This window comes from Scyliorhinus torazame, chromosome 22 (genome assembly GCF_047496885.1).
Source record: "Scyliorhinus torazame isolate Kashiwa2021f chromosome 22, sScyTor2.1, whole genome shotgun sequence".
NCBI classification, from domain to species: Eukaryota; Metazoa; Chordata; class Chondrichthyes; order Carcharhiniformes; family Scyliorhinidae; genus Scyliorhinus; species Scyliorhinus torazame.
This window is the reverse complement of record NC_092728.1, coordinates 70,864,292-71,441,007: the sequence shown is the minus strand read 5'-3', so window position 1 is coordinate 71,441,007 and position 576,716 is coordinate 70,864,292. Positions and strand designations below refer to the sequence as shown.

The 576,716-nt window shown below is 47.8% G+C and overlaps 3 protein-coding genes, 2 long non-coding RNA genes and 1 pseudogene across 15 annotated transcripts; 4 read left to right on the top strand and 2 right to left on the bottom strand.

The window, feature by feature from the left end:
* Positions 1-46,822: 46,822 nt before the first annotated feature.
* LOC140398824 (uncharacterized) lies at positions 46,823-65,729 on the top strand. Of its 2 annotated transcripts, none has more exons than XR_011937573.1 (3): positions 46,823-46,962; positions 62,207-62,308; positions 65,085-65,729. It is a non-coding gene; the product is annotated as an uncharacterized lncRNA (long non-coding RNA). The 2 variants fall into 2 exon arrangements; XR_011937574.1 differs by lacking the exon at positions 46,823-46,962 and adding an exon at positions 61,622-61,639.
* Positions 65,730-92,186: 26,457 nt separating this feature from the next.
* LOC140399125 (uncharacterized) lies at positions 92,187-99,602 on the top strand. 2 transcript variants are annotated; one of them, XR_011937636.1, is made up of 4 exons: positions 92,187-92,307; positions 92,621-92,750; positions 93,693-93,794; positions 98,047-99,602. It is a non-coding gene; the product is annotated as an uncharacterized lncRNA (long non-coding RNA). The 2 variants fall into 2 exon arrangements; XR_011937637.1 differs by having other exon boundaries at positions 92,254-92,275.
* A 5,524-nt stretch (positions 99,603-105,126) lies between these two features.
* LOC140399124 (transmembrane protein 268-like) lies at positions 105,127-165,888 on the bottom strand. Of its 7 annotated transcripts, XR_011937635.1 has the most exons (9): positions 163,208-163,349; positions 158,952-159,061; positions 153,722-153,829; positions 139,485-139,631; positions 137,788-137,898; positions 133,505-133,591; positions 128,178-128,369; positions 105,971-106,082; positions 105,765-105,897 (listed from the first exon to the last, which is right to left on the bottom strand). XR_011937635.1 is itself a non-coding variant. In XM_072488318.1 (8 exons), coding segments are annotated over exons 1-8 (942 nt in total). In that variant the 5' UTR covers positions 165,505-165,888; the 3' UTR covers positions 105,127-105,711. The 7 variants fall into 7 exon arrangements, 6 of the variants coding, with proteins under 6 accessions (XP_072344419.1, XP_072344416.1, XP_072344418.1 ...); XM_072488318.1 differs by lacking the exons at positions 105,971-106,082; positions 163,208-163,349 and adding an exon at positions 165,504-165,888 and having other exon boundaries at positions 105,127-105,897; XM_072488315.1 differs by lacking the exon at positions 105,971-106,082 and having other exon boundaries at positions 105,127-105,897.
* A 4,040-nt stretch (positions 165,889-169,928) lies between these two features.
* On the bottom strand, positions 169,929-175,656 carry atp6v1g1 (ATPase H+ transporting V1 subunit G1). The gene is made up of 3 exons (XM_072488314.1): positions 175,488-175,656; positions 172,130-172,230; positions 169,929-170,926 (listed from the first exon to the last, which is right to left on the bottom strand). The coding sequence occupies exons 1-3, from the start codon at positions 175,567-175,569 to the stop codon at positions 170,753-170,755; spliced, it is 357 nt and encodes a 118-aa protein (XP_072344415.1). The 5' UTR covers positions 175,570-175,656; the 3' UTR covers positions 169,929-170,752.
* A 103,419-nt stretch (positions 175,657-279,075) lies between these two features.
* whrna (whirlin a) lies at positions 279,076-562,852 on the top strand. Of its 3 annotated transcripts, none has more exons than XM_072488312.1 (13): positions 279,076-279,837; positions 284,944-285,255; positions 388,460-388,678; positions 403,826-403,951; positions 430,277-430,485; positions 452,949-452,985; positions 470,583-470,795; positions 474,953-475,159; positions 512,538-512,606; positions 536,810-537,386; positions 539,462-539,634; positions 557,629-557,751; positions 560,660-562,852. In XM_072488312.1, exons 1-13 carry the CDS (start codon positions 279,418-279,420, stop codon positions 560,840-560,842), a joined length of 2,868 nt encoding a protein of 955 aa, XP_072344413.1. In that variant the 5' UTR covers positions 279,076-279,417; the 3' UTR covers positions 560,843-562,852. The 3 variants fall into 3 exon arrangements, with proteins under 3 accessions (XP_072344413.1, XP_072344412.1, XP_072344414.1); XM_072488311.1 differs by having other exon boundaries at positions 539,438-539,634; XM_072488313.1 differs by lacking the exon at positions 388,460-388,678 and having other exon boundaries at positions 539,438-539,634.
* LOC140399390 (small ribosomal subunit protein eS21-like) lies at positions 487,522-489,459 on the top strand (annotated as a pseudogene).
* Positions 562,853-576,716: the final 13,864 nt, after the last annotated feature.

Genomic DNA, 576,716 nt, shown 5'->3' with positions numbered 1-576,716 from the left:
TTCCCTACAACCGAAGTCAAGCTTACCGGCCTATAATTCCCCGCTTTCTGCCGACCTCCTTTTTTAAACAGTGGTGTCACGTTTGCTACTTTCCAATCCTCTGGGACCACCCCAGAGTCCAGTGAATTTTGATAAATTATCACTAATGCGTTTACAATTTCCCTAGCCATCTCTTTTAACACTCTGGGATGCATCCCATCAGGGCCAGGAGACTTGTCTATCTTTAGCCCCATTAGCTTGCCCAATACTGCCTCCTTAGTGATTACAATCATCTCAAGGTCCTCACCTATCATATCCTTATTTCCATCAGTCACTGGCATGTTATTTGTGTCCTCCACTGTGAAGACTGACCCAAAGAAACCTGTTCAGCTCCTCCGCCATTTCCCCGTCTCCTATTATTAAATCTCCCTTCTCATCTTCCAAAGGACCAATATTTACCTTAGCCACTCTTTTTTGTCTTATATATTTGTAGAAGCTTTTACTATCTGCTTTTATCATAGATCATAGATCATAGAATTTACAGTGCAGAAGGAGGCCATTCGGCCCATCGAGTATGCACCGAGTCAACACCTCAACCCTATCCCCATAACCCAGTAACCCCACCCAACACTAAGGGCAATTTATCATGGTCAATCCACCTAACCTGCACATCTTTGGTCTGTGGGAGGAAACCGGAGCACCCGGAGGAAACCCACGCACACACGGGGAGGATGTGCAGACTCCGCACAGACAGTGACCCAAGCCGGAATTGAACCTGGGACCCTGGAGCTGTGAAGCAATTGTGCTATCCACAATGCTACCGTGCTGCCCAAAATGTTCTGAGCCACTTTACTTTCATAGTCTACCTTACTCTTCTTTATGGCTTTTTTAGTAGCTTTCTGTTGTCCCCTAAAGACTTCCCAGTCCTCTAGTCTCCCACTAATTTTTGCCACTTTGTATGTTTTTTCCTTCAATTTGATACTCTCCCTCACCTCCTTAGATATCCACGGTCGATTTTTCCCGTCTTTCTTTTTTGTCGGTATGAACCTTTTCTGAACACTGTGAAAGATCGTTCGGAAGGTTCTCCACTGTTCCTCAACTGCTTCACCATGAAGTCTTTGCTCCCAGTCTACCTTAGCTAGTTCTTCTCTCATCCCATTGTAATTGCCTTTGCTTAAGCACAAAACACTAGTGTTTGATTTTACCTTGTCATCCTCCAACTGTATTTTAAATTCCACCATATTGTGGTCGCTCCTTCCAAGAGGATCCTGAACTATGAGATCATTAATCAATCCTGCCTCATTACACAGGACCAGATGTAGGACCGCTTGTTCCCTTGTAGGTTCCATTACATACTGTTCCAGGAAATTATCCCGGGCACATTCTATAAACTCCTCCTCAAGGCTGCCTTTACCAACCTGGTTAAACCAATCGATATGCAGATTAAAATCTCCCATGATAACCGCTGTACCATTTCTACATGCATCCGTGATTTCTTTGCTTATTGCCTGCCCTACCATCCTGTTACTATTTGGTGGCCTATAGACTACTCCTATCAGTGACCTTTTCGCCTTACTATTCCTGATTTCCACCCAAATTGATTCAACCTTGTCCTCCATAGCACCAATATCATCCCTTACCATCGCCCGGATGCCATCCTTAAACAACAAAGCTACACCACCGCCCTTACGTCCATTCTATCCTTTCGTATAGTCTGATACCCTTGGATATTTAACTCCCAGTCGTGACCATCTTTTAACCATGTTTCAGTAATGGCCACTAAATCATAGTCATTCACGATGATTTGCGCCATCAACTCATTTACCTTATTTCGTATACTACGAGCATTCAGGTAAAGTACACTTATGCTGTTTTTTATGTCTTTGTTATGAATCCTAACACCTTGATCAGTAACTTTTCGCAATTTATTTTTCCTCTTACCCTTTCTCCTAATTTTCCTTGTCTTTGAACCCATATCTCTACATAATAACCTGTCACGTAACCTGCTGCCTTGATCTCCATTAACCATTATACTGTCCATAGCTTTACACTTCCCTTCACCCCAACTTGCTAGTTTAAAGTCCTTGTGACCAACCTATTTATCCTATTCGCTAGAACACTGGTCCCAGAATGGTTCAGGTGAAGACCGTCCCAACGGTACAGGTCCCTCCTGCCCCAGTGCTGATGCCAATGCCCCATGAAATGGAATCCCTCTTTCCCGCACCACTCCTTTAGCCATGTGTTAACTTCTCTAATTTTCTCAACCCTATGCCAATTGGCACGTGGCTCGGGTAGTAATCCAGAGATTATAACCCTGGAGGACCTGATCTTTAATTTAGTACCTAGTGTTTGATAATCCCCAAACAGGTCCTCTTTCCTAGTCTTACCTATGTTGTTAGTCCCAACGTGGACCACAACAACTGGATCCTCCCCCTCCCTCTCCAAAATCCTTTCAAGCCGATCAGAGATGTCCCTCACCCTGGCACCGGGCAGGCAACATACCATGCGGGACTCTCGATCTGGCTTACAAAGGATGTCATCAATCCCCCTAATTATAGAATCCCCTACAACTACCACTTGTCTTTTTCCTCCCCACTCTTGAATGGCTTCCTGTACCACGGTGCAGTGGTCAGTCAACGCATCCTCCCTACAGCCCTCTTCCTCATCCACACAGGGAGCAAGTACCTCATACCTGTTGGACAAGGTCAAGGGCTGAGGCTCCTCAATTCCTAAACTCAGGACCCCCCTACCTGCCTCCCTTGCAGTCACACCACTCTGTCCCTGACCACTGTCCGAATTAACAGAACTATTCCACCGGGTGTGACTGCCTCCTGAAACAAAGCGTCCAGGTAATGTTCCCCCTCCCTGATGTGCCGCAGTGTGTGCAGCTCGGTCTCCAGCTCATCAATTCAGAGCCGAAATTCCTCGAGCAGCCAACACTTGCTGCAGATGTGGTCACTGACGGTCTCAATGGGATCCACCAGTTCCATCATCATACAGCAACAGCACATCACCTGTCCAGCCATATTCAACTAGTTAATTAATTTAAATATTTTTCTAAGAAATTTTTTTTTAATATAACCTCAAGGATAAACCCGAACACCAACAAAAAGACAGCCCTCTCTGGCCACTCACCCAAACTTAGTCACTCACCTAAACTCAGATTCACTCTGTTCCAATCAGCACTCCGTGACTAAAGGCACTCCTGCCACACCTTTTGTGCACTCACCTCTCCCAGCACTCCCGGCTCTCTCCTCCCGCGCTTTTTAAATCTCCCGGCTCTCTCCTCCGGCGCTGTTTTCGCTGTCCCGGCTCTCTCCTCCCGCGCTTTTTAAATCTCCCGGCTCTCTCCTCCGGCGCTGTTTTCGCTGTCCCGGCTCTCTCCTCCCGCGCTTTTTAAATCTCCCGGCTCTCTCCTCCGGCGCTGTTTTCGCTGTCCCGGCTCTCTCTGCTCCCACGCTGTTTTCGCTGTCCCGGCTCTCTCCTCCCGCGCTTTTTAAATCTCCCGGCTCTCTCCTCCGGCGCTGTTTTCGCTGTCCCAGCTCTCTCTGCTCCCGTGCTGTTTTCGCTGTCCCGGCTCTCTCCTCCCGCGCTTTTTAAATCTCCCGGCTCTCTCCTCCGGCGCTGTTTTCGCTGTCCCGGCTCTCTCTGCTCCCGCGCTGTCTTCGCTGTCCCTGCTCTCTCCTCCCGCGCTTTTTAAATCTCCCGGCTCTCTCCTCCGGCGCTGTTTTCGCTGTCCCGGCTCTCTCTGCTCCCATGCTGTATTCGCTGTCCCGGCTCTCTCCTCCCGCGCTTTTTAAATCTCCCGGCTCTCTCCTCCGGCGCTGCTTTCGCTGTCCCAGCACTCTCTGCTCCCATGCTGTTTTCGCTGTCCCGGCTATCTCCTCCCGCGCTTTTTAAATCTCCCGGCTCTCTCCTCCGGCTCTGTTTTCGCTGTCCCAGCTCTCTCTGCTCCCTTGCTGTTTTCGCTGTCCCAGCTCTCTCCTCCCGCGCTTTTTAAATCTCCCGGCTCTCTCCACCGGCGCTGTTTACGCTGTCCCGGCTCTCTCTGCTCCCGCGCTGTTTTTGCTGTCCCGGCTCTCTCCTCCCGCGTTTTTTAAATCTCCCGGCTCTCTCCTCCGGCGCTGTTTTCGCTGTCCCGGCTCTCTCCTCCCGCGCTTTTTAAATCTCCCGGCTCTCTCCCTCGGCGCTGTTTTCGCTGCCCCGGCTCTCTCTGCTCCCGTGCTGTTTTCGCTGTCCCGGCTCTCTTCTCCCGCGCTTTTTAAATCTCCCGGCTCTCTCCTCCGGCGCTGTTTTCGCTGTCCCAGCTCTCTCTGCTCCCGTGCTGTTTTCGCTGTCCCGGCTCTCTCCTCCCGCGCTTTTTAAATCTCCCGGCTCTCTCCTCCGGCGCTGTTTTCGCTGTCCCGGCTCTCTCTGCTCCCGCGCTGTCTTCGCTGTCCCTGCTCTCTCCTCCCGCGCTTTTTAAATCTCCCGGCTCTCTCCTCCGGCGCTGTTTTCGCTGTCCCGGCTCTCTCTGCTCCCACGCTGTATTCGCTGTCCCGGCTCTCTCCTCCCGCGTTTTTTAAATCTCCCGGCTCTCTCCTCCGGCGCTGCTTTCGCTGTCCCAGCACTCTCTGCTCCCGTGCTGTTTTCGCTGTCCCGGCTCTCTCCTCCCGCGCTTTTTAAAACTCCCGGCTCTCTCCTCCGGCTCTGTTTTCGCTGTCCCAGCTCTCTCTGCTCCCGTGCTGTTTTCGCTGTCCCGGCTCTCTCCTCCCGCGCTTTTTAAATCTCCCGGCTCTCTCCTCCGGCGCTGTTTTCGCTGTCCCGGCTCTCTCTGCTCCCGCGCTGTTTTCGCTGTCCCGGCTCTCTCCTCCCGCGCTTTTTAAATCTCCCGGCTCTCTCCTCCGGCGCTGCTTTCGCTGTCCCAGCACTCTCTGCTCCCATGCTGTTTTCGCTGTCCCGGCTCTCTCCTCCCGCGCTTTTTAAATCTCCCGGCTCTCTCCTCCGGCTCTGTTTTCGCTGTCCCGGCTCTCTCTGCGCCCGCGCTGTTTTCGCTGTCCCGGCTCTCTCCTCCCGCGCTTTTTAAATCTCCCGGCTCTCTCCTCCGGCGCTGCTTTCGCTGTCCCGGCTCTCTCTGCGCCCGCGCTGTTTTCGCTGTCCCGGCTCTCTCCTCCCGCGCTTTTTAAATCTCCCGGCTCTCTCCTCCGGCGCTGTTTTCGCTGTCCCGGCTCTCTCTGCTCCCGCGCTGTTTTTGCTGTCCCGGCTCTCTCCTCCCGCGTTTTTTAAATCTCCCGGCTCTCTCCTCCGGCGCTGTTTTCGCTGTCCCAGCTCTCTCTGCTCCCGTGCTTTTTTCCCTGTCCCAGCTCTCTCCTCCCGCGTTTTTTAAATCTCCCGACTCTCTCCTCCGGCACTGTTTTCGCTGTCCCGGCTCTCTCCTCCCGCGCTGTTTTCGCTGTCCCGGCTCTCTCCTCCCGCGCTTTTTAAATCTCCCGACTCTCTCCTCCGGCGCTGTTTTCGCTGTCCCGGCTCTCTCTGCTCCCGCGCTGTTTTCGCTGTCCCGGCTCTCTCCTCCGGCGCTTTTTAAATCTCCCGGCTCTCTCCTCCGGCACTGTTTTTGCTGTCCTGGCACTCTCTGCTCCCGCGCTGTTTTCGCTGTCCCGGCTCTCTCCTCCCGCGCTTTTTAAATCTCCCGGCTCTCTCCTCCAGCGCTGTTTTCGCTGTCCCGGCTCTCTCTGCTCCCGTGCTGTTTTCGCTGTCCCGGCTCTCTCCTCCCGCGCTTTTTAAATCTCCCGGCTCTCTCCTCCGGCGCTGTTTTCGCTGTCCCGGCTCTCTCTGCTCCCGCGCTGTTTTCGCTGTCCCGGCTCTCTCCTCCCGCGCTTTTTAAATCTCCCGACTCTCTCCTCCAGCGCTGTTTTCGCTGTCCTGGCTCTCTCTGCTCCCACGCTGTTTTCGCTGTGAAGACACGGGGAGAACACTCAGACTCCGCACAGCCAGTGACCTAAGCCAGGAATCGAACCTGGGACCCTGGCGCTGTGAAGCTTCTAATCATTGTGCTACTGTGCCGCCCTTCCATTTCCTGATTTATACTTTTCATTTGTTCATGAGATGTAGGCGTCCCTGGCTGTGCCAGCATTTATTGCCCATCCTTTATTACCCTTTAGGGGGCAGTTAAGAGTCAACCACATTGTTGTGGGTCTGGAGTCACACGTCGGCCAGACCAGGTAAGGATGGCAAATTTCCTTCCCCTAAAGGACATTAATGAACCAGACGGGTTTTTTACGACAATCGGCAATGGTTTCATGGTTATCATTCGACATTCTTTTAATTCCAGATTTTTATTGAATTCAAATTTACCCATCTGCAATGGCGGGATTCGAACCTGGATCACCAGAGCATTACAAAATACCACTGCACCACCGCCTCCCCAAAGTATAACTCTGCATTGCGCCACTCAAAGCAATAATACGTAAATTAATTTCTCCCACTATTTTCATTGAGCCAAGGCTGACACTTGAATTATGAAATATATTTTCTTTCCCATTTAATTATAATCTCAGTCCCTTTTCGTCATGGCACCGGAACAAAGCTGTCAACTATCTTCCATATTACAGACTCACTGTAATTCCCTCTAATTTGCTGTTTTTTTCATTTCTTTTGCCTTCCTGGAGCATACAGTATTACTTCAGAGATTATTGCTGTGAAACCCTGCCTATTTATTTTGTACTGACTTGTAGAGCTTTCAACAAATTGTATCAGAATCAATTTGCTCTGTAATGCAATCAGCAACAAAATAAAAAATCATCAGGAACTAAATCTAACCGCATTATTGCCACATGATTAATATTGTCAATGACTTTGTATTTCTGTTTTTTTCTTTGTCTTTGTGAGAATTATTTTTCGGATAGCTAAACAGCATCAGCCAAAGCACCTTACGAAGCTGCTTACGGTGAATTCAAATTAGTTTGAGTAAAAATTTCCTTTCAGCTCATCAGGTTATTTTTGGTTCCCTTCTCCTCAATGAGGCAACGCGTGTGACAATGAGACGGGTGACATTTCTGTGAAATGTACCAGGTGGGGAAGAATTAGCATTTCACAACCCCAGGATGTCCCAAAGTGCACTCGAACCAACGATGTACCTTTGAAGTGTACCTAATGTTGCAATCCTGCAGGGATCAGTGCTGGTACCTCGACTGTTGGCAATTTACGTGAATGGTTTGGATGATGGGATTGAAGCGGTGGTTGCCAAATTTGCTGATGACACAAAGATTGGTGAGAAGATAATCATTATCATTCATTATGCCAATTAACAATTTACTCCTGATTGCACTCGTACTAACTTTTTCATCCGTGTGAGACTGCTGGGTTACCACCCTGTGCTTACACCATTACAGCAGTGTTCTTACAGACTTCACTGGGGACGACTGCAACAGCGCAGACCTCTGGAGCTCTGTGACTGACTGCGCAGGTTTCTTTGCCTGAAACTGCAGCCAGTTTTCCCCCTGTGCTAACGTGATTGCTGACAGCCTTGTTGCCATTAGTGCAACAGAACCTTAATTACACCATTTTACCTGCGAGAATAACAAGATTTGGGCAGCACGGTAGCACAAGTGGCTAGCACTGTGGCTTCACAGCGCCAGGGTCCCAGGTTCGATTCCCGGCTGGGTCACTGTCTGTGCGGTTGTCTGCACATTCTTCCTGTGTCTGCGTGGGTTTCCTCCGGGTGCTCCGGTTTCCTCCCACAGTCCAAAGACGTGCAGGTTAGGTGGATTGGCCATGCTAAATTGCCCTTAGTGTCCAAAAAGGTTAGGAGGGGTTATTGGGTTACGGGGATAGGGTAGAAGTGAGGGCTTAAGTGGGTCGGTGCGGACTCGATGGGCCGAATGGCCTCCTTCTGCACTGTATGTTCTATGTTCCCATGTTCCAAGATGGCGCCTGGGCGTGGTGACTCTCTGCGAGCTCTCCTCCACAGATCCTTTCACACCATCTCTTACATGTTTTCATGCCTGGAGCGATCTGCCTGGACTGTACGCGGAACAATACTTTTCACTGCACCTCGGTACACGTGACAATAAATCTAAATCATCTTGCGTTCCACGAGAGTCTACCTAATTATAATGCGAAGCACTCTTAATAGATGGGCTGATGCTTCATCCTCACATCTGTTTTCCCTCTCATGAACAGTCTGGTTGCGGCAGTGAATACTTAAGAGATGCCCCTGTACTAAAGCAGATATTCATTATCAAAGCGTTTCTGACCTTTCTGAGTTAATGGTGGTATAATTTCTCTGTACAGATACAGGGAACTTGAGGAGAAACAGCTAGTCTGACACATCCAAATACACAAATGTAGCCAGAAAGGCAACATCATAGCTACAAGCGCCATGACAGCGTTGTCATGACAGTGATGTAAATTTGGGAAAACTATAATTTGCAAAACAGCTTCACGTTAAATTGCTGAAATTCAAGATGGCGCTGAGAGCAGCCAGCTACAATTGTTGCTCAGACTGTGCTCATGTTTTGAGAGGACAGGGCGACATGATGGCTTAGCGGTTAGCCGGGCTGCCTAATGGCACTGAAGACCTGGGTTCGATCCCGGCCCCGGATCAGTGTCCATGTGGAGGTTGCACCTTCTCCCCGTGTTTGTGTGGGTCTCGCCCCCACAACCCAAAGATGTGCAGGCTGGATAAATTGGCCACGCTAAATTGCCCCTCAATTGGAAAAAAATAATTGGGTACTCTAAATTTATTTATTTTTTTAATCTTTTGAGAGGACATCTTTAATTGGCTCACTGTGGTTTCCCCGAGGAGATAACAAAAGTCTGTGCGGAGTCTGCACGTTCTCCCCATGTCTGCGTGGGTTTCCTCCTGGTGCTCCGGTTTCCTCCCACAAGTCCTGAAAGACGTGCTTGTTAGGCGAATTGGATATTCTGAATTCTCCGTCAGTGTACCTGAACAGGCACCGGGAGTGTGGCGACGAGGGGATTTTCGCAGTAACTTCATGGCAGTGTTAATGTAAGCCTACTTGTGACAATAAAGATTATTAAAAATTAATGCTCCTATCTGTCCTCTGTAATTGGGGGTGTGGTGACCAGGATTGAATACAGCACAAACAGGGTATAATGACCTGGGTATCATTAGTATAAGCTTTGAATGTCAGGGCAACCTTTGAAAAAGTAACAGCCGGTATTAAAATAACAGCAACCAAACAATTTCAATTTAGCATCTTGCTACAACATTTATATGTTCCAATTGCCTTTCTCAATCTTTTTTACAATACTGTCTCAGCATTGGGCACGGCAGGGGTGATTTTGAGCCCTCTGTCTCTCTCCATCCGTGAGAACGTTGGCGGGCGGCCTCAACATCCGTAGAGAAGCGAAAAATGTGAATCTCTCCGGCATGATTGGCTTTGGAATCTTCTCAACCACCCCCCCCCCCTCTCCGCCCCCACCCCCACCCAGTGGAGTAGTGCGAAACATGTGGCGCGAGCCCGGGTTCCTTATTTTAATACATTAGTATGAACTCTTTTCAGACCCCCCCCCCCTTACCATGGAATCTTGACCTGGCGCTTGTGTGGCAGTGCAAACCTGTACCTGGGGCAGTCCAGCACACAATCCTAATGGGAGCCCCATGGGGAGGGTGTGTTTATGTGTGATGAGCAGACATTGAAGGGGGGGAATCTGCTGGCGATGACTGCCGGAGGTATTGCGGGGGTGGGGGAGGGAGGGTGGCCGGGGTGGGGGTGGGGGGGTGGGGGGGGGGGGGGGGGGAGTAGGATCTGCTCGCGATGGCTGACAAGTGGAAGAGCCCAAGACCTCTGAGATTTGGCTTGGGTGCCATTCAGCTGCAGAAATGGTCGGATCTGTCTGAAGCTGGTTCTGGGCTCTAAGAGCCCCTGTCATGCCAGAGTGATGCCATCACCTACGCCCTCTCACTTTTTCTTCTACGAAGCTCAAGATTCCATGAAAGATTTTTAATCCATTTTCCTCGCTGAAACTGACACTTTGCCATTCTTTGGTAAGAACATAGAACATACAGTGCAGAAGGAGGCCATTTGGCCCATCGAGTCTGCACCGACCCACTTAAGCCCTCACTTCCACCCTATCCCCGGAACCCAATAACCCCCCTAACCTTTGTGGTCACGAAGGGCAATTTATCATGGGCAATCCACCTAACCTGCACGTCTTTGGACTGTGGGAGGAAACCGGAGCACCCGGAGGAAGCCCACGCAGACACGGGGAGAATGTGCAGACTCTGCACAGACAGTGACCCAGCGGGGAATCGAACCAGGGGCCCTGGCTCTGTGAAGGTTCTGTCCGTCAAGTCTTCCATTATTCCCAATTACCCTTCCCAGTCTCTCTATACTAATTCAATCCCAATCTTTGCGAAACTTGCAACATACATTTTCCCCATTGACTTGAAATACTTTCCATTTGTCAATATTTATTTCCTTGACCATCTAACTGGCTAACATCAGGGGCAGAGTCAATCCTTCCTAAAATATTTTTCTCCGAATTTTGTGTTCTATTCTTGTGAGTCCATCATATTTGATAGTTTCATGTTTTATTGTAATGTCAAAATCTTTCATTTGGATTAGAACCAGCAGAAGTTAAGGACAGATCTCTATACTGCTTTCCAACTCTTCCCCGCAGTCTGGCACTGTATTTCTCATCCTTTAAATTTTCGTAGTTCACCTCTCCCTTAGCATTGTTTTTGAGATCATTGTCCGTGATTCAAGTGACATATAGTATGTAATTCTGCCAAAAGCTTTCTGAAACTTCTCCGCTTGCCTGGGTTAGTGCAGCTCCAACAACGCTCAAAACCATCAAGGACAAAGTAGCCCCCTTGATCGACATCCCTTTCACAAACATTCACTCCCTCCACCACTGACAAACAGTGACAGCCGTGTGTACCATCTACCACTGCAGGAACTCATCAAGGATCCTTTTAAACCCACAACCACCACCATCAAGGAGGACAAGTGCAGCAGAGACCTGGGAACCCCACCAGCTGGAGGTTTTCCTCAACACCCCGACTTGGAAATATATCCCCATTCCTTCACTGTCGCTGGGTCAAAATCTTGGAACTCCCCCTTAACAACACTACGCCACAGAGACTGCAGCAGTCCAAGAAGGTGACTCACTAGCATCTTCTCAAGGGCAATTAGGAATGGGCAATAACTGCTGGCCTAGCCAATGTTATCTGTATACTGTAAATGAATTTTAAGCATCTATCAATGGGATTGCCATTAATTATTTTATCTGCAGCTCCAAAAGATTCAAGGAGCTTAATTATAAATGGTCTTCCCATTTTAAATAGATACTTGTGGTTTCTTGTTGAGCCATTGATATGGGCATAATCAGATCTATCTCTTAGAACATTTCCCGTTCTTTTATTTGTTATCGATCATAACAGAACTGGGAGAATTTGTTTAACACCATATATTGTTTGCTTCTCTTTTTAGTGGAATCACAGCACACTTACTGCTTTAGTAGATACACGTGAAGTCCCAGTTATTGAAAGGCTATTGATCCTGCCCTGCCACTTTCAATGGTTTGTGCATCCAGGTTTCTCTATTCCTGCAACCATTTTAGATACCCTTTATTTTGTAATGCTTCATTCTTTCCACAAAAATATTGTGCTTCATTGTTCTTAACATTGAATTTAATCTGCCACATATCCACCGATTGGCAACGAGAGAATGGTAAAAGGTGGGTCCCCCATGTCATGTTCTGTAGACTGGCCGATATGAATGATGCACTACAGAACATCGAGTTTAAATAATTTATCATGAAACAACTATGTGGTAAAGATAACTAGAATAAATAAAATAACAAACTACTAACACTAACTAACTATTGTAGAGCTACTGCAAAATACGTCTATCCACCAACACAACTTACTCCCAACTTCCCAGACACAGGGTCACGTGGTAGGTTTTATACTGCCACCTGTTGGTCGGAGGTTGTGTTTAATATTATGTACAGAACTGCTTTATGCATATCATCGCACCCCAGTGGGTCCCAATTTTTATTGCTACTACCAGGTTCACAAGAAAAGAGAATAGAAGTCTTCACTGGTTTTAGTGTCAACTGGATTATTGGTCACAGTAAAGTTCTGCAACGTTCTACATCATTTATCACTTCCTTAATTTGACAAAGCACCCAAGGTCCAATTTGACACTGGCCAACATAAAGAGATCTGAGACAGCTGACCAAAAAACCTAGTCCAAGAGACAGGTTTTCGGCATAAAGGAGGAGATAGTGTCAGTGTGATTCATAGTGACAATTCCAGAACTTAGGCCCTAAAGCGGCTTAAGCATAGCTGCTAACTGAGAATATCAGGACTGCGCGGGAGGCCAAAATTGGAGGGGAGCAGAGGCCTCCGTGGGTTGGATGCAGCAGAATTAGGGAGGGTTCCGGCAATGAAGGGATTTCGAACGCAAAGGTGAGAATTTTAAAATTCAGGCTCGCCACCGGGACCTGTGAGCACAGGGTGACGGGAATGGGGTGAAAGCTAGGATACCGCCATCAGAATTTGGGATGAGCTCATGGCTTACTAGACAACTGTGCGATTAAATCACGCAATCTTGTTTCCATCAAGAACTCAGGCTTCCTCGAATTCCCTCATTTGTTGAAGCAAAGCTTTAGTCTGAAACCGTGGTTTGATCTGCTGCACATAACAAAAATCACAGGTGTTCAGAAAAGTCCCTCCACTTCATATTGTGTGGTGTGATTAACCTCTATTATTTTGTACATATTTGCAAAAAAAAAAACAGTTCTCTGAATCTAAATAGAGTTGAAGGTTGTTTTAGCTAATAAAACAGTAAAGGCTATTGGAGGCTTATAATATAGCTGTTTTAAATATGCTAGATCACAATTAAGAATGTTTGGATATAAACCAATAACCAATCATCCATTAGGATGAATTTGCCTCCCCCTAACCCCCACCCCGCGACATATTTCCCAGTTGCGGCCGCCAGTCAGATCTTCCAATCCCAGCACTTTGTATGACTCCATCCATCCCGCTGCAGGGGGGGGCTCACCTTCGGCTGGACCGGAAGATCCCATTGATGGGAAGGGCCGGAAAATCCTACCCCAATGTTTTTGCAAAGCCGTATAGGGTGCTGAATAATTTTATTCTTGTTTGAAAATTATTTTTCTGAAAGCTGCACAACACCTGAATATAGTTTCTGCTTCGACCTCTTCAGACCACACCATTTCTGACCAAGAAGGTGACATCACTAAGTTATGGTCGTGACATAGCTTTGTCACCTTTAAACATGCCACGAAAGTAAACACACCTTCAAATTGTTCCCCCCCCCTCCCCCCTCCACCATCATGCTCACCACTTCTCTCTGATACTCGGCTGAGGTTAAGGATTGCTTCGCACCGCCAAATATGTCATTGCAGAGATGTGATACTACATCAAACCACCATGTCACAGACGGATATTTTTCAGGTTTTCCTCCTTACCCCGTCCAGTAATTCTTATTTACTCTGGAATTGTGTTTGGTGGTCGATCTTCCGTATTGCTGTGCATCAGGATTCGAGACCCTAGACTGCAGGTGAAGTGCGGTTACAGAGCGAGGGATAAATGCAATTGGGAGCACAGGGTGGAACTTTCATTTATTTTGGCCATTTGTCATCTTGGGAAGAAATGTGGAGAGAAGCCCACCTGTGGGGTCGGCGAGATATCGCGCCATATTTTTAGGCACTTTGAAGAAATATTTTTGGCAAGCGTTTCACAATGAACCCACACTGCCCGACCTTCGCGACCTAGGCCCCCGTCCTTCGTGATCCACACCGGCTGGCCTTCGCGATCCACACTGGCCGACCTTCACGATTCATACTGGTCAACCTTCGCGACATGTGCCGCATTGCCACACTGCCAGGGTGCCCAGGTGACACTGCCAGGATGCCCAGGTGACACTGCCAGGGTGCCCAGGTGACACTGCCAGGGTGCCCAGGTACCAGGGGGAGTGCCCTGCCCTGTCCCCAAACACCTGGGGATCTCTAATGACCTGCGAGACCCCTGTGGTGCTTTCACTCCTGGTCCTCATTTGTGTGGACCACGAAATGGCGCCCTGGCAATCTGGATCTCGCCAGCGAGGGTGAGATCTATGTCACGCCAGGTGGAGTGAGCCAAAGAACAAAGGACAGCACAGGAACAGGCCGTTCGGCCTGCCAAGCCTGCACAGATCATGATGGCTGTCTGAACTTAAACCTTCTACAGTTCTTCTGCAGGGGGTGAGAGAGGGTAGAGTGCATTTGCTGGGAGCTTAGCTGCGGTGTGATATTGGTCCTAGGTGTGGCACACTGACCGGTGGCAGGATGGATGGGAGCAGGTGTGTAGAGGACAGGCAGGGTTTGGAGACAGCTGGTGATCTTGAAGGATGGGCTGGATGATAGTCTGACTGCTAAGGCCTGTGCCCTGAGAGGGACAGTGTGCCAGCGAGTGTGCCAAAAGCCCTTGTTTGGGGTGAGCTCTGCTATTCCCCTGCTTCCCCTACAGTGGGGCTGCACTTCTGGTAAGTGCATGGAGGAGTGGCAGCACCTGGTATGCCGTTGGTAGAGTTTGGCCCAAGGCATCCCGTTGATCGATCAGCTGGGGTCTGAGGGGTTCCAGAGGAGCAGCCTGGGTGGGCTCGTAGATGACCAGAGGCTCTCTGAACATTTACAGGGCAGAGTGAGCAGTCAGCAGAGTGAACTGCCAGGGGCCTGTAAGTAGCACCAAAGGGGTGCATTTAAAACACACACTGCACAATGGCAGTCTGAGCCAGGCCACCCGATCCCGATGGGGAAACCCCAAGTACATGGACTTGGCACCAAGTCATTCCCCCCATGCCAGGCAGCCACATGCCATGAAGCCCGACAATGTTTGAGAGTTTTCAAGATTTTCCTTACCTTCTCGCTCCTCCTCAGCAGCCATGGTGCTCAGGCCCCACTTGTAAATACTTGCACCAATTCGTTCCCGCGTGACTTCTCCCTAAGAGGGGCAGAGAATCGTGGAAGGGTGGAGTCACATGAAGTGTCCAACCCGCTAATGCTGGTGAAATCCATGCAAATGACAGCTTTGTGTGAACCCACTGCACAGGTGGCAAATTTTGATTTCGCCATCAGCGAGGGATCGGACGTGGCGTCGGAATTGGCCCACATGCTGAACCATAGATAAAATACCTCAGCTTGGGCTGAAAGGGAATTGGATATAAAAGCAATTCTCTGAAAAAGTTGGAGAACTGGAGATAACTCAGAGGCTGGCTTAGTAGGGTTCAATTGACAATAATTTTCAGGATGGCAACCTGTAATTAGTGGAGGGATCAAGGCTGGGCCCATAATTATTTACGATGTACATTAATATATATATATTGGCAAGTTAGTTGGCCAGTTCGTGTCGCGATTTTTCTCAATTTCCCTTTACTTTTCCTCTCTTTTAATAATAATCGCTTATTGTCACAAGTAGGCTTCAATTAAGTCACTGTGAAAAGCCCCTAGTTGCCACATTCCGGCGCCTTTTTGGGGAGGCCGGTATGGGAATTAAACCCGCACTGCTGGCATTGTTCTGCATTACAAGCCAGCTGTTTAGCCCACTGTGCTAAACCAGCCCCTGCACTGGCTCTTTGCTCCGCGAAAGAACCATTTCGTCATTGCTTTGGGTCGAGGTTTATAACCAACACCAGAATGAAAATTCATTTATTTCAACCTTTTCAGATGACTCATGCATTCCTTGGCCTGTGCTTTCTTTTGATCAGATCAGCCTCTCTGTCCCGCTGATACTTCTCACCAGTATCGAATACCTGAGAGTGATGACATTTCCTCCTCAATCCAGTGACTGTAAAATCAACTCCTCTCAGTAGTTTGCTCAATTCTTTCTTTTTGCAAAAATTAATTTAGAGTAACCAATTCTTTTTTTTTCAAATTAAGGGGCAATTTAGCGTGGCCAATCCACCTACCCTGCACATCTTTTTTGCTCTGTGGGAGTGACCCCACACTGATAGGGGAGAATGTGCAAACTCCACACGGAGACTGACCTGGGGCCGGGATCGAACCCGGAGCGTCGGTGCCATGAGGCAGCAGTGCTGACCACTGTGCCGCCGTGCCGTCTGCACAATTCTTCCTCAAGCATTTTGGCATGAGATTGTAGGAAAACGCCAGGTGTTAACTCTCAGCTCAAAACTATTTCATTGTTCGGAAAACAAATATTTAAGCCAACATGCATTAATAATGCATTTCACTAAGACATCAGAGAATCATAGAATTTACAGTACAGAATGAGGCCATGAGGCCCATCGAGTCTCCACCGGCCCTTGGAAGGTGCACCCTACTGAAGCCCACACCTTCACTCCATCCTCATAGCCCAGTACCCCCAACTAACCTTTTGGACACTAAGGGGCAATTTATCATGACCGATCCACCTAACCTGCACATCTTTGGACTGTGGGAGGAAACCGGAGCACCCGGAGGAAACCCCAAGCAAACTCCAAGTACAAACTCCACACAGTCACCCCAGGTCGGAATTGAAACCAGGTCCCTGGAGCTGTGAGAGAGCAATGCTAACCACGGTGCCATCGTGCCGCCCACCAGGAATCACCAGTAATGGTACAGATTGGATGAAATGCCACCACCACCTCGCTTGTGATCTCTATGACAAGTGTACAAATCAGGGGAACTACTTGTAGCCTGTCAGATTTGCACAAAATTGAAAGTGCCCTCAACTACGATTTGATATTGACTCAGTCTAGGTGACGAGGAAAACGTCAAAACAAACTCGGTATACATGACATATGTAAACTGGCTTAAATTTTATTCTCGCTGGGTTTAGTGCTCTTGCTTCACTCGACCACTTTATCTCAAGGCTATTTTACACTAACATTTGACCAGAAAAGAAGCCACGGTTGGCTGCTGCACACTCTCCAGCCTTATATTGTGTAGGGTGCTCTTTCCAAGAGCCGGTGCAGACTCGATGGGCCGAATGGCCTCCTTCTGCACTGTAAATTCTATGATAATCTATGATAATCTATATAATGCTGTGAAGAAGTCTCTGGCTAGCAAAGGATGATTGTATAAGAAAATACCTCAATTGAAAGATAAGTAATGACTCGTTGATTGAAGTCGCTTTTTGTTTGAGGGCAGCACGGTAATGCAATGGTCAGCACTGCTGCCTCACGGCGCCAAGGTTACAGGTTCGACCCCGGCTCTGGGCCACTGTCCATATGGAGTTTGCACATTCTCCATGTGTTTGTGTGGGTTTCGCCCCCACAACCCAAAAGATATGCAGGGGAGGTGGATTGGCCACGCTAAATTGCCCCTAAAAAAGTGACTTTTTTATATTCCTTCTGTAACTCTATTTATTTATCTCAGTGAACCACAAGCCTTTCCCTTACATTGATGAAATGACCACACAACCAGTTAGTTAGTTCAAAAGATGGTTTATTTACATACACAAGAGTTATCTCAACATGCAAACACAATGGGCGGGATTCTCCCCTATCCGGCGGGGCGGGCGGTCCCGGCCCCAAGGAGTGTCGTGAACCACTCCGGCGTCGGGCCGCCCGGAAGGTGCGGAATCCTCCGCACCTTCAGGGGCTAGGCCGACACCGGTGCGGTTGCCGCCGTGCCAACCAGCGTGGAAGTGGCTTGGCACCACGCCAACTGCCGCCGAAGGGCCTCCACCGGCCGGCACGAGTTGGCGCATGCGCAGGAGCGCCAACGTGTGCTGGCGTCATCCCAGTGCATGCGCAGGGGGATTCATCTCCGCACCGGCCATGGCAGAGGTCCACAGCAGCCGGTGCGGAGGGAAAGAGTGCCCCCACGGCACAGGCCCGCCCGCAGATAGGTGGGCCCCGATCGTGGGCCAGGCCACTGTGGGGCCAGTCCCCGGAGCCAGATCCCCCCTGCACCCCCCCCGAGGACCCCGGAGGCCGCCCGCAGAGCCAGGTCCCGCCGTTAGGTACCAGGTCTAATTTACGCCGGCAGGACCGGCCTAAAATGGGCGGCCGCTCGGTTCATTGCGGGCCGAAAAATCGCGGGGTGGCCGCTGCGAGCGGCCGCTTACCGGCGCGGCGCGATTCCCATCCCTGCCAAAACCCCGGCGCCGGAGAATTCGGCAGCCGGCGGGGGCGGGATTCACACCGCCCCCCTGCCGATACTCCGGGCCAGCGGGGGGTCGGAGAATCCCGCCCAATATCTACTACGAGTGAAACTATAGCTATCAGCTACAATAACCTATGCTTAACTTCAGGGCGACCGGCACTGTGCAAATGGATAAAGGCCTTTATCTGGATTTCACTTGGCTGGTTCGAAGAAAGTGGCTCTGTCTCTGTTGGGCTGATCCGTCAGGTAGCGATCGTTGGTCTTGAACTTAGCTGGCTGTTCCTGCTGCAATTGGGTGGCACAGGCCAGATCCAAGAGAGACAGAACACACGGCTGCGCTCTCTTTTATCCCTCTGGGATTTCGCGCTCTTAGTTGCGGTCCTTAACCTTGGACCCAATCGTTTGACAGGGCTCTGATCACTCTCTTCAATTTCGGCCAATAAAGGGGTGGGTGCCTTGGTAGCTGGGCGGGTCCTTAGCGGCCATTGACCTTGGCAGTTGTGCTTTCTGAGCAAGGGAGTAGCGCCGATCAGTCTGTGGTTGTACCGGTTGCTTGATTGGAGTTCTATTGTCCTGGGAAAATGGGCCATTGAAATGAAAACGAGCCGGGGTTTCAGTCAGGTCTGGTTACCAGTGTTTTAGATACACATAGGCTGTGTATCTGTCTGAGTCCTGGGTTGGCCATAATTCCCATGGTCCTTTGCAGGTAGCCATCTTAGATGGCGACGCTTCACCAACCATCCCTATGTAAGGATTAAAATGCTGTTATGGAGACAGTGAGAGAAGGAATCTGAGTTTTGCATTATCAAGAACGCACTGGTCTTTCAGTCAGTGCAACACTGCTTCCCTTTAAGAGGGGCAGACTGCCTTTAAGAGCTGGAGGCTCTGCCTGCTACGTGGAAACTGTGCTATCGCCGGATACGGCCATGCCCCTTGTTAATTGTTAGGCTAGCCAGCGAGTGGAGTACAATCAGTCCAGCATTTCGCCACCAAAGCCCCAGAGTGAGGCTTGAACCCACAACCTTTTGACTCAGAGCTGAGAATACCACCACTGAGTCAAAACTAATATCTTAATGATCAAACACTCTAACCACAGGAGTCCCTGCTCATGTAATAAACAAATTTCCTTGACTCAGGACTTTTTTGCACCTGAAGCTAAGTGCACAAAAAGTGTCCCGAATAGAGAAGTGATTCTTGCGTAGGAGAGTAAACGTTGGATTGCTTCCAACAATGAGAAGAAAAAAACTTTCACAACTTGGACACAAAAAGTTTTTCATCGAGTGGGAAGTACAAAGCTTTGAATAACCATGTCAGCTTTATTAAAAATCAAACATGGGTCGTTTGGATTCATTCCATAACAAAATTGAAGGGGCACTGGAGTGAAAAAGAATGAGGATTATACTTGATTCTTTGTTCGTCTGACTCAATGATGAATTAACAACAAAACAGAAATAATTCACAGAGAAGTAAAGTATTCACATTTATTTTCAGGGTAGGAAGCAGCCGTTTACTCTGACATCCCCAATCCATTTTCCTGCAGTCAAACTGTTTGTTTTAGTCTTTACTCGCTTTCCAGGCTGCTGAACAACAACAACATTTCCTCAAATCAGGAGTATGGTGATAGTCTGTGCTGCCCAACTGCTTCTACTCAATCATCTCACATTTTCATGGCGAGCGAGGGATCATTTCCAGTTCAAGGGGGAATCAAAATAAATCTACGAGAGCAGGGCCTAGTTCTGAATACTAATTATCCTGAAGATCAGCCACATTGGAGACAGGGGGACAACGCTTTGGTTTCAAAGCATTGGCATCGCTTTCTGTGAATCATACATCACGGGCAAAATCTTGTGGAGGTGATGGGCCTCCTCTACCGCTGGCTGGTGAGCCGGCGGGAACGTAGCGCCGCCTCTTCTTGGGAAGGCCCGCCACACCTTCTTTAACTCAGACCAGCTGTGGGCCTTCCCTCAGGATCAAGGACAAAGAAACCGATGTGATAGCAGTCCAAAATTACATCGCTGCTTAACATAATTGCTCTTGTCTCAGTGTGCAGTCACTGTAGTAAAAATCTAGCGCCTGATAACATTCATTTTCAGTTAGGTCTTTTGTATATGTTTGCCACAATAAGCTCCTTTGCCTTCATTAATGATGGAAACATCTTGTGTAAACTTGTCCCAGCCTGCAATGTTGCCCTCTTGGTAATCCCTCTTGGTAATGTAACTCCTAGTTCCTCAGCCTGTACCAAAGAGAAACTCTTATTAATTAATTTTTAAAATAATAATGCAAATGGGACCAGAATTATTTGACGGCACGGTAGGACAGTTGTTAGCACTGTTGCTTCACAGCTCCAGGGTCCCAGGTTCAATTCCTGACTTGAGTCACTGTCTGTGCGGAGTCTGCACGTTATCCCCGTGTCTGCGTGGGTTTCCTCCGGGTGCTCCCACAAGTCCCAAAAGACATGCTTGTTAGGCAAATTGGACATTCTGAATTCTCCGTCAGTGTACCCAAAGAGGCGCCGGGAGTGTGGCGACTAGGGGATTTTCACAGTAACTTCATTGCAGTGTTAATGTAAGCCTACTTGTGATACTAATAAAGATTATTATTATTATTACTTGAAAGCATTGACTGGGGTATATCTGCATAGCTTGATCATTTCCTTTCCACTCTCAACACCAGTTCACCTGAAGACAGGTCTTGACTGTCTGAGCACATGGAAAAAAAATGAAATGAAATGAAAATCGCTTATTGTCACAAGTAGGCTTCAAATGAAGTTACTGTCAAAAGCCCCTAGTTGCCACATTCCGGCGCCTCTTCAGGGAGGCTGGTTCGGGAATTGAACCTGCGATGCTGGAATGCCTTGGTCTGCTTTAAAAGCCAGTTATTTAGCCCTATGCTAAACCAGCTACATCACAGAAGATCAATAATCCAATTAAAATTGGAAGATTACAGACTCTGAGCACTGAGTTTTCTTCCCACTTGCTTCATAAGAATGAATGTTGCTGTGGTTCTGTAGCCATCTTAGATGGCCACCTGCAAAGGACCATGGGAATTATGGCCAACCCAGGTCTCAGACAGACTCAGAGCTTGTGTGTGTATTTGCAACTCAGATAGCCAGACCCGATCGAAACCCCCCGCTCGTTTGCATTCTAATGGTCCTTGGGGAGTCTGCAGCGTGACTGGAAAATTTCCAGTTGCCTTCTCAATAATAAACCCTTAATTATATTTAATTGTCTGCCTATTGCTCATGAGCAGGTAGCCCTGCTGATTACTGATCTTGCTTCCTGGAAAATGGCCTTGGGGTATGAATGTGCCAGCAAATTAGCATACCCGCCAGTGAGCCGTGAAGTTTCTGGCCCACAGCATGTGTTCAAAAATAAAAAAACAATTTTAATTTAAATAGCTCTTTTCATGACCACTGGATATCTCAAAATGCTTCACAGCCAAGTTCACTGCAGTAATATGGAAAATTAAGCACATAGCAAGGGCAACACGGTGGTGGCCCAGGTTCGATCCTGGCTCTGGGTCACTGTCCATGTGGAATTTGTACATTCGCCCCGTGTTTGCATGGGTTTTGCCTCCACAGCACAAAGATGTGCAGGGTAGGTGGATTGGACACACAAAATTGTCCCTTAATTGGAAAAAATGAGTTGGGTACTCTAAAATTATTTAAAAAAATAATTCGCACAGAGCAAACACTCATTAGCAGAAATGTGTTAATGACCAGAGCATCTATCTTTTGAGGTGTTCGCTGAGGGATAAAAATTGGCCAAGGCACAGAGAATAACTCCAATAGTGCTTTGGGATTTTTGTATACCCACCTGAGTTGGCAGATAGGGCCTTGGTTTGCCATCTCACCTAAAAGATGGCACCACTGACACTGCAGCACTCCCTCAGTACTGCATTGCAATGTCAGGCTTAATTTTTGTGGTCAGGCGCTGGATCGTAGAATCATAGAATCCCTACAGTGCAGGAGGGTGGCCATTTGGCCCATCGAATCTGCACCAACCATTCGATAGAATAGTCTACCCATGTCCACTCCCCATTGCCCCATAACCTAATCTGCACATCGCTGGTCACTAAGGGGCAAATTTATCATGGCCAAGCCACCTAACCTGCATGTCTTTGGGCTGTGGGAGATAAATCGCAGCACCCGGAGGAATTCCAGACACGGGGAGAACATGCAAACTCCACACAGACAGTCACCCAAGGTTGGAATTGAATCGGGGTCCCTGGTGCTGTGAGGCAGCTGTGCTAACCAGTGTGCCTCCGTGCCACCGTGGAGTGCGGCTTGAACCCATTGACTCAGAGGGAAGAGAGCTAAAACCTACACATAGCTGACACGGTTCAAAGCATGCTCATTTTCAGTGATTGTGATCTTTACAGAGAGAACAAATAAATAGAATCCCCAAAATCTTACAAGAGTCCACCTGTAACTGGAAGAAAGAGGATATGTGAAATATGCTAATTGTGCAAATACTGCCTCGAAACCAGAATTACAAGCATGGTAAAATCCAATATCTGGGCAAAAACACTTCAGCATCTAAAAATAAAAGAATAAACACCTGGGAGGGAGGGTACAGTTTAATGATTGTAACGATTATTTTTTGAACAAATGAAATGGGAAGTATTACTTCAACGATGGAAACCTGTCAGACATTTCAAGTTGGACAAGTCCTTGTTTTGGCTATTGAAAAATGTTCAATTATTGCCTTACTTGCCAAAACACTTTGACTAATTACTTCAATAATGATGGAGCAGTCCTGCAGTAGGTGAGCTTTCCAAATTTGCAACGAGGAAATTCCACTCCATATGTGTTAATATAACCGTGTGAGGACATTAAAAGGTCCCAGAGTGAATGCATCTGACAAAAATCAAAGTCTTCTTGTGAGTAAACCTCTGATTGATCACCCAGTGAATTTGCAATACAACAGTGTTCCCATCAGGCCTTTTGAGTTTGCTTTTGCATGGGAGAGGACTCTGTCGGTTCGTCATTCTGATGCCGTGCAGTCTCTCTGCATCTTCGGATGGTTCACGAGGCTAGCTGTTCCCAACTACAGTCCCTCCTCTTAGAGCGATTCTGATGTCTTTTTCAGGTCCCTCCTATTGCAAAAAACAGAAAATACTGGACATTTGCAGCATCTGTGGAGAAAGAAGGGAGCCAGCGTTTCAAGCCTGAACGACGCTTGGTCAAACTGGAACATCATTAACAAAATGTTTTAAAAAGTTAATGGCTCAAAAATATGTGGGCCGGGATTCTCCGATCCCACGCCAGGTCGCGCGAATCGCGCCACGCCGCTCCGACGCCGGACCGCCGATCCTCCGGCAACCGGAGAATCAATGGCAATCACGCCCGGCGAGCGCCGCCGTGCTGGTCGGGAGCCGTTGAAAGCGGCCCCAGCAGCGATTCTCCGCGCTCGACGGGCCGTGTGCCCGCCGAGTTCCGCCGGTGTGGGTTACGCATGGTCCCACCCGGTGGGATTTTGGAGTTCTGGTTGCGGTGGGGATCCGAACCCGGGGGGGCCTCCACGGAGGTCAGGCCCGCGATTGGGGCCTACCGATCGGCGGGCGCGCTAATTCCGGGGGATAGCCTATGTTCCTCTGCACTGGGCCCCTGTAGGGCTCTGCCATAATGCCCGGGGGCTGCGCAGAGATGGCAACCCACACGGATGCGCGGACCTGTGCCGGCTGTGGTGCGCACGTGCGAAGCCGCGCCGGCCGTGTCGCGCCGGCTTTCGAGCGCACAGCATTCCGGCGCCGTACTAGCCCCCGAAGAAGGGGTAAATGCTTGGGCCTGGAGGCCCGTTGATGCCGGCGATGCTCGCGCCAGTTTTGACGCCGGCGTCAACACTTGACCAGAATTTCGGAGAATCCCGGCCGTGAAATAGGCCTTCCACAAATAAAAAATTGGTTTTCCAGGGTTAGCGAGGTTTTTCTGTGTTAATTATGAAATTAGTACAATTAAAAACACTATTAAAATCCATTCAAAACAGGAAAGTGTTTCTCAATTGCTTTTACAGTGCAATGCAAAATGGTCACTGTATATAAATAAACTCTACCTGCATAGCTTGGGGCTTATCACAGTAACTTCATTTGAAGCCGACTTGTAATAAGCGATTTTCATTTCATTTCTTCTTACCGTTCTCTCTTACAGGACTGATTAGTGCCTGTAGCCAAACATGTACAAGCTCAGACCTTTGAGGTCTCAGGAATGTTAATGAGATCAACAATGAACTTGAGATGTAAATAAAATAACAAACAAGTAACGCAACCAGCAGACATCTAAAGGGATATAATAATAATCGCTTATTGTCACAAGTAGGCTTCAACAATGAAGTTACTGTGAAAAGCCCCTTGTCGCCACATTCTGGCACCTATTCGGGGAGGCCGGTATGGGAATTGAACCCGCCTTTCTGGCATTGTTCTGCATTACCAGCCAGCTGTTTAGCCCACTGTGTTAAACCAGCCTCTGGATATGAGGTGGGATTTGCCCAGTAATAAGATTAGCAGGCATCTAGAGACATTGCGGTGCAAATGGCCATATTTGAAGGCATTGTTTACCAGAGATCAATAAGGCTATACAAATAATAACTTCCACAGGTAAGGAATTTGAATGAGATAGACAGTAGATTCCACAGAGGGGAGTAGCAAAGAGATTGAACAATATAACTGTTCGGCCCCTTAATAAAGAGTGAGGCTAGTTTGCATCCACCAGCCTGACAGGCCAGGTCCATCTGTGAGGCCTGATCTTGTCAACATTTAAAGCCACAGCAGATTGCGGAGCCTCTCCCCTACAAGATAGTTTTGTGCATTCGCTGAACCAGTGAGAGATGTTTTCTCAGATTTGATCCCCTCAGTGGTTTTATGTCGTAACTATTAACTGGGTTTAACATAGAGAATTACTAAAATTGGATGTTATTTGGGAAAAGGCATGTCTCAAATTAGTTCAGGAAACGCAAGTATATTTTGGGAACACGAGGTAACTCAGATAAAATGGCGTGTTCAGTTCTTCATAAATGTAAGTTTGATACTGAGTATTCATCTTTTTGGTGTGTGTTCTTGTATTTTCTTTCGCTTTAATAGATATTCTTTATTAATTGCTGACACAACAACTGGGCTGGTTTCTCACTGGGTTGTACTTGGCTCCTCACAGTATGCCAAACAAAATGACACCACGAAGAACCAGTGTTTCAAGTTATCCTTTGGGGTTTTGAAACACCCCCGCAGGTAACATTAGCGGGGCTCTTAACAAATGAATGCTCTGCTTGTGCAATGTCCATGTGGGAGGCAGGCTGTCAAATTTAAAATATTAATCGCTCAGTTAGAGTGATACTCGAGTTCTTCCGTTTCACTTTGACTTCACGGGTTTCCTGGGATTCCTGGAACTTGCCAAAGAAAACATCCCACGGAATTCAGGGGGCTGAAGTCATGACAGGGCAATATGCCAATAAACATTTGGTGCTGAAAGTCGTTTTCTTAACTGTTCGTGTGAAAGGATTTGTTCGGAGTGCTTGCATGGAAAGTTAACTTCATACAATTTGATCTTTTGGTGGTTAGATCTGCGCTTTGGAGCTCTCATAGAATTTACAGTGCAGAAGGAGGCCATTCGGCCCATCAAGTCTGCACCGGCACTTGGGAAGAGCACCCCACTTAAGTCCATGCCTCCATCCTATCCCTGTAACACAGTTACCTCACCTAACCTTTTTGGGCACTAAGGGCAATTTAGCATGGCCAGTCCACCTAACCTGCACATCTTTGGACTGTGGGAGGAAACTGGAGCACCCGGAGGAAACCCACGCAGACACAGGGGGAACGTGCAGCCTCTGCGCAGACAGTGACCCAAGCCAGGAATCGAACCTGGGACCCTGGAGCTGTGAAAAAACTGTGCTAACCACTGTGCTACCGTGCTGCCCTCGAAGACTCTGTGGCATCTGTTAGATCAGCGTAGGTGATGTATACACTACGGGTGGGATTCTCTGGTTCCCTAGCCAAGTGTTTCTGGGCGGCGCACCACTCCTCTGCAGGGTGATTCTCTCTTTCCGCAGCTTGTCAATGGGATTTCCGTTTGAAACCACCCCATTCCACTGGGAATCCCACGGCAGGGGTGTGCTGCCAGTGGGAAAAGTGAGTCCCGCCGGCTGGAGAATTCCGGCCAATGTCCCTTTGGACAGGAAAAGTGAGCAAAGTGTCACATTCTGATGTGTGTATCACCCCACTCCATTACTCTACTTTCTGATGCCCAGTCTAGCAAATCACGGTCACATCCATTTTCTTTGCACGCTCGCTCATGCTTCTCGTCTTTGCATTTTATCATAGTCCCATCGCTCCATATTCACATTCCTCCACCCCCTGTGGCCAGGTGACCCATGACCTCCAGAATTGTTACAGACATATTGATACTTTTTCATGAGCATGGATTAAAAACTTGAAACGTGGAAGTCAAGTTTAAACCTGGGCGGACTCTGCAATTTTCAAACTGCAGAACTGGGATAGATAGTATTCTTGTAGCCAGGCCATGAGCAATCAACTTGCTGTCAAAACCAGACAGGCATGGAACTGCCTGACCAGATATTAATGTCCCCATTGTTTCAGAATGAAACATGTTTACATTTCCAGTTTATCAGAGGGATGCTACGCGGACTTGGTGGCACCCAGCTCAGTATGAGGCCAAAGGCATAGCGTGACAAGGATAGCACTTGACATCTGAAGGTCCAAAACTCTGTTCTACGACCTCCAAATATGGAAAGTAGTCACCTCATTGGATCTTCCTGCCCACCCCGATGCTTGTACTGGACACAGGCCACAGAATCTTCGAAAAGCATGCAACAGCGCAAAGAGGGGGATAAAAGAGGCAACCTGGAGCCCAGCTCTCTCTACTTTTTGCACCTTCTTCAGCGGCATCTCGAGAGCGCACCTTTGACTGGCAAGCTCCAGCTTGTCAGTCTCTGGACGTGAATCCCCATCCCAGTAAAGCAGATGTCAGTGGGGCGGTCTCCGGAACACAGAATCCAGGCCAAATTTTTTGCTTTTGTCGCACACCTGGGGATTTCCACACCTCCCTGCCCCCTCACTCCAGCCAGCCAGGATATTTTTAAAACACATTTCAATAACATGTCAACAGATCAGATACCGAAAGCTGTGTGCCAGGAAAACCCTATTGAAAGGTTGCTCTGTAGAAGAATACTCCCTTGATCTCTCTGCCAATCTATCCTTGATATTTTTAATTCCCAGGTTGTTGTGTTGGGCGCTCTGAATCCGTGGAACACATACAGGTCACCAACACTTGAAATAGTGCAACACTATTTTATTGAGTCATTAACAGTTTAACACACTCTCACTGTGGGTTAACACGATACTAGCTTTAACTAAAGACCTTTGCCTTGTCCTAACCAGTCAATGCACTCAGCACATGGTCAATGTCTGTGCTGCAGGCTGTGAGCTCTGTCCTACTAGCTAGCTGCAGCTCGAATGAGCAGGAACTCTGATGCCCCCTGCTTTATAGTGTGTGTGCTCTAACTGGTGATTGGCTGCGGTGTTGTGTGTGTTGATTGGTCCCACTGTGTATCCATCAATGTGTGTCTGGACCATGATATACTGGTGTATATTATGACATTCCCCCTTTTTATAAAAGAATGTACATGTGTGGCAATAAATAGTGTATGGTGAGAATGTCCCTGACTACGTGTGTGCGAAAGACATATTTACAGGACTATGTACATGAGAACTAAGCCATTTATATGGGAAGGTGCCTGGTGCAGCAAAACAGTATGCAACAAGAATAACGAGATGAACACTATATACAAACCATGTAAACGATCAAACGGAAGAACAGAACAATTCAGAAAGTCTATAAGTCCACAAAGTTCACAAATTAAGTCTCTGAGGTGGGCGACGAATACTGGTTGACCGTCAGGGTGGCACACCATTCATCGTCTGGATCGATGCTGAATACCGACAGCGGCTGGTGTCTTTGCTTCTGGAACACCCTGCTGTTTGTCACGATACCGACTCGAAAAGGCGCCTTCGGGTCCTCGGTGTCACTGCTGTGTGGGAGGTCCGCATCGGACTTGGTGACCATGGGTTGAATTGTGCGGACATTCCTGCGAGGCTGGCTGAAGCAATATGAATTGGCAGGCTGAGCTGCTCGGCAGCAGGCAGCATAGTGGCCAAGTCTGCCACATCTTAGGCATTGTCGAGATTTTGCGGGGCATTGCCGTTTTAATTGGCCGGAGCCACAGTTGCCGACGTCGTAGCATCAGCACGTTCGCTGCGCCACTGTGTATGCGCGGCGCAGTCGTGCATGGTGCGCGCCTGCGCATTACGTTCTTCGACTTCGCCGTCCCCTCATTTGGTGCGCACAAACGCGGGAGTCCATGAAAAGCGCGCAAAATGGCCGTCCTCATCCAGGCTGAGGCCCTGGAGTTGTTCAATTGCTTGGACCCGTTCCACCTCGTGGGGACCTTGCCGCGCCGCTTCAGCCGCTTGGATGTGGGAATACCAACTCGTGGCGTTTTTGTGTAGGACACAGGTCTCACTGGCGGTTGCTAGGGTGAGCTGCTTTACTTTGAGGAGCTGCTGTCGTAGGGGGTCTGACTGAACACCAAAAACGATCTGGTCGCGTATCATGGAGTTGGAGGTGGGCCCGTAGCTGCAGGATTGCGCAAGGAGGCGGAGGTGCGTGAGAAAGGATTGGAAAGGTTCATCCTTACCCTGCAAACGCTGTTGGAACACGTTGCGCTCGAAACTTTCATTCACCTCGATGCTGCAGTGAGTGTCAAACTTGAGGAGGACCGTCTTGAACTTTGTTTTATCTTCATCATCCACAAAGGTGAGAGAATTGAAAATGTGGATTGCATGGTCCCCGGCCGTGGATAGGAGGAGAGCAATCTTCCTGGTATCCGAGGCATCTTCCCTGTCTTTGGCCTCAATGAAGAGCTGGAAGTGCTGTTTGAATATCTTCCAGTTGGCCCATAGGTTGCCAGTGATGCGGAGCGGCACGGCGGGCAGATGTTGTCCATGTTGCAGGATGACGGAATGCTGGCGGAAGGCAGATCACTTGCAGGTAGGTCTAAGAAGTGTTAATATCCCTCAACTCCTGGTATCATGTTGTGTTGGGCACTCTTGATCCGTGGAACACATACAGGTCACTAACACTTGAAATAGCGCAACACTATTTGAAAAATGAAATGAAAATCACTTATTGTCACGAGTAGGCTTCAATGACGTTACTGTGAAAAGCCCCTAGTCGCCACATTCCGGCGCCTGTTCGGGGAGGCTGGTATGGGAATGGAACCATGCTGCTGGCCTGCCTTGGTCTGCTTTAAAAGCCAGCGATTTAGCCCAGTCAGCTAAACCAGCCCCTATTTATTGAATCATTAACTGTTTAACATACTCTCACTGTGGGTTAACACGATACTAGCTTTAACTAAAGACCTTTGCCTTGTCCTAACCAGTCGATGCACTCAGCACATGGTGAATGTCTGTTTTGCAGGCTGTGAGCTCTGTCCGCCTAGCTAACTCCAACTCGAATGAGTGGGAATTCTGATGCCCCCTGTCTTTATAGTGCGTGTGCTCTCACTGGTGATTGGCTGCGGTGTTGTGTGTGTTGATTAGTCCCACTGTGTGTCCATCAGTGTGTGTCTGCACCATGATATTCTGGTGTATATTATGACACAGGTAGGACAGTCTGTGATAGGGATGCATTGGAAACAATCCCAGTAACATATCAATTTAGCGTGACCAATCCACCTAGCCTGCACATCTTTGGGTTGTGGGGGTGAAACCTACGCAAACACGGGCAGATTGTGCAAACCCCACAAGAGCCACGGCCCCAAGTTCCCAGGTTTGATCTCGGCTCTGGGTCACTGTCCGTGTGGAGTTTGCACATTCTCCCCGTGTTTGCCTGGGTTTCGCCCCCACAACAGAAAGATATGCAGGTTAGGTGGATTGGATATCTAAATTGCCCCTTAATTGGAAAAAAATGAATTGGGTACTCTAAATTCATTTTTTAAAAAGGATGACGGTCGCGGAAAATTCCGCAAGAGATCCAAATTGCATGTTACGTAAGCGGAAGTCTCATCGCAACCGTCCTCTCCCTGTGTCAGTGAAGTAATGGGAATTACAATTTTCGAGGTCCAGAATCCCAATGTAATAAATTTGGAAGTAATTATTACGCCCCTCCGGCTGATATCCCCGCCCGTTAGATTATCCATTCATGTTGACCTGCCAATTATGTCTCGTCTGCCACGACGTGCACCAGGCAGGAACCCCAGACACCACCCACCCACCCCCCCCCCTCCTCCCGGAGGTGCTCAGGTGAAGGCATCGCTCAGGGGGAGGGGGATTATGCTCCGGCCATTTGGATTCTCTTTGCCCACCAGCAGCGCTCACCCACCCTCGCTTCTCCAGGCGGGGGTGGCTTCAATGGGAAATGCAAAATGACAAGTGCCGCCAAGAAACACAGGGCTGGGGTATCGGAGAACCCCGCCCATTGACTCCCACATAATGATCATCAATGTCCAACAATGTCCAATGATCATCAATGTCCAAGCCTCCTGTCTCTTAGTATTCAACAGAACAAATGCCATCAATCTTTGAGTATTTATTTGTCCTGAGCCCTTTCAATGTGACGAGGACTTTCATCTGATGTATGTTTAAATAATTAATTGTACTTATATTAATGCTGTTTATGGAGGTATGTTGCTTATATTTTTCGAATGAATATGTGCCAGGAATAGTCATTTAGTGTATTAACTGCCCTACGCTTAGTCCTAGTTTCAACTGGTTAACACCTTTTTTGATTCTTGTCTCTTTCCTCACCACCTCTTCACCGCTATTTATCACCATTTCGGCCATTTTTCTTTTAAATGTTTATATTCCTAGTTTTAGTTCACCGAACACTCTTCTTTCTGGACTTGTAAAGCTTAGCTCCCACTTCATACCTGAATAGTTTTAAACATCTTGGTCCCACTCAGTCGTTCCTTCAAAGATGTGACCAAACTATCACCTCTGCCAGCCCAAACAATTTGTTTAAGCTGCTTCCTCATTCCTCTGAAAATGACCTTGAAATGACTCGAAGTTTTCAGTACTTCTGAAGCTTAAACCATTTTGAACTTGATCATTTCAAGGTAACTGTCTCCTAAACCTGCAAAGATTTCCATTTCTTATACGCTTGCCTTTGCCAAAATCATGTACATGGTTGTGGCTTTCTGACACAAATCACAAGTTATCTTTAACTTACAGTTTGAATCATCTGTAGTTTCCAATTTATATTTAATTGTCTGAGATTCCCTATTCACCTTTTTTTCTATTTATTCATGGGCTGTGGGTGTTGCTGGGCCAACATTTATCAACCATCCCTAATTGCCCTTGAACTGATGAGCTAGCCAGGTCGTTTCAGGGGGCACTTAAGAGTCAACCATATTGTTGTGGGCCTGGAGTCACATGTCGGCCAGACCAGGTAAGGACAGCAGATTTCTTTCTCTTAAGGGCATTAGTGAACCAGATGGGTTTTTACAACCATCAACAATGGTTTCATAGTCACCATTAGGATTCTAATTCCAAAAACTTCAAACTTCATCATCTGCCGAGGTGGAATTTGAACCTAGGTCCCCAGAGCATTACCCTGGGCCTTGATTGCGCCAGTCGACACTGCGCGCTCCCTCTCCAGAGACACCCAGCAGCAAAGTTAGTCACGGAAGACGGGCGGGCAATCAGGATGGATGTGACCCCCTCGACCGCCCACTGCCTGGACCTATTAATAGACAGCTCAACCAGGCCCAGAAGCAGGCCCACGAGGAGGCAGTATACCTGCAACATCCATGGGAGAGACAGGTTGTTGGGCGGGATTTACCACGCAACCCGCCGGGTGTTTTTTGGCGGCGGAGGCGGCCCGCCAGCGGGATTTTCTGGTCCCGCCGTTGTCAACAGGATTTCCCGTTGAATGCCCCCCAAGTCACCGGGAAACACGTGCGCCGCAGGTGGGACCGGAATATCCCACTGGTGTGAACAGCCTATAAATTTTGTCTTTGTTTCCATGGGGTTCTCACAATTCTTGTAACTTACCAGTGAAAACAAGCCAAGAACTCAGAGACAATTGAGAGAACTGAAATCATGTCAGGGCAATATGCCAATAAGCACTGACTCAGCGCTAACACTGGTGTTCTCAACTGTTCCCATGAAAGGACTTGTTCACAGTACTTGGCTGAAAGGTAACTCATACATTTCGGAGGTGTCATCTGTACTTTGGAAGTTTTGGGTTTCAGATCTGCACTGATCTCTCAGGTCAGCAAAGGGTACACATTGTGTAACTTGGAGCCGAGATGAGGAACACAATGACCAGTAGCACCAATAGCCTGCTCCCCTCAGCCCTGCAGGTCCACAGGACAGAAGGAAGCAGCAGAACGGTGTAGCTCACAGGGTGGGGGATACCTGCTACAAAGAATGTACAGGCAAAGAACGGGTTTCCCCAACATGTCACAATGGTTTCTGAGCAGGTTCACGGTGTTGGGCCAAGTGGTGGTCAGTATTTTGCAGCCTGCGTCACCAGATCAAAGTCAGCACCATCCTCAGCTTGTTTCTTTTACCCCTGAACCCCAGCCAGGAGTTGGGCTGATGAGATAGTTATTGCGTTGGCTTTAATTTTCTGAAATTCCCTAGATTCAGGGAAGGCTCCGTTAGATTTGAAAATAGGGAGTGTAACTCCTTTATCTAAGGCCCAGTTAACTTAACATCTGTTTCAGGGAAAACGTTAGAAGCTACTGGTAAAGACGTTATAACAGGGACTTGGAAAAATTCCTCGCAATCAGGCAGAGCCATCATGGTTTTGTGAAAGAGAAATCACTTTTAACCAACTTATTAGAATTCTTCGAAGAAGTAACATGTGCTGTGGATGCACTGTATTTACATTTCTAGAAGGTTTTTGATAAGGTGCCACATCAAAGGTTCTTGTGGAAAATAAACACTCATGGTGAAAGGGCATCGATAGATGATTGGCTAGCTAACAGGAAACAGAGGATAGACATAGGTCTTTTTCTAGTTGGCAAGGTGCCCTCTTCTGAGATTTCCATTGTTTACATTTGAGATAAATGACTTGGATGAAGGGCTGAAGGTATGGCTTCGAAATTTGCTGGTGACACAAAGATAGGTCGGAACGTAAATTGTCGAGAAGACATAAGTAGGGATACAGATAGATTAACTGAGTGGGCAATGATCTGGCAATGATGTGAAATTGTTCCTTTTGGCAGGGAGAATAAAAAAGAAGCACATTACATAAATGATGAGAGGTAGCAGAGCCCTGAGATGCAGAAAGGTCTGAGTGTCCTAGTGCATGAATCGCAAAAGGCTGGTGCACAGTCACAGCAAATAATTAGGAATGCTAGTAGAACGTTATAATTTATTGCGAGGAAGATTGAATACAAAACTAGGGAGGTTATGCTTTAGTTGTACAGGATATTGGGGAGACCATACTTCGACTAGTGTATACAGCATTGTTTACCTTACATAAGGAAAGATGTAAATGTGTTGGAAGCAGTTCAAAGAAGCTTTACCAGTAATACATGGAATGGATGGATTATAATGAAAGGTTAGGCAGGCTAGCCATGTATCTACTGAAGTTTAGAAAATTAAGAAGTGACTTTATTGAAGCATACAAGATCCTGAGTGGTCTTGCTAGGGTGGATATGGAGAGAATGGGCGCGATTCTTCGGCCTCGTTTCGCACTCGCTTGAGCGAAATGAGGCCGGTGAATAGTGGGGGAAAACGAGAACCGCGCCAGGCGCCAAACATTTTGCGATTAAACCGCCCAGCTCCAGTAGGCGAAATCAGGATCTCGCTGTAGCGTGGCGAGAAACCAATTATCTCCACTTAAACCCCATTTCCACACAATTAACGGGAGCCACCTCATATGCAACGGCCTCCTGTCATTTAGCAGCCTCCCCAGCAAGTGCTCACGCTGGCGCCGATTAGTACTCCTTTTGAAAAACGTGAACCTGGCGGAGGGTTTTTGTGGGGGGCCAAGGAGGCGAGTAGCCATTTTTACTCACAGGCAAAGAGCCCGGGGATGCTGGGCTTGCCGCCCCAGTGCTCCGCTGGGCGTAGGGGGGAGGCACCCTCCGAAGGGGTAGGCTTCCTTGGGAAGGGGGTCACTAGGGGGCAACCACTCATGGCAGCAGCATGCCAATCCCTGGATCGTATGTACCCGTTCGGGGGGGCAACCCATGACCCTACCCGTCTGCTTCACCGACAACCCGTAACTCGTACAGACTGCCATGGCCTGTAGCCGTGTGGCTGAAGGCTATTGCTAATACGGAATTGACAATCATGAGTGAGCACTTCAAACAAAGCAAGTGGGTTCCCTTGATGGGCCGGTAATGTAGCATCTGGGGCCCAATGCCCAGCATCCCAATCACACCTTGATGCTTGGACACTGTGCTTGAACACTGCAGTAGGCAACACCACACACGCAACAGCTAACATCCGAACACCCAGGGGATGGGACACAGCTGGAGGGTGGGGAGGGCGAGATGTCTGTAGAAATGGCCCAAGCATTCGGTGATCGGACCGCGTTGCGGAAGAAAGTGACAGAGGCATCATACAGTTTATGGTCAAGGGTATTTATTGTGCTTTACAATTCCCCACCCCTGATGGTGCTGCCCCTCCCCCACCTCCAACCCCTTCCACCCTTCCTACACCCCCCCCCCCCTCCCCCAGTGTCCTCAGTGATCCTCGATATGCTTGGCCCTCCTAGCTCTACCACTGCATCTAGGTATGTCCCCAGGATGCACATCTGAGGTGGAGGCAGCAGCTGCTTACCTCATCCCATTGCCTTCGATGCCCTGATCTGGGGGCTCCGGCGCAGTTGTCGGCGGCACATGCACAGCCGTGCCTCCCTGTCCCATGTGCTAGCTGCGAGATGCATCCTCATCATAGGGGTGGAACTCAGGGGAGCTGGTGGCCACCATCGCCACTCCATGGGACAGGTCCGGATTGCCATCCATTGCCACATCCTCCCAGTCGATGCCTATCGGGGCCTAGGGTTCACCTTGGGTATATGCGTGGTTCAAAGTGGTGGGAGAGGGGGTGTGCGTGAAGGTAGGGGTTGAATGGAGAAGGGGGGGTGAAGGGAGGGTTGGGGGTTGCATGGAGAGTTGGGGGAATTGATGCTTGTGCGGGGGAGGAAAAGGGGGGGCGGGCGGCTGCATTGGTGCACACTCGCTCGTGCTGCCCGTTGTTGGTTGTTGACCTTTTTTTCGGCACTGGAGGCCAGTCCTCCTGGTCAAGCTCTCGGAGCTTACAGCCAGCGCCACCTCATCCGAGGCAGCACTGGCTGCCCTGTGGCTGACCCTCTGAGACCCTCGAGGAACAGGTTAGCTCTCCTGGCTTCCACTGCGTCTAGAAACCTCCCCAGATCTGCATCCCTGAATCTTGGGGCCGGTCTCCTGGGTGCCATTGTTGCGTATTGGCTGGGGTTGGCTGAGCAAGTTGTTGTATCTGTCCAATTCAGATACTTCAGCCAGCTCCTTAATCGAAGTTTACTCAAGTGCCTTTATTTATGAGGAGGACAAAGTACGGACACAGATATAATGCAACACACTTTATTAAATATAGTTAACCCATAAATTACCCAGTATATACAGAGGAAACACTCAGAATTTGACTATACCACCTGCAACGGTGGTTTGGTATGCTGTAGATCCATTCCCTGAGACCCTCTAGTTCCTCTTTGCGAACGTGATTCTCGCTGGCAGCTTCTTGCTTGCTTGCTTCCTTCCTTCCTGGTCTGGTCTGCTCTCAGTCTCCTCCTGTTTCGAGTCTCCAATTCGAGTCTTCGCTTTTTAGATGTCTGGAATGCCTATTTTAACCCCCTGTCGCCATCCACCTCCTTTTCCACCTGTCCTTGGCCTTCTGCCAATGGCATATCAGATAGCAGGGTCTCAGCGACCAATGGTCCAGTTGATGGCCTGTTGACAGGGCACCTGAGCCCGCCCTAGGAGGAGCGATGATTGCTTGATGGGTTATCAGGGGCTGCTCCAGACATGCCCCTGTTCTGAGTTCTGTATATTCAGATATTCAGATTCAAGTCAGATATTTCGGAAGGTTTCTGGCTGGAGTGGACTGTGGTTTTAATTTAAAGTGCCTAATTCTTTAATTTAGGACACCCAATTTAATCGGCCTTAAAACTAGGCCCTGATTATATGACCACAAAGTGCTGCTTAAGTGCTGCTCGACCATGTTAGCGAGGGGCTGTAGAGTGCGCTGCCGGCGAATCGGCTGGCGAGCCTTCATTTGCGGCGAGAAGCCCTTGGGGCCTGGTTAATTGGACTGATTAACGTTGAATAGTGTTGCTGGCCGAGCGCCGGGAAGCTCGCGGCAGTTCCCACTCGCTACCACACTTAGAAATCTTTCCGCAGGATCGCATCTGATGTTTCCCCTTTGTGAATAAATCTAGAACTACGGGTCACAGTTTAAAGGGGTCGTCCGTTTAAGATGGAGATGAGGGGCTGGATTCTCTGTTTCTGAAGATATGTCTGGAGCATGTGTCTAGCATTACGACCAAAAGGTCGGCCCCACCCCCGCACCGATGCTCCGCCTGTGGGGGGGGCTAGCAGCCACCCCACGTAAAACCCCCAGCTTTCCCTGCAGATACAGAAGCATCTCTGGCCAGCGGAGCGGCTCCCCCCCCCCCCGACTGTGGCAACGTTGGACACAGTCCGCAGCCGCCATGCGAGGTTTACGAAACCTCTGACCACAAGTGATCCATACTGTTGGGAAGTCGGCCCATTGGGGGCGGAGCATCGGGGCAGGGTCTGCAGGTGGCGTACTTGAGCCCGTCCCAACTGCATGTGGTGTACTCAGCAATGACACCATTTTGGACGGGGCATTCGAAAACAGGTGGTGTCCCCGATTTCGGCGTCAAACAGGATTCTCCAGCCAATCGCCGAATGCGATTTCAGCATCGAAAATTGCAGAACCCCACCCAAGATTCTTTTTATCCCAGGATCGTAAGTCTTCAGAATCTCTCCCTCAAAAGCTGCTGGGAGCTCAGTCTTTGGGTATTTTAAGGCAGAGGTAGATGGACCTTTTTTTTGTTTTTTTCTTTTGTTTTTTAATTTAGAGTACCCAATTATATTTTTTCCAATTCAGGGGCAATTTAGCGTGGCCAATCCACTTACCCTGCATATCTTTGGGTTGTGGGGGGTGAAACCCACGCAGGCATTGGGAGAATGTGCAAACGCCACACGGACAGTGACCCAGTGCCGGGATTCGAACCTGGGTCCTCAGCGCAGCAGTCCCAGTGCTAACCACTGCACCACCTGCCGCCCACTGAGGTAGATACATCTTGATAAGTAAGGGGGTGAATGGTTATCTGGGTGTTTAAAGTGAGAAGTGGTTAAATGTACCCTGTCTAACCTTAACCAGTTTGCAGTAACCCTTTTCATCTCAGGCGCATTACGTGGTGAAATAGATACAGGGGACAAGAGGCAGGTGAAGGTCCAACACGACTTTGTTGAACACTTTATCAAGAAAAAACAATATTTATCAGACTCTACTATTGTACTTTAATTAAACTCGATCAAACTCTTATCAATCTCTTCATATGACTCCTCAGTATCAGTCTTAAATCTCTAAGTAAACAGTCTCAAACCTACACTAGCTACCTCCTTCTGACACGCACTTCCGAGAATTCCCTACACCCTATCCACAGGTGCTGATCACTGTATTTGACCTTTTTTTCTGAAAAGGCGGGTAAACCCATTCAATAAGGCTGGGACAGACAGGCTGTTCCTTGGTTTTTGAGGGTTGGCTGATGTTTCACGATCTACAGTTGTCGATTTGGGCTTTCCCTCTCGTCTACGGCTGGTTCTAGTCTTTGAGCTGCTCACCGGATGGTTTTCTGGGTCTGGTCAGTCTGATGATGCTCGCCACGAGACAGACGGAGCTGGAGATATTATACTGGTTGGCTGCCAGTCGAAGGTCCTCTCATTTCCACTCAGCACAGAATGTCACTTCCAACCAAGATGATGGCTGTGCGAAGACCAACATCCGTTACCTGGATGTTGACATTGAACGTATGCCGGCCGTTGTTGAGGAGAGAAGGGACACCCTCTTCCCCAGGATGTGATGGAGACTCACGCCCGTGATCCTGAATGAAGCCTGGGATGAAGTGGCAGAGGCTGTGAGTGCTGGCAGCCTCAATAATAGGACAGGCAGACAGGCAACGGCAAAACAAGATGAACGATCTCCTTCAAGCAGATCATGTGAGTAACCACATCTGTGCCCTGCCATCACTCACGTCTCTCACTCCTTCCCTTGAGGCAAACAACACCTCAGCTCCTTATATCTCACTTACAACCCACCCTCTACAAACCCCCAGCACATGTATTGCTCTCTTTGGCCAGGAGCCTTGCACACACACGGCAGCAGGGTAGCACAGTGGGTAACACTGTTGCTTCACAGCTCCAGGGTCCCAGGTTCGATTCCCGGCTTGGGTCACTGTCTGTGTGGAGTCTGTACGTTCTCCGTGGGTCTTTCGTGTGTTTCGTCCGGGTGCTCCAGTTTCCTCCCACAAGACCCGAAAGACGTGCTTGTTAATTGGACATTCTGAATTCTCCCTCTGTGTACCTGAATAGGCCCTGGAATGTGGTGACTAGCGGCTTTTCACAGTAACTTCATTGCAGCATTAATGTAAGCCTACTTGTGACAATAATATTATTATTAAAAAGATTATTATTATTATAAAACATGCCACCAGCTACAAACCCACCCCATAAAACTCGCATCCCAGTGTCTCACTATGTCCTTTTTCTGGACAATTCCCATCCACCACCACTCTTGTCTGCCTGGCTGAACTCGTTCTATCTCTCAACAACTTCTCCTTTAACTCATCCCAATTTCTCCAAATCAAAGGTGTAGCAATGGGTACGTGCATGGGTCCTAGCTAGGCTTGCCTTTTTATGGGATATGTGGAACATTCCTTGTTCCAGGCCTACCCGTCCCATCCCACAACTCATTTACCGGTACATTGATGACTATTTTGGTGCCGCTTCATGCTCTCGCCCGGACCTAGAAAAATTTATCAACTTCTCTTCCAGTTTCCACCCCTCCATCACTTTCACCTGATCCATCTCAGACACCTCCCCTTCCCTTCCTTGACCTTGCTGTCTCCATTTCCGGCAATAGACTATCTACTAATATCCATCACAAGCCCATTGACTTCCACAGCTATCTGGACGACAGCTCTTTGCACCCTACACCCTGTAAGGACTCCATCCCTTTCTCTCAGCTCCTTCGCGTCCATCGCATTTGTTCCGACGATGCCACTTTGCAAAGTGGTGCTTCGAAAATGTGTTCCTTCTTCCTCAACCGTGATTTCCCACCTACAGTTGTTGACAGGGCCCTCAACAGCATGTGGTCCATCTCCCGCGCCACTACCCTCGCCCCCCACCCCTTCCTCCCAGAACAAGGAGAGAGTCCCCCTCATTCTCACATTTCACCCGACCAGCAATACATAATCCTCCGCCATTTTCGCCAACTCCAGCGTGATGCCACCACCAAACACATCTTCCCTTCTCTCCCTCTATCACCATTTCGCAGAGACCATTCCCTCCGAAATAATCTAGTCCACTCCTCCACCCTACTCAACACCTCCCCCATCACCCATGGCACCTTCCCATGCAATCGCAGAAGTTGTAAGACCTGCCCCTTTACCTCTTCCATGCTTAACATCCCAGGCCCAAAACATTAATTTCAGGTTAAGCAGCATTTCACTTCCACCTCTTTCAATTTGGTCTATAGCATTCGCTGCTCCCAATCTGGTCTACTCTTTATCGGAGAAACCAAACATAAACTGGGCGATCGCTTTGCTGAGTACTTTCGGTCTGTCCGCATTCAGGACCCTGCCCGTCCCGTTGCTTGCCATTTTAACACAAGACCCTGCCCCATGCCCGCATGTCTGTCCTTGGCCTGCTGCAATGTTTCAGTGAAGCTCAACGCAAACTGGAGGAGCAGCATCTCATCTTCCGATTAGGCACGCTACAACCTTCTGGTCTCAACATCAAATTCAACAACTTCAGATGAATAGCTCGACCCCACATCAAACCCTTTGTTTTCATTCCATTTCATTTTAACTGTCTTTTACATTTTATTTCTTTCTCGTCTTTCTTTATATATATATTTACTCCCACTATCTTATCCACTTCTTATCATTTCTCCCTTTTGCTTCCCCCTCCCCACCTACATCTGTCACAGCTTACCCTCTGATTTTAGTTTCTCTGCTGTTTGGTCTTTCACATCTTTTATTCTCTCTGGGGGCTGCCACTCTTTTTCCTTGGTTTCTGTGGCTATGGCTCATCCTTCATTCCCTCACCCCACAGTATAAATATCTCCCACTTTCTATGTCTTTTTGTTTTGACAAAGGGTCATCTGGACTTGAAACGTTAGCTCTTTTCTCTCCCTACAGATGCTGCCAGACCTGCTGAGATTTTCCAGCATTTTCTCTTTTGGTTTCAGATGTAGAGGGTAGGTGGATTGGCCACGCTAAATTGCCCCTTAATTGCTTGCTGCCCCCTGGGGAGCTCCAGTCCTGAGAGACATCCATTAACCACTACACTCTGTTTGTTGTCACTCAGTCAATTTTACATCCATGTTGCTACTTTCCCTTTTATTCCTCGAGCTATAACGTTGCTTACAGGTCTGTTGTACAGCGTTGGATAAAATGCTTTTTGGGAGTCCATGTACACCAGATCACCAGCATTACCCTCATCAACCCTCTCCATAAACGCTTCAAAAAACTCCAGCAAGCTGGTTAAATGCGACTTTCCCGAAACAATCCATGCTGACTTTCTTTAATGAACCGACATCTGTCCATGTGACAAATAATCTTGTCCAAAAATATTGTTTTTAGACATTTCCTCACCACTGACGTTAAACTGACTGGCCTGGAGTTGCTGGGTGCAGCCTGAGGCCAGCGGAAATCACTACTGGTTTTCAAAAATGGAAACCAGTCATGATGGGCACATGGAAGGGAGGGGGGGGAGGCCATTAGAGCTCCCGGGTGGATGGGGCAGGGTGGGGGAAGTGCTCTGGCACTGCCCCTGGCACCTTGTGACTGTCAGTCTGGCAGGTTAGCGTTGCCAGGGTGCCAGGGCAGTGCCAGCGTGACAAGGGCCATTGCCAAGGGAGGGGCCTGAGAGGTATCATGGTCATCAAAAGAGGGGAATGAAGGGAGGCCGGAAGGAGGGGAGGTCCTGCAACAATGGGAGGCGGGACTGAAAGGAGGGAGGCTGAAAGGGGAGGCCCTCAGCATCCCCAAAGCAGGATATCGTTCACTTGGTTGGGGGGGGGGGGTGATTGCAGCGAGAATTAATGGGGGGTGCGGGTCACCCTCATGTCTGTGTGGTGGGGATGGGGGGTTGCGAATGTGGACTTAATTAGGGTACTCTTTTCAAGGGCGGGTGCAGACTCAATGGGCCGAAGGGCCTCCTTCTGCCCTGTAAATTCTATGCTTCTATGTCTCTAGAGATTCGTGGTGTCTGTGCTGTGGGGGCGGAGAGAACTTTCAGCTTAACTTTGAGATTAAAAAGGTCTTAAGGTCCCCCCTACAAAAAATTCAGAGAATTCAGTGAGAATCTCTCCAAGCTCCAAGAAAAGGACTAAAGGATGGATCCTCCGCCACTGATAGTGGGGTTCCCGATGTGGCAAAGAACCGGGCGTCGGTCTGAAAACACAAGGTGCTGATCTCGTTCTGATGCCAAGATCGGCAACAGCGGCAGCAAGGTATACACCCTGCGCCAACAGCGGCAGCAAGGTACACACCCTGCACCGGAGGGTGCAAATGAGTCATTTGAACACATAAACATCTAGCTGTGATTGATAAGTGCTTGCAGCACCGAAAAACACATGCCTATACATTAAGTAAGGGGCCTCAGTGGTGAACGCACAGCCAAAGCTGCACATAGCCCCGTTTTCAACACCGAGGAGCTCCACTCCCAATGCGACCCCGAACCCCCCCTCCCCAAGCCCCAACGCACTATGGCAGGGACCCGGCCCCTCTCCTCAGTTCCCCCCAACACCCAATTGCACCTGCGCAAAAAATGCCAGCTTGGCACCATGACCGTGCCAACCTAGCATCCTGGCAGTACCCCTGCCAACTAGCAGTGCCACCTAACTAGTACCAGGCTGGCACACAGGTGACAGTGCCAGGGTGTTCAGGTAGCACCAGCAGTGCCAGGATACCACCCTGCCCAAAGGGTATGCACCTGCCGGCCTCTGATCCCCCAGGAGGTCTCCCACACGCTGTTCCATCATGTCCCTGTATACATGGACCAGTGCTGAATGGCACTCGCCCGAGGTCTCCAAGGTTAAGGGGATAGATCCCAACGCCTCGGGTACCTCGGGAATCTGAACATTGAAGTGAGACTAGTTGTCTCACTCTAATATGCACATTTGCTGATAAGTGACCCTGCCCACAGTGGATCGCATGAGATCTCGTGAAGGGTTGCGAGCCAGGTAGATCCCGAGAGCGGGATCTCCTGGCTTATATCTGCCACGATGCGCTGCAGTGAGCCACTTTTCGGGCGTAGCATGGTCGTTGGATCGCGCTCTTACTCTACCAAATGGGGAATCCTGCCCTAAGTGTGGGTGGATTGCGAATCACACCGGAACAACCAATGGGGTTCTCACCCGTTTCCCATACAAAATAGCCCTTATTCTATTTTGGGGGATTCTCCTTCTTTGAAATTCATTAGGAGGTTGGGGTGAACTGTGCCCTGACGGATTGTACAGAACCTGAAGATGACAACAGTCGACCTCAGAGATTGGAGCACAATTTTTAAAGGGCACCCGATCTCAGACTAAAGCTTTGGCCCTCCACCTCGTCGGCAATGTGGCCCCCACATCCCACCATTGCCGGCATCGGGTAACCCTCACTAATCACCAGTACTTGCGCCTCCCACCCCTGAGGTGAACGACACCCTGTTATGGTGTTACGAAATGCTACCCCCCCCCCTTTTCAAGTGTCCCCCTTTTTCAGTCTCCCCCCTCTTTCAGGCCTGGTCCTCTTCAGATCCCTTTCAATCTCCATGCTCTTTAGGCCTCAGGCCCCCTCCCTTGGCAGTGCCAACCTGACACTCTGGGTGTGCCAGGTTGGAGTGTCGTGTTGGCACTGGCAGCAGGCAGTGCCAGCAGGCAATGCAAGGACATTGTCCTGCCATGTGCCCAATCATCTGGGGGCTACAATGTCCTCCGAGCCCGCTAAACATGGTCATCACGGCTGGTCTCCGTTTCTGTAGCGATTTGCGTCGGCTTCACGTTGCGCTGGCGGGTGGGAGAGTTGCAAGAGCTGGAGAATCCGACGATTGAAATATGCTAATCTGCTTTACATCCAGCGAGGGCGTGAACCAGATCACACCAACTGGAGAGGGCCAAGAGTATCTGGAACTGTTGACGACCAGCATAATTCCCGCTACGGGCCGCTCCTGGAATTCCATCAACAGAACACGATTTGTGCCAGGCGCCACGTGGCCGGGGAATCGCCCCCTAGAGTATCAGATCATCAACTAAACTTCCGATATAAAAAGTCAAATGTTTGTCATATTTTTCTTGCAATTTGCACATTTAATACTTATAATAAATTGTGATTTGTGATATGAGAGAATTACCTCAGTTCAAATGAGTCGGTCAGATCAATTGGCTAGATTACGAGCGTGTGGATCATATTAATGCCAACAACATGGGGTTTAATTCCTGTTCTGGCTGAGGTAGACCCGGGGCCTGCCTCACTGCCTACTATGTGTAGTTTTTTAAAAAATCACGGCATCATGTGTAATACAAACACGAGAGTGGCAGATCCACCATTATTTAAAGCAACCCACAAACAGGAATTTTTAAACTTTGCCAGCAGCAACACATATCAGAGATTGAACCATGCGCTGCTCATTTTCCGATCAATGTTTGTTCACGCGGATGTAAGACTGGTAGCTGAAGTCAATGGTGAACTCGTTCACCTGTGCGGTTCCTGGGGCCTTGTGTGTGCACCAACCTGTAGAAGTGTGGAAATTGTACTGGAGCAAGTGCAGCAAGGGAAGAAGGTTTTGTCCTTGCGAATTGCTTCCTATGTCCCATCAAGTGAGTCAGGGTGCCGAGCAGGAGGTGGTGAGCCATGGAAACGCTTACATTAATTTAGGAGGAGCTGGCATTGCTGGGAATTGTTTCCTGAGCGTAAGATGGTCAAAATCCACACTCAGTTTCTCATATCAATGTATCGACCACAAAGGCACCTTTGCACAGTGTTGTGATACACTGAGCTCCCCACCACTCTCTATTGTGCAGCACCTTTTTTTTGCACATTTCCTTTCCTGGTAACCTGAAATTCCATTCACCCTGATATCTTCTTCCATCATATTCATTATAGCTGAGAGGCTGTTAAAAGGCTGCCTGTCCCTGTGCCAATGTCTATTATTCGATCCCTTCTATTTGCGGAAGACATGCAGTATCAGGGAGAGAAGTTTATGAGTCAAGGAGTCCCCAGTCTGCCATCTGCTGATGTACAGGAAGTAGTGTACAGGCAGGCCACAGAAAATAGGAAGGAGATATCACAACGCCAATAGGAAGCTAGAACTGAAGCCGTTGGACACTTAACATTCTTTCATTACACTTAAACGTCCCCAAACAGCAACTGATCTCTGTAGTCTCTTTTGAGCACACCAATTAGACAGACTAATTAACAAATTAACTCATTAAACAAATTGGCAGCCTCCTAAAGGGTCACTGTGACATTGATTTCTCTATATCGGAGAACACTGAGTCCCCAACTTACACCTATCACCTGGATAAATTAACTCCCAATAATATACATGACTATGAGGCATTCTTCAGAGTGGTGCAATTGGAGATTGAATCTCAGTTTAGAGCTTGTTGGAAGAGCAAATTACTCTCGGGCGCAACCCAACGGCCACGCTGCGCCCGAAAAGAAACTTGCCGCGGCGCAGCTGGCCGATAAAAGCCGGGAAAGCCCGCTCCTGCGATCTACCCGGCTCGCAGCGCCTTGCGAGATCTAATACGATCTCGTGAGATGTTGCTATGTAAATCCTGCCCAACGCGGGGCATTGGGATCAATCATTTTCGCCTTGGTGACCTCGGGTGAGCGCCGTTCAGCACTGGTCCTCAGAAAGGGGACTAGACAGAACACCACTCATGGGGGGTTCCGAGAGGATCCGAGGCTCCCAAGTACATGCCCTTTGGGCAGTGTAGTACCCTGGTACTGCTGGTGCCATCTGGGCATCCCAGCACTGCTAGTGTGGCGCCTGTACAGTTCCACCTCGGTGCCAGCCTGGCACTGTCAAGGTACCTAGGTGCCACTGCCAGCTGGCTGGGGCACTGCAAGGATGCAAGGTCGCCGCTGTCAAGGTGCCAGGTTGGCATATTGTGCGCAAAATAGATTGGGCCGGAGGTGCCCTACAAGGGGGGCTGCAGGGTGGGGTGGCTGCGGGGACTCTCTCATAGTGCATTGGGACTTGGGGAAGTCGGGGGTCACGTCGGGGAGGTCTGGTGAGCGGAGCTCCTTGGCGTAGAAAACTGGGCTATGTGCGACCTCGGCCACGCATTCCCCGCTAAGGCCCCTTATTTAATGGCATTGTATAGCCACGTATTTCTCGGGACTCTGAGTGACAGGAAACACGCGGCTAAATGCGCTCGCTATGGGACTTCTTTCCCATCTACTTGCATCGTGCCCAAAGCATCAAAAAAGTGGCCTCACTGTGCCCAGTGATGATGATAATTGCTCTCACTGATACAGCTGTGGGTCCCATTGAGGGGTCAAAATCCAGGCATGCAGTGGATAGCTTGCCCTCCGCTCAACTTCTATTTTCTTTCAGCTCAAAGGGGAGGAACTGTGCAGTTTTGTTAATGAAGGCATCTTGCTGCTGCCATGACATTTAGTGTAATTGATCATCATGGAGCTGTGTAGTTGCAGCGGCTGGAACCCTCTAAAGCTCATGCTGTGCATAGAACGCAGGTTTACAGGTATGTAAACCATCATACCCTGGACTTTAGAACATTTTACTGTGTGCGTGAAGCCCCAGGACGTTTGCTTTTTCTGGGGTCAAATGCAGAAACTCTTTCCCATGGCAAAAACTCGATACTTCTGTGGATTGCAGACTGACTGAGGTGGGAAATGTCCTCTGTGGAATCCCAAAATGAGAATATGTCAAAGTAAAGCCATAACAATCGGTGTTAGTTTGAGCGGAACCCCTCAAGAGTCACCACCTCTATTTTGCCGAATAAAGTCAGATTAAGAACTAGAAGAGATACAAGTCATTGAAAGGTTTCTCAAATGTCGGCCTTATGATTCTTAATCCTCTACTGCCATCACCTGTCTAAAATGTCAGTTTCAAGGTGAGCAGGTGAATCAGATTTAAAATTCTTGCTAGGTGGGACAAGGTTACAATTCTTTTTTTAAATAAATTTAGAGTACCCAATTCATTTTTTCCCCTTAAGGGGCAATTTAGCGTGGCCAATCCACATACCCTGCACATCTTTGGGTTATGGGGGCGACACCCACGCAAACAAGGGGAGAATGTCCAAACTCCACACGGACAGTGACCCAGAGCCAGGATCGAACCTGGGACCTCGGCGCCGTGAGGCAGCAGTGCTAACCACTGCCCCACCGTGCTGCCCAAGGTTACGATTCTTATTTTACTTTCTACTTCCTCTTTGCTGGCAAGTCTTCTCTCATGTTTTTCTTCTCTGTTCCCCTTTCCTGAGCTACTGACTGTTGTGCAGTGACTTTCTACTGATACCACACGCACACAGTCATTCCTCAAGTCTGAGTCAGGACGCTGAGCATTTCCAGCTTTCGCACCGTGGGTGAAACCTAATCGTGTCCCTGCCTGATGTCAACAGGCGCACTTCGTGAGGAGATCTCGGGTGAGGTCAAGGAAGGAAGCAGCAAGCGGAAGGTCAGGGAGGGGAGCAGTGAGCAAGAGGGTCCTCGGGTGGGAGGGTCAGGGGAAGGGAGCAGCGAGTGAGAGAGATGCAGTGAGTGAGAGGGATGTGGTGAGTGGGTAGGCACAGGAGTGGGAGGTTTGGCAAACAGGGGGGTCAAGTGCAGTTTGGAACTGAGTGTATGCCTGGGAGTTTGGTGAGTGGGGGAGTTAGGTGTGGAGGAGAAGGAGGCGTTCCTTTTGTCTTTTCTAACCTTTTCACCCTGTAGGAATTGTTTTTACTCAGCTATGGGGAAGGAAGCTAACTGTTCAGTGTGTATCTGGTAAGTGGTAAAGGTCTACTCTATTTCTAAGGTTTAAAACAGTACAGGAAATAGTGTTAATTTTAATAAAATATCCAAAACAAAAGGAAATAAATAATTGAATGATATAACTAAGTGCCAATGAAAACACAGGGAAGGGGTCATTGAAGCTAGCAACAATCCCTGGAGAGCTCAAGTAGTGGTGGTAAAGACCGGGGAGAAACATAGGATGGTCATTGACTACAGCCAGACCATCAACAGGTTTACGCAGCTGGACGCGTTCCCTCTCCCCCGCATAGCCGACCTGGTAAACAGGATCGCGCATTATAAGGTCTTCTCCACGGTGGACCTCAAGTCCGCCTACCACCAGCTACCCCTCCGCACTAGTGACCGCAAATACACTGCCTTCAAAGCAGATGGGCGGCTCTATCATTTTTTAAGGGTTCCCTTCGGTGTCACTAATGGGGTCAAGGTCTTCCAATGCGAGATGGATCGAATGGTTGACCGGTACGACTTGCGCGCAACGTTCCCGTGTCTCGATAACGTCACCATCTGCGGCCATGACCGGCAGGACCACGGAACCAATCTCCGAAAATTTCTCCAGACCGCGAATATCTTTAACTTAAAGTACAATGAGGATAAATGTGTGTTTAGCACCGACCGTCTAGCCATTCTCGGCTACGTAGTGAGAAATGGAGTTATAGGCCCCGACCCTGAATGCATGCGCCCCCGCATGGAGATCCCCTCCCTCACTGCCCCAAGGCCCTGAAGCGCTGCCTCGGGTTTTTTAGCTACTATGCACAATGGGTCCCTAACTATGCAGACAAAGCCCGTCCCCTGATCCAGTCCACAACCTTCGCCCTGTCGATGGAGGCCCGCCAGGCCTTCAGCCGCATCAAAGCAGACATTGCAAAGGCCACGATGCGCGCCATCGACGAGTCCCTCCCCTTCCAGGTCGAGGGCGATGCGTCCAACGTAGCTCTGGCGGCCACCCTCTCAACCAAGCGGGCAGACCCGTGGCCTTCTTCTCCCGTACCCTCCATGCTTCCGAAATCCGCCACTCCTCAGTCGACAAGGAGGCCCAAGCCATAGTAGAAGCTGTGCGACACTGGAGGCATTACCTGGCCGGCACGAGATTCACTCTCCTCACTGACCAACGGTCGGTGGCATTCATGTTCGATAATGCACAGCGGGGCAAGATCTTGCGGTGGAGGATAGAACTCTCCACCTACAACTACGAGATCTTGTATCGTCCCGGGACGCTAAACGAGCCTCCTGACGCCCAGTCCCGCGGCACATGTGCCACCGCACAAGTGGACCGCCACCGATCCCTCCACGAGGACCTCTGCCCCCCGGGGTCACTCGCTTCTTCCACTTTATCAAGACCCACAACCTGCCCTACTCCATCGAGGAGGTCAGGACAGCCACCAGGGACTGCCAAATCTGCGCGGAGTGCAAACCGCACTTCTACCGGCCAGAGAGGGTGCACCTGATAAAGCCTTCCCGTCCCTTTGAACGCCTCAGCATGGACTTCAAAGGCCCCCTCCCCTCCACCGACCGCAACATGTACTTCCTGAACGTGATCGATGAGTACTCCCGGTTCCCATTCGCCATCCCCTGCCCAGACATGACTGCAACCACCGTCATCAAGGCCCTCCATAGCATCTTTGCACTGTTCGGTTTCCCCGTTTACATACACAGTGATAGGGGCTCCTCCTTTATAAGCGACGAACTGCGTCAATTCCTGCTCAGCAAGGGCATCGTCTCAAGCAGGACGACCAGTTACAACCCCCGGGGAAACGGGCAGGTAGAGAGGGAGAACGGAACGGTCTGGAAGACCGTTCTACTGGCCCTACGGTACAGGAACCTCCCAGTCTCCCACTGGCAAAAAGTCCTCCATGAGGCCCTCCACTCCATCCGGTCGTTGCTCTGTACGACCACCAATCAGACACCTCACGAACGTCTCCTTGTCTTCCCTAGGAAGTCCTCCTCCAGGACCTCACTACCGACCTGGCTAGCAACACCCGGACCCATCCTGCTCCGAAAACACGTGCGGGCGCAAAAGTCGGACCCGTTGGTCGAGAGGGTCCATCTGCTGCCCGCTAACCCCCAGTATGCCTACGTGGCATTCCCTGACGGCCGACAAGGTACGGTCTCCCTATGGGACCTGGTGCCCGCCGGAACCCCACACGCACTCCAACCCCCCCCCCCCCCTCTCCACAGCACCTCACAGGAGGGTCAGTCCTCCCGACGCCCCTGCCTGGGCCCTCCCACCCACCGACGCCCCTTACAGGTGCCCCCCTCCCAGGTCAACCACTTTCCCCACCAGCGCCATCTAGGGGTGATGAAGCTGCCATGGAGGCCGAAGCCACGCTCCCGGAATCGCAGATGGCTGGACCCTCACCGGAATCACCACCGAGGCTCAGACGATCCCAGCGGACCACCAGGGCACTCGACCGACTGATTGCTTCATTTTAACCGATCTGTAACTGTAAACACTGACTGTATATATCTGCCATGACTGCAAATATCCTCTAAACACTGTAAGGAGGTATCACGGTACCTCCATATCTGATCATACCATGTTGAATACAGTTGTAGCCGCTGGCCACCAACCCCCCAACGGACTCCTTTTTAACAGGGGGTGAATGTGGTATTATCAGGTATTGCAGTCCCCGAGGGGCTGAAGTTTCATTGGTTAAACCTGGGGGTTTACCATTGGCTGTATAGTATGTAGCTCCGCCATGATAGGCGGGGTATAAGAGTCAGTGCCATCCCAGCAGCCCTCATTCTGTACCTGAGCTGCTGGGGAACAGTTCTAGTCTATTAAAGCCTTCAGTTAAAGCCTTTAGTAGTTATTGATCGTGCATCAACCATTCAGCCCATCGAGTCTGCACCGACCCACTTAAGCCCACACTTTCACCCTACCCCGTAACCCAATAACCCCTCCTAACCTTTTTGGTCACTAAGGGCAATTTATCATGGCCAATCCACCTAACTTGCACGTCTTTGGACTGTGGGAGGAAACCGGAGCACTCGAAGGAAACCCACACAGGCATGGGGAGAACATGCAGACTCCGCACAGGCAGTGACCATCCGGATAATCGAACCTGGGACCCTGGCGCTGTGAAGCCACAGATCTATCCACTAGTGCGATCGTACTGCCCTATTAATGTGGAGACAGAAGGGAGGGATACAGATCATTTGGGCAATAAGTAGTATGTGTAAATAAGAAATCTGGATCGGCGCAAGCGTGGTGGGCTGAAGGACCTGTTCCTGTGCTGGAATGGTCTTTGTTCTAAAAAAAACGCAAATAATTACTAAAAGATTGATAGAGAGGGACAAATGTGAGTACGAGAGAAAGCTCGCTAGAAATATAAAAACATAGTAAGGGTTTCCACAGATATTTTTATTTTATTTTTTAGAGTACACAATTATTTTCTTTTCCAATTAAGGGGCAATTTAGCATGGCCAATCCACCTAACCTGCACATCATTTGGGTTGTGGGGGCAAAACCCACGCAAACACGGGGAGAATGTGCAAACTCCACACAGACAGTGACCCAGAGCCGGGATTCGATCCCAGGTCCCACAGATCTTTTTTAAACAAAGATTTAACTGAGTAATCCTTGGTCCTATAGAAAGAGAGTCTGGGGAATTAATAATGGAAAATAAGGAGATGGCAGATGAGTTGAACAGATGTTTTGGTCTTCACTATAGACGATACAAGCAACATCCCGGAAATAGTTGTAAATCAGGAAATGGAAGGGAGAGAGGAACTGAGGAAAATTACCAACATCGGGGAAATGTAACTGAGCAAATTGTTGGAGCCGCAAGCTTGGCCCCTGATAGACTTAATTCTGGAGTCTTGATAGAAGAGGCCAGGGAGATAGTTGATGTATTGGTTTTAATTTTCCAAAATTCTCTAGATTCTGGTAAGTTTCCAATAGATTGGCATATATAGTGAATGTAACTCCTTTCTTCAAAAGGGAGGGGGACAGAAACCAGGAAACTACAGGCCAGTTAGCTTAACATCTGTCACGGGGAAAATGTTAGAAGATATTATTAAAGATGATATAGCAAGGCACTTTGCAACAGTCAAAGTAATCAGACAGAGGCAACATGGTTTGTGAAAGTGGAAATATGGTTAACCAATTAATTGGAGCTATTTGAAGAAGTAACGTATGCCGCGGATAAAGGGGAACCGGTGGATGTACTGTACTTAGATTTGCAGAAGGCATTTGCAAAGGTGCCGCAGCACTTTAATTGCAGAATATTAAAGCTCATGGTGTAGGGGGTAATATATTGAAATGGATAGAGTCACTAGCTAACAGGAAACAGAGATTAGGATTTTCTGGTTGGCAAGATGTAACAGATGGTGGGCGACTTGAAATGAAATGAAATGAAAATCGCTTATTGTCACAAGTGGGCTTCCAATTAAGTTACTGTGAAAAGCCCCTAGTCGCCACATTCCGGCGCCTGTTCGGGGAGGCTGTTACGGGAATTGAACCGTGCTGCTGGCCTGCCTTGGTCTGCTTTCAGATCAGTTCTGGGGCCTTAGCTTTTTATAATTTATAAAAGGACTTGGAAGAAGGGTCTGATGGTATGGTTGCTAAATTTACTGATGACACAATGGTAAGAAAGTAAGAGATGAAGATGGCATGAGGAGGTTACAAAGGGAAATAGGTAGGTTCAGTGAGAAGGCCAGGAACTGGCCATTGGAGCATAATGTGGGAAAGAGCGAAAATGTCCATTTTGGCAGGAAATATATATTTTTTAAATTATCTAAATGATGAGAGATTGCAGAGCTCTGAGATACAGAGGGATCTTGGTGTCTTCGTGCATGAATCGCAAAATGTTAGCGTGCAGGTACGAACAGAATATTATCATTTATTGCAAGGACAAACTCACTCCACATTGGGACTTTTGCTGAATTGCAGAGGTTTCGTTGTCAAACACTCACTGCCATAGTTTGTATCAGGCTGAGCTGGTGCGACTGATCCCCTGTTGGATCTCCTCAGTAATGAGTAGCTTTTGAGAGAGTTGGCTGCCAAGCAATGGGAAATCATAGAATCCCTACAGTGCTGAAGGAGGCCATTCGACCCATCGGGTCTGCAGCGACCGTCCAAAAGAGCACTGCACCCAGGTCCATTCCCCCACCCACACCACTCTATCCATGTAACCTAACCTGCACATCCTTGGTCACTGAGAGGCAATTTAGCACGGCCAATCTACCTAACCTGAATATCATTGGACTGTGGGGAGGAAACCGGAGCACCCAGAGGAAACCCGCGCCGACACGTGGAGAACGTACAGACGCCACACAGACCATCACCCGGAGAAGGCATGGAGTGAGGGGACAGTGCAATGTGAGAAGGAGGTTTAGGAATTAGCATCCTCTCATCTTCAAAGCTTTCCACCCCGCTGCTGATCATGACATGGATTGTGGTTGCTCCAGTGTCGGTGACACCTCCAAGAGGATATGGACATACCTCTTTCCCCTACTTGTGATTGTTCCTGTCTGTAGTTCTGTGGCACCTTGTCCTACAAGAGAGAGGGAGGTGTGTCACTGATTGCAGTGTTTGAGTGATGTGACGATCATGGTTGAACAGCTGACAGTATGTGCAAATTGTGAGCTTCCAAAGGGCTACATGGGTGAGGGTGAGGTGGGGCTATGAATGCTAGGTCTGAATTGTGCTTGATAGGGAATGTTGATTGGTGAGTGGTGTGGGAAGGGATGGAACAGTGTGTGGGACTTGTGGTTCATTCATTAAATGTGTTTATGCCGTACATCTAGTCCCTTGATGTAGTGTTCATTGTGTTGCTTATTTCAGGACGGTTGGCGTAGTGTTCACAAAGACCTCAAAATAGCTTTAACTTAAAAAAAGCTATAAATGTATTGACACTACTAATTTGGATTCGACACATACTCCACAGTTGATTGTTACATTTAAACTACGTCGTCTACAGCTAATCTCAATACTGATATAAACTATGATCTGCTCTCACTCACAATATTTGTACTTCTGACTCTCTCTAGCTAACTCCTGCACACACTCTTCCACAAGGCTTAGCACCTCTGCCTTATATACTTGTAAATGTAGCTCCCTCTAATGGGTACTCTAGCCACTTCATTAACCCTTGCAGTTCTTGCAGTTATGATAATACCACACTTGAGACTGCACTGCTTGCATTGACCATGATGTCTACCTGCCTTCTTCGTGACTGCCCCACCTAGGTATAGAGGACTGTCTGTTACGTTCTGGTGCTTGGCCTGAAGCAATTAGTGCAATAGAGAACGCCCAGTTCGTTATTAGTTGAATGTTAATTGATTAACAATAACCTGGGTCAGATAACAATATGAAAACTACTAAAAGCACCAGCTATTAAATCACTATTCTAAAATTATCTAAGCACTATTACAAATTAGACTATCCACCACAATGACTATCTCCAGACTCCCCAAGGTAACAGTGTCACGTGGTTGTTCTTTACTGCCACCTGCTGGTTGGAGGTCATACCTGTTAATATTTACATAACTGCTGACGCATATCATCACACTGTCCACCTCCAGCACCATGACCTGCAGTGCTTCGTCACAGAACCTTTTAGCAAGACCTCTGTCCCCTTGTGACACTTTCTGTCTCCTACAAACAGCTCCCAACTCCTGCTGTAGCCAGAATGCACCTTCGCTTTGAGTGGTACAAAGCTGGCTTTAAGTAGTGCAGACTATGTTTAAGTGGTGTCAATCTCACACAAAAATGGGCAGAGTGTTGGGGTATACAACACATTAAGACCAGGCCGCAGGTTACTATCATTTAAATAAGCAGGCAGCAACATGACCCCCACCCTAATCTTCGGGCATTATTATTCAAATGTCCCACCCCCTGCAGCCTCCAGCCTTGTTTTATGCCCATATCATGTTTTACAGTCCTCTTTCCTGTCCTAAGAACAGTAGCAAGCCCTAATGAAAGATTTTCACTTGTTGCTTATCAAAATGGCACACAATGTCATTGTTGAGTTCACAGTAAAACAGTCGGTGAACATGTGAAGCTTCTTGAGCAGCGTTTTAGCAAATGCTGCTCAGGAAGCAGACGTCTTGGCAAATGGGAACTGAATAAACCTAGCTGGTGAAGTTATGAAATTCTGCCTTATTTCAATTGGCTCATTCCTTTTTGTTCATGAGTTACATGGTTGCTCTGGTGACAAAAGGTGGAGTTACTGCCTGACAATAAAATCCTCGAAACATAAAGATCTGCCAGGTGATTCTGGGCAGGTGTACACAAGGGTAAATTTCAGCTGTGTCCATGTTGAGCTCAGCAGGTATCACATACTTGTTGCGTATTGTGGTTTGGTTTAATGCATGTTTAGCAGATTGTGATGAACGGTTACTGCCTTATCATCATGTAAGGTGATGTCCCATTTAAGACCGGGCTTGGAACCCTGGGGACTCCGCCTCTGGCTCCGCCCATCCTGTGAGCCATATATAAAGGGCTGCCTCATGGGCTGTGTAGCAGTCAGCACTTGTCTCAGCTCTAAAATAGTTCTTAGTCTAATAAAGCCTTCTTTACAGTTTAATCTCTAAGCTTCGTTATTGAGGGTACCTCAATTTATTAGACGAAACTAGATTCAGGATGGACGCTGGCCTAAAACCAGAGAAGCTCAATCTGGAAGCACGAACACCGGAGGCGAAAGAAATTTCTAAGTACTGGCTGCGGTGCTTCGAGGCCCACCTGGACTCCGCAGAGACTCCCATCCTGGGGCCACGCAAGCTGCGTCTACTCCACGCCCGGGTGAGTCACAGAATCTCTGCCACGCTCGAAAAGGCGACGACCTATGAAGAGGCAATCGAATTACTCCGCAAGCGGTTTGTCAAACCCATCAACGAGGTACACGCCAGGCATCTGCTCTCTACCTGTCGGCAGCGCTCGGGGGAATCGCTAGACGAGTTTGTTGAGAAACTCACCGCGCTTGCCAGGGACTGTGACCATCAGGATGTGACAGGGGAAGTCCATATGAACCTGCACATCTGAGACGTTTTCGTGTCCGGCATCCGCTCGACCTACATCCGGCAGCGGCTGCTCGAAAACGGGGCAAATGACCTCCAGGACACGCTAACGCTCGCCTCCTCGCTGGAGGTGGCCCGACATAACTTGGGTGCGTACCCCGCGGACTCTGCGAGCCCCCCCCGGACTTCCATGACTCAGCCGTATTGCAGGCCTGCGCCACTCGGCGACCCGCTCACCATGGGGGCACACCGTGCTACTTCTGCGGACAGGGCCAGCACCCACGCCCACGCTGCCCAGCCCGCTCCGCGATCTGCAGCGACTGCGGGAAGAAGGGGCATCTTGAAAGGGTCTGCCTGGCCAGACCCAGGAGCCAGAAAAACAAAGAACAGCCGTCCCGAAAGTCAGGCTCTCAGGCCCGCAGGCCTCGCAATGCTGCTGCGCACCAACCCGACAAGCCTCCTTCTGACGCGTCATCAGCCTCGTGCGAATCATGGGAGCGGCCATCTTGTCGGCGGCCATCTTCTCGACCCGACACGTGCGACCGACGGTGGCGGACATTTTATGAGTCCGACTCGGCTGAGGACTCCGACTGCCCGCGAGTGGGTGCGATCGCCCTCGACCAAACTCGGCCAAAACACCTGCAGAACTCCATGATGCAGGTCCAGGTCAACGGGCGCGACACTGCATGCCTCTTCGACTCCGGGAGCACGGAGAGCTTTATCCACCCTGAAACGGTAAGGCGCTGCTCCCTAGGCACCCATCCCGCATCCCAAACCATAGCCCTCGCATCTGGGTCCCACTCGGTGCAAATCAAGGGGTACTGTATTGCGGATCTCTCGATCCAGGGCGCCAAATACACCCGTTTCAAATTTTATATCCTCCCTCACCTCTGTGCCCCCCTGCTGCTCGGATTGGATTTCCAGTGCAGCCACTGAAGCCTGACACTGAAGTTCGGCGGACCCTTGCACCCCCCTCACAGTATGCTGCCTTGCGACACTGAAAGTCGCACCCCCCTCGCTATTCGCGAACGTCACTCCCGACTGTAAGCCCGTCGCCACCAGATGCCGGCGCTACAGTGCCCAAGATATGGCTTTTATCAAGTCAGAGGTCCAGCGTTTACTGGGAGAGGGGTTCATCGAGGCTAGCAACAGCCCTTGGAGAGCGCAAGTGGTGGTAGTCCGGTCCGGGGAGAAGAAACGGATGGTCGTGGATTATAGCCAGACCATAAACCGATTCACGCAGCTTGATGCGTACCCCCTTCCTTGCATCGCGGAAATGGTAAATCGGATCACCCAATACCGAGTCTTTTCCATGGTCGACCTCAAATCCGCCTACTACCAGCTCCCCATCCGACCAAAAGACCGCCCCTATACTGCCTTCGAAGCAGCCGGCCGACTCTTCCACTTCCTTAGGGTCACCTTCGGTGTCACAAATGGGGTCTCCGTCTTTCAAAGGGCGATGGACCAAATGGTGGACCAGTACGGTTTGCGGGCTACATACCCGTACTTGGACAATGTCACCATCTGCGGCCATGACCAGCAGAACCATGACGCTAACCTCAAAAAGTTCCTCCAGACCGCCCGAGCCCTTAACCTGACCTATAACGAGGGCAAATGCGTTTTCCACACCACCCGGCTAGCCATCCTCGGCTATGTCGTGGAAGACGGGGTCCTAGGTCCCGGCCCCGTCCGTATGCGCCCCCTTAAGGAACTCCCTCTCCCCTGCAGCCTCAAGGCCCTCAAACGGTGCTTGGGGCTTTTCTCCTATTACGCCCAGTGAGTCCCCAAGTATGCGGACAAAGCCCGCCCACTCCTAAAGACCACCATTTTCCCCTCTCGGCTGAGGCTCAATTGGCCTTCAACCGCATCAAGGCCGACATCATCAAGGCCGCTATGCACATGGTGGATGAAACCATCCTTTTCCAGGTAGAGAGCGATGCATCAGACATCGCCCTGGCTGCTACCCTCAATCAGGAAGGCAGACCAGTAGCGTTCTTCTCCCGGACCCTCACCGCCTCCGAGGTTCGACACTCTCGAAAAGGAGGCACAAGCCATTGTGGAGGCTGTACGGCGCTGGAGACACTACCTCGCCGGTAGGAGGTTTACCCTCATCACCGACCAACGGTCAGTCGCCTATATGTTTGATAACACGCAACAGGGCAAAATAAAAAACAATAAAATTTTGAGGTGGAGGATCGAACTCTCCACCTACTCGTACGATATCAAGTATCGGCCAGGGGTGCTCAATGAGCCCCCAGATGCCCTGTCCCACGGCACATGCGCCAACGCGCAGGAGGACCACCTGCAAGCCATCCACAATGACCTCTGCCACCCGGGGGTTACCCGGCTCGTCCATTTTATCAAGTCCCCCAACCTACCTTACTCACCCAAGGAGGTCAAGGCCATGGTCAGGGCCTGCCAAGTCTGGCGGAGTGCAAACCGCACTTCTATCGGCCAGACAAGGTTTGGCTCGTGAAGGCCTCGGGTCCCTTTGAGCGACTGAGCATGGACTTCAAGGGGCCCATCCACCAATCGTTATGCCTATTTCCTCACCGTGATCGATGAGGTCTCGTTTCCCATTCGCCATTCCCTGCCCCGACATGACCTCAGCCACTGTGATTAAGGCACTGCACAGCATCTTCACCCTGTTCGGTTTCCCCGCTTATATCCACAGCGACCGGGGTACATCGTTCATGAGCGATGAACTGCGTCAGTATCTGCTCAGCAAAGGCATCACCTCGAGCAGAACAACCAGTTCTACCCCGCGGGGAAACGGGCAGGTGGAGAGGGAGAACGCGACAGTGTGGAAGGCTGTCCTTCTGGCCCGGCGGTCGAGAGGTCTCCCAACCACCCGCTGGCAGGAGGTCCTACCCAATGTCCTACACTCCATTAGGTCACTCCTCTGCACGGCCACGAATGAGACCCCTCACAATCGATTGTTTGTCTTCCCCAGGAAGTCTACCTCGGGGTCTCGCTTCCACCTTGGCTGACGGCTCCGGGACCTGTTCTTCTCCGGAGGCACGCGAGGAGCCATAAAACGGACCCCCTGGTCAAAAGGGTCTGGCTGCTCCACGCCAACCCCAGTTACGCCTACATTGAGCACCCCGACGGCAGGCAAGATACTGTTTCCCTCCGGGATCTGGCACCCGCTGGATCCCCCACCACAGGCGCCCCTTCCCGCGCCACTCCCCTGCAGGACCCGACGCCCCTACAACACACCCCCTTCCGGCCCTACCCCCCATTGGTGAGCACCTACCGCGTGCCCCCCCTTGCGCCCCCCTTTACACACCACGCCGGCACCGCTACCTCCGGCCCTGCCTAGTCCCCCTGCCCCGACCCGGACCGAAGCTCCGACCGCTGTGCTCCCGGATGTGCCCTCAACCGGGACGTCCGTGCCCGCCGCACCACCGCCCGATTTGAGGAGGTCGCTGAGGACGATCCGGCCACCGAGACGGATGGACCTATGATGGCACTTCACCCCCGCCGGACCCTTTTTAAACAGGGGGTGAATGTGATGAACGGTTACTGCCTTATCATCATGTAAGGTGATGTCCCCTTTAAGACCGGGCTTGGAACCCTGGGGACTCCGCCTCTGGCTCCGCCCATCTGTGAGCCATATATAAAGGGCTGCCTCATGGGCTGTGTAGCAGTCAGCACTTGTCTCAGCTCTAACATAGTTCTTAGTCTAATAAAGCCTTCTTTACCGTTTAATCTCTAAGCTTCGTTATTGAGGATCCTTCACAGATATTTATCAGGTTAAACTCGGTTCTAGGAACAGCTAATGTGGCTACAGAGGCCAAATGATTGATTTTGTAGTCTCCAGCATATACACAACTGTCAATTAAGTTATTCCAGTGCTGGATCATACTTTTATTTTCGTGGTTTTAAAACTCTCACAACATGTATTTGGCAGTGTTTAGTGGCAGGTAGCAGTGTGGGATGGCCGGTTGTCATTTTGAAGTTTTGTCTCACTGTAACACACCTTTTGCTACATTTTGTTCCCCTCAGACACAGGGGGCGAGGTTCACGACAGCGCGGAACAGCCCCGGTCACGACCGAATCAGTTCCTGACAGTGGGCCAGTATCGGGGCCGCGTCATCTACACGCGCCAGGCCTTGTCGCCCGCGTAAAAGCGGCGCCGCATAGATGACGCGGCCGGCGCCGAAAAACGGACATCATCCGCCCATGCGCGGGTTGGCCGGCACAACCCGCACATGCGTGGTTGCCATCCTCTCTAAGTCCGCCCCGCAAGAAGATGGGGGATGGATCTTGCGGGGCCGCGGAAGGAAGGTGGTCCTCCTTCAGAGAGGACGGCCTGACGATCGGTGGGCACCGATCGCGGGCCACCCCACATTCCAGGTGAAGCCCGGTGCAGGATCCCCCCTCGCCCCCCCCCCCACAGGCCGCCCCCCCCCCCAGCGTTCACGCACCACCCACGACTGCAGCGGCCAGGTGTGGACGGCGCCAGGGGGAACCCGCCGTTTTGGCCTGGCCGCTCGGCCCATCCGGGCCTCAGAATAGTGGGGGTGCCGGAGAATCGCCATTTTCGGTGTCTCTGGCGATTCTCTGGCCTGCGGCCCGCGAAACCCGACCGGGCCATTCCCGCCGCTTGGGTGAATTGCGGGAAGGGTCGGACCGGCGGCCCCAGAAATTTTGGTGGCCCAGGCGATTCTCCCAACTGGCGTGGGAGTGGAGAATCGCGCCCAATACATGCACAGTAAGATTGGGTGAGCATTGTTAAGGACAAGGTAACTTCCAAATAGAAATGACATCCACCCACTGAGTCGCAGAAAAATTAAGGAGCACCATGCTGTGAGTTATTACTAACGGTAAGGTGTGAGGGCTGTACCGTGAAACGTTGATTGCATGCAACCTGAGGCAGACAGAAAAGAAGTATTTATTTTTTTTAAATCTTTTTATTGACATTTTCAAAATTATATACATTGCTGTTCGTTTTCATTTATTGTACAGTACCTAAAGGCTTCATCTTAGGTTTCTCTATTTACAGTCTGTCGTCGTCTGGCGCAGCATACAATTCTCCCTACCAACCCCCCCCCCCCCCCCCCCCCCCCCCCCCGCTCCAGCTCCCCTCTCCCTGACCCCCCCTCCCTCCCTTCCCCCCCTTCTTCATTGCTGCCCCCCCATTCTTTCTTGCTGGGTTTTGCTACCTCACCTTGCAGCCCCCCCCCCCCACCCCACCCCCTTCCCACCACCACCAGTCCTCCCTCGCTTTCTTCTTCCTGTCTTTTCCTGGCTATTCCTCCCTGGCTACTGGCTATTTATGTATGTGTTGGCCACATACAGGTCTCGGAACCGTCGGGTGAATGGCTCGCATGTTTTGTAGAAGCCCTCTTCCGACACACGGATGGTCAATTTGATTTTCTCCATTTGGAGAAATTCCGATAGGTTGGACAGCCAGTCTGCAGCTTTAGGTGGTGCTGCTGATCGCCAACCGAGCAGGGTTCTTCAGCGGGCGATCAGGGAGTCAAAGTCCTCCTCTCCATGAAGAGATCTGGCTGGTCTGATACCCCGAAGACCACCACTTTGGACATTGCCTCGAAGAAGGCTGTCCAGTACCCAGCAAATCTGGGGCAAGACCAGAACATGTGCGTGTGGTTGGCGGGGCCTCCTTGGCACCGTTCACATCTATCCTCCACCTCGGGGAAGAACCTGCTCATTCGGGTTCTGGTCAAGTGGGCTCAATGGTGCAGCATGGTGGCGCATGCTGGCTCACGGCGCCGAGGTCCCAGGTTCAATCCCAGCTCTGGGTCAATGTCTGTGTGGAGTTTTCACATTCACCCTGTGTTTGAGTGGGTATCGCCTCCACAACCCAAAAGATGTGCAGGTTAGGTGGATTGGCCACGCTAAATTTCCCCATAATTGAAATAAACTAATTGGGTACGCTAAATTTAAAAAGAAAGTGGGCACTATGTCCCACATTTAACTGCGTTAGGTTGAGCCTTGCGCATGTGGAGGTAGAGTTGACCCTGTGCAGTGCTTCGCTCCAGAGACCCCACCCTATTTGTAAATAAGTATTTCTTATTCATTGAATGTAATTGTTACCTACTGCCCCAGATAAGAACTGCCTGTCATTGAAGGAGAATCTACCTGAGAAGAGGTTGATATTTATCATCTTTTATTACAATAGGCATTTCAAACTTTATTGGGAAAGTAACCTGCAGTGTTAATAAGAGGATTTGTATGAATTAGAACAAGCCATTTGGAAAATATGAGATCTTGTATGGTGGTTTTTTGGGGTCTTGGGTTCCATTCCACCACAAGATACAATGTTACAATGTGGGTTAGCATTATCAGCTGCCCCTCCTATTCTCCGTGATCAAAAGTGGAAGAGTAAGTATGACCGACACAGCTGAAGGAATGTCCTGGTACCGAGTTACCTGCCTGTTCTTTGCTGATGGCTGATGTGTATGCCGGCTTGCACCAACAAGGTAGAGGAAAAATAAAAACATGGGGTGTCCAGCAGAACTGCAATTTACATGGACAGTTTTGTTGAAAGTTATTAAAATTTGGATCCAGTAAATAGCATTGTAAATAATTGCAATGATATCAATTGGGCACAAATCCACTTTATGGAAGTTGGCAGAGGCTCGATGGGCCACTGGTCTGCTTCTGTGCGGTCCCATTCTATCATTTCCAGCTGATGCTTAATGGTATTTTTCCACTCAGTTCCAGCACAGTAACAAGAAACAAGCTGGAGACCTGTGCTGTTATGTATTTTGGTTTATTTTTCTGAGCCTTGTTCAAACTGGTTTTTTAACACGTGACTGCTTTGTTATCAAAACTAACTTCTTGTTGTGGGAGTTGATGTACAAATCAGGACAAGTATCCCAAACGGGTAATGAAAATTGCAAAATGATTTTTCACAATTGACCATCGCCTTTTTCTACTCTTTCCAAGCCTGCAGATATGTGGCACGGAAGATCTCTGCTCTTTGTTGCGGGAAGAGGGAAGATCGAGCGGAGTCTGTGTCAACTCCAGCCACAGTCAAGCAGGCAAAGTGTACGTGTGCAGAAAATCTATTTCATTACTCTTAATATACTGTAATACGTCACTGAACATCCATATTTCTAGTTCAATTGCAGAATTTTATTCAAACACAATCTGCAGCCTCATGATCCAGCCTATCCCCCATTCTACCATTACCCAGAAGCCAAGGGGATCTGCACTGTAAATTCTATGAAAATTCTATGATTTTACCTCAATCTCCTCCGGAGGTCCCCACCATCACAGATGTCAGTCTTCAGCCAATTCGATTCACTCCACAAGATGTCAAGAAACGGGTGAAAGCACTAGATACTGCAAAGGCTATGGAGCCTAACAATATCCCGCCAATAGTACTGTAGACTTGTGCTCCAGAACTTGCCGCAACCCCAGCCAAGCTGTTCCTGTACAGTTACAACACTGGCATCCACCAATTTTCTTCTTAAAAACATGGAAAATAGGAGCAGGAGGAGTCCATTTGCCCCTTCGAGCCTGCTCTGCCATCCATTATGATCATGGCTGATCATTCATTTCACATCCTAATCCTGCTTACCCCCCCCCCCCCCACATCTTTTCATCGCGTTCACGCTAAGTGCTATATCTAACTGCTTCTTGAAAACGTACAAAGTTCTGGCCTCAACTACTTCCTGTGGTGATGAATTCCACTGGCTCACCACTCTCTTGTGAAGAAATTTCTACTCATCTCTGCCCTAAGTGGTCTACCCCGTATCGTCAGACTGTGACCCCTGGTCCTGGACGGACACACCATCAGAAATATCCTTCCTGCATCTACCCTGTCTAGTCCTGATAGGATTTTATAGGTTTCTATGAGATCGCCCATATTCTGAACTCCAGCAAATACACTCCTAACCAAATCAATCTCTCCTCATAAGTCAGTCCCGCCATCCCAGGAATCAGTCTGGTAAACCTTAGCTGCACTCCCTCCATAGCTAGAACATCCTTCCTCAGATAAGGAGACCAAAACTGCACACAATATTCCAGATGTGGCCTTAGAAGGTCCTATATAATTGCAGCAAGACATCCCTGCTCCTGTCCTTGAATCCGTTTGTTATGAAGGCCTACATATCATTTGCGTTCTTTACCTCCTGCTGTACCTGCATGCTTACCTTCAGTGACTGGTGTACAAGGACACCCAGGTCCCGTTGGACATATCCCTCTCCTAATAGTAATAGTCACCCAGGTAATAGTCTGCCTTCTCATTTTTGCAACCAAAGTGGATAACCTCACATTTAGTCAAATTATACTGCATCTGCCAGTCATTTGCCCACTCTTCAAATCACACTGAAAGATCTCTGCATTCTCCTCACAGCTCACCTTCCCACCCAACTTGGTGTCATCTGCAAATTTGGAGATATTCCATTTTGTTCTCTCATCTAAATAATTAATATATATTGTGAATAGCTGGGGTCTTAGCACCGATCCCTGAAGTACCCCACTAGTCACTGCCTGCCAATTCGAAAAAGACCCATTAATTCCTATTCTTTGTTTTCTGTCTGCCAACCAGATTTCTATCAATCTCAATACACTATGCCTAATCCCATGCGCTTTAATTTTACACGCTAATCTTCTTTATGTGGAACTTTGTCAAAGGCCTTCGGAGAGTCCAAATATACCACATCCACTGGCTCCCCTTTGTCAATTCTATGATTTACATGCTCAAAGAATTCCAGTAGATTTGACGAGCATGATTTCCCCTTCATGAATAGAATTAGACTTTTTTTTTACAGTACAGAACGAGGCCATTCGGCCCTCTGGCCCTTGGAAAGAGCCCCCTACTTAAGCCCACACCTCCACCCTATCCCCGTAACCTAGTAACCCTACCTAACCTTTTTGGAATCCTGCCAGAGCCATTGGTGGGAAACCTCACGCTGGCACTCAGTGAATAGTCAGTGAGGGGGCTGAATCCTACAGTGAGTGCTCACGAATGACATACGTTTGTGATAAAATTAGGTTCCCAGGCTCCTATTGCGTGTTTTGCATTACTCCGTTGGTGAGGGGTGTGGGGGGAGAGGGGCGGGGATCACAATCTCACCGGAGAATTTTGCATTTTCCAATACTGTCCGGATTTTGGGCCTGCCTCACCAATCCCGTGGGTTCAAATGCGCCCCATATAAATCAGATGACAATTTAACTGCACGAGCAATGCTGCTGTCAGTATGACTTTGCAGTACTGGCTTCTCTATTAACAGGAAGAAACTGTTTGGCAAGTTCATTAGTTAAATAGATTTGAAGCTTCTGGCAGTATCATGCCTATTTTGATCCAGAACGCTTGGCAGCTGATTCATTATTTGGAGTGCTCCGAGGCATTCTGATGCAGAACATTAGATAGGTGATGTTTGCAGACTGCCTCCTCGATTGCAAAAGCAACACTGCATCCTCCCAATGACTATTAATGTTACACAGTGTTTGATTAAGCACGAGTGTAAATCCAGCCAGCTTGTTTGAAAGTCAAGTTCAATTGCATTTGTGCCTTTAATCTTTGAGTAAAAGTCTATTGGAGTGCTGGTATCCACTGGAATTAATTACACATGAGAAATACGCCTGAAGCTTTACAGGACTTAAACATCACCATTAAAATCACCGAACAAAAACACTCAATTGAATCAGGATTGTCAAAAGTGTGCCAAAATTAATGTTCATGATATTGGAGCTATTTCCAAAGAATCCTAAGTTGACATCGCTACAATGTACATAGTTTCAATACTTCAAATTCAGCTCGATTATCATTTCCGTCAGAGTTTAAAATGACCAGCTTTTCCTTTCACTTTTTCAGACTCATAAAGCATCTTGCACCCCCGCCCACTCAAGCTCAGAATTACTCCTCATTCAAGAAAGAAAAAACTGAAGTCCGTAAAAGCTGCGAAAATGCACCAAAGGACCCAGAGGTGCAATTATGGTGACAATTATATACTTGGAACTTGAACTGTGTCGCCTGACCTAAGGGCAGCAGGTAGCAATGGGCAGCATGGTAGCAGCATGGCAGCACAATGGTTAGCACTATCGCTCCACAGCGCCAGGGTCCCAGGTTCGATTCCCGACTTGGGTCACTGCCTGTGCGGAGTCTGCACATTCTCCCCGTGTCTGTGTGGGTTTCCTCCGGGTGCTCCGGTTTCCTCCCACAAGTCCCGAAAGACGTGCTGTTAGGTAATTTGGACACTCTGAATTCTCCCTCTGTGTACGCGAACAGACGCCGGAATGTTTCAACTAGGGGCTTTTCACAGTAAATGTAATGTTAATGTAAGCCTACTTGTGACAATAAAGATTATTATTATTATTGTTTCCATTTGTGTTTAGATCCGAATCGCATGATATTATGAATCTCCTGTTACCACGACAAGAATCAAACACTTTTGACTTTTTCAATCTCGTCAATGACACTATCTGTTCCAATAAAGTTCAAAAGCTCTGCTCCACATTATTCATGCATTACTTCTGATTCATTCAGTTTCCATTTGCCCCTCTGGACTTCTTTGGCTCAAGGAGGGCTGGTGTTTGAAGTCAGAAACTTTGCCAAAAGTTTGATTGAGCTGCTTCGAGCTTAGCTGCAGGAAACCTTTGAGCAAACATCTGTCACTAGTTTGACTTTTTTTCTTCTGTTCCGCCTGTACCATCAAAACCAGTGCGTATGTTTAAAACACTAACAACCGTCTGTATTTATGCTCAAAACACCAAAAACAGCTTCCTGGTCCCTTGCTTCGTGCAGCAATTTATTTGATTGGATTCTTGCTGTGAGTAAATCTAAATATCTGTATCATCACTGCCTCAAAAAGCAGAAGTATTTTAAAATATACATTTCCATATCCCCGCCCTTTTTCTAGTGACCAAAGCAAATCTGAGAAAATTACTCAATTTTGTGAAGTTAATATAGTTAAAAAATGAAAATCCAGTTTTACTAGGTGATTATGACAGATGTTTTTATTTTCAAAGTAAACCCTTTAAACAAATTGAAATATTCATATCTTAAACAAAATAGATTTCGGGGGAAAGTTTATTCCAGCTCAATATGCCAGTACTAATTGACAGCTCTTGTCATCCTAGTTTTGGAATTCTGAGCTGCAACAGATTCTGACGGAATTAAACCTGCCGCACTCACTTGCTGAATACTGCACAATACTGAGTGCGTGCTGAAAACTGCCAAATATTGAAGTCCACTTTATCGATGCAGCCCGCTGTGCAAACTTGTGTTGTTTTCCCTTCGGTCGACCGTAAACATTTGTCATCTCAATTTCTGACATGTTTGAATACAATACCCACCACTATAAAATACAAAAGATAATCAGTGCAATTCTTCGTCGGTGGGATCCTCTAGTCCGCCGACAGTGTGCCCCATTAGCCTGCTGCGGGAAGGGAGAGTCCCGCTGCCGGCGGGAGCGCACAGCGCCGCCCTGGGAAACGTGACTGGTGGACCGAAGAATCACGCCCAATGTATTTTAAATTCTTGAATTTTATCTGTCTTTGTGATTATAATTATGATACTCTTCCACTAAGTTTCTCTCCTGTCATAGATTTCCTCATAAATCCTCAATAAATAGGGGAATAACAGCTTTTGTCTTTCCATCTTGCACTCAACACAGCAGCTAAGAAGAAATTGTCAATTGCAAATGGGGAACAACAATGTACCTTCCCTGCCTTCTGGACACCGCAAGGACTGTGGCGCCTTATTGACCCTGTTAATCACATTTTAGTTTGATGCTTTAAGTTCTATTTGACATTTGTTTTTGTTTACGGCAGTATTCCTTAAAGGGGCTTGGTGGACGGGTAGCCATGGAGGATGCAGTATTAAACAGTTAACTACCCAGCTTTGTTCAAATTCAAAGTGCGCAGGTCAACTCTGCTTGGTCAGGGCATTAACAGTGGAGTGTTAAACAGCAGGGGCGTCATTCTCCGCCGGCGGGAGTCTCCGTTCTGCCGGCGCCCGGGGGTTTCCCGACGGCGTGGGGCTGCTCCACAATGGGAAACCCCATTGACCGGCCGGTGTTACAGAGACTCCCGCCGGCCGGTCGGCGCAGAAATGTGGCGGGGCGGGAGAATTTCGCCCCAGATGACTGCTCGCTAAACTCTTGCTCCATTTGAAAAGGCTGCAATGTGTGGACATGCCCCTTCTTTCTGGAAAGGATAGGGCTCTGTCTGTGAATATATGTGGCTCCTAGCATGCATAAGGGAAACACATTGCGAGCCCGACTGACAATGCTAAATTGGTTTTCAGTGTAGTTCTTAGCACAATCAGGATTGTTTAGCGGTTGTTGTCCAATCAGAGAATCACATCAAACGTTGGATACTATGTTTTGTGCTTTGCAAGCATGGGCTAGTTGGGTACGGTCAATATTTTGCTTGTTGCGAACAGCTTAAGGGACGTGCTGTATGGTATGATGCACCAATCTTTGAGATGTACAGCTGATATACCTGGCACCACACCAGCACTGAAATTCACAAACTACATTGCTCATCTGTGTGGAATGTACAACATCCTTTTGGCTTGACGGCAGCATCCTGTTAGTGGAGAATACCACTCGTGTTTCTGCTGCTCACCAACAGCGTGCAATGGTTAGCTTCAGCAGCGGCTCAAACCTCTGAGACTCCTTACCCAGATAATCTGAGGTAGACTGAGCATTTTTCAGAACCTTAAGTGGTGGGTTTAGACCCATTCATAAGTTTGCATAATGTACAGTGAGCAATGATAAGCAGTAGACGGCATGTCTACATTCACTGGTCAGTATATATGTTGGGATTTCTACACTTCCACAGGCTATAAGATTGGCCAGATTGCCATTGTAAATAGCCCGAGCCGTTTGCTCACCCTGCAAGCCGGATGCTGAAATAGGTCGCATTGGTGGCACGGTTGTTCGCACTCCTGCCTCACAGTGCTAGGGACCCAGGTTCAATTCCGGACTTGAGTCACTGTCGCTCTGGCGCCTGCACATCCTCCCCGTGTCTGCATGCGTTTCCTCTGGGTGCTTCAGTTTCCTCCCATAGTCCAAAGATGTTCAGGTTAGGTGGATTAACCATTCTAAAAATTGCCCTTAGCGTCCAAAGATGTGCAGATTAGGTGGGGTTATGGTGATAGGGCAGGGGAGTGGGCCTAGATAGGGTGCTCTTTCAGAGGATCAGTGCAAACGTGAGGGGTCGAATGGCCTCCTTCCGCAATGTTGGGATTCTATAATTCTATTTAATCAGACAATTAGCAGTTATTCTAAGGTATTTTGAATCTATATACTGGAGTGCAGTATATTAAAGCAATTTTCCTAAAGATGTCAGCTAACAGCTGAAGTGGCACCATCTTCAGCAGTCAGCATTTAGGTCAAGGAACATGTACCAATGAAACCAGATTGAAGTGATCTTAAACAGTTTGTACTTCAGACACAATCAGTAGCAGTCAGCATAAAGTTTAACAAACACGTTCTCCTAACTCGACCCAAGGACCAGACACATCTATCAGGTACAAATTGGGAGGTTAGGGAGGGATCCATAGAAAAGTGAAGGGTAGATAGCACTCACTCTGTCTGGGAGCACATGTGTAACTTGTTTAATGTAAAATGTAAAACATACATGACACAATGCAAACAACATTCTTATCTCCATAACCACAATCTTGTATCAATGTTACCTAATTCTTTACCTAAGCAGAGTCAGCCCCGGAGGCCTATCTCTGAAGCTGAGCTCTCCCAACGTGTTGGTCAATAAACAATCGTTCTGTGCCTGAGGCCCCTCCAAATATTTTGTGGAAAGTGAAAAACCGCAACACGAAGCATGGATGTAAATGCATTGGAATCAGTTCAAGGAAGGTTTACTGGATGAATACCTGGAATCAGTGGGTTGTCTTGTGAGGAAAGGTTGGACAGGTTAGGCTTGTATCCACTGGAGTTCAGAAGAGTAAGAGGAAATTTGAATCAAACATAAAAGATCCTGAGTGGTCTTGAAAAGGTGAATGTGGCGAGGATGTTTCTTCTTACGGGAGAATCTAGAACCAAGAGTCATTGTTAAAATATTAAGGTGTCACCAATTGATAAAGGGGTGAGGAGAAGTTTTTTTCTCTCTCAGAGGATTCTGAGTCCCTGGAACTCTCTTCCTCCAAAGCCTTTGGAAGCAGAATCTTGAATATTTTTAAAGCTTTAACTAGTTAGCTTCTTGATTAACAAGGGGGTGAATGTTTATCGGGGTAGGTTCGAATGTGGGTTTGAGGTTCCAATCGGATCAGCCATGATCTTACTGACCCCTGGCTATGGCACTGAGGGAGTCAAGGGACTGGAGGGGGTTGGTGCGGGGTGGGGAGGAGCACAGGGTGTCACTTTATGCGGACGACCTGCTGCTGTATGTGGCAGACCCGGTGGGAGGAATGCCGGAGGTAATGAGGACTCTTAGGGAATTTGTGAACTTTTCGGGGTACAAGCTCAACATGGGGAAGAGCGAGCTGTTCGTAGTTCATCCAGGGGACCAGGAGAGGGGGATGCACGAGCTCCCACTAAAAAAGGAGGCGAGGAGCTTCAGGTATCTGGGAGTCCAGGTGGCCAGGAGCTGGGGGGCCCTGCATAGGCTTAATTTTACAAGGCTGGTGGAGCAAATGGAGGAGGAGTTCAAGAGGTGGGACGCGTTGCCGCTGTCCTTGGCGGGTAGGGTGCAGTCAATCAAAATGACGGTGTTCCCAAGGTTTTTGTTCCTGTTCCAGTGCCTCCCCGTGTTTATCCCGAAGGCTTTTTTCAGGCGGGTTAACAGGAGTATAATGGGGTTTGTGTGGGCGTGAGGGACTCCGAGGGTGAGAAGGGTGTTCCTGGAGTGGAGTGGAGATAGGGGGGCCTGGCGCTGCCGAACCTCTGTGGATACTACTGGGCCGCCAATGCGACGATGGTGCAAAAGTGGATGATGGAGGGGGAGGGGGCTGCATGGAAGAGGCTGGAGACGGCGTCTTGTGTGGATACGAGTCTGGGGGCGCTGGCAACGGCGCTGCTGCCGCTCCCTCCAAGGAGGTATACCACGTGCCCGGTGGTGGTGGCTGCCCTCAAAATTTGGGGGCAGTGGAGGCGGCACAGGGGGGAAGTGGAGGCCTCGGCGGGGACCCCATTACGGGGGAACCACCGGTTCGCCCCAGGAAGAACAGGTGGAGGGTTTGCGGGGTGGCACAGGGCAGGGATACGAAAGCTGGGGGACCTGTTTGTGGACGGGAAGTTCGCGAGCCTGGGTGAGCTGGAGGAGAAGTACGGGCTCCCCCCGGGGAACACCTTCAGGTACTTACAGGTAAGGGCGTTTGCCAGACGGCAGGTGGTGGAATTCCCGCGGCTACGGCCACACACAGTACAGACAGGGTGCTCTCGGGGGGTGGGTGGGAGTGGGGAAGATTTCGGAAACTTACCAGGTGATGCAGGAGGAGGAGGAGGCCTTGGTGGTGGAGGTAAAAGGTAAGTGGGAGGAGGAGTTGGGAGAGGAAATTGAGGACGGGACGTGGGCAGATGCCCTGGGGAGGGTGAACTCTTCCTCATCGTGCACGAGGCTCCGCCTCATACAATTTAAGGTGCTGCACAGGGCACACATGACCGGGACAAGGATGAGTCAGTTTTTTGGGGGTGAGGACAGGTGTGTTAGGTGCTCAGGGAGCCCAGCAAACCACACCCATATGTTCTGTGCATGCCCAGCGCTGGAGGAATTTTGGAAGGGCGTAGCGAGGACAGTGTCGAGGGTGGTAGGATCCAGGGTCAAGCCGGGCTGTGGGCTCGCAATATTTGGGATGGCAGATGAGCCGGGAGTGCAGGAGGCGAAAGAGGCCGGTATTCTGGCCTTTGCGTCCCTGGTAGCCCGGTGAAGGATTCTTCTTCAGTGGAAGGATGTGAGGCCCCCAAGCATGGAATCCTGGATCAACGATATGGCGGGGTTCATTAAATTGGAGAAGGTGAAATTCGCCTTGAGCGGGTCAGTACAAGGGTTCTTTAGACGGTGGTAACTGTTCTTAGACTTCCTGGCAGAGCGGTAGACAATGGTCAGCAGCAGCAACTCGGGGGGCGGGGGGGGGGGTCACTTTATTATTATTTTGTTTTTGTTATTTACACTGGAGGGTCTGAGGGGGTGTATATACCTGTTGTGTTAAGTTGGGCGGTTAATGTTAATTTATTATTTATGTACAGGGGGAGAGGGGGGTATGGAGGGTTGTTTTTCTGGACTTAACCCTGTTTGTTTTGTACTTAACCCTGTTGGGTTATTTTTTCTTTTTCATTTTGTTATTGATATTTTATGAAAACCTTTAATAAAAATTATTTTTTTTAAAAGAAGCTATGATCTAACTGAATGGCGGAGCTGGCATGATAGTTGCTACTGGCATGATGGCTACTCCTAATATGTACATTCATATGGGGAGGTACATGGATAAGAGGGTCGGGGAATGAAGCGGTGAGTGAGGGGGTCAGGAAGGGAAACAATGAGTGGCAGGATTGGCAGGGGGGATAGAGGAGTGGGAGGTCTGGGGAGGGAAGCGGTGAGCAGGAGGATTGGCGAATGAGTGGGTTGTGGAGGGATGTAGCGAGCGAGAGGGCGAATTGAGGGTCAGGGAGGAAAGTGGCCTGTGAGAGGGCCATGGAATGGAGCAGTGAGGAAGATGGTCGGAAATGAAGCAGCAGGGTGTCCCATAATGCAGTGGGATCCAGATTGAGGGATTTGCTTCCCTTTCTTGCCTTCTGTCCCACCGTTCTGGCTCATCATTACGATGGTGGGCACGATTCAAGGAATAATGTTAAAGCGCTGCGTGGTGAGACGTTTCTCGGCAGCTGCAGGGCCAAGAATAACCCCGCTATTCAACCGCACTTTGCTGTTATTTTGGCCGTGGGGAGATTCTCCCCATTGAGGCCACAGTTAGGCTGTCACCCTGCAATGGTGAGCTGATGTTGCCAGCAGGCCCGACTCCTTGCAGATCGGGACACCATTTTATAAGACACCCTCTTTCACCCCGACTCTCAGGACCCCGCCCCTGGCTGGCAATGCCAGGGAGCAGGGGGAGTGCCAGGGTGCTACCCTACCCTGACCCCCACAGCAGGGGGCCGCAAATGACCTGCAAGACCCCTCGAGGTGCCATCACGCCAGCGTCGCATTTCTGAGAACCAGTACTTAACAGCACCTGGTTGAGGCCTCACATGCGTGGCCATTGAATACCAGGCGCCCAGTGAATCTGGCAAACACATATTTAGATAAGTCTAATGGTTCATTAAATATGCATTTCAGGATCTTGCCCAATGAGTGCGAGATCCAGATCGCTCCGGGCCTCACGAGTCCAGTAAATCTCATAAGGTTTTTCGCTCGCGCAAAGGCCGATTTTGGCTTCTCCTGGGATTCAACCGTGGCGTCCGACTCCAAGTCGGGTATGTCGAGGTGGTTGAATCGCAGCTGTTGTGAGTCAAAGCGTGATGTACCTTAATGGACAAGTTGTTGTCAATCTGAACAATTGTTTTTCTGCCCTTCCCACTCATTAATGTCAATGGAGTCCTTGGAGTATTTCCTTCCCCCCCCACCCCGGAACACAGACCATTTGAGAGTTGAGAAAACAGGAGCTGGAGGAGAGGCCCTCTCTATCTCTTCAATTCTGCACACAAGAAACTTGGCCTGTCTTTGAATATTGCCCAACCAAAACTCACTCCACATTAGGACATTTGCTGAATTGCAGAGGTTTCGTTGTCAAACACTCACTGCCATAGTTTGTATCAGGCTGAGCTGGTGCGACTGATCCCCTGTTGGATCTCCTCAGTAATGAGCAGCTTTTGAGAGAGTTGGCTGCCAAGCAATAAAACATCGAACATAGAACATTACAGCGCAGTACAGGCCCTTCGGCCCTCGATGTTGCGCCGACCTGTGAAACTACTCTAAAGCCCATCTACACTATTCCCTTATTGTCCATATGTCTATCCAATGACCATTTGAATGCCCTTAATGTTGGCTAGTCCACTACTGTTGCAGGCAGGGCATTCCACACCCTTACTACTCTCTGAGTAAAGAACCTACCTTTGACATCGGAAATCATAGAATCCCCATAGTGCTGAAGGAGGCCATTCGACCCATTGGGTCTGCAGCGACCCTCCGAAAGAGCACTGTTCTCAGATCCACTCTCCTGCCCACCCCATTCGATCCCTGTAACCAAAGCTGCACACAGCTGCACTAAGGGGCAATTTATCATTATCATTAGGCCAATCCATCCAACCTGTAGATCTTTGGGGTGTGGGAGGAAACCTGAGCACCCGAAGGAAATCCCGTAGACACGGGACAATGTACAGTTTCCACTCAGACAGTCACCCAAAGCTGGAATCAAACACAGTGAGACAGCAGTGCTAACCATTGTGCTGCATTTAAATAAAATGCGCAACATATTCCACAGTCTCACCTTCAACATATTTGGGAGGTGGAATATTTGGCAGACCAGTGTGGGTTCAATTATGACTTTTATTTTGGCAACATTCAAGGACAAGCCTAGTTTCTTGTGTGCAGAATTGAAGAGGTTGAGAACATCTCTCCATTATCTACACCAAGATATGTGGGGATTGCTTGTTTACAATAACTCCCCCGTAAATCGCATCAGCGCCTAGAGACTTAACAATATGGCAAGAAAGAACACTCTAAATGGACAATTTAGAAAGTTTATTAACCATTGAAAAAGGAACAAGACAGAAAGTTAAAAAGCAAATTGTCCATTAACAGCTATTAGCAGTATAGGTGGCAGGGTAGCACAGTGATTAGCGCTGTTGCTTCACAGCACGAGGGACGCAGTTTTGATTCTCTGCTTGGGTCACTGTCTGTGCGGCTTCTGCACGTTCTCCCCGTGTCGGCTTGGGTTTCCTCCGGGTGCTCCGGTTTCCTCCACAAGTCCTGAAGCACATGCTGCCAGATGAATTGGACATTCTGGGCTGGATTCTCCAGTCGCCGATGCCGAAATCGTGTTCGGCGACCAGCCGGAGAATCCATGTTTCCGACCAAATCGGGGGCAGCGCCACTTTCATGAGGCTCCACCTCATCCAAAATGGCCTCATCGAGGTGTATGCCGCAGCACGTATCGCCGAACATTGCCTGAGGCCTGCCCCCGATGCTCCGCCCCCAGTCGGCCGAGTTTCGACGGCGTGGGTCTCTCAAGGTCTCACCCGTCGGGAACTCGGTGTGGCAGCTGCGGACTCAGTCTAGTGCTGCCACAGTCAAGGGAGGGCCGGTCCGTGGGCAGGGGAGGGTCATTATTTGGGGCTGGGGGCAGTATTGGGGGGGGGGGTGTCCGGGGCGCGCGAGCCGGGCGAAGGGGGGGACTACTTTGCGGGCCGGGTCCACGAGCGGCCGCCGCCATGTTGCACAGCGCGGCCGCTGCAGGCCACCGCCGTGCGCATGCGCGGCCACGGACCGGGGAATTCTCTGGGGCATATCTGCAGCTAGAGCCGGGTGCTCTACGCTGCCTTCCTGCTAGCCCCCAGCAAAACGGGGAATCGGTGGCTGTTTTGCGACTGTTTTTCTGGCGTAAAACGCCACCGTTCCCTCGCCGACGTGGGGACATAGCCCCAGAATCGGAGAACCCAGACCTCTGAATTCTCCCTCAGTGTACTGAAACAGGCGCCATGGCGTGGCGACGAGAGACTATTCACAGTAACTTCATTGTAGTATTAATGTAAGCCTACTTGTTGTCATAATGTACAGCAGTATATCAAGGTGCAGACACACACACACACACACACTGATGGACCCAGAGGGGTTCGTCTGCCAGGTTGACGCCCATGTGGCCTTCACGGCCTCAAATCTGCCGGCCACAGATGAACGCCTTATCCACATTCGCCGCGAGACTACGGCTGACCCCCTACTACAGCGTGTCATGCGCCACATGACGGACGGGTGGCTCAAGGGCCAATGCCCGTAGTTCTACAATATCAGAGACGATCTGGCGGTAGTCGATGGTGTCCTCCTGAAGCTGGACCGCATCGTGATCCCGCACAGCATGCGCCAGCTCATTTTGGAACAGCTACACGAGGGCCATCTTGGCGTGGAGAAGTGCCGATGGAGGGCCCGAGAGGCTGTATACTGGCCCGGCATCAATGAGGACATCGCCAACACAGTGCTCAACTGCCCCACCTGTCAGCGGTTCCAGCCGGCCCAACCACGTGAGACCCTACAGTCCCATGAGTTGGTCACATCCCCTTGGTCCAAGGTAGGCGTTGACCTGTTCCATGCGCTCGGCAGGGACTATGTTCTGATTGTAGACTATTTTTCGAACTACCCGGAGGTCGTACGCCTGCACGACATCACATCATTGGCGGTCATCCGTGCCTGCAAGGAGACCTTTGCTCGTCACGGCATCCCACTCACTGTGATGTCAGACAATGGCCCCTGCTTCGCGAGCCAGGAATGGTCCAACTTTGCCAGCAAGTACAACTTTGTGCATGTGACATCCAGTCCCCTGCACCCCCAATCCAACGGCAAAGCGGAAAAGGGCACATCATCAAACGGCTCCTCTGCAAGGCTGCCGATGTAGGATCCGACTTCTACCTCGCCTTGCTGGCCTATCGTTCGGCCCCACTCTCCACGGGCCTGTCGCCAGCCCAGCTGCTCATGGGTCGCACCCTCAGGACCACGGTGCCGTCCATTCACGTCCCAGACCTCGGATGCAACAGTCTTGTGCACAACACAAGGCGGCACATGACGCTCGGGCAACTGATCTCCCTGCTCTGGCGCCGGATGACAACGTCCACATCCATCTTCCGGAGGGTGGGGCTGGTCTGCAACTGCTGTGGTTCTTCAGCAGGTGTCTCCCCGCTCGTTCCTGGTTCATCTGCCAAATGGTTCCATTCACCGCTGCAATCGGCGTACCTTCGTCTCATTCCACGCTCGCTACGTGATCTTCCACTGGTGCCACGCCCTCCTGTTGTGCCCAACCTGGACTATGTGGGGATTCCAAATACTCTTCATCCTCCTCACTCTGCCGTGGCCCAGCCCGTTCCTCAGCCGGTGGCTCCTGACCCACCCTTGAGGCGGTCAATCAGAATTCGTCGCCCACCTCAGAGACTTGACTTATGAGTTTTACAATGTTGCACTCTTTGATCTGTTCTGTTATCCTGTTTCATCGTTCCAGTAGTTTGTATATAATGTTCATTTCGTTGTTGATGTGACACCCTATTTCTCGGCACCAGGCACCTTCCCGTGTAAATAGATTAGCCTCATGTACATAGTAATGAAATAACACGCACACACATAGTCAGGTACATTCACTACACAATATTTATTGTCACGCAGGCACATATTCTTTATATAAAAGGGGGGATGTCTACACCAGTATATCATGGCGCAGACACACACACACACACTGATGGACATGCAGTGGGACCAATCAGCATACACAACACCGCAGCCAATCACCAGTGAGAGCACACGCACTATAAAGACAGGGGACAGGAGAGTTCCCGCTCATTCTAGTAGCAGCCAGCTCGAAGCACAGAGCTCACAGCCTGCAACACAGACATTCACCATTTGCTGAGTGCATCACCTGGTTAGGACTAGGCAACGGTCAACAGTTAACGCTGGTATTGCATTTACCCACAGTTCAAGTATGTTAATATAGTTAACCTTATAATAAAATAGAGTTGCACCACTTCCAGTGTTGGTGACCTGTTTGTGATCCAGAACACCCAACACATCATTTGTGACACTAATAACGATTATAAGACTTTATAATTAACAGTAAGAGGAGAAAACTTAACTTTAACAATTGACCAAGTTGTGAAGTGACAACTCTGAAAAACATCGAAAGCAGCTCTCAACATCGCTCCAAACATATCTCTAATCCCTTCACTACCCACATCTTTCTCTTTCCATCTATCTGCTCTTCTATCACTCTGTCTGTTCTTTCTTCCTCTCTGCCCATCTTGACACAAAATGGCTTCCCGAGACCCCTTTTGATACCTTACAAATTGAAAGCCCATCTTTCCCAATGGCTGGATAATAGGCAGCTGGTTTGTAGCTTGCCAATTACTCACATTTTTAAGACAATTTCTCTCAAACTACATCCCTTATCTTGAGGTAGGCTGAGTGTTGGCGAATAATTGGTTAATTTAGATGTCTGTCATTTGAAGTTGACGTTCCTTCAACAAGGACCTATTCAGTCCTCCTCGTCAAGGTTGACAAGTCATGTTATCGCTTTTTATTCCGTGGCCTTAAAAGTACACAAAATTCTTATTTCCACAGCAATTTAAGTATTCAGAATTAAGTGTTCATAATGTTAATAATAATTAAAGTTAACTTTTGTGTTCCAAATTACATTTTGAGACTTTCTAATCATAGAATCCCTACAGTGCAGAAAGGAGGGTGGCACGGCGGCGCAGTGGTTAGCACTGCTGCTTCACCGCACCGGGAACCCTGATTCGATCCTGGCCCAGGGTCACTGTCCATGTGGAGTTTGCACATTCTCCACGTTTCTGCGTGGGTCTCACCCCTGCAACACAAAGATGTGCAGGGTAAGTGGATTGGCCACGCTAAATTGCCCCTTGTTTGGAGAAAACAGAATCGGGTAAAAAGTGCAGCAGGAGCCCATCGAGTCTGTACCGACCTTCGAAAGAGCACTCTGCCCCTGTCCACTCATCCGTCCACCCCGAACGGTTCCCGTAATCTCATAACCTAACCTGCACATCCCTGGACACAAAGGGGAAAATTAATCCACCTCACCCACACATCTTTAGACTGTCCGAGGAAACCGGAGCACTCGGAGGAAGCCACGCGGACACAGGGAGAATTTGCAAACTCCACACAGTCACCCAACGCTAGAATTAAATCGGAGTCCCTGCTGCTGTGAAGTAGCTGTGTTACAACTATTAATAAATTATTTATTCTCTAATTGTCTCACAATTATGGCTGTCTACTAACTAATCTGGCTGGTTTAGTTCTTATTAAATAGCTTCCCTCAATTTTAGAAGAAATTGCTGAACCACATATTAATTCAAACAGAAAAATGATTGCCTATCTAAATCTAGTCATTCTGAAACTACCAATAGCGAGACATTAGAAAGGAAAGTGGCAGGGCATCCCATAATATAGTGGGATCCAGAGTGCAAGATTTGTGTCCTTTTTTTCCTTCTGTTCCGCTGCTCTGCCTCATCATTAAGATGTTCTGACTTTGGGCGGCATGGTAGCACAGTGGCCAGCACAGTTGCTTCATAGTTCCAGGGTCGAAGGTTCGATTCCCGAATTGGGTCACTGTCTGTGCGGAGTCTGCACGTTCTCCCCGTGCCTCCTACAGTCCAAAGGTGTGCAGGTTAAGTGGGTTGGCCATGCTAAATTGCCCTTTGTGTCCAAATAAAAAGGTCAGGTGCGGTTACTGGGGGTTACAGGGATGAAGTGGAGGTGTGGGCTTGAGTAGGATGTTCTTTCCAAGGGCCGGTGCAGACTCGATAGGCCAAATGGCCTCCTTATGCACTGTAAATCCTACGATTCCATGATTCTATGACTCACTGTGTGATGCAGCCTAATGCACAAGTTGTTGCCATTCTGTACAATTAGTCGCAAGCTCCTCCCAGCCATTAATGTCAATGCAACTACACTTCAAGTGGAGCTTCAGAGTGTCTGGAACATTTTCTTTGTCCTCCCTAAACACTGGCGATTTGAGAGTTGAGAAAACAGGACCTAGTGGAGAGACGATCTCAATCTCTTCAAAGTTGCACAAAAGAAACCTGGCCTGTCTTTGAATGCATTTAAAATGAAACTCATACATCAACCCACACCTGATCAGGCAAATATTTCACCTCCCATATTCATTGAAGAGAGACTCTGGAATACATTGAGCATTTATCATTGGTTGGCAGCCACCTCTCTCAAAAAGAAGAATCCAACCAGTTACACCAGCTCAGCATGATACAAACTATCATGGCACGGTGGTACAATGGTTAGCACTGTTGTCTCACAGCGCCAGGGACCCGGGTTCAATTCCAGCCTGGGTGACTGTCTGTGTGGAGTTTGCACTTTCTCCCCGTGTCTGCGGGGTTTCCTCCGGGTGCTGTGGTTTCCTCCCACAGTCCAAAGATGAGCAGGTTAGGTGGATTGGCCATGCTAAATTGCGCCGTGGTCTCCAAAAGGTTAGGTTGAGTTACAGGGATAGGATGGAGGCGTGGGCTTAAGTATGGTGCTCTTTCCAAGGGCCGGTGCAGACTTGATTGGCCGACTGGCCTCTTTCTTCACTGTAAATTCCCTGAATTCTAGGGCAGTGAGTGTTTGACAACAAAATCTCAGCAAATCAGCAAAAGTCCGAATGTACAGACCAGTTGACATCGCCACACTCCTGGACTGAAGCGAGTCCTGGACAAGAGAAATTCCATCAGCGATGCCTCCCTGCTCATCCCCAGGTTGAATGGGAAGACCATCGAACAAATGCTTGTGTCCTTCTTGAAGACAGCTCCACAAGCATTCAGACAAAACTCCTCCAAAATCAGCTCCGATGGACTGGAATTTGCATCTAGGTGGCCAAAACGCTTCAAGGGGAGGGTTGCGGTGAAGGGAGTTGCCAAAAGCAATAGGTGCCTGCTTGGTTCAAGTGAAGCTTGTAATCCGAAGAGAATGTGAGATGAGGGGATGGTGCAATGTGAGAAGGAGGTTCAGGAATTGCTATCCTGTCATCTTCAAAGGTTTCAGCCCCTCTGCTGATCATGGTTGTGTTTTGCACCAATGTTGGTCAGCATTGAGTGACACCTCCAAGAAGATATGGACATACAGTTGTGTCTTTCCCCTAGTAGCGTGTTGTTCCTGTCTGTAGTTCTGTGCCACCTTGTCCTGCAAGAGAAAGGTAGGTGTTTACAGTATTTGGGTGGTGTGGCTATCATGGTTGAACAGCTGACATTCTGTGCAAGCTGTGAGGCTTCCAGCAGGGCTACATGAGTGAGGGTGAGGTGGAGCTGTGAATGTTAGGTATGAATTGTGCTTGTTGTGCTTGATGGGGAATGTTGATTTGTGAGTGACGTGGGAAGGGGTGGAGCAGTGTTTGGGACTTGTGGTTCATTCATTAAATGTCTTCCTGAAGTGCATCCAGTTCCTGTGGTGTTGGGTGCTCTGAGGTACAGATGAACCAACACGGTTGCAATTGGTACAACGCTGTTTTATTCCAACTGGTTATTTACAGATCTGTCTTGATACTCCGCACGTGGTGACTCTCTGAGTGTGTTGTTAATCAGGTCCTGTCCTTGTCCTGGTCTCCAGATGGACTGACCACCAGGTGTCGTGTTTCTTGTCTTATACTGTCTCTGTCCTTGTCTGTGATTGGCTGTCGTGTTATGTGTGCTAATTGGTCTGTTGGTCTGTCTATCATGATGTGTGTGTTTGAATATCATGACAGTTCCTTGAGACTGCACTGCTTGCTTTGGCAATGATGACTACATGCCTTCTTTGTGTTTGCCTCAGGGACCTCCTGCCCCATCTAGGTGTGGAGGACTGTCCACCTCCAGCATCATGGCCTGCGGTGCTTCGTCACAGGACCTTGTAGCATGACCTCTGACCTTTGTGACACTTTCTCTCTTCTACAAACAGCTCCCAACTCCTGCTGTAGCCAGAGTGCACCTTCGCTTTGAGTGGTACAAAGCATTTGTTTTGGTAAATTTAGACCACCCAATTATTTTTTTCAAATTAAGGGGCAATTTAGAGTGGCCAATCCACCTAGCCTGCACATCTTTGGGTTGCAAATACGGGGAGAATGTGCAAACTCCACACGGACAGTGACCCGGAGCCGGGATCGAACCTGGGACCTCGCTGCAGTGAGGCAGCAGGGCTAACCCACTGCGCCACCATGCTGCCCTCGAGTGGTGCAAAGCTGGCTTTAAGTAGTACAGACTACCTTGAAGTGGTGTCAATCTCACACAAAAGTGGGTGGTGCGCAATCAATTACTCTCGAGACAAGGTGAGTCATAACTAATAGGCCTTAATCTGCTAGGACTGTTCCCCAGCAGCTTCGATACAGAAAGTGAAGGCTGCTGGGACGGCATCGGTTCTTGTACTCCGCCTCCCAGGGCGGAGCTATGTACATCAGCCAATGGTAGACTCCTGGGTCTAGCCAATGGTCATCCACCTCTCAGGTACCGCAATACCTGGTATTACCACATTCACCCCCTGTTAAAAAAGAGCCTGGCGGGGTGATGGCCAGCGTTAATGTCACCTTTCGCATGGTAGGACCAGGTATGGAGGTGCCGTGATGTCGAGGGTAATAGCAAAGTGTTCATGGTGCAGCAATCAGTCGATCGGGTGGCCTGGCCGTCCTTCTGGAGCGTCTGGGCTTCGGCGGTGATCCTGATGGGGGCCCCGGCGGTTGCGACTCCGGGAACGTGGTGTCGTCCTCCCAGGCAGCTTTGTCACCCCTAGGCGGCGCTGTTGGGGTGAAACGTGGGCGGGGGGGGAGGGCGCCTGTAGGGGGCGTCCGTGCTTGTTCGGGCCTAGGCAGGGGCGGCGGGAGTACTGACCCTCCAGTCAGGTGCTGCGGGGAGGGTGGTGGTGGGGGCAATGATGCGGGTACGCGTGGGGCTCCGGCGGGTGGCAGGTCCCGAAGGGAGACCGTGTCTTGGCGGCCGTCAGGGAATGCTACATAGGCGTACTGGGGGTTGGCGTGCAGCAGGTGGACCCTCTCGACCAACGGGTCGGACTTGTGCGCCCTCACGTGCTTCCGAAGCAGGATGGGTCCGGGTGTTGCTAGCCAGGTTGGGAGTGAGGTCCCGGAGGAGGACTTCCTGGGGAAAACAAGGAGACGTTCATGAGATGTCTGATTTGTGGTAGTACAGAGCAGCGACCGGATGGAGTGGAGGGCCACCGGGAGGACTTCCTGCCAGCGGGAGACTGGGAGATTCCTGGACCATAGGGCCAGCAGGACGGTCTTCCAGACCGTTCCGTTCTCCCTCTCTACCTGCCCGTTTCCCCGGGGGTTGTAACTGGTCGTCCGGCTCGAGGCAATGCCTTTGCTGAGCAGGAATTGATGCAGTTCGTCACTCATAAAGGAGGACCCCCTATCACTGTGAATGTATGCAGGGAAACCGAACAGTGTAAAAATACCCTGGAGGACCTTGATGACGGTGGTTGTGGTCATGTCTGGGCAGGGGATGGCGAATGGGAACCGGGAGTACTCGTCAATCACGTTCAGGAAGTACGTGTTGCGGTCGGTGGAGGGGAGGGGGCCTTTGAAATCCATGCTGAGGCGTTCAAAGGGACAGGAAGCCTTTATCAGTTGCGCCCTCTCTGGCCGGTAGAAGTGCGGTTTGCACTCCGCGCAGATTTGGCAGTCCCTGGTGACTGTCCTGACCTCCTCGATGGAGTAGGGCAGGTTGCGGGTCTTGATAAATTGAAAGAAACGAGTGACCCCCGGGTGGCAAAGGTCCTCGTGGAGGGATCGGAGGAGGTCCACTTGTGCGGTAGCACAAGTGCCACGGGACAGGGCATCAGGAGGCTCGTTCAGCTTCCCCGGACGGTACAAGATCTCGTAATTGTAGGTGGAGAGCTCGATCCTCCACCTCAAGATCTTGTCGTTCTTAACCTTGCCCCGCTGTGCATTATCGAACATGAAGGCAACCGACCGTTGGTCCGTGAGGAGAGTGAATCTCCTGCCGGCCAGGTCATGCCTCCAGAGTTGCACAGCTTCTACTATGGACTGGGCCTCCTTTTCGACCGAGGAGTGGCGAATTTCGGAAGCATGGAGGGTAGTGAGAAGAAAGCCACAGGCCTGCCCGCCTGATTGAGGGTGGCCGCCATCGCTTTCGACCTGGAAGGGGAGGGACTCGTCGATGGCACGCATCGTGGCTTCAGCAGTGTCTGCTTTGATGCGGCTGAAGGCCTGGCGGGCCTGTCGACAGGGGGAAGGTTGTGGACTGGATCAGGGGTCGAGCCTTGTCTGATTAATTGGGGACCCACTGTGCATAATAGCTGAAGAAGCCGAGGCAGCGCTTTAGGGCCTTGGGGCAGTGAGGGAGGGGGAACTCCATGAGGGGGCGCATGCGCTCAGGGTCGGGGCCTATGACTCCACTTCGCACTACGTAGCCTAGAATGGCTAGACGGTCGGTGCTAAACAAGCATTTATCCTTATTGTAAGTCAGATTAAGGATTTTCGCGGTCTGGAGAAATTTTCGGAGGTTGGTGTCATGGTCCTGCTGGTCATGGCCGCAGATGGTGACGTTATCAAGATACGGGAACGTTGTGCATAAGCCGTACCGGTCAACCATTCGGTCCATCTCTCGTTGGAAGACCGAGACCCCGTTCGTGACACCGAAGGGAACCCTTAAAAAGTGATAGAGCCGCAAGTCTACTTCGAAGGCAGTGTACTGGCGGTCACTATTACGGAGGGGTAGCTGATGGTAGGCAGACTTGAGATCCACCGTGGAGAAAACCTTGTATTTCGCAATCCTGTTCACAAGGTCGGCTATACGGGGGAGAGGGTACGCATCCAGCTGCGTAAACCTGTTGATGGTCTGGCTGTAGTCAATGACCATCCTATGTTTCTCCCCGGTCTTTACCACCACTACATGAGCTCTCCAGGGACTGTTGCTCGCTTCGATGACCCCTTCCCTCAGCAGCCTCTGGACCTCCGACCTGATAAAGGTCCGGTCCTGGGCACTGTACCGTCTGCTCCTGGTGGCGACGGGTTTGCAATCCGGGGTGAGGTTTGCAAACAGGGAAGGCGGATCGGCCTTAAGGGTCGCAAGGCCGCAGACAGTAAGGGAGGGTATAGGGCTGCAGAATTTAAAAGTCAGGCTTTGCAGATAGCACTGGAAATCCAGCCCAAGGAGGGTGGCTGCGCAGAGGTGCGGCAGGACGTACAGACGGAAATTGTGGAATTCCCTGCCTTGGACAGTGAGGTTCGCTAGGCTGAACCCCTTTATCTCCACCGCGTGTGACCCGGAGGCAAGGGAGATCCTTTGATTTACGGGTGGGTGACAAGAGAACAGCGCCTTACCGTGTCAGGGTGAACAAAGCTTTCCGTGCTCCCACAGTCGATCAAGCACGACATCACGTAGCCGTTGATGGAGATCGTCGTTGTAGCTTTCGCCAGCGTCCGGGGCCGACACTGGTCCAGAGTCACCGAGATCAGCATGTAGTCGGCTGTGCTGGGGGCCTGGGGCCCCATCCAAGATGGCGTCAGCCATGGGACGCACATGGAGTCCGGGGATGAAGAAGATGGCGGCAGCGAGGGACAAAATGGCGGCGCCCACCCGTCCAGCATGGTGGCCGGGGGGCAAAATGGCCGTGCCCATGGGTCGCACGTGGCCTGAGGGTAGGAGGGTGGCGGTGAGCGCTGGGCGGTCGGGGCCTGAAAGGGGGGTTGCCGATAGTCGCTGGAGACCGCGGCCATGGCGCGGGCCTGGCAGACCCCAACATAGTGGCCCTTCTTGCCGCACCCTTTGCAGGTGGCGGAGCGGGCCAGGCAGCGCGGGCGGAGATAATTTGCCTGCCTGCAGAAGAAACAGCGATGTCCGGCGGCGGTAACGGGCCATCTCGCCGCGCAGGCTTGCGGGGTCAGGGGAAAAGCCTGAGGGGCTGCCATAACGGGGTGCCACGCAGCCCAGGGGGTCGCAGTGTGTTCGGGAGAAAAGGTCAACGCGTTTTTATAGGCAACGTCCATGGACCCCGCCAAGGCCCGTGCCTCAGTAAGTCCCAGAGTGTCCATTTCTAGGAGCCTTCGGCGGATATTGGGGGAGGTCATACCTGCCACGAAAGCAACCCTGATCAAAAGTTCCGTGTGCTCGTTCCCCGAAACTGGCGGGCAGCCACAGTTTCGGCCCAGCACCAGTAGCGCCCGGTAGAAGTCTTCCAACGTTTCCTCGGGGCTTTGCCTCCTAGTCGCCAGCAGGTGACGAGCGTAGACCTGGTTCACAGGGCGGATATAATGTCCTTCTCGCAGCTCGATCGCGGCAGCATAATTCTCCGCCTCCTCGATCAGAGGGTAGATCCATCCCAGGGCTGACCCGCTGTTGATCTCCAAATTTCTTTCTCTGTCAGTCTGGCCTCAATAAAAGTTGAGACGGATTCGCACGTAAACAGAAGTTATTTATTTAGCTTGCAAGCTTGAATCATCTTACAGAAATGTAACAGGACATCCAGCCTCTTACACTCCAGAAAACGACTGACTAAAAGACAAAGGGATCTCTGCAAAATCAATTCAAATGGTATCAAGTTTCACATACTCGACGGACATAGGTCAGCCTATGTCCCTCCTGACCTGTTCGATCTACTCTGATTGGCTCACTTCCAATCCCTTTCTCTGGCCCCTATCAATGAAGCATCACTCTCATAGACACACCTCTTCCTGCTTTTTCCATGCGGTCTCAAATTCCTTTGTCCCTAACTGCAAGAATCAAAGTGGCTTATTTCTACATTACATTAACTAGTAACTCTAAAGTAACTATTTTATATCACATTCGTCATTCCCTCCTTTTATCATTCCATGATAACCGAACTATCCAATCTATAGCTACGGTTCCTCATCTAAAAAGATCCGTCGCTGCATTTCCAATTCCTGCCTTAGCCCCCCTTCATCTGCCTCACCCTCATGGATTTTAACAGTTACATTTTTTTTCTCGGTGATTGGGGCGGTGATCTGATCCAGTGCACCCCGCATTTTACCCATCACACATTTAAGGATGGCCAGGCCCACAAAGATGCAGCCGATAGCTACCACTAGATACATGGCCATATTTATCAACCAGTCCTTCCATCCTCCAGATCCCCAGTTACCCCAAGAGTCAGGATCCTGCATCCCGTCCAAGTGATCCCGTATGCGATCCATAAATGTAGTAATGTTAGCGGTCAAGTCCTGAACACCCATGATCCACTTGCCCTGTACTATGGCGCATACCCCACCCTCACGGGCCAGAAGATAGTCAAGAGCATACCGGTTCAGCATTGCAAACAACCGTAGCTGAGACAACTCCTTAGTTATTGCCCCGAGGGCTCCCAAGGTTTCATTTCCCAAGATGGTAAGGCCGCAAATAAAATAATTCCGATCACTAACAGCCAAGGAACCCCCCACACCTCCCAGTGTCAATACGCTCAGAATGCCCCACCCGGCTGAGTGGCCCCGGTTGGGTGCAAGAACCTGAGGTTTTTTCCAGTTCTCGCAAAATTCAGCAGAGACTGCCCGGCGTGCTAACTGATTATGCAGGTTCCACGCCGAAGGGCAGGGGACTGTGGTAGGGACTAGAGTCCCAATAACAATTCGGCGGGGAAATGGGGTGACAAAACGTTGGTCGCCGTACCATTAAATAAAAAGTAGTATCCTTGTTCCGTGTGGAGACTAGCATCACAATCAGCATATCGGTTGCGTAAGGACCTCCCAGTAGCCCAGTTTATCCAATTTTGAAATGCCCATTCGGGCCGCCCAGCAATGCAGAAAGCCCTATTCCCAACAGTGATATGAGAGACATTCGCCCAGCCACAAAGGAGCTGGAGGCCAGCGTTCAATGGAACGCAAGTGATGTTGTAACAAACGCATTGGCCAGACGCCTGGGTGATATGGCACCTCCTGTCCGTACAGGTGGGAAACAGACATGTTATATTTGTGTCCACCTCTACCAGCAAACAGCCGTACCCTTCACTGCTGAAGCAATTCTCGTACGACCGGGAATCCCTATTGGGAGTGAAGTGGCTAGGTATGTACGCCCTCCACCGTCGCAGCCTATCATACTGTGAATGGGAATTATCCCGAGGAAGGGGAAGGCAAATAGCCGGTGGTGCTGAATCCGGATCGTAAGGAAGAGTGACTTGCTCGGGCAATGGCTCGGAACACTGACAATGAACCACCGTTTGGGGAGTGCCCCAAAGCGGTGAAACAGAAAATAACCTAGACACCGCTGCGGGGTTTGGGTAGCAGACAACCCGTCCCTGGCCATACAGACGGTGGTAAATCTGGTAGAAGAGATTCATACTACCCGGGTTTTCCTCAGTTTGGCCTTTAATTAACTTAAGTGTATCTCCCGGTAACCTACGTTCTAGCTGTGCTTCCCTTCTCACACGCCCCGTCCTCTCTCTAGTCCCTTTCTCTTTCTCATGGTCTCTTCCTACACTCTTCTGACAGCCTGATGTTACCTTTATTGTACCACTTTTAACACATCCAAAATCAAATTTACATGTATTCCAAAAACAAGGCAATGTCCATATAATGTTCCCTTCCCATCGCCGGGACCGGTGCAGCTGCTTCATGACTCCCGCATTCTCCTTAACTTTGATGACCTTCCATGAGTCGATACCATGTCCTCGTATATGGGGGCAGTGAAGAACATCACCTTTGCATAGGTGATGTATCCTTGTAGATTGGTTGGGGCTACACAGATACATAATATTCCCCTTTTCCATGTCCATCGCCAATAACACGCCAAGCGAAGTGAGGCCAAATATCAGACAGACGATGCGTAGCCACTCCATCATGCTCCACACCTGTAAAATAGCACTGGAGAAGGGAGGCAGGTTAGTATCTGACCTTTTACAGTAGTGGAGATGGACTCAATTTTTTTAGTTTTGAGGGTCTGATTGTGTCTCTCAACCACCCCGGCTGCCTGCGGTCTGTAAGCACAGTGTAACTGCTGGCGTATGCCCAACTGGGAGCAAAACTCCTTGTTAATTTGTCCAATAAAATGAGGCCCATTATCAGAACTTAACTGAACTGGTATACCGTACCGGGGAATGATTTCCCTCATCAAGACTTTAACCACAGTAACAGCTTTACTATAGATAGTCGGATACGCCTCAACCCATCTGCTGAACACATCCACAATGACCAAAACATATTTATAACATTGACACCTTTCCAACTCAATGTAATCCATTTGGAGCGTCTCAAAGGGACCACTGGGCAACGGGGTTTGCCCCTTCCCACAAGGGATACCTTTTCCGGTGTTATATTGCTGACAAATCAAACACCGATTACTGATACTTTGGGCCAACCCCTGCATTTTAGGGTGCCACCAAGTGTCCAGCAACAAATCACTAGTCCCTCGAGCCCCACAATGAGTTGCAAAGTGTACACATTCGATGACCCATAAAGCCAGCACATCAGACATACAAGTCTGATGTGCAGGCGTGGTCCATAAAGAGGAAACAGAATCATATGTACAACCTAACCGTTTCCACATTTGTTTATCACTCTCAGGAGCGTCCTCCTGTAACCTTATGACGTCTGGCATTGGCTTGTCAGAAGCAGACACATTCATAGTAGATCGTTTAGTCTGACTTAACATTTTAGGCACCATCACTTGCTGAATTTATGCGGCTGTGCGCGCTGCACAATCTGCTCGTTCATTACCAACGTCAACTGGGGTTGTACCATTCGTGTGGGCAGCGCATTTAATAACGGAAATCTGCGCTGGCAGAAGGAGGGCCTGCAGTAGGTCATTAACTAAACCCCGGTGGGATATTTGACCACACATAATCATGTCAGGTTGTTCTGACGAAATGTCACTCAAATCGCCCCTTATTGTGGTAGTTTCCTGAATCAAGGCTAAACAGTCGTGGCCAGGTGCGTCTTCATGGACAGGGGGACCACTAAGAAAACAGGCTGGATTGATAGTGGTACAGTATTTAAATGTCAGACGTGGATTGTTCAAAAGGTATATCTCATACCTATTCTGACGAGCTGCGGTAAGATGCTGACCATTCGCCCCATATCCCTGGCATGGTACTGGTCATGGACCTGACGTGTAATATGAGGGCTTACCGAAGCTGACTGTGGCCATAAATGTGGTGATATTGTAACAAAATCGGCTGTACCTTCTTTTCCCGTGACTGTGGCTGTAACCTTGACTGGCCATTCGGTCTCAAGTAATGGCCGGTATTTGTCCTCCAACTCCCTGTTTCGTCCAGTTCTGTCATAGGCCAGGGTAACGTGATGCAGTGATAGTGGCTGTTCAATGTCTAACGTCCACCACTGGGGGGTGATAGAAATATAGCACTGTTGTCTCATCCTCCTCTTCGCTGATCCACCCACCCAAAGTCACTATATTGGAGCTCCTGCTGGTAAACTACCATTTCTGCCGCTTGTTGGGATCGCAGATCATCCTTTTTCATTACATACTCAGTCTTAACCTTTGTAACTGAGCCTCCTTCTTGGCCTACACCCTCCTTCCAGTAAAATCTGACTGCCCTTGCCATCTGGGAAGGGTCGTTCTCTGTCCAATTCATGTTATTACATTTCACAGCAGTAACCACAGAAGGTGGTAGGCAATGCATTAACATAGCACAGTATTGAGGGGAATTCTGACCAGTTTGATACAGCAAATCGCCTGACTGCCCCCGGTAGATTTCATTAAAACGCCCCAGACATTCCTATGGCTCGTCAATCTTCCTAGGTTTTAGGTCTAAGATAACAGAAAGATTTATGGGCCTTTGAAATGTGCTATTCAACGCATTCAAGATCTGTGTCCTTCTTTTCTCTATTTGCTCTCTTTTTTTTTTAAACTTAAAAATGTTTGAAAATTCAAATTGAATTACTGCAACTTGCAAGCTTAGCTCTGATCTCAACTCAGAACTAAATTTACAATTTGCTTAACACAAACTTGTATAACATTTACAACTTAATTATTTCTTTATCTTAACAATTTTTCTTTTAACAAGTTTTTTTTCTGTTACATACACATAAGTATTAGCAAAATCAACTATCATAAGTATTAGCAAAATCAATTATCATCTCCAGATTGACACTTTTTAAAATGGTGTCCATGATCTTCTTTAAGTTTCTATTAATCTCCAGATAAAATGAGATAAACCTTATTTCAAGTAAGTAAAATTTAAGATTCTGGCAATTTCAATCAATTGCTTTCGAAAATAATAACTTTTATCAAAGAGGTGGAGAAACCCACTGGTTTCCTTTAATTAATTCAAAACGTAACTTTGCTGGTGTTCACTGACTCAAAGGAAAGGTATCCGATTACACTGCAGACTGGTGCTGTTATCTCAAGGCCTGAGTGAGAAGCACTGTCTGTTTTCAACTCCGCCTGCTGCTGTTAACCCTTTGAGAGACTTCTGCTTCAACCTCACAATCTCAACCAGACCTCGGAACTTTACAGTCCAAGGAGACAATTTTAGCTTAATCAACTATATATTTAAAACACTCACACATAGAGTTGAACCATCTTCAGATTTAAAAACAGTTATACTGGACTGAACCTTCATTAATTAAGTCACATCAGCCTCTGAACCCTAATAATAGACTGAACCTTTATTATTTAAGTCACATCAGCCTCTGAACCCTAATAATAGACTGAACCTTTATTATTTAAGTCCCATCAGCCTCTGAACCCTGATAATAGACTGAACCTTTATTATTTAAAGTCCCATCAGCCTCTGAACCCTGATAATAGACTGAACCTTTATTATTTAAAGTCCCATCAGCCCAAAACCCTAACCCAAGCCGAAACAACAATATGAAATCCCATCAATTAAAGTGCTAATCCCCAGACTGACCTGTGATTTCGTCGAGGCGGTCTTTCTGTGCCAACCGCGAGTGACCAGACTAATCAGACGATAAGAAGAGGGGAACAATCAATGCTGGTCGTTTTCCATTTCTACATTGAGGGCCCTTTGTTCCCGTCCTCCTGTTCATAATCAGTCTAATTCTGATTTCGCAGTTGGATCAGGATCGCCCAGAGAAATCCCGGGTTTCGGCACCAAATGTTGATCTCCAAATTTCTTTCTCTGTCAGTCTGGCCTCAATAAAAGTTGAGACGGATTCGCACGTAAACAGAAGTTATTTATTTAGCTTGCAAGCTTGAATCATCTTACAGAAATGTAACAGGACATCCAGCCTCTTACACTCCAGAAAACGACTGACTAAAAGACAAAGGGATCTCTGCAAAATCAATTCAAATGGTATCAAGTTTCACATACTCGACGGACATAGGTCAGCCTATGTCCCTCCTGACCTGTTCGATCTACTCTGATTGGCTCACTTCCAATCCCTTTCTCTGGCCCCTATCAATGAAGCATCACTCTCATAGACACACCTCTTCCTGCTTTTTCCATGCGGTCTCAAATTCCTTTGTCCCTAACTGCAAGAATCAAAGTGGCTTATTTCTACATTACATTAACTAGTAACTCTAAAGTAACTATTTTATATCACATTCGTCACCGCGAGCGTAGAAGGTGCATCTTTTGTCCTTTTGTGGGGGTGCCGGCGGCCGTGTCGAGGTAGCCCTTAAAGCACGCCAGCCAATGTTTGAAGATAGCAGCAGAGTTGTCCGCGTGGGGGCTGAGCTGAAGGCACTCCGGTTTGATACAGGGATCCATCCTTTCAACTGAAGTTGTAGCAGATTAAATTGCTGCGCAATCAATTACTCTCGAGACAAGGTGAGTCATAACTAATCGGCTTTAATCTGCTAGAACTGTTCCCCAGCAGCTTCGATACAGAAAGTGAAGGCTGCTGGGACGGCATCGGTTCTTATACTCCGCCTCTCAGGGCGGAGCTATGTACATCAGCCAATGGTAGACTCCTGGGTCTAGCCAATGGTCATCCACCTCTCAGGTACCGCAATACCTGGTATTACCACATTGGGCAGTGATGGGAAATACAACACAATTAAGACCAGGGCGCAGGCTACAAACATTTAAATAAGCAGGCAGCAACATGACCCTCATCCTTATTTTCAGGCATTATTATTCAAATGCCCCACCACCAGCATGTTATGTTTTACAGCCCTCTTTACAGCCCCATGAACCATAGCTAGCTCTAAAACAAGATTTCCACTTGTTGCTTATCAAATGGGAAAAACAATGTCATTGTTGAGTTCACAGGAAATCAGTCAGTGAAAACGTGAAGCTCCTTGAGCTGTGTTTTAGCAAATGCTGTTCAGGAAGTTGACGTCTTGACAAATAGGAACTGAATAAATCTGTCTGGTGAAATTCTGCCTTATTTCAATTGGCTAATTCCTATTTGTTCACAACCTGCGTGGTTGCTCTGGTAACAAAAGGTGGAGTTACTGCCCAACAATAAAACCCTCCAAACATAAAGATCTGCCAGGTGATTCCAGGCAGGTGTACACAGAGGCAAGTTTCAGCTGTGTCGATAAGCTTAGCAGGTATCATATTCTTGTTGCGTATTGTGGTTTGATGCATGTTTAGCAGATATTTATCAGGTTAAACTCTGTTCTAGGAACATTTAATGTGGCTCCAGAGGCAAAATGATTGATTTTGTAGACTCCAGCGTATACACAACTGTCAATGAAGTTATTTCAGTGCTGGATCATGCTTTTATTTTTGTGGTTTTAAAACTCTCACAACCTGTATTTGGCAGTGTTTACTGGCAGGTAGCAGTGTAGGATGGCCAGCAGTCATTTTGAAGTTTTGTCTCACTGTAACACAACACGTATTGCTACATTTTGTTCCCCTCAGACACAATACATGCTCAGTAAGATTGGGTGAGCATTGTTGAGGACAAGGTAACTTCCAAACAGAAACGACATCCATCGATTGGGAGTCGAAGAAAACTTAAGGAGCACAATGGTGTGAGTTATTATTAACGGTAAGGTGTGAGGTCTGGACATTCAAACTTTTATTGCATGTAACCTGAGGCAGACAGAAAATAAGTATTTCTTATTCACTGAATGTAATTGTTACCTACTGCCCCAGATAAGAGCTGCCTGTCATTGAAGGAGAATCTACCCGAGAAGAGGTTGATATTTATCATCTTTTATTACAATAGGCATTTCGAACTTTATTGGGAAAGTAACCTGCAGTGTTAATAAGAGGATTTGTATGAATTATAACAAGCCATTTGGAAAATATGAGATCTTGTATGGTGGTTTTTGGGGGTTCATCCCACCACAAAATACACTGTTACAATGTGGGTTAGCATTATCAGCCGTCCTTCTTCATCTCCGTGATCAAAAGTGGAAGAGTAAGTATGACCGACACAGCTGAAGGAATGTCCTGGTACCGAGTTACCTGCCTGTCCTTTGCTGATGGCTGATGTGTATGCCGGCTTGCACCAACAAGATAGAGGAAAAATAAAAACATGAGGTGTCCAGCAGAACTGTAATTTACATAGACAGTTTTGTTGAAAGTTATTAAAATTTGGATCCAGTAAATAGCATTGTAAATAATTGCAAAGATATCAATTGGGCACAAATTCACTTTATGGAAGTTGGCAGAGGCTCGATGGGCCACTGGTCTGCTTCTGTGCGGTCCCATTCTATCATTTCCAGCTGATGCTTAATGGTATTTTTCCACTCAGTTCCAGCACAGTAACAAGAAACAAGCTGGAGACCTGTGCTGTTATGTATTTTGGTTTATTTTTCTGAGCCTTGTTCAAACTGGTTTTTTAACACGTGACTGCTTTGTTATCAAAACTAACTTCTTGTTGTGGGAGCTGATGTACAAATCAGGACAAGTATCCCGAACGGGTAATGAAAATTGCAAAATGATTTTTCACAATTGACCATCGCCATTTTCTACTCTTTCCAAGCCTGCAGATATGTGGCACGGAAGATCTCTGCTCTTTGTTGCGGGAAGAGGGAAGATCGAGCGGAGTCTGTGTCAACTCCAGCCACAGTCAAGCAGGCAAAGTGTACGTGTGCAGAAAATCTATTTCATTACTCTTAATATACTGTAATACGTCACTGAACATCTCCATTTCTAGCTCAATTGCAGAGGATCTCTTTATGCTGTTTGTGACTTCAAATATTGACTGAAAATGTAGCCAGGTTCCTGAGATTCCAATTTTCTTCACAGAAGCATAGAAAATAGGAGCAGGAGGAGGCCATTACGACTTTGAGCCTGCTCCGCCATTCATTAGGATCATGGCTGATCATTCAATTCAACAGCCTAATCCCACTTTCCCCCCTTAAACCTTTGATCCCCTTCGCTCTAAGTGCTATATCTAACTGCCGTAACCAACCGTGGGGCTGGTTTGGCACATTGGTCTAAATCGCTGGCTTTTAAAGCAGACCAAGCAGGCCATCAGCACGGTTCAATTCCTGTACCAGCCTCCCCGAACAGGCGCCGGAATGTGGCAACTAGGGGCTTGTCACAGTAACTTCATTGAAGCCTACTTGTGACAATAAGCGATTTTCATTTTCATTTAATTTTTCTTGAAAACATACAATGTTTTTGCCTCAATTACCTCCTGTGATAATGAATTCCACAGGCTGGCCACTCTCTGGGTGAAGAAACCTTTCCTCACCTCTGTCCTAAATGGTCTACTCCATATGCTCAGCCATTTCTTTGTTCCCTATTATACATGCCCCTGTTTCTGACCGTAAGGGACCTACATTTGTCTTCACCAATCTTTTTCTCTTCACGTACCAATAGAAACGTTTACAGTCAGTGTTTATGTCCCCTGCAAGTTTACTCTCATACTCCATTTTGCCCTTCTTAATCAATCCCTTGGTCCTTCTTTGCTGAATTCTAAACTGCTCCTCAGACCTGCTGCGTGATTCTCCGTCAGCGGAATTCTCCCCTTCGCCGGCAGTGCACCCACGCCGATGGGTTTCTCGATGATGTGGGATAGCCATAATGTGGAACCCCATTGGTCAGCTGCCGGAATGGAGGACTCTGCTGCCGGCGGGAGCGCGCCGCATCGGAAAACGGGATTGGCGGGATGGAGAATCCCACCCCTGTTGTTTTTCTTGGCCAATCTGTATGTTTCTCACAAACTGCTATAGTAAGAATAAGGCAATGGACAGAATCATAGAATCATAGAATTTACAGTGCTGAAGGAGGCCATTCGGCCCATTGAGCCTGCACCGGCCCCTGGAAAGAGCAACCTACCTAAGCCCATGCCTCCACAATGTCCCCGTAACGCAGTAACCTCACCTAACATTTTGACACAAAGGAGCAATGTAGCATGGTCAATCCACCGAATCGCACATCTTTGGACTGTGGGAGGAAAGCGGAGCACCCGGAGGAATCCCATGCAGACATGGGGAGAAAATGCAGACTCCGCACAGTCACCCGAGGCCGGAATTGAACCCGGGTCCCAGGAGCTGTGAGGCAGCAGTGCTAACCACTGTGCCACCATGCCGCCCACCTTATCAAAATTTGATAAGGTTTGATAATCCGAAATCTCAAGCTCTCCAGAGAGATTCGCATTTTCCAATTCTGCCCGGATTTTGGGCCTGCCTCACCGATCCCATGCACGGCTAGTGTGGGTCCAAATTCACCTCATATAAACCAGATAACAATTTAACTGCATGAGCAATGCTGCTGTCAGCATGACTTTGCAGTACTGAGTTCTCTGATAACAGGAATAACCTGTTTGGCAAGTTCATTAGTTAAATAGATTTGAAGCTTCTAATGCCTATTTTGATCCAGAATGCTCAGCAGCTGATTTATTATTTGGAGTGTTCCAAGAACATTAGATAGGTGATGTTTGCAGAATGCCTCCTCGATTGCAAGAACAACACTGCATCCTCCCAATAACAATTAATGTTACGGTGTTTGATTAAGGACGAGTGTAAATCCAGCCAGCTTTGTTTGAAAGTCACATTCTATTGCATTTTTGCCTTTAATCTCTGAGTAACAGTTTATTGGAGTCCTGGTATCCACTGGAATGAATTACACATGAGAAAAACACCTGAAGCTTTACAGGAATTAAACATCACCATTAATATCACCGAACAAAAATACTCGATTGAATCAGGATTGTCAAAAGTATGCCAAAGCAAATGTTTTTCTAAAATATTTTATTCAGGCATTTGCATAGACAAACAACAAACAAAACAAATGAAAGCAGAAGTAAAATTATAAAACTTAATAAATGAGCATAACCCACTACCCCACTGCCGTACCCCTCCTCCCATCCTGCCCTCCCCATTTTAACCCCCTTAACACCCCCCTCTCTCTCTGCTGACACATCAACCCTCCTTAAACAAGTCAATGAACGGCTTCCATTTCTGAGCGAATCCATCAACCGACCCCCTCAGGACGAACTTGACCTTCTCCAGCCTCAGAAACTCCGCTTGGCCACTCATCCTCTCCACCCCCCCCCCCCCCCCCCGCACCCCCCCCCCCCTCCGGCTTTTGGCAGCTCCGAGTCCCGCCACCCACTAAAATCCGTTTCCGGGCTATCAGGGAAGCAAAGGGCAAGACATCGGCCTCTCTCACCCTCTGGACTCCCGGGTCTTCTGACACCCCAAATATCGCTACATCTGGACTCGGGCCCACCTTTACCCCCAACACCTTGGACATTATGTCCGCAAAACCCCTGCCGGAATCCCTTTAGCTTTGGACATGCAGAAAACATGCGGACATGATTCCCGGCCCCCTGCGCACCGTTACTCCCTCAAAGAACCTACTCATCCTCGCCACCATCAGATGCATCCTGTGGACTACTTTAAACGGAAAACGACTGAGCCTTGCACACGACGAGGACACATTCACCCTCCGCAGAGCTTCCTCCCACGTCCAGGCCTCCACTCCCCCCCGCCCCCGCCACCGCCGCAAGCTCCACTTCTGCTTAATGTTTCCCACCAGGGCTCCCTCCCAATCCATCAGGTCCTTGTAGACCTCAGACACCTTCCCCTCGCCTACCCACTCCCTCGACAACACCTTATTTTGCAGCCCCAAGGGCGGCAATCCGGGAATGGACGGCACCTCCGTCCTCACGAAATCCCGGACCTGCAGGTACCTGAAATGGTACCTGGGCTGTCCATACTCTTCCTCCAGGTCCTCTAATTTCACAAAGCTGCCCCCTATGAACAAATCCCCGAATCGCTCAATTCTTGCCTGCTGCCAGCTCCAAAACCTTGTGCAAGCCGTTGACTATGACAGATCGGTGCCCACACCGAGGCACCCCACAGTCTCAAATGCTGTCTTCTTTACCCCATACCCTCAGGACCGACATCACCACTGGGTTTACAGAGTACCTGGCCGGTGAGAACGGCAGAGGTGCCGATAGTAATGCCCTCAAGCTCGCCCCCGTACAACAGGCCGCCCCCATGCCGACCCCTCCCCTACTACCCTTTTTCTAACCATAGCAATGTTTGCCACTCAGTAGCAATTCATTATATTCGACAATCCAGCACCCCCCTCCTCGCCCCTGCTCCAAAAAAGACCTTCTGACACGCGGGGTTTTCCTCACCCATACAAACGCCGAGATCAGCGCATTAATCCTCTTCAAGAATGAATTTGGGACAAAGATTGGGAGGTTCTGAAATATGAACAGGAACCTTGGCAGCACCGCCATTTTTATTGTCTGAGGGTGGTACGTGGCACAGTGGTCAGCACTGGGACTACGGTGCTGAGGACCAGGGTTTGAATCCTGGCCCTGGGTCACTGTTCGTGTGGAGTTTGCACACTCTCCCTGTGTCTGCGTGGGTTTCAGCCCCACAACCCAAGGATGTGCAGGTTAGGTGGATTGGCAACCTAAATTGCCCCCAAACTGGAAAACAAAATAATTGGGTACTCTAAATTTAAAAAATAAATCTTTACTGTCTGCACCCGTCCTGCAAACGACAGTGGCAGCACATCCCACCTCTTAAAATGCCAAAGTTAATGTTAATGATATTGTAGCTATTTCCTAAGAATCCTAAGTTCGCATGGCTGCATTGTAGGTAGTTTTAATACGCTATATTCAGCTCAATTATCATTTCCGTCAGAGTTTAAAATTACCAGCTTTTCCTTTCAGATTTTTCAGACTCTTAAAGCATCTTGCACCTTCCCACTCAAGCTCACAATTACTCCTCATGCAAGAAAGAAAAAGCTGATGTTCGTAAAAACTGCTAAAATACGCCAAAGGACCCAGTAGTGCAATTGTGGTGACAATTATTCACTTGCAACATGAGCTGCGTCACCTGCCCTTTGTTTCCATTTGTGTTTAGATCCGTATCCAAACCAGTCGGTCAACAGGGAGATGGCACCTCCTTGGTCTTCAGCTGTACAGTGTCGCCCCTGAGGGTAAAGAATAGCTCCCTGTAAAGGGCGCTCATCTTCAGCCGTGTGTTTTGGGAATGTGGCTGTTTCTCCAACAGTGAAACCATGAGGCTGCTGTTCTGGTACAGTGATTGATGAAGGCTTGTTCACAATCTCTCATCGAAGAAATGAACTTGTCAGAAAATATTTTACCTGTACCTGTAAAACAGCCAAATCTAGAAACTTTCTGGTTGTGTTATGAATCTCCTGTTACCATGACAAGATCTGAGCGCAATGTACTGAATTAAACAAATTTGACTTTTTCAATCTCATCGCTAACTATATCTGTTCCAATGAAGTTCAAAAGCCCTACTCCACATTATTCATGCATTATTTCTGCTTCATTCAGTTTCCATTTGCCCCTCTGGACTTCTTTGTAGTAAAGTAGCGCTGGTGTTTGAAGTCAGAACTCCTTCAAAAACTACTCCTGTTAAAATCTACCCTTTTGTGAGATGCTAAAAGTTTGACTGAGCTGCTTCGAGCTTAGCTGCAGGAAAACTTTGATCAAACATCTGTCACTAGTTTGACTTTATTTCTTCTGTTCCGCCTGTACCATCAAAATCAGTGCATATGTTTAAAACAATAACAACCGTCTGTATTTATGCTCAAAACATCAAAAACAGCATCCTGGTCCCCTGCTTTATGCAGCAATTTATTTGATTAGATTCTTGCTGTGAGCAAATATAAATATCTGCATCATCACTGCCTCAAAAGGCAGAAGTATTTTAAAATATACATTTCCATATCCCTTCCACTTTTGTGGTGACCAAAGCAAATCTGAGAAAATTACTCAATTTTGTGAAGTTAATGTAGTTGAAAAATGATTTTATTTTCAAAGTAAACCCTTTAAACAAATTGAAATATTTATATCTTGAACCAAATAGATTAGGGGGGTCAATGTTATTTCAGCTCGATACGCCAGTGCTCATTTACTGCTTTTGTCGTCCTAGTCTTGGGGTTCTGAGCTGCAACAGATTCTGGCAGAATTAAACCTGCCGACTCACTTGCTGAATACTGCACAATACTGAGTGCGTGCTGAAAACTGCCAAATATTGAACCCACTCTTTTGATGCAAATTTGTGTTGTTTTCCATTTGGTCGACCTTAAACATTTGTCATCTCAATTTCTAACGTGTTTTAATCCTCACCGCTGTAAAATACAAAAGATAATCAGCGGAATCTCTGTCAGCGGGTACTCTGGTCCGTGGGCAGCGCACCCACGCCGGTGGATTTCCTCACAGCGTGAGGTGGCCACAATTGGAAACCCCATTGGCCTGCTACAGGAACAGAGAGGGTTGCGCCGCGCGGGAAAACACGGTTAGCGGACCGAGAATCCCGCCCAATGTATTTTAAATTCTTGAATTTTATCTGACTTTGTGATTATAATTATGATACTCTCTCTGCAACTAAGTTTCTCTCCTGTCATGTGTTTCCTCATAAATCCTCAATAAATATGGGAATAACAATTTGTTGTCTTTCCATCTTGCACTCAACACAGCAGCTCGGAAGAAATTGCCAATTGCAAATGGGGAACAACAAAGTACTTTCTGTGCCTGCTGGGCACTGCAAGGACTGGGATACCTTATTGACCCTGTTAATCACATTTTAATTTGATTTTTTAAAATTTCATTTGGAATTTGTTTTTGTTTAAGGAGGTATTCCTTTAAGGGGCTGCCCCTTTTAATTTGTCCCTCAGTTTATTTAATTTAGCTTATTTGACCGAATCAAAATAGTTGGGGGACAACATTGCATGGGAAGAGAAAGCTGATTGGTTGGCAAGTGGATTCTGGTTGGTGGAGGGGTTGTCATGGAGAATGCAGCATTACACAGTTAAATGCTTTGTTCAAATTCAAACTGGGCAGGTAACTCTGCTTGGTCAGGGCATTAACGGTGGGGAGGTAAACAATGAATGACTGCTCCCTATACTTTGGCTCAGTTGAAAAAGCTGCAATGTGTGGACATGTCCCTCCTGCCTGCAAAGGACAGTGACCTGTGTGCGAATATATGTGGCTCTGAGCATATCAAAGTGAACCATATTGCGAGCCTGACTAAAAATCTTAAATTGGTTTTCAGTGGAGTTCTTAGCACAATCAAGGTTGTTTAGCTGGTATTGCCCGACTATGTATTTTCTTTTCTTCCCTTTTCTTCCCATGTACTTAATGATCTGTTGAGCCGCTCGCAGAAAAAATACTTTTCACTGTACCATGGTACACGTGACAATAAACAAATCCAATCCAATCCAATCCTATTGTTCAATCAGAGAACCACATCAAATGTTGAACACTGGGCTGGATTCGCCGCACCCGACGCTAAAATCGCGGCCAGCGCAGAGGCGGAGAATCCATTTCCCTGCATAGAATCGGGACCGATGCATGTTCCCTGATTCTCTGGGCCCCGAAAAGCAGCATACTCGAGTACGGCGCACCGCATATCGGCTACCTGCGACCATTGCTGGAGGCCCGCCTCGCCATTCTTTGCCCCTGATGGCGTGGATCTAACATGGTCCTGTCGGTCGGGATACTAGCGTGGCGACTGCGGGCTCAGCCCGCGGCCGCCATGGTCACGGGCGAGCCGATCGAAGGGCAGAGGGGCCTTCTACGCAGACGGGCAATTTTTGGTTCGGGCGCGTGGCCAATTGGGGCACTATGTTGACGGTCCAGCTCTGCGGTCTGAGTCCTCCATGGTGCACGGCACGGCTGCTGGAGGCCGCCACCACGCGCATATGCGGCCTCTGAACCAGAAGTGCGGGGGCCCATATCTACAGCAAAAGCTACTAGTTTCACAGCTTCACGCTGGTTCACTGCTAGCCCCCTGCAGGGCTAGGAATATGTGGCCCTTTCACTCCAGTGAATGTCCAGTGAAAGTTTTTACCACGGTGTGGGGACATAGTCCCAAAATCAGAGAATCCAGCCCACTATGTTTTGTGTTTTGCAAGCATGGGCTAGTTGGGTACGGTCAGTATTTTGCTTCTTGCAACCAGCTTAAGGGATGTGCTCTATGATATGATGCACCGGTCTTTGGGATGTATGGCTGATATACCTGGCATCACACCAGCACTGAAATTCACATACCACATTGCTCATCTGTGTGGAATGTACAACATCCTTTTGGCTTGACAGCAGCATCCTGTTAGTGGAGAATACCACTCGTGTTTCTGCTGCTCACCAACAGCCTGTAATGGCTTCAGCTTCAGCAGCGGCTCAAACCTCTGAGACTCCTTACCCAGGTAATCTGTGGTAGACTGAGAATTTTTCAGGACCTTAAGTGGTGGTTTAGACCCATTCATAAGTTTGCATGATGTACAGTGAGTGATGATAAGCAGTGGACGGCATGTCTACATTCACTGGTCAGTATATATGTTGGGATTCCTACACTTCCACAGACTGTAAGATTGGCCTTATTGCCATTGTAAATAGGCCCGAGTCATTTGCTGACCATTCAAGCTGGATGCTGAAATAGGTCGCATGGTGCCAGGGTTGTCAGCACTGCTGCATCACAGTGTTAGGGACCCAGGTCCAATTTCGTCCTGAGGTCACTGTCTGTGTGAAGTTTGCATCTTCTCCCCGTGTCTGCGTGGGTTTCCTCAGAGTGCTCCGGTTTCTTCGCACAGTCCAACCATGTGCAGGTTAGATGGATTAACCATGCTAAAAATTGCCCCTGAGTGTCCAAAGATGTGCAGTTTGGTGGGGTTATGAGAATAGAGCAGGGGAGTAGGCCTAAGTAGCTCTTTCAGAGGGTCAGTGCAGAATCAATGGGCCAAATGGCCTCCTTCTGAACTGTTGGGAACCTATGGATCCAATGGGGAGCTCTCCTGAAGGATAATGCCTAACCGGATCAGATCATTTCATGCTGTATATCATGCAAAGCCATAAATAGGCCTAAGGACACTACTTTTGTTCCTGAGAAGTGCCCAGTCCACCTCCGATCGCCCTGGAAGGAAAGACGGCTGGAAAATTTGAACAGGTGAAGCTAGTTGTTGCATGCTGTTATACCACAACAGCAACATAAGAACATAGGAACTGGGAGCAGACGTAGCAATTCAGGCCCTTCAGCCTTCTCTGCCATTCAATCAGATGATGGCTGTGATGCGCAATCAATTACACTCAAGACAAAGTGATTTCATAACTGAAGGCTTTAATCTACTAGGACTCTTTCCCAGCAGCTTCGATACAGAAAGTGAAGGCTGCTGGGACAGCACTGTTTCTACAGGCGGAGCTACGTACAACAGCCAATGGTAGACTCCTGGGTCTAACCAATGGTCATCAGCCTCTTAGGTACCGCAATACCTGGTACAACCACATTCACCCCCTGTTAAAAAAGAGCCCGGCGGGGGTGGTGGCCAGCGTTAATAGTCGCCTTTAGCATGGTATGACCAGGTATGGAGGTACCGTGATGTCGAGGATATTTACAAAGTGTTCATGGTGCAGCAATGAGTCGATCGGGTGGCCTGGTCATCTTTCTGGAGTGCCTGGGCTTCGGCGGTGATTCTGATGGGGGTCTCGGTGGTTGCGACTCCGGGAGCATGGTGTCGTCCTTCCTGGCAGCTTTGTTACCCCGAGGCGGCGCTGTGGGGGCAAAAGGTTGACAGGGAGGGAGTGACACCACGCCTGTAGGGGGCGTCGGTGGGTGGTCGGGCCTAGGCAGGAGCGGCGGGAGTACTGACCCTCCAGTGAGGTGCTGTGGGGGGGGGGTGGGGATGGGGGCAATGGTTCGGGTGCGCGTGGGGTTCCGGCGGGCGCCAGGTCCCGAAGGGAGACTGTGTCTTGCCGGCCATCAGGGAACACATCGTAGGCATACTGGGGGTTAGCGTGCAGCAGGTGGACCCTCTCGACCAACGGGTCCGACTTGTGCGCCCGCACGTGCTTCCGAAGCAGGATGGGTCCGGGTGTCGCCAGCCAAGTTGGGAGCGAGGTCCCGGAGGTGGACTTCCTGGGGAAAACAAGCAGACGTTCATGAGGCGTCTGATTTGTGGTAGTACAGAGCAGTGACCGGATGGAGTTAAGGGCCACCGGGAGGGCTTCCTGCCAGCGGGAGACCGGGAGATTCCTGGACCGTAGGGCCAGTAGAACGGTCTTCCAGACCGTTCCGTTCTCCCTCTCTACCTGCCCGTTTCCCCGGGGGTTGTAACTGGTTGTCCTGCTCGAGGCGATGCTCTTGCTGAGCAGGAATTGACGCAGTTCGTCGCTCATAAAGGAGGACCCCCTATCACTGTATATGTACGCGGGGAAACCGAACAGTGTAAAGATACCCAGGAGAGCCTTGATGACGGTGGTTGTGGTCATGTCTGGGCAGGGGATGGCGAATGGGAACCGGGAGTACTCATCAATCACGTTCAGGAAGTACGTGTTGCGGTCGGTGGAGGGGAGGGGGCCTTTGAAGTCCATGCTGAGGCGTTCAAAGGGACGGGAAGCCTTTATCAGGTGCGCCCTCTCTGGCCGGTAGAAGTGCGGTTTGCACTCCGCGCAGATTTGGCAGTCCCTGGTGATGGTCCTGACCTCCTTGATGGAGTAGGGCAGGTTGCGGCTCTTGACAAAATGGACAAAGCAAGTGACCCCCGGGTGGCAGAGGTCCTCATGGAGGGATCGGAGGCGGTCCACTTGTGCAGTGGCACAAGTGCAGCGGGACAGGGCATCAGGGGGCTCGTTTAGCTTCCCCGGACGGTACAAGATCTCGTAGTTGAAGGTGGAGAGTTCTATCCTCCACCGCAAGATTGTGTCGTTTTTAATCTTGCCCCACTGTGCATTATCGAACATGAAGGCAACCGACCGTTGGTCAGTGAGGAGAGTGAATCTCCTGCCAGCCAGGTAATGCCTCCAATGTCTTCAAGTATGGCTTGTGCCTATTTTTCGACCGAGGAATGACGAATTTCGGAAGCTTGGAGAGTACGGGAGAAGAAAGCCACGGGCCTGCCCGCTTGGTTGAGGGTGACCCGTTGGTCGAGAGGGTCCACCTGCTGCACGCTACTTGATACGTCGGACGCATCGCTCTCGACCTGGAAGGGGAGGGACTCGTCGATGGCGCGCATCGTGGCCTTTGCAATGTCTGCTTTGATGCGGCTGAAGGCCTGGCGGGCCTCCGTCGACAGGGGGAAGGTTGTGGACTGGATCAGGGGTCGGGCTTTGTCTGCGTAATTGGGGACCCACTGTGCGTAATAGCTGAAGAACCCGAGGCAGCGTTTTAGGGCCTTGGGGCAGTGAGGGAGGGGGAACTCCATGAGGGGGCGCATGCGCTCAGGGTCGGGGCCTCTGACTCCACTTGGCACTACGTAGCCTAGAATGGCTAGACGATCGGTGCTAAACATGCAAATGAGAACATGTTGTTTTGGTAATTATATTGTTAAGGCAATTGCATGATTAAAGACAGGCGATGATCATTGGCTCACCCGACAAAAGAGTATCAGTAGATACAGCTGGAACATTTGGTGCGGGGGAACCATGAGTAGCTTGGAACCCTACTCAGCTGTATGTAGAATAAACTTGCTGAAGGTAAAAGACACACTTCTGGATAACTCCCCCACTATATGCTATTATTGATCTTCGGACACACTGCAGATTATAAAATGAGAACATGTTGTTAAAATGTTGTTCCCTTGGGAAGCTGGATCATGGATCTGCAGCCCTCATCTTTCGATCATTATGATTGCCCCCGCTAGACATTAATTTAAAATTGCAACATATTTTAGAAATTCCATCCAACTTTTTTTTTGTTGCCTTGCTTCTAAATAACATTTGGCAGTCATGCCGAGCAATACAAATATCACAGCACTTGGAAAGGGGGAGCTTCAAATCGGTTTCTTATTGACATGTAGCTTTCTGAGCAAACCAGTTCTATTTGACCCAATCGTCAATAACACAACAATCTCCCGAAGAGACAAAGAATGTGGAAACTGCAATACTAGTCCACTTGATGGTGCTCTGTCAAAGACTAATTTTCAATTTTCCAGAAAGTGATGCAAGAACCATTGCAAATACCAAATAACAAAATAGAAGATAATTTTAGAATTATTTAATTTGAAAATGTTGAATTATTTCACTTTGAAATGTTTTAAAAATCAACAGAAGCACGGTTTTAAAAATAATGTTTTATGATATTCAGTATCAGAAATGTTCTTTTTTCTTGGTGGAATGTGGCAGGTTTGAGGTTGATACCGTGGGTTAAATAGTTCCTCCAGCAGCCGTGTCAAACATTGTCATTTGATAAATTAAAACAGATTGGAATTGGATTTAAAGAGAAAATAAAATCCATATATCATGGAATATTCCTCTGTAAAACAAAACGATACTGAAAAACATAACGGATGTCATTTGTTTCTCCAAACATGAAGGTTGAAGCGAAGAACAGAAACCGTCACCAATTTATATTTAATCACACTTCCTCAACACTTCCTATGAGACTTTGATCTGATCAAATGAGGTACAAAACCGAGTTTGACTAATTTTTAATGGCCACGCTTTGCAAAAATCTTGATTTCACTCTTGATTGACAGCAATCTGTTCCTTCATTGTAAATGATACAATAGCTAATCACACTGACAAGTTCATGCAGTAACTTGAATCGTTCAAATGTTTATGTATTTTATGCACAAGAGTTGTATTCTTTGGTATTCTTGAGGTTCAGTACTCTGTTCTGTATAAACTGACAAAGGCATGGAGCAGGGATCTGATCAGCATGGTGAACTACTGGTGATGGAGGTAGCTGACCAGTCACTAAAAGCCTGACATAAACTCCACTGTATGTGATCAGCAGCTGATGTGCCACTTCCTGAAAGGCAATGTGAAAATAAAATGAGTTAACAGTGAAGCCACATGTGACCTTAGAGTCTTGGCAATTTCACCTGCTATGATCCCAGCTTATGTTACTACTGGACAAGTCAGATCCGAGGATGGAACTTAAATTCATTTTTGATTTAGAAAAGTGGATGAACAATCACAGGACTGCCAATGAACCTTTAGCAAAAGAACAAACCATTTGTTAAACAAGAAAAGGTGAACTATAATACACCACTTGTTCACCCCTTTACAAATTTGTAAGGATGACACAAGTTACAAAATGCATCTTGTACTCTAATGTTCTGAGTAAGTTCATATAAATCCATAGGAAAACAGTGGCCAGACATAGCAGGCAGAATTTACCGGCTCCTCACGCTGGCGAGATATTCCGGACCCAACAATGGCGCACCGGTTTCCTGGCAACGAGGGGTGCAGACAGACAACGGGAAATCCCTACAACGGCGGGACCAGAATATCCCGCTGGCTGGCTGATGCATGATCAATAACCTCAGAAACGAGACTGGAGACAATTGAAGGCTTTAATATGCTAGATGTTTCCCCCAGCAGCGCAGGTACAGAAGAAAGCTGCTGGGGCGGCACGGGCTCTTATACCCCACCTTGCAAGGCGGAGCTAACATACAAGCTTATCCAGTGGGGACAAGTACATTCTCCACCAATGGTATTACGGCATTACTAGGTACCGTAATCCTCCTAACACAGACTACCACACTCACCCCCTGTTAAAAAAAGAGTCCGGTGGGGGTGGTCGCTTCGTATTACAACGTGGTAAAAGTGGTAGAAGTTAGTTATGAAGGTACCGTAATGCCTCCGTACAGCGTTTTGCCTCATTACAACTCTTAACTATTTACAACAATAATGTACATTTCAAAATGTCGTAGCTTTGGTGGTGATGCCGGTGGAGGTTCAGGCGTCTGTGACTCCAGGAGCGTGATTTTGGCTTCTGTGGCAGCTTCATCACCCCTAGACGTGGCCGGTGGAAGGGCCGACTGACCTGGGAAGGGGGCGGCTGTGGGGTGCGCCGGTGGGCAGGGCCTAAACGGGGCTGGTGGAAGAACCGATCCACCTGGGAAGGGGGCGGCTGTGGGGTGCGCCGGTGGGAGGGTGGGACTGGTGGCGGGGGTGTGTGTGGGGATCCAGCGGGCGCCAGGTCCCTTAGGGAGACCGTATCCTGTCAGCCGTCGGGGTACGCCACGTAGGCGTACTGAGGGTTAGCGTGGAGGAGATTGACCCTCTCGACCAATGGGTCTGATTTGTGCGCCCGCACGTGTTTCCGGAGCAGGATGGTTCCGGGAGCTGCCAGCCAGGTCGGGAACGAGATCCCAGAGGTGGACGTCCTGGGGAAGACAAGAAGGCGTTTGTGAGGTGTTTGGTTGGTCGTGGTACAGAGCAGTGACCGGATGGAGTGGAGGGTATCCGGGAGGACTTCCTGCCAGCGGGAGACTGGGAGATTCCTGGACCTCAGGGCCAGTAGGACGGTCTTCCAGACCGTTCCGTTCTCCCTCTCTACCTGTCCGTTTCCCCGGGGGTTGTAACTGGTCGTCCTGCTCAAGGCAATGCCCTTGCTGAGCAGGAATTGATGCAGTTCATCGCTCATAAAGGAGGACTCCCTATCACTGTGTATGTAGGCGGGGAAACCGAACAGCGTAAAGATACTATGGAGGGCTTTTATGATGGTGGTTGTGGTCATATCGGGGCAGGGGATGGTGAATGGGAACCGGGAGTACTCGTCAATCGCGTTCAGGAAGTACGTGTTGCAGTCGGTGGAAGGGAGGGGGCCTTTGAAATCCATACTGATGCGTTCAAAGGGACGGGAAGCCTTTATCAGGTGCGCTTTCTCTGGCCTGTAGAAGTGCGGCCTGCACTCCGCGCAGATTTGGCAATTCCTGGTGGCAGTCTTGACCTCCTCGATGGAGTAGGGCAGGTTGCGGGTCTTGATGAAGTGGAAAAATCGAGTGAGCCACGGGTGGCAGAGGTCCTCATGGAGGGCTCGGAGGCGGCCCACATGTGCGTTGGCACATGTGCCGCGGGATAGGGCATCAGGAGGCTTGTTTAGCTTCCCGGGATGATACAAGATCTCATAGTTATAGGTGGAGAGTTTGATCCTGCACCGTAAGATCTTGTCGTTTTTTATCTTGCCCCGCTGTGCATTATCGAACATGAAAGCAACCGACCATTGGTCAGTGAGGAGAGTGAATCTCCTGCCAGCCAGATAATGCCTCCAATGTTGCACAGCTTCTACTATGGCCTGGGCCTCCTTTTCGACTGAGGAATGGCGGATTTCGGAGGCGTGGAGGGTGCGTGAGAAGAAGGCCACAGGTCTGCCCGCTTGGTTGAGGGTGGCCGCCAGAGCTACGTCGGAGGCGTCGCTCTCGACCTGGAAGGGGAGGGACTCGTCGATGGCGTGCATCGTGGCCGTTGCAATGTCTGCTTTGATGCGGCTGAAGGCTTGGCGGGCCTCTATCGACAGGGGAAAAATTGTGGATTGGATAAGTGGACGGGCCTTGTCCACACAGTTGGGGACCCACTGGGCATAGTAGGAAAAAATAACCTAGGCAGCATTTCAGGGCCTTGGAGCAGTGCGGGAGGGGGAACTCCATAAGGGGGCGCATGCGTTCAGGGTCGGGGCCGATCACTCCATTACGCACTACGTAGCCGAGGATGGCTAGGCGGTCGGTGCTGAACACGCATTTATCCTTGTTATACGTTAGGTTAAGGATTTTTGTGGTTTGGAGGAATTTTCTGAGGTTGGTGTCGTGGTCCTGCTGGTCATGGCCGCAGATGGTGACATTATCGAGGTACGGGAATGTGGCCCGTAAACTGTACTGGTCAACCATTCGGTCCATCTCTCGTTGGAAGACCGAGATCCCGTTAGTGACACTGAAGGGAACCCTTAAGAAGTGGTAGAGCCGCCCATCTGCTTCGAAGGTAGTGTATTTGCAGTCACTAGTGCGGATGGGGAGCTGGTGGTAGGCGGACTTAAGATCCACCGTGGAGAAGACCTTGTAATACGCGATCCTGTTGACCACGTCGGATATGCGGGTGAGAAGGTACGCGTCGAGCTGCGTAAACCTGTTGATGGGCTGACTGTAGTCGATGACCATCCTATGCTTCTCTCCGGTCTTTACAACCACTACTTGAGCTCTCCAGGGACTGTTGCTAGCCTCAATGACACCTTCCTTCAGTACCCGTTGGACCTCTGACCTAATAAAGATCCAGTCCTGGGCACTATACCGTTTGCTCCGGGTGGCGACAGGTTTGCAATCTGAGGTGAGGTTCGCTAACAGGGAAGGTGGATCGACCTTGAGGGTCGCGAGGCTGCAGACAGTGAGTGGGGTATAGGGCCACCGAATTTGAAAGTTAGACTTTGGAGGTTGCACTGAAAATCCAACCCTAGGAGTGTGGCCGCGCAGTGGTGGGGAAGGACGTAGAGTCAATAGTTTTTGAACTCCCTTCCCTGGACTGTGATGTTAGCTACACAAAACCCCTTGATCTCTACTGATGAGATCCGGAGGCCAGAAAGATTTTTTGATTAACGGGGTGGACGGGGAGAGAACAGAGTCTTACCATGTCGGGGTGCATGAAGCTCTCCGTGCTCCCAGAGTCGATTAGGCAGGGCGTTTCATGCCCATTGATAAGCACCGTCGTCGTAGCAGTCGATAGTGTTTGGGGCCGAGACTGGTCCAGGGTCACCGAGGTTACTCGTGGCAGCAGTTGAATGTTTCCTTCGGGCGGTGTGTGGTCCACCGAGCTGGGGTCCTGGGAGTCCATCCAAGATGGCGGCGCCCATTGGTCGCACATGGCTGTGGGTGCACAAAGTGGCGGCGCCCATCCATCGCACGTGGCATCCGCGGGACAAGATGGCAGCGCCCGGAGGCCGCACATGGCACTGGAGAAGGAAGATGGCGCCGCCCGCTGGCCGCACGGGGACCATGGAGAGGATTGTGGTGGCGGTCCATATTCGCCGCCGGAGACCGCAGCGACCGCCCGGGCCTGGCATGCCGCCACGAAGTGGCCCTTTTTACCGCATCCCTTGCAGGTGGATGGACGGGCCGGACAGCACTGTCGGGGGTGCTTGGCTTGCCGGCAAAAATAGCAGCGGGTCCCCCCGGGGTTGCCAGGCCGTCTTGCAGCACAAGCTTGTGGGGGGATGGGGGATGCATCGGAGTCGGCCGCGGGGGGTTTCACGCTGCCCATGGGGCCGCCGCGCGGTCGGGTACGTAAGCCACATCCAGGGAGCCGGCAAGGGTCCGTGCTTCCTTGAGGCCTAGTGTTTCTTTCTCTAGCAATCGGATTTGGGAGGACAGCATACCTGCAACGAAAGCGTCCCGGTTCAAAAGTTCTGTGTGGTCACTCGCCGAAACCGCGGGCAGCTGCAGTTTCTCCCCAACACCAGGAGCGCACGGTAGAATTCTTCCAGTGATTCTCCAGGGATTTGTCGCCTCGTCGCAAGCAGATGTCGGGCGTAAACCTGGTTTACAGGGCAAATATAATGTCCTTTCAGCAGCTCCATTGCGCATCAAATTCGTCCGCGTCCTCGATGAGGGTGTAGATTTCTGGGCTCACCCTCGAGTGCAGGACTTGTAGTTTCTCTTCTCCCGTGGGTATGTTTTCAGCCGTTACAGGATATCCGTTGAAACACGCCAGCCAGTGCTTGAAGGTTGCCGCTGAGTTTGCCGCGTGGGGGCTGAAATGCAGACACTCCGGCTTGATTCGGAGCTCCATTCTTTTAAATCTAGCGTATTAAATTGATGCACGATCAATAACCTCAGAAATGAGATTAGAGACAATTGAAAGCTTTAATACACTAGATGTTTCCCCCAGCAGCGCAGGAACAGAAGAAAGCTGCTGGGGCGGCACGGACTCTTACACCCCACCTTGCAAGGCGGAGCTGACATACAGGCTTATCCAATGGGGACAAGTACATTCTCCACAAATGGTATTCCGGCATTACTAGGTACCGTAATCCTCCTAACACAGACTACCACACTGGCCACCTCCACGGCAGGTTGGTCGGTTAATCCCCCTCACCACTTCCGAAATCAAATAACAGATGCCACCCAAAACAACTTCTGTAGATTTGCCATCAAACCCCCCTCCCCCCAACCCCCAGACGCTTGTCACACTGTGAGCCAACGGTCTCGCTGGAACTCAGTCTTCCCCATGAGGGTTTCCAATCTCTGCTCTTGGAGAACACACTTTGGAATCTTCTCCCACACAATGTTTTCTCTTGGATGCCTTCACCAAGGATCCACCTCCAGGTGTTCAACCTCTCTTTTTGGTATTCCTCTGCTTTGGATCATTACATGCATTCAAGCTTCCACACAATTTCTCAGGTACCCAGCCATGCCATCAGAATCCTATTTCTTCACAGGCCATATTAAGGTGCCATCAACATTTTGATCACATCAGATATCAGGCTTCTCACCCAGCCAACTTTAAATCTGGTTCCTGAAGCTGTCTCTTTAATTCAGAGCCCTTTCTCTGCTTTTCACTTGAATTCTACTGAACAGGACCTTGTTCAAATTCCTTGGGTGGGCTTTACTGTGCAGCCTGCAGCATGTTTCGCGGTGGCAGGAGCCAGCCTGCCATTGGCCCCGGTGGGATCTTCTAGTGTTGCTGCTGTCAATGGGGTTTCCCGTTGAATGCATCCCTCTCCACCAGGAAACCCACTGTGGGGGTGTGCTGTCAGAAGAACTGTAAGATACCACCAGCATGAACGGCCCGAAAATCTTGCCTGTAGTTTTTTGCTTTTAACTTCACAGTCTCTCTGGAGCTCTCCTGTCCCATTTCTGGGACTTCCTTTTGCGAAATCTGCTCTCTGCAGTTCGCTGTCTTGTGTCCAGCTGCTCTGGGCACTAGCTTACAACTTAATCAAAAGCTCTTGCTGCTTCAATGTGTCCCGGTTGGTAAGCAACAGCCTAGTTTTTAGTTAAAACCTATTTGCTTTAACGTCGTGAAACCCTGACAATGCAAGCATATTTTAAAGTGCTTAAATTTAAGTTCTTAACCCTTTCAAATACAGAAACATAAAATTAAGCTTACTTAATGCTATAGCTTATTTCTACTACCAATAAAAACAAAATTCCTTAATACTACCTGTATTTCCTGACATACCCTTAAAGCCCAGGTAACCCAAGTCCTATGTGTGATAATATTACTTGCTTACTGATTTGAAATACGTATCATTAGGAAGGGCTCTATCGTACCACTCATTTGTTGTTGGATCAAACTTAGAATACAAATATCTATTTGCATCAACAGTTGCGACAAAAGCAAAGTGGATCGCACATTTAAATGTTAAATGCATTCCTCATCAGCTGACTCCATTGCATGAATCTGGGTGAAATATGAAGGAAAATGCTTCATGATCTCTGCCGTGTAGCTTAATGTGGCAGAAATAGTTTGAAGGACAGTGGAAGGGGAAGTTTGCAAATTCTTCACATAGAAGGTGACCTAATCCTTTCCTGTATCCCAATGTAAAAGCTTTGATGGGCTTCTGCACCTTTCCAGAACACAAAGCAATTTTCTGACTGATTGAATCGTGCGAGAGGAGAGGAAAACACGAAAGGAAATTTAGCTTTCAAATTATGAGATAAAAGCACTTGACATTAACATTGGTGCGAAACCCTGACGTGTTAACAAAATCTCAGTGTCACATTGTAGTTATAGCAGGCCCTGAATGTGTTGGAGGTCCTGAATATATCTTAAAGCTGCAATTGTTTCCAAAAAACTAAATTAATTTTTTTTTTTGATAGAAATGTTTGCACATTGCACATTATAATAGCATTATTTTATTTTATTTTTTTAAGTATGTTTATTCAAAATTTTTCAACAAAGATTTTCAACCATTCAAACCCCCCCCCCCCCGCCCCCCACCCCCCGTAACAAAAAAGAAAAGAAAAGTAACAGAACAAAACATAAACATATCAATCCAACACAATACAGGACTTGTACAATGGGTTCTCCCGCACACAATTGACTTTCCCATATGTTTATGTTTTTCCATTTTCAAGTGCCCCTAGGAAAACCCCCTTCCCCGCCCACACACCCCTCTCCCTGGGTGGCTGCTGCTGCTGACCGACCTCCATCTAACGCTCCGCGAGATAGTCTAGCAACGGTTGCCACCGCCTGTAGAACCCCTGCGCAGACCCTCTCCAGGCAAACTTTATCCTCTCCAGCTTGATGAACCCTGCCATGTCATTTATCCAGGCTTCCACACTGGGGGGCTTCGCGTCTTTCCACAATAGCAAGGTCCTCCGCCGGGCTTCCAGGGACGCAAAGGCCAGGATACCGGCCTCTTTCACCTCCTGCACTCCCGGCTCGTCCGCCACTCCAAATAGTGCCAGCCCCCAAATTGGCTTGACCTGGACTTTCACCACCTTAGACATAGTCCTCGCAACACCCCTCTAGAACCCATCCAGTGCCAGGCACGACCAGAACATATGGGCGTGATTCGCCGGGCTTCCTGAGCACCTCCACCATCTGTCCTCCACCCCAAAGAACCTACTCAGCCTCACCCCTGTCATATGCGTTCTGTGAATAACCTTAAACTGTATCAGGCTAAGCCTGGCACACGAGGAAGAGGGATTAACCCTACTTAGGGCATCAGCCCACAGACCCTCTTCAATCTCCTCCCCCAACTCCTCCTCCCATTTGCCCGTCAGCTCCTCTACCAAAGCCTCCTCCTCTTCCTTCATCTCCTGATATATCGCCAAAACCTTGCCTTCTCCGACCCATACCCCCGAAATCACCCTGTCCTGAATCCCCTGTGCCGGGAGCAACGGGAATCCCCTCACCTGCCGCCTCACAAACGCCCTCACTTGCATGTACCTGAAAGCGTTTCCCGGGGGTAGCCCAAACTTCTCCTCCAGCGTCCCTAGGCTCGCAAACGTCCCATCGACGAACAGGTCCCCCATTCTTCCAATCCCTGCCCGATACCAGTTCTGAAACCCCCCATCCATCCTTCCTGGGACAAACCGATGGTTACCTCTGATCGGGGACCACACCGAGGCTCCCATAGCACCCCTGTGTCGTCTCCACTGCCCCCAGATCTTTAGCATTGCCGCCACCACCGGACTCGTGGTGCACCTTGTCGGCGAGAGCGGCAATGGTGCCGTCACCAGTGCCCCCAGGCTCGTTCCTTTGCAGGACGCCATCTCCAACCTCTTCCATGTCGCCCCCTCTCCCTCCATCACCCACTTACGGATCATCGCCACGTTGGCTGCCCAATAGTAGCCACCCAGATTCGGCAACGCCAGCCCTCCTCTGTCCCTACGGCGCTCCAGAAACCCCCTCCTTACCCTCGGGGTCTTGTTTGCCCACACAAAAACCCATAATGCTCCTGCCTACCCTCTTAAAAAAGGCCTTGGTGATCATAATAGGAAGGCACTGGAACACAAAAAGAAACCTCGGGAGGACCATCATTTTAATCGACTGTACCCTGCCCGCTAGCGAGAGTGGCAACATATCCCATCGTTTGAAGTCCTTCTCCATCTGCTCCACCAGCCACGTCAAATTAACTTAATGCAGGGCCCCCCAACTCCTAGCTACTTTGATCCCCAAGTACCGAAAGCTCCTTTCCGCCCTCCTCAACGGTAGGTCGTCTATCCCTCTTCCCTGGTCCCCTGGATGCACCACGAAGAGCTCACTTTTCCCTACATTGAGCTTATAGCCCGAGAAGCCCCCAAACTCCCTGAGGATCTGCATGACCTCCACCATCCCCTCCACTGGATCCGCCACATACAGCAACAGGTCATCTACATACAGCGACACTTGATGCTCCTCTCCCCCTCGTACCACCCCCCTCCATTTTCTGGACTCCCTTAATGCCATGGCCAAAGGTTCAATTGCTAATGCAAACAACAGGGGGGGACAGGGGGCACCCCTGCCTCGTCCCTCGATACAGCTGAAAATACTCCGACCTCCGCCGATTCGTAACCACACTCGCCATCTGGGCTCTAATTAGGAGCTTAACCCAACTGATAAACACCTCCCCAAACCCAAACCTCCGCAACACTTCCCAGAGATACTCCCACTCTACTCGGTCAAAGGCCTTCTCCGTGTCCATAGCTGCCACAATCTCCGCCTCTCCCTCCACCGATGGCATCATAATCACGTTTAGGAGCCTCCGCACATTGGTGTTTAGCTGCCTGCCCTTTTCAAATCCCGTCTGGTCCTCGTGAGTCACCCCCGGGACACAGTCCTCAATCCTCGTAGCCAGCACTTTTGCCAGCCACTCAGCATCCACATTAAGGAGCGAAATCGGCCTATACGACCCACATTGCAGTGGGTCCTTATCCCGCTTCAGAATCAAAGAGATCATCACCCCGGACATTGTCGGGGGCAGGCTCCCCCCCTCCCTTGCCTCATTGAAAGTCCTCACCAGCAACGGGGCTAACAGGTCTACGTACTTCCAGTAGAACTCAACCGGGAACCCATCTGGTCCCGGGGCCTTCCCCGCCTGCATGCTCCCCAGTCCTTTACTCAGCTCCTCCAACCCAATTGGCACCCCCAAACCAGCCACCTCCTGCTCCTCCACCCTCGGGAACCTCAGTTGGTCCAGAAATCGTCGCATCCCCTCTTCCCCCGCTGGGGGCCTCATAGAAGGCCTTAAATGCCTCATTTACTTACACAGCACTCTGCACCGTAGTTCCCCTGCCATCCTTGATTCCACCTATCTCCTTCGCTGCCATGCTCTTACGGAGCTGATGTGCCAGCATCCGGCTCACCTTCTCCCCATACTCATACGTCGCCCCCTGTGCTTTCCTCCACTGTGCCTCTGCCTTCCCTGTGGTCAACAGGTCGAATTCCGTCTGGAGACTTCGCCGCTCCCTAAGTAGTCCCTCTTCAGGGGCCTCTGCATATCTCCTGTTCACCCGTAAAATCTCCCCCACTAACCTCTCCCTCTCCCTGCCCTCTCTCTTCTCCCTGTGAGCCCTGATGGAGATTAACTCTCCCCTGACCACCACCTTCAGCGCCTCCCATACTACCCCCACCTGCACCTCCCCATTGTCGTTGGCCTCCAAATACCTTTCAATGTACCCCCGCACCCTCCCGCACACCTCCTCATCTGCCAGTAATCCCACATCCAAACGCCACAGCGGGCGTTGGTCCCTCTCCTCTCCTAACTCCAGCTCCACCCAGTGCGGCGCGTGGTCTGAGATGGCTCCTTTCCCTCCACCTTCGGGATCAGCGCCCTGCTCAGAACAAAAAAATCTATCCGGGAGTAGGCTTTGTGTACGTGGGAGAAAAAAGAAAATTCCCTGGCCAGGGGCCTGGCAAATCTCCATGGATCCACTCCCCCCATCTGGTCCATAAACCCCCTTAGCACCTTGGCTGCAGCCGGCCTCTTCCCCGTCCTAGATCTGGAACGATCTAATGCTGGGTCCAACACCGTGTTAAAATCCCCCCCATTATCAAGCTTCCTACCTCCAGGTCTGGAATGCACCCCAACATACGCTTCATAAATCCAGCATTGTCCCAGTTCGGGGCGTATACGTTTACCAATACCACCCATGCCCCCTGCAGCCTACCGCTCACCATCACGTATCGATCTCCATTGTCCACTACTATATTCTTGGCCTCAAACCGACACCCGCTTCCACACCAGTATTGCCACCCCTCTATTCTTCGCATCCAGCCCCGAATGGAATACCTGTCCTACCCATCCCTTTCTTAACCTGACCTGGTCTGCCACCTTCAAATGTGTCTCCTGAAGCATGACCACGTCTGCCTTCAGTCCCCTTAAGTGCGCGAACACTCGGGCCCTCTTAACCGGCCCATTCAGGCCTCTCACATTCCACGTTAACAGCTGGATTGGGGGACTTTCCCCCCCTGCCGACTAGCTATCTCCTGTTTTAGGCCAGTCCTGTGCCCACGCCTCCCGCACCCTCCAGTCCCCCAGACGGGGAACCCCGCCCCGACCACCTCTTCTGTTTTCAGTTCCCCCTCTGCCAATGCAGCAGCAACCCTATTTCCCCCCCCTCTCCCTCCCTCCCCCCCTTCCTCCTCCCCCCGCTAGATCCGTATCTAGCTCTTTTGCTCCCCCCATAACACTCCCGTAAGTCAGCTGACACCTGCTGACCCCGGCTTCTCCCACCTTCCCGTTGACCACCCCCGTGTGGAAATCCCCCCTCCTCCTCCTCCCCAGCAATCGGTATGCGCTATTCCATCGGGGTGTGTCCCCACGGTGGCCTGGCCCGCGATCGGGGCCCACCGATCCGCGGGCGTACCTGTTATGGGGGCACTCTTTCCCTTCCGCCTCCGCCACGGTCTCCACCATGGCGGAGGTGGAAGAGACTCCCTCCACTGCGCATGCGTGGGAAACTGTCAGTGGCCGCTGACGCTCCTGCGCATGCGCCGCCCGGAGATGTCATTTCCGCGCCAGCTGGCGGGGCAACAAAGGCCGTTTCCGCCAGCTGGCGGGGCGGAAATTCCTCCGGCGTCGGCCTAGCCCCTCAATGTTGGGGCTCGGCCCCCAAAAATGCGGAGCATTCCGCACCTTTGGGGCGGCGCAATGCCCGTCTGATTGGCGCCGTTTTGGGCGCCAGTCGGCGGACATCGCGCCGTTTCCGGAGAATTTCGCCCCAGCTCTCTTTTTTGCCCACTCTGCACTCCAGTCCTGATATATTCGGATCACCGCATTCTCCCACCTGCTGCTCCCTTCCTTCTTGGCCCATCTCAGGGCACACTCTCTGTCCACGAAACGATGAAACCTCACCATTACGGCCCTTGGCGGCTCGTTGGCCTTGGGTCTCCTCGCCAGGACCCGATGAGCCCCATCTAGCTCCAGGGGACTCGGAGAGGCCTCCGCACCCATCAGCGAATTGAGCACCGTGCTCACATACGCCCCGGCATCGGCCCCCTCCACCCCTTCAGGGAGACCCAGAATCCAAAGATTTTTCTTCCTCGACCTGTTCTCCAGGTCCTCGAATCTTTCGGCCCACCTCTTGTGCAGCGCCTCGTGCGCCTCCATCTTCACCGCCTGGCCCAAGATCTCGTCCTCGTTCTCGGTGGCTTTTTCCCGCACCTCTCGGATCTCTAACCCTTGGGCCTTCTGGGTCTCCTTCAGCCCCTCGATCGCCATCAGCAGTGGTGCCAGCACCTCTTTCTTAAGCTCCTCCATGCAGCGCCTGAGAAACACCTGCTGCTCTGGCCCCCATGCTGCTCGATCTCCGCCCTCCGCCACCTTGTTTTTCCTCCCTCGTTTCTTTCGCTGCTCCAAAGCCGCTTTTTTTACCGCTCCACTTCTGGTCCACTCCATATACTATGGAAGGGGGACCTTGCTCTCGCCTTCCCACACGGGAAGTCGTCAAAAAATTTCCGTTGGGGCTCCTCTGGAGAGCCCAAAGGTCCGTTCTAGCAGGAGCCACCGAAATGTGCGGCTTAGCTCCGCATCGCCGCAACCGGAAGTTCTTATAATAGCATTATAATTGTAATATGCACACTGCACATTATATTAGAACTTCACTCAATCTTGAGAAGATTATAATGAAATGTACATTTATTGAAAGGATCATGTAATTGAAATAACTCACTTTAAATTAAAAGTCCAGTTTCTGCAGAAATAGTTTACAATAACTTCAGATTCATCACGTTTACATTCCAAAGTTAGAAATGTAACCTTAGCGATGATTTGGAGGGGGGTGGGGGTGCTTCAGAGGGAGAGACAGGCAAGGGTCCTGGCATTGCCAAATTTGTTGCACTATTATTGGGCGGCCAATGCGGAGAAGGTGCTGGGGTGGTGGAGCGGATCCGGCGATGCTTTGGGTCCGGATGGAGTCGGAATCAGTTACGGGGACAAGCCTGGGGGCATTGGTAACAGCGTCACTTCCGCTGGCTCCGGCGAAGTACTCAACAAATTAATTGATGGTGGCCACGTTAAAAATCTAAAGGGGACTTCCGGGTGCGGCGATGACCAGCTGAGTCGCACGTTTCGGCAGCTCCCGGTGGAACGGACTTTTGGGCTCTTAATAAGAGCCCCAACGGCAATTTTAACGGCTAAAAGTACTGTGCGGTGAACCAGAAGGGAATCCCCCCTGGATACGGATGAAAAAAGGAGAGGAAGGTGGCCGGATTGCGGTGGATCCTTTAGAGCAGCGGCAAGGAAGGCAAGCAAAAACCAAGATGGCGTCGGAAGGTGGCAGTTTAATATGGGGCCCTGAGCAACACGAGTTTTTGAAACGCTGCGTGGAAGAACTCAAAAAGGAAATGAAGAAGGAGCTGTTGGCCCCGATATTACAGGCGATCGAAGGGCTAAAGGAGGAGCAAAAGACCCAGGAGCGGGAGCTTCGGGTCGTGAAGGCAAAGGCTACCGAGAATGAGGACGACATACAGGGCCTGGTGATGAAGACGGAGATGCACGAGGCACACCATAAACGATGTGTGGAAAGGCTGGAGGCGCTGGAGAATAACGCGAGGAGGAACAACCTAAGGATTCTTGGTCTTCCTGAAGGTGCGGAGGGAGCGGACGTCGGGGCATATGTGAGCACGATGCTGCACTCGTTAATGGGAGCGGAGGCCCCGGCGGGTCCGCTGGAGGTGGAGGGAGCATACCGAGTGATGGCGCGAGGACCGAGAGCAGGAGAAATTCCTAGAGCCATAGTGGTGAGGTTCCTCCGTTTTAAGGATAGAGAGATGGTCCTTAGATGGGCAAAGAAAACTCGGAGCAGTAAGTGGGAGAACGCGGTGATCCGCGCATACCAAGACTGGAGTGCGGAGGTGGAGAGAAGGAGGGCGAGCTTTAATTGGGCCAAGGCAGTGCTTCACAAAAAGAAGATAACATTCGGAATGCTGCAACCGGAAAGACTGTGGGTCACATATCGAGAGAGGCACCACTACTTTGAGACGGCGGATGAGGCGTGGACTTTTATCGTGGAAGAAAAATTGGAATGAGCGGGTTATTAAAAAAAGAACGTTTGAAACAAAGTGGTGGGGCGAGTATGGGGCCGAAGAGGGGGGTAAAAAGGGAGGAAAGAGGAGTTTTATGTTATTAATCCTGCAATGTGGTAACTTTTCTCTCTTCCACAGGAGGTGGTGGGGGGAGGAAAGGAGGTGGAGGAGATGGGGCGTTGGCCATTGGGGGCGGGGCCAAGGGGGAAGCGCGGGCTCGGTTCCCGCGCTATGATAATCATGGCGGGAATAGGGAAGCAGGAAGGAGAGGGCGTCGCACGGTGCGAGCCGAGGTCACGGGGGGAAGCCGAGGTCGGCCAGAGTTTGCTGACTTCTGGGAGCAACATGGGGGGTGTAACTACGCTAGTGGGGAATCTAGCGGGGGGGGGGGGGCGGTGGGAGGGGGGAATTATTGGGCTGCTGCTGCTGGGGAGAGGGGGGAGCTGGCATGGGGTGGGATGGGCGGGGGGGCACCGCCTGGGGGGGATACAGCTGCGTGGGAACCGGGTGAGGAGCTGGAAAAAGGGGATGGTTAATCGACAAGGTGGGGGGGGTAAAAAGCCCCCAACCCGGCTGATCACGTGGAACGTGAGAGGGCTGAACGGGCCGATAAAGAGGGCACGGGTACTCGTACACCTTAAGAAACTTAAGGCAGACGTGGTTATGTTACAGGAAACGCACTTGAAACTGATAGACCAGGTGAGACTACGCAAAGGATGGGTGGGGCAGGTGTTCCATTCGGGGCCAGATGCGAAAAACAGGGAGGTGGCTATATTATTGGGGTAGCGGGTAATGTTTGAGGCAAAGACTATAGTGGCGGATAGCGGGGGCAGATACGTGATGGTGAGTGGCAAACTACAGGGGGAGACGGTGGTTTTGGTAAACGTATATGCCCCGAACTGGGATGATGCCAATTTTATGAGGCGTATGCTAGGACGCATCCCGGACCTAGCGGTGGGGAAGTTGGTAATGGGTGGAGATTTCAATACGGTGTTGGAACCAGGGCTGGACAGGTCGAGGTCCAGGACTGGAAGGAGGCCGGCAGCAGCCAAGGTGCTTAAAGATTTTATGGAGCAGATGGGAGGAGTAGACCCGTGGAGATTTAGCAGACCTAGGAGTAAGGATTTTTCGTTTTTCTCCTACGTCCACAAAGTCTATTCGCGAATGGACTTTTTTGTTTTGGGAAGGGCGTTGATCCCGAAGGTGAGGGGAACGGAGTATACGGCTATAGCCATTTCGGATCACGCTCCACATTGGGTGGACTTGGAGATAGGGGAGGAAACAGAAGGGCGCCCACCCTGGAGAATGGACATGGGACTAATGGCAGATGAGGGGGTGTGTCTAAGGGTGAGGGGGTGCATTGAAAAGTACTTGGAACTCAATGATAATGGGGAGGTCCAGGTGGGAGTGGTCTGGGAGGTGCTGAAGGCAGTGGTTAGAGGGGAGCTGATATCAATAAGGGCACATAAAGGAAAGCAGGAGAGTAGGGAACGGGAGCGGTTGCTGCAAGAACTTCTGAGGGTGGACAGGCACTATGCGGAGGCACCGGAGGAGGGACTGTACAGGGAAATGCAAAGGCTACACGCAGAATTTGACTTGCTGACAACGGGTACTGCAGAGGCACAGTGGAGGAAGGCACAGGGTGTACAGTACGAATATGGGGAGAAGGCGAGCAGGTTGCTGGCCCACCAATTGAGGAAAAGGGGAGCAGCGAGGGAAATAGGGGGAGTGAGGGATGAGGAAGGAGAGATCGAGCGGGGAGCGGAGAGAGTGAATGGAGTGTTCAAGGCATTTTATAAAAAATTATACGAAGCTCAACACCCGGATGGGAGGGAGAGAATGATGGGCTTTCTGGACCGGCTGGAATTTCCCAAGGTGGAGGAGCAGGAAAGGGTGGGACTGGGAGCACAGATTGAAATAGAGGAAGTAGTGAAAGGAATTAGGAGCATGCAGGCAGGGAAGGCTCCGGGACCGGATGGATTCCCAGTTGAATTTTACAGGAAATATGTGGACTTGCTCGCCCCGCTACTGATGAGGACCTTTAATGAGGCAAAGGAAAGGGGACAGCTGCCCCCGACTATGTCTGAGGCAACGATATCGCTTCTCCTAAAGAAGGAAAAGGACCCGCTGCAATGCGGGTCCTATAGACTTATTTCCCTCCTAAATGTAGACGCTAAGATTCTGGCCAAGGTAACGGCAATGAGGATAGAGGATTGTGTCCCGAGGGTGGTCCATGAGGACCAAACTGGGTTTGTGAAGGGGAGACAGCTGAATACGAATATACGGAGGCTGCTAGGGGTAATGATGATGCCCCCACCAGAGGGGGAAGCGGAGATAGTGGTGGCGATGGATGCCAAGAAAGCATTTGATAGAGTGGAGTGGGATTATCTGTGGGAGGTGCTGAGGAGATTTGGTTTTGGAGATGAGTATGTTGGATGGGTGCAGCTGTTGTATAGGGCCCCAGTGGCGAGTGTGGTCACGAATGGACGGGGATCTGCATACTTTCGGCTCCATAGAGGGACAAGGCAGGGATGCCCTCTGTCCCTATTATTGTTTGCACTGGCGATTGAGCCCCTGGCAATAGCATTGAGGGGTTCCAAGAAGTGGAGGGGAGTACTTAGAGGAGGAGAAGAACACCGGGTATCTCTGTATGCGGATGATTTGTTGTTATATGTAGCGGACCCGGCGGAGGGGATGCCAGAGATAATGCGGACACTTCGGGAGTTTGGAGAATTCTCAGGATATAAACTGAACATGGGGAAAAGTGAGTTGTTTGTGGTGCATCCAGGGGAGCAGAGCAGAGAAATAGAGGACTTTCCGCTGAGGAAGGTAACAAGGGACTTTTGTTACTTGGGGATCCAGATAGCCAAGAATTGGGGTACATTGCATAGGTTAAATTTAACGCGATTGGTGGAACAAATGGAGGAGGACTTCAAGAGATGGGACATGGTATCCCTGTCACTGGCAGGGAGGGTGCAGGCGGTTAAAATGGTAGTCCTCCCGAGATTCCTCTTTGTGTTTCAGTGCCTCCCGGTGGTGCTCACGAAGGCTTTTTTCAAAAGGATCGAAAAGAGTATCATGAGTTTTGTGTGGGCCGGGAAGACCCTGAGAGTGAGGAAGGGATTCTTACAGCGTAGTAGGGATAGGGGGGGGCTGGCACTACCGAGCCTAAGTGAGTACTACTGGGCCGCCAATATCTCAATGGTGAGTAAGTGGATGGGAGAAGAGGAGGGAGCGGCGTGGAAGAGATTGTAGAGGGCGTCCTGTAGGGGGACTAGCCTACAAGCTATGGTGACGGCCCCATTGCCGTTCTCACCGAAGAAATACACCACAAGCCCGGTGGTGGTGGCGACTTTGAAAATTTGGGGACAGTGGAGACGGCATAGGGGAAAGGCGGGAGCCTTGGTGGGGTCCCCGATAAGAAATAACCATAGGTTTGCCCCGGGGAGAATGGATGGGGGATTTGGAATATGGCAAAGAGCAGGAGTAACGCAACTGAAAGATCTGTTTGTGGATGGGAAGTTCGCAAGTCTGGGAGCGCTGACCGAGAAATATGGGTTGCCCCAAGGGAATGCATTCCGGTATATGCAACTGAGGGCTTTTGCGAGGCAACAGGTGAGGGAATTCCCGCAGCTCCCGACGCATGAGGTGCAGGACAGAGTGATCTCAAAGACATGGGTGGGGGACGGTAAAGTGTCAGATATATATAGGGAAATGAGGGACGAGGGGGAAATTATGGTAGATGAGCTGAAAGGGAAATGGGAAGAAGAGCTGGGGGAGGAGATTGAGGAGGGGCTGTGGGCGGATGCCCTAAGTAGGGTAAACTCATCGTCCTCGTGTGACAGGCTAAGCCTGATTCAATTTAAGGTGTTACACAGGGCGCATATGACTGGAGTCGGCTCAGTAAATTTTTTGGGGTAGAGGATAGGTGTGTGAGATGCTCGAGAAGCCCAGTGAATCACACCCACATGTTCTGGTCATGTCCGGCACTACAGGGGTTCTGGGTGGGGGTGACAAAGGTGCTTTCGAAAGTAGTGGGGGTCCAGGTCGAACCAAGCTGGGGGTTGGCTATATTTGGGGTTGCACAAGAGCCGGGAGTGCAGGAGGCGAGAGAGGCCGATGTTTTGGCCTTTGCGTCCCGAGTAGCCCGGCGCAGGATACTGTTGATGTGGAAGGAAGCCAAGCCCCCGGGGGTGGAGACCTGGATAAATGACATGGCAGGGTTTATAAAGCTGGAACGGATTAAGTTCGTCCTAAGGGGATCGGCTCAAGGGTTCACCAGGCGGTGGCAACCGTTCGTCGAATACCTCACAGAAAGATAGAGGGAATGGAAAAGAAGAAGGCAGCAGCAGCAGCCCAGTGGGGGTGGGGGGGTGGGGGGGGGGGGTGGGGGGGGAGGGGGGTGGGAGGAACCAGAAGGACTCTCAGGGTTGTTAATATATATGTATAATATGTATAGGTCGTTGCTATAAATAATTGTATATTGGACTGTTAAATCATATTTTTGGAGAGTGTTTATCTGAGACAAGGCAGTTGCCATTTAGTTTTAGTTTTCGTTTTTGTTATATATTATTTATTCTTTGTTTATAAAACAGGTCATTGTTATTTATACTGTTATATTATTGTGTAAAGGATACACAATGTACTGTGATGGTTTACCAAAAATTTTCAATAAAATATTTTTAAAAAAATAAAAAAAATCTAAAGGCACCTCCGCCAACATTTCAAGTCGGGGGCAGCTTCATAGCTGGCTCCGATTTGTGTTAACCACCTATACGAGCCAGCAAATCCAGATGCCACATTTGGTGCATGGAGGGAGAGAGGGTTGGAGAAGGAGGGGGATCTATTTTTGGAGGGGCAGTTTGCCAGCTTGGAGGAGATAAATGATAAATTTGGGCCAGTGAACGCTGACGTGATTAGATACCTTCAGGTGCGGAGCTGGGTTCAGGAGTTTTTTCCAGCTTTCCCAATTGTGTAACCATCCACCTTGTTGGAGTGGATTCTATCCTGCTCAGGATCAGACTAGGCAGTGCGTCCGGCATGTACCAACGAATAGCAGGGGAGGACGGGGTGAAGGCGAAATGGATCGAGGAGTTGGGGTTGATAAGGGAGAAATAGGTATGGAGTGAGGCACTGAGGAGGGTAAATATGACATCATCCTGCACAAGAGTGTGCCTTATTTTGTTGAAACTGTTATTTTGAGCGTGCCTTACTAAAGCGAGGATGAGCCAAAGCGGGGAAGGACAGGTGCATGCGCTGCTTGTGGGGGGCCCGGGCACCACACACACATCTGCTGGTGGTGTCCAAAGCTGGTGAGGTGGCCAATCCACCTAACTTGCAGATCTTTGGGTTGTGGGGGTGAAACCCACGTTGACACGGGGAGAATGTGCAAACTCCACACGGACAGTGCCCCAAGGCCGGGATTCGAACCCGGGTCCTCAGCGCCGTAGGCTGCAGTGCTAACCACTGTGCCACGTGCCGCCCCCTGGAGATCCTTTGTTGACACCATGTCAGCGATCCTGAATGCGGGGTAGGAAACCAGGTCAATGGCGGCTGTTATTGGGGTCTCTGATGTGCCGGAACTGCATATGGGAGCAGGGGGGCGGATAACCGGGCCTTCACTTCGTTGGTGGCACTGTGGCGCATTCTATTGGGATGGAGGTTGGCAATGCCGCTGAATGCTTCAGTGTGGCTAGGGGACCTAATGGGAGTTTTTGCACCTCGAGCAGGTCAAATATACCATGAGGGGACCGATTGAGAGGTTCTGTCGAAGATGGCGACCATTTATATGATACTTGGTCACTGTTAGTTGTTGAGGGATTGTTGGGAGAGGTGTTGGGGAGAGGTGGGCTGGGGAGGGGGGTGTTATTCGCCTTTAGTTGCGTTAGTCTTTGATGTGTTGGGTATGCCGGGTCTGCAAGGACTGCGTTTGCTGCAGCAGTGAGAGAGACAGGCTTCCAACACTTGAAAAAATGCAACTCGATTTTATTGAACTCTTAACTATCATATATACTTTAACTGTGGGTTGACACTATGCTGACTTGACTGGAGACCTGAGGATAACCTGGCCAGACTATCTTACTACCACATGGTGTATGTTCTAGTTGCTGGATCCCAAGAGAGTGGGAAAACTAGTGCCCTCTGGCTTTATAGTGATCGTGTCCTGTCTGGTGATTGGCTGCTGTGTTCTGTGTGTTCATTGGTCACTGTGTGTCAATCACTGCCTGTCTGTGCACCATCATATACCTGTGTGTATATTATGACAGTTTTGGTGGTTTGGGGGTACAGGAGCGAGTGGGATTCAAGGTTGGTATTTTGTGAAAAGGGTTTGTTTTTGTCTTTGGTAACTTTTGTATAAATTGTTAAAAATTGAAATAAAAATAATTTCCCCCAAAAAATGTAACCTTAGAAAGTGCTGGAAAAACTCTGGCAGCATCTGTGGAGAGAGAAACAGGGTTAACGTTTTGAATACATTATGACTTTCTTTGGAACTGAAGGGTTCAGAAGGCTGCATTGTCCCGAACTGGGGCCAACTGTTGCAATTCTATTCGCCTTTTTCCTGTATTCTTTCATATTTCACCTTTCCCAGTATTGATCCAGTATTCTTTGAAACAGTGTTGTTGTCTTAGCCTGAAGAGCTACTCCCCCTTCAATCCTTTGTGATAAGCATAAATTAATACCCATTTGATGCCAAATAGACAAAGCAATCTCTCATCATTTGCCGTCTCAAAATCTTCAGTGTTCTAAAAGCCCTCTTTCCCCCCACCCCAACCTTTCCAGTTCTAAAAGCACCATCATTTCAAGAATTTGTTTGTAAATATCAATCCACATTGTGATGTTGTTCTGGCCTTGCTGTACTATTTCCGTGGTTCTAATAACCTCCCTATAAATGAGGTTTCCAGAAATAGATGGAAAATTCTAACTGTGAATCAACCAAAGTGTTGCACAAATTCAGTATAATTTCTTGCCAATATATTCAATATTTCTAGCCTGGTGAATTACTAAGGAATTCAAATTAATGTGGAACACTGGTAAAGGCAAAATACAGCAGGCTGCTTGTTAATTAGAAGGATCTATCCCCTTGCCATGAGATATTCCACATAAAAAGGTCTTGCCCTCATTGACACTTCTGTGCTAAGAGTCTGGCGAACACTTTCATTTCTGCTGACACTGAATCCATGAGCAATGGACTAAAGGCAATTGTTACGCATTAAATCTGGAACCTTGCTACATTCCAGTTCGAACTGGAATTACAAATATCACAACTTCATACCAACAGATCTCAGTGTTCAGAAACGGGCTACGCTGAGAACAAACCTTTCCAAACCACCAGATTCATGAAGTACAAAATGGAAGAAATGAGCAAGATTTAAATGCAGTAGAAACGCAGTGTTTTAGCACTGCTGCCTCACAGCGCAGGGGCTCGGGGTTCGATCTCGGCCCCGGGTCATTGTCCATGTGGAGTTTGCACTTTCTCCCCGTGTTTGCGTGGGTCTCACCCCCACAACCCAAAGATGAGCAGGGTAGGTAAATTTGTCACGCTAAAATTGTCCCTTAATTGGAATAAAAAGGATTGGGTACTTTAAATTTATTTTTTAAATAAGAAAAAGAGCCTTTGTGGATCTGCAGACTGCACATGGGTTCTGTTTGGAACAACAATAACGTACATTCATATTACATCTTTACTGATGAAAATCATCCCAAGGAACACCCCAACAAATAAGCTTACAGCATGGGAGGCCAAGTATCCTACTGTGCCTCTGCCAGGTCTTTAAATGAGCTACCAACTAATCTCTCTCCCCTCTTCTTTCCCCACTGCTCTGCAAATTGCTTTGAATTATTTATCCAATTGTCTTTTGAGAGTTACTACGATTCCTCCACCTTTTCAGGCTGTGCAGTTAGATCATAACAACTCATAGAATCATAGAATTTACAGTGGGCCATTCAGCCCATCGAGTCTGCACCGGCCCTTGGAAAGAGCACACCACTTAAGCCCACACCTCCACCCTAACCCCTTAACCCAGTCACCCCACCGAACCTTTTGGACACTAAGGGGCAACTTAGCATAGCCAATCCACCTAACCTTCACATCTTTGGACTGTGGGAGGAAACTGGAACAGCCGGAGGAAACCCACGCAGACGCGGGGAGAAACTGCAAACTCTACACAGACAGACACAAGAGGCCGGAATTGGACCTGGGACCCTGGAGCTGTGAGCTGCAGTGCTAACCACTGTGCCACCGTGTCCCCTCGCTGTGTAAAAATTCATCAGCGCAAGAAAAATATAAAGCACGAACTAAACTAAATGAAAAAATCCAGCATTTCTGTATCTCTTGCTATTGAAGGTAAAAAATCACATTACCTCAGAGGTACCTTGAGGGACGAAATCAATCACTTCACTGAAGGTGACCTTAGATTTGTGATTCTGGCTATTGTTGGATAACAGGGGCCGTTCCTTAGAGGTGACAACTACCTGACTCTGGACTTCCTTGTCCAGAGTTACATTGCGGCCCGGTATTGTATACAAATGGTTCAGCTGTTTTTGTAACTCTGACTGTAAATCGGACATAAATTTATACATTAGACAACTTGCGCAGTATATAACACCGAGCATACTTTGCTACATCTAGACAAGTTATTTGCCTGACAAGAAAATAGCACTGGATAAATCTGCAAAGTATGACCAATTTAAAAACAGCAGGATCTGATAGAGGGCCTTTTTTGGATAATAGCTGAGACTGATGCTATTTAGTTATAGGACATAGAACATACAGTGCAGAAGGAGGCCATTCGGCCCATCGAAATCATTAACAAACACTGCCAACTGGCATTGTTACCAGATCACAAGTTAAACAAAGAATGGTGCTGACACAGTCAAGGGATAGGTAAGGAACATCTACACCTCCTAAGTAAATGTTCAGCTCTGTTAACCATGTAAGATTCCTTAATTTGTGTTGCATATTAAAATCAAAGGATTCTTAACAATGTCACCATACATTTACACAGCACTTATAATGCAATAAAATGTCCCAAGGTGCTTCACAAACATTTTCCTAAACAACATTTGGCACCAAGTCATGAGTGGAGATATTAGGACAGATAACCAAAATGTTGGTCAAAGGGGTAGGTTTTAAAGAGTGTCCTGGAGAACGAGAGGAAGTTGGAGAAGTGGAAAGATTGAGAGGGGGAACTCCAGAGCTTCGGGGCTAGAGGCCGAAGGCATAGTCGCCAATAATGGAATGATTAAAATCATGGCTGAGCAAGGAATCTAGAATTAGAGGAGTGCAGAGATCTTGCCTGATTGACTGGAGAACAGACAGATAGGGGGGGTTGAAATCAAGGATGAAAATTTAGAATTGAGGTATTGTACTATCAGGAGCCAATATAGGTTAGCAAGCACAGGAGGGATGGCTGAATGAAAGTTGGTGTGAATCAGAATACCGACAGTAGATTTTCAGATGAGCTGAAATTTATATTGGGTGGAGGATGGCAGGCCGGCCAGGAGACCTTTGGAATAATCCAGTCTAAAGGTAACAAAGGTATATGAATATATGAATAGGAGCAGGAGTAGGCCATTCGGCCCCTCGAGACTTCTCCACCTTTCAATAAGATTCTGGCTGATGAGGATATCAGGTGCGGTTGAGCTGAGGCAGAGAAGGGGTTGGATTATATTAAAGGGGTGAAAGTCGACAATCTTGGCAATGCAGCTGACAACTGGCTCATCTCCAAATCAAATATGTCATCAAGGGTGGAAATGGCCTGGTTCCATTTTTGGCAGCTTCCAGGAAGAGGAACAAATGCAATGGAAAGTAAGAAGGGTTTGTGAGTTTAAGGGAGCTGCATGATGTAACTGACCAGTTGCAAAATGTGCTCAGGCTGTCCAGGCCAAAGGAACCCAAGTTCATTTCTGGTTTGTGCTGAGTGAGTTGATCTCAGTTCGGCCAAGTTCGGATTGTTGCAGATGGATTTAGCACTCTAGAGCTGGGAAGGGGAATTCCAACCAGAGTTAATGCTCCTAATTGTAATTAACCTCTAAAGGAAATGATGCAGCTGCGGACATTGAGGGAGAACAACTACCATACCCAGGCCGGAGACTGTAAACACTCAATGGATGGGAATCTTCTGGACTTAGACCTTGCTGGACTATTTTCGGGTCAGGGATAAAATTCACTGATGTATGGGCCTAGCCATGGCTCATTAACTCAGCCACAGCGTTATCATCCCACCTCCAAGTTAACCCACCAATCAGGGAGAGTGGGCAGGATGCCATCAATTCTGTCAATGGAATTGAGAATGTCTGAATGAAGGAATCTCGATAGGGGTTACAAGAACTCAGCAACACTTGGGTCAATGAGACTTCAGCCAGCGGACCATAGGAATGGACAAGAGAGCTGGGCGCTGGTCTCTCACTCTTACCTGGCAGCCCTGCTATATAATCTGAGGCCCTGCAGTGCGGTGAGCTCTCCCAAAGATGGGAGGAAGGGGACAACATTTCCAACCAAGCAGGCATGGACAGAAGTGGCTGAAAGGTCTGCAGCAGGACTGTGGTCCCTCAAACCTCCAGAGTGCCCACAGAGGATCTAGGACCTCAGGAGGGTAGGACAGGTGACTGACGAAACACTTACAGGTGCCAAGTCCCAAACTCTGACTTTTCCAGCATTCTCCTGTTCAGTATTCCACAGGACAACAGACATTGCAGCTCCACTCATTCCTCTTTCTCGAAGCGCCCACTCCCACCCTATCTGAACAGCCGACACGAACTTGTACCCTCAGCCGATTGCTTTCTCTCACCCATGCCTCAAGGTTGCCCTCCACAAATGCTGCCCATCCCCTCTTCACCACACAAGACATCACAACCACTTACACCTCTCTGCTTTCTCGCTTTACAGGAATAGAGAACACATAACGTGGCATCGAGAGACCTGGATGGGGGAGGGGGTTGCACAGGAGTTTGCCCTCCAGTGTCAGGCACCTTTTGGCCACTATCAATGTGAGCCCAACTGCTCCACTGTGAAGGGGGGGTCTTATTCCAGGAGTTTCGGATGTCAGTAGTGACCTGCCATGAGATCCCGAAGCACTGCCTCATAGATGTTGGAAGCGCTGATACTCTGTCTGTATGCCCTGTGTTGGGGGTCTGGCCTCCTTCCAGCTGGTTCTCAGCCCTGTCCTATGGACGGTCATGCACTTAAGGGGAATGCAGTTAGTGCGGCTGGTATTGATCTTGCTGTTGCTGGTGCGACCTCTGTCCTTGCCTCTCATCAGAGGTGCAAGGTGGAGCATCAGATGCTGCTCCCATGCTGTGATCAAAGCTGTCAGAAGGTAGTGCAGCTGAGGATGAGTGAAGTACCAGACAAGCAAATTGCCTTGCAAGAATTTGGTAATCACCTGTCACATAGTGTATGCACTCAGAGAAGAAGTGTGTTGAAAAGCAGTCAATGGCCTTGGCTGGAGCCCTTCAGTTTCACTGATAAAAGCCTTCCCAGCCTGTCATTTTCGCTGAAGAGGCTTGACCTACTTGTTTTAGTGGCCTCTGGCAGGAAACAGGTCACCTAGCTGGGAAACCCAGGATGGTTACGGGGAAGATAGTGGCATGGGATAATAGGCTTGTGATCTAGAAACTCGGGAAAATGCTCTGGAGACAAGGGTTCAATTCCCACCGTGGAAGCTGGCAGAATTTAAATTCAATTCATAAAATTTGGAATTGAAAGCTAGTCTCAGTAATGGGGGCCATGAAAACATTGTCACTTGTCGTAAAAAGCCATCTGGTTCACTAATGTCCCTGAGGGAAAGAAATCTGCCGTCCTTTCCTGGCCTGGCCTACAAGTTCCTCCAGTCCCACAGCAATTTGGTTGACTCTTAATGTAACACCTGGGTAACTACACAATTAACCACCACCCCCAGGCCCCATTACCTGCCTTCCCCTACACAACCTAGATGGGCAGCACGATGGTACAGTAATTAGCATTACTGCCTCACAGTGCCAGGGCCCTGGATTCGATTCTGACCTTAGGTAACTGTTTGTGTGGAGTTTGTACATTCTCTCCGTATCTGCCTGCGGTTTCTCTGGGTGCTCCGGTTTCCTCACACAGTCCAAAGATGTGCAGATTAAGTGGACTGGCCATCATAAATTGCCCCTTAGTTTCCAACATTTAGGTGGGTTATGGGATGGGGTGGGGGTGTGGGCCTGGGTGGGGTTCTCTTTCGGAGGGTCGGTGCAGACTCGATGGGCTGAATGGCCTCTTTCTGCACTGTAGGTATTCTATTCTATCATCACCTGACCCAATGCGAATATTTCCCCAACCAGACCTTACCACCCCCCAGACCCAAATCACCTCAGCCTAACCTGATTAGGCCCCCCCAGACCATTCACCCTAAACTGATATAACCACCCCTGAACTGACTATACACCCACTCACCCCACACACTCCTTTGCAATTGCGTTCACTCCATAATAAGATCAGAAGTAGTACATTCATTGGTGACAGGGGAGATGATGGTGTAGTGGTAATGTTGCTGGACTAATAATCCGGAAGTCCTGGTTAATGCTCTGGGGACAAGGTGGAATTCCTGCAATTGAAAAGCTAGTCTCAGTAATGGTGGCCACGATAGAAATAAAACCTATCTGGTTCACTATGGAAGGAAATCTGCTGCCCTTAGCTGGTCTGGCCGACATGTGACACCAGACCCACAGCAAAGTGGTTGACTCTTAACTGCCCTCTGAAATGGTAAGGCAAGCCACTAAGTACAAGGGCAATTAGGGATGGGCAACAAATGCTGGCCTTTTCAGTGAAACCCACATCCATGAAAGAATTTTTAATGACATTTGCGACTCCTTAGATTCAGAAGCCATTATTACAGCCTCGGGCTCATCTGAGTCAGTCCGGGATGAGTAGATTCTTTGCGGGAGTGGCGGACAAGTGTGAGGGGTGTGGAATGGGTCCAGTCACATGTTCTTATCGTGTCCTAAGCTTGTGAGGTTCTGGGTCTCCTTCCTTAGCACCATGTCGGCAATTCTGAAATTGAGCTGGAGATCTGTCCCCTAGTTGCCATACTTGGGGTGTCAGACTTGCTGGAGATGTATATGGGTGTGGGGGTCGATGTCTTGGCCTTCGCCTCACTGATTGCCCGGAGGCGAGTGCTGATGGGATGGAGGTCAACTTCTCCACCCAGTGCCCCAGTGTGCCTGGGAGATCTGATGGAGTTCCTTGAATCAAGTACACCGTTAGGGGGGCAACTGAGGGGTTCTACCGAAGGTGGCAATAGTTTATTGTGTATTTACAGAGCTGGTCACCGTAGTTGCTAAGGGAGGGGTGGCGTGTGTTGTTTTGGTGTTAATTATAAACTGGAAAATGTTTGAATAAAAATATATATTTTTTAAAAGGAACTGAAACCATCCAAGCCCCTCTACAGCAAGACTGGACAATGTTCAAGTTTAGGCTGTTAAGTGAAAGGACTTAACCATGGTTACAAGAGTAGGCCAAAAGCTGGTTGTTCTGTGGTGAATGTAAAATTGTTACACAAGATGGTTTTCTTTTGTGATTACTGTCACTTGAAACTACATTAAACCCCTGGCGGTGCCAGATGTTGACTTGGAGGACAGGGCGTGGAAAACTGGCGGTATTTCTCAACACTGACATCTCTTCAACGAGACTGAAGATCCACTTCAAAAGTCAAACATGCATATATTACCTGGAAGGAGATATCCATCTTCCTTTGCTCGAGTAGGCTTGTCAGTAATCCTTTGCATTTCTCAAGGTCAAAATATATGAAAAACAGCTGATAAAAATCGTTAAGGTTCATGGGTGACAAGTGAGTGTTGTGTCGTTACGTCATTGGACCTTATGAGGTTTCACGTACATCAAGAGAAAATTATAACTTACTAACGTACGAATTTGGCCCTTTGAGCCTGCTCCGCCATTCAATAAGATCATGCATGGCTGATCTGATTGTAACCTCAAGCCCACATTCCTGACGACCCCCAATAACTTTTCGCCCTCTTGTTAATCAGGAACCGACCTGGCTCTGCCTTAAAATATCCAGTCTCTGCTTCCACTGCCTTTTGAGGAAGTGAGTTCCAGAGACATATCACCCTCTGAGAGAAAGGATTTCTCCTCATTTCTGACCTCAATGAGCAATCCCTTATTTTTAAACAGTGACCCCTAATTCTAGATTCTCCGACAGGAGGAAAAATTCTCTCTGCATCCACCCTGTCAAGACCCCACAGGGCCTTAAGGGTTTCAATCAAGATGCCTCTAAATCTTTTAAACTCTGGTGGACACAAACATGACCTCTCCAACCTTTCCTCATAAGATAATATTAGTCTAGCAAACTTCAACTGAACTGCTTTAAGGAAAGAGTTACATCTTTCCTTAAATAAGCAAATCAGTACTGTACATAGCACACCAGATGCGGTCACACCAACGTCCTAGAATCATAGAATCCCTACAGTGCAGAAGGAGGCATTCGGCCCATCGAGTCTGCACCAGCCTCTGTTCCAACAGAGCACCCTCCTTAGGCCCAATCTCCGGCCCTATCCCTGTAACTCAACCTAACCTTTGGATACTGAGGGGCAATTTAGCATGGCCAATTCACCTAACCTGCCCATCTTTGGACTGTGGGAAGAAACTGCGGCACCCGGACAAACCCATACAGACAGGGGGAGAATGTGCAAACTCCACTCAGACAGTCACCCGAGGTCAGAGTCGAACCCGGGTCCCTGAAGCTATGAGGCAGCAGTGCTAACCACTGTGCCTTCCTGTACAAACTGAAGCATAACCTCCCTATCTTGGTAATCATTTCCACTCACAATAAATTATAACATTATATTAGCTTTCCTAATTACTTGTATTTTTGTGATCCATTCATTGGGATGCTGTGCACCTCAGAGCTCTGTAATCCAACACCATTCGCATAATAAGCTTCTTTTTTAATCTTCCTGCCAAAATGAGCAATTTCACATTTGCCCATATTATATATAATTAGCCAGATTTTTGCCCACTCACTTAACTTATCAATGTCCCTATGTAGCCTCCTTATGTACTCTCCACAATTTACTTCCTTTATAAATTTAGAGTACCCAATTACTTATTTTTTTCCAATTAAGGGGCAATTTTAGCTTGGCCAATCCACCTCACCTGCACATCTTTGGGTTGTGGGGATGAAACCCACGCAGACACGGGGAGAATGTGCAAACTCCACACGGACAGTGATCCAGGACCGGAATTAGAACCCGGGTCCTCAGTGCCGTAGTCCCAGTGCCAGCCACTGCGCCACCGTGCTGTCCTCACAATTTCCTTTCTGACCAATCGGTTGTGGCATCAGCAAATCTGGCAACCATCCCTTCAATCCTTGAATGGGGTGTTTCGAGTCTGGATGACTCTTTGTGTTCACGCCAATTTACATTCCTTTTGTCTTTCAGTCCACAATATCTTTGTCAATCTCCACCTATCGCTGGCCCTTATTCAGCCCAACCGCTTGACATACCCCACAACAGTATAAATCTGACCCTATTTCCAGTTCTCTCCAGCTATGGCAAAGAGTCATCCAGACTCGAAACTTTAGCTCCCTTCTCTCTCCACAAATGCTGTCAGACCTGCTGAGATTGTCCAGTATTTTCTCTTTCTGTATCTTGAGAGTCCAGAAAAGACAATTCTACCTCAAGTTTTTTTCAACATGAGAAAAATGAAAATAAGTGACAGAAAAATCAGATTGTTCGAGAAGCCGGAAGCAAGATAGAAAGAGAAATTTACAGAGATGTTCACTTGAAAGGAAAGCCGGTCAGAAAACAAACTAAGGTATTTTAAGAGAATGAGTCAAATTTCCTTTTCGTTTGCAAGATTTACAGGGAATAAGAACATAAGAACTAGGAGCAGGAGTAGGCCACCTGGCCCCTCGAGCCTGCTCCGCCATTCAATGAGATCACAACCCTTTGGGTGAAGAAGTTCCTCCTAAACTCAGTCCTAAATCTACTTCCCCTTATTTTGAGGCTATGCCCCCTAGTTCTGCTTTCACCCGCCAAACAAGCTGGAAACAACCTGCCCGCATCTATCCTATCTATTCCCTTCATAATTTTATATGGTGAGTCAAACCAAATCCAAAAGCAGGTCTATTTAGATCAAAACTAAATAATTGCTCTCTTGAATGCTTTGAATATAAAGAGATTACCAAAAAAAAGGACAAAGGAGAAAATCCCTGAGTAACCATGGATAAAGAATATTGCAGTCCACTTACTGGAGGTGTCATTGTTTATTGGAAATAACTTGTAGGATCAGAGAGAAAAATTGAACCATTCTACTGCAAGTTTGGTTCAATTTTGCAACTGCTCCATTGGAGCGATAATGCCATATTTTAATCCTTAGATTATAAATGTTGCCACAGGCAACTAACTGTTATTGCATTGGAACAAAGAACATTACCGCACAGGAACAGGCCCTTCGGCCCACCAAGCCTGCGCCGATGAAGATTCTTTATTTAAACCTACTACCTATTGCCCAAACAATCTGTATCCCTCCATTCTCCGCATGTGTCTGTCACATCTTAAACACTGCTATCATGCCTGCCTCCACCATCTCCACTGGCAACACGTTCCAGGCACCCAAAACCCTCTGCATGAAAAGCTTTCCCCGCACATCTCCCCTGCACTTTGCCCCCCTTACCTGTGCCCCCTTGTAATTGAGTCTCCCACCCTGGGAAAAAGCTTCTGACTATTCACACTGTCTATACCTCTCATAATTTTGCAGACCTCAATCAGGTCTCCGCTCAACCTCCGTCTTTCCAATGAAAACAACCCGAGTTTATTCAATCTCTCCTCATAGCTAACACCCTTTAGACCAGGCAACTCCTGGTAAACCTTCCTTGCACTCTCTCCAAAGTCCATTCAGAAGTGAGTGGTGAGTGCCATGTCATCAAAGACTGTAACGACTTTCTATCAGGACAAATGCTGCTGCTTCCTGAATAAAGCTGAATGACTGTGCCATTACAATGTTGATAGCTTTTGAAACGATTACATTTGTGATTACAATATGTTGCAGGCTCAGAAATCAGGAAACAAAGCAGCTACCAACATTACTGCCACTCACCTACTGTCCTTAACCTGATAAAATGTCAGCTTGGCTCAACTGGTAGTACTCTCATCTGATTCCCTTCGCAGACTAGAACACTTAATCGAAGATGACACTTCTATGGAGCTCTGTGGGATGCTCTATTTTGTCTAAAACAGTATGTCAAACAGCTTAAAAGACTTCCATGGCACAATTTAAAGATTGCCTGGACGAACTAAACCAACACTACCAGATTATCTAATTATTCATTTACTGTCTAAAGGACAAATTGTCTCCCATATGAAGTGTTGAATGGATGTCAGTTCTTTTACTGAATGGTTCTTACCTAAAACTGCACTTCTATCCTGCTGGTATAATTATTAATCAAGTTGTATTGCATTTGATGGTTCAAGGCAAACAAAATAAAGCTTGCAAGGGTAAGGGCAGCACGGTAGCATTATGGATAGCACAATTGCTTCACAGCACCAGGGTCCCAGGTTCGATTCCGGCTTGGGTCACTGTCTGAGCGGAGTCTGCACATTCTCCCCGTGTGTGCGTGGGTTTCCTCCGGGTGCTCCGGTTTCCTCCCACAGTCCAAAGATGTGCAGGTTAGGTGGATTGGCCATGATAAATTGCCCTTAGTGTCCAAAATTGCCCTTAGTGTTGGGTGGGGTTACTGGGTTATGGGGATAGTGTGGAGGTGCTGACCTTGGGTAAGGTGCTCTTTCCAAGAGCCGGTACAGACTTGATGGGCCGAATGGCCTCCTTCTACACTGTAAATTCTATGATAATCTATGATTTATATGGTAAGTCTTGAAATTGAAATAGCAAATCCCAATACTTATTTCCTACATCAGTATTTATTTTTTGTTGCAGTTGTAAACACAGATCTGTTAGTAGCGATTTTTCGGAATTTAATGATAAAAGGAATACTTGAAGTACACTTCGGAAACCCTCCATGGTGTCCGTGACCCCCACTAACAGATTGTGATTCATTAGCATTTCATTCACAGCAGCAAGTCGCATATCTGTGTTTATATTTACCTGGAAAAGAAACAAATTAAGTGACTGAAGACAATAAAAATGTAAAATAAGTAATTTAAATGTAAATGATAAATGAAAAATAAATCAATGAGCTGGGAGGCTTATCACATTGCCCTTTCATCACTGGCATCTGCGTTTCAGTCCAGGCCAAACCGATGAAGGGAAAATCTCATCCCTCTGGTTATTGGCAAATTATTACACTAATTGAATTTAGATTGTGAGAAAGCAGTCAGAATCAGCAAAATCGGAAAAAAAGCTAATTTTTCACAATTTCGTCCCGAATCTCATAGCTTGAAAACATGACCAAAATTAATTTTTTTTAAAAATCATATTGGCTTGGTGGAGCATACTCATTTGAGGTTGGGGGCAAAAGCAGATTTTTGGGGGCTAAAGCAGGTTGGGAAAGAGTTTTGTCTTCTATCCAACCTGCATTTTGCCTGGAGGCACAGAAGCGTTCTACCCCTAGCACTGGCACCTCTCATCCTGAGGAGCAAAAGATGCACTAAAAACTAATATCTAAAACTGAAAACTGAATTGGAAAATGAATCCCAAAGGGTTTTCATCCGCATGGGTCGGAGTTTCACTCGGTAAACTCATAAAGAGTCAAACTACAAAATATAAAAATAAAGTCAAACATTTCACTGATTGCTGGCATTTCTGGCTTTACATCAAATCGACAGAATCAAAATTTATTTTAAAATCAATTTCCCTCTTCTTTCAGATCCCATGAGCAATTCCTTAACAAAGAAGGCGGAGACATGTAATCTCCAATGGGGTATGTGCTGATTCTGTTCTTCATCCCAGTGGACAGAGCTTGTATCATGTACCGGTCTAGGTATCTCTGTAAGAACTCAGAAAGCCAGGAAGTGAAGGACAGGATACTGCAACCAAGTCTCCTTTCCATTTCTCCACATCTATATATTTTAAATATATATATAATATATATTAAAAAAAAGGTGAATCCAAATATCAATTCCTGAAATACAATTAACACTCAATTGATAAACAGTTAACAGTCTCAACCTTCAATTTTTCCATTGAGGAGCCATTGAATTTTCATCAAGAACCCTTGCCTAGTGTGTGGTGATAGGCAGACTATAATCTGTATATAGTATGAGTAGTTCATCATCACTGTAAATTCTATGATCTATGATCTGCATGTGTATTGTAAGTTATATGTTTTACTGTTGTGGTTCTAGCATCCGACCAGCAGGTGGGGCGAGTACGGAGTCCCGGGACCCGGATGCACCATGTGTTCCTTCAGAAGGTGTTTGTGAGGAGTTGATAGTAGTTGCATATTAGAGTAGCTCTGTAGTATCTTAGTGTAAGTTAGTGTTAGACATTTATTTCCAACTGTATTCATCTTAGACATTTTAGTTGTTCGTTAGTGTAGTGTTAGTAATCAATAGCTTTGTATATAAAACAAAGTCTAACGTCCTTTGTTCACAAGGCAATATCGAGATTCCACATCAGCCCAATCAAAGAACATTTCATAGTGGTGTGAGAATAATCATGGACCCCGCATGTTGGACAATAATAAGTTGCCTTTGCAGTGCACACCTAAGCAGCAGCTATATTCCCCATACCTTCTTGGTGTGTCTATCAAGGAGCAGAATCATGATTGTGGTGGCCACTGTTGCACCCAGGCTCACAAGCAGGTAGAAGATTGGCATGTTCAAGCTGAGCCGATGAAAGATGGAGTAGATGTTTCCCCAGGCAGTCAAGTAGAAAATCTGCAACAGGGAAGTTAATAAATATATATGGAAAAGTACCCGTATCTGTAAAATCTAAACTTCAGTGGGATGATCATTGCTGTGGAACATTCAATCAAAAACTTAACACATCGATTACTGAGATGCACAACCGTTGAATGGCATTATGTGGCAGGGAGATGTCTTTCCAGCATACCTACTTAACATTGAACAAACTTGGTTTGCCGGTCTCTGCTGGATACTTTACAATCTTGCTCCAGTACTGGATGCTTTCAGTGAGTCAATTTTATAATTAAAGGATAAGAACTTAATGAAGTGACATTCTCAAGAGGGAGAGCTGTTTTAAAGGGAGTTTGACACTTATTTAAATAACAAATAATACACATGGGATGCTGCCACAATTTCTATTCAGTCATGTTTCCATGTGTTGATTAATCTAGGAAAAATAGCTGCTTAATAACAACCTCTCAAGTCTTCCACCTCACCCACAGTACCTCAACCTGGGTGGGATATGGTATACATGATACCAGCATGGTAGCACAGTGGGTAGCATTTTTTTTTTTTAAATGTAGAGTACCCAATTCAATTTTTCCAATTTAGGGTACAACTTAGCATGGCCAATTCACCTACCCTGCACATATTTGGGTTGTGGGGGTGAAACCCACGCAAACACGGGTAGAATGTGCAAACTCCACATGGACAGTGACCCAGAGCTGGGATCGAACCTGGGACCTCGGCGCCATGAGGCAGCAATCCTAAGCACTGCGCCACCGTGCTGCCCCGCACTCTTGCTTCACAGCGCCAGGGTCCCAGGTTCGATTACCGGCTTGGGCCACTGTCTGTAAGGAGTCTGCACGTTCTCCCCGTGGCTGCGTGGGTTTCCTCCGGGTGCTCCAGTTTCCTCCCACAAGTCCTGAAAGACGTGCTGTTAGGTGAATTGGACATTCTGAATTCTCCCTCTGTGTGCCCGAACAGGCTCCGGAATGTGGCGACTAGGAGCTTTTCACAGTAACTTCATTGCAGTGTTAATGTAAGCTTACTTATGACAATTAAGATTATTATATTATTATCATACATGGCAGCTCTGCTGACATGTATAATAATAGGACAATCCCTGAACGGATTTCCGGACCATATTGGGCCAAGTCCTCCGTGGAGTGGATATCCCTGTTGGATTTCCACTCTGCTCCTTTTTTCTTACCTTCGACTAGAGCTCCACAAGTTTCTCACCGCATTCTAACTTGGGCCTGCTGAGATACAAGGGGTGTAGCTGCACCTCAAATTCTTCCCTCGGAATGTAGAAGCCATGTCCCCCTTTTATAGCACTAACTGCCTTAATCTGGTAAATTTAAACGTCCCAGCCACATTGACAAGCTGGGAGGAAAGGTAAGAGTTTTTAAGTTAAGTGGGTGAGGGGGAGGCAGTGGAGGTTGGACAGGTGGTTGAGGGAATCAGGTGGGTCGTGGTGGTCAGGTGGGTAGTCAGGGGTGGGGAGGGAGTTGGGTCGGTAGTCGGGATGGTAATCAGGACGCAGGGGTGTATTTCGGGGTAGGGAGTAATTGGTGGTCAGGAGGGTAGTCAGGGTGTGTTGGGCATAGACACCCAGGAGTTATTACTGGTTTTAATCCTTCCAATTTTTCCTTGGGAACTATTCTGGTACATGAGTCCCTCAACTTTAAATTGGAGTTTCAGAGTGTTCCAGATGTAGGGTTGTTCCCCAATAGAAGCTGAAACTGCTTGGCCAATTCCCATTGGAAGTAGATGGTGCGATGATGTGCATCAATGTAAATGCATGTAGGCTAGCTAGACACTAGAGGGAGCACCAGTGACATCACACACACACACTCAACCAATAGATCACGTAGATAGGACGCGACCAATAGACATTCACGATACACAAGGAGGTGACATGACCACAGGGGGGCACCAACCCATATATAAAGGACACCACACACATGATCTGCCTCTTTCCAGTGGAGACAGTCAGTGAGTACAGACACAGGATTGGTTCAATATTACACCCACCACGTGGATTGCAGCAGCTGGTTAGTCAGTCTGGGTAGCTATAGTAGGATTAGCAGTAGTGTCGAACCCGAGTAATAGAAGTGTAAATAGTTTAATAAACGTGTTGAAGTTATCTCCACGTCTGAACCTTCCTTTGTCAAGTGCACCACAAGGAAGCCGCTTATGTTACACCTACAACATAACAAATCATGATACCAGGCGTGAACTGTTTCAATCCACATAGCCATACCTCAGCGTACAGTGACAACCAGCAACGATACCCAGGCAAGATGTTCGAATTCCGTGTTCCGCAGCAGCTCCAGTGCCACGGCGATCTCCGCGAAAACTGGCGGGCATTCCGGCACAAGTTTGAAATCTTCCTGGTGGCAGCCAAACTAGAAGAAGTGGCCAATCCTGAAAAAAACAGAGCTTCTCCTCACGGTGCCAGAGCAGAAGAAATCTTTAAAAAATTCAAGTTCTCCAAAGGGCAAAACAGGAGCGACTTCCAGGCAGTCCTGGACAAATTCGGCAAACACTGGGAGGAAAACACACTCCAATCAGCATGAAAAGGTAAGAGAAGCGCCAGTACTCACCTCGAGGCCGAAATCCCGGAGCAGAGAACAATTTTGATCGGCGGCCATCTTTCTAAAGGTTCTGCACTTGCACAGTTGCGCGAAAAGCATGCAGAACAGGAAGGTTCGTTTGCGCATGCGCAAGACGCCACGCATGCGCAATCACGAAAACGGCCATCAGTAAAGGACCAGCGATCTGCGCATGCGCAATCGCTTCCTACGAGCTACGTCACATGCGTCATGACGTCAAAGGCCCCGGACTACGCCCATTTAAAGGGGAAACGTCCCAAATCAAAGAAAAAATCTTTTAAAGTTGTGAAACAGCCTTCCTTCACCTGGAATAAGACCATAAGACCATAAGGCATAGGAGTGGAAGTAAGGCCATTCGGCCCATCGAGTCCACTCCACCATTCAATCATGGCTGATTTCAACTCCATTTACCCCTCTCTCTCCATGGCCCTTAATTCCTTGAGAAATCAAGAATTTATCAACTTCTGTCTTAAAGACACTCAACGTCCCGGCCTCCACCGCCTTCTGTGGCAATGAATTCCAAAGACCCACCACTCTCTGGCTGAAGAAATTTCTCCTCATCTCTGTTCTAAAGTGACTCCCTTTTATTCTAAGGCTGTGCCCCCGGGTCTTAGTCTCCCCTGCTAATGGAAACAACTTCCCTACATCCACCCTATCTAAGCCATTCATTATCTTGTAAGTTTGTATTAGATCTCCCCTCAACCTTCTAAACTCCAATGAATATAATCCCAGGATCCTCAGACGTCCATCGTATGTTAGGCCTGGGATCATCCGTGTGAATCTCCGCTGGACCCGCTCCAGTGCCAGTATGTCCTTCCTGAGGTGTGGGGCCCAAAATTGCTCACAGTATTCTAAATGTGGCCTAACTATTGCTTGATAAAGCTTCAGAAGTACATCCCTGCTTTTATATTCCAAGCCTCTTGAGATGAATGACAACATTGCATTTGCTTTCTTAATTACGGACTCAACCTGCAAGTTTACCTTTAGAGAATCCTGGACTAGGACGCCCAAGTCCCTTTGCCCTTCAGCATTATGAATTGTGTCACCGTTTAGAAAATAGTCCATGCCTCTATTCTTTTTTCCAAAGTGCAAGACCTCGCACTTGCCCACGTTGAATTTCATCAGCCATTTCTTGGACCACTCTCCTAAACTGTCTAAATCTTTCTGCAGCCTCCCCACCTCCTCCATATTACCTGCCCCTCCACCTATCTTTGTATCATCGGCAAACTTAGCCAGAATGCCCCCAGTCCCGTCATCTAGATCGTTAATATATAAAGAGAACAGCTGAGGCCCCAACACTGAACCCTGCGGGACACCATTCGTCATCGGTTGCCATTACGAAAAAGAACCTTTTATCCCAACTCTCTGCCTTCTGCCTGACAGCCAATCGTCAATCCATGTTAGTACCTTGCCTCGAATACCATGGGCCCTTATTTTACTCAGCAGTCTCCCGTGAGGCACCTTATCAAAGGCCTTTTGGAAGTCAAGATAGATAACATCCATTGGCTCTCCTTGGTCTAACCTATTTGTTATCTCTTCAAAGAACTCTAACAGGTTTATCAGGCATGACCTCCCCTTACTAAATCCATGCTGACTTGTCCTAATCCGACCCTGCACTTCCAAGAATTTAGAAATCTCATCCTTAACAATGGATTCTAGAATCTTTCAGCACAATGCCTCAAATTGAACCAGGAAATGAAATTAACCTCCAAAGAACCCTGTAACAAGCAGTTACTTACGCCCAAACCGATGATTCCGACCTTGAATACTTCGATACCAACCTTCACATTTTCTCTGGACCTTGCGAGTCCAATGGCAGCTCCGACGCAAACAGTGATGATATGGTCCTAGAAGACTATGACTCGGACGAACCTTTCACCTTGGGAGGCTACCCCAGTACCAAATCCGAACCGCAACTAGATGTGTTGCACATTGGCGACCCTCGTATTGAATCCGACGCAGACGCGGATTCGTTCCTCGGATTTGAGGATCTTCAGCCCAGCCTATACGACATCCCGACCCGTGAGTGCAGGATGATGCTGCAGCCTGACACCAAGGGACAGAGAGCGGTACAAGCCCACAGAGAGCGGCCTGCTGCCACACAGAGCGTGGTCCATGCACCGCTCAGGGTTCCCGACTCCACGATAGAAGACACGCAAGACTCCACACCACAGTCCTTGCATGAACAAGAAGTGACTCCAGTGTCACAAGCCTCCACAGCGAGCCCGTGGACAGACTCCACGATAGAAGAAACGCAAGACTCCGACGCGCAGTCCTTGCAGGAACAAGACCATGAGGGCCTAGCAACCTCCTCTGACCAACTAGCAGCAGACGATGCAATTCTGCCATACTCAAGTAAACAGCAAGAAGACGATGACAGTCTACCATGCCAGTCTAATACTGAAGGAGGCTGGAGAGGAAATTGCTGAGGCCTTGACAGAAATCTTTGGATCCTCACTGTCTTCAGGGGATGTCCCGGAGGACTGGAGAATAGCCAATGTTGTTCCTCTGTTTAAGAAGGGTAGCAAGGATAATCCAGGGAACTACAGGCCGGTGAGCCTTACTTCAGTGGTAGGGAAATTACTGGAGAGAATTCTTCGAGACAGGATCTACTCCCATTTGGAAGCAAATGGACGTATTAGTGAGAGGCAGCACGGTTTTGTGAAGGGAAGGTCGTGTCTCACTAACTTGATAGAGTTTTTCGAGGAGGTCACTAAGACGATTGATGCAGGTAGGGCAGTGGATGTTGTCTATATGGACTTCAGTAAGGCCTTTGACAAGGTCCCTCATGGTAGACTAGTACAAAAGGTGAAGTCACACGGGATCAGGGGTGAACTGGCAAGGTGGATACAGAACTGGCTAGGTCATAGAAGGCAGAGAGTAGCAATGGAAGGATGCTTTTCTAATTGGAGGGCTGTGACCAGTGGTCTTCCACAGGGATCAGTGCTGGGACCTTTGCTCTTTGTAGTATATATAAATGATTTGGAGGAAAATGTAACTGGTCTGATTAGTAAGTTTGCAGACGACACAAAGGTTGGTGGAATTGCAGATAGCGATGAGGACTGTCAGAGGATACAGCAGGATTTAGATTGTTTGGAGACTTGGGCGGAGAGATGGCAGATGGAGTTTAATCCGGACAAATGTGAGGTAATGCATTTTGGAAGGTCTAATGCAGGTAGGGAATATACAGTGAATGGTAGAACCCTCAAGAGTATTGAAAGTCAAAGAGATCTAGGAGTACAGGTCCACAGGTCATTGAAAGGGGCAACACAGGTGGAGAAGGTAGTCAAGGAGGCATACGGCATGCTTGCCTTCATTGGCCGGGGCATTGTGTATAAGAATTGGCAAGTCATGTTGCAGCTGTATAGAATCTTAGTTAGGCCACACTTGGAGTATAGTGTTCAATTCTGGTCGCCACACTACCAGAAGGATGTGGAGGTTTTAGAGAGGGTGCAGAAGAGATTTACCAGAATGTTGCCTGGTATGGAGGGCATTAGCTATGAGGAGCGGTTGAATAAACTCGGTTTGTTCTCACTGGAACGAAGGAGGTTGAGGGGACACCTGATAGAGGTCTACAAAATTATGAGGGGCATAGACAGAGTGGATAGTCAGAGGCTTTTCCCCAGGGTAGAGGGGTCGATTACTCGGGGGCATTGGTTTAAGGTGAGAGGGGCAAGGTTTAGAGTAGATGTACGAGGCAAGTTTTTTACGCAGAGGGTAGTGGGTGCCTGGAACTCGCTACCGGAGGAGGTGGTGGAAGCAGGGACGATAGTGACATTTAAGGGGCATCTTGACAAATACATGAATAGGATGGGAATAGAGGGATACGGACCCAGGAAGTGTAGAAGATTGTAGTTTAGTCGGGCAGCATGGTCGGCACGGGCTTGGAGGGCCGAAGGGCCTGTTCCTGTGCTTTACTTTTCTTTGTTCTTTGTTCTTTGTTCACGCTCCAGTGCACAGCAGGATGACCATGGCGGTCTATCATGCTACAGTGAAGAACAAAGCGACGATGACAGTCCAAGCCCAAATGAAGGACAACAGCAAGACAATGACAGTCCACCCACATTGTTTGCACCACCAGATGAAGACTCTGACAATTCACCCAACCCAAGTGAACAACAAGCAGCTACTGAGAATCTACCCACGGTAAGTGAGACGAGTGACGGCAGCATCCCACTTCCCATGCAAGATGTGCAAAGTGACAGACCTCAGTTAGTGTGTACAGAGGCACTCGACGATCACTGTGAGACCACTGGTGATTCCGGTGACACCATGATACTTCCACCCTCATTCGCTCGAACCTCTCCATAAGTCAATGCATTCCTGCATGTTCCGACTCCAGACGTGCAGCTTCGAGAAATCTCAGCTGACTCCAGTGAACCTGCTAAGACTCCAGACGGGGAGCATTGACAAACCAACACTGACTCAGTTAAAACAGACCATGGGGAGCTCCCAAACGCCGACTCTGATTCACGTAAGCCAAACTTTACTCCAGACAGGGAGTGCCGCAACCTCAGTGATGGCACGCTCAGGGTGACAGCAGATGCCACAATGACAGGAAATGGATCACTTAACAATTACACTTGGTCAGTAATAACAAGCAGCCGCTACAGTCCAAGAGGAATACACCAATATTCACCACAGCTGTTTCCATGCATTTTTCCCACACCAGCAATGCAGCCAATGACAGCTCATGCTGGACAAACCCAGTATTCAGGCATGCAGCAGCCAGCAGTCTATGCAGCATATTCTCAAACAGGCCAGCACTACGGATTGCCCAAAATGGAATCAAGACCGAAGGAGGACTACCGCAAGCGCAATCTGCAGTACAGACTGGATGCCTTAGTTACAGCCCAGGATTTGCTGCACCCCAGCCTGGCCAGACGGCATATTCCTATCAGATGCAAGGTTCTAGTTTCACACCATCACCAGGTATTTATGCGAGCAGCAATTCTGTTTCCAATTCGACAAGCTTCAACGGTTCTCAGCAGGATCACCCTTCCAGCACAGCATGTGGCCAGAACCAGTATGTACAGTCTTATCCAACTTCAACATATGGCACATCCATTACCTCGAATGATACTGTTGATGGTACCTCTTCAACGTCAACACCTTATCAGCTACAAGATGCCATCCAACAGCACCATCACAAACATCGAAAAAAAAGACTCCAAATCAGACAGCGAAGTGATTGGACCACTTCTTGGTTCCTGTGGCACAGGGACGTTGATGGCGTTCATAACCAAGAGAGACATTTGACCATTTGGATGCGGAGAAGGGGTGGGATTCTCCGACCCCCTGCCGGTTTTTTGGCGGGGCGGGAATCGCGGCGCACCGTTCGCGGCCGTTGGCAGCGGCCCCCCCCTGGCAATTCTCCGGCCCGTGATAGGCCGAGCGGTCGCCTGTTTTCGGCGGGTCCCGCCGGCGTACATTGCACCAGGTCCATACCGGCGGGACCTGTCTCTGCGAGCGGCCTGCGGAGTCCTCGTGGGGGACACGGGAGGGATTTGGCTCCGGGGGGTTGGGGGGGTGGGGGGGGCCACAGTGGCCTGGCCCACGATCGAGTCCCACCGATCCGTGGGCGGGCCTGCGCCGTGGAGGCACTCTTTCCCTCCGCGCCGGACGGTATAACGGTCCGCCATGGCCAGCACGGAGAAGAACCCCCCTGCGCATGTGCTGGCATGACGCCAGCACACGCTGGCGCTCCTGCGCATGCGCCAACTCGCGCCGGCTGGCAGAGGACCTTCGGCGCCGGCTGGCGCGGTGCCAAGCCCGCCGGCGACGGCCTAGCCCCTGAAGGTGCGGAGGACTCCGGCCGGCCCGAATACGGAGTAGTTCCCGCCACTCCTCGGCGCCGGTTTGGCCCGCCCCACCAGTTAGGGGAGAATCCCGCCCAAGGTGTTTGATCGGGTGGAGTGGCTATTTGTTTGCAGTGTTGCAGAAGTTTGGGACTGGGCCTAGTTTTGTGCCATGGGTTAAGTTGTTGTACAAGGAACCAATGGCGTGTGTGTGATTGAATGATATGAATTCAGGGTACTTTCCGCTTCATCGGGGAACGAGGCAGGGATGCCCCATGTCCCCCCTTCCGTTTGTGCTGATGTGCTTGGATTTAAGGAAGGGGATAGTGAGGTGGGGGGGGTGGGGGGGGCGCTGGCGGGGCGGAAGAGCATAGGTACACAGATGATTTCAGACCAGAGCTCTTCAAGGGGGACATAATGGGTCTGATTAAGAGATGTGGGGCGTTTTTGGGATACAAGTTGAACTTGGGGTAAAGTGAATATTTTCTCCAGGATTGAGGGTGGGAGTAGGAGGGTGGCAATATCCCATTTCAGGTATTTGGGAGTGCAGGTGGCCAGGGTTGGGCTTGGCCTTGTCAGCTGAGCTTTACGAGTCCGATTGGGTGAAAGTGGATTTAGTGAGGTGGGATAGTCTTCCTCTGTCACTGGCAGGTAGGGTGCAGGCGATCAAGGTGAACATTTTGCCACGGTTTCCATTCTTATTTAAGTACCTGCTGGTCTTTTTTGCCGAAGTTGTGTTTTAGGAGGGTAGACAGGTTGGTTTCATCGTTTGTTTGGGCAGGGAAGGTGGCCAGGATAAGGAAGGTTGCGTTTCAGAAGGGTCGGCAGTTGGGAGACTTGGGTCTTCCGAACTTGCTGTATTATTACTGGACGGTGCACGTGGAGAAGGTGTGGGGCTGGAGTAGGGGGGCGGAGGCTTTATGGGTGAGAATGGAGGCAGGTTCTTATCGGGGGTCAGTCAGGGTTGTGGGCGCTGGTGACAGCAGCACATCCGTTTACCTCAGGGAAGTATTTGGGAAATCCTGTGGTGGTTGCCACGTTGGAGGCAGTTTCGGCAGCACTTTAGGTTGGGAGCGGGGTCGAGGCTGATGCCGATTAGGAAGAATCATGGGGCGGGATTCTCCGAGCCTCTGCGCGGAAATCGCGCTCGGCGCAGGGGCGGAGAATGGGCGTCAGACCCGCGATCGGAGAATTGCCGCCAATCGGGCGCGCGGTGGACGCGCCGCCAGTTGGAGCCCAGTGAAAAGAGGCACCCACGGCGATTCTCAACCAACAACTGACCGAGTTCCCGCCAGCATGGGTCTCTCATGGTCCCACCTGGTGGGAAAGTCGGCTGTGTCCGCAGCCGCCCTGGTGGGGGGCAGGGAGATCCTTCGCCGGGGGGTCTCCAGGACGGCCGGGGTTCCGATCGGGGGCCACCGATCCATGGCCGTGCGCGATCTGGATGGGGCCTATGCTGTCGGTGCCGGTCAGCGGTGTGTGTCGGCCATGTCGCGCAGCGCGGACGACCGAGGCCGCCGCCGTGCGCTTGCGTGGCCCCTCGACCGGAAGTGCAGGGCGCCGTATCGGCAGTCGGAGCTGTGAGGCCTACTGCAGGGCCCTGCTAGCCCCCTGTAAATCGCAGAATCTCCCTGGACTTACTCCAGCTGAGTCCAGAGTGATTCACACGTGTTCTTTCGCCGGCGTGGGGACATAGCCCCATTATTGGAGAATCCCATGGATTTGACCAGGGAGGATGGATGCAAGGTTTCGGTGATGGGAAGAGAGGGTTGTGAGGAGATGAGGGATTTGTATTTGGATGGGCGGAGGAGGGGAGGGGAAGTTTGAGTTTCCGTGCAAGGAGGGTTTTCGATATATGCAGGAGCAGGACTTTGCTCGGAAGATTTTTCTGACTTTTCTGATAGTGCCTGCCTCCTCGATGTTGGATGAGGTGCTGTCGGGTTGGAGGGTTGGGTCATCACAGTGATATATGGGAGGATATTGGAGGGGGATTAATGCCAAGTGGGAGGAAGAATTGTGGATGGCGCTGGAGGAGGGTGAATGCCTTAACCTCGAGCGCGAGCCTGGGGTTGATACAGCTGAAGGTGGTGCACAGGGCATGTTTGACGAAGTCAAGGATAAGCCGGCTGTTTGAGGGGAAAGAAGATACTGGCGAAGACTGTGGGAGAGGCCCAGCTGATCATGTGCATTTTTCTGTTAGTGTCCGAAGTCGGAAAAATCTTGGGGGTCGTTTTTCAGCACCATGTTGACGATTTTGCATATGGATTCGGAGCCGGGTCCCCTGGGGGGCCATATTCGGGGTGTCGAACCTGCCGGAGTTGCAGATGGGAACAGGGGTGGATGTTTTAGCCTTCGCCTCGTTGATCGCCTGCAGGCAGGTTCTGTTGGGGTGGATGTCAGCTTCTTCACCCTGGCTGGGGGATCTAATGGAGTTCTTACATATTGAGAAGGTGAAATTTGCCCTAAGGGGGGGTGGGGAGGGGGGTGCAAATGAGCAGTTCCACAGGAGATGGGCTGTTTAATTTGCATTTTGGAGAACTGTTCGGGATTGGGTGGATTTGTTTTGTTTTGTAAAATGTCAAGATGATAAAAATTTTGAATAAAAAATACTTTTCAAAAAAAAATTAAATGGGAAATCCCATTGACAAGTGGCGGAAAAATAGAATCCTGCCTCCAATAAATGGCCCGCCACTGAGAGGCACGAGGCAGGGGTGCCAGAGAATCCAGACTACTGTTAGAGAAATATCCTAAATGTTGCTTCTAACTGGGCTTAAATAAGCAAAGTGTGACCGGGTGCAAAGTTAAGGAGCGGGATTCTCTGTTTCCCAACGGCGATTCCGTAATCGGCGATCGGGCGGAGAATCACTTTTTACGATTGAATGGGGGACGGCGATTGTTTTCACACGCTCCGCACCCTCCATCATCGAGGAGTGCGCCGCACACTGTTGGGACGGACACAGGACGTCACCTGAAGGATCTTCCCCGATGCTCCGCCCCCGATGGGCCGCGTTCCCGACCAAGCGGTTGACGTGTGTGGTCTCAGCGGTCGGGAACCTGGCGTGGCAGCTGCAGACTGTGTCCAGCGCCGCCACAGTCGGGCGGGAGCTGTGCTGTTGGCCAGGGGGAGCTTCCGTGAGGGCTGGGGGGACTGTTAGGGGGTGGCCAGGGGGTGTCCAGGGGACCACTATCTGGCAGGTCGGGTCCGGGCACGGGCAGCGCCATGTTTTATGGCACGACGACTGCATGTGGTCGCTGTGCGCATGCGCGACCACAGACCCGGCAATTCTCCGGCTGTTTTTGTCGTGGTGGCTGGGCGTTTTACATGGCATGGCTGCTAGCCCTTCACTGGTTGGAGGATCGGTGCTGGGGCGCCGCCGATTTCTTTTTGACTTAAAACGCCATGGATCTCTCCTGCTGACAGTGGTTTAGATTAATAGTCCCTTAAAAGTGAGATGTTTGTGATCCAGGCGAGGGGACAGGAGAGGCAATTGGGGGAGCTGCCGTTTAGATTAGTAGGGGGGACCTTTAGGTACCTAGGCATTCAAGTGGTGCGGGAATGGGGCCAGCTGCATAAATTAAATCTGGCCCGCCTAGTAGACCAAATGAAGGACGATTTTCGGGGATGGGACGCGCTCCCGTTGTCATTAGCTGGGAGGGTGCAGATGGTGAAGATGACGGTCCTCCCGAGATTCCTGTTCGTGTTTCAATGTCTCCCCATCTTTATTCCGCGACCCTTTTTTAAACGGGTCAACAAAGTGATCTCTGGCTTTGTTTGGGCGGGCAAGACCCCGCAAGTAAGGAAGGTAATGCTTGAGCGGAGTCGGGGAGCGGACGGGCTGGCGTTGCCAAATTTTAGTAAGTATTACTGGGCGGCGAATATAGCCATGATCAGGAAGTGGGTGGTGGGGGAGGGGTCGGCATGGGAGCGTATGGAGGCGGCTTCATGCAAGGGCACCAGTTTGGGGGCGTTGGCTACTGCGCCTCTGCCTTTCCCGCCGGCATGGTACTCCACAAGCCCCATGGTGGTGGCGGCCCTGAGAGTCTGGGGGCAATGGAGGAGACATGTGGGAGCAGAAGGAGCCTCGGTCTGGTCCCCAAGCTGTAATAATCGCCGGTTTGCCCCAGGGAGTATGGATGGGGGGTTCCGGATATGGCGGAGAGCAGGGATTGAGAGGATGGGGGATATGTTTGTAGAGGTAAGCTTTCCGAGTATGAGGGCGCTGGAGGAGAAGTTTGGGTTGGCGAGGGGAAACAAATTCAGGTATCTGCAGGTGCGGGACTTCCTACGTAAACATGTGTCAACCTTCCCGCTCCTACCGCTAAGGTGGGTTCAGGACAGGGTAGTTTCCAGAGGGTGGGTAGGAGAAGGGAGCGTCTCGGACATTTACAAGGAACTTATGGGGTCGCAGGAGACACAGACCGAGGAGCTGAAGCGCAAGTGGGAGGAGGAGCTGGGAGGAGAGATAGAGGATGGTCTATGGGCGGACACGTTGAGTAGAGTCAACATGTCCGCAACATGTGCCAGGCTCAGCCTGATACAATTTAAGGTCGTTCACAGGGCCCACATGACAGTGGCCCGGATGAGCAGATTCTTTGGGATAGAAGACAGGTGTGCAAAATGTGCGGGAGGACCAGCGAACCATGTCCACATGTTCTGGGCATGTCCGAAGCTGAGGGGATTTTGGCAGAGGTTTGCAGATGTCATGTCCACGGTGTTAAAAACAAGGGTGGCACTGAGTCCAGAGGTGGCGATTTTCGGGGTGTCGGAAGACCCAGGAATCCAGGAGAAGGGGCAGACGTTCTGGCCTTTGATAGTATTAGCTTGGAGGGACTCAAAGCCCCCGAAGTCGGAGACCAGGATATCGGACATGGCTAGCTTTCGCTGTTTGGAGAAAATCAAGTTCGCCCTGAGAGGGTCACTGTTAGGGTTCGCCCGGAGGTGGCAACCGTTCGTCGACTTCTTCGTGGAAAATGAATCGTCAGCAGAAGGCTTAGTTTAGCTTAGAGGAGGGGGTTAATAAAGATGGGACCTGTAAGGGAGGGAGACGGCTTTTACACTATGTTTATAGGTTCATGTACATTGTTTATTGTGTGGTTGTTATACCAAAAAATACCTCAATAAAATGTTTATTAAAAAAAAAAGATTAATAGTCCCTTGCAGTGGAATTTCCCATCCACTTTAAACATTCTCCAAACATTTATCATTCAGAGTCAGTCAGTCCCAGATGTCGAAACCACTCAGTTATTTCCAGCGGCTCTAAAAGATCACGCAACCAAGTCAAAGTTTAAATGTTCAACGTCTAATATGTTAAGTATTTTGGACAATTGGTGCAGAATTTTAATTTCGCACCATCTTGTAAAATGGGTGATAGAGTGTTCTCTGCCTGACTGTCCCTTCTGCTGATGAGCATTTCCACTGACTTCAGGAGAAATGTAAAACGTGTAGTGAATTTATAATCATCTCTTTTATGCTACTGCACAAAGCAAAATTTCAATGACATTTTGATTTACCTCATGAAAAACAAATTTGTTTAATTTTATATCGTAGAATTTTTTCAGCATCTTAAAAGACTACTCGGCCATGTTGACAAGGACTATTCAGGCTTAAAATAATTCAGAATATTTTCAATGAGCTACTACAACAGATTCTACTGTGTTTTCTTTATGCTATGGCAAATCATAATCCCTCCTCACAAAAAAAACTCACCACGACCAGTACCAGCCTGAAGGCCCGAGAGTTAAAGAATATGTATCTTCGTACCTCTGAATCCATCAGTGAACTCTCAATTTGATTTCTGTAATCGCCTGAAGGTAGCTGTAGTTAGAAAGAAAAACAGCATCTTTCGGCAAGCAGTTTACAGGAGTAGTTCCAGGCATGGGAAACGTCAGTTAGGAGGATAGATTGGAGAGGTTGGGACTGTTCTCCTTGGAGGGAAGGCAGCCGAGTGGAGATTTAGAACATAGGAATTAGGAGCAGAAGTAGACAATACAGGCCTTCGAGCCTGCTCCGCCATTCATTAAAATCATGGCTGATCTCTTCCTGGTCTCAAATCCACCTCCCCTACTGGTGTCACATGTCCCTTTAACCCATTTTTAAAAAATCAAAAATATATCTATCTCCTTCTTGAAACCATTTGATGATTCAGATTCCACCGCACTATGGGGCAGCGAACTCCACAAATGCACCACCCTCTGCAAGAAGGAGTTCCTCTGCATTTGACAGAGATATTCAAAATCGTGAGGTGGTTGGACAGACTAGATAGGGAGAAACTGTTTCTCCTTGTAAAAGAATCAGGAAAGAGGACACATCTCAAGGCGATTTGCAAAACAAACTGTGATGTGAGAAAAAAACGTTTTCACACAGCATGTGATTCAGGTCTGGAGTGCACTGCCTGGTAATGACGTGGAGACAGATTCAATTGAGGCATTCAAGAGGGCATTAGATGATTACTTCAATAGAAACAATGCGCAGGGATAAAATGAAAGGGGAGGGGAATGGCACTAGACCATAATGCTCATTTGGACAGCCGATGCTGACACGATGGGCCGAATGGCCTCCTTCTTTGTAACAATTCTGAGAGAAAACAGTGAAAGAAGGAAATGTAGAATAAAAGCAAATTACTGTGGACGCTGGAATCTGAAAGCAAAAGGGAAAATGCTGGAAAATCGCAGCAGGTCTGGCAGCATCTGTAAGGAGAGTAAAGAGCTACTGTTTCACGTACAGGTGACCCTTTGTCAAAGGAATGTAGAATATTGTGTTAGAACTACCACTGTATCCCACAAGTCAAATGCATCGATCAGATAAAAGATTGGCAACTGGATTCTCCGTTCCTGAGACAATGTTTTGATGCTGGAGCAGGATTCGTGGACTTCCACGACAGCAAAACTGGCGCCGCACCTTGACCGATTCAGCGGAGGAGCTAGCACCAGCGCCACGTGGAACACATCGATTCCAATGGGAAATGGTGCCGGATTCGCCGGGCCCATGATCGACGCTTGGGAGGCTGACAAGCTGCAGCCGCATATACACATTACACCCCACACACACTCATCCCAGCCAACAAGATGGCACTGGTTGCACTGGAGCACGTCCATCCCTCTGATGGGTTGGCTGGGACCAGAGGGCACCTAGGGGCGTAGCCTCGGGGCGACACCCATACGACCTGTGACTCTAAGTTCACAGCGGACAGTCAGCAGCATGCGCAGCCGCATGGCTGCCATCCAGGCTGCGGCAATGGTGTTCTATGCCCGTCCACTCTGACCCCACATCCCCGGGCCAAGCCCTGCTACTCTCCAAAGCCCTGGCAGAAGCCCCCTAGCCGACGGTACAACTGTCAACAAACGATGGCGGCATTGGAAACTTTCTCCCTCCTCTCTCCCTCAGCAGACGGCATCTTTTTCACAATTTTTCAAAGCAAAAGTGAACCGTGCCGTTGGGAATTCGCCCCAGTGGAGGCGGAAAATCACGGAGGCCCCGGAGAATGCCGGGTCAGGTCCGCTAATGATATGCCAACGGCGTTTACTGTACATGCGTTCTGCAACGCATTGCTGCCACTGTTGAAGCACCTGAGAATTACAATTTGACGTGAAACTGGCACCGGCCACAATTTTGCCGTCAAACTCGATTCTCCACCCAATTGTGCTTCACGATGACGGCGTCGGTCGACAGAGAACCCCGCCTTACACCAATGCACCATGATCTATCGACTTTTGAGGATCAATTAGAAACATCTATGGTTGAGATTTGCATCAAGAATTAGATGATTAGGGCGGCACGTGGCGCAGTGGTTAGCACTGCAGCCTACGGCGCTGAGGACCCGGGTTCGATTCCCGGCCCTGGGTCACTGGCCATGTGGAGTTTGCACATTGATTTGATTTGATTTATTATTGTCACATGTATTAGTATACAGTGAAAAGTATTGTTTCTTGCATGCTGTACAAACAAAGCATACCGTACATAGGGAAGGAAGGAGAGACTGCAGAATATAATGTTACAGTTATAGCAACGTGTAGAGAAAAGATCAAGTCTGATGGCAGTAAGGAAGAAGCTGTTCTTGAGTCGGATGGTACGTGACCTCAAACTTTGGTATCTTTTTCCTGACGGAAGAAGGTGGAAGACAGTATGTCCGGGGTACGTGGGGTCCTTAATTATGCTGGCTGCCTTTCCGAGGCAGCGGGAATTATAGATAGAGTCAATGGTTGGGAGGGGAGGCTGGTTTGCGTGATGGACTGGGCTACATTCACAACCTTTTGTAGTTTCCTGCGGTCTTGGGCAGAGCAGGCTCCATACCGAGCTGTGATACAACCAGAAAGGATGCTTTTTATGTTGCATCTGTAGAAGTTGGTGAGGGTCGTAGCTGACATGCCAAATTTCCTTAGTCTTCTGAGAAAGTAGAGTCACTGGTGGGCTTTCTTAACTACAGTGTCGGCATGAGGGGACCAGGACAGGCTGTTGGTGATCTGTACACCTAAAAACTTGAAGCTCTCGACCCTTTCTACTTCATTCCCATTGATGTAGACAGGGGCATGTTCTCCACTACGCTTCCTGAAGTCGATGACAATCTCCTTCGTTTTGTTGACGTTGAGGGAGAGATTATTGTCGTCGCACCAGTTCACCAGATTCTCTATCTCATTCCTATACTCTGTCTCATCATTGTTTGAAAATCGACCCACTACGGTGGTGTCATCAGCAAATTTGAAAATCGAGTTGGAGGGGAATTTGGCCACACAGTCATAGGTGTATAAGGAGTACAGTAGGGGGCTGAGGACACAGCCTTGTGGGGCACCGGTTTGAGATTGATCGTGGAGGAGCTGTTGTTGCCTATCTTTACTGATTGTGGCCTGTGGGTTAGAAAGTTCAGGATCCAGTCGCAGAGGGAGGAACCGAGGAAACTCCATTGAGTTTGGAGATGAGTTTCATGGGAATTATGGTGTTGAAGGCTGAGCTGTAGTCGATAAATAGGAGTCTAACATAGGTGTCTTTGTTATCTAGGTGTTCCAGGGTAGAGTGCAGGGCCATGGAAATGGCGTCTGCTGTGGACCTGTTGCAGCGATAGGCGAACTGTAGTGGATCAAGGCAATCTGGGAGGCTGGAGTTGATTTGTGCCATGACTAACCTTTCGAAGCACTTCATGATGATGGATGTCAGAGCCACTGGACGATAGTTATTAAGGCACACTGCTTGACTTTTTTTTGGTACAGGGATGATGGTCATCTTCTTGAAGCAGATAGGGACCTCAGATTGTTGTAAAGAGAGGTTGAAGATGTCTGCGAATACCCCCGCCAGCTGATCCATGCAAGACCTGAGTGCTCGTCTGGGTACCCCATCCGGGCCAGTGGCTTTCCGTGGGTTGACCTTCGAGAAGGCTGCTCTGACGTCTGCAGTGGTGATCTCAGATACAAGTTCATCCGCGGCTTCTGGGGTGGAGGGCTCGCTCTCGCTGACCTCTTGCTCAAAGCGGGCATAGAATGCGTTGAGCTTATCAGGGAGGGGTGCGTTGGAGCCGACGATTTTACATGCCTTCATCTTGTAGCCCGTTATGTCTTGCAGACCTTGCCATAGACGGCGGGGATCCGTGTGGCTAGCCTGGGACTCGAGCTTGGTCCGGTACTGTCTTTTGGCATCTTTGCTGGATTTTTTTAGATCATATGTGGCTTTCTTGTAGAGGTTAGGGTCGCCTGACTTGAATGCCTCAGACCTAGACCTCAGCAAGCAGTGGACATCCCTGTTCATCCAGGGTTTCCGGTTTGGAAACACGCGGATTTGCTTCTTTTGCACACAGTCTTCTACGAACTTACTAATGAAGTCAGTTACTGTAGTGGCGTACTCATTCAGGCTGGTCGCAGAGTTTTTAAATACTGACCAGTCCACTGACTCTAAGCAGTCCCGTAAGAGATCATCCGATTCCTCAGACCAACAATTCACGACATTCTTTGACGGATTCTCCCGCTTCAGTTTTTGCTTATAAGCCGGGAGCAGGAGCACAGCCTTGTGGTCAGATTTGCCAAAGTGTGGGCGGGCGATAAGAGTGGTAGGCATGTTTGATATTTGTGTCGCAGTGGTCCAGGATGTTTGGGCCTCTGGTGGAACAGGTGACATGTTGGTGGTAACTTGGTAGTACGCTCTTGAACTTGACCTGATTGAAGTCCCCAGCTACAATTAACAAGGCCTTGGGATGTTTTGTTTCAAGGCTATTTGTGTTGGTGATTATTTCGTCCAGCACGATTTTCATGTTCGCATGGGGTGGGATGTAAACTGCTGTCAGGATAACGGAGCTGAATTCCCGTGGAAGGTAGTAGGGGCGGCATTTTAGTGTCAGGTATTCGAGGTCCGGGGAGCAGAAACTCGCCAGTGTTGCTACATCTAGGAACCAGGCGGTGTTGATTAGGAGACAGATTCCACCTCCCCTTGCCTTGCCTGAAGCCGCCGTACGGTCCATTTGGTGGATTGAGAAGCCCTCTGGTTGTAGGGCATAGTCCGGTGAAGCAGGAGTGAGCCATGTCTCCATGAAACAGAGCACACAGCAGTCCCTTAGTTCTCTTTGAAAAGTGAGTCTGGCTTTAAGTTTGTGTCTGCATGGGTTCTCCCTGTGTCTGCATGGGTTTCACCCCCACAACCCAAAGATGTGCAGGTTAGGTGGATTGGCCACGCTAAATTACCCCTTAATTGGAAAAGAAATAATTGGGTACTCTAAATTTAAAAAAAAGAATTAGATGTTTGAGGGAAATTACTGCAAACATAATAGTGTGCTTTTGAAACCAATACTTACAGAGCTAAAGACTAAGTCACCGCCATCCAGCACCTGTTATATTAAGAACTATTTACTCACCTGTTATAAAAATTCTAGTCTTCCCACTTGTTTGCATCTCCCTGTGAAATGCAAATATTTTTAGATCACAGGCAAATAGGTTAGCATCAGGTTAGGGAACTACTATACCTGAAGTCCCATTCCTTCCAGTCTCCTAGCACAGGCATCCATATCAAAGCTCTGGGACCAATAATAGCCATCACTGGTTAAAACCAGCACCACTTGGCCATTATGGAACACTAAAATATGAAAAAAAATAAGGTGTCATCAAATGGTGACCAAAGTGAGTAACCTAAGGAGGTTTACTTATTGCTAGCCAACTAACCAACATACTTTACACTTGAATAGGTGGGCCCATCTACCTTGTTATTTAAAAATTAATCTGCATTTTCTATTGACCGTCTGTTCATCTATTGCTGATTTTATATGTTCTGTACTCCTAAATACCCCAAAGCATTAATTGGAATTACCAGTTGGAATTACCAGCTTAAAGTGTTGCAAGCCATCCAATCTCAAAAATGTCAATCTAGTGATTCCAAGTTCATTCACCAACATAAATTGTAAATTGGAGCCACTTGAAAGAAATCGTGTGGAACCGCCGCAGGTGCAGATCTTAGTAGTTAGTAGTAGCAAATATTCAAACGAGAACTTTGTAGGCCGAAGTGGAGAAGGTGCCATGTGAGCAGTCAATGAACATGGGTCAGTTGGTCCTAGGATTGGGAGACTTAACTCTTGTGCCAAACCCAAAAACTATTTCTATGAATACTACCATATATTTGCGTATCCAACTGTAAGAGTTTGCAGAGACAAATGAGATTGCAAAGTGGCATTTTTGTATCAGGACAGGTCCGTTTTCTATTATATTCAGACCTGCCTGAGAGTCATCGAGGTCTACAGCACAGAAAAGGCCCTTTTGCCCATCGCATCTGCGCCGGTCAAAAACAAGCACCAAACTATTCTAATTCCACTTTCCAGCACTTGGCCCATTGCTTTGCATGCCCTGGGATTGCATGTGCACATCTAAATGTTTCTTAAATGTTATGAAAGTCTCTGTCTCCACCATGGTGTACATGCACACCAAGGTCCCTCTGATCCTCGGTGCTTCCCAGGGCCCTGCCGTTTATCATGTATTCCCTTGCCTTGTTTGTCCTGTCCAAGTCCATCACCTCACACTTATCCAGATTGAATTCCATTTCCACTGATCAGCCCATCTGACCAGCCTGTCTATATCCTGTAATCGAAGGCTATCCAGCTCACTCTTTAGTACCGCAACACTTTTTATATCATCTGTGATCAACCCTACTACATTCATGTCTAAATCATTTATATAAACCACAAATAGAAAGGGCCCCAACACTGACCCCTGTGGAACCCACTTGACACAGGCTTACAGTCAGAAAAACACCTATCACTCCCTGCTTCCTGCCACTCAGCCAATTCTGGATCCAATTTGCCAAATTTCCTTGGGTACCATCGACTCGTACCTTCGCTATCAGTCTCTCATGTGGGACCTTATCAAAAGCCTTGCTGAAGTCCAAGTAGACTACTTCAAATGTGTTTCCCTCATCTACATACTTGGTCAGCTCTTCAAAAAGTTCAATCAAGTTGGTCAGACATGAGCTCCCCGTAACAAAACCATGCTGACTGGTCTCGATTAATTCCTGTCCCTCCAAATGCAGGTTAATTCCATCTCTCAGAATTGCTTCCAATAACTTCCCCACCACTGAGGGTAGACCTGCTGGCCTGTAGTTTCCTGGTTTATCCCTTCCTCCCTTTTTGAATAATGGTACAATATTGGCTCACCTCCAGTCCTCTGGCACCTCTCCTATGGCCAGAAAGAAATTGAAAATTATTGCCAGTGCCCCTGATATTTCTACCCTTGCCTCACAATAAAACCAGACATTGGTATACATTTCATCTGGCCCTGAAGATGTGTCTACCTTTAAGCCTGCCAGACTAGTCAGAACCTCCATTCTGTCTATGTTAATCTCTTTCATTTTCATCACAGTCCTTCTCCATGATTTCTATGCCCACACTGTCCCTCTCACGAGTGAACGCCGAAACAAAGTATTCATTTAGAACCCTACCTATGTCAGAATCCTCCGGCCCCACACACAAATTACCCCTGTGCTCCTTAATGGTCCCTACTCTTTCCCCTAGTTATCCTTTTATCTTTAATGTACTTGTAAAACAACTTATAATTTTCCTTTATTTTACTTGCCAGTTTAATTTCATGTCCTCTTTTTGCTCTCCTAATTTCCTTTTTAAGTTTCCTTTTGCATGTTGTATATGGCTCTAGGGCTTCTGCTGTTTTGAGCCCTTGATATTGCCATAAGCCTCCCTTTTTCTTCTTATCCAATGCTGTACATCTCTGGATACCCAGGGTTCACTGGATTTGTTGGTCCCACCCTTTTATGTGATTGGAACATGTGCTTCTCACTGTTCTGTCACAGATTCACCTAAAAGTGTATTTTCCCAGTCCACTCTTGCCAAATCATATCTGATCTTGTTAAAATCGGCATTTCCCCAGTTTAGGACTTTGATCTCAGGTCCACCCTCGTCCTTTTTGTAGAACACTCATAGGACGCATGGTAGGATACAAAGCGATCTATTAAGATACACAACTAAACTATCACGCCTCGAGAGACCACCCTTCCCGACCTGCACCCAGGCCAAAGTTTTTATACTGTAAAGCCTTCCCAGTTCAGGGGAAAGCTCCACCCCCAATTACCTGGGGAGATCATACTCATTATGAATTCATGGGAACCGGATGGTGCACACTCCTTTCCTTCCCGGGGGGGGTCATAACACTTTTCCATCACAATCTTGAATCTAACGGAGTTATGATCGCTGTCTGCATACTTCAACCACTTGCCTGGCTTTGTTATTTAAAATTAAATTCAGGACCACCCCTCTCTTGTAGGACCTTCTCCCTACTGGCTAAAAAGTTCTCCTGGATGCATTTGAAGAATTCCACTCTCTCTAAATGTTTTACACTATGGCTACTCCGGTTAATTTTGGGGAAGTTGAAATCTTCCACTATCACTACCCTACTACTTTTACACTTCTCTGAAATTTGCCTACATATCTGCTCTTCTATTTCTCTCAGGCTGTTAGGGGGTCTATAGAATACACCCGGCAATGTGATTGCTCCTTTTGGTTTTTATAATTCTACCCATATGGCTTCAGTTGAAGAGCCTGCTAAGATGTTGTAACCCCTCCTTAATGCTGTACTTGATTTCCTGCTCAAAATTGCGACACCCCCTACTCTTTTACCTCCTCCCCTATTTCACCTGAAGATCCTGTATCCTGGAATATGGAACTGCCAGTCCTGCCCCTCTCTTAACCATGTCTCAAAGGCATCACACCCCCATGTTTTAATTTGTGCCCTTAATTCATCTGCCTTGTTCATCAGACTCCTTGCATTAAAATAAATACCATCCAATCTTGCGAAACTCCTTTGTGACTTAACTGATCTCGACATTCCATGCCTACCTGATACATTTGATGTCTCTTTTAATTTTGGCTGTACATCTATCCCTGCTGAAATTTCTCACGATTCCAGCCCCCTGCCAAATTAGTTTAAACTCTCCCCAAAGCAGTAGTTGGCTGCCACTGCTTTCCCCTACAGAGTCATTTCCCCCGATAGTAACCAAAACAGTATACCTGTTAGAAAGAAGGATGGCCATAGGGGACTCTTGCCTTCTTCTACTCTGCCTGGTGGTCACCCATGCCCTTTCTGTTTGTTCAATCCTCACCTGCGGTGTGACCACCTCACAGTAAATCCGCCCTCAGCTCCAGCACAGAAAATGTGGTTAGCCAGTAGCTGCAGTTGGACACATTTCCTGCACATGTGGCCACCAGGCACAACTAAGCTATTAGATTCTAAATGAAAGATACCATGTAAACCGCTGAGTTTTTGAATTGAAGCTGGTCTTTATAACACTAGTAGTTTAATTGCTCAGGTAGTGTGAACAATCCTCTGACGCACAGTAAAACGTCTTACAACACCAGGTTAATGTCCAACAGGTTTGTTTGGAATCACTAGCTTTCGAAGCGCAGCTCCTTCCTCAGGTGAGTAAAGGAGCTGTGCTCCGAAAGCTAGTGATTCCAAATAAACCTGTAGGACTTAGGTGTTGTAAGATTTCTTATTGTGCCCATACCCCCTTGACACCGGTCAGTCGAACACAAACGATTATTGTTACATTTTACGTAGTTTGGACAGGCATCGAATAATCTATATAAACCAGTTTTTTAAAATAAAAAATTAGATTTAACCAACCAGCTAACGAAGACGTGTTGAAATACCCATGGTCCTGATGTGGGATCTCAAATGCTGGTTTAGTGGCATTTGACAACCGCGGTGGAAAGTACATGGACCTGACCTTTCAGCCACTGGCCGGCGCCGTCCTGTTCTGCTGGACCGCTGTGAGGAGCCTGGGATGAATGATATCGAGCAGCGAGCCCCCCTCCACAAGCCATGCTCTCGGACCCGGTAATGACCAGACTAGCTCGTCTCTCTCAGCGGCACAGTCCACACACTGACCCTCCCACCCCTGTGGCTCGGGCGAGCCCACTCCTTCACCCACAAAATAATACATTATTATTATAATAAAAAAAAGCGACTATCATTAAAAAAACGTCTAGGTTTAGATTATCGTAGATCATATATTAACACGACATGGCTACATGGAGAACAGATCAACTTTTCAATAAAATGCTTTAAGTGTACTGCTCTCCAAACTGCTGGCGGAGAATGGAAATGTAGTTGCTGCTAGCCGTTTGTAATAATAATAATCTTGATTGTCTTACATAGGATTACAGAAATGGCCATTCGGCCCAACCATTTAGTAATAAATCTTTATTAGTGTCACAAGTAGACTTACATTAATTTCATCCTATTTGTTCTCATCTGTATCTACCATTGTTCTTTTTTAAATCCAAAAAGGGGCAATTTAGCGTGGCCAATCCACCTACCCTTTACATTTTTGGGTTGTGGGGGGTGAGACCCACCTAGACACAGGGAGAATGTGCAAACTCCACAAGGACAGTGACCTGGGACTGGGTTCGAATCCGGGTCCTCGGCGCCATGTGGCAGCAGTGCTAACAATTGTGCCACCCAAAATCTACCATCCATTTCACTCCCTCATACGTTTATCTAAATTTCCCTTAAATGCAACTGTACCACTGTTTGCAACCATTTGTTCAATAAAATGTCACCAATGTATCTGTTTCTTTCACATGACTCCTAATTCAAACTTCCCTGGTGTATTAGGTATTTAAAGTTGCCATAGTCCCAGATCACCATCGGCCTTGAGGGGAAGAGCTGACTGGTGCGGATTTGACCCGAGGATCACCACACCTCAGGTTGAGAAGGTTCATGAATAACCTCACCCGGTTTATTAACCAACCAAACCAGCGATCCGTTCTTTCTTCCATTGGCCCCTTGATTTGGCTGAAGGAACGTTCTGTTTGCAGCAGAGTGGGTAAACTCTCTTTCCTGAAATAAAACCAGAAAATGCTGGAAACACACAGCAGATCTGGCAGCATCTGCGGTGAGAGAAACAGAGTTAACGTCGGAGTCTGGATGACTTCTTCAGAGACGCCCCTCTATGACTTCTCTCTTTTCTGACTTTTGCCTTTGTCACTTGACCACTATGGCTAGTCAGCAGTTGTTTTTCTACTTTTTTCCCCTCACATTCAATAAACTTCTAACCCTTTTAAAAATATCGCTTTAACTTCAGGGGTCGTAAAGTATGTGGAAAAAAATGTATGTATTAACAAACTCCAAAGACCTGGCCTTTAGTCCAGAGCCTATGTCTATCCGGACTCCCAGGCACCAAGGCTCACAACAAACCTAAATGAAACAAAACATTTTTACCTCAACACAATAAAATATAGAAATTCAACTTAAAATTACGCACTGTTCCTAACAATGGCCAAATCCAATCAACTATTCTTCAAGTGCTGTATGCTGTAATTAGATACAGCACTTGGGTGACGATCAAATGATATGAGGGGGAAGGCGGGGTCAGGCTATTCAGTTGGACGATCAGCCATGATTATAATGAATGGCAGAGCAGGCTTGAAGGGCCACCGCCAGCTCCTATTTTCTATCCAAGTAGGTGACAACCTGGGCGTGATTCTCCTTTTTGCCAGTGCCCGGGGGTTTCCCGGCGGTGTCGGGCTGCCCCACAATGGGAAACCTCATTGACCACCGGCGTAAATGAGAATCCCGCCGGCGGGCTGGGCTGAAATGTGGTGCGGCAGGGTGGAGAATCCAGCACCCTATTAACTCAAAAGTAAAGCCCCACAAACTGGAACAGAATAGTGTTGAGTGAGGGAGGCATGTTTCCCAAGGCAATAGAAACATTCTTTGCTGGTCTTGAAATGTGTTACAGGATCTTCAAAATGCAGCTTCAAAGGCAAAGTGGGCCAGTTTAATTTCTCAACAGGTCACCTCTGGCAATGCAATAATCCTGCAGCATTGCAGTTGAATTGAAACCAAGGTGATGTGCTCCGGTCCTACTATTCAATTCATTCAAATTTATTATTTTTTTTCTACTGGTGTCATTCGTTGATAGGGCTTGCCACTGAATATCACTTAAATGCTCGAGGCAGAATGTTTAGAGTAAATGCAATGGAAACAATTTATCTTCTGCAGAAAATCAGCAAACTCACTGATGTTAATTTCTGTTGGAGAATTGCCAATGTAGTCAGTACGTAATGTCCAAAATAGAAACTTAAATCTCTTGCTGCTAAATCTGTCTTCTGTTCGCTGTAGGTACAATTAATCTCCAACCTCCCTTCGTCCTGTTACTGCGAGTTAACAATGCATCCTTAGTCTCCGCCCCACATCAACATTTTCCGATCCATTAAACAAAATCAACTCAAGACAGCTTTTGTGAGGAATTATCACTGGTTGCCAGATGCACACAATGAGATTTGTGCTAACAGATTGTAGACGTTTGCATCTTGGTCATGTTATTGCTTTAAGGTGGTGTAGACTATTGTTGCTCAGTTAACAATGTTGATGGAAAGCATTCAACAAGGCATGGTTCTTCGGCTGGTGTGCTAGAGGCATAAGAGTGGATTGGTGCTGTTTGGTTTGTGCACCTTTATAAATCATTAACCTCAGGAAAGGTTTCCAACAGTTTTTACCTATGTACACTGACACTTTTTTTTAAAATAGGAAGGATAAGAGTGCAGCTATTCTAACTGATAGTGAGAAATGATTGTCACTGATGCATCAGGAAAGTACTTTATTACAGAACTGCTGAGGTGGCTCGATGCTGAATCAAGGTATATTTTATTAGATGCAGGAGGAATGATAATAACATTTGGAATATCAGTGTTTTGTTGACTTTCGCTCTCTGCCCCTCGACCTTGCTGCGGTGTGATTGCATGGACACTGGCAATTTTTCCACAGAATCATGTAAAGCATACACCTTCACACTGTTTGCCTAACCAAGGTAATTAATCACAAGTAATTTGCTAGACATAGGAGGTGGAAGGACAAATGCCAGTCTAAATAACTGACATTACCAGACCAGACCAGATATTCAGGACGCCAAAGCATGTAATGAGGCAGTGGGGAAGGGAACACTGACAAAGGAGAGTATTTGCAGGCACGGAGATGGGTTGAAGTGTGTATACTTCAACGCAAGAAGCATCAGGAATAAGGTGGGTGAACTTAAGGCATGGATCGGTACTTGGGACTACGATGTGGTGGCCATCACGGAAACTTGGATAGAAGAGGGGCAGAAATGGTTGTTGGAGGTCCCTGGTTATAGATGTTTCAATAAGATTAGGGAGGGTGGTAAAAGAGGTGGGGGGGGTGGCATTATTAATTAGAGATAGTATAACAGCTGCAGAAAGGCAGTTCGAGGAGTATCACCCTATTGAGGTAGTATGGGTTGAAGTCAGAAATAGGAAAGGAGCAGTCACCTTGTTAGGAGTTTTCTATAGGCCCCCCAATAGTAGCAGAGATGTGGAGGAACAGATTGGGAAACAGATTTTAGAAAGGTGCAGAAGTCATAGGGTAGTAGTCATGGGCGACTTTAACTTCCCAAATATTGAGTGGAAACTCTTTAGATCAAATAGTTTGGATGGGGTGGTGTTTGTGCAGTGTGTCCAGGAAGCTTTTCTAACACAGTATGTAGATTGTCCAACCAGAGGAGGGGCAATATTGGATTTAGTACTGGGTAATGAACCAGGGCAAGTAATAGATTTGTTAGTGGGGGAGCATTTTGGAGATAGTGACCACAATTCTGTGACTTTCACTTTAGTAATGGAGAGGGATAGGTACGTGCAACAGGGCAAGGTTTACAATTGGGGGAAGGGTAAATATGATGTTGTCAGACAAGAATTGAAGTGCATAAGTTGGGAACATAGGCTGGCAGGGAAGGACACAAGTGAAATGTGGAACTTGTTCAAGGAACAGGTGCTACGTGTCCTTGATATGTATGTCCCTGTCAGGCAGGGAAGAGATGGTCGAGTGAGGGAACCATGGTTGACAAGAGAGGTTGAATGTCTTGTTAAGAGGAAAAAGGTGACTTATGTAAGGCTGAGGAAACAAGGTTCAGACAGGGCATTGGAGGGATACAAGATAGCCAGGAGGGAACTGAAGAAAGGGATTAGGAGAGCTAAGAGAGGGCATGAACAATCTTTGGCGGGTAGGATCAAGGAAAACCCCAAGGCCTTTTACACATATGTGAGAAATATGAGAATGACTAGAGCGAGGGTAGGTCCGATCAAGGACAGTAGCGGGAGATTGTGTATTGAGTCTGAAGAGATAGGCGAGGTCTTGAATGAGTACTTTTCTTCTGTATTTACAAATGAGAGGGGCAATATTGTTGGAGAGGACAGTGTGAAACAGATTGGTAAGCTCGAGGAAATACTTGTTAGGAAGGAAGATGTGTTGGGCATTTTGAAAAACTTGAGGATAGACAAGTCCCCCGGGCCTGACGGGATATATCCAAGGATTCTATGGGAAGCAAGAGATGAAATTGCAGAGCCGTTGGCAATTATCTTTTCGTCCTCACTGTCAACAGGGGTGGTACCAGGGGATTGGAGAGTGGCGAATGTCGTGCCCCTGTTCAAAAAAGGAACTAGGGATAACCCTGGGAATTACAGGCCAGTTAGTCTTACTTCGGTGGTAGGCAAAGTAATGGAAAGGGTACTGAAGGATAGGATTTCTGAGCATCTGGAAAGACACTGCTTGATTAGGGATAGTCAGCACGGATTTGTGAGGGGTAGGTCTTGCCTTACAAATCTTATTGAATTCTTTGAGGAGGTGACCAAGCATGTGGATGAAGGTAAAGCAGTGGATGTAGTGTACATGGATTTTAGTAAGGCATTTGATAAAGTTCCCCATGGTAGGCTTCTGCACAAAGTAAGGAGGCATGGGATAGTGGGAAATTTGGCCAGTTGGATAACGAACTGGCTAACCGATAGAAGTCAGAGAGTGGTGGTGGATGGCAAATATTCAGCCTGGATCCCAGTTACCAGTGGTGTACCGCAGGGATCAGTTCTGGGTCCTCTGCTGTTTGTGATTTTCATTAATGACTTGGATGAGGGAGTTGAAGGGTGGGTCAGTAAATTTGCAGATGATACGAAGATTGGTGGAGTTGTGGATAGTAAGGAGGGCTGTTGTCGGCTGCAAAGAGACATAGATAGGATGCAGAGCTGGGCTGAGAAGTGGCAGATGGAGTTTAACCCTGAAAAGTGTGAGGTTGTCCATTTTGGAAGGACAAATATGAATGCGGAATACAGGGTTAACGGTAGAGTTCTTGGCATTGTGGAGGAGCAGAGAGACCTTGGGGTCTATGTTCATACATCTTTGAAAGTTGCCACTCAAGTGGATAGAGCTGTGAAGAAGGCCTATGGTGTGCTCGCGTTCATTAACAGAGGGATTGAATTTAAGAGCCGTGAGGTGATGATGCAGCTGTACAAAACTTTGGTAAGGCCACATTTGGAGTACTGTGTACAGTTCTGGTCGCCTCATTTTAGGAAGGATGTGGAAGCTCTGGAAAAGGTGCAAAGAAGATTTACCAGGATGTTGCCTGGAATGGAGAGTAGGTCTTACGAGGAAAGGTTGAGGGTGCTAGGCCTTTTCTCATTAGAGCGGAGAAGGATGAGGGGCGACTTGATAGAGGTTTATAAGATGATCAGGGGAATAGATAGAGTAGACAGTCAGAGACTTTTTCCCCAGGTGGAACACACCATTACAAGGGGACATAAATTTAAGGTGAAAGGTGGAAGATATAGGAGGGATATCAGAGGTAGGTTCTTTACCCAGAGAGTAGTGGGGGCATGGAATGCACTGCCTGTGGAAGTAGTTGAGTCGGAAACATTAGTGACCTTCAAGCAGCTGTTGGATAGGTACATGGATTACGGGAAAATGTTATAGTGTAGATTTATTTGTTCTTAAGGGCAGCACGGTAGCATTGTGGATAGCACAATTGCTTCACAGATCCATGGTCCCAGGTTCGATTCCGGCTTGGGTCATTGTCTGTGCGGAGTCTGCACGTCCTCCCCGTGTCTGCGTGGGTTTCCTCCGGGTGCTCCGGTTTCCTCCCACAGTCCAAAGATGTGCGGGTTAGGTGAATTGGCCAATGATAAATTGCCCTTAATGTCCAAATTGCCCTTGGTGTTGGGTGGAGGTGTTGAGTTTGGGTAGGGTGCTCTTTCCAAGAGCTGGTGCAGACTCAGGGGGCCGAATGGCCTCCTTCTGCACTGTAGATTCAATGATAATCTATGATTAATCTAGGACAAAGGTTCGGCACAACATCGTGGGCTGAAGGGCCTGTTCTGTGCTGTATTTTCTATGTTCTATGTTCTATGTTCAGACAGATTTTATCAACAAGCTAGAAATCACATTTTAAAAATATTTACTGAATTATCTTTTATTCTACACCAGTGAAGTAACAGATCAACAGGATAAAAAAATGATATCCATCCTGTGCACAAATAGACTGGAACCACAAGAACCAAACCAATTGTAGATTCCTGATGAAATAACCAAAAAATCATTTTCAATTTAACCAGGACAAGTGACCATGCGGAATAAAAATAAACCTGGGTACAAATGAGAAGAGACAGTGATTTATTGCTACAGATTTATTAGGAGAAAGATGGTTATTTTCTGAACTCAAACCAAATTCCAGAAAACAAAAAGGTAACAAGCAGCACAAGACATTGCTAGATGCAGTTCGAGTGGAAATATAAAACTGTGTCCAACTTGTGTGCTATATTATACTGCATAACTAAATCAACACAAAATGGGAAACATTTGAACCATGAACTGCTAAACAGCTTTAATTCTGAAGAAAAAGCTCAATAGGGCAAAGTTCTTATTTCTGAATTGGATATTAATGACATGCAGACAGACAGACACTTTACCAAGAGGTTCATATACACCAACTAATTTGGACCATTAAATGATTTACAAGTGCACAAGACCGTTGAGGCTCACAGTTGCAACTTGGGTCCACTTCCAAATTAGATCCAATTAAAGCAATAATAAATATCCTGCATTTAATTTTAGAAAATGTCCAGCATATCCCATTGAGATCCAAATATTTTTCAAATACACACAATTATAGGTTACTTTTCTGATCTGTCTCCTCCTCAAAATTGCCGTTCACTTATTAAAGGTTTAACCTTCTCTCTCCTTTTTGTAAATAGTAACTCATTTACAGTTCTAGCACCTAGTTTTGCCTGGAGAATCTAGTGGAAAAGGAGTACTTTGTTTCACTGTTAAGGACACTTCACAGTAGGAACTCAAACTGCTCTTTTTTTCAAAATCATCTGATGCAGATTTTATTGAGACGTAAAAGTGCTGCACAAATAAGGAATATCCATAATCATGGTAATGTCACAGAAAATTGCTATCTCAATGGTAGTTTGGTATTGCTTAATGCATTAATCTAACCATTAATGCGAAAGTTTACATGGATTTCTGGCTTTATGTCACAAATCAAGCCAAGAAGATTATTCAAGACATTTTCCTTGTGTTGCTCGTAGTCTGCTCCAATTCTCTTAATTTTCTCTTGGGTGTCTTTGTCTACTTCAGTTGCTGAATTACCATGTGATCCAAGTGCCTGAAAAGGAATGTTAAAATGTCAAAGTGTAAACAGGACCCATACTGGACCCTTTCCCCAGAGTTGTGAAACACAATCAAGTAGCAACAGCGTCCATTAAATATTAATCAGTAATTCCCGTCAAGCATCAAAATTCGTGAACAATTCTAGCTGCTCAAAGTCTCATTGAATAATGTTGAAAATGTTTTGTACCATTTGATAACAATGACAATCAACAAACAGAACTTGGCGATGTGAATGGCATGCAATGCAGAACCACGTCACATCTGGTTAAAGGCACCTTGGTTTGGTCAGCCACCGGGTACTGCATCACGATGCTACATACATCAAAATCAACAAAACCAGCCCCATCTCCAATCATTAAACAGCTGTCCTTGTCAAAAGCCTGTACTTTTTAAAAAACTTTTTCTGAGTTCCAAAGCCAGGGCTCAGAGTGTGGGTCAGGGGCGAACCCCTAATCCAGCTCCTCGCCTGCTCCAAAAAACTAATTCAAATTGAATCCAATTTATGGTCCCCACAAGAGACATACCAGATCTGAACCAAAGGCTCAATCTCCATTACACTTGATCTTAGCCAAACGGCCGCTGTACTGTGCCACGAAAGCAGGACCACAAGTGCTGGATCTCGCATTCGGTTTCACAGCAAGGCAATTGAAGTTAACCGATTCCAAGGAGATCAGAGTGGGGCAGCACAGTGGTTAGTACTGCTGCCCCTGGTTCGATTCCGACCAAGGGTGACTGTGTGTGGAGTTTCCACGTTCTCTCCATGTCTCTGTGGGGTTTCTCTGGTTATTCCGGTTTCCTCCCAATGCAAAGATGTGCAGATTAGGTGGATTGACTAGGCTAAATTGCCACTAGTGGGGTTGGGTCTTACTGCAGACTCGATGGGCCGAATGGCCTCCTTCTGCACTGTAGGAATTCTAGGATTAGCAATCATTAACTGAAGCTCAACAGTTGGATTTCTCAAGGAATGGCACTCAACCAGCAAGCTTCCAATTTCAGAAACGTCTATTATAAATAACAAGGGTGCGATATAGAAGCTCAGAATGGGAGAATTTGCAAAAGAGAATAAATAGGATCGCTAACTTTAATTGTTAGGCGTTCAATACTTAGATTTTAGCCTTCAAGACTTTTAGATTTTAGCGTAACTTGCCGTAATCTTTCCAGTTTACACTAAAATCTACAGTATGATTTTACCACGTACAGAATTTTCCTTCTCTTTAAAGTCCTTCTCTCTCTGTAGACGATACTGCTCAATCTCTGCCTGAGCTTCCTCTTTTGCTTGCTTCAATCTGCGATTCTTCCCTGCAATTTAATAACATTTTAAATTCCATTGAAACAGAAAACAAACAAAAATAACCTGGGAAACATTTAAAAACAGAACTTTTAGGTAGATTGAGTGAGCCACCATGTCTGCACATTTGTTGATTTTGAATGCTCACTACAACAGGCTATCGATCATTAGATTGATGTGAAATGTAACGCCTCAGTGAATTCAGATAAACAGCCATTCCACAGAATGTTGCAACAGTTATCAATTATTCAATTATCAAGTTCACTCGAGACATGGAATGATCACTAGTGTTGCAAATGACCCAAGATCCTAAAGAAAAATAGAATGGAAGATTAAAGTACACACCGACATGGCCGGTCTCCTATTAACTTGGCTCAACAGTATTCGCCACACATCACCAACTTTCCATCAAAAAATTGTTAATTTTCTTCCATAAAAGGACGGCTTGCAATCTGCAGACTACATTAGAGTTTCAAAAGTAGCAAAAAGCACATTCAAGTTAAAAAAAAAAAAAATTGGAAATTAAAATCGCTTTGGCCTTTTATACACAAATACTCCCACATTTTGGGAGCATTGCTGGTAAGGCAGAACTTAACCATTACACAACCTGCACAAAGTGACTCAGCAGCCCCAGAAATATTTGAAATGCACCAAGTGCTCTCTGAAAAAAATACAAGTGAATGAATGCTAAGTAACAAGCAAATTGGGGGGCGGGGGGGAAAGAGAGAACGCAGGGGCGGGCGGGGAAGAGAGAACAGGGGGGTGGGAGGAGAGAGAACGGATCGGGGGGGGGGTTGAAGAAAGGCGGGGGGGGGGGGGGGGGGGGGGAGTGGTTAAATGCAGGGGTAGACCGGGGGAGGGGCACCCAGTAATAGGAGGGGCGCCCAGTAATAGGGGGGGCGCCCAGTAATAGGGGGGGCGCCCAGTAATAGGGGGGGGCCCAGTAATGGGACGGGGGGGGGGGGGCGGTAATGGGACGGGGGGGGCGGTAATGGGACGGGGGGGGCGGTAATGGGACGGGGGGGGCGGTAATGGGACGGGGGGGGCGGTAATGGGACGGGGGGGGCGGTAATGGGACGGGGGGGGCGGTAATGGGACGGGGGGGGCGGTAATGGGACGGGGGGGGCGGTAATGGGACGGGGGGGGCGGTAATGGGACGGGGGGGGCGGTAATGGGACGGGGGGGGCGGTAATGGGACGGGGGGGGGCGGTAATGGGACGGGGGGGGCGGTAATGGGACGGGGGGGGCGGTAATGGGACGGGGGGGGCGGTAATGGGACGGGGGGGGCGGTAATGGGACGGGGGGGGCGGTAATGGGACGGGGGGGGGCGGTAATGGGACGGGGGGGGCGGTAATGGGACGGGGGGGGCGGTAATGGGACGGGGGGGGCGGTAATGGGACGGGGGGGGCGGTAATGGGACGGGGGGGGCGGTAATGGGACGGGGGGGGCGGTAATGGGACGGGGGGGGGCGGTAATGGGACGGGGGGGGGCGGTAATGGGACGGGGGGGGCGGTAATGGGACGGGGGGGGCGGTAATGGGACGGGGGGGGCGGTAATGGGACGGGGGGGGCGGTAATGGGACGGGGGGGGCGGTAATGGGACGGGGGGGGCGGTAATGGGACGGGGGGGGCGGTAATGGGACGGGGGGGGCGGTAATGGGACGGGGGGGGCGGTAATGGGACGGGGGGGGGGCGGTAATGGGACGGGGGGGGGGCGGTAATGGGACGGGGGGGGGGCGGTAATGGGACGGGGGGGGGCGGTAATGGGACGGGGGGGGGCGGTAATGGGACGGGGGGGGCGGTAATGGGACGGGGGGGGCGGTAATGGGACGGGGGGGGCGGTAATGGGACGGGGGGGCGGTAATGGGACGGGGGGGGCGGTAATGGGACGGGGGGGGCGGTAATGGGACGGGGGGGGCGGTAATGGGACGGGGGGGGCGGTAATGGGACGGGGGGGGCGGTAATGGGACGGGGGGGGCGGTAATGGGACGGGGGGGGCGGTAATGGGACGGGGGGGGCGGTAATGGGACGGGGGGGCGGTAATGGGACGGGGGGGCGGTAATGGGACGGGGGGGGCGGTAATGGGACGGGGGGGCGGTAATGGGACGGGGGGGCGGTAATGGGACGGGGGGGCGGTAATGGGACGGGGGGGCGGTAATGGGACGGGGGGGCGGTAATGGGACGGGGGGGCGGTAATGGGACGGGGGGGCGGTAATGGGACGGGGGGGCGGTAATGGGACGGGGGGGCGGTAATGGGACGGGGGGGCGGTAATGGGACGGGGGGGCGGTAATGGGACGGGGGGGCGGTAATGGGACGGGGGGGCGGTAATGGGACGGGGGGGCGGTAATGGGACGGGGGGGCGGTAATGGGACGGGGGGGCGGTAATGGGACGGGGGGGCGGTAATGGGACGGGGGGGCGGTAATGGGACGGGGGGGCGGTAATGGGACGGGGGGGCGGTAATGGGACGGGGGGGCGGTAATGGGACGGGGGGGCGGTAATGGGACGGTAATGGGACGGGGGGGCGGTAATGGGACGGGGGGGCGGTAATGGGACGGGGGGGCGGTAATGGGACGGGGGGGGCGGTAATGGGACGGTAATGGGATGGGGGGGCGGTAATGGGACAGGGGGGGCGGTAATGGGACAGAGGGGGGGGGCGGTAATGGGACGGGGGGGGGCGGTAATGGGACAGGGGGGGGGCGGTAATGGGACAGGGGGGGGCGGTAATGGGACGGGGGGGGGCAGTAATGGGACAGGGGGGGGGCAGTAATGGGACAGGGGGGGGGCAGTAATGGGACAGGGGGGGGGGGCAGTAATGGGACAGGGGGGGGGGGCAGTAATGGGACAGGGGGGGGGGCAGTAATGGGACAGGGGGGGGGGCAGTAATGGGACAGGGGGGGGCAGTAATGGGACAGGGGGGGGCAGTAATGGGACAGGGGGGGCAGTAATGGGACGGGGGGGGGCAGTAATGGGACAGGGGGGGGGCAGTAATGGGACAGGGGGGGGCAGTAATGGGACAGGGGGGGGGCAGTAATGGGACAGGGGGGGGGGGCAGTAATGGGACAGGGGGGGCAGTAATGGGACAGGGGGGGGGGCAGTAATGGGACAGGGGGGGGCAGTAATGGGATGATGGGGGGGGGGTCAGTTGTGGGACAGCCGGAACCCCAGCAACAACCCCCCCGCGCCGCTTCCTGCCCCAGGCCGGGTTATTCCACTGCCACGGAGCGCTCGGTGTTTGTTTGGTTTTTTTTGGAGGGGGGGGTCACTCACGCTTCCGAGCCTCGGCCACCTTCTCCGCCGCCCGTTTCTCGGCCTGAAGCAGCTGCTGGATCCCCTGTGACTGACTCGCCATTTCCAGCCGCTCCGCTCCAGCAGCTCACGTGATCCCGCTTCACGTGACCCTGTCGCCGTGACGCGTCAATCAGACTCGGCTTCGCCAAACCCGGAAATGAGGGAGGCGTTCAGCTGACTTGCAGCAGGAGGAGGAACAGTCTGGAGTGGCAACTGGAGGTGGGCAGGCTCTCCAGGACCCAGCAAGGGAAGGTTTGCCTGTCGCCCTCCATTTATTGCCATGGTGAAACTTGCACTTGAATAAAACTGGACCTTTTTTTTTTGATGGACCCATTCATTCATTGGGGCACCCAACTAAATATTGGTGCCCTCTCATGAAGCATGTTTACAAATGCACCCACATTGCTGTGAGAATTCTCCTCAAACAAGTATCAATTTGAATTGTAACTAAAAATTGTATTTCGAAGTCATAACTGAAGGTTAGCAGGATTTCATTCGTTTCAGACAATAAATTGGTGTACAGCAATAAAGCCTATCCTTTGTGAATTCTCTGACACTAGGAATCCTTGAAAGATGTGAAAGGTGCGGTGAATGGAACTACTGTTAGTTCACCAGTGCACTGTGATATGTTACTGCTGTATCATGTTACGTTATGTGTTTAACCCTGTGGGCTCCACCCATGGGTCACTGTATGGCTTCACCCACAGGGGGATATGTCAGGGCATGTATGGGCTCGCCCATGGCTCCACCCCTTACAGGAAGTATAAAGGCAGCTGACCTGCGGGGCCGAGCGGTCACAGGCAGGCTCAGTTCTAAGCTGATTAAAACCACGGTTTACTTCTCAATCTGTCTCAGTGAATTGATGGCCGCATCAATTTAATCAGCTTAAAATACTACTATGGAATCAGCCCTCAAACCTGATAGACTGGAACTCGATCCACAGGTCGCGGAGGCGAGATACATTTTTTCGCACTGGTTTCGATGCTTCAAAGTCTATCTCGCCGCGTCGTCTACGCCATCCATCACGGACAAATTGAAACTGAGTTCTCCACGCACGGGTGAGCCATCGTATTTCTGTCCAGCTCGTTGGCGCCGCGTCCTATACAGAGGCCCTCGCACTACTCGAACGCATATATGTACGGCCCGTGAACAAGGTCTACGCGCGACACATTTTCACCACTCGCCGCCAGCACCCCGGGGAGTCGCTAGATGACTACCTACCAGGCCGTTATGGCCCCTCAGCATATGGAGCTCGCTATCCGAGACTACGCGGCGGGGGTCCGATCGAACTATGTAAGACAGCGCCTGCTCGAAAAAGGGGCCCAGGACCTGGAGGACACGGTAACACTAGCTACCTCTCTGGAGGTTGCGTTTCAGAGCCTTACTGCATTCCCCGCCGACCACGCGACCCCCTCGTGGGCCCCCGACCAGAGACTACACCAGGCTTGTGCCGCGCGGCCGCCCACCCATCATGGGGGGCTGCCCTGCTATTTTTGCGGCCAGTCCTAACACCCCCGACAGCACTGCCCGGTCCGCAACGCGAAATGTAGTAACTGCGGGCGAAAAGGACACTTCGCCAAGGTCTGCCTGGCCAGGTCTAAAAACTCGAACTCACAGACCCGATCCACAGGCCCGCAGACTCCGCAAAGTGGCAGCGTGTCTGCCGACTCCGCCGCCACACAACACGTGCGACTCATGGGGGCCGCCATCTTGGCCATCCTCCCCCACGCGGCCGACCACGTGCGATCCATGGGGCCCACCATCTTGGACACCATCGCCCTCACCGCCTGCCACGCTTGACCAACGGGGGCCACCATCTTGGCCGCCATCTGCTACACCGCCCGAGATGTATGAACGACATGGACAGCAGCCATCGCGGGGCCGCCCCAGCACCTCCGATCATGCCGCCGGCTACCCCCAGCTCAGCGCGGTCACCCTGGACCAGTCGCGACCAAAGCACCTCCGGAGCTCCATGATGGCCGTCCGGGTAAACGGGTACGAGACACCTTGCCTTTTCGACTCCGGGAGCACAGAGAGCTTCATTCATCCGGACATGGTAAGCCGTTGTTTGCTCCCAATATTCCCGACGTGACAAACTATCTCCCTCGCCTCTGGGTCGCACTCGGTGCAAATCCAAGGGTGCACTACTGCAACCCTAGCAATCCAGGGCACTGAGTACGCTAATTTTAAACTATATGTGCTCCCAGACCTCTGCGCTCCCCTCCTCTTTGGACTCGATTTTCAGTGCAACTTCAGGAGCCTAACTGTTAAATTCGGGGTGCCCCTGCCCCCGCTCACCATAAGCAGCCTCGCGACCCTAACAATCCACCCTCCCCCCACTCTTTGCGAACCTCACCGCCGATTGTAAGCCAATAGCCACCAGAAGCAGGCGGTATAGTATACAGGACAGGACGTTCATTAGGTCCGAGGTCCAGCGTCTCTTGCGGGAAGGGGGGTCATAGAAGCCAGCAATAGCCCCTGGAGAGCTCAGGTGGTGGTCGTCAAGACTGGGGAAAAGTTCCGGATGGTGGTTGATTATAGCCAGACTATTAACCGTTTTATGCAACTCGATGCGTATTCCCTTCCCTGGATTGCAGACATGGTCAATCAGATCGCGCACTACCGCGTGTTCTCTATGGTAGATCTGAAGTCCGCATATCACCAGCTCCCAATCCGCCCGGAGGACCGCCACTACACGGCGTTTGAGGCAGATGGCCGCCTTTTCCATTTCCTCCGGATCCCCTTTGGCGTCACAAACGGGGTTTTGGTGTTCCAACGAGCAATGGACCGAATGGTGGACCAGTACGGGCTGCGGGCCACGTTTCCGTACTTGGACAATGTAACCATCTGCGGCCATGATCAGCAGGACCACGATGCCAACCTCCACCGATTTCTCCAACCGCCCAAAACCTCAACCTCACCTACAACAAGGAGAAATGCGTTTTCCGCACAACCAGGCTAGCCATCCTCGGCTACGTCGTGGAAAACGGGGTCCTAGGGCCCGACCCTGACCGTATGCGCCCCCTCCTCCAATTCCCTCTCCCTCACTGCCCCAAGGCCCTGAAGAGGTGCCTTGGATTTTTCTCCTATTACGCCCAGTGGGTCCCCCAGTATGCGGACAAAGCCCGCCCACTTTTTAAGGCCACCATTTTTCCACTGGCAGTGGAGGCTCGCCAGGCCTGCAACTGCATCAAGGCGGACATCGCCAAAGCTGCAATGCGCGCGGTGGGCGAGCCCGCCCCCTTCCAGGTGGAGAGCTATGCCTCAGAGGTCGCTCTCGCTGCCACTCTCAACCAAGCAGGCAGACTGGTAGCGTTCTTTTCCCGCACCCTCACCACCTCTGAAATTCGACACTCCTCGGTTGAAAAAGAAGCCCAAGCCATCGTGGAAGCCGTACGGCACTGGGGGCACTACCACGCTGGTAGGAAGTTTACCCTCATCACCGACCAACGATCGGTTGCCTTTATGTTTGACAATACGCAGTGGGGCAAGATCAAGAATGACAAGGTCTTGAGGTGGAGGATCGAACTCTCCACCTGTCACTACGATATAGTATATCGTCCTGGGAAGCTCAACGAGCCCCCAGATGCCCTGTCCCATGGCACGTGCGCCAGCACGCAAGATGACCGATTACTTGCTATCCACGATGACCACTGCCACCCGGGGGTCACCTGGCTCGCCCACTACATCAAGGCCCGCAACCTGCCCTACTCCATCGAGAAGGTCAAAGCTGTAACCAGAGACTGCCAAATCTGTGCGGAGTGTAAACCGCACTTCTATCGACCGGATAAGGCCCACCTGGTAAAGGCGTCCCGGCCCTTTGAACGCCTTAGTATCGATTTCAAAGGGCCCCTCCCCATCAATAATTGCAACACGTACTTCCTGAACATCATAGACGAGTTCTCCCGTTTTCCGTTCGCCATTCCCTGCCCCGATATGACCACCCCCACAGTCATCAAAACCCTGCATAGTGTCTTCACCCTGTTCGGTTTCCCCATCTATGTCCACAGCGACAGGAGCTCGCCGTTCATGAGCGACGAACTGCGTCAGTACCTGCTCAGTAAGGGCATCGCCTCGAGCAGGACTACCAGCTATAACCCCAGGGGAACGGGCAGGTGGAGAGGGAGAACATGACGGTCTGGAAGACCGTCCTACTGACCCTACTGTCCAGGAACCTCCCGGTTTCTCACTGGCATGAGGTCCTCCCCGATACGCTCCACTCTATTAGGTCCCTCCTTTGCACGGCCACAAACCAGAACCCTCATGACCGCTTGTTTGCTTTCCCGAGGGGAGCTACCTCAGGGACCTCGCTTTCGCCCTGGCTGATGACACCGGGTCCAGTCCTCCTCCGAAAACATGTTCGGAGCCATAAGACCGACTCCCTGGTAGAGAGGGTCCAGCTCCTGCACTCCAACCCACACTATGCATATATCAGACACCCCGATGCTGGCAGGATACCTTCTCCCTCCGGGACCTGGCGCCCGCAGGCTCCGACACCACGACCACTACTGCATCCCCCACACTAGGTCTCATCCAACCTCCCATGTTCAGCGCCCCTACCCCTATCCAACCCCCCATGTTCTGCGCCCCTACCCCAATATGGTTCTCGTGCTCCCTCCCACCCGCCGCACCGGTCCACAGGAATGGAGCTCCAGAAGAGCCGCTCCAGGAGTCCACGGCTGTGCCTGCTCCGGGCCCTGCTCCACAGTCACCCAAAACGGCTGTAACATCAGTGCTTCGGCGGTCACAACGTACGATCCGGGCACCAGACCGACTGAATCTGTAAACCTGTCACCCCCGCCGGACTTCATTTTTTAAACAGGGAGTGAATGTGGTGAATGGAACTACTGTTAATTCACCAGTGCACTGTGCTATCATGTTACTGCTGTATCGTGACCTGCGGGGCCGCATTCATTGTTGTACACCTGGTCACAGGCAGGCTCAGCTCTAAGCTGATTAAAACCACGGTTTACTTCTCAACGTGTCTCTCAGTGAATTGATGGTCGCATCAAAAGCGTGTTGGTAAGAATACAGAAGCGAATCACAAGAATGATGCCAGAAATAAACAACTGTAGCTGTGAGGGTAGATTGGAGAGGTTGGGTTTGTTTTCCTTGGATAAAAGAAGGCTGAGCAGAGACAGACTTGTTGAGGGTCCTTGAGGTTAGGGACAGGGTCAATAGTGAGAAACTGTTCCCTTTCATGAGTACATCAAGAACTAGAGAGCACAGGTTCAAAATAATGGGCAAAATAAGTAGAAGTAATGTGAGGGGGAAAAGCAGATCGGTGGAGGCAGATTGGAATCAGGTATTTTGAGGAATCAGGTGATCTGAATAGAAAGAATATGCAAAGTTATGGAGATTGGGCAGGGGAGTGGGACCAGGCAGAATCCGCTTCAGAGAACCAGGGCCAACTTGATAGGCCGAGTGGCCCCTTCTGCACTGTAAAGATTGTGTGATAGCATGGGGCGGGATTCTTCCTCCCGCTGCACCCATTTTCAGGTGTGGCGCACCCCCGCCGGCAGTGGCATTCTCTGACCTGGCAGCCGGCCAATGGGGGTTTCCCATTGTGAGCACCCCATTTGCTGTTGCTTGTTTCCGAAAAGAGAAAGACTAAATTGCAGTTGTCGCGGATAACACTGAGAGGTGTGTAGATGAAGGATACAATGCCTAATTGTGTGAAATGGCAGTATAGATAGTTTAAATTGCTACTAACTTCTACCCAGGTTGGAGTCGGATGTGGCATGGGTGTGATGAAGCAGGGGTTCGGTGGAATGGTTCAGCAAGATATTTCAAATTCTGGGGAAATGGCAACCTGCAACGGCATTCAGGACTCAAAGAAGTAATTTCTTTGTTAATATTCCATCTATAAAAGAAATGGATCTTGTAGAATTTGAGTGAAAAAACTACAGCTCTGCAGCGACAGTATTTTCTGCTGATGGACCAGGGGGGTGAGAATATATTTGTCCTGGATTTGGAAATATTTTACACTTTTGCATACTGAACATGGAATATTTGTGCTCATTCTGCTTTCCCAAGAGAATCATAATTTCAGCCTAGTTCCAAACTGCTGACAGTTCTATTAGACACTAAAAGCTACAGGCAGTTTCATAGCAACAAGTTTTAAATGATTTAATGAGCCTTTGGCAAGATAAACTCAGAAATACCAGTGAGAAGGATCCTCTTGAGGTTTTTGTGACGATGATCCATTGTTATCAAGAGAAACAAAATCATGATATGAGGCATCACCGTGTCGCCACCAGAAGTTTGGGTTACTCCCTATTGTCTGAATCCTCTTGGACAGCTGTAATCTGCATATTTGTACAAAGCACGTCTTCTGTCAACGTGAGGCGATTTGATCAATGAAGGCATTTTTAATTATGTCGAGCCTTATCACGTCAAAACTTCTCAAAGCACTTTCACACAATTAATTGTCTTGAGAGTGCAGTGACTGTGGCTGTGCCTGCTATTGGTAAGGGTGATTTTTATCCTTGTTGCGTTATTGAACAGCAAAGCGATTAACAAGCTCACTTTGTCTTATTTGTGTTTTTTGATGGATTTTTGACTTTAAAATACTCTGCTGTCTAAAATAACACCTTGCATGACCTGAGTGATAGTAGATGAATTAGGGCAGTGGATTGAAAACATGATCAGAAAAGTGAGGAGGGGAGAGGTTCGGGTCAAAGATTTGGAGAGCGGGTTCTGGAATTGGGGGGGGGGGGGAGGGGCGGGGTAGGATGCCGATGGCTGAAAGCTCTGCCACCAAATAATGAATGTCAAAAGAAGGGAATGTACAGCAAATCGGAGTTTAGTGGAATGTAGGGGGTGGAGAAGGGTGGCCGATGTTGGGTATGATGAAGACAGAAGAGGCTTGACAACAAAGAGTAGGGTTCTGAATTTGTTACACAAATACCTAGTGGTGTCAGCAGGGTTGAGCAGGCTGTTTCTGGCGATGTTGAGTTTGCCCAGGCAGGAAGTCAGAAAGGTGGGATCATTGAAAAGTTGAGTTTGGCATAAATCAAATTTCTCCAGCCTAGGCGGGAGAAGGGGAAGGGGGAGCTCTTTCTCTCTTCTGGGGTGCTCTGGGCCGGTGTGGTTTTTCCACTGCTGATGAGTTTACTGCTGGAATCTGCAGGAGAGAGAAAGAGGGGGATTGATCCAAATGAGCAACTTGATGAAGATGTTGAAGAAATGCTTTTGCAGGTTTTATTGTGAGTGTGGTGAGTGTTGCATGTTGACTAGCACATTGCCGCGAGTCAAACACGCCAGATGTTGAGGATGTTTTACTGCACCTTGAACACCAGTGGAATGTGTGGATACTGAGCTTTGGTCCTGATGAAACTAGGCTGTACAAGAAGGCCTGTACAATGGAGGCTCGTGGACAGACACTGATACATAAAACGACTGAAGGATCCTCCATTTTGTGGCGGGCCTGGGCGGGGTGATACAGTGTGTTAGGGTTTCTTTGTAAAAATGAACGGTTGTAGTTTTGTGTTTGTCGGGAAAAGACATGTGTATGGCATGCCGCATTTTCCTTATTGATTAATAGTTGGTTGGTGTGATATCTGGACTGTTGAATAGTTGGATTCATCTCTTTGTATTCAGGCACTGTTGACCATTTAATAAACAAAATATTACTCAAGTAGTGCTGCAGGTTGTGTTTGCTGCTGCTGCTGCTTGTAGCTGCAAATGCCTGGAGGCTGCTGCTGCTTGTAGCTGCAAATGCCTGGAGACTGCTGCTGCTGCTTGTAGGTGCAAATGCCTGGAGGCTGCTGCTGCTGCTTGTAGCTGCAAATGCCTGGAGACTGCTGCTGCTGCTTGTAGCTGCAAATGCCTGGAGGCTGCTGCTGCTGCTTGTAGCTGCAAATGCCTGGAGACTGCTGCTGCTGCTTGTAGCTGCAAATGCCTGGAGGCTGCTGCTGCTGTCTCCTTCTTTTTCTGCAGCCAAAAAGAAGGACATTTTTTTCTAAGATACCTGGAACACTGTGCTCAGGGGGACGTATGAGTCCGGAAGGCAATCAGGTTCGAAGCATGAAGACGCTGTGGGACCTGGTGCACAACATTGATGCAAATGAGCAACCTGATGAAGAAATGCTTTCGCAGATTGCTGATGCTTTTGTTGCTGGTGTGGTGAGTTCTGCGTGTAGCTGGCAGGTCACAGCGGGTTGAATGCATTGGAAATCCAGGATGTTCAACCGCACCTTGAACGCCCAGTGGAATATGTGGATGCCAGGATTTCCGATGAGATTGGGCTGTGTGGGAGGGCCTGCACAGCTGTGGCTCCTGGACGGAGAATGGCACTGATATGTGGAACAACCAATGAGTAACACATTGATGAACAGATAATTTCTACAACAAAGTTCTGCAAACATTCTCTGGCTTATCCTCCGTTTCTGTTGAGGAACCTGTGAGGGATGGTACCGTGTGCTTTGTTCCTTTTGTGAAAATGTGGTAATATAGCTTTGTATTGGTACTAATATGGAATGGTGATATTTCCTTGTTGATTAATGGTTACTATGATAGGTGGAATGTTATGTAGTCGATTTTCTAATCTTTGTTAATGTTGGCCGATTTTGCCAATAAAATATTACTCAAGTAGTGCTGCAGGTTGTGTTTGCTGCTTGCTGCTGCTTGTAGCTGCAAATGCCTGGAGGCTGCTGCTGCTGTTTCCTTCTTTGTCTGCAGCCTAAAAGGACAAGTTTTCTAACATACATGGAACCTGGAACACTGTATTCAGAGGGGTGTATGAGTCCAAAGGCAATCAGGTTTAAAGCAAGAAGACGCTGTGGGACCTGGTGTGCAACATCGATGCAAATGAGCAACCTGATGAAGATGTTGAAGAAATGCTTTTGCAGATTGCTGATGCTTTTGTTGCTGGTGTGGTGAATGCTACATATAGCTGGCACATTGCCGCAGGTCAAACATGCTGGAAGTCAAGGATGTTCAACTGCACCTTGAGTGTCAGTTGAATATGTGGATATCAGGATTTGGTTCCGATGAGTTTGGGCTGTGTGGGAGGGCCTGCACAGCTGTGGCACATGAACAGAGAACAGCACTGATATGTGAAACAAGGAATACATTCATGGACAGATCATTTCTATGACAAAGTTCTGGACATGATAAGGCATTCTCTAGTGGGTTAGCATTCTCATCAAACTATGAAGCTCAGACACTTTGCCTGAACACTGGAGGCAGCAGCCACATACGCAGCAGCCAACAATCAAACACTCTAGAGCTGGGATTCAGTACTAGGGATATCCCCACAACCAGAGGGTGAGTGTGTGGATCAGGAGAGGGCATCTGAGCTCCGAATCTCTAATGTTCTCAGCAGGGGTCTCGGGGCATCTGCTGTGGCTGGGGGTGAGTGTGCAAAGCGGGGGCCTCCAGTACAACTGAATTGGTGCATGGCATTCTGAGAGGAGGGACCCGTTAAGATGGGGAGGCCCGGGGGATGTGAGGAATCCTCATTGGTCTTTCTCGTTCTCCAATTCCTTACCGCAACCAAATTGGATGGTGTTGTTGACCCCGCAGCGGTAGGTCTCACAGTGCTGGTAGCAGCACAGGCGGTCACAGACGGCAGCAACGTTGAAGCAGGTTGGAGGTGGCACAGGTGCAGGGGGCCGCCACACACCCTACTGTGGTTGCCACCCTGGCAGCATTGGCCTCGATGCCACGCATTGCCGGCGCCATCTCCTATGCCAGTCGCCTTTGGGAATTCTCCAATCAACTGCCAGAGTGTCGCTGCCATCCCCCCCTATATCTGATGGCCCTAGCATGTGCATCAGCTCTAGGATAAACTGGTCCAGAGGCTCGGCATCTGACTGGGACCCAGTTGAGTCCTGGGGTCCAGCAGACCTCCGACTGCTATCCCCCCTGGATGTTCCTGCCTCCACCCGATGTGCATCACCAGATTGTGCGCAGGAAGCCCGCCCACTAATTTCATCCACCGAGGCGTGTCTCTAAGCTGATGGAAGGTGGGTGATAGCTGTGATGCGCCGATGGTGGTATCCTCGGAGCTGTCCTCCGCGGGGTTCTGTTGGGTGGCGGGGCTGGCGGTAGTTGGGGTCCCGGATGGCCCTATCGGGTGGAGATCCTGCGAGAGAATGAAAATGTGGTCAGTGAGGAGGAAGGTCATTTTGACTGACATGGAGAACTTACTTGAGACAGATTACCTGGGTGAAGGGGTGGAGAACCTTCACCTCTGCGGCACAGGCCAACCTTGCTGTCGGTGACCGCTCTCTCTCCTTGGCATTCGTCACGATCTCCTGAGCTCGTTTCTCATAGGAGCTGAGAACTGATATCTGGCTGGGCCCTTTCCTGCCTGTTATGGGCCAGTTCCTCCTGCGGGGACAGAGAGGGGCATTGCAAACCACAACGCTGATGAATCAGGCAGTGTCTATGGCAGGTGGCAGGTGTGGACGCCGCTCATGGGCATGGAGGAGTTGTGCTGTGGGTGTCAAGGTGTGCTGGGACATGCACGGTGTTATGCTGTGGAGTGGGGGTGCGAGGTGCCAGCTGCCGACTTGTTGGGGGGGGGGGGGGAGGTCAGTACCAGAGGTCAGGTGGGTGGCAGGTAGGCTGATGCCAGGGGGCAGGTGTTTACTTACCCTTAGGGCCTGGTGGAGGTCATTGGTCTTCCAATATTGGACAGTCCTCCTGGTCACGCTGCCCGAACTGACGGCTGCTGCCATAGCCTCCCAGGCAGCATTGGTGGCTTTGTTGCTTGTAACCCCCTGAGGGAAACAGGGTGTCCAATCTCACCTCCACAGCTGCATTGGAGCTGCCGGGCTCGGTTCTGGTGAATCAACTGGCAGGACTGCCAGTTCGGCCGTGAAGCTCGTGGGGGATCATTTTCGGCACTATGTGCCGTTAAATACTGGCCAATGTCTCACCGGCCTGGCCATCGAGAAGCACTCGGGAAGTCGTGCCCGATACGACACTTAGAACTTTTCTCGTGAAATTGCGCCCACTGCATTTAAACTTAAGCAAGTAGGTCATGAGAGTGGAATGGGGATGATGTAATTAATGGAAGGAGCCAGGGCTGTAGCAGACAGTTAAGTTAGTTTGGATGGAAGCTGTGAGCTAAACAGCAGCTTCTGCAGAAGGCTGCCAGATTCAGCATTAGTCTGACAGTATCTCTCTCTCTCTCTTCAAGCAGTCTTTTAAAATAATTCTTTATCCAGGGGCAGGCAAGTAATTCTGCAATTGCTAACTCTGACCTGTGATGGGATTTGCTTAATTGGAGATAAAGAAGATGTCAGTTAGAATTCAAGAGTTTCCTTTTATTTTTAAGCATTTTTATTGGTTTTATAAGCTATCTTTCTGTGATCTTAAGGTCGTGAAATACTGTGTTAATAATAATGTTTGTTTTAATGTACGATATCCCCATTTTTGCATGGAATCACTTCTAGAGCAATGTATCGTTTTCTCAGGTTTACAAATTAAAGAAAAGTATTGGGGTTCCTGTCCGGTATCCTAGCAAATGTTGGGGTCTGCTCCGGGATTGTAATAATTGCCATTTAAATTGTCTCAACAACAAGGCTGCCCGCTATTCTGCTGGACAGCGCTTGTCCAAGCGCTGTCTCCTAAGAGCAACCAGATGATTGAAAGTAAGCAGGTCGTAGCTGAGGATTTTGAGCGCTACATGAAGGTATTACTCTTCACTTGTTGCTGGAGATTTAAACACACTTTGGGAGACATTTGTAATAAGAGTTTGCCAGCATTCTATCAACCTTTATCTCAGAAATTCTCTCAGGACTTTACTCAAAAATTGCAAATGCAGTGCCCTCTTTCCTTACTGCACTCCTTATAGGAGTCTCCAGGAGAAAGGGAGTGCTGGTGCACGTGCATCTTGCTCGGAGGCCCCTTGATCCGAAAGAGGAATGGGTCATGTCATAATATGCACCAGTATATCATGGTGCAGATGCACACACACACACTGATGGACATGCAGTGGGACCAATCAGCATACACAACACCGCAGCCAATCACCAGTGACAGCACGTGCACTATAAAGACAGGGGACGGGAGAGTTTCCGCTCTTTCTAGTATCAGCCAGCTCAGAGCACAGAGCTCGCAGCCTGCAACACAGACATTCACCATGTGCTGAGTGCATCACCTGGTTAGGACTAGGCAAGGGTCAACAGTTAAAGCTGGTATTGCATTTATCCACAGTTCAAGTATGTTAATACAGTTAACCTTATAATAAAAAAGAGTTGCACCACTTCCAGTGTTGGTGACCTGTTTGTGATCCAGAACACCCAACACATCATGATACCAGGCTTGGTTGCATACTAGCACTTCTGAGACCCACCTGCAACTAATCAGCATTCCGGCATCCTGAAGTATGAAGAACATCAACCCGTCGCCGCCACTCCGCATCGCTGGCACCTCAGCGTACAGTGACAACCAGCAACGATACCCAGGCAAGATGTTCAAGATCCGGGTTCCGCAGCAGCTCCAGTGCCACGGCGATCTCCGCGAAAACTGACGGGCATTCCGGCAAAAGTTTGAAATCTTCCTGCTGGCAGCCGAACTAGAAGACCTGGCCGATCCTGAAAAAACAGAGCTTCTCCTCACCATCGCCGGTGCCAGAGCAGAAGAAATCTTTTAAAAATTCAAGTTCTCCAAGGGGCAAAACAGGAGCGACTTCCAGGCAGTCCTGGACAAATTCGGCAAATACTGTGAGGAAAACACACTCCAACCAGCAAGAAAAGGTAAGAGAAGCACCAGTACTCACCACGAGGCTGAAATCCCGGAGCACTGAACAATTGTGGTTGGCGGCCATCTTTGTAAAGGAACTGCACTTGCGCAGTTGCGCGACGCCGCGTATACCCAATCACGTAAACGGCCATCAGTAAAGGAACCGCGATCTGCGCATGTGCAAACGCCTCCTACGTGCTACGTCACGCGCGTCATGACGTCAGATGCCCCGGACCGTGCCCATTTAAAGGGGAAACGTCCCAAATGAAAGAAAAAATCTTTTAAAGCTGTAAAACAACCTTCCTTCACCTGGAATGACAGCACAATGCCTCAAATTGAACCAGGAAATGAAATAAACCTCCGAAGAACCCTGCAACAAATAGTTACCTACCCCCAAACCGAGTCCGATTCCGACTTCCAGCAGACCAGTGACACTGAGGACCCGAGGGAGCCTTTTCCAGTCGCTGTTATAACAAAGAACAGGCTGTCCCCGAATCAAAACCACCAGCCGTTGTCGGTGCACAGCATTGATCCAGACGACGAGTGGTGTGCCACCCTGACGGTCAACCAGAATTCGTCGCCCACCTCAGAGACTTGACTTATGAGTTTTACAATGTTGGACTCTTTGATCTGTTCTGTTATCCTGTTTCATTGTTCCAGTAGTTTGTATATAATGTTCATTTAGTTGTTGGTGTGACAGCCTATTTCTCGGCACCAGGCACCTTCCCATGTAAATAGATTAGCCTCATATACATAGTCATGTAAAAACACGCACACACATAGTCAGATACATTCACTACACAATATTTATTGTCACGCAGGCACATATTCTTTATATAAAAGGAGGAATGTCATAATATACACCAGTATATCATGGTGCAGACACACACACACACACTGATGGACATGCAGTGGGACCAATCAGCATACTCAACACCGCGGCCAACCACCAGTGACAGCACACGCACTATAAAGACAGGGGACAGGAGAGTTCCCGCTCATTCTAGTAGCAGCCAGCTCGGAGCACAGAGCTCGCAGCCTGCAACACAGACATTCACCATGTGCTGAGTGCATCACCTGATTAGGACTAGGCAAGGGTCAACAGTTAAAGCAGGTATTGCATTTACCCACAGTTCAAGTATGTTAATATAGTTAACCTTATAATAAAAGAGAGTTGCACCACTTCCAGTGTTGGTGACCTGTTTGTGATCCAGAACACCCAACACATCAGGTCATGGACATGAGGTTAGGGAGAGCAGCACCAGCTGCTGCAGGAGACAGGAACAGGTTGGCAAAGTGGAGTCCTCTCCCACATACCAGCATAGGACGCCCATTCTCCTCTGGACCTTCTCCACCAGGCTTTTCAGTGCAGTGTTTGGTAGGTGGAATGAGGCCACAATCAGATCAGTCTTGGCCTTATTGAATGGCGGAGCAGACTCGAGGGGCCAAATGGATTACCCCTGCTCCATATATATATATATATCTGCATATTTGAGAGCTTGTGTGTCCTCTCACTCAAACATCCTGAACCTGCTGCTATGTGTCAGTCTGCTCACTCCACAACTTCAGACTAAGTGGCCACTTGGAACCCACACAAGCTTCTTCTTGAAGATTGCGTCTAATCAACCCTTGAGCGCAAAAAGTGCACTGTCTGATTCAACTTCCAGGCAACTAGGGCTAAAACTGCATTCTAAAATCAGACTTTCAAACTGACCTGTCTCCTCATGGACAGCACAGCAGCACAGTGGTTAGCACAGTTGCTTCACAGCTCCAGGGTCCCAGGTTCGATTCCCGGCTTGGGTCATGCCTGTGCGGACTCTGCACGTTCTCCCCGTGTCTGCGCGGGTTTCCTCCGGGTGTTCCGGTTTCCTCCCACAGTCAAAGGTGTGCAGGTTAGGTGGATTGGCTATGATAAATTGTCCTAGTGGCCAAAAAAGATGAGTTGGGGTTACGGGGCTAGGAGGTGTAGGGATAGGGTGGAGGTATGGGCTTGGGTGGGGTGCTCTTTCCAAGGGCCGGTGCAGACTCGATGGGCCAAATGGCCTCCTTCTGCACTGTAAATTCTATGATTTCTCCATGATATCTATGATCAGGATTTAGCTCCTCTCTCCACCCTTTCACCACAATAAAGCTCATGGACTTAAGAATTAGCACAAAGCAAACTGAGCAAATTCTGTCACGGGTAAAAGGTAGACATTACACCAGGACAAGACAGTTACTATCAGAAAAAACGCAAATATAAAATAATCCACATTTTAGTGCATAAAAGTAAAAGTATTTAAGAAATAAAAATACCATCATTTTTGTAACTTGTGGCAGGCCAAGGCTTAGTTTCTAGCACACTAATAGGTAAATATACGCTTAACACAGTTTTAAGACACATGGAGATGGTCATCAAAGGTTCAAAATCATCAACCTTGGAATGTGCTTCCAGGGTAGGAACAAAGAAGAGTCCAGGTAGTGTGGGAATATCTAACGCTGCCTCCGATATATGTTACATTCTGAAGCCACTTGAAGGTACAGAGTACACTGGTCCACGTACCCCCATAAAGATCAAATTCTGACTGGAAGCCAGTTTCATGTCCAGGCTTGATAACTCGTCTTGGAACTTGGAAAGTATAACAATGGATAGTTAGTGATGGCAAATCAGCTTGAATGCCCATTTGGGCAGAGATCTAATGAGGCCAGCATTAGAGATGTATTAGACCACAGTCTCTCTCCTTCACTATTAGGCTTGTTTATCTTTCTCTCTCTCGCTAAGTTAATGGCTCGAGCAAGTTGCTCACAATTTCTCAATCCTAACCAGCAATTGTGAATCTATCCAGGAGGTGGCAGTATATCACAGCTAAGGAATGCAACAGGCACAGCATGAAATCAAGGCCAGAATTTTATGTTCAAAGCTGGGGTGCTTCCCGGCCTGGAAGCACGTAAAATCGCACGAGAAGGTATCGGGCGCGCATCCCGATGTCACCGCACCCTTGTGTGATATTTTAGTCAGTGAGCGGGTGCCAGTCGGAAGCACGCCCACCGACAAACAAGAAGCCAATTTAAATTAATTAAGCATCAATGGACAGGGATTTTAAGTTGCTCGTCTGCCTTTCCGGTTAATGGCCCAGCGATTGGCCAGGTGACCTTGACATACCATCAATTCACAGCGAGGCCATATGAACAAGTGAGCGAAGGCTTTATTACACAAAGAACTAGCCTGCCAGTGACTTCTGTACGAATGAGCGCCACCCACTGGGCGCAGGACTATATACCGTCCTGGGGGGGGGGGGCAGGGGGCGGAGCCCACCTGGGTTCCAGCTCAATCCTTAAAGGTTAAAGGTTACACAGGCACCACATCTCCTAGTGAATACATTTCACCACATCGGGTCTGCGGGCCTGTGAGTCCATGGGTTGGGCCTGAGGAGCTTTCGGCTTCTGAGCTTTCGATGTGGCCAGACAGACTCTGGCGAAGTGACCCTTTTTGCCGCAGTTGCTGCATGTTGCAGAGCGGGCTGGGCAACGCTGCCGTGGGTGTTGGCCCTGGCCGCAGAAGTAGCACGACGGTCCCCCGGTCTGGGCGGGCAGCCGCGCAGCACAGGCCTGTGGCGTGGCCGGGTCTGGCGACATCCGCGTCGGCGGGGCCCACGTGGGGCTCGCTTGGTCCGCGGAGAACGCGCTGAGGCTCTGGTCGGTCATCTCTAACGAGGTGGCTAGTTATACCGTGTCCTGCAGGTCGGTAGCCCCGTTTTCCAGCAGTCGCTTCCTGACATTATTAGAGTCGACCCTAGCCACATAGGTGTCCCGGATCTGCAGCTTCATTTGCTCCTCAGCCATCACGTCTTGATAATTACAGTTTCTGCCGAGTAGGGTCAGGATTTCCAGATATTCGTCCAGAGATTCTCCTGCGTGCTGCCGGCGGGTAGTGAGCAGATGTCGCGCGAACACCTCGTTTACAGGCTTGATGAAGCGCTTCTTCAGAATCGCGATGCCTGCCTCGTACGTGGCCTCCTTTTCGATCAAAACTGAAATTCGATGGCTCACCCGGGCATGGAGGAGGTGCAGCTTACGAGCTTCGGGGATAGGCGCTTCGGAGGAGCCGAGGTAGGCCTCGAAGCAGCGGAGCCAGTGAGAGAAGATCCCTTTGGCTTCTCGGGCTCGGGTGTCTGTCGAGTTTTTCTCGGGGGGGGGGGGGGGGGGGGAGGGGGGCGAGCCAGAGGCGGAGCCCAGTGGGGTTCCAGCTCAATCCTTAAAGGTTAAAGGTTACACAGGCACCACATCTCCTGGTGAATACATTTCACCACAGACCTTTACATTGAACCTGCCTCCTCGTTCCAGGGCGCGATGAACTGTCAGGGCTGGAGTAGAATTAACTGATGTTCCTGGCGGAGGTCTGTGTATGACTGTGCTGCCAAGACACTCCTGGCACAGATTTTTAAAAAAAAATTTATTAACGTTTTTTAACACAATTTTTCTCCCTTACAAACAATAACCCCCCCCCCCCCACTCGTAACAAAAAAAAAACGAGAAATCGCGCAGAGCAAGATATATACATGGCAAAATGATATATTTGCACAGCTTTGTACACTGGCCCTCACCCGTACGTGCCAGTTTCCCCAACCCTTCATGTTATCTCTTGCTCATCCACCCTCCCAGGCAGTCCCCCCTTCCCCCCCCCCTCCCCCCCCCAGGACATCCCCCCCCCCCCCCCCCCCCCCCCAAAGGTTGCTGTTGCCCGACCTTCCTCTAACGCTCCGCGAGATAGTCTAGGAACGGTTGCCACCGCCTGTAGAACCCCTGCGCAGACCCTCTCAAGGCGAACTTAATCCTCTCCAACTTTATGAACCCAGCCATATCATTTATCCAGTCCTCCAGGCTGGGGGGGCTTCGTCTCCTTCCACATTAGCAAGATCCTTCGCCGGGCTACTAGGGACGCAAAGGCCAGAATTCCGGCCTCTTTCGCCTCCTGCACTCCCGGTTCGTCCACTACTCCAAATATTGCTAGTCCCCAGCTTGGCTTGACCCGGACTGTCACCACCTGAGATATTGCTCCCGCCACTCCTCACCAGAACCCCTCCAGTGCCGGGCATGACCAAAACATATGGACATGGTTCGCCGGGCTCCCTGAGCACCTTCCACATCTGTCCTCTACCCCAAAGAACCTACTCAACCTCGCCCCCGTCAAGTGCGCTCTGTGGACCACCTTAAGTTGTATCAGGCTGAGCCTGGCACACGAGGAGGATAAATTAACCCTACCTAGGGCATCAGCCCACAGACCGTCCTCTATCTCCTCCCCCAGCTCCTCCTCCCATTTACCCTTCAACTCTTCTACCAGCGCTTCCCCCTCTTCTTTCAACTCCTGGTGTATTTCCGACACCTTTCACTCCCCGACCCATACACCCGAGATCACCCTATCTTGAACTTCTTGTGCCGGGAGCAACGGGAATTCCCTCACCTGTCGCCTCACAAAAACCCTCACCTGCATATATCTAAAGGCATTTCCCGGGGGTAATTCGAACTTCTCCTCCAATGCCCCTAGGCTCGCAAACTTCCCGTTGTTGAACAGGTCCCCCATTCTTCCAATCCCCGCCCGATGCCAGCTCTGGAACCCCTTGTCCATCTTCCCCGGGACAAACCGGTGGTTACCCCTGATCGGGGACCACACCGATGCTCCCATCGCACCCCGATGCCGTCTCCACTGGCCCCAGATCCTTAGCGTTGCCGCCACCACTGGGCTTGTGGTATACCTTGTCGGCGAGAGCGGCAGCGGTGCCGTCTCCAACACCCCCAGGCTCGTTCCTTTACAGGACGCCATCTCCATCCTCTTCCATGCCACCCCCTCTCCCTCCATAACCCACTTGCGGATCATCGCCACATTTGCTGCCCAGTAGTAGCTCCCCAGGTTTGGCAGCGCCAACCCTCTTCGGTCCCTACTGCGTTCCAGGAACCCTCTCCTTACTCTCGGGGTCTTATTCGCCCACACAAACCCCATAATACTCCTGCCTACTCCCTTAAAAAAGGCCTTCGTGATCACGATGGGAAGGCACTGAAACACAAACAGAAACCTCGGAAGGACCACCATTTTGACCGACTGCAATCTACCCGCCAGCGAGAGCGGTAACATGTCCCATCTTTTGAAATCCTCCTCCATTTGCTCCACCAACCTCGTCAGATTCAGTTTATGTAGGGTCCCCCAACTCCTGGCTATCTGGATCCCCAGATACCGAAAGCTCCCCTCCGCACTCCTCAGCGGTAGGTCCCCTATCCCTCTTTCTTGGTCCCCCGCCTGTAATACAGAGAGCTCACTCTTCACTACATTGAGCTTATAGCCCGAAAACTCCCCAAACTCCCTTAGAGTCTGCATGACCTCCACCATCCCCTCCATTGGATCCGCCACGTACAGCAACAGGTCATCCGCATATAGCGACACCCGATGCTCTTCTCCCCCTCGGACCACCCCCCTCCATTTATTAGACTCCCTCAATGACATGGCCAATGGTTCGATCGCCAATGCGAACAACAGGGGGGACAGGGGGCACCCCTGCCTCGTCCCTCGGTACAGTCGAAAGTACTCCGACCTCCGCCGGTTCGTCACTACACTCGCCATCGGAGCTCTGTAAAGGAGCTTAACCCAATTGATAAACCCTACCCCGAACCCAAACCTACGCAGCACCTCCCAGAGGTACTCCCACTCTACTCGCGTCCATAGCTGCCACTATCTCCGCCTCTCCCTCCTCCGATGGCATCATTATCACGTTTAAGAGCCGCCGCACATTGGTGTTTAGTTGCCTGCCCTTTACAAATCCCGTCTGGTCCTCGTGGATTACCCCCGGGACACAGTCCTCGATCTTCGTGGCCAGCACTTTTGCCAGCAACTTTGCATCCACATTGAGGAGCGAGATCGGCCTGTACGATCCACATTGCAGTGGGTCCTTGTCCCGCTTTAGGATCAAAGAAATTGTCGCTTCCGACATTGTCGGGGGCAGGGTCCCCCCCTCTCTTCCCTCATTAAAGGTCCTCACCAGTAGCGGGGCCAACAGGTCTGCGTACTTCCTGTAGAACTCCACCGGGAATCCGTCCGGTCCCGGGGCCTTCCCCGCCTGCATGCTCCCCAAACCCTTGCTCAGCTCCTCCAACCCAATTGGTGCCCCCAAACCAGCCTCTTGCTCCTCCACCCTCGGGAATCTCAGCTGATCTAGGAATCGTCTCATCCCCTCTTCCCCCGCTGGGGGCTGGGATCTGTACAGCTCTTCATAAAAGGCCTTGAATACCTCGTTTATTTTCATTGCACTCCGAACCGTGGCTCTCCTTCCATCTTTGACTCCCCCTATTTCCCTCGCTGCCATCCTCTTACGGAGCTGGTGTGCCAGCATCCGACTATAGCCGAATACTCCGTCCCCTCCACACTCCGGATGAGCGCCCTACCCAGAACAAAGAATTCTATCCGGGAGTAGGCTTTGTGTACATGGGAGAAGAAAGAAAATTCCCTGGCCTGCGGCCTTGCAAACTGCCATGGGTCCACTCCCCCCATCTGATCCATAAACCCCCTAAGTACCTTGGCCGCCGCCGGCCTCTTTCCAGTCCTTGATTTGGAGCGGTCCAGTGCTGGATCCAACACTGTATTGAAGTCCCCTCCCATTATCAGGCCTCCTATCTCCAGGTCCGGAATGCGCCCCAACATGTGCTTCATGAATCCTGCATCATCCCAGTTCGGGGCGTATACGTTTACCAACACCACCCAGGTCCCTTGCAGCCTACCGCTCACCATTACATATCGCCCTCCATTGTCCGCTACAATAGTCTTGGCCTCAAATGACACCCGCTTTCCCACCAATATTGCCACCCCTCTATTCTTCGCGTCCAGTCCCGAGTGCAATACCTGTCCTACCCATCCCTTTCTTAACCTGACCTGGTCCGCCACCTTCAGATGTGTCTCTTGGAGCATGGCCACGTCCGCCTTCAGTCCCTTTAAGTGCGCGAACACTCGAGCCCTCTTCACCGGCCCATTCAGGCCCCTCACATTCCACGTTATCAGCCGGATTGGAGGGGCTCTCACCCCCCCCACACCCCGCCGACTAGCCATCTCCTTTTCTGGGCCAGTCCCGTGTCCACGCCTCCCTCACCCTCCAGTCCCCCAGAGGGGGGACCCCCGTCCCGACCACCTCTTCTGTGTCCCATTCCCTTTTGGCCAGTGCAGCAGCAACCCTTTTCCCCCCCGCCTGCCCCCCCTCCCCTCCCTCCCGCTAGACCCCTGTCTAGCTTTTTTGCTCCCCCCATGTCACTCCCGTAAGTCAGCTGACGCCTGCTGACCCCGGCTTCCCCCGCCGTCCCATTGACCTCCCCGCGTGGGAGTCTCCCAATCCATATGCATTCCTTTGTTCCCCTTCCCGCCTTTCTTCCCGCGCGCGGGAAAAAACCCCACGCTTTCCAAAGCCCGCTCCGCCCCCTCTGGCACAGCTCCTGTCAAAGAACAAAGAACAAAGAACAAAGAAATGTACAGCACAGGAACAGGCCCTTCGGCCCTCCAAGCCCGTGCCGACCATACTACCCGACTAAACTACAATCTTCTACACTTCCTGGGTCCGTATCCTTCTATTCCCATCCTATTCATATATTTGTCAAGATGCCCCTTAAATGTCCCTATCGTCCCTGCCTCCACTACCTCCTCCGGTAGTGAGTTCCAGGCACCCACTACCCTCTGCGTAAAAAACTTGCCTCGTACATCTACTCTAAACTTTGCCCCTCTCACCTTAAACCTATGCCCCCTAGTAATTGACCCCTCTACCCTGGGGAAAAGCCTCTGACTATCCACTCTGTCTATGCCCCTCATAATTTTGTATACCTCTATCAGGTCGCCCCTCAACCTCCTTCGTTCCAGTGAGAACAAACCGAGTTTATTCAATCGCTCCTCATAGCTTATGCCCTCCATACCAGGCAACATTCTGGTAAATCTCTTCTGCACCCTCTCTAAAGCCTCCACATCCTTCTGGTAGTGTGGCGACCAGAATTGAACACTATACTCCAAGTGTGGCCTAACTAAGGTTCTATACAGCTGCAACATGACTTGCCAATTCTTATACTCAATGCCCCGGCCAATGAAGGCAAGCATGCCGTATGCCTTCTTGACTACCTTCTCCACCTGTGTAGCCCCTTTCAGTGATCTGTGGACCTGTACTCCTAGATCTCTTTGACTTTCAATACTCTTGAGGGTTCTACCATTCACTGTATATTCCCTACCTGCATTAGCCCTTCCAAAATGCATTACCTCACATTTGTCCAGGTTAAACTCCATCTGCCATCTCTCCGCCCAAGTCTCCAGACAATCTAAATCCTGCTGTATCCTCAGACAGTCCTCATCGCTATCCGCAATTCCACCAACCTTTGTGTCGTCTGCAAACTTACTAATCAGACCAGTTACATTTTCCTCCAAATCATTTATATATACTACAAAGAGCAAAGGTCCCAGCACTGATCCCTGTGGAACAGGCCTTGTCTCTCTCCCCCAGCCCATGTAACATTTCCTGCGCGTGATTGACCCCTATTTACAACAACCATCACACATCAAACCCCAAAACATCCCCCCCACCCTCACAAACCCTCAGTTAGAGTCCAACTTTTCGGCTTGTACAAAGGTCCACGCCTCTTCAGGCGTTTCGAAGTAATAGTGTTGGCCCTTGTATGTGACCCACAGTCGCGCTGGCTGCAGCATTCCGAATTTCACTTCTTTCCGGTACAACGCCGCTTTGGCCCAGTTGAAACCCGCTCTCCGCTTTGCAACCTCCGTGCTCCAGTCCGGGTATATTCGGATCTCTGCATTGTCCCACTTACTGCTCTGCTCCTTCTTGGCCCATTACAGGACCCACTCTCTGTCCGTGAACCGGTGGAACCTTACCACCATCGCCCTTGGCGGCTCATTTGCCTGGGGCCTCCTCGCCAGCACCCGGTGTGCCCCGTCCAACTCCAGCGTGCCCATCATCTCTCGAGTCGCCAGGTATCTTTATGATACCGCCACGAGGTTCAGGTTCAAGTAATGATCAATAACTCAATACACCGATTAGTAAGATTCAAATCAAAGCACATTTATTATTCACAGTAAATCGCTACTCATGCATAAATTCTACGTCTAAGCTACTTCTACAACCAACAGGCCTATACTTAACTTCGGCCCACCAGGTCAGGGGAACAAATGGCCTTTCGTTCGGGTTCTGAGTCTGCGGGATTCGAAGTTGGTACGGATTGGTAGCTAGGAGCGCCTATCTCGTAGCGAGCGTTGACTTAAGACTTACTGGATATCGGCGGCAGTTGAACCGGTCACGGTCAAGGTTGGTTCGCGTTGCTGAGTGACCCGGTCAAGAAGAACGATTTGAACTTGGGGGCTTAACTTTATAGTCCCCAGGGACTTCCCGCCTTTCGGGGCGGACCCCGTACCTGGTTCTAGGTGATTGGACTTTGTTCCAATCGCTTGGTACGATTTCTCCAATACTGGAGTGGTTCCCTGATCGATGGGCGGTCTTGAGGTGTCTGTTAACCTCTTTTGTGTTGGCTCCTGCTGGCACCGAGGAGTCTGGCTTAGCTTTGTTTATCCCAAATGTTTCAATTATACCTGAGGATTGCTCATTAGTATGTAGATGGCTGCTACATTATTATGCAGATGGCTGCTTGTATCGATGCTGTCTGGGCTTTTGCAGAGTTTAATACACAGCAACTTGCGCCTGCTGGTTTCTGCCTGTGTTGGCTGAATTTCCCTTCAGCCTTTGCTGTTCTCCATTTTACGTCGGGAGTTGGCCAACCCAGGTGGCTACTGCAGGAAACGCATATCATGCTGAGTTAACGTGACCGACGGGTAAAAACGTCAGGCCCAGATCGATCTATAGGCCGCTACGAATTCAGCAATCATAGTATCATAGACTCATAGAATCCCTACAATGGAGAAGGAGGCCATTCGGCCCATCGACTCTGCACCAACCCTTCGAATGAGCACTCTACCCATTTGCACTCCCCATCCACCCTGCCCTATCCCTGTAACCCAGAACCTAATCTGCACATCCCTGGACTCTAAGGCGCAATTAAACCTGCACACCTTTGGACTGTGGGAGGGAACCAGAGCACCTGGAGGAAACCCACGCAGGCACAGTGAGAATGTACAAACTCCACAGAGTCAGAGGTCGGAATTGAACCCGGGTCCCCGATGCTGTGAGGCAGCAGTGTTAACCACTGTGCCACCGTGTCGCCCCACAATGTCTGCATGCAATGTCTGCATGTAATGGGTAGCATATTAATTTTCGGAAGCCAGCGAAGGGCGGCAGGGTGGCACAGTGGTTAGCACTGCTGCCTCACAGTGCCAGGGACCTGGGTTCATTTCCGGCCTCGGGTGGCGGGCTGTGCAGAGTCTGCACGTTCTCCCAGTGTCTGCGTGGGTTTCCTACGGGTGCTCCGGTTTCCTGCCACAGTCCAAAGATGTGTAGATTAGGTGGATTGGCCATGGTAAATTGCCCCTTTGTGTGCAGATTAAGTGGGGTTACAGGATGGGAGTGGGCCTAGGTAGGGTGCTCTATCAGAGATCAGTGCAGACTTGATGGGCTGAATGACCTCCTTCTGCACTGTAGGGATTCTATGGTTCTATTGTATGGTTCTATGATTGAAGCAATTTTAAAAAGGCCTACTAGAAAAGGCTGAGGAAGAGTTAAAACAGATTAACTGGTAAAATTCTTCATTAACGCCTGAGTTGAGGACAAATAGGATCCTGACAGAAGCCCAGTGAGGCACAGGAAGGGCAAATAGAACCTGGAACTAATATTGGAAGACTCAAAAAAACACGGTCCGAGATGGATAAACAAGGCAATCAGAAGTGAAATAAGAAAAATGACTTTACAAAGCCAGTAGAGAGAAAGGTGAGTCGTTCCATTTGGGAGATTACAGGACATTTTAGAAGCACATCAGAGGTTCATCATTATCAGCTTGTCCTCCAGCCAGCTGCTAATATGTTCAGAGAGCTGCCTTTTTAAAGGTTACACAAATTACACCCATTTTGGATTGGACTGCTCTTCAAAAGAACTGGTCCAGACTCTTTGGGCCAGTTGACCTCCTTCTGTCTGATACTATTCTCTATCATTGTGTGCATGAGTGTGCGCGTGAGTGTGGGCTTGCGTGTGTCTATGTGTGGGTGTGGGTGTGTGTATGTATGTGTGTGTGTATGCATGGGTATATGTGTGTGTGTGAGAGTGTGTGAATGTGTGTGTGTGTGAGTGTGTGTGTTAATGTGCGTGTGTGTCTGTGCATGAGTGTGTGTAAGCGTATGCAATTTAAAATTACCCAGAAATGACCATTTGACCCTTTCCCTTCCTTGCAAAAAATGCTTTAGAGAGACTTGCCAGAGGTAGTTAAGGTATAAATCATTAAATACAGGAGGTGTATTCAAGAAGTAAAGAGTTGTAGGTATGATCAACAACAATAAAAAGCAGCCTATTCAAGGATTCAACATGGGAATTACTACTCCGATGAGTATGCACAAGAATCACTAGTTATGGCATCTCTTTTGCAGTTTCAGCATTGCTTTCATTATTGTCTCTGCAATATACAGAAAGCAATAATGTTCGTAAAATCCCCTTGCAAGGAAGAGTCTGTTCATGGCAGGTTTGAGGCAGCTGCTCCAAAACATGATATACATCCCATCTGATTCTGAGGAAATACAAAATCTCTGACCAATTGCACCTGGAAGGTAGAAGGGTCTGAAACTGCAGAATTACCAGATTTGGGCGAAGAAATGGTTTCTAGCAGTGCCAATTAATGGCCAGCTCAAACAAGGAAAATCCCAGCCATGTTCCCTGAACTTCAAGGGAGCCATCATGACTGATTCTCCCACCTTCAATATCTTTGGGTATTTAGTGACAAATTGACTCATCTCCTGACCCCTTAAAGCCTTCATGTTGAAGGATCATTCAGATTTTATTGGCTTGACCATTGCTAACTCACTTGGATAGATCGTACTGTTCCAAACCCCACAGATCGCAACACCACCCATCATAGAAAAGTGAACACAGTCTGGGAATCTGTAGTGAGAATCTCCCCAAGCTCCAAAACAAATGACTAAGTATGAGTGAATTGCAATCTGTATTGGTCCCGTATCGATTCGGGCCCAAAATGGCAACGAGGTCAGAGAATAGCGGAAGAGGCAGAAAACAAGAACTGCACCAGGTGCCAAACAGTTTGCGACCCAACCGGCCCACTCCCCTACCCGAAATCGGGATCTCACCCTAGCGTGGCAAGAAACCAATTATCACCAATTAAGCCCTATTTCCATCCAATTAACGAGAGCCACCTATCATGGGAGTGTGCCTTTAAGAAATGGGTGTTTATCAAATAGCTGCAGTGATGTCATTGTTTGGGTGGAGCTGGGTTGTGTCTCTGGCTTTTAATTTTGTTTTGAGCTGGAAGCTGTTTGTGGCTTTGTGTTTTACTTTCGTTTTAGGCAGTTGAAAGCTGAATTCAGACAAGGAAGGTTCATTTGTCACTCCCTCAGTATGTTAACAGGTGTCCAGATCACTTGATAATTTAATAGTGATAACTGTCTTGTGTAAAGAATTTATACCTGCTGCTTTGTTAAAAAGGGGGGTTGACTTATGGATGTTGTTAGGAATGTTATTAAGGGTTACATATAGAGTGCTGTATCTGTGGGGGGTAGTTGTGTTGATAGTTGATAAAATGTTTACTGTGTGTTTATAAAATGTTAACGGAATTCATAGAATAAACATTGTTTTGTTTAAAAATACTTAAGGTCTGTTGCTTAACACCTGGAAAGTCGACTCTTGTGCTCTTCATAACCACAATCTATTAAAAGGTGTCAGTCAGGTAAACTCCATGATATACTTTGGAGTTTTCTAAACCCTGGCCCATAACACACCCCATAATCCAACGGCCTCCCGTCATTCAGCGGCCTCCCCAGCAAGTGGTCACGCTGGCGCCGATTAGTACTCCTTTTGAAAAACCTGAACCTGGTGGAATTGCTTCTCTGGGGAGCCGAGAAGGTCTGGAGGCGCTGGGCTTGCATCCCCAGTGCTCTGCCCGGGGTAGGGGAACCCCTCACAGGGTTGGGTGGAGGGGGGGATTCTTATGTCTGGCATGCCTCCGCCAGTCTGGGCCCTCTCCCGGCGATTGTGGGAGAGCTTTTTCTGAGGAGACACAGAGAGGGCATCATTAACCACACACGTGGCTCACATTGGTGGGGGTGGGTGATGAAATGGTTGAGGGGGTTGAAGGGAGAAGGATTGGAGGGAGGGTTGGGGGCTGCATGGAGAGTTGGGGGCAGAGGCTCACGTGGGGGCGGAAAGGGCTCAGGAGGGTGGGGGTGGGGCGTTGGTGTCTACTCACACATGCTGCCCGGTGTAGATCGTTGATCTTTTTCGTCCTGGTCACACACCTGGCGCTCACAGCCACCTCCACCTCGTCCCAGGCAGCACTGGCTGCCTATGGCTGACCCACTGGGACTCTCGGGGGTACGGGACATCCCTTCTGGCGTCCACTGCGTATAGGAGCCTCCCCAGATCTGCGTCCCCGAATCTTGGTGCCGGTCTCCTCAGCGCCATTGTTGCGAGCTGACTGGGGTTGGCTGAGCAAGTGCCGCTTAAGTGCTGCTCGGCCTTGTTAGTGTGGGGGGGGGGGAGCTGGGGCCTGGCGAACGCGGTGTCGGCGAATGGGCTGGCGAGCCTTCATTTGTGGTGAGAAGCCCATGGGGCCTCGTTAAGCGGACCAATCAACATTGAATAGCGTCGCCGGCCTCGCCAGGCTTCGCGCCGGGAAGTTCACGGCAGTTCCCGCTCGCTACCACACTTCAAACTTTTCCTGGAGAATCATGCCCAAAGTTATTTTTTGGGAGAATTTTGCCCATTACCTCTATTACTCTCCACAGATACTGCTTGACAATGCACAATAATTTGACAGATCAATGTCCCTACTACTGATATCAATACTCAATATGTAAGAATGAGATAAAGATAATATCGCCAGAGTCCCAGATGACATAAGAACATAAAAACATAAGAACATAAGAACTAGGAGCAGGAGTAGGCCATCTGGCCCCTCGAGCCTGCGCCTCCATTCAATAAGATTAAGGCTGATCTTTTTGTGGACTCAGCTCCACTTATTCGCCCACTCACCGTAACCTTATATTCCTTAACTGTTCAAAAATCTATCTGCCTTTGCCTTGAAAACATTCAGCGAGGTAGCCTCAACTAATTCACTGGGCAGGGAATTCCACAGATTCACGACCCTGTGGGTGAAGAAGTTCCTCCTCAACTCAGTCCTAAATCTGCTCCTCCTTATTTTGAGGCTATGCCCCCTAGTTCCACTTTCACTTGCCAGAAACAATCTCCCTGCTTCTATTCTATCTATTCCCTTCATAATTTTATATGTTTCTGTAAGATCCCCCCTCATTCTTCTAAATTCCAATGAGTATAGTCGCAGTCGACTTAGTCTCTCGTCATAAGCTAATCCTCTCAACTCTGGTATCAACCCGGTGAAACTCCTCTGCAAACCCTCCAGTGCCGGTACATCCTTTCTCAAGATTGCTTTTCCCTTTGAGGGGGGAGAGCTGACTGGTGGTGATTTTACCTCAGGATTACGACACCTCAGGTGAGGGGCGAAGTTGAGAAGGCGGGGCCTTCATGAATAACCTCAGCCGGTACGGGAATTGAACCCTCACTGTTGGTCTCGTTCTGCATCACGAACCAGCTGTCCAGCCAACTGAGGTAAACTGGCTCCCAACTCAATATGTGACCCATCTGTCACTCGTGCATACAGTGGCTTCAGTATGTACAATCTATAGAATGCATTGGAGCAACTTACTACAGTCGTTTTTGGGCAGCACGGTAGCATAGTGGTTAGCACAATTGCTTTACAGCTCCAGGGTCCCAGGTTCAATTCCCGGCTGGGTCACTGTCTGTGTGGAGTCTGCACGTTCTCCCCGTGTGTACGTGGGTTTCCTCCGGGTGCTCCGGTTTCCTCCCACAGTCCAAAGATGTGCAAGTTAGGTGGATTGGCCATGCTAAATTGCCCTTAGTGTCCAAAATTGTCCTTAGCGTTGGTTGAATGGGGTTACTGGGTTATGGGGATAGGGTGGTGTGGGCTTGGGTAGGGTGCTCTTTCCAAGAGCCGGTGCAGACTTGATGGGCCGAATGGCCTCCTTCTGCACTGTAAATTCTATGAAATTCTATGAAATTTAGTCAACAAACCCTACCTGCTGACTCGATGGGCCAAGTGGCCTTCTTCCATGCCAGAACTGGCTCTAAGACTCTACTCTGGCCTTTATCCCCAAGAAGGCAGCACCAGCATAGGACTGAGTGCAGCACATCAACGTTTCTTTCCCCTAACTGAGGGGTCAGAACCTGTGGGCTTGGATTTCAGGTGATTGTTAAAAGGACATGAGGGGTCATGAGGAAATTAGTTTTCACCCAGAGGGTGGTGAGCATCTGGAATTCACTGCCTGAATTATTGCTTGATTGAGGCTGAAACACTCAGCTCAGTTGTAAAGTACCTGGACCAACATCTGAAGTGCAGCCACCTGCAAGGGTACAAACCAAGTGCTGGAAAGTGGGATTAAAACAGGTGGCTAGTTTCTTTTTTCCCGCTCTTTTTTGGTCTAGCGCAGACCCGATGGGCTCTTTCTGTGGCGTAAAATTTCTATGGTTCTAAGAATAATAATAATCTTTATTAGTTCCACAAGTAACACTGCAATGAAGTTACTGTGAAAATTCCCTTGTCGCCACACTGTGGCACCTGTTCGGGTACACTAAGGGAGAATTCAGAATCTCCAATTCACCTAACAAGGACATCTTTTGGGGCTTGTGGGTGGAAACCGGAGCACCCGGAGGAAGCCCACGCCGACATGGGGAGAATGTGCAGACTCCGCACAGACAGTGACCCAAGCCAACAATCGAAACCGCGTCGCTGGCGCTGTGAAGCAACCATGCTAACCACTGTGCTGACGTGCCGCCCTGAGTTCCCCTGCAGACATTATCTTGAGGAGGACATCAGTGTCCCTACATCATCACAGGCTGTGTTTTAGAATTCCCTCCAAAACAACATTCTGAGAATTCCATCAGAACGTTCAAGATGCCGCCGTCAGACTCACCCAGATCTCAAGTATATTTTTAAAACGATAATAAATGAGTCTCAAAAAGCCACACCACGATTATGAATATAATTAAAAGAACAGAGTCGGAAGAAATATGCATCAATATCAAGCCCATCGGTATTAATGCAAGTCAAAGTAAGCTGTTTGAATGGTCTCAAGGTACATTGCACGGTGGCAAAGGGAGATCATTTTTTTATTATTCATCCATGGGATGGGAAATAAATGCTGCCGCAGCCAGTGATGCCCATATCCTGAGGGCATTTAAGAATGGATCTGGAGTCACATGTAGGCCAGACTGGGTAAGGACAACAGATTTCCTTCCCAAAAGGGCATTAGTGAACCAGATGGGTTTTTATGACAATGGTTTTGTGCTCACCATTAGACTTTTAGTTCCAGAATTTTATTGAATTCAAATTTCCCCGTCTGACATGGCAGGATTTGAACCCAGGTCTGAGGTCCCTGGATTACTGGTCCAGCAACAATACCACTCTACCAGTGCTTCCCCCCTATATCATTAGGTGTTAATATTATGATGTTACCTTTGAACTGCAGATGTCAAGACAACATTGTGAGTTCCATTTCAGAAACAATTCTTTCTTTTTTTTTCTTTATAAATTTAGAGTGCCCAATTCATTTTTTCCAATTAAGGGGCAATTTTGTGTGACCAATCCACCTAGACTGCACATCTTTGGGTTGAGGGGGTGAGACCCACACAGACACGGGGAGAATGTGCAAACTCCACATGGACACTGACCCAGGGCCGGGATCGAATCCGGGTCCTCAGCAGCATGAGGCAGAAGTGCTAACCACTGCGCCACCATGCCGCCCATCAGAAGCAATGATAAGATTTCAAAATCTCTAGTCCCAAAGCCGTTTGATTGATACGCTCTTTGAAAGTGAATCTATTGTAGGCAACGGATTGTTCATATTATTTGTCCAGAGTTGACATTCTTCCTATCTTTTTTTACTGTGCCTAATGAATTGAAATTGGAAGCATTGGCAACATCTTTGTGAGAGTTTTTGTCAGCGGCTAACGCAACATATTTAACTCTCTCATTGGAATTTTTTAATAAAGTCTCACGAGACGATCGCTTGTTGGCAGTAGGTGAGGTAGCAGTCAACATCGTGGAGAAATTGCGCATTTTCAAAAGCTCAAGCTCGCATTCTGTCTTTCCTTCCTCGGGGAGACCCAGGTTTAAGTGAGACAAATGGCCAATCACTGAGATATAACTTCACTCAAGGAGAGACTCCACACACAACACATGTTGTGGGAATATTCACATATCTCCAGTCTGCCCAGAAGGGAACAATCTCAGGCAAGTAAGGTTTGAGGCCATTACAGATTATGTCAACCATATTGTTTCAATTGATTAGTCACTGCTAACAAGCAAGTCATTTTCTCGCTTTTCTTTATTTTTTCATCATTCTTAATGGGCACGATTAAATGGGAAAAATTTGAAGTGTTTTGCTTGCTGTGTTTTGTGGGGTGTTTTTCGACAGCTGTGTTGGCGAGATCACAGCCCCTGTTCAACGGCACTTGGTGCCAAAAATGAGTTTTCCGACATTCTCGACTGTTAAAGCACGGGCTATTGTCGCTCATGACGGTGATTGGGATGCCATGCCTTGAGAACGTCTCCTTACAGGCTTTGATGACGGTCCGAGAGGTGCGGTCCGGGAGCTTCAGCACCTCAGGGTAATTCGAGAAATAGTCGATGATCAATACGTAGTCGCGACCATTCGCATGAAAGAGGTCGATGCCAAACTTGGACCATGGAGAGGTCACTATGTCATGCTGTTGGAGGGTCTCCTTGCTCTGCGCTGGCTGGAACCGCTGACAGGTAGCACAGTTCAGGACCATGTTCGTGATGTCCTGGCTGATGCCGGGCCAGTAGACAGCTTGCTGGGCTCTGCGTCTGCACTTCTCGACGCCCAGGTGTCCCTCATGAATCTGGTGCAGCACCAAGCTCTGGAGACTGAGCGGAATGACAATCCTGTCCACCTTGAGGAGGATGCCATCAATCACCGTCAGGTCATCCATCACATTGTAAAATTGTGGGCACTGCCCTTTCTGCCAGCCATTGGTGAGGTTGTGGATGACGCGCTGCAAGAGGGGGTCTTTGGCTGTCTCATCACGGATGAGAACTGCCTTTTCATCTGTCGCCGGGAGAGTGCTAACACACAGCTGCATCTGCGATTCGATGTGCTGGATGATCTCCAGCGGTTCACTGGATGAGGTGACGGAGCGGGACAATGTATCAGCGATGATGAGCTCCTTGCCAGGTGTGTCCACCAAGTTGATGTCATACCTCCTAAGTTTAAGCAGGATTCTCTGCAACCGAGGCATCAAGGGGCTGTTTAGCACAGGGCTAAATCGCTGGCTTTGAAAGCAGACCAAGGCAGGCCAGCAGCACGGTTCAATTCCCGTACCAGCCTCACCGAACAGGCGCTGGAATGTGGCGACTAGGGGCTTTTCACAGTAACTTCATTGAAGCCTACTCCTGACAATAAGCGATTTTCTTTTCATTTTCATGTCATTCAGGTCCTTTTGGATGATGTGGACCAGAGGTCTATGATCCGTCTCGACAGTGAATGTCGGCAGGCCGTAGACATAATCGTGAAATTTAAGGATGCCGGTGAGAAGCCCCAAGCACTCCGTTTCAATCTGTGCATATCTGGTTTCAGCGGGCGTCATCGCCCTTGATGCGTAGGCTACTGGTACCCAGGATGATGTATCACCTCGTTGAAGCAACACCGCACCGATGCCATCCTGACTCGCATCCATGGATATCTTTGTCTCCCGGTCCGGGTCAAAGAATTCCAGGACTGGTGCAGTGGTGAGCTTGGCTTTCAGCTCCAGCCACTCTGTCTGGTGTGCCGCCTTCCACTCAAAGGCAGTTTACTTTTTCACCAGGTTGCGTAGGGCCGTTTTGTGTGTGGCCATGTTTGGAATGAACTTGCCCAGAAAATTGACCATACCCAAGAAGCGCAGCACCGCCTTTTTGTCCTCAGGGACCTTCATTTCCTCGATGGCCTTGATTATGTCTGTGTCTGGGCGCACACCATGCTGTGAGATCTGGTCACCTACGAACTTGAGCGTCGATGTGCCAAAACAACATTTGGACCTGTTTAACTTTAGGCCGTTGGCATGTACACGGTGGAATACCTTCTGGAGACGGGACACATGTTCTTCAGGGGTCGTGGGCCATATGATGATGTCATCCACGTACACACAAACCCCTTCAATGCCTTCCATCATCTGCTCCATGATGCGATGGACTATCTCCGATACCGAGATGATGCCAAATGGCATGCAATTGTAGCAGTATCTGCCTAAAGGAGTGTTGAAGGTGCAGAGCCTTCTGCTGGACTCTTCCAGCTGGATTTGCCAAAATCCTTGTGATGCATCCAATTTGATGAAGAAGCGCGCGTGCGCCATCTCACTCGTGAGTTCCTCCCACTTCAGAATGGGGTAGTGTTCCCGCATGATATTCTTATTGAAATCCTTGTGATCAATGCAGATGCGCAGGTCCCCTGAAGGCTTCTTTACGCACACCATCGAGCTGACCCAGTCAGTCGGTTCGCTGACCTTGGATATGATGCCTTTTTGCTGAAGATCCTTGAGCTGTGCCTTCAGGCTCTCTCTCAGTGGAGCAGGGACTCATCGTGGTGTGTGGACCACTGGCTTGGCATCAGGTCGTAGCAGAATCTTGTATCGATACAGCAGCATCCCTTTGAACACATCTGGACACTGGGCGAGGATGTCGTCGATGCCGGCCTGAAGATCCACATGGGAGGATGTCGTGGTGTAAACCCTTTGAATGAGGTTCAGCTGCTTGCAGGCGTTCACACCTAGTAGGGATGCCCTGTCCGGCGTAACAATTTCAAAGCGTAACCGTGCTTGTGTGTGTCGGTTGGATACGTGCAGATGGCAGGATCCCGGTGCCGTGATGGCATTCCCGTTGTAATCCAACTTGCAGGCAGCTGGAAGGGCCATGGGGGGGCTTCTTAATGCGTCTGAAGTCTGCCTGTGAGAGGAGGTTGGCAGAGGCGCCTGTGTCCAGCTTGAACTGGATGGGGCAGTGGTTGACCTTCATCACTGCTCGCCATTCGTCCTCGGAATCCACAACTAAGATTGATTGGACTTGCGATGTGTCTGGTGTGGCATATTCACACGTTGTAATAATGCCCACACGGTAGACGTTGTCCAGGCATTCAGCATCTGGATCCGTTGCACTGCTGGGATTAGAATCCTGTCGGCGTTGTTGCACACTCCGGATGCGCCGTTGTAAGAATTGGGAGCGCTGGCTCCTGACTGGTGGTGCAGATCTGCACAGGGCTGCATAGTGTCCTGGCTTCCCACTGTTTGAACAGCGTCTGCCTCTTGCAGGGCAGTGTTTCTTTAAATGGGCGGTGCCACAGTTCGAACATGTCATGACGTCGGCATTGTTATGGGCCAGGGTTTAGAGAATCACAATGTGTATCATGGAGTTCACCTGACCCACAACCTTTAATAGATTGTGGTATGGGGAGCACACGGCTTACTCTACAGGTATGGTGCAGCAGAAAATGGACCAGTGGTTTTTAAAACAAAACAATGTTTATTCTATGAACCCAAGTTAACCTTTCTAAAACAAACGGTGAACATCTTAGCAACCAGGAAATCAAATGCACCCCCAAAGAATACAACACTAAATAACCTGTATCCTGTCCTTTTACCATCCAAAAGACTTAACAAACCTTCAAAAAGGAGCACATTAGGGTTTACATTCAAGGCTGAAAACATTTATAATTCTTCTGAATTCACCAAATGATTAAGAGATAGTCCTTCATGGCAGAGATCAACAGCAGTGCAGCTCACAGACACACACAAGCTTTCTCAAACTGAAACTAAAAAGCCGAAGTGGAACTCAGCTCCACCCACACTCTGACATCACTCCAATAACATGAGCAGCTCCATTTCTTAAAGGTACATTTCTTAAACACCCATTTCTTAAAGGGTACTCTCACATGACACCTCCCCCCCCCAAGACAAAAAAATAAACCATCAACTTCAAGATGGATTCATTTTTCACCTTTGCACTATCCTTTAAGAAATGCATACAGTAAATATACTCGTTCATTTCAAAAAAACAACACATGTAAACAGGAATAATAATTTAGTCCATTTTTTTTCCCGTTCGTCTTCCTCCAATTGAAATCCTTCATGATTAAAAGTCTTTTTGAAAAAGACAGTCTCTGCACGATCCATCCATTGCTCTACGCCTCGGCATTTCTCTTTAGCGTCAGATACTTTAGTTCATTCTGATCACAGAGTCCCTTGCAATACTCCAACACAGGAGCATTGGTTATCACAGTTTTCAGGCCGTCAAATGCCTGTTGAAAGTCCGCTGTCCATTGAAATTTTCGACGGTTCTTCAGCAAGTCCATCAGTGGAGCAATCACGCTACAAATCTTTTGCACAAATGTTCGATCAAATCCACTCATGCCAAGAAATCGCATTATTTCCCTTTGTCTCGAGGGTATTGAAAACTCCTCAAGGAAAGTGATTCGGCTTTTCCAAATTCACTTTTGGCTAGGTTTATCACCAAACCCGCCTCCTGAAGTCGATCAAATAACTCCATCAGATGTTTTAAATGGTCTTTCCATATCTGACTGAAAATTACCAGATCATCGATATATACCGCACAATTGGGTAATCTTGAAACGATTTTGTAAGTTAACCATTGAAATGTGGCTGGGGCATTTTTCATGCCAAATGGCATAACTTTGAATTGGTATATACCATCTGGAGTCACAAAAGCTGAAATCTCCTTTGCCCTTTCGGACAAAGGTGCATGCCAGTAACCTATAATTTGGAAATAAAGGCTGATTGTCCCACTTTCTCAATGCAATCCTCCAAACGTTGGATAGGATAAGAGTCCATTCTTGTAACTGCATTAACCTTTCTATAGTCCACACACAACCATTGGGTACCGTCTGGGTTTGGTACCATCTCTATGGGTGAGCTCCATTGGTTGAAACCAACTTCAATTATGCCACTTTTAAGCATACTCTCAATCTCTTTGTTAACCTGTGTCAATTTTAAAGGGTTAAGTCTGCATGGATGTTGTTTGATCGGAACAGCATTTCCCACATCTACATCATGTATCGCCATTTTAGTACTTCCCAATTTATCTCTACAAACTTGCCCATGTGATATCAATAACTCTTTCAGGTCAGTTTGTTTTTCCTCTGGAAGGTAACTCAACAATTTATCCCAATTTTTAAGAACATCTTCATTTTCCAATTTAATTTGAGGTATGTCAAATTCACAGTCATCTGGATTTGGTTCGTCACTTTGATTCAGAATCATTAAAACCTCCTCCTTTTTCTCTCCTTCCCTTTCAAAGTACCTTTTAAGCATATTCACATGACACACTCGGTGATTCTTCCTTCTATCTGGTGTTTTTACCACATAATTCACCTTACTTAATTTCCTTTCAATTTGATAAGGTCCACAAAACCTCGCTTTGAAAGGTTCACCTACCACTGGTAACAACACTAAAACTTTATCTCCACTGGCAAAGCTACGAACTTTGGATTTCTTGTCCGCGACCCATTTCATCACATTTTGTGCAACTTACAAATGTTGGCTAGCCAATTCACCTGCTCTATTTAATTGTTCCCTAAAATTTGACACGTAATCCAATAATGTAAGTTCTGATTTCTCACCCACCAATTTTTCCTCAATCAATTTAAGTGGTCCTCTTACCTGATGACCAAAGATTAGTTCAAAAGGACTAAATTTGGTTGACTCATTAGGTGCATCCCTAATTGCAAACAGTACGAATGGAATTCCTTGATCCCAATTCTCTGGATAATCTTGACAATCAGCCCTCAACATTGTCTTTAATGTCTGATGCCACCTTTCTAACGCTCCTTGCAATTCTGGATGGTATGCAGTTGATTTAAATTGTTTTATTCCTAAGCTATCCATAACTTCTTTGAATAACTTTGAGGTAAAATTTGATCCTTGATCCGATTGTATTCCTGTGGGTAGTCCATATCTAGTAAAGAATTCAAGTAACTCCTCCACAATCCTTTTAGCTGTAATATTACGTACTGGAATGGCCTCTGGAAACCTAGTAGACACATCCATTATAGTCAAAAGATATTGATTCCCAATTTTTGTTTGAGGAAGCGGTCCTACGCAATCAATTAGGACCCTTGCAAAAGGTTCCTCAAATGCTGGAATGGGTATTAAGGGCGCTGGTTTTATCACTGCTTGAGGTTTCCCTATCACTTGACATGTGTGACATGATAAGGGACAATTTAGCATGACCAATCCACCTAGACTGCACATCTTTGGGTTGTGGGGGTGAGACCTACACAGACACGGGGAGAATGTGCAAACTCCACATGACCCGGTGCCAGGATCGAACCCAGGCTCTCAGCGCCGTGAGGCAGCGTTGCTAACCATTGCACCACCGTGCCGCCTATCAGATGCAATGATAAGATTTCAAAATCCCTAGTCCCAAAGCCATTTGATTGATACGCTCTTTGAAAGTGAATCTATTGTAGGCAATGGATTGTTCATATTATTTGTCCAGAGTTGACATTCTTCATTTTTTTTTAAACATTTTTTTCAATTGTAATTGGAAGCATTGGCAACACCTTTGTGATAGTTTTTGTCAGCGGCTAACGCAACATATTTAACTCTCTCATTGGAAATTTTTAATAAAGTCTCACGAGACGATTGCTTGTTGGCAGTAGGTGAGGTAGCAGTCAACATCGTGGAGAAATTGCGCATTTTCAAAAGCTCAAGCTCGCATTCTGTCTTTCCTTCCTCGGGGAGACCCAGGTTTAAGTGAGACAAATGGCCAATCACTGAGATATAACTTCACTCAAGGATAGACTCCACACACAACACATGGTCAGGGAATATTCACATATCTCCAGTCTGCCCAGAAGGGAACAATCTCAGGCAAGTAAGGTTTGAGGCCATTACAGATTATGTCAACCATATTGTTTCAATTGATTAGTCACTGCTAACAAGCAAGTCATTTTCTCGCTTTTCTTTATTTTTTCATCATTCTCAACGGGCACGATTAAATGGAAAAAATTTAAAGTGTCATGTTTGCTGTGATTTGTGGGGTGTTTTTCGACAGCTGTGTTGGCGAGATCACGGCCCCTGTTCAACGGCACTCGTGCCAAAAATGAGCCTCTACGAGTTTTCTGACATTCCAGACTTCCTTGCCATCTCATTTGCCCATCTCGTGCCTCAGCAACTATCCACTAACAAGGGAGAGCTGCTTTTAAACTCCCTCACCACTCACTCCCAGTCAACACACAAGAGTGGTGTTGTGTTATGTAATTTGGAATAACACAAGCTGCCACTTGATGCAATTTTGAGTAAAAGATGCTCCAGACTTTGAAGTGAGTTCAATGTGTTTTATTGAACTATTAGCACTGTCATGCAAGAGTGCCTTTAGGAAATGGATGTGTAAGCAATGTACCTTTAAGAAAACAGTGATGTCAGAGAGTGGGTGGAGCTCAGCTCAGTTCAGCCATTTTGCAGTTTGGTTTGCAGTTTAAAAGTGCCTGGCTGGTTTTGCTGAGAGCAGTTTAAAAGTAGAAAGCCTGTTTGAGACAGCAGCTTGAGAAGTTCTGGTTTGCTGTGATCTGCTTAGAAGGGAGAAAGCCAGGTTTGAAAAAGCAGCGTGGGTGTGTCTGTGGGTTTCCAGAGAGCTGCATGAAGAAAGCAAGGTGCTGGAGCTGAAGTCACCCAAGCTAATATATCTCTGCCATTCTACAGAAAAATATATATACTTTAACCTGATGTGATACTGTTTAAAGGTGTTAAGTCTCTTGGAAGATTGAAGGAACATTTTAAGGAATTATTTACTGTTGCAATATTTTCTGAGTTATCTTTGAAGTAAGTGGTGTTAAGAGATCCAATGTTTATTTAAGATGTTAAGTTGAATTCATGGAGTAAACAATGATTTGTGTTTAAAAAACCCACGTGTCCATAATTGTAATCCCACACCTAGGGAAAAGGCCGTGTGCTAGGAAAAGCAACAAATCCATTAAAGGGAGAGGTTGGTTGAACTCCATGATACATTGTGGGGTTCTGAAAACGCCTCGCCCATAACAGCACATTTCTCAATGCGTTCGAGTCTCTGCTAATCTAAATGTAGTAACTCAGTCTGACTGAACCAGCCTTGCTCTAAGCCACGTGCTGGGGTGTGATGCTGAGGATACACCCTGTCTCGCTCTGTAGATGTTGGTCTGTGGAAAGAGGCGGGGTGTGAGTGCCTCATCCCTTTTATAGTGAGATACCACCCCTGAGTGTCCTGACTGCTCATTGGTCATGTCCTATTCTATGTGTTCATTAGCTGCATGTTTTGATATCATGACATTTCCCCTTTTTTATGTTTTGTTGGCGTATGTGAATGTATTTACATGTGAATGAGTCTGTCTAACGTGACTGACGGAGGACAACAGAACAGAGCAAACAAAACAAATGTTCACAAGTCCAGCTCTGAGGCTTGCGTCTGATCCTGGTCGACCGCCGGAGAGGTGGCGGAGGGGACGATGGCGCTTTGACAGGCGGGATGGAAGCCTGACTGGTGGCCTTGTGGTGCGAGGTATCAGGAGGTGGCAATTCAACATATGGAAATGGAGGAGAAAGTGGTTGCGGGCAGCCAACCTTGTGCAGTGCCCGTCGATTCCTTTGTACGATGGAATCAGCAGCCGTACGTACAACATAAGAGCGGGCGCGGCCTGTCGAACAACGACAGCCGGGGCAGACCACCCACCATCCAGTATCTTGATCCTGACAGTGTCTGCCAGGGATAGCACGGCCAGATCGGTGGCTTGTGCATCATAGCCCTGCTTTTGACGGTCTCGGAGCTGCTGCATCTTCTGCAGCACGGGAAGGTGATCCAGGTGGGCAGGTGTATGGCTGGAAGCATCGTCCGCAGGTCCCTCTTTATCAGGAGTTGACACAGGCGACATGCCAGTAGATAATGGAGTCACCCTGTACGCGAGCAGTGCAAGGTGCATGTCGGAAGCAGAGTCGCGGCTTTGAAGATGAGCTGTTTCACAATGTGCACCCTTTTCTCGACTTTTCCATTGGACTGCGGATAGTGCAGACGGGAGGTGAATGCTGGAAATTGTATGACCTGGCAAACGTGGACCATTCTCGACTGTTAAAGCACGGGCCATTGTCGCTCATAACGGTGATTGGGATGCCATGCCTTGAGAACGCCTCCTTACAGGCTTTGATGCCGGTCCGAGAGGTGAGGTCCGGGAGCTTTAGCACCTCACGGTAATTCGAGAAATAGTCGATGATCAATATGTAGTCGCGACCATTCGCATGAAAGAGGTCGATGTCAATCTTGGACCATGGAGAGGTCACTATGTCATGCTGTTGGAGCGTCTCCTTGCTCTGTGCTGACTGGAACCGCTGACAGGTAGCACAGTTCAGGACCATGTTCGTGATGTCCTGGCTGATGCCGGGCCAGTAGACAGGTTGCCGGGCTCTGCATCTGCACTTCCCGACGCCCAGGTGTCCCTCAAGAATCTGGCGCAGCACCAAGCTCTGGAGATTGAGCAGAATGACAATCCTGTCCAGCTTGAGGAGGATGCCATCAATCACTGTCAGGTCATCCTTCACATTGTAAAATTGTGGGCACTGCCCTTTCTGCCAGCCATTGGTGAGGTTGTGGATGACACGCTGCAAAAGGGAGTCTTTGGCTGTCTCATCACGGATTAGAACTACCTTCTCATCTGTCGCCGGAAGAGTGCTAACACACAGCTGCATCTGCGATTCGATGTGCTGGATGATCTCTAGCGGCTCACTGGGCGAGGTGACGGAGCGGGACAATGTACCAGCGATGATGAGCTCCTTCCAGGTGTGTACACCAAGTTGAAGTCATACCTCCTAAGTTTAAGCAGGATTCTCTGAAACCGAGGCGTCATGTCGTTCAGGTCCATGTGGATGATGTGGACCAGAGGCCTATGATCCGTCTCGACAGTGAATGTCGGCAGACCATAGACATAATCATGAAATTTGAGGATGCCGGTGAGAAGACTCAAGCACTCCTTCTCAACCTGAGCATATCTGATTTCAGTGGGCGTCATCGCCCTTGATGCGTAGGTTACTGGTGCCCAGGATGATGTGTCATCTCGTTGCAGCAACACCGCACCGATGCCATCCTGACTCGCATCTGTGGATATCTTTGTCTCCCGGTCTGGGTCGAAGAATGCCAGGACTGGTGCAGTGGTGAGCTTGGCTTTCAGCTCCAGCCACTCTGTCTGGTGTGCCGCCTTCCACTCAAAGGCAGTTGACTTTTTCACCAGGTTGCATAGGGCCATGGTGTGTGTGGCCATGTTGGGAATGAACTTGCCCAGAAAATTTACCATACCCAAGAAGCGCAGCACTGCCTTTTTGTCCTCAGGGACCTTTATCGCCTCGATGGCCTTGATTTTGTCTGTGTCCGGGCGCACACCATGCTGTGAGAACTGGTCGCCTAGGAACTTGAGCGTCGATGTGCCAAAACAACATTTGGACCTGTTTAACTTTAGGCCGTTGGCATGTACACGGTGGAATACCTTCTGGAGACGGGACACATGTTCTTCAGGGGTCATGGACCATATAATGATGTCATCCACGTACACACGAACCCTTTCAATGCCTTCCATCTGCTTCATGATGCGATGGACTATCTCCGATACCGAGATGATGCCAAATGGCATGCAATTGTAGCAGTATCTGCCTAAAGGCGTGTTGAAGGTGCAGAGCCTTCTGCTGGACTCTACCAGCTGGATTTGCCAAAATCCCTGTGATGCACCCAATTTGGTGAAGAAGCGCGCATGTGCCATCTCACTGGTGAGTTCCTCCCACTTCGGGATGGGGTAGTGTTCCCGCATGATATTCTTATTGAAATCTTTGTGATCAATGCAGATGCGCAGGTCCCCTGAAGGCTTCTTTACGCACACCATCGAGCTGACCCAGTCAGTCGGTTCAGTGACCTTGGATATGATGCCGTTTTGCTGAAGATCCTTTAGCTGTGCCTTCAGGTTCTCTCTCAGTGAAGCAGGGACTCGTGGTGGTGTGTGGACCACTGACTTGGCATCAGGTCGTAGCAGAATCTTGTATCGATACAGCAGCATCCCGTTGAGCACATCTGGATACTCGGCGAGGATGTTGTCAATGCCGTCCTGAAGATCCACATGGGAGGCTGTCATGGTGTAAACCCTTTGAATGAGGTTCAGCTGCTTGCAGGCGTGCGCACCTAGTAGGGATGCCCTGTGGGGCTTAACAATTTCAAAGCGTAACCGTGCTTGTGTGTGTCGGTTGGATATGTGCAGATGGCAGGATCCCAGTGCTGTGGTGGCATTCCCGTTGTAGTCCAGGAGCTTGCAGGCAGCTGGAAGGACCGTGGGCGGCTTCTTAATGCATCTGAAGTCTGCCTGTGAGAGGAGGTTGGCAGAGGCACCTGTGTCCAGCTTGAACTGGATGGGGCAGTGGTTGACCTTCATCACTGCTCATCATTCGTCTTCGGAATCCACAGCTAGGATTGATTGGACTTGCGATGTGTCTGGTGTGGCATATTCACACGTTGTAATAATGCCCACACGGTAGGCGTTGTCCAGGCATTCATCATCTGGATCCATTGCACTGCCGGGATCTGAATCCTGTAGGCGTTGTTTCACACTCTGGATGCGCTGGCTCCTGACTGGTGGTGCAGATCTGCACAGGGCTGCACAGTGGCCAGGCTTCCTGCAGTTTAAACAGCGTCTGCCCCTTGCAGGGCAGTGTTTCTTTAAATGGGCGGTGCCACAGGTCGAACACGTCATGACGTCGGCGTCCTGACGCTCCGTGTGTCGTTGCACATGCGCAGTGCGGTTCTCAGACGTCTGCACCTGCGCAGTGTGAGTTTCGGCCGCTTCATTATCCTGTTCTCATCGCGCATGCTTCGGGCCCCGGGAAGAGCGCGCGAAACGGCCGCTTTCGTCAATGTTGAGACGCTGCATCCGGGAGATGGTCTGCACACTCTCCGCCTCGTGGGAGGCTTGTTTATCATTTTCTACCATTTTGTACTGGGAATAGCGATTTTTAGCGTGCTTATGCACTGTGCATGTTTCAATCGGGACTGGCAGGGTCATATGCTTGATCTTCAGTAACAGCTCTCTCAGAGGATCAGAGTGAACTCCAAAAACGATTTGGTCCTGAGCTAGTGAGGAGCCTGAATCTTTTCCATTGTGCCGGTATACATTCGCTGGTCGTCACAGATCTTGCTGAGTTGAACGAACTAGATTGAACAGATTCCTAGTATCATTTTGTGTTATGTAATTTGGAATAACACAAGCTGCCACTTGATGCAGTTTTGAGTAAAAGATGCTCCAGACTTTGAAGTGAGTTCAATGTGTTTTATTGAACTATTAGCACAGTTCTCAATGAGTTCGACTCTCTGCTAATCTAAATGTAGTAACTCAGTCTAACTGAACCAGTCTTGCTCTAAGCCACGTGCTGGGGTGTGATGCTGAGGATACACCCTGTCTCACTCTGTAGATGTTGGTCTGTGGAGAGAGGTGGGGTGTGAGTGCCTCATCCCTTTTATAGTGAGATACCACCCCTGAGTGTCCTGACTGCTCACTGGTCGTGTCTTATTCTATATGTTCATTTGCTGCATGTTTGCATATCATGACAAATGGTAATGTGTAGACCTGGTCCTCGCTTTGAGGATGCTGACCTCATAAGGCTTCTCGATGCTGTGGATGACAAGCAGGGCACCCTTTTCCCCCGGGGGCATCAGAGGACCAGCCAGGGTGAGAAATGCTGCCTGTGAGCAGCTGTCAGTGCAGGCAACATGACAAGGAGGACCGCAGCCCAATGTTGGAAGAAGACCAACGACTTCCAACGAGCTTCAAGGGTAAGTTACCACCTCTTTCACTGGCATCAGTTCCATCTGCCACCCCTCAATTTCCCAATTCCACCTCCCCCTGCCAATTCGCTGGCTGACACCTTTCACCCACCAACATCCGAGCTTCGTGCTTGCTCCTCAGAACTCCCTGGCACCCACCAGCACAACTCCAATGTACAGGTACGGTGGCCACACATGCCACCTGCTATAAACAACCCCCCCCCCCCCATCCCATCAATCGTGCAGTTCACAATTCCCTCTCTTTGTCCCTGCAGCAGACGATAGCCCATAATAAACGGGTAGGGCCACGAAGGGTGGAGGAATCCCAGAGATTTGAGTCCTCACCCTGTATGAGGAATGGGCCTTGTAAATCGTAGGATTGTCCGAGGAGAGAGCAGTCACTGACAGCGTGGTTGGCCTGTGCCACAGAGGTAACCATCCACTTTCCCTGCACTCAGATGACCTGTCTGAAGTGAGTCGTTCGTGTCAGACAAAATGATCCTTCCCTCTTACTGACCACATGTCCATTGTCCTATAGGATCACCAGCTGATGAGGCCAGGCCACCGGGAGTCGTACCCCTGACCGCCCAACAGACTACTTCGGAGGACAGCTCCGAGAAGAACACTGGCGATGCGCACAGCTATCACCCCCCACCTTCCACCAGCGCAGAGACACACACTTCGGTGGGTGACATTAGTGGACAGGCTTCTGGGGCACAAAGACAGCCAAAATGTAAATCTCCAGGCGTATCCAATATATTTTTTTAAATTGGTATAAAAATTATGGTTTTGGTACCTACATTTTAATTTACACATGACTGAAAAATGGATGTCAATACTCTCAAATCATTTTTGAAGTTAAGAGAGGTTTGCATCTCACGATCAACCACAATAGAACAGCAGGTAGACTTCATGCCACCAACACACATCACCAGCAGTTACCTATCAGTTACAATTCTGCCGCTGAAAGCATGTTTATGAGGAGAAAGTACAGCCATTAAATACATGAAAGATATTTCCTGACACGCAAAGTAAATCAATTCCCATTTACTACACCTTGAAGTCTGTAGCCGTTACGTTGTGTGAGAAAGAAAATGCTAATTATTCAAAGAACAATGTCCCCTATTAAAGCTGCGAGTTTCCTGTGGCATTCTCGTTGGAAGACAGTAATGACGTTCGCTGCCGTTCTGTGGGCAGCGAATTCTAATTGTTCCATGTGCCCTCAGAAGGCGGACTTTGGTCACTGCCTTTCTGCTGAGCTGAAGCCACCACATGCCTTACCCTGTTGTGCCTCGGCAGCTGAGGGGTCAACTGCTTGAGTTGTGACCCACTGTGAGTATAAATTCCTCCTGCCTTCATGGGCAGTTCTGACCTTCCTCTGAAGCACTGCAACCTATCCACAAATAGTGGAAACTAAGACCTTTTTTTTGGAAAATGTTTTTACTTGGGTTTCTCAGTTTATACAAAACAAAATGAAAGTGATCATACATGAGAACTATATACATCGGTTACAATTCACATTTTCTTTTACAGGTGCCCAGCTTTGACTTGGCCTCATAACCCCAACTCCCCTCATTTCCCAAGACCCCTCTCCTTCTTGCTATCTGGTGTGTCTTCTCTGTTCGATGGGTTGAAACTAAGATCTAATAAGCATTTCTGTCAATGCATGGTTAATATTGAGCCACCTAACTCAAGATCAGGATTGAAGGAAAGCATTTACTTTTTAGTTGGACTGCAGTTTTAGGACGTTGCACAAATTCTTCATTTAATTAATAGTTGGCAATTTACAGCTTTTCCTGGCATTTCATAAACACTCTAAAATTAATATATGGAGGTATGGGATGTTCATAACAGTGCTAAATACTAATGAACAGCCCTATCAGCACTTGCTAAAGGTAGCTGCAAGTTTATTTTTATTTTCAATTAGCGAGTGGTGAAGTAAGGCAGACCAATTCGCAAGTTGTCAGAACAACTTTGTTGGAAGACTTTTACTTTAATTTTCTATTACAGCGTGTTATTCAGATAATTAGCATTTCTAATACATGGTTTTACTTCAATAATTGTACTTCTGAAAAGAGAGACATGTTGCCGAAGTTTTTCATCTTGCCCTCATCAGGACAAATGCAAGAATGCCAAATTTCAAACGATCATGACAATTTTTACGACAGGAGGAAAGGGTGCTGATATTTATTTTGTCTGCAGAGAACATGTATGAATGTATTTCGCTCAGATTCTGTAGGTTTTCCTTAATTTCACTTGGTGTATTGACTGATTGTTCGCTCTACTTTCTATCCATAGCAAGAAAAGGACAAACATCATCAAAATGTATGACCGTCACCAATAATAGACATAAACTCTACAAGGACCCAGTGGCAACCAGCTTCCCTCAGAAACACTGAGGAACTGTTTAGTCTTAAAGCTAACTGAGGCAGTATGGTGGCGCAGTGGTGTTGAAGACCCGGGTTCGATCCCGGCCCTGGGTCACTGTCCGTGTGGAGTTGGACATTCTCCCCTTGTCTGCGTGGGTTTTACCCCCACAACCCAAAGATGTCCAGGATAGGTGGATTGGCCACGCTAAATTATCCCTTAATTGGAAAAAAATAATTGGGTACTCTAAATTTTTTTTAAAATAAAGCTAACGCTTCTGCCAATTTTGCACTAAGGGTTACAATTTGGGGAGTTTAAACATGGCATCCTTGGACTCATTCTTTGTGACTTGGCAATGTACTTTAACATTCTGTTAGATTTACTGCTTGCTGCTAATAAGGAACATTCAAGCTTACCAAAGATTTACTTGATTTCCTTGTTACAAAGAAGGACCAGACTTGCGGCATGATAAGGATGAGAAGCATTATCAAGAATAGATCTCTCAGCTACTTTCTACACACAGGTAAAAGGCAAGAAGATTCTGGTGAAACTTTATACAACACGGCCTCAACAGCAGTGTTGGGTGGAACTTTCCGCCGGCGGGATTTTCTGTTCCCGCCAAAGTCAATGGACTTTTGAATGGCTCGTCGCATTTTCCCGCCCTACACCTTCAATGACAGCCATAAAATTCAGCCTATTGTGGCCAATTCTGGGCACCATACGTTTGAAAGGATTAGAAAGTACAGAAAAGATTGAAAGAATAGTTCTAGAGATAAGCGATTTCAGTAATTTCTCCATCCCCATCTTAAAAGGGAGAACTCTTCTTCTTAAACTCTGTCGCCTAGATTCAGCTTCCCCCATAAGAGGAAACGTTGTTCAAGGATCCCCCTCTCAGATTCCCTCAACATCTTATCTGATTTAGTAAGATCACCTCTCATTCTTCCAAACTCCAATTGGTATAATATGAGCCTCTCATTGTAGGAATGAGCTGAGTGGACCATTTCTGAACTGCTTCTAACACAATTCTATAATTGTTTCAAAGAAAGAGACCAAAACTGTACACAATCTTCCAGATGTATTTGCAGCAGTGCCCAGTACAGCCTCAGTAAAACGTTTCTATTTTTATATCCCAATCCCCTTGCAATAAACACCAACATTTCATTTGACTTCCTAGTGTACTTTCTACAGCAAGTACGTGCACACTAACATTTTGTGATTCATGAACCAGGACATGCAGATCCCTCTGTATCACTGAGTTCTGCAATCATTCTCCATTAAATAATGTGCTGCTTTTCTCATAGGAAAGACTTTTCAGGGTTGACAGGGCTGGGTCTGCCATTAGCGTTTCTGATGCCTAACTCAATGCCAAGTGGTTTTAACTTTTCCACAGTGGTTTGGTATAACTGAGTGGCTTACTCGGCCTTTTCAGAGGGCAGGTAAGAATCAATCACATTGCTGTAGGTCTGAAGCGACATGTAGGCCAGATTGGGTAAAGACGGCAGATTTCTTTCCCTAAAGGGCATTTGTGACCCGGATGGGTTTTTACAATAATCGATGATAGTTTCATGGGTCCAGTTTTCAATACTATATTATTGATGTATCCCTACTGGGGAGATGCACTGCACTGGGAATTGTAACTCACAGTGGAAACAAGATCACCTAGCAAGATTATCTGACTGAACTTGCATTCAAATTTAGCTGTTCAGGATCGAATTTCACCAAGACCCAAAGATCTATTTTACCAAATGTTATTTCTGCTTCTGGCTTACCTATTATGGAACTCATGGGAATTACAGGTCTTTTTTCCCCTAATTGGCTGTTTCGATTTGAACCAATAAATGGTATTTAGCATAAAATAATCAACAATTTTTGACAAGTCTCATTTTACAAGGAGGGTAAGATTAAAATGATTGGCTCAGAACAAATTAAATGAGCAGATTATTCTAGTTTGGTAGTCACTGAAAACTAATATCGCCAATGGTGCTCACTAATCACAAAACACTTGAATCAAACTGGTAGGCATTGCGCGATTGCCCTCCAGGGTCATCAGGCACGGACGAGTCCTTGGGAGAGTGTATGCATTCAAAGCACCCCTTTCACCACCAATTACATGCACCCTGTATCTCTGGTTAGTGATCAGGAAATACTCTGACCTACTAGCACCCCACTAGGCCACCCAACCAACCAACCCTGCCCCCCCCCCCCCCCCCCCCCCCCCCCCCAACAAACTGACCAAATCTTCCATCCTCGCTCGCGGCCGGGATTCTCCAGTGCTGCTGAGGTTGAATGGAGTTTTGGCCGGTGTGCCACATTTTCTGCTCTCGCTCGCAATGGACCCGCCACAGATGAGAACAGAGAATCCCACCCGTTGAGTGCGAAAAGACAAGGAGAATAGGGAAGGGAATCTCCATTGTACATTTAATTATAAGACAATCTAGAAGAAAAAATGGCCAACAAGTAACTCCTGCGCCTTGTTGTGAATACACCAAATAAAGAGCTGCACAATCAATGAGCTCACTGTTACTGAACCTATTCTGTTGGTTCATTTTCAGGATCAATGACAGCATCTGAACCCTGAGCTGTGTCATTCCAAGCCTCCAGTTGCTTTAAGATGTTTCTTCTCTTTAACTAACAATACCTTTCACATCCCTTTTCAACAGAATGTTGGTGCCTTGTAAATTTATGTCTTTGAATTATTGGCACGTAATGAAAGGAGTGCGATTAGACAAGCAACTCAATTAAGATTGTTTAAACATACAGGACTAGTTTTATTTTCATTTTGTTTTGCACTTGGATCATGAAGCTGTAAAATTTAAATACTGCTGTCTGGCACCCATTTCTAATATAGAAAAATCCTTTCACAGTTGCCTCAAGGAGCAAATATTACATCTCAGGCATTTCAGTTCTTAGACAACAGTTTATATTGGATATTTTGCACTTCTTGAATGAACTGTGAGTTACATAAAGTACAGTAGTCCCTTATGTTGTTCAGTTAAATAAATCCAGATGTTACTGCCAGTCAAAATCTTAAATTTGCACAAATACATTTCTATTGCTTCTATTTTCTACTTTCTCTAAAAATCAGCAGTTTAGTACAATAATATTTCTTCAGCTTTGCACCCTGATAATTGACCCCTCCCGAGTGATAACACACTTTAAAGTTGAGCTGAAAGGGTTTATTTACCGTCTTCATAAAATCGCAGAATGTACAGTGCAGATGGAGGCCATTCAGCCCATCAAGCCTGCACCGGCCCTTGGAAAGAGCACTTGACTTAAGCTTAAGGCCACACCTCCACCCTATCCCCATAACCCAGTAACCCCACCTAACCTTTTTGGACACTAAGGACAATTTAGCTTGGCCAATCCACCTAACCTGCACGTCTTTGGACTGTGGGAGGAAACTGGAGCACCCGGAGGAAACCCATGCAGACAAGGGGAGAACGTGCAGACTCCGCACAGACAGTGACCCAAGCCGGGAATCGAACCTGGGACTCTGGGCAGTGCTAACCTCCTTTGGCTAGTCTTAGTGAAAAGTCAGTGTGAGTATTAACCATGTTTCCCTGCTTTCTATTCATTTGTACAATCCCATGAGATACAGTAGAATGGCTCCCCTCTTTTTCCATTCCTGGTTTGACCACAACAGTTTTTTTAATGACAAGAATACACTTGACAATTCAATGAGCGTTTAATTGTTGAAGTGATGTGACTGTAAAAGGCACACATAAGCAGGTATTCCCATAAGATTTTAAAAGCAAAGGGAGTTTGATTGTATTTAATATCTGATCTGAATAAACAGAATACTCCAATTCTCACACACATAATTAGATTGTGGCTGGAAGAGTTCCTTTCTCAGCCAGGGACTATTGGTTAAAGTGATTTCATTTAGTGGCTTGTTCCACACCCAGCTGAATACACAGGTGCTATTTGGTTGCTTTGTGAATAGTCAGCAGCTGGGCCATTTACATTCCTCGAAAGTGATTGACTTTGTAGCCATCTGGGATGGCCACTTACAACCAGGAACAGAGAAACTCGCAAAGCCTAGCGGGTAAAATGGACAAAGCAAGATTCAGGCAGGCTCAGAGCCTGAAATGTATATTTGCAAACAAGGAGTCCAGACAGTGTCGAAACTCCTACCAATTAGCATGTTGATGGGCCGATTAACATTTGATGGCCCATCTCCACCAAGTACTTGTGCGACAGGTACAGTCCCAGACGTTTCGGCGCCACTCCCTGTTCTAGGGAAGCGTAAACAACAGGGTCAGTGACTGCTTGGGACACGCCCAGCCATCCAGGCACCAGCCCATTTATTGGTCAGAAATCGAACATCGTGATCGGGGATCATCCAATTAGTGGGGTCCAAATTGAAGGACCGCCCAAAAGAGCGCGAAAACCCCCAAGCATAAGAAGAGTGTCCACCATATGTTCGTCCTCTCTTCAACCTGGCGCCCCGGCTATGGCCATCTCAATTGCAGCACCACCAGAAGCAAGTCCAGATCCAACGCCCGCTACCAGACGGATGAGCCCAGCTGAGCAGCAGTTACTTCAACAGACTATAGATCCAGAATTGAACAGCAGCCACTGTTCCTCTGACCTAAGCCGGGTGCCTGAAGTTAAGTACAGGTTGTCTTAGTCGATAGGTGTAGTTAACTAGTAGTGTATGTTACATGACTAATTGTGCGTGCAAATAAAGTACCCTTGACCTTGAACTAACTAACTGGTGTTTGGCTCTTTGATCGATAGCCGGTTGAACCTTGTGGTGGTATCATTGATACCTGCCAACTCTGAGCATTAGAATATAGATATCAAAAGAAAGGAGGGCAACCTCACTTATTGCCATAGTTACAGCAGAGCCACAGAAAAGACAACAGTTATTGTAAACATCTGACGGGACTCGACCCAGAAGTGACCGTGTCACTCCGAGAGAACCCACAAAAGTGTTTGAATTAGAATCCAAATTGGCAAAGTAAAAGAAACCACAAGTAAAACCAGTATCGATCAAACCTCCAGAATTCGGAAGTGTGTAATTTGCATGCGCACTAACAAAGGGATATAAGGTAAACGCGATAGATTTTGTTGCGCGAAACTTTCGGGAGTTGCGTAAACCGGAAAATAGCTTGAGCCGTACCTGTGTTTGCACCACCGCTTTATTCCCCCTTGTCCCAAATTCCCGGTAGAGACAGACGTAATCGTAGGGATGGCCATGAAGGCAATGGAACGCCTTATGCATCCACAAGAGCCCGAGGTCGCAGCGACCAACAGATCAGAACTGTGTCCCGTATGGGAAGAAGAGATTACGAGATACCTAAAGGGGAAAGGATGGCCCCTATGGTCGGAATTTTGCGCAAATTAGGAAACAGGCCCTGGCAGCATAGGGCAGACTTGGTGGGACAGTCTGACCGAGATCCACAAGAAAAGTTTAAGTAAGGCTCGTAAGCCGATGGCAATCGTGTCCTGCCTGGCACAATTGCGAGGCAGAGAGGAGGTCGTGAGGATTCTCCGTGGACAGCTTGAGGAGAAGGAGAGAAGTAGAGGGAGACATTAGTGAAAGCGAGAGTTTAAATGTGCAGCTCTGGGAGCAGCTAGCGGCGAAGAACAAGGAAATGGAAGATGTCAAGAGAGCACACCAATCTTGTCCCGCCCACCACAGCAGCTTCCAGATTCAGTATGAAAAGGCCTACCAGGACACGCAATGTGCGGTACTGGTAAGAGAAGAAACAGAGAACCAGGTGGAACAATTGAGGAAACAGTGCGATGATTTGAAGGCACTCCGAGCACACCACAGTTCCACCATGGAACAGAGGCAGAGTTCGGTGGATTATGCCAAGTGCAGGCAGCAAATTGCAAGATTGCAATCCCTGCTATCTGTTCAAAATGGGTTCAGAGACACCTTTGGCCCGCAGTTAAATCAGGAAGATGGCCCCGATTGGCAGGAACTCAGTGAAATGGTCCAACGGTACGTGAGTGTGACAGTGAATCAGAATAGAGCCCCCCAGGCCCCAAAAAGAAAAGCACCCGCACCACCGACTGCGCAGGCAGCACCCAACCCAATGAACCCCATTACCACGCAGCGCAGGGTCACCACGGAAGGCCAACCCGGTTTTGTGTATACAACCCCATTAACCATCACCCAGTTAAGAGATGCCCACGATAAGACTGAGACTTTCCACCCCACTTCAGACCCACATCACGTTTTCGAACTAGTTAAGCAACAGACCCTCATGTATGGTTTAGACGAGCAGGAAGAGGTAAAGCTCATAGTTATGTGCCTTGACCCGTCAGTTAGTTCAGCCCTTCCCGACCCACAAAATGTAAGAAGAAGTAGCCTCCAACAGATGAAAACAGCCATTGGCTACAGTAGAGGAGATCCGGTAGAAGGACTCAACCGGTGCCGATAGAAAAAGGGAGAGCATCCAACAGCATTTGTTGGACGCCTCTGGATCCACTTTATCGCTGTATTCAGGGAGTTAGCCCACGCCCATTTATCAGCAGACGATACGGCCAAATAGACCGGTACTCTAGTATCCCATGCCACAGAGGCAGGACAGAAGGCATGTGTCAGTTACGACCCCTCAGACCCGGCACACAATGAAGTGTGGGTACTGAAGCGATTATCCAGAGCTTGGGAACAGTCCCTACAGAGAAAGACAGAGCAGGAGAGAGTAGATGCCACAATGAATCCAGTAAGGGCACACCAAGACCCCGCATGGGTAAATGAAAGCAGAAGTAACGCGCAGCACCCTAAAGCACAGGAATGTTATAATTGCAGACAGAAATGACATTACGCGCGAGAATGTCAAGCCCCCCCGAAACAGCAACGGAATCAGCACACATATGCCCCCCCGAGAAACAATGCCAGACCCATCCACAGTGTTAGCGCTCGGGCAGATAATTTGGCCATAATGGGCACCGATTGACAGTGTTCGGGCTCGCCAACTTGGGTCTGCGATACCCTTTGGGATAAGTCCGGAAGACCGGTCATTGCAGGCACAGTCCAGGGATACCCAGTAGAGTTCCTTTGGGACACAGGAGGGTCACGAACCACGTTAAACTCCTCCACCATGTACCAGAGAGATATATGACCCACTACGGCCACCATTACCCTTAGTGGCTTTACAGGTCACTTCCAGCAGGGACACATCACAGCCCCTGTGGATGTACAGAGTGGCAATATTAAAACAAAACACTTGGTCGTTTTAGTAGATTTACCCCAAGCAGCAGAATACATCCGGGCATAGATTTCATGAGTGCACACAACCTTTTGTTTGACCCAGTTAATAGATGTGTATGGAAAATGGCTAGAGCAGCGCGAGCCCCTGCCACGCTCACAGTAGGAGACTATGCACACAGAATTAGCTCAGTAGGAGAGTACTAGTATGATCCAACAAACCATTACCATAGACAAAGCGGTTAGAGAAGTTTTGAAAAGACATAACGCATTGTTTTCCCAACACAAGCACGACTGCGGCAAAATCCCAGGAGTGGTTAACATTACAGGTCCCGATCCTAAGCCCCAGAAACAGTACGGCTTTCCCCAAAAAGCCGAGGGAGAGATAGCCAAAGTAATCCAAAGTTTATTGAACCAAGGAGTGATTCGACCCGTGGCATCAACGAACAATGCCCCAATTTGGCCAGTAAGGAAACCAGATGGTTCATGGCGACTGACCATCGATTATAGGGAATTGAACAGCCCCCATTGTTGCCACGAGTCCCGAAACCATGTTAAAACAGGGACTCCAGTCAAAATATTTCACGGTATTGGATATCAGCAATGGCTTTTGTTCCATACCACTGGACAAAGCATGGCAGTATAAATTCGCCTTCACTTTCCAAGGACAGCAGGACATGTGGACATGCCTTCAAGGCTTCCACAACTCCCCTCCATTCTTCACAATTGGCGAATGGCTTATCTAAATTTTTCCGCCCTGAATGCCTTGTTCAGTATGTGGACGACTTGCTCCTACAGACTGACACCAAGGAAGAGCACATTTCGCTTCTTTCTGAATTATTAGGACTACTCGCAACAGCTGGATGCAAAATTAACCCCAAGAAAGCCCAAATCCGCCAGGCAAAAGTCACATATTTAGGTACGGTCATCACGCATGGGTAAGCGTGAAATAGAACATAAATGTATAGACTCAATTGTAAAATTGCCCTTGCCCCAAAACGTTACAGCACTCCGGTCATTTTTAGGACTGGTTGGTTATTGTAGAAACCACATAGACGGTTTCGCCACAAAGCAGCCCCACTTTCCGAGCTCCTTAAGAAACAAGCCCCATGGAAATGGCTCCCACAGCACACGGATGCCGTGGATGCACTGTGCATATCCCCCGCTTTGCAAGCCCTAGATCCACACTCCCCATACGCGATAGAGGTAGCGACCACCGACCGAACCCTTTCGGCCGTACTCCTGCAGGAAAGGCACGATTGTTTAGAACCCGAAGCGTATGCCTCGCGAGCTTTAGATCCAGTAGAGCAGGGATTTCCAGCCTGCAAAAGGCACCTACTAGTAGTATTCTGGCGGTACAGTACTTCTCGTACATAACCGGACTCAACCCCATAACCATTTTGACCGAGCACACCCCGACACAGCTTTTATTAGACGGCAGACTAAAAGACGGCACAGTAAGCCAAATTCGAGTAGTGCGATGGACCCTACTCCTACAGGGACGCGACATTACCGTAAAACGGACAAAAATGCACACGTTTCTGGCCGACAATTTACACTATGCAGGAACCCCACATGAGTGTGAGATCATTGCACCCAAGCACAGCACAGGCCCCTTTGTTCCCAAGTCGGTACCGAAAACGACGGGCATCCGACCACAGACGACCCAGCCCACAGACAAAGCTTTGAGAATTTATGTAGATGTCTCCTCCATAGTCCTTGATGGAAAAAGAATCACAGGATGTGGGATTTATGTAGAGGACGTGCAGGGACGCGCTTTAGAAGAGATCGTATTAAAGTTGCCTGGACACTTAGGTTCACAGGCAGCCGATATAGCAGCCATCGCTTACATTGTCCAGCACCCCGATTCGTTCCCGACCCCAGCAGACATATATTCAGACAGTTTGTACGTCTGCAACAGCCTGACAGAATTCCTACCCCTGTGGGAATCTAGAGGATTTATTTCTGCCAACAGAAAACCTCTACCCTCAGCGCCATTACTCAAACACATCCTCCAGACAGCGTAAGGCAGAAAATATGGCATAGTTAAAATTAGAAGTCACCATCGTTTCTCCCCACCCGGTAACGTGAAAGCTGACATCCTAGCGAAGGCAGGCTCATGACATGGCCACTTTTGGCAACCCCCCGAGAGTGCCCCAGTACACGCAGTACAGGTCTCACAGACCAACATTCAAAGCTTAGCCCAAGCACAGAAGGAAGACGAGACATTGAAGGAAATTTTAAAAGGAAACTTCCCAGCTCCCTACGAAAAGTTTAAAAATTCTTTCACGATCCATGAGGGAATTGTTTTAAAAGATGGCATCTATGTAGTCCCCACTCAGGACAGGAATGAGATCATTTGTAAATTCCATGACGGACATGGACACCAAGGGATAGAATCCACCCTTGCCCACCTCAGACCTCTCTGCTGGTGGCCTGATTTAAAAACCGACGTATCCCATTACGTTGAAAATTGCTTGATTTGTGCACAGAACAACCTGGACAGATATGCGAAAAAAGCCCAGCTACGACACACCTGCCCTGTAAATGCTCCGTGGAGAAACTTGCAGTTAGATTATATTGGTCCCCTCTCCCGCTGCAGAAATGGATACAAATATGTGTTTGTAATTGACACATTTACGAACTGGGTCGAAGCTTTCCCTCGAGAACAAATACAGCCAAGGCCACGGCAAAGATCCTAACCGAGCAAATTTTCACCAGATGGGGACTCCCCCGTAGTATTGAGTTGGACCAAGGTTCGCACTTCACAGGCAGAGTCATGAAAAATGTCATGACAATTTTTGGCATAAAGCAGAAGTTTCACATTGCCTATCACCCGCAGTCCAGCAGCATTGTGGAACGCATGAATCGGACACTAAAAGCTACACTTAGAAAATGGTGCAGCAGCACAGCACAACATGGGACACAGTGCTCCCATTCGCACTGATGTTTATTAGAAACACGGTGTCGAGTTCGACAGGTTACACCCCCCATATCCTCATGACCGGACAACCCATGATGGGTACCGAGTATTTATTTGGACTTGATTTGGCCAGCCCCGCAGTCACCACCCTGACCCATGAGAAAGCAGTCCAGCACATGTTGGAGAATATTAAAGCAGCACAGCTCGCTGCAGCTGTTTGACTAGGCACTAAACGAAAGCAGAGTAAGGCCTGCTTTGATAAGACAGTACACCCGACAGTCGGACAGCAAGTCATGATCTCTTGAAACAACCCCAGCTCATTCCTCTCCCTGAAATTCGCAGGGCCCTATTCAATCTCGGACAAAGTAAGCCCCTCAGTTTCTAAAATCACGTATCCAAATGGAAAATCAGATTGGTTCCATGTAAATCAGCTTAAGGTTTATGGATCGCACTGCAGCCACTCACACCACCTCTTATTTGCAATGGCAGACGACCCAATCCTGCCCACTGGCAACCCAATCCCGCCCTCCCCCAGCAACAGCAGCACGTCCACAGACACGATCTTGACCCCGCCCCCAGGATCAAATTTCACCCTAACGCTTGATTCGGCTGCTAGCGACAGCGATAGTGACAGCACAACTGATGCCCCTGACCACTGCACACACAGACCAGGCTCCAGTCACTACAGCCCCAGAGACAGCGACCATGATATGTTCAGCCCCTTAGAGACGATGTACTTGCCCTCACCGGAACCTGACCCACCACCCGACGATAGCGACACCCCCCCCCCTTGCCCCAGCCGCCCTTAGGAACATGAAACACTGGCACCGCGACAATTCCTGTCGTCTGACACTGAATGACGAAATGGACCCCACATTGGCACACGCCGCATTGGCACTAAAACTCCAGGCATGAGGTTGGCACCCGGAAGGTGGTGATGACTCCGAGTCCGACTCCCACCATGGTAACCCCTTTGAGACCCTTTTTGGAATGGAACATTGAGGTGTCCAGATGATGAGAGTCAGGAACCAATTGAGATTTACGGTGTCCTATACTCTGATGGAACCTGTCCGCTTTTCTTCTTTAGTTTGTTTTTAAATGTTGTACGTTCTCTCTTGTACGATTTTGTGTGTCCGCCTCATGGATAATTTCTTGATACAGTCAGAACTACTCTTCTGACGCCACATGGCAGTTAAGGATACAAGTTTATTGGAGCCCATATATTTCCAAATTCTTACCGCTCTTGGAAGGTCACTCAGGCAGTGGAGTAACGGCACTGATCCCCGCCCTGCCTGGGGACCCCCTATACATTTGGTCAGCCAAGCTCGGGTAGTGGAGCAAAGGCACTGGTCACCGCCCTACCTGGGGATTCCACCCATTCTTGCCCTGCCGCGGATCATATGCACCCCATTCGGATAATTGTTCTCAAAACACTTTTGCTATTCTTTTTCACATCTGTGGTTTAAAGAATGTGCTTTGCCACAACTTTTGCCCCTTTCCGGCGACCCTTCGGTTGCTATCCCCCCCCCACCCCACCTACTATTTACATGTCAGAATCACTTGGTTGGAAAAACGAGTTTGCAGAGGATGGAGAAATTGTCCGCCCACGCAGCCATCAAACACAGGATGCGAGAGTGCTCGCACTGTGACAGAATTTTTTTTTCGGATGTCTTTGGAGGGATTCTCCGAGCCCCCGCCGGGTCGGAGAATCGCTGGGGGCTGGCGTGAATCCCGCCCCCGCCGGTTGCCGAATTCTCCGGCACCGGATATTTGGCGGGGGCGGGAATCGTGCCGCGCCGGTCGGTGGGCCCCCCCCCCGGCGTTTCTCCGGCCCGCGATGGGCCGAAGTCTGCTGCTGGAATGCCTGTCCCGCCGGCAAGAATCAAACCACCTCTCTTCCCGGCGGGACTAGGCGGCGTGGGCGGGCTCCGGGGTCCTGGGGGGGGCGCGGGGCGATCTGGCCCCGGGGGATGCCCCACGGTGGCCTGGCCCGTGATTGGGGCCCACTGATCCGCGGGCGAGCCTGTGCCGTGGGGGCACTCTTTTCCCTCCGCCTCGGCCAGAGTCTTCACCGTGGCCGATGAGGAAGAGACACCCCCCATGCGCATGCGCGGGGATGACGTCAGCTGCTGCTGACGCACCCGCGCATACACCGACTTCCGCCGCCCGGCGAAGTCCTTTCGGCCCCAGCTGGCGTGGCGCCAAAGGCCTTCCACGCCAGCCGGTGGAGCGGAAACCACTCTGGCGCGGGCCTCGCCCCTCACGGTGAGTGCTTGGCCCCTAAAGGTGCGGAGAAATCTGCGGTCCGATGCCGGAGTGGTTCGCGCCACTCCATCCCGCTGGGGACCCCCGCCCCGCCAGGTAGGGGAGAATCCCGGCCCTTGTCTCCCAAATAGTTATTTTTTTTAAAAATAAGGCAGTCACATATGGTGACGATTCTAATGGGAAATTGACGATAAGGAGAAACAGACAGACAAACGAGATATTAAGCAACAAGATATTAACAGATATTATGCTTGTCCCCCCCAGGAAGATGCAAAGACACTTATAGACGGAGAAAAGCCCGAACAAGCTGAAGACGAACCTGATGATCTGCATCATGATCGTCGCTGGAACAGTACCGTTGCGCGCGTTACCCACCCCTACCACCCTCACCACACAGGCCCCGAACACGTCTACCCAACACAACACCCCTAGCCTGAACACTACACCACACATAGACGCAGCCACTGATACCCCCACATGGTGTGAGAATCTCATTAAATAGTACTCCTGGTCATACACAATAGAAGCCCTACTGGTCCTAGCTATATTGTGCAGTGTCATCCAGACAATCAGCCTGCGGATATGGAGAAGGAGAGCCTCCCGCCCTCCAGTATACACACTTAGAGCCCCTTTCCTCGGACTCCAGCAAACCCCACACTCTTTCTGAACCCTTCCTCCCTAATACATTCCGCGGTTGTTGTTTCTTTAATCAAGTTACTTCTTTGTACATAGACATTTGTACATAAGTAGGAATGTGATGCTGCTATTGGTTATTTGTATTGTAAGATAAGTTCTTTGATTGTTAAATAGCAGCATGAGTGTAGTCTAGTTAGAGACAGTTAGAGGTTCCCCTTTTTGTGTAAGGAGACTGGAATATAGGTTTGAATGTTAAATGCCCCCTTAGGAATTTTTAGAATATGTGTTGTGTTAGGGAAATTTAGGTAAATATTTTGACCCACAGGACAGAGTAGGGTAGAACCTGTACTTGATTGAGGGTACCCGGCATGTCAGAGAACAGGAGAAGATCCAGCAGTGTGACCCTTCATGCTTTGCGTTGAGGATCAAGAGGACGGAGTGTAGCCATCTGGGATGGCCACTTACAACCAGGAACAGAGAAACTCGCAAAGCCTAGCTGGTAAAATGGACAAAGCAAGATTTAGGCAGGCTCAGAGCCTGAAATGTATATTTGCAAGTGAGGAGTCCAGACAGTGTCGAAACTCCTACCAATTAGCATTTTGATGGGCCGATTAACATTTGATGGCCCACCTCCACCAAGACAAAGGACTGGTACTTGAACGACCGGTACAGTCCCAGACATTTCGGCACCACTCCCTGTTCTAGGGAAGCGTAAACAACAGGGTCAGTGACCGCTTGGCACACGCCCAGCCATCCAGGCACCCGCCCATTTATTGGTTAGAAATCGAACATCGTGATCGGGGATCACCCAATTAGTGGGGTCCAAACTGAAGGACCGCCCAAAAGAGCCCGAAAACCCCCAAGTATAAGAAGAGAGTCCGCCATGCGTTCGTCCTCTCTTGGACCTGGCGCCCCGGCTACGACCATCTCCAATTGCAGCACCACCAGAAGTCCAAGTTCAACGCCCGCTACCAGACGGATGAGCCCAGCTGAGCAGCGGTTACTTCTACAGACCCGATAGATCCAGAATCGAACAACGGCCACTGTTCCTCTGACCTAAGCCGGGTGCCTGAAGTTAAGTACAGGTTGTCTTAGTCGATAGGTGTAGTTAACTAGTAGTGTTTATGTTGCATGATCCATTGTGTGTGTAAATAAAGTACCCTTGACCTTGAACTAACTAACTGGTGTTTGGCTCTTTGATCGATAGCCGGTTGAACCTTGTGGTGGTATCATTGATACCTGGTGACTCGGAGCATTAGAATATAGATATCAAAGAAAGGAGGGCAAACTCACTGATTGCCATAGTTACAGCAGAGCCACAGAAAAGGCAACAACTTTGACAGGTCCTTCTGGACAGACTGACTCCATTTTGATTGTGTAGGAATTTGTAGGGATCAGTTATGCAAATGTTCGATCGTCTTAGAAGTCGCTGCTTTCAGTCACTGAAATGCGATTACTCAGTCTTTTAAAACTCAACCAAATACAGCCCAGTAAATAAATAAAGCCATTTTCAATATAAAGCATGAAATTCGTACTGACATCCACAAGTGAAAGGCATTCTTTTATATTCACATCCACCATCAGGCAGGATCTGTAGTATGCTTCATGTGAGACAACACTGCTAATCAAGCAGCAATTCCTTGCTAAATTATTGTCTAGATTATTAAATGCAAGTCCTGAAACAGGCAAGACAGCCACCACTGAGCTATACCGACACAATGATCTGTTTGCAATGCTATGTATATTGTTCATCAGCCTGAATGTTTGAGGAAATAGGTTGAATCTCTGTTCGGGCCGAGGTGACAAATTCCTTTCTGTCTTTGAAAACAATCAAAACATAAATCCTCCTGCAAAAGCCGCCTTGTCTAAGGGGAGCAGCTACGGGGTTGTTACCTTGCATTGTGCTACTGGTACAAAATGTCACAACAGAACAGAGAGTACTGCCTTGGCAACAATAAGGGAGTTAGAATGTCCAGCTATTTTGCATTTCCAAAGACTGAAAACATGCCTTCGTTCCTTTAGGTGCCAGTAATCCTAATTTTAATAGCTGTAAGAACTTGCTGCTCAGCGTTCTTTCACCACAGTGATCCGTGTGAAAGCACATTTTGTTTTGCTCTTGAATGTACTTAAGAGTTTATATTCACTCTCTACGTCTGAAGACTGACAGAACGCAGCAACCTCTTTCTATGATCAAGTTATTGTTCCCCTCATACACATCTGCTTTCCAGTAGAGGGCAATGCAGAATCTCTAACTGTAATGGCAGTAAAACTAAGCAATATTTTCAATATTCCATTGACATTATGACATTTTAAATAACTAATAAAATATCAACCCATTTCTTTTCACATATTTGAAAATTTCATTCAGTCGTTGAATGACATACAAATGAGCTGAGTGGACAACCAAATAGGATAAAGCGGCACGGTGGCACATTGGTTAGCACTACTGCCTCACAGCGCCAGAGACCATAGTTCGATTCAGGTCTTGGGTGACTGACTGTCTGGAGTTTGCACGTTCCCCTTGTGTCTGCGTAGGTTTCCTCCGGGTGCTCCTGTTTCTTCCAACAGTCCAAAGATGTTGCAGGTTAGGTGGATCGGCCATGCTAAAATTGCTCTTTAGTGTCCATAGATGTGCAGTTTAAGTTGGGTTATGGAGATAGGGCAGGGGAGTGGGCGTTGGTAGAGTTGCTCTTTCAGCAAGTCTGTGCAGGCTCGATGGGCCAAATGGCCTCCTTCTGCACTGTATGAATTCTATGGATACAGGTTTAAGAGAGAACAGTACAAATAACCATAACTGAAAACTGTGCGGGCGATAGTTTCTCAAATGCTGTTATTGTGGCAATAAAACAGCGAGAAAAGTAATTGGTCTAACAGGCACTGAATGAGGTTAGATACATATTCAATGATCAATGGAAAGGAGGATGAACCTTTGCAGAACCTTCCCATGAGAGATAGAATGCATTAAGTACAACACATAATGCATGGCCTCTTAGTTTGCTCGGTCAATTTATTCCACACCAGAATTAGTCAGATTGTACCTTGAATCACCCAAGGTTGCCTGGCAATGTTAAAGGAATGTTACAAATTCTGGAAAATGCCATTCTGTTCGCATTTAAGCTAATAGGTATTCCCCTGCCCTGTCCCCAGGCAAACCTTTGTAAGAAGGGTACAACTCATAGCGGGTGACATCTTCTCAAACATGGGGCTCAATTTTACTGTGAGCATCAGGGCCCCAATATTGAGGCGAAAAGTGAGTACTGAACCTGCATCTGCTGACACCAAAACCACCTTGGCAATTTTACCACAGGTAACTCCAATCAGAGGGCTGGCCGCTCTAAAGCTCTGCAGTGCCACCTCTGAGGTGGTTGCTGAACCTCAGGGGCTGGGCTGGGTAAGAATGATCAAAAATAGAAATTCAAGCAGCTGACCAAAGGAGTGGAAGTCCCTTCAGGGAGATCCTTGGCACTATCCCTACCCGTGGCCCCCACTTTGGGGCTGTTGTGCTCCGATAGTCCCAATGGCCCAATGTCAACTTTTGCCTCCCGTTTGTTTTTAATGTATTTAAATAAACTTTTACTATCATTCCTAATGTTACTGGCTAGCCTACCTTCAAATTTGATCCTCTCTTTCCTTATTTCTCTCTTTGTTATCCTCTGTTTGTTTTTGTAGTCTTCCCAATCTTCTGACTTCCCACTACTCTTTGCCACATTATAGGCTTTCTCTTTTGCTTTGATGCATTCCCTAACTTCCTTTGTCAGCCATGGCTGCCTAATCCCCCCTCTGATAACCTTTCTTTTCTTTGGGATGAACCTCTGTACTGTGTCCTCAATTACTCCCAGAAACTCCTGCCATTGCTGTTCTACTGTCTTTCCCACTAGGCTCTGCTCCCAGTCGATTTTCGTCAGTTCCTCCCTCATGCCCCTGTAGTTACCTTTATTTAACTGTAACACCTTTACATCTGATTCTACCTTCTTTCTTTCAAATTGGAGATTGAATTCTACCATATCATGATCACTGCCTCCTAAGTGCTCCCTTACTTTAAGATCTTTAATCAAGTCTGGCTCATTACATAACACTAAGTCCAGAATGGCCTGTTCCCTCGTGGGCTCCATCACAAGCTGTTCCAAAAAGCCCTCCTGTAAACATTCAATGAATTCCCTTTCCTTGGGTCCACTGGCAGCATTATTTAGCCAGTCCACCTGCATATTGAAGTCCCCCATGATCACTGTGACCTTGCCTTTCTGACATGCACTTTCTATTTCGTGGTACATTTTGTGCCCCCGGTCCTGACCACTGTTAGGAGGCCTGTACATAACTCCCATTATGGTTTTTTTGCCTTTGTGGTTCCTCAACTCTACCCACACAGACTCCACATCATCTGACCCGATGTCGTTTAGTGCTATTGATTTAATTTCATTCCTAATTAACAAGGCAACCCCGCCCCCTCTGCCCACCTCTCTGTCTTACCGATAGGTTGTGAATCCCTGGATGTTTAAATGCCAGTCCTGAACCCCCTGCAACCACGTCTCTGTGATGCCTACCACATCATACCTGACAGTCACAATCTGGGCCACAAGCTCATCTACCTTGTTCCGTACACTGCGCGCATTTAAATATAGCACCTTTAATTCTCTATTGACCGTCCCTTTTTGTTTTCTTAGTGTGGTGGACCTTAGTTTACTGAGCCTTTCCATACACTGTGTCATATTTTGTGGGATGGGGACAATCGTAACCACTCTTGGGTTTTGTCTGTTTGTGTTTTTTTGTATTCCTAAGCAGCTACGCTCCCCGCTGATTACCTCAACTCTTGGTTCCCTGACTTTCCCTTCCCTCCCCCCAATCTTTAGTTTGGGGGGGGAAGGGAAAGTCAGGGAACCAAGAGGTGAAGTAATCAGCGGGGAGCGTAGCTGCTTAGGAATACAAAAAAACACGACGCTGGTAATTTTGTGATGGGAGACAAGGAAATAGCTGAGGAACTGAATAAGTACTTTGCGTCAGTCTTCACAGTAGAAGACATGAGTAATATCCCAACAATTCCGGAGAGTCAGGGGGCAGAGTTGAATATGGTAGCCATCACAAAGGAGAAAGTGCTAGAGAAACTAAGAGGTCTAAAAATTGATAAATCTCTGGGCCCAGATGGGCTACATCCTAGAGTTCTAAAGGAGATAGCTGAAGAAATACCAAGAAGGCTCTTCCCCCGCCCCAGGAACTCGGCCAACATCGTTGTGAAGTACTCAGTTGGCCTTGGGCCCTCCACTCCCTCGGGCAAGCCCACAATTTTTAAATTTTACCGCCTCGACCTGTTCTACAGGTCCATCATCTCAGCTCTCAGTCCTTTCTTGGCCTCCACCACCCCCTGCAGTTGCTCACCCATCGAGGTGAACTGGTTGCTCTGCTATGACAGAGCCTCCTTCACCCCCTTCAACTTCTCTCCCTGCTCCCACACCTCGGCTGATGTTTTTGACACTGCCGCCTTTACCGGGGCTATCGCCTCCTCCACCAATACCTTCATCGGGGCATCACCTCCATATGTTTGGCAAACTGATTTTCAAACTCCGCAGCCGTCGGTCTTGTTCCCCACTGTGAAGGGTGCGGCCTCACAGGAGGCCTTTAAGGAGCTGGTTTAGCTCACTGGGCTAAATCGCTGGCTTTTTAAAAAAAAGCAGACCAAGGCAGGCCAGCAGCACGGTTCAATTCCCGTACCAGCCTCACCGAACAGGCGCTGGAATGTGGCGACTAGGGGCTTTTCACAGTAACTTCATTGAAGCCTACTCCTGACAATAAGTGATTTTCTCTCTCACTGGAACGAAGGAGGTTGAGGGGCGACCTGATAGAGGTATACAAAATTATGAGGGGCATAGACAGAGTGGATAGTCAGAGGCTTTTCCCCAGGGTAGAGGGGTCAATTACTAGGGGGCATAGGTTTAAGGTGAGAGGGGCAAGGTTTAGAGTAGATGTACGAGGCAAGTATTTTATGCAGAGGGTAGTGGGTGCCTGGAACTCACTACCGGAGGAGGTAGTGGAAGCAGGGACGATAGGGACATTTAAGGGGCATCTTGACAAATATATGAATAGGATGGGAATAGAAGGATACGGACCCAGGAAGTGTAGAAGATTGTAGTTTAGTCGGGCAGTATGGTCGGCACGGGCTTGGAGGGCCGAAAGGCCTGTTCCTGTGCTGTACATTTCTTTGTTCTTTGTTCTTTGTTCTTTGTTTGAAATAGTGGAGGCGTTAGTTATGATCTTTCAAAAGTCACTGGAGTCAGAGAAAGTCCCAGAGGATTGTAAAATCGCTGTTGTAACCCCCCTGTTCAAGAAGGGATCAAGGAAAAAGATGGAAAATTATAGGCCAATTAGCCTAACCTCGGTTGTTGGCAAGATTCTAGAATCCATTGTTAAGTATGAGATTTCTAAATTCTTGGAAGTGCAGGGTCGGATTAGGACAAATCAGCATGGATTTAGTAAGGGGAGGTCGTGCCTGATAAACCTGTTAGAGTTCTTTGAAGAGATAACAAATAGGTTAGACCAAGGAGAGCCAATGGATGTTATCTATCTTGACTTCCAAAAGGCCTTTGATAAGGTGCCTCAAGGGAGACTGCTGAGTAAAATAAGGGCCCATGATATTCGAGGCAAGGTACTAACATGGGTTGACGATTGGCTGTCAGGCAGAAGGCAGAGAGTTGGGATAAAAGGTTCTTTTTCGGAATGGCAACCGGTGACGAGTGGTGTCCCGCAGGGTTCAGTGTTGGGACCACAGCTGTTCTCTTTATATATTAACGATCTAGATGACGGGACTGGGGGCATTCTGGCTAAGTTTGCCGATGATACAAAGATAGGTAGAGGGGCAGGTAGTATGGAGGAGGTGGGGAGGCTGCAGAAAGATTTAGACAGTGTAGGAGAGTGGTCCAAGAAATGGCTGATGAAATTCAACATGGGCAAGTGCAAAGTCTTGCACTTTGGAAAAAAGAATAGAGGCATGGACTATTTTCTAAACGGTGACAAAATTCATAATGCTGAAGTGCAAAGGGACTTGGGAGTCCTAGTCCAGGATTCTCTAAAGGTAAGCTTGCAGGTTGAGTCCGTAATTAAGAAAGCAAATGCAATGTTGTCATTCATCTCAAGAGGCTTGGAATATAAAAGCAGGGATGTACTTCTGAAGCTTTATAAAACATTGGTTAGGCCCCATTTAGAATACTGTGAGCAATTTTGGGTCCCACACCTCAGGAAGGACATACTGGCACTGGAGCGGGTCCAGCGGAGATTCACACGGATGATCCCAGGAATGGTAGGCCTAACATACGATGAACGTCTGAGGATCCTGGAATTATATTCATTGGAGTTTAGGAGGTTGAGGGGAGATCTAATAGAAACTTACAAGATAATGAATGGCTTAGATAGGGTGGATGTAGGGAAGTTGTTTCCATTAGCAGGGGAGACTAGGACCCGGGGGCACAGCCTCAGAATAAAAGGGAGTCACTTTAGAACAGAGATGAGGAGAAATTTCTTCAGCCAGAGAGTGGTGGGTCTGTGGAATTCATTGCCACAGAGGGCGGTGGAGACCGGGACCTTGAGTGACTTTAAGACAGAAGTTGATAAATTCTTGATTTCTCGAGGAATTAAGGGCTATGGAGAGAGCGGGTAAATGGAGTTGAAATCAGCCATGATTGAATGGTGGAGTTGACTCGATGGGCCGAATGGCCTTACTTCCGCTCCTATGTCTTATGGTCTTATGGATAGTGGCCTGGCCTGCTGCAGGGAGGCTGCATCCATTTCTCCGGACGGCTCTGTATGTTTGAGGGGATGGACGGCTGCCACAGGCAGAGTGCTAACAGCCCTGTAAATGAACTCCGATTGGGTCTTCAATTCTGCTGAAGGGTATTTCCACATTTCGCTTGGTGACGTCAAACTATGTGGCCAACATCCAGTCTAAGATCGGGTGCATAAAAGCTCAGGCGACCCGAGAAAGTAAATCAAAATGGCGATTTATTTTCTGCCAAATGAAAAGGCCACAACTCGCTACACAGCACAAAGGTCCTAACCGGGACTACCGACCATGCCAATCCCAATCTGGGCTAGCTTTTATGAGGTGATTTCCACCATTCCCAGCTGATGGGCGTCCAGCCATTATCGGGTGTATTCCATAAGCCCCACAGGGAGATCCATTGAGTCACCCCAAAGGGTCTCACAAGGCTTATTACAAGTTGTAACCTCCTCTAGTTAGAGACATTGTAGAGTCAGAACTAATTTGTCTTTGGCCAGACTGACTCTATCCTACTTCCAGGCATTGTCTCAGGCTGAATCAAGTGGATCTCTATTTACTGTTGGACTATCAACTTTCAAACCCAGATCCTCTTCAGCAAATAGATTGTATAGATTAATCTGTCTCTATCTTTATCGTGGCCCCTCCTCGTACATGCCTTTATCGCCTCAAGACTCATTTACCCCAATAATCTCCAGGTCTACTGCTCATCTATCATCCTTTTATCTCATCAAAAATCCAGCTGCTTATATCCTTCCCATATCAAGTCCTGTTTGCAGATCCCTCCCATCCTCGCTGTCCTACCTTGGTCATTCCTTAATGCCTCCAACTAAAAATTAAGTTGCTCGTGATTTAATCCCTCCATTCCCTCATTCCTCCTAACCTCATGGTGCTAGAACCAAATGCAATCCCTCACACCCACGAACCTCTCCATTTCTTTTTCAGTTCTTGTACATTCACCACGCGGTTCCTTCCCCTTACCCCCCAACCCCCATCCCTACATTTTTCCTTGCTCTTCTCTTGAAGCTGCGCCTATAGATGCCTTGGCTCCACTCAAGAATTCTCACCCTAAGCGTCTCTGTCTATCCAACTCCTGCTTTTCCTTAAAGATGTACCATAGACACAATGCTTCCTCTAACTTTCCTTCACTGCACACTCCATTTGTTGCATTGTGCAGTCCCTTCACGATTTCTGCGTGGTCACAAGAGCACACATCTTAAAGGGGCCGCTTCTTGTGGATGGCCTGTTTGCGCCCTACATGGTATGTTATGAATTGCTGCAGGGTCCTGCACCCACACAACCTAGAGGTAATGTTGCTTAAAACCTGTATCTTGGCAGAAGCTTTTGGTAACTCTGAATTTCTCCTTCTTTGTTCCCAGGACTCTTTTCTTCGCCCTTCTGTGAAATACATTGCAGATTTTTATACTCTAAAGGGGCTAGCTAAATAAAAGTTGTTGTTCTGCTACTAATTCTCTTCCCCCTTTGCAACATGTTCTCTCACAAAAATGTTTCATTCTAGATCGCGTTACCTCAACTTTTCCTCGATTCGTCATTTGGGAGAGGGAATATTTCCCATTTCACTTCCTCCCAGGTTTCTCCGAAAATGTTAACGTCGGTCTCCACGGACTAAAAGCATGAAAAAAAGTCAAACATCTGTATACTGATGATTGACGTTTCTTTTCATGCTTTTAGTCAGTTTCATATCATGGTCCTTTTTTTAATAGCCTGTTGAAATAATTTCAATTATCTGTTAAAATCTCTGGAGTAATCAGCTGCTGTCAAACATCCGTGAATATTGAGTAAATCAGAGAGAACCCCCAATATCAATACTGAAGGCAGACGATATGGGCATTATAGCATTCCTCTAGTGATGAAATAAAATTATCTGTATGCCTTAAGAATTTAAGAGAGCAAAGCTCCGATTCGAGTCAGTAAGGAACAGGAGCTAATTAGGAAGTGTAGATGAAGAGATAATCTGTAATAACCACCACAGAATGTGAAAAGGAATTGTTATACATTTTGCTATTATACCACTGGGCCACTCATAGTCCCACTCGTCTGACTTCATTCACGACAGATAAAGTCAGATACAAACACAAAGGCAAAATGCTGACAATCTAAAAGAGAGGCAGGTGAGAGGGGGTGGGGGGCGGGTAGCAGAGCAGGTAAGATCACGGGGTGGAGGAGGGCTATTGCGTTCGGTGTTCGATGTCTAGCAAGGAATCGACCAAACGACTTGACTTGTCCAAACCAGGATCTCTATTGAATCACACGTGGTACCATAACAATCTATCACAGAGCAAGTTATCATGGAGTTCCTTTGTTCTCCTCTGGAACTACCCGAGGCATGACTGTCCATTTGTCTGTCCTATAACCATCTGTTGAAGTCTGGCTACTCCCCCACTTATATTGGAATGCCTTGTCACATGACCACTGTCTTGAGACCGGATGTGGGCAGCACGGTAGCACAGTGGTTACCACTGGTGCTTCACAGTGCCAGGGTCCCAGGTTTGATTCCCGGCTTGGGTCACTGCCTGTGCGGAGTCTGCACGCTCTCCCCGTGTCTGCGTGGGTTTCCTCCGGGTGCTCCGGTTTCCTCCCACAAGTCCTGCGTTGTTAGGTGAATTGGCCATTCTGAATTCTCCCTCAGTGTACCCGAACAGGCGCCAGAGTGTGGCGACTAGGGGATTTTCACAGTAACTTCATTGCATTGTTAATGTAAGCCTACTTGTGACAATAAAGATTATTATTGTATGGTGTGTCTGTACCGCCACCTGCTGTTTGGAGGTCGTATCGCCAGCCATCTATGATATTGCTTATAGGCATATCACCAGAGGGGCTGTGTCAGAGTGGCTCCCTGTTGCAGCCCCACTGCCAGGGCATTTTCCCACTGGCGGGAGTGGAAGTGGAGAGTCTGCCCACTCCAAGAAGGCAGGCAGCCAGTTATCATAAGTAAAGGCCAAACCAGGGGGCCACCTTTGCTATTGATGGGACATCTTTGCCCAAGGCGGAGTGACCAGCCCGCAGTTTGGGAAGGCCACTTTGGGAAAGGCAGCCTTCCTGCTGCAGCCTGGAAGATCAGGCTTGATGGTACAAAGATGGGGCCGTATGTTGGGAAGGCAGCACCCGGGGCCTGATCAATCTTCCAGGAGGGGTTTGCCCTCCAAAACTCAAAACGTGAATTTTTTTTTTGAACTTCCCTAGTCCAGCTCCTGGGGCCTTGTGCATTAGTCAGCAGCAGCCTCCTCTCCTGGTGGCACTGCTACAGCTTGAGAGCAATGGACCCTCTGATTGAGCGGACAGCATCAGGAACCTGCCCGCTTGACCTAATTGGTCAGTGAGCTCAGAGACAGCCAATTAAGATGCCGTCTGGGGTAGAATTGCCAAACAGGTCTTACTGCTGGGCATTTTTAGGCTTTATCCAGATCCTTATCTGGATTAATAGAATTAACAGGTTGTCTAGGAGTGTTCGTTGCTTACCTCTGACCTCTCTTTGTCACAATATGTCATCAACCTAATGTACCAAACATTCTGGACATGAGAACCATTGTAATCCAGTCGCTATTTTTGGTGAAACATTGAGGGGTTATGTAATTCCTGGGGGAGGTAAGTCCATGTGCACCATTGTGTACTGACTATATTCGCACTGTTTAACTAAGGGCAGAGACCAAAAGCCATCACTAACATCGAGAACCATGAACCATTTAACCCTTGGCATTAGTTTCATTCACATTTCAGGGTTAATGGTTACTACCAGCGAGGCAGCAGCTATTGTCTTGTTAAGTTCTCTAGTGTCGATTGTTAATCGTCAGGATCTATCTGGCTTTCTAACGGATCATATAGGTGAGTTAGTGATTGATATCATGGGTTGCAGCACCTCCTGTTGAAGCAAACTATCCACTATGTTTGTTACATCTCCCTCAGCCTTACCCGGGAAGCCGTACTGTTCTGACGGCGATGGTCCGGTCCCTCCAAGAGAAACGTGCCCTCTGTTTTTCCACTATCATGCTTATGGGTGGCAAACGCTCATGAGATTGAATTATCCTCTGCAGATCCAGGTAATTTGATATTTCTGTTGGCTTTACCCAAAAGGTAGCCGTACAACAAACTCGTTCTGCATATTCCCCCGAGGGTATTAGCAATGGCCAATTCTATCAGGGTGACGCCAGGTACAGTGGTTAACTGTGTCTCACATAAAGCCTCCCTCCCTCATGACATCTACTCCCAAAATTTTCAAACCATACATCCCCAAATCTACCAGAACACTTTTATGTTGGAATTCATCATCCAAACTACACACACACAGTGACCCAGGGGTGGGATCAACCCCGGATCCTCAGCGCTGTGAGACAGCAGTGCTAACCACTGCACCACCGTGCCACCTGAGTCAACCACATTGCTGTGGATCTGGAGTCACATGTAGGCCAGAACAGGGAACGACGGCATATTTCCTTCCCTAAGTTCATCCTCCCCATGTGTGCGTGGGTTTCCTCCGGGTGCTCCGGTTTCCTCCCACAGTCCAAAGATGTGCAGGTTAGGTGGATTGGCCACGATAAATTGCCCTTAGTGTCCAAAATTGCCCTTTGTGTTGGGTTGGGTTACTGGGTTATGGGGATAGCATGGCGGTGTGGACCTTGGGTAGGGTGCTCTTTCCAAGAGCCGGTGCAGACTCGATGGGCCGAATGGCCTCCTTCTGCACTGCAAATTCTATGAAATTCTAAAGGACATTAGTGAACCAGATGGGTTTTTACGACAATCAACATCTTGAAGTTTGTTTTCAGTGAGCTCATTGTCCTTCAGGAATGTATTTCATAATGAGATTAACTCCTTACTGGGTGTCACACTTATTCTGTTTATTAATACCAATTAATATTCTGTATTGTTGTTTCTGGATTTATATACTTTGGATCATCCCATCCTCCCATTGGTAGGCGGTCCTCAACATGGCATGAGCAGGAATGGAGCCTTTGTTTCCGATCACTTTACTCCCTATTGTAACCTTTCCGTTCCTCATCGAGATCCATCTCCCAGAATTCATTCTATGTGTCTCTCTCTCATGCACACAAATGCATTACTTTAGTTCATAATCTCTCTGCTCCATGGTTGTGTTGATATCATGTGCACGTGTTCTTCTGGCCTGTTTGCGCTCCTCCTTTACATTTCTCAAATAAATTAAATACAGGCAAGAATTCAGCCAGTCAGTTTGAGCTCTCGTCAGCAGCAATGAGAGATCTCTGAATATCGGGAATCAGTTCGCCAGCTTGGGTTTTCTTCTCTCATCAAGGATCTGATAAATATTAAACAGAACAAACCAGCCCCATTGTAAGTTGTAACCGAAACAATGAATTCAATATGAAAAAAAAAACAACGAACAACGATATATCCTCAAACCCGTCTGTGTGAACGTTATAACCTGCACGGGTCTTGTGATGTTCTTTGTGTTACTTATTTCAGAATGGTTGGTGTGGTGTTCACAAAGACCACAAAATAGCTTTAACTTAAACAAAGATACAATTTTCTTTCCACTACTAAACTGGGATTCGACACTTAGTCCTTAAGAATACACAATTGATCAATAACATCTGACTACATTCATCTACTGCTAATCTCATTACTGGTATAAACTATAATCTAACATACTCACACTATCTGCTCTTCTGACCTTCACTAGCTATCTCCTGCATACACTCCTCCACTAAGGTCCAGCATCATTGCTTGATATAGTTATATCTGTAGCTCCCTCTAGTGGCTACTCTCAACACTACAGTAACCCATGCAATACTGATAGTTATGATAATACCATAGGTCTTACAGAGTGGGAATGATTAACCATCCTGTGGACCTTGCAGAATGCGAGCTCCCCCAACAAGAGAACAGGGGGGCCTCTAACAATGTCTGGTAATGTATAAATAGAGTCAGCCAGTAAATCAACGTCCAGTGAAGACTCAGAAGGGAGCTATTGGAGCTGTATACAATAGTAGTTGTAAAATAAAGTAAGTTTCTGTTTCGACGAACTCAGTGTGGGCTCTTCGTGGCCTTATAAAAGTGAGTAATCTTCAAGGCTTCATCTTGAATATAAACGAGCAATAGGTGACCTTAACCCTAAATACAAATGATGACTTTACCTAACCTGCTGAGTGAGAATGGGGTGGCTATGAGTTGTGCACCCATATTAAACCCTGCCGGAATGAATGAAGAATACAAGTCACTTTGTGTTAAGCAGAAATGCAATCCAAACCCCTCCCATTCTGGCCCTGACAATTCAGTTGAAATGACCCCATTACTTGTGGAAATTAGGAGTTATCACAAACCAGTAGCTTCAGGATCAGCAGTCACTCTTTGAAATTGTACCTCAATGACTTTCTATATCTAAAAAAAGGCTGTAATGATGACTGATGCATCCATTTGATTCCTTGTGTGCAGTGAGCAGGTTTCAGAGGCAAGTGAAAATGGTGACTATGAACCACATCATGGTTTCACTTTTGCCAGAGTGAAAATGGAACCTCCCATTTTCCTCCAGTTGTAGTGGCTGCGTTGGGATTGGATTCTAATTTACAGATCGGTCAAAAGGCTATTTCAAATTTTAAAAAGTCAAACTTTCAGTTGGAAAGGAAACCTGGTATTAAAGCTGCTGATAATGACAGAAAAGTCAGGGCTTTTGGAATAAACGAGAGGATTATTTACAGATTTCCTGTTCACAGGAGTAATCGACAAACACTGAGTCAGAAGCTTGCAGAACACATATGAAGGCAAAGCATACGTCAGAGAACGCCTCAGCACTCAGTCAACAGGCAGAAATTCATTTGGAATAAGCTGTGTGTGGTGTACTTTGTGTTGTTTATTTCAGGACGGTTGGCATAGTGTTCACAAAGACCACAAAATAGCTTTAACTTAAACAAAGCTACAAATTTATTAACACTACTAACTTGGATTCGGCACGTACTCCTGAAGAATACACAGTTTATTAATAACATCTAATAATAAACTACACTCATCTACAGCTAATCTCACTACTGGTTTAAACTATGATCTGCACTCACTTACACTATCTGATCTTCACCAGCTAACTCCTGCATACACTCCTCCCCGAAGGCTGCCTTATATAGTTGTAACTGTAGCTCCCCCTAGTGACTACTCTCGACATTACATTAACCCTTGCAATATTTAATAATTTTTTTAATTTAGAGTGCCCAATTCATTTTTTCCAATTAAGGGTTAATTTAGCGTGGCCAATTTACCTAGCCTGCACATCTTTTGAGTTATGAGGGCGAAACCCACGCAAACACGGGAAAAATGTACAAATTCCACATGGACAGTGACCCAGAGCCGGGATCGAACCTGGGACCTCGGCGCCGTGAGGTAGCAGTGCTAACCACTGTGCCACCGTGCTGCCCTTAACCCTTGCAATACTGATGGTTATGATAATACCACACTGTGTGCATGTAATTCAGGAAAAAAAGAAAAGGTTTTCCTTTATATAACACCATACTCACAACCGCTAGACGTCCCCAAAGTGCTTTACAGCCAGTGAGGTAATGCCAATGCGTAGTCACTGTTGTAATGTAGGAAACGGATTTAAATCTGAGCCTGGGGCACTCAGGAAAGCTGTGACTCCATCACCAAAGCTTCTCCTCCCGTCTCCTGAAGCTGCTTCCCAATGAATACCAATCTCAAAGGCTCGGAGTTTTCACGAGGAATGCCCAAAAATCTAACTCATCTTTCCTCTTCACTGACCTTCTGAGCATCATCAACATTTTCCATTTTAGTCCAATATCAGCAAAGGGGTTTCGTCACTTCCTGCTTCCAGTCATTCAAACCTCCAACAAAGAGGACAGGTCATCATCCTTTCCCAGTGTAACATTGCTTTAAAGATAATGACAGGGGGCTTGGGGTGAATTTTCCCATTCCCCTTACCTGCGGGTAAGCCTTCAACTTCTGAAAGCCCCACAATTGAAATGAGAATGACAGTGGATGACAAAATGTACTTTAAATGTGCAGGTTACAGCATTGGAGTAGTTTGGTAGAGCCTTTCATCACTGCAGTGGGACTTCAGTGCATTGAGTAAACAATACACTTTAAGCACATAACCAACCGACTGCCCAATAAGACAGTTTCATATTCTAAATGATAAGATAATTAAAAAATAAACAATCTCCACTTTTTGGCCACTATTCTGACGTAAAATATTAATGCAAACAATATATAAGCCACAAATTACTCCTACAATTTACAGCATAAACACTGTAAAGTAATACACGATGCATATTGGAATAGATCACCTGTGACTCAGTGTAGCTATCTTATCTCTGAGCCAGAAGGTTGTGGATTCATGTCACACACCAGACTTCAACCAAATCAGGACGAATGCTCCAAGCGGGAGTGTAACATTGTCAGAGGTGCTGTCTTCATAAGATAGGATGTAGAGGTGAATATGTGACTGGAGTGAGGGTGCATGTGGGTGGGCATTATATTCCCAGGGCACTGGATTGGATTTGTTTATTGTCGCGTGTACCGAGGTACAGTGAAAAATATTTTTCTGCGGGCAGCTCAAACAGATCATTAAGTACATGAAAATAGAAGAAAAGAAAATACATAATGTATATACCTAGACACCTGTGGTGAACCACTGTATTATGGGATGTAAGGTAGGACCTGCACTACAGGTTCGCCGGTAGCCCCTGCCGGCTGGCTCTGCCCACTAAGATCTGTATAAATATGCGTGACCTCCAGTGCCCTGCCATTTCGCCAGCTGCAGCAGGAGGCCACGCATCTGACTGCAATAAAGCCACAGTTGTACCCAATCTGCGTCTTTGTGCGATTGATCGTGCATCAACACCGGCATCGGGTGAAGCATACAGGAGTGTATTATTAATCAGGTCAGTCCATAAGAGGGTCATTTAACAATCTGGTAACAGCGGGGAAGAAGCTGTTTTTGAATCTGTTTGTGCGTGTTCTCAGACTTTTGCATCTCTGGTTCTGGAGGTGATGGCACCTGCACAGGACAGAAGTTCTGCACCTGACCATAGCTGAGACCAATGTCCTTGTAGAGTTATTTGCTAGTGCTGTTGGGGAAGGTACAAACTATCTTGGCAGGTGGATGATAACAGGTAACATTAGGGAGGAAAGACATTATACACAAAGAATTGGAGGTACAGGTATCAGTAGAGTAAGAAAAAGTAGGCATTGAGTGAGGTCCAAAATGAAATCTATAAGGATGGAGTGTAATAAATAATGTTCATGAGCTGCAGGTGCAGATGGCCAATTAGGAATATGATGCCATAGTGATAATGAAGACCTACCTCAAAAAAAAATTACTAAATATTCCTCGATGTTCAATAATGATGGGACAAGAACGAAGAGAGTATATTGATTTTTAAAATTGAGAAGAAAATACCCAATTCTTTTTTTTCTAATTAAAGGCCAACTTTAGTGTGGCCAATCTGCCTACACTACACATCTTAGGTTGTGGGGGTGAGGCCTACATAGACATGGGGAGAATGTGCAAACTAACTGGACAGTGACTTGGGTGGCAGCATTGATTAAGGAGAATATTCCAGTGGAGTGAAAGATGTCCTTCAGGGGTCAAGGATGAAATCTATTTGGTTAGGGCTAAGAGACAATGGAGGTACCATTAAATTACTCGGTGTAGTTTACAGGCCACCAACTAGTGGGAATGATATAATGGAACAAAACCGGAAGGAAATTACAGAGAGGTGCAAAAACTATACAGTAGTTATAATGGGGGACTTTAATTGTCAAAATATAGACTGGAATGTAAAGGGCTGTAGGGGTAAGAGTAAGTTTATTCAGAAAACATTTCGAAATCAGTGTGGTTGTAGTCCAACAAAGAAGGAAGCATTGCTGGGTATGGTTTTAGAGGACAAGGAAGGTCGAGTGGATCAAGTGTTAATAATATCATAAAACTGAGCTTATCGATGGAAAAATTAAAATAGTTAATCGCAGGAAAATCGCAGGAAAAACTGTAACTGAACAATGGGATGCCTATTAAGAGGATGTGGTTCAGGTATCGTCAAAGTATATTTCCAAGAACGGACAAGGTCGGAAAGAAAACCGAGTTCCCTGGTTGACTTAACAAATCAGGAGTATCATGAGAATGTCGCTTTAAGAAATGGAGCTGCTCATGTTACTGGAGGGATGTCAGAGTGTGGGTGGAGCTGAGCTCTATTTCTGCTTTTTAGTTTCAGCTTGAGAAAAAGCTTGGGTGTATCTGTGTTTTTCAGTGAGCTGCATCTGAAGTTTGCCATCCAAAGACTATCTATGGATAATTTGGTGAACCCAGAATTGCAAAAGGTTTCAGTATTGAATGTAAACCCTGCTGTGCTTCTGTTTAGAGGTTTGTTAAGTCTTTTGGATGTTAAAAGGACAGCATACAGATTACTTAGTGTATTCTTTGGGGGGTGCATTTGAATTAAATGGTTGCTAAGATATTCACTGTTTGTTTTAAAAAGGTTAACTTGAGTTCATAGAATAAACATTGTTTTGTTTTAAAAAAGAACTTTTCCATTTCTGAAGTACCACACTTGTAGAGTGGGCCATGTGCTCCCCATACCACAATCTATTAAAAGTTGTGGGTCAGGTAAACTCCATGATACATTTTGGGGTTCGCTAAACCCTGGCCCATAACAGGAGTAAGATGAAACAGAAAAAGGGTATTTATGATAGATTTCAGGATGATGATGCAAGTGAGAACTAGGCTGCATGTAGAAAGTTCGGAGGGAAAGTGAAGGAAGGAATAAAAGAAGCAAAGAGAGAATATGAGAATAAACTGGCAGCTCATGTAAAAGTTAGTTCAACACTCTTCTTTCGGCATATAAAGGGTAAAAGGATGGTAAAACAAGGAGTTGGGCCAATTAGGGAACCAAATGGAGATTAAGAATGGAAGCTGGAAGCGTTCCTGATGTGCTAAATGAGGTGTTAATTATTCATTTATATGTGATACGGGCATCACTGGAAATTTATCATTTATTGCTCATCCCTAATTGCCCATGAGACAGTGGCGGTGATCTGTCTTCTTGAACCGCTGAAGTCCATGTGATGTAGGTACATCAACTGTGCTGTTTGTTCCAGGACTGTGGCCCAACGACACTGAAGGAACAGTGATATATTTCCATGGCAGGATGGTGAGTGACTTGGAGGGGAACTTCCCACTGGTGGTGTTCCCACGTATCCACTGATCTTGCCCTTCTAGATGGTAGTTGTCATGGGTTTGGAAGGTGTTGTCTAAGGAGACTTGGTGAGTTCCTGCAGTGCATCTTGTAGATGGTAAACACGGCTGCTACTGTTCGTTGGTGGTGGAGGGAGTGAATGTTTGTGGAAGGGTGCCAATCAAGTTGACTGCTTTGTCCTGGATAGTGTCGAGCGTCTTGAGTATTGTTTGAGTTCCACTCATCAGCGAAAGTAGTGAGTATTCCATTACACTCCTGACTTGTTCCTTATGGATGGTGGACAGGCTTTGAGGGGGCAGGAGGGGAGTTACCCAAGCAGGATTCCTAGCCTTTGAACTGCTCTTTCAGCTACAGTATTTCTTTAGCTAGTCCAGTTCAGTTTCTGGTCCATGGTAACTCCCAGGTTGTCGATAGTGAGGGATTCAGTGATGGTAATGCCATTGAATGTCAAGGGATGATGATTAGGTTCTCTCTTGTTGGTGATGGGTATTTCCTGGCAATTGTGTGACGCGAATGTTACTTGCCACTTGCCAACCCAAGTCTGTATATTGTCCAGGTCTTGCTGCATTTGGACATGAACTGCTTCAGTATGTGAAGAGTCACAAATAGTGCTGAACATTGTGCAGTCATCAGCGAACATTTCTGACCTTATGATGTAAGTAAAGTCATTGATGAAGCAGCTAAGATGGTTGAGCCTAGGACACTAACCTGAGTAACTCTTGCAGGTAATGTCCTTTGAATACATCTTTGCCAAAGATGAAGATTTTTCCAAAGTCGTAATGAAAAAAGAGGTAGTTGAGGCTCTGGATGGTCTAATAAGGAGGTTGATAAAAAGAAGGTATGAGAAAGGCTAGCTGTACATAAAATTATCAGGTCATCAGGACCGGATTAGATGCACCTGAGGATTCTGAGGTAAGTAAAGGGTGGAAAATGGGGAGACACTACCAAAATCCTCCAATCTAGCTACATGGGTGGTGCCAGAGGATGGGAGAATTGCAAATGTTATATCCTTTATGGAAAGAAAAGTGTGTAAAGGATAAGGCCAACAACTGAAGGCCATTCAGCTTAACCTCAGTGATGAGTCAGCTTTTAGAAATGATAATTTGGGACAAAATGATCAGTCACTCTGACAAATGAAGAAAAGCTGGCATTTGTTAAGAGCTAATTGTGTTTAACAAATTTAATTGAGATTTTTGATGAGGTAACAGAGAGTGGTGATAAGGTTATCGTAATGCAATTGCTGTGGCGTACATGGACTTCCAAAAGGCCTTTGATAAAGTGCCAAATGATAGGCTTGTCAGCAAACGTTAAAGGAATAAAAGGGACAGCATGGACAAAACTTTGGTTAAGCTACAGGAAGCGGAGAGTAGTGGTGTTTGGTATTTTTCAAATTGTGGGATAGTGGATGTTTCTAAGGGATTGGTATTAGGATCACTTTTTAAAAAATCTATATTAATGGCCTAGTCTTGACCATGCCACGAATAATTTCCATGGTTCTAAATGACAAAATCTGGAAACTTTGGGAACTGTGGTAAGGTTAGTGATAGAGGATATAGACAGACTGATGGAATGGGCAGACAAGTGGCAGATAAAATTGAATACAGAGAAGTGTAAAGCGATACATTTGGAAGGAAGAACAAGGAGAGACAATCTAAAATAAAATATACTATTCGAAGGGGATGCAGGAGCGGAGAGACCTGGGGGTGTACAGGTGCACAACTCCATAAGGATGGCAGGGCAGATTGAGGCAGTGGTCAATGAGACATTTGGAATCCTGGGTTTTATAAATAGAGAGATGGGGTTCTGGGCATTAGACTTTAGGAAGTATGTGAAGACATTAGAGGGGGTGCAAAGAAAATGTACAAGAATTATTCCACGAGGTTCCTTATAACTTCACTTACGAGAATAGGTCAGAAAAGCTGGGGGTTTCTCCTTGGAGAAGCGAAAGTTGACAGGAGGTTTGTTAGAGATGTGCAAAATCATGAGGGGTCAGAGCAGAGCAGATAGGGAGACACTGTTCGTATCGCAGAAGTTTCAAAAACTAGAGGCCATCAATTTAAGCTGAATCTGCCAAAGAGCTAAAGGTGGCACAAGGAGAAATCGCTATGTGCAGGAAGCCATTAAGATCTGGAGTGCGCTACCTGCGAGTGTGATAGAAGCAAATTCAATCATTGATTTTCAAACGGGTATATTGGATAATTATCTGAAGAAGAAAATATTACAATGCCCTGGGGAAAATGCAGGAGAGTGGGACTACCGAGTTGCTCTTGCAGAGAGCTGGCATAGATACAACTGGCTGAATGTCCTGCTTCTGTGCTGTAACCATTCTATGATTCCATGATTCCAAGATGTTAAATCAAGGCATTGTCCGCCTACTCAGGTGGATGGAAAAGACTCCATGGGACTATTTTAAAGATGTACAATGCCAATATTTATTCCACAATCAACATCATTAAAAAAAGATGATCTGGTTGTTGTTTGTGGGACTTTGCTGTGCACAGATTGTCTGACGTGCTTCCTACTTTACAAGACCAACAACACTTCAAAAATATATCATTGGCTGTAAAGTACTTGGGGCATCCTGCGCTCATGAGAGGTGCTATAAGAAAGCAAGTCTTACTTTTCTTTTGCACAGACCGGTGATAAGCAGCAGCATGTTTACTGTCCAGGAACTATTTTTGCTCAATATGCAAAGTTCGCCCAAAGTGCAGAGGTGTCGTGCTACTGGGTTCTGTTTCACATTGATCATCTTACTTTCCACTGTGAAATTGGGAAGAAACGGTAGCATTAAAAGTATCTTTTCACAGTGCAATGCTTCCCATTAGGTTTTGGTATGAGTCCACTATTATAGGGCAGTATTGATCCAATCCCGTGATGAAATCCATTGAGCCCCTTAGCTCTGGTGTGTTGTTAATGCGTTTCCCTGAGTGCTGGGGTATCCCACAGATTCATGCTCATTCTAAGGGTTAGTTTCTTCCTGTTCCACTTCTGCACAAAGAATAATAGAATGAACTTCCAGATAGTGGAGGAAGCAAAAGACTGGAATTAATTAACACATTGATTTTGTTTTAAACACTTGTTAAAATTTGTTATGTTTCACAATGCAGAACAATCTCTGTATTTGAATCAGTGCATTGATTCAAATAAATTTGAGTTATTTCCTAGTATGCATTCAGAAGTCAAACAGTAGGGCAATGGAAGATGTAGATGAATTAATTTCCTACCTTTGTTCATTTGAATGCATTTGCTAATGCATTTATGCCAGCATTCCAGTTAATGGAATTTAAAACTGTTACAGGTTAACAAATGTCTTAACATATCAGATCGGTGGTTAATGTTGCTGAAGGATTGATAGCCAGAGGGCACGGGTTTAAAGCAAACAAAAATATAAAGGTACCAGAAGGAAATCTCATGTGGTAAGGATTTGAAATGCGCTGCCTGATAGGGTGGTGTATGCGGATTCAATAGTAGCCTTCAAATGAAAAAAAAAGCTAACTACTTGAAGGAGGAAAAATAAATCAGGGACACTGGGGAAAGTGAGGGGACGTGGAACAAAATAGATTGCTCTTCGGAAGAGTCGGCACGGACTCAATTGAGATCAGCCTTGATTGTTTGAATGGCGGAGCGGGCTCAAGGGGCTGAATTGCCTCCTCCTACTCCTAGTTCTTGATGCGTTGGTTTAACACTGACTGCAACTGGGTGCAATAAGACGAGAAACCGGCTTCCGACACAGGAGATGGTTCAACACTGTTTTATTGAACCTGCTGATTGCTGTACATAATCTGCTGTGGGTTGACACTCTATTAATCTAAACTGATAACCTCTGTCTGGCTTAACCAGACTGGCTCTCTGTCACATGGAGACTGTGCACCCTGACTATCTCTGTAGCTGTATCCAGTGAGAAGAGGCAGAGTCTTGATGCCTCGTGTGTTTTATAGTGGTGGTGTCCCCTGCAGTGTCCTATCTGGTGATTGGTTGTTCTGTGTCCTGTGTGTTTATTGGTTATTCTGTGTGTCAGTCACTGCCTGTCTGTATCTCATTATATACATGGGTGGATATTATGTTCTTATGTTCAATAGCCTAAATTGCCTCCTTCTGCACATTGCTAGTCAATGGACATAGAAGGACATAGAATTCCTACAGTGCAGAAGGAGGCCATTCGGCCCATCGCATCTGCACAGACCCAATGAAAGAGCACCCTACCTATAGCCAGTCCCCCGCCCCATCCCCTTAACCCTACCTAGCCCGCACATTTTTGGACACGAAGGGACAATTTTAGCAAGGCCAATCCACCTAACCGGCACAACTTTTCTTTGGAGTGTGGGAGGAAACCGGAGCATCTGGAGGAAACCCACGCAGACACGGGGAGAAAGTGCAAACTTCCACACAGTCACCGAAAGCTGGAATTAAACCCGGGTGACCGGTGGTGTGAGGCAGCAGTGCTAACCACTGTGCCACCGTGCCGCCCAATGGTTCCATGATAAATTATTTGGTTAATCTGGTTTGTTGAATTCTTTGAGGGATATAGGGATGGTGCTGAAGGTGAAGTTGAGATCAAAGATAAGTCATGATTTTGTTGTATGGCGGAGTAGGCTTGAAGGGTTAAATGACCTCCTCTTGCTCCTTTTTCTGATGCTTCTTGTTAGACTGATGGAAGGATTATACAAAGAATTGTACTCAGGGCCTCGTGGACAAGCCCATTCTGTCCTGTATATTTTACTGTTTCTCCATAAATAAATCGCTGTCCCATTTCCGAGAACTCTTTCTTCATCAGTGGGATTTGCATGTTGACCAGCTGTTGCATTCTGTTCTGCCAAGCTTGTGAGTTGTGATATTGCACGATGGTGTGCAGATTTGTTCACTGCAGGGAACGCTGCCCCAAGCCAGGATTCATTATAACAATTTAAAGGATGCTTAAAAATTGTCTGTACGTACAGAAATAGGGAGTTAAAGAGGTTGAAGTACTGAGGGGAATGATTCTGCAACCCCAGGTCTGAGGCCATATTAAAAAAAATGCCACGGTATAAATTAAAATATTGAAAATGTTGAGCATGTATAAAGAGAGAAATAGGGGAATTGTTTCAGGAGAAAGCCCTAAAATCAGAATGCAAAAACGTACAATGTTCTTTCCAGCATTTTCTGTTTTTATTTCAGATCTCCAGCATCTGCAGTATTTTGCTTTTGGGTAAATAAAGACCCTCTCCAATACCTTTAATTTGTTGCAACATCATAAATGTTCCTTAGTAACCAGTGCTAGGAGGAATAGTCGGAAGGTGATACCTAACGCCTCTAGACCCTAAGCTTTGGAATTCCCTCCCTAAACATCTCTGCTCCCTCTCTCCTCATTTATGATTGTCCTTAAAACCTAGGATCCAAGTATTACATTTTGTTTGATGATGCTCATGCGATGCACTGTGGGACATTATGCTATATTCAAGATGTTACATCATGCATATTTATAATTTGAGAAATATTGTCTCCCTTATCTCTGCAACATCATCCAGCCCAATAATCCTCTGATATGCTTGTGCTTTATTGCATCTAGTCTTTCATGCTCCCTAATTTTAATTGTTCCATTCTTGTGCAAGCCCCCAGCTGTCAAAGCCCTAAGCTCTGAAATGCCCCACCTAAAACTCTCCGTATCTTTTTTTAAAAAAATTTAGAGTACCCAATTCATTTTTCCAATTAAGGGGCAATTTAGCGTGGCCAACCCACCTAGCCTGCACATCTTTGGGTTGTGGGGGCGAAACCCACGCAAACACGGGGAGAATGTGCAAATTCCACACGGACAGTGACCCAGAGCCAGGATCGAACCTGGGACCTCGGCGCCGTGAGGCAACAGGGCTAACCCACTGCGCCACCGTGCTGCCAACTCTCCGTATCTTTAATTCTTTCAGATGCTTGTAAGAATATACCTCTGTGACTAATCGTTTAATCATCTGTCATAATATTCTCTTCTGTGGTTTGGTGTCATATTTTCTCTGATAATGCTCCTGCGAGAGTGTTTTACGATGTGTCACCATGTTAAAGGTGCTATAGAACCCTAGAAAAGTTATGATGCAGAAAGAGGCCAATCAGCCCATCATGTTTGGGTCGTCCAAAGTAGAGAAAAAGAAACTAGCCGCTGAATTTAATCCCATTTTCCAGAATCAGGGGCGAGATTCTCCGACCCCCCCGCCGAAGTCCCGCTGCTTGAATGCCTGTCCCGCCGGCGTGGATTAAACCAACTCTCTTACCGGCAGGACAAGGAGGCGCGGGCGGGCTCCTGGGGGGGGGGGGGTGCGGGGCGATCTGGCCCCGGGGGGGGCCCCCACGGTGCCTGGCCCACGATCGGGGCCCACCGATCCGCGGGCGGGCCTGTGCCGTGGGGTCACTCTTTTCCTTCCGCCTTCGCCACGGTCTCCACCATGGCGGAGGCGGAAGAGAATCCCTCCACAGCGCATGCGCGGGGATGCCGTGAGCTGCCACTGACGCTCCCGCGCATGCGCCACCCGGCAACGTCATTTCCGCGCCAGCTGGCGGGGCACCAAAGGCCTTTTCCGCCAGCTGGCGGGGCGGAAATCAGTCCGGCGCGGGCCTAGCCCCTCAAGGTGAGGGCCCGGCCCCCCAAGATGCGGAGGATTCCGCACCTTTGGGGCGGTGCGATGACGGACTGATTTGCGCCGTTTTTGGCGCTGGTCGGCGGACATCGCACCGATACCGGAGAATTTCGCCCCAGGTCCTTAACCTTACAGGTTACAATGCTTCAGATGCAACTTTCAAATGAGTTGAGCATTTCAGCCTCAACCACCCATTCAGGCAGTGAATTCCAGATGCCCACCATGCTCTGGATGAAAAAGTCTTTCCTCATGTCCCCTCTAATCCTTTCACGTTAAACCTGTACCTTAAACCTGGGGTTAATTGACCACTCAGCTAGGGAAACAAGTCTTTCCTGTCTACCTTGTCTAGGTCCTTCATAATTTTGTACACCACGATTAGGTCTGCCCTTAGCCTCCTCTTTTCTCAAGAAAACAACTCTTTTGGGAAAAGAAATTCCAATTAAGGGGCAATTTAGCGTGGCCAACCCACCTACCCTGCACATCTCTGGGTAGTGGGGGTGAGACCCATGCAGACACGGGAAGAATGTGCAAACTCCACACGGATAGTGGCCTGGGGCGTCATTCTCCGACCCCCCCCGCCGGGTTGGAGAATCGCCGGGGGCTGCCGTGAATCCCGCCCCCGCCGGTTGCCGAAGTCTCCGGTACCGGATATTCGGCGGGGGCGGGAATCGGGCTGCGCCGGTTGGCGGGCCCCCCCGCTGGATTCTCCGGCCCGGATGGGCCGAAGGCCCGCCGATAAATTGCCTGTCCCGCCAGCGTGGATTAAACCACCTTTTGAACGGCGGGACAAGGCGGCGTGGGCGGGCTCCGGGGTCCTGGGGGGGGCGAGGGGTGATCTGACCCCGGGGGGTGCCCCCACGGTGGCCTGGCCCATGATCGGGGCCCACCGATCCGCAGGCGGGCCTGTGCCGTGGGGACACTCTTTCCCTTCCGCGTCCGCCACGGTCTCCACCATGGCGGAGGCGGAAGAGACTCCCTCCACTACGCATGCGCGGGAAACTTTCAGCGTCCGCTGATGCTCCCACGCATGCGCCGCCCCGACATGTCATTTCCGCGCCAGCTGGCGGGGCAACAAAGGCCATTTCCGCCAGCTGGCGGGGCGGAAATTCCTCCGGCGTCAGCCTAGCCCCTCAATGTTGGGGCTTGGCCCCCAAAGATGCGGAGCATTCCGCACCTTTGGGGCGGCGCGATGCCCGTCTGATTGGCGCCGTTTTGGGCGCCAGTCGGCGGACATCGCGCCGTTTCGGGAGAATTTCGCCCCAGGAGCCTGGGTCGAACCCGGGTTCTCTGTGCCGTGAGGCAGCAGTGATAACCATTGTGCCACCGAGCCACCCAGGAAAACAACTCTCGCCTATCCAATCTCTCCTCATAGCTGCAATCTTGCTATATAAATTCAAGTTTTTGTTCTTGCTTGCATGGTTTTTAAAAATATTTTGATTGCGTTCCCTCCCCCACCCGCCACCCCAGATTTATCCATCAATGTTGATCATTTAAACATGATATCTGGTTCAAGACAGTAAATGTGAATTTGAAAAAGATAAGAATATGTATTTACTGGGCTATGATTGTGGCAACACATTTTAAAACAGCTATTCTTGCCATCCTCCTGATATCTTTCGTAAGTAAAAAGAAATGGTCCATCTGGAAAGCAGCTTATAAGTGATAATGAGTTTGAATTAATGTCCACAAATTTGAATTTAGTGCATATCACTTTACCTCTTGAGCAGTAATGGGCTTTATTGTTACTGCACTGGAATGATCAGCTCACTTTATCTTAGAGCTAACTGTCCTTAAAATGTATCTAAAATTAAGATACTTTATCTCCTGGATCGGATTTTTGATCTACTTCTAAATGTTATAGCTGTCCTGTGTTTGGTAAATTGTACTTCACTTTTGTTGGCTTTCACCCAGAAATATTTTGGAAAGATTTTATAGCAAACGCTTAAACACAAATCAAATATTAGTTTGCGCTGAGCTGTGGTACTTTTAGACCAGAGACATGAAGGGAAAGCTTCGTGATTTGTTTTCGCCGTCGAGGTTTGCACATGGTCATTTTGCAAAATGAAAGCCAACCTTTATATATTTTAATTTTTGAAACATGGCAAAACTTTCACTTTGGGATCAAGACTGTTGTGTTTGCGGGGCAGCACGGTAGCATAGCGGTTAGCGCAATTGCTTCACAGCTCCAGGGTCCCAGGTTCGATTCCCGGCTGGGTCACTGTCTGTGCGGAGTCTGCACGTTCTCCCCGTGTGTGCGTGGGTTTCCTCCGGGTGCTCCGGTTTCCTCCCACAGTCCAAAGATGTGCAGGTTAGGTGGATTGGCCATGCTAAATTGCCCTTAGTGTCCAAAATTGCCCTTAGTGTCCAAAATTGCCCTTAGTGTTGGTTGAGTGGGGTTACTGGGTTATGGGGATAGGGTGGTGTGTGCTTGGGTAGGGTGCTCTTTCCAAGAGCCGGTGCAGACTCGATGGGCCGAATGGCCTCCTTCTGCACTGTAAATTCTAAAGTTTTGAACTGATTTTCATTGAACAATTGCTGACTGCATCTTTATTGTGTTCAGCGTTTCCCTTTTTTCAGAAATGAATATGATGCTATTTCTGCATGATGTGTAATGAGAACTGTTGCTGTCCTGCTCCTTCATCCTTGTGTACCAGTGTCGCTCGTCCTTGTGTACCCGTGTCGCTCTTCCTTGTGTACCAATGGTACTTCATCCTTGTGTACCACTGTGCTTCATGCTTGAGTACCAGTGCTCTTCATCATTGTGTACCAGTGTTCTTTCATCCTTGTGTACCAGTGTCCTTCATCTTTGTGTACCAGTGTCCCTTCACCCTTCTATACCTGTGTCCTTCATCATTGTGTACCATCGTTCTTCATCATTGTGCACCAGTATTCCTTCATCCATTTGTACCAGTGTCGTTCATCATTGTGTACCAGTGTTCTTTCATCATTGTGTACCAGTGTTCTTTCATCCTTGTGTACCAGTGTCCTTCATCTTTGTGTACCAGTGTCCCTTCACCCTTCTATACCAGTGTCCTTCATCATTGTGTACCATCGTTCTTCATCATTGTGCACCAGTATTCCTTCATCCTTGTGTACCAGTGTCGTTCATCATTATGTACCATTGTTCTTTATCACTGTGTATCAGTATTCCTTTATCATTCTGTACCAGTGTCCTTAATCCTTGTGTACCAGTGTTCCTTCATCCTGTGTACCAGTGCGCCATGTTCTCTCTCATTTACTATTCTCAGAAACGCTCAACTGAGGAGCAAGAATGGAAGATTCCAAAAGACCTCTTTGCAATCAGCTAGAATCCAACCTCTATTAGATGTCACCTCAATCTTTTCTTAGTGTCACGTGAAAGCTTTTTTAATATGGCTATTGGTGTGCCTCTCCTGTAACTAGGCCGCAAAGGGAATTCTGACAATTTAAGGATGCGTCTGTTCCTATGCTTTTGCTCACATTGCACTATTGGAAGTCAAGTCCTGACAGCTGTCACAGATCTGTAATCAACAGGAATCACTCCATTACTGCAAGGCTTCTGAATCCCTTCTGCATGAATGTCTCCAGTGTATTTTGACAAAGCTAAAGTTCAATCTTTATTACACTGTGGGCTGTGAACCTGAATACTGCTAAAACATTCATGAGGAAAGAAAAAATAATTTGCATTTACATTGCCTTCGGACAATCCATACCATTTGGCAGACAGGTAAGCACTTTTGAGTGTTGCCACAATTGTAATACAGGGAAATTCTGTTTTACGTGATGATCCAATTGTACTTATCACTCTTGTGCAACATTACCCAAATGGTTCAAAAAATCCTAAATTCTATCCAGATCAGGTTGCATTGACTCATGCAATGAGCTGTGATAATTTTTTTAATTCATTTGTGGGATGTAGGCATTGCTGGTATGGTCCAACATTAATTGCCCATCCCTAATTGCCCCTGAGAAGATGGCGGTGAGCCGCCTTTGTGAGCCATTGTTTTGGCGGTATTTGGAGGATGATGAAAAGCAGCAAAGGGAAATTGGTAGGCAAGTGATGTGGGCTACCTGTACCTACTGTCAGCCACAGACCCTTATCTAAAAGCAGTAGCACACCTAGATTGGCATCTCAAGGGAAAATGATCTTCACGGGCTGCATTTCACTTGTAATGTGATGATCGGGTTGTGTTGTTTCCTTGAAACTGAGCACATAATGGTAGGGGACTCCGACACAAGTATTCATTCATAACCTCTGGATGTCCCAAAGTACCTATCAACCCATTAAGTCATTTAAAAAAAAAGAGTTGTCATTCTTACACTACATGAAAGCACAGTAACCAATTTGTGCGCATCAAGGACCAACAAAATAGCAGTGTGATAAAGACCAGATAATCTGTTTGTTTTGTATAATTTTGGTTCTAAATAAAGTGGACAGCATAATCAAAGACCACTCCCACCTGCCTTACTCACTCTTCCAACTGAGGCGAAAGTCTGAGAACACGCACAAACAGATTCAAAAACGGCTTCTTCCCCACTGTTACCAGACTCCTAAACGACCTTCTTATGGACTGACCTGATTCTTACTACACTCCTGAATGCTCCACCTGATGCTGGTGTCTAGTTAATTGCATTGTGTACCTTGTGTTTCCATATTGGGCGGGATTCTCCAACCCCCCTCCGGGCTTTTTGGGCGGGGGCGGGGATCACGCCATGCCAGTCGTGGGCCATTGGCAGCGGCCCCCCAGCAATTCTCTGGGCCCCGATGGGCCGAGCGGCCGCCCGCTTTTGGCCAGTCCCGTCGGCGTGGATTGGACATGGTCCCACACGGCGGGACCTGGCAGTTAAGTTGGCTGGTGCGGTCGGGGAGGGCGTGGGGGGATCCGACCCCAGGGGGCTCCCACAGTGACCTGGCGCACCGATCTGCGGGCGGGTCTGTGCAGTTGGGGCACTTCTTCCTTCCGCGCCGGCCCCTGTAAGGCTCCGCCATGGCCGGCATCCCACTGCGCATGCGCCAGAATACGCCAGCTGGTCTGCGCATGCGCGGAACCACGCCGGCGGTTCTGCGCATGCGCTAACTCGCGCAGTCCCTTCACCGCCAGCTGGCGCAGCGGCAACCCCTCTGCCGCTGGCCTAGCCCCCGGAAGAGCAGAGAATTATGCTACTTCCGGTCGGCCCGACGGCGGAGTGGTTCACGTGTTTTTGACGCCGGCGTCGGGCCATCGCGCCCATCGTGGAGAATCCCGCCTATTATGTATTTTCTTTCCTTTTCATGTACTAAATGATTTGTTTGAACTGCATGCAGAAAAATACTTTTTACTGTACCTTGGTACATGTGACAATAAACAAATCTAAACAGTATTGTAGCCATCTGGGATGGCCACTTCCAGTATACAAAATGGATGCTCACAAAGAATGTAAGGAACTGTGGACAACGTTAGGAAAACAAGTAGGCACAGAGCCTGTATGCATATTGGAGAGACAACTCCCAAACAGAATTGAAACTATAGGTCAATTAACATATTGATGGCCCATTTCCGGGAACAAAGGAAAGACACTCAAGTAACCGATACTGTTTCAGACATCCCGGCGCCAATTCCCCAAACCAAAAGCACAAACAAAGCAAGGCCAACGGCCACCAAAGACACGCCCAGCCATCAGGGCACCCACCCCTTCATTGGTCAAGATCAATACGAGTGATTGAGAAGCGGACCAATTAATTGGGGCCAAGTTTAAGGCCCGCCTAGAAGCACTAGAAGCCCCTCCAGGTATAAGAAGGAACCCCCACGAGAGAATCGCTCTCTTGGATTTGGCTCTCAAAGCAGAGATACCCATCCACCAGCTGCACCAGAAGCAAGTCAGTCCAAGGTCAACGCTCACTACCAGACAGACGACCTTAGCTGTTACCCTCTAGCACTTCGAACCCAACAACCTCAGATCCGAACAACGGCCATTGTTCCTCTGACTGAGTGGGCACCCGAAGCTAAGTATAGGCGTTAACATTAGAGATAGTTTAGTTTGTAGTACTTTGTGCATGAGTAGATATTACTGTGCGTGTAAATAAATAGTATTGACTTTGAACTAATTGGTGTATTGGCTCTTGGATCAGTATTCAGGTATTAATCTTGTGGCGGTATTGAGAGATACCTGGCGACTCTAAAGCAAACATAATTAGGATTAAGGAAGGCGACCATATTGACCGCCATATTCATAACCAGAGAAACAGAGCAACAGTATGCTAGGGAGGACTTCCTTACTTTCTGTTGAATTGTGGCATACTTTATATCCACCCGAGGAGAGACAGGACCTCAGCTTAACCTCTTGTCAGGAATACACGCACCTGGGACCTGGTATAACACTCTCTAAGCTGCACCAGAGTGGGACTGACAACTACAACCTGCTGGCTAATAGATGCAATTACAACTTCTGAACCGTGGCAGGGTTCCTTTACGCAAATGAGTTCTAAAAATTCAAAACAATTGTAATTGTCATTTTTCTTTCCATTTGCATCAGCACCAAAAGTGTTAGTCAAAATTGTAATTCACCGGCATGCCATGTGTACACCATGATGACTTGAATTTCATCAAAGTGCGTCTTGCGTCATGCGTCATCGAAAACACCAGTGAATCAGATATATGTGTGATTTCATTGTCATGGAAATGACTTGCAACTGTTCGCCCCTTTTAATTGTGTGCTTTTAAGCAAGAGCTCTGCCCTGAAGGGATTACGAAAGCTGACTATGTTTTATTATGAGGGAAACTGTAATTGTAAATGCAGAAATGATTCAGCATCACCACAGCTGTTTTCACACCAACACTTGCTTAAACTGAAATCTCGGGTACAGTGGCTTATGAGTCAGCTCCTGAATGGAGATTTTCTGTTTCAGGGTATGGAGTGGGTTACACTGTTTGGAGATATGGTGTACCTCTCTCCTATGATTTTTGAATCAATAATAGATAGGAAATAAAGTGCTTCTGGTGCGTGATTTTCCAATGCACAGCATGCAATAGGAATGGTGAAGTGGATAATCCCTTCTTTGGTATTTACATTAATCTAGTTCTCTTATCCTAGGAGAAAATGCATAAAGATGTCTCCTGCAATCCAATCTAAAGATTCACCCATATAAAATGCCTCAAGAACCTTAACTTATTGGCTCACATGGCTGGGCTAAAATTATTGTCATATGATCAGAGTGACTATTTCGGGAGAAGTACATATTTTTCAAATGTTCGAAGTACATTAACTCAGTGAGAAAGAACATTGTTGTGGATCAGAAAGCCTTCATTGTTTTTTAAACGGACCGTCCTTTGATATGATTTAAATCAACAGATAGTAATAAAAATTTCAGTTCTTTTAAGACCAGCTTTGCACAGTTGCCAATTTGCACAGCCCTGTTTTGGGAAGGAAAGAGAGTAAAAGATAGATCACAGACACATTGAACTCTCCTGACATTGATGTCACTATATTGATTAGTCAGCACGAAACACTTTGAAACCCTGATTTCATTATATTTGACTTATCACCATTCTACATTCAGTACATTGATTTCTAATATTTACTGTTACATCTATTTGAAATGTCAGCCACAAAAGCGATAGAGATATGTCTTAAGATTTTAAGACTGTTCGATTAGTAATTCAACTGTGAAGGGATCGTAATAATCTTTAACTACGACTGGGGGATTTTTGCATTTTTTAAATACCAGATGCATTGTTTTCAGTATGCTTAGAGATTTTCATAGGGGCCTCAGTTAGACAATTGTATGTCTTCTTCATCAGGCCATCATGGTCTAAAATGATGGAATTATGAGTTTGAAGTTTTTACTTGCGGATCAAAATTGTCTTGGGGACAAGACTAATTGCCGTGCCACTGTCACTTTTTCTATGCCTTCCCTTTCACCAGGGCAGAAAGTCCCACCAGCCAAATGACCCCGACAAGTTGCTTTTTATTCGTTTAATTGCAAAGCAAGAAATTTCTTTCTTTCTTCATGCTTCATCCTTCTTTGTTTCTTCTGTATTTTCCTACTAAAGGTGTCCTTTCGTAGGTTGTTTTGGTTTCAAAAGCCCAAGTTTAATAATAATAATCTTTATTGGTGTCACAAGTAGGCTGACATTACACTGCAATAAAGTTACTGTGAAAATCCCCTAGTCGCCTCATTCCGGCACCTGCTCAGGTACACTGAGGGAGAATTCAAAATATCCAATTCACCTAATAGCATGTCTTTCAGGACTTGTGGGAGGAAACCGGAGCACCTGGAGGAAACCCACGCAGACACGGGGGGAACGTGCAGACAGTGACCCAAAACGGGAATCGAACCTGGAATCCTGGCGCTGTGAAGTAACAGTGCTAACCACTGTGCTACCATGACCCCAACTAACTAAAACATTAGGAATAACCTTTATCCACTCATAAGATGGAGTTGGAGTTTTCACTACGTAATGTTTAATATGTCCTCAGTGCAATAATAGTCGATAATCTTAAACAGGATATGTTCATGGCAAAAATTACTCTATTGGGTTATTCTGATTTTTTTTTTTAATTTAGAGTACCCAATTCATTTTTTTGCAATTAAGGGGCAATTTAGCGTGGCCAATCCACCTACCCTACACATCTTTTGGGTTGTGGGGGCAAAACCCACGCAAACACGGGGAGAATGTGCAAACTCCACACGGACCGTGACCCAGGCCGCGATCGAACCTGGGACCTCGGCGCCATGAGGCCGCAGTGCTAACCCACTGCGCCAGCCTGCTGCCCTGGGTTATTCTGATCTAATGGAATTTTTAATTGCTTACCACTAATAGGCATGGTACACAATTGAGACAGTGCATGACAATAAGCATCATTTAGGGACTGTAGTGACCTTATACTGAGTTTCTGCTTGCAGCTCCTCACCCGTTTCTCTGTTAGTTCTATAACACTGAATAGATATCACACTGGTCTTTCACTTGGGCATGTCTGCTGCCAACTTTGAATGAATTCATTTACAAAAAGTAGGTTAGGAATTCTTATTTGAAAACTTGTGTTTACAAAATCAAGGGCAATTGTATTGCTGTTTTGCCCCTTTTCCATGCAAGTGACCAAGTATCTGGCTTAGTCACTGCAGACAGGGGGGACGGTCAGCTCAGTTGGTGAGATGGCCACCACATGGTTGGAATAATGCCAACAGCATCGGTCCAGTTCAACTGGCTGAGGTAGACTTGGGATCTGCCTCCTTGCCCTGGCCCCGTGACTGTAAGGCAATGGCAAAACCACCACTGTGAAAACTGCCAAGAAAACCAATTAGGATGAAGGGACAGCAGACAATCAGCTAATGACCGACCTTCAGGCAGAGCTCATGCAAATGAAGACGCACTGCACCTTCACTGCACCCACCCCCCCCTCCCCCCCAGCACCATCCAGCTTGACCAATACTGGAAACCCCACACTTAGCAGCTTTATGAGAAATAATTACAAAGACAAATTGCACACACAATGCTTGATCCAAAAGCCTTCCATTGCTCAAGGCAGCTTAGATGATGACTGCTTTATCCCATTGTCACAAGGGACCAGGTTGATCCTGTCAGGTTGAAGGGCCTGTAAAGATGAGGCATTCAAGCCTCTTTCAAAAGAAATGCTGGGTCAAAAAATAGGCACAATCTTAAAATTAGAGGCAGGCCTCTACGGCGCCTCCTTTACTAAGATGGCGCCGGAGCGAGGCGACTCTCTGCGAGCTCTCACAAACAGATCCACTTTTTACTTAACTTATACTAATTCTAATCTTTTAAAAATTAATTCTAAAACTAACATTATTACTAACCTCTCTCTCTTCCCTATTATGTATTTTCTTTTATTCCCTTTTCTTCTCATGTACTTAATGATCTGTTGAGCTGCTCGCAGAAAAATACTTTTCACTGTACCTCGGTACACGTGACAATAAACAAATCCAATCCAATCCAAGGCCAGTTAGGAGTGGAATAGCACTTCTGACGTCTACTCCCATCTACCTGATTTTGCGATGAGAATGGGAGACTTGGGACACAAAACCCAGGCTGTGCTTCCAGAACTGCCAATTCCTCTATCCCATGGGATTTTCTGAGCACAGGACATCCTTCCAAAGCTGGAATGGCACATCGCAGCTTACAGCCATGTGCCAGAACTCTGATTCTTGCCAAGCCACCCCAGGTGACAAATTGTACAAATACCGTAAGCACTCGTCTTTCAATTGTTCCTCACTATTAACTTGTCTCTGCTTGTTTACTGGATATTCTAAGTGATGCAGATGCTGCTGGAGTGTGCATGAGTGTAAATCTTCCTTCTCTCTGCAGGGAAGACAAGAAGAAAATGATAGTTAGAAGGGATACATTAGAAGAAACTAGAGTGAAGATTGAAGTGGATGGTGTCACACCGGAACAAGTACATAAGTTTATATATTTAGGACAAATGACAGCAGAAGATGACAGATGTGATGCAGAGGTTAGAAGAAGGATTGAAATAGAGAAAAGTAATTTTGTGAAGATGAAGGACGTGCTAACAATAAGGAAACCCAAGCTTGTAATAAGGAAAAAAACTCAAGATGCTGCATTCTATCCACTTTCCTGTCTGCTTCTGAAACCTGGACAAAAAGTATAGATCTGTAGAAGAAAATAGAGGTCTTTAAGTGTGTTGTTATTCATTTTGGCCAAAAAAATAGAAAGGCAAATTATTATCTAATGGAAAGCAGATTCAAGATGCATCTGGGCAGAGGGATCTGAGTGTCTTTGTTCATGAATCGCAGAAAGTTGGTATGCAGCAGGAATTAAAAAGGCAAATGGGATGTTAAAGTTTATTGCAAAAGGACTGGAGTCGAAAAATAGAGAAGTGTTGTTACAGTTGTATAGGGGTTGGTGGGAGCACATCTGGAGTATTGTGTCCAGTTTTGGTCTCCTTATTTGAGGAAGGATGTGGTGGCATTGGAGGCAGTTCAGAGGAGGTTCACCAGATTGATTCCAGGGATGAAAGGGTTGACTTATAAGGAGAGATTAAACAGTTAGGGCTTATACCCACTGGAGTTTAGAAGGATGAGAGGGGATCTGATGGAGGTGTGTAAAATACAGAATGGGATTGATAAAGTAAACGTAGACCAAATGTTCCCCCTTGTGGGGCAATCTAGAAGGAGAGGTCACAGATATACTTTGAGATGCGGTAGATTTAGAACTGAGATGACCATAAGATCATAAATCTATAAGATATAGAAGGAGAATTAGGCCACTCAGCCCATCGAGTCTGCTCCGCCATTCAATCATGGCTGTAATTATTCTCATCCCCATTCTCCTGTCTTCTCCCCATAACCCCTGATCCCCTTATTAATCAAGAACATATCTATCTCTGTCTTAAAGACCCACAGTGATTTGGCCTCCACAGCCTTCTGCGGCAAAGAGTTCCACAGATTCACCACCCTCTGGCTGAAGAAATTCCTCCTCATCTCTGTTTTAAAGGATCCTCACTGTTGTCTGAGATTGTGTCATAAGAACATAAGAACTAGGAACAGGAGTAGGCCATCTGGCCCCTCGAGCCTGCTCCGCCATTTAATGAGATCATGGCTGATCTTTGTGGACTCAGCTCCACTCTCCGGCCCGTACACCATATCCCCGAATCCCTTTATTCTTTAGAAAGGTTTCTAACTTTGTCTTAAAAACGTTTAAAGAAGGAGCCTCAACTGCTTCACTGGGCAAGGAAGTCCAGAGATTCACAACCCTTTGGGTGAAGAAGTTCCTCCTACACTCCGTCCTAAATCTACTTCCCCTTATTTTGAACTAGCCCCCTAGTTCTGCTTTCCCCAACCAGTGGAAACAACCTGCCCGCATCTATCCTATCTATTCCCTTCATAATTTTATATGTATCAATAAGATCCCCCCCCGCATCCTTCTAAACTCCAATGAGTACAGTCCCAGCCTACTCAACCTCTCGTCATAATCTAATCCCCTCAACTCTGGGATCAACCTAGTGAATCTCCTCTGCACTCCCTTCAGTGCCAATATGTCCTTTCTCAGGTAAGGAGACCAAAACTGAACACAATACTCCAGATGCGGCCTCACCAACACCTTATACAATTGCAGCATAACCTCCCTAGTCTTGAACTCCATCCCTCTAGCAACGAAAGATAAAACTCAATTAGCCTTCTTAATCACCTGTTGCACCTGCACACCAACTTTTTGCGACTCATGCACCAGCACACCCAGGTCCCTCTGCACAGCAGCATGTTTTAACATCTTACCGATTAAATAATAATCCATTCTGCTGTTATTCCTCCCAAAATGGATAGCCTCACACTTGGCAACATTGAATTCCATCTGCCAGACCCTAGCCCATTCACCTAACCTATCCAAATCCTTCTGCAGACTTCCGATATCCTCTGCACTTTTTGCTTTACCACTCAACTTAGTGTCGTCTGCAAACTTGGACACATTGCACTTGGTCCCCAACTCTAAATCGTCTATGTAAATTGTGAACAACTGCGGGCCCAATACTGATCCTTGAGGGACCCCACTAGTTACAGGTTGCCAACCAGAGAAACACCCATTTATCCCCACTCTCTGCTTTCTGTTAGTTAACCAATCCTCTACCCATGCTACGACTTTACCCTCAATGCCATGCATCTTTAGTTTATGCAGCAACCTTTTGTGTGGCACCTTGTCAAAACTGGAAATCCAGATATACCACATCCATTCGCTCCCCGTTATCTACTGCACTGGTAACGTCCTCAAAAAATTCTACCAAATTAGTCAGACACGACCTACCCTTTGTGAACCCATGCTGCGTCTGCCCAATGGGACACTTTCCCTCCAGGTGCCCCACTATTTCCTCCTTAATGATAGATTCCAGCATTTTCCCTACAACCGAAGTTAAGCTTACCGGCCTATAATTACCCGCTTTCTGCCGACCTCCTTTTTTAAACAGTGGTGTCACGTTTGCTACTTTCCAATCCTCTGAGACCACCCCAGAGTCTAGTGAATTTTGATAAATTATCACTAGTGCATTTACAATTTCCCTAGCCATCTCTTTTAACACTCTGGGATGCATCCCATCAGGGCCAGGAGACTTGTCTACCTTTAGCCCCATTAGCTTGCCCAATACTGCCTCCTTAGTGATTACAATCATCTCAAGGTCCTCACCTATCATATCCTTATTTCCATCAGTCACTGGCATGTTATTTGTGTCCTCCACTGTGAAGACTGACCCAAAAAACCTGTTCAGCTCCTCAGCCATTTCCCCGTCTCCTATTATTAAATCTCCCTTCTCATCTTCCAAAGGACCAATATTTATCTTAGCCACTCTTTTTTGTCTTATATATTTGTAGAAGCTTTTACTATATGCTTTTATGTTCTGAGCCAGTTTACTTTCATAGTCTACCTTACTCTTCCTTATAGCTTTTTTAGTAGCTTTCTGTTGTCCCCTAAAGACTTCCCAGTCCTCTAGTCTCCCACTAATTTTTTGCCACTTTGTATGTTTTTTCCTTCAATTTGATACTCTCCCTCACCTCCTTAGATATCCACGGCCGATTTTTCCCCTTTCTACCGTCTTTCTTTTTTGTCGGTATGAACCTTTTCTGAACACTGTGAAAGATCGCTCGGAAGGTTCTCCACTGTTCCTCAACTGCTTCACCATGAAGTCTTTGCTCCCAGTCTACCTTAGCTAGTTCTTCTCTCATCCCATTGTAATCGCCTTTGTTGAAGCACAAAACACTAGTGTTTGATTTTACCTTGTCATCCTCCAACTGTATTTTAAATTCCACCATATTGTGGTCGCTCCTTCCAAGAGGATCCCGAACTATGAGATCATTAATCAATCCTGCCTCATTACACAGGACCAGATCTAGGACCGCTTGTTCCCTTGTAGGTTCCATTACATACTGTTCCAGGAAATTATCCCGGGCACATTCTATAAACTGCTCCTCAAGGCTGCCTTTACCAACATGGTTAAACCAATCGATATGCAGATTAAAATCTCCCATGATAACCGCTGTACCATTTCTACATGCATCCGTTATTTCTTTGCTTCTTGCCTGCCCTACCATCCTGTTACTATTTGGTGGCCTATAGACTACTCCTATCAGTGAACCTTTCGCCTTACTATTCCTGATTTCCACCCAAATTGATTCAACCTTGTCCTCCATAGCACCAATATCATCCCTTACCATCGCCCAGATGCCATCCTTAAACAACAAAGCTACACCACCGCCCTTACCGTCCATTCTATCCTTTCGCATAGTCTGATACCCTTGGATATTTAACTCCCAGTCGTGACCATCTTTTAACCATGTTTCAGTAATGGCCACTAAATTATAGTCATTCACGATGATTTGCGCCATCAACTCATTTACCTTATTTCGTATACTACGAGCATTCAGGTAAAGTACACTTATGCTGTCCTTCTAATTTTTCCTACAAGTGGAAATATCCTCTCCACGTCCACTCTATCCTGGCCTCACAGTAAGTTTCAATAAGATCCCCCTTCATCCTTCTAAACTCCAATGAGTACAGACTCATTGACGAGTCCTCAACCGTTCCTCATACGACAAGCTCTTCATTCCAGGGATCATTCTTGTGAACCTCCTCTGGACCCTTTCCAAGGCCGGCACATATTTCCTTTGATATGGGGCCCACAACTGCTCACAATACTCCAAGTGGGGTCTGACCAGAGCCTTCAACAGCCTCAGAAGTACATCCCTGGTCTTGAATTCTCGCCCTCTTGACATGAATGCTAACATTGCATTTGCCTTCCAAACTGCCGACTGAACCGACACGTTAACCTTAAGAGAATCGTGAACAAGGACTCCCAAGTCCCTTTGTGCTTCTGATTTCCTGACCATTTCCCCATTTAGAAAATAGTCTATGCCTAAATTCCTTCTTCCAAAGTGCAAAACCTCACACTTTTCCACATTGTATTTCATCTGCCACTTCATTGCCCACTCTCCTAGCCTGTCCAAATCCTTTTGCAGCCCCCTTGCTTCCTCAATACTACCTGTCCCTCTACAGATCTTTGTATCATCTGCAAACTTAGCAACAGTGCCTTCAGTTCCTTCTTCCAGATCATTAATGTATATTGTGAAAAGTTGTGGTCCCAGCACCGACCCTTGAGGCACACCACTAGTCACCAGCTGCCATCCTGAAAAATACCCCTTTATCGCCACTCTCTGCCTTCTGCCAGTCAGCCAATGCTCTATCCATCCCAGGATCTTACCCTTAATACTCTGGGCTTTTAACTTATTTAACAGTCTCCTATGCGGCACCTCGTCAAAGGCCTTCTGGAAATCTAAATAAATCATGCCCACTGGTTCTCCTTTGTCTAACTTCCTTGTTACCTCCAAGAACTCTAACAAATTTGTCAGGCATGACCTCCCTTTGATAAAGCCGAGCTGACGCAGTCCTATTTTACCATGCACTTCCAAGTCCTCCGCAATCTCATCTTTGATAACGGACTCTAAAATCTTACTAATGACCGAAGTCAGGTTAACTGGCCTATAATTTCCTGTCTTCTGCCTCCCTCCCTTCTTAAACAGTGGTGTTACATTAGCCACTTTCCAGTCCTCTAGGATCCTTCCTGTCTCCAGTGATTCCTGAAAGATCGCCACCAATGCCTCCACAAACTCCTCAGCTATCTCTTTTAGAAGCCTGGGGTGTAGTCCGTCCAGTCCAGGTGACTTATCCACCTTCAGACCTTTCAGTTTCCCCGGAAACTTCGCCTTAGTGATAGCCACTGCACTCACCTCTGCCCCCTGATTCTCCTGGAGCTCTGGCATCCCACTGGTGTCTTCCATGCAGACAATATGCAGATGAGGAGGAACTACTTCTCGCAGAGGGTGGTGAATTTGTGGAACTTGCTGCCCCATAGTGCGGTGGAATCGGAGTCATTAAGTGGATTCAAGAAGAAAGATATATTCCTAATTTTAATAAACTGCTTAAAGGGATATGGGCTGCAGGTCGGGAGGTGGATTTGAGACCAGGAAGAGATCAGCCATGATCTGATTGAATGACGGAGCAGGTTCGAAGGGCTGAATTGCCTACTTCTGCTCCTAATTCCTATGTTCCTTTGAGATGTGAATGCTAAGCTGTAAGCCAAAAATTCCACATACGGACCCAAAAAGAAGTAAGAGCAAAAATAACTCTTAAAACTCTTAACAGCACTGTTGCTTCACAGTGTCAGGGACCAAGGTTCGATTTCCAGCTTGGGTAACTGTCTAAGCAGAATCTGCATGTTGTCTGCTTGGGTTTCCTCCGGGCGCTCATGATCCCTACCACAAGTCCCAAAAGACGTGCTTGTTAGGTGAATTGAACATTATGAATTCTCTCTCAGTGTACCCGAACAGGCACCGGAGTGTGGCAACTGGGACATTTTCACAGCAACTTCATTGCAGTGTTAATGTAAGCCTACTTGTGACACTAATAAAGATTATAGTGACACCCAAAAATGAATTTGTCAACATTTTGACTATTTGGTCAGAGCTGAAATGTTACAGAGATTCCTTCGAGAGGGCAAAGTCCAGGATAGCAGAATGTGGGGTTAACTTAGGTGTACTTGGATGACGAATGTCTCAGAGCTACAGTGAATTTGTGAGGATGGCACAAGGCACAATGACAAGAGATCTCCAGTGATCTGAGGTGAAACAGCAAGCATCAGAGTTCTGGCACATAGCTGTAAGCTGCAATGTGTGATTCCAGCTTTGGAAGGGTGTTCTGGGCTCAGAGTTTTGTGCAAAGCAGAAGATCACCTGCGGTGGAGGAATTGGCAGTTCTGGAAGCACAGCCTGGTGTTTGTGTTCCATGCCTCCCAGTCTAAAAACAAAACCAGGTAGCTGGGAGTGGACGTCGGAAGTTCTATTCCACTCCTAACTGACCTGCCTCTAATTCTAAGATTACGTCCATTTCTTCCCAATCCCTCCAAACCACAGAAAGTTAGTTCTCTATAACCACTGTAATAATAATAATAATAATCTTTATTACTGTCACATGTAGGCTTACATTGTGTGGCACAGTGGTTACCACTTAATGTGTGCTGCTCTACACTAAGCGCAATACTCTGGATGAGATCTGACCAGTCACAAGTCAGTATTTCTGACCCTTGACTTTTAAATTTCAGATACTTACAGTTCTGTACAGCCACCCAAACCTTAGTCATTCCAAAAGTTGGGTGCAAATAGCTTAATACCATTTCAGTCTAATCGTTCGGATCGAAACTACGCTGTTAAAAATACACCAGGGCTGTGCAAAGCATCTGGTGACAAAGAGCTACTCCAGGAGGTTCCCTTCATTAAAATACCGGCCATTCATGTTGCCATCCGAAAGCAGCGTTGATAATGCTGTAGATGCTTGACAAGCAAACAAGAAAAAGGTGCGCATTTATATAGCGCATTTCTTGACCAGAGGACACCTCGACGCACTTTAGAAGTACTTTCAAGGTGTCATCGCCATTGCAGTGCAGAAAACATGGCAGCCAATTTATGCACAGTAAGATTCCACAAAGAGCTATATGGTAATGGGCAGATAATCTGCTTTTGTGATTTTGATAGAGGGTGAGATATAGGCTGGAATTCTCCTGCCGTTGGGATCTCCTGTTCCCACCGGCAGTGCACCTGTGGATTCCGCAAATGCATGGGGTGGCTTCAATGGGAAATCCCATTGACAAGCGGTGAGAGTTCCCGCTGCCAGCGAACGGCACGCCGCCGAGAAACACGCGGCTGGGGGCCCGAAGGTCTGGGGGGGGGGGGGGAATTTCCCTGCTCTTCCTCAAGGAAGGAGCAGCGCTCCGAAAGCTAGTGACATCGAAACAAACCTGTTGGACTTGAACCTGGTGTTGTAAGACTTCTTACTGTGCTCAATAATAGTGTCATGGAATCTTTGACACCCACTCAGGTAAGCAGGTGGGGAGCTCGGTTTTTAACCTTCTCATCCATCAAGACGCTCCCAGCTGCGACAGTGCAGCAGCCCCTCGGCACTGCACGGGAATGTCAGCCTGTCTGTGCTCAGGATGGTACTGGGACTTTGGAGAGTGACTGTTGCCGCACCATGAATGATGGAAGTTTGCTGAACTGTACTTTAGGAACCAACATCTTTGTACCATTGGGGTTCATTTGGTGACTTGTCAACAGGTGAGACAGGCTCTGCTGCAGGGATGGGACCTGTAGCAGGGACGGGTTCTGGAGCAACAGACTCTGTTGCAGCGATGGGACCTGTTGCAGGGACGGGTTCTGGAGGGAAAGGTTCTGGAGGGACCAGTTCTGGAGGGATGGATTTTGTTACAGCGACAGGTTCTGGCAGGACAGGTTCTGAAGGAACAGGTTCTAGAGGGATGGGTTCTCTTGCAGAGACGGTTTCTGGGGGGTGGGGGGGGGGGGGGTTCTGTTACAGGGACGGGTTCTGGAGAGCCGTGTTCTGGAGGGACGGGCTCTGCTGCAGGGACGGGTTCTGTTGTAGGGATTGGTTCTGGACGGATAGGTTCTGTTGTAGGGACGGGTTCTGGAGGGAAAGGTTCTGGTGGGACGAGTTCTGAAGGGATGGGTTCTGCTGCAGGGATGGGTTCTATTGCAGGGACGGGTTCTGGAGGGATCGGTTCTGCTGTAGGGACGGGTTCTGGAGGGACGGGTTCTGGAGGGAAGAGTTCTGATGGGACGGGTTCTTGAGGGACAGGTCCTGTTGCAGGGACGGGATGTGGAGGGACGGGTTCTGGAGGGACGGATTCTGGGAGGACGTGTTCTGGAAGAACACGTTCTAGAGGAACGGGTCCTGTTGCAGAGACGGGTTCTGGAGGGACGGGTTCTGGAAGAACAAGTTCTGGAGGGACGGGTCCTGTTGCAGGGACGGGTTGTGGAGGGACGGGTTCTGGAAGAACAAGTTCTGGAGGGATGGGTCCTGTTGCAGGGACCAACGTAGAAACTCGCAACAAACTCCCGCGTCCTGGTGAGCTGCTGTCTCCTGGCAACAGGCCCGGACACGTCATTTCCGCGCGGAATGACAGCAGATGAAATTGACAAGTGCAGCTCAGAGAGACACAGACCCACACAGACACACACACAGAGACCCGCACAGAGAGGGAGGGCGGAGTGCCGGCTGCAGGCACTGGGCGCTCAATGCCACACTCAGGCAGACCGCCCCCCAGGGCTGCTGTTCGCGGGGGATCCGCGATTAAACTCCCCGGCCGCCCTCCGGCAGCGGCTGCAGGCAGCGAGATGCAAACAGCGGGCGGAGTGAAGCTGAGGAGCTGCGGGTTCCCCTGAATCCACCAGCACTCCCTCCGTGGCCAAACTCCAGCAAGCGGCCGCACCCAGCCAGCCCCCCTCTCCTCTCTCTCTCGACCATGTCCACCGACCTGGAGCGGATGTCCCTCAACTCCTCGGCCAACTCGCTGGTGTCGGGCAGCGGCTCCAGCGGGCGATCCCTGTCGTCCAACGTGAGGAAGCTGCACAACTCGCTGAACGTGCTGCTGAGCGACTGCGAGCGGGAGCAGTTCATCCACTGCCTGAATGTCTACCACTCCAGGAGGAACGTCTTCGACCTGGTGCAGACTCTGAAAGTTATCCTCAACAGCCAGGGCAAGAGGCAGCTGCTGCCCATGCTGCGGCTGGTCATCCCGCGGTCGGACCAGCTGCTCTTCGACCAGTACACCTCGGAGGGGCTCTACCTGAGAACGGAGCTGCTGGCCAGCAGCGGCGGCGGGCTGGGCAGCGAGAGCGGCCGGAGCGCCGAGCTTGGCCCCGCCGGCTCCAGCCACCTCCAGGTAAGCGCGCCCCTTTTCTCCTCACTTTGCAGCCGCCACTGATTGTGAGCCCAATGTTTGCCCGCACTGCTGTCCCGATACTTAGCTTAAGTGCGCTAATTAATAAATAAATGAATGGAATTAAACACCGCGTTGAATATTTTAGAGTTTCAGCTGAAGATCAGTTGATTTTGTTTTACTGTTAACAGTTAAATGTCCAGTTCTGCCTCCCTGTGCGGTAACACACTCTCTGAGTGCATTATTCTGACCTGTTACCAACACTCGCAGCATTAGCTTAACCCGCGATCCACCAGGCTCTAATCCCAGTTGACTATTATTCACACGCGTTTTATTGCATTTAATGCTCGAAGACCTTTCGCTCCCGACCGTGACGTTCTCGGCGAAGATATTGTCCTCGGAAAAGACGAAAAGCGCATTTAAGGCAGGGGACTGAGAAATATGTTCAAGCAGCGCAGTGAGGTCCCAGGCACAGGACTGGCTGGCATCAGACTGTCACCCTGAAGCTTCTGATCGAATCCAGGATAATAATCTCGCGTTTAATTGTCTGAGTCTAAGTCAGACATCAATGGTGGGAGACGGCGAAGAGAGTTATGTCTGCTGCAGTTAAACATTCGGGTTAAAGCGGTGGAAAATCAGCAAGTGTTTGTTAAAGTAGTGGGTAGCCTACTCTGAGTACTATCCAGCTGTATCACTGGGGGAAAGCAGTTGCCAATATTGTCACTCGGGGTATTTAACCCTTCTGAGCCCCAAGAGTCAGGATTAGTACCCGTCCCGTTTGGAGGTGTTTTAAAAAAAATTCTCATGAATTAATTATTTTTTTAAAAAGGATCATTGGTGGCCATCAGTATGGTTGGGGACTCGCGGGAATGTCTTCCATGTCGGTCCCACATCGAGCAAGAGTTCATTGAAAAACCCGCCAGTTTATTCAGCTCCTCATGATCTGCCCGAGTGTATTTTTCTCTCTTCCCTTCCCACGCTGAATGATATTCAACAGTTTTACCAACTAACTTGGTGCCCGGGGCGGAGAATTGAGTGTCCAGAAGTTCAAAGCGACCAGGAGCAGCCGAGCACATCCGTGAAGATCCTGTGGCGAGAATCATTTGCCAAAAGTGTCTGAAGACGATTCACGTGGTGTTAAAAATGAGGGGAAAGAGCAGCGGCCCTTCACTGGATCGAGCCGTTAGAGTTTAGTTGGGATTTTGTTTTTGTTTTCCTGCGTTTGTTAAAATATCTATTGCGGGAGTGAAATACAGGTTTAGCTTGGCTTATCATAGCGTTCATTTGTGACCAGTAAATTGTGGTTTGCACATGACTGCAGAGTGAATGCAGAAAAGAACAGAGGTGATGGGGGGAGGGCGGGTCACTTACTGTAAATACCTGGGACACTGAGCAATTAAATAATTAATTGGACTAAGATCACTTGTACCCTCGAATATCAGCTCTCTGCCAGAATGACTACAATCTATTAAACTGAGGACACACGTAGGTTTGATATTAATACATCAGGACTGTGCAATGCCGAGTCAGCTCTTGGCATTTACCCGGGCACTGTATTTCCAGTGTGACACAGGCAGTTTCTGTGTCCCACAGGAATTGGTGAGCAGTTATCAGTCGCGTGTGTTAATTTGTAACAATTGGGGGAAAATACGTTTCAACATACCGCAATTTCCTGAGGGTGATTTGATGGGTTACCGCGATCTGAGGTTTGAGTTAACCTCACGGGAGGGGAGGGAGGGGGAGGAGGGGGAGCTAGAATCGGGGCAAGTATCGCCACAGCTATAGAACACCCCGCTGGAGATAGGGGAGTGTGTCTGAACTCCGTACTGACTGGGTACTGTGTACGCTGCTCCTGAGCCGGTAGGCGGAGTGTGGTTCAGGAAGAAACTGGAGCAGATCTGAAGCAGGGAGATCGGTCCAGGTACCAAGTGGCGTTTAGAAGTGTCAGATTCTCTTTGCTCCCAGTCCCCACGAAGCAGAAAACGCAGGGCGAAAATGATATTAAAAAACAACTATGTCAAAGGACGGGGGAGTGGAGGGAGGGGGGGGGGGGGAGGTGGCGAGGAAGATAAGAACTCAGAGCCCATTGGTTTTCAACCCAGTCCCAACTGGTGGAAGGAAAATCTCCCCTGGCTGCCTGTTATTAACTGACTGAAATTAAATGAATCTGAGCAATTTCTCGTCGTTTCAGGAGGCTAGCGTGTGAAATTGACTGGTTTGCCACAGGACTGACAATAAGTTGCCACTTTCCCTAGAACAAAACAAAGGAAGGAAGAGAGAAAATTGAAATATTGAATTTACAGGTGCATTGATCTTCTGAGCTTGAATGCGTGGCATGTTGCTTGTATAGCCTACAGAGAGCCATTCCCTGTATTTAAGACCCAATACAACTGATCTTTATGGGTTCTGTTTAGACACCAGGTGCAAAAGACGAAGGGATTTTGTTTATTTTTCATCGAAAAAAATAGGAAAATAAAATCCTTGCAGCTTGTTAGTCATAATCATCGCTTGAAGCCACACTGCTAACAATCTGTGAAGGGGTGGAAAATATTATTGTTAATAATAGGTGGACATTTAACGTGTTTGATCGCTAGTTTTCTGCCCGAATTGTAACCGAAGCATGCACGGGTTTCAAGCAAACAGCTAACGGCGTCAAATAGATTGTAGCAGGAGGGATGCCGTCGAAATAAGTTGAGCTTCGGTCAGCTTCTTTATCATCAATCATTACCGACAGGCTCCAATTGCCAGTGAATTTTCAGTTCCAAGTGGGAAACTGCTGCTATAATCAGCTAACTAGTGAATTATTTTCCAGTGAGATAAGCGGCTGCAATGACAAATGGCAACTGTTGAACAGCCAATTCTTTTAAATCGGGAAATGAAGACCTTGAAAAGCAATCAGCTATCTAAGAACGAACTATCTCAGGAAGGAAAACTAAAATGTTAATCCTCCCCTTCCCTCTGCATTTTCACATAGCACTTATTCTGACCCTGTGATGTCTCAATGCAGCTCACTGCAGCCACTGAAATGTAGACAGACAACTTGTGCACAGCAAAATCCCACAGCAATGTAATCACTCACCTGATGAAGGAGCCACGCTCCGAAAGCTAGTGATTCCAAACAAACCTGTTGGACTTTAACGTGGTGTTGTAAGACTTCTTACTGTGCCCACCCCAGTCCAACGCCGGCATCTCCACATCATGGCAATGTAACAATGACCAGGCAATCTGTTTTGATTGCAGGGTGACATCCACTTAGGAGGGGGTAATTGGAGCATGTGTGAGATTGAGACAACTGACCCACTTGATTCTTTAAGAAATTGGTTGAAATATAATGTAAAAAGAATTTGAAAAGCTATTGAGACCAAAACCACAACATGTTATCTTTAAAATGAAGGCTTCTCTCAGAATGAAATAGTTTCGAAAGTGAGAAAGTGTGTGTGTAGCTCTTAAATGTGCAGAGTTTCAGATGTATGATTGACTGTACATGTGTTACCTTTGGGGAAATCATTACATTTAGGAATAAAGAACAAAGATCAATACAGCATAGGAACAGGCTCTTCGGCCCTCCAAGCCTGTACCGGTCATGATACCACCAAAACCCTCAGCACTTCCTAGTGCCGTATCACTCTATACCCATCCTATCCATGTATTTGTCAAGATGCCTTTGAATGCTGTTAATGTATCTGCTTCCACAACCTTCCCTGGCAACGCGTTCCAGGCACTCACTACCCTGTGTGTAAAAAACCTGCCTCGCACATCTTCTCTAAACTTTGTCCCACGGACCTTAAACCTATGTCCCCTGTTGACTGACCCCTCAACCCTGGGAAAGAGTACCTGCCCTTCCACTCTATCCATGCCCCTTGTAATCATGTAGACCTTTATCGGGCAGCACGGTGGCGCAGTGGTTAGCATTGCTGCCTCACAGCGCCGAGGTCCCAGATTCGATCCCGGCTCTGGGTCACTGTCCATGTGGAGTTTGCACATTCTCCCCGTATTTGCGTGGGTTTCGCTCCCACAACCCAAAGATGTGCAGGGTATGTGGATTGGCCACCCTAAATTGCCCCTTAATTGGAAAAAATGAATTGGGTACTCTAAATTTATTTTTTAAAATGTAGACCTCTATCAGGTCACTCCTCAACTTCCGTAGTTCTAATGAAAACAATCCGAATCTATTCAGCCTCTCTGCATACCAAACACCTTCCAGACCAGGCATCATTCTGGCAAAAGTCCTCTGCACCCTCTCCAAAGCTTCCACATCCTTCTGGTAGTGTGGCAGCCAGAATTGTGCGCAATATTCCAAGTGCGGCCTTACCAATGTTCTATACAACTGTAGCATGACTTACAAGTTTTTATACTCGATGCCCTATCCAATGAAGGCAAGCATTCCGTATATATCTTGACTACCTTGTCCACTTGTGTTGCCACTTTTAAAGATTTGTGGACCTGCACGTCCAGATCTCTCTGACTTTCTATATTCCTAAGAGTTTTGTCATTTATGGTATATTTCCCTCTATGTTAGACCTACCAAAATGCATTACCTCACATTTATCTGGATTAAACTCCATTTGCCATTTCTCTGCCCAAGTCTCCAACCTATCTAAGTCCTGCTGAATAGACAAAAGAATATCAATGTGCCACATTTCTGTCTGATGACATTCTGCACAGTGAAGAAACTTTTAAAATAAATATTTGTTCCTTACTGTTCCGTATAACTCATGACATTACATGCAATATTTTATTGTTATCAACACAAGTTAGCTCTTCCAACAGTTATATTTGAGAATATGTTCAACGGGCCAAAAATATGCAGATTAGATGGATTGGACATGCTAAATTGCCCTTAGTGTCCAAAAAGGTTGGGTTGGGTGGCGTTACTGGGTTTCGGGGATAGGGTGGAGGTGTGGGCTTGGGTAGGGTGCTCTTTCCAAGGGCCAGTGCAGACTCGATGGGCCGAATGGCCTCCTTCTGCACTGTAAATTCTATGACTCTATGGTGTGTTGGGTATTTTCTATCTGTCCTTTATTGTATTTTTATTTTCTAATTTATATGTTACTGTTACTTCCACTGGCTTGTCTCTGTGCAATTATATGTGTTTGTTTCTTCCCTCAGCCATTAGACACCCAAATTTCCAGGCCAGTGCAAGTAAATTTCAGCACCGATCAACGAACAGCACCTTTCTATCAAAGCTTGGTGATGAAAGAAAATTATGGCGAGATCAGACAAGTGGCACTGAAAAGAAACAAAACAAACGAGGGTTTGGGTTTCAGCATCCGAGGAGGGGCTGAGCATGGCGTCGGGATCTATGTGTCGCTTGTTGAACAGAACTCACTGGCTGAAAAAGAGGGACTTCGCGTAGGAGATCAGATCTTGCGAGTGAATGACAAGGTGTTTGATAAAGTCACCCATGGGGAAGCTGTTAAGGTGAGCCTTCCAATTGAAATAATAACATGCACTGGTACAAGACCAGCAAACCACGCCAGTCAATCTTTCCTGCTTTTATAACACCTCTTTTTACAAAAAAAGAAGAATATTTAGTTTATTTTTTTTATCAAAGCTGGAAGAATTCAGACACAATATAATAAACTCTGGTATCCACTTTAAGAGTGAAATTCATTGCAACATGATGAATAGAATATCTGGATACAATAACTGCTTTGCAGGCAGAGATTACATCTATTTTAGCTGAGCGCTGAATCGAGTTCTAATTACAATGTTGTTGGAGTGAAGAGTTCTTCAAGGATCGCCAGATTGTATAATACATGCTTGTGTACACAGTGTATTATGTTGAAACACAATCACACATTTAATTATTTGCATAATTCTGCAACCTTTGCTTTGTGGTAGTTAGGCAACTGAATACATTAATGCATGGGGACCCATTGAATATAAAGTTCAGATCACTAATGAGAAAGGCCTAATAACTCACAAAGGCTGAAATGCCAATTGAAATCAACAAAAATTCTATGTTACTTGTATACATTATTTTCATGTATTTATTTAGTGAGCAAGACTTTTGGGACCAGCTAGTTGGACAACAGAGTGTTTTTCTGATCTTGAACTTTTCCTGTGACTGTATTTTATTTAATCACGAATGTCAGCTGTTCAGAAACTTTAAATTGTCGAAATTGTTAATGCAATCATTCTCAGGTTAACGTGGCCATCACCCCATACTATTAACCCAATTGTAAACCATTCATTTGGAGACACTCATTTTCGTCGATTCAAAAGTCAATAACTAGCTCGAAAATTAGTTGAAGTCACCTTATTTTTATCTAATCATGGTTGATTGCCAGCCAAAATCTCACATCTTACTTAGTGCTGATTGCTGCTGTTGCTTTAAGATAGACTGTGTAGCTCTTCTGTAATCTTTAACTGAAGAAACTGGAATAAAATATCATAACCTCCCTTTGTTAGACCACAGCGGGAGAGCTATGTGCAATTCTTGGACTACACTAGAGGTAAGGTGTGCTGGCAGTACAGAGAAAATCCATGAGGTTGTTGTCAGGATTGGAGAATTTTAGTTACGAGGAAAGATTAGTTAGGCTGTGGTACTTCCTTTAGAACAGAGGAATCTGAGGAGAAACCTAAGTGTAAAAAAAAAGAATGGATAGGAAGGCTCTTTTTCCCTTTATTGAGTGGTCCATACTATAGATTTAGGGTAAGTACTGGGATGTGCACTTGAAGTATCCTAACCTACAAGGCTATGAACTAAGAGCCAGTGGGATTAGGTTAAATGGCTACTTGTCAGCTGGTGCAGACACTAAGGGCTGAATGGGCTTGTTCCGTGCTGCAAATGTCTGAAATTCTTTGAATCTTTTTGTATCAAGGTAACATTTCCTAGTTTATTACAGAAGGCCCGTGGCAGTTTAAATATGTACAAAATAGGATTAAATCAGTGGAGCAAGGTACAATCAATAAAGCCATTGAAGCATTATAAGTTCTCAAAATTATATTATTGAATGTATACTCCATCTGCCACAGCATAACATTTTGCAATGCATTTTTAAATAATAGCTTTGTGGGGCTTTTTTTCTGATCTATTTTCTCCATGCCTCCTGTGCAGAAGCCATTGACTGCTTACCCTGGGCATATGCTATCCTGGCATACCTTGCCCAATGGCCATCATTCATAAGTGGGTCTCATTCTATATACACTAGACCTCCCGCAGGCTCTGCTGCACAATGATTTAGATTCCGAACTCTGCCATCCCTAAAGCAGGGAACTGAGACCAATTTTAAAAAAAAATTAATTCATGGGAGGTGGGTGTTTCTGGCTGGGCCAGCATTTATTGCCCATTCCTATTTGCTCTTGAACTGAGTGTGTTTCAGAGGGTATCTGAGGAGTCAACCATGTATCTGTGGAACTGGAGTCACATGTAGGTGAGACCAAGTAAAGATGACAGATCTCCTTCCCTAAAGGGTATCAGGGAACTAGATGGGTCTTTACAACAGTTGGCAATGGCTTTGTGGTCATCATTAGACTGCTAATTCCTGATCTTTATTGAATTAAAATTTCACCATCTGCCACGGTGGGATTCGAACCCAGGACCCAAGAGCGTTACCCTGGGTCTCTGCATTACTAGTCCAGAGACAATAGCACAATGCCACCACCTCAAAAGTTAAACAATGTTGGGGAAAGCTATTGGGAATGCAGGATGTGCCACTTACCCTGAATAGATGGCAGTGAATCTGTGAGGTGTTACAATCCCAGTTGATGTTATATCCAGACGGGAAGATTCCAGAATGGAACCCTGGCTTAAAAGACTGTCATTTTTACTTTAAAAAAAAAATCAAACGTGGAGGAACAGAGTCACAGGACCGCTAATTAGTTTTAACAACTGTAATGAATGTCGGAATTTCAGATTTATTGTTTGATAGGTATTTGGTGCAGCAAGGGTTAAAAGCCTTGGTTAGGTGTGTGTGACTACTGTTACCATGTTTCCAGGCTGGCAGTGCCAAGGTGCCCGGGTGCCAGGTTGCCCGTGCCAAGGATTGGGCTTGGGGGGGGCCCTGTCCTTAAGAGATGATGTGTGTGTCTGGGAGGGGGGGGGGGGGGGGGTGGTGGTGGGGGGGGGAACTCGAGGACCCCATAAGAGATAAGTTGGCACAGTGGGAGGGGTGGGGTGGAGGCCGCGGTACAGAAGCGGGGGCGGAGGGATCAAAAGATCGGGTCAGCAGCTGAAAAGGGTGCCCCGATCCATGAGTCATCTTCCTGCACTGACAAGTTGAGGGAAGTGCGGCCTTGGCGGTGCATTCCCAACTGAGGCCAAAGAAAACGGCAGAGTCCCGTTAGACAGCGGGACCGTTCTCAGCATTGCAGGCAGTGAGAAACACTCCGCTATACATGCCCAATACAGGACTCTGTTTTTTGAGTGTTAAGTTACAGCCAATATCCCTTTTGGGCCAGGTTTTTTGACTTAACCGTTGCAGGTATTGCCATATACTGTTGAATACTAAAATTAAAATGGGCGCTGTGAGGCCAGTCAAGGATGAAGCTCGTGGAATTGTTCCAAGAAATACAATTTGGAAATGACTAAATAAGTATGAAATTAATGACAGTAACTAATGAGTGTTAGGTTATTTAACCATGAACTGCAGCTGAGTTGTGGCGCACTTCACCTCCTTGTTCATTATCAGAGTTTGCATCCTCATTGAGCCACTTGCAACAATGGCCTTGATGCATATAGCATCTATAATATAGAAACATGCCTCAACACACTTCCCAGTGAGATGAAGAAAAAAACATAAAGTTAAAAAGGGGTAATTAGTAGGAATAACCAAAACCTTGGCCAGAGTCTGTGGGCTTTGAGAAAAGTTTAAAATGAGGGACACGAGGGAGAGAGGAAGAAGGGTTTAGGAATGAAATTCTAGAGAGTGGGACTGAGCTGATTGAAAGAACAGCTGCCAATGGCAGGACGATGGTGAGATAGATGCGCAAGGGATTAGGACCAGAGAAACAGTGCAATTGTGGGAGGATACTAGTGCTGGAGGATGTTAAAGAGATTGGGAGGATGGAGGCCATGAAGGGTCAGATAAGAATTTTGAATCTGTCACGTTGAGAGTCAAAGCAGACAGAAAAGGAAATGCATATATACATTTCTTTATAACCATCATGACATCTTGCAATCATTATAGCTAATGACCTTGAGCCATCATCATTTATTGTAATGCAGGAAATGTACACTGTAAGATTCCACAAACAGCAGTGAGAGGTTGGTTGAGGGATGAATATTCACCAGGATGTGAGGGAAAAGCTGCCCATCTTCTAAATAATATTAAGTGTTCTTTGACATTCACGAGGGAGGGCAGACGTTAAAGCTGTTTAACGTCTTATCCAAATGATGGTAGGAGGGACCTGGATAGGATGGCTATAGAGGGATACGGCACTAGGAAGCGCTGAAGGTTTTGGCCAAAGGTGGTATCATGACCGGTACAGGCTTGGAGGGCCGTAGGGCCTGTTCCTGTGCTGTATTGTTCTTTGTTCTTTAGATGACACTTCCAACTTTCCCTAAGCATAAATAAAGGCAAATTACTGCGGATGCTGGAACCTGAAACAAAACAAAAATACTGAACAATCTCTGCAGGTCTGACAGCATCTGTGGAGAGAGAGAAGGGAGCTAACGTTTCGAGTCTGGGTGACTTTTATGACATTAATGGACTGAAAAATTGAATAAAAAATTTCCCAGCACAATCGTGAAATTTAAACTTGTGGATATCAAGCATTAGCACGTTCCTCTGAGTTACTGGTCCAGTAATATTACCATTCTGCTACCTTCGAATTATTCAATTAAGCACATAAATTTGAAATGAACATCCTTATAACACAGTGGCATTCGAGACTGGAATTTGAACTTGTTTGTCAAAGTTCAACACTTAGATCCATGCATGTGTTTCTTCTTTTTGACAAAAAACATGAAAAAAATCAGCCATATACCAATTTATGTTAAAATATCATCATAATTTTGGATTCTGAGCTTGATTATGAGTCGGCTGTACAACTCAAAATTTGCGAAGTGTCATTATATTTCACCTGTCTTATGACTTTTTCTGCCTTTCTCTTTATTCTCTCCTTGTCAATGTTTGAGGGATTTCATAGAACCATAGAATTTACAGTGCAGAAGGAGGCCATTTGGCCCATTGAGTCTGTACCAGCTCTTGGAAAGAGCACCCTACCCAAGCCCATACCTCCACCCTATCCCCACACCTCCACCCTATCTCCGTAACCCCACCTTCCCTTTTTTGGATTCTAAGGAATCAGAATTGGAATTGGAATGTGTTTATTGTCAGGTGCACCAAGATACAGTGAAAAGTATTTTTCTGCGAGCAGCTCAACAGATTATTAAGTACATGAAAAGAAAAGGAAATAAAAGATAATACATAATAAAACAAAATACATAATAGGGCAACACAAGGGCAATTTAGCATAGTCAATCCACCTAACCTGTACATCTTTGGACTGTGGTAGGAAATTGGAGCACCCGGAGGAAACCCACGCAGACATGGAGAGAATGTGCAGACTCCGCACAGACAGTGACCCAAGCCGGGAATCGAACCTGGGACCTTGGAGCTGTGAAGCAACTTTGCAAACGACAGTGCCACCATGCTGTCCCATACAATTTCAGTGCTTACAAATTGAACATTTTTGCCTGGAGCTTCGTCCATCCTCAGTGTGGTTAGGCAGTGCAGTTTGCCCATCAGCATGGTTCAGTGGCGGTGCTTCCACTTTTGAGTCAAAATGTTGTGGTTCAAGTCCCGCATCAGGAACTTGAGCATTAAAATCAAGTCTGTCTCTCCAGTGCTGTGATGTTGATCTTTTGAGTGCGCTATTAACATGAAGCTTCATTGTATTCTCAAATGGATGCAAAGAAACCATAGTATTATTTCTGAACAGAACAGGAGAATTATCCCCGGTGTTTTGGTCAATATTTAATCCTCAATCAATATCAGAAAACAGATTATCTGGTTATTATCACATTTTTGTTTGTGGGAACTGGCTATGTGCAAATTGGCTGCCCCCTTTTCTACCTTACAGCAGTGAATGTTCATTTAAATATACTTAATTGGCTGTGAAACACTTAGTTACTTTCTGAGGTTATGAATATTTTTTTCTTTTTTTACATAGCCTCCATTTCCAGTGTGGCAAATTGTATCATAGAGATCCTCACATATTGTTCCAAGAATCAGGGTAATTAGCAGCTTCAGAAACAATCTACCTGAAGTATCAATGGGGACTTCCATTTACTCACATCATCCCACTTTCTATGTCAAATTGTCTTCAGGGTAGCATTAAACTGAACTATAAATACCTTTGGAGTGTGGATATATGATTACAACATATTCTGGCCAACAATGGTCCCTCATGCACTATCACCAAAAGTAGATTAGCTTCTTGTTCATCTCACTGCTGTGTGAACGTTTACTGTACTCAAACCAGATTCTATGTTTCCCGAATTAACAATGAATACTGTGCTTTAAAACAAATTACAGCGAATAGTTCTCTCGGGGCCTTACACTGGGCACCTGCAAGCTAGGAATCAGAGCAGGAGCCATTTGCAGAGCTTGGGTGCACTCCCAGAGCAAGCCGACTCCCTAACAGACTCTGTACTCCTGGCATCTCCGGCACGTAGTTACGTGTCTACTTCAAAGGACGGCAATCGGGAATCCTCTGCAGGGATGGTGCTGCTGCGCAAAACTCAAATTTCCTTTCACTAAAGTCGTGTATCTAAGTATTTGTTAAAAATAAATTTCGAGTGCACAATTATTTTTTTCCAATTAAGGGGCAATTTAGCGTGGCCAAACCACCTATCCTGCACATCTTTGGGTTGTGGGGGTGAGACCCACGCAGACATGGGCAGAATGTGCAAACTCCACATAGACAGTGACCCGGGGCCGCATTCGAACCTGGGTCCTTGGTGCCGTGAGGCAGCAGTGCTAACTACTCTGCCACCGTGCCACCCTTCCACTTGTTTTTTGATGCTTCAAGTGTGTCACCCTACAAAGCAAAGTCAGAGAAAAGTGAGCTGAGAAGCCAGGGCCATCCACCATGTCTCATTTACTTTGTTAAACGAGGCCACTATCTGGTACAGGCAATGGCCCAATTACTTCAAAAAGGGGGAAGAGCGAGAAATCCTAGGGCAATGTTAGTGGAGAACTAATGCAATGAGTCTCTATCCCCATTTCATATTACCTATCCATGGGAACTAATCACCCTCAGATGGAATGAAGAGGAAATCCTACCCTAATCATTGTGTGTGATGCACTTTAAGAGATGTTAATAAGAGATGAGAAACATGCACATTCTTTTAGAGTAATAAGGCAATGCTATATGCAGTAGTTAGGAGGGAATTGTAATGCCCAAGAATGGTCAGGTTTGGGTCAGATAAGATGTTAAAATGCTAAATATCTGAATCTTGATCATAACCCACCTCCAACCTGCACACTTTTAATCTGAGCAGAGGCAGATGAGGGTTTGGTAGAAAAATAGAAAATATGGAGCCCATTCAGCCCTTCAAGTCTGCTCTGCCATTCATTATGATCATGGCTGATCATACAACTCAATAGCCTAATCCTGCTTTCCCCCCATAATCCTTTGATCCCCTTCGCCCTAAATGCTATATCTAACTGCTTCCTACAAACATACAATGTTTTGGCCTCAACTATTTCCTGTGGTAATGAATTCCACAGGCTCACCATTCTCTGATTGAAGAAATTCCTCCTCATCTCTGTCCTAAATGGTCTACCCCGTATCCTCAGACTGTGTCCCATGGTTCTGGGCACAACCACCATCAGGAACATCCTTCCTGCATCTACCCTGTCTGGTCCTATTAGAATGTTTTAGGTTGATAAGTTTTCATCACATCTTCGCTGGCCCAAGTAGAAAGACTCCAGCTTCTCCACATTCCTGGAGCCTCTCAACCCCAGTAACCTGAGGACACAGGCTTAAGGTGTTTGGCAAAAGAATCAGAGGCGATTTGAGGAAACTTTTGTTTTAACACAACAAACGATATGGGATGCATTTGCCCGGACAGGTGGTGGAAATAGATTCGGTGCTGAAGTTGAAAAGGGAATTGGACAAAGATTTAAACGGGGGGAAAAAATACAGGTTATGTGGAAAGAGCAGGGGAGTTGAATTAATTGGCCAATTCTACCAAGGGGCTGGCAACGACACGATGGACCGAATGACCTCCATTTGTCCTGCAGCATTCTATGATTCTATAATGTGCATTCACAAAACTGCTTTCTCTGCTCCTTATTTCAGATGTCTGCTGGTAAAGTAATAGAGGAACCCTCAGACTGATTATAAAATATGGATTTATTTGTCTGTTCGTTCCAGTGGAAGAGATCCTAACCAAAACTTAAAGTGTTTGCTTTTAGACACCCACTGCTTTTTAAATATAGGTGATTGTTTACAAAGACAGCTGCTAATGGGCTTTTTATTTGTTTTTCTTTTATCAATTCTCACCTTGTCTGTGGCGTTCAGAATCCCTTTGGGAAAGCTTTCCAAATCCATTTTGCGTCACCATGCAGCAAGAAACTGAGGTGATTGGTTCAACATCATTGAAATACCACAAGCCTCCAGCTGGCATCTATTGAATTACCTTCGCACAAATTTTTTTAAACTTCAGAAAAGCGAAATTGATGTCCATGCTTCCCACTGAAGCTTTGAAGGTGCAAAGTCAGTCCCAAGTGTTCAACACCTCCTGTTGCTTTGTATTGGATTGGATTTGTTTATGGTCACGTGTACCGAGGTACAGTGAAAAGTATTTTTCTGTAAGCAGCTCAACAGATCATTAATTACATGGGAAGAAAAGGGAATAAAAGAAAATACATAATAGGGCAACACCCACATATACAATGTAACTACATAAGCACTGGCATCGGATGAAGCATACAGGGTGTAGTGTTAATGAGGTCAGTCCATAAGAGGGTCATTTAGGAGTCTGGTGACAGTGGGGAAGAAGCTGTTTTTGAGTCTGTTCGTGCGTGTTCTCAGACTACTGTATCTCCTGCCCGATGGAAGAAGTTGGAAGAGTGAGTAAGCCGGGTGGGAGGGATCTTTGATTATGCTGCCTGCTTTCCAGGCAGCGGGAGGTGTAGATGGAGTCAATGGATGGGAGGCAGGTTTGTGTGATGGACTGGGTGGTGTTCATGACTCTCTGAAGTTTCTTGCGGTCCTGGGCCGAGCAGTTGCCATACCAGGCTGTGATGCAGCCCGATAGGATGCTTTCTATGGTGCATCTGTAAAAGTTGGTGATGTTGGTAAAAGGGTTAATGTGGACATGCCGAATTTCCTTAGTTTCCTGAGGAAGTATAGGTGCTGTTGTGCTTTCTTGGTGGTAGCGTCGACGTGGGTGGACCAGGATAGATTTTTGGAAATGTGCACCCCTAGGAATTTGAAACTGCTAACCATCTACACCTCGGCCCCGTTGATGCTGACAGGGGTGTGTACAGTACTTTGCTTCCTGAAGTCAATGACCAGCTCTTTAGTTTTGCTGGCATTGCGGGAGAGATTGTTGTCGCTATACCACTCCACTAGGTTCTCTATCTCCTGCCTGTATTCTGGCTCATCGTTATTCGAGATCCGGCCCACTATGGTCCTATCGTCAGCAAACCTGTAGATGGAATTGGAACCAAGTTTTGCCACGCAGTCGTGTGTGTACAGGGAGTGTACAGGGAGTAGAGTACAGGGGGCTAAGTACGCAGCCTTGCGGGGCGCCGGTATTGAGGACTATTGTGGAGGTGGTGTTGTTGTTCATTCTTACTGATTGTGGTCTGTTGGTCAGAAAATCGAGGATCCAGTTGCAGAGTGGGGAGCCAAGTCCTAGGTTTTGGAGCTTTGATGTGAGCTTGGCTGGGATTATGGTGTTGAAGGCGGAGCTGTAGTCAATAAATAGGAGTCTGATGTAGGAGTCCTTGTTTTCGAGATGCTCTTGGGATGAGTGTAGGGCCAAGGAAATGGCGTCTGATGTGGACTGGTTGCAGCGGTATGTGAATTGCAGTGGATCAAGGCGTTCTGGGAGTATGGAGGTGATGTGCTTCATGAACAACCTCTCGAAGCACTTCATTGAAGTCAGGGCCACTGGGCGGTAGTCATTGAGGCACGTTGCCTGGTTCTTCTTTGGTACCGGTATGATGGTGGTCTTCTTGAAGCAGGTGGGGACCTCGGAGTGGAGTAGGGACAGATTAAAGATGTCCGCGAATACCTCTGCCAGCTGGTCCGCGCAGGCTCTGAGTGCACAACCAGGGATCCCGTCCGGGCCCGTCACCTTCCGAGGGTTCACTTTCAGGAAGGCAAATCTGACTTGGGAAGCTGTGATGGTGGGCATGGGTGAATTATGGGCTGCTGGGGCACTCGACAGCGGATTGTTGGTTACCTTAGAATGAATTGAGTTCATCGGGGATGGGTGCGCTGCTGCCAGAGATACTGTTCGGCTTCGCTTTGTAGCCCGTTATGTTGTTTAGTCCTTGCCACAACTGCCGAGAGTGTCTGTGACTCTAGCTTGGTTTGATATTGTATGAGTTTGCTAAATAATTCCAGGCGCCAAATTATGTTTTAAATTAAGAGTTTGGATGAAACATTTTCCCATCAGCACTCTTGTTTCAAATTATTCATTCCTTGATTGTGTCTGTGCGCCAGGCAAGATCAATGTTTTTTGCCCATTCTTAGTTGCACTTGGATAAAATGGGGATGAGCAAAGCTATTCCTTCAGTGCAGTTCTGTGAGCTCCAAGATATTGATCCGTTGATGCCGACGGAATGGAAATATATGTCAAAAGCCTTATGGAGTGCGACTTGGAGGACAGCCTTGAGAAGGTTGGGGGGGGGGGGAGTTGGTTCATGGGTGGGTGGGTGACCCCACACTCCTGCTGTCTGTGTCCTTCCAGGAGTTGCAGGCTACAGATTTAAGAGGTTATGTTGAAGAAGCCACGTCGACTTGCTGCATACATCTTGTGGATGGTACTCTGCAGCCGTGGAAGGCTGGATTTGTCTGCTTTTAAGGCCATATTTCCTCTGCTTCCACACACAGCCATATATCAACCAGACGCTGCAGGAATGAGCTTCAGGCCAAGTGCTTGAGCATTTCAAATCCAAAATATCAAAAAGCAGATAAAATTATTAATATTTTTTGGTGGTAACTGTGCCATTTCTTCGTGCTTTTCTGTAGAACTGCCAGACGTGCCATGTTAAATTATGCATCACAATTGCTTGGCATATGATTTCCAATCAGAAATGAGGATGACTGTCAGCTTACTGTGTGATCGAGTGCACGTGGAATGGTGCCAGATTTTCTTTTGGATTTTTTTTACTGGCTGAAAGTTTCAAGAAGTGGCTTCTTGAATGGATTACAGACTTGTTGGAGAACAGCAGTATAAACAACTAGAGCTTGCATTTATTTAGGTGCACTTAACATAGTAACTGGAGTAAGCCATATAGCCTATCCATCTTGCTCTGCCATTCAATAATACCATGAGTGGTCTAAATCTAACTTCTTGAAGAAGAATTCCTGAAGGAGTTTCACCGAGTTATAATCAGAAATATATAGTTGCCAAACCAACAAAGGACTTTTTCGGAGGGTTAAGTAAATACTTGGTCTGAGAGGTGGGTTTCATGAAGCTCTTAACAATAAAAAAATAAATTCCAATTAAGGGACAATTTAACATGGCCAATCCACCTACCCTACACATCTTTGGGGTTGTGGGACTTCCAGTTGCGGCTATGCCGAGGTAGGTCGCACGTTCGGCAGCTCCCGCCAGGAACAGACTTTTGGGCTCTTTAGAGGGGCCCCAACGGCAATTGTTCAACGGCTCCCAGTGTGGGAAGGCGACAGTAAGGTTCCCCCAGCACTGTATGGATTGGACCAGGAGTGGAGCGGTTAAGAAAGTGATTCTGGTGCAGCGGAAAATGCGAGGGAGGAGAAGCAAGATGGTGGCGGGCGGAGACCAAGCAGCGTGGGCGCAGTGGTCGGAGGAGCAGCAGGAGTTCCTCAAAAGCTGCTTTGCGGAGCTGAAGGCAGAAATGCTGGCGCCAATGATGGCGTTGATTGAGAAGCTTGTGGAGACCCAGAGGGCCCAGGGGGCGGCCATCCGGGAGGTGCGGCAAAAAGCCTCGGAGAACGAGGATGAGATCTTGGGCCTGGCGGTGAAGGTGGAGGCGATGAGGCGCTGCACAAGAGGTGGCAGGAAAAATTTGAGGACCTGGAGATTAGGTCGAGGAGGAAGGATCTTCGGATTCTGGGTCTCCCTGAAGAAGTGGAGGGGCCCGATGCCGGGGCATATGTGGGCATGATGCTCAATTCGCTGATGGGCATGGGAGCTTTCCTGAGGCCCCTGGAGCTGGATGGGGCTCATCGGGTCCTGGCATGGAGACCCAAAGCCAACGAGCCGCCAACGGCTGTAGTGGTGAGGTTCCACCGCTTTATGGACAGAGAGTGCGTCCTGAGATGGGCCAAAAAAGAACGGAGCAGCAGGTGGGAGAACACGGAGATCCGAATCTACCAGGACTGGAGTGCGGAGCTGGCTAAGAAGAGGGCTGGTTTCAACCGGGCTAAGGCGGTCCTCCATCGGAAGGGGGTGAAGTTCGGGATGCTGCAGCCAGCACGATTGTGGGTCATGTTCCAAGATCGGCACCACTATTTTGAGACGCTTGATGAGGCGTGGAACTTTAGCCTGTCTGAAAAGTTGGACTCGAACTGAGGATTTGTCGCAGGGGGGTGTTTACAGTGTTTACTGCGTTTTGGGAATGTTCTTTTTGTTTTGGTGCTGGGTGGGGATGGGTGAATGGATTTGATGTGGGGGCTGTGTGAGAGTGTGGGCGTCGGTGTTGGAGGGGCAGGGCCCCTTGGAGGAAGAGAGGGGGTGGAGGCCCGGGGATGGGGAGTTGGGGTAAGGCCGCAAAATGGAGCTGCGCCAGAGGGGGCGGGGCCGGCTCAAATGGAAAGCGCGGGCTTTTTCCCGCGCTAGGGAAGGAAGGGGGTGGGGCGGGGGGGGAGGGCAGTGCTGGAGAGGAGCGCCCACTGATTGCCAAGGGGTGGAAGGATTCTCACACTGGGGGGGTCGATGGAATGGCGGGAGAGGCCGGGATGAGCAGGAGTCAGCTGACTTACGGGAGTGTCATGGGGGGATCAAAATGGCTAGATGATGATCTAGGGCGGGGGGGTGGAAGGGGAGGGGGGAGGGAGGGGGGGAACTGGGTCGCTGCTGCATTGGCCAAAGGGGAGCTGGAAGTAGGAGAGGTAGTCAGGGCGGGGATCTGCCTCCTGGGGGACTGGAGGGTGCAGGAGGCGCGGGCACGTGGCTGGCCTAGAAAAGGAGATGGCTAGTCGGCAGCTGGGGGGGGGGGGAGTAGCCCCCTGATCCGGCTGATAACTTGGAATGTGAGGGGCCTGAACGGGCCGGTCAAGCGGGCCCGGGTATTCGCGCACTTAAAGGGACTGAAGGCAGACGTGGTTATGCTCCAGGAGACGCATCTGAAGGTGGCAGATCAGGTTAGGCTGAGAAAGGGATGGGTAGGGCAGGTCTTTCATTCAGGGCTGGATGCGAAGAACAGAGGGGTTGCAATACTGGTGGGGAAGCGGGTGTCGTTCGAGGTGCTGAATATTGTGGCGGATAATGGAGGTCGATATGTAATGGTAAGTGGTAGGTTGCAGGGGGTGCGGGTGGTACTGGTGAACGTATATGCCCCAAATTGGGATGATGCCGGATTTATGAAACGCATGCTGGGTCGGATTCCGGATCTGGAGGTAGGAAGCTTGATAATGGAGGGGGGGACTTCAACACGGTGCTGGACTCAGCACTGGACCGTTCTAGGTCCAGGACGGGAAAGAGGCCGGCTGCGGCCAAGGTGCTCAGGGGGTTTATTGACCAGATGGGCGGAGTCGATCCATGGAGGTTTGCCAGGCCGCTGGCCAGGGAATTTTCCTTTTTTTCCCACGTCCATAGAGCCGACTCCCGGATAGATTTTTTTCATCTTGAGTAGGGCGCTCATCCCGAAAGTAGAGGGAATGGAATATTCGGCCATAGCCATCTCGGACCACGCCCCGCATTGGGTGGAGCTGGAGTTGGGGGAGGAGAGGGGCCAGCGCCCACTGCGGTGCCTCGATGTGGGAATTTGGCGGATGAGGGGGTGTGCAGGCGGGTTCGGGGGTGTATTGAAAGATACTTGGAGGCCAACGACAACGGGAGGTGCAGGTGGGGGTAGTCTGGGAGGCATTGAAGGCGGTGGTCAGGGGAGAGCTAATCTCCATTAATGCCCACAGGCTGAAGAGAGAGAGAGGAGGGAGAGGGAGCGGTTGTTGGGGGAGATTTTAAGGGTGGACAGGATGGATGGATGGATGGATTTGTTTATTGTCACATGTACCGAGGTACAGTGAAAAGTATTTTTCTGCAAGCAGCTCAACAGATCATTAAGTACATGAGAAGAAAAGGGAATAAAAGAAAATACATAATAGGGCAACACCAACATATGCAATGTAACTACAAAAGCACTGGCATCGGATGGAGCATACAGGGTGTAGTGTTAATGAAGTCAGTCCATAAGAGGGTCATTTAGGAGTCTGGTGACAGTGGGGAAGAAGCTGTTTTTGACTCTGTTCGTGCGTGTTCTCAGACTTCTGTATCTCCTGCCCGATGGAAGAAGTTGGAAGAGTGAGTAAGCTGGGTGGATGGAATCTTTGATTATACTGCCCGCTTTCCCCAGGCAGCGGGAGGTGTAGATGGAGTCAATAGATGGGAGGCAGGTTTGTGTGATGGACTGGGCAGTGTTCACGACTCTCTGAAGTTTCTTGCGGTCCTGGACCGAGCAGTTGCCATACCAGGCTGTGATGCAGCCTGATAGGATGCTTTCTATGGTGCATCTGTAAAAGTTGGTAAGAGTTAATGTGGACATGCCGAATTTCCTTAGTTTCCTGAGGAAGTATAGGCGCTGTTGTGCTTTCTTGGTGGTAGCGTTGACGTGGGTGGACCAGGACAGATTTTTGGAGATGTGCACCCCTAAGAATTTGAAACTGCTAACCATCTCCACCTCGGCCCCGTTGATGCTGACAGGGGTGTGTACAGTACTTTGCTTCCTGAAGTCAATTACCAGCTCTTTAGTTTTGCTGGCATTGAGGGAGAGATTGTTGTCGCTACACCACTCCACTAGGTTCTCTATCTCCCTCCTGTATTCGGACTCATCGTTATTCGAGATCCGGCCCACTCTGGTCGTATCGTCAGCAAACTTGTAGATGGCGTTGGAACCAAGTTTTGCCATGCAGTCGTGTGTGTACAGGGAGTAGAGTAGGGGGCTAAGTACGCAGCCTTGCGGGGCGCCGGTGTTGAGGACTATTGTGGAGGAGGTGTTGTTGTTCATTCTTACTGATTGTGGTCTGTTGGTCAGAAAATCGAGGATCCAGTTGCAGAGTGGGGAGCCGAGTCCTTGGTTTTGGAGCTTTGATATGAGCTTGGCTGGGATTATGGTGTTGAAGGCGGAGCTGTAGTCAATAAATAGGAGTCTAATGTAGGAGTCCTTGTTTTCGAGATGCTCTAGGGATGAGTGTAGGGCCAGGGAAATGGTGTCTGAAGTGGACTGGTTGCAGCGGTATGCAAATTGCAGTGGATCAAGGCGTTCTGGGAGTATGGAGGTATGCAGAGGCCCCCGAGGAGGGGCTACTTAGGGAGGGACGGAACCTCCAGACAGAATTCGACCTGATGACCATGGGGAAGGCACAGGCACAGTGGAGGAAAGCGCAAGGGGCGGCGTATGAGTATGGGGAGAAGGTGAGTCGGATGCTGGCACATCAGCTTCGTAAGAGGGAGGCAGCGAGGGAGATTGGTGGAGTTAGGGATAGAGGGGGGAATGCGGTGCAGAGTGCGGTGAGAATAAATGAGGTATTTAGGGACTTCTATGGGGATCTGTACAGGTCTGAGCTCCCAGCGGGGAGGAGGGGTGCGACGATTCCTAGATCAGTTGAGGTTCTCGAGGGTGGAGGAGGAGCAGGTGGCTGGGCTGGGGGCGCCGATATGGTTGGAGGAGCTGGTGAAAGGATTGGGGAGCAGTGGCGAAGGTGCTGGCTACGAGAATTGAGGACTGTGTCCTGGGGGTGATTCATGAGGAACAGGCGGGATTTGTGAAGGGTAGGCAGCTAAATACAAATGTGCGGAGGCTCCTCAATGTGATTATGATGCCCTCGGTGGACCTCCTGTCCACCCTCAAAATCTCGGTAGAGGGGAAGCGGAGGTAGTGGCAGCTATGGACGCGGAGAAGGCCTTTGGTCGGGTGGAATGGGAGTATCTTTGGGAAGTGTTGCGGAGGTTTGGGTTTGGGAAGGGGTTCATCAGTTGGGTCAGGCTGCTATATAGAGCCCTGGTGGCAAGTGTGGCTATGAACCGGCGGAGGTCGGAGTACTTTCAGCTGTACCGGGGGACGAGGCCTTACCTCCTTGTTGTTTGCACTGGCAATTGAGCCGCTGGCCATGGCACTGAGGGAGTCCAGGAATGGAGGGGATTGGTCCGGGGTGGGGAGGAACACCGGGTGTCGCTGTATGCCGATGACCTGTTGTTGTGTGTTGCGGATCCAGTGGAGGGGATGGCAGAGGTCATACGGATCGTTAGGGAGTTAGGGGACTTTTCGGGGTATAAACTCAACGTAGGGAAGAGTGAGCTCTTTGTGGTGCATTCAGGGGACCAGGGAAGGGGGATGGACGAGCTACCGCTGAAGAGGGCGGAAAGGAGCTTTCGGTTCCTCGGGATCCAAGTAGCTAGGAGCTGGGGGGCCCTGCAAAAGCTCAATTTGACGTGGTTGGTGGAGCAGATGGAGGAGGATTTTAAAAGATGGGATATGCTGCCACTCTCACTAGCGGGTAGGGTGCAGTCGGCCAAAATGACGGTCCTCCCGAGGTTCCTCTTTGTGTTCCAGTGCCTTCCCATTTTGATCCCCAAGGCTTTTTTCAAATGGGTAAGCAGGTGCATCATGGGATTTGTGTGGGCAAATAAGACCCCGAGGGTGAAGAGAGTGTTTCTGGAGCGTAGTAGGGACAGGGAGGGCTGGCTCTGCCGAATTTGTGTGGCTATTATTGGGCTGCCAATGTGGCGATGATCCGTAAGTGGGTAATGGAGGGAGAGGGGGCGGCGTGGAAGAGGCTAGAGATGGCGCACTGTGTGGGTACGAGCCTGAGGGCACTGGTGACGGCACCGCTGCCGCTCTCGCAGACAAGGTACACCACGTGTCCGGTCGTGGCGGCGACGCTGAGGATCTGGGGGCAGTGGAGACGACACAGGGGCGAGGTGGGAGACTCGGTTTGGTCACCGATTTGGGAGAATCGTCGGTTCGTCCTGGGAAAGATGGATGGGGGGTTTTGGAGCTGGCATCGGGCAGGGATTAGAAGAATGGGGGACCTGTTCATCGATGGGACGTTTGCGAGCCTAGGGACGCTGGAGAAGTTTGGGCTATCCCTGGGAAACGCTTTCAGGTACATGCAAGTGAGGGCGTTTGTGAGGCGGCAGGTGAGGGAATTCCCGCTGCTTCCGGCATGTGGGATTCAGGACAGGGTGATTTCGGGTGTATGGGTTGGAGAAGGCAAGGTTTCGGCGATTTACCAGGAGCTGAAGGAAGAGGAGGAGGCCTCGGTGGAGGAGTTAAAGGGCAAGTGGGAGGAGGAGCTTGGGGAGGAGATAGATGAGGGTCTGTTGGCTGATGTCCTGAGTAGGGTTAATTCTTCCTCCTCTTGCGCCAGGCTCAGCCTAATACAGCTCAAAGTTACTCACAGAGTGCATATGATAGGGGCGAGGTTGAGTAGGTTCTTTGGGGTGGAGGACAGATGTGGGAGGTGCTCGGGGAGCCCGGCAAATCATGTCCATATGTTCTGGTCGTGCCCGGTGCTGGATGGGTTTTGGAGGGGTTTTGCGAGGACTATGTCCAAGGTGGTGAACGCCCGGGTCAAGCCGAGCTGGGGTTTGGCACTATTTGGGGCATCGGTTGAGCCGGGAGTGCAGGAGGTGAAAGAGGCCGGTATTCTGGCCTTTGCGTCCCTGGTAGCCCGGCGGAGGATTTTGCTACTTTGGAAAGATGCGAAGCCCCCAAGTGTGGAAGCTTGGGTCAATGAGATGGCAGGGTTCATCAAGCTGGAGAGGATAAAGTTTGCCTTGCGAAGGTCTGAGCAAGGGTTCTCCAGGCGGTGGCAACCGTTCCTAGACTATCTCGCGGAGCGTTAGGAGGAGGTCAGCAGCAGCAGCAGCCCAGGGAAGCGGGGGGGGAGAGGGGGGTTTCTTTTGGGGTGGCGTTTGGGTGAAGGTGGGGCTTTTCCCTATTTGCACTTTTACATGTTATATGAGGGGTTATTGTATATGGGGGAAATCAAATGTATAATTTCTGATTGTTGTGGTTTTTTTCCGTTTTTTTTTCTTCTTGTTGCGGGGGGGGAGGGGGGGGGGGGGGTTGTTGAAAATTTGTTGGAAAATTTGAATAAATATATATTTTTTAAAAGGATTGGTGAGCATGCAGGCAGGGAAGGCCCCGGGGCCGGATTGGTTCCCGGTTGAATTTTACAGGAAATACGTGGACCTGCTGGGCCCGTTGCTAGTGAGGACTTTTAATGAGGTGAGGGAGGAGGGGACCTTGCCCCCGACAATGTCCCCAATTTCTTTGATTTTGAAGTGGGACAAGGATCAATTGCAATGTGGGTCGTATAGACCGATCTCGCTCCTTAATGTTGACGCTAAGTTGCTGGCGAAGGTGCTGGCTACGAGAATTGAGGACTGTGTCCCGGGGGCGATTCATGAGGACCAGACAGGATTTGTGATGGGTAAGCAGCTAAATACAAATGTGTGGAGGCTCCTCAATGTGATTATGATGCCCTCGGTGGAGGGGGAAGCGGAGGTAGTGACAGCTATGGACGCGGAGAAGGCCTTTGATCAGGTGGAGTGGGATTATCTTTGGGAAATGTTGCGGAGGTTTGGGTTCAGGGAGGGGTTCATCAGTTGGGTCAGGCTGCTATATAGAGCCCCGGTGGCGAGTATGGCTACGAACCGGAGGAGGTCGGAGTACTTTCGGCTGTACTGGGGGATGAGGCAGGAGTGTCCCTTATCCCCCTTGTTTTTTGCACTGGCAATTGAGCCGCTGGCCATGGCACTGAGGAAGTCCAGGAAATGGAGGGGATTGGTTCGGGTGGGGGGGAGAGGAACACCGGGTGTCGTTGTATGCCGATGACCTGTTGTTGTATGTTGCGGACCCAGTGGAGGGAATGACGGAGGTCATGCGGATCCTTAGGGAGTTAGGGGACTTTTTGGGGTATAAGGTCAACGTAGGGAAGAGTGAGCTCTTTGTGGTGCATTCAGGGGACCAGGGAAGGGGGATAGACGAGCTTCCGCTGAAGAGGGTGGAAAGGAGCTTTCGGTACCTGGGGATCCAGATAGCTAGAATTTGGGGGGCCCTGCACAAGCTCAATTTGACGCGGTTGGTGGAGAAGATGGAGGAAGATTTTAAAAGATGGGATATGCTGCCACTCTCACTAGCAGGTAGGGTGCAGTCGATCAAAATGACAGTCCTTTCGAGGTTTCTCTTTGTGTTCCAGTGCCGTCCCATTTTGATCCCCAAGGCCTTTTTCAAACGGGTAAGCAGGAGCATCATGGGATTTGTGTGGGCGAATAAGACCCCGAGGGTGACGAGGGTGTTTCTGGAGCGTAGCAGGGACGGGGGGGGGGGGGGGGGGGGGGGGGGGTGCTGGCACTGCCGAATCTATGTGGCTATTATTGGGCAGCCAATGTGGTGATGATCCGGAATTGGGTAATGGAAGGAGAGGGGGCAGCGTGGAAGAAGCTAGAGATGGCGTCCTGTGGGGGCACGAGCCTGAGGGTGCTGGTGACGGCACCGCTGCCGCTCTCGCCGACGAGGTACACCACGTGTCCGGTCGTGGCGGCGACGCTGAGGATCTGGGGCAGTGGAGGCGACACAGGGGCAAAGTGCGAGCCTCAGTTTGGTCCCCGATTCGGGAGAATCATCGGTTCGTCCCGGGAAGGATGGATGGGGGGTTTTGGAGCTGGCATCGGGCAGGGATTAGAAGAATGGGGGACATGTTCATCGATGGGACGTTTGCGAGCCTAGCGGCGCTGGAGGAGAAGTTTGGGCTACCTCCGGGAAACACTTTCAGGTACATGCAAGTGAGGGCGTTCGTGAGGCGGCAGGTGAGGGAATTCCCCGCTGCTTCCGGCACGTAGGAATCAGGACAGGGTGATTTCGGGTGTATGGGTTGGAGAAGGCAAGGTTTCGGCGATTTGCCAGGAGCTGCAGGAAGAGGAGGAGGCCTCGGTGGAGGAGTAAAAGTGAAAGTGGAAGGAGGAGCTTGGGGAGAAGATAGATGAGGGTCTGTGGGCTGATGCCCTGAGTAGAGTTAACTCTTCCTCCTCTTGCGCCAGGCTCAGCCTAATACAGTTTAAATTTGTTCACAGAGCGCATATGACAGGGGCGAGGTTGAGTAGGTTCTTTGGGGTGGAGGACAGATGTGTGAGGTGTTCGGGGAGCCCAGCAAATCACGCCCATACATTTTGGTCATGCCTGGCGCTGGATGGGTTTTGGAGGGGTTTTGCGAGGACTATGTCCAAGGTGGTGAAAGTCCAGGTCAAGTCGAGCTGGGGGTTAGCATTTTTTGGGGTATCGGACGAGCCGGGAGTGCAGGAGGCAAAAGAGGCCGGTATTGTGGCATTTGCGTCCCTGGTAGCCCGGCGGAGGATTTTGTTACTGTGGAAAGGTGCAAAGCCCTCTAGTGTAGAAGCCTGGATCAATGACATGGCAGGGTTCATCAAGCTGGAGAGGATAAAGTTTGCCTTGAGAGGGTCTGTGCAAGGGTTTTTCAGGCGGTGGCAACCGTTCCTAGACTATCTCGCGGAGCATTAGGAGGAGGCCAGCAGCAGCAGCAACCCAGGGGGAGGGTGATTTCTTTTGGGATTACGTTTGGGTTAAGGTGGGGGGTTTCCCTATTTGTGTTTCCACTGTTATATGGGGGGTTATTGTATCTGGGGGAAATCCTATGTATAATTTCTGCTTGTTGTGTTTTTGTTTCTTTTCCTTGTTGTGGGGGGGGTTTGTTGAAAATTTTTTAAAAATTTGAATAAATATATTTTCCAAAAAATATATCTTTGGGGTTGTGGGAGTGAGACCCACGCAGACACTGGAGAGAATGTGCAAACTCCACATGGACAGTGACCCAGGGCCGGGATCGAACCCGGTCCTCTGCGCCATAAGGCAGCAGTGCCCCACTGTGAAGTTCTTGAAGAACGTGGAGAAATGGAGCAAGTTGGACAGAGAATATCAGAGGATGTCCCTAGGTTGATGAAGGCCTGTCTGTTAATGATAGGCCAAAGGGAGGGAGAGATTCAAAAAAGACAAGAGTTAGAGGACTGGGCGATGACAAGGCAAGTTACAGGAATAAAATATTGAGGGATTTTAGCACAAGGATGAGAATTTAAAATGGTCAGGGGCCCAGAAAGGATGTGTTGTGACTTGCTGAGGGATAGGATATAGGCAGCACAATTTTGAATGAGCTGCAGTTTAAGGGAGTGACCACTGGGAGGTTGGCTAGAGGAGCTTTAAAATAGTTGAGCCTGCGGATGATAATGGCGTGATTGAGGGTTTCAGCAACAGGCAGAGGGAGATAGTAGCATTTTGCCCATCCAGCAACCTAAACATTCATCCACCACTGATGCACAGTCAGCATGTACCCTAAGCCTAACCCAATGTACAAGATGCACTGCAGCCACTCACCAAGTCTCCTTCGACAGCACCTTCCAAACCTGCAACCTTTACCATCTAAAAAAAACAAGGGTAACAAGCATAGGGGACAGTAGCATTTTTATAAATTCTTTAATTTGGATGTGGGCATTTCTGGCAATGCCAGCATTTAATCCCCACCCCTAATCACCTATGAGAACATTGTGGTGAGTCAGCTTCTTAAACCGTTGTAGTTCTTGTAGTGTCGGTACACCCAGGGAAATTGAGAAGAAGCTCCTAGATTTTGACTCAGTGGCAGTGAAGGAACTGTGATAGAGGTCCAAGTCACAATGGTGTGTGGTTTGGAGAGGAACTTACGGATAGTGTTCCCATGAATCTGCTGCCCTTGTTCTTCTGGATGGTAAAGGTCGCAGGTTTGGAAGGTGCTGTTGAAGGAGCCTTGTTGAGTTGCTGAAGTGCCCATTATATTTAATACATACTGACAGTACCAATGTGGAGGAAGTGCATGCTTAGGTTGGTGGATGGGGTGCTGATCAAGTGGGCTACTTTGTGCAGGGTGGTGTCGAGCTTCTTGAGTGTTGTTGGAGCCACACTCACCCAGGCATGTAGAAAGTATTTCATCACAATCCAGACTTGTGTTTTGGACACGCGTTGGGGAGCCAAGAGGTGAGTTACTTGTAGTGATCTGTACATCTGTACATACATCTGCACGTACACCAGGGACTGCAGCACAGTTATAACAGTCACAGCACCACTAGAGGGCAGCATCAGAGATGGATATAAAGGGTCGAGCCCCAGGTAGGATCCGCCTCTTTGAGAAGCACAGAGCTAGGGAGCAGCAGCACACAGAGACAGCTCAGCATAGGCAGTTTACCTTAGTTTCACTGGTCATACCTCTTGACTGTTTTACATCTAGTTGAGCTCTGGAAGCAGAACGAACCCTTTGAATAAAGAGCTTGTGTTAACTGTAAATCTTCAGTCTTCATTCAGACTTAGAGAATAACGTATGGTACCAGGTGTGATTTCAGCAAGCTAGCTAGCCAACAGTAAGAGAAGAGGACTTAAACCAGACATTCGACCACGGAAGACCTCGCAGCATTCGGACCCTTCAGATACCAATCAGCACGATGGACCCAATCCAACCTCCACAACTGCTCCAGAACACTGGTAATATGCATTCCAATTGGAAACTTTTTATACAACAGTTCAAAATATATCTAGAAGCTAAGGATCTAACCTCAGCGTCTGATGCCAGGAAGATAGCCTTGCTCTTATCCCTGGCTGGGCCGCAGGCACTAGACATATATAATTCCTTTACCTACCTGGCAGGGAGTACAAGGGCAAGCTGGAAATAATCATCAAAATATTTGAAACCCACTGTCAATCTGAAGTCAATGAGATATTTGAAAGATTCAAGTTCACCAGGCGTTTACAAAAATCGGGAGAATCTTTCAGCAGTTTTGTAACTGATTTAAAATTATAGGCTCAATCCTGCAACTTTGAAAACTTCCGTGACTCCCTCATCACAGACCAGATAGTCAATGGTATATCTGATGAGGGACCTAGAAAATCCTTACTTAAACAAAAAGACATAACCCTAGAAACAGCCATGCAAAGATGCTCTACTTATGAAAAAAGTAAAGAAGAATATGAGGAGTTTACTTACCGGGACCAAGGCCTTCACCACGAGGTCGAGTCCATCAAAATGGTGGCCCAGGCATCCAGAAGGCGCTCCTCTAGCGGCAATCCCGCGTGCGCGAACCTGGATGCAGGCCACATGCATGCGCAGTTCTCCCGAAGATTTGACACGGAAGAAAGGCCTACTGCACATGCGCGAGCGTGGAGGGACAGTGCCCCCGCTGTGGACGTGCCCACTTAAAAGGGCAATGTCCAGCTTCTGGAAAACAATGTTTAAAGTGTGGCAAATACAATCACTTTGCCTCACAGTGCAGAGCTGCACTGCTAATAAAGACAACTAGACAGAAACACATGAACTTCAATGTAAAAAGCATAGATTCAACGGAGCACAAAAAACCCAATGATGAGTATTCCTCAGATGAGGACAACCTCGCTTGCGACAACTCGCTTGTTGTGGACACGATCGAGACAATCAAGGAACATGACGCAACAATCGCCACGCCTCACCCGGTCAACAGCATTGATTCCAGCAGTGAGTGGACTGCGACTGTGCAAGTCAATGACTTTCCATTAGTCTTCAAGCTTGACACTGGGGCCTCAGCTAACCTCCTCACTAGCAAGGATCTCCATTCAATTCCAGGAGACCATGAAATAATACCCGCTGCATGTCGGCTGACGGACTACAAGGCAATCAGATCGCCTCAAAGGGATCGTGTCATCTCCGGGTAGACAGGAAGACGATACGCAAGCAGCTACGATTCGAGATTGTAGATGACAATAAATCATCACTGTTAGGCGCTCAGGCCTGCAAAGACCTGCAGCTGGTGCAATGCATTTACATGCACACCCAGGATCCATCATGCCTGGAAGCTAAAATCCACAGCATGCTACAAGAATACCCCGACGTATTCAGAGGCATGGGCACCTTACCCTGCCAATATAAAATCACACTGAAGACAGACGCCAAACACGTCATTCACCTGCCCAGGAGGGTTCCAACTCCACTGCGCGAGAAGTTGAAAGCAAAACTCAACAGAATTCAGTCACAAGGTGTCATAACGTGAGTCACACAGCCGACTAACTGGGTTGGCTCCATTGTCTGTGTTAAGAAACCTTCTGGAGATCTTCGCATATGCATAGACCCGAAGGACCTGAACCAGAACATTCACCGGGAACAATACCCCATCCCCAAGCGTGAAGAGATCACGTCTGAGATGACAAATGCTCGTATCTTCACCAAGCTCGACGCATCGCAGGGGTTTTGGCAGATACAGCTCGATGATTCGAGCAGATTACTGTGCACGTTCAATACGCCATTTGGATGTTTCTGCTTCAATCGCATGCCCTTTGGCATTATCTCTGCGTCAGAGATTTTCCACAGGATAATGGTGCAAATGACTGAGGGCATCGAGGGTGTCAGAGTCTATGTGGATGACATCATCGTATGGTCCACCACTGAAGAAGAACACCTCTGTCGTCTGAAGAAGGTGTTTCAGAGGATTCATAAATATGGTTTGAAACTGAACCAGGCAAAGTGCACATTTGCGAAGGAGTCTGTAACCTTTTTGGGTGACACCGTATCACCTCAGGGTGTCAGCCCTGATGAGGCAAAAATCGCTGCAATCGGGACCATGAAGACGCCACATGAAAAGAACGCTACGATTTCTGGGCTTCGTCAACTTCCTCGGCAGGTTCATCCCAAACCTGTCCACACGGGCGGCAGTTTTACGCAATCTCCTACGAAAGACCACTGCGTTTGAGTGGACACAACGTCACCAAAACGAATGGGTGGATCTCAAACAGCAACTAACGAGGGCACCAACCCTTGCTTTCTTTGACACAACCAGACCCACCAAGATCTCCACTGACGCCAGCCAGGACGGGATTGGCGCTGTTCTCCTCCAACAGGACGATCAGTCTGACTGGACGCATACGCGTCCAGAGCCATGACCCCAACTGAGTGCAGATATGCACAGATCGAAAAAGAATGTGTCGGACTCCTCACTGGGATTCTGAAGTTCCATGACTATGTGTACGGCCTGCCCTCGTTCATTGTGGAAACCGACCCTAAACCGTTGGTCCATATCATAGACAAGGATCTAAATGACATGACACCTCGTCTGCAGCGCATCATGATGAAGCTGCGAAGGTATGATTTCGCCCTAATATACACCCCAGGACGAGACCTTGCCATTGCCGACGCACTGTTCCGATCCATTGGCACTGACAACGCACCATCAGCCCCTAAAAGAGAAATCGAGGCCCAAACACAGTTATGCAGGGAGAATTTGCCTGCTTCGGATGAGAAGCTTTGCCTAATCCGACAGGAGACGCAGAAAGATGCAACCTTACAGAGGGTGCTGCACCTACTCCAGCACGGTTGGACGAGGGGACAATGTCCACAATTTCAGAATGTCAAGTCAGAACTGATTGAAGTTGACCTGCTGCTACGCAATGTGCAGATTGTGATTCCGGCCACACTCCGCACCAAGATGCTACGTAAGATTCATGAAGGCCACCTAGGCATTGAGAAATGCAAAAGGCGAGCACGACAGGCTGTGCACTGGCCCGGCATGAATCAAGACATAACGGACGTGGTCATGACATGTGACACCCATCAAAGACATTAACCCGCACAGTGTAAAGAACCACTGCAGCAACACAAACTCACAATGGTGCCGTGGACAAAAGTGGGCATTGACCTATTTCATGCCACAGGGCGTGATTACGTCTTGATCATGGACTATTACTCAAACTATCCGGAGGTAATGAAACTCCATGATCTCACGTCGTCATCTATCATCAAGGCGTGCCAGGAGACATTCGCGCGACATGGAATCCCGCGTGAGGTAATGTCAGATAATGGTCCCTGCTTCGCGAGCTGGGAATGGAAAGAGTTCTCAGACTGCTACAGCTTTCGACATGTAACGTCCAGTCCGCGCTACCCACAGTCAAATGGGAAAGTGGAAAAGGATGTCCACATCGTTAAACGGCTTATTAGCAAGGCAACAGTTTCATGCTCGGACATCAACCGAGCACTGTTATCCTACCGAGCAAACCCATTGAGCTCAGGATTGTCGCCAGCACAGATGCTCTTTGGCAGGGATATCCGGACAACCCTCCCGGCGATTCAAGTCCGAGACCCCGATAACGTTCTGGTACTCGACAAAATGCGGGTACTACGGCCCAAACAAAAACAATACTACAATCAACATGTGTGGTAAACCACTGTTGCACCTGTATTAGGTGATGTATGCTAGGAACTGTACTACAGGTTCGCCGGTAGTCCCTGCCTGCTGGCTCCACCCAGGAGGCGGGGTATAAATATGCGTGTCCTCCAGCCAGCAGCCATTTCGCCAGCTGCTGTGGGAGGCCACACATCTGATAGCAATGAAGCTTCAGTTGGATTCAACTATTTTCTTTGTCCAATTCATCGTGCCTCAATTCATTGCTATCAGTTTCTAAGGATGGACCTCCGTATCAAACCGGATCGCCTGCAGCTGGATCCGCACTCAAGCGACGCCAGAAAGGACTTCCAGCACTGGCTAGCTTGCTTCGAGGCGTATATCAACGCGGCACCAACCCCTGTTCCGGAGGCTCAGAAGATTCAGATTTTATATTCCAGGTTGAGCTCCAAAGTCTTTCCGTTAATCCAGGATGCGCCGAACTCTACTCAAGGACAACTATGCACAGAAAACGAACACGATCTTCGCCACGCATGCACTCGCCACTCGCTCTCAACTCCCTGGTGAGTCCAGAGAGGACTTCTGGCGGGCCCTAATCCCACTAGTCTGGGACTGTGACTGTTAGGCCGTTACAGCCACGGAACACTCAGACCTCCTTATGCGGGACGCTTTTGTGACTGGAATTGGGTCAGATCTCATACGCCAGTGCTCCTAGAAGGGGCCATGCACGACCTTGCAGAGACTAAAACGCTGGCGCTCTCCATGATGGTCGCCCTGCGCAATGTTCAGTCCTACACCCCCAGCCACGCAGCCCACCCCTCCTACGCTTCATCGACCCCACAGACAGCCACCCCAGCGGGGGCGCTGCCCACTCAATACGCCTGTGCTGCATGCCAGCCAGCGAACCTCGGGGGCCCCCGATGTTATTTCTGCGACCAACAGAAGCACCCCCGCCAATGCTGCCCGGCCCGCGCTGCCCTTTGTAAAGCCTGAGGGAAGAAGGGCCACTTCGCCGCGGTGTGCCAGGCCCGCTCAGTAGCCTCTATCGCCCCCACCCCCCTCGGTCACGGACAATGGGCGTCACCATTCCCCCCCCCAGACCACGTGCGGCCAGTGGGCACCGCCATCTTACCCTCCGCACAACACGTGCATTCCATGGGTGCCGCCATCTTGTTCCACCCCCGCAACTTGAGTTCCATGGGCGCCGCCAATATGTAACCCTCAAGATCTTAGGGCGCTGCCATCTTGTCTACCCCTCAGCACATGGGCACCACCAGCGTTCCAGGACCCGGGCTCACCAGCCGCCCCATTATCCGACACCAGCGACAACCAACCAAGACTCGCTTCCATGTCAATCGACCAGCATCGTCCGCATAACCTGACCAACGCATCCACCAGCGTGAAAGTCGACGGACACGTAACCTCCTGCCTGCTGGACTCCTGGAGCACCGAAAGCTTCATACACCCGGATACGGTAAGGCGCTGCTCCTTCACGCTACACCCCACCATCCAAAAAATCTCCCTGGCCTCCGGATTCCATTGCGTAGCGATCCGGGGGTACTGTACGGTCACGCTCACAGTCCAGGGCGTAGAATTCAGCGGCTTCCGCCTCTACGACCTCTCTAACCTCTGCACTGCACTAATCCTCGGCCTGGACTTCCAGTGCAACCTCCAGAGCCTAACTCTGAAATTCGGCGGACCCTTACCACCCCTTACTGTGTCCCTCTTTGCCAATCTAACTCCAGATTGCAAACCCGTCGCCACCAGGAGCAGACAGTACAGAACCCAGGACAAGACCTTCATCAGGTCCGAAGTCCAGCGGCTGCTTCAGGAAGGCATCATCGAGGCCAGCAACAGCTTGTGGAGAGCTCAAGTGGAAGTAGTTAAAACTGGGGAGAAACACCGAATGGTCGTGGACTACAGCCAGACCATCAACCGGTACACGCAGCTCGATGCATACCCCCTCCCACGCATATCTGACATGGTTAACCAGATTGCGCAGTACCGGGTCTTCTCAACGGTAGACCTGAAATCTGCCTACCACCAGCTCCCCATCCGTAAATCGGACCGTCCATACACCGCCTCCGAGGCAGACGGCCGCCTATACCACTTCCTTAGGGTCCCCTTCGGCGTCACAAACGGGGTCTCGGTCTTCGACAGGGAGATGGACCGAAGGGCCGACCGGTACGGGTTGCGGGCCACCTTTCCGTACCTAGACAACGTCACCATCTGTGGCCATGATGAACAGGACCACGACGCCAACCTTCCTAAATTTCTCCACACCGCTACTCTCCTAAACCTCACTTACAACAAGGAGAAGTGCGTGTTCCGCACGAACCGCTTAGCCATCCTCGGCTATGTGGTCCAGAACTGAGTTCTGGGGCCCGATCCCGACCGCATGCGCCCCCCCATGGAGCTCCCCCTCCCCCACTGCCCCAAGGCCCTCAAACGCTGCCTGGGATTCTTTTCGTACTACGCTCAGTGGGTCCCAAACTATGTGGACAAGGCCCGCCCGCTCATACAGTCCACCCAGTTTCCCTTGACGGCCGAGGCCCAGCAGGCCTTCGCCCGGATCAGAGTTGATATTGCCAAGGCCACAATGCATGCTGTAGATGAGACACTGCCCTTCCAAGTAGAAAGCGACTCATCAGACGTCGCCCTTGCCGCCACCCTCAATCAGGCAGGCAGGCCCGTGGCATTTTTTCCCGCACCCTTCATGCCTCAGAAATTCAGCACTCATCTGTCGAAAAGGAGGCCCAAGCTATCGTTGAAGCTGTGCGGCATTGGAGGCATTACCCGGCCGGCAGGAGATTCACTCTCCTCATTGACGAATGGTCGGTAGCTTTCATGTTTAACAACACACAGCGGGGCAAGATCAAAAACGATAAAATCTTGAGGTGGAGGATCGAGCTCTCCACCTACAATTACGAGATTATGTATCGCCCTGGCAAACTCAACGAGCCCCCAGACGCCCTATCTCGAGGTACATGTGCCAGCGCACAGGTAGATCGACTCCGGGCCCTGCATGACAGCCTTTGTCACCCAGGAGTCACACAGTTGTACCACTTCATTAAGGCATGAAATCTGCCCTATTCCGTTGAGGACGTAAGGACAATCACCAGGGACTGCCGGGTCTGTGCGGCGTGCAAGCCGCACTTCTACCGGCCGGACCGTGCGCGCCTGGTGAAGGCCTCCCGCCCCTTTGAATGCCTCAGCGTGGACTTCAAAGGCCCCCTCCCCTCCACTGACCGTCACACATATTTTCTCAGTGTGGTCGACGAATACTCCAGATTCCCCTTTGCCATCCCATGCCCCGACATGACGTCTGCCACCATCATTTAAGCCCTCAACACAATCTTCGCTCTGTTCGGTTTCCCCGCCTACATCCACAGTGACAGGGAATCCTCATTCATGAGTGATGTGCTGCGTCAGTTCCTACTCAGCAGGGGTATCGCCTCCAGCAGAACGACAAGCTACAAACCCCCGGGGAAACGGACAGGTGGAAAGGGAGAATGGGACGGTATGGAGGGCTGTCCAGCTGGCCCTACGGTCCAGGAACCTCCCGGCCTCCCGCTGGCAGGAGGTCCTCCCTGATGCACTCCATTCCATTCGCTCATTACTCTGCACTGCCACTAACAATACACCCCATGAACGTCTTTTTGCCTTCCCCGGGAAGTCCACATCCGGGGTGTAGCTCCCAACTTGGCTTGCAGCTCCGGGAACCGTGCTTCTCCATAAGCACATCCGACTCCACAAGGCGGACCCGTTGGTGGAGAGGGTGCACTTGCTCCACGCCGACGTGGCGTACCCCGATGGCCGCCAGGATACTGTCTCCATCAGGGACCTGGCACCAGCAGGTTCCACCCCCACACCCCCTCCGCCCCCGGCGCCACCTTCCCCTCCCCTGTCGCTCCCAACAGCAGCCCCCCAAGGACCATCCATCCTCCCCCTGCCCACGCCCGATGATGAAGAGGATTCCGGCATGCTCCCGGAGTCACCATCGACCAGATCAGCACCAACGTCGCCGACAACACTGCGACGCTCCCAGAGGAACATCAAGGCCCCGGACCGGTTGAACCTCTGACCGGTCCACCGGACATCAAAGGACATTTGTTTGCTCAAATCTTGTAAATATTAACTCATTGTTGTATATAGTTATTCACCACCCCCGCCGGATTCAATTTTTAACAGGGGATGAATGTGGTAAACCACTGTTGCACCTGTATTAGGTGATGTACGGTAGGACCTGTACTACAGGTTTACCGGTAGTCCCTGCCTTCTGGCTCCACCCAGGAGGTGGGGTATAAATATGCGTGTCCTCCAGCCAGTAGCCATTTCGCCAGGTGCTGTGGGAGGCCACACACCTGATAGCAATAAAGCCTCAGTTGGATTCAACTATCATCTTTGTCCAATTGATCGTGCCTCAACATGTGATCCCACTCAAGCCACTGAACATGGGTAACATCGTCAGGATCAAGGACCCAGAAGGCGGATGGTCTGAGCCAGCCACGGTGATCAGGCAGGAGGCACCGCGGTCCTACATTGTCAAGTCTTTGGTAGAAGTACTCTTTCGCCGCAACCGCCGGGATCTGTTAATGCTTTGGCCTACGACGCCAGTGTTTCCCACACTGGACTTGACCAAGTCCATTGGTCCACAGGACGTTCCTAGCCAGACACACCAGACAGTACTCTTGATGACATCAAACCGTCATCCCCACCTCCACCGTTACGACGCTCCAGCAGAAGCCGTAAGGCACCCGACCGGCTGGATTTTTAACAACACTTCAACACACCCACAAGACGAATATGAACATTTCTAACGATAAACTCATAATACTGTTAATTGTTTCTGTATTACTTTATCATTTTCACAGTGTGCAGATTTGCTTATTCTCACCACTTGTTTTGTACAGTTTTCTTGCGGTCAGTTTAGGAACCATATCAACTCAAAAGGGGGGGATGTAGTCATCTGCACATCTGTACATACATCTGCACATACACCAGGGACTGCAGCACAGATGTAACAGTCACAGCACCACTAGAGGGCAGCATCAGAAACGGGTCTAAAAGGTCGAGCCCAAAGTAGGATCTGCCTCTTTGAGAAGCACAGAGCTAGGGAGCAGCAGCACACAGAGACAGCTCAGCATAGGCAGTTTACCTCAGTTTCACTGGTCATACCTCTTGACTGTTTTACATCTAGTTGAGCTCTGGAAGCAGAACAAACCCTTTGAATAAAGAGCTTGTGTTAACTGTAAGTCTTCAGTCTTCATTCAGACTTCGAGAATAACATATTACTTGCTTCAGAATTCACAGCCTCTGACATGCTCTTGTAGCCACAGTATTTATACAGCTGGTCCAGTTCAGTTCCTAGTCAATAATAACTGCCAGAATTTTGATAGTGGGGAATGTTACATGGCAATGCTATTGGATCAAGTGAATCATAGAATTTACAGTGCAGAAGGAGGCCATTCGGCCCATCGAGTCTGCATTGGCTCCTGGAAAGAGCACCCTACTTCAGCCCACGCCTCCACCTATCCCCATAACCCAGTGAAGATGGTTATATTCTCTCTTGTTGGAGATGGTCATTGTCTGGCACTTGTATGGTGTACTTTTGTCACTTTTCAGCCCAAGCCTGAATGTAATCCAGGTCTTGCTGCATATTCCTTCAGACTGCTGAAGTATCTGAGGAGTTGTGAATGGTGCTGAATATCATGCAATCATCAGTGAATATCCCCACTTCTGGTCTCATGACGGAAGAAAGGCCATTGATGAAGGAATTGAAGATGGCTGGCCCTAGGATAATCGTAATGTTCGTGGACTGAAAAACCAGAGGCTCAGATTAATGCACTGGGGGCATGAGTTCAACTCCCAGCAGAGTAGCTGTGGGAATTTAAACGTAATAAATTGAAATAAATCGCTAGTCTCATTGATTTTTTTATAAATGTTTTTATTGGGTTTTTGAACAAAGTGTATTTACTGTTATGTACACAGAATAATATATATATATATATATATAGAAGAGAAGGGCTCACACAAACATACCAGGAAAAAAATAATAAAAAATAAATAAAAAGTAAAATAACTGGCAGGGTATTATGCACCAGCTCAACAGCAGCAACTCTGTACAATTGGCAATATTATTTATAACACACAAGTAGGCATCTGTTTGTGGAGGGGGGGGGTGCAAACTGGGGAGGTAGATATACATTTGGGTGCCGGAGAAACAATTACAGAGGGCAATATGCAAATGAGCCTGGTGTTGGTGATGTCACTTGCTTCTCCCGGATGGATTTCGCTGCCGTTGTCGCCTCGCGTTCACCTCCGCTTCAGCCGTTCGTCCCGTCTTTCGCCTGGATTTTCCTTGCTCTCTGTTCCTGTAGATGCCTAGTTTGTTATCGTTTCCCGTGACCTCCTTCCGGCTATCATTCCCCTGCGTCCCCCCCACCTCTCTGGTTCTCCTCTGTTGTTCATTGTCTCTTCACTGTTCCCCCCCCCCCCCCCCCCCCCCCTCCTGTGGTTCACCTTTCTTTCCTCTTAGGTTTATCTGTCGTCCCCCCGTCCCCGTCCCCTCCTTCCCCCGGTCTATCTCTCCCTCTCATGCCTTGACTACTTTCCCCTGATTCTTGGCTACCTGGCTATTCTTCTGCTTGTTCGTTGGCCACAAACAGGTCCCGGACTAATTGGGTGAATGGCTCCCACGTTCTATGGAAGCCGTCGTCTGACCCTCGGATGGCGAATTTGATTTTCTCCATTTGGAGAGATTCTGAGAGGTCGGACAGCTAGTCTGCAGCTTTAGGTGGTGCTGCTACCACCAGCCGAACAGGATTCTACGGTGGGTGATCAGGGAGGCAAAGGCAAGGGCGTCCGCCCTCCTCCCCCACCACTTTGGACATTGCCTCGAAGAAGGCAGTCCAGTACTCCACAAGTCTGGGGCAGGACTAGGACATGTGGGCGTGGTTGGCCAGGCTTCCATGGCACCATTCACATCTATCCTCCACCTCCGGGAAGAACCTACTCATACGGGTTCTTGTTAAGTGGGTTCTATAACCACTTTTAGTTGCGTCAGGCTGAGCATTGCGCATGGAGGTGGAGTTGACCCTATACAGTGCTTCGCTCCAGAGTCCCCACCCTATTTCAATCCCCAGGTCTTCCTCCCATTTCTTTCTTGTTGCATTGGCCCTTTCTACCAGTCGGTCATACAAGTCGCTACAGTTCCCTTTATCTAGGATGCTTGCATCCAGTAACTCTTCCAGTAATGTCTGTCGTGGCATTGTGGGTACGTTCTTGTCGCCTTTCGTAGGAAGTTTTTGAGTTGCAGGTGCCTTAGCTCGTTCCCCCTGGCTAGCTGGAATTTCTCTGTCTGTTCGTCCAGTGTTGTGATCCTGCCGTCCGTGTATAGTCCCTGACTGTCAGTGTCCCTCCTTCCTGTCTCCACTTTTTGAAGGTGGCGTCAGTCAGCGCTGGTGTGAACCTATGGTTGTTGCAGATGGGAGCTTTGTCCGACATTTTGGTCAGGCCAAATTGCCGGCGTAGTTGGTTCCACCGGCGTAGTTGAGGCCCCTTCCGCGTGCACCCACTCGGCATCTGGCTCATAAATAATGACCATGCGACTACCATGAATGCTCCTTAGGAGGAGATCCTCACCCAGTTAAAAGTTAGCTGCAGCAATACCCAGCTACAGAAAAGTTGAATAAGATTAAAACTAAATCACCTAATATCTACCTTGGCACCAACAATTAGAATGCCAGACTCTGCAAAGGCCTCGTCACTAAAATTGGGAACTTTTGCCAACATTGGGAGAGCTGTATCACAGGCGAATCAAGCAACAGTCTGACATACTCAGCAAAGCATACCTTACAGCCAATATCCCAGGCTGCTGCATCACTATCACTGGATGTGTCCTGTCCCACTGACAGGATAGACCCACCAGAGGTGATGGCACAGTGGTGTACAAACAACATTGACACTAGACTCATTGAAATTTCAAGGCATTGTCAAACATGGGCAGAGGGGCAAAGAAACCTTCTGGGTGCCACCTACTGCCATTGAGTCAGGGGACCAAACCTCGTTTAATGAGGAATGCAGGAGAGCATGCCAGGACCAGCACCAAGTATACTTAAACATGAGGTGCCATCCTAGGGGATGTTACAACATTGCTGCCATATTCAATTGTGAACGATGGTGGACTATTATACAACAAACTGGAGGAGGAGGTGCAACAAACATCCATCCTCAATTTTGGGGAGCCCAGCATGTCAGTGTAAAAGTCCAGGCTGAAATATTTGCAACCACCTTCAGCCATTGGTGCCAAATGGATGATCCACAAAGGTCTCCTCCAGAGGTCCTGACCAGTTTAGGTGTCAGCCTTCAGTCAATTTGATTCGCTCCATGTGATATCCAGAACTGCTGAAGGCACTGGACACAGTTATAGACTCTGATCAGCAACATCCAAGTTGTAGTGCTGAAAACTTATTCTCCAGAACTAGCTGCATATGTAACCAACTTGTTCCAGTACAACCTACAACACTGGCATCTGCCCAACAATATTGCACAAATACGTTCTGCCCAAAAAAAGCAGGATAAATCTGGCCAATCATCACTCCATCCTCAAAAAGGCAATGGAGATCATCGTGAACATTGCTAACAAGCAATACCTAATCACAGTAACCTGCTCACTGATGTGAGTTCCCCCATGGCTACTCTACTCCAGACCTCTACAGCCTTGGGCCCAAGTACGGGCAAAACAGCTGAATTGCTGAGGTGAGGTGAACATCAAGACAGCATTTGACTGTATGTAGCATCAAGGAGCCCCAGGAAAATTGAAGTCAATTCAGGGGGAAAACTCTCTACTGGTTGCAATCATACCGAGGCAGCGAACTCCGTCTGGGAGAAGCAAGGGACGACAACACCACAAACAGGTGCCTACTTATGTGTGTAAATAATTTTGCCAAGTGTACAGAGCTGCTGCTGTTGAGCGGGGGCATAATACTATCCGATGACTTCTCAGGGAAAATTATAACGTCAGCAGCAGCAGCGACCCATAGAGGAGTGGGGGTGAGTGCTCCGTTGGGGGTGTGTGGGAAGACTGAGGCGTGTGGGGTTACGTCTAGTTAATTGCTATTGTATATTCTCTTTTTGAACTATGTTAATGTTCACTCTATTTTGCTGTGTTAGGATTATTACTATTTATTATGAAAAATTTTGCAAAACTTTAATTTAAAAAATATTTTAAATAAAGATAAAGGAAGATGGGTATGGTTGTTGGAAATCAATGACCTCAGACATCACTGTTGCTCAGGGTAGTGTCTTAGGCCTAAGCTGCTTCATCAGACCTTCTCTCCATAACGTCAGAAGTGGGATGTTCTCAGATGATTGTACGGTACCATTCACAGCTTCTCTGATACCAAAGCAGTTTGCACTTGTGTGTGCAGCAAGACCTGAACAACATTCAGGCTTGGGCTGATAAGTGGTGAATAATATAATTCTCTGGAACGTTTGCACAGATCCAGTGTCCTCTCACTGAAAGTGGGAAATAATTAGCATAGTTACACCCCATTAAAATGAATTATTTCCCTGTGTTTAAGCCCAATTTTGTGCCACTGTTTCTTCAGATTACAAAATAATGGCCCACGAGGCACGGAAGAGGCAGCATTTGACTTGCTAAGATTGGGTTTAAACTCCTAGTTGGTACAATGTAGTGCTGTTGCAAAGACTAAATAGCTTAAATCTATAAATATCCACTTCCTGCAGCTGGGATTTTCGATTTTAATCTTACTATGTTATCCGCTCAGAGCCAACTGAATTTATGAGATGGCTTTCAGAATGTAAATAGCCACTTTTTGGTATTCCCACACTGCTCAGCCTCACTGAAGCTAGTAACACAGCAATACTGGTATATATTTTCTAAGGACAGCACAGTAGATAGCACTGCTGCCTCACAGCGCCAGAGACCCAGGTTCAATTCCTGTTTTGGATGACTTCTGTGTGGAGTTCGCCCATTATCCCCATGTCTATGTGAGTTTCCTCCAGGTGCACCAGTTTCTTCCCACAATCCAAAGATGTGCAGGTTAGGTGGATTGGCCTTGTTAAATTGCCCCTCAGTGTCCAGTGTTATGGAGGCCTGGTCAGCTTGCAACAGTGGCTAAGAGACTGGACCATAACTATTTGAAGTTTTAAGGCGGTGCTGAAGGATTGATTCGTTCCAGGAGTGATAACATAAGAAATAGGCTTGGTTATTTTATAAACAGACTGAATGGAAACAAAAGAAAAGAAAATAATATTTAAACTTTTAAACTTCAATAACAATAACATATAATATTTAATTTCTTAACACACTAGTTCCCATTAAACAGCACTTTACCAGAACATGCAGATCTCCTACCACTTACACGGGAGGACAAAGGCAATACTTGCATTTACAAAGCAATTTTCCTTCTGTTAGGGACATTCTTTGAGACCCCTTTTCCAAAGTCTGCCTTGGTGGCTACATTCAGGATCTCTCTTGGTTGATTTCCAAAGCCTTCTCCCATATCTGTTCCACACAGGATTCTCTCTTTCTCTTTTTAAGCTCTGCCCAGCCCATCAAACCAAGGTTCTCTGCTGGGGTTTCCAGGCTTGAACCCATCAGTGTTATCTTGGCCGTTTAATTGCCCACTCCCATTTATACAAACCAACAGAGCTATTGATATTCTTTTGTCTACTATGTACGTACTGTGTATGTTCCCTTGGCCGCAGAAAAAGACTTTTCACTGTACTTCTAATATCTCCCTTATGTAACACCAGGGAGGTGCAGAATTGGGCTGGGTGGACTGGGGAGATGGTCGAGGTTGAGTGTTCCTTTGGAGGGTTGGTGCAGACTCAATGGGCCAAATGGCCCACTTCTGGACTATGATTCTAATAACTCTAATTTTCTTTTTAATCATTATTGTTTCAATCCATTAAGAATAAATTGATGTGTATAAATGTCACAAACATTTCAAGCATACTTACTCAGAAGAAAGTCATTGTATAAAAACGTCTACTGTGTACAAGATTTGTGATCTTCAATCTTGCTTGTGCCCAGAATCTTTCACTAAAATTAATAATTCAAGATTAAATATGCCCTTCATTGCATTTGTAATCCATAACAATAAAAGTGACAAATTATTTTGTTGCTAAATGAGTAATAATTGATCATGCAGCAACTCAGAGTGGTCTGGATTCAAAGTTCACCCACAGTAGTGAAACAGATGGAAATATCATAACTTGCAAAGCGAACACTACGGTTTAAAGTAATTGCAGACTAAAACACGAAGGGAGTCACACCCATTCACTGAAACAGTTCCCCAGCTCCAGATGGGGGAGCGCGCCTCCATTTCAGCTCTTACTTGGTGTTGAGCACCTGATTTGCTGCTGGGCTTGCTGCAGCATATTCCAATCATAAAACCACCAAAATGTGCAGGAGGTTATGAGGGCGAGATGGCGAGATTTACAGTGTATGTCACGAATCTTGCCATTGTGGGAAAATCTGAGCCATTATGCACTCAAGCACATACATCACAATATATGAATGATAGTTTCACCCGAACAAGGATACTCAAACCATAATACATTAATGCTTTATTACTATGTAGTAAAAACTTTGAAGGAAACTATCAGTTTCCTTTGTCAGTACCCACACAAATCCATGCGTTTTACCCATTGTCTGTGGTACAGTTTAAGGAATTTGCTGCGGCAAAGGTTTCATACTTCAGGTGTTGCCACTTAAATAACGTGATTTTTTTCTTTTCTCATTATTTAACTTCACAAAATGTTAAATCAAGTTTGTTATCTTCTGCATATATTTCTTCTGCATTCCACTTCTTTCCTTCTATATCCCTAACCTTTTCTAATCCTACAACTGTCTCAAATTCTCTCCCTGTGACTTGTATTCTCCTCACCATTCACCCCACGACAGCCTTCAACTGCTTATAAACGCAACACTTTGCAACTCCGCTCCTCAACTGTGTTGCTTCCCCACCTCCCTCACCTGCTTTAAAACCCTCTTTAATACTCACCTCCTTAGCGAACCTTTACTCACCCCTCCTAATATTCCCTTCATTGATTCAGCACTCATTTTATTCTTTCCACCTTTGGATGCATTTTGGGGCGTTTTTCTTTGCTAAAGACATATTTAATGGCCATTTGTTATTGGTCAGAAATTTTCCCTCATCTGACAGTTGATTCTTTTTGATTTGAGAACTCTGGAAAATGTACCATTATAAAGGTGAATACGTGTGCTAGTGACTTTATTGTGTGTTTGACTTGACTGGGCAATATCCTAACTCCTAAGGGATTTCCTGACACTGGACATATCAAAACATGAGCATTGTGCAGACGGTAGTTTGATTGAATTGTTTTGTATGCAGCTGAGTGCATTTGTATGGGACATGTTTTCAGGAAAAAATGAGTTAAGCAACGTTTGTATTACTTTGAAACTGACAAAATCTTTCATTGCCAAAAGGGTCAAATAAATGAAATGGCCAAAGCCTTTAATCAGATGAGGCAACTGGGTGGTGTTGAAGAGTAGCAGACCATACCACAAAAGAGAGCTTTGCAAGAACGATGCTATCGCTTTTAACCGACTGACCTGTTCATCATTTTAAATGTCACTCATTCACTTGATAAGTCACGGGATAAAATGAACACTTACTAAAGCCTGGTTAAATGTTGCAGCATAGATTGTACCACTGAGTTCAGATAATACAGACTGCAGAGATCAATCTCAATAAATGCAATAAAACTCACTGGTGATTCTCTGAGTCCATTATGTTTCATCACTGATCGACATTAGCAATGAAAAATAATCCTTATCCTTAGGATTCCCTGTGGAACTAAGAAAACTGCCATTTCACCCAGTCTCGTGCGATTGAGATGCCTTGCGCTGATGTCAGCCATGTAAATGATCTGAAGGTAATGGGACTGTTTTAAAAAGTTAAATATGGCCACCGCTGTTCTGTGAAAAGGTCAACTCTTCAACCACAAAATTTTTTCCCTCGATACCAACTCCATCTCTCTCTGTCTCATTGGGAATTTGCTGAGGCAGAACAAGAGAGTTCGGAATTTCGGAGTTGTATTTGAACCCAGGGTCAGCTACCAGTCACATATCCATGCCATCGCCAAGACAACCTACTTCCACCTTTGGCACCTTATCTGACTCTGGCCCTGTTTCAGCTTAGGTGCTGCTAAAATCCTCAACCATGCCTTTACAACCAAAACAAGGAAAAGCTAATTCCAAGGTATGCAGGTTAGGTGGATTGGCCGTGCTAGATTGCCCCTTAGTGTCCAAATGTTAGGTGGGTTTGTGGAGATGGAGCGGGAGATTGGGCCTGGGTGGAGTGCTCCTTCAGAGGTTTGGTGCAACTTGATGGGCGAAATGGCCTCCTTCTGCAATGTAGGAATTCTATGGTTCTAATCTTGTGAATCATTCAGCAAAAGTAACAACTTGCATTTATGTTGCATGTAATATAAAACATCCCAGCATGAATCAAAGGACTTAACTATTGCAATGCTCTCCTGATTGACCGATCATGTTCGGCATGGTGGCACAGTGGTTAGCATGCTGCTTCAGGGACCCGGGTTCAATTCCAGCCTTGGGTGACTGTGGGAGTTTGCACATTTTCCCCGTGTCTGCGTGGGTTTCCTCTGGGTTCTCCGGTTCCCTCCCACAGTACAAAGATAATAATAATAATCTTTATTGTCACAAGTAGGCTTACATTAACAGTGCAATGAAGTTACCGTGAAACTCCCCTAGTCGCTACATTCCGGCACCTGTTCGGGTACACAGAGGGAGAATTCAGAATGTCCAAATTACGACCAGCACATCTTTCGGGACTTGTGGGGGGAAACTGGAGCACCCGGAGGAAACCCACGCAGACACGGGAAGAACATGCAGACTCTGCACAGTCACCCAAGGCTTAAATTGAACCCAGGTCCCTGAGATATGCAGGTTAGCTGGATTAGCTATGATAAATTGCCCCTTAGTGTGCTACGCTGTGCAGGTTAGTGGGGGTAACGGGGTTACGGGGACATGGCGGATGGGTGGGCCTAAGTAGGGTGCTCTTTCAGAGGGTGGGCAGACTCAATGGGCCTAATGGGCAGCATGGTAGCATAGTGGTTAGCGCAATTGCTTCACAGCTCCAGGATCCCAAGTTCGATTCCCGGCTGGGTCACTGCCTGTGTGGAGTCTGCATGTTCTCCCCGTGTGTGCGTGGGTTTCCTCCGGGTGCTCCGGTTTCCTCCCACAGTCCAAAGATGTGCGGGTTAGGTGGATTGGACATGCTAAATTGCCCTTAGTGTCCAAAGATTGCCCTTAGTGTTGGGTGGGGTTACTGGGTTATGGGGATAGGGTAGTGTGGGCTTGGGTAGGGTGCTCTTTCCAAGAGCCGGTGCAGACTCGATGGGCCGAATGGCCTCCTTCTGCACTGTAGATTCTATGAAATTCTATGAAATAATGGCCTCCTTCTGCACTGTAAGGATTCTATGACTTCTATGATTATCATCTTCCTCCATCTATCAAAATGAACATATCCAAACCTCTACTGACCAAACCTTCGCTTTGCATCAAGCACTGTTCATCCAACAGTCACCTCTGCTCAAAAACAGGGAATGCTGGGCAAACTCAGCAGGCCCAGCAGCATCAGTCCCCTCTGCTCACCGTCCTCCATAGGCTCCTGGGCTGGCAAAAAATTCTGCAGTTGTTTCCATGGCCTTGCCTCTTCCTATCTCTGTAACATTTTGCAGAGTGGTGAACCTATTTACTTTGAATTGTTCACATGGCAGATATCAGCTCAGGCTCACTCACCTACTGAGGAGTTGGGTGAAAAGCAGTTTCCTTCGGCACACAGATAATGTTATGGCTAGCAAGTATTTTGCATTTCAAAAACCTATCCCTGATGAAATGTAATGGATTCACAAGAGGGTTCTTGAAATGAAATGAAAAATCGCTTATTGTCACAAGTAGGCTTCAAATGAAGTTACTGTGAAAAGCCCCTAGTCACCACATTCCGGCGCCTGTTCGGGGAGGCTGGTACGGGAATCGAACTGTGCTGCTGGCCTGCCTTGGTAGCCAGCGATTTAGCCCAGTGTGCTAAACAGCCCCTCTTGCATCATCAGACAGCTTTTTGTTACAACGTGATTTTCCTTTCAGCAAAAATAGAATAGACAGTATCAACACCAGACTGCTATCAGTCATAATTGCAGGCTACCCCTATTCATACATCACAATGCGGAACTATTAAGTTCATGTCTAAAGACTTGGCTTTGAGGCTTAAAGGTCATTGCTATTTTTTAGCATTGCAGTATATATTACTCTACTTGTTCTCGATTAATATATGCTGCTTAAAAGATGCCTAAGATAAGACTAAGGTGACAAGTTTTAATATCAGCCTGATAATAGAGTGCTTTTGAATTTAATTTTCAACGGTGCAAAAAATCAATTGCTATTTGCCAGTAATTCCAACATTTTCCAGGATCTGTCAAATATTCATTTTAAATGAAGGAATCAAAAAATACCATGATAAATAATTGGTGCTCAAATATTATTGTCCTGAGTTGTATAGAAGAGTAAAGTATCTTGTCAATAATCAAGAGCAACATTGTCACCCAGATTCACTCTTAAAGTACTTTGGCTATAGCTATCAAACACAAGGGCTGCAATTTTGAATGCCCATGCTTCAAAACTGGCCTGTGTCACTTCCACATCTGGCTTGAGCACATCAACTGGTATCACCTCATTCACTATGTACAAAACATATCCCCCCCGACCCCAAATTAACTCTGCTAATCACAAGTAGTTAAGTAGGGTGCTCTTTCCAAGAGCTGGTGCAGACTCGATGGGCCAAATGGCCTCCTTCTGTAAGGTAAATTCTATGATTCTTAGCTCCTCTTGACATAACCTGACCAGGAGGGCCTTTTTTGATTGAGATGCGTCTCCTTTTTCTAGTGGTTCAGCCAAATGTAAAAGATCCCAGGGGACAAGTGGAAGAAGATCATGGGCGTGATTCTCCACTCCCGCGCCGAAGTGGCCGCGCCGTCGTGAATGCCGTCGTGAATGCCGTCGCGGTTCACAACTGCACGAAACGGCCCCGATCCCGACCGATTCAGGCCCTGACAATGGGCCAGGATCGGGGCCGCGCCATCTACATGCGCCAGGCCTTGTCGCCCGCGTAAAGGCGGCGCTGCATCGATGATGCGGTCGGCGCTGCATAACGGGCGTCATCCGCGCATGCGCGGGTTGGCCGGCGCCAACCCACGCATGCGTGGTTGCCGTCCTCTCTAAGTCCGCCCCGCAAGAAGATGGGGGACGGATCTTGCGGGGCCGCGGAAGGAAGGAGGTCCTCCTTCAGAGAGGACGGCCCGACGATCGGTGGGCACCGATCGCGGGCCACCCCACATTTGGGGTACCCCCCGGTGCAGGATCCCCCCTCGCCCCCCACAGGCCGCACCCCCAGCATTCACGCACTGTTCACGACGGCAGCGACCAGGTGTGGACGGCGCCGGGGGGAACCCGCCGTTTTGGCCTGGCCGCTCGGCCCATCCGGGCCTGAGACTAGCGGGGGTGCCAGAGAATCGCCATTTTGGGTGTCTCCGGTGATTCTCTGGCCTGCGGCCCGCGGAACTCGACCGGGCCGTTCCCGCCGCTTGGGAGAATCGCGGGAGGGCGTCGGACCGGCGTCCCGGGAAATTTTGGCGGCCCAGGCGTTTCTCCCAACCAGCGCGGGAGTGGAGAATCGCGCCCCTTGTTCTTCTATTTTGTGTCCCAAATGCATTCTCTACTTTTTCCGACTCTGGTCTCCTGTTTCCCACTTCCTCCACCCCATCCCAGTGGCAGAGCCATCAGCCATCATGCCCCTGAACTCTGAAACTGTCTCCCTAAATGTCTTCATCGTGCTACCTCTGATTTATAAAGCCTTTCTACCTTATGTCTTCAGGCAGTTGTGAGCTTTAACTCCCTGCTGGATTTCTGTCACTTCTGTAAAACACCTTGAGATGTTTTATTGCTTGAATGATACTACATAAATGTGAGTTGATTTCTTATCTGTGCTAACTAACAAGGCTAATGATTACTGCAATTGTGAATGAAGCAAAGAGGCATGGGAGTTATTAACATGCGAGTGTAGGAGGCAAAGAGGATATGAGAAAGGAATAGATGTGACATATTTTGCTGAGCTACATTGTCCAGACAAGATGTATATCCTTATGCTAGGGTAAATTTAATTCTGACAAAACGCTTTGTATTTTCTTCAATAACATTCAGGTGATCATGAGCTACTGCAGAAAAATTCCACACATTGTATATAGCTGCATCTAGGATATGATATTCAATTGTTTTAACAAGACCTATATCTATTCTAGCATTTGTTGCATCTGCAGCATGTGTCTATTTAAAGGGATACGTGTTGCTACGTGCATTTTCCATTTTGCCATACAAAAGCTCATTTTAAGTATTAATTTTAAAAACCATGGAATTAATGAGGTGATGTTGGTTCATGCTGTTTAAATATTAATTCTCGAGTAACAGGTCAGTCTACCAAGCCCAAAGGCATGTTTACACTGGCTTTTCAGGCCATTTTAAGTTAATGACCTCTTTGCTGCAGAATTGTGTTCAATTAGAAAAATGTCAACGCTGGAACATTATCGATGAGTTTCCAGCAGTGTTTCTGGAGTGCTGGCAAGCAGGCGAGATGGAATTGCTGTTTGGAATGATGTGGAAGGCTGCCTTGACAAATCCTCTCCAGCAGCAGTCACCCGCAGCACACCACAACCACCAGCACAAAGAATATAAGGAATCCAACAGTAACAGCCAAAGGAAAACTATACCTGCCAGCGCATGTCGATGTTGTCAGGTGTAGACTTCTGCTGTTGTGTTGATATGGAGGGAGCAGTTTCGGCAGCAGAATATTTGCTCCTGAAACCTTCAACCATGCCCTTGTTACCTCTAGAGCTGACTATTCCAAAGCTCTCCCGGCCAACTTCACACCCTCCAGAAACCTGGATTCATCCAAAGGCCAGTTGCTTGCGCCAACTCCCATTCACCCCTCGTCCCAATGATGTGCATTGGCTCCTGGCTTGGCAACCTCCTCGATTTTTAACTGTCCAATTTTTGTTTTCAAAAAACTCCATTGCTTCACTTACTCCTATCCATGAAACCTCCTCCAACCTGATAACCAATGACAACCAATTGGGCGGCACGGTAGCACAATGGTTAGCATAGTTGTTTCACAGCTCCAGGGTCCCAGAATCGATTCCCGGCTTGGGTCACTGTCTGTGCAGAGTCTGCACGTTCTCCCCGTGTCTGCGTGGGTTTCCTCTGGGTGCTCCGGTTCCTCCCACAGCTCAAAGATGTGCAGGTTAGGTGAATTGACCATGCTAAATTGCCCTGAGTGTCCAAAAAACGTTAGGTGGGGTTGCTGGGGATAGGGTGGAGGTGTGGGATTAATTAGGGTGCCCTTTCCGAGGGCCAGTGCAGACTCGATGGACCGAATGGCCTCTTTCTGCACTGTAAATTCTATGATTCTGTGACTCTCTTAGCCCAGCTCAGCAACCCAGAAGTTCCTGCACAGATTGGGTACAAGTTGGCCCCTTTAAATGACCGCGTGTGGAACAAATGTTAAAGGGCCCGAGGTCTTAAAAGTATAGGCTGTGCCTGTAACCTTCTGGTACCTCCAATTCTAGATCTTGCAGATTGCCGAATTTCAATGCTGCACTATTGGTAGATCTACCTTCAGCTATTTAGATCCTAAACGTTGGAATTGCCTTCCACAACCTGTTCACCTCCCTTCTCATTTAAAACACTCCTCAAACCTGCCTCTTCTGGTCATGCATTTGGTCACCAACCTTAAATCTCCTTATATGGCTCAGTATCAGTTTTTGTTGGCTCGTGCTCCTGTGGCGTGCACTTGGATGTTTCACTACATTAACGATGCTATATAAATGTAAGTTGTTGTTGTCAAGCGCAAAGTACCATTGCAACATCGAAAACTACCAAGTGCAGCAAAGCTTTGACTTGTGAACACCCCGACTCCTTGGGCTGGATTCGACTGGGCGGCGTGTTGCCCATGCCCCCCAGCTAAAAGGTCGTTGGAGAGGGGAGTCCACTCACAATACTGCTGGCTACCCCTCAGCCATTTAACGCTGAGAACAGCATCGATTGGTTTTAGGCGACGTTTCCATTTCTATCTCGGGAAGAAGTCCTGCCTTAGAGAGTTGCCCAGCTGGTCGGAGTGCCTGCAACTCAGTAGTCCGAGTAACGCCAGATTCAAGCAGTGGCCACTACAGGGACCACAAGCAGCCCTTGAAGAAGGGGAGTTTGTGGAGGCCGGATATCAGGTAAGTCTGGAGTATTGCTGGGCAGGCTAGCAGACCCCAGCGAGGGGTTAAGGGGCTTGGGGAGGCTTGATTTGAGAGATCCGGAAGGGAGGGTTAAAGGGAGGATATAACATTGGCGAGGGACCACCAAAAGAGGACCCTCTCTCCATGACCAACACCGACCCACACAGCTAAAACTGCTAGGCTTTTCAACTGGTGCGGTCACCCCTTGAAGTGGGGAACCATGATGTGAAGATGCCGGCGTTGGATTGGGGTGAGCACAGTAAAAAGTCTTACAACACCAGGTTACAGTCCAACAGGTTTGTTTTAAACACTAGCTTTCGGAGCACGGCTCCTTCCTCACCTGAGGAAGGCGCAGTTCTCCGAAAGCTAGTGTTTGAAACAAACCTGTTGGACTTTAACCTGGTGTTGTAAGACTTCTTACTGAAGTGGGTAAAATAGAGGTGAGAGGAGTATTTACTGCCACTTAAGAGCCTCAAGAGGCCCAAGTCTGGGCTGGCTGCCTCACGCCTCATCCATCCCCAGAAACTTGGAGATAGGTCTTTAGGAGCCTCTGCTTTCAAACCCATTGGTGAGGGAGCATAAAATACAGCGCATGTCTCACCAGTTTGAATTTGTACCAACCGCAGTCAATAACAAGCCCTTGTACTTGGAACATTTTCATTGTGTGTGTGTAAAGCATTTTAAGACATTTCTGAGAGATATAAAAGGCATTCTTTGTCTTGCCTTTTGTCCTGACTTTTTATTGTTCTCTCCACATCTTTCTTTCTGTCTTTTTATATCTTTCAGTTTTACCGCAGACCGTGGCAAATTCATCCTTTGTGTACAAATCATACCTTGTGACTCTTGTGAATTTTCTGTGGTTTTAATAACAGTGCCTGTGCTGGGAATAATTCCCTCAGTGTGTCGCCTTTGTGAAGCAGCTACACAGCACTTGATACGCAATATTTCTCATATAATACAGATTGTACTCACAGCATGAATGTTTCAAACATAAAGTGCAGACTTATAAGGAATTATTTTGGAAATGAATCAATATTTTATTAGAATATAACCTCAAAAGAACATGTAAAATAACTGGAACCACAGCTTGGTACATTTTTTAATGTTTAACTTTCCTTTTTTCCCCTCATCTTGAAATCTTGCCGTCAGTTATCCTGCGCTCTTCTCCCACGCTACATGATTCCTTTGTCCTGGGGAGTAAACAGAGGCTGCAGCGAACAGGACGAACTGCTGGAAGAAGGAGGAGGGGGAGAAGGGTTCTCAGGAGACTGCCATGTTTCATTCTATGTTGCATATTTCAAGAGCAATGCTCTTGTTTCATCTTCCATAAGGATCACAGTGCCAGATGTCTATGCTTGATATCCTCACTCAGATCTGTTACCTTCTGCAGCTACATTGTCACTTAAGCACAGGGTGGGGACCATATTGGCAGTAGCTGTGAATGTTACCAGGACCAGAAACGTCTATGCATCAGGCTCCTTCTAGCCTGAGGCTCCCTATTTCCAACATCTTGCAGTTTGCCATTGATTGTTGCATAGGGAGTTCATTGAATCTCTCTGTTCAAAGAATAAGGGCGGCACGGTGGCTGCCTTACAGCGCCAGGGACCCGGGATCGATTCCAGCCTTGGGTGGAGTTTGCACATCCTCCCCGTGTCTGTGTGGGTTTCCTCTGGGTGCTCTGGTTTCCTCCCACAGTCCAAAGATGTGCAGGTTAGGTTGGGATATGGGGATACAAGGTGGGGTGGGGATGGTAGTGGGTCTAGGTAGGGTGCTCTTTCAGAGGGTTGGTACAGACTCATAGAACATAGAACATACAGTGCAGAAGGAGGCCATTCAGCCCATCGAGTCTGCACCGACCCATTTAAGCCCTCACTTCCACCCTATCCCCGTAACCCAATACCCCCTCCGAACCTTTTTGGTCACTAAGGGCAATTTATCATGGCCAATCCACCTAACCTGCACGTCTTTGGACTGTGGGAGGAAACCGGAGAACCCGGAGGAAACCCACGCAGACACGGGGAGAACGTGCAGACTCCACACAGACAGTGACCCAGCGGGGAATCGAAATAGGCTGAATGACCTCCTTCTGCACTGTAGGGATTCTGTAGGGATTCTATTACTCCTTGCTTGAGACAGGGAGGTGGAGGGAGCATATATCACTAGGATTGAAGGCTTCTCCTTGGTGCAGTGTGCCACTGATTTTACCCACATTGCTTTGTAGGACACCTGCACATCAACTCCATGCTATCATGGAACAAAAAGGAATTCTAATTCCTCAATATCCAGCTGGTGCTTGACCTGAGAACCATGCAGGTAAATGCCCAGTACCCAGGTAAATGCAGCAATCATAATACCCTTATTCTGTAGTTGTTGCACTTTGAGTCACCACAGCAAACCGGACGATGGTTACTGCTCAACAGGGACTACCAGTTGATGGCTCTGGTGCGCACCCCATGCACACGTATGCATAACGCATACAATGAAAGCCATGCTGCCACATAAAATGGGATAGTATAGACCATTGGCACCTGTTGCCTGGGCTGCTTTGTAGGAGCCCTGATATATTCAGCCGATATGGGTGTCAATATTCTTCATGATCTCTGGATGCTGCATAACCTTTCTATTATGAGAGCACAGCCCCTGCCATCAACCATATGGCAGGCAGTTCAGGAGCTGGAGAAGGAGAAGGAAGAAGAAAAATGGAGGAGTACAACCCTTTTCTAGCCAGGCTGGCTGTGAACAACTCATCCTAGTTTGTTACAAATAACGGCCACCTCAATTTTCCATTCACCAACAGTTCCAAAGCTTACCTTTCCCCTACCTGTAGACTTAATAACCTGCAAAGACTTGCATTCAAAGTATCGTATTGCATCTTTGAATTTGTCTATATAAATGTTTCTGTAACCCACCTCTTCATTCACCCGAGGAAGGAGCAGTGCTCCGAAAGCTAGTGATTCGAAACAAACCTGTTGGACTTTAACCTGGTGTTGTCCGACTTCTTACTGTACCTTTCCCCATCACAGCATTCACTTGGTCTCAATGCAAACATGCAAGCCAAACATAAATTAAACATTCTTGACCAAATTTATAAATGAGGGCATTACATATAAAAGTCACTTTTTAATCCTTGTGTATTCCCTTAGCACCTGATTTCCATTTGCTTTTGCTTGTTGTCGTGCTCCACAGCGCTCTCCTGAGTCTGCACCAGGCCTGGCAGGAGGCTGTTGCCTTTAGCTGGGGGAGACTATAGATGGTCTTGCAGGACCTCCTCGAGCAGCATGGACCAGAAGGCCAGCTGCAGACTCCTCGAGCATGGGCGGTGGCAGTCTGGGCTGACTTCTTGACAAGCAACAGCAAGGGCAAAGGCGATTGGCAGGGAGGCATGTATGAATGTTGCCTCCCTGAAAGATGACAGAGGAATTATGCTCCGTGGAGTGACTGCCAATCCCCTGGGGAACCCTCTCAGCAATCCTAGCAATCTATTGGAGGACATATTGTTCGACTGCTGTTCAGTTTTGCACACGCGTGCCTTCGCGCTCTGCGATCTACAACATTTATGGAGCTTTCATGGCTGCACACTGACCTTGAATGAAAGCAGTGTGAGATTCCACTGTGGTACTCAGCTTGTACTGCAATGAAAGCAGTAACATTGTTTATCAGATGCTGCATGATAGTTGGGTCCACATGCGTGTGAATGGATTTGGGATCACTTCCATATCCTACCAGCTGTACCACTAGCCTAAGGCACCGCTCCTGTTGGAAAGGATACGTTCCACGCCCTGCACAGAGCCCTCCTTCAGGCTCCTTGACATTAACTGCAGGCTTTCTGCCAGGCTTCCCAATACCCATACCCATTACCGTTTGTCTACAGGTTGCTGCATCGCCATGGAATCCACCCCCACTCTGGAGAGTTGACATCTGCACAGCTGCAGCTCACTCATGCTTGGTGCCCCATCACATTCAGATCTTCTCTTTAATTTACCCTCCAAGGTGCACGTAAACTGATGGTTGAAACTGTGAAATCAAATGATGGTGTTGGTGTCTTCAATATCACTCACATGTGTTGTGCAATCTGTTTGGGTGACGTGGTTGTCAGAGTGGAGTAGCTGACAATGTGTGCAAGCTGTGAGAGGTGGGTGTGATGCTAACAGCAGTGCAAAATGTGTGAGGGTGAGCTGAGGCATGTGAACGATATGTAAGAAGCCTGACTAGAGATAGGAGGTAGGTGAGTGATGGATGTGTGGCACATTGAGCAGTGCCTGAGGCGCGTGGTGCCGTTGGTGGGTTTAAGATGGAGGAGAAAGGTCACAATCTAAAGCTGCCAAAGTCAATGTTGAGCCCCGAGGGCTGCAACGCGTCTAATTGGAAGATGAGATATTGCTCCTCCAGGTTGAACCGGACTTCACGGAAACATTGCAGCAGGCCAAGGACGGACATCTTTCTGTATTTTTTATATCTTTCAGTCTTACTGCGACCTACAGCAAATTCATCCACTGTGTACATATCACATCTTGTGACTCTGGTGAACTTTCTGCATGAGAGCAAGGTGCTGAGTTAAAATGGCAGCGACAGGAAGGTTGGGGTTCATGCTTGTGGACTGAGTGATAGTGTCCACCAAAATGGGCACCCAACTTGCGTGTCCATCCTTGGCCTGTTGCAATGCTCCAGTGAAGCCTGGCGCAAGCTGGAGGAGCAGTGTCTCATCTTCTGGTTGGGCCTGTCTCAACCTTCAGGACTCAATGTTGGGTTTGGCATGTTTAGACTGTGACCTTTCTCCTCCAACTTAAACCCCTTTCAAAAATACCCCATAAATGTATTGCTTCAATACAAACTACGTACCACTCTCCCTCCCCATGCCACACCAGGTCATCTGCCTATTGTTCTTAAAGCTGCTGCTTTTTGTTGCAGTTTCAACAGCTCTAACACAGTCTCTCTCCCTTGAGTTCTGAGAAAGAGCCAAAGGACTCAAACTGTTAACTCTACTTCTCTCCTTGCAGATGCTGCTAGACCTGCTGAGTTTTTCCAGCATCCTTTGCTCTTGTTAGTTTTATGCCACTCACAATATTGGCCCATATTGATAGGTGCAGACAAGAAACAGTACCTCTGTGCCAGCTGGATGCATAAATCATTGAAATGAGCAGATAGCGGGAGGCTGGCGTGTTGCCTGCAGTGCAATCAATGGATGAGGGTTAATCACGCATCGTGATCCTCAGGCCCGTTTCCGAGGACTGTAGAATGTAGCCTCCCCTGTTTGTTTGCGCTGTGTTTAGATAACAAAGCTTGACCTCAAAGCATTAAAGACTTACATGGGAATGAATAATTCGTGAAGAAGCCTGAGATACTGCGGATCAACATAATAGGATGACAGCATTGTTTTACATTTACATGGGCCGGTAATGCTTAACCTTCCTTCCAAAGAAAGAGATTTTGCCTGTTCTACTTATGCAATATGAGACCTCCCTAGCTGGCCACAGACGGATGCTGTTGCCTGGAATTCAGTTACTCAAGTCTCTCAGTGAACAATAAAGCATTGAGATATGAGTGTAAAACACACATCAAAACCTTCTCAGGTATCCAGATACAACCTTATTTATAGTTGGTGCTTCTTGGTATGATATGAACAATTAGAGAGTCATAATCACCCAGTAATCCTACAACTCATATCACAAACAGCCTGTATTTCTAAGGAAAACCTACATTTCCTCGTAAATGGATGTCTCTCTTCATTTTTAGTCCAGAGTCACCGTAGTTTTAAAAAAAAATCCAATTAAGGGGCAATTGTTAGCGTGGCCAATCCGCATACCCGACACATTTTTGGATTGTGGGGTGAGACCCACGCACACCCGGGGAACTCCATATGGACAGTGACCCGGGGCCAGATTTGAACCCGTGTCCTCGGAGCCGTGAGGCAGCAGTGGTAACCACTGCTCCACCGTGTTGCCCAATCGTCTCTGCAGTTAACTGTTGGAGACGTTGCTTTTTATTGTGACTCCTGCATGTATCTTGATGTTGCACATTTCGTGAACTATTACTGAAGCTGCATATTTTGGGAACAATGCTGAGTTGTAATAATCATATTTGCGTAAGTAGCATTAAAGATTTTAACTTAATTGATATCCTCTTCTGAGAGGGCGCAAAACCCAGCATTGAATACAACAGAGGCTCTGCCCGATATTTGAAATAATAAACGTTGATTTTTTTTTCAAGTTTGGACACTCATGATTCCAGTGGTGCCTATTTCAAAATTAAAGACACAAGCACCCCTCACTGTGAAAAACAGAGCTTTGCTTCGCACCAGCTTTAACGTGAGGGTAAAATGTGGATAGTGGTTTATCTAATTCATCCCCCCCGAGATGGATATTTAAATGTAATCAGAGTGGGGGCAGGGTGGGGCTTAATGTTACTAGCATACAGATGAGTAACTTACAGAAACAAGAGAACAGGCAAAAAAACAAAGACAGTTTCCAACAAGCAGGACACTGGGCTCTGGGTAACCCTGGCAAGGCTAGAATTTATTGTCCATCCCTAGCTGTCCTGTGTTTGATACAACCAAGTGGTTTGCGAGACCTCGCTAAGCATTAGAGGGGAGTTAGTGAGTCAGCTACATTCATGTGGCACCGTAGTAGCAGATAGGCTAAATGCTGTGGCTGGCTGGTTTCCTCCCCAAGAAGACCTTCCCAAGTGGGCAGCATGGTAGCACAGTGGGCAACACGGTAGCAGAAATGGATAGCACTATGGCTTCACAGTGCCAGGGTCCCAGGTTCGATTCCCCGCTGGGTCACTGTCTGTGCGGAGTCTGCACATTCTCCCCGTGTCTGTGTGGGTTACCTCCGGGTGCTCCGGTTTCCTCCCACAGTCCAAAGACGTGCAGGTTAGGTGGATTGGCCATGATAAATTGCCCTTAGTGACCAAAAAGGTTCGGAGGAGTTATTGGGTTACGGGGATAGGGTGAAAGTGAGGGCTTAAGTGGGTCGGTGCAGACTCGATGGGCCAAATGGCCTCCTTCTGCACTGTATATTCTATGTTCTAAGACTTTAGTAAATCAGTCGGGTTTTTATTTAAACAACAATTCAACAGCATTATAGTCACTTTTACTGATGCCAATCTTTTATTTCCTAATATCTAACACTGGATTTGATATTTTCAATTCCTGTGGTGGGATTTAAACTTGCATTCACTGGATTATTATTTCACTACATGAAAAATTGACCTGTCACAAGGTTCATAAACTGTAGTTACAATGTAAATTAATGAACTCATTGGGAATGCTCTCACTTCTTATTGTTTACAGTGTCAAAAGGAAACTGTTTGTCTTGCCTTAATTATTTTCCATTCCGTGCTGTTGCCTGGTGAATCTAAATAGTGAAAACTCTGAATTTTCTTCTGTTTGTTTGCTTCAGTGCAGTATAAGCTAGAAATTCAGGGTGAGTGGCCAGCAGCCTGTGCCAGGCAGTAATTCAATCGAGCAGTTTTGCTAATATCATAAAACTCAAAATCTAATCTTTAATGACTGATAAATACCATTAGAACGATGAGTATTACTGTCTTTCAGTTCACTGCAGGATATTTGTTACTATTTTCAGTGTACCATTAAACCTCGATCGGGGAAAAAATAATTAAAAAAAAAATATATATATATTTATTCAAATTTTCAACGATTTTCAACAAAACACTCCAACCAGAAAAAAGAATAAAGCACAAAACAAACAAAAATTATACATGAGATTTCCAACTAAATACAATAACCCCCATTTAACAAATAAACACGGCAGTAAGGAAAAACGCCCCACTCTAACCTAACCAAAACAGAAAAGCCAAACCCCCCCCCCCCCGGGTTGCTGCTGCTATTGACCTCCACCTAACCTTCCACGAGAAAGTCTAGGAACGGTTGCCACCGCCTGGAGAACCCCTGCACAGACCCTCGCAAGGCAAACTTTATCCTTTCCAGTTTGATGAACCCTGCCATATCGTTAATCCAAGCTTCCACGCTTGGGGGCTTCGCATCCATTAGTAGGATCCTTCGCCGGGCTACCAGGGACGCGAAGGCCAGAACACCAGCCTCTTTCGGCTCCTGCACTCCCGGCTCGTCCGATACCCCAAATAATGCTAATCCCCAGCTCGGCTTGACCCGGGCATTCACCACCTTGGACATAGTCCTCACAAAGCCCCTCCAGAACCCCTCCAGCGCCGGGCACGTCCAGAACATGTGGGCGTGATTTGCTGGGCTCCCCGAGCACCTCCCACACCTGTCCTCCACCCCAAAAAACCTACTCACCTCGCCCCTGTCATATGCGCCCTATGGACAACTTTGAACTGTATTAGGCTGAGCCTGGAGCAAGATGAGGAAGAATTAACCCTACTCAGGGCATCAGCCCACAGATCGTCATCCAGCTCCTCCTCCAGCTCCTCCTCCCACTTACCCTTTAACTCCTCCACCGAGGCCTCCTCCGCCTCCTGCAGCTCCTGCTAGATCGCCGAGACCTTGCCTTCTCCAACCCATACACCCAAAATCACCCTGTCCTGAATACTTCGTACTGGGAGCAGCGGAAATTCCCTCACATGTCGTCTCACAAACGACCTCACTTGCATGTACCTAAAAGCATTCCCGGGAGGTAACCCAAATTTCTCCTCTAGCGCCCCTCGGCTCGCAAAAGTCCCATCGATGAATAGGTCCCCCATTCTTTTAATCCCAGCCCGATGCCAGCTCAGAACAAACCCGGAACAAACCTGTGGTTCTCGCGTATCGGGGTCCAGACCGAGGCCCCCACCTCACCCCTATGCCGCCTCCACTGCCCCCAGATCTTCAGAGTCGCCGCCACCACCGGACTCATGGTGTACCTTGTCGGCAGAAGCAGTGCCGTCACCAGCGCCCCCAGAATCGTACCCACACAAGACGCCACCTCTAGCCACTTCCATGCCGCCCCCTCTCCCTCCATTACCCACTTACGGATCATCGCCACATTAGCTGCCCAATAATAGCCACATAGATTCGGCAGCGCCAGCCCCCCCTCATGTCCCTGCTACGCTCCAAAAACACCCTCTTCACCCTCGGGGTCTTATTCGCCCATACGAATCCCATAATACTCCTGCTTACCCGTTTAAAAAAAGCTTTGGGGATTAGGATGGGCAGGCACTGGAACACAAACAGGAACCTCAGGTGGACAGTCATCTTGACCGATTTCACCCTACCCACCAGGGAGAGTGGCAGCAGCATATCCCATCTCTTGAAGTCCTCCTCCATCTGTTCCACCAACGGTGTCAAATTGAGCTTGTGCAGGGACACCCAGCTCCTAGCTACCTGGATCCCCAGGTATCGGAAGCTCCTCTCCGCCCTCTTCAACGGTAGCTCATCTATCCCCCTTCCCTGGTCCCCCGCATGCACCACAAAGAGCTCACTCTTCCCCACGTTGAGCTTATAGCCCGAGAAGTCCCCAAACTCCCTAAGGATCTGCATAACCTCCGCCATCCCCTCCACTGGGTCTGCAACATATAACAACAGGTCATCAGCATATACCGACACCCGGTGTTCCTCCCCCCGGACCAATCCCCTCCAGTTCCTAGACTCCCTCAGTGCCATGGCCAGCGGCTCAATTGCCAGTGCATACAACAAGGGACACCCCTGCCTCATCCCACGGTACAACCTAAAGTACTCCGACCTCCGCCGGTTCGTAGCCACACTCGCCACTGGGGCCCTATATAACAGCCTGACCCATCTTATGAACCCTTCCCCAAACCCAAACCTCCCAAGCACTTGCCAGAGATACTCCCACTCCACCCGATCAAAGGCCTTCTCCGCGTCCATAGCCGCCATTACCTCCACTTCCCCCTCCACCGAGGGCATCATGATCACATTTAAGAGCCTCCGCACATTCATGTTTAACTGCCTGCCCCTCACAAACCCCGTCTGGTCCTCATAGATCACCCCCGGGACACAGTCCTCAATCCTCGTAGCCAGCACCTTCGGCAACAACTTAGCGTGTACATTGAGGAGCGAAATCGGCTTATACGATCCACATTGCAATGGATAATTATCCCGCTTCAAAATCAACGAGATCAGCGCCCGGGACATTTTCGGGGGCAGGGTCCCCTCCTCCCTTGCCTCATTGAAAGTTCTCACCAGCAACGGGCCTAGCAGGTCCACATACTTTCTGTAAAATTCCACCGGGAGCCCGTCCGATCCCGGGGTCTTCCCCGCCTGCATGCTCCCCAATCCTTTAACCAGCTCCTCCAGCCCAATCGGCGCCCCCAAACCAGCCACCTGCTCCTCCTCCACCCTCGGGAACCTCAGTTGGTCCAAGAATCGCCGCATCCCCTACCCCCCTCCGGCGGCTCAGACCTATACAGATCCACATAGAACTCCCTAAATACCTCGTTTATTCTCACCACACTCCGCAACGTATTCCCCCCTCTATCTCTAATTCCACCAATCTCCCTCGCTGCCTCCCTCTTACGAAGCTGATGCGCCAGCATCCGGCCCGCCTTCTCCCCATACTCATATACCGCCCCCTGCATTTTCCTCCACTGCGCCTCTGCTTTTCTCGTGGTCCATAGATCAAATTCCATTTGGAGGTTACGTCGCTCCCTAAGCAGCCCCTCCTCGGGGGTCTCTGCATAGCTCCTGCCCACCCTTAATATTTCCCCCACCAATCTCTCCCTCTCCCTCCTCTCTCTCTTCTCCCTATGGGCCCTAATGGAAGTTAGCTCTCCCCTAACCACCGCCTTCAGAGCCTCCCAGACTACCCCCACTTGCACCTCCCCATTGTCGTTGGCCTCCATGAATCTTTGAATACACCCCCAGATCCGCCCGCACACCTCCTCATCTGCCAACAGTCCCACATCGAGACACCACAACGGGCGCTGGTCCCTCTCCTCCCCCAACTCCAGCTCCACCCAATGCGGGGCGTGATCCGAGATGGCTATGGCCGAATATTCCATTCCCCCCACTTTCGGGATTAGTGCCCTACTCATTATAAAGAAATCTATCCGGGAATAGGCTTTATGGACGTGGGAGAAAAAAGAAAACTCTCTGGCCACCAGCCTGGCAAACCTCCACGGATCTACTCCCCCCATCTGGTTCATAAACACCCTGAGCATCTTGGCCGCGGCCGGCCTCTTACCCGTCCTGGACCTGGAACGGTCCAGTGCTGGGTCCAGCACCGTGTCGTCGTCCCCCCCCCCATTGTCAAGCTCCCTGCCTCCAGATCCGGGATCTGACCCAACATACATTTCATAAATCCGGCATCATCCCAATTCGGGGCATATACGTTCACCAGTACCACCCGCGTCCCCTGCAACCTACCACTCACCATTATGTATCGACCTCCATTATCCGCCACAATATTGATCGCCTCAAACGACACCCGCTTCCCCACCAGTATCGCAATCCCTCTATTCCTCACATCCAGCCCCGAATGAAAGACCTGCCCTACCCATCCCTTTCTCATCCTGACCTGATTTGCCACCTTCAGATGTGTCTCCTGGAGCATGACCACGTCTGCCTTCAGGCCCTTTAAGTGAGCGAACACCCGGGCCCTCTTGACCGGCCCATGCAGGCCCCTCACATTCCATGTTATCAGCCGGATCAGGGGGCTACTCGTCTCCCCCCCCCCCCCCACCCCCCGACTAGCCATCCCCTTTTTTAGGCCAGCCACGAGCCCGCGTCTCCCGCACCCTCCAGTCCCCCAGGCGGCGGGCGGACCCCCACCCCGACTCCCTCTTCTACCTCCAGCTCCCCTTTGGCCAATACAGCAGCAACCCAGTTCCTCCCCCACCCCCCACCCCCAGCCAAATCACCGTCCAGCCATTTTGCTCTCCCCATTACACTCCCATAAGTCAGCTGACTCCTGCTGACCCCGGCCACTCCCGCCATTCCAACGACCCCCCCAATGTGGGAATCCCCCCACTTCCCCCTGTCGATCAATGTGCGCACTCCTCTAGCACCACCCTTCCCCTCCAGGCCCTACCCCTCCCTTCCTTAGCGCGAGAAAAAGCCCGCGCTTTCCATCCGAGCCGGCCCCGCCTCCTATGGCGCAGCTCCTTTTTCTGCGACCTCGCCCCAGCTCCCCATCCCCAGGCTTCCAACCCCCCCTTCATCAGCAGGGACCTGCCCCTACAGTACCGGCGCCCACACTCTCTCACAGCCCCACATCATATCCACTCACCCCTTCCCATTTCCCCTCTTCCCAACCTGAAACCAGAAGAAGAACACCCCCAAAATACAGTAAACACCCCCCAACAACAAACCCTCAGTTCGAGTCCAGCTTTTCATTCTGAATAAAGGTCCACGCCTCACCTGGCGTCTCAAAACAGTGGTGACGGTCCTGAAACGTGACCCACAATCGTGCTGGCTGCAGCATTCCAAACTTCACCCCGTTCCGATGGAGAACCGCCTTGGCCTGATTAAAACCAGCCCTCTTCTTGGCCACCTCCGTACTCCAGTCCTGATAGATACGGATCTCCGTATTCTCCCACCTGCTGCTCCGTTCCTTCGCCCATCTCTGGACGCACTCTCTGTCCATAAAGCGGTGGAACCTCACTACTACAGCCCTTGGTGGCTCTATGGCTTTAGGCCTCCTTGCCAGGACTCGATGAGCCCCATCCAACTCCAGGGGCCTTGGGAAAGCTCGCATGCCCATCAGCGTGTTGGGCATTGCGGCTACATATGCCCCAGCATCGGACCCCTCCACTCCTTCAGGGAGACCCAGAATCCGGAGATTCTTCCTCCTTGACCTGTTCTCCAGGTCCTCAAACTTCTCCTGCCACTTCTTGTGTAGCGCCTTGTGCGTCTCCACCTTCACCGCCAGGCCCAAAATCTCATCCTCGTTCTCTGAGGCCTTCTGCCGCACCTCTCGAATCGCCGCCCCTTAGGCCTTCTGGGTCTCCACCAGCTTTTCGATCGACGCCTTCATTGGCGCCAACATTTCTGCTCTCAGCTCCGCAAAGCAGTTTTTAAGGAACTCTTGCTGTCCCCGCAACCACTGCGCCCACGCTGCTTGATCTCCACCCACCACCATATCGCTTTTCCTCCCCCGCTCTCTTCGCTGCTCCAAAACCACTTTTTTGATCGCTCCACTCCTGGTCCACTCCATACAGTGCTGGGGGAACCTTACTATCACCTTCCCACACTGGGAACCGTCGTACAAGTGCCGCTGTGGCTCCTCAATAGGGCCCAAAAGTCTGTCTTGGCGGGAGCTGCCGAACGTGCGACCTACCTAGGCATAGCTGCAACCGGACGTCCGGGGAAAAAATAATTTGTAACGTCCTTTTATCGTTACTCTGAGGGCGTAGTGAGCACAACAGACAGAGTTAAGATAGAGTATATCAGAGGTAATGGTGGAGGAATGAGCAGTAGTACGCAGCAACAGTTGGAATAACACCCGTATTTATCAACAGAGGACATGGAGAGACATCCAAATATATGTTTTTTTTTAAATTAATTAATTTTTTCCAATTAAGGGGCAATTTAGCGTGGCCAATCCACCTAGCATGCACATCTTTGGGTTGTGGGGGCGAAACCCACGGAGAATGTGCAAACCCCACATGGACAGTGACCCAGAGTCGGGATCGAACCTGGGACCTCGGCGCGGTGAGGCAGCAGTGCTAACCACTGTGCCACCGTGCTGCCTATACCTTTAATATTATATCGAAATTCTGCATCACTCTAACTCATTTGTGAAACCGTGACAAATGAGATACCATTCAGGAAACCCTTTGTTCATGAAGCAATGCAACACAGTGGACAATAATTGATGCAGTTTCACTTCCAGCAGTTCCCAGGCTCAAGAGCCTCTTGCTTCTGGCTGTCTCAGCTGATTTGGTGACTGTCGACCTCCCTGCTTCTCACCCTAACTTACCCCTTTGTGTTTAAATGCAGGAAATTCAGGATAACAGGCAGAACGGTTGTTTGTCATTTAACTATATTTAAATAGGTGTTTGGGGACTTGGTTGGATACTAGGGAGGTGGCGACACAGTGGTATTGTCGTTAGATTAATAGTTTACGGACCCAGGGTAATGCCAGGGACCGGGTTTCGAATCCCACCATGGCAGATGGTGAAATTTGAATGAGAGAAAAAAAATTCAAAGTATGATGACGACTGTGAAAACATTGTTGATTGTGTTACTAAATCTGCATATGTTGGGAACAATGCCGAGTTGGAAAATCAGAGTGTATAAGTAGCATTAACCACTTTAACATCATTGATATCATCTTCTGGAGGGAAAAAGAAATCCAGCATTGAACACAACAGAGGCATTTGAAATAATAGATGTTTTTTTTAAGTTTGGACATTCATGATTTGAGCGGTGCTTATTTCAAAATGAAAGACACAAGCACACAACCACCCCTCACTGAGAAAAAGCAGAGTTTTGCTTTTACGTGAGGGGTAAAATGCGGACAGGAGTTTATCTGGTTTGTAAGTGTGCAAAATTGACATAGAGGGCTTCTCTTCCAATTTGCTGTCTGGTCAAGTTGATGGCTTTGACCTTAGGCCCCAAGAAATGCTGAAAGAAGTGTGGAATTCTGCGGGGCCTATATCGATGTCTAAAGTTAAATAAAATTGGCGGGAAGAAGTCGAAATGCGTCCGACATTTTGGGGGCTGCCTAAATCTATCCTGCCTCTTCTAATATGATGCAAACGTATATGACAACACACGAGAAGGGTTGTCCCCCCCCCACCCCCCCACTGTGGCATTCTGTGTTTTATTTTCTTGTGTGTCAATCTTGACAGAAAGACTTTGTGACCAGGATTTTCCAATTTGCGGACCTTTTGCCCTGTATTCAGCCATGTGCTGCAATTGTTGATAGAGCAATCGAATTAGTCAAGTATAATAACACAGTCAAAACCTGGTGTACTCAACTGGTTTGCCAAGAATATCACTGAGAAAGCTGTGTAAGTTATGCGTCAGACTTTACTATAATCAGTAATTCATTTTGACAGCAACCAGGCTGCACTACAAATATCTTGCCTGAAAACATTCAGATTTTATATGTGAATTCTTTTCCTTTCAAGCTTATATCAGTGGTAATGTATTGAGCACAATAGGATTAAAATTTATATCTAAATCTGTGTTTGCTCTCAATGAAGATGTCCCTTTTTTTTTCAAAGAGCAACTTGTCTGTCTCATGGACCAGAAGAAAAGTGTTACAATGAGACTAATCCATTTTTCAATTAAATCTTTCATGGGGTAATCCATGTGTAAGATTCTTATGAACGTTGGCCGATTAAGTTTTCTTATTGAGATAATCAAATTGAATTGGATCAAAGCTGGAATATGTTGTCTAATTGTCAGCCTTCTGACTAGATTGTATTAAAAATGTGACTTTATTCTATGGTAAGTTAGTCAGGATTGAATGTTAAGCTCAGTTGGAGGCTTCATTTCTGTAGCAAGATTTCACGATTTGGAACGTGCTACCTGGAAGGGTGGTGGAAGCAGATTCAATACTGTGTTATGGGCCAGAGTTTAGAGAACCCCAAAGTGTATCATGGAGTTCACCTGGCCAAAACTTTTAATAGATTGTGGTATGGGGAGCACACGGCCCACTCTACAGGTGTGGTACAGCAGAAATGGAAAAGTATTTTTTTAAAGCAAAACAATGTTTATTCTATGAACTCAAGTTAACCTTTTTAAAATATACAGTGAACATCTTAGAAACCATTAATTCAAATACAACCCCCAAAGACTACAACACTAAGTAATCCTTTAAGCTTTCCTTTTAACATCCAGAATACTTTTTTTTTAAAACCTTTAAACAGAAGCACATCAGGTTAAAGTCACTACTGTTATTAGTTTTAAATCACCAGGATCGATTTACAGTATTTAGGTTACAGGGCGAGACTCTAATACACTTTCTGGCTGTCACTGCAGCTATCCAGCTCTGAAAACTAAACTAAAACACACCCTGCAGCAAACAGCCTAAAAGGAAAATAAAAAGCTGACAGACAGCCCAGCTCCACCCACTCTCTGACATCACTGCACTAATAAACACCCATTTCTTAAAGGTACTCTCACATGACAACTGTCATTTTCAAATGAAAATTGATTAGATACTTGAAAAGGAAAAAAAAAATTGCACAACTTTGGGGAACGTAAGTGAGTGGCTGTAATTGGATAGCTCTTTCGAAGGAGGGGTAAAGCTGGTGGAGGAAGGGTGATGTCTGAACTGCATACAGTACTCACCCGATGTGGGTGGTCGCGACCTGCTCGTGGGTCGCGGGTGGATGTCAGGAGGGTCGCGGAGCGACTGGTCATGGCTCTTCCGATCACGGGAGAAGCGCCCCACAGCAGCAACCAGCTTTTAGATAGAGAATGCCGGCCACATCTGCCAGCAGCTGCAGCATTTTCTCTTGCTCCATCTGATTGGCACCCAGATTATCCAATGTGTGTTTCGCTTTCCTAACGTCACGTCCGACATCTAATTATTCCGTTGACCAATAGGAGGAGGCGGGGGTGGTATTTCCGGTGGTGGATTGGTGGAGCTCGGGGCCAGAGAGCGGTCGAGTGAGGTTTGTGAGAGGGGTGAGATTGACGGGTCACAATGCTGGCAGTCAGCACCAGTTCACTGGCTTCCACAAGTACTTCAATGCCTACAGCATCTCGGGGAGGAGGAAGTATGTGATAGCTGCATAAACAGGGATTGCAGCAATTTGTTTGTTCTTCAAACAAGAAGATCCAAGAAGAAGGCACCAACAGCAATCACAGAAAGTAAATGGTGTAGTTCTCCTCTGGGACAGGCCATGTGAAATCTGTGTGAATGTTTGAAAAGTCTGCAATCATATCACTATAATTATCAGTCTTCACAAATAAAGCTCATGGGACACCACGTGCTGTTTAAAAAAAAGAGATTGCAGTCTACATGCATGCCCCCTCAGGCAGATCCGGCAATGCACAGGCCCAGTGCCCAGCGGGGCAGAATGCCACCTGCTAACATTGGCGCGTCATCCCAGTACCGTCTCGTCCTGCGTCAACAGGCTGTCCCAGGACCAAATTTCTTATTAAAAACGGCAGCCTTTTTTGCACAGAAGTGGTGAGAGGGAGCAGGTCACTCGCCCGGCACACACACTGATACCATGCGATCCGTGCTTTGGCCGCAAAATCCTGAAGGAGAGATTCCTCCATTTTGTAGCTGCCACCAAGCAAGCGGCAGCAGTGTGTGAAGAACTGAAGATGGATCAGTTTGTAATAAGGAAGAGAAGGCCAGAGACACAAACAGGTCAGAATCACAACTAAATCTGCTGGAGAGAGCTTCTCAGGAGATTCCACGGCAGGACAAAGTATTGCTGCTGTGAGCTCCAAGGCCGCTGATTAACAACCCATTAAGAAGAAGCTGAAATTGAAAACAAAGCAGTACAAAATTGAAATTGACGTATGGCTTTATTAATTGTGCCAATGCAAATCGGGATGCAATGCCCATATGCGCTATGTGTAGGGAAGTACTGGCAAATGAAAGGTTAAACCCTCAAAACTTCAAAAGCATTTGAAGACTAAGCATGGCGAGTTTGAGGACAAACCTCTTGATTTTCTTTTCCAAAGGCTGCAGCGAGAATTTAAATCACCGGCTGAAATCCTCAGTAGAAATGTAACATTGAATGACAAGGCAAGTGAGATCGTGAGGGCCAAGCAACCCAACCTAAGGTATTAAAGGTAAGCAAAAAAGTCAGTCGCCAAGTTCGGGTAGCATGGGTCACAAAGGTCGGCCGGCGTGGGTCACGAGGGCCAACTGGCCTGGGTCCCAAAGGTTGGTAAAAATGAGTCTTGGGCAAAAGGTTTGAAAAACGCTGATCTACACCTGTACTCTTTCCAGGAGAGACTGCCAGAGGCCACCTGCTGATTTGTTCTCTTCCAGTTCCGAAGGCAATTTCCATCCCACCACTGCCTTGGTGAAAGCAGTTCAAATGAACACAGATTGGGAACCAAACCTGGGAGATTTCTATCTGCATGGAATTCTTTACCACCAGGCAACTGGAACCATCATTTTCTCGTACACATTAAATATGCCACGGATTTCTATGATGAGCAACTCACCTCCTGAATCCAAAACGCCTGTCCACAAGGAATATCAGAAGGGTGATGGAAGACTGTCCACTTGCCTGGATGAGTACAGCTCCAAGAAGCTCTACACCATGCAGGACAAAGCAGCCCACTTGATTGGCACCCCATCCACCACCTTCAACATTCACTCCCTCCACCACCAAAACACAGTGGCAGCAGTGGGTGCCATCTACAACATGTACTGCAGGAACTCCCTAGGGCTTCTTTGACAACACCTTCCAAACCCACGACCCCTACCACAGAGAAGGACAAGGGCAGCAGACACATGGGAACGCCACTACCTGCAAGTTCCCCTCCAAGCCACACCATCCTGGCTTGCAAATATATTGTCATTCCTTCAATATTGCTGGGTTAAAAGCCTGAAATTCCCTCCCTAACAGCACCACGGATGTACCTACACCACGTGGAGTACAATGGTTCAAGAAGGTGGCTAACCACCACAAGAACATAAGAACATAAGAACTAGGAGCAGGAGTAGGCCATCTGGCCCCTCGAGCCTGCTCCACCATTCAATGAGATCATGGCTGATCTTTTGTGGACTCAGCTCCACTTTCCGGCCCGAACACCATAACCCTTAATCCCTTTATTCTTCAAAAAACTATCTATCTTTATCTTAAAAACATTTAATGAAGGAGCCTCTACTGCTTCACTGGGCAAGGAATTCCATAGATTCACAATCCTTTGGGTGAAGAAGTTCCTCCTAAACTCAGTCCTAAATCTACTTCCCCTTATTTTGAGGCTATGCCCCCTAGTTCTGCTTTCACCCGCCAGTGGAAACAACCTGCCCGCATCTATCCTATCTATTCCCTTCATAATCTTATATGTTTCTATAAGATCCCCCCTCATCCTTCTAAATTCCAACGAGTACAGTCCCAGTCTACTCAACCTCTCCTCGTAATCCAACCCCTTCAGCTCTGGGATTAACCTAGTGAATCTCCTCTGTACACTCTCCAGTGTCAGTACGTCCTTTCTCAAGTAAGGAGACCAAAACTGAACACAATACTCCAGGTGTGGCCTCACTAACACCTTATAAAATTGCAGCATAACCTCCCTAGTCTTAAACTCCATCCCTCTAGCAATGAAGGACAAAATTCCATTTGCCTTCTTAATCACCTGTTGCACCTGAAAACCAACTTTTTGCAACTCATTTAAATAATAATCCCTTTTGCTGTTATTCCTACCAAAATGGATAACCTCACATTTGTCAACATTGTTTTCCATCTGCCAGACCCTAGCCCATTCACTTAGCCTATCCAAATCCCTCTGCAGACCTCCAGTATCCTCTGCACGTTTTGCTTTACCACTTATCTTAGTGTCGTCTGCAAACTTGGACACATTGCCCTTGGTCTCCAACTCCAAATCATCTATGTAAATTGTGAATAATTGTGGGCCCAACACTGATCCCTGAGGGATACCACTAGCTACTGATTGCCAACCAGAGAAACACCCATTAATCCCCACTCTTTGCTTTCTATTAATTAACCAATCCTCTATCCATGCTACTACTTTCCCCTTAATGCCATGCATCTTTATCTTATGCAACAACCTTTTGTGTGGCACTGTGTCAAAGGCTTTCTGGAAATCCAGATATACCACATCCATTGGCTCCCCGTTATCTACCGCACTGTTAATGTCCTCAAAAAATTCCACTAAATTAGTTAGGCACGACCTGCCCTTTATGAACCCATGCTGCGTCTGCCCAATGGGACAATTTCCATCCAGTTGCCTCGCTATTTCTTCCTTGATGATAGATTCCAGCATCTTCCCTACTACCGAAGTTAAGCTCACTGGTCTATAATTACCCACTTTCTGCCTACCTCCTTTTTTAAACAGTGGTGTCACGTTTGCTAATTTCCAATCCGCCGGGACCACCCCAGAGTCTAGTGAATTTTGGTAAATTATCACTAGTGCATTTGCAATTTCCCTAGCTATCTGTTTTAGCACTCTGGGATGCATTCCATCAGGTCCTGGAGACTTGTCTAACTTTAGCCCCATTAGCTTGCCCATCACTACCTCCTTGGTGATAACAATCCTCTCAAGGTCCTCACCTGTCATAGCCTCATTTCCATCAGTCACTGGCATGTTATTTGTGTCTTCCACTGTGAAGACCGACCCAAAAAACCTGTTCAGTTCCTCGCCATTTCCTCATCTCCCATTATTAAATCTCCCTTCTCATCCTCTAAAGGACCAATATTTAACTTAGCCACTCTTTTTTGTTTTATGTATTTGTAGAAACTTTTACTATCTGTTTTTATATTCTGAGAAAGTTTACTCTCATAATCTATCTTACTCTTCTTTATAGCTTTTTTAGTAGCTTTCTGTTGCCCCCTAAAGATTTCCCAGTCCTCTAGTCTCCCACTGATCTTTGCTACTTTGTATGTTTTTTCCTTCAATTTGATACTCTCCCTTCTTTCCTTAGATATCCACGGTCGATTTTCCCTCTTTTTACCGTCCTTCCTTTTTGTTGATATAAACCTTTGCTGAGCACTGTGAAAAATCACTTGGAAGGTTCTCCACTGTTCCTCAACTGTTTCACTATAAAGTCTTTGCTCCCAGTCTACCTTAGCTAGTTCTTCTCTCATCCCATTGTAATCTCCTTTGTTTAAGCACAAAACACTAGTGCTTGATTTTACCTTCTCACCCTCCATCTGTATTTTAAATTCCACCATATTGTGATCGCTCCTTCCGAGAGGATCCCTAACTATGAGATCCTGAATCAATCCTGTCTCATTACACAGGGCCAGATGTAGGACCGCTTGTTCCCTCGTAGGTTCCATTACATACTGTTCTAGGAAACTATCGCGGATACATTCTATAAACTCCTCCTCAAGGCTGCCTTGAGCGACCTGGTTAAACCAATCAACATGTAGATTAAAATCCCCCATGATAACTGCTGTACCATTTCTACATGCATCTGTTATTTCTTTGTTTATTGCCTGCCCCACCATAATGTTGCTATTTGGTGACCTATAGATTACTCCTATCAGTGACTTTTTTGCCTTAGTATTCCTGATTTCCACCCAAATGGATTCAACCTTATCCTCCATAGCACCGATGTCATCCCTTACTGTTGCCCGGATGTCATCCTTAAATAACAGAGCTACACCACCTCCCTTACCATCCACTCTGTCCTTCCGAAAAGTTTGATACCCTCGGATATTTAACTCCCAGTCGTGACCATCCTTTAACCATGTTTCAGTAATGGCCACTAAATCATAGTCATTCACGATGATTTGCGCCATCAACTCATTTACCTTATTCCGAATACTACGAGCATTCAGGTAAAGTACACTTATGTTGGCTTTTTTACCTCTGTTCTGAATCTTAACACCTCGATCAGTAACCTCTCCTAAGTTATATTTCCTCTTAACCTTTCTCCTAATTTTCCTTGTTGTCGAACCCATATCTTCATGTAACAACCTGCCGCGTCGCTTACCATTAATGTTTTCACTTCCCGTTTTATTTCTTTTAGTATTCCTGGTCCTATTCACTGAGCTCCCCTCAGTCACTGTACCTTGTACTGTCGCCCTTTTTGATTTTTGACTATGGCTTCTCTGCCTTACACTTTCCCCCTTACCGCCTTTTATTTCTGTCCCTGTTTTACTACCTTCCAACTTCCTGCATCGGTTCCCATCCCCCTGCCACATTCGTTTAAACTCTCCCCAACAGCTCTAGCAAACACCCCCCCCTAGGACATCGGTTCCAGTCCGGCCCAGGTGCAGACCGTCCGGTTTGTACTGGTCCCACCTCCCCCAGAACCGGTTCCAATGTCCCAGGAATTTGAATCCCTCCCTCTTGCACCATCTCTCGAGCCATGTATTCATCCTCTCTATCCTGACATTCCTACTCTGACTAGCTCGTGGCACTAGTAGCAATCCTGAGATTACTACCTTTGAGGTCCTACTTTTTAGTTTAACTCCTAGCTCCCTAAATTCAGCTTGTAGGACCTCGTCCCATTTTTTACCTATATCGTTGGTGCCTATGTGCACCACGACAGCTGGCTGTTCACCCTCCCCCCCCAGAATGCCCTGCAGCCGCTCCGAGACATCCTTGACCCTTGCACCAGGGAGGCTATACCATCCTGGAGTCTCGATTGTGTTCGCAGAACCGCCTGTCTATTTCCCTTATAATTGAGTCCCCTATCACTATAGCCCTGCCATTCTTCTTCCTGCCCAGCTGCGCAGCAGAGCCAGCCACGGTGCCATGAACCTGGCTGCTGCTGCCTTCCCCTGGTGAGCCATCTCCCTCAACAGTATCCAAAGCGATATATCTGTTTTGCAGGGAGAAGACTGCAGAGGACACCTGCACTGCCTTCCTACTCTTGCTCTGTCTTTTGGTCACCCATTTTCTATCTCCCTCAGTACCTTTCACCTGCGGTGTGACCAACTTGCTAAACGTGCTATCCACGACGTCCTCAGCATCGCGGATGCTCCAAAGTGAGTCCATCCGCAGCTCCAGAGCCGTCAAGCGATCTAACAGGAGCTGCAACTGGACACACTTCTTGCACGTGAAGGAGCCAGGGACAGTGGACTTGTGCCTGAGCTCCCACATCGCACACGAGGAGCATGACACGGGTCTGAGATCTCCTGCCATGTCTTAAACCTTCGGTTAACTTATACAACTACAATTTCAACAAAAAAAAAATCTATATATACCAATGAAAAGAAACAGAAAAACAGAAACACTACTGACCAGTCACTTACCAGGGATAAAAAGCACCTCCTCCCAACTTGACAAAGGCAATCAAGGATGGGCAAGAAATACTGGCCTTGGCCGGGGATGCCAACATTTTGTGAAAGCGGTTAAAAAATCATCTTTGCATTGTTTGGAAGTGCTACATTGTGTGTATTGTCTTACATCCAAAGATGTGCGGGTTAGGTGGATTGGCCATGCCAAATTGCCCATAGTGTCCAAAATTGCACTTAGTGTTGGGTGGGGATACTGGGTTATGGGGATAGGGTGGAGGTGTGGACCTTGGGTAGGGTGCTCTTTCCAAGAGCCAGTGCAGACTCGATGGGCCGAATGGCCTCCTTCTGCACTGTAAATTCTGTAAACAGAAGGCACCGATTTTCATAATTTATTTTCTGCCATGGCGGGATTTGAACCCAGGTCCCCAGAACATTTCTGTTGGTCTCTGGATTACTAGTCCAGTGACAATACCACAGTGCCCCACTGTGAGAGAGAGAGCAAGCACTTAAAAAAAATGAGATTGTAAGATTATCTTTCAGTTCATAAATAGCTGCACTGAGGCACCAATGTGCTGTTCATGCTAGAGTTGAGGAGCTCATGTTATTGAACCTTTTCAGTTTTACTTTGTGCGTTAAGGGACAGTGTACCTGGGAAATTGGGTGTGGCGAGGGAAGAAGCAGTTAGAAAGTAAAAAGTTCATGGTCCCCCCCCCCACCACCACCCCCCCACCCCCCACCCCCACCCCCCATATGTATGGACAGGCAGTTGGACCAACCAGCACACACATAACATCGCAGCCAATCACCAGTGAGAGCACACGCACTATAAAACAGGGAACACCACAGTTCCCGCTCATTCTACCAGGAGATAGCTCAGAGCACAGAGCTCACAGCGCGCCACTCAGACATAGACCATGTGCTGAGTGCCTCACTAGGATAGTGATAGGGCTGGGTCCACAGGTTAGCTGGTGAAGCACGTACCCAAGCCAGTAGTTAGTTCTTACCGTTGATTAGACAATAAAACAGAGTTGTACCATCTACAGCCGTGTTGGATCATTTGTGCATCAGAACACCCAACACGACACGCCCTAAAGTTCAGCAAAAGATTGTTCGGGGATAAAGTTAAGAAACGTATCTATACACAAGGGGTGGCACAGATTTGGATCTTTCCTCTGGAGGCAGCAACTGATCTAATCAGTTGTTAATTTTGAATGTTCTCCTTCAAAGGGGACAGCCGCTGTGGGGCTGCAGACCTGTGGAAAAACAAAATGGCCATCGTGCAACGAGTGTCCAGGCAGCACATTGAAGCACAAACCTCAGCCGCCAGACACCTTTTAAAATTTTATTTTAGCTTTCATCCCACCCTGGGATCGAGGTCGCAGCTAAAATGTAAAGGCCAATCGTCCGGCCCGCCCAACCCACAGACGCGCCAAGTAAAATTCCGTTCAGTTTGTCCCATTGTGGGCTAAAGTGCCTGTTTGATCATTGTCGGGCGCACATCCAACTCTCACGTGCGCCCGGTGTCTTCTCGCATGATTTCATGTGCTTCCGGGTCGGGCGTGCCCAAGCAACATAAAATTGTGGCCAGGTTGTCTGGAGTTAGGTCACAGATCAATCACAATCTCATTAAATAGTGGAACACCCTCAGGGGGTTAAATAGCCGACTCTGTTCTTATATCACTCAACAGTCCCTGTTTGTTAAGTCCCATGGGATGGTTCACTGGACTAAGGGGATTGTATTAGTGTAACAAGTTGCTGTTGGCATTGTTATTTTGACCGGTTCAGAGCAATGGCCTAATTTTGTGTCAGTTTAACAGCCTTTGGCTAATTGGCAGTTAAATCTTGCTTGTTGACTGCCGACATGAAACCTTGAACTATTTTACTGCTGATCTTCCTTTGCCTGGCTCTTCAGGATTTATTGTGCTTCTACCTATCAACAATGTCATTTCTCTTATTTAAAATTTGGTTGATAAATTGCTTGTTCTGCTTTGAGCACTCTTTAACAAACCATGCCAAAAGAACCTTGTTACTGGGAATCTTGGAACACATTTATCATGTTGCTTTAATTGGGTTGCACAAACATGTTTGTGTGATTGTTTATGTCTCCCACTCTTTCAGCTGTTTCTTAAATGTTATAGAAAGATAGCAGAGGAAACTTAGAAGTTCATTTTTGAGTCAGCATCATTGTCAATATACATCAGGGCAGATCCTGTAGATCTTGTAAGGTCAACTCCACAGACGATATGTGTGCATGTCCGTCAATTTGAGTGGGCACACTGGAACCTGGGTGTCTCTCCCATGATTTTTATTCTCCATGTTGTTGTAAATGATGCATTCATAAAGCCACAGGAATTAAGCAATGCAGGAGAATGCGTGTCAGTATTTCCTTGCTATTGATAGAAGGGAAATACCTCGATAGCTTCTACAGCATGATTTATCAGCCTTCCTGAAGACAGCTACAACTGTTGCCAACCTGAAGTTGGTGGATGAAGGGAGGGGGGAATAGTTATTTTTCCTCGCAGATCCGTCGGATGGGTGAACGGAGTCTTCATGTCAGCACGGGATCACCACCTTTGAAGATCTTGGCTGGAATACCATTGTGGGCCACAGGCTTTATTGTATTTCATCTGTTCGATTGAAATGAAATGAAAATCGCTTATTCCGGTGCCTGTTCGGGAAGGCTGGTGCGGGAATTGAACCATGCGGCTGGCCTGCCTTGGTCTGCTTTAAAAGCCAGCGATTTAACCCTGTGCTAAACCAGCCCCGCTTGTTGCAGTTCTCCCATCGATGGTGGCTCACACATGGATTCTGCAACAGGGTATAGGGGGATAACCTGGAGAGTATCAGTTGCCACTGTAGATTCATGCTTGAGGAATTGCTCAAAAATGTTCTTTTCAACGTTGATGGATGGCATCGTCATCGGTAAGAAGAGGAACATCATTCGGAGAGCAAAGGATATTTTTATTGTTTGGACTTTGGTCTATGGATGGCCCTGGTGGCTTCAAAGAAGCTTCACATGTCATGATAGTCAGCACGTTATTGGATTTCTTGGGATTTCTTTTCCCACCAAGTGTCCTTTAGTTTTGGCTTTGGACATCAACCTTAAGCTGTTGGAATGCTGCTTGGAATGCACATGGTCAGCTAACCACGCCACCACCCATATCTGTTGAAGGACAGACTCTGATATCATAGATTATCATAGAATTTACAGTGCAGAAGGAGGCCATTCGGCCCATCGAGTCTGCACCAGCTCTTGGAAAGAGCACCCTACCCAAGGTCAACATCTCCACCCTATCCCCATAACCCAGTAACCCCACCCAACACTAAGGGCAATTTTGGACACTAAGGGCAATTTATCATGGCCAGTCCACCTAACCTGCAGCTCTTTGGACTGTGGGAGGAAACCGGAGCACCCGGAGGAAACCCACGCACACACGGGGAGGATGTGCAGACTCCGCGCAGTGACCCAAGCCGGAATCGAACCTGGGACCCTGGAGCTGTGAAGCAATTGTGTTATCCACAATGCTACCGTGCTGCCCTCTAGCAAGGGCTCGTCTGGGATATATGCTGAGTAATTCCAATACCTTGGCAACCACCTGTCTCAAAAGGCCACAATAGCCAAGGAGATCCAACACTGGATCAGATAGCTAGCTCAGTCTTCTACAAACTATAGCAGTGAGTGTTTGACAATAAAGAGCACTGCAAGTTTACAAAAGTTCTAATGTCATCACCACACTCCTGTAATGCAGTGAGACCTGGACTGTGTATCAATGATACACAAGATAGTGAGAGAAATTCCTTTTCTCTCAGCTCTCGAAATGGTCAGTGAACCAGAAGAGGACAAAGAAACTGCTTCAAAGACACTCTGAAGCTTTCCTTGAAGTGCCGCAGCATCAACATTAATGACTGGGAGGAGCTTGCTACCACTCGTTCAAAATGGCAACAACCTGTCTATTGAGCTGCAACACGCTGTGAGTCACAACATCTTAACGATGAGGCAGAGTTGTGGGACAGAAGGAAAAAAACAGTAAATCTTGCACTCCAGATCCCACTACCTTACAGGACACCCTGCCCCATGTGCTTAAAGATGTGTGCATTGAGAATTAGCCCGCTCTGTCACATGAAGACCCATGGCATGCACCCACAACCCTGAGTATACGTCATTCTCAAATCGAAGGACAGCTGACGAGTCATACATTTGGCCTCTGTTGAGTACTATCCTGTACTTTAGCGTCATTGTTCTCCAATCTTCCCAGCATACTTCACTCTGCTCTTGATATTCCTGTCAATATCTGGGCCTTGATTGGGGCAAATTCTGCCCCTCCCCTAAATATGGACACTGGCGTCAGAGAGGGTATAAGTGAGGAGTGGGCCCTCAAGCCAGGGGTATCCTCTGCCTCAATGTGCTGAGCAGGGGGAGATGTAAGAGTTCAGCTGCCTGATGCATGTGGGACTCATCTGAGGTAACAGGTTTGGATTTGGCCAATGCCACCAGAGGCAGTAAAGTGTTTGGAGTTTTTTTTAATTCACCTTGCAAATGAGGTGACTGCCCCCTAGCCACTACCCCCCCCCCCCCCCCACCCCCCACCCCCCTCCCCCAACCTCTCAATCCCACCTCCCAAACATAGTGAGGTCAGTGCACAGTGCGAGCTGCAACATCCTGGATTTTATGCTGGACTCTCAAGCCCTTGGGGTTTCAAACCCGTTTTGTGTTTTATGTTACGATTCATTACTAATCGCATGTGCAGTTAGCAGTGCCAAGCGTCCTGGAGATTTGGACAGAAGGAAAACAAATATATTCTTGAAATTTTACCAAGGACACCAGAAAGTACCGTGTCACTGATCTACCCATGTAACCTATGCAATTAGAAGAATTTGTTTTCTCTATGATTTTCTTTTATGATCAGATGTTGTAACCTGTGTTGAATCTGCTAATAATACATCTAACATTGTTATTGATCGGTAAAACTTGAAAAAGACTGATACTGTATCATGAATATTTTCATTAATTTGAAAGCAGCGAAAAAAATTCTCAATCCCTTCAGACACAGAGAATGTTAAATAAACTGTATTATCAATCCTTTCAAGAATTAGTCAACTCTGTGTTATTTTTCCATTTTGTCATATTTGTACTTTGATTAGATTACAATCTTGCATCAGGTTGATTGTACAAGCCTCCTCGATTAAATGGCATCTCATTCGTTGCTCCCAGGTCTCCATTATTCCATGTGAAAGCCATTTTAAACTCCTCCATAAAACAATTAAATCATTCAACAGGATTTGAACTCTCGCTGAAATATGCTGCTCCTCTATACAAGACACATATGGGATACTGGCCTTTATAAGAGCAGGGAGCTTATGATGGAGCTGTATAAAACGCTTTTTAGGCCACAGCCAGAGTACTGTGTGCGGTTCTAGCCACCACACTATGAGAAGGATGTGATTGCACTCGAGAGGGTGCAAAGGAGATTCAGCAGGATGTTGCCTCGGCTGGAGCGCTTCAGCTATGACGAGAGGCTTTGTTGAAGGAGAAGGTTAGAGCAGAGAAAGCCCGATGAGGACCCGATGGAGGTGTACAAAATTCTGAAGGACATAGATAGGGGAGATAGGAAGGAATTTCTCCCCTGAGTTGAGCGGTCAATAACCAGGGGCACAGATTTAAGGTAATGCACAGGAGATTTAGAGGGGATTTGGGGAAACCCTTTTCACCCATAGGATGGTGGGAACCTGGAATTCACTGCCTGAAAGGGTGGTAGAGGTGGGAACTCTCATGACCTTTAAGAAGCATTAAGATGAACATTTGAAACACCGTGGCACACAAGGCTAAGTGCTGGAAAACGGGATTAGAGTAGATAGATGCTTGCTGGCCGGCACAGATACGATGGGCCAAAAGGCCTCTTTCTGGGTTGCATGACTATGACAGCTGAACCACAATTGGATGGCAACCTTGTAACCATTCCTTGATTGCCGTTGTTCCGTACAGACGCTTACCGTTGAAATATTAGGAGCAGTTTTGAGTTGAAGTCAACTAATATTTAGAACACATCGCAAGTGACTTTTTAATCATGAGAAAGATTTTGATGACTCATTCTCAAGGGGGTGAAATTGTTCAAGTGTGGCACAATGTCATCTCATTATTAAAGTTTGACAATTAAATAAAGGCGTCATCGGTGAAAGCTTTTAAGTTACAAAGAGACCTTTTCATGTTTTGCTATTAATTGATTAGTATTCAGATTTGGAGCATTTATGAGGTTGAGCAACGTTGGGACTGCTTGAGCAGTCTGAACAGAAATGCGATGAGCTTGGGAGCTCCTAGGGAGTTGAACTGGCAGAGGTTTAAGTGACTGAATAATTATAAAGATTGGCAGTTCTGCAGCAATGTCCCCTAGAGATGTGTCACTCATGGCATGAAGTAGAGTAAATAACATTTACAATAACTGAAACCAAACAGCATGTCACGCCGCATAGATTATTAGGAATACTAAGTGAATTTTGATGCACCCTGGAAAAGCAACCTTTGAGCAAAAGCGATTTTCTGCTGAGCTCTATTGATCTTTTTCATCCTGGTTAACCTTCTAAACCAAAAGCAACATTTCCGAGCTTTGATGAGGTTCACAGCATTTTCTAGTTAACCCCTGGGATTAGAAACAAGGGCAGTTTTGTTAACATAACCTCTGGAGGTCGTGGGTTGATAGGCTACCTTTTGTTCTCTGTTGCATCTTGCCTAAAGTACATTCTGTGCCACTTTCTTACACAAAGGAATGTCAGGCTTCTGCATCATTTTGCAAGACAGAAGGAAATATAGGAAAAGGAGGGCAGACCATTCAGCCCTCCAAACATGTACAATTAGGTCATCACTGATCTGTATCTTGGGTGGGATTCTCTGAAAATGGGGCAATGTCCCCACATTGGCGGGAAAGCCAGCGCCAACGTCTCCGGCATTAACTGCCCCCCAAGTTGAGGAATTCCCACCTTTCTATGGGGCTAGTTTGACGGCAGAGTGGTTGGCGCCGCTCCTGCCGGCGCGAGCTTGCGCATGCGCGGAACGGCAGGTTTATTTCCGTGCATGCGTGGGGGTTCTCTTCCCCACGCCAGCCCCCGGGCAACATGGCGGAGCCCTACAGGGGACCGGCGCAGAGGAAAGAAGGACCCCCCACGGAAACAGGACCGCCCCCGCATACTCACCTGCCAGGTGCAGCCGTGCATGAGGTGAGTAATTCACACCGGCGAGACTGGCCAAAACTGGATGGCCGCTCGGCCCATCGGGGCCCGGAGAATCGCCGGGGGGGGGGCACTGTCAACGGCTCGCGACCAGCGTGGCGGGAATCCCGCCGCCGCCCGAAAAACAGCGCTGGAGAATAGGGCAGGGGGCGGCGGGGCGGGTTTCACGCCTCCCCCCCCGGGGATTCTCCGACCCGGCGGGGGGTCGGAGAATCCCGGCCCTGAACTTCATCCACTGCCCTTTGCCCTGTCATCCTCGATCCCCTTGCCCAACCCAAATCTATCGATCCCAGTTTTGAAGTTTTCAATTGACTTAGCCTCAGCTTTTGTTTATTGTTGCGGAGGTGAAATTATATCGCAATAAATTTGTGTCTCTTTAATCCAAGATCTTCAGGAGTAAAACTCCGTTTTGACGCCTGCGTGGGGACATGGGCCCAATAATGGAGAATCCAGTCCCATGTCTTTGCATCGCCTATACTCGGATGCTACTTAGTGATTATCCTGTTCATAGACAGCTCCCGGGGCCCAGCACCTGGCTTCAATTTGATCAGAGCTTGGCAAATGCTGTACCCTTCAATGTAGACTCGCCACAGCTGTCCCTGCCACCTCCGTTTACTTGCGAAGTGAGGAGCTGGTCGGAAAACTGAACTGGGTATCCCACTGGAGTCCGAGTATCTGAGCTGATGCATTGTCTGCATGAATCCTGTAATGCTGCACTCCTCTTCTGTGACCTCCATCGACTGTTGCTGCTGCTCCTCTGCAGGAGAAAAAAGGCCGGGATTAACCCAAGCAAAGTTGCAAATCATCATTATAAGATGATCATATTTCACTAACTGCTGAAATCGTCGCAACATGATGGAGTATTCCATATGTGGTTAACTGACATTTATTGGTGTCACCGGATAGCTGGAAGATCCTCATCTTTCCATCTCCAGTGACCAATGACACTGAAACTTCGCAAGTCTCCAGCACACCCTCCCTTGTACTTGTGAGCTGGGAAATCTGTGGACATCAAGGGAGGTGTCCATGAACTGCCTGAAGAGCTTTGTCGTCACTTGTCTTCTTTCAAACTCTAACTTGCTAAATTGCTCTTTTGGATAAAACGGGAAATGAGAGGTGCTCATCCCACCCATAGAGGCACTGAATATTCTTTTGTTTTCCTACATGACATCATGTCATGTAGGAACGTAGGGCAGCACAGCAGCATAGCGGTTAGCAACATTGCTTCACAGCTTCAGGGTCCCAGGTTCGATTCCAGGCTTGGGTCACTGTCTGTGCGGAGTCTGCACGTTCTCCCCATGTCCTCCGGTTTGCTCCCACAGCCCAAAGATGTGCAGGTTAGGTGGATTGGCCATGCTAAATTGCCCTTTGTGTCCAAAATTGCCCTTCATGTTGGGTGGGGGTACTGGGTTATAGGGATAGGGTGGAGGTGTGGGCTTGGGAGGGTACACTTTCCAAGAGCCGGTGCAGACTCGATGGGCCGAATGGCCTCCTTCTATGATGATAATCTATGATGAAACGGTTCAAATCCCCTTACTGCCTTCTCATGACCCGATCCAATCCCAAGTCCTCACCCGTGCAATTCTGGCTACTATCAGGGCCAACATTTCAGATTAATTACCTTTTATTGGAACTGGAAGCTACCAAACACAAATCGGGAAACAAAATATTTAACACATAGAAACAGAAAATAGGGGCATGAGTAGCTCAGTTGGCTGGACGGCTGGTTCATGATGTGGAACAATGCCAGCAACATGGGTTCAATTCCCGTACTCGCTGAAGTTGTTCATTAAGACCCTGTCGTCTCAAACTCGTCCCTCACTTGAAGTGCGGTGACCCTCAGGTTAAATCACCACCAGTCAGCTCTCAATGGGGAGAGCAGCCTATGGCCCTCTGGGACTGTGGCGACATTTACATTTTTACATATTGTGAATAGCTGGGACAGTGCACTACCCCAATAGTCACTGTCTGCCATTCCGAAAAAAAAAACCATTGATTCCTACTTTCTGTTTCCTGCCTGCTGACCAATTTTCAATCCATGTCAGTATATTCCATGTACTTTGATTTTGCACACTAACCTCAGATGTGGGGCTTTATCAAAAGCTTTCTGAAAACCCAAATAGCACATCCACAGGTTCCCCCTTATCTATTCTGCTAATTATGTCCTCAAAAATCTCCAGCAGGTTTGGCAAACATGGGACGGATTCTCCGGTACCCCAGCTGCATTCGCTGGTGGCAGGATTTTATCTACCCGCTGAATGTCAGTGGGATTTCCTATTGAACCCACCCCAAGCCGTCTCAAAACCCGCTGGCGGGGGTGCGCTGCCAGCCGGAAAACTGAATCCCAAGGGCCTGAAAATTCCGGCCATCATTTTCCTTTCACAAATCCATGTTGGCTTTGTCCAATCCCGTTGATATTGTCTAAGTGTTCTGTTATCACATCATTTATAATTGGCGTCAGCATTTTCCTGACCACAAATGCTATGCTAACCAGTAATTCCCTGTTTTCTCCCTCCCTCCTTTTTTTAATAGTGGGGTTATATTTGTCAACCTCCAATCTGGATGGGACTGTTCCAGAATCTACAGAATTTTGGAAGATGACAACCAATGCATCCACTATTTCCATGGCCACTGCCTTTAGTACCCTAGGATGTGGAATATCAGGCCCTGGGAATTTATCAGCCTTCAGCCCCATTAATTTCTCCAGCACTGTTTTCTTCTGTAATACTAATTTCCATCAATTCCTCCTTCTCACTCGATCCCTGGCTATCTAGCAATGATGATGAATGGTCATCAATCTGAAAATTGGTCAGAATTTTCCCAGCCAGGTTTGGACGCAAGGGGTGTTGGGAAAATAGGATGGATCCTCATCAGGCGGCCTCCAGGATGTATTTCTACTTTTCAGGGGTGGACTCGGAGTAGGATTGGTTGTCAGGCAGGGTGGAGAACAACGTCACCAGAGCTGGAAACTCTGGGCCTCAAAGCAGGGGCCATAAGCAGGGAAGGCCGCACCTCAGGCCCAATCAGTTCACCCAGAGGGAGCCTAATGGCTTTGCTGCTTATCATTTTCATTTTACTCCAGTTGCTGCCTCCGAGGGCAACTCCTTATGCTGCCCCAGTGAGGCTGTCAAGGCTCCAGAGCCTACGTCCCTCTGATTGTGCCAATGGCATCAGGGCACGCTTGTCATCCTTAACGAGAAATCAAGTGCTGAGGTGGCCAATTCTATGGCTGCCTCTGAGAAGATTACTGAACTGATCTCGTTGACAGTAAGTGCGGGCTGGGGGTCACCATTTGGTCCCGACATTGAGGTCCTTGAAGTGTACAGCAACATACAGTCTGTTGACCCTGTTCCTCTTTCGACAAACACTTCCTGAGCTGCCGAGAGATTGATTTCAGATATCCAGTTGTCTGCAGCATTGTGTTAGTTTTAAATCAGTTGTATTGAGCTCAGACCATCCAGGCACAAAATGCCGTAAATTACAAGAGCTCGGCAGTAAAATAAATAAAAGTGATGGTGCCACAGGTGACATTCAGAATTCAAGGGCACTCTGTTGTTAGCTTCATCTATTTTGTGTAAGATTTCTGAATTTCTCCTTGTTCAGGCTGTGATGTTCTCAAAAGCCTCATTGCAGGGTAGGCATTGTGATCTGCCAGACTGCTTGTCCCACACCCGACAGAGTGGGTGGCCAGAAATGTCTGCCGTGTTGGGTGTTCCGATACACAAAGGAACCAACACGGTTGTAGATGGTACAACTCTGTTTTATTATTCTGTATAATAACAACTGTTAACTTCTGGCTGTGGTTCGTACTTCACCAGTTAACCTGTGGACCCAGCCCTAGCACTATCCTAGAGAGGCACTCAGCACATGGTGTATGTCTGAGTGGCGCGCTGTGAGCTCTGTGCTCTGAGCTATCTCCTGGTGGAATGAGCGGGAACTGTGGTGTTCCCTGTTTTATAGTGCGTCTGCTCTCACTGGTGATTGGCTGTGATGTTGCATGTGTGTTGATTGGTCCGTCGTCCTGTCCATCAGTGTGTGTGTGTGATTGCACCATGATATGTTTATATGGATATCATGACAATGTCCTCCAATTTAACATTTAGGACGACCCGACCCATTGTCTTTTTCCTCCATCACAAATTGTTACCTGTCCTCCGGGGATAGGGTGGAGGTGTTGACCTTGGGTGGGGTGCTCTTTCCAAGAGCCGGTACAGACTCGATGGGCCGAATGGCCTTCTTCTGCACTGTAAATTCTATGATCTATGACCCCAAGATGAGTTTCCAATCGCATATTGGCACTATCAGTCAGATACATGCTTCCACCTCTGTACCAGTGCTCAAATTTAACCCAACCTCAACTCATCTGAATTCTCGTCCATGCCTTTGCTATCTCGGGACTTGACTATTCTAATGTTGCCGTGGCCAGCATCCCAGCATCCCATCTTCCACCCTATCATAAGGTTCGGCTCATTCAAATCTCACCTGCCCATATCTTAACTCGCTCCAAATCTCATTGACCCATTAGCCCTATGCTTGCTGACCCTCAGAAACACCCTGCCCAACAATGCCTCAGTTTTAACACCCTCATCCATGTTTTCAAAATGTCCTCACCCTTGCCTAAATCTGTAGCTTCCTTCAGCCCTGAAAGCCTTTTGAGATCTCTGCAATTCTAGTCTCTTGTGCACCCCAAGGGCAACATGTGGCGCAGTGGTTAGCACTGAAACTATGGCGCTGAGGACCCGAGTTCAAATCCTGGCCCTGGGTCACTGTCCATGTGGAGTTTGCACATTCTCCCCGTGTCTGCGTGGGTTTCACCCCCACAACCCAAAGATGTGCAGGTTAGGTGGATTAGCCAAATTGCCCCTTAATTGGAAAAAAATATAATTGGGTACTCTAAATTTAAAAATAAAATTAATCTCTCTTGTGCATCCTTACTTTAATCATTCCACTGCTGACACTGTGTTTTTAGCTGCCTTGGACTCTTGCATGTTTTTCCCTGCTCATTGTCCGATATCTTTAACCATTGATGACCTTGCCATGCTTCCCCTTCAATATTCCTACCCCCCCCCCCCCCCCCAACCATACCCCCCCCCCCCCCCCCCCACACACACACCCCTGAGCTCTCTCTTCCCCTCTACGCTCCTCCATTTAGCAGGAGCTGAGGGAAACCTCTTCCACCGGGCTTCCCGGTCAAATTACTGTCCTCCGCCTCCCTCCACACTTCGCCATAAATATCAGGGCCATTATTTCTGTCTATGTAGACTTAAGGTGGGAATTATTAGATGTTCTATTGGGAGGCCACAGGTAAGAAGCAGCAACTTACTGCGAGGACTGTTGACTGCACAAATCCCGATCAAACTCCCTTGATACAACTGTAGATTATTTATTGGAGTTACTTCACTCTGCACTGTAGAGTATTCCCAAATTATGTGCTCTTAGATCAAAGAGATATGAGCCAAAGAGAATTTAGAAGCTGCCCTGCTTGGAGCAGCTACCAATGTATTGTGATAAAACATAGGAAAGTATAGCAAAGCGATCAAGGCCACTAATTTATAGCAGCTTGGATGTAATTGTAGATGCAAAGCACCAACACAAATCTCAGAAACTCATACTATAAAACCTTGAATTTGACTTTAGTTACTGTAAATCAGTGACCTGGGCTATATTCTAGTTAAGCTTTGTTTACTCTGTAATACCAATAAATATAGATTAACACATTACTCGATAGCATTACAAGTCCTCCGCCTATTAGGATTAGTTCACATGACTCGAGCAATGTATTACTTACGTCAATCTCAAGATTTATTGCAGCACTGAAACATGGCCCTGGTTATATTATTGCTCATAATAGATGCAAACTTGAGAATTAAGAATAAATGACATCCATTATTTCCATCGCAAAGATATTGTTGCTGTCACAGTTTGGCATTTAAAAGGATCTATCGCTCAGTCAAGTGAACAACAGGCAATGTAACTGAAGGCCTCACATAGCAGCAACTTTGATTGGTTCTACAGTACAACTGCATTTGTATTGCACCTGAAAAGTACTAAACTATCCCAAGGCACCTCAAATGCGTGTAAGCATAGACAAATTGATGCCAAGGCAAATAAGGAGATGTTTGGACAGTTAGCTGAAAGCTTGACCAAACAAGTTCTGACAACGCAAAGAGAGAAAGTGCAAAAGAGAGAGAGGCAGTAAAATTCAGGGAGGGAATTCCAGGTATCAGGTCACTAATGGTAGGGCAAAGGAAATCAGGGAGGCTTAACTGGTCACAATTGGAGGAATGCAGAGTCCTTGGAGAGTTGTAGGGCAAGAGTTGGTTACAGAGATTGGGAGTAGATTTTGTATGTTCTATGTTCTATGTTCTATGTTCTATTTCATAGAATCGTGCAGTTGGAGGCCATTCAGCCCATCGAATATGCAGTGACCCTCTGAAGAGCACCCTAACATAGGTCCACTCCCCAGCCCTATCCCCGTAACCCCATCTAACTGTTAGACACTAAGTGGCGATTTGGCATGGCCAATTCACCTAACCTGCACAACTTTGGACTGTGGGAGGAAACCGGAGCACCCGGAGAAAACACGGCGAGAAAATGAAAACTCCACACAGTCACCCAAGGCTGGAATTGAGCCTGGGTCCCTGGTGCTGTGAGGCAGCAGTACTGATCACTGTACCACCATGCCACCATGGTGCCCCCTTTACAGAGCAGTTCAGGAGAAACCGTTCTCACTTGCGGAAGGATCATGAGCGAGAGGACACCGATTTGAGGTCATTGGTAAGCAAGCAATGGAGACGTGAGGAGAAACCGTTTTATGCAGCAAGCTACTAAGATCTGGAATGAGCTGCCTGAGGCAAGTTCAATGGAGGTGTACAAGATGGACCTGGATTATTATCTGACAAGAAAGAATGTGCAGGGTTATGGGAGAAAGCAGGGGAATGGCACCAGGTACTTTGCTCATTCGGAGAGGCAGGGTAGACATGATGGGCCGAACGGCCACCTTCTGTGTTGTAACAATTTTATGGGAGGGGGGGGGGAGGCAAGACCAGACGGGTTTTAACAAAAGGATCATAGCATAGCAGTTTATCATAGAATTTACAGTGCAGAAGGAGGCCATTCGGCCCGTCGAGTCTGCACCAGCTCTTGGAAAGAGCACCCACCCAAGGTCAACACTTACACCCTATCCCCATAACCCAGCAACCCCACCCAACACTAAGGGCAATTTTGGACACTAAGGGCACTTTATCATGGCCAATCTTTGGCCATGACCTGCACATCTTTGGACTGTGGATGAATAAGGTAGAACCGTCTTTGTTGTTATTCGTAAATTTTCAACTTGGGTTACAGTGTTGTTGGACTTTGTAGAAAGTGCAAAATGCAGGGGAGCTGTAGACTTGGTGAAATGGTAAATGTCTCCTTTGCTCAGGACAACATTATGAACCATTTGTGACATACTTAATCCTCGACATTCAGAGTAGTCAGAGTCTCGGAGAGGTCCTTCGATTTAAGGACTGGTTTAGCTCATTGGGCTAGACAGCTGGTTTGTGATGAAGAAAAAGGCCAGCAGCGCGGGTTCAATTCCCATACCAGCTTACCCGAATAGGCGCTGGAACATGGCGACTAGGGGCTTTTCACAGTCACTTCACACTTGTGACAATAAAAGGTTATTATTATTAAGCATTGTATGCACTACTACAATATGCATTATGGGCACATTGCTAGTGTTTACCAGAAGAAAGGCAGATGAAAGGTGGTGCTGGAAAACTGTTTAAATGTTGTTCATTAACAAGATGTGGACATTACTGGTAAGACCAGCATTCATTGTTCATCTGAGGTTTCTCTAGGCAGATGGTTCCTAGGCCTTCCTGAAGTGTTGCCAGTGCTTTGGTACAACTAAGTGGCTTATTAAGCAACTTCAGGGAGCAGCTAAGAGTTAACCACATCGGTGTGGGACTTGAGTCACAGGTGGGCTAGACTGGGCAAGGACTGTAGATTTCCTTCTCTCGAGGACACTGGTGAACAAGTTGGCATCTTGGGGACAATATCTGAAAGCCGTGCCATTCACTGATCCTGGCCTTTTATTTCCAGATTTTAAAAAATTAATTCAAATTGCCAATACAGCATTTGAATTCCACTCTCTGGATTTTTGGGATGATTACTCATCCTGTTAAATAAACACTGTGCGAATGTACTGTTTCTGTGCTGCAGCGGCTGATAAGAAACCAAGAAGCCTCTTCTATTAGCCCCATCTGAACAAAAAAACTCTCATAGCAGAGCTGAACAGGGACCCTGCGCTTGTCCCAGGATTCGCTTCATGAGTTTGGGACTCAGATTTGCTGAAAGGCACACACATCGGGATTGGGAAGTGTTATAACCGCATTGGAAGTCCCGGGATCAGGACCGTACAGTTTCCATGGCCTCCCGGAATATGAACGTCCCCTTTAAGGCAGGCAGAATTCCCCCTTTAAGGGGTTTCCCCTATATGAGGAGAGCCCCAGCAGTATAAAAATCTCGGCCTAGCTGCAGGTCGTGGAAGGAGATCCTTAGGGGAGTGGAGGAGTATTGCAACTGTATTGGAATAAGCTGTGCTCTTTAATTCAACAGGAAACCATGAATGTGGGAGGCCATATCCAAGATAGATGAATGATCCTCCCCAAGCCAGGTCCTGTGGAAATAAGGAGAGTCACTTGGGCACTGACATAATAGGGCCTGCGGCTCTTTGTTTGGGCTTTCTGCTCAATTCATGGTGAGAATATTCCCGAAGACGTATAAAAATCTTGAACCTTAGTTCCATGCATTTCATTTTATTAAAAGCATTTGATAAGGTGAGAAAGGATTATTCTATCCATCACAAAGCTCTGGTAATTATCAAAAGTCTTGATAGATTTACTGTAATGTACCTGAGGTGCATCCTTGTAATACACAAGCACCATGAAACTCAGAGCTCCAGGCTGTGATGGGCAGCCAGCAAAACCCCTGTTTTATCATTTGGTCACACACTGCTCACCAGCATAATTCTATGAAAATATCCTGAAAAATGTGTCTAGATGTCTGATCCCATCCATTAATTTGTCAATGTTTTGAAAGCTTGAGCGTCCACTTAATAATAAGCGCCTTGTAAGAGTGGAGCACCTGGGTGCTTTATGAAACCTTGGGCGAGCATCAGAACTGACACTGTGCCGAGCCCAAGCCCAATGTGTGATGACCTCCTTAGCAAGCTCACATTGTTCCAACCTATCGTCCGATTGGGAGCCAATTTCTGAGGCGTTCTGCAACTTCCAGGCCGATGTGCTCGGTGATGCAAATGGGCTGTCATGACCACACTCTGCACTTATAGAGGTCAATCGTTTTAGTGAAAATTTTAGGAAGTTAACATCAGTAAATTTATTCCGCCGACTTAGAAGGGAGAAAAAAATCCCTCCGACTTTGAAACTTGACCATTTGTTCCCAATACATGCTTTGCATTTCTTAATTCTGTGCCATCAGCAGCTGTTAAATAACTGGCTTGATGGCTATTTCTCTCCGCTTGTTGAGGAGGTCAGTCATATCTAATCTCTCTCTCTTCATCGGAGCAAGACCTGAGGTGCCTTTCGTACATGAATCGACCACAAGTCTTCTCACTGAAAATATACATATCCCAACAAATATATATTTTCCAGTTTCATCGCTTTAACATCTTTATTGGAACTTCCCCTTGTTAATCTTACAAATATGAAAATTGCATATATCATATGCACAAGTATTTCGAACTTGGTGCCCAGAGAGATTTGAATAACAATTCCATTGTGCATGTTTACTGTTTGATATTTAATAATATTTTACCCTTTAGCAATGAGCATTCCGTTTCAGCAAGGCTTCCCTGAGTATTTGCTTTGAAATTCTCAACACATTTCAAATACATGCAATCCCTCAGCAGGGACTTGTAAATGCTGTTCCTTTGTTAGAGCCAGTTGATTTGATTAGCTTTTGTTTTCTTTCATTCCTATTAAGGTTTTGAAATCATCTGTCAAATTACATTATGAGATGGCAGCTCGGAATGGAATCAATAAAAGAGATTATTAGCATGTTTCTCACATAAACCACTCTATTTACCAACCAGTGTTGGCACAGGCATCCTTCAGAGTTGAGACCTAATGCAGAGTATTCAATGATGTTGCTACCCATACTGCTCAGCGATAAGGTTTTGAAACACTCCGTTATTGCTTTGCAGGAGGCCAGTTGCCTAGAAATCAGCATTCATTTTTTGGTGCTAATTTCCCTATTAAGCTTCCAACTTGGCAGGCGGTAAGGCTGGGCACATTTCCAGCTGCAAGTCCAACGTCCACCTATTGAAATTGAGTGGGTACATGGATGGCAGGTGCATCCGTCGGTTATATTTAAAGGCAAGAATAATTTGTTCAAATTATGATCCCGTGCACTTTCACCAATGGTCTCTTTTTTTTAAACATCCTAGTGTTTAATTTGCTGCGTGCCGATGTCACACATCACTATGTGGCGTTAACTGGCGGGAAAACCTTCTCGACAAAGCTACTAAAGGAATCATGCAGTATTTACAGGGTCGTTGGTTTATCAATTCCGGCTGCTGCTTGCCTTCCGGCATTTGTGGGTGTGCTTTTATCACTGTGGACTGTTTAGTAAGCCTGCACAGAACGTTTTTGCTGGCCTCGCACTATTGTGGTTATTGGTCTCAGAAGTAGTTTGGCCACATACTGGCCTGTGTTTGGAGCTGGAGGACAGGGAGCTGCAAGGGATACACCACAGAGCAGAAGCAGCTGTTGAGGGAGGACATTAGATTCCTCTTCCATGTATTCAATGTCACTTTCCTGGGAGACCACTTCAGGAAATAAGTGGCTCTGCCCAAGAACAGATTGCAGGAATGATGTGGAGCTCTGGAAGCAACTTTCAACAGTGCCCACACTCCCCCCCCCCCCCCCCCCCTCCACAGCCAGTACCAAGATGGCAGTCTTCTGAACTTCCCTGGCAACGGTTCCCATGGCCATGGAAAAGTGCGCCAGAACTAGGAGTCCCAACAAGGTGGCTGAAATTGCCATGTTGATGCAGCTGAGAAATCTGTCCTTTTTGGGGAGAATGGTCTCTGTAATTGGATAAAACTTACTGGGTGGCAAGGTGGCACAATGATTAGTACTGCTGCCTCACAGCACCAGAGACCCAGGCTCAATTCCAGCCTTGGGTGACTGTGTGGAGTTTTCATTTTCTCCCCATGTATTTCCTCCGGGTGCTCCAGTTTCCTCCCACAGTCCAAAGATGTGCAGGTTAGGTGGGTTAGCCATGCTAAATTTCCCCTTAGTGCCAAAGATATGTAGGTTATGTGGGGTAAGGGGTTACGGTGATAGTGCAGGGAAGTGGACCTAGGTAGGGCCTTCTTTCAGAAGGTCGGTGCAGACTCGGTGGGCCAAGTGGCCTCCTTCTGCACTGTAGGAAGTTTATGGTTTTATGGTTTGAGACAGATTGGAGTTGGGCTCCTCCATGTTCCCTGAAATTATGCAGAGGTTCTCTGGCAGGTTGCCCAGTATTGCATCTATTTTTTCTGGTAGATGCACATCAGAGTTCTTTGACAACCTGGGTTCTCAAAGTCTGCAGTTGAATCGTCTGCAACAGAGCTAGTTCATTACTTCACTTTCCAGGCCTTACCCCGCCCACCTGTGAACTTGTACCCGGTGAGTTACCTGAGATACATCTTCTGTAAAGGGGCCTAAAGACTGCATGCTGCTATAATCGGAACTGCTGCTTGCAAGAGACAGATCAATTAATGGTGCATCTTCCAGAAGATTGGGTTCCATTACCTCAACTGGTTGAGGGGCTTCCAAATTCTTAGCTGCTGAAAGGCCAGAGAAGGAGAAGGGTTAGCTTGTGGTGCGGTAGGGCAGCAGTGAGAAAGGAGTGGCCGTTGGAACAATCTACAGCTTGTCCTTTGCAATGTTTGCGGGAAGAGATAGAAGACAGAAGAGACGAGAAGGAAAATAATTGAAGAAACCCAATTCTTCCAGATGTGCTCTTCCACAGCCTCAACTCCACATAATGGCTAGCAGACGTCCTTCAAGTGGAGGAGAGGATCTGCAGGCAGACTCTTCCATTAGTGCCAGCCTGGTCTCTGGGAGTATGTGGAACCATCTTGATTGGTAAAGTGTTTGGAGATTGTAGCTGTCATGGGTGGCACAGTGGTTAGCACTGCTGCCTCACAACTCCAGGGTCCCAGGTTCAGTTCCGGCCTCGGGTGACTGTCTGTGTGGAGTTTGCACTTTCTCCCCGTGTCTGGGTGGGTTTCCTCCGGGTGATCCGGTTTCCTCCCACAGTCCAAAGATGTGCAGGTTTGGTGGATTGGCCATGCTAAATTGCCCTTTAGTAACCAAAAAGCTTCGGTCGGGTAATGGGGTTGAGGTGGAAGTGTGGGCTTAAGTAGGGTGCCTTTTCCAGACTCGATGGGCCGAATGGCCTGCTGCACTGTCAACTCTACGAATAGCTGATAGTCTGTGTGTGAGATGTACATTTTTGGATGAAAGGCTGTAATAGTGGTGAGCGTGAATGGACGGGGGTGGGGGGTGGGGGTGGGGGGGGGGGGTATAGTGGTGCACTGATTAATATGGGTGAACGGAAGTTGGGCGAGGGGTTTTGTGACCACCATCTACATTGTTGTTAATGAGACCAAGTAGTGGAGCTGTGAGCACAGCGTACGAGAGCAGACTTTTTTCCCTGTGTGCAATGCCCCTGACATATTGGAATGCTCGCCAACATCTTGTGGTATGTCTGGAGGATTTCCTACCTCCAGTACTTCCTGCACGGGGACATTCAGGCAGCATTGGAGAACCCTGATGCCCAATTGCCCTCACCAGCCATTTTCCAACACAAGCCTCCGTGAAGTCTGCAGTCAGCCTCCTCTTTAGGATTTGCTGGCAGATTTTAACTGGCCACGTTCAGTGTGCAGCCAATGAGTAGCATCGATAAAGCAGCCTGCACGCATGTGTTGTTATGGTGGCACAAATGTTGTGTCAACACTAACAGGTATGTGTAGTCCCCCCCCCCCAGTGCATCCATTTTTGAGCGCCATTGGACTTCAAGGCCAGTTGTTCTCAACATATCTCCGCGTGACGTGAAATGCACAGACGTCTGCCCATCAATAATACTTGGGGCATCATTTTAATATTTTGTTACTCAGCCTGCATGGAGGTTTACGACAATAACAAATTACCCACTCCTTGGCATAAATCCATTCCCTAAATCTACCAAGCTAAAAAGCGCTGCAATCAATAGAGAGTTCAGCAACGCTCTCTCAAATTCTATTATTGTAACCACACTATGAAGCCACTGTGTTTTGGACGTTGTTGTTGGGCTGATGGTCTCCTCCCAGAAATGTGTGAGGTGGGAAATGTAAAGGCAGGAGGGAAAAGTGGCCTGAGCCAGACAGCTTGCTCACATGGTCACACTGCACACAATGTTGCCTCAAGTACCATATTGTCGGCAGTTGCTCTGCTGCTCCATCTGTCATTCAATGTCTATCTTGCTCAGGCTCATTGCTGTCTGTGTGGCACAATTGCACAGTGGCTTGGAGTTGTACTTTTTGAATACAGAAGCACACTGCACTTCCATCCTGCTCACCCCTTATGTCCCATGCAGGTCAGTTGCAATGCTCAGTACCAGCCCCCTGAGACAGGGAGGGCGAGGTGGCAGAGTACTGGCATAACATTCCCATGTTAAGGGTTTAAACCCCTTAGAGAGTATTCTGCTTAACCGTTAATTGAATGGAATTGTCATTGTGCTTTGAAAAGTACATCAAAAATTGCATAATGGAAGTTCGATCTTGCCTTTCACGAGGGTTTTTTAAAATTCACTTACGGGATGTGGGCATCACTGGCTCGGCCAGCATTTATTGCCCATCCCTAGTTGTCCTTGAGAAGGTGGTGGTAAGTTGCCTCCTTGAAATTGCCATCCATGTGCTGGTAGGAGGGGATTTCCACGATTTTGACCCAGTGACGGTCAAGGAACAGTGAAGTATTGCCAAGTCAGGATGATGGTTGGCTTGGAGGGATAGGTGTTTGCAGGTATTTGCTGCCCTTGACCTTCTAGATGTTTGTGGTCATGGGTTTGGAAGAGCTACCTCAGGACCCTTGGTGAATTCCTGCAGTGCATTTTGTAGATGGTACACATGATTGTCACAGTTCATCGGTGGTGGAGGGTTTGAATGGGCGGAATTCTCTGTTTCTTAGACTAAGTGTTGAAGCCAATGCAAAATCCGTGGAATTTTACAGCAGAAAAGCTGATGCCACACCTGGAGCGTTGAGGGGCTAGCACCGGTGCCACATGGAGCACAGTCGATTCCAATGAAAGATGGTGCGGCATTCGCCTGGTCCGTGATTAACACTAGGGAAGCTGACAAGCTGCAGCCGCATATGCACATTACACTTCCCACACACACTCATCCCAGCCAACAATGGCCCTGGTTGCGCTGGAGCGTGCCCATACAGCTGATGGGTCAGCTGGGGCCAGAGGGTACCCAAGGGTTGCCCTGGGGGGGAGCACCTAAACGACCCGTGGCACTAAGTTCAATGTGGGTTGTTAGCAGTGTTTGATTGCCCAAGTATGAACTTTGACTGTCATTCTTAGCAGGCTAAAGAAAAACCTGTATCCTATATCATCTTTCAGGACCTGAGCTAGTCCCAAAGCACTTTACAGCAGTACAGTGATGTTGAAGTGCTGTCGTTGTTGTATGGTGACTTATTTGATACCTGAGGTTACAACAGTCAAACCACATCTGCCTTCAGTCAAATTCAACATGTGAGCATTATTAACTGAGGGAACCAAGTAACAATCAGGAGTGGGAACACACAATGCTTTTCCACTCCCTAAATTAGGGACCCCCCCCCCCACCCCCCTCAGTTATATTGAAAAAATATGCTGTATTATTGGGTGGCTTTGAGACCATTTCCTAAGTCTCAATGAGCCATTAAAATCCAATCTCAAATGGAGAATTGCAGTGATGGAGGGGAACGGTGAGAGGTAATTCTCCGTCTAGAATTGTTGCCTTCGTTCAAAGATCGAAGGAAATTAAAATGAAATGAAAATCGCTTATTGTCACAAGTAGGCTTCAAATGAAGCTACTGTGAAAAGCCCCTAGTCGCCACATTCTGCCGCCTGTTCGGGGAGGCTGGTACAGGAATTGAACCGTGCTGCTGGCCTGCCTTGGTCTGCTTTCAAAGCCAGCGATTTAGCCCTGTGCTAAACCAGCCCCTGTTGTCTCACAGAGAAAGGAAAAGGAAGATTCAGAATTCATATTATTGTCATGGGCAGCATGGTAGCACAAGTGGATAGCACTGTGGCTTCACAGCGCTAGGGTCCCAGGTTCGATTCCCCACTGAGGCACTGTCTGTGCGGAGTCTGCAAGTTCTCCCCGTGTCTGCGTGGGTTTCCTCCGTGTGCTCCGGTTTCCTCCCACAGTCCAAAGACGTGCAGGTTAGGTGGATTGGCCATGCTAAATTGCCCTTAGTGACCAAAAAGGTTAGGAGGGGTTATTGGGTTACGGGGATAGGGTGGAAGTGGGTCGGTGTAGACTCGATGGGCCAAATGGCCTCCTTCTGCACTGTATGTTCTATGTCGTACGGGAAAATGTGTGTTTCAATGCAAACCATCACTTTAGGGAACAGGGGCGTCGGGGGTCGGAGAATGGCCGTTGGCCGCCGTGAATCCCGCCCCCGCCCCCGCCGAAGTCTCCGGTACCGGAGATTGGGCGGGGGAGGAAATCGGGCCGCGCCGGTTGGCGGGACCCCCCGCTCAATTCTCCGGCCAGGATGGGCCGAAGTCCCACCCAGAAATTGCCTGTCCCGCCGGCGTAAATCAAAGCTGGTATTTACCGACGGGACCAGGCGGCGTGGGCGGGCTCCGGGGTCCTGGGGGGGGGGCGCAGGGCGATCTGACCCCGGGGGGTGCCCCCACGGTGGCCTGGCCCGCGATCGGGGCCCACCGATCCGCGGGTGGGCCTGTGCCGTGGGGGCACTCTTTCCCTTCCGTCTCCGCCACGGCCTCCACCATGGCGGAGGTGGAAGAGACTCTCCCCACTGCGCATGCGCGGGAAACTGTCGGCGGCCGCTGACGCTCCCGCGCATGCGCCGCATTTCCGCGCCAGCTGGCGGGGCAACAAACGCCATTTCCGCCAGCTGGCGGGGCAACAAACGCCATTTCCGCCAGCTGGCGGGGCGGAAATCCCTCCGGTGCCGGCCTAGCCCCTCAATGTTGGGGCTCGGCCCCCAAAGATGCGCCGTTTTTGGCGCCAGTCGGCGGACATCACGCCGTTGGGGGTGAATTTCGCCCCAGATCTCCTCATCCAAGGTGACAAAAAAAGGGTGTGAAGGATTACCTGAAGCCGAAACAGAATATGGACCAATAGTCATAAAAGCTGAATCTTCGCCCTACATGTTATAGTGTATCAGGACTTTTGGACACTGCTCATTGAACCATCTTATAGATGTTTTAGCATCCTGATGCGAATGGTATTTCTCAGCACACTTTATGGTAGAGGCAGTGTATTCATTCGGGGCAGAAATAATTCTTTAAACAATGAACCAGTGCCTTAGCCAAACACAATACATTCAGCACCTTCGACTTCATTTGACGAGGGGTTTAGGGAAAAAATCAAAATCAAACTCCAGCTGTCATCTTGATTTTTTTTTTCCTTCATCCTATTAACCCTGTTGTGGTAATTCATATATATTATATGTACAAAATATTTACCCAGTGAGGTTTGAGAGCTGCTGGGTAGAACATGTGATATTTTATGCAATGCAGTAAGCTCTTTCGAGAATGTTTTGTTTTTTTACTTTGTTTAATGGAATCCAGTAATCCCCAGCTACTATATACCCAGCTGCACTTTGCCATTCTGTGAGAAGAATCACAAATAGTTCATTAACGTAGGGAAAAGACACAAAACAAGAGTCAAGCCGTTTAAGCTTCATAGCTCTGATCAGTGTAGCTACAGGGGCATCGCAATGTTTTGAAATCCTACAGTCGGAACTGGAGATTTTACCTCCCCGCATATATTTCAAAAGTAACTTAGATGCAGAAGTAAAATCTTTCTGTGGAGGGGGAGAGAAGCACAGATACAAGGTGGTGGTGCTAACTTGTTATTGTTTAGTATTCCCGCTTAGCTGTGTTTGGAGTTCTCACTTGGTGATTTGTTTACAATTTACATAGATGATCTGGAGTTGGGGACCAAGTGTAATGTGTCAAAGTTCGCAGATGAGACTTTGATGAGTGGTAGAGCCAAGTGTGCGGAGGACACTGAAAGTCTGCAGAGGGATATAGATAATTTAAGTGAGTGGGCAAGGGTCTGTCAGATGGAGTGCAATGTTGGTAAATGTGAGGTCATCCATTTTGGTAGGAATAACAGCAAAATGGACTATTATTTAAATGGTAAAAAATTACAGCATGTTGCTGTGCAGAGGGACCTGGGTGTCCTTGTGCATGAATCGCAAAAAGTTGGTTTGCAGGTGCAGCGAGTAATTAAGAAGGCAAATAGAACTTTGTCCTTCATTGCTAGAGGGATGGAGTTTAAAAGCAGGGAGGTTGTGTTGCAGCTGTATAGGGTCCTGGGGAGGCCACACCTGGAGTGCAAGTACAGTTTTCGTCTCCTTACTTGAGAAAGGATGTACTGGCACCGGAGAGGATGCAGGAGAGATTCAGTAGGTTGATTCTGGAGTTGAGAGGATTAGTTTATGAGGAGAGACTGAGTAGACTGGGACTATACTCATTGGAATTTAGAAGAATGAGGGGGGATCTTACAGAAACATATAAAATTATGAAGGGAATAGATAGAATAGAAGCAGGGAGATTGTTTCTGGCGAGTGAAACTAGAACTAGGGGGCATAGCCTCAAAATAAGGAGGAGCAGATTTAGTTCTGAGTTGAGGAGGAACTTCACCCAAAGGGTCGTGAATCTATGGAATTCCCTGCACAGTGAATTAGTTGAGGCTACCTCGTTAAATGTTTTTAAGGTAAAGGCAGATAGATTTTTGAACAGTAAAGGAATGAAACTTTATGGTGAGCAGGCGGGTAAGTGGAGCTGAGTCCACAAAAAGATCAGTAGGAAGTCTTACAACACCAGGTTAAAGTCCAACAGGTTTGTTTCAAATCACTAGCTTTCGATGCACTGCCCGTCCTCAGGTGAATTCACCTACATTCACCTGAGGAAGGAGCAGTGCTCCAAAAGCTAGTGATTTGAAGCAAACCTGTTGGACTTTAACCTGGACTTCTTACTGTACTCCCCCCAGTCCAACGCCGGCATCTCCACGTCACAAAAAGATCAGCCATGATCTTATTGACTGGCGGAGCAGGCTCGAGGAGCTAGATGGCCAACTCCTGCTCCTAGTTCTTACGTTCTTAAGATGTGGAGGATCCGAACCCAACTCCCTCTTCCACTTCCCTTAACCCCTCCACTGTCTCTGTGCTATCACATTGCTTGTCCGACACCCAGTCTCAGGTGAGCTGTAGTTTTCTTCCAACTGAGCAGTGAGAAGATTGAAGTTATCACCTTTAGCTACCACCACAAGCTCAGTACTTTGGCCACTGACAAAGGCTTTTGGTTTTCCTCCTCCTTTGGCTCAACATCCATTTATTTAATGCTTCCACGGAGCACGTTGCAATGACAATTTTATGATGATGAAATTAGATAAATGCAAGTTGCTGTCAGCTGGCCTTTACTCACTTGAAAGGTTTATGAAACAATGTGAACCCCGCAATGAAATTAAAGCAATGTAACCCTGTCGGGTATCAATCAAGTCTCTGTTTCTGTCTAACGTGTTGAAGCTGGCATGTAGGAAGCTATTAGCTGGCTCATCATGAGACCTAAAGACACATTTGTCTGATTACATATGAACATTATCCTTGGTAAACTGAGAACAGTGAATTTCCACGAACCAGACCTTTGTTGCTTCTGAATATTTAAATAAAAGAATAGATATGCCCCCCGCATATTTCTTTGCAAAGACAGGAAACAGTCAAGGGGATCCTGCCGGGGGTGCCAAGGTAAGTGTAGCCTCAAATGGGAGAGGGGCATACACTGCTTCCTTGCACAGGTTGGCACTGCCAACTTAACGGAGTCAACCTGGCAGTGCCAACCCTTGCTGTGGACAGTGCCGTGTTGGACCCTCTGGGTGGGTTTCCGCTTCTGCGTGTTGGGGAGGCCAGGTTCTGTGAGGGGTGGGAAGAGTGCCCCGAGACTGCGGTGGTGGGGAGAGAGGGAGGGGCAGGAGGGAGAGTGCATCTGAGACCGTGGTTGAAGGGGGGGTGGGGAGAGATGGAGGAGAGTACACTGATACATCGGGCTGTGGGGGAAGAGGTGGGTTGCCCCAATGCTTGTGACGTGTGGGGTGGTGGAAGGGAGAGCCCTAATACCGGCAATGTGGTATCGACTCTCCACCCCTAACTCCTAATGTCCAACAGACCCCTGATGATCCAACCACCTCCTGACCTAACCTGACCATCCTACCCAGCTCTCACCATAACCATACACCTAGCTGGCCCCTTATCTCCTTGCCTTGCCCACCCTACCCCCTCTTAACTCACCACAATACCCAGCTGCCACCCTGCCCTCTTACACACCCTGCCCCCCCCCCTTGCCTACCAGATCCCTTTATCCATCTACCTCACACATCCTACCTTTTTACCCAGTCTATCCCTTTACCCACTATAATGTTATTATAATAGTGGAGGCACGAATCACTCATGGAAGATTGGTAAACATTTTGTGGGTTAATTTCTGAAGACAGTTATACAAAGGTATAAGGTTTGAAGACATCAGAGCTGTGTGAATTCTAAAGTAAAAGTGAAATAAATGACAGGGTTTTCCAGTCCTGCCGTCCCATGCGTGAGTGATGCAGTTGTTGGAGAAAATCAAGTTGCAAAGATTTCAGCATGATGCCCTGCCTCATTCCAAGGCATGTTATGAGTGTGAGATCACGGCACGCTGATAGACCTGCAATCACTGGTGTAGAGCATCTGTGACACCCAGGAGAATTGATGGTACTTGTACTCCAGCACTCTGATCCTGCTCATGGAGCTCATGAACCATTATATACAGAAAGTTTCATAGCAATAGGTTTCATCTTGGTCTTACATGTCCTTTAGAATCTGCAGAGGTAGCATGTTGGCACTTGCCCCTGCGTCAATCTTGGCCAATAACAAATCATACCAACTTTCTCGGAACAGATCATTCTGATGGTTTGATTGCACCTTCGGTTTCCATGAGGTTGACAATATGAAATATGTGTTCCACACTCTTCGTCTCGTCGTGCGTATCATCATTTTCAGATTTACCCATCACCTCATGTTTACATTTCTGACAGGGTGCTAGATGCCCATTTTGTATTGCTTGAAGGTACCCATTGTTTTTGGTCTATTTGGATGCACAACTCTCTGTAGCAGCATCAACCTTTGTTCGAATGCATTGCCACTGCCAATCTCCCTTTCTGCCACATTCTTGCGGAATGGCTGAAATGCTGGGCATTCCAGAAGGCCACACCTTCCACATGTCTTGCTAGGTTTGGATGTTCTCGTAAGTGCGTCAACAATCAGGGTTGCACTTAAGATCTGTAAGCTTTGTTGACCTGCGATGATCACTTTGCATTTGTGCCCATCCTTGAATAGCTCTTCAATGCTTTACATTTTGAGCTTTCTGAAAAGCTTTCATAGGACTGGATGCAATCATCAACTCAACAATTCTATCTGCTGGTTCTACATTTGAAAAACGTACCCTTTTCTCTGAGTTTGCTGATGAAGTGCTCTGTGAATTCTGTAGGCTGGTGTTGAAATGAAATTAAGTCTAGTTGATGAATATGGAAGTTTAACCTGAATCTGAACTGCTCTTCCAATAAAGTCCATGACCAGAATTTAACGCTCCCCTCCCGGTGGTTGGTTAATACTTTCGGCATGGGGGCATCATTTGACGCAAGTGCATGATGGTTCTCATGCTGTTTTACTGAGAAATCTAGATGAAGGGTCAAGTTCTATCAGGAAGGACATCACCAAGGATGAAATTAACTGAAGAGTACGCAAATTAAAGCAGAAGGTTGTGATCGACTGATCCTACTCCCAGTTTTAAAAGGCTTGTGTTTGTTGATCAACGTTAGTTTGAAGGCATGCGGAAGGGAAGTTGGAAAATACAAAGCTTCGTCTCAGCGTGAGTTTCGGAGAAACAAGAAAGAATAGCTCAGAGGAGCACCAACCATTGTAAAATACATGAAATACATGAAATAGGTAGAGAGAAGGGAGAATTATAATGGACAGAGGTTACGGCTACACTGAGTGATAAGGGAGAAATAGTGACAAGAGTCTCCTCAAAATTTGGAGCAATCTTTGAGTTTGGGACACCCGAGACTTAGAATTTATAGAGACTTGAGAGTTGTTCAGGAGAGACAATGTCGTTGGGATGACCAAGCTTTTTAGGAGCAGCTTTTTTGATATCGGAAATGTCATTGGAATTGTTGGAACCATTCTGACCTTCAAGCTTTCTCTGCCAAGTCTCATTTGGCTTCACAAAAGATGGCCAAGGCGAGGAATGTTAATAGTTAAAAATGGATTGAGGGTGCAGGCATCAAAGAACCATATTGTAGTAGCTGGCGGCTGGATTTACAAAGTACTTGAATAAACTGTATCTTTGGAGAATTGAAAGACACAAGTTTTTCAATTTCCCCATTAATGGGCACAGAAGAGATTGAGATATAATGAATAAATCACTGCATTGTGAAAGAGATGGTGTGCGTAATGAAAGCATACAATCGGAATACAGATGTTAGACATGGTCGAATCATAAGCACAAAAAGCAGATCTGGTTGGGATATGCCTGGGATGGGTAATTGATATGGAGAATTTGAGACAATTAGTGTGAAATAACCATTTCAAGCAGTTTAAATGAATCCCATTGATTTTACACTGATCTTGTCTTTGCTTAATGAGAATCCCAATTAGAAATGCTAAACATTTTGTCTTGTCTCTCCAGAGAGTGCACCACAGTTACTCATAGTATCCCTTTTGAGAAAATGTTTTCAGTCTAAAAGCAGGCATCTTACACAGAGATACAATCCAAGAACCGAGCCCACAAGAAAATAGTTATAGATTGACAGAATCAGAATTGTTTTGTAACAGCAAATAAATCACATTCCGACTGCTAAAATTACACACCCTGATATCAGAATCAGCAGCATCTCTGAAAATTGCAAAGAGTTCCATAAGAAATGTAATATTTGAACAATGATGGATTTTAGTTACACTGTGAAAATGAAAATCACTTATTGTCACAAGTAGGTTTCAAATAAAGTTACTGTGAAAAGCCCCTAGTTACCACATTTCACACCTGTTCGGGGAGGCTGGTATGGGAATTGAACCGTGCTGCTGGCCTGCCTTAGTCTACTTTCAAAGCCAGCGATATAGCCCTGTGCTAAATGTGCATTCATTAGCTTGTTGAGTGCCACTTGTGGTACTGGAATTTATCCAGCTGATCTTGGAATTGTACATTTAGGCTGGGATTCCCCATTGCAAGCCTATCCCACTACTGTTGCTAGCGAGGACGGAGAATTTGGCGCTCATCCAAATCTCCCATTCATTGCAGCGGGAATCAAAGAATCCCGCTGCCGTGGATAGTCGGAGAATTAGTGTTTGCCTTCCTTAAGACCTCACCTGCAGCAGGTTGTTGAAGGTAGTGGGCAGTTTTCAACTCAGCCATGTTCCTGCGGATGATTTGTTTTCATGGCCATTAGTTTAAACTCTGAAATTTGTCCATTTTACGATGCATGGATCTCCCACAATAAGTCGGAAGGTGGGATAGGTAAAATATGATTGCAAGAGGAGTTTGGTGAGGAAAATATCAGAGAAGTGTCTGAGCACATTAGCTGACAGGCCATTCAAAATGAATAAAAATGCATGTTGTGGCGTTTCTAACTCTAACGTTCAGGCTATACTTTGTGAAACTTGTCTCACTGATTATTTCTGTCTCCCATTAGTTCGCTCAGTGCTTTTTTATTCTTTTTATAAATCTTTCTGCTATTTTCCCTTTTCCCTTGTTTCCTTTTTTCCACTTTGTTTTGTTTAGCACCAAGCCAACTTCCATTTAGAGATTCTTTTTCTCTCAAAAAAAATCACCTTCTCCTTTATGGCATTGAAATCCATTTGGCAATTGCAGCCCATTTTCCATCTTATCAATGGCCTCTTACACCTTCCTATGGTCTTCTGTAGTTAATATTGTTGCTTTCTATTGTTGCTATCTTGAAATTTAGAATGGTTCGCCCTAGATCTATCTTCAAGTACACAACGTGAACAGAAGTGACTCAATAACTGGAGATTGTAGGACCCCACTGCCCACATGCAACTACACTGGAAATGTACCTTAACCTCGACGATGTTTTCTCCCTCCTAAGAAAAATTGTTAATCCAGTTTGCCATCCTTTCCCTAGGTTTGTACTTAATTCTGCTGTTCCAGAACGTGGCCATTAGTTAAGCTCACAGGCTATGTCTTCCCAACATATTACATTCTCTGTACCGAATGCTTCCTCGTCAAGAAGTGCACAGTTCTTACTTTGCCTGGTTATGCCCCTCTGGTTTCATATTTAGAACATCGATAATAGAACAGTACAGCACAGGACAGGCCCTTCAACCCACGATGTTGTGCCGACCATTTATCCTAACCTAAGATGAACCTACCCTACACCCCTTCAATTTGCTGCTGTCCATGTGCCTGTCTAAGAGTCGCTTAAATGTCCCTCATGACTCTGACTGGCAGTGCATTTCACACACCTGTGTAAAGAACCTACCTCTGACATCTCCCCTATACCTTCCTCCAATCACCTAAAAATTAAGTCCCCTCGTGACAGCCATTTCCACCCTGGGGAAAAGTCTCTGGCTATCCACTCTATCCATGCCTCTCATCACCTTCTACACCTCTATCAAGTCACCTCTCTGCCTTCTTCGCCCAAGTGAGAAAAGCCCTAGCTCCCTCAACCTTTCTTCATAAGACATGCCCTCCAGTCCAGGCAGCATCCTGGTAAACTCCTCTGTACCCTCTCCAAAGCATCCACACCCTTCCTATAATGAGGCGAGCAGAACTGGACACAATATTCCAAGTGTGGTCGAACTAGAGTTTTATAAAGCTGCAGCAAAACCTCGCGGTTCTTAAACTCAATCCCCCTGTTAATGAAAGCCAACACACCATACACCTTCTTAACAACCCTATCAACCTGGGTGGCAACTTTGAGGGACCTATGTACGTAGACCCCAAGATCCCTCTGTTCCTCCACACTTCCAAGAAACCTGCCTTTAACCCTGTATTCAGCATTCAAATTCGACCTTCCAAAATGAATCACTTAACATTTATCAAGGTTGAACTCCATCTGCCACTTCTCAGCCCAGCTCTGCATCCTGTCAATGTCCTGTTGTAACCTGCAACAACCCTCAACACTATCTACAACTCCACCAACATTTGTGTCATCGGCAAACTTACTAACCCACCCTTCCACTTCCTCATCCAAGTAATTTATAAAAACCACAAAGAGCAGAGGTCCCTGAACAGATCCTTGCGGGACATCACTGGTCACCGACCACCAGGTGGAATACTTTCCATCCACTACCACTCGCTGTCTTCTTTCGGCCAGCCAATTCTTTAGTCAGACAGCCAAATTTCCCTGTATCCCATGCCCCCTAACTTTCTGAATGAGCCTACCATGGGGAACCTTATCAAATGCCTTACTGAAATCCATATACACCATCCACTGCCCGACCTTCATCAATGTGTCTCGTCACATCCTCAAAGAATTCAATGAGGCTTGTGAGGCATGACCTGCCTCTCATAAAGCCATACTGACTATCTTTAATCAAACTATGTTTTTCTAAATAATCATAAATCCTATCTCTCAGAATCCTTTCCAATATTTTGCTCACCACAGACGGAAGACTGATGGGTCTGTAATTCCCAGGGATTTCCCTATTCCCTTTCTTGAATAGGGGAACAACATCCGCCTCCCTCCAAGCATCTGGTACTACTCCAGTGGAGAGTGAGGTTGCAAAGATCAATGGCGCAGCAATCTCCACCCTCGCTTCCCGTAGTAACCTTGGGTATATCCCGTCAGGCCCAGGGGACTTGTCTATCCTGATGCTTTTCAAAATTTCCAGCACATCTTCCTTCTTAATATCAACCTGTTCGAGTCTATTAACCTGGTTCACACTGTTCTCATGGGCAACAAGGCCCCTCTCTCTAGTGAATACTGAAGCAAAGTATTCATTTAGGGCCTCCCCCATCTCTTCAGATGCTAGGCACAAGTCCCCTCCACTATCCCTGATCGGCCCTACTCTCACTCTGATCATCCTCTTATTTCTCACATAAGCGTAGAACGTCTTGACGTTTTCCCTAATCCTTCCTGCCAGGGCTTTTTCATGTCCCTTCTAGCTCTCCTCAGTCCATTTTTGAGTTCCTTTCTGGCTACCTTGTAACCCTCTAGAGCCAAGTCAGATCCTTGCTTCCTCAACCTTACGTAAGCTTCCTTCTTCCTCTTGACTAGAAGCTCCACTTCTCTTGTCATCCAAGGCTCCTTCACCTTACCATTCCTTCCTCATCTCAGTGGGACAAAACTATTCAGCACTCGCAGGAAATGCTCCTTAAACAATCCCCACATTACTGTTGTGCGTTTCCCCAAGAACAATTGTTCCCACTTAATGCTCCTCAGCTCCTGTCTAATAGCAGTATAATTTCCCCTCCCCCAATTAAATACCTTCCCATACTGTGTGTTCCTATCCCTCTCCATGACTATGGTAAAGGTCAAGGAGTTGTGGTCACTGTCACCGAAATGCTCTCCCACCGAGACATCTGACACCTGGTCTGGTTTGTTGCCGAGCACCAAGTCCAATATGGCCTCCCCCCTAGTCGGCCTATCTACATATTGAGTTAGGAATCCTTCCTGTACACACTTGACAAAATCTGCTCCATCCAAACCATTTGCACTAAGGAGGTTCTAGTCAATATTAGGGAAGTTGAAGTCACCCATGACAACAACTCTGTTACTTCTGTACTTTTCCAAGATCTGCCGCTCAATCTGTTCCTTGATCTCTCTGCTGCTAATGAGGGGTCTATAGAAAACTCCCAATAAAGTGACTGCTCCATTCTTGTTTCTGACTTCCACCCGTACTGCCTCAGTAGACAAACCTCCTCAACTACCTCCTTTTCTGCAGCTGTGGTGCACTCCCTAGTTAACAGTGCCACTCCCCTTCCTCATTTACCTCCCTCCCTATTCTTCTGAAAATATCTAAACCCCGGAACATCTAACAACCATTCCTGCCCCTGTGAAATCCATGTCTCCGTAATGGGCACAACATCGTAGTTCCAAGTTCTGATCCATGCTCTAAGTTCATCTCCCTTATTCCTGACATTCTTTGCATTGAAACAGACACACTTTAACCCATTCCATTGAGTGCAACTTTGCCCTATCAACTGTCTATCTTTCCTCACAGACTTGCTGCATACTATTTCTGCCTGTTCAACAGCTACCCTATCATCTGATCCATAGCTCTGGTCCCCATCCCCCTGACAAACTAGTTTAAACCCCCCCGAAGAGCTGTAGCAAACCTCCCACCCAGGATATTGGTGCTCCTCCAGTTTAGGTGCAATCCGTCCTTCATGTACAGGCCCCACCTTCCCCAGAAGATATTCCAATGATCCACATATCTGAAGCCTTCCCTCCTGCACCAGCCCTGTAGCCACGTGTTCAGCTGCACTTGCTTTCTGTTCCTTGCCTCACTTACACGTGGAAGCGATAGCAATCCTGAGATCACTACTCTGCTTGTCCTGCTCTTTAGCTTCCAACCTAACTCCCTAAAATCACTTTTTAGATCCTCATCCCTTTTCTTAGCTATGTCGTTGGTGCCTATGTGCACCACAACTTCTGGTTGCTCACCCTCCCCTTTAAGAATCCTGTAGACTCGATCCGAGACATCCCTGGTCCTGGCACCCGGGAGGCAACATACCTTCCGGGAGTCTCAATCGTGACCATAGAATCTCCTATCCAGTCCCCTAACCATTGAGTCTCCTATCACTATTGCTTTTCTATTCTCCCCCCTTGCCTTCTGAGCCACAGAGCCAGACTCAGTGCCAGAGACCTGGCCGCTAGGGCCTTCCCCCGGTAGGCCATCTCTCTCAACAGCATCCAAAACGGTATACTTGTTTTGAAGGGGAACGGCCACAAGGGATCCCTGCACCGTCTGTCCGTTCGTTTTCCTTCCCCTGACTGTAACCAGGTACTCTTGTCCTGTACCTTGGGTGTGGCTACCTCCCTGTAACTCTTCTCTATCACCCCCTCTGCCTCCCGGATGATCCGAAGTTCATCCAGCTCCAGCTCCAGTTCCCTAACACGGTCTCTGAGGAGCTGGGTTTGGGTGCACTTCCTGCAGGTATAGTCAGCGGGGACACCGGTGGTATCCCTCACCACCCACATCCTACAGGAGGAGCGTGCAACTGCCCTAGCCTCCATCCCCTCTTACCTTACAGAATGTAGCTGCCCTGTGGATCAGCTGGAACTCTGCCCTCTAACTCTCTCCCAGTCAGCTGCACTCTCTGTAAACTCCCGGCTCCCTTCTCGCTCTTTGAGGAAATGAAATGAACGAGCACCTTGCTCCCTCCTCACCTTTCTGTTTGCGGTCTAATCGTCAATAATATGCAGTTTCACCCAATCCATTATTCATAATCTGGGGGCAGTGGTGCATCCTTGTGTAACATGCCAGAAATATATAAATCTCCCCGATTGCATCTGTTCTTCCCCAGGTGCTGAAAGGTTCCAAAAAGTTGGTTCTGTATGTACGCTCAGTTGGCCGTATCCCAGGAGGCTACGTAACCAATCACGTCTACACCTGGGTGGACCCACTGGGCCGAGATGTTTCACCACCGCCCGATCTGCTCCAGCAGAGGAGCAACATGCTACAGCAGAAGGAGAGTGAAAAGAAAAGCAACCTTCAGCTACTCCGAGATGGAGATGAGAAGAAGGTAATGTGTTAAGTCTTCCGTTACATCCAGTGGAAAGGTTTTTTTCTGAAGGAGTGCGTATACAAAAGTGAATAATGTGTAATGTCCTGATTGGGACCGTTAACCTTTAAAGAGAAATCAGAACTTCCAGTTTTTTAACCAATAGAACCGTGCCACAAGGTTTCACGTCTTTAAACAAAAACACAAACTTTATGGTACTTAAAAGAATTAAACAAAGCAATCAGCCTTAACTTAACAACTATAGGTTCCAACTATGTATGTTGTACACTCAGGGTGGAACTTCCCAGTCCTGCTGAAAGACAATGGACTTTTGGCTAAGTCTCCAAGCTTTCTGTTCTGGACCAGAAACTCCCTGCCTCAGTTTTTGTCCTTACTTCCCCAGACCTTTTCCTGATAATGTACATCAACCTTTAAGTTATTTACTTCTGTTATTTACACATGCCACAGTTCTCTGGAATTTACTTTAGTTCTCCTCAGTTGCAGCTATTCGCCAAGCTAAAATGGCATTTACATCTCTTGACAGTGGACACCTTAGTTTCTTGTTCTGGTTTTTGTATGTGGTGCAGCTGCCTGAGAGAAGACAGCTAAAGTAAGGCACAGCTAGTTATGCCTGCACTATTTGTAAACAAAAAAAACAATTTCATCATTTGCTGTGTGCAGTGAGGGTGAGACTTAATCTCAGTTTGAATTTCTTGAGGGAACAGAAATTGAAAGATTAATTCTAATTTCTCAATACTTCAAGCTAACTTTGCTGGTTGCTTTCTTTTGCCACAAGACTCTGTGGGGACCATTGCAGATTTTTCCACTATCTTTAAACTAGAATTAATCTTTCAATTTCTAGATAGACAGAAATGAAGAAAGTTTGATCCCGGGCAAGTAGGGGAGATGCCTCCTTCAGAGGCCCCTCTAAGACCAATTGACATCTGGACCTCATTTCTCCGGCCTAGGACCCCAGATGTTTAACTGGACCTCAGGTTCCCAGGACGTAGGCCTCGGCAGCACTGTGCAGTGCCTCTTCTGGCCACTACAATCGGATTGGCTGGCAACTCAGCCGACCGTAGCATCGCTGGACACAGTCTGCAGCCGCCACACTGGGTTTCCGACCGCTCAGACCACACATCAGCCACGGTTGGGAACTCGGCACATAGGGAACAGAGCATCGGAGGAGAGCCTTCCGATGATGCGCTAATGTCGTTCCACCGGTGTGTGGCACATGACCCGATGATGCCATTTCGGAAGGGGGGAGACTCGGAAACCAGCGTTAAACCTGTGCTGCCCCCGATTTGGATTTCAGAAGGGATTCTCTGCCCGATCAGCGGTTACAATATCGGCGTCAGGCAACGGAGAAACCCGTCCTATGTTCTCCCACTGGAGCTGAATTGCACCAGTTTTATGATCCCCTTGTGGTCATAAAGCTGGATGCAACTTAGTGTTCCACGGCATGCAAATTCATGCATGGCGTGGAATACGAGGGATTCCCAGGGAATCTCGTTATCAGGCTGCCATCTTGTGCGGGCGACTCGATAGCGAAATGGCGAGGTCCCGTGGCCGGCCCACTTCCAACCTCCCCCTGCACCGCAAATCGGCCCAGGATCCCCCCCACAGCACAAATCAGCCATGACTACCCCTCCCCACTGCCCACCGTATGTCAGATGCCCAACCCTGGTTACCTGGGTGCCACCCACTCCCAGGTATGGGGGTAATGCGACTGCTCCCAGGGAGCTCTGTAATATGGGGATGCCCCCAGGGGCCCCTGTAATAGGGAGACACCCCAGGGGCCCCCAGGGACCTCTGCAATAGGTGGATCTCCCAAGGGGATCCCTGTAATAGGGAGACCACCACACAGACACCCCCCCTCCCCTCCCCGACACAGCTCCCCCCCTCCACATAACCCCCCCTCCTTCCTCAAAAACATATCCCCAGAAAGGAGACCTCTGCCTGGAAACTAGGGAGCAGTCCAGACAGGGGCAGTGGAAAGCATTACAGCTGAAATAGTTATCTTGTCCACGTGTCCATTCCTGGAAGGAGAGCAGCTGGGTCTGCATCTGGTTCCCACAAATCCACTATCTGCAAGCCATTCATAACTTCAAGTAGTGGTCTGTGACTGACAGGTTGTGAAAACCATCTGCAGCTTTGATCCATTCATACCCCAATGTTTGTAAACATTGACCACAGGAAAGAGAGGTAAGTGCAGTGAAATCCCACGCTTGAAAGATTGGAATGCACTCAGCGCATGTATTGGCCAGAAAAAAGAACGTTAAAATGTGGTGAAAGAAAACCCAAGGGGCTAGAAAAAGTGAACATAATGGATTAAAGAGGAATCAAGATTTTATAAAAATGAGTAAAGAAATTGTGGCTGTCAAACAACAGAGGTGAAGTTGGATACTCAAAACTTGGAGCTGTTCTGAGGAGATTTTTCATTCATTCAATTGTTCTGACAGAATGGAGATGTGACGAGAACTAATTGACTCCAATTTAATCTGATTGGAAAAGAATCAAGAGCAGCATAAAGAAAAGCTTTTTCTAATGCAGTGTGTGGTTCGGATCTGGAATGTGCTGTCTCAGAGTGTTGGGGCGGCAAATTCAATCATCGCTTTAAAATTTGAATTGGATGATTAGCTGAAGGGGCAATTGAGAAAACGGCGGGAAAATAAGAGCAGCTGAGTTGCTCTTGCAGAGAGCTGGAATGGACATGGTGGGCCAAATGGCCTCCTTCTGCGCTGTAGCCATTCTTTGATTCTAAGCAATTGGTTTCTGAAGGAAAGGAAAGCTGGTCAGAAGTTTGAGGAGTAACCTTCTCCATCACTCTTGAATTTAGTGTTAATTCTGACTTCGCTTTTCCACCGGTCAAGAATTCCAAAACAGCTTTGTGCTCTCGGTTTGCTCATTTCCAGCATTCCTCCAGCTCTGTGTCCCCAATAATTTTTCAGTTAATTTTCTGTCTCCTCGCCCACACCCACTGTGTTTTTTTGAGGAGTTCCTGGGACCAGCTGTGTAATGATACACTTTCACAGACCTCGGCCGGGATTCTCCCCTACCTGGCGGGGTGGAGGGCCCCGGCGGGATGGAGTGGCGGGAACCACTCCGGCGTCAGGCCGCCCCAAAGGTGCAGATTTCTCCGCAACTTTAGAGGCCAAGCCCTCACCTTGAGGGGCTAGCCCCGCGCCGGAGTGGTTGGCGCGCCGCCGGCTGGTGGGAAAGGCCTTTGGCGCCACGCGAGCCGGGGGCGAACGGACCTCGCCGGTCGGCAGAAGGCCACGCATGCGCGGGAGTGTCTGCGGCTGCTGACATCATCTCCGCGCATGCGCAGGGGGCAGTCACTTCCGCCTCGGCCATTGCCTCCGCGATGGCCGAGGCGGAAGGAAAAGAGTGCCTCCACGGCACAGGCCCGCCCGTGGATCGGTGGGGCCTGATCGCGGGCCAGGCCACCGTGGGGGCACCCCCCCCCCCCGGGGCCAAATCGGCCCGCACCCCCCCAGGACCCCGGAGTCCGCCCGTGCCGCCAGGAAGGGAGGTGGTTTGATTCACGCTGGCGGGACTGGCATGACAGCAACGGGACTTTGGCCCATTGCGGGCTGGAGAATCGCCGGGGGGCCCGCCGACAGGCGCGTCGCGATTCCCGCCCCCCGCCGAATTTTCGGTGCCGGAGAATTTTGGTGGCCGGCGGGGGCGGGATTCACGCCACCCCCCCCCCCCCCCCCCCCCCCCCCCCGACGATTTTCTGACCCGGCAGGGGGTCGGAGAATCACGCCCCTTATTAGAAACACAAAGGGATTTATTAATACAACAGTACAGCAGCCACACTACTGCACCTAATCCCCTACACGTCTCCTGCCTAAAAGAAGACTCCACCCCCTGTGGTAATTACCCACTCTGAGTTCCAGTTGGTCAAGCTGGCCGTGTGACCCTTACTCTGCTGTGATGCCCTTAAAGGGACAATCACAACAAGTCACCACATCCTTCCACCTTGAAATCCTTCATACAATCTTCAATAAATAGGTTACGCAGTCCTAAATTCTAACTAACCATTACACACAAGAGTTGGACAATTATAAATCAAGTCTTTGAGGGTTTTTTCTGTTTCTTGTGGAGCGGCATCATTTTGTAGTCTGAGATGATGCCACAGGATCGATATTACCAGGAACTTCCATAACGGTTACCTCTTCTGGCAGCGGCAGTTCATTATGACTTGCTTCCACAGACACATAATTTATGTCTATAACACGTTGATCAGGTACTTCAGTGCGGATGGGTTCGGAAACATTTCTTGATGGCAACACTGACTGCTGGAGCATCTCTCTAGTCCTTCAGTGATCCACATGTTAACAAATGATCCATCCCTCCATGTTAACTTGGTAAGACAGGCGTCCTGCTCTTGGAGACAATAATTCCGGGGATCCGCGGCAGAGTGTCACAGTGGTTAGCACTGCTGCCTCACAGCGGCATGGACCTGGGTTCGATTCCAGCCTTGGGTGGTCTGTGTGAAGTTTGCAGGTTCTCCCCATGTCTGTGTTGGTTTCCTCTGGGCGCTCCGGTTTCCTCCCACAGTCCAAAGATGTTCAGGTTAGGTGGATTGGCCATGCTAAATTGTCACCAGGTGGGATTACTGGGTTACAGGGATAGGGTGAGGGATTGAGCTTACGGATGCTGCTCTTTCAGAGAGTCAGTGCAGGCTCGATGGGCCGGATGGCCTCCTTCTGCACTGTAGGGATTCTATGATCCAACCTGATGCACAACCAAAGTTTCATATTATGACACCATATTAAATATTTTTAAAAATCATCATTACTCTGTTTCTGGTACTTAGGTCATGCGATAAAGTTTCTTCTCTTTACAATATTTCACCTTGGCATCTTTTTCATCAACCGTTTTATCCTATGGGTTCTTGTACATTTCCATTTACATGACCATTTGAGCAATCTTGTTCTGCCACATAACAGGAGTTTCTTTCTCTGTCTGAATTGCTGATTCTGCTGTTAATTTTAATGGGTGCGGTCTAATGGCTCTCGCCTCTCGAGAGATTTACCAGGCTCGCCACACCTCGCGAAATCTGACGGGATGCCTTGAGATGTCCTGATCTGGACCTGCCCACAATGGGTGGGATCTAAATTTGCAGTTCGGCACACTTGAATATGCACTCGCTGGATCTAACCAGCGCCTTGGATCGAGTCACCTCGCCGAGGAGACCCCAGTTGGGTGCCATTTAGCACAGGTCTCCACAAATGTGGGCCAGGCAGGACGGCACTTGGGGGTTCTCCCTGGTGAGTGGAGGCCCCTGGTGGTTGGCCTGGGCAGGGTGGCATCCTGGCTGAGGCTCCATAATGAAGCAGAGTCATATTTCATAGAGCGGTCATTCTTGGCGCTGTCAACGTCGGGAAATGCACTCAATGCAGGACTCTGCTTCATTTCTGTTAAATCGCACCCAATGTTTTACCTCTTCAGGTAATTTCTCATTGCCAAGCTTCCCTTCTTCCAAGTTCTTATTCTCTCAAAGTCCTCGAGGTACATTCCCGGCATGTACACCATACTCACCCAACAGCACTTGAGATGGCTTGGACATGTGAGCCACATGGGGCTTTTTATAATACTTAAAGCACTGCTTTCTGTTTTTTCATTTATTTTTAATTAAATACTTTGCAGCAACCCAGTTTCTTTTTAACTTAAGGCCACAGCTCTTGCTTCGCAGGTTTATTTTGTCTTGGTTTTTTTCTCTATACGCTCCTGAACTTTTGACTGTACCGGCCAATTTCAGTTTATTCTGCATCTGTTGCTCTGCCTCTCCAATACACTAAGCCTCGTGGACCGCCTCGCCACTTAGTCTACAATGTAAGTGCAGGGATGTTTCTGCATTTTGCTCACCCTTCTTGTGGATTCTGACCCAGGGGTCTTGCTGTGCTCTCTTCATTTCTTCATTGCCCATGCAGTTTGTAACTGTCCATCTTTTCAGATTCTACATTACTCAGGGTCTGGCAATAACTCAATATCACAAGTGGGTCTATTCGCATAAAGAGAGGCATTCTGGTGAGAATTTGTCTTTTTAGATTTCGGCTACGACATGATACTCACATGCATTGGGTCAGAGACAGTATCATGGTAATTTTATCCTTGTCGCCAGAGGTAAAGACACACTTTCACAGACTTCGTTAGAAACACAAAAGGGGGGGGGTTACCAATTGAGTCCCAATCAGTTGAACAGGAAATGTTACCAATATTTTGCTGTGCTATTCTTAAAGGGACAATCACCACAAGCTTCTTGAGCATTCATATCCCTCTTTGTCGATTGCCTAATGACCAACGGGACCCATGCTATTTGAGGGCAGGGTGTTGGGTATGTATGTTCTCTTTGAAGTCAAGGTCATTCCAAGATGATAAGTCTGCTCATGGAATCTCAGAACAGAGTTAATTCTCATATTAAACTTCGAATCTGACACATGAACCAGGGAGCTCTGAAATATGCCATGCCTGATGATGATTTTTAAAAATTCATTCATGGGATCGAGGTATCGCTGGCTGAGTTTATTGCCCATCCCTAATTGCGCTTGTACTGAGTGGCTTGCTCAGCCATTTCAGAGGGCATGTAAGAATCACCCGTATTACTCCAGACCTGGAGTCACATGTAGGCCAGACTAGATAAGGATGACAGATTTCCTGGTTTCATGGTCATTAATAGACTTTTTAATTCCAGATTTTCTATCTGCTGTGGTGAGGTTCAAACCTGGATCCCCAGAGCATTACCGTGGGTCCTTGATTTGATAGTCCATTGACAATACTAGTACTCCACGACTTTCCAGGGCAGTCGACCTCTCAACAGATTCTGAACTGGGTGATCTGAAATTTAAGATTAACATTTTTCCCACTTGGATCCAGATCACATTGTAAAGCACAATCCTAGTGAATAGGGTAGTCTTAACTGCTAAGTAGGAATTATCTATGCAATTTTGACTGGATAAACTCCAGCAGTAGCCCTGTGGACACTTGCCTTGGGTTTAGAATCATAGAATACCTAAAGTGCAGAAGGAGGCCATTTAACCCATCGAGTCTGCACCGACCTTCAGAAAGAGCACCCTACCTAGGTCCCACCTCATCCCCGTAACCTAACCTACATATCTTTGGACACTAAGGGGCAATTTCGCCTAGCCAAACCACCTAACCCGCACATCTTTGGACTATGGGAGGCAAGTGGAGCACTTGGAGGAAACCCACGCAGACACGGGGAGAACGTGCAAACTCCGCACAGATAGTCACCCGAGGCTGAAATCGAACCCTGGACACTGGTGCTGTGAGGCAGCAGTGTTAACCGCTGTGCCATTGTGTGGCTTTGTCAATCTGCACCCCCAGATCTCTGTAGTGCTTAGTTCATGGGGTACGTTTTTGTGAGGACCGAGTTTACAATGCAGATCAGGCAAACAGGAGTTCTAGAATGTAGATTTTTCGATAGCTTCTTCTCTTTCTGGTAGTCCCTCAAAGCGAGAAGGTCGCTTGTCACGGACTATAGCCATGGCAAGAACCTGTGTGTGGAGTCTTTTAATATGGGGAAGATGTTGCGCTGTAGTAACCATTTGGTTCTGACTGACTCAGGGGACTCTCCCGCACTGACCAACAGCCATAGGCGTTTTGGAAGGATTTGCAGGTTAAGAATTGACCTGCTTGGCTATGTCACAAAAGCATTTCAATAGCTTAGTTTCAAGCCAGTTAAACATATAGTGGTTAAACATTGGTTAATCATGTAAGTTACCTCGCACATCACAACAAAAACACTGGCGCCCTCGTGCTCTTTCTCCTGCTCTGCCTCCAAGTCCCAACACCGAAGAATTATGTGCGAGGTTGTGTGAAAGTACAGGATGCCAAAACTCCACATTTTCCCTGGTTTGAATAAATAAAAGGTTACCATAGCATCCTGACCCATTCAAACAGACAGAATTCTTATGATGTGAATATTCCCCCAGGTACACCTTTCAGAAGAACTTTCAATATTTATTACACTTCCCACAAAGAAATGATATCCTATTTTTCTTAATTATTGGTTTGGATGTTGTTGTCTTTATATTTTTATGAGTCTAGAGTGCCTCCTTATTCTAATGCAAATAAGAACAGCTCAACACTCATCTGCCACTATCTGTGAGCAGTAACAGCATTAGGGGCTTATTATACTGGAAAAATGATAAACTCAATGAGTTAGAAATAAAATACTGTACCAGTGATGAAATATTCATGGTTACCATAGTGAAGATGCTTTAGCTTTTGAAAAAAAAAAGACTACGCTTGGAATTTTCATTTTATTTTTATTTACACTGAGGTTTAACCTTGAAATCGTTAATGTTATTTTCCACATTGGACTCTTCATTAAAATGTAGTTCTAAAGTCAGGAGGGACACTGCAATGAATCATCAGAAAAGGGACACAGTATCGACTGCCACAATAGGATTTAAGCAACCCAACGATCGTACTCACGACTGCAATGACAGAACCCTGGGTGCACCTACAGCACACACACTGCAGTGGCTCAAGAAGGCAGCTCACTACCACCTTCTCAAGGGTCATTAGGGGATGGGAAATAAATACTGACCTAGCCAGCGACATCCACAACCCATGAACCATTTTTTTTTTAAAAAAGCAAGTCTCTCATGGTGCCGACTATCTTGCGAGAATAAAATATTGGCCTTTGATTCTGTTTGCTGTTTTTTTTTAAAGAATTATAACTTAGACTGTTGGGCTGATGTTAATATTGTTAAGGATTTATTAAATGGGTAAAAATTCCATTCAGTAGAGTGAATGTGCTCTTGCTACTTTCCTGGAAACGTCACTATTGCCCAGGCATTACTTGCTTATTTTCAGCATTGGGGGTTCGTAATTATACTCTGCTCACTGGAGTTTCCTAAAAAAGAGAGAAAAAAAGATTTATATTGATAAAATACCTAGAATTTTAAAGCATGAGGGGTGACCTCATTGAAACTTTCAAAATTCGTACAAGGCATGACATGATGCATGTAGATGTGGGCTGGATTCTCCGTTGTCGGGATTCTCCGTTATGCCTGCAGTGTACCCACGCCCAGGGATTTCCCATCGGCGTGGGGCTGCCCACAATGGGAAACCCCATTGGCTGCATTGGGACACCAGAGAACTGGTATGCCGGGATGGAGAATCCTAAGGTGTTTCCCCTGGTTGATGAGTCTAAAACCAGCAGACATAATGTTAAAATAAGGGGCAGGCCATTTGAGACAGAGGAGGAATATCTTCATTCAGAGGGTGGTGAATGTTTGGAATTCTCTACCCCAGAGGGCTGTGGAAGCTCAGTCATTGAGCACGTTCAAAACCGAAATCAATAGATTGCTGGAGACTGATTACATCCAAGGGATATGGAGACAGTGATGTTGTGGTAGATGATCAGCCACAATTTAACTGAATGGCAGAGCAGCCTCGATGGGCCAAATGGCCTACACCTTTCCCTGTGTTCCTAGCTCTGGAGCTCACCAAACACTCCTACAATTGCAGCAAGAGCACCTGGAACTCAATCAACACTTAAGCTATCATGCTGTGGACAGTCCTTCCTACTGCTGGATACATGCATGCGAGGTTAAGAGAGGGGGTTCGCTGGGGCAATGAGCTCCAAACTGACATCGCTGATATCTAATCAGTGCTTGACCCGGATTGACCTCATGATTTGCCTACATGCATATTTCCAGGTGACGCTCACCCTAATGGCTAGTGCAGACAGCACCAGGATTGTGTGTACACGGTGTGGACTGCACCGGATTGTGTGTACACGGTGTGAACAGCACCAGGATTGTGTGTACACGGTGCAGACAGCACCAGGATTGTGTGTACACGGTGCAGACAGCACCAGGATTGTGTGTACACGGTGCAGACAGCACCAGGATTGTGTGTACACGGTGCAGACAGCACCAGGATTGTGTGTACACGGTGCAGACAGCACCAGGATTGTGTGTACACGGTGCAGACAGCACCAGGATTGTGTGTACACGGTGCAGACAGCACCAGGATTGTGTGTACACGGTGCAGACAGCACCAGGATTGTGTGTACACGGTGCAGACAGCACCAGGATTGTGTGTACACGGTGTGGACAGCACCAGGATTGTGTGTACACGGTGCAGCCAGCCCAGGATTGTGTGTGCATGGTGCGGACAGCACCAGGATTGTGTATGCATGGTGTGGACAGCACCAGGATTGTGTTTACACGGTCTGGACAACACCAGGATTGTGTGTGCATGGTGTGTACAGCACCAGGATTGTGTGTACGCGGTGCAGCCAGCCCAGGATTGTGTGTGCACTGTGCAGACAGCACCAGGATTGTGTGTACACGGTGTGGACAGCACCAGGATTGTGTGTACACGGTGCAGCCAGCACCAGGATTGTGTGTGCATGCTGCGGACAGCACCAGGATTGTGTGTACATGGTGCGGACAGCACCAGGATTGTGTGTACACAGTGCGGACAGCACCAGGAATGTGTGTACACGGTGCGGACAGCACCAGGATTGTGTGTACACAGTGCGGATAGCACCAGGATTGTGTGTACACAGTGTGGACAGCACTAAGAATGTGTGTACACGGTGTGGACAACATCTTGGAGGCAAAACAACATGTGTAGCACCATAAAACTGGATGTTATGGAGACAAATTCTGCAGATAGGGAACCTGAACTCCAATGTGATAGGAGGGAAGCCATCAATAATTTATCTGATTATATATATGCAGAAATTGATTATGCAGCTATTATTCCCTCTTCTCTCCTACTATGGAATGAAGTAAAATATATCTTTGACATGTCCATCCCATTGTGATTTGCAATGCAGCAATTTGCAGGGGCAGTGCTAATGAGCATTTGGGAGGCAAATCACCAAAAGATGAACCCAACTTTGTGTGCTAATAGCAGGCGTAGAAAAATGTCATTCCGTATGGTATCACCTGGAGCCCTCTAGCATGGAATTAGAGATAATATACACTTAATGAGGCACAGGCTAATTAAGAACAGGCAGCAAAAGTCTGTAATAGGCAATTCAAGTGTGGAAAATTTAAAGGAGTTCTTGTGAGGAAATAAAACTGTATTGATATAGGAATTTCAAGGATATTATAAGGATTGATTTTCAAAAAGCATTTGCTAAGGTGGTGCGAAGGCAGATTGCTATTAAAATTAAGGTATTAAAAGCGTTGTGAAAAGGAATAGGGCAAAGATAAGGGTTGCAGGGTTGTGATCTGAGTAGCAATAATTATGGGGGCTCAGTGATTACGGGATTCCATATTTGCTCAGAATTGGGAGTCCGCAATCACAGAGTCATAGAGCTTTACAGCACAGCAAGAGGCCTTTGGCCCATTGTTTCTGTGCTGGCCATCAAACACCTACCTATTCCAATCCCATTTACTAACACTTGGAAGGTTGATCACATGGGGATTCTGATCCTGTGGATGTGCCCTATCAGATGGAGTGTGAAGCAGATTTACTTGATGGCGGGGGGTACCCATACACCTGACCCATAAGCAGTGCTGGAAAAACACTTACTTCTACCACGCAGCAGTCATTGCCTCTCTTCAGCTACGAGGTTTCCCAAGGGCCAGAAGATCTGACTGGCCCACTTTACAGCTGGAAAAGTCATGGAATCTGAGGCATTCAGACTTATTAAACTATATTTTTAAAAATAATTAAATAGGTTAACTGCCCCCTGCAAGCAGGTTCATTGCCTGTCCCCATCCTGCTTGCATTAAAGCTGGAAATGGCTGGGTTCGAGCCAGGCCAGATTAGGGTTTGAGATTTTAATAGTATTAATATCCCACCTAACTTAAACCCACCAAGCTAAAATCACCCTTGTTAACTTTGTCTCTCTCTTTCCCTGTCCCTCAGCTGCTGCTGGTGTTTACGACATTTTCTATATGGTCTGCTCTGGCAGTTCGGGGGCCTGTAATAAACGCCCAACATTGTGATTGCCCCCTTCCTGTTCCTAAGCTCTACCCAAATTGACTCATTGTATGAGCCCTCCAAGGTGTCCTCCCACAGTACGGCTATAATATTCTCCTTAGCCAGTAATGCTGCTCCTCCACCCCTTTTACATCCCCCTCTATCTCTCCTGAAGCATCTTGGAGTAGTACAACACAGATAGGCTATTTGGCCTAATGATTCTTCTGTGACAGTTCTTTTGAAGAGCAATTTAGTTAGACTCAAAGATTTGATAGAAATGTTCAGAATTATGAAGAGTTAAATAAGGTAAATAGGGAAAAATTATTCCTGCCGGTTAGTGAGTCGAATTCAAGGGTAAAAATGTCAGTTCATCACCAAAGCATTGAAGAGAAATAGAAAGAGGATCGTTATTTATTCAGAGAAATGTTGGAAGGTGAAATACTCTGCTGGAATCTGTGATGTAAGCAGAAACCATTCAGGCTTTAAAGGTGTAGTGGATAAATATTTGAAGAAGAAAAACTGAAAATGAGATGCGGTAAGAGCTGGGGAAATGGGATGAGATGGCAAGATAGGTTTTCCAGAGTGGTGCCACTAGAAAGCTGGACAGAATGGTCACTCAGCTCCTCCCCCATGTGTGTTGTAAAACTCTATGGAGGTAATGCTGTTTTTGCGAAGTATGGTGTTCTAACCTTCAGGAAGACCACAGAGGATTGCTGATTGATCCCCCTGTGGACTTCGTGGAATTTGAATTTTTGAGCGGGCGATGGCCCGCCCAATAGGGACTCACTAGCAAGGCCTTCAATATTGACCAGCAGGTCGACAGTCCCGGGCTGGGACATTTGTTTTGTACGCTGGGGCTGTGACCTTATTTGTGTTAGAGAATAAACCTGCATTGGCCTATGTTGAACGCATAGGCGATCGTAGGAATTACGATAAGTAGAACGCATAGACAATAGTAGGAATTACGAACAAGGTTTATTTCAATACAATTCTAATACTCCTCTACTCCCCTAAGGGTCTAGGCCGGGGTTTTATACAGCTGGGGCTCGTCGTGTAGAGGGGAAGCCCCGCCCTCTTAACGGGGAAGTCCCACTCTTTCCCCCCCCCCCCTTAAAGGTGAAGTTCATATTCCGGGGACGTCATGGGAAATCATATTGTCCTGATCCCAGGACCAGCATTGGGGTTACAACAGCCTATTAGCCTGCGCCTCCTGGAATTATTACTCATGGAATAAATGATATTGCATCAGTTGCCCGAGATGCATGACATCCAATTGTATAATTGGATACAAAAGTCTGAGAACACGCATGAACAGACTCAAAAACAGCTTCTTCCCCGCTGTTACCAGACTCCTAAACGACCCTCTTATGGACTGACCTGATTAACACTACACCCCTGTATGTTTCACCCGATGCCGGTGTTGATGTAGTTACATTGTGTTGCCCTATTGTGTATTTTCTTTTCTTTTCATATACTTAATGATCTGTTGAGCTGCTCGCAGAAAAATACTATTCACTGTACCTCGGTACACGTGACAATAAACAAATCCCAATCCAATCCAATCCAATAACAAGACGTGTTTAGGAAGACGACCCTCTGTCATTCATTTTACAAAACTGTCAGAAATCAAAATTGCCACTTTGATTGTAGCATTTGGAAATTAAATCAAAGAGGGAAAGGAGGCATTTCCTAGTATTATTCTAGATTTTTGTTACTGTACAGACACCATAGAAATACCATTTGTGGTCATATTATTGTGCAGCATTTATTTAATATTGTGATTGTCAGTCTAAACTATGAAGAATTAAATCAAACTGACAAGACCTAATGTTCCAGTTAGCTTCAGCAAAATGTGATAATCGGCAGGAAACAATGAACACCAATAGAAGCTGAATTCTAAAGGCTTTCCTCCGTTATGTAATGATTGCTGTTATGACTCTCCTCCTTTATGTGAATTGTTTTATTCACTGCGGGGTGGGTGTGGATTTCGGCCTTGGGTGAACGAAGCGAGGGAAGGGAATAAAAGATACCTGTTCAGACAGAATAGATCTTCAGTCTAAACTGCCGTCTTTATATAATGTACGCCTATTAGCAACAAGAAAAGTGATTGCACAATCTAATTGCGTAATTGTCCTGAACACTCCCAGCTGAGTATAAGATTAATTTATTGTGCAGCTGTTGATGTGGATCTTGCAATACACATGGAGCTCAAATTGTGAAGTACAAGTATACTGCTCTTAATTACTCTCATCATCTAAGAAATGAAATGCTGGCTCCTTTATTATTCAACATGCCAGTTTCATTTCACGCGTACTGGCTGTCACCTCGAAAAAACTGCCATTTGCACATGCTGTGTGGTTTTTACAGAACGTGCTAATAAATTGTCAGGTAAATGCATGAATAAGGGTCCAAAAATGCAAGAACATGTCATTGGGCATTGTGCTCTCGATCAGAAAGGGCGAGTGGGCCTTTGCTGGATGATCTGGAGTAAAAGAGCAGGGCTTTGCTTTTTGAAGGTGTGGGTTCAACTTCAGTTGAGTTCTTTCACTCACAGAATCCCTACAGTTCAGAAGGAGGCCATTTGGCCCATCGAGTCTGCATGGACCATCTGAAAGAGCACCCTACCTAGGCCCACTCCCCCACCCTGTCCCCATAACCCCACCTAACTTTTTATGGACACTAAGGGGCAATTTAGCAAGGCCAATCCACCTCAACTGCACATCTTTGGACTGTGGGAGGAAACCCGGAGCATCCAGATGATACCCACGGGGGCACAGGGAGAATGTGCAAACTCCACACAAACTGTCACCCAAGGCTGGAATTGAACCGGGTCACTGGCGCTGTGAGGCAGCAGTGCTAACCGCTATGCCACCATGCTGCACCTGTGCCACCATGCTGCCCCATCATCAAAAATTCTGGCCTTTGGTCAGGAAGTTTGTTTGATAGTACAAAATAAGCTTGGTGCGTATTAGGGGGAACATTAAGCTGAATGATAGTGCTTTTACAATCAGTTAAATATCTCGGCACTCAAAGATGTTGAATTTGAGCATGTTAAGGTGCATCTTTTCACATCTCATAAATGGTTCAGACAACAATAAAATGTGTTTCACAACATGGCAGCCCATCAATACATTTTCTGCAGGTAAAGCACTGCTGATGGTAACTGAATGGTAACTAAAACGCCTTTTGTTCCATGTCCATCCTGTCCATTACTATTTCTGTTTGGTGATTGTGCAGGTAAATCTTGTTCTTGAAGATGGGAAGTCACTTGGCTTGATGATCAGAGGTGGTGCTGAGTACGCGCTAGGAATTTACATCACAGGAGTGGATCAGGGATCTGTCGCAGAAATTACAGGCCTGAAGGTATCATTATTTTATGTACCCATTTTTTCAAAGAGAGAATGTCATTGTATGTTGGCTTGTACAGATCCTGTTGGATGTTTCAAATTGAGCACCAGTAACTCTTTGCCCCAGAACAGTATTAACACTGCAGGTTTTATGACCAGAGTATGATGAAGGATGTTGCGATGGACGTTAGGTCATGAGTTCAGGCCTATGAGTTCCCACATTATGGTCACTTTTTAAAAAATTACTGCTGGGAAACACACAGGGGATGGCTGCACTTATTACCCATTCCCAGTTCCAGGAGAAGCTCTTGGACCTCCTTCGTTAGCAATGACTCAGATGGTTTGTTCGAGCACTTCAGAGGTTATTGTGGGTCAACCGTGTTATATGGATCTGGATGTTCATGGAGACCAAACTGTAGGGCCTCATCTCCAAAAGGGCATTCGACAATGCAGAAATTAAAGAATGTTTTGTTCCACCAGATTTATTGATGTAATTTTGCAACTCGGTGCTGTGGGATACGTTCACCTAATCTCTGGGATACTAGTCTAGCATCATTAACACTGCACTGTTGTAACGTGTTAGAGTCAGACACAGTGAGGAGTCGACACTCAACCTCCCTGAGAGGGAGAAAAGTCTGCAGGCAATCCATCCACTATGGGATCCGTTCCTACATGTGTGAGCAGTTGTTTACAGAGATATGAGAAGGCACCAAGACGCTCATAAAGTCAGAGAATGATGCAGCACAGAAGGCTGCTCGCGACTCTTTGAAAGTGGTCTCTAATTAGTTCCAATCATAGCTTTGGAAAAATGGGGCTGGTTTAAAATGACCGACCTGAAGTTTGAGTTTACTAAAGCTAGAACCATAGAAGCATTGAATCATCATAGAATCCCGACAGTACAGAAGGAGGCCATTTGGCCCATCGAGACTCCACCGACGCTCCGAAAGGGCACCCCACACAGGCCGACTCCCCCGCCCTTACCCATACTCCCACCTAAGAGTTTAAACTAATGTGGCAGGGGGATGGGAACCGATGCAGGAAGTTGGAAGGTAGTAAAACAGGGACACAAATAAAGGCAGTAAGGGGGAACGTGTAAGGCAGAGAAGCCATAGTCAAAAATCAAAAAGGGCGACAGTACAAGGTACAGTGACTGAGGGGAGCTCAGTGAATAGGACCAGGAATACTAAAAGAAATAAAACGGGAAGTGAAAACATTAATGGTAAGCGACGCGGCAGGTTGTTACAGGAAGATATGGGTTCGACGACAAGGAAAATTAGGAGAAAGGTTAAGAGGAAATATAACTTAGGAGAGGTTACTGATCGAGGTGTTAAGATTAAGAACAGAGGTAAAAAAGCCAACATAAGTGTACTTTACCTGAATGCTCGTAGTATTCGGAATAAGGTAAATGAGTTGATGGCGCAAATCATCATGAATGACTATGATTTAGTGGCCATTACTGAAACATGGTTAAAGGATGGTCACGATGGGAGTTAAATATCCGAGGGTATCAAACTTTTCGGAAGGACAGAGTGGATGGTAAGGGAGGTGGTGTAGCTCTGTTATTTAAGGATGACATCCGGGCAAAAGTAAGGGATGACATCGGTGCTATGGAGGATCAGGTTGAATCCATTTGGGTGGAAATCATGGGGCGAAATTCTCCTACCCGCCCCGCCACATTTTTGCTCCGACCGGCCAGCGGGAGTCTCCGTAACACCGGCCGGTCAATGGGGTTTCCCATTGTGGGGCAGCCCCATGCCGTCGGGAAACCCCCGGGCGCCGGCAAAACGGAGACTCCCGCCGGCGGAGAATGACGCCCAGGAATAGTAAGGCGAAAAAGTCACTGATAGGAGTAATCTATAGGCCACCAAATAGTAACATTATGGTGGTGCAGGCAATAAACAAAGAAATAACAGATGCATGTAGAAATTGTACAGCAGTTATCATGGGGGATTTTAATCTACATGTTGATTGGTTTAACCAGGTCGCTCAAGGCAGCCTTGAGGAGGAGTTTATAGAATGTATCCGCGATAGTTGCCTGGAACAGTATGTAATGGAACCTACGAGGGAACAAGCGGTCCTAGATCTGGTCCTGTGTAATGAGACAGGATTGATTCAGGATCTCATAGTTAGGGATCCTCTCGGAAGGAGCGATCACAATATGGTGGAATTTAAAATACAGATGGAGGGTGAGAAGGTAAAATCAAGCACTAGTGTTTTGTGCTTAAACAAAGGAGATTACAATGGGATGAGAGAAGAACTAGTTAAGGTAGACTGGGAGCAAAGACTTTATGGTGAAACAGTTGAGGAACAGTGGAGAACCTTCCAAGTGATTTTTCACAGTGCTCAGCAAAGGTTTATACCAACAAAAAGGAAGGATGGTAAAAAGAGGGAAAATCGACCGTGGATATCTAAGGAAATAAGGGAGAGTATCAAATTGAAGGAAAAAACATACAAAGTAGCAAAGATTAGTGGGAGGCTAGAGGACTGGGAAATCTATAGGGGGCAACAGAAAGCTACTAAAAAAGCTATAAAGAAGAGTAAGATAGATTATGAGAGTAAACTTGCTCAGAATATAAAAACAGATAGTAAAGGTTTCTACAAATACATAAAACAAAAAAGAGTGGCTAAGGTAAATATTGGTCCTTTAGAGGATGAGAAGGGAGATTTAATAATGGGAGATGAGGAAATGGCTGAGGAACTGAACAGGTTTTTTGGGTCGGTCTTCACAGTGGAAGACACAAATAGCATGCCAGTGACTGATGGAAATGAGGCTATGACAGGTGAGGACCTTGAGAGGATTGTTATCACCAAGGAGGTAGTGATGGGCAAGCTAATGGGGCTAAAGGTAGACAAGTCTCCTGGACCTGATGGAATGCATCCCAGAGTGCTAAAAGAGATGGCTAGGGAAATTGCAAATGCACTAGTGATAATTTACCAAAATTCACTAGACTCTGGGGTGGTCCCAGCGGATTGGAAATTAGCAAACGTGATACCACTGTTTAAAAAAGGAGGTAGGCAGAAAGCGGGTAATTATAGGCCAGTGAGCTTAACTTCGGTAGTCGGGAAGATGCTGGAATCTATCATCAAGGAAGAAATAGCGAGGCATCTGGATGGAAATTGTCCCATTGGACAGACGCAGCATGGGTTCATAAAGGGCAGGTTGTGCCTAACTAATTTAGTGGAATTTTTTGAGGACATTAACAGTGTGGTAGATAACGGGGAGCCAATGGATGTGGTATATCTGGATTTCCAAAAAGCCTTTGACAAGGTGCCACACAAAAGGTTGTTGCATAAGATAAAGATGCATGGCATTAAGGGGAAAGTAGTAGCATGGATAAAGGATTGGTTCATTAATAGAAAGCAAAGAGTGGGGATTAATGGGTGTTTCTCTGGTTGGCAATCAGTAGCTAGTGGTGTCCCTCAGGGATCAGTGTTGGGCCCACAACTGTTCACAATTTACATAGATGATTTGGAGTTGGGGACCAAGGACAATGTGTCCAAGTTTGCAGACAACACTAAGATAAGTGGTAAAGCAAAAAGTGCAGAGGATACTGGAAGTCTGCAGAGGGATTTGGATAGGCTAAGTGAATGGTCTAGGGTCTGGCAGATGGAATACAATGTTGACAAATGTGAGGTTATCCATTTTGGTAGGAATAACAGCAAATGGGATTATTATTTAAATTATAAAATATTAAAACATGCTGCTGTGCAGAGAGACCTGGGTGTGCTAGTGCATGAGTCACAAAAAGTTGGTTTTCAGGTGCAACAGGTGATTAAGAAGGCAAATGGAATTTTGTCCTTCATTGCTAGAGGGATGGAGTTTAAGACTAGGGAGGTTATGCTGCAATTGTATAAGGTGTTATAGAGGCCACACCTGGAGTATTGTGTTCAGTTTTGGTCTCCTTACTTGAGAAAGGACGTACTGGCACTGGAGGGTGTGCAGAGGAGATTCACTAGGTTAATCCCAGAGCTGAAGGGGTTGGATTACGAGGAGAGGTTGAGTAGACTGGGACTGTACTCGTTGGAATTTAGAAGGATGAGGGGGGATCTTATAGAAACAAATAAGATTATGAAGGGAATAGATAGGATAGATGCGGGCAGGTTGTTTCCACTGGCGGGTGAAAGCAGAACTAGGGGGCATAGCCTCAAAATAAAGGGAAGTAGATTTAGGACTGAGTTTAGGAGGAACTTCTTCACCCAAAGGGTTGTGAATCTATGGAATTCCTTGCCCAGTGAAGCAGTAGAGGCTCCTTCATTAAATGTTTTTAAGGTAAAGATAGATAGTTTTTTGAAGAATAAAGGGAATAAGGGTTATGGTGTTCGGGCCGGAAAGTGGAACTGAGTCCACAAAAGATCAGCCATAATCTCATTGAATGGTGGAGCAGGCTCAAGGGGCCAGATGGCCTACTCCTGCTCCTAGTTCTTATGTTATGTTCTAACCTTTGCATACTAAAGGGCAACTTAGCATGGCAAATCCACCTAACCTGCACATCGTTAGATGGTGGGAGGAAACCGGAGCACCCGGTCGAAACCCATACAGACACGGGGAGAAAGTGCAAACTCTATACATACAGTCACCGAGACTGGAATTGAACCCGGGTCCCTGGCGCTATGAGAAAGCAGTGCTTACCACTGTGCCACCGTGCTGCCCCCAACTTTGTTCTCGTAATCCTGCAAAGGTTAGTCCTCTTCAAGTACACTGCCCTTTGAAAATTACCATGGATTATGATTTTTCTGATGTATTTCTAATCAACCAGATTTCTGTTATTGAATTAATCTGACAAAACTGGATTGAAGAATAAGATTTTGTTCAGGCATGCGTTCTCCATGTTGGAGTCTGTTTATGGAGGAATCATCGACCATGGAAAACAACTGTTCTGGTTCTGAGATGTTGAGTCCATGGATTATTGCCCATTTGATTTAATTGGGGGAAATGTTTGGCTGTGGTCCCTTATACTATTATCAGTTTAAACCCCAGCAGTGGTTATGGAGCATAGATTGGGGGTGACAGTTTCAGTGACCTGAGGTCTGAACATTTGTCTCCCAGTTTTATGTATTTGACTTCAAATTAGTGCTGGAGGAACAAATGAAAGCTTTTGTTTTGGAAATATAGGCCTGGTTTAAAATGACCGAGCTGAAGTTTGAGTTTACTAAAGCCATTCCTTCAAATTTAATTGGAGGAAGTCATGTTAAAGAGGAATGGGAATGTATCTATTCTAATCGAATTTCACAAGGATCAGAGGCTAGAAGAAAATCCCATCCACTTGTAAAAATGCATTGGTGGTAGTTGAAAGCTGGCTAGATTCTTGGCCATTTTGTTTCTGTCTGGGATAATACCATGTTCTCATGTTGAGGACCAGCCAGACCACTATTCCCTGGCCTCAATTCCATATCCGGGTCCTGATTCTTGGTTAAACCCAATAGAAGTCGCTGCCCGGCAGATGGATGAGGGCAGGAATTCAAGTGACAGATGACCATCCTGGGAACGGTCCCCAGCAGTTCGATAGATATTGAGTTTGTGGCAGGGAGGCTGGAGGGAAATCATGTTTGGAGGGGTGGGAATTGGAAAGAGCACAAATATTCCCTTTTGCCCCCATGAAAACCTAAAAGTAAAATAAAACCTGGGATTCATTGGCCCACGATCCAGTTCCCCTCAGGTGTCTGGCAGGACGCTGACACTAATCCTTCAGTAAAGATAACAGACCGAGTCCTATTGATATAAATGGAACCGTTACCTGGAAAGGTAATGAGGACCCCACTTGCCATTGGTAGGTGCCCTCGTTGCCTGCTCTTTAAACAGCAGGTGGTCAGACCCGGCAGGAATTTTAGGTCAGCCTCCCTCTCCATTTTAATTGCCCTCCTTCTGCCTGTCCTCCTACTTTGCATCAGTTGGGAGGAAGTTCAAACCAGTACTTTTTGTTTGTCAATTTGCAGAGCTAAAAATTAATTTTCCACACACAAATTGGCAAGTGGAGCTTTCCAGCTCTGTTTGTAATCAATTCCTTACAATTCACTTCCCTCCGGTTGAGATAAATTGACCTCATGTTTCCTCTAATCCTCCTGCCAGTTACTTTAAATCAATGCTCTCGAGTCATTAATTGACCTCTTTGCTACGGGAAATAGGTCCTTTAGGGATCTGTAAGCATGTATTTCGTGGTTCCTCTGTTCCTCTACACGTTTCCGTAACCTACCATTTATTAATGATCCCCTTGTCTTGCTTGCCCTCTCCAAAGATTTGCAGATTGAATTCAATTTCCCAGTCCTGTTCAGCTGACTGGTCCATTTGTATATGCCTGCAGTCTGCATGCGCAATTTAATGGAAATGAAACAGAGTCCCATTTTGGGCACGTTTAGTCGGGTCTTTCACAGAGCTTGCAGCACCGAGAACGTCCCCACTATTAAACAGGACTTTGCTTCATTTTGGGCCACGGCGAAGAATGCCCTGCCGAGGCCACACTTAGGCTCATTTCCTGCACTAACGAGCTCCATTCGCCAGTGCAGCAAGAGATCTGGGTGGCACCCCGATCTTTGAACCCCACACCGCTGCCTTCGGATGTTTGGGTTTTGAAATGTAACCAGTCTGATTGACACCTCAAGCTTTCTGTAGTCATGTGACCATGCCATGAGTCTGCCTCTGGGGGTAGACATCTTTAGATAATTTTAATAAAAGCCTCTCACAGAAACACACTGAAGAAGTCCAGCTGTGCATATACTTGCAACATCGACCATTACCTTTAGCTTCCTGACACTGAGCCAGTTTTGGGTCCAATTTGCCACTTTCCCTTGGATTCTTTACTTTTTTGACCATGTGGGATATTGACAGAAGCCTTGCTCGAATGCATGTAGACTACATCAAATGTTCCATCCACCTCCACACAACATTAAATCCTGTTAGTCATACAGACCTTCCTTTAAAAAAATATCCATGGCAACTGTCCTTGATTAATCTATGAGTTTCTAAATGAACATTGTTCCTCGGAATTTTTTTTCCCATAATTTACCCATCAGCAAGATTAGGCTGACTAGCCTGCAGATAATCCATCTATCACCCTCTTTCTTTTTAAACAAATGATGCAATGTTAACAGCTCTCCAGCCCACTGGTACCCCATTCCTGTAGTCAGGGAGGATTGGAAAATGATAGCCTCCTATTCCCCTTGCCTTTTTAACAGCCTGGGATGTATTTTGTACAGGCCTGGCACTTTCCAAAGATGTTTAACCCTTAATATTTCCTCTCTCACAATGCTTACTCCATCCAGTATTTCACACTTCTCTCTAACTACAATGCGTGCATTGTGTCCCGCATCTGTGAGGACAGATGGAAATCATTCATTAAAAACTATGCTCACATTTTCTACCCCATGCGCAGGCACGGTAGCACAGTGGGTGGCACTGTGGCTTCACAGCTCCAGGGTCCCAGGTTCGATTCCCGGCTTGGGTCACTGTCTGTGTGGAGTCTGCACGTTCTCCCCGTGTCTGTGTGGGTTTCCTCCGGGTGCTCCGGTTTCCTTCCACAAGTCCCGAAAGGTGTGCTGTTCGGTGAATTGGACATTCCGAATTCTCCCTCAGCATACTCGAACAGGCGCCGAAGTGTGGCGGCTAGGGGCTTTTCACAGAAACTTCATTGCAGTGTTAATGTAAGCCTACTTGTGACAATAATAAAGATTATAGATTATTATTATGCCTTTTTGGTCACTAATAGGCTCTGTTATTTCCTTAGTTATCATCTCGCTCTTTATATATTTGAAAGTAATATTTATAATATTACTTGATTTATTTGCCAATATGTGGAATTTGTGCTCGGGCTTGCAGCCAAAATTATGGCTGGCAGGGGCATTTAATTTGGAAGGAGACCAAAATATCTGTTTCCCGATTGGCGGGATAAACTGCTGGAATTTTGTTTTCCTGACTTCCAGAGCAGGTTAAAAGCTGGCCGAGCTTCCCAACAGACAATGTCGGGAACCCCATCTGCATGCATCAGCATCTCATGCATGTTCCTTAAAAGGTCACCTCACTGGAATTAAGCTCCCCCTCCAAATTAATTTCCCCATCAGGAGAATTTAGGATATTCAGATTTACAATCACCGAGCTTCACCTCTCCCATGACTTTGAGGTCCAAAGATCTTGTTTTCTCCTTCTTGGGGACATCACATAACGTCACTCGAGTGCCATAAGCAAACGCTGTGCCAAGACTGGGCAAGGGATGTGGGCAAAGGCTGAAAGGAGGTGGAGGTAGGGTGGAAAGCTGGAGAAAAGGCTGGACAGGGCGGCAGGCTTATAGGGAAAGGTAGGGAGAGTAGCCAGGGAAGGGTTGGGCAGTGAGGGAGATGGGGCAGTAATGACAGTGGAAGGGCAAGAGAAGGATGTCTGGTAAAGAGAGGTTGAGAGTGTCCAGGGAAGGTGGGATGGAATTACTTGGAAGGAGGGGTCATTGGTATTAACGTGGGGTCTTCGGGGGTGAAACATAGAAACATAGAAAATAGAAGCAGGAGGAGGCCATTCAGCCCTTTGAGTCTGTTCCGCCATTCATTATGATCATGGCTGATCATCAAGTTCAATACTCTGATCCTGCCTTCTCCCCATATCCCTTGATCCCTTTCTCCCCAAGAGCTATATCTAATTCCTTCTTGAAATTACACAACTACTTTCTTTGGTAGCGAATGCCACAGATTCATCACTCTGTGAGTGAAGACATTTCTCCTTACCTCGGTCCTAAAAGGTTTACTCCTTACCCTCAAACAGTGACCTCTATTTCTGGACTGCCCCACCATTGGGAACATTCTTTCTGAATCTATCCTGTTTAATCCTGTTAGAATTTTAGAGGTTTCTATGACCTCCAGTCAATATAATCCTAACCGACTTAGTCTCTCTTCATAATACAGTCCTGCCATCCCAGGAATAAGCCCGGTAAACCTTCGCTCCACTCACTCCACAGCAGGAACATCCTTCCTCAGATGAGGACACCAAAACTGCACACAATACACAAGGTATGTCCTCACCAATGTTCATACAATTGGCATCTCAATTCCTGTACTCAAACCCTCTTGCTGTGAAGGCCTTCTTTGCAGCCTGCTGTATCCGCGCACTTATTTTCAGCAACTGATGCATGAAGACACAAAGGTAATAATAATAATCTTTATTGTCACAAGTAGGCTTACATTAACACTGCAATGAAGTTACTGTGAAAACCCCCTAGTCGCCACATTCCGGCGCCTGTTTGGGTGCACAAGAGGGAGAATTCAGAATGTCCAAACTACCTAACAACACGTTTTTCGGGACTTGTGGGAGGAAACCGGAGCACCCGGAGGAAACCCACGCAGACACGGGGAGAACTCCAGACAGACAGTGACCCCAAACCTGGAATCGAACCTGGAGCTGTGAAGCAACAATGCTATTCACTGTGCTACCGTGCTGCCCAGGTCTCGCTGAGTATACAGCTCTCTCGATTTACACACATTCAAATAATAATCTGCCTTCCTATTTTCGCTACCCAAGCGGATAATTCTCACATTTATCCACATTATACTGCATCTGCCATGCAGATGCCCACCCACTCAGCCTGTCCAAAGCACGCTGAAGCATCTATGCATCCTCCTCACAGCTCACCCTCTCACCTAAATTTGTATCATCTGCACATTTGGAGATAATACATTTATTTTTTTTGCCAAATCATTAATATGAATTGAAAATACTGGTGATAGGGCAGAACAGTCACAGTCAGAAATGGGAATGGGATGCGGTAGGATGGAATGTCCAGGGGGAGAGTCTGGTGGGTGAAGGTCTCATTGGGTAGGTTATCGAGGGGGACAGGTTAGGTGGCTCAGACACTGGGAGAAGGTATGGGTCAGAGTGGGAGTGGGGATGGTAATGGGTGTTGGCTTTGAGGGGAGGAAAGGCATGTGGAGGTACATCGGGATAGGGTCCAGGTTAATGGTGAAGGTTCAAGTGTGACAGAGGGGAGAAATGGTGATATTAGGTGGGTCTGTGGCAATGGGGAGAATTTGGTGAGTAACAGGAGGAGGGTAGGGTTTCTTGGAGCATATTTTACCAAACCAAACCTTGACCACGCAGTCAGCCACTCAGTCAGTGAGATCCTTTGAGGTGGAAGGAGCATCTTTTCGGGTGGATGGAGTTCAACATCAGTACAAGTGGTCAACTAAAGGGGGAACCTAATAATTATGAGGAAACTGGATATCAGCTCAGTTGTGTTCTCCTCTCTGTGTTGAAGTCCACACTACAGCAAATTTGTTCCCAACTCATGTGTCTCAGAACATTGAGATCTCAGCAATGTGTGGAGCTGCCATTTTGTGCCATTTGCCATTGCGTGCAGTCAGCGACGAAGGGTGGGAGAGACACGGATGCCTTCAAGGAGCACAGCTGGTGGAGGGCAACCAATTCACAAGTCCAAATCTCCACCCTCCTGGGTGAATGGTCATGGCTGACAAGCGATTATTGCCATTAACCTTTCTATGGTGCCAAAGCAATGGTTCCTCTCCAAAATTTTGAGGTTGGTGAAGACAGGCAGAAGTGTCCACATGAGACTTCTTGCACATGGCTCTCTTCAACCTGCTCAAAGAGCAATGAATGGGGGGAACACCCATCTCTGGCCCGCCACGATGTCCTTTACCTGGACGGTTGAGGAGGGGATTCTATGTCTAGTTGGAGACCAGGCAAAACCTTCAGGCTTCGCTTTGGTAGGAAACCTGTAAAGCACATGCTACTTAATGTATCACTTCAATTCATTCACACATCCACTGAGGAGTCAATGATGCAGGCTTCACGCGACTCTGCCCTTGGTAATGGCTGTCATCCAGATGAGGAGATGGAGGACCCATTGCCAGTTAGCACGCGGCCATGAGGAGCAAGGGTCTGAGCAGGAGGAGGCAACGGGGCCTCTAGAAGGTGAAGAGGTGGCGACTATGAGGCACTGCATTGGTGCGCATTGGCCCCACCATGGGAGTATCACCGACAGTGCCCTTGTCTAGAGATGAGAGAAAAGCAATGTCAAAAGCACCTTCATTGATCCCGGGATGTGGTAGCTCACATCTGACAGCTTCTCCAGTATGAGCTGTGGCCGCAAGGACTCTGTCGGAGTGTTGCAGACCTCCTGAGCTGCAGTGAGTGAATGCCTACCTGGATACCCTTTAAATATGGTACCATGAGGTAAGGACACGGTGGACAACGTCCCTCCTGCCCTCCCGCCGCAAGATTCACCGAGCTCTTCATGGATGCAGGATTAGTGAGCTGAAACGTGGAAGGGTGCACATGTTTACCCGCCCAGCCACCCAGCAAGAATCACGCCGACCTTCGTGCCCGCCAAAACGGAAAATTCCACGCAATATTTTTTCACCCCCCAGATTTGCTTTACTAATTTCCTTTTTTCATTCCCCCCCCCCCCCCCCCCTGCACATTACCCCTGCCCATCATTGCTCTGCCACTGATTTACCTTCAAGTTAGTTGTTTCCAAACCATTTTGCTAAATCACCTCTGTCTTGGTAGAATTGGCTTTTCCCTGGTTGAGAACTTTTAACCCTGGTTTACCTTTGCCATTTTCCATTGCCATGTTCAACCTAAGTGAATTATGATCACTACCCCAAAATACTCTGTCACTGGGTGCCTCAGGCACAGAGAGCAAATCTAATTTCTCCCAAACCACTAGGCTGTTTGACTCAGTAATCGATACAACTGCAGGTATGACTATCGTGCGAGAAGCAGACACAAATTTCATCACACCTTCATTTTAAGACTGCCGCACCATTACACACACACATGAGGATTATAACATAAACTGCTTCCTGCCGCTGGCAGCTAAGTACAGCTGGGGATATGTGTCAAACTGAGGAGCCAAAATTGAGGTGACGCAACCAGAACCAGTTTGCGTTCATACAGTAAATTAGGGTTAATTAAGGCGCATGTATATTTATTATAAAAATAAGGGATCCTAAAAAGAGATTAAGGGACATTTCTTCTCTCAGAGAGTCGTTAGTGTTGGGAGCTCTGTTCCCTCGAGAGTGGTGGAGGCAGGTTCATTGAATACCTTTAAGGCAGTGGTAGATAGATTCTTGACTAACAAGGGAGTCAAAGGTTACCAGGGGGTCGGAGGACTGTGGAGTTGAGGCCACAATCATATCTGCCGCGTCTTAATGAGTGACTGAGCAGGCGCAAGGGCTAAATGGCCTACTCCTGATCCTTATTCATATGTTCGGATGCATGTATTATGCATGTATATCTCCTTTCAAATTCCTAAAAGACTGTATCCCTCAGCATGTGCAAGCTGATTTAGTAGCAGTTTTGTCACCTGGCTATCGTGTGTGGCCAGAATTGTAATAATAAAAGTCGGTGCGGTGTTAAAGGAAATTCTTGTATGTGAGTATTCCATCATTAAGGCTAAGATTTCATAGTTGAGTTCCTGCACCTGGAACCACAGCAGTAGGAAGATATAAAAACAAAATAAATGCACAAAAACACAAGGAACAGGGCAGGAGGAGTCCACATGGCCCATTGAGCCTGCTCCGAAATTCAGTACCATCGTGGCTGAACTTGCGTTTCAACTGTACTGTCCCGCCCGCTTCCTCATATCCCTCGGTTCCCTGAGAGACCAAAATTCTGTCTACCCACAACCCACTGGGGTAGAGGTTTCCAATGATTCACCAAACTTTGAGTGAATAATTTCTCTCCATCTCAGTCTTAAATGGTTGGCCCCTTAACCTGAGACTCTGCCCCTGTGTTTTCCATTCCCCAGCGAACGGAAGCAGCCTCCCAGTGTCCATCCTGTCCATCCCCTTCAGAACCTTATATGTTTCAATGAAATCAGCTCTCATTCTTCTAGACACCAGAGACTACAGGCCCAATTTTACTCAGCCCCTCTTCATAGGACAGTCCCTTCATCCCAGGGACCAATTTAGTGAATCTTCACTGTACCACCACCAATGCATGCATGTCCATTCTTAAATGTGGAGACCAAAACTGCACACACTATTCCAGATGTGGCCTCACCAAAGTCCTAAGTTTGATTAAACACAGGAAGATAGGGCCAGAAGTAGGCCATTCAGCTCCTCGGGCCTGCGCCACCATTTAATTAGATCATGGCTGATTGCCCACCTCAGTGCCATTTTACTGTGCTGTCCCCACATCCCTTGATGCCATCAGTATCTTTTATAGCCCTCTCACAGAGCGAATTCTAAAGATTCAGTAACCTTTGAGTGAAGAACCCTCTCCTCAGCAATGAACTCTACAACAGCAAAATTGGCGCCGGTCCTGGAGCAATTCCGGAACCGGAAAGCACCGACGCCACATGGAACACAGGCCATTCCAGTGAAAAACAGTGTTGGATTTGCTGGGGTCGGGAATGGCACTCGAGAGGCTGACAAGCTGCAGGCACATATTAGCACTCCATCCCCCACACACACTCATCCCAGCAAACAAGATGGCACTGATTGCAGTGGAGTGCGCCCATCCCGTTGATGGGTCGGCTGGGGCGAGAGGATACCAAGCTGAGTGGCCTGGGGGACACCGATACGACCCGTGGCACTAAGCAGTCAACAACATGTGCAGCTGCATGGTTGCCTTCCAGACTGCAGCAATGGTGTTCCATACTCATCCACTCTGACCCCACGGCCCACCTCCTGGCCATCCCCCGCTACACCCCTCCCAGCCTTGGCAGAAGTCCCCCCGGCCTGTGACCCGACTGTCAGCGCACTATGGCAACGTTGAACACTTTCGGACCCCCTCTCTCCCTCAGCAGCCATGGCGGCTGTTTCCGACTTTTGAAACCACAAGTGAAACTTGCCATCGGTAATTCCTCCTGGTGGAGGCGGAGCATCTCGAGGCCCTAGAGAATATGGGGTCATGCCCGCTAATGATATGCCAACAGCGTTCACTGCCCGTGCGAGGTAAGACGCCGCTGTCGAGGCACTGGAGCATGGCATTCTGTTGGGTGCCCGGTGCCGCCACAAATTCTGCCTCATGTGCCATTCTCCATCCAACCGTGTTTCCCGATTCCAGTATTCAAATCCTTATGTGATAAAAGGCCAAAATACCATTTCCCTTCCTAATTTCTTGCTGCACCTGTATTTTAGCTTTCAATGGCTTATGAACAAGGACACCCAGGTCCATTGGGATAGCAACACTTTCCAATCATTCATCAATTAAGAAATACTCTGCACCACCATTCCTACTACCAAAAATGGATTACCTCACACTACTCCACATTATATTCCATCCGACATGTTCTTGTCCACTCACTGAGCCTGTCAAAATCTCCTTGAAGCTTCTTTGCATCCTCCTCACAGCTCCCACTCCCACCTTGCTTTGTGTCATCCGCAAATTTGGAAATGATACATGTGATGGGGAGATGGTGAAGTAGTGGTAAAATTGTTGGGCTAGTAATCCAACGGCCCAGGCTAAAACTTTGGGGACAAAGGTTCAAATCCCACCACGGCATCTGGTGGAATATGAATTTGGTTAATAAATCTGGAATTAAAAGCAAAGTCATCAGTGATGGTCACCATGATTGTCGTACAAGCCCATCTGGTTCACTAATGTCCTTCGGAGAAATTTGCTATCTCACTGGTTTGGCCTACGTGTCACTACAGGCCCATAGCAATGTGAGTTGACTGTCAAATGCCCTCTGAAGTGGCCCAGCAAGCTACTCAGGTCAAGGACAATTTGGGGTGGGCAACAAAATTCTGGCCTTGCCAGTGATGCCCATATAGCATGAAAGAATAAAAGGGGAAAAAATTGGTGCCCACATCCAAATCTCCTCAAAGTGCAGCCATTATATAAGTAAACATGGCAGCCAAATTTCACAAAGCAAAACCCTCCCAATACTAGATGTGATAAATGACAATCCATATGATTTTGATGGTATTGACTGAGCAGCATGCTGGGAGAACTTACTGCTCTTTCAAATCTTTTATATTCGCTTGAATGCACAGATATGACCCTGCTTTAACAGCTGAATGAAATGTCTCTGACAATGCAGCATTCCCTCAGTTTGCACCCAAGTGCCACCCTAGAATAGTCGTTGAATCTACATCTCTCTGATTCCAAGGTCGGCACTGAGTCACACATGGACAATTAACAGGGAATAATAATGTTCTAGCAGCCTTGTCAGGTTTTGTGACTTTGAATAGTCTAATGCTGTGGTATATAATTCTACTCTTGGCAATTTGATGGACCAGGGAATGTATTTGTTTTTATTAGAGGACCTTCTTTATTAGCCTGAGGGAATTGAGTCAACTGCATCAAAATACACCACACCATCAACTACGCTAAAGTTCCATGGGGAAATATGGCATATGATAATTGTTCAAATGCCTCTTGCCAATGGGGAGACTGGTCCATCAATAGTAAATATCAGGGAATTGTCGGCATAATTGCACACAACTCTCCAACATGGTGCTGCCTCTAGGGAAGCTTCTCCACTGGCAGCATGAACGTGGATAATGATCCAAAATCTAAATCTGAAATAAAAACAGAAAATGCTGGAAATACTCAGCAGGCTTGCCAGCATCTGTGGAGAGAGAAAGCGAGTTATCAAGCAGACGCTGCCACAACTGCTGAGCGTTCCCAGTATGCATATAATCCTCAGGATTCCTTTTAATATTCGATCTCTTGAGCGAAAACAAGGCTCTCCAAAGGCTTTTGATGATAGTACCACTTTAAAGAGATTCTGAACCAGCCTGCTTTATTTGAATTTGCCTGTGAATAAACACTCCCAATAAAACAGGCGCTCATCATTGTTTTATTTACAGTCCCCATCCGTCACACTTTTGGGATTAGTTCTCCTGGTAGAATCCATTTATGCTATTTATTGGCATTGTAAAACCAATGTAATGGTGTGTTTTTTTCTTCACTTTATGAGTCTGACACAACACAAAATAAAATCACACTACTGTTAACCATTTGATTAATGGCTTGAATCTAAGTTTTCAATCAGCTCCATTTTAGACTTGATTAAAATGACAGCAAAGCCAGTATCAGGTTGAACAGACATTTTATACTATCGTGGTACTGTCGGCCGCCTGGGACTGAGCAGATAATCTTTTATATTATTTATAGCGCAGTATTGGTGATTTGCTGATGACTTCTACGGGGAGTGCTCGAAATGCAACTTCCACAGTAACGCACCCAAGCAAGGGCAAACCGAGCTACAGTTGAGGCAGTTCCCAAACCGATTCGAACAAGCAGGTTTCAATTTTCTGCTGCACAGGTTGTCGGAGAGCGAGGGATGGATCAGATTGCAGCAAAGAAATCGTAATGACCACCAGAGCACACTGAGAACTTGCCTGAGGGAAAACATTCGGTTGTTGCTAAGTTACATTGATGTTGGAGGCAGATGCTTATCTGGATAAAGCGCCTCTGCTTTCCAGAAGCACAAATTTAACTGCGCATTTAATGGGGAATCGATGCTCTTATGTCCATAATTCTGCCATAATACCACATAGATCCCTGTTTCAAGGGGAAAGGCATTACCCAGCATGGTCGACAAAGCGGAGTTATGCTGCATTTCACACTGGGGTCAACCACAAAGCAGCAACATCTGTTCTCAAACGTGTGCTCAGGCTTTGTTCTCTGCAGACTAACTTTTAATGTCAGCAGAGAGCTGGTGGGAATTCTACTTCATTCCCGATGTTATAAATGATTCAGTATTAAGTTTGCACAATGGGTTGCCTGGGCTTTTTTGTTGATACTGTTTTCAATTCAGTTGCCCAGTGTGAAGAACAAGACAAGAAGACCTCATCCTGGAGAATGTGTCAAAGGGTTAGACTGCCCCATAAGTGGTACCGCAGGCCTTGTTTTGAAGTGTGTTGCAAACTGTGCTGTGTTAACACACGTCTTGCAGTTTAGCGCCAGCTAGGCCCCAATTTTATCTCACCACCCCTAGTGATTGGTTTCTTGTGCACGTGCAAAGAACACCCTGTTGGTTATTTTTTGTCATTGCACTCTCTCCCTTTTTCAACGGGATTGTTTTCTGCCTAAGGTGATCCAAACTGCCATCTTTTATCAGCAGAATGCAAATATGCATTGGGCAATCTTAACTGTCCACGAAAAAGCTCCTGCTTGCTCCGGTTGCGAGCACACAAGTATACCATGTGTGTAGCAGTGTTCTAGTAGTTACCATGGTTACTGCATTTGCAGACTGGACAAACTATTTCACTCAGTTGTGCTAAACATGTACTATGGCACTTAGCTCAGTTATTATTTCGACAAAACTAATGCATGGCTCTTCCCTCTCAAGAAACAAGAACACAAATTTGTCAGACACATTTTTGTGGAAGCCCTTTCAAGGAGAGAAAAACAGAACTAATTGAAATTTAGGCACCAACCTGCCCCCAAACCAAACATCTTCCTCCACCCCCCACCCCCTGCCCCACCACCACCGCCACCAACCCTGTCAAGGCCAACTGCATAGATGCAAATGTTTGTGCTCAGTTTGTCTGTAAATAAGGCTTTTGGATGATGTCAGATGCTCGGAATGTGTTATATCATTTGAGAAGGGTTTGGCACTTTCTTGTGTCGACAATTATACCTATGTATCCAGGATGCCACTACTACACTTGCACAGTCTGTGTACTGAACAAACAATATATCATTCTACCGTCCAGATGGAGAACTGCAAGAAATGCAGATGGTGAAAGCGCCAGTATTCGTGTGATTATGTCAAATGTCTCAGATATTGTTCACGAGGTTGCACTGTAGCTTAATGAATGCTGTCGTGTTTCTCATGGTTAGATGTGAAAGTGGCGTATCTTTACATTGATGCAGCTGACCAGCTCATGCCGAGAAACTTTGAGGAGAGCTAACCTGGATTTTATTGTGTCAACGGCCTTCAGCACGTCTGTATTTATTTGCTTGTCAATAATGAGCAGTAAAGTGTGGACATACCACATGCCAGCATTGAAAAATTGATCTCACATCAGCTGGAGTTCTGAGCAAGAAGCTGCTGAATTGATGAGATTGAGAAGCAAGCTTTGATTTCATTTTTTTGTGGGGGTTGTGTCCTGTTCAAGTTCCACTTTGCATTATTTTTACCCATGATTATTGGCCCCTCCCTGCACCAGATTTCATCTCCCTAGAGATATTCCAAGCCTAAAGCTGTGCCAGTGCCCCTCCTGCAACAGCTGCCAAGAACTGCCATGCACCCCCCCCCCCACCCCTCCCTATGGTGAAGTGCCCTAATTCCACCCTCTGCCAGCTGGTCAAGATTAGAATCACAGGAGTAAATTCCATCGCGGAACATTGACAATCAGTGGACTGCACCACTACCAGCCTGAGTTTATATCTTTTAAAATATATGCACTTAAACCATATGCTAAATCATAGATTCACAGAATGTTACACCACTGAGGCAGCTCACTTGGTCTCTCGCCAGCTCTTTGAAAGAAAAATCCAATTAGTCCCTCAGCTCCTCTGTCTTTTATCCATAGCCCGGTATATTTAGCCCCATCAGATATATATTCAATACCGTGTAAGCAGTTATTATTGAACCTGCATAAAAAGATAGATACATGTTGCCATGAAACCAAAAAGACCTTCTGCCTATCCCACAAATGAGTAATGCTCTGTATGACTTTCAGCCCCATTGTAGTGCTAAGTCTGTAGGCCATGCGTCCTAAAGACAGGCGGACCTTATCAAACAGCATTCCCCAGCCACTATTTGCAACAAGCAAGTTAGAGTCCGCACCCAACCAGTCCGTCCTTACAAAATTCAAAACGCAGTGTCCAGCATTAGATATGATTGCGCGATTGGACAATGTTTGCTAAATAATCTCCAGTGTGCTAAATATTACGCTGACAAGCAATTTATGATTGTCAATCAGGCTCGCAGCGTGGCACATTTGCATGTGCTGGAAGCCACACACCTTAATACACAGGGCCCTGTTTTTTGCAGACAGAAAGATCGTGTACACGCATTGCGCCTGTTTTAGCTGAACAAAATGAGTGATAGCCATTCGCTGGTTCATTCCTTAGGGCAATGCCTTGGCCAATCAGAGTGGAGCTGCCTGGTTTATGTTTTCAAACAATGCTTGATAGTCAATTGTCAGTCACCATTAACTGGTGCATTTTCCATGGTAACACCTCTACCAATCAAGGACCATTTGCCAACCAATCAGTACTCTCTTCTCAAACAATATAAATTTGTTGTTTCCCCTGACATTGGTATTATTGTGATTGTCTGATGAATCCAAGATGAAAACTTCAACAAAATGTCTTCCTTCAGCAATACTCAACTAAATAATAACTTTTTTTGTACCTTGGTAACAAAGTAAAAATGTTGGGGGCAGTTTTCCAGTCCCATTATGCCCGATGCAAATCCCGTTATGGCTGGAAACACTCGTGAGAGGGCCATAACGGGATTTGCAGCGGAAAGATCTCCGATTGATATCCTCACTCCCTGCTAGCGACGTAATCAGGTTCACGTCCAGCGAGGGCGTGAACCTGATTACCACACTTTTTATTATATTTAAATATTCAAAATCTTCCGGAAATGTCAGATTTCCAACGGGAATCACTGCGAGCCTCCAGACGGGATGACCGCACCGGTGGCTCAGAGGCCAGAGGAGCCACCGGTTGGTCAGGTATTGGCACCATGGCAGTGCCAGATTGGTACTACCACAGGACGGGCCTATAGGGAGACTCATTGAGCGGGCCCCAATGCCAGCGATCCGAGGGACAGGGGGGGTTAATGCCAGTGATCCTTGGAGCTGGGGGTTTGATGCCAGCGATCCTTGTGAGTGCGGGGGAGTGGGATTGATGCCAGAGATCATTGATGGGGACATGGGGAGGGAGGTGGAGTCCCAAATCTGTGGTGGGAGAGTGGGGGGGTCTTTAACTTAATTTTGACATTGGAGTGGCCTGATACTCTGTGGAGCCGGACTTGCCACTTTAGACCCCACCTCTCACAATAATGGCACAAACACGCCCTCCTTTTAAAAAGTTGCAAAGTGTGGGAAGACCGCGACAGAAAACCTGCCTGTTTTTCATACGCTGTTTTTCAGTCAGAACCTGATACTTTGCCATTTTGGGGCGGAAAATTCTGCCCGTTCTGCGGTGTTGCTCAGAATGACAAATCAGTTCAGACCAGTGTTCTTGTTTTTCAGTTTTTACTGTTTGCTCTTCGTGGGTGGCTGTAGCATTTGTTTTGTAAAACTTCAGTCTTTAAGAGGTGCTTCTGATAGAAACATACACTTTTCGAATGCAAGAGGTTGGTAATTTATGCTCAAATCTGTGCCTGGAAACTAAAATGAATGAAAACATGTTTTCTTTTCCAATGTGAAGACATTTGTTTTAGGATTTCAGTACATGAACATATCTGTCTGGGGGCCAACATTCACTGCCCCCGTCCTTAACTTCCCTCCATTTCAGAGGGTTTTTGGGAGTCAATGAGTTTGCTGTGGTTCTGGAGTCATACCAGACCAGATAAGGCACATTTTCTTCTCTAAAGGGCATTTGTGAACCAGGTGTGTTTTAATGTCAATTGTGTCATGATTTTAGTTCAATTTTCACCACCCGCCATGGCAGGGTTTGAACCCAGGCCCCCAGATCGTATTCTATGTCTCTGGATTACTAGCCCAGTGACAATACCACTGCACCATTGCTTACCCAAAGAGTACAAAGGCGTTTGTGGTCATTGTTGGGTTCGTACCATTCCTTTTTTTATCCAATTAAGGGACAGTTTATAGCGCGGACATTCCTGCGCATCTTTGGGTTGTGGGGGTGAGACCTCTGCAGACATGGGGAGAATATGCAAACTCCACACGGACAGTAACCTGGGGCCAGGATCAAACCTAGATCATTGGTGCCGTGAGGCAGCAGTGCTAACCACTGCACACCATGCCACCCAGGTTTGCACCTTTCCTAGAAATAAACAACAGATTAAGCTTCAAGGACAGTTTAATGGACACCAAAAGGATATCGCAGAACAGCTCCTTCAATCACACACACACACACACAAGCAGAACCATCTGCGTAATTAAAACAGAAAGTGCTGACATACTCGGAGAAGCGGAGTTAACATTTTCAATCGTCAGCGACTCATCTTCTTGGCCATCCTCAATTGCTGGACCACCAGCTGTTTGGACTCCTCATTGCACTCACAAGATGCATAGCTCCACAGCAGAGAAAGCATGGGATTAATAGGGATAACCCCACACAAAGGACACATGTACCGGTGGAAGCTGGAACCCTCCCTGGTACTCAGCCCCTCTTAGAGTAACAGACTCACTCGTGAGACCATCAGCTAACCCAATCCTAAGGATCAGGTGATTTATCCAGATCAAAAGCCACTTATAAATAAAGTTAGCCAGCACAGGGATATGTGATGTACTTTTGTATAGACCTTTCTTGGAAAGATTATTGGAGACACCCTTTCAGATAAAAAAAATCCAAGTGCCAAAACATCTTGCTACAGACCTGGCTCCTCCCATTCATTACATCATCTGCACCCCATTATGTTCCATGATCTGCTTAGCTCGGATTAAACATAATGTCTCAAATTATCTACTCTCCAGGGAATCTCCAACAATCGTAACAAAGTTCCATTAGGCATCCCTTTGTGAACAAGTAAATGGTTAAAACTAATCAAAGCCTAACTTCTTACAGCCTCTTAATTGCAGCTTTAGCAGCCAGACTCTGGATACTTTAATCAAAGTTCTTGAATAATATTACTTCAACAAATATACATACTTTTATGAGCATTACTGCAACAGATATATATATATATATACATACAATTTATATAAAATTTTTCATAAAACATTCATCACACCTCCCCCTTAAAAAAATGAACCAGCAAATGGCTTCATTTTTCCAAAGCCTTTTCGACTTTAAACACGACTCATTACTCAATGCTACTCGTTCTCTGTAAGATATTTAGGCATGAAAATGTAAACATTAGTATAATCCATTTCAGTCTTTCCGTTCCAATTTTGAACCTTCCATCTTTCTCACACCTCAAAGCCATGATATCATATATAATTTTCAAGTTAAATGGTTGTAGCAATAAAACCCATCTAAACAGAATTGCATTTCAATTTTTAAAAGTCTCCAGAAATGCATTCTGGTCTGTATACACAGTTGTGTCTGATGAGTTATTAGCATTATAAATGTTGCAACGCCATTACAAAACTCAATGTCTCCTTCTGGATGGTTGAAAACTGCTTTTGATGAATATTTAGTTGCCAGGAAAAATAAAACTTGCTAAAACTTGGCACGAATTTCCTGTAGAAACCATTCATTTTTTTAAAAATTCCAATTAAGGGGCAGTTTAGCATGGTCAATCCACCTACCCTGCACATCGTCTGGGGCTGAGACACATAGACACGGGGACAATGTGCAAACTCCACGCGGACAGTGACCCAAGGCCTGGATCGAACCTGGGACCTCGGTGCTGTGAGGCAGCAGTGCTAACCATTGCACCACCATGCCACGCTTCAGTAGAAACCATTCATGCCCAGCAACCTCAGAACTTCCCTTCTTCTTGAATATATTGGGGACTCCCCATGGGGCCACCTGACCACGTCCAACTGTCTGGCCCAAGAATGTGACTTGGGGTTTTGTAAATTCACTTTTAGCCAAGTTTACCACCAAGCCAGCCTCCTGTAGTTGATCATTTCAACTATTATTCAAATGCTCATTCCACATTTGACTGATCGTCTATGTAGATTGCACAATTCTTGTGTCCAAAAATTACCTTGTTGGTCAGTCTTGAAATATTGCTGGGGCATTCATCATTCCAAACAGCAAAACTTTAAACTGATACAGACCATTTAGGATTACAAAAGCTGAAACTTCTATAGCCCTTTCTCATACAGGTACTTGCGGGTATCCGTTAAACAAGTCAAGTTTGGTAATAAAATTTGTTTGTCCAACCTTTTCAATATAGTCTTCCAAACTAGGAATAGGACACAAATCTGACTTCGTACCTGCATTGATTTATTCTATAGCCCACACACTATCGTTGTATCCCATCTGGTTTTGGTACCATCAAAATAAGTGAGCTCCAATCACGGCAACTCACTTCAATGATATCATTCTTAAGTATGCTTTCAATCTCCTTTTGAACCTATGCCAACTTGAGTGGATTAAATCTATATGGATGTTTCTTAATTGTACTTCCTAGTTTAGTGGTAAGCACTGTTGCTTCACAGCGCCAGGTTCCCAGATTCAATTCCCAGCTTGGGTCACTGTCTGTGAGGAGTCTGCACATCCTCCCCGTGTCCACCGGGTGCTCCGGTTTCCTCCCACAATCCTGTGGCATGCTGATCCATATACCCATATGAGTGAGAGGTTTGCAATCATAGGAGGTGGCTGCAAATTTCCTTCTGCTGTTAGAATGAATAGGAAGTCTTGGAAAAGTCTATGGATTCTAATGGATTATTTCATTCGTCTTCAGGTTACATGAATCCCCCTCACCATCCTCTGGCCCCTGCATACAAGCCCCTCCATTTACACATGTCCTCACAAGCAAGCACACCCTCAAGTGCACACACATACGCCTTCACATGCACACATGCCCCGCATGCACACACACCCTCAGTGTATGCATGCCCCGGATGCACATGCGTGCCCGCATCCACATTTGCCCCTGCGTGCACATGTGCCCCAGCATGCAGACTACTCTCCTCCGTCTGGCTGAACTTGTCCTCTGGTGCATGGGTATTGTTCAGGCCTCTGTTCGAGTGAGAAGTGGAGAACCCTCACACCATCCTGGTGGGGAATGGAGGTATAGAGGGACTGGACATCCATGGTAAAGAGGAGGCGGCTCGGGTCGGCGAGCTGGAAGTTGTTCATTTGATGTAGGGCATCGGGGGAATCACAAATATAGGTGGGAAGGGACTGGACGAGAGATTATGGAGTGAAGATAGGAAGAAATTAGCTTGATAGGGCAGGAATAGGGTGACAAGATGGGCCAACCGGGACAGTCCTGTTTGTGGATTTTGGGGAGGAGGTAGAAGTGGGCTAACAATGAGGTTGGAAACTATGAAGGGAAGATCTCCACAGGAGATAAAGTTGGTGAAAGTCCTGGAAATAATGGCTTGATGTTCGGTGGTGGGTTCATGGCCCACAGTGAGGTAGGAGGAAGTGCCTGAGAATTGGCGTTCAGCCTCTGTGAGGTAGAGATCAGCTCACCAGACAAGAACACCTCACCATTGTTGGTGGGTTTGATGACAAAGTCAGGGTTGGACCTGAGAGAGTGGAAGACAGCCAGTTCATGAGGTGACAGATTAGAGTGGGTGAGAGGAGCAGAGAAATTCAGACGGTCGATGTCACACTGACACTCCTGAATAAAAAGATCAAGAGCAGGTAAGCGGCTGGAGGGAGGGGTCAAGGTGGAGGGAGAATACTAGAGGTGGGGGAAAGGATCTGTTGAATGTGAGAGGACTCATGCCTGGAGAAGTGAGCACAGAGACGAAGGTGGCGGAAGAGTTCAGCATCGTGTCGGAACAACGAAACAAAGAACAAAAATGTGGGGGTTAGGCAGGTTGGCCATTATGCCTTAGTGTCCAGGGCTGTGCAGGTTACGTTATGGGGATAGGGCGGGGTGGACAGTGGAGTGGACCTGTACAGAGTGCTCTTCCGGAGGGTCGATACAGACTCATTGAGACAAATGGCCTCCTTCTGCACGTTAGGGGTTCTATGTAGCACCATTATATAGAATGACTTACTGATGTGCCGATGCACTTTCTAGCCAATCAAGTACTTTTGAGGCAGAGTCACTGTTGCAATGTAGGAAATGCACCAACTAATTTGTGCACAGCAAGGACCAACAAACAGCAATGAGATCAATTACCAGCTAATTTGTTTCTGTGACATTGGTTGAAGGTTATGTATTGGTCAGGATTCATTCATTCTACCATTCATCCATATTGCTGACAACCTCCTGTTCTTTGAAATAGTGTCATTGGATCTTTTATGTTCAGCTGAGTGGGTAGATGTAAAGTCTCATCTGGAGGACAGCCCGCTGACAGTTTAGCACTCACTCAGTTACTGAACTGAAGTGTCAACTTGGATGATACGTTCAGATCCCTGGAGTGGAAACTTGAATTTTCTGACCCTGAGGTGTGAATGCTCCCACTGAACCAAGGCTGATTACTCCACATCTATTTATACATTAACCTAAACTCGGTGATGTTTCAATATATCCCCTTTGATATGCAGCTGATGTCCTGCCTTTCACACATGCCTCCACACATTTCTTCCCCAATCTTTAAGTAGACAGAATGTCCACGTTTTAGTGAGATGTGGTGAGGACAAATTAATACGCTGCTTTATTTTTGAAATGACAAGTAATTATGCAGAGCAATTTATGATTATGCACCTGTAATTGAATCAATGTAACTTGTCACTGCAATGTCATGGTATCCCATATCAAATTTTATTTAAACAAATAGCTTGTGACTGCCCTTTTGCAACGCACCTTTCTGAGTCTCAGTACTTGGTGTTTAAAAACCTGATTGCCAGTTTATTTCTGCCTTTAACCCTATCTCTGTTCACAAGGGTGGCACAGTGGTTAACACTGCAGCCCCACAGCGCCAGGCTCCTGGGTTCAAATCCAACCTTGGGTGACTGTCTGTGTCGAGTTTTCACTTTCTCTCCGCGTCTGCTTGGGATTCCTCTGGGTGCTCCGGTTTATTCCCACAGCTCAAAGATGTGCAGGTTGGCTGGATTAGCCATGCTCAATTGCCCCTTGGTGTCCAGGGATGTGCAGGTTATGTAATGGGGATAGGGTGGGGAAGTGGTGCAGACACGATTGGCTGAATGGCTGCCTTCTGTTTGAACTCACACACTTTAAGTATAACTGAATCTAAAAATTGTTTCCACAGAGAAACAAAAAGTGATTGTAATTCCCAAAACTATTTAATTTTCTTCATAGAGTTTACCATGTTTCCCACCCTTTTTTGTGGTAGTCATACCCAGTTCTCAAACTAATGAAGGCCTAATTGACTCTTCAGGGAGGTGAATAAGACCAGGCCCTTGTTATTTTACCTGGTAATTTTAACATTCTTCCCATGGGAAAAGGCATGATATCCATAAGGTGGTTTTCTTCGCCAACACAGCTGGGATCATTGTGGATGACATCTGTAGGCACAGCCTATGTCTTGGCATTTAATGGTGCAGATTGCAAAAATAACTAAATTCTGTACAACAGTACCATTTTGGGTTCCTCAACTCAGTATCCCACAAAAGATTGCAGCAAAAACAAGCTGCAGGCAATGAATTTAAAGTGTAATCCTATTCGGAACAAGCAGGCTCCTATTGCTGTTTTCTACTTAATTTCAACAGTAGACATTTCTAATGCCTGTAGTTTACAGTAACTGTGAGGTTTCTCTCTATTAGGTTGGAGACCAGATTATAGAGGTGAATGGCAGAAGCTTTCTCAATATTCCCCACGATGAAGCTGTGAAAATCCTAAAGTCTTCACGTCACCTCATGATGACAATAAAGGATGTTGGGAGACTGCCTCACGCTCGGACAGTAGTGGATGAGACTAAATGGATCACAGGCCCGGAACTCAGTGAGACAGCTGCCTTCAGCATGCCTGCAGGGTGAGTCCTGGTTTGGTTACTTCAGCTCCAGAACGAATACTTCTAATATCATCATATGATATTATATTTCTCATGAGAAGCAGACCTTTAGGCATCTAAGTAGAAAATGATGCAATTCTACAGAAGAGTTTGCTAAGTTTCTTCTTCTCTGTTTGAAAAGTATGATTTCTAAGATGATGTTTACATTCCTGGCACAGTTTTTAATGGGCGTAGCCATTTTCAATCCCTCCTTTCTACGGTTTCCCTTGAGGCCATTTTTTTGTTTACTAAATACCACCTGACGTTCGATCCTGATCCGCCGCCCACTTTTATTTCCCCAAACGATATTTGCAACATTTTGCTTCAGGCCGACACTGGAATTGCCTGATCTGACATGGCGGTGTATTGAGAGTGCGACTTGTCGAAGGGATGTGATGAGGTGTTCGGCATGCAGCCAAATATAATTTGTACATTGAGCGAAAGGAACTTGCAAGGCGTGGCGGTGGTAATTGTGAGGGCAGGAGCAGGTACAAAGTGGCCAAGTAAGGAGGCAGAAGGTGGTGCAGCGAAACGTGACGCTACAATCAGTAATTTCAACGTGATTAGAACTGAGAGGCATCACGGACAAATTGTGATCACTGAAGTGTTCTCGAGGAGCCCGAAACAATCGAAGATAAAGCCTGATGAAGCGCGGAAAGCTATTTTGGTCAAATAAACTGATTCCACGATGGATTGATGCTTCAGATGGTGATTGTAGTGCTATTGCTGTCCTTAAGTAGACAGTATTACTATGCCATTAATGTGAGGGATAATGATACTAGAAATGGAACATTTTCTCAATTCAGACACAGTACCCTGTGTGAATATCAAATACTCCCACGTAACACAACAAATACAGAGTGAGGTGCCATCTACTTTTCTTCGACTTGTCGCACCTGAATCTCTCAGTGAAATTATGAATCTATAAACAAATAAATAAATGGACTGCATTTTACAGTGGGGCGGGGGGTTGGGGGCTGGGGGTGGGGTGCAGGGGTCAAACTGCTTGCGCCCCTCCCCCTCCCCAGAAGGGAAGTCAGCTGGCAGTCCACACAGCGGATGGAAGCCTGCATTACAGCCATAACGCTCTCAGGGTGGGTTTAACAAGGCAGAAATGGGACTGGTGGTGTTCTGTGGGAAACCCCTCAAGAGATGTTGGCCAATCTGATTGACTGGCAGTTTGGGCAGTCCAAGCAGCACCAGACCTCAGTTGTGGGCGGTGCCAGGGCTGAGGGAATAAGGTAAGGTAAGGTAAAGTCGCCATTGTCCCAGATGACCACAGGCTGCTTTCCCCTTTGAGGCGGAGAGCTGACGTGGTGGTTTAACCTGAGGATCACCGAACTTCAGGCGAGGGGCAAGGTTGATCAGGCGGTGATTCGTGAATAACCTCAGCCAGCACGGGAAATGAACCCGCGATTCTTGCCTTGTTCTGCATCACAAACCAGCTGTCTAAACCACTGAGCGAAACCGGCACCCCAGCACGGAGAAGATGGAAGCCGGAGCTAGGTAATTCCCAGACGTTTAGGGCGGGGAAGGACCTGAGAGCTCAGGGAGGGGGGTCGGGGGGCTTGTTTTTGAAGGGCGGGTGGTGAGGAAGGAAGGGGCGAGGATTGGCATGTTGGGGGTGGAACCCCCCGACGCACACTGGTCGCGCACCGAATGAGATGCCCCCTCACAGCGCCAGGTTCCCAGATTCAATTCCCAGCTTGGGTCACTGTCTGTGAGGAGTCTGCACATCCTCCCCGTGTCCACCAGGTGTCCAGGGATGTGCACGTTATGGGGAGAGGGTGGGGTGGACGGAGGAATGGAAATGGATAGAGTGCTCTTTCGAAGGGTCGGTGCAGACACGATGGATCGAATAGTCTCCTTCTGCACTGTACTGATTCTATGATTCTAAAATGTGTCCAGCTGGAGTACGAGTGGGAAACTAGAGAACGCTTCGGAATGTCAGGACCATGGTCACCTGGATAAGAAAAGACGCTGAGGCAGCGGAAACTATTTGGAGAAATGCAGCGAGGATGATTTCAAGTTTTAAACCAATTGATTACGAGGACAGAATTAAGAAACTTGGAAGTTAAAATTAAGGATGAACGTTATCTAAGTTTAATGGTGTGAAAGGCGATTCTGCAGAGTTTAAGTAAATACCCCTTGTTTCAAATGGTCAAACCCTTTAAAACTGAACCACTGAACCATTGAAAAGACCATTGAATCAGTTCTTTAATTCGTTCGAGTGTTTAAGTATTTGTGATTTGAAAAATCCTCAGGACCCGAAGGCCGGGAACCACTTAATTGAGCAACGGAGCTCTGCGCAGTCCTTTTGTATTTTACCCGATCAGTAACGAGCCACGTCTACCTTCATTTTCTTCAGTTTTCACCTGCCATTCTGAACTGTTTCCTCATTAAAATCTCCAACAATCGGTGCCGCGACAATGAAACAAAAAGTTATTTGAATTCTGCAGTATAGGTGTCCCGTGATTTGACTTTTGCTTATTTATTTTGCATGTGGGAGCCATTTAATGCCTCATAAACTTGGGGATTTCTAAGTTTATTGTTTAATTAAATAGCTGTTGTGCACAGAATAACTGCCCTGGCTGTTATTAGGAACGTGATGGTCTCTGATTGTCAAGAACACGTGAAGTCTCTACATTTATTGCTGTTGCACTCCACATTTGATAACTTTCTATTATGGGAGAGTGCTGTCAAAAGCACTAAATTTTTGTTCTATTCTATCAAGGGTTTGTCGGAACAATCTGTTTTTTTCCCCCGAGGACAGTTGTTCATAAATACAAATTTTTTTTAAATTACAAATTTAGAGTGCACAATTCTTCCAATTAAGAGACAATTTAGCGTGGCCAATCCACCTACCCCGCACATCTTTTTGGGTTGTGGGGGTGAGACCCACGCAGTCACGGGGAGAATGTGCAAACTCCACAGGAACAGTGACCCGGAGCCGGGATCGAACCCGTGCCCTTGGCGCCCTTAAAAATATGAATTTTAATTATTCTGATCCCTTTATGATTTTTTTTCCATGTGTTACAATTCAGGTTCAGCCTCTGAGCAACTGTTGCAACTTATAATGTGTCGGCATCTTTTAGATTTAATTTTCAAAAATATGATTCACATTATCGGAAATGGAATGGGTACGAATTTCAGTGATACTGGGGAGAATTATTCCCTAATTTGTAAGGGTGTCAGGCTCTGACTGAAAGCCGGCCTCCATCTCTCCAGATGCACTGCCAGTTTTTGGGCATGATCTTAGAAGCATAGAATCCCTAAAGTGCAGAAGGAGGCTGTTCAGCTCATCGGAATTGCACCAACCCCCTGAAACAGCACTCCTCCGATGCAACGTGAAAAGTCCATGCAGACGGTCACCCAAGACCAGAATTAAACCTGGTTCCTTGGCACTGTGAAACAGTAGCGCCAACCACTGTGCCATTGTGCTGCCCACTTCAGCTTTTATGACAATATAAATTCTGGGGAGCATGGATCACGCCTGGCAGGATGGGGCCTATTAGAGCCGGCCAGACTGGCTCCATGGAGATCGGTGGGCTGCTTTTAATTATTCCTGCAATTTTGTTGTTGCTTCAACTTTTAAAATATCAATGTTGCAATGATGTCACCAGTCACTTCACTGTATACACCTGTTTTACAAACCTTCAGTTCAATCCTCCATCAACGTCATTTACATGGCTGAGGTTATCTGCAGCATAATGAGTTGTACTTGCCATTTGCGATGGATAGGTAAATTAACTTGCATTGTAGTAACTAATTCATTCAGGCTTTATTTGAGAAACAGTGAAATAATAGAAATCTTAAGCACTTTTTGTCAGCCGCAAGTGGGATTACGTGTTAGGTGGATTGGCCATGCTAAATTGCCTTTAATGTCCAAAAAAAAAGGTTAAGTGGGGTTACTGGGTTACAGAGATAGGTTGGCTTGAGTAGGGTGCTCTTTCCAACGACCGGTGCAGGCTCGATGTGCCGAATGGCCTCCTTCTGCACTGTTAATTCTATGATTCTATGAATGAGAACACAAAACCAAATTCAGTAATAAAAGCAAAAACTACTGGATAAACGCACCAGATCTAACAGCGGTTATAATGAGAGAAACAGAGTGAAGGGCGGGGAATCCCCCCTCCGGCCATGGTTGGTTTTCCCACTGCGGATATGGTGAGCATTTGGCCACTGGCGGGCTTTTCAGCTGCGTCAAAATCTGCAGACTTTTTCATGGCTTGCCCGCTGTGCTGCAGGGGGTCGACCTCTGCGGGAATGGAAGATTCCGCCAGTGGGAAGGGCCAGAAAATCCCGCCAACATTTGAGTCCAATGTGACTCTGCTTCGGAATGAAGATTCAGTCATAAATGTACAGAAGAAAAGATCGCTGATCAATGATCTTCACATCAAAACAAACCGCTGCAAAGGGTCTTAACTCAACAGGGACAATACTGTGAATGCAAACCAACTGAACACTAGCAAAGGACATCTCAAAAATCTGACTTGGTCAATCACCATGAATAAGAGGCCCTGCTTCATCATTATCCCTTATAACTTAACCATTTATTGCAATTAAAGAAGGAATAGTGAATAGTCTGAGAAAGGTTAGTTAGTTACTTACTCCAGTTACAGGGTGCTAAAGCTAATCACAACAGCTTTCTTGTCTGCAATGATATATGTTTTCGGGCTTGAGCAGCAGCAGTCGCAGCTCTGAGAGCTGCTTGGGGTTTAAACCTCCGTGGACCAATAAAATCATTGTTTTGTTTTTTTCAAAAAAATCTCTTTAAGCATGTAGGTGCAGCAGGTGGTGAAGAAGGCAAATGGTATAATAATAATAATAATTGCTCATTGTCACAAGTAGGCTTCAATGAAGTTACTGTGAAAAGCCGCTAGTGGCCACATTCCGCCGCCTGTTCGGGGAGGCCGGTGTGGGAAGCCCCCGGACTGGCGTATGGGGGCTTGGGGTTGAGGTTGGGGGACACCAGGAGGGCCTGTCACTCCACCAGGTGAAACTGCAAAGCACAAGACATGGCGCATGATTGGATTGCGGGTTGTGTTGGTGGGTATTGTGGGGGAGGTGGGGCGGTGAGGGGGTGGTGTGTCGGTGGTGGGTGGGTGGTGAGTGGGTGGTATGGTGGTAGTGAAGGGGTGTTGAGGGGTTGGTGTGGTGGTGGTATACGGGTGGTGGGCAGGTGGTGTGGTATGGGGGCCATGCCACGCGTGGCATTGGGACACCGCAACACAGCAGGGGCTCACTTGGTTGCTCGATGCCGACCTCTGCCTTGGCGACTTCCCTCTCTCTGGGCTCAGTAACCAAGTCCAGTGCCCACTGCTCCTCGACAGTGAGGAGCCGCAGGTTCTGCGGTCCCCCACCGGCCTTCTCTCTCACTCTCTGTGGTTATGTGGCGCCTTCGCCTGGGGGGTGGTGAGACAGAAAGTGCACAGTATTGGGCAGTTGGATGCGTGCAGCACAGGAGGTGGGCAGTTGGTGGCCTCTGTCGCCAGGGCATCCAGCAATGGTGGATAGTATGGATGCTGGCATGTAGTGCAGGGTGGGGTTCAAGCAGACTGCCGGCGAGTGGGGTTCAGTCACTCTGTGTGTGTTTGTGTGTGTGTGTGTGTGGTGGGGGTGGGGGGGGGGGGTGGGGGGGTGGGGGGGATGAGGGCTGGTGCATGGTGCTGCCTACTCACCCTGGCCGCCCTGAGGAGGTTGTGTAACGTCTTCTGGCACTGCTGTCCAGTCCTGGTAGTGGGGCCCACATGCTCAGGGCCTCTGCCACTTGCGCCCAGGCCCGGTGTATGGTGGTGGGTGGCGAAAATAGCAACGATGTCGTAACATCTCGTGAGACAAGTTAAACCAAACACTTGGCAGCAATATCTCGTTCTGTGATTTTCCCCGCCCCCATGCTAGTGCAGGAACCTGACAATCTATTTCAATAAATATACTTCGACTTAAAGGGCTTGCCGGCCATATTTCTCCCCACATTAAAAATTCCCCCTTTGCCAACGTAGCGTCATGTCGGTGAGGTTTACAACTGGTACTGAAAACCCTGAAGCAGCCGAGGGAGGCCCACCGAGGGCACAAAGTTAAGGATAACGCGCCCCCCCCCCCCCACCCCGGGAGGAAGAAGGAATTCCCCTGGCAGTTGCAACCCGGCAGTGCCACCCTGAGATACATATTCGGGTGCTTGTTACATAAATATCAAGAGTATTATACGTCTGTAATCCCTGTCAATTTTGGTCAATGTAAATTCTTGGTCCACACAAGAAACAATGATCAGAAATGGAAGTGCGTGGGATAGGAGATAGCGGTCTGAATTTTCACTATCAAGTCGAGCTCAGAGTGCGGAACGTTCCCGGCTCTGCAAATCTGATTCAGGAGGAAGTGTCCTATGCAGTTGGATTTTCGTACCCAGCCGTGATGGGACATGGGTGTTAACAGGGATCGGGTCTAGTTCCCTGGAAAAGTGTAGAGACAGACCCAGAGGCTGCTGGGTTTGGAGGCAGACTGCGAGAAAGGCCCACCTTGGTGCTCTGAGACTTTGGCTCAGCTGTTCAAAAAGAAACCAATAAAACAAAAAACAATCCTCCGGTCTCATATCCTCCATGCCTCCCGACCCATGCCCCATCCATACCAACCCATGCCATGCCCTGCTGCCCATCTAACCTCCGTGGCCCCATACTCTCCATGCCAGATGTGTCCTTCTTTCCACTCGGTCACCCTTCACACCTTCCACACCAACCTATGCCCCTCTACCCACCCCTCATGACCTTTTTTGTCCCATGCCAAAGTAACGCCAACTCATGTCAACCAATACCCACACCCTTCCCCTTTGTCCTTCCACCCTCTTTGCCAATCAACCAAGGATCCTCACCATGGGCTGACCTTAGGTCCCATGCTGGGATGAGATTGATTTCCAAGTGTCTATTGCAGGCTCTGTTTTTGTTTTTAAAAACACATTCACAGTGGTGTCATTGGACTGGTAATCCAGAGACTCAGGATAATGCTCGAGGGACCGAGGTTCGAATCCCACCATCCCAGATGGTGAAATTTGAAACAAAATCTGGAATTAAAAATCCAATGAAGTCCATGAAAATGTTATAAACACATCTGGTTCAGTAATGCCCTTAAGGGAAGGAAATTTCCCATCTGGACGTCTCCCTTACCTGGTCTGGGCTTCATGTGACTCCACATCCACAGCAGTGTGGTTGGCTCTTAAATGCCAAGTGCAATTAGTGATGGTGGCACAACTAGAGCTGCCCACATCCCATAAATAAATGAAAACAAACATTTAACTGTACAATCTCAAAGGATCTCTTCGGGAGGGCACCTGACCTCTCCCAGAGGGGTCCCTGAATTACCTCTCCGAAAGAATTCTGTACCTCTCCAAAGAACTCTAACAGGTTTGGACCTTCTCCTGAAGGCTTAATGCCCACAAGCCACGTTTCGGATATCCCTTTGAAAGAAATTGAATCTGTTTGAAGGAAAATGCACTTCAACATGTGCAGCTGCTTCCATGAATGTGCAAACTACAACCACTCCCCCACACCCCATGCCTGGGCACGGCCTGATTCCTGCGTATGAGCCTGATAATAACATGTAAATCTATTAAAATTAGGTTTCTGATGTTGAACATTGGAAAACACGCCCTGTCACTGGTGTGGGGCCAGGGGTCAACCAGGTCATCCTTTCACGCTGATGTAAAACGCGCCTTTGCACCTCTCACAGTATTTTCCACCCCTGTCGTCCAAGCCGCCCGACGCGAATGGGAGTGGGAAGTGCCGGCCTAATGGAATGACAGAACAGACTGGAGAGGCTGAACGACTGACTCATATTCTTATGCTCCTACATGAGACACAATGTAGGTCAGAAATGCAGCCCAAGTCCGATTATCCTGGTCAATACCTATCCTTTAATCAGCATCACAAAAAAGCAGTTTATGGGATCATTTGGGCATCAGACATCTTGTGAGTTTAACAAGCGGGGACACTGCCCCCAAGATTTGCCAGCTAATCAGAAGGGCGGTAGCTCGTCAGTCCCAGCAGGGTCCCCCCCCGCCCCCCCAACCCCGGAGTGGTGGCTATTGCTGGGACTGCACCCAGCCAGGAGCACCAACAGGGACGCCACCCTCAGAAGAAGGCAAGCAGAATCAGGGTCACCTGATCAGGAAGGTCCTGGTGAAGGGGAGGTTGCTGGAAGGGGTGGGGGGGTGGGGGGGGGGGGGGGTGGGTGGGGGGGAGGGCGGGGAGAGGTTGTTGACGGTGGGGGGACGATGAGAGCCCCGTTCTGAGCTGGCAGGCAGGCCGCCATGTTTTACTGGGCAGGCCCCCCCATCAAATTCTGGCTGCCATGTGCACTGCAGTTGCACCTGTAAACAAATTGTTTATTTTTGTATCAATATTTATATGTAAAACTGGAAAAAGCCTGCCTCCATATTTGGGTAATATAATTTATATATAGCATACTGTGTTATAACTTCATGATCAGTCGTGGTTCTAATTCAGGCTTGATACTGCTGTTATTGCTCTCAGAATGTGTCTAAATATTGTCTAAAATGTTAATATTTACAATTTCTGCATATACTAATTCCCATTTATGGCAGTTATGCTATGTTGTAGATCTCAGGAATGTGTCTGCAAGGCGATTACAATGCATCCCAGCTTTAAGCTTGTGCTGCTTACCTTTCAGCTGGCAATGGGAGCACTGGGAGTGAAAGAACATGAATATTGTTCCCCATCACATTATCACCATCATGGCTTAGCCTCTCACACTACCACATATTGTGATTGTTCAAGCTGCTCATGGGTGAAAAACTTAATTTCGATCCATTTGATGAGCACCACTAAACTTCCGAATGTTCTTCTGGCACATTGCTGGAATGGTTAGCACTTTCACTCAAACCTCACAGCAGAATTCTCATGCACAAATCTTACAAAATGCACCCCCCCCCGCCCTCCTCCCCCACCCCACCATGTATGCAAACCACTTCAACTGACCTGGCAAAAGACACTTTTGCAAAAGCATGAGGTTAATTTTGACTTTGGGTGACACTGTAAAATAGTCGATAATGATCAGCTGAATTGATATCGTATTTTTAACATTATTGGCCAAATGAGTTTCTCATTAAATTTAGTGCAAGTGTAACGGATTATCAAAATGGATGGAGTAAGCATAATCTTGACTAACCTTCAGTAATAACATCATGACATATTCTATTATTTGTTAATCATTGTATATTTGTATATATCATACAGACTATGGAAAGTTTCCAATATTTCAAGAGATGAATAAAATCCCAGTTTGTAAAAGCATGCGATTCCTGATATCTTTTTCTACGATTGTTTGAGTTCCTCGAATAATTGAGGAGGATTGCCAGAACAACTGGTTTCTGCCGTTTGTGAAGTCTATAATGCTTCTTAAGATTCTTTATCGGCAAGTATAGTACGTGTGATTGGTCACTTCTAACACTATGTTGCTTAACCAAACAGCTATCTATTTACTGCACTGTCACCCTGCAGAGATGGATCGCACTACTGGTTTAGAGCTAGTTCAGCTCAGTGGGCTAGACAGCTGGTTTGTGATGCAGAACAAGGCCAGCAGCAGGGGTCAATTCCCTTACCAGCTTACCCGAACAGGCGTCGGAATGTGGCGACTAGGCGCTTTTCACAGTAACTTCATACATGTGACAATAAATTATTATTATTACACCATTCCTTTCTCAGTCACATAAAATCATCGTCTGAAGGCTGAAAAGTTGGGGGTGAGCCCACATTCGACGGTTCGGGACACCATTTACGGCCCTCAGATAGGTAACTGAAGTTGTGACCCCTATGTGGGAAGATGTCCTTCATCAAGAACCGTCGACCAATCGGATGACTGGCGGCTCTCCAGGTTCAGCAACACCACCATTTCTATTGTGGGGGGTGGGGGGGGAGGTGCCTCTGTTGGGCACAGGATGCATAAACTGGAAGCTCCTCCCTTGCCTCTGACAACCCTCCCACATCGTACCCACCAAGCCAGTTTTCTGGGGTTCACCTGGCAGCTTCACGCCATGGAGCTGGAGCCTCCACCTCACTACTGATTGAATTGGTCACTTAAGGACAACAATTGGTCCACGGGCAGGCAGGCTGGCCAACGCCCACCCCGCCATTAGTAATATAGCTGGTCAGTTGAGATGTTAATATTGTGGTTTGCAAATATGTGGTTGTCATTTTGTAATATTGTGTACCAGAATTCTGCAATGAGAACTGGGGCACTCCCCCCCCTACCATTGCTCACCCGAATGTACCCCTCCTCTCCACCCCAACACTGCCTGCCAGCCCACTCCCGGCAAAACATTAAAGAACAAAGAACAAAGAAAATGACAGCACAGCAACAGGCCCTTCGGCCCTCCCAGCCTGCACCGATCCAGATCCTTTATCTAAACCTGTCGCCTATTTTCCAAGGATCTACTTCCCTCTGTTCCCTGCCCGTTCATATATCTGTCCAGTTGCATCTTAAATGATGCTATCATGCCCGCCTCTACCACCTCCGCTGGCAAAGCGTTCCAGGCACCCACCACCCTCTGCGTAAAAAGCTTTCCACGCACATCTCCCTTAAACTTTCCCCCTCTCATCTTGAAATCATGACCCCTTTTAATAATTGTTAATAATTGTTAAATAATTGTTAAGTTAATAATTGAGCCAGTAGGAAACTGAAGGAGACTGAAGAGATCTACCATGCGGATCTAGTGAGGTCTTGCGACACTAAAACCCAGTAGAAATTTGAGTTAAACTTCTCGGATGCAAACAAGAATCTTTTATCGACTCTACTTGATTGCAATTGAGAGAAACAAATCTATTCTCAATAAAGTCCGGCTAGGAAAGGACTTAAAGAGAAGTAACTTATGAACAATTTAACTTTCAAAATGATACAGAAATGGTTTCTTGCTTATGGCAAAACAGCTTGCATTTACTTCAAGAGTTAGAGTGAAAATATGAAAATAAAGATAGCGAGTAGTTAGATCAAAGTATATAATGATCCTGGATAAAGATGGCCGCGTGGACCATCATGTTTAAAGAGAATGTTATCAGTCTGAAGCCATCTGTCTACACCTCTATGTTGTCCTAATTGGTTTGGGTGAGAATCAAATACATTTGATTCGATGGTTAACTGTCAATCCTCAATGTGCAACATAAGTTCTGAATGTTTCATGTTTGAATATTTGTGCATGCTATGAAATGCGGTTCTGTACTATTATCAAGACTGATTTCTACTAGTTTTCTGCTGATTTTGCTTTATCCACATTCTGGACAATGATGCCTTCATATTGCTATGGTGCTTACTTAACCTTGATCTCGATTACTGATACAGCTTATTTCTTAATGTCAAACTGACTTTGAAAATATGTTCAGCAGAACAATAGCTTTTTTCATTTTCTCAGCAAAAATGTTGTTTTAATCTACAATTAGTTTATGCATGTGTCAGGCTTTTGTGCTTCTGTTGAAGTTATGTATTTTGTCATGACCCAAGGTTATGAATGCTGAAATCCTTATTTTAAAATGGATATTAAAACTGGGCCTTAATATTTATATTAAAATAGCCTTTTTACCTATCAGATCTATCAGGAAATAGTTGATTAGTATCAGAGACCATTCCAAATCAAATCCACACTAGTTCTCCGTGGATTTCTTCAAGTGAGTCCCATTCACCCGCTCTATCCCCAAAGCCCCTGCAAGTTTATTTCCTTCAAGTACCCATCCAGTTTCCTTTTAAAACTGTGCATGATCTCCAATGCCATCACCCTCTTAGACAGCGAGTTCCAGTTCATAACCTCTTGCTGTGTAAAAAGAAAATTCTCATGCTCCCCTGACTCTCTTGCCTAAAATCTTAATCTGTTATTTTGTTAACCAGTCATTGTCACATCCTTACTCCCCGATCCTGTTCAGCTATTTTATTGATTGGCAATTTACCATTCCACTGCTGCGAGTCACATTCCCAGTCAGTTTGATCATTATTCAGTTTGTCATCTCAGCTTTGCTCAGTCACTTCACTCACTGCCCATTTTACAATCCCTTACATTGTCAATTGTTTTACTGTTCATAACATTAACTTTCCTCTGCTTAAACATCCCATTTGCTCTGATCTGCCCAGAGGGTTAATTTTAGTTGAAAAATTGATCTCCACTGCTGATGATGTCAAATGAAAAGATATCAATAACATCTAGAAAATTAGTAAAGTTGGAGAAGGGGGCAAGGAAGAGACTTGCATACAATTATTTTTTAACACTCATTTTACGAGCTTTATTTAACATGTGAATTGGGGATCTTTTGGCTTGGAAAAACAGGGACTCAACCATGAATCTCGCTTTGCCCTCAGAACTTGGAAATCTGGGGCGAGATTCTCCGACACCCCGCCGGGTCGGAGAATCGCCGGGGGCTGGCGTAAATCCCGCCCCCGCCGGTTGCCGAATTTCCCGGCACTGGATATTCGGCGGGGGCGGGAATCACGCCGCGCCGGCTGGCAAGCCCCCCCCCCCAGGCGATTCTCCGGCCTGTGATGGGCCGAAGTCCCGCCGCTGTCAAGGCGTGGATTGAACCACCTTTGGGACGGCGGGACACGGCGGCGCGGGCGGGCTCACCCCCGCGATTCTCGGATGGGCCGAAGTCCCGCTGCTAGAATGCCTGTCCCGCTGGCGTAGATTAAACCACCTACCTTACCGGCGGGACAAGGCGGCGCTGGCGGGCTCCGGGGTCCTGGGGGAGGGGCGCGGGGCGATCTGGCCCCAGGGGGGGGTGCCCCCACGGTGGCCTGGCCCGCGATCAGGGCCCACCGATCCGCGGGCGGGCCTGTGCCGTGGGGGCACTCTTTTCCTCCCGCCTTCGCCACGGTCTCCACCATGGCGGAAGCGGAAGAGACTCCCTCCACAGCACATGCGCGGGGATGCCGTGAGCGGCCGCTAACGCTCCCGCGCATGCGCAGACCGGAGATGTCATTTCCGCACCAGCTGGCGGGGCACCAAAGGCTTTTCTGCCAGCTGTCGGGGCGGAAATTAGTCCGGCGTGGGCCTAGCCCCTTAAGGTTGGGGCTCGGCCCCCCAGGATGCGGAGGATTCCGCACCTTTGGGGCGGCGCGATGTCCGACTGATTTGCGCCATTTTGGGCGCCGGTCGGCGGACATCGCGCCGATACCGGAGAATTTCGTCCCAGATCTTTATTCTATTGTCCATATGGCAGTGACCATGGGATTCATAGCTGCATTTATTCCATGTAAAACTCTGAAAAGACCAAAGCTAGCACCATAAACAGGGGTGAAAAATGTATTTTAGAAGCTGATTGAGTTTTGTTTCATTTGCTCATCGGTCATGAGGGTCGCACGCTGGGCCAACATTTATTGCGCATGTCTAATTGTCCCTGAGGGGGGCAGTTAGGAGTCAACCACGTTACTGTGGGTCTGGAGCCACATGTAGGCCAGACCAGGTAAGGACGGCAGATTTCTTTCCCTAAAGAACATTAGTGAACCAGGTGGATTTTTACGACAATCAATTGGACTTATAATTTCAGATTTTAATTGAATTCAAATTTCTCTATTTGCAGTGGTGGGATTTGAACTGGGTCCCCAACTCTAAGTCTCTGGTTCACTAGTCCAGAAACAATACCACTACGCCATCCCCTCCTCTGATTGGTGGTATTATAAACAAAATTTGCTGTAGCGGCGCATCTCCTGGTGTCTGTTGTTGGCTAGACTTGCCCCTGCATCTTTGAACTCCAAAAATATTTGCCCACCAAGTTGCTGATAATGTGAACTGATCACAACACGTGAAAAGCAGCAGGGCAATCAACTGAGTGGAAAAAGCAAGCAAGGAGGTTGTAAAATGAACACAGGAAATCCTGAAATCGGGTACAGAAGAGAATTACGGAAGAAAATAAATATTGGATTAAGAACAAAGAACAAAGAAAATTACAGCACAGGAACAGGCCCTTCGGCCCTCCCAGCCTGCGCCGATCCAGATCCTCTATCTAAACCTGTCACCTATTTTCGAAGGATCTACTTCCCTCTGTTCCCCGCCCGTTCATATATCTGTCTAGATGCATCTTGAATGATGCTATTGTGCCCGCCTCTACCACCTCCGCTGGCAAAGCGTTCCAGGCACTCACCACCCTCTGCGTAAAACACTTTCCACGCATATCTCCCTTAAACCTTCCCCCTCTCACCTTGAAATTGTGACCCCTTGTAATTGACACCCCCACTCTTGGAAAAAGCTTGTTGCTATCCACTCTGTCCATACCTCTCATAATTTTGTAGACCTCAATCAGGTCCCCCCTCAACCTCCGTCTTTCCAACGAAAACAATCCTAATCTACTCAACCTTTCTTCATAGCTAGCACCCTCCATACCAGGCAACATCCTGGTGAACCTCCTCTGCACCCTCTCTAAAGCATCCACATCCTTCTGGTAATGTGGTGACCAGAACTGCACGCTGTATTCCAAATGTGGCCTAACCAAAGTCCTATACAACTGCAACATGACCTGCCGACTCTTGTACTCAATACCCCGTCCGATGAAGGCAAGCATGCTGTATGCCTTCTTGACCACTCTATCGACCTGCGTTGCCACCTTCAGGGTACAATGGACCTGAACTCCCAGATCTCTCTGTACATCAATTTTCCCCAGGACTCTTCCATTGACCGTATAGTCCGCTCTTGAATTAGATCTTCCAAAATGCATCATCTCGCATTTGCCTGGATTGAACTCCATCTGCCATTTCTCTGCCCAACTCTCCAATTTATTTATATTTTGCTGTATTCTCTGACAGTCCTCCTCGCTATCTGCAATCCACCAATCTTAGTATCATCTGCAAACTTGCTAATCAGGCCACCTATACCTTCGTCCAGATCATTAATGTATATCACAAATAACAGTGGTCCGAGCACGGATCCCTGTGGAACACCACTAGTCACCTTTCTCCATTTTGAGACACTCCCTTCCACCACTACTCTCTGTCTCCTGTTGCCCAGCCAGTTCTTTATCCATCTAGCTAGTACACCCTGAACCCCATACGACTTCACTTTTTCCATCAACCTGCCATGGGAAACTTTTTAAAACGCCATACTGAAGTCCATGTATATGACATCTACAACCCTTCCCTCATCAATTAACGTTGTCACTTCCTCAAATAATTCTATTAGGTTTGTAAGACATGACCTTCCCTGCACAAAACCATGCTGCCTATCACTGATAATTCTATTTTAGAACATAGAATTTACAGTGCAGAAGGAGGCCATTCGGCCCATCGAGTCTGCACCAGCTCTTGGAAAGAGCACCCTACCCAAGGTCAACACCACCACCCTATCCCCATAACCCAGTAACCCCATCCAACACTAAGGGCAATTTTGGACACTAAGGGCAATTTATCATGGCCAATCCACCTAACCTGCACATCTTTGGACTGTGGGAGGAAACCGGAGCACCCGGAGGAAACCCACGCACACACGGGGAGGATGTGCAGACTCCGCACAGACAGTGACCCAAGCCAGAATCGAACCTGGGACCCTGGCACTGTGAAGCAATTGTGCTATCCACAAGGCTACCGTGCTGCCCCCCAACATTTTCTTCCAAATGTGAATAGATCCTATCCCTCAGTATCTTCTCCAACAGTTTGCCTACCACTGACGTCAAGCTCACAGGTCTATAATTCCCTGGATTATCCCTGCTACCCTTCTTAAACAAAGGGACAACATTAGCAATTCTCCAGTCCTCCGGGACCTCATCCGTGCTCACGGATGCTGCAAAGATATCTGTTAAGGCCCCAGCTATTTCTTCCCTCGCTTCTCTCAGTAACCTGGGATAGATCCCATCCGGACCTGGGGACTTGTCCACCTTAATGCCTTTTAGAATACCCAAAACTTCCCCCTTCCTTATGCCGACTTGACCTAGAGTATTTAAACATCCATCCTTAGCCTTAACATCTGTCATGTCCCGCTCCTTGGTGAATACCGATGCAAAGTACTCATTAAGAATCTCACCCAGTTCCTCTGACTCCACACATAAATTCCCTCTTTTGTCTTTGAGTGGGCCAATCCTTTCTCTAGTTACCCTCTTACTCCTTATATACGAATAAAAGGCTTTGGGATTTTCCTTAACCCTGTTAGCCAAAAATATTTCATGACCCCTTTTAGCCCTCTTTATTGCGCATTTGAGATTTGTCCTACTTTCCCGATATTCCTCTAAAGCTTCATCAGATTTAAGTCGCCTAGATCTTGTGTATGCTTTCTTTTTCATCTTAGCTAGGCTCACAATTCCACCCGTCATCCATGGTTCCCTAATCTTGCCATTTCTATCCCTAATTTTCACAGGGACGTGTCTGTCCTGCACTCTAATCAACCTTTCCTTAAAACACTCCCACATTTCAAATGTGGATTTACCCTTAAACAGATGCTCCCAATCCACATTCCCTAGTTCCTGCCGAGTTTTGTTATACTTGGCCTTTCCCCAATTTAGCACTCTTTCTTTAGGACCACTCTCGTCTTTGTCCATGAGTATTCTAAAACTTACGGAATTGTGATCGCTATTCCCAAAGTAATCATCAACTGAAACTTCAACCACCTGGCCGGGATCATTCCCCAATACCAGGTCCAGTATGGCCCCTTCCTAAATTGGACTATTTACATACTGCTCTAAAAAACTCTCCTGGATAGTCCTGACAAATTGTGCTCTATCTACGCCTCCAACACTACATGAGTCCCATTCGATGCTGGGGAAGTTAAAATCTCCCATCACGACCACCCTATTGCTCCTACATTTTTCTATAATCTGTCTACATATTTGTACCTCTACTTCACACTCGCTTTTGGGAGGCCTGTAGTAAAGTCCCAACAATGTTACTGCACCCTTCCTATTTCTTAGCTCTACCCATATTGCCTCAGTGCTCGAATCCTCCATCGTGCCCTCCTTAATCATAGCTGTGATATTATCTCTGACCAATAATGCAACTCCTCCACCCCTTTTGCCTCCCTCTCTATCCCTCCTGAAGCATCTATACCCTGGGATATTTAGTTGCCAGTCTTGCCCTTCCCTCAACCAAGTCTCCGTAATACCAATAACATCATCTTCCCAGGTACTAATCCAAGCCCTAAGTTCATCTGCCTTACCTGCTACACTTCTCGCATTGAAACAAATGCACCTCGGACCACCTGTCCCTTTAGGAGAGCAAAAAATAAATAAAACAAGGGAATAGTAAAAAAAGGAAATAAATTAAAATTTGAAATTCTTCAAAACGTCCTGAAAAATTCTAAACCTGAGGGAATGAGACTGTCACTTGCAATAATTCCTGGAAGTACTTAACATGTTTAAAAGTATACATTAGCTTGTAATGTCAAGACATAGCCTTCTGTGGCAGGAATAGCGAATTTATAGACAAAAGAACATGCAATCTAAGGGCTAGATCAGGTTTTCAGAAAGCTAATGGTAGAGCACCACAACTTGGGCAGCAACATTTAATATATACAAATTTTAAAATAATATAGTTTCATTAAGTTTCTGTCATTTTACACAAAAATACAAACATCAACAGTAATCGTAAATCAAAAAGAATAATAGACTAAACTATTTAAACTAAACAAGCTGCTTCTTGAAACGAGCACCCACACCCCCAAGTACTTCCTACCCTCCCCACTCCCTCTCGCAGCTAATGGTGACCCATTCATTGAAATATTGCACGTACAGTTGCCATATCCAGTAGAACCCATCAATTGATCCTCTTGAGGTGCAAAAATTCCACGAGATCCCCTAGCCACAGACGGCAAGGTGGCACAGTGGTTAGCATTGCTGGCTCACGGCACCGAGGACCCGGGTTCAATTTACATAGAGGGTAGTGGGTGCCTGGAACGTGGTGTCAGAGGAGGTAGTGAAAGCAGATACGATAGTGACGTTTAAGGGACATCTTGGCAAGTACGTGAATAGGATGGGAATAGAGGGATATGGACCATGGAAGTGTAGAAGATTTTAGGTTGGACGGGCAGCATGGCCGGCGCAGGCTTGAAAGTTCAAAGGGCTGTTCCTGTGCTGTACGTTTCTTTGTTCTTTATTGGTTTGGTTAAAGCAGTGACTAGTTATTTTCAAGTGTTCTGCAATTAGTTTCCTTTGACACAGTCTCCTCTGTTACTAACATTTAAATAAACAGTGGCACAGTGCTGCCTCACATTGCCAGGGACCCGGCTTCAATACCGGCCTCGGGTGTATGTCTGTGTGGAGTTTGCATGTTTCCCCTGTGTCTGCGTGGGTTTCCTTTGGATGCTCAAGTTTCCTCCCACGGTCCAAAGATGTGCAGGTTAGGTGGATTGGCTTTGCTAAATTGCTCCTTAGTGTCCAAAGATGTGCAGGTTAGGTGGATTGGCTTTGCTAAATTGCTCCTTAGTGTCCAAAGATGTGCAGGTTAGGTGGGCTTACAGGTATTGGGTAGGGCAGTGGGCCTAGGTATAGTGGACTTTCAGAGGATCAATACAGACTCAATGGGCTGAATGGCCTTCTTCTGCACTGTAGGGATTCCATGAATTCTATGGAAAATATAAATCTTTGCTCTGGGTTATAATTTGCTGTACCAAACCATCTAACAGTATTTGCAGTGAGTTAGATTTGCCCTTGCACCTTTAGATTTATAAGTTTTTTGAACAACATAATCCTAGAGCGTGCTGACCAGGAAAGGAATCAAGGCATTGTCATTGATAAATCGATGAAACCAGATTTAAAAAGACAAATTTGTTACAAGAACCGAGAATGTAGAACAAATAAATCAATGTTGTGTTGTTGCTGCAGATGTTGGCTCGAACGCCTCTAGAGTTCTGGGTATAGTTCCAATTGCCTCGTTCTTGCTTTTGAGCAGTTATAGAGGAGATGGCAACAATGTAATTAAGAGTAATGGATAAGAAATTGATTGTGTCCTCTTTGAATAAGGTGTCGAGCTGATTGATGCAACTGCAAGTATTCTATATTATCAAGGCATTGACAAAATTCATTTTCATTGTTTGTTGTGGTCAAAGCGCAAATGCACAGGACAAAACTAAAAGTTTCAGCTCTTTGATATAAGATAACAAATACAAGGGGCTGGATTTGCCATGACCCCCGTAACATGTTTCTCAGCGGCAGAGGTTGCTCACCATTAGCCGGCGGAACATGTGGTGGGGATTGGCCATCAGCGGGGCCGGAACATCCAACAACTCTACACAGGGGGAGTACAATTATGGAATGTAACCAAGGAGACCGACAGGTAATGAGCAACTCCAGCAACAAAGGGCCTAACCATTTCCTCATGGTAAGGAGTGGCATTCTCAATGTTGGATCACCTACCTTTGGAGGTTGGTTTAGCTCAGTTGGCTGGACGGCTGGTTCGTGATGCGGAGAGTCACTAGCAGTGTGGGTTCATTTCCCGTACTGGTTGAGGTTACCCGTGTAGTTCCCGCCTTCTTAATCTTGAAATGCTGAAAAACCTCAGCAGGTCTGGCAACATCTGTGGAGTTGAGCTTTCCAGTCTGTATGGCTCTTCTTCAGAGCTCGAACCTTTAGCCCTAATGATGGGGTCATCTTTGGAAGGTGTAGCCGCCTGACCTGTGGCCTGTGTGGAAGGTGCCCTGACAACCTCAGTAGAGGTGGAGGCAGCCTGCTAACTTGTTGTCTGAGATGACTTTGGCAGGTCTTCTCTGTAGGCTTGAGGGTTGGTTGGCCCCAGCCTGTTATGAATCTTCTCTTCTAGAGCACGTGCACTCTCCTTGGCCTGGCCTGCTGGAGTTGATGAGGTCACAGGCCGAGGAGACTTTTAGCAGTCGGACAACCTTGGAGTGTCCTGGGTGGATGCCGCCAGGGTTTTTGGCTGCCGCTGCTCCTCCCTTGGGCTATCTGAATGCCCCTTCTGACTCCTTGAGGAGAAACAGCACCTTGAGGGAGGTGGAGGTACCCTATCCCCTCTTGCCCATACTTGATGGAACACACCATCGCAAGAGCAATGGTGTGCAGGTCCAAGCGCAAACCCGGCAGAACCTGCTGGACTTGGGTCTCCAAGGTGGCCCTCACCCTTCCCATGGAGATTTTGATTGACTTGAATCTGGAGCTCCGACATCAGACAGAACAGGAACAGACTCCTCCATCCTGCATTCCAGTCTGGTGATGGCATCTGACAACCCTGCCTGATGTTCCCCTTGCCTGTCTCTGCATCTCCAAAATTTCTCTCAAGGGCGATTACAGCGAATCGGCACAGACTCAATGGGGACCCGGTCTCCTCAGAGTGTCAAAGACCTTGACTGTCACTGCCTTTGCCTGCTGTGGACACGTGTCCATGAGGTGACCACCAGATTGCGACCGTGAGCCTACTTTAGAACTAGGTCTCACCAAAGTGCGTGTTGGTGGAGGTATAGTTGAACGCAGTGATGGGTCTTTCATAGATTTCATAGAATTTACAGCGCAGAAGGAGGCCATTTGGCCCATCGAGTCTGCACCAGCCCTTGGAAAGAACACTCCACCCAAGCCCACAGCTCCCCTATCCCCATAACCTAGTAACCCCACCTAACCTTTCTGGACACTAAGGGCAATTTACCATGGCCAATCCACCTAACTTGCACATCTTTGGACTGTGGGATGAAATGGGAGCACCCGGAGGAAGCCCACGCACACACGGGGAGGATGTACAGACTCCACACAGACAGTGACCCAAGCCGGGAATCGAACCTGGGACCCTGGGGCTGTGAAGCATCAGTGCTAACCACTGTGCTACCGTGCCACCCATACCGTGCCAAGGAAGCCTCTTCCTCAGAGACTTTCGCTGCCTCTTAATCTCAGATGCTCTAGCGCTTGTGGCTGAGGCATTTTCTTGGCATCTTTCCCTATCTTTTCTTGCTGGTGACTGGAATGGGGAGAAGCGATAATTAGTGATTGACTAGGCAGCCTCCTACGTTACAGGTCACTCACTGTCATTGTTCCCATATTGTCGATGTATGCGGGATGGGCCCTCACTGGCTTGTTGATCCTGCCTTCTGCGCAAGAGTGATCTCTATCTTCACCCGTGTGCTCTGCTGCTTGCTCCTCTTGAGAGGAGAGTGCGCTCAGCTCTGAGGTCCCCCCCTCTGGTCTTTGCGCTCTCCCATCGGTTGTGAGCCACCTTGTCTTGCTTAAAAACAGATGAATTGACTGTGAGCACAATGGATGAAGGAAAATTTCAGAAGCATGTATGCCTGTTGTCCCTGCTGAGCCCTCCCCAGTTAGGGATTAAGATGTGCAGGATCTTACATGAGATGCAATCTTAAACTGGCTGGTAGAAATTCAGTGCTGATATCCTATCTGTTGATCGTGTGTGGCATTCCTGTAGACTCTAACCCTTAAACTGCCCGATGCCCTCATGAGATGTGGGTTTGGGTTGCGTTGAAGTTTCACTTTCTCTGCACTGCAATAGAGTCCTTTATTATTAGCCATGGGTGCTGATCTCCCTGGCAACCTCCTCCCATGCTGACATGATTAGGCGGAAGGAGCTAGTGCTCCCATCCTTCGGAACGAGGACCTTCTGCCTTATTTAGATGCCCTGGAGGAGAATCCCCTGTGGGTGGCCTTGTTGAACCGTGGAGCCGAAGGTTTGTTTTGTTTTGTTTGGTCGCCATGGTAATGGAGAAGTTCACAACACACTCGGCCTACAGTGAGTGAACGTCTGTGCAGGTGCCATTTAAATATGGCACCAGGGCACTTCGACCTAATGAGGTAATAGTGGGACGGACGAATCACTGCCCACCCTGCCATGAGATCCTCACTGATGCATAATTAAAGAGCTGAAATGAAGAAAACCGGGTGCAAAAATCCACTCTGTCGCCCAGTGTGACACACCGATGTTCCTGCCCATCACTGCACTTAATTAATTCATTAATAATCCTTATTGTCACAAGTAGGCTTACTTTAACACTGTGATGTAGTTACAGTGAAAAGCGCCTAGTTGCCACAATCCGGCGCCTGTTCGGGTACACAGAGGGAGAATTCAGAAAGTCCAATTCACCTTACAAGCACGTCTTTCGGGACTTGTGGGAGGAAACCAGAGCACCCGGAGGAAACCCACGCAGACATAGTGACCCAAGCCGGGAATCGAACCTGGGACCCTGGTGCTGTGAAGCAACAGTGCTAACCTCTGTGCTGCCGTGCCGCCCAATGAATGGAAAATTCTGACTTCAATGCTTGTCAAAAAATTGCAAACAAGTGCTCTTCAGCTTGCTGCAGTAAGGCACACTGATGTTGGAGATTTATCCTCACACATCACGTTCAACGATAATTAATTGTGAACTGACAAAGCATTGTTTATGAAGTCCATTGATTTACAATAGCAGGTTGTTATAATTATTGGAAGTTTGCAGCTGATGTGACTGAAGCAAGTTGATTGTTGATGTTAGTAAGCATCAGGGTTATTTACCAGACTGACCACTTTCTAAGATATCATTTGCTTTTGTCTTCCAGGATTGCTGGAGAAGGTATTGGGCAAACCGCTGTTAAGGTAGGACTAAATGCCACTTCTTCTGTTTACCATTAAACATTTTAAGTATTAATACAGTTCTGCAGTAATTATGAATATTGGTTACAGTGAAATGGTTTTTGTCATTTATATGAAGATAAACGTTGGAAATACTGGAAATATGTTTTACAAGATTTACATTTCCTGTTGCGAAATTCAGGAATTTGTTTCTTGAGAGTTAACAAGTGCTCCTAATTTTTTGTTCTTTATTCTTTCATGGGATGTGGGTATCGCTGGCAAGACCAGTAATGGTTGCCCTTCCCTAATTCCCTAAAGGCGGAACTGTGGCACAGTGGTCAGCACTGCAGCCTCACAGCGCAAGGGACCCAGGTTTGATGTTCAATTCCAGCCTTGGGTGAATGTCTGTGTGGAGTTTGCACTTTCTTCCCGTGTCTGCATGGGTTTCCTCCGGGTGCTCCGGTTTCCTCCCATAGTCCAAAGTTGTACAGGTTAGGTGAATTGGCAATGCTAAATTACCCCTTCGTGTCCAGAGATATACAGGTTAGGTGGAGTTACGGGAATAGGGTGAGGAAGTGGGCCGAGATAGGACCCTCTTTCAGAGGGCCAGTTCAGACTCGATGGACCAAATGTCCTCCTTCTGCGCAGTAGGGAGTCCAAGATTCTAATTTCCCTCAAACTCAATCACCTGCTTGGCCATTTTAGAGGGCAGTTAAGAGTCAGCCACATTGCTGTGGATCTGGACTTGCATGTAGGCCAGGCCAGGTGAAGATAGCAGATTTCCTTCCCTGAATGGCACTAGTGAACCAGATTAATTTTTACGACAATCAATGGCAGTGTCATAGCAGCCATTTCGGAGGCTAGATCTATACTACGGAATGATTAATGAAATGTAAATGCCACCAACAATCGTTGTGTCCTCAGTCCTCAAGCTGAACATTTGGATTACTTGTTGAATGATACCTTCACTGGGCCACCATCTCCCCCAGCACCTGACTTGTGAGAATGCCCCGTGCATGGCTGAGGGTGTTGGGGATGAGGTAAAAGAGTGGGAGATTGTGTTTAAAAGGCTAGGGGATGGAGGGGACACCTGGGGGGAGGGACAGACATAGTAGGACGGCTCCAATTAGAAAATAAAGGGGGCCAGTGATAGAGGCGTCACCCTCCTCCCGCCTTTCTCGCCCGAGGGCTGAGCAGACTTACCCGAAGGGTTTCCGCCACTGCAAACCCTCCACAATCTCTTCCCAGTGATCTCAAAATCCAGGCCAATGATTGACCATTTGAAGGTCTCAACTAGTGTGATGGTTGGCAGGCCACCCTAGGCCGCACCCTCTCCCATGTAAGATTTCTGACCGGAATGGGGCAGGTGGATAGACAGAGAATTTTACAGCTGCCCTGCTTGCAAGCCTGCTGGCAGTGACCTGTAAACCTCTGCCAAATACATTGTATATAGTATTCTTCTAACTGATGCACAAATTAATTGTGTTCTCACACCGAATGTCTTTTTTTCGCATTACTAGTTTGGTTGCCAAATCCAAGAGATTCACAAAAACAACTTAACTATTGTCAAAGCATGTTTATTTTAAAATGCATTAGATATTGTGGGTGTTCCTTCTGGGATTTTTTCAAGATTGGAGTCAAATTTGATTTTAGCGGAATGGTTCTTTGAGTTTCATATACTAGTTGGAGAAATGTAATTAAGCATGTGGTTACGAAAAACAAATGATCTTTCATCCAATCACTTACCACAGAAAAAGCTTTGTTGTCAAATATGACTTTATCAGCCAGTGAGGAAAACGATGACTGCCATTAATTTACAGTGAGGAAGAAATCAAATTTTATTGCCTGTATTTTGGAGATCCTGCCCCACAATCTGCCTGTTTTAATTTTGACTGTGTGAGGGACTATAACTTCATACTGTATATTTTTTAGAAAATATGTGTAGATGTGTTCACTGCTCTTTCTAAAAATTTTAAAACTGATAAAGACCTTTAAAGTGGCTGAAACTGTGTCTGTTTGTGATCCCTGACCAACCCATAGTACCTAGCAACAGTAATGGGAACACTCCAGTGTTTTTGAGTGTGTGAAAGTAAACTAACCCTTTGAGTTCATCCTATTTCGAGTTTGCTGTGGGGCTATTATGGTGCTATAGCTCCCCGCGCCGAACAATAAACAAAAATCCCCGAACGAGGCCAAGGTCCCATTAAAAACCCCAATGTCCTGGCAATCTGTCTAATCACAGTCCCTGGGTTTGAACAGCTGAACCCACAGGGTACCACAGTGGCCAGAGAGGAGCTAAGCTTGGCCGGAACTGCTCGGCCCTCTGGTCAAAAAAACATGGCACTCAGAGTGAGATACCCGGCATTGCCCTGCAGATATTCCAGAGCAGCAGGGACCATTCCTTACCTGCTGTGTGCTAACCACCCTACAAAACCCCCAGACTCTTTAGAGGACACTTCAGCAGGAGTTGGACAGGCGGAGTTCTGAAACCAATAGCTTTGCCTATGCCTGATCTCCAAGAGAGGATAATTCAGAACTCCGACTCCGAGGAGACTTCGTATGAAGATGGATTTGAACCTTCCCAGGTCACCTAATTATTCCACATCCCAGGATAGGGCAATGTTCTTGCTGCTGCACTAACCCAACCTCAAAATAAAATGTAGCGGGGAACTGCCACTGCCCCTGCTACCTGAGTGTGACATGCCAGTGTGAATGAAAGAATGGATGGATACCTCTTTTCCTCCTATGGTTCTTTCGTGAGACTACAAGTAAATGAAATAAAATTCATTTTATCTCTGGGACAACAAGAACCATGAAGATCGAAGACCTCACACTATATTTTTATAAAACATATATAGATATGCTCTGTGGTGATGTGCATCAATGTAAATACATGTAGGCTAGCTAGACACTAGAGGGAGCACAAGAGACATCACACACACACACTCAACCAAAAGATCAGTTAGATAGGACATGACCAATGGACATTCACGATATACACAGAGGTGACACGACCACAAGAGGGCATTACACCAAACCAGATATAAAGGACACCACACACATGTTCTGCTCCTTTCCAGTGGAGACAGTCAGTGAGTACAGACACAGGATTGATTCAATATTACACCCACCACGTGGATTGCAGCAGCTGGTTAGTCAGACTGGGTAGCTATAGTAGGATTAGCAGTAGTGTCGAACCCGAGTAATAGAAGTGTAAATAGTTTAATAAACGTGTTGAAGTTATCTCCACGTCTGAACCTTCCTTTGTCAAGTGCACCACAAGGAAGCCTCTTATGTTACACCTAGAACATAACAAATCATGCTCATTACTATTTCTAAAAAAAAATTTGAACTGCACAAAGGCCTTTAAAATGGCTGAAATTGTGTTTGGCTGTGACCCCTGAACAAAAGCTGTGATTTGACAGTTTTAGAAAAATTCAGGACCTTGTTATCTCTGAGGAGCCACTAATGATATCCTGTGGAGTGTACAGCCCAACTTGAAAGAGAGCTATACAAAGGCCACCTGCACTTAACAACCCAGGCTGGTCAGAAAGAGATGGATCCTCTGTTAAGACAGAAGCCCCACAACAGTTTCATTTCTAATGGCCGAAACGTGTAAGTCTCTGGAATCCAGATGATGGATGCACATCCTTTGTCAAAGTTGGTGCAGAGGTGGGAGTCTTGTGACATGTGCCGGTGGCTTGTGGAACAAGTACGGTTGCCTTGTTGAATTGAAAGCTAAATCTGTTGCTTTAACATCTGTCTAGCAAGCCACCCCGAAGGAGCTCTAGACCAGGCAGGACACCTGACCCCAGCTACCCTGCTTCTGTTGGAATTTCTGGGCCATTACCTCCAAGACTAATGCATCGCTGTGTGCCTATCTGATTTTATTAAGTCAACACCATCAATTTTCAGCTCATCAACCTCCATCAAAGAATACCTCATTGGACTTTGATTCTACCTCTGTAACCCATGTGAAGCAATATTTCTTTTCTCTGTGGTCCCTGCACTATAAATCTTTCTTTTCTTTATCCCTCACTTTGCTATCTGGATGTTAGGGGGACATCGCGGACCCTCTTTTTGCATTTTGAGTGTGTGAAAGTAAACTAACCCTTTGAGTTCATCCTATCTCGAGTTTGCTGTGGGGCTATTAATAGAAAATTGGACCACACCAAAACCGAGGGATTGGGAAACACGGGCGAGATTCTCCGACCCCCCGCTGGGTCGGAGAATCGCCGGGGGCTGGTGTGAATCCCGCCCCCACCGGTTGCCGAATTCTCCGGCACCGGATATTCGGCGGGGGCGGGAATCGCGCCACGCCGATTGGCGGGGCCCCCCCCGCGATTCTCCGGCCCGGATGGGCCGAAGTCCCGCCGCTAAAATGCCTGTCCCGCCGGCGTAGATTAAACCACCTACCTTACCGGCGGGACAAGACGGCGCGGGCGGGCTCCGGGGTCCTGGGGGGGGCACGGGCCGATCTGGCCCCGGGGGGTGCCCCCACGGAGGCTTGGCCCGCGATTGGGGCCCACCGATCTGCGGGCAAGCCTGTGCCGTGGGGGCACTCTTTCCCTTCCGCCTCCGCCACGGTCTCCACCATGGCGGAGGCGGAAGAGACTCCCTCCAATGCGCATGCGCGGGAATGCCGTCAGCGGCCGCTAACGCCCCCGCGCATGTGCCGCTCGTAGATGTCATTTCCGCGCCAGCTGGCGGGGCACCAAAGGCCTTTTCCGCCAGCTGGCGGGGCGGAAATTCGTCCGGCGCCGACCTAGCCCCTTAAGGTTGGGGCTCGGCCCCCAAAGTTGCGGAGCATTCCGCACCTTTGGGGCGGCGCGATGCCCGACTGATTTGCGCCGTTTTGGGCGCCAGTCGGTGGACATCGTGCCGTTTCCGGAAAATTTCGCCCTACGTCACTGCTGAGAAAGAGGGAAACAAATCAAAAACACCTTTCTCTTTATGGATGGGTAGTGAGATGCAAAATCAGTGCTGTTTAAATCAACTCCCACTTTCTTCCCGTACCAACTGACTTTAGATGACTGAATAAATCAAATTCCTTTCTTACCCGGTGGGGTTGTGAAATTCAGCCTCGTGTTTTGAAATTCATGTTCTGCAACCCCACCTGTGTTCTCCAGTCACATCTAAATCGATAGCTTTGGGAATGATTTTCACCGAATGTTCGGTGATTTAGTTAAACGCACAAGCCTGAAGTTGATCTGAGATTGTTCTGATGGGGATACATGTGACACAAAAATTTCCTAACAGTGACGAGCTTTCCCATGACCGTTGAAATCGAATTGCAAAGTCTGTGCAAAACCTCTTCATATTGATTATATTATTGAATTGTTTCTGGATTTATGGTTCTTTCTCCATTATACCTCCCCTCCATTTCCCCCCCTCCCCCGCCCCACCCACAGAGACACATTGATCCGCCATTTGCTATCTTGGCTAAGCATTCTGTAGACAGTGTACCAAGTGCGATTCACACTGGATTTGAAGTGCATAGTCACTTACCAGGCCCTGCTTTCAATTACTATTAATTATTTATCACAGTTCACACTGTCGTTCCTTCTAATGAGTTTGTAATTATCTATAACAGCATACGGACACTGGATTAATGCGATGTCGTAGCGAGAGTTTACGCACTGATTTTGTCTGGCTGGAATTAAAATTAAAGTAAGGTTAATTAATTAAAGCAAACAAAACTATTTCATGGATCAATGTATCAAAATTGAGTGATTTTCTTTTTAACCGGGTGTTAAGGATGTGCCTTCACCACCAGTGTTGTATCAACGAAAAAAAATATTTTCCTGTCATCGTTTTTCTCCTTTCCCGAGCGGTGTGCTTTGGTCCGGAGATTGAGTAATCCGAGATCAAAGATTTATTCTTGGGAGTTAAATGCTCTGTTCTCTGCAGTCAGTTTAGGCTCCGCGTAGGTAAACAACAGCAGAGGGTTGCAGAATGAATGTCAGTTGCATGGGTAAACCTGGGCAAATGCGTGCAAGGCTCTACCTTTGCTCCTTCCAGCAGGGTACAATGGAGGGGATCTGCTTTTCATTTTTTCTTTTGGAGATTAAGAAAAATTAAGCTTGCAGAGACTGATATACAAACAAATGTGGTGTCAGCATGGCTAGTTCTCTTGAGACACTGCAGGGTGGGAACTCAGTACACTTCAAACAAGTACTTCATTGGCTCTTCTTTGGCATGGCAGCACAGTGATTAGCACTGCTGCCTCACAGCGCCAGGGACCCGGCTTCAATTCCAGCCTTGGGTGACTCTGTGGAGTTTGCATGTTCTCCCCATGTCTGCGAGGGTTTCTCCCCGGTGCTCCGGTTCCCTCCCATAGTCCAACGTTGTGCAGGTTAAATGGATTGGCCATGCTAAATTGCCCTTAGTGTCCAGGGATTCCAGGGATGTGCGGGCTAGGTGGAGTTATGGGGTTGCAGGGATAGGGCGGGAGCCTAGTTAGGGCATTCTTTCAGAGGGGCGGTGCAAACTCGATGGCCTCCTTCTGCACTGCAGTGGTTCTATGATTTTCCAACTACATGAGCATGCGCAATTTTGAGGACAAGACAACATTCTGTATTGCTGCCATGTCTGTGCATTAGTTCCATGCCTCAGGAAATGGAAGAAGGAGCAAGCTACTCAAGCATTCAGTCACACAAAGTAATTGCATACTGTGTGTTCACAGAACCATATCAAGTGGCTTAGAGCCAGGATCTTCTGTTGCATGGATAAGGCAGGGTCCCTTCTCCACTTGTTTCATGGCATTCGTTCTTTGTGGAGCAGGACTGGTGAGATGCATCAGGTTGCCATCATCTCTGGTACCTGATAATCAATGCCAGCACCAGCTTTATGTGCCTACATCTCTTAAGATTTCTTATCATTAGGGCTTAAGGCTGCTGTGTGTAACCTCTATTCGTTTCTGATCTCTGTTAACAGATACTGTGTACTGTGTTCATACATATTGCCATTACATACTGTACTTAATTCTAATTCATCTGTATCTCGTACTTTTATGGCACAATTATATGTGCTTCATAAGCTAAGTTATAATTAGTATGATCTGATGAGAAATCCCCTTTGCATGAGTAAATAGGTAATAATGAATGGTTTCAGTGCAGAAATTCAATTACCTATTGCTCAAACTTGACATTTGATTAAAACATTCAGTTACAGCTCCACTTCAGTGCCAAAACTAGAAAATAAGCACCATTATTTTTACATTTAACTTGGCGTGAACGTTCGGTTGACATCCTGAAACCTTCAGATAAATAAGCGGAGTAGAGTCAAATGTACTTTGATGTGGAAGCTTCCCGTGTCTAGGGAAGCATGAGGCAGACAAAGCATGGGGTTAGGTCAGTTTTCATAGCTAGTTCTTCCTGGAACAGGTCATCAACCTATAACCAGAAGCTATAGCTTGAGGGGCGCCACTCCACATCAAACATGGCTAACCAAGAGACACTCCCACACCTACCACCAGCCGTAGGCGTATTGGAAGGAATAACAGGTTGATGATCAATCTGTTTGGCCATGTTGTGAACACACCTTCTGTGACCATCAAATCCGGGGATGAAATGTTATGGTATGCAGATGAGGGTGCCCATAAAATTCCCCAGGTGGCCCTCCTGCCACCCTCCTGTCCATCCCCAACCTGTGCACAAATATATATAGGACAGGTGAGGCTGGGGACAGTGAACCCGCATCAACCCATTTGAGGCTTTTAAGTGACCAATTATTGGCCATTTACCATTGCGGCTGGTGTGAGGAATTCAGGGGAAGGGGGGGAAGCCCAGCAGGTCACTCTGCTCGGGTGTTGGGTAGAAATGCCACCTTCAAGTGCCCTTTTCCAAACATTAGGCTCCCTCCGCCACGCCAACCAAGTTATTGCCCCATGGTTTCTACTTCTCCTCACCCCTCTGTCCTTTTCATCAAGAACCAAAACCCTCGGGGCCTCAACTCTCCGCCCTACCTGAGATCACCCACACTTAATTGGCCCTGGACTCCAGAACTTGAAGCTTGGGACTGCTTTGAATCCCAGTCCTGGCCTTTGCTGCGACTGGCACTGCTGGAACTACAGAGCTGCATAGACTGCAATGTATGCAATAAGGTTTAGTCCAGTTGGTAGTAAATTGCTATGCACAGTAAATTGTAGAAAATATTCAGCATTTTGTATAAGCAAGGCGCCATAGATGCCAATGTAGCATGCACATAGTAAATTGTTGCCCATGGCTACAATCACCCTGAGGAAAGTAGTCCAATTGTTATACGTGAAAACACGTTCTGTAAAATTGTGCATTTGACAAAGGTGGCAGTCCCATTTGAACACTATTATTATGCCGGTAAATTGCTCAGCTCCCGCTTTAAATCCATCAAGGGTTTCTTTTAAATATTTAAGCAACCTTCTCTCTTCCAGCCAGGCAAATGAAAATGGGGGATAAACTGTTTTAATCTGGAGAGTTTTTCCCTTTGGACTACATTGATAGACAACTATCCCCAAATGAATTCTAAAAATTGAGATCCTCTTCTCAGAAACCACGGATTTTAATCTGAATCAACTAAGTCGACCATTCGCTCCGTAAATATTCAATTGGGCAAACTGATGGAGCTGACACAAATTGCTCCAAGGCAATTGCAATACCAGTAACCTTGCAGAATATATTGTTTAAGCTTGTTAAACAAAATAATGAACTGATTATCCAAAGTATGTGCGTTCTATATGTTGCTTAATCCATTGCTGATTGCGTTTTCATTATAAATTGATTCAACCTTGAAAGAATAGAATAGAATAGAATTTACAGTGCAAAAGGAGGCCATTCGGTCCATCGCGTCTACACCAACCCCTGAAAGAGCACCCTACCTAAGCCCACACCTCCACCCTATCCCCGTAACCCAGCAACCCAACATTTGGACACTACAGGGCAATTTAGTGTGACCAATCCACCAAACCCGCACATCTTTGGACTGTGGGAGGAAACCAGAGCACCCGGAGGAAACTCACGCAGACACGGGGAGAACTTGCAGACTTCACACAGACAGTCACCCAAGCCGGGAATCGAACCTGGGACCCTGGAGCTGTGAAGCAGTGCTACCCACTGTGCTCCTGTTCTGCCCCTATTTCTAATACAAAAACATATTTCTATATTTCACTGCATCATTTAGTGAAGGAGTCGACAACAGATTCAGGGCTGGTTGGCCTCCCATGCAGGCCACATTCTGACAGTTTCTCGCACAGAGTACGGCAATGCAGTTGCATTCTTGGCATCCTGCATTGGGACATTTGACTTATGCTGAAAGGTTTCAAAGCACAAAGGTTGTACCTGGGGAAGAAATATTCCAAATAACTTGGTTCTCTTCAGGTTGCTCCATGGACCCTCTGCTGCACGGGCAGATGTGTTGCAAGACCCACCCTCAGGGTTTTCTTTGAGTGGGGGGTGCCCCTCTGGTCACTTTGTGGGTGATGTCAAGGGAAAGTGAGAAAAGAGGCTGAAAACCCCTCTCCCCCTACCCACCACATTTGCACTGTCAAGCTAAACCTGCAGCTTCTCTAGGCGAAGGCTCCATGACAGAAGATTGGCGAAGGCCAAGAAAGTTTGGAGCAGCAATATTGTGTGTGTGGGGGGCGGGGGTGGTGGTGGTGGTGTGGGGGGGGGGGGGGTCACAAATGTTTTCTAGAGCACTAATTCCTCTTTGATGCCCAGGCAATTGATTTATTCCCTAGATGCAAAAGGAAAATATAGCCTCTGTAAGTTCATGTGCTCATGAACCTCACTATATAATATGAGTGTCAAACATCCTGCACATTTGCTGTACATTGACTTAATGTTATATCCTGCCTAATTACTACTGGCTGGGGATTAATGATACAATCCTTAGTGAGTATGAGCTTCCTCAAAAAGGTGGGTGGGAGGGGGGGGGGGGGGGGGGGCGGAGAAATCATTAGCAGTCACCTGCATAAATAGAGCTGGCCAGTGTGGAACCAGCTAGAGAGGAGTGAGCAGTGGTGGAGTACTGCTGCTGCTGTTGTATATATGTAATTGTAAATAAAGTTATTTCTTTCGATTCTGCAAACTCGTGCTGGATTCTTCGTGGCCCTCACAAACCTGGCGACGAGGATGGGATTGCCATTAGTCCCCAGCCAGCAGTAATTACGCAGGTTATAACACTTATATGTTAAGGCTTTGATGTGTTAAACAAAGTAAACCATTACTTTTTCTTTCACCTTTCAAGTCTTCAACATCTGAAAAAGTTGTGTTTCAATCTGTTTATTTCTGCTGAAATTTCTATAAAGTTAGGTTATAGAGCATGTCACAAACCCACATCTTCTTCTGCCACGCATGAGGCAATTTGCTGCGACAGGGTATTTGTTTAATAACGCACTGCCGAAAAATAGCAATGGGAATGGGGATGCTCAGTTTCTTTCGTATTATTTTGATTGACGGCAGCAGCACCCTTTCACCTTGAATATTTCTGTCTTGTGCTATGCCATGCATCTGGATTCAAAAGGTGAGCAAAGAAGCCGACTTTCAGACCCCCTCCAATGCTGATGCCAACCTGCTGCTCATTTTACCTCCTTTGTTTTGGAGAAGTGAGACACCTCTCCTTGATGCCTCACCATGGCTACCTTGCAGGGACATCGCCTTGGTTCTCCCATCATAGAAGACAGATTTATGTCCAGCAATTCTGGGTCAAGAATCAGGCCAGTGCTCTGTGTGTTACAAAAGAACTCAAAGCGTTCAATGATAGCTGGACACCTGGCACAGATGGTATATGCTCTCGGCCCTTTATGAAAATTGGCAATCTTCTCATTTTTAAAGCTGCAACACACACTGATTATCCCCTTTGACATTAGAATTAATATTAATATTGTTAATATTGAATCAAAAGTATTTTTCCCTCTTCTCTCTCTCTTTTGAAACTTTGCATCCCAGCCGTCTTTTTAGTAGATAGCTTGTGCAAATAAAAAAATAAGGTACTGTATCAGGCTTCACAGAGTGTAGTCTAATTAAAGGTGCTATATTTCTGAAAAAGTAAGCCATTTCATCTCTGACACAGCAGTCAGCAGAGCACATTAATCATTAGGCAACACAATGGAAAGATGAGAAAAGTAGCAGTGCCCGAGCCTTGGGCACAGCTGTGAGATCATTTCCCTTTTACATTTTTGGTTGAAGGGAACAAACAAGAATAATTTTTTGGCAACTAAACCATTCATGTGTAGAAGCAGAAGTGGACTTCATGATTAGTTTGTTCTCCAAATGTTCCATCAGAACAGCAAAGGCTGGGGTGAATTGGTTCCACTTCAGAGACCTATTACCATCCAATGTGTCCCACTTGCTGCTCAGGTTAAGGTCGCAAACTATGGAAAGGTGACAGGATTGGTTAAGGTCAGAGAGGCATTTTCACAGCTCTCCCACCTGGTTCTCACTGGACAGACAAGGCATCCCCTTCCCTCCCTTCATGTTTTGTAGTCTGAAAGAGCATGCTACCTAGGCCCAATTCCCTGCCCTATCCCCGTAATCCCACCTAACCTGTGGACACTATGTGGCAATTTAGCAAACTCAATCCGCCTTACCTGCACATCTTTGGACTGTGGGAGGAAACAGAGCACCTGGAGGAAACCCACACAGACATGGGAGAAAAGTGCAAACACCACACAGGCAGTCAGCCGAAGTCGGAATCGAACCCGGGTCTCTGGCGCTGTGAGGCAGCAGTGCTAACCACTGTGCCACCGTGCTGCCCTTCATGGTCATCATTAGAATTTGAAAGTTTTTATTGAATTCAAATTTCATTGTCCACCATGGTGGGTTCCAAACATTACCCTGGATTACTAGGCCAATGACAATACCACTACCTCATCTCCCCACTCCCCTGAGGGTCAATATTTAATTTCATAAGCATCTTGTAATGCTTTCCTGAAAACGCCAATAACTCACCGTTCTTTATTCACCATTTTTAGTATCTGGGCATTGCTAACACAGCTCATCCCGATTGCCCTTGAGGAGATGTTAGTAGGCTTGCATCTTAAACTACAAGAGTGCATGTGGTGAAGGTGTTAGGAAGGAAGTTTGTATATCATGGTGCAAGTGAGAAAGTTAAATTGCATTTAGATATTGTAGCCAGAATGCACGGTTATCATTTGCAGGTTGGCTTTTAAATATATAAGAAAAAGCTAATCTCAAATGAATGGGTAATTAATTAGCTAAATGAATATAGAGCTATAGAATTCATAAATAACAAATGAATAATCCTACTTTTCATTATCCTCACAATTAGTAAGAAAAATCAATTATCTTTTGCAAATGCATTATGCAAATGGATGGCAGACCAAATTACTAGTCACTTAGGTAGCAGCTACACAATATAGTTAATTCAGAATTTAAAAAAAATGGTCCTCATCCAAGCATAGAATTCCAATGTGACAAGTTGCTTTCCTTTCATCCTCATTGTGCAGGATTCAAGGTCCTGCATAAATACAGATATTGGCCTATTTCTGTGCAATTGCTAAGGCATTAGTCCATTAATTTTAAACCAGTTTGCAACTCTGTCATAAAAGCAGGAGTTACAGATAACTGTGATTGCTCCCAAATATCACACTACATGATTTCAACACTCTGATTAGCAAGCCTTGATTTAAGGACAAGATTTTCTAAGTATTCTTGTTTTGTCATACCTTGGTATTTCTCTCATGATTCCATGGTACATTTTGCAACATTGCTCATCGTAATTTAAAACAAATCTGATTGTGTGTGTTCTGTGATCGTATTGCATAATTACCCAGTGGTGGTTAAATTAAAAAATAGACTTGTCAGCTAATATACCTAATTTGAAATATTTCTGACCAATGCATAACTTTTATTGGCAAACTATTTGTGTAGATTTGAACCTGATTCTAAATGGCAAACTATGAGGTTTAGGCTGAAGGATTTGACTGTAGTGCCACTAGAACCGGCATGATAAGATCTTGGAGAGGCCAAAAATGGCAGGTGCATTGCCTGTGGCCACTTGCACCAAGGCCTTACTCTCCACACCCCATCAAGCCTCTATTAGCGCTATTTAAAAGACCAGCTGTCCAATTTGTAAGGGGGTGCTTTTGACTTTATTTCATTTTTGCTAACTTTGCGGTCGCATGGGGGTGTTTCTGGGGATCTGGGGCACAGTGGGTAGTGTCTCTGCCTCTGAACTAGAAGCTCTGGGTTCGAGTCCCAGCCCAGGACTCGATGGCCAAGGAAGGTGTGTTCATAACGTGGCCAAACAAGTTGAGTGTCAACCTGGAAAATCCTTCCCAATATGCCAATGGCAGGCAGTAAGAGCAGGAGAGACACCTGGTCAGACTGGCTCAATGTGGAGTGGCGCCCCTCAACCCATATAAGCCTCTGGCGACAGACGATCGACCTGTTACGGGAATTACTACCTATGGAAACAAACAAAAGTTTTCCTTAGTGCACCACCATTTAATGCAAGAGAATTGGATTTGGAATGGGGGTGCTTAGAGGAATTGTGATGACTTGTTGGATTTTGAAAGGAATGTTTCTGCAACCTGAAAGGCTGGTCAGAGCTTTCTGCCTGATGCACAGAAAGCCTGCTACGGTTATAGATGCTATTCTGCAGCCCCTCTTGGCCGACAACACAACAGGAGCATGGAGCAGGGGCGAGAGGGGAAGTTGTGTGTAGAGGGAGGCGGGCTTTCAACAGAAGCTCCAATTGAATTTCCCCCCCCCGGAATGTTGAATTCAGATATAGGGTGGGAATCTTCGTTACCTGACGTAATCGGCGATCGGGCGGAGAACCGACTCTGACGGCTAAATCGGAGCCGGCGCCAGTTTGACGCCAGTCAGCCATGCTCTGCCCCCTTGGAAATGGCGTAATCGCGTTGCGCGCCGCGTTGCAACGCTGTTGGCACGTCATCGGCTGGCCCTCCCCCAATGGGCCGAGTTCTCGATGGTGCAGGACACGCGTGTTCTCCTGAAACCGGCGTGGCTGCGGACTGTGTCCAGCATAAACACACTCGGCAGGGATACGTGCCGCTGGCCAGGTGGGCTTCCAAGAGGGCTGAGGGGCACTGGTGGGAGTGGCCAGGGGGTAGTCAGGGTATGGCCAGGGTGAGGCCTGTGGGGTCACGGATGGCGGGTCGGGTCCGTGCATGGCCGGCGCCATGGTGTATGGCGTGACCGGGGACGCCAGGGACCCGGCCACTTTCCGGCCATTTTTGGCGCGGGAACCGGGAGTTTCATCCGGCGCCGCTGGTAGCCCCTCACCGGTTCCGGAATCGGCGAGGGGTCGGCGCCGATTATTTCACCGTAAACCCCCCACAAATTCTCCGTTCGAGCCCGTACTTAGTTGCTGAAACAGAGAATCCAGCCCATAGTTCTTTGTGAGTTATTGTGGTGAGATCGAGTGTAATGAAGTAAATGCATTAGTTTGCTAAATTGATACCTGGAACGTAGGGTTGTCTTATAAGGAAAGGTTGGGCAAACTGGGCTTATTTCTACTGGAAAATGAGGGGTGACTTGATTGAAGATCCTGAACTGTATGAATAAGGTGGATGTGAAAGGGACGTTTCCTCTTGTGGGTGAGCCCAGAACTAAGGGGCCCTGCTTTGAAATTAGGAGTCGGTCACCCTTTTAGGACAGAGCTGAGAAGAATTTTTTTTCTCAGAGGGTTGTGTGACTTTGGAACTCTCTACCTCAGAAAGCAGTCAAGGCGGGGTCACTGATTATTTTTAAGGCGGAGGTAGATTGTTGTTAGGCAAGGGAATTAAAGGGTTATGGGGGGAGGGGAGAACAGCTGGTAATGCGAAATTCAAAACACAAAGGCATTGGTCACGATCTTATTGAATGGCGGAGCAGGCTTGTTGAGCCAAATAGCCAACTTCTGCTCCTATTTCGTGCTTTCATGTGTTCTAGATTGTAAAATTAATTGCATTGAAAGCAGAAACATGCATACGTATCCTTTCATATATACTGTATAGTTCATTTCCTCTGGAGGAGTCCCTTAAACATGGCTTGTTTCATAAATTGTATGTGTCTTTGCTGCAAAACTAAGAGCAGAGGCTCTGATTGCTTAATGGACTCCAGTGAGTGGCCTGGGGAAATAGGCAGACATATGGGGCGAAATTCTCCTACCCGCCCCGCCACATTTCTGCGCCGACCGGCCGGCGGGAGTCTCCGTAACACCGGCCGGTCAATGGGGTTTCCCATTGTGGGGCACCCCCACGCCGTCGGGAAACCCCCGAGCGCCGGCAGAACGGAGACTCCCGCCGGCGGAGAATGACTCCCATGGTGTTGATTTAAGTCTGGTTAATCCACTCAATCCCACTGCTGACAAAATCAGTTGGAAAAATGTCTTCATAATCACACTGGCAAGTAAAAAATTATTGATGTGCCTCTGTATGGCTCATCTCATCTGGGACATGCGGCTGTTAAAACTGGATAATAAAATTGCACGGATGAGCTTCCATGAGGCTACAGAGATTGTGTTCAAGCTTTTCTACATGTGAAAGGGCCCAACAATGAGCTCCTGTTGCATTAATAACAACAGTATTCCAGTGCTAGTGCCAAGTGAGGGGTGGCTTCAATGCACACTGTCCTAGCAGTTCCAGTGCTCAGAACAACAAAGGCAACCACTGCATAGGTATAAACTTCAGATACAACCAGAGTTTTCCATGGGGTTCATTTTGATATTGGGTAATGCTGCAAAGTCCTCTTCCACCTTTAGCCTCCATTGACTTGAGTGGAAAATAAAATCAGAAGAGTTGTCTAACAGGCGGTTGAGTTGATAATGTGCACACGAAATTGGATCAAGCCGTGCCTGTTTTTCAAGCATCAAACAGGGCCCCAAATGTCCAAATGGCAGGCACCATGAGCATGTCTATGCCATGCTGGGAGTACAGTCTTGCCTTATTGGATCAGTAATGCCCAGGGCATGTGCCAGAATCATGTAAAAGCATCATTGTAATATTTAAATAAGGGTGCTATCTTGATTGTAGATTTTGTGAAATTAGTGTGTTTCTGCGTTTGTTTTGTCACATGTTAAACTTGCCCAATATCTCAAAGTCTTGTGCAGCTCTGGATTTCTCCAATTAGATCGCTATGTGACTCGTTGTCCAATTGTGCCTGGCCATGCTTCCATGAAACATTTCCTGACATCAACAGCGCTATATTTTAAAATATTTGTTTATGGGATGTGGGCATCGCTGGTTAGGCCAGCATTTATTGTCCATCCCTAGTTGCCCTTCAGAAGGTGGTGAGATGCCTTCTTGAACCCCTGCAATCCTTGAGGTGTATCCACTGTGCTCTTAGGGAGGGAGTTCTGGGATTTTGCCCCAGCGACAATGAAGGAACAGCGATACATTTCCAAGTCAGGGTAGTGAGTGACTTGGAGGGGAATATCCAGGTGGTGGGGTCCCAGGTATCTGCTGCTCCTGTCCTTCGAGATGATAGCGGTCGTGAAAATGAAAGTCGTAAATGCAAGTTCTTGTTTTCTCAGAGTCGAGGGGATAATCTCACTTAAAATATGCTTTTTTTTAAAAAAGATCTCTGCAGTTTTGCACTTGTTTCATCCTTCTTTTCCAGATGCACAAGCTCACAAAACCTCTTTTAAAATTCAAATCCAAGTTACATGACGGTGAAATGCAATGGAGCCTGAGTCACAGCGACAAAAGGGGCAGTTTTCTATTCACAATTCCACGTAGAGAGATGCCAGTTGGGCATGTGCCATTGTGCATGAGGAAGGGCAGAAAATAGATGGGAATACCACCACCTATAAGTTCCCTTCCAAGCCACACATCACCCTGACTTGGAACTGCATCGCCGTTCCTTCACTGTCTTTGGATCAAAATCCTGGAACTCCCTCCCTATCAGCACTGTGGGTGTACCTACACCTCAGGGACTGTAGCAGTTTGAGAAGGCAGCCCATCACCACCTTCTGGTGGGCAACTAGGGATGGGCAACAAATGCTGGCCTAAGCAGCGACGTTCACATCCCGTAAATGAATATTTAAAAAATGTTCAAACCACAAATCAGCAAATTGCTGTATCGAATGGCATTCCACATGCTCTAACTCAGTCTGAAAACGCAGGAAAGTTCCTTACTTTGTGGACAGTGTAATTCAGTGACAAAGGCAGTGAATAAGCAAAATTTCACATCACTGTTGAATGCTTGGGTTGTGGTTAATTTGGGTTTTGAGTGCTGTGCAATAAGCTGATGGCTGCAACAAAAACAAATGCTTCGTATCAATCACTGCTCATATAAATCTGGTTTAATCTCTCTTGGTAGCATCTTGCTTATTTGACAGTGCTTCTTCATTTTGCCTGTCTTCACGCATTGTAAACAAAACCATCTATTAAATAACTTAAAATGGCTGTGCATCAAAAAAAAGAGTTCAGTAACATGACCAGGTTTGCTGTGAGGGCACCATTACAAGTCTAAGAGAGATTCTTGAATCTCTATACATTCTATATCTAAGAAAATAAATGATAAGAAACATCTATAACATATCAATTTTGTTTTAAATCTCATTGTGTCAATTGAACTGTCAGGAGCTATTTTTGAAGGGGAACTGATTAGATTAGCTGCCAGGACTATCAATGGTCTTCATTCCTAGATTAAAATGTCCCTTTCTTTCCACAGCCAATATTTTACAAAGGTCTGGCAGGGTCACAGGTCATGCTGAGCAGCTTAGTGAACCAAGCACGTGCAATGCTGGATGAACAGGCCCGACATCTACTCAATGAGCATGAACGAGCAACCATGGCCTACTACCTTGATGAGTACAAGGAGAGCAACATACCTGTTCAGGCCTTGGTAATGGCCCTCTTCGAACTCCTCAACACACATGCAAAGGTAACATGTAATGTGATATTACAGCAAGCGGTTTGACAAACAGGACTGGATTCTCTTCACTCATCGTTTTCTTTCAATTCTTCTTCAAATCGGTTAAAAGCCTATTTCCACATTGAGGGCAGAAGAGAACCCAGTTTGTAGACTTAACCACATCGGGTAACCTCGTTGCCTGAATTTTAACTGTTTGAAAAGTGTAAATTTCAATTCCTTAAAAATACACTAATTGCAAACATTTAAAATGAGCAAATAAATTGTAATTGAAACCAAACTCTCCACAACTAATATTACTAATATTGTGGTAGTTGAACAGACTTGTAAATTCATTGATGTTTTGGCTGGGTCTCCAGGTCATACAACCCTTGATAAAAGCAGGATTACTCTTGCCTTTTAAACCCTTTCTGTCTGCAAGCTAATTTTAATTGGAGAAAAGCAGATTCTGAACTAAAATTATAGAAATAAATTTTTCCTTGCCATTTCTGCTCCAGGGAATGAAATGTGACCACTTTCTGAGCAGCTACCAAATCAGTGCTTGAATCAGTCATGAGAATGGGTATGTGTGGCCTGGACTGAGATTGTATAGACTCCATGGGCAAGATTCTCCGATATCGGCGCGATGTCCGCCACCGGCGGCAAAAACGGCGCGAATCAGTCCGGCATTGTGCCGCACCACAGGTGCGGAAGTCTCCGCAACTTGAGCGGCCGAGCCCTCACCTTGAGGGGCTAGGCCCAAGCCGGACTGATTTCCGCCCCGCCAGCTGGCGGGAAAGGCCTTTGGTGCCTCGCCAGCTGGCGCGAAACTGACTTTGCCGGGCGCCGCATGTGCGGGAGTGTCAGCGGCCGCTCACGGCATCCCTGCGCATGCGCAGTGGAGGGGGTCTCTTCCGTCTCCGCCATGGTGGAGACCATGGCGAAGGCGGAAGGAAAAGAGTGCCCCCACGGCATAGGCCCGCCCGCGGATCGGTGGGCCCCGATCGCAGGCCAGGCCACCGTGGGGGCACCCCCCGGGGCCAGATCACCGTGCGCCCCCCCAGGACCCCGGAGCCCGCCCGCGCCGCCGTGTCCCGCCGTCCCAAAGGTGGTTCAATCCACGCCGGCTGGCGTGGGTTGACAGCGGCGGGACTTCGGCCCATCGCGGGCCGGAGAATCGCCAGGGAGGCCCGCCAACCGGCGCGGCGTGATTCCCGCCTCCACCAAATATCCGGTGCCGGAGAATTCGGCAACCGGCGGGGGCGGGATTCACGCCATCCCCTGGCGATTCTCCGACCCGGCGGGGGGGGGGGGGAGAATCCTGCCCCATCTCCCTGTGAATACCAGTACACAATAGACCAGATGGCCGTTAGGAAATATTCCCATGCATTTTCTGCTAAAAGTATTGGATTGTTACAAAAATAGTTTGAAAAGTGTTATTGCACTCATTTGAAAACAAAGAGAGGGTCGCTCCCACAATTCACTGACATCTTTTCTGACAACTCTGAGAAATATTTTGAAGGGGAAGACAAGACAAAGGGAAAACATGAGAACTGGCTGCACACAGTCAGTGTTGCTTATCTACAAGGGAGACAGCAGCTGAACAACAAACCAAAACATCTCTCAAAGAGCATCTTTCACAGAAGCTGAACTGTCAACTTGATTTTTTTTTATGGAATCAAACCAAAGTAAAGAAATGTAACATTGCAAGGGTTACCAGAGGACAGATAAACCAAGTTCAGAATGTGTTTCCATCTCTCTTGCTTTTCTTTTCTTTTTATGGGTTTAATAGTCTGTCAGTAACTTCTGAGGTGGAGGAAGCCACACTCCGAAGTGTTACTATTCAGAATTATTTTGACAGGATTTGCCCTGTGACAGTGAATTTGTGTATTAAATTCTAATCAAAGCAAGTATGTTTTGAATTTGCCGTTGTGAATGAAATAAGGGCTGGACAAACCTCAGTATTTGTCGGTGAGCATAAAAGTCTAGTGTGCATGATGGTGCAGACACTGTGGGTGAATAAGCTTGCATATCCTACTCAATCTGATTGTCGGAGCACCATCATCACTAGCCGCAGTTCAAGGAGACCGTCCACTTTCAGTACGTCCGGGCAATCAAGGATAGGCAGTAAATGCGGCGGAGCTGGTATTTCCCACCTAGAATCATAGAAGTTTACAGCATGGAAACAGGCCCTTCGGCCCAACCAGTCCATGCCACCTCTCCAGAATAATTTTGAATAAATGGGTAAATTTGCAAAGCTCTGCTGCTAGCACACAGCAGGTTGGAAATAGGGTGGCAACACTGTTGGGAAGGTCTTTTTGAGCTGTGCTGGTAACCATCCAGACCCCATGCTGGCAGTGGAGTGCCACAAAATGACTCCTCATTTGCATACGCTTTCTGTGAATATACTGCAGGCGTAATGAAATTGAATTAAAAACAGCTAACCGGTTCAGGTCGATAACGTTCAATCAGGTCTTCACAGTTTCTGATGAAAGGTCAACGGTCCAACTCTGTTCTCTCTCCATAAGTGTTACCCGATCTGCTGAGTGGTGCCCAATCTTTTCACAGACATCTACATCACTGATATCGCCATCTGTCAAGCACGGGCATTTGGGCAGCACGGTAGCACAAGTATAGCACTGTGGCTTCACAGCTCCAGGGTCCCAGGTTCGATTCCCCACTGGGTCACTGGCTGTGCGGAGTCTGCACGTTCTCCCCGTATCTGTGTGGGTTTCCTCCGGGTGCTCCGGTTTCCTCCCACATTCCAAAGACGCGCAGGTTAGGTGGATTGGCCATGATAAATTGCCCTTTGTGACCAAAATGGTTAGGAGGGGCTATTGGGTTATGGGGATAGGGTGGAAGTGATAGCTTAAGTGGGTCGGTGCAGACTCGATGGGCCGAATGGCCTCCTTCTGCACTTATGTCCTATGTAAGCTTCACCCAATTCTGTTCCCAGCCTGCGATTGATCGACCCGCACCATCCTCCTCTGGAATTTCAGGGCAACGGGTCACGTGGGCAGCCTGATGCCATGCTTTGACCAGGGCACGTGACAGCTTGAATAACACCGAGAGCTTGGCTTGTGGGTTGGGGGCAGTCATATGGGTGCAAACCCCAAAATAATGTGTCAAATCAATCGTGATTCAGTGCTCTTTTGATGATCGCACACAATATCAAGAGGTGGGACTTCAGGGCCGGGATTCTCCCCTACCCGGCGGGGCGGGGGGAATCCGGCTTAATGGAGTGGCGGGAACCACTCCGGCGTCGGGCCGCCCCAAAGGTGAGGAATTCTCCGCACCTTTAGGGGCCAAGCCCTCACCTTGAGGGGCTAGGCCCGCGCTGGAGTGATTTCCGCCCCGCCGACTGGCGGGAAAGGCCTTTGGCGCCACGCCAGCCGGCGCTGAAAGGACTTCGCCGGGCGACGCATGCGCAGTGGAGGGGGTCTCTTCCGCCTCCGCCATAGTGAAGACCATGGCGAAGGCAGAAGAAAAAGAGTGCCTCAACGGCACAGGCCCGCCTGCCGATCGGTGGGGCCCTGATCGCAGGCCAGGCATCCCCCGAGGCCAGATCGCCCCCCGCCCCCCCCAGGACCCCGGAGCCCGCCCGCGCCGTCTGCTCCCGCCGGTAAGGTAGGTAGTTCAATCCACGCCGGCTGGTGAGGGTTGACAGCAGCGGGACTTCGGCCCATCGCGGGCCGGAGTATTCGCCGGGGGGAGCCCGCCGACCGGCGCGGTGCGATTCCCGCCCCCGCCGATTCTCTGGCAGCGGAGAATTCGGGACACGGCGGGGGCGAGATTCATGCCAGCCCCTGGCGATTCTCCGACCCGGCGGGGGTCGGAGAATCGCGCCCCAGATTGCTGAAAAAAAATCCATCTTGATCTCATGCTAATTCTTATGTCTATCTTGTATTCCAACTTATCTTTCCATAAATCCTCTACTGCTTTTAGAATTTTGTCCAACAAGTGTGCACTTGAAAATTCACGTGTGAATTGTCGATGATGTTCTCATCCAGTGTGTAAAGTTACATTGCCTCGAAGCATAGAAAGAGGAGAAAACAGAAATTCGATAAAGAATTATGTTGTGATACGGCAAGGAAATGTGTGAATTAGAAAGATGCAACTTTCACCTTGTGACCACTCTAGCTGCACATTTAACACTATAAACCTGTGGTGTGTTCTTTATTCTTTGTTAGTTCTCTTTGCTCTCGGATGTCCGAGGTGTAATCACACCTCAAGATCTGGATAGATTTGACAACATGGTTTTGAAACGCGAGATTGAGTCAATGAAAGCCCGCCAGAATTCTAGCACGGGAACGGATTCCTACTCGGTCATGTCTTATGGAGACACAGCCTCGTCCTCCGTCAGCTACTTCACATCTACCACTCTCAGTTCAGCCAGGGTAAGTGTACAGACTGCACTGCTTAATGCTACGTCTATTAAACAATTCTTCAAACCTGCTTCACTACTTATAATTTTTGATGCAAACATTCACTGCAGTGTTGTATATTCATATTGAGCACAGCAACAAATCCACATGTTGGAACAATTTGAACATCACTAATCAATATAACTGTGACCGGTCCGGTTTGAGATAGTTCATTATCCTTACCAGATGACAGATATTGTTTAAAAGCCAAACCAAAAGCCCCTCCAAAATACTATGAAATTAGTCATATTTCCCGCAGACTGACTTGGGTACAGCAATGCCAGGATCAAGCTTTGGTTCAGTAACTTGTACTTCACAGGTTTCAACAGTTGAATATTCTGTACATAGCCTGGTTTGCACCATCCCAAATATACCATATCCCTATCCATAGCTTGTTGCAACCTTTAGTTTTTTCCCACTCCCAGTACATCCAAAGAATCCCTGAAGTGCCGAAGGAGGCCATTCGGCCCATCGCGTCCCCTCCATTATTGCATCACAACCTCAATTTAATCTTTGCATGACTCATTCATATTCTTGGCATAATCAAATATAAATAATTCTATTCTTTCCAATTAATTCTAAACAAACCCATTAGCAAAAATATTTCCATCCGAGTGTCAATTTTTTCAAAATTAACTTGCTCCACCACAAATTAAATAATTATTTCAAAAAATGATTTATTCAGGTGGAACTTAACTTTGTACAGATTTGTTAATGGGGTAGAAGTAAGTCAGCATTTCACTTTGCACCTCTCACCGTTTTTGTTTGCATTGACACCAATGGGTTAGAGAAGGAGAGAGATGGAAAGCAATTACCTGAGCGACTTTGCAAAGTTGCATAAAATCGAAACTTGGCCCATGGTGCCAGAAAGTCTGATCAAACTGGCCGCAATGCCCGTCACTTCAGCTTTTCGAGCTGAAATTATTTTTCAATGTAACTTTTTCCAGTGGAGCATCAGAACAACTGTGCCAAGCCTGCGATTGGCTGGAAGCCATAATGTGCATCAGTGCAGCTGGTGCGTGTTATCGCAAAGGAGAGGTCCCTGGAAAAGTCAAGAAAATGACTAACAACTCTGGTGTTCCATTTTCATTTTCATTTATAAACCTGGAAAGATTGATGTTTCATGGGAGGCTGGTGCTTTAATGTTATATTTCAGCATCAAAATAAATGCAATGGCAGATGGGCCATTCGTGAAAGGTGTACCTTTGGCTTACTGGTACAATGCTGTTTTCAGCCCCTGCTTATGTGTGTGGAGCATAAATTTGTGACAATTTCCCCAGTTGGAACATCATTTATCTCCTGCTTCGCTTTTTGTATTATTCAGCTGTCCTGGTTTTTTTTTGTTGCTTGACTGCAATCGCTGCATTGTTCTGTGATGCATTTTGCAGCAAGACCCAAGAATCGGTTGCCTGTGGTGTCTTTGAACTAATCCGTTTTTTTTGTCTCTTTTCTTCTCCCATTGAAATATGATTATTACAGGAACGCCTGTTATGGCTAATTGACCTGATGGAGGTACAGCTTTTCCTGTGTGTGATCTCAAGTGATGTGGTTTCCATAGTAAACGGGAGCTCATTATGTTGAGTGGTGTGGAGCTGATCCTGTTTGCTGGCGATAAGTAGCCCATGTTTGTTTTTCATGGGCTTCTTGTGCTGTTTGTCTTAAGTGTGGATTCTGCATGCTCCTTTTGTAATTGAGCGTTTTTCTTTACTCTGACCAAGAATATTTCTGTACGTTATTTTTTAAAATGGCAACACAACACTGCAGCTGCTTAACCAAAGAAAAATAAGAATTCGCAGCAAATGGCGACATTAGGCACCAGCGGCAGATGTGAGTTTGTTGTGTACCCTGCTTCACTGGTTCTGTGAAGTGAAGGTACCAGCAAATTGTGGTGTGGCACAACCTAATGGCATAGAGCATGTACACCAGCACCAGAGACCGGGGTTTGATTCCGGCCTTGAGCGACTGTCTGAATGGAATTTGCACATTTTCCCCGTGTCTGCGTGGGTTGAGAAACAGAGAAAGTAGGAGCAGGAGGAGGCTATTCAGCCCTTAGAGCATGCTCCGCCATTCATTATGATCATGGCTGATCGTCCAACTCAAAAGCTGAATCCCGCTTCACCCCCCTTATCCTTTGATCCCCTTCACCCTATTTTTGGTTCATCTCCCTTCACATATTGAAGTTGTCAACTGGAAATTGTTGGGGGGTCCCTTTATTTAGGGGGTCTTTGTGGGGCATCTCTTTATTTAGGGGGTTTCTGTGGGGCATCTCTATATTTAGGTGGTTTCCTCCTGGTACCCTGGTTTCCTCCCGCACTCCAAAAATATGCAGGCTAGGTGGATTGGCCAAGCTAAATTACCGTTTAGTGTCCAAAGGTGAGCTGGTTAGATGGGGTTACGGAGATGGGGCAGGGGAGTGGGCCTGGGTGGGGTGATCTTTCAGAGGGTCAGTGCAGACTTGATGGGCCAAATGGCCTCCTTCTGCATTGTAAGGATTTTATGGATTTCCTGAAATCAGGGCACCGTAACAAAGCTTGCATTGTAGGTGCGTCATTATTAAGGAGCAAGATTTCAGCCTGTTTGAAACCCCTTATTGCGGTTCTTGAAACATTTAAGCCACATGAAAGCCCATAATAGAAAAACATTCTTCAAAGTGTGCAATTAATTTCCTACCCCTTAAATTTTGTCACTGAATCCAATTCTGCATTGCAGCTTGATGAAACGACTCTGAATTTTAATATGTTCCATAATCTTTCCTCACAAAATGAAAAGTGCAATATTAAATCTCCATCTGCGTGATTATTTTTAGTGATGGGAATCAGAATATTCTGGCACTTTTTCAGAATACGACAATTATTTTCCACACTTCCAAAAAATCTGATGCTTTCGTGGAATTCACATCTTCTGCTTTCCTCACTGATATCCTGTGCTCCCCTTACCTGCAGTAAATGCTGGTCACTTGCATATCTGGGGCTGGATTCTCCGTTTCGGAGGCTGAGTGCCGATGCGAATGGAGAATCCGCGGGAGGTTTACGATAGGAAAAATCGCCGCAAACCCCTCACCGATTCCGACCTCGGTAAGGGGCTAGCACCGGCGCCAGCTGTTCACTGTCTGCCCTTGACAACCCCGGTCTGATCTTCTGCGATCACCTCTGGCAGAAAGTTCCTCAGGCTCCTTACCAGAGATTTTGCCAGACTTTTTGCAGCAGTATTTAAGAGAGAGATGAGTCTATTTGATCCACACTCTGTTGGGCCTTTGTCCTATTTGAGGATACGTGCGATCCATGCCTGGGCCATCGTGGCAGCAGAGTCTCCTTCAACAGTGAATCGTTGGACATCTCCCGCAAGTGTAGGGCCAGTGCCATTACTAATTATTTGTAAAAGTCTGCCAGGAACCCATCCTGTCTCGGTACTTTCCCTGACTACATAGAATTAATACATTCCATGATTTCTCCCAGCGTGGTCAGAGGTTACAATCATGGAGTATTCGCCTTTGTTACCCCAGAAAGCACCATTTTCCTCATGACAGAAAAGTCTATTCGTCAATATATGTAAGAAGGAGAATTTTTTGTTTCTCAGGTGGTTAAATCTACACGGGTCTACCCCTACCTCGTCCTACCCACGATGAGTCGGTGGGTGTCTAGGTCAGGGATTTCGGCAATTGTTTTTTTAAATAAATTTAGAATACCCAATTATAATTTTTCCAATTAAGGGGCAATTTGGCGTGTCCAATCCACCTACCCTGCACATCTTTGTGTTGTGGGGGTGGAACCCATGCAGACACAGGGAGAATGTGCAAACTCCACCCGGACAGTGACCCAGAGCCGGGATTCGAACCCGGATCCTCAGCGCCGCAGTCCCCGTGCTAACCACTGCGCCACTGTGCTGCCCTGGCAGTTGTTCTTTTTGACGAACTCTGCATTGTCCTAGTTCAGGGTGTACATATTTACCAAGACTACCGGGGCCCCTTCCAGGGTCCCACTGACCATAACGCATTTTCCCCCCTGGGTCCGTCACTGTTCTCCCCGCCGTGAATGAAACTGTCCTGTTTACTAGTCTGGCCAACCCCAACCTTGACCTAATGTTAAAGCAAGCATAAAACATTTGACCCACCAAGCCCTTCCTTACCAGCAGTTGGATCCCTCTCCCTTAGGTGTGTCTCCTGTCTCTTCATTATCCTGATATCTGTGGAGCTTTATGATATTGCCCGTAGTGGTTCCCCAGACCTGAGCCGCTGCCCTCCGGGGGCTTGATGAAGCCTTCCTTGCCGACCAGCTTCCTGAGCATCTCTGCGATGTATTCTATGGGGTTTCTCCCCTCTGTTCTCTTCGGCCGTTCCAGGTTTTGTCGACGTGACCAGTTTTCTAGGTCATTGATCTTGTCCTTCAACCCCTTCTGGGTCACAACCAGCCTCGCCACCTCGGCCTTGTGTGTCACGATCTAATCCCCTTAGTCCGTGGCGGCGTTCTCGAGGTTCTGCGTCCATGACATGTGGGCCTCTAGCCTCCGTTTCATATTGTCCATTGCCTCCCTCATGGGGGCAGTTGCAGCCTCGACGGCCGCCAAGAGGTCTTTTTTCAACTCCTCGCTATGTCTCTGGAGCTCGGAGGTGATAAAGCTCTTCATTTATTCCATCAGCGCCCGGGTGGGCACTGGGAAATCTGCGGGGTTGACCCTCTGTTGTGAACCACTGTATTATATTGTACACACTGTTCTTACTTATGGTACTTACTGTTTGTTACATGTCTGGGTTTGCCCCTACTGGCTCAGCCCCTCGGGCTCAAGTATAAAGGTAGCTAACCTCCAGCCCTGCCCTCATTCTGGGACCGGCTGCCAGCAGGTGTCTTTTAGCTGGTTAAAGCACAGTTTACTCTTCCGACTCTCGTCTGTCGTCATTGATGGTACATCAATTTAATCAGCTAAAATTTTAAGATGGATCCATCACTCAAGCCTGATCGCCTGGAGCTGGACCACCGAGCAGCCGACGCCACTATCACGTTTGAACACTGGCTAAGCTGCTTCGAATCTTACATTGATTCCTCCGCCGCCGCTGTCGCTGAGACCCACAAGCTGCGAGTCCACAACTCCCGGGTGAGCCCGCAAGTTTTTCTTCTTATCAGAGACGCTACCTCGTCGAGGATGCGATAATGCTGTTGAAGGGGCAGTATGTTAAGGAAGTCAACGAGGTGTACGCTGGGCATCTCCTTGCCACGAGGCGACAGCGCCCCGGAGAATCGCAAGCTGAATTTCTGCGTGCCTTGCGGGTACTCGGCCGGAAATACAGTTGTAAGGCTGTATCGGTTGTCAAGCACACCAAATTGCTGATCCGGAACACCTATGTCACAGGCATAAAATCTAATTACATCCGCTAGCACCTATTAGAAGGGGGTACACTCGACCTCCAAGACACAGTACAACTCTCAAACTCGTTGGAAGTGGCCTTCCATAACATGGATGCCTACACCTCCGACCACGCGGACGTCGTGGGCGCCGCTATCACCCGACCCAGGGGCACCGCAGGCCTGTGCCGCGCAGGGACCCGCCAACTCCGGAGGCCCAAAATGTTACTTCTGTGACCAGGGTAAGCACCCCAGACAACGCTGCCCAGAGAGGAGCACAATCTGCAACGGGTGTGGAAAGAAGGGCCACTTCTTTAAAGTCTGCCAGGCCCAACCTGTTTCTAAATCCAGCAGCGCTGCGTGTAGCCCATGGGGACCGTCCCCATCTTCCACGTCATCCGCCACGTGCGACCCGTGGGGGCCGCCATCTTCGAAGCCACTCGCCACGTGCGACCCGTGCGGGCTGCCATCTTCGACGCCACCGCCACGTGCGACCCGTGGGGGCCGCCATCTTCAATGCCACCCGCCACGTGCAACCCGTGGGGGCCGCCATCTTCAATGCCACCCGCCACGTGCGACCCGTGGAGGCCGCCATCTTGGAATCGCAGCACCGCCTCCCGGAACCCCTGCTCACCAGATCGTACGCTGGCCTCCGCTACCCTCGATCGGCCCACCCACCTTCCGGAGCTCGCCTCCATCACCCTTGACCAATCTCGACCTCATCACCTCACTAAATCCATGATGGCCGTCCGGATAAACGACCACGAGATGACCTGCCTCTTCGACTCTGGGAACACCTCACTAAATCCATGATGGCCGTCCGGATAAACGACCACGAGATGACCTGCCTCTTCGACTCTGGGAACACGGAGAGTTTCATTCACCCAGATACGATACGGCGCTGCTCCCTCCCAATTTTACACACGACCCAGAAAATCTCCCTGGCTTCCGAATCACATTCCGTGGAAGTCCGTGGGTACTGTGTCGCAACCCTTACAGTACGGGACGTCGAGTACAAAATTTTCAAGCTCCACGCCCTCCCCCAACTCTACGCTGCCCTACTACTAGGTCTAGATTTCCAATGATGTGGAGATGCCGGCGTTGGACTGGGGTGAGCACAGTAAGAAGTCTGACAACACCAGGTTAAGCACGGTAGCATTGTGGATAGCACAATTGCTTCACAGCTCCAGGGTCCCAGGTTCGATTCCGGCTTGGGTCACTGTCTTTGCGGAGTCTGCACATCCTCCCCTTGTGTGCATGGGTTTCCTCCGGGTGCTCCGGTTTCCTCCCACTGTCCAAAGATGTGCAGGTTAGGTGGATTGGCCATGATAAATTGCCCGTAGTGTCCAAAATTGCCCTTAGTGTTGGTGGAGTTACTGGGTTATGGGGATAGGGTGTGGAGGTGTTGACCTTGGGTAGGGTGCTCTTTCCAAGAGCCGGTGCAGACCCGATGGGCCGAATGGCCTCCTTCTGCACTGTAAATTCTATGATAAGTCCAACAGGTTTCTTATAGCCAAGTTCCGCACACATGAGTGCGGCCTCAACCGGGACCTGAGATTCATGTCGCATTACATGCATCCCACACCATCTGGCCTGCGAAATCCTACCAACTGTCCTGCCTTGACACAATTCACACCTCTTTAACCTGGGGTTACCCCCATCTCTGGATCTGTAAAGATTTAATCACCTGCTAATGCTCGCATTCCAAGCATTGTCTGGCATCTTTGAATCTGTCTACATATATGTTTCTGGAACATACCTCTTCATTCACCTGAGGAAGGAGCAGCGCTCTGAAAGCTTGTGACATCGAAACAAACCTGTTGGACTTTAACCTGGTGTTGTAAGACTTCTTACTAGATTTCCAATGCCACCTCAAAAGTCTTACCTTGATGTTCGATGGACCCCTGCCCCCTCTCACCGTCTGTAGCCTCTCGACACTTAAGGTCGCCCCACCCCCACTCTTTGCTAACCTCACCCCGGACTGTAAGCCCATCGCCACTAGGAGCAGACGATACGGTGCTCGGGACAAGGCCTTTATCAGGTCGGAAGTCCAGCGACTCCTACGGGAAGGGACCATAGAGGCCAGTACTAGCCCCTGGAGAACCCAAGTGGTGGTCATCAAAACTGGGGAGAAGCACCGGATGGTCATTGACTACAGTCAGACCATCAACCGGTGCACGCAGCTCGATGCATGCCCCCGCCCCCGCATATCTGACATGGTCAATCAGATTGCGTCGTATCGAGTCTTCTCCACTATTGACTTGAAGTCCGCGTACGGCCAGCTCCCTATCCGCCCGGAGGACCGCCAATACACTGCCTTCGAGGCAGATGGCCGCCTCTACCACTTCCTCAGGGTCCCCTTCGGCGTCACCAATGGAGTCTCGGTCTTCCAACGGGAGATGGACCGAATGGTTGACCATTACGGGCTGCGGGCCACATTCTCGTATCTTGATAATGTCACCATCTGCGTCCATGACCAGCAGGACCATGACGCTAACCTCCAACATTTCCTCCACACCGCCAAGCTCCTTAACCTCACATACAATAAGGAGAAATGCGTTTCCCGCACAACCCGCCTAGACATCCTTGGCAAATTGTGGAAATCGGAGTCCTAGGGCCCGATTCCGACTGCACGCGCCCCCTCATGGAATTTCCACTCCCCCACTGCCCCAAGGTGTGAAGAGATGCCTGGGGTTCTTTTCATATTATGCACAGTGGGTCCCCAATTATGCGGACAAGGCCCGCCCACTCATTAATCCACTATTTTTCCCCTGACAGCTGAGGCCCACCTGGCCTTCAACCGCATCAAGGCACATATTGCCAAAGCCACGATGCACGCAGTAGACGAGTCCATCCCGTTCCAAGTGGAGAGCGATGCGTCTGACTTTGCTCTGGCCGCTACCCTCAACCAGGCGGGCAAGCCCATGGCTTTCTTCTCCCATACCCTCCAGGGCTCCGACATTCGACACTCCTCCATCGAAAAGGAAGCCCACGCCATTGTGGAAGCTGTGCGACATTGGAGGCATTACCTGGCCGGCAGGTGATTCACTCTCCTCACTGACCAATGGTCGGTTGCCTTCATGTTTAACAATACGCAGCGGGGCAAGATCAAGAATGACAAAATCCGAAGGTGGAGGATTGAACTCTCCACCTATAATTATGATATCTTGTATCGCCCTGGGAAGCTCAATGAGCCCCCAGATGCCCTATCCCGCGGTACATGTGCCAGCGCACAAGTAGACTGACTTCGGGCCCCCCACAATGACCTCCGTCACCCGGGGGTCACCCGTTTTTTCCATTTTATCAAGGCCCAGAACCTGCCTTACTCCATCGAGGAGGTCAGGACCATGACCAGGGACTGCCAGGTCTGCGCGGAGTGCAAATTGCACTTCTATCGGCCAGATAGAGCACACCTGGTAAAGGCCTCCCGCCCCTTTGAGCGCCTCAGCATCGATTTCAAAGGGCCCTTCCCCTCCACTGACCGTAATGTGTACTTTCTCAACATCAATGATGAGTACTCACGTTTCCTTTCCGCCATCCCATGCCCTGACATGACCTCTGCCACTATCATCAAGGCCCCGCACGGCCTCTTCACCTTGTTCGGTTTCCCCACTTACATCCATAGCGATCGGGGTTCCTCCTTCATGAGTGATGAGCTGCGTCATTCCTGCTTAGCAAGGGCATCGCCTCAAGCAGGACTACCAGCTATAACCCCCGGGGAAATGGACAGGTGGAGACGGAGAACGCAACGGTCTGGAAGGCCGTCCTTCTTGCCCTACAGTCTAGATGTCCCCTGTCTTCCGCTGGCAGGAGGTCCTTCCCGATGCGCTCCACTCCATCCGGTCGCTCCTGTGTACCGCCACGAATGTGACCCCTCTTGAGAGGATGTTTGTCTTCCCCAGGAAGCCCACCTCAGGGGTTTCGCTCCCGTCCTGGCTGACAGTTCCAGGGCCCGTCCTCCTCCGGAAGCATGCGAGGAGTCTCAAGTCGGATCCCCAGGTTGAATGGGTCCTGCTCCTCCATGCTAACCCCCAATATGCCTACGTGGCACACCATGACGGGCGGGAGGACACAGTCTCCCTTCAGGACTTGGCACCCGCAGGTTCCTCAGCGACCATCGCCCCTACCCCCGACTCTACACTGTCTCCCTCCGTTGCTACTCACGACTTTACACCGTCTCCCTCCGTTGCTACTTATCCGGAAGACGACACGCTCCTGGATATGCAGGCCTCAACACTTCATCTGACACAAGTGTCCTCACCACAGCCGGGACTGAGGTGATCACAGCGGAAGTTCACAGCCCCCGACAGACTCGATCTCTAATTCAACCCGTCCACTTCACCCGCTCCGGACTCTTTTTTAACAGTGGGTGAATGTGGTGAACCACTGTATTATATTGTACATACTGTTCTTACTTATGGTACTTACTGTTCTTATTGTTTGTTACATGTCTGGGTTTGTCCCTGCTGGCTCCGCTCCTCGGGCTCAAGTATACAGGTAGCTAACCCCAGCCCTGCCCTCATTCTGGGACCGGCTGCCAGCAGGTGTCTTTTAGCTGATTAAAGCCACAGTTTACTCTTCCGACTCTCATCTGTCGTCATTGATGGTACATCACCCTCGCTGGTTCTGTGCCTCCATGTGTGCTTCCCTGTTCCCAGACTGAGGTGTCCTTCCCCTCGTCTCTGCTGGCTTTTCGACTGGACAGCTGGTTCTTTCCCACCTTAGATGGGCGAGCGATCGATGGGTGTTAATTTGAAGGATTTTCTATGCCTTTGGTGTCCATTTGTTGGGGTTAAAAGGTCTTGGTCGATGTTCTTAGACGAGAGCCACCTTTTGCGTGACTGTTCAGCTCATGGCGGTATCAGAAGTCATTACGATCCCACTTGATGGACAGGAACATTCCAGAATGGAATCCTGGCTCAACAGACCGCCATTTTTACTTTTTGTTAATAATCAGAGTCACAGGACAGCTAATTAGTTTTAACACAAAAAAAAAAGACATTGATTAAACCTCACAAGTTGGATTATTATACAATACTCCTTTACTCCACCCTTGGCTTATAAATGCACACAGATTTAAAGATTAGCATGGATTACAAAGTACATCTTTTTTTTCAATGTTTTTATTCAAGATTTTTCATTTTGCACAGAACAAAGATAAGCCTGAACACACATCAAGAACAAAAATATGTATATACATCAGTCGTCTTCCATTATTTACATCAGTTGTCTTTCGTTATTTACAATGGTTCCAGCTTCTTGTTTTACTTTCTCCAATATCCGTTCATTTCTAGCTGGGTCCCCTGCCTCCCCCCACTGTCACTGTTTTCTTCCTGACCCCACTCTCCTTCTGGTCTTCTCACGTGCCCTCTTCCTTCATCACCCTTATGTCCTGTTCCTGCTTGGTTGGCGTGTCACCATGTATTGTGTTATTTACTGGACATGATCGGGCTCCATGCCTCTTTATTCGCATCCCCCACCCTTTTGTTGTTGTTGCACTGTGGCTTCCCTCTCTCTTCCTCTGGTTTACTGGCTGTTGGCTACAAACAGGTCTTGGAACAACTGGGTGAATGGCTCCCACATTTTGTGGCAACCTTCCTCCGACCTTCAGATGGCAAATTTACTCTTCTCCATCTGGAGAGATTCGATAGGTCTGCCAGCCAGCCTGCAGCTTTCGGTGTTGCTGCTGATCGCCAGCTGAGGAGGATTCTCCGGCGGGCGATTAGGAAGCCAAAGGCAAGGGCGTCAGCCCTCCTCCCCATGAAGAGATCTGGCTGCTCTGATACCCCGAAGACTGCCAATCTCGTGCATGGCTCCATCCTCATCCCCACCACCTTGGACATTGTCTCGATGAAGGTACAAAGTACATCTTAAGCTACAATGGTCTCATGAACACAAGATGTATTTTAAGCAGGCAAGATAACTGGTCAAATACACGCACTCTGCTGTGAACCCAAGTTTGTATCTGTGGATTTCTCCTCGGAACTGCCCCCGCCCCCCCTCCCCGGATGATGATCACCTGAGAGCTTCCAAACACCGACTCCAAAAATACGCTTCAAAATATTTTCTCACATTTAGGCTTTCCCTTGTTCCGAAATCCAGTCCAAGTTTTATAAATGACCCTTTTAACTCAGGCACCCACTGCACATTTAGCAGCGAATCCAATCCAGGATTTTACATCACTCCTTTTTAGAATTCCCTAATCTTTTGCACAAACTTTGAGATCCAGCCATCGATTTTCATAATTATTTCAACTTGCGTTCCACAGGCTGTAGCACAATGTCACAAACTTGGAAATCAGGGGCTGGTTTAGCATAGGGCTAAATCGCTGGCTTTGAAAGCAGACCAAGGCAGGCCAGCAGCATGGTTCAATTATTGTACTAGCCTCTCCGAACAGGTGCCGGAATGTGGTAACTAGGGGTTTCTCACAGTAACTTCATTTGAAACCTATTTGTGATTTTCATAAGCGATTTTCATAGAATTTACAGTGCAGAAGGAGGCCATTCAGCCCATCAAGTCTGCACCGACTCTTGGAAAGAGCACCCTACCCAAGGTCAACACCTCCACCCTATCCCCATAACCCAGTAACCCCACCCAACACTAAGGGCAATGATGGACACTAAGGGCAATTTATCATGGCCAATCCACCTAACCTGCACACCTTTGGACTGTGGGAGGAAACCGGAGCACCCGGAGGAAACCCACGCACACACGGAGAGGATGTGTAGACTCCGCACAGACAGTGACCCAAGCCGGAATCGAACCTGGGACGCTGGAGTTGTGAAGCAATTGTGCTATCCACAACGCTACCGTGCTGCCCTCAAATCACTTCATCACTTCAAATATCTTTCTGGTGTCTCAGCCTTCTTCTCAGCTTGATCAATCTTTACTGAACAGTTCCATCTTTAACGTCAGACTTCTTAGAAACTTCTCATTTCTCTAGCTTCCTTAACTAGCTGCTCTTCAGATCTCTGCAATTGTTTTCTTAACCATTATTCCATGGTGTGGCTTTTCTTCCAGCAAAGGTGAGTGAGATGTTCTCTCTCTGGCCTTCTAAACCAGCTACTTCTAGCAGACCTGTGAGAGCGGCCTTCTCTTTCACTGCCTATCTCCAACTGCCCACAAATTCATCTAAAACTAAAATTTAAAAGCTTTTTTTTATCCGTACAGGGCCTCTAGTTGTTAAGCAACCCCCATATGCTTGTGCCTTTAATTTCATTCTTCATGCTGTAGCCCTCCTTCAACACAGTAGAAACACAGTTGGCTCATTGTGGAATACTGGTAAAAGGGCAGTCAGTGGGAATCAAGGTTAAAAATTCTCCACTGGTTGGAGTGATACGCAGCACAAAGGAAGGCAGTTGTGGTTGTCGGAAGGCAATCATCTCAGTCCTAGCACATCACTGTAGGTATTTTTCAGATTAGTGTCCTAGGCCCAACCATCTTCAGCTGCTTCATCAATAACCTTCCTTCCAGCCTAAAGTTAGAAGTGGGAGGAATGTTCACTGACGATTGCAAAATGTTAAGCACCATTTGTGACTCCTCAGATGCTGAAGCTGTCCATGTCCAAATGCAGTAAGGCCTGGACAACATCCAGGCTTGTGCTGATACGTGATGTAACATTTATGCCAGAAAAGTGGCAAGAAGTAACTTCTCTAACAAGACAGAATCTAACCATTGCCCCTGAACATTCAATGGCATTGCCATCATTGAATCCGCCACTATCAACATATCAGGGGTTACCATTGACCGGAAATTGAATTGGACTAGCCATATAAATACTGTGGCTCCAAGTGCAGGTCAGAGGCTTGGAATTCTGCAGTGAGTGACTCATCTCCTGACTCCCCAAACCCTGTCCACCATCTACAAATAGTAAGTCACGAGTGTTATGGAACACTCCCCACTTGCCTGGATGAGTGCAGCTCCATCAACACTCAAGAAGCTCGAAACCATCCAGCACAAAGCAGTCTACTTGATTGACACCCAATCCACCTTAAGCATTCACTCCTCCACCACTGACACAAAGTGCTAGCAGTGTACTATCTACAAGATGCACTGCAGCAGCTCACCAAGACACCTTTGACAGCATCTTCGAAACCAGTGATCTCTTCTACCTAGAAGGATAAGGGCAGAAAATGTGTGGGAATACCACTACCTGTAAGTTCCCTTCCAAGCCACGTATCATCCTGACTTGGACTACATCATTATTCCATTACTGTTGCTGGATCAAAATCCTGGAACTCCCATCGTAACAGCACTGTAGGCTTATCTACACCACATGGACTGCAACAGTTCAAGAAGGTGACGCAACACCATCTTCTCGAGGGCAATGAGGATTGGACAATAGTTGATGGCCTCACCAGCATTGCCCATCACTTCTGAAAAAATAAATAAATGATCTCTTTGCCGTGCTTCCGCTCTCTTTTTGGCGGCCGCCATTCCAAGTGCAGAATCCCAGCATAACAACTGAATAAAAATCCAACTTCTTTATTTTTCCAATTAAGGGGCAATTTAGCATGGCCAATCCATCCACCCTGCAGTCAAGGGGAGAATGTGCAAACTCCAAACGGACAATGACCTGGGGCTAGGATCGAACCCGGGTCCTCAGTGCCATGAGTGAGCAGTGCTACCCACTGTGCCGCCCCATAAAAATCCAACTTCTGAACAAAATCGGAAACTAAATAAAGCATTCGGAACGACGCTGGTGAATTTGTTGATCTTTATGTTCCACGTAAATGCTCTATGAGCAACAGAATTATTGGTGCTAAGTCCATGCTTCCATTCAAATCAACCTTGATGATGTTGAAAAAGTAATAGGAAGATTTAGTGGTCAGCACAAAACCTATGCTATCTGTGGAGCTATCCATAGGATGGGTGTATCAGATGATGTGCATCTTGGGTCTGGCTAAGAATAGTGGCATTATGACCAAAACTGTCTAACAAGCTGAAGACTCGGGTTATAGGAAGTTTCATGTTTTTATAGAAATAAAAAGTCAAGCAAAATCAAGAAAATAAATAAATCTCTCTTTTAAATCTCCCCTTATCCTTCTCTACTTCAAAGAGAACAATCTCAAATTCACTCGTCTCTCTACATTACTGTAGTCCTTTATTCGAAGCATCATTCGCGTAAAAACTATTTCCACTGACAGGAAAATGAATAACCTGATTTAAGACAATTGGTAAAAGTACCAGAAGGGAATGCAGAGTTTATTTTAAAGGTATGAAGCATGTTGTAATGCACAACTTTACAATGTGGTGCAAATAGATTTAGTTCTTACTTCCTAAAGGAACTGGTTAAATAACTGAAAAGGAAAAAAAAGAATGCAGAGCTATGGGGAAAGATCAGGAAAGTGGGACTAAATTGGATAGTTCTTTCAAGGAGTCAGTAGAGGTACAATTGGCCGAATAGCCTTGTGCACTATAAAGGTTATATTGTTCTCTGAAGCACAGTGGGCTGGATTCTCTGCACACCGATGCCGAAATCACGGCCTGCTCCGGGGCAGAGAATCCAGTTTGTTGCAGAAATCGGGACCAGCGCCAGTTTGCCGATTCTCCGGGCACTAAAAAGCAGCATCACCCGGGGGTACGCAGCGCCGCCTAGGGCCATTGCCAGAGGTCCGCTCCGACGTCCTCTGCCCTGGACAGGCCGAATTCCCAACAGCGTGGACCAAACCTGGTTCAGCCGGTCGGGATACTCGCGTGGCGGTTGCGGACTCAGTCCACGGCGCCCTGGTCGGGGGCAGGCGGATCAGAGGCCAGAGGGAGCCTTATAGGCGGCCGGGGAATTATTGTGCGGGATTTGAGCATCAGGCGCGCGGCCGATCGTGGTCATCTCTTTTTAGGGTCTTGGTCCGCCATGGGCCACGGCGTGGCCGCTGGAGGCTGCCGCCGTGCGCACGTGCAGCCTCTGACCCGGAGGTGTGGGGGCCGCTGCGAGATTTATTCCGGGTCCCTGCTAGCCCCCTGCAGCGCTGGGAATTCGTGTCCCATTAATCCAGGATTTTCAGGAGTAAAATATTGTTTTGGCTCCGGCGTGGGGACATTGTCCCAATAATGGAGAATCTAGCCCCATGTTTGCAATCTACAGGGCCACAACATGTAAAAGGCAGCTTTTCAATCTTTTCCCTTGGTCTTTTTACTAAGGTTCTATAATCCATGCCTGCAGTGGATGGAATTGCCACTGACATGCAAGCCACCAGGTACACGGGTTGGATCTTTGCCCAGATCCCATCACTTTTTTACAAAAATCTAATTTTCCCATAAATTTTCCAAAAAAGGAATTTTTACCCGATTGTGAGCACTCATCAATTTAATGGAACCAGTTTGAAAATAAATTAAAAACACATAACACTAATGGGTCACCAACACAGCAAACGTACAGAGCAGCTGCCAAATTGTACATTAATCAGTGCAGAAAACCAGGAATCTGGCATTGAAACAGATCATTCATTGTAAAAAAATATACTGTGTCACTCAGACCATTACTGAAGTAGAGGGTCAAACAACTGGCCTGAAATTTCTCAGGTGGGAGAAAACAAAACGTGGACAGGTGACCCACATACATGAGCTCTCAGCCCAAATTCTGGCTGGGGGTGGATGGGTCAGGGTGTAGGTGGGCATGAGGGAACCTCTGAGCCACTCCACTTTTGTCCAACAGTGTTTTGGAAGCATCACTGTGAACATTACTGGAATATTCCCCAAATTCTGGCCATCTACTAGCCCTAGAGCGATCTACACCCCTTAGGAGCAGGCGCAAGCCCCATTTGGAGCCTTAACGACATCCCCAAAAGATTTGTTGACATAAATATGCTAACACAGAGTATCAAAGTGGTGTCTCTAAAATTGTAATTACACTCACAATCATCTCTCTGACACTAAGCTCTCCTGAGGTTGTGAGCCATATATTTTGCTTCACATTCTAAAGTGAGGAATTTTCTAATGAGGCTTTAGAAGTTTAGGACCAACGTCATCCCCATGAGCAGAATCCATTTTCAGGGTCTACCTATAAGGGACAGTGTTTCAGCCATGAAGTAAATAAATGTGGCCTGCAAACACTTAGTTGGACTTGAGCCATGAAGCGTCTGGTCCTTAAAATGTGGCCTAAACAATTTTTACTTGGGCCTTGGGTGGAGCAAAACAACCAAGGATAAAATAAATAAATTAATCCACCCTCAATATGAGCAATCTGGCTTCAGGAGAAGCTGGCCAGGGAAGGATTAAAGAATGAAATAAATGTTCTGTAAATATGTCCAATTCCATTTCATTTGTAAGGAAGCCAACCGTGAATTAATGAATTAATCAAATGATCCCTGAATAGTTACAATTAGTCATTGAGGCATCAGCCCTGTAACAAAATTTACAACTTAATCAATTAAACGAATGTGCACTGCACTGCCTAAAATCAGGCTTGTGACAGGAGGATAGTCATACTCTAAAGATTTGTTTTATATATATATAGGCCGTTGATTTGATCAATAGGATTTTGTCAATTATAAAGCGTGAAGGCAATCTTAGCTTATTCTATCCTTCACTTTAGAGGTACAATTTTAAGGATGTCAAGCGATTGGCACTGGCCATACCGAGAGTTGGAGCCTAACGCACAGCCGCCGACTCTCTAACTTCCACTGCCATCTAATGTTCACCTGGACATTGACTGGCAGTGGGCGGGTCTTCTGTCCAGCCTTGGAAGGAACGTGCAGGGGCCAGAAGCTGTACTGCAGTGCTCTCCCTGCGAATAAGTCCTGGACCTTTGAAAAGGGAAGTCCCGGGGCATGAAGGGTAGGGGACGATGGGAACTAGGCCAGTGGTGTTGCGGGGGCAGCTGCCCAACTCTTGAGGGGACCGTCAACAGAAGGAGGCCATTCAGCCCATTGAGTCTGCACCAACCCTCCGAAAGATCACACTTCCTAGGCGCAATACCCCACCCTATCTCCGTAACCCCACCTAACCTTTGGACACTAATGGGCAATTTAGCATGGCCAATCCACTTAACCTGCACATCTTTGGACTGTGGGAGGAAACCAGAGCACCGATAGGAAACCCACAGAGACACGGGGAGAATGTGGGAACTCTACACGATCACCCAAGGCCAGAATCAATCCCGGGTCCTTAGCGCAGTGAGGCAGCAGTGGGGAGGTGGTGGTGTAGTGCTATTGTCCCTGGATTAGTAATCCAGAGACGCAGGGTAATTCACTGGGGTCCTGGGATCAAATTCCACCATGTCAGATCTTGACATTTGAATTCAATAAATATCCAGATTAAAAGTCTAACGATGACCATGAAATCATTGCCGATTGTCATAAAAACCCATGTGGTTCACCAATGTCCTTCAGGGAAGTAAATCTGCCGCCCTTACCTGATCTGGCCTACATGTGACTCCCGACCCACAGCACAATGTGGTTGACACTTAAATGCCACTGAAATGGCCTAGAAAGCCACTCAGTTCCAGGGCAATTAGGAATGGGCAACAAATGCTGGCAGCGATATCCACAACCCAATTAATTTTTTCAAAAACATTGTGTCACCGTGAGACATAGATCACTAATGTTATTGAAATGGAATCTATTTGAGGGATTGAATGACCTGCCCCTGATTCCATATTTCTGCAATTTGTATTTACTTGTATGTTAGACCTAGCGTTAAAATCCGACAGTCGTCAGAACCATCTGTAACTAGTTAGAGCTGAGGGCTGGATGGTGGTTAAATAACCTGCCCACCTGCAGAAAATGCCAACTGCGCCAGGTGGATGAGTATCAAGAGAAGGGATGTGGGACCATTGATGAGGGAAATGTCATTGAAAGGCGGATGAGCTGATGTCTGAAATAGCCATCATCATTTGCAACCTGCCAGCCTTGAGACCCCTGCAGTACAGAACAAGCCAATGAAAGGGTGGTAGCAGATTGTCCTTAATATTACAAAGGGAATAAAGAAAATGTGGAGGTCAACCTCTGATGATTGTCAATTGATGATGATGATCTTGGATTGCAGAAAACAGTAAATAGTTTGCTTTGCTTTGAAGATTTCTTCAACAAAACATTGTCGGTTGTGCTTTGGTTAGTAGTACACTTGAGCAGAAATTTTAGGCCCCGAGAGGGGCAAACACGGAGGTGGATGAGCGCAAAATTTACGGCGATTGGTTTACAGGTATGTCGAACCATCCATCCCTGGGTCATTTTTCTGGGGGTGGGATAGGAAGACGATAGGGTTACCAACCCGCGAGTGGCAGCTAGCTAATTACAGGCCGATAGTGTTAGAAATCAACTGGAATTTTCAAGTAGGCCTCTGGGTCCCCTGAGGCATGAGGAACTAGGTCAGTTGCTTGGCGGCAGCAGTAGTGCTGCCCATCCACAATGGCAGCTCTGTTGCCGAGTCTATTATTTTTAAAATTTAAGAGTTTAAAAAGCTGGAAACGCCTCCATGTTGAGGTACCCCTTCCTCCCCATCCTTCAAAAGGCAGCCTGCTGCTTCTTCCATACTGGGGGTTCTGCTGTTGGCTCTCTAGTTTCGAGAGCCTGCCTCTATCTTTAATTGGACATGTTGCTAACTTTTGGTTGGCTCTTAATTCGTAATTTGCTCTGTTTGTTTAAACCTTGCTCTAGAGTCGCCAGATATCTTTATGATACCGCCACGAGGTTCAAGTTCAAGTACTGATCAATAACTCAACACACCAATTCGTAAGATTCAAATCAAAACACATTTATTATATACAGTAAGTCACTACTTATGCATCTAACTCTACTTTCTAGACTATTTCTATCACTAAAAGGCCTATACTTAGCTTCGGAATTGGCCCACCAGGTCAGGGGACCAAATGGCCTTTCGTTCAGGTCCTGAGTCTGCCGGATTCAAAAGCTGGTATGGACTTGTAGCTAGGAACGCCTATCTCGTAGCGAGCGTTGACTGGAGACTTACTTGGTTGGTGCGGCAGCTAGGCAGTTCACTCTCAGGTATTTATTCGCGTTGTTGAGTGACCCTGCCAAGAAGGAGGATTTGAACTTGGGGGCTTTACTTTATAGTCCCCAGGGGCTTCCCGCCCTTCGGGGCGGACCCTGTACCTGGTTCCAAATGATTGGACTTCGTTCCGATCACTTGGATCGATTTCTCCAATACTGGAGTTGTCCCCTGATCGCTGGGCAGTCCCTAAATGTCCGTTGGCCTTCCTTTGCCGTGGCTCCTGCTGGCGCGGAGGAGTCTGGCTTGGCCTTATTCACCTGAAGTTTATCAATTGTGCCTGGGTATCGCTCATTACTATGCAGATGGCTGCTGGTTTCAGTGCTGTCTGGTTTTTGCACGTTCCAATGCACAGGATTTCTGCACTTGCTCGTTTTTGCCTGTGTTGGCTGAATTTCCCTTTAGTCTTTGCGGTTCTCCATTTTAAGTCGGGAACTGGCCAACCCAGGTGGCTACAGACAGCAAGTCTGCCCTCTGGTCAATAGTTGGCCAGCTCAGGGGACAATCACTGCCAGGTGATTGTATCCTGTTTCCTCCAGAGCGTGGGCTTCTGACTCCAACCTGGCCCTGATGTCTGGTTCTGGATCAAAACAGCAAAATCCTGGCCATTTGAGGCAGAAGGATTTGAGTTCAAGTTCCTTTCCAGAGATGTTGACAAAGGTCTGTGCTGCCACTCCAGTACAATGGGCGGCACGGTAGCACAGTGGGTCGCACTGTTGCTTCACAGCTCCAGGGTCCCAGGTTCGGTTCCCGGCTTGGGTCACTGTCTGTGCGGAGTCTGCACGTTCTCCCCGTGTCTCCGTGGGTTTCCTCCGGGTGCTCCGGTTTCCTCCCACAAGTCCCGAAAGACGTACTGTTAGGTGCATTGGATATTCTGAATTCTCCCTCTGTGTACCCAAACAGGTGCCGGAATGTGGCGACTAGGGGCTTTTGGCAGTGGCTTCATTGCAGTGTTAATGTAAGCCTACTTGTGACAATAAAGATTATTATTATTACATTGTCTGGGATCCCATCTTTCAGAAGAGTTTAGTCCTGGCCTTGACTGTACTCTCAGGAGACTGTAAAGAATTCCAAGGTACTATTTTAAGGAGGAGCATGGGAGCTACCCCCGGAGTCCTGGTCAATACTTATCCCTCAATCAACTTCACTAAAACATATTATCTGGTCACTACCCCATTGCTGTGTTTACGACATTACAACAGAGGCAACACTTCAAAATTACACTTAATTGTATGTTAACCACCTTGAGACACACTGAGGCTGTGAAAGGTGCTATTTAAATGCAACATTTTTCAAATTTAGTATTCAGCAACTTCTGGCCTTGGAGTGGTCACACAAAGCATGAAAATACAGGCACAACAGCCACCAGTGGCTTAGGGAGTAAAGTACTGCCCTGTTTCCCACTGAATTTTTAAACCACACCAGTATTCAGGTTCAATATCCAGCATGCATTGCGGGCTGACAGCACCCAGCATGCCATTCAGAGATCTATAACTGGCTTCAACAACCCTGGCACCGGGAGATAAAGACTTCAAACACGATTTCCATTTCGGAATGTTTTTGTTGATGAATTTAGAGCGCCCAATTCATTTTTTTTTCAATTAAGGGGCAATTTAGCGTGGCCAATCCACCTACCCTGCACATCTTTGGGTTGTGGGGGCGAAACCCACGCAAACACGAGGAGAATGTGCAAACTCCACACGGACAGTGACCCAGAGCCGGGATCGAACCTGGGACCTCGACGCCCGTGAGGCAGCAGTGCAAACCACTGAGCCACTGTGCTGCCCATTTCTGAATGTTAAGACTTCTGTCGAATGGGTGCCTCGCATCGATTATGAGGAAAGGTGGTCTCTGCATGTTTGAGCACACACAACCTATACTCCCATCAATTCCAATTACAGCTTGCTCGCTCAATGTCTGTGCTTATAAATGAAGAAAAGTCAGTTGGGCAAAGTGCTGCAGAGCTGACAGGGCTGACAAAATGGTGCTTGAGCGTGAGTCACTGTCCCAATATAGCAGAGAAAACCGAAAAGGAAAATGCATCACAGAAGACAGGATGAGGTCTTATTACTGACTTCTCACCCATTGTACTAAATAATGTAAATTTAAGATGTACTAATGTGATTTGCAACCTAACAGGCAGGTGTAGGGCCTGTACTGAGCTTTAAAGATTGTCCCAAAAGTTTTGTTGGCACAGGTCGTCAACCCCACAACGTTAAAGTTGCGCGATAAAATAGTGCCTATTAGCTAATTAAATTTGACATATTTTAATCCTCCCTATAGGCAGACATGTTTTATGATTTTTATTTTATAGCCCAGTTGACATTCAATAGCAAGGAAAATTAAAACGAAGAAAGGAAACACAGCTCACTGACCTGATTTCTTCAAAGATCCCTGCCCATGAGTGATCAATCTAGAACCGATTTTGAGAAGTCAGAGGCTAAGGGGGCAAGATGTGAGATAGAATAAGCCGTGAAAATTCATAGAAATGATAAAGCAAATGGTGCGAAAGAATAATCAAGAATTTGTGCAAGTTCTTTAGCCAACTTCAATTTAAACTGAATCATTATCACTGAATACAAATTAAATTGTAATCTTGCCGTGCATTGCTTGGCTTCCCGGTTAAGATCAGTATCTGCACTGAGCTGCTGAGACCGACCAGATTTCACATCTTCTAGAGGCATAGAAAGTAGGAGGAGGATTCGGCCATTCCTCCTTTCCTCATGATCATGGCTGATCATCCAATTAAGTAACCTGTTCCTGATTACTCCCCATATCCTTTGATCCCTTTAGCCCCAAGAGCTAAAGCTGACTCCTTCTTGAAAACATACTGTGGTTTGGCCTCAACTACTTCCTGTGAATTCCACAGGCTCACCACTCTCTGGGTGAAGGTGTTTCTCCTCATCTCAATCCTAAATGGTTTACCTCATTATTAAGATCCCAGATGGGAACCTGACTATTTGTAAAACTGTGAGGAAAGGTTACTGCACCACAGGCGTGATGGCACTGACCAAAGGGTATCTTATCTGTTAAACAAAACTTTAATTTAAACACAAAATTAACTAAATTACCAACAGAGAAATAGTTTTACAGTTAACAGTTCTTAAGTGAAACTTTAACTTACTTCCTAAACCTATCACTATATTCCAATTAAGCAAATTAATATTGTTCAAATGCCACTCATGAGTAAGGTTATCAACCAGGTATCTTACTTGATTTCCTCTGTGCAGGCTCTTTGGAGAGAGAACCTTTCAGGATCAAAACTGAAAGACCCCTGTTCAGATTAAAATCTGAGGAAGAACTAACTTTTTCAGACAGACCTGGCTCCTCCCCTTAATTGCATCATCTGTACCCAAAGCATTAGGCATTCTTCCATCTTCTCTCAGAAGATGTCCCAGGACCAAACACAATACTCCTCATAAATTGTCTACACCTAAGTTGCCCTTTAAATGTAAACAATATTCCATTAGCTAGCGAGCTACAAAAAAAAATGGTTCTCAAATCTATTAGCAGAACACTTCACCTCCAAAATCAATGATTACCTCACCTTTATGACCTCTTAATCACAACTTTAGCATTCATACTGACTGTATGCATCTTAATCCTGGTTTTAATAACATTACAGCAAAGAATATATAATATATAAAATATGACAATTTCTTCTATTCATTACAGTATACTTAGTCTGTGATTCGTGCTTTTGGACTCCCCCAATATCGGGAACATCCTTCCTGCATCTATCCTCTCTAGCCCTGTTGGAACTTTACAGGTTTCTATGATATCGTCCCTCATCCTTCTAAACTCCAATGAATATAATCCTAACCGACTCAATCTCTCCTCATACATCAGTCCCGCCATCACGGGAATCAATCTGGTAAACCTTTGATGCACTCCCTCCATAGCAAGGACATCCTTCCTCAGATAAGAAGACCAAAACTGCACACAATACTCCACGTTTGGCCTTCATATAATGTATATCATGTTCTTATCATGTTGGGATTAAAAAACTATCCCATATGACAGTACGGGAGATGGATTGTTAATAACCATCTCTCCCTTCAATGATTGTGATTCTTCTCCTCAGCAGCTGAGAGGGGACTCCTGAGGCGGTGACTTGGTAACAATACCAATTAAAAACTGGCAAGGAGAAAGCTGTGTTGTCAGATCTTCACTTTTTGTGAAAAATAGATGCTGTCTTTGCCGCTGACAGGAAGGAATCGATCGATCCAGCAAACTATTGACTGAGGCCCAAATAGCATTTTGCCTTGAGGAAAAGTCACAGTCAACTCAAAACATTAACTTGCTCCACAGATGTTGGCAGACCCACTGAGGATATCTAGCCCTGTTTATTTTGTATTTGCATCATCTGCCGTCTTGTGCTTTTGTTTTGTCTTTGTTCTCATGAGTTAACAGGAGGTAGGCCAGGATCTAGAACCATCTGCAATTAGCGTTGGTGACATCTTGGATAATTTAGTCTTTAACCCTGAAAAGGTGAGAAATCTGTGGTTTATCTGCTGACCTGTGATAATTGTAGGACAGATAACGTCAGAATGTGGCTCACTGAATCAACTGCATGACAATGTGCACTGCCCTTCAAACATACATTAGGCATTTATCTATTATAAATATTTTACGTTTTGATATATATTAGATGCACTGTGAAATTTAATTTTAAGTGCAACTGTCAGTCAGCGATCATATTAATGAAAACATTTTATACGTTCCTTTAACAAATTATTTTAGTTATCTGCTGATGTGTAGAAACAATATTTGAAGGAAGTATGACTGTGAATGGCAATTAAAATACCGTACTGAGGCCAGCTAACTGTCAGAGAAATTATATGAAAAAAATGAATTTGCATTTAAATGACACCTTATTACATTTTCAGGATGCCTCACAGTACTTTATAGCCAGTGATTTGTTTTTGAATTGCGAGTCGCTGCTGTCTATGGGCATACTTCAAGAAGGCATTCAATTAAGTCACTCAGAAGAGATTTTTGACTAAAGTTGAAGACCATGGAATTGAAGATAAGATAATGGCTTGTTGGGAAATTGGCTAAATGGCAGGAGACAGATAGGGATAATGGGCAAGCAATATAACTGGCAAAATGTGACGAACATTGTCCCACAGGGATCTATGTTGGGGCACAATCATTCACTGTAATTTCGTAATGATTTGAGATGATGGGATAGTGAGTTACAGATCCAGGTTTGCCAATAGCACAATGAAATCAGCATAGAAGGAAACAAAATGACAAAAGGATATCAATAGATTACATGAATCGGCAAAACTGTGACACATGGATTTGAAAGTAAACAGTTAAGAGGAAATCCACTTTGGATCTGAAAAGGTTAGAAATGGGTCCTTTCTCACTGGTGAAAAGCTAGTGTAAGAGTGCTTCCTGTTTATTTCCTTTGTTCCCATTTCTTTTATTTAGTTTTGGTCCCTGGACCCATAACCGGGATGTGCCTTTGAGTAGATGATTCAAATTTGAAACAACCTGCTCGCTTGTTCCCAGGCTTTGTATTTTGGAGAGGAGAAACCACACTCCTCAGCACCGAGTGGATCTTAGGAACCAGGTTGCGGAGGGAGTTGGTTCTATTGTTTAACTGGCTACCGGTGGGTTGGCCAGGGACAATGTCCCATCTGACAACAGTCAGTGATTGGTTCCTGTGTGATGCTTTCTAAAAGAACTGGGCAGAGGTTCCCTCTCTCTCTCTCTCTCTTCTGCTTACTGAAGTGAAATAATTGCTCTATTTGTCTGAACGCAGTGAGTGCCCAGCACATTCTTTGTTGTAAAGCTGAAATGATATTGAGATTAAAGAGAAAGTAGACAACTTTGCCAGGGAAAACCATCTCAGGCCTAGAAGGAAGAGTACCAAAACGAAATCCTGAACTTCAGAAAGACATTGACTGAAAGTTAACCCAGTGCATCAATGATCCTTATCTTTATATTTTTATTTGTATTTAGTTTCCCTTCCCACCACCCTTTCCCCTCTGTGTTGTCTGTGTGTGTGCGTGTGTGTGTGGAGAGTGGAATAAGTTAGGCAGGGCGGGGTAGAAAAGGGGTATTAGGTAGTCAGTTACATTTTCTGCGGTTTAAGTATAATACTGTACATAATAAAAGGTTAATTGTGTTTTAAAGTTACAAACCTCGTAACTGTAGTTTATTAGGTTCAATAAAGTATTTGGGGTATTTTAAATAAAATTTAGGGCTGGATTATCCGGTCCACCAGTCGCGTGTTTCTCGGTGGCACACCGTTCGCTGGTGATTCTCTCTTCTCGCCACTGGTCAATGGGAATTCCCATTGAAGCCACCCAACTCCGCCGGGAAACCGGTGTGGGTGGGGGGGGGGGGGGCGGGGGTACATTGCCGGAGGGAAAATAGAACTCAACGGCCAGAGAATTCCGGCCCTAATTTCACCTGTGTTGCAACTCTGGGTCAAGTGAGGCTGGAATTGACCACGCACTAGCCCAATTGGATCGTCACACTCGAAACAAAGAGGTTGAAAGAGACTTGGAGGCTCATGTACATAGATCATTAAAATAGCATGGAGAAGTTCAGAAATAAACAAAAAAGCTAGTGGAATTCTGGGCATTATATCTAGAGAACTTGGACCATAAGAACATAACAAGTAAGAATAGGCAGATGGTCTCTTGAATCTGTTCCACCATTCAATAACGTCACGATCGATCTGATCTTAGCCCTATCTCAAATTTCCTTCATACCCCCATAACCCTTGACTTCTCATAGTTGAACAATCTGTCTATCTCAGCCATGAATATAAATAAAGTTTACAAACATATTACTTGCTTAGTTGTGTAGAGACCTTTGGAGAGCGAGACCCTTTCAGGAGCAGAACCAATACACTTCTGCCCAACCTAGCAGCATTTGTCAAAACTGCTGTTCAATTTAAAATCCTTCTGTCTTCCCAGACTCAAATCCTCAGGCCAAACTGCCAAACTAGAGGCAGACCTAGCTTCTCCCATTAATCATATCATCTGTCTCCCACTAAGATGTCACTTGACATGCTTAGCTAGGACTAAATACAATCCCTCATGAATTATCTACTCTCCAGGGAATCTCACGCAATCATAACCATATCCTGTTAGCCCTCTATATTTAAACAAGTAAATGATTAGGATCAATCATGACCTCACCATTATGACTTCTTAATTACAGCTTTAGAAGGCCCACAGTCTGGATGCTTTAACCTAGGTTCTTTAACAATATTCTGCAACAAATATATTCCTTAACCCAGGGTTTTAATAACATTACTGTCACAAATATAAAATATACTATATAACAATTTCTACATTCATCACAATACAGGGAACTGTTGAGGTAAATAGAGAGAACTGTTTCTGCTGGCTGGGGACCCTAGGAATAGGGAACTTAGCCTAATAATTAGAGCCTGAACTTTGAACAATGGAAACATTTGCACATACAAGTTGTGATCAAAATTTGGCACTCTGTTTGGTAATTGATGCTAAGTCAATTGTTAATTTTAAATCTGAAATTTGTAGATTTTTGATAACCGAAGATGTCAAAGGGCAGGGAGCAAAGGTCGGAGATCACCATGACCTCATTGGATAGTGAAACAGGCTGAAGGAGCTAAATGGTTTACGGATGTTCCTATGTTCGTCTGCTACGTAGGCAAGTTCAGAGGTCAGAGGCTTGTGCGCTCCAAAACAAATCGTGAACATGGGGGAAATTTACTTCCAACATTAAAAATGTCTGCAGTAGGAAGTGTTATAATAAAGTGTTATATTATTGACATGGGTGGGATTCTCCGGTTCCCCAGCTGCATGTTTCTCAGCGATGTGTCGTTCACTAGTGGTGGGATTGTCTTTTCCTGCCGTTTGTCTAATGGGATTTCCATTGAAGCCACCCCACGCCACAAGAAAACTGGCAAATGGAGGTGCACTGGCAGAGGGAAAACAGAATCCTAATGGCTGGAGAATTCTGGCCTATATCTCTCAAATAGCTTTTGATACAAATTAGACTCAGGTGCTAAAAATATTTAGAGTCGTGAGGTGTAACTTTGAATTCAGTTTGACTCGTTTTATCGTATCCGACTGTCTCAACCTTCTGATCAGGAGGTATTAAGCCCCACATAAGCACTTGGATATATAAACTCGATTGATACTACAGCACTGAGACATGCTGTACGTTTTGAGGTGTTTCCTTTCGGGGGCAAGGTTAAACTATCTGATGTTCAGATGGACAATGGAAAAGCTTATAGTTCTGTACAAACCAAAGGATGTTATCCAGTGGTCTATCCACAATCATAAATTAACTAATCATATCAAGGGGGGCAGGATTTAGTCAAACCTCAGCTTTTCACATAATCTGCAACCCAGCTAAATATTTATAGGTATAGGTTGGACATAATTTCAGTTTCTCTGGTTTGTCATGCTACTTGTCTAACATCCAGTTCTAGAAGAACAAAAATGTCCTCCAATTAAATAGGAAGAAGACTGAAGCCATTGGCGGGGTTTTACAGCCCCGTCTGCTGTCGGGATTGTCCAGCCCCACTGAAGGTCAAAGGACATTTGACAGAGCTGCCGAATCTCCCACGACAGGTCCCAACATGACGGTGCCAGAAAATCCCAGCTATTGTCTTTGGTGCTTCTGACCACATATGGGTTGCATCACCCAAACCGCCTACATCCATCGCTGTAAAATTGCGTGTCCCTATCCCACCTCAGCTCATCGGCTACTGAAATCCTCATCACACTTTTGTTACCACTAGGCTTACTTCAATGCTCCACAGACTGGCCCTCATCTTGCATCCTCAGTAAAGTTGAACTCATTCAGAACTCTGTGGCCTGTGCACTAAATTGCCCAGCATCTCGTTCATCTGTTACTCTTGTGCTGGCTGATCTGATCTGCCCTCTACCTCATTTCAAAATTTCCACCCTCTATTTTCAAATCACTCCGTTGTCTCACCACTCTCTAACTCCTTCTGTTCTGCAACTGTCTGACATCCAATTCTGGCTTAGAACATAGAACATAGAACATAGAAAATACAGCACAGAACAGGCCCTTCGGCCCACGATGTTGTGCCGAACCTTTGTCCTAGATTAATCATAGATTATCATTGAATTTACAGTGCAGAAGGAGGCCATTCGGCCCTTTGAGTCTGCACCGGCTCTTGGAAAGAGCACCCTACCCAAACTCAACACCTGCACCCAACACCAAGGGCAATTTTGGACATTAAGGGCAATTTATCATTGGCCAATTCACCTAACCTGCACATCTTTGGACTGTGGGAGGAAACCGGAGCACCCGGAGGAAACCCACGCAGACACGGGGAGGACGTGCAGACTCCGCACAGACAGTGACCCAAGCTGGAATCGAACCTGGGACCCTGGAGCTGTGAAGCAATTGTGCTATCCACAATGCTACCGTGCTGCCCTTAAGAACAAATAAATCTACACTATATCATTTTACCGTAATCCATGTACCTATCCAATAGCTGCTTGAAGGTCCCTAATGTTTCCGACTCAACTACTTCCACAGGCAATGCATTCCATGCCCCCACTACTCTCTGGGTAAAGAACCTACCTCTGATATCCCTCCTATATCTTCCACCTTTCACCTTAAATTTATGTCCCCTTGTCATGGTTTGTTCCACCCGGGGAAAAAGTCTCTGACTGTCTACTCTATCTATTCCCCTGATTATCTTATAAACCTCTATCAAGTCGCCCCTCATCCTTCTCCGTTCTAATGATAAAAGGCCTAGCACCCTCAACCTTTCCTCGTAAGACCTACTCTCCATTCCAGGCAACATCCTGGTAAATCTTCTTTGCACCTTTTCCAAAGCTTCCACATCCTTCCTAAAATGAGGCGACCACAACTGTACACAGTACTCCAAATGTGGCCTTACCAAAGTTTTGTACAGCTGCATCATCACCTCATGGCTCTTAAATTCAATCCCTCTGTTAATGAACGCGAGCACACCATAGGCCTTCTTCACAGCTCTATCCACTTGAGTGGCAACTTTCAAAGATGTATGAACATAGACCCCAAGATCTCTCTGCTCCTCCACATTGCCAAGAACTCTACCGTTAACCCTGTATTCCGCATTCATATTTGTCCTTCCAAAATGGACAACCTCACACTTTTCAGGGTTAAACTCCATCTGCCACTTCTCAGCCCAGCTCTGCATCCTATCAATCTCTCTTTGCAGCCGACAACAGCCCTCCTTACTATCCACAACTCCACCAATCTTCGTATCGTCTGCAAATTTACTGACCCACCCTTCAACTCCCTCATCCAAGTCATTAATGAAAATCACAAACAGCAGAAGACCCAGAACTGATCCCTGCGGTACGCCACTGGGAACTGGGATCCAGGCTGAATATTTGCCATCCACCACCACTCTCTGACTTCTATCGGTTAGCCAGTTCGTTATCCAACTGGCCAAATTTCCCACTATCCCATGCCTCCCTACTTTCTGTATACGCCTACCATGGGGAACCTTATGAAATGCCTTACTAAAATCCATGTACACTACATCCACTGCTTTACCTTCATCCACATGCTTGGTCACCTCCTCAAAGAATTCAATAAGACTTGTAAGGCAAGTTGTAAGGCTTATCCCAGATTTCTATCTCTTCACTATTGGTGAATAGTGGTGGTAGATGACTTGGAGGGGAACCTCCTGGTGGTGGGGTGCCCTATGCACCAGAATTATTTCCCTCAACCTCTCCACTTCTCTTTCCTCCTATACGACACTCCCATAAATCCTATCATTGTGACATTTGTTCTAATTTCCATTTAGTTGTCTGGTCCAAGTTACATTTAATAATACTTCTGTGATCTTCTGTGGGACGTGTTGCTTTGTAAACGACACTACACGAATGCAGGTTGGTTTTGTTGTTGCCTGTTTTAAAGTGTAATGCCTGACGGTGAATCCAGCTGATTGCTTGTACACCGACTCGCAAATCGGAACACCAAAATAGCTTCTCAGTGTATTTCAGTTCCCGTGAGAAGAATTCCATCCGATGATTTGATATTTAAAATTGGATTTCTTCTGCATTTCGAATATACAAGGAACATTTTGTCAGTTGCCTTTGTGTTCATAGCGGAATGTGGGAGCAAGACGAGAACATGTGCAGCAGTGTTGCTTATTGCCTTCTGTCTCCAGTGTTTCCTCAGGGAGAGGAGAGAGGGTGGTGTATCTGTGCAATGTGATACACTCAGTGCATCTTCCTTACCCAGCTGTTTCATGTTCTGCTGCGATTGTGAATTTTAATCAATAATAATTTAGGGGATGTGGGTGTTGCTAGTTGTGCCAGCATTTGTTGCCCATCCCTAGTTGCCCTTCAGATGGCGGTGGTGAGTAGCCCCCTTGAACTACTACAGTCCTTTTTTAAAAATGTTTTTATTCTCCATTTTCACATTTTCCTTCAAAATTTACACCCCGCCCACAAACAGCAAACGGTAACAAATACAAAATCAATCCCCTTAACAATACCAACGATCCCATCCTCCCACTACACCAAACAACGACCCACCTGTCAATATATGCATCCAATAAAACAAACCCTCCCACCGTGGAAATAAGAAACAAAGGAGAAAAAGAAAAAGGGGTACGGGACCTCCCATGGTCACCATTGACCAAGAGGGTCCACTCCCCCTCCTCCCCCCTACACTCAATGCCATCCAACCTCTGAAAGAGTACATGGTACCCAAGAGTTGTACACCCCCCCCCTCCCCCCCCCAGTCTCCAACTCCTCCACTGCCTCTTGTAAAACTCCTCCCCCCAACCTCGGTTCCTTCCCCCCAACTTTCCACCCCAGCGAGACCACTCGGACCCTGTTCTGCCAGGCTCTGATGGCCGCAGACCCTCCCCCCACCTCACTCCCGTTCACTGGCCGGCTTAAACCGGCCAGCGTGGAGGGCCCCGCCCGGGTCCCTTTCCCCCTTGCCCGGCCCTAGGAAAGCCCAGAAATCCCCTTTTAGCACACAAACCCCGCATATCCACCTACACCCCAAAGAGCCCTCATTTCTTGTGAAAGTCCCATCACTTCCCTTGTCCAAATATATACAACATTGGCTCCTTTAGCCCATACACCCGCACGCAATGAAACAAAAAAGAAGAAAATACAGTCACGAGGTTACATCGGCACATGGCTATTTCTCAATTTCTCAGTTCTGCCACAGACCTTCTGCCTTCGCAAACTCCTCCGCTGCTTCTGCCGTTCCAAAATAAGTCCCTGACCTTGTAAGTCACCCTCAGCTTCGCTGGATATACAATGCCGCACTGCACCTTGCTAATGTACAGTGCCCTCTTCACCCGGTTGAAGGCAGCCCGCCTCCTTGCCAGCTCCACCGTAAAGTCCTGGTATACACGTATACCAGCTCCAGCCCACTGCACCACCCGCTTCTGCTTGGCCCAGCTCAGGACCTTCTCCTTCACACTGTACCTACGGAAGCACAGAGTCACTGCCCTTGGCGCCTCACTCGCCTTTGGTACAGGCCTCCACGACCGATGAGCCCGATCCCGTTCATATCGGGAGGGATCCTCCCCCTCCCCCAATAGTTTTGCCAGCATCGCGACAAAATACTCAGTCGGCCTCGGTCCTTCAACTCCTTCGGGCAGCCCCACAATCCTCAAATTCTGTCGCCCGGATCGGTTTTCCAGGTCTTCCATTTTTCCTTGCAGATCCTTGTTAATGTCTATCACCTTCTGCATCTCCTTCCCCATCGAGGCAAGTTGATCACCGTGCTGCAATAACGTCTCCTCCACTTCCTTCAGCGCCTCCCCTTGCTCTCGCACCTCCGCCACTGAGCTCCACCAGCACACTCAAAACCTCTCTCATCTCCTTCCTCATTGTCTCCATGTATTTTGTAAACTGCCTTTCGAATTTCACAGCCATCACCTTAGTTATTTCTTCAGCCGTAAGCAATGCGGCCTTCCCTGGTGCTCCAGCCTCCATTTTCCTTGGTGACCCTGCGGTGATCTTTCCACTCCCCGACGGACGTTCAGCTGTTTTCCTTACGGACGTTTTTTTGCTCACCCTCGACATTCTTTTTCACTGTGCCTTCACTATACCACCTCTGTGCCTTCTCCCTGCTTTTGCCGCCTCCGTGGGCCCTGGGACCGGGCTTAAAGCCCCGAAAATGCCATTCCCGAACGGGAGCCCTCCATTGTGCGGCCCCTTCCGCCCGCCGTCACCGGAAGTCTCGAACTACAACAGTCCTTGAGTTGTAGGTACACCCACTGTGTTGTTAGGGAGCGAGTTCCAGGAATTTGCCAATGCGACAGTGAAGGAATGGCGATATATTTCCAAGTCAGGATGGTGAGTGACTTGGAGGGGAACCTCCAGGTGATGGGTTTCCCAGGAATCTGCTGCTTTTTACTTCTAGATGGTAATAGTTGTGGGTTTGGAAGGTGCTGTCTAAGGAACCTTGGCAAGTTACTGCAGTGCCTCTTGTAGATGGTATATACGGCTACCATTTTTCATTGGTGGTGGAAGGTTTGAATGTTTGTGGAAGGGGGAGCAATCAAGCAGGCTGCTTTGTCCTAGATGGCGTTGAGCTTCTTGGGTGTTGTTGGAGCTGCACTCATCCAGTTCAGTGGAGAATATTCCATTCTTGAATTGGCTCACTGAATAGCAGTGCCTGAGGTTGGAGAGACCTTTATGCTTGAGGAGATGAAAGACCTTTTCCAGTTAATGTCTTCCGATTGACATCTGGAAACGTGCCCTTGAAGTTTCTGAATTGTCTGGGTAGGGTCTTGTTTTTTCATATGTGGTTTCTTCAAGTTTGTCAACATAACAAAAGTGGCTTGATTCAACCAAATGGAAACAAAGTCCCATAGTGAGTGCATTTAGCTGGGTGTCTCCTGATGCTGTACCTACAGCACCGAGGTAGGCTATACACATGGCTATACAATGTGACTCACGTTGTATAAGGGGCATCAACGGGGAACGAGCGGCCAAGACCTCACGTAGCCCTGTTTTGTACACTGGGAAGCTCCACTCGACAGAACTCCCCAGTGTAGCGAGAGATAGGGATGCCATTTAACTAGTTGTCTCGCTCTAATGTGCAGATTTTCCAATAAGTGGTCCCACCCACAATGGGCAACCTCTCATGAGATCGCATTGGATCTCGCAAGGCGTTGCGAGCCAGGTAGATCCCAGGAGCTGGTTTCCTGACTTTTATCGGCCACGCTGCACACGGCAAGCTGCCTTTCCAGCACAGCGTGGCCATTGAAGTTCTCTGAGTAGGTTAATAAAATTGTGCAAAGAGTCATCACATCAACTAAAATGAGTAACAATTTTAAGATTTGATTGGATAGGCCGTTGAAGGAAAGGGAGATTAAACTGATATGAGGACTGGGCGGGTGTAAGGGATGCGGACTACTGTTGGTTAAAATAACTAATACAGATTGGTTGGATCGAACGGTCTCGACGAGATTTTAACACACTCAAAACTTAGAGAATTAAAATTGGGCCCACTGTTTCTGTTTTGACTTTCCATGTCAAAAGTGTTATTACCAGAAAGATTCATTCAGGAATTAAGATTGCAACTGGCGAGGCAATCTGTTTGTTAATTGACCCATTTTCCTATCTCTTACTTTTGTTTTGCTCTTTCTCTTCCTCAAGACTCCTTGATCATTCCCACCTGGGAACCATTTTCCCAGTGCTCGTCAATGCCACTCATCAGGCTGCAATGAACTTCCTGTGTGGGCTAATTCCTGGCCGATGAAAAGCCGTTTCCCCAGAAATACCGGTAAAATAAAGCACACAGCATGTGAAGAAGAGCTGGTGGAGAAGTACAGGATTATCAGCAAAACTTTAGCAGTCCAATACTTTACACCGCCACACTTTCAAACATGATCTATTCACCACAGCAGACAGATCCTGGAATTTTTCCAATTCTTTTCACTCTGCCATCGGGACAGCCAAGAGTGATTGTGACAAACCCACTAGAAAGCCCAAAAGGGTTGGTGGATTTGTAATATTAAAGTAGCTCAGGGAGGTGGCTCACCACACAGCAGTTACAAGACTGTGAATTTGGGATTTACTAAAGAGACATTATCAGAGGTGCCTGTTTACTCATCTGGTACCAGACCTGCATGTTTAGAAATTTTGTTGGAGGTTAATATAACTTCTTTCCATTCCCTCGTGTGGTGTTTTGACAGAGAAATTCACGGTTTTCAGTCAGAAGAGGATCTTGGATTTCTTTCGAATTATATAACCTTCTCTGACTGATCCTTCTGCATTCTCTTTTTTTAAATAAATTTAGAATACCCAATTCATTTTTTATTCCAATTAAGGGGCAGTTTATCATGGCCAATCGACCTACCCTGCACACCTTTGGGCTGTGGAGGTGAGACCGACGCAGACAAGAGGAGAATGTGCAAACTCCACATGGACAGTGACCTGGGGCTGGGATTGAACCCGGGTCCCTGGCCCCAGGCTAACCACTGCGCCACCGTACCGCCCCATCCTTCTGCATTCTCACCAATTGGGAGGACTTGACTGTATCATCTGGTTCAGGTTAGGTTGATGGTGTCAAAGGACCACCTCGTTCCCCCTTTACTTCAGTATTTCCTAGGTTGGAATTGTTCCATAAAACCATAAGGCATAGGAGCAGAATTAGGCCACTCGGCCCATCGAGTCTGCTCCACCATTCAATCATGGCTAATATTTTTCTCATCCCCATTCTCCTGCCTTTTCCCCATAACCCCTGATCCCCTTATTAATCAAGAACCTATCTAGCTCTGTCTTAAAGACACTCAGTGATTTGGCCTCCACAGCCTTCTGCGGCAAAGACTTCCACAGATTCACCACCCTCTGGCTGAAGAAATTCCTCCTCATCTCTGTTGAAAAGGGTCTCCCTTAAGTCTGAGATTGTGTCCTCTGGTTCTAGTTTTTCCTACAAGTAGAAACCTCCTCTCCACATCCACTCTATCCAGGCCTCACAGTCTCATGTAAGTTTCAATAAGATCCCCCCTCATCCTTCTAAACTCCAATGAGTACAGACTCAGAATCCACAACCGTTCCTCATACGACAAGCTCTCCATTCCAGGGATCACTCTTGTGAACCTCCTCTGGACCCTTTCCAAGACCAGCACATCCTTCCTTACATACGGGGCCCAAAACTACTCCCAATACTCCAAATGGGATCTGACCAGAGCCTTATATAGCCTCAGAATTGCATCCCTTCTTTTGTATTCTAGCCCTCTTGACATGAATGCTAACATTGCATTTGCCTTCCTAACTGCCGACTGAACCTGCACGTTAACCTTAAGTGAATCTTGCACAAGGACTCCCAAGTCCCTTTGTGCTTTTGATTTCCTAAGTATTTCCCCATTTATAAAATAGTCTATGCCTCTATTCCTCCTTCCAAAGTGCATAACCTCACACTTTTCCACATTGTATGTCATCTGCCACTTCATTGCCCACTCTCCTAGCTTGTCCAAATCCTTCTGCAGCCCCCCTGCTTCCTCAATACTACCTGTCCCTGTACAGATCTTTGTATCACCTGCAAACGTAGCAACGTTGCCTTCAGTTCCTTCTTCCAGATCATTAATGCATATTGTGAAAAGTTGTGGTCCCAGCACCGACCCCTGAGGCACATCACTAGTCACCAGCTGCCATCCTGAAAAAGACTCTCTGCCTTCTGCCAGTCAGCAAATCCTCCATGCCAGGATCTTACCCTTAATGCCATGGGCTCTTAACTTTTTTAACAGTTTCCTATGCGGCACCTTGTCAAAGGCCTTCTGGAAATCTAAATAAATCATGTCCACTGGTTCTCCTTTGTCTAACTTCCTTGTTACCTCCTCAAAGAACTCAAACAGATTTGTCAGACATGACCTCTCCTTGATGAAGCCCTGCTGACTCAGTCCTATTTTACCATGCACTTCCAAGTACTCTGTGATCTCACCTTTAATAATGGACTCCAAAATCTTACCAATGACCAAAGTCAGGCTAACCGGCCTATAATTTCCCATCTTCTGCCTCTCTTCCTTCTTAAACAGCGGTGTTCATTGCACCATGCCCCGTGATGCCATTTGAGACTGGCAGTAAATTCTGATAATTGCTCATTTTTAATGTCAGGTGAGTCAAATGGTTGAACTGAAAGACGACTTCTCTCCCAGCATTTTACTGAATGAAACAAAAGTAGTCCAATGAGTGCATCATCCAATTAAGTGGAATTAGGGCTAAGGATTAATCAGTCTTTCATCATCTTATTGCTCATAACAATGTTCTTTTAAATTGCAAGCGTGCTTAATTGACTGACGATAGATGTAACATTAGCTGCCCTGATGTGTAAAAGTCCATGAGTACACTTCATGTGAGTATAAATAGACGCAATGTAGAATTGCATTTTGAAACAAAACATTTAGGAAGAAATATGCTGGAGTACACTTGAGTAGAAAATACATATGTCGATTTCAGAGCAACTTTTGCTGATTAATAATACTTAAAGAACTTACAAATACGGCACATGGCCCTGGCTAAACTGATCATCCAGTCTCATCTTTCTTAAGTAGAGGCCAGCGGCTCCCTCTGTGGCAAGAACTTGTGCCAGGAGATTTGCATTCCATCATACACTCCATCATATCGTTTCAAGCTCGTATTGTAATAGTGTTTCAAGGAGACAGGCTGAGTACAGAGTACAGGTCCATGTTTTAGAAAAGGCGACGGCCACAATGTTGGCACCAACATTTTACACTTCAGATCTCAAGGTTCCATGTGAGGAGGTTAATTTTAACTTTGGGTGAAAGTGTAAAAAGACGATGTGAAGTTAGCCACCCGAGTCGCCCTGCCCAGTATTTTCTCTCAATGAATTTGAATGAAAGGAAAATTAACCATAGTGCAGAACGGGCAGTATATTCAATATACCCCATAGTTAAAATGACTCCCATGACTTTGAAAGATTTATTTTTCCCTCAAAGTGCATGCCAAATTGGTTCAATTCTGGAGGCACATTACCGCAGGAATCTGCAACTCTAGGTGTGGCGAGTGCCATTCTAGTTGATGGGACATGTTTGGATGATGTGTGCTAATCAGTGAATTGACCCTTGTTCTCACATGCAGAATGACACGGATCTTGTAACGAATGACCAATTGCAAGGAGATATTGGAAATCTGCCAGACATCTCTCTTGTGAGTATTTTACTTGGTATCGTGCTGTTCATCTGTCATTTAACATTGTTTCTTTCCTCTGTATATGTAATAGAATTTGATTTGTGTTTCTCAGACTGCGGAAATAATGCAATTCACTTTTCCCGCCAGCAGCGCATCCCCGCTCACGGGTTTTCCCGGCGGCATGGGGTGGCTTCAATGGGAGAGCGGTGGGAATATAGAATCCCGCCGCCACCGAGCAGCATGCCACCGTTAAACAAGAGGCTGTGGAAAACGATAATCCAGCCCAACATTTATCATTATTCTATATTGTTGGTGTCAACTCATTTGAAGATATATTAAGTAAGATCATAATAACAGAAGTAACGTTGAAACATGCTGTGAAAAACTACTTTGTCAGCAGGAGCCCTGCTTATCTCCAAGATTGCTGTATTTAATCAAAACATTTCATGCAATAATTAGGTTCTGTAGGATGATTTTAGAGGCATAGTTTTTCGTGAATAGTTTGGAAAATTATGATGTTAGGAAAATGAAGGTAGTTTTAAGGGATTTATATTTGTATTGGTAAACATTAGAAAAAATGCACAGTTTCAAGTCGGTTAAGTTTAATGTTTCTGTGTCTGGATGGGTAAAACCTACTGTTAGATTCATGCTGGGCAAAGGTGTTTGTACATATGAGGGTTGATTAAGTTCAAACTGTGAGTCTATTGTGCTCGGCGGGGGTTACGGTGTGCAGAGTAAATAAACTTGCAGTGATTGCTTAGAAATGGGGACCTTGTAAGGTAGAAAAGCTTTTAGGTTTTAGTTTTAGCTGGACATATTACAGTTGAAGAAGGACACCAGGAAGCGAACATCTCTCAACTCTGTCAGGGGAAAGAATGGACTGGACGGGAACTGCAAAGAGGCAGGCTTACCAAAGAACCAGTTACAGTCCAGATAACCAGGGAATTGGGACAGAAAGATGAGAATAGTTTAGAGATTAGTTTAGGGATTAGAACAGCTAGGTGGATGGTTTTGACCGGCGCAGATGCGATGGATCGAAGGGCTTTTTATGACCTCTATGGCTGGAAAGAAAGTCTTAAGAAGACTGGAGTTAAGAGAACAGAGACCAAAGTGTTGTTCAGAAGAATTCAAGGAAGAGTAAACAAAATAGCCGGGATTCTTCAAAACGGCGGCTAAGTGTTGACGCCGGCATAAACAGCAGGCCCAGCGATTCTATGGCCCACAGGGGACCAGCACGGCACCTGAGTGCTCCGCGCTGCTCCAGCTGCCAATACGTGGCTCTGCACTTCCGGCCGGCCCCGCATGACATGGCACACAGCGGGCCGGTACGGAAGAAGGTCGGCCCCCCCCAGGTCGCGCACGCCTGCCGATCGGTGGGCCCGATTGCGGGCCTGGCCATTGTGGAGGCCTCCCCCCGAGACTGATCCCCTCACCCCCCACCAGGCTGGCCACTGCAATCGTGACCCCGAGCGCCCGCCGGGTGGAACCATGCGTGAACCACGGTGGCGGGAACTCGGCCGGTCGACCGCAGAGAATTGCCGCGGAGGCCTCTTTCAACGACCTTAGACCAACCAGCGCCACTTCGATCACGCGTGCGCGACTGCCGCCGAATCTCCGCGGTCTGACGCCCCATTCTCTGCCCCCGTGCCAAGTGCGATTTCGGCACGGAAGCTCGTAGAATCCCGGCCAGTGTTCTGAGTTAAAGAGATAATTGTGACAACCAGATTATCAATTGTTTGATGCCATTTCAATAGAGTCTAGGAATCAAGGGTTAAAGCAATTGTGAACAGTTTGAATAGCAGTCAAGACAAAGAAATCCTAAAGTGGTTGGTATGAAACCTATCTACTTGAGCTGCTGCTAAAAGGGGAGGGGAAGCTTTGTTCAAAAGAGTAATTTGGAAAACCTGGACTGGATTTCAGAATGCAAACCATCAATGCAAAGCATTGTAGCGAAAGAAGATTTTAAAGTGTGTTATGGAAACTCTTTTGTGATAATCATCTGGAGGATTCTGAGGCAAAACCCACAGTACTAACCTGGGCCACCCCAAAGGTGCGGAATCCTTCATACCTTTAGGGGCTAGGCCCGCATCTTTAGGGGCTAGGCTCGCTCCGGAGTGGTTGGTGCCCCGCCGGCTGGCGTGGAAGGCCTTTGGCGCCATGCCAGCCAGGGCCGAAGGGATTCCGCCGGCCGGCGCGAGTCCGCACGTGCGCGGGTGCGTCGGCGGCTGCTGACCTCATCCCCACGCATGCGCAGAGGGGGTTCACCTACGCGTCGGCCATGGCGGAGGCTGATGGTCGGCGTGTAGGAAAAGAGTGCCCCCACGGCACACGCCCGCCCGCGGATCGGTGGGCCCCGATCGCGGGCCAGGCCACCATGGGGGCACCCCCTGGGGCCAGATCGACCCGCGCCCCCCCAGGACCCCAGAGCCCGCCCGCGCTGCCAGGTCCCACCGGTAAGGGACCTGGTTCAATTTACGCCAGCCGGACCGGCATAGAAGCAGCGGGTCTTCGGCCGATCGTGGGCCGGAGAATCGCTGGGGCAGGCCCGCCGAATGGCGTGGCGCGATTCCCGCCCCCACCGAATCTCCGGTGCCGGAGAGTTCGGCGGGGGCGGGATTCACGCCGCCCCCCGGCAATTCTCCGACCCGGTGGGGGGGGTCGGAGAATCCCGCCCACTGTGTTTATTGAGAGCATTATTGCAGAAGATATATTATGTAATAGGTGTACATTTGTGTAGATAAGGGGCAGTGAAGAAGTATTGTATTATCGTCAAACTTTTTATGTTTAATTATTTTTGTTGTGAAAAGTGAATTGGCATTCCTGTGACTCTGTTCCTCCACATTTTCTAATAACAAGTAAAAGGTAAATTCTGAGACAGGGGGCGAAATTCTCCGTTATCGGCGGAAAGTCCGCCGATCGGCGCAGAAAACGGCGCAAATCCGACTTGCGTCACGTCGGAAAAATGGGTCGATAGTCTCCGGCCCGAAATGGGCTAGCAGCGATGTAACGGGATCCGCGCTTGCGCAGTGGTTCACGCCGTGCAGCGTCATACGCGCCGCACGGCGTGACGGCTCATAAGGCCGCGCTGCTCCCCCCCACCCGACTGGAACACCCGACCGCAACACCCGACTGGATGGCTGGCCGCCGCTCAGCCCCGAGGTTCGAGTCACGTGATGTGGAGGCGCTCCTGGACGCGGTGGAGCAGAGGAGGGACGCCCTGTATCCCGGGCACGGCCGCAGCGTTGCCCCACGCCACAGCCGGCGTCTGTGGAGGGAAGTGGCAGAGGCTGTCACCGCTGTGGCCCTGACACCACGGACAGGCACCCAGTGCCACAAGAAGGTGAACGACCTCGTCAGAGCAGGCAGGGTGAGCCTCCCCCATATCCCCCCTCCCCCATATCCCCCCCTCCCCCATATCCCCCCTCCCCCATATCACCCCCTCCCCCATATCCCCCCTCCCCATATCCCCCCTCCCCCATATCCCCCCTCCCCCATATCCCCCCTCCCCCATATCCCCCCTTCCCCCATATCCCCCCTCCCCATATCCCCCCATCCCCATATCCCCCCTCCCCCATATCCCCCCTCCCCCATATCCCCCCCTCCCCCATATCCCCCCTCCCCCATATTCCCCCTCCCCCATATCCCCCCTCCCCCATATCCCCCCTCCCCATATCCCCCCTCCCCCATATCCCCCCTCCCCCATATCCCCAAGTGAATCCAGCCCTAACCTTAACCTCTGCAATGCACGCGCAACCGATGGCGTGCATTCATATACCTGCCTAACAGTGTTGCCTTTTACCCCTGCCACCCCCCCCCCCGACAGGAGAAGCGCGCACACAACAATAGGGAGCATGTGAGGACTGGAGGAGGCCCCACTGATGAGAGGCCACTGACCGAACACCAGGAAAGGGCCCTGGAACTGGCTGGTGGACCTGAGGACCGGGAGGTTGCTGATGCAGAGGTCGGGGGCGTAGTAGCAAGTGAGCCACCGACAGCCCGTCCCCATATCCCCCCTCCCCTATATCCCCCTCCCCTGTATCACCTGATCACTGCCTGATGTCTAACCATGCATGCTTCATTGTGTATCGCAGGACCAAACGTCCAGGCACCCATCCCCACAGATGCAGACCGCCCGCAAGATGCCCCTCGGAGGCCACGGGAGAAGGAGAGACCCGGACCCTCCGGCATGCGACGCCCGCAGGATGCCCCTCGGAGACCACGGGAGACGGAGAGACCCGCACCCTCCAGCATGCGACGCCCGCAGGATGCCCCTCGCACACCACGGGAGACGGAGAGACCTGGAGCAACAGGCAGACGACACCCCCGTCACGTGCGGGAGCGACCACGCAGCGATGAGGGGGGCAGCCACAGGCCCCCGTCACATCCGAGCCAGGACACCACTACCCAGGACACCACTACCCAGGACACCACTACCCAGGACACCACTACCCGGGACACCACTACCCGGGACAGCAGTACCCGGGACAGCACTACCCAGGAAGACGAAATACCGGACAGTGACTCAGAGTGGATGGGTGGAGACGAACCCCCACCCCAAAGTGCCATGGACTCAGAGTGGGACGAAGAGCACGACACAACGCCACTGCTGTCACCAACACACTCCACCATCGCAGAAACACTCACCTCGGTTGGGCACTTTAGTGATGAGGCGTCTGGTACACTCACTGGTGCGCACAACACAGCCGTCCCGGTACAGCAGGTGGAGGTAGGAGCAGCAGAGGGGCCGGGCGGTCGGAGGGCAGCCCAGCCCAAGCGAACATCTGCCGCCCAGATGGATCCCGGGTTCCTGGAGTTACCACACCCACACATAGATCCGATGCAACCGCCGACCCGGAGACAAGCGAAGAGGGTGACGGGCGGCTTGCGGCGGCTGCGGTCGCAGGTGGAGGAGTCCACCCGCGTCCAGGAGCTGGGAGTGGTGCCGGTCATGCGTGCCACCCAGACTGACACCGCACGGGTGGCGTCCGCGGTGGAGGCAATGGGTGCGACGGTGTCAGACATGGGGAACGGTTTGCGAGGCCTGGGGCTTTCCGTGCAGGCGGCGTCTGTGGCCCAGGAAATGGCTGCCCTCTCACAGGCGGCCATGAGCCAGTGCCAGCGCCAGATGGCAGAGGCGCTCAACGCCATAGACCAGTCTCAGCAGGCCATGGCCCAGTCTCTGCAGGCCATGGCCCAGTCTCTGCAGGCCATGGCCCAGTCTCAGCAGGCCATGGCCCAGTCTCAGCAGGCCATGGCCCAGTCTCAGCAGGCCATGGCCCAGTCTCAGCAGGCCATTGCCCAGTCTCAGCAGGCCATGGCCCAGTCTCTGCAGGCCATCGCTGAGGCCATCGGCGCCAGTGGCCATGTGCGAGCCGGCGTCGCACTGTCACAGACAGGGTTTGCCAACCCCCTGGGCTCCATGGCTGCAAACCTGCAGACCCCTGTCGATACCAGCACGGGCCTCCAGGACTGGCAGTGCCAGATGTCGGGGGGGCGTCGGATGGCCAGTCCGTTCGCATCCCCCACCCATGTAGAGGCCTGGGGGCCATCGGGCACCCCGAGGGAGGAGGAGGTGGTGTGGTCCGTCCCGGCTCCCTCTGTAGGGGAGGTCCCGGTACACCGCGACACCTCGGACTCCCCCCCTTCCGTCCCAGGTGCATCGGGTGGGCAACGGGCAGGACAGGCTGGCAGCTCGCCATCCCAGTCGCCCGGGCCGCAGCCTGGCCCATCTAGGCCAGGACGCCCCAGGAAATGGCCACCAAAGGGATCCAGTGTCAGAGGGCAGGAATCACAGGAGTCCACCTCCAGTTCTGCTGTACCATCTGGGGAACCACGTAGACGTAGTCAAAGGGCCCGTAAGGCCAAACAATTAGACACTGAGTAAGTTCGCACGGTTGCAGGGCACAGATGAGTTTTAGGGGCTAGGGCACGTGCATGAACTCCTTTGGTTATTAAAGTCAATGTTACACCTACAGAAGCTGCCTTTGTGCTCTGTCCAAAGTGTGCGGGGGTGTCATGTACGTTGAGCGCAAGTGTGTGTGTGAGGGGTGGTCTTACTTCAGCCCCAGGTGAGTCTGCCCCCTTCCCCCTGGGCCGCCATCAACATCCCCCAGGCAGAGGACGGGACCGTGCGCTGCAGTGTCACAGCCGCATGCAGGGATGGTCCAGGTGGATGGTGGTACTGTGGCCATGGGTCAGACATAGTCCAACGATGTAGAGCCAGGAGCTCACCGCAGGGCGGGTTGTCATCATCCTCCATGGCCTGCGATAGACAAGCGTCCACCCGCAACTGTGTGAGCCCGGCCCGTTGTGCCGCCGGTGGATCGGCAATGGGGGGGGGGGGGGTGGTGTGCATGCAGTTGGGGTGGGTGGGGTTGGGGAGGGGGGTGAGGGTGCTGGGTGGATGGATGGGTGGGGGGTGTGGGTGGTCGGCTGTTGCCATGGTGTGCGATCTGTGGCCATACTACCCGATTCCCACGCCCATCTAGTCAGTGAAGCGGGCGTCCATCAGTCTGTCCCGTGCCCGCTGGGCCAGCCGGTAACGGTGGACAGCCACCCGCCTGTGTCTACCCCGTCTGCCCTGACCATTACCCCCATCCCCCTCATCAGGGGAGGACTGCGCCTCTTCCTGCTGCTCCTCCACTCCGCACTCCTCTGCCTGCGGCACATCGCCCCTCTGTTGGGCTATGTTGTGCAGGACGCAGCACACCACAATGATGCGGCCGACCCTATCTGACCGATACTGGAGGGCGCCCCCAGAGAGGTCCAGGCACCTGAAACGCATCTTCAGCACGCCAAAGCACCTCTCTATCACTCCCCTTGTCGCTACATGGGCATCATTGTAGCGGTTCTCCGCCTCATTGCGTGGCCTCCGTATAGGCGTCATCAGCCACGATCGCAATGGGTAGCCCCTGTCGCCCAGCAACCAGCCCCTCAGCCGGGGATGGCGTCCCTCGTACATGCCGGGGATGGATGACCGCGACAACACGAATGAGTCGTGTACACTGCCTGGGTGACGGGCGCAGACGTGCAGGATCATCATGCGGTGGTCGCAGACCACCTGTACGTTCATCGAATAAGTCCCCTTCCTATTAGTGAACACGGCCCTGTTATCTGCAGGTGGCCGCACAGCGACGTGCATCCCATCGATCGCGCCCTGGACCATGGGGAACCCGGCCACGGCAGAGAAGCCCACGGCCCGGGCATCTTGGCTGGCCCGGTCCACGGAAAAGCGGATGTAGCAGTGCGCCATGGCATATAGGGCATCTGTCACTGCCCGGATGCACCGATGCACCGATGTCTGCGATATGCCGGACAGGTCCCCACTCGGTGCCTGGAATGACCCCGTTGCATAAAAGTTCAGGGCCACCGTAACCTTGACGGACACGGGGAGAGGGTGTCCCCCGCCAGTGCCACGCGGTGACAGGTGTGCCAGCAGGTGGCAGATGTGTGCCACGGTTTCACGGCTCATCCGGAGTCTCCTCCTGCATTCCCGGTCCGTGAGGTCCTGGTATGACTGCCGGGGCCGGTACACACGGGGCGCCCTCGGGTGCCTCCGTTGCCGTGGGGCCGCGACGTCCTCCTCCCCCTCCTCGTCCTGTCGGTCAGGTGTCCCTCCAGCCTGGGCGGCTGCCGCCTGCCCCTCTGCAGCAGCCTGCGCCGTCTCTCTGGCACGCTCCTCCTCCTCCTCATCCTCATCCAGGGCAACATAGACATGAGCGGCTGCCGCCACGGCGGCCAACATCGCTGGATGATCTGAAAACATGACGGCCTGGTGGGGGGAGGGGAACGACGACATGTCATCATTGCCCATATCCCCTCCTCCCCCCAGCCAGGTGGCATGGACCGCATGGGTCCAACTGTTGGAGGCTGGCACCTGGCCTGGTGGACCAACTCACTTGCCCTCCCATCCCCCTCCCCAGCAGGGACCCCCCCCCCGGCACGGACCCCCCCCCCAACCTCCACCCCGGCACGGAACCCCCCCCCCCAACCCCCTCCCCGGCACGGACCCCCCCACCCCCCTCCCCGGCTCGGACCCATCCACCCCCCCAACCTCCACCCCGGCATGGACCCACCCATCCCCCTCCCCGGCACGGACCCCCCCCATCCCCCTCCCCGGCACGGACCCCCCCCCCAACTTCCACCCCGGCACGGACCCCCCCCAACCTCCACCCCGGCACGGACCCCCCATCCCCCTCCCCGGCACAGACCCCCCCCCATCTCCCTCCCCGGCACGGACCCCCCCCCCCCCAACCTCCACCCCGGCACGTACACCCCCATCCCCCTCCCCGGCATGGACCCCCATCCAACCTCCACCCCGGCACGGACCCCCCATCCCCCTCCCCGGCACGGACCCCCCCCCATCCCCCTCCCCGGCACGGACCCCCCCCCCCAACCTCCACCCCGGCACGGACCCCCCCAACCCCCTCCCCGGCACGGACCCCCTCCCGGCACTTTCCCGGAGCCCAGCCTACTCTAACCACCACCCCCCCCCCCCCCCCCCCCCCCCCCCGCCGCACACACACACACACAACCCGAGACACACCTCTCCTCACGCATTCAGACTGCGGCAATGCCATTGCCTGCCCAGAGCCAACCCCCCAGGCCGTCACTCACCTCCACGCTGGTCGGCGTGACCCTGGAGCACAGGGTCACGCCGATGAAAAGGAGGTTTAATTTACGTCGACGTGAACGGTCATCACGTCGACGGGACTTCGGCCCATCCGGAAGGGAGAATATCGGCAGGCCGAAATCGGCTGCCTTGCGCAGACCCGTGACATTCTCCGCGGCAGCGGCGACATTAACGCCCCGCCGACTTTTCTCCCTTCGGAGACTTCGGCAACCGGCGGGGGCGGGATTCACGGCGACCAACGGCCATTCTCCGACCCTCTGGGGGGTCGGAGAATGACGCCCCTGGAATCTGCACCACAAAACCATTGTCACGAAAATCATGTCAATTGTCATGAAAATCATGACCTTCAGGGAAGGGAATGTGCCGTCGTTAGCTGGCCGGACCTACATTTGATTCTAGGCCCACACCAATGTGATTGAATCTTAAATTCAAATCTTAAACAAATCTTAAAAACAAGGGGCTTGTTTAGCACAGGGCTATATCGCTGGCTTTGAAAGCAGACCAAGGCAGGCCAGCAGCACGGTGCAACTCCCGGACCAGCCTCCCCGAACAGGCGCCGGAATGTGGCGACTAGGGGCTTTTCACAGTAACTTCATTTGAAGCCTACTTGTGGCAATAAGCGATTTTCATTTCATTTTTCATTTCATAAATGCCCTCGGAAATGGCTTAACCAGCCACTCGGTTATATCAAACTGCTAAAAACAAAAGTCAATAAAGCATGAAACTGGATAGAACACGTCATCGATCAAGGCATTTAAAATGACAACCACGAACCCAACCCTTTCACTTTGGGATATTCCCGTCCAGTTATAACACCAACTGGGCTCAATAAACCACTCATTTCTCCCAATGTTGGATAGTCCCACCCCTTCAGGATCCGTTCATCCCCCTTAAGTACAGCTCCAGGGCTCGGTCTGCACGCACGCGCACACATTCCTGATTTAAAAAGCATGGCTGAGGTATTAAATGAATAATTTGTATCTGCCTTTACCAAGAAGATAGATTCTATCCAGGCTATGGTGAAAGAGAAGGAATCTCAGTCACTAGATTTTATATTGATAAGGAGCAAGAGGTGCATAAACTATTGTTACTTAAAGTTGACAAGGCACTGGGACCGGATGAGATGCATCCAAGAATTTTGAAGGAAGTGAGAGTGGAAATTGCAGAGGCACTGGCTATAATCTTCCAGTCTTTCTTAGACTCTGGGGAGGTACCAATGGACTGAGGATTTGCAAACATTACACCCTTTTTCAAGGATAATGCCAGCAATCACAGACAAGTCAGTTTAACTTCAGTGGTGAGGAAGCTGCTAGAAACAATTATTCGGGATAGAATTCACAACCACATTGAAACATGTGGATTGATTAGGAAAAGCCAGCATGGATTGCTAAAGGGGAAATTGAATTTTTTGAAGTCATAGATCATAGAATTTACAGTGCAGAAGGAGGCCATTCGGCCCATCGAGTCTGTACCGGCTCTTGGAACGAGCACCCTACCCAACACCTCCACCCTATCCCCATAACCCAGTAACCCCATCCAACACTAAGGGCAATTTGGGACACTAAAGGCAATTTATCATGGCCAATCCACCTAACCTGCACATCTTTGGACTGTGGGAGGAAACCGGAGCACCCGGAGGAAACCCACGCACACACAAGGAGGATGTGCAGACTCCGCACAGACAGTGACCCAAGCCGGAATCGAACCTGGGACCCTGGAGCTGTGAAGCAATTGTGCTATCCACAATGCTACCGTGCTGCCCTAAGTGGTAATAGATAGGGTCGATGAGGGTAATGCGGTTGAGCTGGTGTACAGGGACTTTCAGAAGGCATTCGATACAGTTCCACACAACAGACTTGTGAGAAATGTTCTAGCTAATAGAATGAAAGCAATTTGGGAACAAAATGGATCAATTAATATTTTTTGGGCTGAAGGAAGGTTTATATTAGGACCCTTGTTTTTTCTGAGATATATATTAATGATCTAGATCTTGGTGTGCAGGGGACAATTTCAAAGTTTGCAAATTACACAAAACTTTGAAGCATTGTAAACTGTGAGGAGGACAGTGTAGAACTTCAAAAGGACAGAGGCAAGTTGGTGGAATGGGCAGATAGGTGCAAATTAAGTTTAATGTGGCGACATGTGAGTTACTGCATTTTGGAAGAAAGAATATGGACAGCCAATATAAAATAAGGGGTACCATTTTTTAAGGGGGTGGAGGAGCAGAGGGACCTGGCTATATATGTGCCTGGATCATTGAAGGTGGCAGGACAGGTGAAAAATGAAATGAATGAAATGAAATGAAAATGAAAAGGTGGCGGGAGCAGTTCATAAAGTATATCATATTCTGGGCTTTATTAGTAGGGGCACAGAGTACAAGGGAAAGGAGGTTATGCTGAACTTATACAAGACTCTGGTTACACCTCAGCTGGTGTACTGTATACAGTTCTGGGTGCCATGCTATAGGAAGGATACAAATGCATTGGAGAGAGTGCAGACGAGATTCACAAGAATGGCTCCATGGATGGGAAACATCTGTTATGAGGATAGATTGGAGAGGTTGGAATTGTTTTTCTCGGAGAGAAGAATACTAAGAGGAAAATTGATAGAGGTAATCAAAACCATGAGTGGACTAAACAGAGTAGACAGGGAGGAATTGTTCCCACTCGTAAAAGGATTAAGAACGAGATGACACAGGTTTAAAGTGATTTTCAAAAGAAACAAACGTGATGTGAAAAGCCTTTTAACACAGTGAGCAATTTGAGTCTGGAATGCTCTGCCTGTAAGTGTGATGGAGGCAGGTTCAATCAAGGCATTCAAAAGAGCATTAGATAATTATTTGAGTAGAAATGATGTGTCAGGGTATGGAAAAATGGTACTAAGTCACAATACTCATTTGGTGAGCTGGTGCAGACATGATGGGCCAAATGGCTTTCTTTTGTGCCGTAACAATTCTGTGAAGAATGGCTAGACTAGATATAAAGAAGGACAGCATGTCCTCTTTCAATGAAGATATAAGTGAGAACATGCATGATTATCATAAAATAATTAAAGTCACATAGAAATGAATGAAATAGCTCTACGTGCTGTGGAACAAAGCCAAGGTTGTAAGCTCACTAATTACTATGGCAGGTATGCTATATTCATTCTCTTTATAGTAGAGTACTCAACTTACTAGTTGAAGCAATAGGGAGTTGATTTTACAAGCCTTTTACAAGAGGCTTTGGCCATTTAATTTGATTTTTTTTTGCAAGGAACTTGTCAAAGTAACAATATTTGCGGCTGAAGCAAGCTTTGAATTCATATCTGGAATGTTTAGGAATGGGGGCCTGATACGTCACCAATATCGTTTCAGTGGCTTTTCAACTCGAAATAATCCCTAGTTCATTAACTTTTGCCATGAATATAAACTATTTGAAACCAAAGGATTCCACCCACATTGTATAGGGGACTATACAGACTGCAGGAGATTAGCTGGTTCAATCTATTTATGAAAAATATTTTAATAATTAGCACTCCCACAAGCTATTGACGTTCTGCGCTCATACAGTAAACTGCCTATTCTGCTAGCTTTCGCTGCATGCTGTTTAGTTTATCATTGAACAGTGATTTAAAAAATCACATGCCTTTTAATGCGAAAGTCTATCTTAAATAAATCAATGGATTGTAGTCAGAGAAACATCCTTTATCGGTACATTAACAGTGAATTAATGGTACAATCAAATTGTCCAACCTTGTGTCACACCGCAATGGCTGAATACTGTACATAAAGAGGGATTAATCATTGAACAGAAGCTCTTTGGTTTCTTTATTTACATAATCTCCCATCAAATATAAATCGCAAGCTGCCAGTTCAGACAATGACCGATAGAACTTTACATTAGTCTTGCTAATAGCGTGGATGCTTTGTTATATTCTGCATAATAAGGCCATCAAATTGTGTCAGGGAGCCTCCAATCAGAATCCTTTATGGCTGCAATTGAAACGTCATGATACCATCCATCAACAGGGCAACTTTGTACAAGGGTATCCATTTTCAGCCATTAGATTGCTAATATGTAACTTTGTGAAATATACATTTTTAGATATTTCTCTGTTGCCAATATGTGGGTTGACCTTGTTCAAGAACGATGGCGAAGAGCCGCTTTTGGCCTTCTTCATTGACACGCAATTTCAGTTGGGTAGAATGGTTAAAACTTTACAGCAATCAAAATATGGATTTAAATGATATCTGCTCGTATTACCTCCTCCACACCACCCAGTCTTCAGACCCCATCGTGTTCCGTGACATTGGCTGTAAATTCCTGTGGATGACTGCAATCGAGTCTGAATACAGGAGGGAGATTGAGAACCTAGTGCAGTGGTGCAGCGACAACAATCTATCCCTCAATGCCAGCAAAACTAAAGAGCTGGTCATTGACTTCAGAAAGCAAAGTACTGTACTGTGGTAAACCACGGTATTGCATTGTATGGCATTGTATTGTATTGTGCATGCCTGAGCTTGTCCAGGCTGGCTCCGCCTGTGGCTCCTCCCTTCGGACTTATGTATAAAGGTGGCAAGTCTCCGCCTCCGACCCAGTTCGGGACCAGAGGCCAGGAGGCTTGCTGTTTAGTGTATTAAAGCCTCAGTTACGTTCATCACTCGTCATGTGTATTGATGGTGCATCAATTTAATACACTAAACTCCTCAAGATGAACTCATCGCTCAAGCCTGATCACTTGGATCTGGACCCACAGGCAGCCGATGCTACAGAAACGTTTGAACACTGACTAAGCTGCTTCGAAGCTTACCTCACATCCTTCCGCACAACCCGCCTAGCCATCCTCAGCTACGTCGTGGAACAGGGAGTCCTGGGGCCCGACTTCGACTGCATACGCCCCCTCCTGGAACTCCCCCACCCCACAGCCCCAAAGCCCTGAAGAGATCCTGGGCTTCTTCTTGCACTATGCCCAGTGGGTCCCCAACTATGTGGACAAGGCCCGTCCACTGATCAAATCCAACATTTTTCCCCTGACGGCTGAGGCCCGCCTGGCCTTCAATCGCATCAAGGCAGATATTGCCAAAGCCGCGATGCGCGCTGTGGACGGGTCCATCCCGTTCCAAGTGGTGAGCGATGCGTTGGACTTTGCTCTGGCCGCTACACTCAACCAGGCAGGCAGTCCCGTGGCTTTCTTGTCCCGTGCCCTCCATGCCTCCGAAATTCGACCTCCTCAGTTGAGTGGAAGCCCAAGCCATCGTAGAAGCTGTGAGACATTGGAGGCATTACCTAGCCGGCAGGCGATTCACTCTCCTCACTGATCAACGGTCGGTTGCCTTCATGTTCAATAACACACAGCGGGGCAAGATTACGAATGACTAGATCCTGAGGTGGAGGATCGAGCTCTCCACCTACAGCTATGATATCTTGTATCGACCCGGGAAGCTCAATGAGCCCCCAGATGCCCTCTCCCGCGGTACATGTGCCAGTGCACAGGTAGAGCGACACCGGGCCCTCCACAATGACCTCTGTCACCCGGGGTTCACCCGTTTTTTTCACTTCATCAAGGCTCGCAACCTGCCTTACTCAGTCGAGGAGGTCAGGTCCGGGACCAGGGACTGCCAAGTCTGCGCAGAGTGCAAACCGCACTTCTATCGGCCAGACAGAGCACACCTGGTAAAGGCCTCCCGCCCCTTTGAGCGCCACAGCATCGACTTCAAAGGGCCCCACCCCTCCACTGACCATAACGTGGACTTCCCCAACATCGTTGACGAGTACTCAAGATTCCCCTTCGCCATCCCCTGCTCTGACATGACCTCTGCCTCCGTTATCAAGGCCCTGCACAGTCTTTTCACCCTGTTCGGGTTCCCCGCCTACATCCACAGTGATCAGGGCTCCTCCTTTATGAGCGACGAGTTGCGTCAGTTCCTGCTCAGCAAAGGCATCGCCACCAGCAGGCCGACCAGCTATAACCCCCTGGGAAACGGACAGGTGGAGAGGGAGAACGCGACGGTCTGGAAGGCCGTCCTTCTGGCCCTACGGTCTAGAAGTCTCCCAGTCTCCCGCTGGCAGAAGGTCCTCTCTGACGCGCTCCACTCCATCCGGGCGCTCCTGTGTACAGCCACCAACGAGACTCCTCATGAACTTTGATGCACTATCAATAACGACGAGACGAGAGTAGAATGTAATCGAGGCTTTATTACACAGAGATGTGTGGCCTCCTACAGCAGCTTACAAAATGGATGCTGTTCGGAGAGCACACACATTTATACTCCGCCTCCTGGGCGGAGTCAGCAGGCAGGGATCTACCCCCGTACCTGTAGTACAGGAGCCTTACCGTAATACTCATACATACAGTATAATACAACAGTGGTGACTACCACATTCACCCCCTGTTAAAAATGAGTCCAGCGGGGATGGTGGAAAACTATATACATACAGATTGGTTTTAAAATTACAGAGATGGTTGCAAATTTAGACGATCGGGCGCCTTGATCTGTCGTTGAGAGCACCGCAGTGCTGGTGGCGACTCAGGCGTCGGCTTGGTCTTCGGTGACTCCGGGAGCGTGGCGTAATCCTCTTCATCCCCGTGTGGGAGCAAGGGGAGGACGGATTGTCCTGGAGCGGATGCTGCGGTGGGGTGCGCCGGGGGAGGGAAGGGTGGTGCCGGGGCGGGGGTGGGGGGTGTATGGGGACCCAGTTGGTGCCAGATCCCTGAGGGAGATTGTATCTTGGCGGCCGTCGGGGTACGTTACGTAGGCGTACTGCGGGTTCGCATGGAGTAGCTGTACTCTCAACCGACGGGTCCGCCTTGTGGAGCCACACGTGGATGCGGAGGAGAAAGGGTCCTGGAGCTGCCAGCCACGTTGGGAGCGAAACCCCGGAGGTGGACTTCCTGGGGAAGGCAAAGAGACATTCATGGGGGGTTTCGTTGGTCGCGGTGCACAGGAGCGACCGAATAGAGTGAAGTGCGTCGGAGAGGACCTCCTGCCAACGGGAGGCCGGGAGAGTTCTGGACCATAGGGCCAGCTGGACAGCCCTCCAGACCAGCCCATTCTCCCACTCCACCTGCTCGTTTGCCCTGGGGTTGTAGCTGCTCGTCCTGCTCGAGGCAATGCCCCTGTTGAGCAGGTACTGGCGCAGCTCCTCGCTCATGAGTGAGGATCCCCGGTCGCTGTGGACATAGACTTGGAAACCGAACAGAGCGAAGATGGTGTTGAGGGCTTTGATGACGGTGCAGGCGTCATATCGGGGCATGGGACGGCGAAGGGGGATTGGGAATTCTCGTCGACCACATTAAGAAAGTACGTGTTGCGGTGGGTGAAGGTGAGGGGCCCTTTGAAGTCCATGCTGAGGCGTTCAAAGGGGCGGGAGGCCTTCACCAGGCGCGCACGGTCTGGCCGATAGAAGTGCGGTTTACACTCGTCGCAGACCTGGCAGTCTCTGGTGATAGCCCTGACTTCATCGATGGAGTAGGGCAGATTGCGGGTCTTAATGAAGTGGTAAAAGCGAGTGGCTCCTGGGTGACAGAGATCGTCATGCAGGGTCAGGAGTCGGTCTACTCGTGCGCTGGCACATGTACCTCGGGACAGGGCATCGGGGGGCTCGGTGAGCTTGCCAGAGTGATACAAAATCTTGTAATTGTAGGTGGAGAGCTCGATCCTCCACCTCAAGATTTTATCATTTTTGATCTTACCCTGTGTGTTGTTAAACATGAAGAAAACCGACCGTTGGTCAGTGAGGAGAGTGAATCTCCTGCCAGCCAGGTAATGCCTCCAATGTCGCACAGCTTCAACGATCGCTTGGGCCTCCTTTTCGATGGAGGAGTGCTGAATTTCGGAGGCATGGAGGGTGCGGGAAAGAAATGCCACGGGCCTGCCTGCCTGGTTGAGTGTGGCGGCCAGAGCAACGTCTGATGTATCGCTCTCGACTTGGAAGGGGAGCGTCTCGTCGACCACGAGCATCGCAGCCTTGGCGATGTCGGCCTTGATACGGTTGAAGACCTGGTGAGCTCGGCCGTCAGTGGGAAAGCGGTGGATTGAATGAGTGTGCGGGCCTTGTCCACATAGTTAGGGACCCACTGGGCGTAATACGAAAAGAAACCCAGGCATCGTTTGAGGGCCTTGGGGCAGTGGGGGAGGGGGAGTTCCATGAGGGGGAGCATGAGATCGGGGTCGGGCCCTAGAACTCTGTTCTGAACCACATAGCCGAGGATGGCTATTCGGTTCGTGCTGAACACACACTTCTCCTTGTTGTAAGTTAGGCTGAGGAATGTGGCGGTGTGGAGAAATTTGGTAAGGTTAGCATCGTGGTCCTGCAGTGTATGGGCGGTTCACCTTATGGATGGGGAGCTGGTGGTAGGCAGATTTCAGGTCCATTGTCAAGAAGACTCGGTACTGTGCAATCTGATTGACCATATCAGATATGCGTGGCGGGGGGGGGGGGGGTACGCGTCGAGCTGTGTGTACCGATTGATGGTATGACTGTAGTCAACAACTATCCTGTTTTTCTCCCCGGTTTTCACCACTACCACTTGGGCTCTCCAGGGGCTGTTGCTGGCCTCGATATCTTCCCGCAGCAGCCGCAGGCTCAGACCTGATGAAGGCCCTGTCTTGGGCGCTGTACCGTCTGCTCCTGGTAGCGATGGGTTTGCAATCCGGGGTGAGGTTTGCAAACAAGGAAGGCGGGTCGACCTTAAGGGTCGCGGGGCCGCAAACAGTAAGGGGTGGAAGGGGCCCGCCAAATTTCAGGGTTAGGTTCTGGAGGTTGCACTGGAAGTCCAGGCCGAGTAGCAAGGCAGCGCAGAGGTTGGGGACGACGTAGAGCCGGAAGCCGCTGAACTCTATGCCCTGGAAGGTGAGGATGGTGATGCAGTTCCCCGGATCGCCACGGAGTGGGTTCCGGATGCCAGAGAGATTCTTTGGTTAGCGGGGTGTACCACGAGGGAGCAGCGCCTTACCGTATCAGGGTGGATGAAGCTCTCTGAGCTCCCAGAGTCCAGAAGGCAGGATATCTCAACCTTCACCTTTGTCGAAGCGGTCGCGAGGTTGTGCAGTCGAGACTGGTCGATCGTGACCGAGGCGAGACGCAGCTGGTAGTAGGCGGTTGCAGACGATGAGCGGCCCGATGGGGTGGGCCAGGGGTCCTGAGGCGGGTAAGTTGCGGCGCCCATGGGCCGCACGTGTCCTGGGGCAGGCAAGATGGCGGTGCCCATTTGTTCTGAGGCAAGCAAGGTGGCGGTGCCCACGGGCCGCACGTGGTCTGAGGAGAGGAAGATGGCGGCGCCCACTGGCCGCACGTGGGGGTTGCCGGGACAATAGTGGCGATTGAGCGGGCCTGGCACACTGCGGCAAAATGTCCCTTCTTGCCACAGGCCTTGCAGAGCGCGCTCCGCGCCGGGCAACGCTGCCGGGGGTGTTTTGTCAGTCCGCAGAAGTAGCACTTGGGACCCCAGGGTTGGTTGTCTGCCGCACGGCGCGGGCTTGGGGTTGGCTGAGGGCGGTCACTGATGGGGTCCACATTGGGGTTGCCGCTGGCGGGATCCATGATGCACAGAGTGGGGTGGGCTGTGCGGTCAGGGGCTCAAGCCTGTATGTTGCGTGAGGCGACCGTGAGCGAGAGCGCTAGTTTCTTGGTCGCAGCGAGGTCAAGCGTGGTCCCTTCTAAGAGGCGCTGGCGGATGTAGTCAGACCGTATGCCCGTAACGAACGTGTCTCTCATTAGCAGGTTTGAATGTTCAGTGGCCGATGTGGCCTGGCAATCACAGTCTCTCACCAGGGCGAGCAGGGCACGCCAGAAATCTTCCACAGACTCACCGGGAAGTTGGTACCGCGTGGATAGGAGGTGCCTGGCATAAATCTTGTTGGTCTGCTGAGCGTAATTCTCCTTCAGTAGCGCCATGGCCTCTGCGTAGGTAGGCGTGTCCTGGAGGAGGGGGAAAACGTTGGAGCTCAGCTGCGTGTACAGAATCTGGTGCTTTTGAGATTGGGTCTGGCGCTGACCCGATGTATGCTTCAAAGCAAGCTGGCCAACGTTGGAAGTCCTTTTTGGTGTTGTCTGCTTGAGGATGCAGCTGCAGGCGATCTGGCTTGATGCGGAGATCCATCTCTGAAAAATCTCTGTGTAATAAATTGATGCACTATCAATTATGACGAGACGAGTATAGAATGTCATCGAGGCTTTATTACACTGAGATGTGTGGCCTCCTCCAGCAGCTTACAAAATAGCTGCTGTTCGGATAGCACACACATTTATACTCCGCCTCCTGGGCGGAGCCAGCAGGCAGGGATTACCCCCATATCTGTCGTACAGGGGCCTTACCGTAATACCCATATATACAATATAATACAACAGTGGTGACTACCACAACTGTATGTTTGCCTTCCCCAGGAAATCCACCTCCGGGGTCTCGCTCCCGTCCTGGCTGGCAGTCCCAGGGCCCGTCCTTTCCCGGAAGCAGGTGAGGAGCCATAAAACCGACCCCCTCGTCGAGAAGGTCCTGCTCCTCCATGCAAACCCACAATATGCCTACGTAACACACCAGGGCGGGCGGCAGGACACGGTCTCCCTTCGGAATTTGGCACCTGCAGGTTCCCCAGTGACCATCACCACTACCCCCCACCTTACACCGTCTTCCCCCACCCTGCCCACCTCCCTCACGAACTAACACCAGCAGGCCCACCGGCGACAAGCACCACCACCTCCACCCATATACTGCCCCCTTACCCCCCTTCGCCAACTCAACATCTGGGTGAAGAAGAAGAAGACATCACGCTCCCGGACGCGCAGGTCTTGACACCGGTGCGCACACCACAGCCGGGACTGAGGCGATCACAGCGGAAGGTAAAGGCCCCCGACAGACTTGACCTTCAAGACCACCTCACCCCCGCCGGACCTTTTTTTAAACAGGGGGTGAATGTGGTTAACCACGGTATTGCATTGTATGGCATTGTATTGTATTGTGCATGCCTGGGCTTGTCCAGGCTGGCTCCGCCTGTGGCTCCTCCCTTCGGACTTATGTATAAAGGTGGCAAGTCTCCGCCTCCGACCCAGTTCGGGTCCAGAGGTAGGACGCTTGCTGTTTAGTGTATTAAAGCCTCAGTTACGTTCATCACTCGTGTGTTATTGATGGTATATCATGTACACACCCCTGTCAGCATTAACGGGGCTGAGGTGGAGATGGTTAGCAGTTTCAAATTCCTAGGGGTGCACATCTCCAAAAATCTGTCCTGGTCCACCCACGTCAATGCTACCACCAAAAAGCACAACAGCGCCTATACCTCCTCAGGAAACTAAGGAAATTCGGCATGTCCACATTAACTCTTACCAACTTTCACAGATGCACCATAGAAAGCATCCTATCTGGCTGCATCACAGCCTGGTATGGCAACTGCTCGGACCAAGAAACTTCAGAGAGTCGTGACTACCACCCAGTCCATCACACGAACCTGCCTCCCATCCATTAACTCCATCTACACCTCCCGCTGCCTGGGGAAAGCGGGCAGCATAATCAAAGACCCCTCCCACATGGCCTACTCACTCTTCCAACTTCTCCCATCGGGCAGGAGATACAAAATTTTGAAAACGCGTACGAATAGACTCAAAAATAGCTTCTTCCCCACTGTTACCAGACTCCTAAATGACTCTCTAATGGACTGACCTGATTAACACTACACCCCTGTATGCTTCACCCGATGCTGGTGTTATCTAGTTACATTGTGATGCACGATCAATGACCACTAAAGCGAGGTTGTAGTCCAACTGAAGGCTTTAATAAGCTAGGTGTTTCCCCCAGCAGCTCAGGTACAGAAAGAAGGCTGCTGGGGCAGAACGGGCTCTTATACCCCAAAAGCCCTTCAGGAAGTACGTGTTGCGGTCGGTGGAGGGGAGGGGGCCTTTGAAGTCCATGCTGAGGCGTTCAAAGGGACGGGAAGCCTTTATCAGGTGCGCTTTCTCTGGCCGGTAGAAGTGCTGCTTGCACGCTGCGCAGATTTGGCAATTCCTGGCGGCTGTCCTGACCTCCTCGATGGAGTAGGGCAGGTTGCGGGTCTTGATAAAGTGGAAAAAGTGAGTGAGCCTCGGTTGGCAGAGGTCTTCGTGGAGGACTCGGAGGCGGTCCACTTGTGCGTTCGTTTAGCTTCCCGGGACGATACAAGATCTCGTAGTTGTAGGTGGAGAGTTTGATCCTCCACCGCAAGATCTTATCGTTTTTTATCTTGCCCCACTGTGCATTATCGAGCATGAAAGCATGGAGGGTACGTGAGAAGAAGGCCACGGGTCTGCCCGCTTGGTTGAGGGTGGCTGCCAGAGCTACGTCAAACGCGTCGCTCGCGACCTGGAAGGGGAGGGACTCGTCGATGGCGTGCATCGTGGCCTTTGCAATGTCTGCTTTGATGCAGCTGAAGGCCTGGCAGGGACAAACTGAGGATTGGATCAGGGGACGGGCCTTGTCTGCATAGTTGGGGACCCACTGGGCATTGTAAGAGAAAAACCCTAGACAGCGCTTCAGGGCCTTGGAGCAGTGAGGGAGGGGGAACTCCATAAGGGGGCGCATGCATTCAAGGTCGGGGCCTATAACTCCATTTCGCACTACGTCGCCGAAGATGGCTAGGCGGTCGGTGCTAAACACGCATTTATCCTTGTTATACGTAAGGTTAAGGATCTTTGCGGTCTGGAGGAATTTTCGGAAGTTGGTGTCGTGGTCCTGCTGGTCATGGCCGCAGATGGTGACATTATCGAGATTCGGGAATGTTGCCCGTAAACCGTACCGGTCGACCATTCAGTCCATCTCGCGCTGGAAGACCGAGACCCCGTTAGTGACACCGAAGGGAACCCTTAAGAAGTGGTAGAGCCGCCCATCTGCCTTGCGGTCACTAGTGCAGATGAGGAGCTGGTGGTAGGCGGACTTAAGATCCACCATAGAGAAGACCTTGTAATGCGTGATCCTGTTTACCAGGTCGGATATGCGGGGGAGAGGGTACGCGTCCAGCTGCGTAAACCTGTTGATGGTCTGACTGTAGCCGATGACCATCCTATGCTTCTCCCCGGTCTTTACAACCAGTACTTGAGCTCTCCAGAGACTGTTGCTAGCTTCAATGACTCCTTCCCTCAGTAGCCTTTGGACCTCTGGCCTAATAAAGATCCGATCCTGGGCACTGTAACCTCTGCTCCTGGTGGCGACAGGTTTGCAATCCGGGCTGAGGTTCGCAAACAGGGAAGGTAGATCGACCTTGAGGGTCGCGAGGCCGCAGACAGTGAGGGGGGTATAGGGCCGCCGAATTTAAAAGTTATACTTTGGAGATTACGCTGGAAGTCTGAACCTAGGAGTGTGGCCACGCAGAGTGGGGAAGGACGTAGAGCTGGTAATTTTTAAACTCACTTCCCTGGACCGTCAGGTTTGCTACACAAAACCCCTTTATCTCTACTGAGTGGGAACCGGAGGCCAGGGAGATTTTTTGATTAACTGGGTGGACGGGGAGAGAACAGCGTCTTACCATGTCGGGGTGTATGAAGCTCTCCGTGCTCCCAGAGTCGATTAAGCAGTACGTCTCATGCCCGTTGATTAGTACTGTTGTTGTAGCAGTTGAGACTGTTTGAGGCAGGGACTGGTCCAGGGTCACCGAGGCTAATCGCAGCAGTTGAGTGTTCTCTTCGGGCGGTGTGTGGTCAGTCGAGCTGGGGTCCTGGGAGTCCATGCAAGATGGCGGCTCCCATTTGTCGCACATGGCTGGGGGCGCACAAAATGGTGGCGCCCATCCATCGAACGTGGCGTCCGCGGGACAAAATGGCGGCACCCGGGGGCCACACATGGCCCTGGGGGAGGAAGATGGTGGCGCCCGTTGGCCGCACGGGGACCGTGGCGAGGTTTGTGGTGGCGGTCCGCATTCGCCACAGGAGACCGCGGCGACCGCACGGGCCTGGCATACCACCACAAAGTGGCCCTTTTTACCGCATCTCTTGCAGGTGGATGTGCGGGCCGGGCAGCGCTGCCGGGTGTGCTTGGCCTGCCCACAAAAGTAGCAGCGGGGCCCCCGGGGTTGCCAGACCGCCTTGCAGCACAAGCTTGTGGGGGGATGGGAGATGTCTCGGGGTCGGCTGCGGAGGGGTTCCATGCTGCCCAGGGGGCTGCTGCGCAGTCGGGAACATAAGCGCGGGCGTTTCGGGAGGCCACGTCCAGGGAGCCTGCAAGGGCTCGTGCCTCCTTGTGGCCTAGGGTGTCTTTTTCCAGCAATCACTGGCGAATTTGGGAGGACAGCATACCTTCCACGAAAGCGTCCTGGATCAAGAGTTCTGTGTGGTCGCTCGTCGAAACTTGCGGGCAGCTGCAGTTTCTCCCCAACACCAGGAGCGCACGGTAGAATTCTTCCAGCGATTCCCCAGGGATTTGTCGCCTCGTCGCTAGCAGATGTCGGGCGTAGACCTGGTTTACCGGGCGAATATAATGTCCTTTTAGCAGCTCCATTGCTGCATCGAAGTCGTCCGCGTCCTCGATGAGGGTGTAGATTTCTGGGCTCACTCTCGAGTGCAGGACTTGCAATTTCTGTTCTCCCGTGGATGTGTTTTCGGCCGTTCCGTGATATCCTTTAAAACACGCCAGCCAGTGCTTGAAGGTTGCCGCTGAGTTCGCCGCGTAGGGGCTGAGTTGCAGACACTCCGGCTTGATTCGGAGCGCCATTCTTTTAAATCTAGCTTATTAAATTGGTGCACGATCAATGACCACTAAAGCGAGGTTGTAGTCCAACTGAAGGCTTTAATAAGCTAGATGTTTCCCCCAGCAGCTCAGGTACAGAAAGAAGGCTGCTGGGGCGGCACGGGCTCTTATACTCCGCCTTGGAGGGCGGAGCTACCATACAGCTTGACCAATAGGAAACATACAATATCTACCAATGGTGTTCCAGCATTACCAGGTACCGTAATACCTCGACACAGACTGCCACACATTGTGTACCTTGTGTTGCCCTATTATGTATTTTCTTTTATTTCCTTTTCTTTTCATGTACTTAATGATCTGTTGAGCTGCTCGCAGAAAAATACTTTTCACTGTACCTTGGTACACGTGACAATAAACAAATCCATCCAATCTGCACTACCTTCTGCAGCCATAAACATGACAGTGCAGAAAGAGGCCATTTAGTCTATTACTTGTGTTGATGCTATCTTATTGCTGGAGCCATCAAATCCCATTCACATAATGACTCCTGGAACTTTGAGATATTTATATTTAGCCCAGACAGGTTCTAGGCAGGTGGCTTGGTTATGAACACATGTAACGATTCTCTCTGAGAAGTGTTGAGACCACAACCAGATCTATCAAGATCTCACTGAATGGCAATGAAGGCTCGAAAGGCCAAATGGCATACACCTGCTCCTAAGTCCTATGTTCATCTCCATTTTGTTAAGTTTAAGCAGTTCAGACCTGGCTGTGGGGCTTGAATGAGGTTACTGTATTTGTTGATGAGGGAGAACTATAACTGTCCAACTCGCTCCATTATAATCTAGGTTGCTGATTGCAGAGTTGTAGAATGCCCACAGACTGGAAGATGAAATAAAAAGATGTGCCCAATCTTAAATAATTGAGTTACAAATGTAATTACTTTTGGTTTGTTTCCTAGGATAATTTGCAATCATTCACTGACAACCCTTCAAACTTTACTCGTCCTCCATCACAGTCCACCAGTCCTGCCTCGTCATATCAAAAGACAATCAGAGACAGACCAAAACAGAGCTCATCGGAATCGTCGCACTCAGGCCTTTTCTTCATAGCACCTCACAGTCCCTCGTTAACCACCACAAACATTGACACCGATGCCACAAGTGACCGTTCTTCTCTTGCCTCTGCCTCAGTTGTTTCGTCAGATGAGTCTGTTTGTACGGCACACTGTAAAAACTTCAAAACGCATAGTCTGAGCAGCGAGGTGGCAGCGCAGCTCTCGCGTGTCAACCAGCATATCATCGGACCCTTTCCCAGAGTAAAGTCTCCAACACAGCTGCCGCCCAATGCCTCCAAGTCGGCATCACCATCTCTTCCTCCTCCACCTCCGTATCTTCCGGCACCCCTTCCTCCTGGGTCGACCGACAAACCTCATCCACAATTAGCAGCAGCCAATCAGCACTTTGTAATGGTAGAAGTGCATCAGCCAAACAGCGAACCTGATGTAAACGAGATTCGGGCTTTACCACAGTCTCGACGTAAGTGCATTTTGAAGATGTCATGAAGTTCAGCTCTTCTCATTGACTGATAGTTTTTAACCTGTATCAGTTCTCAGGATGTGATGTTTTGGGTCAAATTGAGTACGGACACAAGTCTGTTGAATTGAACACAAACAAAGTGGCTGTCAAAATGGTCTGACAATCCCCATGGAGATCTTATGAATTCCCAACTGGACTTCTCAGCCACTTCTTGAATGCCAGAAGCAATACTGGATCTTTCTTTGAGTTTGTACTGAGTTAGGCTCATGTACCCCCCCCCCCCCCGCCCCCCCCCCTCCCCCCCCAAAAAAAAAATTGGCTGATTCAACTTTTGCAGTAGAAACCATGATTAGTGATTCTCTTGCATCATTCTGTCACAAATGCAGTTTCCTATCTGAGCACTTGCAAGGTTTCAAGCAAGACTAGACGACTCCTTCTGTTTTAAGGATAATTGAAAATGGAATTAGGAGTATATCGAACTTACAACTGTTTAGCACAGGGCTAAATCGCTGGCTTTGAAAGCAGACCAAGGCAGGCAAGCAGCACGGTTCGATTCCCGTAACAGCCTCCCCGAACAGGCGCCGGAATGTGGCGACTAGGGGCTTTTCACAGTAACTTCATTTGTAGCCTACTTGTGACAATAAGCGATTTTCATTCATTCATTTCACCTTAAAAAAGGACAAGCTTGTCTGTCGAGCCTGTCCCACACACCATGACGATGAAGGTCCTTGGGCCTATCCGATTAGCTAAGGCTCTTTAGCAACAACTTGTATTAATTTTGTGGCTTTAGCATTATAAAATGTGCAAGGGTGCTTTGCAGGAGAGATCTAGGGCAAAGTTTAATACTTAACCCCATGAGATATCCGAGCAGGCAGCCAAATGTTTGGTGAAAGAGTCAGATCCTAAAGGAAGGAAGAGAAATGGAGCGATTTTAGGAGAGGATTCCAGAACTATAAGCCTGGGCAACTGGAGGCATGGCCACCAGTGGCGGAGTGAATAAAATCGGGGATACTCAAGAGACCAGAAATAGAAGGTCACAGACATCTTGGAGTGTAGTGGGCTGGAGGAGGTTACAGACCAAACGAGGTGCAAGATCATGGAGGAACTTGAAAATCAGGAGAAGGATATCAAAATTAATTGGGTGCCAACATATGCAAGATTCTGATCATTCGATTCATTTTTAGAATCTGTATTATCGATAGATTTGATTCTGTAACCACAGTTTAAACGGTTCAGTTTGCATTTCTGCTAGTTTTAATTCGTTACAGGAGGGCTGTCAGTTGTGAGATAGGTCAGCGGAACACCACAGCAATGGGTGGAAGGACCTTGGTGTTAGGAAGTGTCATGATATTCAAACACACACATCATGATAGACAGACCAACAGACAAATTAGCACACATAACACGCAACAGGCCCGAAACGGGACTCTGTTTTTGACCCGTTCAATCGTGCCCAATGACCCCAGTGTTCCCTATATTTAATTGGAGGAAATCCCTGCTCATCCAAAAAGTGGATGTTAGGCAAGTAGCCTGATAATTTAGGGACAATCGAGGGGTCGAAAGAGGTATAGTAGAGGTATGAATCATTCTTGTAGCCCTCCTCTGGACCTTTTCCACTCAACATGGGGCAGGGGGGGGAGCGGTTACCAAAACTGGGCTCAGTACTCCAGATGCATCCTGATCAATGTCCTGTATTGTACCAAAATGCTATTTCATGATTTATGCTGATTGATTTCATTAATACAATACACTGTCCTATTAGTTGTAGCTACATTTTTTTGTACAGTGGCCATGATGAGATGAAACAGGAGGTAGAGAAAGAATTAAGGAGACGAGAGCAGTGTACGCTATAATTTCATGAACGGCTAGCCAATTTAAAGATTGCCCAATCTGCTTCCCTGCATGAAAATCATTCCAAGGCCAATGTGGAACACATGAGTAGTCATCTGTGGTTAGACTAATAGTATTGATGTTTGTAAGTTGATGTGTTGTTCAAAACTTTTACTCATGCAACTAGCGATTGAGCAGAATCTATTTTCTATCAATAACAGAAATTATGCCACTGTTCCCACCAGCTTCAGCCCTCTCCCAGTTTTCTGACAGTGGGCAGACTCTCAGCGAGGACAGTGGGGTTGATGTTGGTGAAGTGGGTGGCAACAGCAAAGACAGCAGTCCCGTTCCTGCAAAGGGCAAAGTCAACAAGGACTCGCCTGGGAATGAAGCCAAACCAGAGGCTGTTTCAAAACCAGTAAGTGAGCTCCTCCGGCATGTTCTACTTTTACTTAAGTGAGCTTCAATGCTTATTTGTTCCTGAATGGAAGATTTTACGGGATGTTGGGTTTCGCTGGCATTTATTGCCCATCCTTAGTTGCCCTTGAGAGGGTGGTGGTGAGCTGCCTTCTTTAACTGCTGCAGTCCCTGAGGTGCAGGTGTACATCCACATTCTGTTAGATTGGGAATTCCAGGATTTTGACCCAGCGACAGTGAAGGAATGGCGATATATTTCAAAATCAGGATGGTGAGTAACTTGGAGGGGAACCTCCAGGTGGTGGTGTTCCCAGGTTATCTGCTGCCCTTGTCCTAGCTTCTAAATGATAGTGGTCGTGGGTTTGGAAGGTGCTGCCTGAGGAACCTTGGTGAGTTCATCGATTTAATTAAAACAATCAGCACAGAGAAATGCGCAGTAAAAATTGGAACATTTACATTTATGTGATACCTCACAATGCAATGTCACAAAGTCCTTAAGTACTATAATTTTAACATAGTACACTCTGATGCTATAATAAAGGGTGTACAAACATTAAACACATCCATTCTTTTATCAAAAGCATTTATTCATTTATTTTAAATGTGTTAATGGCTGTGCAAAAATTGTGGAGAGACAAATTTCACATTAAGTGTTCAAATGCTTATGAGGTAATTTCAGAGACGCAATTTTGTGAGGCTGATGCATTCTGGATACAGCACTTGCAAAATAGCAAGGAAGGCAGTTCTATATAACGTGTTTCTAGCTTCAGGAAGGTAGAAAACATTTTGCCTGTGATGTCGCTTGTGTAACTGAGGATGCAAGCGGTGTCTATTTATTTATTTGACCCTGGTGCAACTAGAGCGGTGATAAACATCCATTAGATGATTCCCTGAGGTAACAGAAAATGAATTCCACTGGTCACATTAATTTTTTCCTCTTTTCTTTCAGACACATCTTTTCTTAATAGTATTATTGAATTGCCTGGGAACTTCTAAAATTAAAATCGCTTACTACAATATTTCAAAATAGCATAATGTGATAGAAAAGGAGAATTATAATAATCATTCCTCAATAGTGAGTTTATCCTGTGAGGAGATTAACCTTCGAGATCAAGAAAGCCCTTGATTTGGCCACTGACCTGTGTTGAATTAGCTAACCTCAGCTGGGTTTTTTTCATATATACAAAAATACACAAGCCAAATCTCAGCAGCAGGTAACAAAACTAACGCTACATCCTCCCCATCTTCCCCCCCCACCAACCAAACCCTCCACCCCCCTGTCACCCCAAGCCTGCCTCCACCTTTTTCCCTTCTCCTCATACCCCCCAGGAATGGAGATTAGGCCCAGATTTTTGCTCCTCATCACAAGCCAAGGACTCCTGTTTTTAAATATGTGTATTTAGATGTTGGCTTTGCGGCTCCAACCTTTCTGTGGTTGGTTGACATGTTGCCGCTCCGTGTCAAATCTCATACCTAAACGTTAGACACCTGGGTAAAAGATCAATCAGTGGCTCTAGAATAGGATGCCCACAATGCTTTCAGAAGGAGGAGGGAGAAACGTCACGTCATCACAGAAATGTTGTAGCGCACAAAGAAGGGGCCATTCGTGTCTGCCCTGGCTCTCCGAACAAGCATTTCACCGAGTGCCATTCTCCCACCTTCCCTCTGGCACCCTGCAGATACTTTCAAACAGTCGCCTAATTCCCTCATGAATATCTCTATTGAACCTGCCTCCAGCACACCCTCAGACAGTGGGTTGCAGACGCGAACCACTCATTGTGTGAAAAAGTATTTTGTCACATATCTCATACTTGGAGTGAGGAATACATTTTTTTTTAAAGGATACATTTCTTTGGAGTCCATGCAGACCTCAACCACAATGCATAATCTACAAAATGTACTACTACACTACTAGGGGTAGCATGGCTGCACAGTGGTTAGCACTGCTGCCTCACAGCACCAGAGACCTGGGTTCAATTCTAGCCTTGAGGTCACTGTCTGTGTGGGATCTCCTGCAGGTGTTGCGGTTCCTTCCCGCATTCCAAAGATATGCGAGTTAGGTGGATTAGCCATGGCCAGGGATGTGCAGGTTATCGGGATAGGGCGGGATGGACAGAGACGTGGGCATGGGTGGAGTCTCTGATAGTCGGTGCAGACTCAATGTGTTGAATGGCCTCCTTCTGCACTGTAGGAGTTCAATGATTCTGTGATTCTAACTCCAAAAATCACATTGCACAGATTGACTCCATGTTTCTTCTGAATTTTGGACAGTCTGGGTAATTGCTTTCTGGACCAGCCCCCGACACATCCACTTAAGATTTTTAAGGAGGAGCGGACGGCTAACCTGCTTTCACCTTGCAGGATCATTGTGAACATATTTTTTTTTTTTTTAATTTAGAGTACCCAATTAATTGTTTTCCAATTAAGGGGCAATTTAGCGTGGCCAATCCACCTACCTTGCACATCTTTGGGTTGTGGGGGTGAAACCCATGCAGACACGGGGAGAATGTGCAAACTCCACACGGACTGTGACCCAGAACCGGGATCGAACCTGGGACCTCGGCGCCGTGAGGCAGCAGTACTAAACCACTGCGCCACCGTGCTGCCCTGTGAACATATTTTAATAAGACTATAAGAATCCAGTTTTTCAGGACTACTACTCCTAGCGCCAGGTTTCCCTCGGGAAACCCACAGTTGAAGGGATGTGAGAAGGCCGGATCCATCTCATAAATGCCTTTCTGTAGAGCAGGTGGGTCAGGAGGACCCTGTTTAACTGCTTTCCTCCCTTGGTAAGTAAAGCCATAGAGTTTTACAGCACAGAAAGAGGCCCATCGTGCCTGCACAGACCATCAAGCACCTATCTATTCTAATCCCATTTTCCAGAACTTGGTCCGTAGCCTTGTGTGCTATGGCGTTTTAAGTGCTCATCTTAATACTTCTTAAACATTCCAGCCTGATGCTGTTTCCCGCAACCAATTTCCAAATTCCAACTCACCTCACTACAATGTATAATTTGCAACTCCCTCTCCAAATTACAATCCACTCATGGATCTCTCCCAAATTCTGACCCAAACCACATTATTTTAAAAAGGAATGGCCTACAAATATCATTTGACAAAGATATTAATACCTTTATATGAAATTGGTATTTGAAAGCTTTCACCCTTCAAACGCCCATCTTCCCAGTGTAATTGAAATATTTACCCAAATGCAATTCAAAATATTAGAGCCAAATGAGGAACTTCCATTTTGCATCTATTACCAACTAACATAACAGAAACTGCCTTTTCGTAAATATGATCAGGTCTTGGATGAAGTGAGTCCTTGTTATGTACCTTAAAGTCTTTGCTGCCGGTCTGTACTGTTCAATTGTTTTGTTGTTCTGTGTTGGATTGTGAGCCTGCTAACTGATCTATGCTCACAATGCTTGATTAGTCAAACCTGGGTGTGGATTCAGAGCAAGGTAAACAGACACCACAGAAACAACTAGAAGCTGACCTGTAAGCGTGTATGCCGATGTTTTGTGATTGCAGAGATATTTTAATACTTTTACAAATAAACTTGTTGCCCACTTAGAAATTACTGTCATCTCTGCATTGCTGTGAGATATATAAAATACATAACAGTGTCCCGTGGATATGCTGCTCTTCCTCTGAAGAATAACCTTTCACAGTCCAAATTTGCCTTTAACAGAGTTTCCCGGGGTAGTTCAGTTCACTCACTAACCCACAGAGTGGGGGTACATTCATCTGAAATGATTCCCAATGACTGGTCAACCTTCCCCAAACATTTGACAGCAGAAAAGAGAGAGAATGTTGACGAGAAATGGGGCTGCAATAAATTAATTTTATTGTGTGAAGTTCAGAATCCAATTTGACAATAAAGGAGCACAGGAATGTTCAAAACAATTGTATTGCTCCATATTATTTTGAGAATGCTTCATGGCAAGTTGGGGTTGGGCCTAGGAAGGGTGGTCCTTCAAAGTGTCGGTGCAGATTCGATGGGCCAAATGGCCTCTTTCTGCACTCTAGGGATTCTATGATACTGTCCTCTGATACTCTCAGTCTGGGCACTAGAAGTTAAATGAGAGCAATGTGAGCAATGCGCAAAATTTTCCGTTCTTCGAGGTGCAGGACCAGGCTGCAGTCGGCCTTTCTTGCCACATTGTCCAGCACTGAGAGGAAAGAAACCCTGGGGACGTGTCCCATGCTGTCACACTGTCACTGCGGGTTCTAAAAGAGTCAGCAATGTCACCCGCACACACACATGGGGAACCCCCTCCACCTTCCAGGGGTACTCCACCACCTCATGGGAAATACCTCTCATGAACACAAGGACCCCCCACACGCAAAGAGTGACCTCATGGGGCTCCCCAGATCATGCCCCCGGCATTGACTGAGGGCAGTGCAAGGGTGCCAGGGGTCAGTGCCAGGGCTGTGCCAGGGTCCAGCCCGGACATTTCCCTCTCTCCCCAGGTGCTGTAGTTACCTGTGCGCAAATGGCGGGTTCTTTTCACCTGGTTTAGTTTTTAAACCTTGCCAACGGGAAGATCTGCAGCGAACAAGGGTGCAAAATATCCGAAACTGTGTACCTGAACACCCTAGTCAATGGAGTGTCTTTTAACATTGCAGTATGAAGCACACAGTTCAGCGTAGATCACAAAGTTTCAATGAATTGTGAAGAATTGAAATTTAAGCAATCCGTTAAATTCACGTTAGCTGTCCAAAAAGCTCAATCTGGCAAAGCTAATGATGCTTTGCAGTTATAGGATGAGATAAAATAGACTATAATGTAGAAACATAATTGGGAATTATTTGAGGAGCAGGATTTCGGCCTCAATGACTGAATTGCCAGATGAAAGGGTCCAATAAGAGGTAGGGTACTGAGGCATGATGAGTGCTTCCTAGCTGTGGGGAGTGAGCACCAGAGCTATTAAAACAGTAAAGAGTTCCGTCTGTAGAATGGAAATACAATGCATGATATGAGTGCAAACTGCCAAAAGATTGGGAAAATGGTCATAGTAATAGGATGATTATTGTGTTTAGAAATTTCAGAATTAGGAGCAGAAGTAGACAATTCAGCCCTTCGAGCCTGCTCCTCCATTCGATCAGATCATGGCTTCTCTCTTCTTGGTCTCAAAACCACCTTCCTACCTGTTCCCCAAATCCCTTTAACCCATTTTTTATAATCTGAAATATATCTATCTCCTTCTTGAAACCATTTAATGACTCAGACTCCATCACACTATGGGGCAGCAAGTTCCCCAAGTTCATCACCCTCTGCGAGAAGTAGTTCCTCCTCATCTCAGTTTTAAATCAACCGCCTCTCAACCTTTATCTGTGACCTCTTGATCTAGATTGCCCCACAAGGCGGAACATTTGGTCTACCTTTACTTTATCAACCCCTTTTAGTATTTTACATACCTTGATCCGATCCTCTCTCGTTATTCTGAACTCCAGCAAGTATAAACCCAAACTGTTTAATCTCTCCTCATACATCAACCCTTTCATCCCTGGAATCAATCTGATGAACCTCCTCTGAACTGTCTCCAGTGCCACCACATCCTTCACCGAATAAGAAGACCAAAACTGGACACAATATTCTCGATGTGGTCTCACCAACACTCTATATAATTGCAACAACACTTCTCTACTATTATATTCCAGTCCTTTTGCAATAAATGCTAAAATTCCATTTCCTTTTTAATTTCATGCTGCATCTGCATACCAACTTTCGCCCATTCATGAACAAATATACTCAAATCCCTCTGCCCGGATGCATTTTGAATCTGCTTTCCATTTCGATAATAATTTGCCTTTCTATTTTTTCAGCCACATTAAACTCCATCTGCCAAATGTTGGCTTGTTCGCCTAGCCTATCAATATCCGTATGTAAACTCTTTATCTTCCCTTTACTGCCTGCTTTCCCACCTATTTTAGTATCATCTGCAAATGTTGATATGTTACACCCTGTCCCTGTTTTCAGATCGTTTATATAGATTGCAAACAGTTGAGGTCCGAGGACTAACAGCTGGCACCCCACTACAGTTCACCAACCAGAGAAGGACCCATTTATCCCGACTCCCTGCTTTATCAGTCAGCCAATCCTCCATCCAATCTAGTACCCTACCCCCAATCCCCCCGCAACCTCACCTTTTGGTCAGTCTTTTATGCAGCACCTTGTCAAATGCCTTCTGGAAGTCTAGATATATCACATTCACAGGGCCCCCATTATCCACCCTCCTGGTTTTGTGCTCAAAGAACTCAAGCAAGTTTGTCAAGCATGACTTACCCTTCATAAAGCCAAGCTGATAATGGTGGATAGAACTTTGTCTTTCCAAATGTTCAGTCATCTCCCCCTCAATGATTGATTCCAGCAACTTCCCCACCATAGAGGTCAAGCTAACCGGTCTAGTTTCCTTCTTTTTGCCTCTCTCCCTTTTTGATTAGGGGTCGTCTCATTAGCATGTTTCCAATCCACCGGGACCTTTCCAGAATCCAGGGAATTTTGAAATAACTTAACCAACACCCAACACATCCACCATCTAGCTGCTAACCTCCTTTAATACCCTAGGGTGCAGGCCCAGAGACTTAGCTGCCTTTAAACCCATTAGTTTATTCAATACCTTCTCCTTAGTGATGGTTATCGCAACAAGTTCCTCTGCATTAACTGCAGTTAGTGAAAATGTTTTATTATCTTCTACTGTGAAGACAGAGAGAAAATATTGGTTCACTGCCTCCGCCACCTCTGTGTTTGTAAAGAACACATGAGAACTCACCTGTCAGAACCTGTAAACCAAAAGAACATTTGGGGCAAAAAATTTGGCTTCATCACACCTGGGTTTTCAGAACTACAGGTGTGACTTTGTATCCAAAATGGTGTCATGCTCCAAGTGCACAATTCTGGTGAGGGTAGTGCTGAATGTCATTTTGGGATGGGCCAAACCAGAGGCATCCATTATAAACATCAGAAGCCGACTTTAGGGGCGGCACAGTGACACAGTAGTCAGAACCATTGCCTCACAGCGCCAAGGACCCGGGTTTGATTCAGACCTTGGGTGACTGTCTATGTGGAGTTTACATGCTCTCCCCGTGTCTGCATGGGTTTCCTCCGGGTGTTCTGGGTTCCTCCTACTGTCCAAAGATGTGCAGTTTAGGTGAATTGGCCATGCTAAATTGCCCTTTGATGACCAAAGATGTGCAGGTTAGGTGGGGTTACAGGGGAATATGGCCGGGGGTGGGGAGTGGGGGGGGGGGGGGGGTTGAGGTAGGGTGCTCCTTCAGAGGGTCGGTGCAGACTTGATGGGTTGAATAGCCTCCTTCTGCACTGTAGGGATTCTGTGGGGATTCAATGGATTAGACTATGATCAATTGTAAATATGGAGTCAAGTGCTTGATTCTGCTCCCTCTCGCCATCTTGGTTTGAGTTTGAGGCCACTCCTGGGAAAGCCAGTGCAAAGCCGCAGAAAATAAAAAATGGGCTAATACTCAACTTAATGACCAAAGTTCCTGGTCTCAAGATTCCAACCTCATTTCCAACTCTGACCTCCAGGCAATCCTCTGATCTCCCTCTCCGGGCCCTTTCTCTAAGCACCCTGCTCCCACTCCCATCACTCTCCGAAGCCCAGTCAACTCTCCTTCACCTCCTGGATCGAAAGGGCTGATGCATCAACATGCGTAGGCTCCTATCACTGAGCCCTGTTCTTGTCAGTGGGAACCGATGCTCAGCACCCTGAACTCCCCAGACCTTTTCACTTGAGTGTGGGCTGCTTTACTCTGTGGGTTAGTGGCTATTAGCTCTCTGCAGATCAGATGCCCCAAAATGATGCAAACTATTTCTTAGTCCTTAATGACAAATGATTGTCCTAAAACCTGGGAACAATTTCTGTACATTATTCGTACAAGTTGAAATTGTTGTAATTGAGCTGTAAGTGATGACAAAGCCCGCCAGCTCTGTGCAGCTTGCTCATATCTCATTACCCCCCCACTAATTGTCAACTATAATTAATTTCATATTTCATGCTCTCCTGGGCTGCTTTCGCCTGACTTTAAATCACTTTCAGGCACTTTTAATCGCATTAGTGATTTTCTTCGTCATTTCACTTTTCATTATGGCACACTACTTACATAATAAATCCTGTTCAATCAACCCTTTCACCCACCATAATATGGGATGGACTGTCTCCCGTGCAGCATCCTATCTCCTTCAGAAGAGCTCTTTTGATCAACCTTTACTTAGCGTTCCAATGGTTCATACAATGGTTTGAATCAAAATAAATTTGGTTAATTGCTGGCGGACCATATTATAACATAAGGTAGCTAAATCGCTGATGAAAGCGGAGACTCCCCGAGTTAATAGCCGAGATGTTGATGATCTTTTCTTGCAGAGCAGGAAAACTACCATTGCTGTTTGTGCCCTTGTTTACTGGTGGTCTTTAATGGTCTCCTACAACTATTGACATACCTGCAAAGAGGTCCTTCCATTGAAATATTCAAGGGCATATTACAGCAACAGAAAGAGGAATGCTGCACAAAATGTCAATTGACAGGCTGTCCCCAGGAGGCCGGTCGAGAGTTAGAATCTCTACAGTGCAGAAGGATGCCATTCAGCCCATCAGGCCTGCACCAACTCTCTGACGCCCTCACCCTATCCCCGTAACCCAGTAAGCCAGCCTTTGGACACTAAGGGGCAATTTAGCATGGCCAATCCACCAAACGTGCACAACTTTGGACTGTTGAAAGTAATCGGGGAACCCAGAGGAAATCCACACCGACACGGGGAGGAAGTGCAAACTCCACACGGACAGTCACCCAAGCTGGAATTGAACCTGAGACCGCAGTGCTAACCACTGTGCAACTGTGTCACTGTGCCGAGGAAAAGCAAACCCTTTTATGTTGTTTAGTTGTGGATGTGTCTTTGTGCTCCTAATTTCAGAAGCACGGGTCCCGCTAAAACCATTGGTAACCCAATGTAAACTCACCAGAGCTACCGAATTTTGGTTGCGGGGAAGTTGCTGCCAGATTTAACACATCTAACAAGTTTTCATCGTGGTTACTGGGAGTAGAATTACCGGATTTAAATCATAGAGGCGCAACTTGGAAATCTTCAGAGTGAAGATCAGCCTTGGGGAGAAACTGATAACAATTAATCAAGATAATATCTTGGTTGGAGGCACTGAGGTGTATGATGAAAGATGAGCTTAACCTGGGTTATGTTTCCTGGAGATGACAGCTTGATCTGTTTAATTGCAGTTCCCTGGTCTTCTCCTTGAGATAATTCCCAATTTGAGTCCACCCAATAATAAACAATGCGTGAAATGAGGCACCTCTCAGGAAAATCATGGGCTCACAACCCCTCATTTTCTGTTCATTCTTTCAACTAGCCTGAATAAACTTATTTTCCAGGTCAGAATTTTGTATAGCATCCTTTAAAACCTCTCTGACGCTGGTTATTGACCCATCTACTAAGGGGAATGGTTTATTCCTACCTGCTCTATCTGTCCCTCACAGGTTTGTACACCTCGATCATGCTCCCCCTTGGCTTTTTCTGCTGTAAGGAAACCAACCCCAACCTAATGAAGACATTTTGAAATATTTCCACATTTCTTTAAATTCCTCAGTTATGCATCTGCAAGCTTCTGGAGCAGGGCATTTCACAGCTTTCACGTGATTTGGTTTTACCAGCTGAGCTTTGACTATTAAGATTCTGTTCTGTTCTGTTGTAGATGACTCATAACCTTGTCCAACCTGTCAACGACCTTCATTATTTTAATCATCTCCATGCACTATTGTGGATGGCCGTTTGGCAGAACAGGTTCGACTGGCCAAGTGGCTTCCTCTTGTTTTTAGATTCCGATACATTGTCCGCAAGGTCCGATGACGCCACAGCTTTCTTCATGAGATCGAAACCAAAGTAAAACTGGCATCACGGGGTGGCACTGTGGCACAGTGGTTAGCACTGCTGCCTCACAGCTCCAGGGACCTGGGTTCAATTCCTGCCTCGGGTGACTGTCTGCGTGGAGTTTGCACTTTCTCCCCATGTCTGCGTGGGTTTCCTCCGGGTGCTGCTCTGGTTTCCCCCCACAGTCCAAAGGTGTGCAGGTTAGGTGGATTGGCCATGCTAAATTGCCCCTTAGTGTCCAAAAGGTTAGGTGGGGTTACACGGTTACGGGGACAGGGTGGCGGCGTGGGCTTAAGTAGGGTGCTCTTTCCAAGGGCAGGTACAGACTCAATGGGCCGAATGCACTGTAAATTCGCTGTGAATCACAAGTGTAACAAGTTGAAAAATATGAGGCAGTTTGGTAGGCTACCTCTCCCCTAACAGGTTTTTTCAAACTGCCCATGGTGATATTTGATGTGTACAGCTTTTGAACAGTCATATCTTGGCAACGGGTTGAGATTTATGTAACGCTGTGAGAAGGATTTAACCAAATGTCTCCTGTGACAATAGACAGGCGCAGCATAATCCTAATCCAATTAGAATATTTCGTTCTAGACTAATTAGTGGGTGCTATTTTTCATCTTTTTTAAAAACTTGTTTGCGTTCAGATCTCGGCTTCATCGGAATTTATAAATTAGGCTGGGCATATTGATGAGAAAAACGACTGAGATGACACTTTATCAGAATTAATGAAGTGTGATTAAAAATAACTTGCACAGGAATCAAGCAGCCCGCAATTAGACTATTGAAAGCTGACCTCAGGATGCAACCTCAAGCCCCTACACACCGCGCAACCAGTCCTGGCTATATGTTTATGCTGACAAAGCATTTTCTGTTGCTATTCAATCGCTCTTTATGCTCAGAGAAACGACTGAGTTATTGGATTTCCCTTGCTCTAAATTATCTTTAATCATTAATGGTTGAATTGTCAGGGTGGATCTTTAAGCTGGTGCAAAGTAATGGCGGCTGTATTGTCAGCGGCAGCGGCATATAAGCAACGCAGGTGCATAATTTAGTGTTTGCAGCAAATGTTTGCACCACAGTTACGTTGATTGGGAGACAAAGCGATGTGCAGCCGCTTTGCAACTATGGGGCAGTCAGTGTTTTAAAGTAACAAGGCATTGAAGTGCAGAGGATCAGAGGGATCTTGGTGTGAATGTGCATAGATCTTGAAGATAGCAGAATAGATAGATGTGACACTGTCATAAATGTAAGAACTGCAAGGGTTAATGAAATGTCTAACTCAACCACTAGAGGGAGCTAGGTGTACAAGTATATAAGACATTGATGCTAAGCCTTGCGGGTGAGAGGTTGAGGAGAAGACTGGGGAACAGACTGAAGGTAAAATAGTGTGAGTGAGAGCAAATCACAGTTAATGTTATAGTGTAGAGATTAGTAGTAGAAGAGCGTAGATTATATGTTTATTATCAACTGTGTATTATCTAAGAGTAAGTGTCGAATCCAAATTAGTAGTGTTAATAAACGTATATTTTGTTCAATTTAAAGCTATTTTGTTGTCTTTGTGAACACTACTCCAACCATCCTAAATTTAGCAACACATAGATAAGGTGGCCAAGAAGGCATATGGGATACTTTCCTTTATTAGCCAAGGCATAGACTTTAAGAGCACGGAGGTTATGTTGGAGCTGTGTAAGATGCTGGTTAGGCCACAGCAGGAGTACTGTGTACAGCTCTGGTCAGCACATTGTAGGAAGGAAGTGATTTCACTAGAGAGGGTGCAGAGGAGATTCGATGAATGTTGCCTGTGCTGGGGCATTTCATTTGTCAAGAGAGGCTGGTTAGACTGGCGTTGTTTTCCTCAGGGCAGAGAAGGCTGAGGGGTGGGGGGGAAAGCTGATTGAGATGTATAAGATTATGAGGGGCATTAGGCAGACAGGAAGAATCATTTCCCCTTTCAGTAACCAGGGGCATAGATTTAAGATTTAAGGCAGGAGGTTTAGAGGACAGGTGAGGGAAATGTTTTTTTCACCCAGAGGGTGGTGGGAGTCTGGAATTCACTGCCTGAAAGGATGGTAGAGACGGGAACCCTCACAACAGTTAAGAAGTATTTAGGTGAACATTTGAAACTCCATAGCATATAAGGCTATGGGCCAAGTGCTGGAAAATAAGATTAGAATAGATTGGTGCTTGATGGCCGGCGCAGACACAATGGGATGAAGAGCCTCTTTCTGTGCTGTAAAACACTATGGGCGCGACTCAACAGAAATGAAACAGAATCCCGTGTCAAGCGCATTTAGCCAGCCAAGCGATATCTAACGGGGCTCGGATTTATTTCGGGTCCTGTTTCCTGAGGATTGGAGCTCCTCAGTGCAGGAAGAGATTGTCTCAAGACTCCCCCCCCCCCCTCCCCCAACACAACCCCCAGACCTCCCAACTCAACTTTAAGGGGGTCATCAGGGTGGGGCACACCCAGGCCCAATCCCCAGTACAAGCAAAATGCCACCTGGGCACCCTGGCATTGGGTATCCAGGTGGTACTACCAAGGTGAGCAGGTGGCACTATCAAGTTGGCATCAGGGTGCCATGGTACGACCCTGCCCAGAGCCCAGCCACCCAAGGGCCCCTGATCCCCTGGGTGACCCCCCCCCCATGACCTGGTATGCTTGGCCCCCATTTTTGGAGGCCAATACTGCCACTTGCTTGGGGTCTCCGGGGCATGGGAGTTAGATCCCGCACCTTACTGCAGCACTTTAATATGCAGATTAGGTGGTCTGGATCCTGCCCATCGTGGGTGGGATCTAGATCACGACATCTTGCAAGAACTTGTTAGATCCTGCGAGGTGTGTTGAGCCAGGTAAATCCAGTGAGAGGCCTCTCGCGGGATTTACTGTCCATGTTGTACTCCGGCCTGAGGTGAGAGTAACTGCACTTCACTTCAAAGCTACATTTTGACCAAGTACATATGAAGCAAGACTTGGACAATATTCAGGCTTGGGCTGACAAGTGGCAAGTTACATGCATGCCACGCAAACACCAAGCAATGATCACCTCCAACAAAAGCAAATCTATCTCCCCTTGAAACAGTCGCATTACAAACACTGAATCCCAATTATCGAAGTACTGAGGTGGGGGTTACCATTGACCAGAAATGGAACTGGACCAAACATAGAAATACTGTGGCTACAAGAGCAGGTCAGAGGTACTCAATCTGCTTAGCCGCATTCTTAAGGCACCTTCCTTGGCCATCAAGTCCCAGGGTGGGACCCGAACATGGAGCTACTGGCTCAGAGGCAGGAACGCCACTCACTGAGCCACAAGTCCTCCAGATTGCTTGCATGTAGTTCAGAATAATGCCAACAGCACTGGATTTGATTCCTGTTCCAGCTGAGGTAGACTTGGGCATCCTTCCCCAACCTGAGAATGGAAGGGAACAACAAACCACCAAAGACAAAAGCTGCAAAGAAAACAGCTCAGGATAAAAAGCCAAAGACCTGCCTTCAAGCTGAGCACAAAACCAACACCATCACTGCAACAAGTCTTCTTCTCTTGTAAATTTGGGTTATCATTTTTAACCCGTCTCTCTAGGTGTAGCCACTCCAGCTTTTTTAAAGAACTATTCAGGCCTAGTGTCAGAAATGGCTGGACCTTTCCCAGCCGATGGCTTTGGGAAACAGTGTAGCTGCTTGGAGGTGGCTTCCTATGGCAGACCAGGAGGCCGGCACTACAGGCAGGAGTTGAGTCCCTCCACAATGGTGATTTGACCGCTGAGTATATTTTTTACTCAAAAGTTTGGAAGGTTGGGGAGAGGGCAACTCAAAATGCTGCCACTCTTTATTTCAGTTAACTGAATTGGCAGCTAGCTGCAGCCTGCATCGAGGGCCTGCTTGTCGTCCGTATTTGGATTCCAATCATCGTGTAGGCCTGATCGCCCACTCATGCTGAATCAGGTCACCTTGACTGAGTCAGTTCACCAGACCGTGGCAAGTAAAAAACAATTCCTCTCTGTGGGACGTTTGTATGGATGGGCCAGGCTTGGTTGATGAGGATCTTATTGCTGTTTAAAGCTCTGCTGATGCTCACTGGCAGATTACGAGAGGAAGGCTGACACTTGTGGAGTTGAAGCCTATCAAAAGTTGTCGCTTTCATAAAAGATGGGGAAGTATTTCTTTTCAGAATTTTTTTTCTGAGAAACATTTTATTGGAGACGTCTTCAAATACATATGTATGAAAGATAAAAACACAAAAAACAGCCGCAGCAACAACAAAAAAGCCAATACATCCTTACACACCCGTCAACAATCTTCGCCCCAAAAGCAGTTGGCGCAGATTGCAAAATGCATGGAGACGGTGAGGAAGGAGATGAGGGAGGTTTTGAGTGTGCTGGTGGAGGAGGCGGTTTCCCCGGTGAGGACGGAGGTGGCGAGCGCAGTGGCGGAGGTGCGAGAGCAAGGGGAGGCGCTGAAGGAAGTGGAGGAGACGTTATTGCAGCACGGTGATCAACTTGCCTCGATGGGGAAGGAGATGCGGAAGGTGATGGACATTAACAAGGATCTACGAGGAAAAATGGAAGACCTGGAAAACAGAGCCAGGCGACAGAATTTGAGGATTGTGGGGCTGCCCGAAAGAGTAGAAGGACCGAAGCCGACTGAGTATTTTGCTTCGATGCTGGCAAAACTATTGGGGGAGGGGGAGGATCCCTCCCGATATGAACTGGATTGGGCTCATCGGTCGTGGAGGCCTGTACCAAAGGCGAGTGAGCCGCCAAGGGCAGTGACTCTGTGCTTCCGTAGGTACAGTGTGAAGGAGAAGGTCCTGAGCTGGGCTAAGCAGAAGCGGGTGGTGCAGTGGGCTGGAGCTGGTATACGTGTATACCAGGACTTTACGGTGGAGCTGGCGAGGAGGCGGGCTGCCTTCAGCCTGGTGAAGAGGGCACTGTACATTAGCAAGGTGTGGTGCGGCACTGTATATCCAGCGAAGCTGAGGGTGACTTACAAGCTCAGGGACTTTTATTTTGGAACGGCGGAAGCAGCGGAGGAGTTTGCGAAAGCAGAAGGACTGTGGCAGAACTGACAAATTGAGGAATGGCCATGTGCAGATGTAACCTCATGACTGTATTTTCTTCTTTTTTGTATCACTGCGCGCGGGTGTAGAGGCTAAAGGAGCCAATGTGGTATATATTTGGACAAGGGAAGGGACGGGACTTTCACTCGAAATGAGGGCTCTTTGGGGTGTAGGTGGATATGTGGGGTTTGTGTGCTAACAGGGGATCTTTGGGCTTTCCTAGGGCCGGGCAAGGGGGAAAGGGACCCGGGCGGGGGCCTCCACGCTGGCCGGTTTAAGCCGGCCAGTGAACGGGAGTGAGGTGGGGGGAGGGGCTGCGGCCATCGGAGCCTGGCAGAACAGGGTCCGAGTGGTCTAGCCGGGGTGGAAAGTTGGGGGGAGGAGTTTTACAAGAGGCAGTGGACGGGAGGAGCTGGAGACTTGGGGGGGTGGGGGGGGGGAGCTGTGTAAGATTAAGGGTGACTACGGGTAATCCCTGATTCCTTTTTGTCATTTGTTTATGTAAACATGCGGGTTGAGGTTTGGGGGTCGGTGGGTAGATGGGATCGTTGTTATTATGGGGATTGATATATCTTGCTGACTATTGTTTATTGTTGATGGATGTAAATGTGGGAGAAAATGTGAAAAAGGAGGCGAATAAAAAAATTATTTTTAAAAAAAATCTTCGCCCCCCCCCCCCCCACCCCCCACCCCCACCCCACTCTACCCGCTGCCACCCCGGTGCACCCCCCCCCACACATTTTTAAAACTTTTAACCCACACCCCCAAGCCCAAATAGGAAAAGCCCCCCCCGCACCCCGCTGACGATTCAATGCTCCTTAAAGAAGTCAGTGAACAGCTTCCACCTAGAGATGAACCCCTCCTCTGCAAACTTGATTTTCCCTAAGTTCAGGAACCCTGAATTGCTGACCCATATCCCTACTCTAGGCAGCTCCAAGTCCCACCAACACAACAAAAACCTTCTCCGGGCTATCAGTGATTCCAATACATCGATCTCTCTCCCCACCTGCACTCCTGGATCCTCTGACACTGCGCCGTTTCCCCCCAAAACCTTGAACATTATATCTGCAAATCCTGTCCAAAACTCCCTCAACCTCGGACATGCCCAAAACATATGGACATGGTTCGCCAGCCTCCCTATCCTCCACTCCTGGAAAGAACCGACTCATCCTGGACACTGTCATGTGGGCCCCGTGTACCATGTTAAACTGGATGAGACTTAGTTGTGTGCACAACGAGGACACATTACCCCTCTGTAAAGCCTCACTCTATATGCCAGCCCCCAGCGGCGCACCCAGCTCTTACTCCCACTTGCGCGTAACTTCCTCCACTGGGACACTCTCTCTCTCTTCAATAGCTCCCCATACATATCTGAGAGCTTGCCCTCCCCTATTTCCACCTCAGACCAGGAGTTTGCCCGACATCACCGGGGGTGGCAGCGTCGGAAACAAAGGTACCTCCTTCCTCATGAAGTCCCTAACCCACAGATACCTGAACCCATTCCCCTTCGGAAACTGATCTGTCCCCTCCAGCTCCTCCAGGCCTGCAAACTTCCCTCAAACAAATAAATCCCCAAAGTATCTAATCCCCACTTGCTGAAACTCTCAGAACCTCACATCCAACCCCACCGTTGCAAACCTATGACTGTCACGCCCTTAATGCTGATACCACCACTGGGCTTGTGGAGTATCTAGCTGGCGAGAACGGAAGGGGCGGCAGCAAAGGTGCCCTCAAACTGGTCCTTTTACACGAGGCCACCTCCAGCCGTGCCCACACCGACCATTCTCCCCCCCGCCCATTTCCTAATCATTGCAATGTTTGCTGCCCAATTTGGCAAGTTCGGCAACGCTAACCGCGCCCCCCCCCAACCATGCCCCCACCGATCCCTCTCCAAGAATACCCTCCTAGCTCGCAAAGCCTTACCCTCCCTCACGAACCTCAAAATCATCCCATTCTCCGCCCAAAAATCAAAGGTTTTCAGAGGTTCTCAAACACAAACAAAAACTTTGCCAACACCATTTTCTTTACCGTCAGGACCCGACCAGCCAATGACAATATCAGCACATCCCACCTCCGAATGTCCGCCTTCATTCCCTCCACCAAACGTACATAATTCAACTTATGCAGCTGGGCCCAACTCAGCGCCACTTGTACCCAAGGTAACGAAAACTCGGCCCTACCAACTAAAGCAGCAGCCTCCCCAAACTCCTCCCCTGTCCCGGGAATTAATTGGGAATATCTCACTTTTTCCCATGTTGAGATTTTATCCCGAAAAGAGGTCGAAAGGCCCCCAAATCCCCATGATCCTGTCAAAGCTCCTGAACGGGTCCAAAATATACAGCAGGAGATCGTCCATGTACAAAGAACATCGGTGCTCCACCGTCCCCACCCCCATCCCTCTCAATAGTCCTCCACCCCTCGAGACAGGGCAGCACGGTAGCATTGTGGATCGCACAATTGCTTCACAGCTCCAGGGTCCCAGGTTCGATTCCGGCTTGGGTCACTGTCTGTGCAGAGTCTGCACATCCTCCCCGTGTGTGCGTGGGTTTCCTCCGGGTGCTCAGGTTTCCTCCCACAGTCCAAAGATGTGCAGGTTAGGTGGATTGGCCATGATAAATTGCCCTTAGTGTCCAAAATTGCCCTTAGTGTTGGGTGGGGTTACTGGGTTATGGGGATAGGGTGGAGGTGTTGACCTTGGGTAGGGTGCTCTTTCCAAGAGCCAGTGCAGACTTGATGGGCCGAATGGCCTCCTTCTGCACTGTAAATTCTATGAGACCCAAACTGCCGATGGCTCAATCACCAGGGGAGAGCGGGCACCTCTGCATCATCCCACCGCTGCAACCTAAAGTACTCCGAGGTGACCTTGTTAGTCCGAACACTCACCTTAGGCACCTTACACAACAACCAAACCCAGTCCACAATTTATTTTCAGTTCATGTTGCCTTTTGATATTAGCTGAGAGCATAGGAAAGCAGAATTGGCTGAATTACAGATGATCATTTTACTAACTGTTGCATTTTTGATCCCTGTCACAGCCTGGCTTATTGGAGCCAACCTCAGTGTTGGTGAGAGTCCATAAAAGTGCACCCACTCTGGGCATTGCCATTGAAGGAGGAGCCAACACCCGCCAGCCACTACCCCGAATAGTTACCATACAGGTAAGTTATTAGACAGTGAGTGCTGCCAAATGACTATTTTCCTATTTATGCATTATAGTTCTCGATGAGGAACCACAGAACAGGAGAGATAAAGCAGCCATTACTCTCATAGATGGTGCCAATAAACCTGAGCATTACCCTGTAAAACCTGGCAACTATGCTTGACCCTAGGCCAATGAACTGCAAGGCAAAACTTCTGTCATTATATTCCCTGAAGTTTAGATCACCTTGATCCACTCCTGAATAATAAATGCTCCCAATTTAGTCTTCAATTCTTCCTGGACTTTGTATTCGTTTGACAAGCTCAATAAAGGAAGCAATGTGGATGCATTCTGTAGCAGTTAGGGTGTGTATCGGAGTTCATATGTATATTTGGCCCAATTTTAACACTGTGCAAGTAATTGCGATAACCCTTCTGTGGACCAAGGGGATCACTGATTGATCTCCCCCTTAGGCTTTGTAGAATACTAGTTCCCGTGGTGAGCAGGCAGAGGCCCTCCCAGCTGGAGCTCAAAGCGGGACCTGTAAATGTAGCTCCCAGATCAGGTCGGCAGTTCCCGATCGTCCGGGGCTGGGACTTGTGGTAGCAGCTTTATTTTCAGTTTAAAATAAACCAGTTTGGCCTTTCACGCCGCACCTCCTGGTATTATTACATGGATAATAATTGAATGGGTTAAAATCAGGATCATTTGGACAGAGTAACGCGGGCTTTGCTCATTGTCTGACTGAACTATACCTGACCTGGAAGTGCTTGATGTTTAACACCAGATACCATAAGAATAGTTAGAAATTGAACACATCAACTTCTCCCCATGATGGAGAGCTAAAGCAGCTTTGATTCTGATTATTTGGTGTCTAGCAATCTGTGACAAGTATCCAGAACCCATTCAAACTAAGATAAGCAAATCTAAGATAAGTAAATCATGGGCAGCACGGTAGTACAGTGGTTAGCACTGTTGCTTCACAGCTTCCCAGGTTCGATTTCTAGCTTGGGTCACTGTGTGTGCGGAGTCTGCACGTTCTCCCCGTGTCTGCGTGGGTTTCTTCCGGGTGCTCCGGTTTCCTCCCACAAGTCCCAAAAGACGTGCTGTTAGGTGAATTGGACATTCTGAATTCTGTGTACCCGACCAGGCGCCGGAATGTGGTGACTAGGGGCTTTTCACAGTAATTTCATTGCCGTGTTAATGTAAGGCTACTTGTGACAATAAAGATGAAAATGAAAATCGCTTATTGTCACAAGTAGACTTCAAATGAAGTTACTGTGAAAAGCCCCTAGCTGCCACATTCCGGCACCTGTTCGGGGAGGCTGTTACGGGAATTGAACCGTGCTGCTGGCCTGCCTTGGTCTGCTTTCAAAGCCAGCGATTTAGCTCTGTGCTAAACAGCCCCTCCTGCAGACTCCGCACAGACAGTGACCCTGTGCTAAACAGATGGAGATGATAATTATTGGATGAAAGACTGCGATGGAATTCAAATACATACCTTTCAGTTTCAAACATTGACTTTACAGGATAGTATATTAGTTAGTTCCAGCATCCTGGGCTGGTGTGTGGTCAGTTCCAACCCCACTTGACCCGGAGTCACAACACAGGTAAAATTAGATGTTTTTTTTAAATTTCAAGGTGCTTGGCTGAGCCCAATAAACTGCAGCTATCATCTTTATAACTTCAAAACAAATAACCTTTTATTACGTACTGTATAGTAATTAAACTGACAGAAAAATATAACTGACTATCAACTGCCCCTTTCCCAACTCCCTCTTCCTTCTAACAACCCCCACACTCTTTATATACACACATACACACACACACACACACACGCACACGCACAGAGGGGGAAGGGTGGTGGAAAAGTAAAGAAAGGTAAAGAAAAGCAGCACGGTAGCACAAGTGGATAGCACTGTGGCTTCACAGCGCCAGGGTCCCAGGTTCGATTCCCCGCTGGGTCACTCTCTGTGCGGAGTCTGCACGTTCTCCCTGTGTCTGCGTGGGATTCCTCTGGGTGCTCCGGTTTCCTCCCACAGTCCAAAGAGGTGCATGTTAGGTGGATTGGCCATGCTAAATTGCCCTTAGTGACCAAAAAAAAGGTTAGGAGGGGTTATTGGGTTATGGGGATAGGGTGTAAATGAGGGCTTAAGTGGGTCGGTGCAGACTCGATGGGCTGAATGGCTTCCTTCAGCACTGCATGTTCTATGTTCTTAAATAAAATAAAAGCATAAGGATCTTTAATGCACTGGGATGCCTTCCAGTTAATGTCTTTCTGAAGTTCAGGCATTCGTTTTGGTACTTCTTCCTTCTCGGCTTGAGATGGTTTTCTCTGGCAAGGTTGTCTACTTTCTCTCTAGGTTCAGGACCATTTCAGGTTTGCAACAAAGATGTGCCAGGCACTCATTGGTTTTAGAACAATAAAGCAGTTCTTTCCTTCAGCAAGCAAGAGAGAGTGTTCCTTCTCCTTATAAGGTCGAAACACTGGCCAATTCTCTCAGAAAGCATCACACAGGAACCAGTCACTGACTTGTCAAGCAGAACACTGTCCCTGGCCAACCCACCAGTTGCCAGTTAACCAATCGATCTGACTTACTCCAAAACTGGTTTCTAAGAATCACTCAGCGCCAAAAGATTTGGCGTCTCCTCACCAAATATAAAACCTGGGAACACAATACCCCGAAATGCAGGCTGCTACAGATTGAGCCTTCTGCTTAAAGGCACATTCAGATTATGAGTCCACGGATCAAAAATAATAAACTAAAATAAATGAAAACAAAGAAATAACAGGGAGTACTGTTATGTAGTCCAGGGGCAGGGAGGAAGTATTTCGACATTTATTTAAAGGACAAATTAGTAGCTTCCACATTGGAGAGGGATTGTATATCAATGAATTTGCCTAAATGAAGCATTGTCTTTTCCAGAGAGGAGGATCGGCACATAACTGTGGGAAATTGAAAGTCGGCCATGTGATTTTGGAGGTCAACGGGATTCCACTTTGTGGGAAGGAACACAAAGAAGCTGCACGAAGAATAGCGGAAGCATTTAAAACCAAAGAGAGAGATTACATTGATTTCCTGGTAACAGAATTCAATGTAGCACTTTAGGAAGCACTGCTGCGGACACATTGCTGCTAACAAACTTCTCTTCGACGAGCTAAAAATATTGTACCCTCATTAAAACCCTAGGCTTTAGCAATAGACGCAAAAGAATAATTCGACTCCTCAGATACGATATTTACATCATTGTTCCTTGAGGACCTCGTGCTGTCTGGTGTCTGGAGTAGGATCCACAACAAGAAGAAAATGTAACTCGGTGCATGTGCAAATCCAGTTTTGGGCTTCAATTTTCCCACTGATTTCAGTTTTCTGAATGATCTCTGTGCATAGAATATGTACCTTTTTCTAAAAAAAAATAGTTAATGATGCAGTGCTATTATCCTGCTTAACCTGAATCAGGGATAATGTTGCAGACTGTAATACTATCTTAGGAGACCAACAATTTCATTTTCACTGCACTCTACAATTTGGAACTGCTCCAAGCCTAGAGGCTCCGAGAAGGCCTGAGAGAGAGAGAGAGCTGGGCCAAAGACTGTGTTTCTCTGTGGCTTCTTTCCCTCTCTCCACTACTGGGGTGGCAGAAGGGGTGGCTGGGTGAAGGGGAAGTGGGGAGAAATTCACTAGATTTACTTGATGAGTTGTCTGTGCTCAGATGTCCTGTTTGCACTGTCACGCTCAAAGTGCATAAGGTCTCACAGAAAGAACTGTCTCCTTCAGAGAGTATTCCAGTCCCATCAGGGTTGCCAACTCTCCAGGAATTCCCTTTGGCCAGGTAAGGGAGGGGGTGCAGTTCGCATTGTGGGGTCATACAATAAAACCTCCAGGAAATATCCAGCCCAAGGCCTAAGCCCTAATTCCCATGGCAACCTTAATTTGCTTCATGCAAAATCAATGAATATTAGAAGAGGAGGTTGTTTCGGTCAAATGTTCTCCACACGAATGTCAGTTGTCCATTGAAGTTAAGAGTGACAACACTAAATCAGGTTGGTTCTTGAAGATTGTGTACTGCTGTCACTTCTGCATGGCTGCAAATATTCATGAAACGCACCAGTACAATGGGTTAACTAAGAAGATTCCAAGGGCCCTGATGCTCTGAAGAGTGAAAACCACTCCAGTTTGAGTCCCTGAAGTAGCTGCATAAATCCAGCCTTACAGCCCTATTACGTGGCAAGAGTCAGATTTCCTGGGAGGCAATGTATAGCTCCAGTTGCAGGAAAAATTTCTTGCTTCTAACCTTTGGAGGGAAAACCCCACTCGTTGAAATCAGATTCAAAATGCGTCTGGGTGTCTGTCCATGAATCGCAGAAAGTCGGTATGCAGGTACAGCATGTAATTTAAAAAGGCGAATGGAATTTTAGCGTTTATTGCAAAAGGACTGGAGTATAAAAGTAGAGAAGTGTTGTTGCAATTGTATAGGGTGTTGGTGAGACCACATTTGGAGTATTGTGTCCATTTCTGGTCTCCTCATTTAGGGAAAGATGGGGTGGCAGTGGAGGCAGTACAGAGGAGCTTCACCAGATTGATACCAGGGATGAAAGGGTTGACGTATGAGGAGAGATTGAACAGTTTGGGCTTATACTCGCTGGAGTGTAGAAGAATAAGAGGGGATCTGACCGAGGTATACAAAATACTAAGAGGGACTGGTAAAGTAATCGTAGACTAAATGTTCCCCCTTGCGGGGCAATCTGGAAAGAGAGGTCACAGATATAAATTGAGAGGCTGTAGATTTAACACTGAGATGAGGAGGAAATATTTCTCGCAGAAGGTGGTGGATTTGTGGAACTCGCTGCCCCGTAGTGTGGTGGAGTCCGAATCATTAAGCGGTTTAATGAAGAGATAGATATATTTCTGATTTTTAAAATGGGTCAAAGGGATATAGGGAACAGCCGGTGAGATTTCAGACCAGGAAGAGATCAGCCAAGATCTGATTGAATGTGGAGCAGGCTCGAAGGCCTGAATTGTCCACCTCTGCTCCTAATTGCTATGTCCCATGTTCCTAAGCACAGTTTCAAGTTGTGGTATAAAGCATCGTTAATTTGGCCTTAAATGTAAATATATTAGGGGTGGGTGGGGTGGGAGAATTCCCAGGGTCACTCTTCATAATGGAGAAACTATTCTTTATCTCTTGCTCGTCTTTAGTGGTAAAAGCAATCATGTTCAGCATCTGTCTGAGGTGTTTGGTAGGATTCTGGTTGGTAAGTAGGTGACGGTCAAGGCCGATCTGTGTCTGGAAGGTTCTGTTGCAAATGGGACCAGGTATATTTACAAGTGTGCTACAATCAGCAAAAAGTGGAAATCCGCCCAGTTCTATACAAGCCTATTTTTTTGTTTTTTCTTTCATGGGATGCGGCAAGGCCTGTATTTGTTCCCCGAATTGCTGAGTGGCTGGCTCAGCCACTTCAGAGGGCAGTTCAGAGCCAACCACATTCGCAGCGGTTCTAGAGTCACCTATCGGCCAGAAGATTTCCTTAAATAACAGCAGTGAAACAAATGGCAACCGACGACAATTTCGCTACCGCCATTACCGAGACTAGCTTTCAATTTCAGATACTATGGGCCGGGATTCTCCATTGTGAGTTTTCCCCGTCACCGGCACCAGTGAGGACAGAGAATTTGCCGCTCAGCCAAATCTCCCGTTCATTGCAGAATCCCGCTGCCATGAACGTACGGAGAATCCCGCCGTATTGATTGAATTTCAATTCCACAAGCTGCAGTGGTTCCCTGGGCAGTCGCCTGGGGCCTCCGGGATGACAAGTGACATTACCACTGGCTCAAACACCCACTGCAGCTACACACGAGGAAATGAATGCTATCCCTGACTGAGCAAGTTTGAAAAGTTCATCTCTTCCCTGCTTTCTCCATATTAATTCGCCACGGTCAACTTTGGATTAAGGCAGCTGAGTCGCCGATTGAGGAACCCTGGGGTCTGTGAGTGGATTCTTTTCAGGCCAAAACACGGACAAAGTCGGTTGTGCACTGTCTCAATGCTCGGAGGCATCATAAAGTATATTATGGGATGGAGCCCAGTATGTGCTTCAGCTCCTCGAAGTTAATACTAAAAAAGCTGTTCACAGCACGGTGGGAATCGCGTTAATAGTTTCCACCCCCTCCTTTGTGACGTGACTCAAACTTTGTGCATTTCTGTTCACAGGACAGTTTCTGACATAATTCTGCTTGCGCTGTGCAATGTGGTGTGAGCGCAATTATGCAGCATTGCAATGAAATTCAAATCCCAACCCGCGTATTGGTGTATCCCTCAGGTTGAATCATGGGATGTGGGGAGTGAGGGGAAAAATGGAGTTGCAGCCCAAGATCGACCATCGTCGTATTGAATGCGGCCCACTGCAGCCCTTATTGTCTGATACTGTTCTACCCAAGTTGGGTAATTTTGAACATCAGGTGACATCTGGTGGCCACTTTGACACGGTGCAGTTGGAAGTTAAGAGAAGTGATCGGGCTCAAAGAGCTGTCAGGCAGCAACGGGTAAATGGCTACAGTCAGAGGCAATCTACTTCCAGAGTTCAGCTTCAAACAGTGCAGAGAATGAAATTCTGGGACTGAAAAGTTCACCACACAATTGAATGCTCTTATTGCAAGGGATAAATGGAGGAAACACCAGACTCTTATCATTTGGGTTTCAGTTGGGTTTTTTTCCCTCCCTTTTAATACTCTATTAGATTGTTAAATGGTGCTGGAGGTGGTGACATTTCCTCAGCAGCAGTGTTGTAAGTTAAATGACACAGACTTTGGTACTTAGGCATTGATGCCCATACCACTGTATAATATTGAACGTAAGAACTAAGAGCCGATATGGGACATAGAATCTCTACAGTGCAGGAGGCCATTTGGTCCATTGAGTCTGCACCGACCCTCCGAAAGAGCACCGTACCGAGGCCCATTCCCTTGCCCTATCCCCTAACCCCACCTAACTTTAGGACACTAAGGAGCAATTTAGCTTTGCCCATCCACCTAACCTGCCCATCTTTGGATTGTGGGAGGAAACCGGAGCATCCGGAGGAAACCCACGCAGACACGGGAGAACGTGCAGACTCCACATAGTCAGCCACCCGAGGCCAGAATTGAACCCAGGTCCCTGGCGCTGTGAGGCATCCGTGCTGGCCACCGTTACTTCACCGTTCAATAAGAACATGGTTAATCTTCGGTCTGAAATTTCATTATCTCACCGTTTTCCTCTACCCATTGTTTCCTTAGACTCCAGAAACTACCCATCTCTTAAATGTATCCAATGGCTGAGCATCCACAACTAACCAATACTCTGTCGATTCACAACCCTCTAACTAAATACATTTCTCCTCATCTCAGTCCGAAAAGGCTGACCCCTCCTCCTTATGACCCCTAAAGTTCTGGGTCCGTCTGCCAAGGGAAACAGCCTCTCAGTGTGGACCCACTCAAAATCTTATGTCTCAATGAGATCACCTCTCATTCTTCTCAATTCCTGCAACTCTGCGCAGGATAATGGCAGCACGGTGACGCAGTGGGTTAGCCCTGCTGCCTCACGGTGCCGAGGTCCCAGGTTCGATCTCGGCTCTGGGTCACTGTCCGTGTGGAGTTTGCACATTCTCCCCGTGTTTGCGTGGGTTTTGCCCCCACAACCCAAAGGTGTGCAGGCTAGGTGGATTGGCCATGCTAAATTGCCCTTTAATTGGACAAAAATAATTGGGTACTCTAAATTTATTGAAAAGAAAACTCTGCGCAGGATTTTCGGCAACCCCGCCCCACCCCACGTGTTTTCGCAGAGGCGCTCGCTATTGGCCGGCGGTGGGACATTTCGGTCCCGCCGCTGTCAACGGATTTTCCTGTTTTCTGATCCCTCGGTGGCAGCGGGCCACCGACGGGAAGGCCGGAAAATCCTACCCTATAGGTCCCATTTACTCAATCTCTCCGCAGTATAAGGTGGTTAGAAATTAATCCATGGGTCATAGAATCATACAAGGATGTAGCACAGAAGGAAGCCGTGCTCATTGTGCCTATAGTGAATGATGAATGATCCAATTTGTCCCACTCTATTGCCCTTGCCCCATAACTCTCCAAAGTTAGCGTCTTCAAATATTTATTGAAATGCCTTCAAAACAGCTACTCATATGTAAGTTTGTTTTTCGTTATTCCTGTGACGTGTAATCTGCCTAATAATATAAAAGGGAAGTGTTTCTAGAGAATTTGCTACTATTGCAAATTAAAGCAGTATAATTAAGTATGCCATAAGTCCTGGAGTGTTCATTAACTTGCTTGTGAGCTTGTTCCAGTATTCCCCCACACATGTTCTCGAGGTCTCACATTTACTTCTCTTACCTTGACGCTACTTTAATTCAGTTTTTTTATCTCGGCTGCAACCACGGACCCAGTAGATCTGCAAGTCTACCATCAGGATAATGGATTACAATACGGCTTTCAAAGTGTAAATACTGGGAGATAGCCGAAGGCCGCAGGTCTCTCAGAATCCAAGTTCGAATGACACTAACATGAAATTACTTACACAGGAATATAGCTCATAGGTGTTACTATGACAACCGATAAACTTCTCCGTTTGCAACAAAGATAAATCTTCTGTTGTCATGACGGGTTTTGTGTTAGCCTTCAAGATTATGTTCTGATAATTTGCAAACAATTAAATTTGAGAAAAATATGAACCCCGTCTCCTACTTTGCAGAATCTAATGTCCCTTCCCTGAATGTTTACGTTTGACCCCCATCAATGCCCATTGACCTCTTTCAGAGGAGGGGCAGGTTTGGCATTGTAAAGACTCATGGTTCAGAAAAATACAGTGGCAGAAGAGGCCCTTCAGCCCATCAAGTCTGCACTGAAATATTAAAACATCTGATCAACCTAACTAATCTCATTTGCCAGCATTTGGTCCATAGCCTTGAATGTTACGATGAGCTTAATCCACCAGCTCCCCCATCTGAAGGATGGTTAAAGCCAGAGCGTATGACTTGGGGTGGGGGAGACCATGAAAAAGATGACAAAATTAAGTCGTTGCAGTACAATCTTCTACTTGTGTGACTTGTAAAATCCTGACACTTTGCTTCTGATGTTGCACGTGGGAATTCCATGTGGGTGCTGCACACAATTTTCCAACCATTGAATGAAAGAATTCCCAGACAGCGTAATCAAAAAAGTGGCCCCTCAGCTGTATTTGAGAGACACACGGCAAGCATGTGGCCAGAAGTGTTTTACATTGTTGAAACTACAATGTGCGCAGCTTAGTTTGCGCTTCAATTAAAGTGATGGCACCCAATTAGAACAGCATGTGACGATCTGAAATATCTATTTGAAAATGTGAATCCTACATTTCCTGTCATGGTGGAGGTGAAAACACCCCTCTGGTCCCCAGGAAGAACCCTTTTCTTCTGAAGGAGATAAATCGGAACGGCTGGGGAATTTGGAAGAGGAGAAACAAAGAAGATTCCTTCACAGTATTGTCTTCAATATGTTTTGTGTGAAGCAATTTGGAACAAAACTGAAAGACAAGATGAAGTGCTTTAGAAAAACAACTTTCATATTGGCAGGTATGGGAAATTATATATTTTCGCACAAAATTAAATATTACAGAAGCAATTATACAATCCCCTTGCTACCATTACTTAGGTCGTTTGGTTAGAAACAGGACACTTCAAGGTAATGTACAGAGCATTTCAAATTATCTGCCTAGTTAAAGTATGTTTCCTGACTAAGTCCAAGATGGAAAATGAAGGTTGTTTCTCTGAGGAAGACACTATCTTATGCTGAGGTATGGTTGCTTGGGCATATTTTCCTCACAAGAAAAAACATTCTTGCCTGAGTAACATTTGAAGCCCGACAGTGTGAACATGCCAGTTAACCCCAAAGGGGATATTGATGTTGGCTGTCTACATGTCAAGGTCCCTGCCCTTTTCAGCAGGGGTCACTGGGCAATCGGCAAACACAACCCTGACTTTTCTCCCTGCTTCCTAGCGAATGGGGCAAAATGCGACCCCCCCCCCCCTCCTGCCATCGCCAATTCAGCTAGTTTAAATCAAGCCCACGAGACCTTCTTGTGATCCAGTTCCACGAAAGGGATCAGAGGTGGGCGTGAGCGGAGGAGGAAAATAGTTTTGTCGATTGATCTGTAATATGATAATTCAATGAAGACTGCATTGCTCCACCCAAGGGACTATTGTTGCTGTGCCAGAGTTTTGAAGGAACACAGTCTTGTCCCACCTCTGCTTTCTCCTTGGCTGAATTTGTTTGACCTCTGTGTTCTTTTCCTGTGAGGTGTAACCTGTTGATCCATTCAGTGCCAGGATTGTGCAGTAAGTGCTCTGCTGTCAGTTTCCCTTCATCACTGCCACACTGTGCGTCAATAGGGTGAACTTTCTCTTTTTTTTTGTAAATGGATTTGTTTATAGTCAGGCTAATTATTATGGCACTGTGTACTCACATGAGCCCATGTCTCTCTGTCGTTTGTACAGTTTATTATACAGCTTTGTAAATGGCTTTTAAATGTCATTATTGTATTTGTACAGAATTAGTGCTTTTCATTTTCCAATAAATCAAACAGAATACCAGCACAAGCTTTTGCAAAACTTTTATTGTGGTGCATTGACGTTTCAGTTATTAACAATGAGAATTCTATGAGCTAATGCGCAATTCCTTCACCTCTGGAACTTTATTTTTGTCCAGCTAAGGTTCATAGGATGACAACCTCTTCTTTTTGCTAGCTGCTTAAATTCCTGCCTGGAGAAAGTTCAGCCAGTCACAGCCCAAGTCCTAGTAAGTCTGGGTACACGGAACTTTGTGTGCATAATTGTGCAATGGTAGTTTATTAAATAATAGTGCAGGTCTGTAGTTGGGATTAGATTTAGTTTTAGACTTAATGTCACATGTGGAGGTGCAGTGAAAAGTATTGTTCTGCGTGCAGTCCAGGCAGATCGCTCCATACATGAAAACATATGGGAGTTGTCGGAAGAGGATCTGTGGGGCGAGTTCACAGAGAGTCGCCACGATCCAGAGCCATCTTGTTACTCTCGCAGGTCGAATGGTATAATTAAGGTATAATGGCTCTGATTCTGCTGCATTAATAGCAACAAGGCTGTCAGCAATCACGTTATCACGGGGGGAAACTGACAGTTCACCAGAGGTTGCCACCAGAGAGACCCTGCTCAGTCTATAGTGCTGAAGTCATCACCAGTGAAGTCTGCAAGAACACTGCCGTAAAGGTGTAAACACAAGGTAGTGACCCAGCAGTCTCATATTAAAGGTTAGTACTAGTGCATTCAGGAGGGAATTGTTAATGGTATAATAAATGAGAATCATTGATGAATGACTGTTCTGGCCCTGAAAAATTAATAAGTGTGGGGTTTCATTCCCTCAGAAGAAAATTAATGTCGCAGATTTAAAACATTTTTTTTAGTTTTTCTGCTTTTCCCACATATCTCTCCCTTAATCCTGTGTGCACATCCCAATCTTTATTTTACTCCCTATGCAATGATTTTCTTCTTTTTTTTTAACTTCCTGCTTTGCCGTCTGCGTAGCTCAGTGAGGATTCGACAATGTGATTGGTTGGAGACCCTCCCGGTTGCTTTTCCGGCTCTGACACACAACATCCTGTAGAGGGCCCTTCATTTTACCAGATACCAGTTTACTAGAAATCTCCACTGACAAACCTACAGCAAGTTTCTAGTACGTGAGGTGAAAATCAAAAGGCATTACCTTGCTACTCCCAGTGATATCTAGACCTGTATTGTGACAGAGCAATGGGACACTTAACTCCACTTGTAAGGAAGTGCTTAATAGTTAAACTTGATGAAGATTTTGAAAAATGTAACATTTCCAGATTGCCATTCTTTACCTAGTTGAGCAAAAACATATATAAATTAAACAAAACTTATTTTGCTAAGTAATATCTGCTTAGTACATGAATGTGAAACCCACTGCTATCTGCTTGGAGAATAATGTGTGAGTAAAACAACACTTCAGGGGCGTCATTCCTGCCGCCGGGTCGGAGAATGGCCGCTGGCCGCCGTGAATCCCGCCCCCGCCGAAGTCTCCGCTCCCGGAGATTGGGTGGGGGCGGGAATCCGGCCGCGCCGGTTGGCGGGACCCCCCGCTGGATTCTCCAGCCCGGGTGGGCCGAAGTCCCGCCCAGAAATTGCCTGTCCCGCCGGCGTAAATCAAACCTGGTATTTACCGGCGGGACCAGGCGGCGTGGGCGGGCTCCGGGGTCCTGGGGGGGGGGCGCGGGGCGATCTGACCCCGGGAGTGCCCCCACGGTGGCCTGGCCCGCGATCGGGGCCCACCGATCCGCGGGCGGGCCTGAGCCGTGTGGGCACTCTTTCCCTTCCGCCTCCGCTACGGCCTCCACCATGGCAGAGGCGGAAGAGACTCTCCCCACTGCGCATGCGCGGGAAACTTTCAGCGGCCGCTGATGCTCCCGCGCATGCGCCGGGAAACTGTCAGCGGCCGCTGACGCTCCCGCGCATGCGCCGCATTTCCGCGCCAGCTGGCGGGGCAACAAACGCCATTTCTGCCAGCTGGCAGGGCGGAAATCCCTCCGGCGTCGGCCTAGCCCCTCAATGTTGGGGCTAGGCCGCCAAAGATGCGGAGCATTCCGCACCTTTGGGCCGGCGCGATGCCCGTCTGATTGGCGCTGTCTTTGGCGCCAGTCGGCGGACATCGCGCCGTTGGGGGAGAATTTCGCCCCAGGTTACAAGTGAGAGTGATTGAGTCAAGCTAGTTGTTTGCATCCGTATTTCACTCCATTTACTGCAGTGCTGTTGTGTTGTTTTTCACAAGTATCTGTGTAGCTCTGGTGCAAACCTTGGAATCAAGTCACACAGACTCAGTATATGCCAAACAGTCAAAGCATGCACCTCAGCAAATAGTTGCTCTCAATAAAATGTCACTGACGATTGACAAGAAAGATGCAGATGAGGAGAATTGCTTGGCCCATCAAACTCGTTCACCCAGTGAGGACCAACAGCCCTCCATTCCTGCCCCCCCCCCACCTCCCCCCCCCCCCCCCCCGCAACCCCACCCCCCCACCCCCCTCCACACACACACCTCATGGTTGCTTAAATGGTATCAAGACTTTTTCTTCCACTAATCTGCCTTGAAACCTCCAACATCACGTTCCATTTCTTTCATTCATTGATTTGAACTGACGCTCTTATATTCTATCCGTATGGTTTATCTTCGGGTTCTTTTATCGGATATTTGAGCAAGAGTAATAAAGTTATCCATTGGCCTTCTGAAATGCCAAAAGAACTCGTTAAAGGGCTTTTATAAATACATCCTGCTACCCCCTTTACCCAATTCCCCAAAATGTGGGCTGGTGAGGAGGTGTCCTGCTGCAATCACACATGATAAAATCTGCCCCCCAGTGCCATTTTGAGGTGATTAATCTTTTGCAAGAATTGCTCAGATCCCTTGGAAATTTATGGTGCAGTGCTTGTAATTTGTATGTCGTGCTGGTAACATTTTATTTTACATCTGTTCAGAATCAAACTATTCCCATCTTGAGGATACAGGGCACACTGACAGCTCCCTCTGCTGGTTGCAAGAATGCATCAAAACCCACCAAGAATGATTCGCCAACTTTCTGAGGTTATTCACGAAGGCCCTGCCTTGCCCCTCGCCTGAGGTGTGGTGATCCTCCAGTTAAACCACCACCAGTCAGCTTTCCCCCTCAAAGGGGAAAGCGGCCTCTGGTCATCTTGGACTCTGGCAACTGTACCTTTATAGAAATACCATCCAAATTCATTTGTATTTTTGATTGCCAACTGAAATCGGCAAATTGTCCATTTCTAGAATAGGGAACGAATGAATCCTGGAAGAGCCTGATGCTCACCTTCAGTGAATTTCCCACAGTTGATATCTTGTTCTGACCACAATAAATCAGTTTATCAGAGCTGTGCCTTTTCAAATGAACCCAATCTACTTTTTGCTTACCCATTAGCAAATTTCACTTTCGCTTTCATTTAATGAAAGGATCTCCATTTATATATTTTAGAAAATCACGACAGGCGCTCAGCTGTGATTACTTAAGGCTACGTTTTTGACTCAGCCATGATATCAATATGCTGCAATTCCAAACACTCAGACACAAGATAACTTTCAAAGAGTGTAGCGTTGCTTGAATTAGCAGCACCATTGAGTGAGATTGTAAAACCATCACTGACATATGCATTAATATTGGAGCATTTCCTGGCTGGATATTACACATAGACCAGAGCATTATTTGTTCAAATCGAATCGACTGATATTGAATAATTAGTGTCTTTGGACAATCAAATGTAGCTCATTTTAATTTCTACCTTTGTATAATTTAATACACTGCACGTGGAATAGAATGGAGTTCTTTGGAATGCTGGCCTGGCAATTTTACACTTGAGCGGCCTACGGTTTGATCTCACCTGTCTTTATTGGCTAGGTACAGTGAGGAAAGTATGTTGGATGACTAAATGGAACGGTGCCCCATCACTCGATGAAGTGCCGGTGTTCGAAATGCACCCTCTGTTTGCTAACCAAGAAATTGTTGCCGAGCAGCCTGCAATTCAGACTATCCCAGCAGTAGAACAGAAGGAAGTAATGGAATAGATGAAATAAGCTATTTATGCACTGAATCTTATTAGAAATTTTTGACCGTATATTACTGGACCTGTAGTTAAGCCGTAGAAGGATCTGATTAACCTGTAATTCATTCTTGGACCCAAAACAAAGTGATGTGCAAGACTGCCTGTTGCTCTCCCGATGAGCTTCAAAATGAAAGGACACTGATGGATGCCTTCCAAACAACATTAGCGACAGCGTCCCATCTACTGGCAATTGTAATGTGTTCCGGCATATTTCATGCTGAGATTAGCGATTAGCAAGCCCCTACCCACCAACCGGCTTCCACGCCATCAACTGATCTGATTAGGCCCAACACTCGCACTCAAGACTCTCACTACAAATCGAAAACTATGTTCACAATTAAAATGAAACAGATTAAACATGCGTGTAGCGTTGTGTGAAAAACAGATCACGTGTACCATTATTTTCAGACAAGTCGTACACGACAAAGTGATTTAAATTACTCCTACATTACGCACAGTCGCATAGTGGTTAGCACTGCTGTCTCACAGCTCCAGGGACCCCAGTTCAATTCCGGCATCAGGTCACTGTCCGTGTGGAGTTTGCCCTTTCTCCCTGTGTCTGCGTGGGTTTCCTCCGGGTGCTCTGGTTTCCTCCCACAGTCCAAAGATGTGCAGGTTTGGTGGATTGGCCATGCTAAATTAGTGTCCAAAAGGTTAGGTGGTATTATGGTGATAGGGTCAGGGCGTGGGCCAAGGTAGGGTACTTTTTCCAAGGTTCAGTGCAGACTCGATGGTCCAAATGGCCTACTTATGCACTGTAGAGATTCTATGATTACACACTAGTCTGACTAATTCACACTGCTGACGAGGGTGCACTCATGTTAAGCATTATGTTAAAAGTTAAGGAAGGTCACTGATCAAATTGGTGTGTACATTTACTTCGGATTTTTGGACCAACGCTGTGTTTTCAGAGTAAAATCTCAGTAAGGTTAAAATAAAGCTCACTTTAATCTGACTCACTCATTCTAAAACTCTCTCATTCTGCATTTTCCCATTCTATTAAACATGAAACATTTGACAGTGATCCTAATACGTGACTAATTTTCTTCATCTTAGGGGAACAATGAATTGAGTTAGGCAGGGCTTCTATTGCAGTAAAGGTACACTAATAAACTAGACCCATAAAAACACCAGATTAAAAAGGAAGTCTCCCCATTTAATTGCGACCCCAGGCAGGTAGATGCTGTGCAAAGGCCCTACTCCTGTCACAATAATTAAAACACAAAAGATTAATTTATTGATATCAATATGGTCTGCTTAAGAATTCTGCTCCAAAGGGTGGATAGGAACTGTAGTATCTTAAAAGCCATGGATCTCAGTAGATTACAGTGCGTGGATTACAGAGTGGATTTGACATCTGGATATCTGTAGCACACCAAGCCAATTAAAGAGCTTCTTTGTACACAGCAGCTACAAAAATAGTACAGCAGGGACAATTAACCCATTGATTGATGAGACTCGCCAATGCCAAGTAAAAATGCACACACAGTGATTTCACTGGCATTTGCAACACCCAAGCTCAGTACGTCTGTTCGTCGTTGCCACGCTCAAACCATGCTGGATGAAATAACGACCGATCTGACAAGCATTTGCTGGGATGAAAGGCAAAATGTCATCTTGCTGGAGATGCAAATAATGGTGGTAATGCCTCAGAACAAGAGACTGGACTATTACAAATTGACCCACTTAACAGTGAGTGTCAGAACTGCCAAACATGTTCATGGATCACTACCAAATCCAGCATAAACAGTAAGACCTCCTGTGCAGGCTGTATTCAAATCCATCCAGGATTACATAAAGTAGAAGACAGCTGACGACACAAATTTTAATGCACGATAGAAATATAGGTAAACATTCTGTTAAATAGTTTTTTATATCATGTGTTGGCGGATATTGCCCTGTTGCGGAGATTTGTGTTCAGCCAAACATTACCGACTGGATGGGAATCAGTTGAAGGCAGCATTTATTGTTTTGCTCATATTGTTCTCCATGTTACCACCTGAAAATGTTTCACAACCACCAGTAGTTCATAGGTAACCTCTCCCCCCCCGCTCCCCCCCCCCCCCCAACCAAGCCCTGTGAGTACAGGTAGGCGATTTGATTTTAGAGGGCATCGCAGCCATAGCCAGACAATTTAAGAACAAAGAACAATACAGCACAGCAACAGGTCCTTCGGCCCTCCAAGCCTGTATCGGTCATGATACCACACTTGGCCAAAACCCTCAGCACTTCCTAGTGCCATATCCCAGTGTTCTTACCCAATGCCACAACATGTATCCCTTTAAAAGGTACGGGCCTGAGGTTTTTGTCCATTGGGCGCGTGCACTCAGCAGGCCTGAAAGCGGACGCGAGACGGGTTCCCGGTTGCAGCCGGCCCCAGAGGGCAGCTTAATGTTGGCTGGTCAATTAATGGCCATCCAAGGGGCAGCACGGTGGCGCAGTGGGTTAGCCCTGCTGCCTCATGGCGCCGAGGTCCCAGGTTCAATCCCGGCTCTGGGTCACTGTCCGGGTGGAGTTTGCACATTCTCCCCGTGTTTGCGTGGGTTTCGCCCCCACAACCCAAAGATGTGCAGGGTAGGTGGATTGGCCATGCTAAATTGCCCCTTAATTGGAAAACAAAAATGAATTGGGTACTCTAAATTTATTTTAAAAACATTTTTTTAAATTAATGACCATCCACTGCGAAACGCACTCTGTGAAAGGCTAAGCACTGCCAGGGGCAGCGGGAAGAGGGCGGACAATGAGAAATGGCAGGGTGCGGGCTGTCATTTCTAAAGTGCTCTCTCGGGGGGAGCTGTGGAGCTGTCTCAGGGAACTGTTGACCCACGAAACAGACATAGCAATGAAAACTACGCCCCCAGTGTCTAGGCTGCACAATCAAGCACAGACCTCATTCTGCAGACACACTGATTAATTTTATTACTGCCTGGAAGTTTATCCTGTCCTGGATTGAGGTTGCAGCTAAAATGTAAAGGCCACCTGGCCAATCTGCCTGCTGGCCAACCCTAAAAGCAGGCAGACCACGTAAAAAAATTACATCCAATTAGCCCCTTAATGGGTTAAATTGGCTGCTTGAATTTCGGTAAGCACGACTTCCGGCTCTGACATGCAACCGCCGATCAAAATATTGCCCTTTTCTGCGATGAGGTCGGAATGTGCACCCAACACCTTCTCCCGTGATTTCACGTGCTTCCACGCTGGGCACCCACCCAATCGACAACAAATTCTGTCCAAGCCCTCTGTATGGCAATCAGGACTGGAAATCCCAGGTTCGATATCTGGCTTGGGGTGTGGAGTCTGCACGTTCTCCCTGTGTCCGTGTGGGATTCCTCCAAGTGCTCCAGTTTCCTCCCACAAGTACCGAAAGACGTGCTCTTAGGTAATTTGCCATTCTGAATTCTCCCTCCGTGTAGCCGAACAGGCTCCAGAATGTGGCGATTTAGGGCTTTTCACTTGTGACAATAAAGATTATTTTACTAAAAAGAAACTGAAATCAGGAACAAAGCGGTATAAAGATGATTTCTTGAGGTATGGTTTTGTTAATTCTGCCATTGCAAATCAGGATGCAAAACCCATGTGTGTTATATTTCTGAGAAGAAATTTCTCCTCACCTCTGTGTTAAATGGACAACCCCCTTAATCTGAGATTATGTCCTCTCGTCCTAGACTCTCCCACAAAGGGAAACACCTCTCAGCACCTACCCTGTTAAACCCCCTGAATGTCTCAATAAGGTGACCTCTCACTCTTCTGAACTTCAATAAGTACATACCCAATCTACTCATTCTCTCCACATAAGAAACTCCCTTCATACCAACGATCAACCTAGTGAACCATCTCTGTACTATCTCCAATTTCAGCATACCATCCATAGATAAGGGGACCAAAAGAGTATTCCAGGTAAGATGCCGTGCAAAGTTTTAGCATGACTTCCCTATTTTTAGACTCCATTTCCTTTGAAATAAAGGCCAGCATTCCATTTGCCTTCCCTATTACCTACTGAACTTGCACGCTAGCTTTTTTGTGACTTATGCATGAGGAACCCCAATCTCTCTGTGCTGCAGTTTTCTGCAGTCTTTCTGCATTTAAATAATATTCAGCTCCTTTATTCATCCTACCAGAGTGCAGCATTTCACATTTTCCTCTATTATATTCCACCTGCCAAGTTTTTTGCTCACTCGTCGTATCTGTTTGTATCCCTCTGTTGACTCTTTGTGTCATCATCAGCACCTATTTTGCTTGTCATCCGCAAACTTGGTAATAGTACATTCACTTCCCTTGACCAAGTCATTCATATATATTATAAATAATTG

Bases quoted from the DNA above. Each gene is read 5' to 3' on its own strand.
- LOC140399124 (XM_072488315.1), bottom strand. From the start codon at position 163,304: ATGGCTTGTGGAGGGGGGCTCGCTGCTCGATATCATTCATCCCAGGCT. The intron at 159,062-163,207 runs GTCAGGTCCATG...TTCATATTTTAG, and splicing joins CGCCGGCCAGTGGCTGAAAG to TGTTCCATAATGGCCAAGTG. The intron at 137,899-139,484 runs GTATGGGGAATA...TTTCTTTTCCAG, and splicing joins TTGATAGACACACCAAGAAG to GTAAATATAAACACAGATAT.
- atp6v1g1 (XM_072488314.1), bottom strand. From the start codon at position 175,569: ATGGCGAGTCAGTCACAGGGGATCCAGCAGCTGCTTCAGGCCGAGAAA. The intron at 172,231-175,487 runs GTGAGTGACCCC...ATTAAATTGCAG, and splicing joins GGTGGCCGAGGCTCGGAAGC to GGAAGAATCGCAGATTGAAG. The intron at 170,927-172,129 runs GTACGTGGTAAA...ATTCCTTTTCAG, and splicing joins TTAAAGAGAAGGAAAATTCT to GCACTTGGATCACATGGTAA.
- whrna (XM_072488311.1), top strand. From the start codon at position 279,418: ATGTCCACCGACCTGGAGCGGATGTCCCTCAACTCCTCGGCCAACTCG. The intron at 470,796-474,952 runs GTAACATGTAAT...ATTCTTTGTTAG, and splicing joins TCCTCAACACACATGCAAAG to TTCTCTTTGCTCTCGGATGT. The intron at 539,635-557,628 runs GTAAGTGAGCTC...TCCCTGTCACAG, and splicing joins CAGAGGCTGTTTCAAAACCA to CCTGGCTTATTGGAGCCAAC.